The sequence below is a fragment of the Ahaetulla prasina genome, chromosome 1, assembly GCF_028640845.1.
Source record: "Ahaetulla prasina isolate Xishuangbanna chromosome 1, ASM2864084v1, whole genome shotgun sequence".
NCBI classification, from domain to species: Eukaryota; Metazoa; Chordata; class Lepidosauria; order Squamata; family Colubridae; genus Ahaetulla; species Ahaetulla prasina.
In genome coordinates this window covers 208,977,927-209,554,642 of record NC_080539.1, presented here as the reverse complement: position 1 = coordinate 209,554,642, position 576,716 = coordinate 208,977,927, and the positions used below count along the sequence as shown (strand labels likewise).

At 39.7% G+C, this 576,716-nt stretch overlaps 1 protein-coding gene and 1 pseudogene across 1 annotated transcript; both read left to right on the top strand.

Annotated features, from left to right (window-relative positions):
• Positions 1 to 113,210: 113,210 nt before the first annotated feature.
• ZNF804A (zinc finger protein 804A) lies at positions 113,211 to 411,030 on the top strand. Its single transcript, XM_058189216.1, has 4 exons — positions 113,211 to 113,321; positions 320,247 to 320,390; positions 387,629 to 387,759; positions 407,747 to 411,030. Exons 1-4 carry the CDS (start codon positions 113,211 to 113,213, stop codon positions 410,991 to 410,993), a joined length of 3,633 nt encoding a protein of 1,210 aa, XP_058045199.1. The 3' UTR covers positions 410,994 to 411,030.
• A 31,856-nt stretch (positions 411,031 to 442,886) lies between these two features.
• LOC131189109 (small ribosomal subunit protein RACK1-like) lies at positions 442,887 to 443,926 on the top strand (annotated as a pseudogene).
• The last annotated feature ends 132,790 nt before the right edge of the window (positions 443,927 to 576,716 follow it).

Genomic DNA, 576,716 nt, shown 5'->3' with positions numbered 1-576,716 from the left:
GAGAACTAAAAAAGGTTGCAGTAGATATATACCTTGGCACACTGTCAAGAAAAAGATGGCAGGAAAGATGGAGAGGTATGGTGGCTCAGTGGCTTAATGATGCTGGAGATGTCCTAGCACTGTGTGACTAGGTGAGCTCCCGTGACTTGCCTTAGCTTCTGTCCACTCAAGAGGTTGAAAGCATGTTCTATGTGAGTAGATGAATAAGTACCACTTTGGTGGGGAGAAAGTTGGTGCTTTGTGCATGCAGAACTCTGCTGGCTCTGAATCTTCCCATTTGTGGTATCTGTTTACAATGCGGTTCCAGGAAAGGAAGGGAGCCTTGGATGCTGCTGCAAGGAGAGGCACTCAACTTTCTTTCTGGTGCAGAGTCAACTTCCCCTCTTGTGATGCACCTGTGTGCGAGTGTCTCCTACAACAGAGCTGGTAAATTGGCAGCCAAACTACTACTATGCAATAGCATTGTGGTCTCCTGGATAATATAACAACACCATATGCTAATAATAATAATAATAACAACAACTGGAAAGTTGTATTTTTAATATCAAAACAGTTCTAGGATGAATTGAATAAGACTGAGGCACCATCCTGAATAAGTTTGGCTTACATACATCTAATTAGTGTAAGAAAAGAGGAGGTTGGGAAGAAATCCATGGGAAGTTTAATGGGAAGACATTACCTTACAGACAACCCCCATCCCGTTAAAGACCTTGGAGTTTTCATGTCAAATGATCTAAGTGCCAAAGCCCACTGCAACTACATAGCAAAAAAAGCTCTAAGAGTTGTAAACCTAATCTTTCGTAGCTTCTTTTCCAAAAACACCACACTACTAACCAGAGCATATAAAACATTTGCTAGACCAATTCTAGAATACAGCTCGCCTGTTTGGAACCCTCACCACATCTCTGACATCAATACGATTGAACATGTCCAGAAATATTTTACAAGAAGAGTTCTCCATTCCTCTGAAAACAACAAAATACCTTATCCCACCAGACTTGAAATCCTAGGCTTAGAAAACTTGGAACTCCATCGCCTTCGACAAGACCTAAGTTTAACTCACAGAATCATCTACTGTAATGTCCTTCCTGTTAAAGACTACTTCAGCTTTAATTGCAATAATACTAGAGCAACTAATAGATTTAAACTTAATGTCAACCGTTTTAATCTAGATTGCAGAAAATATGACTTCTGTAACAGAATCATCAGTGCTTGGAATACTTTACCTGACTCTGTGGTCTCTTCTCATAATCCTAAAAGCTTTAACCAAAAACTTTCTACTATTGACCTCACCCCATTCCTAAGAGGACCATAAGGGGCATGCATAAGCGCACAAACGTGCCTACCGTTCCTGTCCTATTGTTTTTCTTTTCTTCTTCCTATATATATATATGCTTATACCTCCTTTTATTTACTCATATATGTGTTTATATACCATATAATCTTTTTTGTATGATACCTACATATATTGTTGTGACAAAATAAATAAATAAATAAATAAAATAAGTGAATTCTGAAGTTTTTTTTTATATAGAGGGAAGATTATTTTTTAATCATTTCTTTTTTAAAAAAAGATAATTTTTAAGTTACAAATGGAAATGTTCAGACATGATATCCAAATGTAGAATAAAACATCTGCAGTAGTCATGGGATAATGTCAGATCTTCTAATGATCCCAAGAGTATTGCCCCAGTCTTCTGATCTTTATCTGTTGAACAAGGAAGATTACAACTGCAAGTCTGTGGGGTGGGGGGTTGATTTGTTTTGGAATAAAGAATAAACAACAACCAATAGGAGATTCTACTCCTCTAGTCCCAATCTCCCAGGGAGAGAGCCAGGTCTTAAGTGCCTTTCCAAAGGTTAACAGGATTGGGACTTATTGTAGTATTTTGGGGGAAGATTGTTCCAAAAGTCAGAGACATGCACCCTGGCCTGAATGCGTACATTCTAATCCCCATAAGACTTAAAAATGGGATCCAGAACAAGTTTAGAGCTTCTTACACAGAATACAGCTGTGAAACAATAGCCATTTCTATTCACATTCATATCTTACCCCCAAGGGTCAGCAAGCCACAGCTCTGGAGCCGCATGTGGCTCTTTCATCCCTTTGTTGCAGCTCCCTGTTGATGGTCGGCACCACAATTTTGAGAGGACCTTCCTATTTTGGGGTAGAGCATGACGCACCAAGAGGAGACTTTATAGTAAGGGGCGGGTTTTCTGGTCAGCTCCACAATGGATAGGGCTTTCAGTTAGGACCTTTGGGGTTCTCAGTGGTTTCTTTTCTGTGGGAAACGGGTCCAAATGGCTCTTTGAGTGTTTTTAAAATTGCCGACCCCTGCCCTGCCCAAAGACTTTTGAAAGAAATATCAGCAAACTCGAAGATGTACAAAAGGAAGAAAAAAATGACCAGGAGAAGAAAATGCCAAAGTAGAAAGGGAAAACTACAAAGGATTGGCCATATTTTTTTGACTGGGGCTAGAAACGCCCCCTAGGGAATGAAGATTTTACAGAGAATGATGTAGCTGGCTAGTCATTCTAGGAATGACTAGATACTAGTCATAATAATAATCATACTAATAATAATAATAAATAATAATAATATTCATAAATAATAATCATAAGTAATAATAATAATAATCATAATAATCATACCAGTCATGATTTATATTGATATATTGACCATCATTTGTGTTGTAAATATTGTACCTTGATGAAGGTATCTTTTCTTTTATGTACACTGAGAGCATATGCACCAGAGACAAATTCCTTGTTTGTCCAATCACAATTGGCCAATAAAAAATTCTATTCTATTCTATTCTATTCCTAGAATGACTAGGAATAGGAATAGGAATACTGTCTTCTGGTACTTTCTTACCAATCTCACTTTTTCCACTTTAATAGCCATTATCCATAAACCACCACTGTTTGAAATGAAGGAGAACAAAGCAAAGAGAAGAAGGGGAGTTATCCACGTGTCTAAAGGATTCTTCTCAAGCCATGTTGCCATGTTTCCACCCTTTGACCTGCATGCTTCAACCTGGCATGTTTCATCCCAGTGGAGTTTCTGCCACCCGCCTGCCAGTTCAGGGAGAAATCACCCCATTCCTAAGAGATCTGTAAGGGGCGTGCATAAGAGCACAAACATGCCTACCGTTCCTGTCCTATTGTTTTCCTTCCGTTATATCCAATTAATATAGTTATTACATACTCATACTCATATATATGCTTATGTGTTGTATAGTTGTTTCATGCTTATGCTTATATATACTGTGTGAAAATAAATAAATAAATAAAATAAATAAATAAAATCTAATTTGCCCAGTGGCTGAACCATCCACCTATTGCTGAAGCAAGCTCACAAGAGGAGAGCATGGTGTTCACTGACTCACTGCCCTTCTGTAGCCACTCTGGTGCCTTTGGTACACTTTCTGGGAGTTTTAAGCCATCATAAAAGCAAAACGAGTCTGTGCTTCATTGGAAGAAAGAAAAAGTTAAATTTCAAACTGGATTGACCTTAACAAGAGAGGTTTACAAGTGAATTAGAGAAAATTCCTCACTACCCTGAATCCATCTGCCCTCAGCAATCTATTGAAAGATGTGCTGTATAATAGGAGTTGTAGCCTGGAAAAAGGAACAGATGTAGCCTGCTTCCTCTGGATTAGGACTGTTGGATGAAACAGTGGGTTTAATTGCATTTCCACAATCTATTAATCTCCAGTAGAGATTAAGGGAATGTCATTCTTGGCCAAATGTCTTTATTGATATGATGTCAAAAATGAAAAAAAAAAAGAGAGAAAATGTTTCATTAATTTATAAAGAAGAATTATTTTGCCAATAAAATACATTTAAAATGTTTAGATTACAGTTCATTTCCTCCAATAGGCGATATTTATATGATTTCCATCTTTGTGTGGATTGTATATACACACACTCTCTTTCTCTCACACATACACTCACTCATATATGAACATAGGTTGGATCTGGGGGGGGGGGCGCTTTTACTAAAGGTTTCTCTGCCTTGTTGCTGGATGGGCGTGGCCATGGCCTAGTCAGCTTCCTGCACCATGGTGCAGGTGTGTGTGTTTTTGTCCTCCCTGGGATCCGGAGGCTTTCCTCGGGCCTCTGGGAGGGTGAAAATGGCCACCTCAGTCTCCGGAGGCCCTCTGGAAGCTGGAAATGGGTCAAACTTCTGGTAGACCCATTTTTCACCTTCCCCGAGCCTCCGCACATGCCCTGCACTTACCTGCATCCAAAACAGGCTGCATGGGGACTCCTGGAAGGGGCAGGGCAGGGTGGGCGGGGCAGGGCAGGGTGGGCAGGGCCAGGCAGAAGTAGGATTTGAGGGTTCTCTGAACTGCACAGAATCCTAGCTAGAAGTTTCCCCAAATCCCTGTGAACCTCCAGCAGCCCACCCCGGGTTGGGTGGAGGAAAAGGGACTGAACATCTCTTACTAACAAAGTGGTTGAATGAGATAGTGAAAACCAGTGAAGGACCCCCATCCTGATGGACCTTCCCCCTTTTTATGAAAAGAAGTGCTGCGGAAAAGAAGCCTGGATTTAACCCTACCTCAGTTATATATATATATTCCAACTGGGCACAATCCAGGTTGCTTTGCCTTTGAAAATCACCACGTCTAATACCTCTTAGAGGTATTACTAGAACGAATTAGACAAAATCCAGAAATAAAAGGATTGAAAACTAGAAGTGAAGAATATAAACTGCAAGCGTTTGCAGATGATTTGGCTTTTATCATTGAAGAACCACTAGAAAGAGGACAAGCACTAATTAAGGAATTAGAAAGATATGGAACTGTAGCAGGGCTGAAAATTAATAGACAGAAAACGAAACTTCTACCGAAAAATTTAACAGAACCACAAACAATAGAACTGGAAAGATCACTTGGATTTCAAACAACAAGAAAAATCAAATACTTAGGGATATGGTTGACAGCGCATTGTAAAGCAATAAAGGAGAATAACTACAACAAATTATTACAAGAAACAAAAAAAGATTTAGAATTATGGAAGAAGATGCAGCTGTCACTATTAGGAAGAATAGCAGCCGTAAAGATGTCCATACTACCAAAATTCCTATATTTGTTTCAGACTGTTCCAGTCAAATTAGAAAATATCTTTTTTTTTTTTTTTACATTTATATCCCGCCCTTCTCCGAAGACTCAGAGCGGCTTACAGTGTATAAGGCAATAGTCTCATTCTATTTGTATATTTACAAAGTCAACTTATTGCCCCCCCAACAATCTGGGTCCTCATTTTACCTACCTTATAAAGGATGGAAGGCTGAGTCAACCTTGGGCCGGGCTTGAACCTGCAGTAATTGCAGGCTACTGTGTTCTAATAACAGGCTCCTTACAGCCTGAGCTACTCCGGCCCTTAATTAACGACCTTAATAAAACAATTGGAAAATTTATTTGGCAGGGGAAAAAACCTTGAATAAAAATGAAATATCTACAAGATATGAAGAGCAGAGGAGGATTTGGATTACCAAATTGGGAATTATATTATAGTGCAGCAACACTAGTTTGGTTAAAAGACTGGATTAATTTAAAGAATAAAAGAATACTAGCTATAGAAGGCCATGACCTACAGAGAGGATGGCATGCCTTCCTGTGGGAAACAGGCCATATGAAACAAAAATATTTCCACAGACATTTGATTAGAGATTCCCTAATAAACAATTGGATTAAAGTTAAAAAGAAACACTATATAAAAATCCCAATTTGGCTATCCACAATGGAAGCGATGATTCACCCAAATAATTTAGATTTGAATAAAATGCTAAAATATAAAGATCTATTAGATATTCATGGAAAATTAAAAACACTACAGGACCTCCAAGAACAAGGACTACGGGTTGACTGGTGGGCCTATCTTCAGTTACAAAATCGATACAAACAAGATATAAAAGAATATGGAATATATCTTAAACCACAGCAATTAGATAAAATTTTACTAGGGCCAGACAAAAAAAATATTACCCAAATTTATAAATACTTGCTAGAAGTAGAATTGGAAGAAGAAGTAGTGAAAGGATGTATGATTGCATGGGGTCAAAATATTGGACATAATATAAATTTATCAGATTGGGAGAAAATATGGAACAGAAATTATAAATTAACAAAATCAGCAGCATACAAAGAAAATGCATATAAAATGTTCTACAGGTGGCACCTGCCCCCTTCGAGATCAGCGAAAATGTATCCCAAAATGTCTCCCATATGCTGGAAATGTAAAAATAAAGATGGAACATATATGTGGTGGTCCTGCCCCGAATCACGAAAATATTGGTTAAAAATTAAAAAGTGGCTACAAGAAATTACGAATGAACAGTTGGATTTAGAACCCGAACTTTTTTTATTGGGGATTTTAAAAAAAAAATACTTGAAGAGTATAAAATATTTAATACTACATATATTAACTGCTGCTAGGATGGCCTTTGCTCAATGTTGGAAACAGCCATGTGTGCCCTCAGAGAGACTTATTATACAAAAGATTATGAATTGCGCAGAAATGGACAAACTAACTTTGAGTCTGAAGGGTAAAGAGACATCAGTATTTTATGGTATATGGGAACGGTGGTATGGATGGATGGAAAGGAGATAGGAATATTTAGTTACTAAGCATAATCAATAGATAAAATAAGAATACAAATATGTAGAATTTAATGTTTGTCATTATTGCACGGATTATTGTCAGATGAAAAACACCACAAATAGCTGTTAAATGATATAAGCTTTTCTTTTTCCTTTTTTTATGCTTTTAATGTAAAAAAGTTCAATAAAGTATATTTAAAAAAAAAAAAAGAAAATCACCACGTTTTCATATTTTAAGATGACACATGGGAGACCTGTTAAAAAAGTTATGTATCAAATATCTTTTTGCATTTTTACTTTATTCCTGCCTGTCTGAATAGGGTATGAAATAAAGGCAAAAAATTCAATGGGGCCGTATCTTTAAAGTATTGTTCTGTGATATCTAATAATATTACTATTGTTGCCATTGTTATGTAGTCTTTTCTTAAGTACAGTATACTGTATTTAGCAAATGCTGGTAACTTAGTGTCAATTCAAATTTTATCCCAAACCTAAGAATTGTCCAAATGCTGCCATAATATTTATATTGTTCGAAACTAAACTATTTTTGTGAATAAATATTGTAAAGACAAGTAATACTAGTTTTGTCAGCTGTTACCACAATCCCATTGCTATGGTTTCTAATGCTCCACTATTTTAGTTGTTTTATAATGTTTTCCAGTTCCTTTTGAGATAGTCTATATAATTTGATATTAATACATCTATATTGATTTTATTCAGTTACTATGATAGCCAGAAAGTTGTGTTCTGGGTCTGAATTCAGAAATCCCATAAAATATTTATATGCTTATTCTGAAACACCTTTTCAACATCATTATGATACCGATATTTTGATGCATCAAGTCCATACTATCTGTTTAAGTTCCATTGTATAATTTTTGCCATGTGATCAAGTCTTGTTTTATAATCTGCGTGATTTTGCTATAGTAGCTGATTAGGTAGTCAACAATTTAATCTTTTCCTTTGCATAATCTATACTTCCTGTTTTCCTGGTTTTGTGAATTTTCATTTTTATGGTATTTGTTGCTAGAGCTACAAATATTAAGCCTTTTGATTTCTTCCTGATGGATCTAATCTGAAACAATTGCCAAGTTTTGTTAGCCTTTATTTTGCCTTCAATTTCTTTCACATACTGACCTTGAAAAGAATTAAATTTCCAATTTTTCATTGGTCATGGAAACTGTTCAGTTTTGCAAACCACCTTTTATTTTGTCACATTCAAAATGTTTTACTTGCAAGCATTTATTAACATCCTCTCTTTTATCACTTTTATATAATTATTTAGATCTTTGATTTCATTTTCCATTGTTTGCTTGCACTAAACCAGGATGCCAATTCATCTTACTAAGTACAAATGAACAATGTTGGTTTTTGAAGTCTTGCAGTTTAAAACAACTAATTCACAACAATGCCTGTTGTGAATGTATTGCACAATCACCCTGCATTAATGGCTTTGATTGTATTGTCACCATTCAGTTTCAATTTTAAAAAAATCTGACTCATTTTAAATACTCAGCCCTGCTTTTCTTTTTATTATAGCCTGATAATGTCTTATTCAAAATTAACATCTATGGAATCCCTACAATATTTTAAGGCGATGGTGATATTCTAAAATGTTTCTGTCAAAGAAGTCATCTATTTTTGACTTTTCTAACTTCTTCTGTATTTGTCATCAATCTCATTTTCCAGTTTCTTCATTGAATGATTTAAAAAAATTGCAATTTTCTCCTTAATTCCAAGAATGTTTAAATATTTTAAATCTAACATCGCAATAGTGAAATCTCTGATTTGTATTCTCAAACCAAATCATGTAAATGCTTGTTTTATGCATTTTAGATATTTTTAATAGTGTTTTTAAATCAAAAGTTGGTCTTCATATTTCTAGAATTTTGAAAATCTCTTTTTGTTCTATAGAGTGAATTTGAAATAAGATGTTTTTTGATGTTACTATTGGTGATTCTTACTAACAATCGAAGGTTGTAAATAGACAAGTGATTGGGCAAAAATTGTTTCGTGGTATTTCTTTTGCTTTATTTTCAACTGCATGACCATAAATATTCATCTTGTGGTGAGTTACTCATCAATTAATCCTTACTGCAGCATTGGATTAAAAAGATTTGCAAGATGAGATTGAAATGGAAAGGTTTTTCAACCTAAATCCATGAAGCTTATTTTTCCCTGGGGTATCCCCATTCTTCATTTTCTAGATTGTTCTTTTACAATTTCTGTTCCTTCTGCAATTCCATTCGTTCAGCTTTTGCTTGTTTGTCTATAGTACATATCCATATGGCCATTTCATTGTGTTTTGTTTGGTTATCTAAATGGTATTCAAAAATTCCACTATTTCTTCCTTGTTTAGAAGAATCAGCTTGTTGTGTGTTTTTAATTAGGATATATTTATATTACAATAACAGTATGAATAATAGCTACTGAAATGCAAAGACTGATATTTGGCTGGATTGTGTGTAACATAAAATGATGAGTTAGACTGAACGTTGGCAGGACTCAGCATTTGACCCAAACCTTTCCCTGTTTTTCTCTAAAAGGATAGAAATAGGCAACTAATTTGGACATGGTAGAAATACATCATGAATCAAATCCCTTTTCCATATTTTTCCATTAAAATGCATGTTCAAGGTTATGTACTACAGTGTTGAAAATCAGAGACTGGTGTATGTGTTTGCCAATGGTGTTCAGTCCTATCAAACATATTTTGTGTAAGAGTAAAAATAGTTCTGATATGTAATATTGAAATCATGGAGTAAGACAGTGTTCGTATTAGAAAGGTGTTCTATTTATTTATTTTTATTTATTTATTCGTATTCCTCCATTATTATTTTTACAAATAACTCAAGGAGGCGAACAGATCTAACACACTTTCCTCTTCCTATTTTCACCACAATAAGAACCTTGTGAGGTGAGTTGGGCTGAGATAAGTGACCGGCCAAAGATCAGCCAGTTGGTTGTCATGGCTAAGGTGGTACTAGAACTCACAGTCTCCTGCTTTCTAGCCTGGTGCCTTAACCGCTAGACCAATTGGCTCTCCTTTAATTTGATTTGATGATGACTGTGGCTTCATTGCTTGCTCTGACTACCGGTATTTTCTCCAGCAGTCTTCTTCTGGCATTTCAAGTTAGCTTTTTGAAGCACACACAACAGTTTCTGGGCATTAGCAAGAAAGGAGGAGAACACTGCTAAACATAGTAGAGAACCTGACTGCTAACAATAGATACTTTTAAATTGAATTGATTCCTGTGGGAATGTTAACCCCAGGATTCAGTCACCCACCATTGAAAATGTATGGCTTTGGCTGTAGTCGGGACAGCGGGTCTCTGGCCTGCACAGTGGAGCATTTGATTATAAGGTTCAACTTTTGACCTTGATGTTCATGCAAATTCAGCAAACTTCGTTGTTGACTGTGATGAGTTTGTTGACCTTCAGAATGGGAAGTATGCTAAATCTATCAGATTTGTTGACTGTAAAAAAAAAGTAATTAAAGAGCAATTTAGAAAAAGCTGGCACAGGGGGATCATGCTGCTGCTTATTCTTTTTACAAAGGGGTTGTGGATGCCGATTTGTTGAAGCAACCAATTGTTGCAGCCTATTGTTCAACTCGGTATAAATAATGTTTCTTTATTATCATGTGTGTGTCTCAAAGACTAGCAACGTGTGCAGATTTTTCATGAATCAATATTTAATACTAATTTGCTTAATCTACCACCCTAGCACAGCCTTGTAAGAAAGTGGTTGAGCATGTGGTTTCAGGGCACTTTGATGACCCTGCCTGCAAGTAACATTTACAGCTGAGGTCAGCATTTAAAATGTATACAATTCACTCCCATAGAGTATTGATTTTTAATAAATACTTAAATAATGCAGATGCTTTTGTACAAGAAAAAAGAGAAAGGGGGGAGGGCTCATATAATAAATGATGCCTTTTTTTCTCTCTCATGGGTTCAAAGGGAAAGAGAGAGTGTTGCTTTGATCGGAATCTTCTTATTTGAAAATATTTTCTTTTCCCCTCTCAAAATGAAGAAAAGGAAAGCACTGAAGAAAAACATCTAGGACTTGGGATTTGATCTAATTGGTAAGCTTCAAAATCTGTCACCGGGCCCCTAAGGAAATGTGTGGTGTTATTTGGAATCTTATGGTAAGTATCCTACATGGTCATCAATATCAAAGAATCGATGACTGTAACAAATTAGGTTGTAGCCGTTCCAAAAAAAATAGCGACATTTTATCAAGATGCTGTATGAAATGCCAAATTAACATGCATGAGCAGCATTTTAATTAAGCCTATGGAAGAAAAAGTATTGGAGAAGAGCTGGAGCTATTTGGTCATTTTCGCATTTAAAAGGCTAAGCTACAGTGATCAATGGTCATAGAAAATGTACTTTTAGGGCTCAAAGGATTTCCAGATTAATTAAAAGAGGACAGTTGTCAAAATAAATGCATATTACATAACATAATACTTTCAAGTTGTAGCTCAGCTATATGCTATCATTGCAGAGAGAGAGAGGGAGGGAGGGAGGGAGGGAGGAAGAGAGAGAGAGATTTGGTTAACATTTCAGTTCTTAATAAATGTGCCGCTGCTCATTCTTTCCTACAGTAGGCTAATAACCCAATAACAAACACAGCGATGACATTTTTGCATATGACATTACACTTGCAAACTCAGATCCTATGCACTTATTTGCTAGCACAGGAATCTCCTGTGTGGGCTATAAATTTGGAGGTAGAGCCAATAAAAAAGATGTCCCTGGTGGCATGTAAATGAAAGCCCCCAAACAGAAAATGATATAAAGATGCTAGTAATACAATGCGAAGGAAATAACATAGGGCATCCAGAATAGGATTTACAGCAATGATAGCCCTCAAAATCTTCCAGAAGTAAATACAGTTGCTTCATCCTAAGAAAGCCACCATGCAAAGCTTACTCCTGCTTTTAAACAAGCCAGAGCAATGGTGGGGATTCGGACAATTGAATCAGGGAGATGCCCAAGCTTAGATGCATCCATTTTTGTATCAGGTTCCTTTTTCTATCAGGGTTTCACAGCTGTACTAGAGATGCCAGAGATTGATGTGGGAGGGGCCTATGCAGGCAAATCATTTTGTCTATCACAGAACTATATGCCTTCCCCATTTGCTATCTGACATCCTCAAGATCTGGAAGGAACAGGAACAGATAGGACTTTCCAGAGTGTTGAAACTCCTTTGTAACCCCAGGATTCCAACATGGACTTGTACCTTATGAATTGTTCCTCTGAATTTGTTCATCAGGCCAAGCCTGGTCTACTGTGCCAGAAAGTCATGTGGGATCCCCACGGAAGGATATGTTCAAAGGGCTGAGAAGTAAAATACAATTTCTCACTGTTGTGTTTTTGGAAATGGGGATTGAGGGTGCTTAAAAGCAATAGCACTTAGACTTATATAGCACTTCATAGTGCTTTTACAGCCCTCTCCAAGCGGTTTACAGAGTCAGCATATTTTCCCCAACAATCTGGGTCCTCATTTTACCCACCTTGGAAGACTGAGTCAACCTTGAGCCAGTGAGATTTGAACTGCTGAACTTCAGTTAGCAGTCAGCTGACGTAGCCTGCAGTACTGCACTCGAACCATTGTGCCACCTCGGCTCTTAAATGCTGAAACTTTGTAAAAATATATTATTATTTTGTCTTCTTGCTGATGCTTATTCTGCTCCAATTATTGTTATTTTTGTTCTACAGGCAAACGTGATTTGGATGGTGGTGTTTCTTTTTCCATCATTCCTCAAATGAACATTTCAGAAGACAATTCCTAAATTCCCTGGTACATCAGTTTCTCCTTGACAAAAATCACAGTTCAACTTCTGGCTTTTCTTGGAAATTCTGGAAAGCCATGGCAACCATATTTTGCTCAAAAGAAAATGTTTTACTTGAGATGTGATGGCTTTTTTGTGCCTTTGAAGTACCAACTATTTCAAGGGGAGGTTCACTCATGTAAAATATGCATAACATTGCAGCTTTGGTCAAAATGAAATATCAATTGGTTTATGATGAACAATAGTTGCTTTCATTGTTTACAATTTGCCTTTGGGTTTGGAGCAATAATATCTTCCCCAAGAAATTAGAATTACATTTTCAAACTCAAATATGTCCTTCTCCTTCACTTAAACGTTGCTCATCAAAAGCAGAAAGTCTGTATCCTGTGATCTTGCCGAGCAATTATATGTCATTGTACCTTATAGTTTTCATCTTAAAGCCTTACCCTTATTATTTCCCCTGTTGCTCTGGAAAGCAATAAAAATACATAATAGCCTATTTTACTGACCTTTACAATCCATTGGTCCCAACTGCTCCCTGAAGCAGTAATAAAGGTCAAGAGGTTTTCGGAGAAAAATGAATTCCCTTTGCTCACTGCACACTATATAAACTCTGGAATTGTGCTTGGCATCAATTTTTAAGATTTGGAAGAAGGTAAGTATGAGTATTCCCTCAGTGAAAATCTTACTGCTTCTTAATATGGGTTAGTTAGTTGTTTTTCAAGCGCTATTACAGATGATTGGTGTGCCCCCCTGTCCATGTCATTAGAGGAACATACTCCGTTGATCAAAATCCCCACACATTATTTCAATGGAGAACACATTACAAGCCTGAGATTAGAGGAAGTTATGAAGTTACCTTAAGGATAATGCTTTTGGGACTCCATTTTATTATAGTGCTGGATGACGGTATTCACTGATTCTATTGTGAATTTATTTTTAACAACAACAACAACAAAAAAAGTTTTAATAAATTTAGGGAAATCAATGAATACAGTGATTATTCTAGAAACTGGAACAAATGTGAGACTACTGGATTTGAATAATCATTTGAGAGGTTTAGGGTTTAGTATTTTAGTTGATGTTTAAATTGTTTATTTTGATATAAACTTTTGATATAAACAGGGGAAGGGCCTTTTCTGTGGGGCCCCCCACCCTCTGGAACAAGCTTCCCCCAGGACTTTGTCAACTTCCTGACCTTCGAACCTTCCGCCGCGAGCTTAAGACACATCTATTTATTTGCGCAGGACTGGACTAGAATTTTTTAAATTTTAAATCTGGTTTTAATGGGGTTTTATTATTTATATTTCTATTTTAAATATTCGGCCTTATTTAATAAGTTTTTTAAATTGTTGTTTTATTCTGTATATATATATGTTTTACTTGGCTGTAAACCGCCCTGAGTCCCTAGGGAGATAGGGCGGTATAAAAGTGCGAACAAATAAATAAATAAATAAATAAACTGTTATAATCCTGTGGTGTATCACTTCCCCTGGGTTGCCAGGCTCAGCTACTCCTCTTCCATATCTTCTGCCTTTACCAGGGGTCTCCAACCTTGGCAACTTTAGGACATGTGGGCTTCAACTCCCAGAATTCCTCAGCCAGCAAAGCTGGCTGAGGAATTCTGGGAGTTGAAGTCCACAAGTCTTAAAGTTGCCAAGGTTGGAGACCCATGGCCTATACAATCCTAATGCCTGAGTAAAAATCCTGGTCTTAATGGCCTTTTGAATAGCTAGAAGGGTGTGGGCTTGCAAATTGCTGCTGGGAAAGTGTTCCACAAGATAGTGGCAGCAATGTAAAAGGCATATTTCTGAGGTCCCATAGATTTCAGGGAGGGGATCTGGAGCATGCCCACCTAATGTCACATGTGGGATGGATAGATATTCTTTGAAATGGTCCTGCAAATAGCCAGAACCTATGCCATATTATAAGAATGATATGAGGGAAAAATGTTACACTGGCTATACAAATGAAACCAGCTGATATCTGAATGGGGATATATAAACAACAAACTGGAAGAGTGACTTGGATAATTTTCATATTTGGGATTTAGCAAAAGGACTTGTTAAAGTTTTAAGGGATGAGAAAAGACAAAATGAATAGAAACGAAGTTCTAGGACATTATTTAAAGGGATTAAAAATCAAGATTGTTAAAATCAAAAGAAAGGAATATAAACTTGGTTTATTTCAATCAAGGTTAATATATATGTTATTTTGTGGTAACGCTTAATGAACTTTTGCTGACTGTGAAAGATGAGGTTTAAGAATTTGTTTCTAGGTAAAGAGATGAGATATATTTTGTTGTATTTTCAGAAAAGGTGATTAGTTACTGAAATAGTTTATAGTTGTGATGATGGGGAAGTCATGTTTATGTTTTTTTTCTTTACTATATTCTTATTTTTTCCTTCTCTATTTTAATTTTAATTTTATTATCTGCACTTTGATTCTTTTTTTACTTTTTTAAAATTTGTATGAGTTTTTTAAAAAAAATTTTAACTGTAAACTTTAACAAAATTATTATTGAAAATGGGAGAATAAATGTAAATATTTCTTAAAAGCTGTGATAAAGGGTTTCCATTTTAGATCTTTTGCAAAATAAAACAAACTGCTTTAATTAATGTCTCACATTTGTGGTTTAAAATAGAACTCATAATAACAGCTATATTCTCATCTTTTTCCTCTTGGGGTTATCACATATAAGATTTAATTTTCAAGATAATTTTTACAGGTCAATTCTATTACCAATTTTGGAGAAATAATTGTTTTAGTGCAAAACATTTTCCAGGGAACTCCTAATGGCAATAGTTATAGCTATGTATTTCAGAGATAAACTGTAGATTCATGATTAGCAACTGGAAAATCTGCCAAAGGAGAAAGAACTGTAGTTTACCCATAGAGCATATACTCAATATTCAGAAGGTTGTAAATCCAATCCATTTCATCCCCAATTGAAAAAGATGCTTCTGAGATCCTTAGAAACATGCTGGGGGTTCGCAGGGGTTCAGGAGAACCTCTAGCTAAGATTCTGTGCAGTTCGGAGAACCCCCAAATCCCACTCCTAGCTGGCCCCGCCCCCACTCCCAGGAATCCCCATGCAGCCAGTTTTGGATGCAGGTAAGTGCAGGGTGTGCGCGGAGGCTCAGGGAGGGTGAAAAAAGGGCCTATTGGAAGTTTTGGAAGGCTGGAAAAGGGCTCCAGAGGGCCTCCAGAGCTTGGGGAGGCCATTTACACACTCCCGGTGGCTCAGGGAAAGCCTCCAGAGCCCCGGGAGGGCAAAAACATCCCCCCCACCATGGTGCAGGAGGCTGACTAGGCCACGCCCACCATTGCTACACCCACCCAGCAACTGGGCAGAGAACCCCTTGCTAAAATTTTTGAAGCCCACCCCTGGAAACATGTATTTCCTAACCACATTGAAAATGTGTATAGGAATGTTTGATGCAGAAATGAACTTTCTTGGAGACTCATTTCTGAATATAACAAGAAAATCAGTCACCCTAACCATGGTCAGGGGGAAAAACAGAGAACCGCCATTAGATTAATTCACATAGTTTTCAAAAGAAAATGGTAGGTTGATTCAAACAAACTGAAGTTTTGCTTTGCTTGCTGTACCACAAACATTTTATTAAGGGTCATGACACATAATGCCCAAGCTAAGTGATTCTATAAAGCTCTTTTTCTGAATGTTTATGTTAGAAAGGGGTGAGTGGCTTTATTGATTCCATACCCTAGACTATGCATTAAATAAGCCGTTCTGAAAACTGTTGTTTCTCAGTCTAAGAGGGGAATGAGAAATCAAGATATCTTTGGCAGCAAAACACTGCTGAAACCACTGCAGCAAAAATTCAGACGTACAAAAATTAAAATAAATTTAAACTCAAATACATAAAAATAAAAATGGTAAGTTTTGAGAGAGGTCAATGAAGGTACCTCCAGGTTCCTAGTCCTTTATCATGGACTATTATCATCGCAAGTGTATCTCATGAATACGTTGTATTTAAGATAAGATAAAGTTGTAGACTATACAATGGTGCTTCTCTTCTACCTTTTGTAATCATTGGCAAAGGACCTCAAACTTATACATATAAAGTTTTATAGATTCAGGGTGGGCTTTAAGGGATGGGAGAATGCCTACTGGCACAGCATGCTTCTTTTTACCTTAAAATCCTGCCTTAGGCAGAAAGGAAACCTCCCTCCCTCCCTCCCTCCTCCCTCTCTCTCTGTCTGTGTTTATCTTCTGGAGGCGGGAGAGGTGAAAACGGGGTGCAGAGATGCTCAGGAGGCCTCCATATGCCCATTTTTGGCCTGCAGAGTGCTACTGGGGTGCACAGCTCATTTTTGGCCTCCTGGAGTGTCCTGGGGCCCCACTTTTTACCTCCACCTCTAGTAGCAGTCTGCAGGCCAAAAATGTTGGCCTGACCTTCCAGTTCCATCCCGCGGGGCTCGCGAAGGTAAGTCCTGCACTCGGCTGAAGGGTGGGGGCTGATGGGAGGGTAGGGCAATGTGGGCAGGGCAGCCTCATGGTCCTGCATGGGCCAGATTAATGGCTTTGATGGGCCGTATGCAGCCCAAGGGCTGTAGTTTGAGGACCCATGTTCTAGTTCATTTTTAATGTCTTGGGTGCCACAAAATTTAGTCAATGTTTTGGAACAAAACTAATGGTTTTCCTGGTTCTTTATGGTTGTTGTAGTAAAGCAGCTGTGCAGTAGTTTGGTTTATTAAGGAGGAAAAGAAAAGGTCCTTCATAGCCATCAACATGAAACATACCTCTTATCTCAAATGATCATAAAATGGTTTACGACCCCATTTTACAGACTTCATGATCTCTCATAAGGTGCCATATGTGATTCAGAAATTTCCATTGCAAAAGTAGTTTATAAAGATATTCAGAGGTGAAATAAGCAGAGGGAGCATTGAAACCCTTTGTGTGTACACCATCAAGAACCAGTTCTGTGTACACAATTTCATTCCTACGATCTGCATCTATTCTGTTTTCTCTTGTTTGTTACTGCATTTCCACTCCTATATCTTCCTCACTTACTCTTTCCTTGCCTTTTATCCCTCTCCTCTAACCATTCATACCATATCTCCCACACTATATATAGCATTCTGTTTCCTCCTTTTCTTCTATTTCCTTTGTAAGTTTGTCCATTTCTGCACACTCCAAAACTTTTCTAATCAGGTTGTCTTTCGTTGGTATATTGCAATTTTGTGCATATATTATTCTTGCTGCTGTTATAATATGTATAATTAAATATTGTATTTTTTTTAAGTCCCTGGGAGTATTCCTAATAAAAATATTTCTGGCTTCATCTCTATATGCTGTTTGGTTATCTCTTCTAATTGTATTCTAATTTTATTCCAATATTGTTTTGCTTTGGGGCACGTCCACCACATGTGGTAGTACGTTCCCTGATGTTGTTTACATTTCCAGCACGTTGAATGGGGTGTTGGGGAACATTTTGTATACACTGTTATCTATATGTATATATGTAAATAAATCAATATTAGAATTATATGTATAAAGGATAAATTGAAATAAGGGAGAAAAAATTGATATGTAAGAAATGTTTACTGATGCGAAATTGTTGAAAAGAAGGAAATTGTAAAAGAATCTTTTTTTGTTGTATTTTTTTAAAAAACTGTTTAATAAAACTGTTTTATAAAAAAGAACCAGTTCTGCATTTTCTTAATTGTGGTTTTCTTTGGCCTGGAGCAAAAGTAGAAACTTTTGGTATGTCATGAAGTCAGTGAATAGGGGTGTGTGTGTGTGTGTGTGTGTGTGTATGTGCACGCATTGATCCTTCACATGGAAAGGAAGGACCCCAAAAGAATAGAAGCAGGCAAAGTAGATATATAGGATCAGATTAAGTGACTAAAGATTGCAAGCAGTTTATATAACTTTGCTATTAAAATTAACAAAGTAATATTGGTCAACTGAAAGACAGGCTGGTTTATAAGGAACACTGTCTTCCTGACCTAAGTTGATGAATGACAGCTCAATAACTGACACAATTTACAAAGCTTGTGGAGTAATTTACTGACTTGACATTTCTTGAAGCTGGTCTCAAAAGAGTAAAGCAAGAAATAACTTACTCTGACTGCTATCAGGAACTGCTCAGTCCCCTCCCGATTTTCTCAAATGGAACTATGGCATAAATGCTTTGCACAGGATTTTAGTTCACCAGTCTAAGGAATCAATTCACATATCTCTCTCTCATTGTATGACAATGTAATATGCAATTGCTTTATTATGTGAACTATACAAATTAAAAATTCAACTAATGATGTATTTCATATGAATATAAAAAGACATTTAAGAAAAACCGTACCAGTTACTTCAACACTATTTTGCTTTTATGGCATTCAAAGTTATAAACAATTCCAGCATCAAATCCTCCTCCCCCTCCTCCTCCTCCTCCTCCTGAGCAGAGACTTAAAAATTTCAAATACATTTACATTGAGATGTAAATGATATTTCCAGAAATCTGGAACCATTGTAAACCTAATATTTTTAAAGAGTAGGGCACTTTCTTACAATGTCAAAGGAAGACTATTTTAAAATAATGTCAAGTAGTGGATTACCCCAGCATCTAGTGTTTTTTGCAGCTTTAAATAAGGGCTGTTCCACTGTAAAGAGAAACTTCTCATTTCTAGAATGGGAGATTAGTAGAGTATTTAAGTGGCTGTCAAACTGCTGATAACTAATACTGATAAATATTTCAGAGTGTCCTTCCTCGTGTGCTTCTCACATTCCCTCCCCCCAAACAAAACCAGTTCTTTTCAGAACATTTTGACAGCTTAGCTCAATGAATGTCATTCAGAAATCATTTTATTTCCACATGAGGGGATGTGTTTGAATATACACCCTGTGTGAGTGTGTGTGTATAAACACACACACACACACACACACACACACACACACACACACACACACACACAGAGAGAGAGAGAGAGAGAGAGAGAGAGTATATAATTTCATGCAGTGGAATGCAGGACCTCTTATAAACTGAAGCAATCTTTGATCACATTTCCTTTTGCTTATCAAACCTTCCCAAGTACTTGGAATCACTAAAGATTTTCTATTGCATGTGTAAAGTTAAGCCTTGCAGGATTTTGCTTATAAAAATAGTTCAAAATAACACAGCAAACTGCATCATTGACCATGGTTATTTTTTCCCTTTTAAGAGCACAACTTATGAAGTATGAATTATCCATGAAGTTAGAAATTGATTTTTATATATTTTAAAAATATATTTAAGAACTGTGTCTTGTCAATAATTATTACTTGTGGTAGGCAGAGCGTTTGACAGTTATCTAGCTCTTGATTAACAGTGCATCTCAAATCAGAAGTAAGCCCAGTTGAGTCCAATAGGATTTATGCCATTTTGAAATGATGTAGCTCAAAGATGGGCAAATCACACAGTATGGATTGCATGTGGACCCCTCCACAAATTGTGCTCCCTTAATTCAACAGCAAAATGTCAATTTCTGTCAGATTTGATTTACATTATTTGAGGGGGGGGGAATTAATTAGCAGCAAAATAGTAGTGCTAAACCTCTGGTAGATTTAATGGAGCTGTTTCTCTTTGAGCCATACAACTCAGCCAAATTTTGACCATCATTGGGGAATGATAATGATAATGTAATGGGATGAGCTTCTGTTACTTGTCCCAGCTTCTGCCGACCTAGCAGTTCAAAAGCACGTAAAAAATGCAAGTAAAAAAATAGGGACCACCTTTGGTGGGAAGGTAACAGTGCTCCGTGCACCTTTGGCATTTAGTCATGCCAGCCACATGACCACAAAGATGTCTTTGGATAGCGCTGGCTCTTTGGCTTTTAAACGGAGATGAGTACCGCCCCCTAGAGTCAGGAATGACTAGCACATATGTGTGAGGGGAACCTTTACATAGTGAAAATCAGAGTGGGCTTTTGTAACCTCTTCAAAACTTCTCCTCCTCCTTTTCCTCCTCCTTATATCAACTGCAGCCCAGGGCTCAAAAACTATTTACTTCTGGGATAAATACAGGTGTAATGTTTTCTCCTAGTTTTGCAGGCTCCTTGGTTGTTCAAAAGGTTCATCCAATGTAGAGAATAGGTATCAATTATTGCAGATTTCTACTGAGGCATTACTTAAGCTTTTTGATTTATTTTTTCCACTATATGTTTTTATATTCTGCCTAAGTCTGTCAAAGAGGCTTGATAACTCAGTGACTTAAAAGATTTTGGAAAAGTTCTATACTCTGGCGATTTGAGTTCTACCACATGTTGTGACTGGAGGGAGCTCTGTGAAACAATTTTAATACTCTCTTTTTACCAAATGCTTCATGTTCAAGGAGAAAAACACTAGAATGTTTATTTATAATAGTGATAAATGGCTAGAAAAAGAGATCATGGCAGATTTAGGTGGAGGTAGATGGGAGAGGCTGTAATGCTTGATCTGATTAAATTAGTAATGAGATATCTACTCTTCACTTTGGAATCTGCCCATGCTTGCCAAATGCCAGTTGTTCCAAATTCCCCAAATCATAAACCATTGCAATGCATCTAAATGCTTTAATCTTCCAATATTTCTAAGTCAGCAAATTACAATAATTCAAACTATAAAATTATTGATTAGGGAAATGTATTGGGTATGACAAAGTAACCTTAGGAAGAAACCATAAAAAGAAGAGAAAACTATGAGTAAAACAACCAACATTATCATTTATTCAAGGTTATAGATAGACTTAACCTACAACAAAATCAACAGAGGCTCTAGCTAGGCTAAAATAAATCCCTATTAATAAGATATAACTTTAAATCAATCTGTCCATGGTTGCTATAGTTACTGGCACATAGCTACTGATGGAACTATGGAGTGGTCGCTGATAGAATAAAGTTATATATTCAAAAAATATTTTGAATATTTTGAATTTAAAGCTCCTCCCATTTACCAAAATCAGACATCTATATCCTTCATCCCACAAGAATTATTAAAACAAAGTATGCTTTCTTTTACCGAGTTGGTACTTTTAAAAAAAACCTTGTGTTCAATTTGTAGCTCAGATTGAGGTTCTCCCAAATAGCAGTTTTTAATTCACTGTAGGTGCTAATGTACCTGAAATATCCACTTTTGCACAAGCTGTTCTTAGTCAAATCTCTTTTCTTGACATCCAGATGGCCAGTTCAGTGGTTCTCAAGCAGCTATTTGGATATTTATTACTAACAAGCTACAAAAAGTAGCATTAATACAAGTAATCCCAAGTAAAGCAAGACATCCTTCCTACAATGTAAATAGTCATTCTCTGATCCATAGCCCACTACTTTATTTTTATTTTATTTATTTGTCAAACACATATAAGATAACAGATATAAACATAAACATGATTATGAATACAGTTTAAGGATACAAATAAATGGGGACAGTAGGACAGGGATGGTAGGCAGGTTGGTGTGCTTATGCATGCCCCTTACAGACCTCTTAGGAATATGGGGTGAGGTCAACAGTAGACAGTCTAAGGTTAAAGTTATGGGGGATAGGGAAAGTAACCTAATCAAAAGTAAAATCAAAAGTAAACTAATCAAGGAGAAAAGCAACTTAGAACTAAGGAGAAATTTCCTGACAGTTAGAACAATTAATCAGTGGAACGACTTGCCTGCAGAAGTTGTGAATGCTCCAACATTGGAATTTTTTAAGAAAATGTTGCATAACCATTTGTCTGAAATGGTATTGTTGTGACCCAAGTTCCTGGACCCGGACTCCTGGACTCGGATGATTCAGAAAGTGAGGGAGAAGACCTGGCCAGCCCTGCTTCTCGTGAGCCCTTTCCCTCCCTGGCACCCACTCAAAGGGAGGAGGAGGGGCCGGCAAAGCCTGATTCCTTGGAGCCTCCTTCTGATTTGGCAACACCCCAAGAACAGTTTTGGAGTGATGCAAGATTACGAAGACATGATCGGCGTGCGCAGCAGCGGAAGAGTTGGGACAAAGCCAAGTCATAATTGTCATGCAGTGACATCTGCAGAGACTATAAATAGGAGGTGGGACTTCCTGGTTTTTTGTCTTGGACAAAGTAATGAATTTGCGCGGGCAATCTGTATCAACGGAGGGAAGAATATATTCGTGAGTAATTCTGGCCTTATCTGTAATTTCCTTGTTATCTCCAGAAACTTGGCAGGCCCGTGGGTAGACGTAGCCAGGACATTTATATATATGTAAATAAATCAGAAAAGAGGCCTCTGACTGACTCTTTGCTGGGAGTATTGGGGGAAGGGAAACAGAACAGGTATAGGGTTTCCTGCCTGGGCAGAGGGTTGGACTAGAAGGCCTCCAAGGTCCCTTCCAACTCTTGTTGTTGTCGTTGTTGTTGTTGTTGTTGTTGTTGTTGTTGTTATTATTATTATTATTATTATTATTATTATTATTATTATTATTATTATTATTATTATTATTATTTACCACAGAGTCAGGTAGTGTATTCCAGGCATTGACCACTCTGTTGCTGAAGTCATATTTTCTGCAATTGAGTTTGGAGCGGTTTACCTTAAGTTTGTATCTATTGTGTGCTTGTGTATTGTTGTGGTTGAAGCTGAAACAGTCATTGACAGGTAGGACATTGTAGCAGATGATTTTATGTACTATGCTTAGGTCAGACTGAAGGCAGCATAGTTCTAAATTGCCTAAACCCAAAATTTCAAGCCTGGTGGCATAAGGTATTCTGTGTGAACAGAGGAGTGGAGTGAAATACCTCTGGACTCGCTCAGTTGTATTAATGTCCCATCTACTTGTTGGACTCTAAAGATGTATCTTATGGAACACCTGAGCTCTGATTGGCAAGGTGATCAGAGAGATTGGCTGGCCTGTGAGAACCTGATAAATGTTTCCCCAGTGCTAATGCAGAAGGAAACCAACAATCTTGAGTAGGATCAGTGGGAACCAAAAAGAAGTCTTGCTGGTTTCTTTCCTTTCCTCTTAAAAAGGTTAATGTTGCTATTTCCCCAATATCATGAGCAATGTAAAACTCTGATCTATAGCAGAATTATTGAGGAGATGGACTTGAGGATGCCTTCTTCCCTCCAGTGTTGTATGTGTATGTGTGACAGAGCACCATTACATGTACTTAATCACCAACCATTTGACCCAGCAACCAAGGGTTGGTACAAAAATGCTGCAGCACCTACCCCCTCCTGTAATATATAAAATGGGCATAGCAAATGGGCATGCCCATTTTATGACAATATGACCACTTAGGTCTATAACCATGTTGCTTGTATCTTTACAATTTCTATTGTTTTATTTGTTTCCTAATATGATTTGATTGCTTATTAGTAACCTATGACTATCACTAAGTGTTGTATCTTATGATTCTTGATGAATGTATTTTATTTTCCCGTGTGTACGCTGAAAGCATATGCACCGAAGACAAATTCCTTGTGTGTCCAATCACATTTGGCTAATAAAGAATTCTATTCTATTCTATTTTAAAATGGGAAGTAATCTTTTCCCGCATATAGTATCTGCTTCACATCACTGAATTTTGTGTAAGGAGAAGATTCAACAAAAGTCAAAGTATAAAATGGTCATAATTGTCACTACTCCATATATCCTTAACTAAAAGGGGAAAAGTTGGTGGCTGGGGGAAGAATTTTGTATTTAGGCTAGGTGATCTATCAGAAGAAAGTGAGTGGACTTTCACTTATGCTTTGAGAATTGTCCTGACTCTAGTCTTCATGGAAGGTCTGTGTGTCTCCTAAAAGTGATTCAGGGATCACCATTACTGTATTTTTTGAAGTATAAGATGCACCGGAGTATAAGACGCACCTTAGTTTTTGGGGAGGAAAATAAGAAAAAAGATGATTGGCAGGTGGATTGGCCTCCCAGAATAGCCCCAATCAGCTGTTCCCAGAGGTGAATTTTAGCAACAGATTCCTTGGTTGTGAGCTCTGTGCCTTGCTTTTTCTTTGCTTTTTTTCTGCCTCTGAAAGCCTCCGAAACAGAGCTTCAGAAAAAAAGTCTCTGAAGCTCTGTTTGGGGGCTTCTTTTCTGAAGCTTCATTTCTGATGCTTTTTTCAGCCTCTGAAACCTCTGTTTGAGAAGCTGGGGGTGGGGGCTACATTCAGAGTATAAGACGCAGCCAGATTTTCACCGTCTTTTTTGTGGGGAAAAGGTGCATCTTATACTTTAAAAAATACAGTATATAAAAAGCATTTGAACAGTCCATCTCTTTCTTCTTTCTTTCTTTCTTTCTTTCTTTATTTATTTATTAATCAAATTTCTAGACCGCCCTTCTCCCGAAGGACTCAGGGCGGTGTACAGCCATATTAAAATACATAGATAGACAATGAATTTAAAATAAATTTTAAAATGAAATATTTAGCCGGCCAATTGAACTAAAAATAATAAAACCAATTAAAATCAGTATAAAATTTAAAATTTAAAATTTAAAAGCTAAAAAATCTAATCCAGTCCTGCGCACCTGAATAAGTGTGTTTTAAGTTCACGACGGAAGGTTCTAAGGTCCGAGAGTTGGCGAAGTCCTGGGGAGCTCGTTCCAGAGGGCGGAGCCCCGCAGAGAAGGCCCTTCCTGGGTGTCGCCAGACGACACTGCCTAGCTGACGGCACCCTGAGGAGTCCCTCTGTGAGAGCGCACGGTCGGTGAGAGGTATTCGGTAGCAGAAGGCGGTCCCGTAAATAGCCCGGCCCTATGCCATGGAGCGCTTTAAAGGTGATCACCAACACCTTGAAGCGCACCGGAAGGCCACAGGTAGCCAGTGCAGTCTGCGAGGATAGGTGTCACCCGGGAGCCACGAGGGCTCCTTCTATCACCCGCGCAGCCGCATTCTGGACTAACTGCAGTCTCCGGATGCCCTTCAAGGGAGCCCCATGTAGAGAGCATTGCAGTAATCTAGGCGAGATGTCACGAGGGCGTGAGTGACCGTGCATAGGGCATCCCGGTCTAGAAAGGGGCGCAACTGGCGCACCAGGCGAACCTGGTAAAAAGCTCTCCTGGAGACGGCCGCCAAATGATCTTCAAAGGACAGCCGTTCATCCAGGAGGACGCCCAAGTTGCGCACCCTCTCCATTGGGGCCAATGACTCGCCCCCAACAGTCAGCCGCGGCTGCAGCTGACTGTCCCGGGATGCCGGCATCCACAGCCACTCTGTCTTGGAGGGATTGAGCCTGAGCCTGTTTCTCCCCATCCAGACCCGTACGGCTTCCAGACACCGGGACAGCACTTCGATAGCTTCATTGGGGTGGCCCGGTGTGGAAAAGTACAGCTGGGTGTCATCAGTGTACAGCTAGTACCTCACACCGAAGCCACTGATGATCTCACCCAGCAGCTTCATATAGATGTTGAACAAGAGGGGTGAGAGAATCGACCCCTGCGGCACCCCACATGTGAGGTGCCTCGGAGCCGACCTCTGCCCCCCTGTCAACACCGACTGCGACCGATCGGAGAGATAGGAGGAGAACCACCGATAAACGGTGCCTCCCACTCCCAATCCCTCCAACCGGCGCAGCAGGATACCATGGTCGATGGTATCAAAAGCCGCTGAGAGGTCTAATAGGACCAGGGCAGAGGAACAACCCCTATCCCTGGCCCTCCAGAGATCATCCACCAATGCGACCAAAGCCGTCTCAGTGCTGTAACCGGGCTGGAAACCGGACTGGAACGGGTCTAGATAGACAGTTTCATCCAGGTGCAAGGGAAACTGATATGCCACCATACTCTCTACAACCTTCGCCGTAAAGCGAAGGTTGGAGACCGGACGATAGTTACTTAAAACAGCCGGGTCCAAGGCAGGCTTCTTGAGGAGGGGTCTCACCACCGCCTCTTTCAAGGCGGCCGGGAAGACTCCCTCCACCAAGGAAGCACTCGTAATTGCCTGGAGCCAGCCTCGTGTCACCTCCTGGGTGGCCAGCACCAACCAGGAGGGGCACGGGTCCAGTAAACATGTGGTGGCATTCAACCTACCCAACAACCTGTCCATGTCCTCGGGAGCCACAGGGTCAAACTCATCCCATAAAATATCACCAAGACCACCCTCGGACGCCTCCCCTGAGTCACTGCAATTTTGGTCCAGACCGTCCCGAAGCTGAACGATTTTATCGTATAGATAACCGTTAAACTCCTCAGCACGTCCCTGCAACGGGTCATCCCGCTCCCCTGGTGAAGGAGGGAACGAGTCACCCGAAACAGGGCGGCTGGGCGGTTATCTGCCGACGCAATGAGGGAGGAGGCGTAGCAACGCCTCGCATCCCTCAATGCCACTAGGTAAGTCCTAGTATAGGACTTCACTAGTGTCCGATCAGCCTCGGAACGGCTAGACCTTTCTTCTCTAGATGTATTCTGAACTTACTTACACTTTAATTATTATCAGTGTTAAAATTGACATTTTACAAAGTTGAATAATCATTGACCTTGGGTGGTCCAAAAACTCAATATTATTATTATTTTTTTCTGCAGGGAAATGGTTGAGCCTTTTTTTTTTTTTTTTAGGAAAACATTACTTTGGGTGCAGGAGGCTCTGGGGATTTGGTCCAGTCAGCTACCACTGCCAAGCTGGGCATCTCTGCCTGCTGTTTATGCTTAGTTTAACTGCAGCAACATGAGTTGCTGGGCATTGCCACAACAAGGATTGAGTGGCAGCTCCTTTCAGTTCTGCTCAGTCTGGATCAGAGTGATGCCTTTTGATCCTTGCTACTGTGAGGTGGTGAGCTTGTACAGGACTCCTCTTGAGTACAGAGTTTTTGGGTGACTAAAATTTAGTCTTACAATTCTTGAATCTTAACTTTGTGTGTACTCAACTTTTAACCAAGTGCATGGGCTTCATGAATAGTGCGTTCATGTATATGCATATCTTAAAGAGAACCCAGGTCCCCACTCCTTTCTGCTCAGAGAATACAAATGATATCACAGTGTGGGATTTCAAAGATGTAAAGGTTCAGAAAAGAAAGGGAGAGGGAGGGGAGAAATTCCCTCTCATCTCTCTTTTCTCAATATTTTGCTTTCATTTTACTCTCAAAGACCCAGAAAAAATATAAGTTGAAATATAACCAGTTTTCTTTCAAATTACCATGAAAACATTTAGGACAGAATATTCATATATGGAAACCCTTTATCTCCCTGGAAATATGTGTAAAGTATGAAATAGGGAGTTATTTTTTATCAGATAGTCACCACGCCTTTATTGAATGCAAGCAGTATTCATAAAAGTTAGATATATTTTGTTCTCCAAGAGGCTCTGCCATTTTTAAAAGAGGAGGAAGAAAGATTCCATGTTTTCCTGACTTGAATAAATTTGAAGAGGTTTGTATAGCCTTGTCCTCATCCTGCTACCAATTATATCACAGGATTGGAAATGCACTGGAGTGGGCAATAGTCCTTTTACGTCTTAAGTGAATAGATTATAAATAAAGAAATAGTCACCTTAGTTGCACAGGACTTTTTAATATTTTGAACTTCAAATGTCTTATGAGTCTGTTGTTCATATCTCCAGGAGAATACATACTAGGGGTGAAATCCAGCAGGTTCTGACAGGTTCTGGAGAACCGGTAGCGGAAATTTTGAGTAGTTCGGAGAACCAGCAAATACCATCTCTGGCTGGCCCCAGAGTGTGGTGGGAATGGAAATTTTGCACTATCCTTCCCCCAAAAGTGGGGTGGGAATGGAGATTTTGCAGTATCCTTCCCCTGCCATGCCCACCAAGCCACGCCCATAGAACCGGTAGTAAAAAAAATAGGATTTCACCACTGATACATACCTAAAAGGCAATAGGAAATCAAGCATTGTTGTTTTTTAAACAATATAAGAACTACATTTTATTTTACTACATTTATATATAATTGGGGCATTTATAATTGAATTCTTACTATTGTACCTGTAGTAACATTTATGGGATAATCTGATATTCTGTGACAAAATTTCATAGCCAGCCATGTTAATATATTAGACTTCATGACTGAGGTTGTTGAAAATATCTTTTAAAAATGTATGGAAAATTTAACATTTCTAAGTTGTAGTTGTGGGGGGGGGGAAACCACAATTCAGCATGGACCAAGTCTATAGTCCCAAAATCTTATTTGCTCAGTCAACGGTCTCTAACCAATATGGCTGATTCAGCGAGATGGATCAGTTGTAAACAAATGTGACTTCTGGAATGGCAGTGCCATTGATTCTACTCATAAACTACTTAATCATGTGTATGTATCACTAAAATCAATGGCCCTTACTTACAAGAGCTTTGGATTGCAGCCATTGGCAACAAGGACATTGAAGGGCTCTCAAGAGTGTAAAAGGTTGAACTAAAAAGAGTTGGATAAGTTGTGTTTCAAGATAGTCATAGAGACCTGAATGATGTGTGTCCAAGTACAAAAGAGAGATCAACCTTTTCCCATCTCCTAATTTTGGCTGCAAAATTTCCAAAATGAGGGAATCATACTACCACCATCATCTCATATCATTGAAGTTACATCCACCACTCCTGCAATAGCAATGTACAGTATAATCAAAAAGTTCAATTAATTTCATTGCATTGATAAAATTGGACATCACTTGGAGATGCTTGGCTACTCAATGAGCATTTCTGATGTACGGAAAACAGGGAAAAGCCTCAAGTTTCAAAATCCCACACCTATAGAAATACCATATTGCCTTTTGGTTCATGAAGATGGTCTTGGAAGCCTTGGTCCTAGAAGGCTTCTCATCTTGGCAAACACAATCTTTTGTTTATTGGGAGGGGAAGGCTACACATAGACTACATTCAGATATGTGCATGTGGCAACAATTAAAATATAAGAGTAAGTTAATTTAAAATGATACCTACAACTCTCATTGTGTTTATGTGCTAGTCTATTTTGTACCCTCAAGTTAGCTCAAAACTGCCACAATTTTTGAATCAAGGTGCCTAAAATCTGCTACCTTAAATAATGTATTAACAATCCAGAATTCATTAATCTTATGGAATTGAAATTTTCATATTCAGACCAGTTTTATTTGCAAAGTTGTGGCCACTGCAGTCTCCCTACAATCATATGATCAAGATTCCTGACACTTCCTGCCAGCTTTCCACAAGCAAAGTCAATGGGGAAGCCAGCAGGAAGTTGGAAGTCACTGCTTCACCTGCTGCTGTTTCGCCCACCAACGTTCATTTTGTTTATTTTATTTTTGTTGGTATTGACTTATTTTTGAAATTTGTTTGTCCCTGCAATTACCATATTTTTGTAGTATAAGACGCACCTTCCCACCCCCAAAAGGGGGTGAAAATTTACGTGCGTCTTATACACCGAATGTAGCCCTGCCCACTCACTGGCCCCGATCCTTTGGTCTCTGCCTCCCAGCAATTTACAAGAAACAGCCCATTTCAGCTTCAACACAGCCTAATTAGCACAAGCTGATTATCCCTTGGATCAGCCTCCCGACTCTCAGCTGTTTCAGGATGCTGTGATTGCCATTCCCTCTGCTGCTTGCTGCAAGGAGATAAATTGCTGGGAGCAGATTTTTTTTTCTTGTGCTAATCAAGCTATGCTGAAAACGAAAATGAAAGTAAAGCAGGCTATTTACTGTTTGCTGCAACGAGGCAAAATTGCTGGGAGGCAGAGGCAGGTTTCTTTTTCTTGTTTTCCTCACCAAAAATGGTAAGTGCGTCTTATAGTCCGGAGCGTTTCATACTCCGAAAAATATGGTATTCTTCTATTTATGATATATACTCTTTTTAGATGATCATGGGACCACCCAGCATTGGGGTAAAAAAAATATGGTCAGACTAACATTTAATGTTCGTTTTGATCACATCACACTACATAATATCCTTTTTCCCCCCCTCAAAGGATGACCCAATGTGTTGCGGGGGGTTTAGAAAATATGTGGGAAATAACTCCTTCTTTTTTTCCTATTAAATGTGATACAGGTAGTTCTTGTTTAGGCAACCACAATTGGGACCGACAACATAGTCATTAAATGAAGTAGTCGCTAAGTAAAACTGCAACCATGCTTACAATCTAATTAAAAATGATTCATTTGCGCTGCAAACCTGCAAAAGTTGTAAAGGCAAGGAATGGCTATAAAGTTACTTTTTCATTGCCATCATAACTGAGAATGGTAGCTAAACAAGGCAATTGCTGAATGAGAGATAACTGTACTTTCACGTGGGTACTGGGACAATATGTCCGTCCTATTTCATTATTGAATCAACATTCTAATGTTAGTCCCTTCTGCCTGCCTTTTGGGTGGTCTAGAATTTAGAACTACTCTGAGATTATCTGAGGAGAAATAGAAAGACATACATTGCATTCCCTATTTTCCAGGTATCATTTTATGGCAGTTCCTGTATTTTTAGTTGAATGTCTATTATAAAATAACATGCAGTTTTTCAAGGGAATGGCCAAAGCTTTAATTAAACTAATTTTGCCAGTTTAAAAAACCAAGCCAAGATCTTTTATGGCTGTGGCAGCAGATTCGGAGACTTTTGCTGGGTGGAAGAGCAGCGTCTGGCACGAAATAAGCAAAACAAAAACCAATTGTTTGGCCTAAATCACTACTCAATATTAGGAGAAATGGTCCTGCTAGAACTTCTGGCAGCTCTAATCTTTACTGCTTTAAACTTTACTGAGTTTACTGCTTCTTTGGGAAGGCTTTTGGGGAGAGTGGGAGGAGCTAGTAGCCACAGCAACTACAGCAGCCATTGTTCCTGCACATTATTGCCTGTTTTCTTGTTCTGAGAAGTGATCTTCCATGTCAGTGTTACTTTCTCACCACAATAAGTTATTTAGTTTTGCCTAGGAAGCATTGGCGTCAATGTGTGCTCCTACTTTAAGGATCAAGATCTGCAAAAAATTGTTGTTATTAGATTTTTATCCTGCCTTTCTAGCGCGTATGTATGTGTGTGAGTTTGTGTGTGTAGGCAACTCAATGTCAGCTTTGGAAGCCATATTAGGCTGGAAGCTTCCATGCTCCCACTTTCTCATGTGTGGGAAAGTAGGAAGGGGGATTTAGTAGAGGGTTTATCTTTAGACATAATAGCATTCTTCCTGTTGGTCAAGGTCAGGCCGATCCTGGATCTGGAGGGGGAGTGGTCGGAGTGCTGTCTCGAGATGGGACGGATGGTGATTGGAGCCTGTGATCGACTGAGGAGTGAGGGGATGGTTTGGGGGGTTTTGATTTATTGAGGAAAAACCCGGACCTCTCAAATTCTGGTTTTCCCAGATGTGCCAGTTTACCTATTCTAGTAAACAGAACTTTGCAAAATGCTTGCTTCAGATTTTTACTGGGAGTTTTCTGGAACGCTGACACTCAAATTGTTAGCCTGCTCTCTTGCCATTCTTTCAAATGATATCAATGTGATTGCCAAATATGATACATTTTCCTCATCTAATCCAGGTGGAATGCACCTCTCTGTTGTGTCTTGCCCGCTCTCACCGCAGCCGGGGTCTGCTTATCTGCTTCTGAACGCTGAAGAATGTCCTCCCGGCCCCAGCCCTGGCTCCATGCCCAGACAGGCTGAGGAGGGGGCATCTCCCGGCCCCAGCCCTGGCTCCATGCCCAAGCAGGCTGCAGAGGAGGGAGCACCCCCCGGCCCCAGCCCTGGCTCCATGCCCAGGCAAACGGAGCAGCTAGACCCCTCCCCCTGCTCCACAGCATGTGAGCCTGAGGAAAGTTTATTTCCAACAGCTGCTGATTGGAGTGACCCTCGCATCAGAAGACTGGATAGGCAGAGGCAATAGAAGGAAGGGAGGGGCAGGCCTTAATGAGTGCTGAGTCATGGAGCCACACCCCATGGCCTATATAAAGGATCTGCTTTCTGGCAGTCTCTGAGTCAGGCAAAGTCAAACTTATCTTGCTGAAGTCACTTTCTGGTCTCCTGCCTGCTCTGAGGACTTTGCTAGGACTTTGGGCAGAGCTGCAGAGGCAAGCCTGATTCGGATTTCCCTGACCCGGCCATCAGCGGAGGAGTGGGACACGACACTCTCCAGGCCAAACTGTTCATATAGTTTTGCTTTGTTTTCTTGTTTGATCACTATTCTCTATCTCTGCCTTAATATACCTGTAGATTAATGTTATATTGTCAATAACGTTCTGCATGTGACCTCAAATGTTGCTGTTCAGGCCCCAAACACTGTTTTCTTTCTTTTTCCTTTCCAGAAAAATTATTCCATTTTCCCTGTCTCTCATACAAGCACCACAGCTGGACTGCTCGGAGTAATTGTCTTTCTTTCATAATAGTTTGCTTCCATTGTATCCCTGAATTCAGTTATTGATTCACTATCATCTATTTTTCCTTTATATGTATTCTGGATTAAAAAAAAATGAAGGAAGTAGCAAAGATGATGCTATGTTAAATACAGTTCCCTCCATCTGTGCAATAAAGGATTGAATGTCAATGTTATTTTTGGCAGGAGTATTTAGTAGTTATCACTGCCATTTTATATTATGTTTTATTATTTCATTTCATTTTATTATTTTATTTTTCACATTTCTGACTTGCCCTTCTCCCTCAAAGAAGGGCTTTTTTTGAATTTGTATTATATTATTCCCCTTCCCAACACCCTATAGCCCTGGTGTATCCTGAATATCTCCATATAAGTACTAACCAGATTCAACCTGATTTAGTTTTGGAGATGGTAGCAGAGTTCAACTGTTATATGGATAGAAAGATTAGGCAGGAAAAAAAATCTCCATTATTGTATTTTCAGCAAATCTAAGATGATCCTCCATTCTAAAAGATAAATTAGCGGTGGTGGGGGGTCATTTTCTTTCAAATGACCACCACTTTCTTTTATAGAACCAACTCTCCATGGCAAGGACTATCAAAGGCATAGCTAGATTATGATGGTAGTTACTGAATCAGGTGACTCTTGTAGGAGATGTCCAGGCTGAGCCTGAGGGAGGGGTCAAACACGTCATAAGTCACAAGATCTTGCGGCCCCACAAGCTAAGTCCAGCACACCTTGAATGCCTCTCTTATCTCCCGCTCATTTCCCTTAATGGTCAGTTGGTCAGATTCTTGTTGAGAGCTTAAACTTGCAATAAATCTGTATATGATTGAACTGCCTGAATCTCCTGATTTTCCAGGCGCTTGACAACTATCAGGACAAATACCAGCAAAAGTGATATGCTATTTGAATCCATGGTCGACCTCAGTTTGTATGAGGGAATGCTCTTGCTTTCTGGCCCAGTCATCTTTCCCAGAATTGTTAAAATAAATAGGCAGAAGTTGGACATAGCTGCATGTTTTTAGAATACTTGTTCTGCTCAACCTAATGCAAGGCTATCTTGTGTCTATACACAAACTGTTTATTTGTTAGAATTCAATTATTTCTTTTATTTTCCCAAATAATTTAATTGGAAATAGAGAAACTGTAGTATTTCTGTTTATTTCCCATTACTAAGGATATCTTATTACTGTGGCAGAAGCCTCAATTTATTTTGTTTATTTTGTTGTTTGCTTTCTTCTTATTCTAGAAGAGTGATATCCACATACAGAAACTTTTCTCTCACAAAGATGTTTATGGTCCTGATTCAGTATAATTTTGCTATCCAATTTTTGGGAATTATTTTAGATTTGAAAAGAGCAAAGCTCCTAGTCCTCAAAAACTTACCAAATGGCTCTGGCAAACTAAATGTACCCTTCATCATACATCTTCAGTTACTATAGTGCCCTGAATAAAAATATCTTGGTAGAAAAAGAAATAATTTATATTAGCATATGTGTATCTGAGTGGGACACGGTGGCTCAGTGGCTAAGAACCTGAGCTTGTCGATTGAAAGGTCAGCAGTTCAGCAGTTCGAAACCCTAGTGCCGCGTAAAGGGGTGAGCTCCCATTACTTGTCCCAGCTTCTGCCAACCTAGCAGTTTGAAAGCATGTAAAAAATGTAAGTAGAAAAATAGGGACCACCTTTGGTGGGAAGTTAACAGCGTTATCATGCCAGCCAAATGACCATGGAGACATCTTCGGACAGCACTGGCTCTTTGGCTTTGAAACAGAGATGAGCACTGCCCCCTAGAGTCGGGAACAACTAGCACATATGTGCGAGGGGAACCTTTACCTTCACCTTATGTGTATCTGATGTGTTACAGAAGTTTTTTGCATGTAATAGGGTGTTGTGCCTTGTGATTCTTGATGAGTGTATTTTGTCTTTTTATGTACACTGAAAGCATATGCACCAAAGAAGAATTCCTTGTGTGTCCAATCACACTTGGCCAATAAAGAATTCTATTCTATTCTATTCTATTCTAGGATCCATGTCAAACTGTAAAACAGCAAACTCTTGCAAAGGTTAAGATGAAACACCTACAACTTTTAACAGAATGTATAGTCTTTGTAGAAAAAACAACATTATCTTGGAATTGTCGGTTAATGAGCTTAATTTCTACAATTGCAAACTTGAGGTTTCAGCCGAATTGTGAGAAATTTCCTGGAGAATTCTAGGATAAGGAAGATTGGTTTTCAATATTGAAGACCACACGCATCTTAAAGTTGCCATGTTTGAAAAATACTGTCCTCAAGGATCTCTACTTACAAATCACAATACCATACTCTTAGAACTAAGCATGATTCTTGGTGGCTTATATGAACAAATATTTGAAATTGTTTCAAATATGTTTTTTTTAGGATTTTTTAAAACGTTCCTGGTCTAGTCTATATTCTTGGATTTCCCGGATAGTCCCAATCCAAGTACCACCTAAGGCTGGCTCTCCTTAGCATGCCAGATCAGCCAAAATGTTGCCTTCTGTCATTCAACATGCAACGGAGACAAATTAAATACTAACCCCAAAGTGATAACAGTGGGACAGTCTGTCTCTTCTACTTAGTCCCATGTTATTTCATTTTTGGCTTTACTATTGTGTTTGCATATCTTTCATAGTACAGAAAATCCAGATTCCCGGATGTGTCAGTCAGATTTTTGAGCAATTCTTACCAGTAATAGCCACCATCGCCAAAATGAATTCATGAAAAAAAATTATAAATGAGCTGGCTTAATCAACGAAAGCCTTGGCATACATCATATAATATTAGAAGTGAGGGAAACCGTTGTCAAAAATATGCCTAGGTGCTTCTTTCCAAGTCATCAAACTAGGAGCTTAACCATGGACCCAAATGAAATCCAATTTTCTTCACTTTCCCCTCAGATTAATGCAAGAGCAGTCACTCATCCTTTTGCAATTCCATTTTAGATACTTTGAAGGTTTGTCCTGCTTAGCCTATTGACAGAAAACTATAATGATAAATTATATATATATATATATATATATATATATATATATATATATATATATATATATATATATATATATATATATATATATATATATATATATATGTCTTTGTTATTCGGTTTTCTCCACGTAAAATTGGAGGTGTCTTGGCGGCGTTTGACGAAGTCTCATTCGTCATCTTCAGGCTTCAGCTTTGCTTCTGGGAGCACGGCTGAAGCCTGAAGATGACGAATGAGACTTCGTCAAACATCGCCAAGACACCTCCAATACGGGGAGAAAACCCGCATAACCAAAGACCTACATACAAACACCCGCGAAAACCTCAGAAAATATATATATATATATATATATATATATATATATATATATATATATATATATAAAAAAACCACAAGTGGTTCACACAGAGATTTGAAAAATTTGAGTTGAACCATGTAAACCAAGCCAGCAATCCCTAAGTGTACTAGGGATCTGTCTGAAAACCTAGACAGCAAAACCATATTTCATTAAATTAACTGCTTGGTATATCTATTTAGGATGCCTACAGATGAAAATATTTAAATGGCACCTACCTGATCATTTCCCCAGAAGCAAAGTTTGCTTCTTTATTTGGCTCATGATGATGGATTATATTCGACAGTCATTGATGTAACCCATTACAGAAGGAATACTAATTTTATTTCATTTTAACTACCCTTCAGCAATCCATCTTCTAATTCAAATTTCAACTTGTTTTATTAGCATATTCATTTTGTCACTTTCAGTATTAACTCTTTGCTTTCTTTTTTTAAGCCTACATTGTGTTATATTTATTTTATTTCTTTACCATTTTACACCTCATTATAGATCTGCAGTTTTAAATTATGGTCACATAAAATTTTGATGTGTGAAATATAAAAAGTGGTCTAGCATTTATGTAACTTAAAAATGGTGTATTTTACTCCAGCATGCAATTAATCACATAGGGCATGGTGAGGTTTCAGATAAAGGTATAAATAAGTGGTGTAGGATTTCCTGCCTAAGCTGGGGGTTGGACAAGAAGACCTCCAAGGTCCCTTCCAACTCTGTTATTATATTATATTAAGTTCTTAAACTTATAGCACAGGGATGGTATTCACTTACCTTCGCTACCGGTTCGCTATGCTCATGCGTGTCTCTTCCACACATGCACAGAGCCTTCTACGCATGCACAGAGGGTCAAAAATGGGATGTGATGACATCTAGGTGAGTGGGCGGAGCCTCCCATCCCCAGCGCTACTGGATTGTGTGATCCGGATAGAGCCAGCTGAATTTCACCACTGCTATAGCATGATTTGGTGTTAAAACAAATACTGTATAATGAGAATGCCCATGCTTTGATGGAAAAAGTGATGTGTTTACAATTTATCTATCTCTATAAGCATATGTGAAGTCAATTTGGTTCCTTGGTAAAAGCTGGCTAGAAACCAGGAGACTGTGAGTTCTAATTCTGCCTTAGGCAGAAAGACAGCTTGGGCCAGTCCTTCTCGTTCAGCCCTGGTAAAGAGGCAATGGCAAGCCACTTTTTTTTTAAAAAAATGCCAAAATAAACCTGCAGGGACTTGTTCACATAGTCACCAAAAGTCAACAGTGAATCAAAGTCTAAAAAAAAAGATATGTACTCTCACGAAATTGTGAATAAAAAAAATAATTCCCATGTATCATTGAGTTAATGCTTAATATACAAATTAAAATCTAGAATTTTCAGAGAACTGGTTTAGAAATATATTTTGTTTTTTTAACATAAAACATAAAAAGAACGCCATCACTCTGCTAAACAAATAATTCCCTCAACACTGTCAAACTAGTTACTAAGTCTGCATCACTATTAATCTTCTCATCATTCTCATCACCCATCTCCTTCCACTTGTGACTCTATGACTGTAACCTTGTTGCTGGTATCCTTACAATTTATATTGACTGTTTCCTAATATGATTTGATTGCTTATTTGTACCCTATGACTGTTATTAAGTGTTATATCATTAAGTGTTAAATTTGTACCCTATGACTATCATTAAGTGTTGTACCTTATGATTCTTGATGAACATATCTTTTCTTTTATGTACACTGAGAGCATATGCACCAAGACAAATTCCTTGTGTGACCAATCTCACTTGGCCAATAAAGAATTCTATTCTATAATCATCAGGAATTTCAATGCAGGAATAAATAGAGTCAAAATATTCCAGTATTGTGAATATTGTCTTTTGATACAATTTATCAACCTATCCAAAATATTTTACATTAAGCAATGACTCTAAAATGGGCAGTTTCATTCATGTTATACTTCATAATCATGTAGACTAATGAAAGGATTGGTGCCTTTATTTTTTTTAAAAAGAGCCATTTTTACTTCATATATTTTCTTACCAACATTGTCAATATTGTTGGCAATCTGCATGCAAATAGTTCATCTCTCTCTCTCTTGTCTATTTACTGTTTCCTGTTATTGTTTCTGTGAGTTTACAGTAGAAGTTCATTGTGCTTTTTTTGGGTTTACGGCTAATGGTAAGAGCCTGTTCCATTTCTTGATCCCAGTGGATCAAGACAGGTTTGTAATTAGCTCCCCAGAAAGATCTGAGAAGGTTGGATCTTTCTTAATGTTTGGCTTCATACTGAGTCATTATCTAGTGTAGCATCGCATGGAGTAAGAACACAGCCAACAATAGCTTATTGTTAGCCTTCTCAGGTAAACCAGAACAGGAAACACAAGCCGATGGACTAATTCTACTTTACTGTAAGGCTACATTAACAGAATCTTGCAAGTCTGAAAGTATAAGCTTCCCAGCCCCATTTTTAACTGCTTGATCTATTAAGGCAGGTCCTTCCCTCCATTTCTTTATCTGACCTTTAAGCCACTGGGGACTCTTGCCTCTCTCTTGTCTAATTGTTTCCTAGACAGCATCTCTTTCCCTCATTCCCCAAGGTCGTCCACACATGCCATTACACTTATATAGTAAACAGATATTAAATTGCACTCAGTTAGTCAGATGCATGAAGCAAGTCTGTATGAGATCTTCAGTACCAGCACTGATAGACTGGCATTAGTGTTGGCTCGGTGTGAATAAAACGACTGGTGTATTTAGTTCTACATAACTTATTCTCCCATTTGGTATACAGTTTTATATCTTATGGAAGTTTGGGTAACAATAGATCCATCATACGGGTAAAAAATTGTCACCCGGTTCCCATTTTTCTCAGGGTCATCCTCAATTTTGAGATGGGGAAATCCAAAAAAAAAAAAAGCCATTTAAAGCCTCTGGAAAGAGTTCCAATTCACTGACTCATGGCTGAAGTTAAAAAGTATTCAAATTACCACTATTCATTGACTGTGAAAGAATAGCCCCAATACTATCAAGTATTTTTAGCTGCCAAAATTAAAATCCAGTGATGCATTTCAGAAAAAGGACAGTCTTTCATTCTCCTGTCATATTATTTTTTGAAGAGCTGCAGGAGGGTTGGGGATTTTAAAAAGAAGCCGTGATTTTTAAAACAGTTGCATGTTTAAGGCCATCAGGTTCACTGTATTTTGCTTATGCTTGTCTTAGCTAAATTTACCTCCGGAAATCAACCTGCTTTAAGTTAGCCATCTCCATGGTTGTGACCACAATCCTGCAGTCAGTCAAACTAGGCAGTGCTACTTAATTACAGTATACACAGTACTATAAGGTAAAGGTAAAGGTTCCCCTTGCACATATGTGCTAGTTGTTCCCAACACTAGGGGGAAGTGCTCATCTCCGTTTCAAAGCTAAAGAGCCACTGCTGTCCTGAAGACATTTCTGTGGTCATGTGGCCGGCATGACTAAACATCAAAGGCGCATGGAACGCTGTTACCTTCCCACCCAACGTGGTTCCTATTTTTCTACTTGCATTTTTTACGTGCTTTCGAACTGCTAGGTCGGCAGAAGCTGGGACAAGTAATGGGAGCTCATCCCTTATGGGGCACTAAGGATTCGAATCACTGAACTGCTGACCTTTCGATTGACAAGCTCAGCATCTTAGTCAGAGAACTATATATGATGCCTATCATTAATTTCTGAACGTTTTGTAATCATGTTTTGCCAGCTGATTTGCTGGCATTTCATGTTAGGAACTGATCACTTCCAAAATTTTGCTATTGCTTTTATTTATTTTAAATGTGGATTGAGGTATGTCCATGATGATAGTGAGCTTCATTTTCATCATTCATATATATATATATATATATATATATATATATATATATATATATATATATATATATATATATATGTGTGTGTGTGTGTGTGTGTGTGTGTGTGTGTGTGTGTGTGTGTGTGTGTAGGTCTTTGGTTGTTCGGGTTTTCTCCCGTGTAAAATTGGAAATGTCTTGGCAACGTTTCGATGAAGTCTCATTCGTCATCTTCAGGCTTCAGCTTCGTGCTTCTGGGAGCAATGTGTGATCGCAGCTGTTTCTTCCTTTTAACTGCTAGTGGGGGTTTGAACTGATTGGGTGGGAGCTTGGCTGTGCTCTGATTGGATGGAGGTTTTTTTGTGCTCTGATTGGCTGGGGGTGTGTCCTGTTTGGGTGGGGGCTTGGTTGTGCTCAATTTAGTCTGTGTTGCAGGGGGATTTGAGCTGGTGAGCTGCATAGCTTCTTCTTCTGCGCGTGCGCGTTATGGCGGCGTTTTGAATACTCACGGAGAGTGCGGCTGGTGAATCCTTGGGCCGTGATGCCTTCCCGTCGCTTGCCTAGCTGCTGGTACTCCGGCCCGGCTCTGTCATCTTCTCGGCAGCCGGGAGCGAGGTCTTTGGGCCTCATTGGACTCTCGGTTGCCGAGTACGGGGCCGGAGTATGCTAATAAGCAGCGAACGGCAGCGAATGGCGGCCGCCATGTTGGGGGGGACGCAAGAAGACGCCCGGCGTGACTCAGCTGTTTTCCAGCCGTTCTGGCCGGGGAAGGACACCAACGAGGCTGAGCAGCGTCCCGAACACTGTTTGGGGCGTCGCTAGCCATGACTGCCGGGTTTGGGGCGTCGTTCACCACGTCTGCCGGGATGGGACTTGTACGACTTGTACGGCTTGGACATCCCCCCCTCCCTTTTTCCCTCCTTGGGGACCGGAACATCGTTTGCTCCCCATTGCTGGTTTCTTGCCACAGCCTGCCATAATCACCGTAATTGCCATCTGCGGTTGACTTTTCCTCAGTCGCTTCTCCATCTGGAACTGAGAGATGGCTTCCATAATTTCATCATTGGCTCTGTGGCTTGTTAGGGCCATAAATGGGCCCAGGACTAAGTGGGCCCAGGACTAAGACCAAAAATGGGCCCAGGACTAAGACCATAATCGGCTGGCCTTAAGGAGGAGACATGGATGGCATGAGGGCATGGACGTCGTTATTTCAATTAGCGTACTGCACGGGTCTCTGTCCCGTGACGGTGCGCAGCCGGGAGTGTGTGGGAGACCTTTTCATTCTTGTGGTCCCACGGACCCCTACGGACTTGGACCCATATGGTTGGCCATCTTTATGGGCCTTTGGTGATCTTTGTTTACGACGGATACATCTCTGAACGGCCTAGGATGGACACGTTTACCGCAACTATCTGGACTACCGCTCCATGAGATATACACTCGCTGAACTACTACGATTGCGAGGTTCCCCCGCCTCGTAAGAATGGCCCTCCAAGCTATCGAGGGCCTACCTCAACGAAGGGTCTTGGGACCCAGAGAGGTGGCACGCGAGCAAGAAGAACTTATGGGGTTTTTTAAATAGATTTTTTAATAAGGGGTTTTAAGGAGGAGGGATCTGACGGGTGGGGTGAAAACCCGTCGGGAGGGATCCAGCCCTGTGCTAGTTCGCTGCACTTTGCCATCTTGTCCGAAGGCGGCGGGGGAGGGCGATGTTCCAGGTTCAGAGGGCTTTTCGATCTGTACGGTAAGTGGGAGGGGCAGATATGGCGGGGGGGGCCGTATCGAGAGTTGGGAGCACGTGTTCGATGTCTAAATGCGATCGCGTGCTCCGGCCCCCCAGCCCCCACCCGTTCCTCAGGTGGCCATGATCCTCAGAGCTTGGACCTTCGGCTGATGTTGTGTAATGCCCGGTCCGTGGTTAACAAGGCCCCCCTGATCTGCGATCTTATTCAGGCGGGGTCCGCGGACCTTATGGGCATTACGGAGACCTGGTTGGGCCCAGAGGGGGGGGTTCCCCTCGTTGAGATGTGTCCTCCAGGTTTCCGAGCATTTCATCAGCCGAGGGCCCAAGGTAGGGGTGGGGGGGTGGCGGTTGTTATTAAGGAAGATCTAGAGCCGAGGGAGGCCACTGTTCCTCAGATTGCCGGCTGTGAATCCCTCTATGTGCGGTGGGGCCATAGGAGCCAGTTGGGCTTGTTGGTCGCGTACCTGGCTCCTTGCTGCGTGACCACAGCCCTGCCAGAGCTGTTGGAGGTGCTTGCCGCTGTGGCGGTTGAGACCCCCAGACTTATAGTTATGGGGGATTTCAACCTGCCGTCAGTTGGCTTGTCATCAACGGCAGCTCGGGAGTTTGAGGCTTCCATGACGGCCTTAGACCTGACTCGAGTAAATGATGGCCCTACGCACATGGGGGGAGGCACGCTGGACTTGATTTATATCTCTGGTCAGTGGTTAAATGATCTGGTACTAGATGATTTAGTAACAGAACCAATGTCATGGTCCGATCATTTTCTCCTTCGCCTAGACTTCGAACCGCCATTCACCATCGCGGGAGGCGGAACCTATCGTTGGTTCCGTCCCAGGCGCCTGATGGACCCTGAGAGGTTCCTGACGGAGCTTGGGCCTTTCCTGAGGATCTGGCCCACGGCACGACTGAGGAACTCGTCGCGGCCTGGGAACAGGCGGCGGGGCCTTGGACCGTGTCGCCTTTGCGGCCTCTGACCCGGCGTAGGTCTCGTCTGGCCCCTTGGTTCTCCGAGGCTGAGGGAGATGAAACGCCGGCGAAGACGCCTAGAGAGCACCTGGAGGTCCAGTCGCTCCGAAGCTGATCGGACACTAGTTGGGTCCTATACTAGGACCTACCTAGTGGCAATGGGGAGGCGAGGCGTACTACGCCCACCCTCATTGCGTCGGCAGATAACCGCCCGGCCGCCCTGTTTGGTGACCCGCCTCCTTCATCAGGAGGTGCGGATGACCCTTGCAGGGGCGTGCCGAGGAGTTTAGTGGTTATCTATACGATAAAATCGCTCAGCTCGGGACGATCTGGACCGAATTTGGGATGATCCAAGCGGGGGAGAGGAGGCACGTCTTGTTGAGTCTGTTTGGGATCAGTTTGATCCTGTGGCTCCCGAGGACGTGGACAGGTTATTGGGGAGGCTCCATGCCACGACATGTTTACTGGACCCGTGCCCTTCCTGGCTGGTACTGGCTACTCAGGAGGTGACACGAGGCTGGCTCAGAGGATTATCAATGCTTCTTTGTTGGAGGAGTTTTCCCGCCGCCTTGAAAGAGGCGGTGGTGAGACCCTCCTTAAAACCTTCTCTGGACCCAGCTATTTTAAGTAACTATCGTCCGATCTCCAATCTTTGCTTTGTTGCGAAGGTTGTAGAGAGTGCTGTGGCTCGACAGCTACCCCAGTACCTGGATGAAGATGTCTATCTGGACCCGTTCCAGTCCGGTTTCCGACCGGATACAGCACAGAGCGGCTTTGGTCGCATTGGTGGATGATCTCTGGAGGGCCAGGGACAGGGGTTATTCCTCTGCTCTGGTCCTGTTAGACCTCTCAGCGGCTTTTGATACCATCGACCATGGTATCCTGCTGCGCCGGTTGGAGGATTGGGAGTGGGAGGCACCGTATATCGGTGGTTCTCCTCCTATCTCTCCGACCGTCGCAGACGGTGTTGACGGGGGGGCAGAGGTCGACCGCGAGGGGCCTCACTTGTGGGGTCCCGCAGGGGTCGATCCTCTCGCCCCTGCTGTTCAACATCTATATGAAGCCGCTGGGTGAGATCATCAGTGGCTTTGGGGTGAGATACCAGCAGTACGCTGACGACACCCAGCTGTACTTTTCCACCCCGGGCCACCCCAATGAAGCTGTTGAAGTGCTGTCCCGGTGTTTGGAGGCCGTACGGGTCTGGATGGGGAGAAACAGGCTCAAGCTTAATCCCTCCAAGACGGAGTGGCTGTGGATGCCGGCATCCCGATTCAGCCAGCTGCAACCGCGGCTGGCTGTTGGGGGCGAGTTATTGGCCCCAAAGGATAGGGTGCGCAACTTGGGTGTCCTCCTGGATGATCGGCTGTCGTTTGAAGATCATTTGACGGCCGTCTCCAGGAGGGCCTTCCACCAGGTTCGCCTGGTTCGGCAGTTGCGCCCCTTCCTTGATCGGGATGCCTTATGCACGGTCACTCACGCGCTCGTTACCTCTCGCTTGGATTATTGTAATGCTCTCTACATGGGGCTCCCCTTGAAGTGCGTCCGGGGGCTTCAGTTAGTCAGAATGCAGCCGCTGGTGATAGAGGAGCTGCACGCAGCTCCCATGTAACACCTCTCCTGCGCAGGCTGCCCTGGCTACCTGTGGCCTCTCGGGTGCACTTAAGGTGTTAGTCACGACCTTTAAGGCGCTCCATGGCTTAGGACCTGGGTACTTACGGGACCGCCTGCTGCTACCACATGCCTCCCACCGACCCGTACGCTCTCACAGAGAGGGACTCCTCAGGGTGCCATCCGCCAAACAATGTCGGCTGGCGGCCCCCAGGACGGGCCTTCTCTGTGGGGCTCCACACTCTGGAACGAACTCCCCGGGCTTACGCCAGATATCTGACCTTCGGACATTCCGTCGCGAACTGAAAACATACATCCTCATGTAGCATTCTGGACATACACACATGCATAAAACCTCATGGAACTGGTCTCCCCACCCTCCACCCCAAGTTCAAAGTGATCGACTGCCTAACACAATGAGTGAGAGGTTAACATTATTGTATGCTAAGTTTGGTTTTGGACTTTAAATTAGTTGATCCCCAAAGAAGCCATGAACAAAATAATGCAGAGAGAAATCTTAATATAAGAGATTTATTTTCATAAATAAATAAATACTGTATATATTCATGAAAGGAAAAGCTTAGTGGAAAATACTGAACAGTTAAAGAGACAAAATACACATTGTCAGTCGTTAGCCACATTGCAAACAAGATACTGTTATATTGATTTGAGCTGCTATCTGTACAAATATTTTTCCTCCTAGATATGGCTACTTTAAATAACAGAAACAACTGACTGTCTTTTAGAAAAAACACCAGAAGGAAATAAGAAGATAATTAAAGAATTCACCTACTGTTTTGATTTGCACAGTGAAGAAAAGCATGGCTGTCTTAACTTTATACTAAAAACAGCTGGCTGGGTTTGATAGGCTCAACAAGTAGCATGCATTCCTATTATAGCCAAATCTGGAGGAAAAAGGTATTCCGTCCATTTGCAAAGGCAAATTTTAAATTTGACACAATTGTTTTCAAAGGAACAACGGGAAATTGGAGCAGTTGGGGATCTGGTTCATAAACTACCAATACTATTTCTATATAAAAACATGCTGCTATACACTGTTCCTTTGACCAAACCATAGAGTAATTCTAAAAAGCCTTTGTTATCTTTAGAGAAACAGATTAAATTGGCCTTCACAACTTGACACACATCAAATGAAACCTGCCAGACAGGGATGGTCACCTGCCAGGCGCTTGAATTTTGCTGTTTAAGGCAGCCAGCCCAAACAGAAGTTTTACCCAATAGGTGGGCATCAAATAAGTTGAAAGAACAGCCTCAGTTTCATGGACAGGAGCCTTCATCAAAGTGGTAATGAATAGAGACTTTGAGACAATGTTGAAGAAGCTACCTAAGTTACAACGTATAAGAAGATGCTTTCTAAACCAGGGGTCTCCTTCAACACCCAGAATTCCTCAGCCAGCTTTGCTGGCTGAGGGATTCTGGGAGTTGGTCCACAAGTCTTAAAGTTGCCAAGGTTGGAGACCCCTGTTCTAAACCATGGAGGAGCAGGCATCTCTGCTGCATTCTCTCTCCCCCCCCCCCCGCCACTTGAACCTTGTCCTCAGTGTCAGCATGGCAGAGTTGGTAATAAAACTGCAACCTTGACACAGCTGTAGCAGAAGAATTGAGGAGCTGTATGCTTTTGAGCTCAGCAGTTACCAGCAAGCTGTGCAGCAGGCAAATACATTTTTTCCACTTTAGAATGAGTGGTTGGTCCAAAAGAGATGAAAAGAAGTATACAGAACCAGTAAGACAAGGAACCATGTAAAAAAGGTCCAGGAACAATACATGAGACACAGACACAGACTTCAGAGGATAATTAGAACTGCAGAAAAAACAATTACTACCAATCTGCCTTCCATTGAGGACCTGTATACTGCACAAGTCAAAAAGGGAAAATATTTATATTTATATATATATATATATTTATATTTATATTTATATTTTTATTTATATTTATATTTATATTTATATTTATATTTATATTTATATTTATATATATATATATATAGAGAGAGAGAGAGAGAGAGAGAGAGAGAGAGAGAGAGAGAGAGAGAGAGAGAGAGAGAGAGAGAGAGAGAGCCATAAGAGACAATATACCTGTAAAATAATGAAAGGGAACCTATGCATTTCCATATATTATTGAATTACTAGGCCTGGCGTAGTCCTGCCTGGAATTGAAATTCAGCCACATCTGAAGGGTTACAGATTTCTCAAAGCTGTCATAAAATGTATCATTTATTAACTTCAATTAATCTAATGGAACCACTCTAAGAATTAGTGTGAGAGTGGCATAAATAATGGCATGTTTAATTATTGCGCAATTAGTGTCTGATCATCTGAAATGCATAGTTGCAGGGATAGCCAACCTTTAAGCATAAAATGTTCTCCCTTCTGCGCTATTAATAATTTTGGAAGAATGAGCACATGGTGCCCTTCACAGCTTTTGAACTCCAATCCTTATTAACCCCAGTAAGTTTTGACAATTGGCAAGTGCCTGTAAAAATTGTACTCAGAAATGTCTGCAGGACAATTGTTAATGCCTGGCTACGCACTATGCAAACCTTGTTAATTGGAGGCAACACACCATTGTCTTGCAGTATATCTAGAATGTAAGTTCAGCGTAAAGCACACTTGAAAAACATACATCCTCATGTTGTATTCTGGACATACACACATGCATAAAACCTCATGGAACTGGTCTCCCCACCCTCCACCCCAAGTTCAAAGTGATCGACTGCCTAACACAATGAGTGAGAGGTTAACATTATTGTATGCTAAGTTTGGTTTTGGACTTTAAATTAGTTGATCCCCAAAGAAGCCATGAACAAAATAATGCAGAGAGAAATCTTAATATAAGAGATTTATTTTCATAAATAAATACTGTATATATTCATGAAAGGAAAAGCTTAGTGGAAAATACTGAACAGTTAAAGAGACAAAATACACATTGTCAGTCGTTAGCCACATTGCAAACAAGATACTGTTATATTGATTTGAGCTGCTATCTGTACAAATATTTTTCCTCCTAGATATGGCTACTTTAAATAACAGAAACAACTGACTGTCTTTTAGAAAAAACAGCAGAAGGAAATAAGAAGATAATTAAAGAATTCACCTACTGTTTTGATTTGCACAGTGAAGAAAAGCATGGCTGTCTTAACTTTATACTAAAAACAGCTGGCTGGGTTTGATAGGCTCAACAAGTAGCATGCATTCCTATTATAGCCAAATCTGGAGGAAAAAGGTATTCCGTCCATTTGCAAAGGCAAATTTTAAATTTGACACAATTGTTTTCAAAGGAACAACGGGAAATTGGAGCAGTTGGGGATCTGGTTCATAAACTACCAATACTATTTCTATATAAAAACATGCTGCTATACACTGTTCCTTTGACCAAACCATAGAGTAATTCTAAAAAGCCTTTGTTATCTTTAGAGAAACAGATTAAATTGGCCTTCACAACTTGACACACATCAAATGAAACCTGCCAGACAGGGATGGTCACCTGCCAGGCGCTTGAATTTTGCTGTTTAAGGCAGCCAGCCCAAACAGAAGATTTACCCAATAGGTGGGCATCAAATAAGTTGAAAGAACAGTCTCAGTTTGCTGGACAGGAGCCTTCATCAAAGTGCTAATGAATAGAGACTTTGAGACAATGTTGAAGAAGCTACCTAAGTTACAACGTATAAGAAGATGCTTTCTAAACCAGGGGTCTCCTTCAACACCCAGAACTCCCCAGACAGCTATGCTGGCTGAGGATTCTGGGAGTTAATCCACAAGTCTTAAAGTTGCCAAGGTTGGAGACCCTGTCCTAAACCATGGAGGAGCAGGCACCTCTGCTGCATTCTCTCTCCCCCCCCCCCCGCCACTTGAACCTTGTCCTCAGTGTCAGCATGGCAGAGTTGGCAATAAAACTGCAACCTTGACACAGGTGTAGCAGAAGAATTGAGGAGCTGTATGCTTTTGAGCTCAGCAGTTACCAGCAAGCCGTGCAGCAGGCAAATACATTTTTTCCCCTTTAGAATGAGTGGTTGGTCCAAAAGAGATGAAAAGAAGTATACAGAACCAGTAAGACAAGGAACCATGTAAAAAAGGTCCAGGAACAATACATGAGACACAGACACAGACTTCAGAGGATAATTAGAACTGCAGAAAAAACAATTACTACCAACCTGCCTTCCATTGAGGACCTGTATACTGCACAAGTCAAAAAGGGAAAATATTTACTGACCCCTCGCATCCTGGACATAAACTGTTTCAACTCCTACCCTCAAAACGATGCTATAGAGCACTGAACACCAGAACAACTAGACACAAGAACAATTTTTTCCCAAATGCCATCACTCTGCTAAACAAATAATTCCCTCAACACTGTCAAACTAGTTATTAAGTCTGCATTACTATTAATCTTCTTATTATTCCTATCACCCATCTCCTCCTACTTATGACTGTATGACTGTAACCTTGTTGCTGGTATCCTTACAATTTATATTGACTGTTTCCTAAGAAAGTTAACAACCGGTTCTCCAAGTGGTGCGAACTGGCTGAATCCCACCACTGTGTGTATATATATATATATATATATATATATATATATATATATATATATATATATATATATATATATATATATATATATATATATATATATATATATATATATATATATATATATATATATAGAGAGAGAGAGAGAGAGAGAGAGAGAGAGAGAGAGAGAGAGAGAGAGAGAGAGAGAGAGAGAGAGAGAGCCATAAGAGACAATATACCTGTAAAATAATGAAAGGGAACCTATGCATTTCCATATATTATTGAATTACTAGGCCTGGCGTAGTCCTGCCTGGAATTGAAATTCAGCCACATCTGAAGGGTTACAGATTTCTCAAAGCTGTCATAAAATGTATCATTTATTAACTTCAATTAATCTAATGGAACCACTCTAAGAATTAGTGTGAGAGTGGCATAAATAATGGCATGTTTAATTATTGCAATTAGTGTCTGATCATCTGAAATGCATAGTTGCAGGGATAGCCAACCTTTAAGCATAAAATGTTCTCCTTCTGCGCTATTAATAATTTTGGAAGAATGAGCACATGGTGCCCTTCACAGCTTTTGAACTCCAACCCTTATAGGGAGCTATATGCAAACCACATCTCAGAGTCTAATGCTTTTGTGTCTCTCTTAAGCCTGCATCAATCCAATTGGACATGGTTTTTTTTTAAAAAGCACCTGTTACATAAGCCAAATGTTTCCAAGAGAAGAGGCCATTGTTTCTTTTAACAAAACAGGTAAGTGAGCTAGTAGGCCTGGAAAGCGATATCTTTGCATATTTGGTCCTTGTTTACACCTCAGCAGTAGTAGCTGATGCAGTTCTTGTTCCTACTGCATTGAAAGAAAAGACTGGATAGTCACTTGTCTGAAATGGTACAGCAATAGAAATAGCACTAAGACTTAGAGTATATACTTCTTCACACTGCTTTATAGCCCTTACTTTTTGTAATTGTTTACTTAAAACAATTCAGATTAAAATTGATTTGAAATAAATAGGAGTAGTAATAGAGTAATGGGAAATAATATAAACCTTGTCTTAATAATAGTAATTCAATAGTAATAGCAGTACAGCAATTGTCATAAGAAATAGAATATAGGTAGCATTCACACATCACTTTTATATGTTTGTTTGTTTGTTTGTTTTACAAAAGAAAACATTTCCCCAACCCTTATAGGGAGCTATATGCAAACCACATCTCAGAGTCTAATGCTTTTGTGTCTCTCTTAAGCCTGCATCAATCCAATTGGGCATGTTTTTTTTAAAAAAAGCACCTGTTACATAAGCCAAATGTTTCCAAGAGAAGAGGCCATTGTTTCTTTTATCAAAACAGGTAAGTGAGCTAGTAGGCCTGGAAAGCAATATCTTTGCATATTTGGTCCTTTGTTTACACCTCAGCAGTAGTAGCTGATGCAGTTCTTGTTCCTACTCGCATTGAAAGAAAAGACTGGATAGTCACTTGTCTGAAATGGTACAGCAATAGAAATAGCACTAAGACTTAGAGTATATACTTCTTCACACTGCTTTATAGCCCTTACTTTTTGTAATTGTTTACTTAAAACAATTCAGATTAAAATTGATTTGAAATAAATAGGAGTAGTAATAGAGTAATAGGTAATAGGGTAATAGGACATAGAGTAATAGGAATAAGAATAGATGATTTGAAATAAATAGGAGTAGTAATAGAGTAATGGGAAATAATATAAACCTTGTCTTAATAATAGTAATTCAATAGTAATAGCAGTACAGCAATTGTCATAATAATAATAATTGTCATAATGAAAGTCTACAGATAGAAATAGAACAGAATATAGGCAGCATTCACACATCACTTTTATATGTTTGTTTGTTTGTTTGTTTTACAAAAGAAAACATTTCCCCAACCCTTATAGGGAGCTATATGCAAACCACATCTCAGAGTCTAATGCTTTTGTGTCTCTCTTAAGCCTGCATCAATCCAATTGGGCATGTTTTTTTTAAAAAAAGCACCTGTTACATAAGCCAAATGTTTCCAAGAGAAGAGGCCATTGTTTCTTTTATCAAAACAGGTAAGTGAGCTAGTAGGCCTGGAAAGCAATATCTTTGCATATTTGGTCCTTGTTTACACCTCAGCAGTAGTAGCTGATGCAGTTCTTGTTCCTACTCGAATTGAAAGAAAAGACTCTCCTTCTAGTCTTCTTCTGTGTGAATAACAGCACGCATCCTCTCTGCCTAAATGTCGTGGGAGCCCCACTTTGTGATCTTAACTCAATCCTCCATTTGTAATGGTGGGTCAAGCAGAGAGACAGTGCTCAGGCTGGTTAGGGCTCCTGGTTATCTAAAAATATTGTTTCTCATGAAATAGGATGCAGTTCTCTCGAAAGCGAACCTAATTCTATTTAAATTAAAAAAAAATATCAAAATCATCAGGAATTTCTTTTCAGTCACCGAACAATTCATTCAAAGGCAGATTGAAACAAACTGCAATGCTGTATTTTCCCAAGGAGAGAAAAGGTTCTGAAGAGCTGTGGCCATCGTTGAAAACACCCTAATTTAACAGTAATAGCTCTTGAAGTGGAATAATGAACGTGAAGTTCAAGACAGTTCTTAGATTTAGTGTAAGTCTATACGCATGTTGGGCAGTGGTGGGTTTCCAATTTTTTTACTACTGGTTCTGTGGGCGTGGCTTGGTGGGTGTGGCAGGGGAAGGATACTGCAAAATCCCCATTTCCTCCTGATCAGCTGCGACATGGGAGGCAGATAATATATGAGGGCGGGGCCAGTCAGAATTTTTACAACTGGTTCTCCGAATGACTCAAAATTTTCACTACTGGTTCTCCAGAACTGGTCAGAACCTGCTGAAACCCACCTCTGATGGGTAGTTGTTAACCCATTCCTAAGCAGAAAACCTGTAGTGGTTAGAACCCAAATGGAACCCATAGGAATATATGCATTCTATGTAACTGAGCATCTATCCTAGTGATTCTATTTTTTGTCATACTTTCCTTTCCAACTTTAATGACAGCATAATATACAACACAGTACAATAATCTAATCATCAGTTATGGATCTGTGCATCTGCAACTTGAGATGCCACAGCACAGTAGAAAGCAGCAAATTAATCATTATCAGCTAGATAGGCAATTGGAGCAGTTTCTTATACTCTCATCTATTATAGTAATACCTACTTGCTTTGAAAAATGTGGGTAGAGTGTTGTTGGTTTTTTTAAATGTCTGCCTTACAGTACAGGGAGGAAATAAATGTCTTGGCCCCAGGCTCTACAAGCATTGTTGAGCAGAACGAGATTCTGATCTTTGGGCCTAGTGTTTTCAGTATCGGAAAGAGAATTAAGATCAAAGGCTATATTCAGAATCTAAAACTCAGGAAAAAAGGTCTTTTAAATTTTATGATCAACCAAGAATAGAGATGTGTTAGTTATAAAAGTTTTGTGGAAGTAGATAGAGAAATTCCTCCCCAGACAATTGTCTGATTTAATGATTTTGTTGTTGAAATGTCTGAGTTTATAGCATGAGGTAATTATGTTTGAGTCTGCAGGGAAAGTAGATTTATAGTAATGTAGAAAAGTGAACATTAACTTGATTATCATAGCTGATCAAAATATTCTCTTTGCTCTTTTAGGAAAAAGCCGTAAGGTTATTTGTGCAGGGCTTGCTACAGCAAAGATAAAGAGAGACATAAAGAAATGAAAAACCTTACTTCAATTTCTTCTTTTGAAAGATAACTTCCCCCAATAAATTAATACAGTTCTAAATCTGACTATGATTTTTATAAGTAACTGAGAATGCTATGATTTGTACTGATAAGTAGTAATATGTCCCAGAACTATAACGTGTCTTCCCAAAGCAATCTGCAAGTCATATTCATCTAGTTTAGCACCAGATCTGAGGCACAGCTTTCATATGCTTCTACTTTTCAATGTGACTGGTCCAACTTTAAACATGCAGTCCTGCCAGCATCTATTTTCCTCTTTTATGCCATAATGATAATTAGAACTGGCCAAACTTCAGTGGAAGCTCTCTTTAGCTTTCACCATTTCTGATTCTTCAGTTTGATGAGCTTTCACTAAATTCCTCTTATCAAAGTTTTTTCCTTCCGTTTTAAAATCTTTGACTATTTTGCCTAATTAGGAGATTTTACAAAGATCTTTCTTAAGCACAGTCCAGAGAGCAACTTTTTTTGCTCCCACAGATTCATGATGGTAGAAAATCCAGCAAGCATTCAACCCTCACCCTATTTTCAACATTTGTGGACTGCACGTTGTATCAGGAAGTCAAATGGACTAGCAGCTTTTCTGTGAAGATCCACATGCTGCTATGAACCTAATACACATTTTAAATCAAAATAGAGAACTTCTTCCTGACCAGAGTTTATAATCAGTAAGTAAGTTCAACCCTATTGCTAACATCATTTGACATTTTTATGTTTGTGAATTAAAAATCCATTTGAAAAACTGAATGGAAATCAGATAAAAATTTTAAATGGGATAGATTTTCTTTTTATCTGATTTCTCTATGTCTCTAAATGCATGATCCTTTGTTGATTAGACTAGCATTCTGTTAGGCTGAGCTTGAAAGATTCTTTAGTGAAAATATTTATATTTTTTTTCTCTGCATGAGAATTTGGATTGTATACTGTAGATGCAGGAGGATCAGGTGGAATTGTTTTACACCCCCATAAGTCAAAAGGATCTCCTCTTCTGTCTCTATCTTATTCCTCAACTTTGTGCCAGATTGTTGTTTTTAAAAGCATGCCACTTTTCATATTGCAGGAATCTTTGTTTCCTTTTTCTGCATGTGGCTAGCAAGGAACATTTAGTGAAAACACTAATAAAATTGCAGCGTCTGTCCTTTTCTTGACTCTCTGAGCATTTGTGTTGGCAGCTTTTGAGTTGCCTTACAGCAAACATTTGTTTAGATTGCCGCTGACTGCCTCGGCCACCAGTGCAATCTGGATCGTTTCTTTCTTAGATGTCTTTTAATTTGTGCTTTTCAATATACATACATATTGGAGTAGATGTTATAGAGGCATTCACTCTATATACCCGGACCAGTCAGAGTATTGAACAAGTGATGTATTTTAAATATCTGGGCGTAATTTCCCACATCTTCACAAAGCACAGTAAACACCAAAATCATGTTATATAAAATGCTCAAAAAAATAGTGGCTGCAGTTCAAGGTTTCATTATTAGCACTCAAATCCCTTTTTTCATAAATCAGCAAAATACATACACCACATAACTGTTTCCAAATTCTAGAAAGCATTAACTTTAACTTATTTAAGTTAAGCATTAGCATTAACAGAGCAGTTTTGGAGCTGAGATTTTGCCTCTATGGACAAGGTGCTGCTGAAACTACAGCTCATGAACTGCTGTACTGTACTCTCTATAAGGATTCAAGGACTCACCTCAATACTCCTTTATCTGGTAAAACACATGGGAAATTCTACTCTTTTTAATGTAAAATTGCCATATCATATCAATATGATTCCAATATGACTTTGGAAGGGACCTTGGAATCCTAGTGGATGATCACTTAAACATGAGGCAGCAGGGTACAGCACCAGCCAAAAAAGCTAATACAATCCTTGGTTGTATAAACAGAGGCATGGAATCAAAATCACATGAAGGATTAGTACCGCTTTATAAATCTTAGTAAGGCCACATCTGGAATATTGCATCCAGTTTTGGTCACCACATTACAAAAAAAGATGTTGGAAAAAGTGCAAAGAAGAGCAAATAAAATGATTAAAGGTCTGGAGACTAAAACATATGAAGAACATTTGCAGGATTTGGGTTTGGCTAGTCTAGGGAAAAGGAGGACTAGGGGTGACATGATAATAGTATTTGATCGGTTGCCACAAAGGGGAGGGGAGTCAACTTATTTTCCAAAATAACAGAGGGCAGGACAAGAAACAGTGAATAGACACTAATCAAGAAGAGAAGCAGCCTGGAATTAAAGAGAAATGTCCTAACCATGAGAACAATTAACCAGTGGAATAGCTTGCCAACCGAAGTTGTGGGTTCTCACTGGAGGTTTTTAAGAAAAGACTGGATAGTCACTTGTCTGAAATGGTACAGCAATAGAAATAGCACTAAGACTTAGAGTATATACTTCTTCACACTGCTTTATAGCCCTTACTTTTTTGTAATTGTTTACTTAAAACAATTCAGATTAAAAATTGATTTGAAATTGGGTCTCATGAATCCTAGCTCAATGCTCAATATTCTTTTGTTTTAATTTGATTTGATTCATTGAACAACACGGCTTTGAAGCAAAGTACCTTATCAAAGTGAGGGATGTGTGGGATCAGAATGGCTCTTCTCCTTCAGTCTAAATGGTAAGAGGTCTTTGCCAGGCACAGGTAACTGGGAACAGGAGTTGGTTCAAAGCACTAAAAGTTTATTACATACATACATAAGAATCTGGTCTACTAATGGTCAAGCTAAATTGGCAGGGATAGGGATAGATCAGTGGAATTCTCTTGGTTCTCTTTTGGCTGATGATACATTTAATTCCACCCTTGGGCTCAGCTTGCTCATCTGCTACAATCTTATGCACATGCATAATCTTCAGAAATGACTTGATTTTTCAGACTGAAGCACTGCTAAAACTGAATAGATTATGTCCCAAATCCAAACAATGGTTCAGTTCCAATTACAGTAAATTCACATGCCTCTGTTGGCTTTAAATTATTTTTAAAGGTATTTTATATATTTAAAAAATTATCTCATCAGGAAGATCACAAATATTTATAGTCATAAATCTGAGAATCAAGAATAATTACTTCGCTAAAATAGCTTCCATTATTCCCAAACCTTTTTTTAATGGATTAATTAGAAAGCATTGATAAGATTGAACAGAAAAGCTGAATTAGTATATGATGCAAAAAAATGTGAAAAACAACTATTAGTCAATACAGATATCAGAATGAATGAGACACCTCAACTGTTTACTTAAAACAATTTGGATTAAAAATTAAAAGAATGCGACTGCGCGGGTAATAGAGGGAGCTACTCGTGGCTCCCATATAACACCTCTCCTGCGCAAGCTGCACTGCTTGCCGGTGGTCTTCCGGGTGCAATTGAAGGTGTTGGTTACCACCTTTAAGGCGCTCCATGGCACAGGACCGGGATATCTACGGGACCGCCTGCTGCCACCAATAGCCTCCCATCACCCTGTGTGCTCCCATAGGGAGGGTCTCCTCAGGGTGCCGTCAGTCAAACAATGTCGGCTGGCGACCCCCAGGAGGAGAGCCTTCTCTGTGGTGGCACCTACCCTCTGGAATGAGCTGCCTCTGGGGTTACGTTTGCTCCCTGACCTCTGGACCTTCCGACGTGAGCTCAAGACCTTTTTGTTTCACCGCGCAGGGCTGGCCTAATTGTAATATAGTTTTTAACTTGGGTTTTATTATTGTTTTATTAATAGTTTTAATGAAATTCGGCCTAATTGAATTAGATTTTTAAAATTATTTTTAATTTATTGATGAACCTGTTTTATGTTGGCTGTAAACCGCCCTGAGTCCTTCGGGAGAAGGGCGGTATAGAAATTAAATCAATCAATCAATCAATCAATCAATAAATCAATAAATAAAATAAATAAAATAAAAATAAATAAAAAAAGAAAGTTGTTGGCCTTTCCCTCCTATCAGTAGGCACTTCTTTATTTTAATTAGCAAGATGAAACCAAGGAACGTTAATTTTCTTCTTAGATCAAGGAGTTGCTATTAATGTTGGGGATATAATCTCACCTGCCACACATCAGACCAAATCCTTCCAATTTCTTCTTTGTTGCTGCTCTGAGAGAAGATACTGATTATCCAAAGAGGCCCATAGTAAGGAATTTTTATTTTTTATCATAAACAAACAAACAAACAAACAAACAAAATGGCTAAGCTATGTATACTCCCAAAACAATTTGGAAGAACATCTTTGGAACGTGTAGAGCACAGCACCTCTCTGTTATTCACTAAAGCAATCATTCTGCAGAACCTGAAAAAAGAAAAGTTGGGGCTGCTGCTTTAAGAACTTTTAATGATTTAAAACAGCTGCATCTTCTTTTCTGGCTCATGCAAATGCCTGAAAAAGATTCCTCCGCTTTAATAAAAAGCAGCGCAGGGTTGCCCTCATGCTGACATGAGACACGAGCCATCTAATTCAGCTCAGTTTTGAATTGTGCAGCTGATGTACAGTTCTGTTTCTTGCTCAAAACAGCATTAGATCTGACAGAGAAGGCTGCTGCGGGTATTATCCACTAGGAATGTACCAGTGGTGGGTTTCAATTTTTTTTTTTTTTTTATTCAAAAAGTTTTACAAAATTTTTCCCCCCCTTTCCCCCCCTCCTCCCCCCTCCCTTCGCAACCCCCCTCCCCCCCCCGACTTCCCGGAACGAGCACAAGGTATAGTTAAAAATAAAACAAACATATGCTAAAAAATTTTCATCCCAACTTAATTGTACCCCTACAATCATCAATTCCTAACTTCCCCAAAAGCAATCAAAATAATACATCATAATCATTCAAAACAGTCTGATAACTCTTAGTCTGATATCTCGTTGAATATAGTCAATCCATTTTTCCATTCCTTTAAGTATCTTTCTTGCGTATTGTCTTTCAAAAGGCTGATATCTTCGCCATCTCAGCCAAATTGGCAACTTTCAATATCCATTCTTCTATTGTTGGTACTTCTTTTTCTTCCAATATTGTCCTATTAGTAATCTTGCTGCAGTTATTAGATTTAAAATCAATTTAGTCTCAATTACTGTACAATCCGTAATAATTCCCAACAAGAAAAATTGCGGCAGGAACTTTATCTTCTTTTCAGAACATTTTGTAAAATCCACCAAATTTTTATCCAAAAGGCCTTTATGTCCTTACAAGTCCACCAAATGTGAAAATATGTAGCGTCATCACAATTACATCTCCAACATTTTGCTTGCATTTCTGGATACATACACGATAATTTTTTAGGATCTAGATGCCATCTATAAAACATTTTATAAAAATTTTCCCTCAGATTCTGTGCCTGCGTGAATTTAACATTTCTAACCCAAATTTTTCCCCACGTTTCCAATAATATTGGCTCCTGAAAATTTTGTGCCCACTTTATCATACAGTCCTTTACCAAGTCCCTTTCAGAATCTATTTCAAGTAACACATTATACAATCTCTTTATATGCTCCTGAGACTGATTTCTAATTTGCTTTACCAAATTTCCCTCGTTCTGCTCTATACCAATTTTCTGATCTCCCTTCCATCTAGCACGTAGTTGCTCATATTGAAACCAAGTATAATTTTTCCCTTCCTCTCTTAATACTTGCAGAGATTTTAACTGCAAATTACCTCTTTCAGTATACAAAAGATCTTTATATGTAATCATTTCCTGATTCTGTTCTATGTTTATATTTTCTACTGTATGTCTAGGACTTGCCCATATAGGAACCTTATAATTTAATTTATAAGAATATTTTTCCAAACACATGAAGGGCATTTCTTAGCACATGATTTTTAAAGGCCTTATCCACTTTTTTGTCATAAATTAAATATGCATGCCATCCATATAGCAAATCATAACCTTCTATATTCAAAATTCTGTCCTCTGTTAAATTAAACCAATCACTTATTGCAGAGAGCAGCTGCTTCATAATATAATTTAAAATTAGGCATTTTTAAACCTCCCCTTTCTCGAGAATCTTGAATTATTTTCATTTTAACCCTAGCTTTTTTACCTTCCCATATAAATTTGTTAATTCCCTTCTGCCATTCCTCAAGATTCTTATCTTTCTTAATTATTGGTATCATCTGAAAGAGGAATAAAAATCTAGGTAAAACATTCATTTTAATAGCAGCAATTCTCCCCAACAAAGATAATTGCAATTTTTTCCAAACAATCAACTCCTTCTGAACTTTTTGCCATAAAACCTCATAGTTATTCTTATACAATTTCACATTTGACGTAATATAAACCCTAAGTACTTAACCTTCTTTACAATTTCAAATCCTGTTACTTCCTCTAGTTTTTCTTTCTGTTGTCTGGCCATATTTTTATTATCACTTTTGTCTTTTCTGATTTACCTTAAACCCTGAGACATTCCCATATTGATCAATTATTTCCAACAAAGATTTACTAGAATTTATAGGGTTTGTTAAAGTAATCACCAAATCATCTGCAAAAGCTCTTAACTTATATTCATACTGTCTAACTCTAATTCCCTCTATCTCCTTTACTTCTCGTATTTTATCCAATAATGGTTCTAGAGTTAAAATAAACAATAATGGTGATAAAGGACATCCCTGTCTTGTTCCTTTCGCAATCTTAAAAGGTTCTGTTAAGCTACCATTGATTATAATCTGTGCTGTTTGCTCTCCATAAATTGCCTTAATTATTCTTAAAAAACCATCTCCAAATTGCATCTTTTCTATTAATTTAAATAAAAATTCCCAATGCAATCGATCAAAAGCTTTCTCTGCATCGAGAAAAATAAATGCTGCTGGAATAAAATTTTTCTTTTCTAAGTACTCCAATAAATTAACAATCTGCCTAACATTATTCCTCATCTGTCTCCCTTTTATAAATCCAGATTGATCATTATGAATTCTTCGCTGCAGAATCAACGCACTCGTGACGTCGCGCCTGGATTACTGCAATGCTCTCTACATGGGGCTCCCCTTGAAGGGCATCCGGAGGCTGCAGTTAGTCCAGAATGCGGCTGCGCGGGTGATAGATGGAGCCCCGTGGCTCCCGTATAACACCCATCCTGAGGCTGCACTGGCTACCTGTGGCTTTCCGGGTGCGCTTCAAGTGTTGGTGACCACCTTTAAAGCGCTCCATGGCATTGGGCGGGTTACTACGGGACCGCCTACTGCTACCGAATATCTCTCACCGACCCGTGCGCTCTCACAGAGGGTCTCCTCAGGGTGCCGTCAGCAGCAATGTCGTCTGCGGCGCCCAGGGAAGAGCCTTCTCTGTGGGGCCCCACCCTCTGGAATGAACTACCCCGGTCTTCGTCAGCTTCGGACCTCGGACCTTCCGGGCTTAAAACACATTTATTTAATTGTGCAGGGCTGAGCTAAATTTTAAATTTTAAATTACTGGTTTTTAAATTGGCTTTTATTTTATATTTTTAATTTTAAATTAATAGGCGTTTAGAATAAGTTTTTTAACTGTTTTTATATTTCTTACATTGTATTTATGTGTTTTAAATGCCTGTACACCGCCCTGAGTCCTTCGGGAGATAGGGCGGTATATAAATTTGATAAATAAATAAATAAATAAAATAAACATTAATCTATTAGCTATTATTTTAACAAAAATCTTATAATCATTATTTAAAAGTGAGATTGGCCTATAATTCCCAGGTTTAGAACAATCCTGTTCCTCTTTTGGTATCAATGAAATAAAAGAGGTTCTCCATGAGGGGGGAATTCCCCCTCCTAGTTGTATCTGATTAAATAATTCCTTAAGTGGACCTAACATCTCATCCTGTAAATTCCTATAATAACTAACTGTGAGCCCATCCGTACCAGGAGTTTTCCCCATTTTTAATTGTTTAATTACCAAAATAATTTCTTCCGAAGTTATAGGCCGATTCAGTTCATCCGTTTGTTCTAAAGTTAAATTTTTAACCTTATATTCCTTCAAATAATTATCAATATCCCTATTCAATATATTATCTTTAAGATATAAATTTGTATAATATTCTAAAAAGCTTTTTAATTTTATCCTGTTGATATCTCTCTTTACCTTTATATTCTATTTTTCTATAGTACGTTGTTTTGTCTTTTCCTTAAAGTATATGCTAACCACCTACCAGGCCTATTTGCATTACAAAAGTATTATGTTTGGCATATTGTATATTTGTTGCCACCTGATCAGCCATTATCATATTAAATTGATTCTGTAGTAACTTTATTGCATCTTTAAGTTTTTGATCATGTGGATTATGTATTAATAATTGTTGTTTCTTATAAATTTCCTCTTCTAAATACCTACGCTGTCTTTGTTGCTTATTTCTCTGTCTATTATTAAGATATATTAATACACCTCTCATAAAAGCTTTACTGGAGTCCCAAACCATTTCTATCGATGTTTCATTATTCAAATTATAATCAAAAAATTCTTTCATCTGCTTTTTACATTGATTTACATTATCCTGATATCTAAACAAATTTTCATTTAATCTCCAAGTTCTTCTACCCTCTTTTCCATATTGCAATTCCATCCAAACAGGACTATGATCAGACAAACATCTTGGAAATATCTTAGTTTTCTTCACCCTAAAAAGCAAATCATTAGAAATTAAAATAAAATCAATACGTGAGAAGGATTGATGCCTATCAGAAAAAAAAGTATAGTCTCTTTCCTCCAAATTCCGCAGTCTCCATACATCTCTTAACTCAAAATCTTCTATCATATCAAAAAAGGATTTAGGCAGCTTTGCATGTGCAGGTATCTTCTTGGAAGAAATTCTCTTGTCCTTTCGTGTATCTATTACTCCATTCCAATCTCCCAATATAATGCACGATTTATAATCCCATAGATTCAACTTATCATATAACATTCTATAAAATTTTTCTTGTTGCTGATTGGGTGCATATATACCAAGCAAGAGAGTCCTTTTTGTTTCTATTGTAAGTTCAATAGCAATATATCTTCCGTGAATATCTGCCTCTATTAACTTGGCTGGTATATCTTTTCTCAAATAAACCACTATGCCATGTTTTTCTCCAAAGCTGAAGCAACAAAATGTTTACCTAACTTTGAGTTTATTAGGTACTTTTGATCTGATAATTTAATATCGTTTCTTGTAAGCAAATAACATCATTTTAAATTGTTTCAAATAATGAAATATTTTTCTTCTCTTCTGAGCTGAGTTCAAACCATTGACATTCCAAGTCAAGATTTTATTTGCCATTACTGGGCTGCTGAAGCCTTTGAGCAATCAACTGAAGATCGTCCTCCCGTATCTTCGGCCGTGCTCCTCCCACCGCTTCTGTAGCAGAATCCTGAACTTTACTTTGAGTTTGTTGCTCCTTTTCTTTACGCTTAAGGGCTCCCCTCGTCAGTCTTTGTTCTTGTGGTTGTTCCTCTGATGGTAACATCACTGGAATCACCTCAGCTTCCACACCCATTTGAGTCTCTTGAATTCTTTTTTCTATTATTTCTATTTCAAATTTCAACACTGTAGAAAGAAAATCTTTGGCCTTAAGCACTGTGTCAATACGATGTCTCCTTCCTTGATGATACACTGTCAAGCCAACTGGAACCTCCCATCTAAATTGAATCTGGTATTTCTTAAGTTCTTGAGTGAAAATGTAAAGTCCTTTCTATCCCTTAACATCTTGGGAGGAATCTCTTTCAAAACCTTCAACTCCTGTTCCCCTATTTTCAAGTTTTTCTGAAAAGCAACTTGCAAAATTTGATTCCTCACTGTTCTTTTCAAAAAATAAACCACAATGTCTCTAGGAAGTTTCTTTTGCCTAGCAATCCAAGAATTAACTCTATAAATTTTGTCAATTTGATAAGCAACCTCTTGTGGATCAAGTTCAATAAATTCAGCCAGAGCTTCTGATAAAAAAATTTTTAAATCTTCCCCTTTTTCCTCATTCAAACCTCTAATTCTCAGAGCTCCTTCCATCATTCTATACTGCATCACCACCACTTGATCTTCATTTTTATCCAATTTGATTTGCATTCCCCCCATTCTATTTTCTATTTGTTGATTTGACTGAACAATTTCTTGCACCTCCTCCTCCACCACCTCCAGTCTTTTTGCCAAACCTTGAAAAGCCATCAAAATATCTTCTCTTATTTTTTTATTATTCTCTTTTATTTCTTCTCTTATTTTCTCATTATTATCCATAATCTCCTTAAACCTTTCTTCAGCCACTTTCCCTTGCTCTTTAATCAGATCTTCTAAAGCTGGTTCAGAACCCCTTCTGCCCCCAGTCTTAGGTGGTTTAGTAGCCATTTCAGTTTTAAAATTCACAAAATATAAATCTAGAAACTTCTCTTTTCCCCTTTAAATATAGGAGAGCTCAGTTCACTTCATTAAAATCCACACATAACATTTCTTATCTTCTTAGTTGCACAGACTGTTTGAAATTCCATTCGTCACTTTCACTCCCGTTCAGGCGCCATCTTTAAGAGTCAATTAAAACAAAGGAAAAATTTTTTTCTCTTTTTTAGAAGATAGAAGTCAGGAAATCAAAAATACTTGCAATCCAATAATTGTCCGCTGGCACTCATCCCGTCTGCTTAAAGAGATCCATAAAGATAAGACAATTAGCAGAGATGGACACTTTCTTCTTTTCCTGCTTTTGCAGGAGCGCACTGAAGTCGGAGCTTGTGGCAGGAAAATTTATGGGACCCGTCGACCCTTCGAAGCTCTGCTTAATTAAAACAAAGCCTCTGGGGAGGTCTACCAACATTTCCTGCTGCTCTTATCTTCCCCTTTCATCCAGGGAAAAAGATTAAAGCCGGCTTTTCCTGGCTTTACGATGTTCAGTGCGGAGCCCCTTTAATTAGGGCTCAGCGAAGAGGTGGAGCCACCCGGAAGTCGGTTTCAATTTTTTTTACTACCGGTTCTGTGGGTGTGGCTTGATGGGTGTGGCATGGCTTGGTGGGCGTGGCTTGGTGGGCGTGGCAGGGGAAGGTTACTGCAAAATCCCCATTTCCTCCCGATCAGCTGGGAATTGAGAGGCAGAGAATAGATGGGGTGGGGCCAGTTAGAATTTTTAGTACCGGTTCTCCAAACTACCCAAAATTTCCACTACCAGTTCTCCAGAACTGGTCAGAACCTGCTGAAACCCACCTCTGGAATGTATGTTTGGTATGTCACAGGTGATGAGACTTCTCTATCATGGCGCTCACTTTATGGAAAATTCTTTCCCCTGATATTAGGTTTGCTCCCTTCCTTTTGATCAGGGGTGTCAAACTCAAGGCCCGCAGGCCAGATCCAGCCCATGAGGTGCTTAGATCTGGGCCACAGGGCTGCCCTGGGAGCAACAAAATACTGGCCCACGGTGCCTCTGCCTGTGAAAATGGAGGCAACCGCCTCCTGCATCCCTCTGCCTGCAAAAACAGAGCTCAGGAGGGCCATGCTCAGGCCACCACAGTCACTCCCGACACAAGTGACCTCGAGCTGGCCATGCCCACCCTGGCTACATGCCCCCAGACCCCCCCCCAAGTCAAACACAACCCTGATGCAGCCCTCAATGAAATTGAGTTTGACAACCCTACTCTTGATGTTCTAGAAATCCCTCAAAACCTGACTATGTCACCAGGCCTAGGCATCTCTGGGAACTGGAGACTTGTCCAGATGAGGTAAATATAGTCGCTCTCTCTTTACTTAGAGTTGGTACATTTTGTTTCCAATAATTTAACTTCTAATATTGATTCTTATATTTTTATAAATATTGTTTCATAGATGTGTTGTTATGTGCTGCCCAGAATTGTTCTTTGTGAGATGGGTAGCCATACAAAGTTCATTGATAGCTGAGTAATAAATAAATAAATTTAGTATGGAAGTGCAACCCCGTCAAAGCCAAGGAGGTCTTAAAGCACCACGTATTTTACTGGCAGAGGAAAATACAGGCTTCAGACTTTTCTTTCTAAATTAATGTGATCTTGGCTTCTGTAAATTTGTTTGGATCCTGCCATATTTCATAATACTAGGAGCTGATAAAACAAGCTACAATGTACTTAGATTTTTTAAAAAATCTCTCTCATTATCCCTGCAGTTCTGACTCAATCATTTTGGTATGCCTTTGCTGACCTTCTGTTATGCGTTATTAAAAAAAAGAGTGGCTATGTATATCATGCATCATTTATCATGTTTAATAAGGAAGTTTTTCTCCAATTAATTTTACTTTCAGATAACTTAGTGCCCTACCACATGAACTAAATCTCGTAAGTAAAAAATTATTTTGAGTTCAAAAGTCAAGAACTGAATGCATAGCCTCAACTCCACACAACCCACCGTTTGAGTCATCAGAATGCAATGGCTATTTTTCCTTTATGTGACTCATCCACTGATATAATCTTGGAGATATGAAGGTGCAGTGCTTCCAACCCTTTACCTCCAGAACTATCACTCATCTCTAAAATTAACTTCCAGATGCCTCATTATTTCAAAGAATCTTCTACAGTACCAGATTTAGACTTCTGAGATCAACAGTGCAACCAAAAGTGAGATCATCTTTTAAAAAAAGTAAGGATAATATAAGAACTCTGGTCCAGATAAGTCCCCAAAGGCAGTTCTGGAACCTCCCTATTATTACCATTTCCTATTGTCCAAACATTATAGTCACAGTTTACAAGAAAATACAGAAATGCGGTGCGGTAATTATTCACATGCTAGACTGAATGCATTTATTTTGTTTTGTAGAAAACAAAAGCAAACAAACTCTCTCAGACTTTTACTGGTGTAAATTTACACTTTTATTGCGTAAATTTATTATTTACACAATGACTTGGAAATTAAATTAAACCATTTTTTTATGCTTGTAAAAAAAAAATTGGCCAAAAAAAGGAAAAAAAGAAAAAAGAAAAAGAGTTACCTCCATGTAAAATAAAAAACAAAAGCTTGAATTCCTCAGTTTAAAAGAATGCTTAAAATAATGCTTTATTAATGATAACAACTGCAGAAAAGGATTCATACCATCATTGTCATGTTCAGGCTTTTCACTATAAAGGAGACAAACCTCACATTATTTTTTAATGATGGTGTCTGCTATTCCTTCTCTCTCTCTCTCTCTCTCTCTCTCTCTCTCTCTCTCTCTCATCTCTTATCTATCTATCTATCTATCTATCTATCTATCTATCTATCTATCTATCTATCTATCTATCTATCTATCTATCTGTCTGACAAAGAGAACATACATTTACCTTCAGGTCAGGGTTGATTCTTCTTGACTGCCTAGATCAGTCCTTGCAATTTTCTTGGCAAGATTTTCAGAAGTGGTTTGCCCTGCTTACTTCCCAGGACTGAGAGAGAATAACTGACCAAAGGTCACCCAGTTGCCTTTATGCCCAAGAAGGGGCTAGAATTCACAATCTCCCAGTTTCGCAGCCTGATACATTAATCGCTACACCAAATTGACTCTATGTATGCATGTCTCCAATGTGCAGCTTTTATTATGGATTTCACAAAGACACTCAGAATCCAGATTTTGAAAACAAAATAATAAGAGAGCATTTTAACATTCCAATCTTATGCCCAATTACCATTTTATAATACTGTTCAGAATGAGACCGATTTTGAGTAAAAACACTAAGGATTACAGTGAGAAGCTCTTATGTAGACTTGTACTTAACATTGTGGAGTTATAAAAATACATACAAACGTATTGTTAAACTTCTGGTAAAAGGTAAGTATGCCCATTAGCCATGCTTTTATATGAAAGAAATTTAACTTTGTTGTGCTCCTTCCATGTATGTGGTAAATCTTTTTACATAGGAGTTAAGAGTCAAAAACAATTCAGTTTTAGATGAGAGATCTAAATAAAAATACTCTTGTTTTATTTGAAATATCTATGGTCAAGATGGCGCTTGGTAATTTGCGTTTAGCTGGGAATAACCTTTGGAAGGCAATTCTGTCTCAGGGCATAAAGTCAGGACACAAAACAGAACTGTTGTGGTTTTTAAAAAAATGCTTTCCCAGCTTAGTAGTGCATTTTCTTCCTGCTCCTCTGGAAATTATTTTTATCTCCCTCAGGTGAAGAGATAACTGGGTCTTTGCCAGACTTTTCCCATATATCATAATATATTCCACTTCCAGGTTTGGATAAAACATGGAAAATTAGCAAAGATGAGCAATATTTTAGCGGTGCCAAGCTGTTGCAGGTAGAGTAGAGGAACTGCTGGCTGAAAAGGTTTACAGTTGATTTGCTGTGACCTCCTCGCGGAACAGGGGGAAAAAAATCTTTATTCTCTCAGTTGATTTGCAGCACATGTTGTTTCAGTGCCAATAAAATATAGTGGGCCGAGCTGCTATGAATCACTTCCCCATCCCTCAACAGGTTTCCCCCTCCCCCGACTATAAAATATATTGAAAACACCTAGCACGTATTTTTAAAAGTGGGTTAGGTTCTAAACCCACTAAAACCTCTAAACCTCTAAAAGCAGTGCAGTTTCCTCTCTCTGATCTAATGATGTATTATTTTTTTTTCAAATGTTGTTTTCAATGATAATTAGAATGTGGGCCCCTTTTGCAGGTTGCCAATTTAAAAGCAAAACAACTTTTGCAAATAGAGGTGTATCTTCAATTATTCTTGCTACTTTTCTCTTATTTTAAATATTACTAGAAGAGGGAAAGAAGGAATGGAGGAAGGAAAGGCCGTGTTTAGAAAGTACCATACTTTTCTACTTTAAATTGAAGAAACTCATGAATAATGTCTCTAACTCTCCCATCCTAGTAGAGGCTTGTCTTAACCAATTGAAACAGAGAACATCTTTCGTTGAATAATTACACAGGAAGGAGAATTCTGGCAGGTGCAATTTATCATGCCGCTGTAAGGCAAGCTATACCCTGCTCAAAGATGCTCAAAGACATTTTGCAACTCTAAGATAAAATGGCACATCCCTCCCCAATTCCATATACAGAACAGGATAGAGCTGACAACTGAAGCTTATCTCAACAATGGTGAGATGAAAGCCTCCTCCACCAGACCTCAAAGTAGGAAACCACTGTGAGATGCTACACATATTGCCAACTCTTCCCATCTACTTGGCCATACAATGTCTAACCCCTAATAGGACTATGATTATGATCTGAATTTTATCCCAGCCTAAGGATTTCAGTTTAATCTCTTTTGGTCTGTAAACCCCAGTAATGGACACTATGGACTAATTCATGAGATAATGTCCATAATATCCATTACCACAAAACCATCTCATATAATCAAGATTAGTCTATTCCAAGCACTTTGCAGAATTTTTGATATCTGTCTTAAGGCTTTCCTGACCACCACCACCCCCAGTGGTGGGATTGAAATAATTTAAAATAATTTAAATTATTAAATTAACAACCGGTTCTCTGCCCTAATCATCAGGTGGGTGGGTGTGGCCAGGAGGTGTTCTGGCAGCACTCGGCCTCCTGCATCACCCTGGGAGCAAAAACGGGCTGCAGGGGGACCACACTGCCCCCCCATGTCCCATTTTGGGCCTAGTAGGCCTCTCTGCAGCCTCCTGGGAGCAAAAACGGGCCACAGGGGGGACACACTGCCCCCACACACACCATTTTGGGCCTAGAAGGCTTTCTTGCCCTTACCTGGGAGCCAAAATGTGGGGACTCCTGGAAGGGGCAGGGCCAGCCAGAAATTTAACTACTGTTCTGCCTGAACCGGCCCAAACCGGCTGAATCCCACCACTGCCCCCCTCCACTATTTAGCACTGGGTGACCAGCTTTTTAATTGTGCACAGTACTCTTGAGCGATGCTAAGTCGCTGATATGGTGAGAGATTAAAAGTTGGCCCCAGGGCAGTATGAAGATTTTAAGTGGTGCCAGTCTTCAGTAAAGCCATGGGATCAGTCAATTCTATTATTGAAGGAAGGGACCTTGGCCATGGCACTATCCTTCTAATTCAGAACATTCGTCATTCCAGGCACAGAGAGATAGCAAAGAGACAAAGAATTCTACTTCCACTGGGAGATTAAGGTATCAGAGCAGGGGAAGCTTGGGGCTAAAAATAAATCTTATATTTAAAGCAGTTTTAAAAGCCTTTTTCATAGTCTCAGGTCTGGCATCAGTATTGCAAGAAAGTGGAGAAACAGGTCACAGGTTTTAAGATGGCAATCCTATCTAAGATGAATATTAGTCTGGAACGTTATAATGGAAAGTGCTAGGAAATCTCTTTTGATTTATAGTAATACTGAATTATATTACCCCAGCTGCAATATGTTATAATAATGCAAGTTTCCATCACATCTTTTATAGGTGCTCAAGGTTGTTAATCTAGTCAGGTCCTGCCTTCTCTATTCCTATGTGTAGCAAATTAACCACTGTTGATACACCATTCTATAGCTGCCTAACCTTCCCTGATATTAGCATTATGCAGAGACTCTCTGACTCATTTCAAGGAAGGGATCTGATGCTTTAAAATTACCCTACAAGAATTTAGTCTAACCCTAAATTGGTCAGATGATACCGTGTTTCCCCGAAAAGAAGACTCTGTCTTATATTTTTTTAACCCTGATTTTTTGGGCCTTATTTTTGGGGAGGCCTTATTATTTTGAGGTGCGTGAAGCAAGATGGGGCTCCTCTTGCAGTCTTACCTGATTTCCAGCTCTGCATTTAAACATTTTTGGGGAGGGCTTATTTTCAGGGGGGAGGCTTATTTTAGCACAAGCACTCACAAGCCCAATTATTTTTGGGGAAACAGGGGAGCAAGCTCTCTTTCCCAGTTTTACACAGTGATTTAGGAAAATTGAATTTTCACCTTTGCAGCGTCTAGCCCAGGGAACACATTTAGTTTCTTTTAAAATGGGATAAAATCGGCCAGGAAGTCAAACTATAGTGAGGCATGCATCAAATCTCAAGGAAATCAATGCTGGTGTTTTCAAGTGATGTCATTTAAAAATCTGTAAATAATCAATAAAAGTTTGTAGATTTTTTTTATAAGTGGAATGGTCAAAAAACTCTGACAAATTTCAGGCAGACAGAATGAGAAGGTTCAATGAAAAGAGAACTTGCAATCATAAGCAGTAATGATATCCTTGTCTGAATATAGCGAAATTTATTGTTAGGGAGTGGGGGCAATGAGATTAACTCCCTGATCTTTTTCAGTGTCTATCAATCAGCTGGCTAGCCAAAACATCACAAAGCATCATCCTAGACCTGTTAAGGAGACAGGAAAATAATGACATGCAGCAAAAAATAAAACTTCAGCTGCCTTCCAAGAGCTGTCCACACCTGCCAAGATACTGTGAATGGCAGTTTGATCATAAGGCTCCCTCTGAGTTGATTTAAGTCTTCCTGGGTAAACTAGACTGGAAATACATCTTCTCCTTTATTGTAAGGCTACATTGACAGAACCGTGCAAGTTTGAAAGCCACCACTTTTAACCATTTCAGCATTTATGGTGGGTCCTTCATAAGTTTCTTCCTCTGGGTGTTAATCCATCTGGGGCTCCTGCCGCTCTTGTCTGATTGTTGCCTAGATAGCATCTCCTCCCCTCGTTCCCCCCAAAGGTCATCCACCCATTCCGTTAGAGTTGAGAAGGGACCTCTGCATTTCAGAACATCGTACTAATCCTTCCTCCATCTTCTGTTTCCCTCCATAGCAAGGAGTTTAGTGAGGCACTTTTAGGCATGGCTGCCCATGGTCTAAATCAGGGGTCTCCAAACTTTTCACCTCATCGACGCCTTCATAAAGTCTCAGACTGTTATTGATCCCCCCAAAACATTTATTATATGAAAATAATGTGATAAACACTACTTTAACTCCTAATACCATGAATAATAATAGATAATGACTTCATAAAATAGGTAAAATATGAAAAAAATAAGATTTAACATACATTTTTCTTACTGAACGCTGATATCATTAATGGAAAGGATGTGTCTGATGCATATCAACAAGGGTGCTGAAGGGCTGGAGATTGATGAATTTTAGTCATTAAGTCACCATGTTCTTCGAGGATCAGATTGTTCCTATTGATTCCTACACATTTACTGACCCCCCCCCCTTTCAAACCCCAGACATTCATTAGTCCCTTAAATAATCCCATTGACCCTTGATGGTCAATATTTTTTGAAATCATTTCTATTAGAGATTTTAACATAAGCAAAAGATAAACAGGAAAAATATAAAGAAAAATTAAGAAAAAGAAAATAAGTATCGGAAGTGAAACACAAAAAGATTAGATAGATAGATAGATAGATAGATAGATAGATAGATAGATAGATAGATAGATAGATAGATAGATAGATAGAATGTTTTTCTGTCAAAGCACCTGGTCTGCCCCAATATGGGAGGGAGCATACTGCTTCCCTTTCGCCTTTCAACTCCAATCCAGGAGCCCTCAAGCAGTCGCATTCATGACAAACCATTTTTCTTAATCTCTCCCCTGGCTCAAGCTGATAAAGGGAGGAGAACTTGTGGCTCAGAGGTTAATACAACTGCCTAATAAGCAGGCAGCCCAAGTTCGAATGTGAGTAAGGGTTTGGCTAGCTGATGAGAGCTAAATAGCTCGAAATAGATCTATACTGTATCTATATATATACTGCATCTATCTATCTATCTATATATATATACTGTATCTATAGAAATAGATCTATACTGTATCTCTCTCTCTCTCTCTCTCTCTCTCTCTCTCTCTCTCTCTCTCTCTCTCTCTAGCAAATAGATCAACAGATGATGCTGTTAATATGGCTCTGCACTACATCCTACAATATCTTGAGTCTCCAAAGACCTATGCAAGGGTCCTTTTTGTAGACTTTAGTTCAGCATTCAATACCATCATTCCAGACATTCTTCTAACTAAGCTAAACCAGCTACAGGTACCGGAACAGACTTGTAAGTGGATCACAAGCTTCCTAACAAACAGGAAGCAGCAGGTGAAGCTAAGCAAGATCACATCAAATACCTGTACAATTAGCACAGGGGCCCCCAAGGCTGTGTGCTCTCCCCACTTCTCTTCTCTCTGTATACCAATGACTGCATCTCCAATGATCCATCTGTTAAGCTACTGAAGTTCGCAGATGACACAACAGTGATTGGTCTCATTCGAGACAATGACGAATCCGCATATAGACGAGAGGTCGAACGACTAGCCTTGTGGTGCAACCAAAACAATCTGGAACTGAACACACTCAAAACCGTAGAAATGGTGGTAGACTTTAGGAGAAACCCTTCCATACTTCCACCTCTCACAATACTTGACAACACAGTATCAACAGTAGAAACCTTCAAATTTCTGGGTTCTATCATATCGCAAGATCTCAAATGGACAGCTAACATCAAAACATCATTAAAAAGGACAACAAAGAATGTTCTTTCTCGACAACTCAGTAAGCTCAAACTGCCCAAGGAGCTGCTGATCCAGTTCTACAGAGGAATTATTGAGTCTGTCATTTGCACCTCTATAACTGTCTGGTTCGGTTCTGCAACCCAACAAGAAAACACAGACTTCAGAGGATAATTAGAACTGCAGAAAAATAATTGCTACCAACCTGCCTTCCATTGAGGACCTGTATACTGCACGAATCAAGAAGAGGGCTGTGAAAATATTTACAGACCCTCGCATCCTGGACATAAACTGTTCCAACTCCTACCCTCAAAACGACGCTATAGAGCACTGCACACCAGAACAACTAGACACAAGAACAGTTTTTTCCCGAAGGCCATCACTCTGCTAAACAAATAATTCCATCAACACTGTCAAACTATGTACTGAATCTGCACTACTATTAATCGTCTCATAGTTCCCATCACCAATCTCTTTCCACTTATGACTGTATGACTATAACTTGTTGCTGGCAATCCTTATGATTTATATTGATATATTGACCATCAATTGTGTTGTAAGTGTTGTACCTTGATGAACGTATCTTTTCTTTTATGTACACTGAGAGCATGTGCACCAAGACAAATTCCTTGTGTGTCCAATCACACTTGGCCAATAAAATCCTATCCTATCCTATCCTATCCTATCCTATCCTATCCTATCCTATCCTATCCTATTCTATTCTGTGTGTGTGTGTGTGTGTGTGTGTGTGTGTGTGTGTGCCACTTCCGATCTTCTTTAGAGAAATTACAAACAAATTTATTATCTCCTCTCCCTCTATAACAGAGTTCCCCAACATTTCCGGCTTTGCATACTGACAGCAGGGAGGGGATGGTTCATGCTTGTGTCCAGCAAGCACGCGCACATGCTCGCCCACTGCTCATGCAAGTTAGGATGCACATGCGTGCACTCGCCAGTTGCAAACCCCTCACTGCTAACTAGTGGGACACGACCCACAGGTTGGAGACCCCTGGTCCATAAGATGCTTCTTGTTTTATTCAATCCTTTTAAATCAGCAAATCCATAAATCACCCATACATTTTTTTTCATTGTCAGAAAAAAAGGTCCATAAGAAGTTTCTAATCTTTTATGAAAACATTTACTGTATTTTTTTTTAATCCTTGATCAAACAGGTCAATTTTGCCATTTCTGAAAATTTGAAAATCTTTACAATCCACTCCTCCATTGTGGGTATTTCAGTATTGTATCATTTTTGTCTATACAATATTCTTGCTGAACCTTGGTTATCAATATTAACTATGCTCGGGATTCCTCCTCTAAACTGACAAATCAGTGCCATAGTTTAAATGAGATTTTGAAGCTAAGCAACATCTGTCTGAATCAAAATTTCAGCATTCATTCATTGTTTTTCATTTTTCATTTATATTCCAGGTCTTCCATAGTCCTTTCTTGTTTTATTTTCCCACTTTCCCTCTAATTTTCATTTTCGATTTCTTTCTTTTGTCCATTCATTTTCTCATTCAGTCCATATCTCGTCTCATTTGTTTCTCTCTACTCCCACTTCATTTCTTCTAGTTCTGTCTTTCTTCTTGCCTCTCTTCATTGATGTCCTGCTATGTCTGTTCCTGCTACTAGACAGAGTAATATTATGTTTTATTGCTAGAGTGTGTAAGCACGTGCCTAAATAAATTAACTGATATTCATATTTTATGCATCTTCATTTAACAAATTTATGGACACATAGGAAATATAAAAAAAGAATCTCATTTTATCAATGTTGCATTGTAGTTCAACCTCCCCAAATTTTATATTCTCCATACATTAAATCAGAAGGTTAACAGATTTTGTCTGAAAAACTTCACAAAACCACTATGATTTCTCTGGATTTTAACAATCCAGATTTCCTCATCCTAATTGTATCCTGTCAGGATGGCTAAGGCTTACTGTAAGGGGTAGAACAACATACTAGTGAGCAATGCAATTTTCCCAGACCGAGAGTGAATTGTTTAATTTACTTTTCTTCCACAGGCAATAAAATATATTGAAATGGCTCTGAGCCCAGCTTTCTAACAGTGTATAGAATGGATGAAGATAGGAGAGTTGTTTAAATGGTTAAATGAGCCTTTTCAAAGAATTTGCCCTGAGTGATTTCAGTCATTTTGAAATAAATAGTTTATATAAAGAATAGTCTATATTTACTAGGCTATATGTTAAGCGATTGTTAGGTTTTGGCCTAAAACATTGCATAAATTCAGCCACCTTGGTTTAGTTTATAGTTTATGTGTTATGCAATCTCAAACAATTGAGGTTTATTTTACTAATGGAATAAAGCATATTTACTGACACCTCTCAGACTCTTTCTCTTTTAGCATGACTCCTAAATGCCTATAACACATGAGAAAGTTCAGTGACACCTCCTCCATCTGAAGTTTAGAAAGTTGATTGCCAAGATCCCGTAATATTCTAAAAAGCTCACCCTGTTGAATCCGGGAAGCAGAGCAGAAGTGGACTTTCCTTTCCCAGGAGATTAATGCTCTCTTCAGTGGATATATGTTTGGATTCTTTTGTAGAGATTATGTCGTGTCCCACTCCTCCTCTGACGGCCAGGTCGGGGAAGTCCGTATCAAGCGTGCCTCTGCAGCTTTGCCAAAGTTCTGTCAGAGTTCTCAGGGCAGGCAGGAGACCAGGATGTGACTTCAGCAATCCAAATTAGACTTTGCCTGACTCAAAGAATGCCAGAAAGCAGATCCTTTATATAGGCCATGGGGTGTGGCTCCATGACTCAGCACTTATCCAGGCCTACCCCTCCCTTCCTTTTGCTGACGTCGCCTCTCCACTCTCCGGAAGCGTGGGTCCCTCCAGCCTCCAGCTGCCGGCAATTCCAGCTCGTGACTGGCTTCACACTCCCCAGGCTCACATGCTGTGGGGGAGGGGCCCAGCTGCTCCGTTTGTCTGGGCATGGTGCCAGGACTGGGGGCTGGAGGCATGTCAGGCCATTCGTCTTGCTCAGTCTGTCCGGGCATGGTGCCAGGACTGGGGGCTGGAGGCATGCCAGGATATTCTTCTGCACTATCAGCGTCCGGCAGAAGACGAGAGGGGCCCGGCTGCAGGGGGGGGGCGAGCGAGGCACAACAGATTATCAGAGTTCGTTGCAGCATACACAATCAGACAATTCAACAGGATTCAGAACGTCTTTATATACAAAATAACACATAAGGCATACAATACCCTTGTAGGTTTTTCCACATTGTAGAGAAGAGAGATTGTAAGATTGTAAGTGGGTACAAACACAGGCCGAGCTCATCAGAGATACAGAGGCTAATATTGTACAGAGGCACCATTACTGAGGCCAAACCTACTCATATATACAGTTCAGAAAGTCTAAGCCCATAATGGTGAACCTGCGGGCACGCCAGCCATCACCCTAGCCCAGCTTCACTGCGCATGTGCACACGCCTCCTGCTGGCCAGCTGGTCTTCAGGCCTCTGCTGTTCATGCGCAGAGGGCGGGGCCTTCCCCGATCTCTGCAGGTTTCCCCCCCCAGCACACCCTACCTTTCTACCCCATTTCTGCCACCCTCACTATCCTGGAAGCCAAAATGGGGCATGGGGGTGCCATGCAAGGCACCCCACGGCCCATTTTGGGCCTGGAAAGCCTCCTGCACCAACCTGGAAGCCAAAACAGATGCGTGGAGGGCTGGGGTGCATGCATGGAGGCCACATGCACAGGAGCGAGTGCACATGCATAGGGTGGGGTGCATGCACGGGGGGCACTCACATTGCATTTTGGGGGTTTGGCCATGTACATGCGCATGCACGCTTTGGGCACTCAGCATCAAAAAGATTAACCACCACTGGTCTAAGCCATGCCCAGACTCCAAACTGTCTCTTATGGCCCCATACAAACAAATTCTATGTTTCAGTTTCCAAACAGTCCCCATTGGCTGACCTGTTACCATGTCGATCCAAACAGTCCCCATTGGCTGATCTGTTGCTTATTCCAGTTTATGAATATTCATACTCTGACAGAGATACGAAGTAAAACTGGTGAATCAAGAGCCCTAAGTCTTTCCAGGAATCAAGGGACCTGAAACCAAATGATATTACATGTTCCTGTGGGGATTATCCTTTAGGTCACCAATGACCAATTTGGTTTACTAAAAGCTGTAAGATATGTAAGATAACTGCATTCTGGGAACATATCCCAGAACTACCAAAACAGTTTAAATTTGGTTGCATCATTTGTTCATGTCTTTTCAGTGAACTGCTTTATCTTTTGCCCTTGCAAGGCTGTTGAAATTTTGAGAAGCAAAATAAACTTCTCTACTGGAATATTCCGAGAGAATCATTATGTTAACAGAATGGAATATAAAAAGGGGGAAAGTTGTAAAGCTTCATCTGCATTAGAACTGATTCTGCCAACCATGACTGTTTTGTTATGTGAGGAAAAAAATGGTTTGCATTTTTATCAGCTCGTTTTTATGCTATATTACCCCAATAGTATTTTTTTTATATCACAAACATGCCTTATGGGGGGGAAAATGCTAATTTGTAAACAAATTGGTAATCCTGTAATTGTGGCAATGACTGGAAAACCAGAGTGAAGCATGTGTTGGTAGCGACCCATTGGGATGATGTTTCATCAACTGTTTTTCTCCATTATGTCCAAACCATTTAATACAAAAGAAAACATACAATGTTTAATTCATTGGAGAAAATTCTATGGGGCTGCTGCATAATACACTGAGTGACAACAATACAGGTCCTATATTGTAATGAATTCTGGATCATGTTAGAAATAAAAATTGCCCCTATTTTAGTCTCCTTCGATGCGCAATCCTTTGTTATTATAAAGTTCTGACTTTTTCTTTTGTTGAAAAAATAAATAAACTCTAAGCTACGAAAAGCAAATAGTGTCAACTGCATTGAGACCCCTCCCTTTTAAAAAAAAGGAGTTAGTAGGGGGGAAATTCAAAGGAGAAAGTTAATATATTTCATCCTGGATATACCTACTCAGAAGTAAGCATCGCTGAATTCAGAACAATGTGCTTGGAATGCAGCTGCAATGTTTGTGGCTCTGTGTTGTGGGCTTAATGGGTAAGACTAGGCCTAGGGAAACTGAGATCCAAGTTCATCTTCACCAGGGAAATTTTTAGGGAAGCTTTAACTCTCACTTTCTCTCAGCTCTGCCAAGGTTGTTATTGTAAGATATAATGGAAGGAGGTCCTTCTGGAAGCTAATTTGATTCTTGGAGAAAAGATAGGATCTAAGGAAGATAAGTCTATAGAATGGAAGCCATCAAAGGTAACTGGGATTAAAAGCTTCCACCTCATAAAGCTGAACTACCATGACAGAAAGCTCTTTCTTGTATCATATTAATGTACATTCTTTTAGTTGGCAGAAAAAAATAGTCCAACCTAAATTCCTCTGCCCTGAATCCCAAACCTCACCCTGCCTCAGTGGCTGTGATGAGGCTGCTGTCTGGCATTGTCCTTACAGCAGTGGTGGGTTTCAAATTTTTTTACTACCGGTTCTGTGGGTGTGGCTTGGTCGGCATGGCATGGCTTGGTGGGCGTGGCAGGGGAAGGATACTGTAAAATCTCCATTCCCTCCCCACTCCAAGGGAAGGTTACTGCAAAATCTCCATTCCCTCCCCACTCTAGGGGAAGGTTACTACAAAATCCCCATTTCTTCCTGATCAGCTGGGACTTGGGAGGCAGAGAATAGATGGGGGCAGGGCCAGCCAGAATTTTTACTACCGGTTCTCCAAACTACTCAAAATTTCCGCTACTGGTTCTCCAGAACTGGTCAGAACCTGATGAAACCCACCTCTGCCTTACAGATTTACTATGGGTAGGTTAAGGAAAGTGGTTGGCAATTTCCCTTAAATTTGTTTCTCCTCCCATTGAGTATTTGAGACAGAGCAACCACTGATCGTTCTCAGTACATGGTGCGGTGCGGTGGGATCAGGATAAGCATGTGCTTAGAATGGTGAGTTTAGCACCCATTTTCACTCATTTACCCTATTAGCAGGTTGCTGGTATGTAAGTGCTCCATGTCCTATTACCTATCACTCTGGCTGTTTCTGAACATGAGTCTAACACTCTTTGGACCGAGTTATATTCAAAATAAGCTCAGGTGACAAATGTAAGTGGAAGCGTTGCAAGGTATCTTGGGAGTAGTGTTTCTGACCTCTTACTTGGGATAAGAGGTGCAGCAGGGGATGAAAGTTAAAGGAAACAATATAAGGGAATGGCAGTATGGGCAGAGGGTGACCATGGCCAACAGCACTGACAGATAATAAGTGGATTATGCAAAGTGATGCCACCACTCGCTAAATAAAATCAGTAAACAAGACAGCCATGTGAAGCTTCTCGCTGTAATATCTGTGAAGCACTCAATGGTCTTTTAGATAATACACAGTTGGCAAAACCCAGCTTTGTCTCCTAGTTTAAACTCGGCTTCTGTGCAGCCTTTCATCACAGTGCTCGTCCTTTTTTAAGAAATAGAATTCACACTCTTTCAGAGGAGTGCTAAATCCATGTACAGCACATGAGCAGTCTGGAACTTTCTGAAATATCAGTGCATGCATTCTATAACTGCAGAAACCAGGATTTGGACTCTTCTGCAGCCCAAGGAAAAATAACACTGAGAGGATAGTGCCCAGTGTCTAGAGCAGTGGTGGGTTTCTACCAGTTCGCCCTGGTTGGGGTGAACTGGTAGTGCGGCGATGGGAGGCTCCGCCCACCCACCCGGATGTCATCATAGATGCCCTGTGCATGCACAGAAGGTTCTGCACATGTGCAGAAGCACCATGCACAAGCAAAGCAAGTACACGTGCACACTCACAGTTCCGAACTGGTAGCGAAAGTAAGTGAAAACCACTATTGGTCTAGAGGGGAGGATTGTGCCCAAAGCAGGTTAGTACATTAATTGAAGAGAGTGAGAATCCCAAACTCTGTCTGAGGAAGATTTATAAATTGAATTATGGCATAAACTTCTGGTGGATTAAGTTTAAAACTGGAGGCTATAGAGACAAAAATTAACTTGTCCACAAAGTGAGGAGGAGATGAGATGATGACACAGTCCTAAAGACACGCTATTTAAAACAATTAGTAGGACATATACTTGAGTATGAAATATAAAGATCCATAAATATACATGAACTGGGCACATTTTATTCTAAAGAAAAGACAGAACGGTTTTGAAGTACTCTTTTGATCTGGGTGAAGGCCTTGTGCCAGTTTCTAGTCAAAACCTGTCTTCCTCCTATTTGATCTCTGTGTCTTTGAGTTGGACAAAGAACAGCTTGAGAGGTAAATTTTCAGCAGAAATAAAGCCTCCCATTGATTCAGAAGTAGGGTGTTCTGGAATACTATCTAATCACTGCTTGGAATCAAAGTGTCCAGATGAAGCATTCTTATAATGAGCATTGTTTGTAGTTTGCTTTTCACCAAAAGTAGACAAGTATGGAGAGAGAGAGAGAGAGAAAATGAGAGAGAGAGAAAATGAGCAAGAGAGAGAGAATGAGAGAGAGAGAAAAAATGAGAGAGAGAGAGAATGAGAGAAAGAATGAGAGAGAAAGAATGAGAGAGAAAGAGAGAAAATGAGAGGGGGGATGGTAAATGAGAATGCTGAGAAGCAAAGCAGATCAGAGTGTCTATTATTTAACTTAAAAAATATTTTTATTCCATTTTTCTACAAAACACTGCTTAGTGTATGGAAATGTTTGAGATCTGATTAGAAATTTCCATGTAGCAAAACACATAGGTACAAATAGATCCAAGCTTCCTTCTTTCCTTTGAATACAGGCACTACTGATTATATTAAAATAATAACCCTTGAGCCTTTAAACACAATGAGTATTATAGCTACTTTGATTTTACGCTGTTCTAATATAATAGAAATTCAATTCACAAAATTTGTCAGCGTTCTATTTTTATAGGCTTTTTTTAAAAAAATGTATGATTTACCAAGAATGTTCTCACTCCAAAAATGAATGATTTGAGCAATAGTTAGCAGTTTGCAATGGCAGGAGTTGAGTCGAGTGAGATTTTTAACACATTCCAAGGGACTTGATTTCCCTTCCATCTGATCATATTAATTTAATTCAGGAAGGGGAAAAATACAGGGGAAATTATGTAGATTTTTTAAAAAACCTCCCACATACCTTATGGGACTCAGACAAAGTGTTGGACTAAGACTATGACTGTATGTTCAGTTCCAGGAATGGTCTCCTAGAACATATTTTCACAGAGGGACAGGGAGTTAAATTGAAATGTAATGTTCTTCTAACTAAAAACTCTATCCCAAACATAGTTCATGCCTATGGAAATGCAATATTATTAAACCTATCTTAAACCATGATGGTTAAATGGGGGCTATGAATAGCCTAGCTTTTCTGGGGAAGGGGGAACACGACAGGAATAATATTTTCACAATAGCCACAACAGAAAGCAGTGAAATATAAGATACTTTTGAAATAAGAAATCTGCTTCCATTGGAAAGCAGCTCCTAATATTTTGTGTTCCCACAATGTTGAGGAGAAAATTCAATTCATTTCTGTTTCCTAATTTTAAGGAATTCTTGCTTCCCCCTTCTTCCTGATCTTTGGTGATATTAGAGGGTCCTTTTAGGGCCGTGATGGCGAACCTATGGCACGCATGCCACAGGTGGCACATGGAGCCATATTGGTGGGCACGCGAGCTCAACTCCACCAGCTGATTTTCTGGCCTTCTGGGCCCACCGGAAGTAGGGAAACAGGCTGTTTCCTGCTTCCGGAGGGCCTGAGGGGTGGGTGGAGAAGGCCCATTTTTCGTTCTCCCCAGGCTCCAGAGCCTTTCTAGGAACCTGGGCAGGGTAAAAATGGCCTCCCTCCCCTCCTGGAGGCCCTCTGGAGGCCGGAAATGGCCTGTTTGCTGTTTGCTGGGAGACCAAAAAGTGGGCCTACTGGGCCCACCATGTCATTGTGTGCCAAAAGCGGGGGGAGTGGGGGGGTCACGTGTGCATGTGCAGGGGGGAGGGGCACATAGAATTATGGGTGTGGGCATGCACGTGCGTGATCCCCCCCACAATCCCCCCGCTTTTGGCACACAATGGCAAAAAGGTTAGCCATCACTGTTATAGGGGAATTCTAGCTTGATCATTTCAAAACTTCCTCTCTGCAAACCTACACAAGCAACCAGAGAGGATATTAATAAGACTCTTTGTCAGTTTTGCAAGGGACCACCTCAGGGGAAAATGTCAGCTACTCTGGTTTTTTTCATTCATTTCCTTTTGTGTAAAGGAGGTTAGGAGGATGAGGGGATTTTGATTGCTGCCAGACCTGTGCCAACCTGAGTAGCAGAGCAATGGATGACATCTTTTGCTCTTCTTCTGAATTATTAGAAAGGAAGTATCTGTCGCTCATTTTCAAACTGCTTTGAGTCCTTTTTAAAAACAGTCCTTACTGTCTTCTGAAACACAAATACATTTCTGACCATTCCTCTACTATCAACCAGTATATGATTATAGTAGGGGTGAAATCTAAAAATTTTCCCTACCGGCGTGGCTTAATTGGTGGGCGTGGCTTGGTGGTCAGATGGCTTGGTGGGCATGGCCAATAACAATAAATAATAAAAATAATAAACAAAGAATAACAAAACAATAAGAGGTACCAAAAACCAACTTTCACACTTTACACACACACAACACAACTGACTCACACACAATGTAAAAGCAGCTGCGCTTCACACTTCACATAGCCACAAAAAACTCAAAAACCAACGTTCACACTTTACACACACACAACACAACACAACACAACTGACTCAAACACAATGTAAAAGCAGCTGCACTTCACACTTCACACAGCCAAAAAAAGCTCAAAAACCAACTTTCACACTTTACGCACACACAACACACACACACACACACACAAACACACAATACAGCTTTCTGAGATTTTGTGTGTTTTTGTAGTTAGAGTGAAACACTACAGAAACACACCAAATCTCAGAAAGCTGCACAAATATTTTATTTTATTTTATTTTATTTTATTTTATTTTATTTTATTTTATTTTATTTTATTTTATTTTATTTTACTTTACTTTATTTTATTTTATTTTATTTTATTTTATTTTATTTTATTTTATTTTATTTTATTGTGGACTTCAAATCCCAGAGTTCCTCAGCTAGCCAAGCCAGCCAGTTGATCACCGAGGAAATAGATTAGCTGAGCGATTGATGCTGTCTGGCTGAAACTGAAACTGCTTTTGGGCTGTGGCCATGCGTTCCTCAGTAATCAGGTAAGTGCCTTAGAATCTCTACTCTTACTTGTAGAAAACATGTTTTCTACAAGTAAGAGTACAAGTAAGGTTCTGCTGTTTTTTACTTTTAAAGGCCTGTTTCGGCTGAAGCAAAACCGGCTTTTAAAAGTAAAAAAAACCAAAAACTCTGCAGATGGTGTGGCTCAGCAGAGGCAGGGGGGCGGGGCCAGGGATTTTTGCTACCGGTCCTCCGAACCAGCAGCCGCCATCGCTACCGGATTGCGCGATCCCATCCGATCCGGGAGCATTTCACCCCTGGATTATAGTCAGTGGTTGGGATGCAACCGGTTTAACAACTGGTTCACCTAACACTCTTGTGCAAAGCATTCAAAATACAGCAATTTGAAGCTCAGCTGCTTACCTTGTAAGGCAGCCCCGGTACGTAGAACAGCGGAGGTGCAGAAATCAGCTGTGCTGTGTGAATCAGCTGAGCCAGAGAGAAGGAAATATAGGACATAATAGGGTGGGGGCGGGTGGGCGGGATGGGGCCAGCTGATTGTTGGAACAACTGGTTCGCCCGAACTGGTCCAAACTGGATTAATCCCTGATTATAGTAGATATTCAAAGAATACCAGTGTGGAAAAGAACCATGTATTTTCACTTTGAACTGTTTTAACTCTAAATTCATAAATGGTAAGTTAATGAGAAACACAACAGCTTTGGAACCTGTGCAACACACTAAAGCAGAAAAACAGGAGACAGGATGTGGGAAATCCTGTGCTCTCACTCTATGTTTTTTTTTTAAGCACACAATTAGAAATGCTCTCTCGTGATACTTTTAGAAATCTATTTGCAGCACATATAAATATACTGCCAAAAATGGAGAGAAAAACAGATGCAGGCTTCCTTCAGATAATGGTTATGAAAAAAAAAGTAGCACAAAATTAAAAAGGAGCAAAAAATAACTTAATCTGGAACCTGATGCTATTCCACTTCTTAATAGCAACAGCAATCACACTTAAGAGTTATATATCACTTCACAATGCTTTACAATCCACTCTAAGCGGTTTACAGAATCAGCATATTGCCCCAGCAATCGGGGTCCTCATTTTACCAACGCTGGAAGGACGGAAGGCTGAGTCAATCTTGAGCTGCTCAGAATCGAACTCCTGGCAGTCACAATGAGTTATTCCTGCAATTCTGCATTTTAACCGCTGCATCATCATGGCTAAGAATTAATATATTCATGTGATTCTGAAAGGGAGAGGAAGACTGGGAGGAGCCAAATAACTCACTATCCTCATCTTTTCCAAGAAGGCTGGGACAACTTGAAGTACTCAGCAATTTAAATCACTAGTCCAGCCATCTTTAACTGTTGGCAAAGCTAAGGAGAATTGCAATTTAAGGTAACAGCGCTCCATGATGTCATGCTGGCCACCTGACTGCAGAAATGTCTTCAAACAGTGCTGGCTCAGTGGCTTTGAAATGGAGATGAGTACCGCCCCCTAGAGTCGGCAACAACTAGCAGAGAAAAATCCACATGGACTCCTCATAGTCTTCAAAAGGATCCTTTTGTTGTGGTCCGCCAGCAGCCTACAGAGCTGGCAACAGAGTCAGACAGCGATGAGGCTGAGGTGAGGCCTGGGCCATCGGGAAATGAGGTGCGGACTCCAGATCCTCCAGAGACTGATAGTAATGAGGCAGAGGAACAGGACAAGCCTGTTTGTGAGATAACTGAGGAATTTGTGTTGGGAGGCATTTGTTTACTTTGAGTTGAACTACGCTGGGAATGAAGTAATTTCCAGCTGTTTGAATAAAATTTGTTTTTCCAAGGAATAAGTTTATTACTACCTACTTGGGCCTGGGTCACAACATCTTTAGTCACTGGGCCCTTGAATAGCAAATCAGGATTCAGAAGGATCTAGTGTCTCAATTCATTTCCATTTTAGCCCCTTGTTTTCTAATTTGGTTAGGAAGAAATATAGAAAGAATGAGGAATTTGTTTTTTCCGTGTCGATGGGAAATACCACAAAAGGATTTAGCTGGAAAAGAAGGCTGCTTATGGGGTTTGCTGAGGTCACAAGCCTCACTATCAATCATGTGAATAGGAATAACCTTTAGGACTTTCTTTCAATTCCTCAGGAAAAGAAATGAAGCATATAAAAATATTTGAAGGGCAGGAATGTTTTAAAGTAGCAGCAGGGGTGAAATCCAGCAGCTTCTGACAGGTTCTGGAGAACCGGTAGCGGAAATTTTCAACAGTTCAGAGAATCGGCAAATACTACCTCTGGCTGGCCCCAGAATGGGGTGGGAATGGGGATTTTGCAGTATCCTTCCCCTGCCATGCCCACCAAGCCACACTCACAGAACCGGTAGTAAAAAAATTGGGATTTCACCATTGAGTAACAGCTTTTACAATGCATTTAAGGAACAAGTAGCTGCACAGCTCTGGATAGATTCTAGCCAGCGCATAAGAATATATTTATTTTGCTTAATTTATGCTTATAATGCTGATTCATAAAAGATGGGAAATATTGCTGTTCATAATGATTAAAGTAATAGTCCTCTTCTGTGAATCGTTTTTTATTTCCCAAGTTATAAAGAAGTCTTGAGATTTTGCCTACATTGGTTTGTGAAATAGACATTATTTCATTTTTTTAAAAATGTCAAATTTCTACACTGCCTTTACCAGCACTGCCCATCTCACCTAAGTGACTCTTGTAAATTGCAAGATAATCCTATATATATTTTCTTTTAAAAATAGTTGTCTACCTATGTTCATGATTGATATCTGCTAAGAAGCCAATTGTCCCTTTAGGGGAAGGCATTTCATTTCACAAATCATTCTATTTCACTCTTTGCCATCTAGGTGAAATTGTTATAGAAGTTTGCAATGGCTTAGCGGAGTGAGAATGTTGGGGATATCCAACTTGCTTGAAACTTAGAAGTTTATCAAGATGGCAGGGTTTTTTTTTTCCTTGTGTGCTTTTTAACTGATTTGAGGATCATATTTATATCAAGGAACACTGAACACCCAGTTTCAATACTGAATGAGCAGAGCAGCAGAGGCTGAGCAAATTCTACCTCAGGGAATAGCTCCTATCCTATGTTAGCGTTTCAGGATTGAGGTGTAAGCCTTGCTAGTACATCAGGCATAAATTCTCTTTACATGGTAATAAACTCAAAGGAATACCCTAAAAATGAAATATAAAACTAATTTTGAATAAATAAATAACTTGGCATGCTGTTAGTGGGCTAGCCTCCAATTCCATGGGCATCCTGAGATGTCCAACATTTTTTACCGTGTTTCCTCAAAAATAAGACCCTGTCTTATATTTTTTTTCCACCAAAAAAAGGCACCAGGTCTTATTTTCAGGTCTTATTTGTATGTTGTCCACTAACTCACCTCACTTGCGCACATCACCCCTGGCCTCCTTTTCACTGTCAGAGACCTTCAGGAACTTTTGAGGCCAACAAGTCTTTCCTGAAGACCTCTGCAGCCGATAACAGAGCTCTGGATCGATAGAGAGGCCTTTAGGAACGCTTTGCAAGTCTTGCCTGCTGCAGAAGAAAGGCCAACAAGACAGGTGTCAGGGTGTGTGAGGCTTGGTTGCAACTGTCTGAAGGTAATAGGGTAGCTCCACTCCTCCATCCCCACCCTAGCTTAATTTTTAACCGTGCATCCTGGAGTGGGCAGGGTCTTAATGAGATCTTATTTGGGGGGCAGAACTTATATTGGGTGCACATGTAAAAATCAAGCTAGGAGTTACTTTTGGAGTGGCTCATGTTTTCGGGGAAACACGGTATATATTTATATATATAAAGGACTATAGGTTTTCCTCAGTCCTCAATGCTGCCTCATCATGGTGATGCGTATGTTCCTGGGAAGGGTGAGCAAAGAATTCTGGGAATGTTTGCCTGGAGAATATATTTCCAATAGAGTCAGCCAATGCTGAAGGTCATTCCCAGCTGCCAAGCTAAAGCAAGCAGACACCTATATTGGTCGACAGCAGTAGAGAAAGATATTGAAAGCAGATGACAACTTCAGTGACAACAGCAAAGGCATTCATTATGTGAAATATAAGGTAATGGCTTCAGGTACAGTGGCAATGAGTGCAGTATTGAAAGACCTGACAGAGAAAGTTAAGGATAGATTGTTGTGGAGAAAATCTATCTATGTGCTCACTAGGAGTCAAAAATGACTTAATAATCAAATAATCAAGCAGTTAATCAATAGATTTATTTCCCTGAGAATTTGTATCAAAGTTAGGGAGCATTAACCATTCTGCTTCTGGTTAATAGCAATAGCAATACCACTTAGACTTATATACCACTTCACAGTGCTTTATGGCACCCTCTAAGTGGGTTACAGAGTCATCATGTTGTCCCAGACAATTTGGGTCCTCATTTTACTGACCTCAAGGCTGAGTCAACCTTGAGCTGCTGAGAATTGAACTGCTGGCAATCAGCAGAGTTAACCTGCAATACTGCATTCTAACCACTCTGCCACCAGGGCGCTGTTCTCCTGTACAATCTTCAAAAGTCAAAGAGATGGTTGGAGGGCTCTGTGGGTGGAACCTATATTTGTGCCTGCATCTTTTTCTTTCTTTTAGATCTCAGTACCAAAAGCTCTAACTCTTTTCCGCCATTTGGTGCCTGCCTGGATTTATGCAGCACAGTTTTGGAAGCCTGATTTTATAAGGTGTTTGGATTTTAGAATTCCCTGCTCCCAGAAAAAGGGACAGGAAACATTTTATGACTTGAATTATGATAGATTTATTTAGTTCTCGGCTACCTGTTCTCCTTCCTATCATTTGAAATAGGAGGGCCATGAGCAATATAAATAATCAGAGGTGCCTGCAGGATTGAAGCTTTGGTTAAAATAACAAAAGGAACATCATGGTATTGTAACATGGATTCTGCCACTTTTGTATGTCCATATAGTGTCACGACACATGTACAAAAGGGACAGAGTTCATATTGCAATGGCACAAGGCTGGCTTTCTTCATTTGTCCTCCCTTCCCTCTCGCCCACCAGGATATTTCAGTAATATATTCTTTTAAAATCCAAAAATCCAGCAGCGATAATGAAAAAGAGCAATTTGCCATTTTGATCACAAAGGCTGTTTGGTAGTGTCCAAGAAAGATAGTGCCCAGGTTAAAAAAAAAATCTCAATTTATCTGCAAAAAAACATTGTAAATTTAGTGTCAAGTGTATCTCTCAAGGCAGCATGGTAGTTCAGCGGTTAAGATGCTGGGCTTGTCAGCTGGAAAGCCGGCAGCCCACATTCGAGATCTGAGCACTATGTGACAGGGTGAGCTCTTGTCCTTGCCCCCACCCATCTCCTGTCTACTTAGCAATTCAAAAGCATGCAAATGTGAATAGATACTTAGGTACCACTTCAGAGGAAGGTAACAGTGATCCATGAAATCATGCTGCCCACAGGAAATGACTTCAGAGAGTGTTGGTTCAATCGCCTTGAAATGGAGAGGAGCACCGTAGTTGGCAATGACTCGCAAAGTAAAATCTGCAGGGACTCCTTTTCCTTTTTGATCTTGTATCTCTCCAGGAAGCATATTCCAAATTTGGGATTTCATCACAGAGATCCTTCTGCACATATCTTTCTTGTTATTAACAAGATAGAAAAGATAACCACTCATTTTTTCCCCTCATGATTTGCAGTAGAGAAAAACACACACCTGTTTGACAACCTGAAGAGCTGTTCCCAATCTCTGTACTTAATACAGTTACAATTGTAACTGAATAAAGTAGATAGACCCATAATTTCCATTAAATAGTCAGTTAGATAATCCACTGATCTCACTTGGTATGAGTCAGATTCTAAAGATCCACAGATCGCATGGTTATATTACTTATTACATTTATACATTATACCCTTTGCACACCAGATATCTATGTCACTGTATTTAAATATTTATTTAAAACACCATAACCCAAGAACCCAAAGGAATAAAAGGTGCACAATAAAATATGAAACTAGCGTTAGAATAAGGGAGTGGTGTAATATATAGGAAGAAATGATACAAATAGAGTAAGGGAGGGGTTTTCCATTTCATTCACAGAATGGTGTTTCATGTTAGATGTGCTACTGTCAAAAAGGTCTTATCTGAGATACCCACCAATGTAGCATCTATAAGTGGCAGGACACATAATACCATAAATAATTGTAGTTTACAGCTGTGGTGGGATTCAATTTTTTTTACTACCGGTTCTGTGGGCGTGGTTTGGTGGGTGTGGCTTGGTGGACGTGGTTTGGGTGATGTGGCTTGGTGGGTGTGGCTGGGGAAGGTACTGTAAAATCTTCATTCCCAGCCCTCTCCAGGGGAAGGTTACTGCAAAATCCCCATTTCTTCCCAATCAGCTGGGACTCAGGAGGCAGAGAATAGATGGGGGTGGGGCCAGTCAGAGTGGTATTTAGTGGTTCTCCAAAGTACACAAAATTTCCGCTACCAGTTCTCCAGAACTGGTCAGAACCTGCTGAATACCACCTCTGGTTCACAGGCTTGTTCATATGACAATAGGCAGTCTTACAAGTTAGCCTGTCTCCAAATTGTTTATGGACGTATAAAATATAAATAGCCTCCTCATTGTGCCTGGTTATAAAGTAGAGGACAGCAAAAAGTACCAAAACCCAGGTAGTGTCATCTACTTAAATCTAGCTGCTATATTTTACAGGAACTGTAAATTCCAAATACTTTTCAAGGGCAGCTCTACGTAGAGCAGTGGTTCTCAACCTTTATAGTGCTGTGACCCCTTTAATACAATTCCCCACGATGTGGCGACCCCAACCGTAAAATTATTTTCGCAGCGATTTCAGCGTGCCTCAGCAGCCGCAGAAGGGGGAAAAAAGCGGCAAACTGTTTTTTTTAATTTATCGCACCTGAAGCTGTATTGGCTAGCAATCTGAACTGCTTGCGATTGCCTTGAGGACGGAGGCATTAAAGTGGAGACTCCTCCCCTATTAAGTTTATCGCGCCTGAAGCTAGATTAGGCTAGCGATTGGGAGTGATTGCTTGTGGAATCAACCATTGGTTCGACTCTCAAGTATACTTCCCATATTTCCGATGGTCTTAGGCGACCCCTGACAAATCGTCATTCGACCCCCCCAACTGGTTCGCGACCCACGGGTTGAGAACCGCTGATGTAGAGTGTGAAATAGTCATCTAAAAGAAGCTTGAAAAAAAGAATATGGCTGATAATTCCACAAAACCGGGCAAGCAATTCCCAAGAATAGCTCCAAAATTAGGAATGCTTCCAACCCTCTTTCAGGAGAACTGCTCCAACTGTTAGAATAGTTAGAATAGAACTCCAGATCAAATTGTTTAAAAACAATATCTTCTACATCTCATTAGGTCCGAGTATTTTATTTTCTCAAGCCTATTTTTAGGCAATCGGTTAGGTTATTGGATCAGTTCAGCTGAAAGAGAGAGAGAGAGAGAGAGCAGGTGTTAAATCATGTTTCCAATGGCCTTAGAATTATATCCTCAATGGATGCTAAAAGTCAAAGTAATCAAAACACAGCATTAAGGAATCCCAAATACCAAAAGACAAGGAATTATGTGGTGAGTTCTCAAGCAGAACTAGATGATCATCTTTCTGAAATATTCTTGTGGATCCTGAGTTGGAGTAGATTAGTGTTTCTCAGCCTTGGAAACTTTAAGATGTGTGGACCAACTCTCAAAACCCCACCCAGCATTCCCTTCCCAGAATTATAAGAGTTGAAGTCCATACAGCTTAAATTGTCAAAGTTGAAAGACAGTGGGTTAGATAACCTCCCAGGTTCTTTCCAACTATGGTTCCATGATTCTACTTTCTGAGAACTCTCAGTCAAATAGAAGTGAAAACCCCATGAAATGGTTTCTTTAATTTCAACATCAGCCAAATCCAGTGAGTCAATACTAAATTCCGCTAAAAATTCAATGAGTTCTAATGAGTTCCGTCCCTCCTTATAATTCCCATCATATGTTATCTATCAAGAGAAACAAGCTTAGTATAGTAAGTGTACAAACTCCCCCAAGTTAAATTCATGATATGCTATATTAAAAGAGTCTCACTGTATTTTACAAAGTACAGCATTTTTATAAACCTATTACGCTGATTTCTACAATGTACTTATATCAGTACTTCTGGAACATTGTTATATCAACAATGATCTTTCCTATTTCATTCCCACAGAATGAACTGTGTGAATTTCATTCCCACAGTTTGTCTTGCTGCGGGACCCAGCAAGACAAACCCCTTGGACAATATTCAAAGGTTTTTCTCTTGCTTTTTTAGGTTATGGATTACACCTTTCTTGGGGCAATGTAAAGGGTGATGAGTTATATTTGCCTCCCTGGGGGGAAAAATCAGGCATATTTAGCTCTGATTTAAGGCAAGCAGCATATAGAGATAACCAATATCTGGAACAAATTGTTAAGTGATTTTAGTCATGTTTTTAACCTAACAATGCTTTTAACGGGAGCCAATTGACTTCAGACCTTTAATTATCATTTGCATGCCAAAGAGTATCTCACATGTTCAACCTGGTGGTGTTAAATGGGCATAAGTCTCATAAGAGTTGGCAATGTGATAATTATAAAAATAGATAGTTGGCCATTATGAAACCCTGATCATTCAGATGTTTTATCTTTATGGTTTGTTTGTTTTTTGCACAGCATGTTTCAATCTTCCATCCATCTTTCGTTTCGTACAGGAGACATGTATCAAAGGAGCTGAGTCTATTACCACCCTTCACCTTTCTTCACAGCGGCTGCTTTATGACTTAATTTCTCTTTGTCTTCTCAGTTGATCTACAACAGTGCTGTTCAGTGGAATGAGACATCAGATGCGGACACCATGCTTGCAATAGGAGCAAGAGTAAAATAAGCAGTAGAGGTAGCAGAAGTAGTGATAATAGTAGGGATGGTACTATATTTTCTGTTCTTATGATATGGTTAGAGGTCTTACACCAAGATAGGCCATCACCAATGAAACCAAACAGTGTCTGCAACAACTCTTTTGAGGGCTCTAGAAATTCCCTTTGACCACAGCTGTGAACCTGGCAGTACCATTTCCAGTTGTTTGGATGTTGGAAACACATAAAGGTGAAATAGGTTTTAAATTATAGAAAGGAAAGAAGGACAGTGACCTTCCTTGCTACTGATATGCAATGGCTAGGGAGGAATCATACCTATCAGAGAAGGATTTCTGTTGGAATGTCCCCCTCCTTCCTCCCAAGAGAGCACACCTAGTATCTACATTAAGCTTTTTTAGTTCCAGGCAAAGACATGCACCTTTGGCTCTGAGAGAATTAGAAATAAATGGCTATAAGTAGTCCTCATTTATGACCACATTTGGGGGTGGCGATTTGATCGTTAAGTATAGTGATTGCTAAATAAACTGTGGTGGCGCAATGGTTCGAATGCAATACTGCAGGCTGCTACTGCTGCCTGCCAGCTGCCTGCAGTTCAGCAGTTCGAGTCTTGCCAGCTCAAGGTTGACTCAGCCTTCCATCCTTCTGAGGTGGATAAAATAAGGATCCAAATTGTTGGGGGCAATATGCTAACTCTGTAAACTGCTTAGAGAGGGTTGTAAAGCACTATGAAGTAGTATATAAGTCTAGGTGCTAGTGCTAAATGAATCTGTGACTCTGTTTATAACCTTACTTCAGTTTCCTTTGATTTATAGACCTGTAAATGTTGTAAATCCGAAGATTGGTTGCAAAGTTTGACATTACCATTTGCAACTGTAAATGGTCACTAAATGAGGCAGTAGTGAAATGAGGATTACCTGTATTGTGCATTATTAACGTAACATAACATAACATAACATCAGAGTTGGAAGGGACCTTGGAGGCCTTCTAGTCCAACCCCCTGCCCAGGCAGGAAACCCTACACCATCTCAGTCAGATGGTTATCCAACATTTTCTTAAAAATTTCCAGTGTTGGAGCATTCACAACTTCTGAAGGCAAGTCGTTCCACTTATTAATTGTTCTAACTGTCAGGAAATTTCTCCTTAGTTCTAAGTTGCTTCTTTCCTTGATCAGTTTCCACCCATTGCTTCTTGTTCTACCCTCAGGTGCTCTGGAGAACAGCCCAACTCCCACTTCTCTGTGGCAGCCCCTGAGATATTGGAACACTGCTATCATGTCTCCCCTGGTCCTTCTTTTTGTTAAACTAGACATACCCAGTTCCTGCAACCGTTCTTCATATGTTTTATCCTCCAGTCCCTAATCATCTTTGTTGCTCTTCTCTGCACTCTTTCTAGAGTCTCAACATCTTTTTACATCGTGGCGACCAAAACTGGATGCAATATTCCAAGTGTGGCCTTACCAAGGCATTATAAAGTGGTACTAGCACTTCACGTGATCTTGATTCTATCCTCTGTTTATGCAGCCCAGAACTGTGTTGGCTTTTTAACAGCTGCTGCACACTGCTGGCTCATATCTAGATGGTTATCCACTAGGACTCCAAGATCCCTCTCACAGGTACTACTATTGAGCAAGGTACCACATATACGGTACTGGTGCATTTTGTTTTTGGCCTAAATGTAGAACCTTACTTTTTCACTGTTGAATTTCATTTTGTTAGATAGCGCCCAATGTTCAAGTCTGTCAAGATCTTTCTGTAACTTGAGCCTATCTTCTGGAGTGTTGGCTATTCCTGCCAGCTTGGTGTCATCTGCAAATTTGATGAGTTCCCCATCTATCCCTCGTCCAAGTCATTGATGAAGATGTTGAAGAGTACTGGGCCTAAAACAGAGCCTTGGGGTACTCCACTGCATACTTCCTCCATGTGGATGTAGTTCCGTTGAGGACTACACGTTGAGTGCGGTTGGTCAGCCAGTTACGAATCCATCTGGTGGTGGTGCTGTCTAACCCACATTTTCTACTTTATCTAGTAGTAGGTTATGGTCTACTTTATCAAATGCTTTACTGAAGTCCAAGTAAATTATATCAACAGCATTCCTCTGGTCTACTAATTTTGTCATTTTGTCAAAGAATGCGATAAGATTAGTCTGGCATGATCTGTTTTGACAAACCCATGTTGGCTTTTGGTTATTACTTTGTTTGCTTCTAGGTGTTCGGTGATTCGTTGCTTGATTATCTTTTCCAGAATCTTCCCGGTATTGAGGTCAGACTGATAGGTCTGTAGTTTCCTGGATCTGTTTTTCCTTTTTGAAGATGGGAACTACATCAGCTCTTTTCCAGTCCTCTGGCAGCTCCCTGTGCTCCAGGATCTTTGAAAGATATAGTTCAGTGGTTCTGAGATCACGTCTGCCAGTTCCTTCAGAACCTTGGGGTGTAATCCATCCGGTCCTGGTGATTTGAACTCGTCTAGGGTAGACAGGTGTTCACTTACCATTTTCTTCCCTATTTTAACTTGTGTTTCTAATCTGTTTTTGTAGTGCTGTTTTTGATAGGTTGGATTGTTTTTCCTTTTGTGTAAAGACAGATGCAAAATATGAGTTAAGTAGATCTGCTTTCTCCTGTTGCTTGTCATCTTCTTGCCACTTTCTCCCAGCAATGGGCCAATTGTTTCCTTGACTTTTTCTTGTTTTTAACATGTTGGAAGAAGCTTTTTATTATTTTTACTTTTGTCGCTAGCCTTTGTTCATTGTGAGCCTTAGCTTTCCTCACTTCATCTTTACAGGCTCGGGCTGTTGCTGATATTCTGCCTTAGTTATTTGCCCCTCTTTCCACTTTTTATATTTGTCCTTTTGTCTTTCAATTTGTCAGATAGTTCTTTATGCATCCATGCTGGTTTCTTTTGTGATCTACTATTTTCTTCTTCATTGGTATTGTGTTAGACTGTGCTTTTATAATCTCACTTTTCAAAATTTCCCAAGCTTCTTGAGTTGTTTTCCCCTGAGGATTCTCATCCATTGAATCCTTCTCAAGATCTCTCTAAGTTTATTGAAATTAGCTCTCTTAAAGTCCAAGACTCTAGTTTGACTTTGTTCTACTACTTGTATTTGCTTAATGTTGAATTCCAATATTGCGTGGTCACTTGCCCCAAGGTTCCTGTAGCTTCAACACCTTCTATCATTTCATCTCTGTTAGTGAGAATTAAGTCCAATATGGCTGATCCTTGTCGCCTTCTCTATTTTTGGGAAACAAAGTTGTCTGCTAGGTTTGTTAGGAACCTGTTGGATTTTCCACTTGGTGCAGAGTTTGTTTCCCAGTTGATGTCAGGGTAGTTAAAATCCCCATTACTACTGTGATGTGCTTCCTACATACCTTAGTTAGCTGACTAGCAAAAGTTCATCTACTTCCTCTGTTTGGTTGGGTGGCCTATAGTATAGACCTATGGCAATATCGTTTTCACCCTTTTATATTGACCCAAATACATTCAAGATGATTTTCATCATTGTTGTGCTCTATTTCTGTAGAGATGTAGTTATTTCTTATATATAGTGCAACTCCACCTCCTCTTTTATTTGGTCTATTTCTTTTAAATAATTTATATCCTCTAGCTGTATGTTCCATTTGTCAGTTTCATCCCACCAAGTTTCCGTAATGGCAACAATATCATATCTACCCTCATTTACTTGGATTTCTAATTCACCCTGTTTATTCCTCATACTCTGTGCATTGGTGTATAGACATTTGAGTCCATTTGGATTGATCTTGTGTTTACTGTCTACATAACCTGTGTTGACTGCCCTACTTTCATGCCACCTGTTGGTTTAGTGCACATGGTATGGCACTCACTGTTAAATGCTTGGTTTTGCTTGATAGCATGGTTGATAGTCTTACCCATACAGACATCTATGTTACATGCACTGATAACCCTTTTAGTTTTCGATTGCTGGGGACAGAAATTTTCCATATCAGTTAATTCTCTGTCCCCACTGTCCGGTTTAAATGTTTATCCAGAAAATCTGTGAATGTATTGCTAAGTAACTCAGTCCCTTTCTTTGATGGATGCAATCCATCTCTTTTGTACAATTTTTCATTGGACCAGTTGCAGACATCATGACTAATAAAACCAAAGCCTTCCCTTTTACACCACTCCTTTAGCCACACATTAAACTCCACTACACGCTGGCCTTTACCTTTTTGTTCCTTATGTACTGGTAAAACCTCTGAAAAGTTAAGCCTACAACCTATGCTATTAAGTTCATACCCTAAGCTCTGGAAATCATTCTGCACAGAAAGCACATCCTTTTGGGACAGATCATTTGTGCCAAGGTGTATAATAGCATCAACATCAGAATCCTTACTGGCATTCTTGACTATCTTAAGAATCGTCTCTTGTCTCTGCTGGCAGTAGCACCAGGTAGACACCTGACGTCTTTCAAAACCTCCATATCCTTTCCTAAATTTACATCCCTTACAATTGAATCACCAATCAGAAGGTGGCTTCTCTTTTTGGATACCTTGCTCTTCTTGTGTGACCGATCTGTAATACTTGATACACACTTTTCCAAAGTAGGTTCACACTTTTCCAAAGTAAGTTCTTCATCTTGAACCATAATCCCTTGATTGTTTGAGTTATCAGTATCACAACTACCTTGATCTGTCACTTTAGTGTTCCTATTTAGGTCAGCAAGGGCACTATATCTGTTATACTGGGACACTGTAAAAGCTTTGTGTTTATGGTTCACAGCTCTCACCCTGCCAGATCCCACGGTTGTCCATACTGCCCTTTTCCTGCAGGATCTTTGTGGTAGAGGGGGCTGATGGCTCAGCAGCTGGAATGGCTGAATTGGGTACCTAATTTCTGCTTGGAGAGCATAGATTAGAGATTCTAGATATGTAATCTGTCCACGTAGACTGCTAATTTGTTTACAAAGAGGACAGTACCCAAATTTGAAAAAGGTACTGCGAAAGACAGCTGCAAAACAAGTATTGCACTGAACTAAGCCAGTCATTTTGAATAGAATAAAATCACAATCTCAAGTGGACCAACCCTGAATATATTATTGCTATTTTTTATTTATAGTGATTAGATTAGATTCGCGCGCCGTTAGGCGCGCGGGTTGTGAAATCAGAAAGAAATGCAGAAATATTCCACCCCCAATTCACCTTAAAGCAGCAGCTCAAACTCACGTGCTTTTCTGAAGCAAATCAGAAAGAAATGCAGAAATATTCCAACCCCAATTCACCTTAAAGCAGCAGCTCAAACTCACGTGCTTTTCTGAAGCAAATCAGAAAGAAATGCAGAAATATTCCACCCCCAATTCACCTTAAAGCAGCAGCTCAAACTCACGTGCTTTTCTGAAGCAAATCAGAAAGAAATGCAGAAATATTCCACCCCCAATTCACCTTAAAGCAGCAGCTCAAACTCACGTGCTTTTCTGAAGCAAATCAGAAAGAAATGCAGAAATATTCCACCCCAATTCACCTTAAAGCAGCAGCTCAAACTCACGTGCTTTTCTGAAGCAAATCAGAAAGAAATGCAGAAATATTCCACCCCAATTCACCTTAAAGCAGCAGCTCAAACTCACGTGCTTTTCTGAAGCAAATCAGAAAGAAATGCAGAAATATTCCACCCCAATTCACCTTAAAGCAGCAGCTCAAACTCACGTGCTTTTCTGAAGCAAATCAGAAAGAAATGCAGAAATATTCCACCCCAATTCACCTTAAAGCAGCAGCTCAAACTCACGTGCTTTTCTGAAGCAAATCAGAAAGAAATGCAAATATTCCACCCCAATTCACCTTAAAGCAGCAGCTCAAACTCACGTGCTTTTCTGAAGCAAATCAGAAAGAAATGCAGAATATTCCACCCCAATTCACCTTAAAGCAGCAGCTCAAACTCACGTGCTTTTCTGAAGCAAATCAGAAAGAAATGCAGAAATATTCCACCCCAATTCACCTTAAAGCAGCAGCTCAAACTCACGTGCTTTTCTGAAGCAAATCAGAAAGAAATGCAGAAATATTCCACCCCAATTCACCTTAAAGCAGCAGCTCAAACTCACGTGCTTTTCTGAAGCAAATCAGAAAGAAATGCAGAATATTCCACCCCAATTCACCTTAAAGCAGCAGCTCAAACTCACGTGCTTTTCTGAAGCAAATCAGAAAGAAATGCAGAAATATTCCAATTCACCTTAAAGCAGCAGCTCAAACTCACGTTTTTCTGAAGCAAATCAGAAAGAAATGCAAATATTCCAATTCACCTTAAAGCAGCAGCTCAAACTCACGTGCTTTTCTGAAGCAAATCAGAAAGAAATGCAGAAATATTCCAATTCACCTTAAAGCAGCAGCTCAAACTCACGTGCTTTTCTGAAGCAAATCAGAAAGAAATGCAGAAATATTCCAATTCACCTTAAAGCAGCAGCTCAAACTCACGTGCTTTTCTGAAGCAAATCAGAAGAAATGCAGAATATTCCAATTCACCTTAAGCAGCAGCTCAAACTCACGTGCTTTTCTGAAGCAAATCAGAAAGAAATGCAGAAATATTCCACCCCAATTCACCTTAAAGCAGCAGCTCAAACTCACGTGCTTTTCTGAAGCAAATCAGAAGAAATGCAGAAATATTCCAATTCACCTTAAGCAGCAGCTCAAACTCACGTGCTTTTCTGAAGCAAATCAGAAGAAATGCAGAATATTCCACCCCAATTCACCTTAAAGCAGCTCAAACTCACGTGCTTTTCTGAAGCAAATCAGAAAGAAATGCAGAAATATTCACCCCAATTCACCTTAAGCAGCAGCTCAAACTCACGTGCTTTTCTGAAGCAAATCAGAAAGAAATGCAAATATTCCAATTCACCTTAAGCAGCAGCTCAAACTCACGTTTTTCTGAAGCAAATCAGAAGAAATGCAAATATTCCACCCCAATTCACCTTAAGCAGCAGCTCAAACTCACGTGCTTTTCTGAAGCAAATCAGAAAGAAATGCAGAAATATTCCACCCCAATTCACCTTAAGCAGCAGCTCAAACTCACGTGCTTTTCTGAAGCAAATCAGAAAGAAATGCAAATATTCCACCCCAATTCACCTTAAAGCAGCTCAAACTCACGTGCTTTTCTGAAGCAAATCAGAAAGAAATGCAGAAATATTCCACCCCAATTCACCTTAAAGCAGCTCAAACTCACGTGTTTTTCTGAAGCAAATCAGAAGAAATGCAAATATTCCACCCCAATTCACCTTAAAGCAGCTCAAACTCACGTGCTTTTCTGAAGCAAATCAGAAAGAAATGCAGAAATATTCCACCCCAATTCACCTTAAAGCAGCTCAAACTCACGTGTTTTTCTGAAGCAAATCAGAAGAAATGCAAATATTCCACCCCAATTCACCTTAAAGCAGCTCAAACTCACGTGCTTTTCTGAAGCAAATCAGAAAGAAATGCAGGAATATTCCAATTCACCTTAAGCAGCAGCTCAAACTCACGTGCTTTTCTGAAGCAAATCAGAAAGAAATGCAGAAATATTCCAATTCACCTTAAGCAGCAGCTCAAACTCACGTGCTTTTCTGAAGCAAATCAGAAAGAAATGCAAATATTCCACCCCAATTCACCTTAAGCAGCAGCTCAAACTCACGTGCTTTTCTGAAGCAAATCAGAAAGAAATGCAGGAATATTCCACCAATTCACCTTAAAGCAGCTCAAACTCACGTTTTTCTGAAGCAAATCAGAAAGAAATGCAGAAATATTCACCCCAATTCACCTTAAGCAGCAGCTCAAACTCACGTGCTTTTCTGAAGCAAATCAGAAAGAAATGCAGAAATATTCCACCCCAATTCACCTTAAGCAGCAGCTCAAACTCACGTTTTTCTGAAGCAAATCAGAAAGAAATGCAAATATTCCACCCCAATTCACCTTAAAGCAGCAGCTCAAACTCACGTGCTTTTCTGAAGCAAATCAGAAGAAATGCAAATATTCCACCCCAATTCACCTTAAGCAGCAGCTCAAACTCACGTGCTTTTCTGAAGCAAATCAGAAGAAATGCAAATATTCCACCCCAATTCACCTTAAAGCAGCTCAAACTCACGTGCTTTTCTGAAGCAAATCAGAAAGAAATGCAAATATTCCACCCCAATTCACCTTAAGCAGCAGCTCAAACTCACGTTTTTCTGAAGCAAATCAGAAAGAAATGCAAATATTCCACCAATTCACCTTAAAGCAGCAGCTCAAACTCACGTTTTTCTGAAGCAAATCAGAAAGAAATGCAAATATTCCACCCCAATTCACCTTAAAGCAGCAGCTCAAACTCACGTGCTTTTCTGAAGCAAATCAGAAAGAAATGCAGAAATATTCCAATTCACCTTAAAGCAGCTCAAACTCACGTGCTTTTCTGAAGCAAATCAGAAGAAATGCAGGAATATTCCAATTCACCTTAAGCAGCAGCTCAAACTCACGTGCTTTTCTGAAGCAAATCAGAAAGAAATGCAGAATATTCCACCCCAATTCACCTTAAGCAGCAGCTCAAACTCACGTGCTTTTCTGAAGCAAATCAGAAAGAAATGCAGAAATATTCCAATTCACCTTAAAGCAGCTCAAACTCACGTGCTTTTCTGAAGCAAATCAGAAAGAAATGCAGAAATATTCACCCCAATTCACCTTAAAGCAGCTCAAACTCACGTGCTTTTCTGAAGCAAATCAGAAAGAAATGCAGAATATTCCACCCCAATTCACCTTAAAGCAGCAGCTCAAACTCACGTGCTTTTCTGAAGCAAATCAGAAAGAAATGCAGAAATATTCCACCCCAATTCACCTTAAAGCAGCAGCTCAAACTCACGTGCTTTTCTGAAGCAAATCAGAAAGAAATGCAGAAATATTCCACCCCAATTCACCTTAAAGCAGCAGCTCAAACTCACGTGCTTTTCTGAAGCAAATCAGAAAGAAATGCAGAAATATTCCACCCCAATTCACCTTAAAGCAGCAGCTCAAACTCACGTGCTTTTCTGAAGCAAATCAGAAAGAAATGCAGAAATATTCCACCCCAATTCACCTTAAAGCAGCAGCTCAAACTCACGTGCTTTTCTGAAGCAAATCAGAAAGAAATGCAGAAATATTCCACCCCAATTCACCTTAAAGCAGCAGCTCAAACTCACGTGCTTTTCTGAAGCAAATCAGAAAGAAATGCAGAAATATTCCACCCCAATTCACCTTAAAGCAGCAGCTCAAACTCACGTGCTTTTCTGAAGCAAATCAGAAAGAAATGCAGAAATATTCCACCCCAATTCACCTTAAAGCAGCAGCTCAAACTCACGTGCTTTTCTGAAGCAAATCAGAAAGAAATGCAGAAATATTCCACCCCAATTCACCTTAAAGCAGCAGCTCAAACTCACGTGCTTTTCTGAAGCAAATCAGAAAGAAATGCAGAAATATTCCACCCCAATTCACCTTAAAGCAGCAGCTCAAACTCACGTGCTTTTCTGAAGCAAATCAGAAAGAAATGCAGAAATATTCCACCCCAATTCACCTTAAAGCAGCAGCTCAAACTCACGTGCTTTTCTGAAGCAAATCAGAAAGAAATGCAGGAATATTCCACCCCCAATTCACCTTAAAGCAGCAGCTCAAACTCACGTGCTTTTCTGAAGCAAATCAGAAAGAAATGCAGGAATATTCCACCCCCAATTCACCTTAAAGCAGCAGCTCAAACTCACGTGCTTTTCTGAAGCAAATCAGAAAGAAATGCAGAAATATTCCACCCCCAATTCACCTTAAAGCAGCAGCTCAAACTCACGTGCTTTTCTGAAGCAAATCAGAAAGAAATGCATGAAAATTCCACCCCAATTCACCTTAAAGCAGCAGCTCAAACTCACGTGCTTTTCTGAAGCAAATCAGAAAGAAATGCAGAAATATTCCACCCCAATTCACCTTAAAGCAGCAGCTCAAACTCACGTGCTTTTCTGAAGCAAATCAGAAAGAAATGCAGAAATATTCCACCCCCAATTCACCTTAAAGCAGCAGCTCAAACTCACGTGCTTTTCTGAAGCAAATCAGAAAGAAATGCAGAAATATTCCACCCCCAATTCACCTTAAAGCAGCAGATTCACCTTAAAGCAGCAGTGGGATGCTTTAGACTGTGGGATGCTTTGAATGGTTGTATACCTTTGACAATGTTTTAACCCAGGGGTCCTTTCCCCATTAACTGCTTATCTGAAGCCCGGTGGGAAAGTCACAGGGTGATCACATGACCCCGGGATACTGAAACTGTTGTAAATACATGCTAGTTGCCAAGTGTCTGAATTTTGATTACACAATTGCAGGTACACAGCAATGGCTGCAAGTGTGAGGAATGACCTAAGTCATATTTTTTTACACCCAATCACTGGGTCATTTTAAATTCTTGGTAAAAAAAAAAAGCAGGGAAATATGAGAAATAACAGCAATCAAGTTGTCTCAGAGTCTTGCTTCATCTTGATTTTATTTTTCTAGAGAAAGCATTCCAACCAATAGAAACTCTATGTGAGGTCAGGTCAAAATGACAATTATTAATGAAAGTACTTATATGAATGCTTCAAAATTGGTTTCTGCCCTTGATGTATTTTTTTTCATAATATTTGACTGCATCTGTTCATAATTAATTATTACCTTCTTCACCAGTTGATGGGAGTTTATTTATGGGGAATGGAAAGATCTGTGTAAAAGAAGAGTAGTATTTAGTTCTTGGAACCACGCATGCTTTGGATCATTACAAATCCTGAAACTCTGTGTGAAAGGCAGCCCTTATATATGTAAGTCAATAGGCTACTTTAGGTCTCCAAGGTAATTGGCAACAGATACACTTTTAACACTAGGAATATATTTTCAAATAAGTAGTGGGGGAAAGGAGATATACGAAATAATCATAAAACCCTGCTTACTTTAAATTTAGTATAGAAATTGATTTCAACCCATCCTAATAGAAACAGATACGAGGAGGTTATGTGATGGTTTGTGATGATGAAGAAGTGGAACGTATGTCCCAAAGGTGCTTTTTCAAGAGACAACTGGACTTTCTGGTATGTCAAGTTAATCTGCCTTATTCTTTCATTGAGAAGTTGGACCTGTGCTTGCCGCAGGATGATTTCTGCTCTGTGTCCCTTTACTGTTGGAGACAAGCTCAGGCTGTTGTGGATGAGCCTGTGTTGTCTGCATCTCAAGCTGAAGTGCAAATGGTTCCTGTAGTCTGCAATTTTTCTGGAAATCTATTCATACTTGAAAGGTATGAGGACCCAGATTGTTGGCGGCAATATGCTGACTCTTTAAACCAATTAGAGAGGGCTATAAAGCACTGTGAAGTGGTATGTAAGTCTAAGGCTAAGTGCTAAGTCTAAGTATGAATGGGTTTGCAGAAATCCACTCATTTGAAGGGTGTTCATCCCATATCCCAATGCATAGTGTGGAGATTCTCAGTCATCCAGGTCATGGTTGTCCCAAAGGTGCTTTTTCAAGGGGCAACTGGACTTTTTGGTAGTCCAGTTACCTCTTGAAAAAGCTCCTTTGGGACAACCATGACCTGGATGACTGAGAATCTCCATAGGCAAGTGGAAGGTATACACCCAGGGATATGTAGATACATACACTTGCACAAGCAAGGGGGCTGGGATTAGAAACACTGATAAAACACTGATACCATAATTATAAACGCGGATGCTACAAAGAAAGAAAAAGAAACTTAGTCAATGTAAAGAGGAGCTACTGAATTCTTAATGGTGATTAAAATACATTATCTTTATTCAAACTACGTATAATAGAACTGAGTTTTTGAGAAGTGATTAATCAGCTTCCCATCCCAATCTCCCTGTGAAATATCTTTATATTAGACCAGACATGAAACTCAGAATGTCCTGGGAGACAGAGATATTGTTTAGTGATTAGCTCTTGACTATTGCTCTATCTGACAGCAGATCTGTACCCATGTATTCTGTTGAGGAGCGACTGACGTATTCGTTCCATGTAGCAGATAGAAGGTAGATGATAATATGAGGCTCACTGGAAGATAAGTAGATGGCTGAATTGCTGATGGTGAAGACTCTGATTCTATACATACTGTATCTTCTGAGTGGCATTGCCAACGGTAATGCAATTAAGCTGCACTCCTACAGTGCCAGTCCCAAGTAAGTGCCACTGAGATCAATAAGAATTACTTCTGGATTGACATTGTGGAAGAAATGCTTAGTTTGTACTAATATTTCATTTGTTCTTGACATTTAAACAATGAGCTTACTGTTTTCTGTACTCTACAAAATTGGCTGATCTTTACACAGGCTCCCTGAGTTTGAGACTGGAACTTGATAATATTATTTTATATGATTTTTTGGGGGATGGTGGGGGTTTAATACTAGTAGTTATGTAATTTTCAATACGATGATAAAAACTGCTGCAATGTTACTTGATTTTTGGCTCTGCTATGTTGTCAGAAGTCTTGATTTGTGGAAGAATGCTGTTCTTGTTTTCATTTTTTTTTGGTCTCCTTTATTACAGAGGTTTAAAGAGCAAGAAAGAAAAAAAGACTATTAATTACTTTTGGAATGCAGTATTGTACATTTTGAACAATACCAGTTGTGCTCCTCTGATAGCTTCATCACTTTATTAAAACAAGTATATGCTCACTTAGTGACCTTTTGCCCATTGTCATCTTGCCAATTCACATTGGTTTATTTGCATAAGAAGTACACCCTTTTACTAAAATGAAAAAAAAAAGTAGAATGTAATGGGAAAAGGACAAATTTATAATTATTGCCTCTTCCTATCTATTTCTCTCTCTTTTTATAAAGAAAGTTGACAATAACCCATATGTCTAAGAATCATTTTCTCAGAATAGGTCAAAGTCCTGAATTTCTATAAGAAATGATAGAACTATTCAGGACCAAAATATACATGTTCTTTTTTTTTAAGTCTTTCATCTTCAATGACTAGGCTAGTAATGTACATCTGAGAAAGCCTTGGCAATAAAATACATAGATATTAATATGTGACAGATTGCATCTTTCTATTCATGGTCAAATGCAAAGCTGAATATTTTTACTGGAGACTTGCCCCTACTAATTATGCTGGGATTATTCATAAAAATGAGAGTTTGATGAAATATTAAAGTGGTAGAATATTAATCTTTCCTGCATATCTGCCACAAATAAAGTGCCACGGGTACATAATGCATTCACAACATGCATCAATGAGTGGATGAAACTTGCACATTGCTTCGGACTCCCATAAGCTGCTCAGAAACCGTGCAGGTAGTAGAGATGATAAATTAGAGGCATTTACTGTTAGGGATCTGAAACCCAACAATTACATAATGTTGCATAATTCTATCTTTGCCTGCAGTGCTGATCCTAGTAAAAAGAATTTCAGGAAATGAAAACCAATATTTTTTTTCTCCTTTCCATTCCCCCCCTTCCCTCTCTTTTTACTTTTACTTTTTTATATTTTTCTTAGTTTGGATTAGTGTTTTATCTATCTATTTTGAACGTCAATAAAATCATCATAAAAGAAAATAGAAAGTGATATTTAATGAGTGTCCTATAATATAGACACAGAATCTTTTTCCCTCCACAGATCACAGTTGTTAGATGCTAAAAACATGTTCAATTAAATAAGTGAGTCCTGCACTGCAGCCTACCTGAAAAACTGCCTTTAGCTTGATAACAGAGAAAGATCTTTGCCTTCTTCTGTATGGTTTTCCTTTGAGTTTTTGACAAATGCCATCTTATCCCACCTAGCCACTTCCCTGATTGTCTCTTTTGAAGACTTAATTTCCTCTGCCATGTTCAGTCTCCTTTTCCTTATCCTTATCAGAAACTTGCTCCTGCTTCTTTTTTCTTAACATAGGATGATGGGTCCTTGCTGTTCTCTGAGCTTGGCTGTTTTGTTGCAGACGTTTCATTACCTAAACTAGATAACATCATCAGTGCCTGCTGATGTTAATCTAGTTTGGGTAATGAAACATCTGCGAGAAAATTTCAATTTCAAATCTTTGTGGTCAGTACACAACATACGTACAATGAGATTGGTTGAGCTCCCTCAGTGCACACACCCCCTGTCGTGTCCCACTCCTCCGCTGACGGCTGGGTCAGGGAAATCCGAATCAGGCTTGCCTCTGCAGCTCTGCCCAAAGTCCTAGCAAAGTCCTCAGAGCAGGCAGGAGACCAGTAAGTGACTTCAGCAAGATAAGTTCGACTTTGCCTGACTCAGAGACTGCCAGAAAGTAGATCCTTTATATAGGCCATGGGGTGTGGCTCCATGACTCAGCACTCATTAAGGCCTGCCCCTCCCTTCCCTCTGTTGCCTCCGCCTATCCAATCTTCTGATGCGAGGATTACTCCAATCAGCTGTTGGGAATAAACCCTCCTCAGGCTCACATGCTGTGGAGGAGGGGGAGGGGTCTAGCTGCTCCGTTTGCCTGGGCATGGAGTCAGGGCTGGGGCCGGGAGATTCTCCTTCTTCTGCAGTTTGTGTGGGCATGGAGCCAGGACTTGGGCCGGGAGGCATACATTCCTCAGTGTTCGGGAGCAGGTAAGAAGGCCCCGGCTGCTCTGAGGGCGGGCAAGACACAACACCCCCCAACACAATACAACTCACAGTGAAGACAGAAAATCCCTAACTCAATAAATCATATTAACAAAACACCCAGTCCTATTGCACCAGTGCGAACATGTTACATGTTGCGCCGGCCCTGCACGTCCATCGTACTATGTAGTTATGATGTTATTTCGCATTTAGGAATCTGACAGCCCATGGATAAAAACTGTTTTTCAGCCTATTTGTGCTGCTGACTATGCTTCTATATCTCCTTCCCGATGGTAGCAGAATAAAGAAATGGTAACCAGGGTGTGAGTCATCTCACACTAAGCTCAGAGAGCACCACAAGGAGCCCTCGTTTCAACCCTGAGTTACAAGTATTCTCCTTTAAGATAGGATGCCAGAACTGCTTAGAATATACTCGGGGTATAGTCTAAACAGTGCTAACTATATCTTTTCATAGCTTCAGTCTGAGGCAGCTTAAATTTGCATTTGCTGTTTTAGTTGTCAATGTCATACTAGTGATTCATACTCAACTTGTCACTGACTACAGCTTCACACTTACTATTACACAGTGAGTTTGATTCCCTCCCCCATGAAGAACGTTGTCTTTCTTTTTATGAATTACATTCAGTCATCTTTAGCGCTTCTCCAACTTATCAAAGATCATTTGAGGTTTTTTTTCTATAAAGTATACATTTTATGTAGGTACTAAGTACCTGCAAAGGATTCTACTGAAGAGATATAGTGACACAACCCACTACTTAAGTTTTACTATTGTAACTATTTGAATATATTAAGAATGGGTATTAGAGATATTTGTGTCTTCCAGTCAGTCGCATTCATTGGCCAGCTTCATACAATTTGCTAGGGTATATACAAGGTGCTCACTGGAGAAGTGCCTCATGCTGGGAAAGATTGAGGGCAAAAGAAGAAGGGGACGACAGAGAATGAGGTGGCTGGATGGAGTCACTGAAGCAGTTGGTATGAGATTAAATGGACTCCTGGGGATGATAGAGGATAGGAAGGCCTGGAGGAACGTTGTCCATGGGGTCGTGATGGGTCGGACATGACTTTGCAACCAACAACAGCATACAAGCTGCATGTATTATGTATTTCATAATGTATGAAATGAATTGTAGTTTGTAGATCATTATTGGTTCATTAGTATGATGTTTCAACCCAGATAGCTAGCTCATTGGAAAATGATAACTTAATGTTTTAATGTATGTTTTTGCCAATTTATCCAGAAGCGGCATTAAAATAATTCCAAGGATTTTCTTTTTATAAACATTGATATTATAGCAGCCATCAATTTTCAGCTCTCTGGGCCTCTAGATGATCCTGGAACATTTGTTATGATTTCATTTGAACATCTTCAGAATCACATTTGAATTCTTAAAATTCTTGATTGGATACCACTGGGTATCCAATACCACTTGATTGGATACCACTGGGGCTTGGAGATTTGTTTGTTGTTTTAGCTTGTCAATAGGCAATGTCCTCTAAGTCTCTTCTTATTCAAACCCATAAGTGCCAGATCACTAGTGATAAGCTTCATTTCTCATAGTCTCTGGAAGGGAAAAAAAAACTTTTGGAGAAAATATAACATTGTGTTCGTCCATCCATCCATATATGGTTGTAAAGTATCTCTCGGTGTACTGTAGGAGTCTATTGTAGGAGACACACAAGGGTGTTCTGTAGGTTACATTTTGGTTATGGTACTTGAAATATATTAGCAAGAAAAGATGATGATGTCCTTATTTACAAAGGATTACTTAGTAATATAAACTCTTCATCCGCAATTCCGAATTAATACCAATCACACACTGGCAATCTCAGTGACATGTTGACTAGATCTTAAGGTGCTATTTGCATTAAATTAAATATTGTATAAGTTTGTCACAAACAACAAGTATAAAAATTGGAATGCCTTGTTTTTCAGTGAATCAAGAATGAAATGCTGCCATAGTATTACTTTGGGGGAGGGTTATTATCATGTCTAATACACAGAATACTGATGTAGGGCATGAGTCTTAAGGATGACATTATTTTGAATAGCAATGGAGAATAAGTAGCTGATGCACTCTGCTTGTGTGTGTGTGTGTGTTTATATGTAAATTTACATCATTGTTTTGTAATGAAATCTCCATCTTCTTCAGATTGAAGCAGAGGCACTTTAACTGAAAGGAACAAATCCTGACAATGTCTTGTCCTTCCCACTTTGTAACTTCCCAACTTGCAACAGATAGCAAATCTTGGTGGATGAGTGAATGACAGCTGTCAAAATGATCTCCCCAAGTCGAAATGGGTATTAAGGAAGATAACATATTCCAGTAAGTGGAAACTGCCTATCATAAATTTTTGCCTCTCTTATCATGGATGCAGATGGTAAAGATAGCAAATCCTGTCAGGGAAGTGACATCTATCAGTATTTCTTAGATATACCTTCGGTTTTCTAACTGTAGAATAATACAATCTTCTTATTTTGTAGCTAGAGGCAAAACAGACTGGGCAGTATTTTTCTGCAACTACCAGCATCAGGATGCCTTTCAGGTGTGTGTTTTCTTAACCATGGCCATACTGACTGGGATTTCTGGGAGCTGAAGTTTGAATATCTGGAGGGGAAGCAGGTCAGAAGGCTGTATCACAAGGATGGAATTTATAGCCATCTACATTTTTCAAGGTTCAGTTCCAACATCCATTGACCTTACTCTCTGAAGCTGCCAGAAATTTAGATATAAGACTATGTACAAATGTATCTGTGTGATGGTGAATCTAAGGGAAGGTGTAGCATTTTGAGAATAATTAAAGACGGGACCAATATTATACATTTAATGCTTTCTTAATTTTTAATCACACCTGTAAAACTTTCAAAACAAGTTCCCCAAATATAAGTGTATATTGTACACAAGCAGAAGCACAAAACATTTAATAAGGTGGCAACAGGACCTTGTGGTTCTTCAGATGTTGCTGAACAGTGACTCCCAACATTTCTTACTCCTGGCCATATTGACTGAGCTGCTGGAGGATTGCAACATGTGACAGTAACAGATTCTAGGTGATAGTTAGGAAATGAGCCAGAAAAATTACCATGTAACTTCATGCATAATTAGTTAGATGTTTGTCCAGGGGATTCTACATCCAGATAAATATATGTGGGATTTCAAATTTAAGGCATAACCCAGCATGAAGGAGAGGCTGCCACATGAGGCATTGAATTCTCCTTTGCTAGTCTTCAGAAGCTGAATGGCCATCTGTCAGAGATAATCTACATTGAGATAGAGTTGAATGAGATGGCCTCTCTGAACACTTTGATTCTAGGATTCCATGAAATGTTTGCTAACATCTAAATGCAGATAGATTACAAGTAAACACAGTGTTTCATGAGTTGCATATAAGACTTTCATAAGGTCACATATGCAGTAGGCAACAGCAGAAGTAGCAAATTCTAACAGAAGTGATATCCATCAGTTAAAATTCTATGTTTCATCTCTCCCGCACTAAATTAATACCTTGTGTCCAGTGGCTTCATTTGCTGATGCCTCAAAATGGTGATTCTAAAAGCCAGGCTTTGACTCTGATTTTAATTTTTCTTTATCTACCCATTAAAGCTATGGAAGAATAGCCAGGGCAATCATTTGAAAATAACGTTTTAGAGTATGTCATTTTCCAGGTCTGCTGAACTACAATATTTTTCATCCCAAACAGTGTAGTTTTCTTATTCACACTGAAAAGATGGCTTAAAATAACCAGTGCCATTTGTACTTTAACCTAAACTTTGTAAACATAGTGCTTATTTAGAGAATTTCCAGACTCCCCCAAGTGGATAACATAGAAATACAGAGATTGTGAAAATAATATTTCTCCAAGAAGTCATTATGCATATGACTTTATGCTCTACCCTTTCTTTGCTCCATCCCACGCCCCCCAAAACCCTCAATGAGCTTCAGAATTTATGTATATATTTATTAACAATCATTATCTGAGACATCTCTGGCAATCTCCTCAGATAAAACCTTGGAAAGGAGGAGAAGGATGGCCTACATTCTTCTTAGGACCAGGGAAATTTGCTTCTCTAGCACCAACACATGGAGTCACTTTTTCATTTCAAAGCCTAATTCATTAATAATGAACTTAAGAGTTCATTTTTTTTAAAAAAAAAGATGTCTTTATATTTCATTGACTTTAATTGATTATGTGCCATTACGCTGATACAGAAATTTAGCAATCACAAATAAATCTCCAGGATCATCTGTCTCCAAGCCTGGTTCTTTGGATCTTATAATAGTGCACCTTTTGCCATGGTAACCAAGTCCATCCACCTTCCTGCTATTTGTTCTTTTCTTCTCTATCCTTCCATCTTTCCCAGAATTACAGCCTCTTTTGGAGAACTGCTAAGTTGAGCCTGGTCATTTGTGCCTTGAGTGAGAACTCTAGGTTGATTTGCTCAATGATCCATTTGTTTCTGCGCCTGGTTATCTATAATATTTTCATATAACTTCTCCAATTGAAATTGAAAGATATCCATAGTCTATCTAGTTTGTTCACAGTCCAACTTTTGCTTAACATATTTATATGAATATATAAACATATATAACATACACATACATATGCATACACACACATAAACCTATTCATATGAAAATAGCTGCATAAATGTCTGTTTAAAGCTAAGATATTCATCACAAATCCTCACATTAAAAATTCATGCTTAAACGAGTCCACAAAGCATACTATATTATGCTTAGTATAATCATGGTTTATTAAGCAAACTATAGCCAGAATATTGTGCTGCATCATAAAGTATAAATAGATTAACTACATTAAGACTAATCGTACAATTACATGAAAGCTTATTTTCATATATGAATCCAGATTAGTTTACACTTCATTTCAGCCATACATATCTACCATGTTATGTATTTGTTAGGGTAGGAAGTAGATATTCTGGGATATCACCAACTATGATACAATTGTGGGTATTATAATCTAAAAATTATGGAATCTGGGTTATCTATTCTTTTATTTAGGCTGTAAATGTATTGGGCCTTATCCATGAATGCATAGGATTACAGGTGACTAATTGTCATTGTTGATTTGAAAACCAGTATTTTAATACCATGGCCACCCTATAAACTGTACAAAATACAGTACAACTTAGAAGTAAGAGCTTGATGTAGATAAACAATAGCCTCCTATCCAAATGATAAGTGATACTGAATATTATCACTATATTGTGTGAAATGATGGATTATTTCAGAAACAATATTGTAAAATACAGTGACCATGAGCCTCTGACCTGTTTTGAATTATAACTTCCATAGTCTCCAGCTTCAGTGACTAGAAACTGTAAAAAATGTATTCCAAACCACAAGTTCATCTACTCTTCTTATAAGGAATAAAAACTGCATTCAAACATTACTCTGCCCTGTAATATGGCCCATTTAATTTGTGAATCATATAAACCCAGTTGCTGATAATATATGGTAAATCATCTAAGCGGGTAGCAGTGAGGATGACAATACCCAGTTAACCGTGTTTTCTCAATCATGCTTGGTTAAATAACAAAGTTTGCTACAATCTACAACCACCAGCTAACAATGTTCTTCCGTGTAAACTATTTTATTCTTTTAGAATTACAGTTCTAACAATCAACAATTAACTTCTAAAACCTATTTCAGTTCTAAAGTTGATGTATAATTTTTCACTTTAGCGTTAGAATTTATTTTAATGCTATGCCAATCACGAAAAAGATTTTCCTCTCGCTATCCACTCTCAAACACCAGCAGAGTTCATACAGCGGTGCAACACAATGGACCCAAGGAAAGCGGAGTGAGAAAAGCGTAGAGACTCCAGACAACTGTCTTGCACCCGCGCGTTTTAAAGACGCCGGAGAGAGTCTGCGTAGCCATCCACTTTAATCAATTAAGCCATCTTCAAGTTACAAAAAGAAAAAGGAACGGGGAAAAAAACCAAAAGTAAATCCATTGAAGAAGGCGCGGTCCCCAGGCTGACGGCTGGCTGTTATCGATCCCTTTAAGTGCCTGCTAATGCCAATAAAGTACGCTCAACCGGGGCGGCAAGACGGATGAGGCGCTGCTGGCAAGAAAAGGCACTTTTTCGCAAAGCGAGCTGGGCAAGCAGAACTTGTTATAGACTTGAGGAGCAGATCATTAAGGGTTAACTGGGAGGAGGAGGCGGGGCAAGTCGGGGGCGGGGAAAGGAGGGCGCTGAAGTGGGCGGGGCGGGGAAACCCTATAAAAGAAGCCGGCGTGTGATAGTCGCGCGGTGGTGTTCTCAGTGAATGGGTAGCGACGCTACAAGCCTATTTGCGTGCGAATTGAATTACAACCCCCCCCCGCATTAGTTTATCTCGCGCTTCCTGGGACTGCCCCGCCCTTCTCTAGCCGTGAAATTTGGTTCTCGAGGGTTAAAATCTGATGTGAAGCGAACTCGGTCAAGCTCGTCAGGCGCCGCTTTGTGGGAAGCAGACCTCAAAATAAAAATAAAAATAAAATTAACAAACCCTGAAATCACAGCCGGGGCGGGGGCTCTTTTCAATTGTAATTTCCTTCAACAGGGTGGCCCTGAAATGTGCCGCACTACAGCAGCTCTCTCGCTCTATATTCAGCATCTCTCTATCGCTAGTCAATCCGGGTCTTGGGATGGTGGAGGCTGCTTTCCAGCACATTTCGCTTTTATTTCTTCCCCCAAAAGAAGCAGTCCTTGTCGCAATTCTACGAGCAGGCAGTTTTTTGTTTTTGTTTTTTAGAGAAAACGGTGTGGCTGCCCTTCCGTTCGGTTCTCAGGTAGACGGCCTCCGAACGGAGAGGCTCCATGTTGCTTTCTGGGTGGTTATTATTACTATTTTTTAATCCCTCTTCCTCGGATCTCCATCGGGGACGCTTCCTCCTTGTCCAAAAATAAATAAGTAAATAAATAAAAAATTCCTTCACAGTCTCACAAACCCTTGAAAAAGGACCCGTCTGTGCTGCTTTCCCCGAGCGAGGATCTGGCAGGAGACGTGCCCCCGCTTCCCCTTCCAAAGGGAAGGGAGCAGCTGCGAATGTCACTTCGCTGGAAAAGGGGATTCGCTGCCGCGGAGGGAAAGGCTTCCCTCCGCCAGCCAGTCAAAGACAAACGGTTGCCTTTCCCTTCTGTTCTGGGGGAGGGGAGTTGAACGCCACCTTCCCTTTTATACCTGGGCAACGGCGGCAGCCCCTGCTAGGATAGGGGTGGGGGGGGGTTTCCTCTCTCGGTTTCCCGCCCTGATTGCTCTTTCCCGTGGAGCGCTTGAGAATTTAGAGAGAGAGTGTGAATGTGCTTATTTTCTTTCTTTTTTTCTTTCTGAAAAGGGGGGAGGAGACGGCAGCGTGTGACAGATGCACTTTCCTGACAGCTCCGAGCTCAGCCTAGTGGCTCCCTGCCATTGGCTCAGTGCAATGGAGCGGCAAGGCTGTGCGCTATAATAGCGCCATGCCTGCGAGAGGCAGCAGCTCAGACTCCTTCAGCGAAGCCAAGGAAAGATGCTGCTAATGCCGCTGCTGCTGCTGCCGCCGCCCCCCTTCTTCCTTTGGCTGCTGCCTGCTCTTCGCTGACGGAAAGAGACTGTGATGAATGCCCGCCGGCTCCTGCTGTAGCTAAGCTTGCCCGGCCGCTCGATCTGGCTCCCAGCCTTGAGAGAGAGAGAAAGGAAGGGAGAGTTAGGCTGCTGCTGCTGCTGCTGCTATTACCGCCGCTTTTACTTGGAGACAACAGCCGGAGGGAGAGCAGTTCATGCCTCTGTGTATAGCTTGGTTATTCCCCGGATCAACCAGCTCCTTCGCCGCTTCCTGGTCTCAGCCAAGCCGGCCAGTCCAATTATCTATCCCACTCCCGGCGCCTTGCAGCCTCTTCCTGGTCTGGCGCCTCCGGGGTGTATGGAAACGGCGGCAGCCCGCGAGGCCGCTGCTCCATGGAGTGTTATTACATTGTCATCAGCTCCGCACATCTCAGCAATGGGCACTTTCGCAACATCAAGGGAGTTTTCCGAGGTCCCCTCAGCAAAAACGGCAACAAAACTCTGGTAAGGTGTTTGTTCCCTTCCCTTCCCTCCGTTTCTCTCTCTCCCTCTCCCTCTCTCTCTTTCTCCCCAATTCCCCGCCGCCCCCTTTCGTCCTTTACATCTTCGTCTGGAGTACTCGGGATTCAGCACTCCAGAAATCTGGACAGTTCAGAGCGGTGCGCTTTCCTAGAGAGAGTCTGGGGTCGGTTTCTTGGAGATTTCTTTCTCCCACTCCCCACAGAGCACAAACCAAAGAAGAAGAACAAAATTGTTAGTTTGTACACGGGTTTTCCTCTCGGACTATTTCTGATTCTTTCTAGATAGCGCTTTGATTTGGGGCTAGTGTAGGATAATCCAGTGGACTCTTAAATGGCGTTGAAAGAAACACTTAGTCCATTCGTGTCCTCCTTATACTCCTGAAAGGTAGAGTGCTGAACAAGCTGTAAAGCTCTCTTGGTAGAGAAGACCTGGCATTTTGAGTTTACTTTGGTGAACATCAACACGGTCCAGTTTGAATTTAAGGGGGCAAGGTATTCAGAGAATAAAGGAAAATAACAAAATGAGGTTTTGGCCAGATGATTATTCAAGAATTATGATGGGTGGAAGTTCAAAACATTCTCCCCCCCCTCCCCTCATTTTTTCATGGTTGGTCAGAATGGGAAGATTTAAAACTGCGTCCATATTTTTTCACAAGGGAATTATGTTGATTCTTGTTAAAGTGCTTTTAGGACTCTGCTTCCACATCCTCTTAGTAGGGAGTCATTCTCTATAAACTATGGTGGGACTTCTGAGTGCATATAATGTAATAAGACTATTGGTCTCACTCTTCTGAGATAGCCTGAAATCAGAATGGATGGAAGAGACACCAATTTAAATGGAGGGGCTGGTGATATAGTCATGTTGCCAACCAAGTTACTTTGAATGTTCTTTGAAGTGTCCAGAACAATTGTAATTAGGAAAAGAAATTCTCAAATCTTGTTGGCTCCCCCCCCCCAATAAAACACTTAGAGAGAAACTTCAATAGAACAGATATAGGGATTAAGTTGTCGACTTCAGAGGAGAGAGATAAAACTCAGTAATAAAACACAAGTTTTGTCTTTGAAAAGTACCCAGTTCAATCATCTGCCCAAAACCCAGAGACCCATTGATGGCCAGAGGTGACATTATCAGCATGGTCTGTTTTAATGAAGGCCAAGGTCAATTAATATCTCAGATATATATATATAGAGAGATCCTTTAGAAGTTCCATTATGCTGGTACAGATTTGAAAGTAAAGTAGAACGATTTTGCTTTCTCATCACTTTTTCATTCTGAAAGTTTCTATAAGAACAAACTATAGGGAAACATAATGCATATCTCACTTACAGGAAGGTTCCTATAAGATTTACTAGCATTTAGTACATAAATACAATGATTAAGAAAGCTTGTGGTAAATTCTAAATAATTATGAATAATATTAAAAAGTTTTGTGTGCGTCTGAATGACATGTATGGTTTTCTGCATCCTAGCTATTTCAAATTCCCATCTATGTTATCTACTTTGAATTATCTTTCACTCATGTTTTATCAAATGGGCAGAAATGAAATCAGTCAGGGGGTCTGTGTGTATGTGTATACATGCAAGTATGTATTAATTAATTAAAATGAAATGGTACAAAACTTGCCAAATTGACCATTAACTCTTAAGAGAAGCAATGGCAGGAATGATCCAGTATTTATATTCTGCTGTATTTTGTAATTTTCTACTTAATTTCATTTAGACTATGCCAAACATGACCATTCAATGAAAGTACATGATTTGTATCGTTAATACAACTCCATCTCTTTATGTTTGCTACTATTCTATACATAATGATTAAATAGACCCCTATAAAGCCAGTGATAAGTATCTCCTAGTAAATATTCCAAGGTTAAGGTGAGCTCAAACTCCAGGTAAATAAATTCAGTAGAGAATGAACTATTGTGACTATTATTTTCATCAACTTATATGGAAATCATACTTTATACAATAGTGGAGGTTTATACCATCAAGTTGACGTGTGTGGATGTATTCTAAAAGTTATATTTGAATTATTTTGAAATTGTATAGTGTTACATAGATCACATTCTAAACACATCTATTTTCTACTGCAAAGCTAATGAAACTTCAGTATTCACTTGCTTTGGGCATAACTGGGGGCAATTTTATTTTTTAAATATATTTAGCATATCTTTAGAAATGAAATCAGTAATTGAACCCAAGAATATTATTTTATGAATTTATCTAGGTTAACACCTACATTTGACTTTGCATTGAATTTAAAAGGCTTAAAAGTTTATTGAAAGTGGTATAGCAAACCTTTTGAGAGGTAATGGCAGTGAATTAATATGTTCTCAAAAAGAAGCAGAGAACAAATGTAATTTTATTTCACAGAGCTTGAAAGTAGTTAAAGTTATGGAATGCAGAAAATCTTATAAAATATGAGAGATTTTCAATGAGAAGAAATATATAAACTATGTAACTTTGAGAACACATTGTTTCTTCTATTTTAAATAATAGAACAAGTTTGGCTTAAAAAAAAAACTAAACCAAAATAAAAAGTAGACAACTTGCCCAATAAATAAGAACATATGAGATATAATGTATTTTTTTAAAAAAATAGATGCCTACATTTGCATATTAAAATAAGATAAAAGCTTTGTTTGTTGTTCTAGATAATTCATATTCCATCAGGCCTCATTTTAGAAGATGCTTTTCTTTCACGTGAGGAAGAAAAAAGAACGTCTCTTGAGTCAGTCCTTCCCCACACGTGATTGTTTACAAATTTTTTTATTAAAAATGATTACATATTTTAACATGCACTCTGGTTAATATAGAGCACTATTTTTTTTAAAGAAAATAAAGCATTGTTTAAATGTCTTTGAGTCAAGCTTGACTCCCAGTAACCACATCCATGACGTTTCTTTGGCTCCAGTTGCAGTCAAAAATGAAGAATATGATTTGAAATTGTACCCCTAAAATAGACTGATAACCAGGATTAAAAACTCAAAGACAGTTTTAGGGAACACTTTTGTGAAACATGGATTATTTGGACAATTAGCCATTTTTGCAGAGTCTATGCGGTAGCTTCCATTACTAATGAAGTCGGGGCTTAGATTTTACCTGAAGGGATTGAGGAATTCCATTCCCGTGTGCACACGTTGTGCAAGTGACTTGCTCAAAGCAGAAATACTTCATGACATCTGCTCAATATTATCAGTTTTAAACTGTTCAGCATCACAATGTTTTGCTGGTCAGCATCATCAATATTGGAAGCAGTAGTGTTAGGATTATGTTTTAAAGAATAATGTGAAAGGTAAGGAAAGGGCTCTCAATAATTTGAAGTGAAAGTTTTTCTCTACCCACCCCCCACACTTTTCTTTCTCCTGTCTTGTATTTGTGCAATTTATTTCCTTGACCAAAAGGGGCCACTGCTGAGCAGCTTATCCTCTGCTGTTCAGCTCACTTTTTCTTCTTTTAAGCAATGTTGCTATGTGCGTTGGCCGTCTTCAGAATAAGAGATGTGAAGGAATGTGTTTGAATGGCCAAATGATACTAGGTAAAAAAGTGAAGTATTATATAGTATCTTTTCTCCAGTCCTATAGATAGAAAGAAAGGCCTACGATGCTGGAATCAATGGGTAAGTCCTGAAAATATAGTAGCTGAGCATTAAATTACAAGGGTAAAACAAAATGGGCAGACATAAACATAACTATTTTTTGAAAAGCATAACGTGATTAATGTAAGAATTTCAGCTCTCATAGGAAATAGATATGTTTGTATGAAGTAGTTGCAAGGCAGAGAACAAAGAAGCTGGCTATGTAAGAGACAATACCTGTAAGATTAATATGAAAGACATTTGAGACTAAAAAAAAAAATCTGGTTTCAGAAAATGAAATATAAGTATTGCACTAAAAAACCAGAGAACTGGAAGAAAAGTCTTAGAAAAAAGAATAAGCTGATAGAAGTCAAATTTCAAAGAACTCCATATTATATATGTTTACTCTGAAGTAAATATTGAATTCAATGAGACTTCTTGATAAATGGGAATAGGTTTGTAGTCTAAAGGAGTATGACATTGTATGCAAACTTTGGATATAGTTTTTTGTTATAAGACTAGAGTTCTGTATACATGTAACTTAGCAGGAAAGAGCAAGGAGTGGGAGAAGATCTCCCCTAAGTAAAATTGCTATTTACTGTGTCACTATTGACACTCTCTGTATATACAGCCAAGATATTGCAATGGAGTTTCGACTGGACAAATATGCCATGCTCACCATCAAGTGGGGGAAAATACTGACCTTTAAACACCTTTAACACCATCAAGCATCAACACCTGCCTATCTGAGGTTTTTGGGAAAGACCGAAACATCTGGCTGACTGCGCAACCAACCATAAATATTTTTCCCTAGGAATAGAGTAATAGCTAGAAATGTGTCAAGGGATTCCATTTTATAGAACCTTTCAAAACTTAAAATGTTTGGGAAGGGTGATTTATAAAATATAAGAAAATGTATGGCATGAAATAGAAATTGTGAAGAGAGCAATCAGAATCAGAGTAACTGAACTTTTAAAAAATTTCAAAACTCTTCCTGGCCATACTCTGCATACCCTGTAGCTGTCCATTAATCGAATAGAAACATCAAATCTGGGCTAGCAATCTCAGATTTCCGCATTTCCTATTTTTCTTTCTAACTGAAATTACTACGTTTTGAACACATGTCAGTGACATGGACAATGTTCTCCATCTCTGTTTTAAATCTTTAAATTTAATAGCCTGGCTAGGTGACTCAGTGGCTAAGACACTGAGCTTGTTGATTGGAAAGGTCAGCAGTTCAGCGGTTTGAATCCCTAATATAGGTCTCCTGCGTGAGCAGGGGGTTGGACTAGATGACCTCCAAGGTCCCTTCCAACTCTGCTACTGTTAAATCCTCCTAGGATCACAAGGAATCACAAGGAAAGTTTTCCTTGAAATCATTAAAAAAAACATGTTTATTCTAGTGTATGTTAAAGAATATTTCTGTTATTTCTTACTGTAGACTCCATACGTTTATAGTAAATTCCACAAATGTCCACATATCATTCTTTCTAACATTGGTCTCATCTGAATTGTATTAAACCTTCACATTAGCGACTGACTTTAAGAGCAGTCCAGTTACATAAATGCAACATATTTTCGTCAATTTACAGAATGCATGGCATATGCATAAACCAATTTTGCTGCTGCTAGAAGAGTATCTCCGGCAACCAGTGAGGCTGGATTGAAGAAACATATTGCTTTTTGGTATCTGTTGGAGGTGGAAGTGAAAACCTTATGGAGTGTCACCATATGTTGTTGGCAGCACAGTATGCAGTGTAATAAGGGGAAAGAACATAACACACTTTATGCTGACTGATTATTTCTTAACTGTTAACACAGATTTTGTGGAATTCCCATTTCGTCAGCCCTCTATGTATTATATATCAGGCTGAGGAAAACATATTTAAACAAAAATGTTTATACTTATTAGAATAGGATAGGGGGAAATTTGAAAAAAGAACAAAAACAGAAAAGGAGTCAATATATATTTTTTCCAGAAAATCCTGACATCTAAAATCCTTTGCATACCTTGGGTCTTAATTCTAATTAAACTTGCTGAAGATGACACTGCATATAGATTTTTAAATCTTTTTCTTTTAAAATCAGATTTTGTGATACTTAGAGCTTCATAAAATAGAAAGGATGCTTACATGGGTTCATGTTTAAATACGTCCATAATCTAAATATAAATCTAATATTGTGTAAAAGGTGCGGTTGATTTTGTTTCTCCATTCTGGCTGTGCCTGAATCATATACAAAAGTAGCATAAAGAAACAAGAATAAATAATACAGTAGCAACAGATGGGGACATATAGTTTTGGGTTTCATGTATGATTGTTTTTTATTATAACAGATAATATTTTTAAAATATGGTCATTTTAGATATAAAAACGTAAAGGTTCCCCTTGCACATACATGCTAGTCGTTCCCGACTCTAGGGGGCGGTGCTCATCTCCGTTTCAAAGCCGAAGAGCCGCGCTGTCCAAAGACGTCTCCGTGGTCATGTGGCCGGTATGACTCAACGCCAAAGGCGCACGGAATGCTGTTACCTTCCCACCAAAGGTGGTCCCTATTTTTCTACTTGCATTTTTTACCTGCTTTCGAACTACTAGGTTGGCAGAAGCTGGGACAAATAACGGGAGCACACCCCATTACGCGGCACTAGGGATTCGAACCATTATGAACTGCCGACCTTTCGATCGACAAGCTCATCGTCTTAGCCACTGAGCCACTGCATCCCTTTTCATTTTAGATATAAGTGTGAGTAAATAAAAAGAAATGCTGAGTTGAATACGTAGGTTCCTGTGCCAAAGGAGAAAGACTTATATTTCTGTGTTCACCTTGAAGGTGTAAATTAAGTACAGTGACATGAAATTGGCAGAGAGATGCTTCGTAAATTAGAAGGAAATTTAGCTTGATCATCAAAGTTATTCAGAATAATTCTGGCTTTGTCTTAATGAAGTCTACTTAGTGATACTTTCTCAGTATTTTTATTGCTGTAAGATTCATGAAATTAATAAGTTTTGTAAAATTAATAGAACTATATTAATGTCATTTTTAGTTTAGGACAGCAATTAAAAAAAACCCAGCAGCAACTAACAGCAGATGGAGGAGAGAAATACGATCTGAAGGAAGAGCAGGAAAGTCCATTGATTTGCTGACTTCAAAGAAAAAATAATGAATGTGATCTCCGATACATACTGTATATAGATAATACTGATCCAATTCAGCTAGTAGATACTTTTGTGTATAGGACTGCTGTTCATATGGATATCCCCAGTTCAGTATGGAAATCTCTGATGGAGGATGGATCATCCTGGTTTGAACCTGCTCTAAAGAGAGAATTGAACAACTTCTTATAGATTTGAGTCATGATTTCAAATGTCCCATTACACCCCACCCCCAACAATGGATTATTACAATACAGATAATCCTTGATTTACAACAATTGGTTTAGTGACAGTTCAAAGTTGGAACTGCACTGAAAAAAGTGATTTATGACCATTTTTCACACATATGACCACTGCAATATCCCCATGGCCACAGGATCAAAATTCAGACACTTGGCAACTTTATAATGGCTGCTGTGTCTTGGGGTCATGTGATCATCTTTTGTGACCTTCTGACAAGCAAAGTCAATTTGCTTCTGACAAGCAAAGTCATTCTAGTAGCAATATCCCAATATTCATGCTGTGGGCCGGAAGCTAAAGCAGAAATAATATTTGCCTAGAATAGATCAAGTTTATGAATTTATCACTGATGTGAATTTTAAACCAGAATTTCTCATTCTTATAATAATTCACTTTTAACTTTTTCCCCATAATGATACAGTAGTTAAGAAGACAAACATCTTTCAGATGGATCTTTCATTAACAATAAAGCTCCATAATTCAAAAACCAAAATTATTTCTTGTATTATTATGCCACTTTATAGTCACTGTTAGTTTTTCACTCCCTTGATTAAAAATAAATATTATGAATTAATGTAGACATTTTTCTTTTCTCTTTATCTTTAAACCTTGTCCATATCTGAAATTTTAATGAAGTGAAATCCAACAGATACGTTTTCTGTACCCTTTTATTGTCTCAGATATAATTGGCAGTAACTTCTTGTATAGAAAAAAAAAAAAAAACCAGTAGATGTGATTGGATAAATGCTATGAGTCATGGTCAAAGGTGAATGGTATGTGCAGAAAGATTAACAAAGAAAACAATCTAATTTAGATGGAACATTTTCCAGTGGCATTAATGAAGTGCACCAAGTAGTTTCTCCTTTGACCTCTTTTCATTTTTCATTTCTATCTTATTTTTGTACTGCAAAAGAAACTTTAAACAGCTTCTTTCAGTAAAAGAGCAAGAGAAATTAGAAATTAATGATTTTAATAAAAAAACAGAATAATGCATTAATAATGATTATAAGTACTGTCCTCTTGGTGGGTATGGTGTGGCTTGGTAGGGGTGGCTTGGTGGGCATGGCCGGGGAAGGATACAGCAAAATCTCCATTCCCTCCCCACTCCTGGGTGAAGGATATTGCAAAATCTCCATTCCCACCCCACTCTGGGGCCAGCCAGAGATGTTATTTGCTGGTTCTCCGAACTGCTCAAAATTTCCACTACCAGTTCTCCAGAAACTGTCAGAACTTGCTGGATTTCATCCCTGATTAGGACCCATGATAGGCTTGCAAGCTGTCAGTTATTCCCTGCTAACAGGCTCATTGTTTCTAGAGACTTGCATAACATAGTTGAATGAGAAGTTGGAGTCTTGAGAGTCACTGTTGCATGCCATTTGAACCTGCTACATCATGACATGTACCAATGTATAAAACTAATGATATGTTCCTGCCAAGACATTTTTGTTTTCTTCAGACTTTCTCTACTCAGCACTTCCATCAGGTGAACGGATGCCCTAGTTAGTATATAGGATGCTCTCCTCAAGGAGATACATGTGGTCTCTAAGCTATTGTTAAAGTTTTATCAGATAAAATATCTAAGGAGTTTCCTTCTTAATGTTCCTAACCTGTAACTTTTATTCCAGAAGTTCTATAGCCCAGTTTATAATAGCAGGTTGACATTCTGGGCTATATCCATCTCCCCAAAAGTTCTCGAAATACAGTATGGAAAAAAAGAGGCTAGCTAGAGGACACTGTGTTTGGGTTTAAGTAGTGAAATAATAAAACAAACTCAGTAACAAACCTGTGAATTTCAAGAGGGGAATTCTGGACTAAAATAAATTGAAGCATTCAAGTTTTACTTATTTGCTGAAGTCTGCTCATTTACACTTGGCACTAGAAATGACCTTTTGACATGGTGATATTTTAATGTCAATACTAAGAAGACATTTGCTTTAACCTCTGATCAGACTAACTTGGAGTTCAATGGGCTTCAGAGGGAGGAAGGTATTGCTGCAGGCAAAGCCAACTTTCAGAAAGTTGCTGACGATGAAAGCTTAGAAATACATTTCGGTTCATTGGGATTGCTCATAGAAGTGTAATATTCTTTTGCTCCTTGGATACTGCTGGAAATTATAAGCCCATAATTCTAAAGTTTTGCACACGAATTTCTTAGTAAATTGATTCCACTGCCTTGTGAATTATAAATTAAAGTTGTATCAAGGAGAATTCCTCATCAGGTTGTAATCTCAAAATTAAAAATTGTGACTACACAGAGCGAAGGAGAGAAGGAAGAAGTACTGTGTGTTTGTGTATATACTGTAAAATCTGAGTAGGTCAAAGTCAGAATTACAAGCAGATGGATCTGTGAAGTTTTCAGTACAGTGTCCTTCAGAGTGCCTATGTTTAAAAAATTTAATGTCACCTGATATGTGACTCTGGTCCTCCAGTAGGCTTTGTAATTAACACAAGTGTATCAATGTGGCTTCATTTAACTAAACTTTTACTAAGCTGTTTAAAGCAACAGTAGGTTTACTAAGATGCAGATCTTTCATTTTTGCAAGTGTTAGGTAATTTGTTTGGCATTAAAATATCACACATGAACAGAACTACACACACACACACACTTTTATACCAAAAGTGCTTTACAACCATGACCTGGATGACTGACCATAGCCATACTATTTTGTGTGTATAGTTTTTGAGGTTTTCCAAGGCATGCTTAGGGACTTCTTAACAATTTGGTTGGCATTTTCATGTCACGTTATCTTTGGAACAGACTACCCAAAAACTTGAGGCAACATTTTAGTTTGCCTAGAAGTAATGGGAAGAATGAAATTGAGAAGATTGTTGGAACAATTGTGATCAGAATTGTGATTATGAATGAGCACTGCTATGCGCTTAGGTTGAAACCTAAATCAATAGCAGTAAGAGCAGAGAAGTGCCTATTCTTCTAAACATGTAATGTGCTTGTGGATTTCTGGCAAGTCCCACTGTTCAAAGTGATCCAAACTCAGTGACGAAGGATAGGTGGGATAAGGAGACATTAGGCTTTCTAGATGATTTTGTGGGTTTCCCTTGCAGATTTGAATTTGAGCAGGTTGGGATTTTGGCCCAGTCCTGGAGCAGAAACTTCACTGGTCACTCTGCTAGATGATCTTCACTGAGACCTAGAATGGAAGACTTCTTTCTCTCAACGAACTGGTGTCCTACATTTGCAGCTGTTGGTTTTGGGAGCAGTGGCCAAAGCAGATTTTGATTGAACAGGTTATGGCTCTAGGAAGCATTTTGACTGATTCATGCCCTCATGATAATACAATTGAATTAGTGCCCCACTGTATACAGGACTGATTCAAAAGCTGCAGCTGCTACCAATATAGTGGTCAGACTGCTAAATGGGGAAGCTCACTCTTACAGAATTATGTTCATCCTGAGGGTATTGCACTGGTTATCGGTTCCAATTCCAAGAGTTTGATATCTATAGAGAACATTGTATGGCATCATACTAGGCTATATCAGGGATTGCCTTGCTAAATATGATTCCACCTGTCTGATCCGAATATTACAATTAGTGCCAAAAAGGTTGTGGGCCAAAAGGTAGTCCGGACTACCTGTAGTAGCCTGGACAAAAAAAATTCAAGCTCATCTTTATTACAACCAGAGGCCAAACATGCCAATTGTTTACAAACAGAATAAAAATTCCTACTAATAATTAATGCACTCTTATTAAAATCAGTTTAAATATAGTTCACTAGCGTGGCACCAAATTATGGCAGTTTATGTAGCTGTTATCTTCTCTCTAATTTTACAAGCTATTACATAAAAACTTTGCCACATTGAGGATAATGTCCTCATCTGTAGCAAATAAAAGTACAAAAGAATAAAACAGATCTGAGTGGCCTTAACGTGTTGACAGAATTAGAAAAATGTACTTTAATTAACTATCTTTTTAGAAATTACAAAATAAAAGTACAGTTTTTAGTTCCTCCCCGTACATAAGAGCAGAGACATATGCTGCATGTAATATAATTATATGCAGCCAGTAAAATTATCAATGATAGTTCTCAGCTAGAAACAGGATGTCCAAATTAATACAACTCCCTTGTCTGTTTCAGATATTCTTTCAAAACTGTTACATTTTTTTCTACACTATTTTTAAAATTCAATGTTTGAAGGGTGATTTTTGTCCCCCATTTTCTCTGCTTGCTTTAAAAAAAAAAAATCTGGGCTATTTTTGGTATCTATCTTCTATAATCAGCTTGTCTAAATCCAGAAAAATGAAACAACTCTTTGTTTAGTTGAGGTATAAGGTATATTAGGGATCCTCAAGCTTTGAGGCCTGGTGGATACATTTGGAATGTTCGAAACACTCTCACATTCACAAAATGACTTCTATCGCAACATAATCAATTACAAAATGCCAATTTAGCAGAATGATTTTTGCTGTCCTTCCAAGTCCCCCACATACAACCAAAACACCCCCAATAATTCCTGTTTATACTTTTTCTGAAGCAGTGGGAAACAGTTTCAAACCGAAGAAGCCCCATTTTCACTTTCTGAGTAAAAGTTGGGGGCCCGAGGGCATTTTATTTTTTTTTAGAGATCATCAAGATGTTTCACAACAGTCTAGCTTCCAATTCTCATAATTAGAAGAATTTATTTGAAAATTGAACAAGTCAGATAGGACAGAAAGTTTGTTGAACCCCAGGGCTCATGAATATCCCCAGATGCTTTTGTTATAGGCCACAGATCCCCAGTTCCTTGGTCCGTGGATCGGTACCAGTCCTCAGCATGCCAGAAAAAGCAAGTGAAGCCCAATCCGTAGGATGCAGGTAGCATGTCAAACCATACCCCCTCCAGTCCGCGGGGAAAACCTCTGTCCATGGAACTGGTCCCTGGTGCCCAAAAGGTTGGGGGCTACTGCTATAAGCTATATAAAGAAAAGGAAGTGCACCAGACCATGGAGCTAAAAGAAAGGAAGATAATTGCACACAAACATCTTTACAAAATCTCTATCCAGACCTGCTTTTTCTTCAGGGGAACTATTACAACAGAAACTACATTCAAAACATGTACATTTGTCCTCAAAAGGTGATTCTATGGTAAGGATTCCCTAAGGAAGAAGTTAGCCCTAGAAATGTGCCGAAATTTACATTTTGCAATGAAGTATACATGCACCACTTTTCTTTTTACCACCAGAAAGACAATAAGAATAAGGAAAACCCACTATGATGCATAGGTAAGTGACATAGAGTCCCTGTTTACAGATTTTGTTTGGCAAGCATGATATCAGACAGTTCTCTGAGGTTTCAGTGTTTTAACATACTGCCTAGTGTTCTGTAAATATAACGCAGGACATTTTCTCCTGCTCCATATGCATTACCATCATAATGCCTGTGCTGATCACTGAGACTTATCTGTTTGCAAATATGCACATGCACCATGTGAATGGCTAAAGAGGCACAGTACTGTGCTCTCTCTTTGGAAAATGTGTTTCATCTGTACTGATTTATCCCAGAAGAACCATTGTTCTGAATGGGGGGGGGGGAAGAGAGAGATCAGTTTCTACCGGTTAACAGCTACTTATTTTCTACCTTACACACGTATTACAGTGCTAGCAATGTACATTTCTAATAAAATTAAATTAGCCAGAAATTTGAACAGCCAGAAGAACCCATCCATTTTAATACAGCAGCACCAGCCAGTCAGCTAAAGAAGATTGTCTTCTTTGAATTCCTTTTTTGCTTTTATTCATTGACGTCATTTCATTTTTCCCTGTCCAAAGTTAGGCCTATTTTCCTCTTAGCAAATAAAATATTTTGCTGCTGAGTCAACATGACTTGTTTTTTTTTGGTCCTATAGCAAATCAAAGTAAGAAAAATAAAAAAAAGTCCTTGATGTACTTATCAAATGGGCCCAGTTCAGATCTTTACAATTTGGATTTTAATGTTAAGAAAAGATCTTTGGTATTTGGAAGATTGATTTTTTTTTGGTTTATTTTATTTATTTATAAATAAATACTGTGTTTCGCTGCCAATAAGACTGGGTCTTATTTTCTTTTAGGCTTGAAGGTCTTTTTTTTTTTTTGAGGTGCAGGAGGCAGCGAGCATGGTCACCTCATGGCTGCTGGGCCCCTTAACCGCGGCCCATGGATCAGCTGATCCAGCGAGCCCCAGGAGTTCTGTCTCTTCAGGTGCCTGGAGATGTTTCCAACACACTCTTGCTAGCCCCAGCCCTGCCCACTGCACCTTGCAGCCGAGGGCCTCTCTGTTCTGCAGCTCACCTTGTGGCTATGGAGCAGGCCGTGAACACGGTTTGCACTCTACCAGGCCTGGACCTTGGGTGTTGCTCAGGCTGCTGCTGTGACGAGGCAGAAAGCCATGCGGCCCATTGGAATTGGATCCCCCCCCCGCCTCTACCCGGCTGTTGCTGCTTGAGAAAAGGACAGGCAATTGTGGAAGATTATGGGAAGCGCTTGCTTAAGAGAGAAGCAAAGTCCAGCCTGTCCCTTTCAAGTGATCAAATGTCTGTCTCTGTGTTTGAGAGAATGAGAAAGAAAGAGTTGCATTTGCATTAGTTGCATTTAATGAATGAATAGAGCCAGTTTTGTGTAGTGATTAAGGCACCAGACCAGGGGTGAAATGCTCCTGGTTCGGACTGGATCACCCGATCTGGTAGAGATGGCGGGTGGTTCAGAGAACTGGTAGCACCCATGCCCCCATGCCCAGCTGAGCCGCGCGATAATCAGAGTTGTTTTTTTTTTACTTCGGCTGAAAAAATGCTTTTAAAAGTAAAAAAAACCCCTCTGATGATCGTGCGGCTCAGCTGGGATTGTCAGAGGCTTTTAAAAGCATTTTTTCTAAAAGCTCTTCGGCCAAAGAGGTTGTAGAAAATGCTTTTAAAAGGCTCCACTTATGATCCCAGCTGAGTTGCCTGATCATCAGAGGCTTTTTTTAAAAAGGAAAAAAAATGCTTTTAAAAGAAAACAAAAGCCTCTGATGATCAGGCAACTCAGCTGAGATCATCAGAGGAGCCTTTTAAAAGGATTTTTTACAACCTCTCCAGCCGAAGACATTGTAGAAAAAATGCTTTTAAAAGTAAAACAAATTGGCCACGGCCACCCAGCCACATTACCACCACCACCAAGCCACGCACACAGAACCGGTAGTAACAAGTTTTACATTTCACCACTCCACCAGACTAGAAACCTGTGAATTCTAATTCCACCTTGGGCAGAAAGCCATCTGGGTGGTCTTAAGCTAATCGCTTTCTCTCAGCCTTATGAAGGAGGCACTGGCAAACTTCTAAAAAACAACAACCACCACCTTGCTTAAAAAAACTGCAGTATTTAAGCATTAATCCATTTAAGAGCCCCAAATCATAGCCAAGAAAACAAAAGAATGGATCATCAAACAAATCAATGCAGAGTTCTCACTTGAGGCTTTACTGACTAACCTCAAATTATCCCACTGCAGACATATTACGTAAAGATCTAGCTCTCTGAAAAAGTTTCTAATGCTGGAAAAAGTGGAAGGAAAGAGGACACAAGGATGACCAGAAGCAAGATGGACAGACTCAGTTACAGTTACAGGGGCAATGGGTACAATGTTGGAAGACCTGAAAGATTAGGTTAGGGATAGATCATCATGGAGAAAATCAACCTATGTGGTCACTAACAGAATAACAGAGTTGGAAGGGATCTTTGAGGTCTTCTAGTGCAACCCCCTATTTCAGATAAATGGCCATCCAATATCTTCTTAAAAGCCTCCAGTGATGGAGCACTCGCAACTTCTGAAGGCAAACAGTTCCACTGGTTAATTGTTCTCACTGTCAAGAAATTTCTCCTTAGTTCTAGGTTGTTTCTGTCTTTGATTGGTTTCCATCCATTGGTTCTTGCCTTGCCTTCTGGTGCTTTGGAAAATAGGTTGACTCCCTCTTCTTTGTGGCAGCCCCTCAAATACTGGAACGCTGCTATCATGTTACTCCTAGACCTCCTTTTCAGTAGGCTAGCCATACCCAATTCCTGCAACCGTTCGTGGTATGTTTTAGCCTCCAGTCAAAAGTAACTTGACAGCAGACAATCCATTTTCTCAGGAACCCAAAATGGCTTACATACTTCTCCCTCCCACATTCCTCTCCTCACCCCACTACCTCTCACCAAAAATATGCTGAGAGAGAGTGGACAGTGCACAGTACACAGTTCTCCCTGGAACTTTTGAAAGTAGTCTTAAACCTGTGTCTCCCTGATCTCAGTCTAATACGGGGGTCTCCAACCTTGGCAACTTTAAGCCTGGAGGACTTCAACTCCCAGAATTCCCCAGCCAGCAAAGCCAGAATTCCCCAGCCAGCAAATTCTGGGAGTTGAAGTCCTCCAGGCTTAAAGTTGCCAAGGTTGGAGACCCCTGGTCTAATACATTAAGTGTTACACAGACTGCTCTAATTTCAATACGAAAAGGGACTGCTTATGTCTAATTCACTCTCTTTATAGTTTATTTACAGTAAATTTAAAAATGTCCTGCATTTCGTATTTGTTTACAAAATCTTTCTATCGGAGTACACCTTTTCATTTATTTGAGCACCAGAAACACTCTTAACTTCATGCTGAAAATAATAATGCCCTCTGAATTTCTTATTGCTCAACTCTGACTCAATTAGGGAAAGATGCATAGTACATAATTTATCTTGTGCATATACATACAATTTTTTAACATAACCTTCTTTTGAACTCTTTCTTTTGTTTATTTTGTGATATTGCTCTGGGTTCTTCATACTTGCAAGACTCAAAATCAACTGTAATCCTAAACAAAAAAAAATTGTAACCTTGGTTCTTTGGTCGAGCTGTGTTTTTATTTGGTTTTTACAACGTTGAGATTTATAAATATCTTCTGGAAATTGCCATCTGTCGCTCAGTCTGTCTGTTGTCAGCCCATCTTCTCTGTAACATCTTGTCAAATTTGTCTATATTCCTTGACCACCATTCAAATAGTGTCGGATATGCAAATATAGTTGCACAAGTAGTGAAAACATGATTGCTACAAATATGAGCTATGCAACAGCACAAAATATTAATGCTCTTGAAGCCAACTTTCAGGAGTCAATTAAAAACAGGAAGGATATTTTAGGATATGCATGTTGGGAATCCCTTATGCTTCAAATAAGCTGTATATTAAGAAGGCAAATATCTTAGATAGGGGAAAATGTTTCAGTACATTTTAAGCGCTTTGCAAGTAACTGATAGTGATGATGAATTGGATCTAAATTCTAATGAGTACTATAATGTAATTGAAATCCTGACTTTGATTAGTATGACTGAGAAAAAACTGCACTGTAAACAAAAGCTAAGATTGTGGAAAAATATAAATATATTCCAAGTGTACATTCAATTTTTTTTGTTTTAAGCCACTTCAGAAGCTTCTGTGCAATTTATTTGTGTTTTTATACCTACATATACAAAATATGCACATTGTCTTTGAATATATTTTTGTAGATATTCTTCAGATTTTTCATTCTTGGTCCAAAAGAAATTTTTTCTGATCATTCCCATGTGTGTGTGTGTGTGTGTGTGTGTGAGTGTGTGTGTGTGTGTGTATCTGTCTGTACTCATGTATGTATGTACTGTATATAGCGATTCAATTTAAATTATGCATTATTTCTTATTCAAAAAGATATTTTAAGACAATATAATAACGACTTAATATTGGTAATGCAATTAGGCTATGCTATTATCACTACCCAGTACTTCTAAGCTCTCTGGTTTCTAAAGGCACTTCTTTATTTAGCTATTGAAATATTTATCAGGCTTCTTATATCAGTGGAACTCAGGGATGGATGTAAACAATAAAAAGGAATTGCAGACCATAATAAAACATTGAAAGCACAGCACCACCAAAACCGCGGACACTATAATCCTATATAAATAAAAGATGAATCAAAATGGAGACCATTCATCCCAGGCCTTTGGAGAGGCCATTGATACCCGTTTCTTCCTTCCTGTTCCCCTTTCCCATAGTTCTCCCTTTGTCTCATGCTTTTCCTGTGTTTTTGTACTGTGTTGTCCTTTCTTTTTATAATCATTGTAAACTGCCCAGGAATCAGGGGGCATATAAATGTTATTATTATTATTTAACTTTATTCATTAAACATGAAACTCAGTCAACTGAACATTCAAAAAGGCATCACAAATACCATTGACTGGTGTTAATGGTTGATATGGGTTGCTGCCAGCATCCTAGGAATCAACCAAATACCTTCTTAAGATGTACGATGTTCCAGATAGCGCAGTTTTTTGCAGTTCTGCTGGTGTTATTGCACGAAGCTGCAATTTGTTGATGTATCTTATAAAATTCTTGGACATGGTAGCAAGTGCCCTGATGACAATGGATATCACTGTTACATGTTTCATCCATAGCCGTGTAGTTTCGATGGCCAGGTCGCAATATTTCATGATTTTTTCCAGTCCTTTTTCCTCAACTCTGGCATCTCCTGGTACCACAATGTCAATAAGTTGTACGTTTCGGTTTTCCACAACTGTGATATCTGGTGTGTTGTGTTCAAAGCGACGATCCATCTGTATTCAAAAGTCCCACAAGATCTTAACCTTCTCATTTTCTATAACTTTTTCCACTTTATGTTCCAATGACTTTTGGGATACAGGTAAGTTGTATTTTTTACATAATGACCAGTGGATTAATTTAGCAACTTGGTCATGTCTAGCTTTGTAATCAGTTTGTGCAATTTTCCTGCTTTCATATATTAAATGTGAAACAGTTTCAACTTTGTTGTTGCAAAGTCGGCAGTTTGGCTTGTCAGTGGATTTTTGTATCTTTGCTTTTATGGCATTAGTTTGTAGTGCTTGTTCTTGAGCACCGAGTATTAAACCTTCCGTTTCTTTCTTGATGGTTCCCATCTTAAGCCATGCCCATGTCAAGTTGTCATCACATTTTCCTTCAATGTTTTCCAAGTGCTGTCCATGCAAAGCTTTGGATTTCCATCTATTTAATCTGTCTGTTGTTGTTGTTGTTGTTGTTGTTGTTATTATTATTATTATTATTATTATTATTATTATTATTATTATTATTATTATTTATTGTTTTTGTTGTTGTTATTATTATTATTATTATACACAACAATGTGGAATCACAATAGAAGTTCTTTAGCTGGTACATTGAGTTTATATCCTTGAAGTCCTTATGAGTATGTATATTAGTGTGATTAATGACTTTACATCCCAGTCGAATAACTTCTGTGTTGCTCTCATGTACTGAATGAATATAATGATTCTGATTTTAATTCAAGACTGCAAAGCAACTATTAGATGCTTAATTCGGTGTGATCTGTGACCAACCCATGGTATTATGGACAGTATTACGATCAATTATTCAAGGGCCTGTGTTGTCAGCAACTTTACTGCAGATAGTAGCAAAGGCTACAATCTTCAAGTGCATGAGTTTGTTTTTCAGTGATTACAGCGCCATGAGCATTTTCATCATAGCTAACCCAGATGTTTTGCTTATTTCAAGCAAAAATATGATTGCTTTGCATTTTCCAGTCTGTGCCCTCTGCTCGGTTTTGTTTTTCAAAATCCTTCTTGACTTAAATAAGTAGAATAGTTAAGGTTTAATAATGGGGAAAAGCTGCCATCTCTTTGACAGTTGTATGGCTTGCAATAATTTAGTGAGGTTAAAAACTCCATCCAAATTTTAATTACCCTGCTCAGTTTGGTTGTGAAAGCTAACTGCTGTTAGTTGAAATAACTGTATAAAATCTAGTCAGTCATTAAAAGGATAGGTTTTTAATGAAAATAATGGTTAAAGTCAAAGTACCTTTCACTGACTCTATTTTCAAAATTTTGCTAAAATAACTTGGAATGAACATGTCTGCACCAGCACTGTATTACCTCACCCAGCCTTTACGATAGTGTCTACATTACTGATTTATTACTTGAGTAATGGTTGGATGATGGTATAATTAATCCTGGTGGAAATCTTCAATAAATCAATGTAATGCTTTGTGTACCTCTAAATTGTGATGTGACAATTCAAGCCTACATTGTAGTCCAAAGAGATACACTAAATGGGTTGTGGTGTTTTTTTTTTTTTTTTTGGGATGGTGGTGGTGGTGGTAATATGAAGAACAACATTGTTAAGTCAAATTATGATCACTATATATATAGTGAACTGTTTTGTAAAAGGATACATTCATCATCATCATCATCATCATCATCATCATTTTAGCCATTGTCTATCCGCTGCAGGATGAAGGCCTCTTCGGCATGTTTCCAACCAATATGGTCCTGAGCTTTCTTTTGCCAATTGGGCCGCAATACTTGCTGATGTCATCTATCGATCTTGTTTTAGGTCTCTTTCATGGATGCTTTTTATCAAGTGGGATCCATTCTATGACTGCCTTGGTCCACCTGCCATCAGTTCTTCTTGCTATGTCACCAGCCCATTTCCATTTAGATTCTTTTACTCTCTTGGTGATAGTGTATACTTTCGTTTGTTCTCTGATACATTATTGTCTACTATATCATAAGACTTTTATCTTACACAGGAGCTTTATAGAAGTCAGCTGTAGCCGGAAAACCCAAAAACCAAATAACAAAAAAAACCAAAACCTCTCCAAGTCCAAGCAGACTTTCAAGAATTATGTGGTTCATAAAAGCCTGTTGGGTTTATTCTGAGAAGGTCAAAACTGCTAGTCTCTACTGAATATCCTAAGTGTAATGAAAAGAAAAGATAGGCTTTTAAGGAGCCATCACCAATGTGTACTGAATAGAGGTGAAAGGACAAAACTTATGTAAGGAAATTTGCAATAGGCATATAAGAGGAATGATGAGAGGCTGCTAAAGAGAAGAAATAAGTTAGTTTTTAAATCCTGCTTTTGGAGTATGTTTTCCTATTCAAAGGGATTTCTAGACAAAATCTTTTTTAAATTGTCTGAACCTTGAAAAAGTAGAGCTTTGCGGTTGTCCACAAATTGTGTGTGTGTGTGTGTGTGTGTGTGTGTGTGTGTGTGTGTGTGTGTGATTCTCAGCTGAAACAGAAGTGCTGAAAATGCTCCAAACGCTCAAGTGTAAATCTACCTAAAGGAATGCTGATTGCCTGAATGGGATCACTTATTCTGGAAAGAGATGTCTACCTGGTTTTTGGTTGGTTTTTCTTCACTCTATGCATATCTAGCAAGCAGTGAGAACTGAGTTTGATTGGATTTATTTACCTCTTTTAAGAGATTTAGGCTGTTTTTCGATGTACTGAAATAATTTGGATGCCCCAATCATTAACCAGAAGTCATCTAAATTTGAGCATTCTGAAAGACCATCAAGTTGTGAATTATTTAACCAATAGGGGAAGGGTTGACAGAGGAAAATCATGTGGGATTCATGATTCAAGGAATTAGCTCTGCATACTGTGTCCCTTGACTTAGAGGCATAATATGCTGCACTGCTTGGGTACCAAATAGTCTTGGGATAGCATCATTGTCAGCAGTAAGGGAGTGGTTTGCCTTGTGTGTGTACTCCAGCAATGAATCTTCCATAGAGCATTCTATCTTGAAGAGTGAAATAGTGGCCTACAGAAAAGTCCTTTCCATACCAGCCAAGCAACAAACAACACTCTGGTTTATAGAATTGTGTATACAATTGATATTAATTGCTGTTAAGGTCTCCTGCATTTGGGAATGAGCTAAAAACCCTCTTTATATTCATAGGAAGTCACATTCATTGCACCCATTGAGATCCATTGTGTGATGAGGCTTTTGTGAGAGAATCAAGAGGGATGCCAGGTTGCGGTATGGATTGTATCCAGAATGTCGATAGGTTTTAACGGATAAGTTGGGAAGAACTGTTAGCCAGTTTTTGGCTCAGATACTGGGGTGATTGTAGATATTGTACATGATTGGTGATGGGGAAGGATGAGTAAAGGGAACCTTTTGTCAGGTGAGATGAGTTACAGGTAGTCCTTGACTTATGACAAGTGGTGATCCCAAAATTTTGGTTGCTAAACAAGACAGTTGTTAAGTGAGATTTGCCCCATTTTACAGTCTTTCTTGCCACAGTTGTTAGGTGAATCACTGCAGCTTTTAAGTTAGCAACAGGAAGTCGAAAAGAGTGATCACATGATCCTGGAACACTGCAACTGTTATAAACATATGCCAGTTTGCCAAGCGTTCAGATTTTGATCATGTGACCATGGGAATGCTGCAATGGTCATATATGAATGAAAAATGGTCATAAGTCACTTTTTTCCAGTGCCATTGTAACTCTGATTGGTTACTAAATGAATGGTTGTAAGCCAAGGCCTACCTCTACTTCCAGGAACAGTAACAAGCCCTGTGAATCTCAGATTATTTGCAATGTACTTTTATAGCAAAATCTCTGTATAGTGAAGGTTTATTTTTTTTAACATCATCCTGTTGCATTGTATTGTATTTGCAGGTGTTTTTGTGCATACACATGCATGCTTGTATGTATTTATGTATCCAAACTAAGATCCAGACATGCTTTGATTCATTCTGCTCTATGTATCGAAAACATGTGGGATCACAATGCCTTTCCCCAATTGATTCCATCGGACATCAGTTGGGTTGTGCACAAATGGTGATCGCATGACCTCCGGATACCACAACTGTGATAAAGAAATGCCAGTTTCCAATGTCTGAATTTTAGATTTTGGGGATACTGAGAAGGTCATAAGTCTGAGGAGAGATCGTAAATCACTTTTTTTCCAGTACCATCGTAATTTTGAATGGTCACTAAAGAAACAGGACTACCCATAGTCTTTTATGAAACACCACAGTGGTGAAATTCAGCCAGTTCTATCCGGCTCAGGTGAACCGGTAGCACCGACGGCCCACCTGCCCACCCACCTGGATGTCATCGCATCCTGTTTTTTACCCTCTGCGCATGTGCAGAAGGCCCTGCGCATGTGTGGAGGAGGCACACGCGGCGCTCTCACATTTGCAAACCGGTAACGAAGGTAAGTGAATTTCACCCCTGGAACACCATCTATCATAGCTAGGCATGTTGAAGGTCTAATGCCTGAACCGATTCTAGGCTGCATCGATATTTCAAAATAACTATGCAGCCTATTCATTAACCAGATATTTGGGCAAACCTTTAATTAGGATATCGTGTGGACATATGCATTATTCAAAATAACTAGCATATAGTAGAATATTACAACAGGAAAAAAAGAGATAAATCGTTCAGAATGAATGACAGTAGATTAATATTCATGTCGTTTTACGGAGTGTTACAATGATTAAATCCCATGGAATTGTAAGAGTGCAAAGCCACTCTTTGCAGCCTCAGATGCAATTACAAATGCACAGGGTATCACAGAATAGTACAGAACAAAGCAAAGATGATTCTCCACTTCAGACTTAGATAAGGGGAGGTAGCATTAAGTTGCAAAACAAGTTTAAGGGGATATTAATATTGCTCATTCCTCCTTTAAAGCACAGTCCATGTCTTCAAACTCAGGAAGTTATTTGGGACGTGTAAAAACAGATGCTACTACAAATTGAGAGAACCTGTTTTACTACCAGTCATAATTTTATGAATAAGGAGAAAATTAAATATAAATCATACTCCTGAAGTCCGCCTCAATTCCTAAACAGCACAAGAAAATTCTCTCTTCTTAAGAATTATAACACCGTCCTCAAAATATTGTTTCCAAAGAGGCCAAAAGTTTATATTTCCAAGCCTGAAAACAGACACTAAATAATCCTGCTTGACTCTCTGCCGCTAAGAAATAACATTTGACTGTATCCTCCAATTGAAACACATTTTAATGGATTGTTTTTAAAGCTACCATATTTGTTAAAATCTGCTGCTTGCACTTTTTTTCCTTTCAGTTGGATTGTATACATAGTTTTTAATCAGTCAATCAATCAAATTTTAAATTAAGGACCCTGCCAACAAATCTTTTACTTGATATTTGGGACAGCATGGAAGTTTTTAAATTTGAAAATGAGTCAACAAATAAAATAGATAAAGTTTTCTCAATGGTGGTGCTTCTTCATTTAAAGAATTCTATTCCCGCTAATACCTACTAGATCTCTTCTTTATTTAAAGTCTTTAGGCCTCACAATGGGTCCCAATCTCAAAGATTTGTCTAGACATCTGAGCCTATAATTTACTAATTTGCCAAAAGGGCTTTATGACCATAATGTCATTTGGAAATTAAATGGCTGTCTGTTTTTTATTTTATTTTTTGTTTTATAGTTTTCTATACTTTAGAAATTTTGTTGTATGCTGCTTTGAGAATGTTTATTCTGAAAGAAGGCTTTGTAATAATATTTCAATCTCTCAAATACATATTTATTGTAAATAGCAGGTTGCAAGAGGGAATTAACAACATTCCTCAGAGCCTCAAATTCAAATTTGGAGATTCAAAAATAGAAGGAAGGAATAGTTTTTAGATGCTGAATTACAGCCTCTACTGAGAGCGCGGTGATCCTCTGATTTGCTAGTATTCAAAGCGGTGTGCTGCAGTCACATGACTGCCTTTTGCACACTTCAAAGCTGGCTTCCAACAAGCAGAGTCATTGAAGAAGTTTGCAGTATGATCACCAATTTGTGATGTCTCACTTAATGACTGTGGCACTTATTGATGGAGTTGCTGGCCCCAGCTTTGATAATTAAACAAAAGCTACCTGTATATAGTAATAGGAAATGTGTAGAATTCACATTCTATCTTTCTACATATGCACTATTGGTTGTGAGAGAGTGATCTTTGGACTTAACATCATGTCTAGTTCATTTACGCAGCTTCTAAATTTATTCTACACTAATTGCAAGATCTGCTAGAGCAGAGAAGAAAGGTGAAAATGAAAGAGCAACTTGTTCTGTGTGCAAACAGGGAATAAGTCAGGAAAGCCTAAGAACTGCATAGTGATAAGCCTGCCACGGAACAGATTTCTTATCACTGTACATACTTGGGGCATCAACTGCTTACCTTATTATCAGTAGCGCACAGTGGTATGCTGGAACTGTACAAAATAAAATAAAATAAAATAAAATAAAATACCAACTTCTTTTTCTGCCTGCATGCTTATTTGAAATAAACAGAATGGTGAGGGGGTAATATTACACTAACAAAAAATGTTGAAGTGTATTGTACAGTGGTACTTAAAAGTTTAAGTACCCTTTAGAATTTTCAATATTTCTGCATAAATATGACCTAAAATGTGACCTGCTCTCTACACAAATCCTACAATTAGATAAAAGAAAACCCAATTAAACAAATAAGTCAAAATCATTATATTTGGGTTATAACAAATATATAACAAATTTAGTGGCAAATTTCCTTCTGTGAGTCAAGCTGGATGCCACCTTTTCTCTGGATGGGTAAAACCTTTGAGTTTCTGTCATCTTTGCCCCCCAAACCCCTCCACCACTGTATCCATCTGCATTGGATAGACAGGGTATATTTTCTCCTCCAAATAAGAAGCCTTCAGCAATGTAAACACTGTCCATTCCAGCTCAGGGTTACCAGCCCACATTGCTCTTAATTGCTTCCATTTTTCTAGTTCTGTTTTCCAGAGTTTAAAATTCTACCTCTGCCAGCACAGCATCTGTGACCCTTTCTATTCTTTCTCTTACTGAAATACTTCCTAGAAAAAAATTAAATTATGCAATACTCACAGCTGCTTCTTCTTCTTCTTATCAACAAAACTAGCACAAAGATTTTTACTGGGTTTCTGCAAGGATATGTGAACTGCTAGGAGCAAGTTCTGGGTTGAATCCTGAATGTTACAGAAATTGTAGCAACTGGATTAATTTCACTTTGGAACCCAATTTATCATTCTGTTTGTTGATAATATATTTTTCAGTCTATTCCTAATGACTTTTTTGGGGTGAATCGGAGAACAGACTGCTCTCTTTAAAAGGTATCAGTTGAATCTTTGTTGGGATATGAACAGACCATTTCAAGATCACATAATACCATTACCAGAATGGATGAACCATTTTGTGTGTGTGTGGTTTTCCACAGTAGGAACGGATATGGGAGACAACCTCACAACTGCAATACTGCTCTGTGCTTTTGATAATTCTTGCAGTTTGATAAGAAATACTGCTAGTCCTCATCAGTAAGACCACACTTGGAATATTGCATTGTTTTAGTCACCATGATACAAAAAAGATGTTGAAACTCTAGAAAGAGGGCAGAGAAGACAACAAAGATGATTAAGGGGCTGGAGGTTAAAACATATCAACAGTTAAAACCCATTGGTTTTAATGATTAAAAGATCCCCATGTATGTGATTTTTGTTCTTGTTTAGGAAGTAGGAAGCACAGAAAGCTGCAGAGGAATAGAAAAAAATTGTAAGTGGCAGAGGAATCATGCAACACACTATAACAATACTCTAGTTTCCAAAATATATTGAGAAGTACTTCTTTCACAGAAGAAGTAACTGAAGACAGATTTTGTCATGCCTCTAGAATTAGTTTTATCTTTGAAGTTTCATCCGGGAATAGACAATTCCTCAAGGATTCTTCTTTCATGAATATGGAGACACTTCAACTGACTTATAATCAAATTATAATTCACTGCCTTGATGACAGCAAGCGGTTAAATAAACAACTAAGTGCCTAAGAAAAATACTTGGATATGTAGCATCTGCACTGAATGTAAGAAAATATCACCTACTCACTTTGCTAATTAGAGAACTATAACAAGCCATACAATGAGGTGATTTGGTAGAATGGTTGGCAACCACTTGCTTTTCTGAAAAACTTCTCAGAATATGTAAGGCAGGGGTGTCAAACTTGATTTCATCGAGGGGTGCATCGGGGTGGTGTTTGACCTCAGGGGGCCGGAGTGGGTATAACCAGGGTAGGTGTGGCCAGCTCAACATCACTCATGTCAAGGGCACCAGTGATGGCCCGAGCACTCTGCCAGTGAAAACGGACACCCGAGCTCTGTTCTCGGCTGCGACAGCCTCCTGCAACCTTCTGCCAGTGAAAATGGAGCTCCGTTTTCACTGGCAGAGGCACTGCAGGCCAGTCCTTTGCTGTTTCCAGGATGGCCTCATGGGCCAGATTGAAGCACCCCTTGGGCTGGATCCAGCCCCCGGGGCTTGAGTTTGACACCCCTGATGTAAGGTGTTCTGTCTCCTTCCCCACATCAGACCCACGAGCTGGCCTTCAGCCAGTGGATTCACTCTCTTATCAGTCCTGGCAGAGAAATCGCAGCTGCCTGCCAAAGTTCAAACAAATGACTCACGTAGCAAGACTTTCAGCTCTTTTTGAAATGGATCAGCTAAACTTTGCTTCCCGTGGAGTGAGAGCAGTCCCAAAGCTCCTTATATATCCTGTGAGCCCCACCCTTCCTTTTGATGACGCTGCCTCTCTAATCTTCTGAAGCGCGGGTCAAGCCAAGCTTGATTATTATTATCAGCTGGGTCTGAAGGCGTAGCCTGGGGTAGGGAGGAATCAGGGGATGACGGCCTCATTACATCCTCTGACTGGTCTGGTTCTGGCTCCTGGAGCCGAGCCAAAGGAATCGGTGCTCTCGAGGTAAGCCTTACCGACCCTTCCCCCTCACTCTCTGAGTCACTTTCGAGCATGGGGCCAGGTTCAGGGGCTGGAGTCACAACAATAGCCTTATTTTCTTTTTAGCGTCTATATGAAGTCAGCCATGAGTATGGTACAGTATGGGTGTAGCATTGTCAGTATGCTGATGATACTGAATTGTATACCTCCTCCTCTAGCCTCTATGTTAGGCTGTCAAGGCCCTTTCCCAATACATGGAGGCTGTAGGAATCTAAATAGGAATACTAGGCTTTGACTCATGCCTATCAAGACCAAAGCTATGACCTCCTGGTTCTTGAGACTGGATATTTTCCATCTATTGTGCTTGACAGGGGTTCATTTCTCTGCACAGATGTATTGGAATTGCAAGACCAATTGAGGAGTCTTCCTGGATGCTTAACTTCTGCTTGAAGGGAAGATGTTAGCTGTGGTCAGGGAACTCTTTGCACAATTTCATATTGTGTAGTAATTATGCCTGTTCCCTGAATCATAAGGCCCTGTTCTTCTCACTCACATATTTGCCTGCTGGTTGGACTTTTGCAATGTGCTCTGTACAGGATGGTTTAGAATGCAGAGAGGAAGGCAACATCCTGATTTACCAAGTTGCGCTGGTTTCTTATCAGCTTTTGAATGCTGTTCATCACCTGCAAAGCCCTCCATGCAGTGGTGGGTTTCAAACATTTTTACTACCGGTTCTGTGGGTGTGGCATGGCTTGGTGGGTGTGGCTTGTGGGCATGGCAGGGAAGGCTACTGTAATATCTGAAAATATTTACAGACCCTTCACATCCTGGACATAAACTGTTTCAACTCCTACCCTCAAAATGAAAATATAGAGTATTGCACACCAGAACAACTAGACACAAGAACAGTTTCTTCCCGAATGCCATCACTCTGCTAAAGAAATAATTCCCTCAACACTGTCAAACTATTTACTAAATCTGCACTACTATTAATCTTCTCATCGTTCCCATCACCCATCTCCTTGCACTTATGACTGAATGACTGTAACTTTGTTGCTTGTATCCTTATAATTTATATTCATATTGATTGGTTCCTGATTACTTATTTTAGCCTATGACTATCATTATGTGTTGTACCTTATGATTCTTGATGAACGTATCTTTTCTTTTATGTACACTGAGAGCATATGCACCAAAACAAATTCCTTGTGTGTCCAATCACACTTGGCAATAAAAACTTCTATTCTATTCTATTCTATTCTATTCTATTCTATTCTATTCTATTCTATTCTATTCTATTCTATTCTATTCCCTCCACACTCCAGGGGAAGGTTACTGCAAAATCCCCATTTCCTCCCGATCAGCTGAAAGTCAGGAGGCAGAGAATAGATGGGGGTGGGGCCAGTCAGAGGTGGTATTTACTAGTTCTCCAAACTACTCCAAATTTCTGCTACCGGTTCTCCAGAACTGGTCAGAACCTGCTGAAACCCACCTCTGCCTCCATGTGATAGTAATGGATTATTTGCAGGACCTTCTCTCTCTCAAATAGTTTTGGTCCACCCCACATTCTCTTTGTGTCTCTTCTTTGAATGCCTCTGATGGGAACCAGGAAGTGTTCCTTTTTGGTGGCAGCCCCTGCCCTCTGAGAATATTGTCTACTTTCCTGGCATATAGATGGCACCGGCCTTGTTTACCTTTAAAAAGACATGAAAAAATAGCTCTTTCCTTGGCTGCTTGGACCAGAATGATTGGAGTCCTTTTTGGAGGAGAACAGAAATAGTGAATTCTGCTTGCCTGTTCACGGTTATTATATGGGATTTTAATTGGAGCTTTATATGTTGTGTTTTCCATTATTTATTTCTTTAGCTACTGATTTATAGTGTTATATGGACAGCCATATAAATATTTTAGATAAATAAATAAAAATGACTACGTTCAACTGCCACAGCAAACTATCAAAGTAAATTTAATAGGTTCAGTATCTTGAAGAACTACAGAGAGATAACCGGATGCCTCTCTTGGACTGGCAGACATCAGTACTTCCAGGTTTATGAAGACAAAATGTACCTGTCAAGGTTCCAATTCACAAACCCAACCAAAGCAAGCACATTCAAGACAATCTAATCTCTTAATGCAAAACTTTATTGTCCCTCAACACTGTCGAACTATTACTAAATCTGCACTATTAATCTTCTCATCATTCCCACCACCCATCTCCTTCCACTTATGACTGTATGACTGTAACTTTGTTGCTTGTATCCTTACGATTTATATTGCTATTGATTGGTTCCTGATTGCTTATTTGTACCCTATGACTATCATTAAATGTTGTACTTTAGAATTCTTGACAAACTTTTATGTACACTGAGAGCATATGCACCAAGACAAATTCCTTGTGTGTTCAATCACACTTTGCCAATAAAAATTCTATTCTATTCTATTCTGTTCTGTTCTGTTCTGTTCTGTTCTGTTCTGTTCTGTTCTATTCTATTCTATTCTACTCTATTCTTATTGAGTACATCATTTTGGCACAAAGGAAGCAAAACCAGATCTAACTATTTCCCACGCAAACCAATATAGTTAAAGTTACGGTTCTCCCTCCCTTCAATTAGATCAGGTCACATTGTCCAATGGAGACTCCTGGTGTTGTCTGAGACAATATTTTGGCTCTGGTAAACACCTGCCGAAACGTCTTTGGTCCCCACGGCTGGCATCTTGATGTCTGGACCTAGGCTCCTCCCATAGTTCGTTGGCAAGCTGAAAAGCAATAATGGTTGCAACAGCAAAAAGAGCCCTTTGAAGCTTGACAGTATCATTCTCCCTTTTGAGGTAACATTAGTCATGAGAACTTCATTATTCTTACCTAAGTTATGACTAGGCTGCACTTTAGAAAGCAATATATTCAAATTGTGTAAAGTTATACATGCAGCTCAATTTCTCCCGAAGGAGAGGCAGTGACTGATGCTCATGAGAGTTAGTAAAATCTCAACAAAATCTGGAATTTAAGATTAAAACTAGAATTCATTTTCGTACAGAGTTCCTACATCCTACAATATTAAACTCTTTCCAGCAGAGATAAATTACATATGGCCTTATGGAGATGTGCTAAGGGTGAGGTGAAATTAAAAATTAAACTTATGTTAACTCAGTTTCATTTTTATTGTTTTTAAAATTATGACAGAAAGACAAAACAAGACACAAAGATAAAAGTATATGCTTTTAAAGCACATAGAAAGTGTTTCTTTTAAAAGGAAAAAAATCAACAAATTAAAAAAAGATATATCATTTCTGCTGTAAGAATTTTATATAAAGTTATGGAATGCCATGATATTCAAGCACATATATATTTCTAATACCTTTATCCATCTGACTAGTGTACTAGAGGGGAAGTAAATAGAAAGCATATTTAGTAATATTGCCTAAAATTATCTAATGTTTGAAGAGAAGTATTTTCCAGATATTAAGGTCTCTATCCTGATACAGATGCAATTGCTGGTCCTGACTATATAAATTAATTGAAAGGGTGCTTTAAAAAGCAACTTAGGTTGACTGAAACACCCTTAATTGTACCATTAAGGCAGCCACAGATTGCCAGCAAAGTTAAGCTGCTGTTTATGAGCACACAGTATACTTTGAAGCTTTTCTTTCAAAGAAAATGACTGCTTTTATATTTCACACTTTCTGTGAAAGATGTCCTTCAAATGCTATTCACAGCTCTACTATTCTCAAAACGATACACAAAGCAAAGCAAGTTGTACTAGTCATAAGAAGAAGCAAAAAACCAGTTTACAGTCAGGAAATTCCTTTGTCAAGATTAACGGTAATGTAGAAAATGGTGCTAAATGTTTTTAAAACCATGGAATATGCACTGTCAGTGTATTTGATGGAGCTTAAGACTTTCTGCTACACTTGGCCAATAAAAATTCTATTCTATTCTATTCTATTTCTGTCTCCATCCTTACTAAAGCCACTCTTTTATAAAGCTAATTCAATGTCATACAGTAATGATCTCTGTCTTGATCCTGTTAAGGAAATACTTTCATTAAACCAATTCAAGATGACAAATAGTGTGTAAGCTTTCAAATTCTTAAGGACACTTCACCAGGTGAGGTGGTTTTAATGAAACCAAAAGTGCAAATGGCAGATGCATATAATTTCTGTATTTGGACAGACTAATGGAATGTAGGAGTGGTGTCATTTGTCTCTTTCAGTGGCTTCTGGGTTGAACAGATCAGCAAATTCTGCAACTGTTTCATTAGTCCTAAAGAGAATATAATAGAATGACAGAGTTGGAAGGGACCTTGGAGGTCTTCTAGTCCAACCTCTGCTCAGGCAAGAAACCCTATGTCATATCAGGCAAATGGTTGTCCAAGCTCTTCTGAAAAATTTCCAGTGCTGGAGCACCCACAATTTCTGGAGGCAAATTATTCCACTAATTGTTCTGTCAGGAAATGTATCCTTAGTTCTAGGTTGATTAGTTTCCACCCATTGCTTCTTGTCCTGCCTTCAAGTGCTTTTGAGAATAGCTTGACTCCCTCTTCTTTGTGGCAGCCCCGGAGGTGCAAAGGTTGGTTTTTGTCATGGGTCAATGTGGCTTGATTTGCTTTTGTGTGCAACCAAACAATAGGATATGATGACTATCATATTTATCCAAAAGGAAAATGGTCTTACATTTTAGCTGATTTAAATCTCCAAGGGAAGGTGAAACACTTGTATCTTCCCTGCCCTCTTTACCGCTGTCATCAAAGCTAAGGTTATCTTTTGAAAGAAGATTGTTTCGGGGGGAGGAAAGGACCCTATAATGAGTGCTTCAGGTAATACAGTATTTTGCTTGTAGATTTTCCAATTCTTCACACTAGCACGAACAGTAAGCACTTGCTGAAATGAAACAAAGAACATGTTATCCCTTATGTTCCAACATTATGGAGAGTGTTCCAAAATTAGCAATCACATATGAACGTAGTAGCATTAATTATGTATAATGCAGAAATGGTTTCTGCGCTACTTTTTTAATTAATTACTTATCAATGAGAGCAATTCCATTCAAGTATCATATGAATGTTACACCTGATTAAAATTTAATTTAAGATCCTTTTAGCAACAGCAGATATAGAAATACTGTAGGTAAAAGGTAGGGGCTATACAAATGCACAGGGTGTGTTGCTATTAAAGCTTTATACCAGTACAACTGATGGGCAGAAAACTCTCAGCTGTCACTTTATGAAGTAGTTAATGATCTCTCTATGTCTATTTATGTTAGATTTGTACTATTAAAGAACAATAAATTAATGACATTGTCCAGAAGAGCTAAGTTTTTCATTCCTCCTTTAACTACTGCAGTAGGCTTCCGTTAATAGTTCCGCTAGTTAGTTTTTAATAGAGCTCTAGGAAACTTATGTGAAGTGTAGAGGCAGAATTCACTTTGCTCAGTGGGTTACCTTGGTACATCATACTTCCAAAGCTTCTGCTTATCCCCCAATCATTACAATGACAACATTAACAAATGTCTATAATTTATACATTGTCAAGCTAATTGGATGGCACTGGCTTCCATAGTAACATAGTAACACAATCTGGGCAGCTAAAGACCGCTGGGTTTCAGACAAAGGAAATATAAGGATGTAGATGATAGACATGCCTGAAATTGATCTGAAGGGAGAGAGAATTAATTCTGCATCTCTGTCACTATTCTTCTCAGAAATGGTTTGAGAGCAACATGGTCTTTTATTACATTGGTGATCTCACTGAAAAATATAAAAATGTTGATTACGCAATAACATTTTAAATGTAACATGATAAGGAACATAACAACAGCAGAGAGAGGTCCCTTCTATAAACAGTATCATTTTGTTGGATCCAGGAAACATATTATTCCTAGAGACACATCTGGAATTAATTTAAATGCAATGAAGGGTAAAATGGAGACCAGTGGAGGAAGTATTTTCATACTTATTTGTACCCTATGACTATCATTAGTGTTGTACCTTGTGATTCTTGATGAATGTATCTTTTCTTTTATGTACGCTGAGAGCATATGCACCAAGACAATTTCCTTGTGTGTCCAATCACACCTGGCCAATAAAGAATTCCATTCTATTCTATTCTATTCTATTCTATTCTATTCTATTCTATTCTATTCTATTCTATTCTATTCTATTCTATTCTAAACAACAAAGATTAGACTCAATTCAAATGCATATGAGAATTAAGAAAAAGTTCAGAGGGGTTTGGATGTGGCATATAAATTTTAGTGGCCTGGTGTGGCTATAGTTGTGTTGGTGTGAAACACCAAATGGTGTAAGAAGTGTCTAAGTACACAAGTATGTTGTATATGGGGCATTTGTACTGCAGGTTGCCTATTCGTACACCAAAATCAATTTCCCTAGAAGGCTTTAGAAAGGAGGAAATTAAAGTCATTTCAGCACTCATTCTCATGAGCATTGAGGTCAATACATCTGATTCTGATTTAGTATTGATATGGCTTTATTGATCTGTTTACAGACTCCATTAACCATTACACTGAAGAGTCACCTTGTAGGTCTTGTTCTGGATTAAAAGGCGCAGGTAAAATTAGGTAACAAAACTTGTAAATAATTTTAGAGTTATGAACCATGAATAGCTATGTTAACTGAGAAAAATTGTGGATTGAATTTCAAAATGCAATTACCTAGCCTTAAAGGAAACAGAAATCTTTTTACATTTTTCTAACTTTAGCAGCATGTGAGTTTTTCCTAGGAAAAAAAAAAATACCCAAAAGCAACATTCCTGAGGAATAAAATACGCAAATGATGCTGGCTGTAGTTCATGATATTGTAAGAAATACTAAAGCCATATGGTTTCATTCCTACACATAGTATAATCTTGGAGTTTTTTAAAAAAATAACATGCTTTTTAATTATAAGTATTTTGGAATGTCTATCCAGGTGAGTTATCAAACACGCTCAACATGGTTTCTTTGGAAAATCTATTACTGTTCGGATTTCTGAAATGGCAAACTGAAGATGGCTCTGATAAAAGCTAAACGACTTAATACCCAGCAACCATGGTGGAAGATAAAGTAAACCAGCAAGTAAACGAGCTGTTTGCAATTCCTCTCCTGAGGAGAGGACCTGAGATCACCCATGAATTCTCCATACAATTGCTCCCCAAAAGGAAACTGCAGGACATGATGTCCAGTAAGTTTAGTAGGTTTACCCTGGAAGATGACAGAATAGCTATTTTCTCAACCTACTGTTGGTACCTTTAAGGACACAGGATTCCTCCTTTCCTAATCACTGTTAGAAATTGTTTGTTAATTCCTTTTCAGCTGTTAGATACCTTTGTATTGACAAGTTTTACAATACCAGGTGAGTTTTGTTCTATCCTTGGTGAAAAATGATTTTGAAATTAATTACAACAATCCTTCCCATGAGAAAATATTTTTGCTTTGGAATTCTTAAAAAAAAAAAACCACAATAAGATAGAATGAGGCTTTGAAGATTGGACACTAAAAGGAACTAGAAGGAATTAAAGGAGAAAAACGCTTATATTTAATTTATAATAAATGAATAAATATAGGTAAGAAATGAAATATTGGAAGAAGAGATCATTTGTTATATTTTAAGAGAAGGTAATGTTGCTAAAATTATTTATACTTGCTATAATGAAAGGGAAGTCATTTCTTTGTATTCTTATAACGCCATCATTCTGCTAAACAAATAATTCCCTCAACACTGTCAAACTATTTACTTAATCTGCACTACTATTAATCTTCTCTTCATTCCCATCACCCATCTCCTTCCACTTATGACTGTATGACTGTAACTTTGTTGCTTGTATCCTTACGATTTATATTGATATTGTTTCCTGATTGCTTTTATGTACCTCTGACTATCATTAAGTGTTGTACCTTAGAATTCTTGTTGAACGTATCTTTTCTTTTATGAATACTGAGAGCGTTTGCACCAAGACAAATTTCTTGTGTGTCCAATCACACTTGGCCAATAAAAAAATCTATTCTATTCTATTCTATTCTATTCTATTCTATTCTATTCTATTCTATTCTATTCTATTCTATTCTTTACTATTCTCTTACGTTTACTTTCTTTTTTAATTTTTTTCCATTTTTCTTTTCTGCATGTTATATTTTTTTAAATTTGCCTAAATCTTAGTTTGTTTATTTTGAAGCTGTATTTTTTTAAAATAAAATTACTACTGAAAAATAAAAATAACAAAGTCTGTTGCTATTCTATTGTCTGTTTGAAAATATAGCACTGTGATTAGAACCTTCTAGATCTGCCTTTCTCCTTTTCAAGTTTGGAAGAGTGGATGGATTTCTTTGAAGAAGATGGTTTGAAGGACCAACAAAGGACAGTGTTTCATTTCAAGGGCTCCCGTTATTAGGAGAGGCATACAGTCCATTCTGAGTTTAAAATAAAAGATCTAAAAAGGGGAAAGAAGAACCTTGAAATTGCCCATCCACCAGTTAACTGGACAGTTGACTGAACAGCACATTCATAGGTCCTTATAGTCTTTAGCACCATCATTTAAATAGAATTTGCATCTATTCATAAACATGAATAGATGCAAATTGTATACTGTTCTGGGTCTTTTTCTCCCCACTGATGCATCAGTATGCAGACTAATCCTTGGTTCTGCAAGTGGCATGTTGGAATCAGTATGGGACTGTATCAGAGTCTTGCTGATTGACAGTAATTAAAAACAATATGATGTGCCAAGTGGCTACTTTCTTCCTTAGTTTTTAAAGGGAAAAAAATGCTTTGGGCATTCATTTCAAAATACTTTTAGTTAGTTAGATAGATACTGCCCTTCAGAGAATTGCAGAGTTGTTTACAAAGACAAAACTTAAAATAACAACAATTAAATGCGGTACTAAAACCGTATACATCCTTTAGCTAGCAGCAACAGCTAGCAACTTTTATAATTCTCCTGAGCTTCTGCTGTTCCAGGGCTTTGTGGGATGAGATGCAATAATAGTGACAACTTCTGCATTCCTAAACATAAGAGACTGGTTTCAGAGAAAATTCTGCAAAATATCCTGTTTCTAAAAAGTTGACAAACATGAAACTCTCAAAGATGGGGCAAAAAAAAAAAAGGTATTTAGGGAAATTTTGACTGATAGATTGAAGGAAAGTGGAATTATATAGGAGGAAAAAAAATCTGGTCTCAGACGGAGAGCATTGGCAAACATTCCAGACTTTAAGTGTCATTCCAGGATCTTGTGTAATGTCCCAGATTCCACTCTACAGAAACACTGCAGGTTTATCTCCCTCTCTCTCCTTTGGGGACCACACTGTCTTAAATAATGAAATTTTCAGGCCAGGTACAGATTTAAATGTTGAAACCGAGCAAATAATTCAACAGTGCAGACAATTAAATCAACAAAATGCACAAGTAGTTTGGGCATAGCTTTATGTACTTCTCCCCACTTTAAGTAAAAGAGAAAAATGTTTAAATAGTCCTCTTTGATTCCAGGCCTTGTAGAAATGTCCCATACTGTGTTGTGACGGGGATATATTTGCCATCTAGTTCTAAATGTTCTGGCTCACAAAGTGGGAGTTGGGTGGGTGGAAAGTCTTGCATGGTGGTAAGCTATCTAATGGGGGAGGGGAGTCTCAGATTGCTTCCATTCTCAGTTAGTTTTTAAATACTGCCACACTCTGTGTCTTTTTCTGTCTTACACACATTTTCTTTTTCTTTTTTACATTTGTTATGCACATTTTCTGCCTCTTGTCTTACTGCTTAAATGTAGCTCGATGGAAACATACATTGACTATCACAAGGAACAGGGAGCTTATACCTTTTTTGTTGTTCTTAGTTGTGAAGTCATGTCCAACCCATTGCGACCCCATGGACAACCTTCCTCCAGGCCTTCCTATCCTCCACCATCCTCTGGAGTCCATTTAAGATCACGCCTACTGCTTCAGTGACTCCATCCATCCACCTCGTTCTCTGTCGTTCCATTCTTCTTTTGCCCTCAATCTTTCCCAGCATTAGGCTCTTCTCCAGTGAGTCCTTCCTTCTCATTAGGTGGCCAAAGTATTTGAGTTTCCTCTTCAGGATCTGGCCTTCTAAAGAGCAGTCAGGGTTAATCTCCTCTAGGACTGACCGGTTTGATAGCCTTGCAAGGGACTCACAGGACTCACAGGAGTCTTCTCCAGCACCAGAGTTCAAAGGCTTATAGCTTTAGAGTAATAATTATTACAGGCTCACGTTAAAAATATTCATATATATGTATTCCTCACTTGATAAATGTGCCATCAGGTGGCAAACATGTATGTGTGAGTTAACTACCACGGATCATATGCTACAAGTAGCACTCCGATAAAGCCACATAGAAAATAGTGCTATTTCAAACAATGAATTCACGCATAATACTTCTCCTTGGACCGTAATCTCCAAGAGTTATCAAGGAAAAGCTATCACTTGTAACCATCAACTGAAAATGAAAAATGTCCACTACCTTCAAAGTTGTTCTGCCTGCTGCTCAAATTGCTTTCCTACTGCCATTACAACTGTCTTCATTCTTCCTATCTACCTTCCCCTAGCCATGAGATCCATTGGAAGACATACATTCTCTGCTTTGAGAGGGATCATCAGAATGAGACATTGTAAGATTGTAATTGTATTATTTCTTGCTTGAACAGGGTGTTGGACTAGAAGACCTCCAAGGTCCTTCCCAACTCTGTTATTCTGTTTCCTATGGCACAGTAAAATAGATGGTTATATCTGCCCTGACCCACAACGCTTTGCTCTTCATTCTGATGACTATGAGTGAAGCATTGAAGCCAGCTTTGCTCTAAGGCTCTATAGATTTATGGTGTGTTCTAATAACTCATCATTAAGAGTCTTAAGGTGAAGCATTGTAGCAGCTGATCACTCTAGGCAATACCTCTAGGCAATACCTCAATACCGGTGAGAATACCTCTCACCGACCCGTGCGCTCTCACAGAGAGGGACTCCTCAGGGTGCCGTCGGCGCGACAGTGTCGTCTGGCGACACCCAGGGGAAGGGCCTTCTCTGTGGGGGCTCCCGCCCTCTGGAACGAACTCCCCCCAGGACTTCGTCAACTTCCGGACCTCCGAACCTTTCGCCGCGAGCTCAAAACTTACTTATTTATCTGCGCTGGACTGGGTTAGTTTTTTAAGTTATGGGTTTTTAATGGGTTTTATCTCCAAATTTTAATTGTGGCCAATTTAAATAAGTTTTTTACTAGTATTTTAACTGTATTTATAAAGTATTGTGCATTTTTTACTTGGCTGTGAACCGCCCTGAGTCCTTCGGGAGAAGGGCGGTATACAAATTTAAATAATAAATAAATAAATAAATAAATAAATAAATAAATAGGTCAGAAGAAGAGGGTGAGATTCTTGTCTTAAGCTGCTGCTCTTCCTAATTCCTGCATGAAGGGATCATTTCACTATGTAAATTCATAGGCTGGTCCTTCTATTTCCTATTTATTGGATTAATTTTAAAAAGAACTTTGTTAGGAAGCAACCGTAGTATATACCATATTTGTTTTGCTTACTAACTAGAACCTTTGTTTCCTTACTAGTTTTTTAAGAGGCATCATAAACTCCTCCAATTTTAGTATCTGATATACCTATTCTATTTTGCTGTTATTTATTTTTGCATGGGACCTAGATGGTCTTTTCTTATACTAACATTTATTTTTTTTTAAATGGCTTATTTTAAAGCAGCAAAATCTATAACTAAGAAAAAGCATTTTTACATAAACACTTGTAAGGACAAAGTCAAAAAAAACAAAAAAACAAATGTGTTTCATGGCCAAATAGTGTAACAATTGAAAAACAAATATCCACAAATGTACTACTATAGACTGGTTGTCATTATTTCCTGATGTAATTAATTATTCAGAGAAAACTAATATCCAATCCTTTTCTTTCCATTTTTGCCATGAAAAATCAATACTAATTTTCCAACTGGTTGTTAATCCTATTTAGACCATTTTTTAAAAAAAAATAACCACCTAATATTTGATTTGCTTCCATAATTCCAAAAATTGTTGAATAATTTTTAATAAATGAAAAATGGTTGAAAAATCAAATAAAGCTCTATAAAAATTAGGATTTAGACAAGTAATTTCAAAAATAATCAGTAATATATTATACTAAAATGGAAGAGACTTGGAAGAGAAAAGATTAAAAAGAATTCATTTTGATAACCATATTCAGAGACTGAGAGAACTATAAGGCTTTACCAACATAGATTTAAGAAGCAAACATTTTCTATCACAGATATGCTTTTAAACCAGTCCATATGAATTTTTCAGGCACTGTATTGTTTATTTATATGGGTAACTTAAGAAATCTGTGTGGCAAAACAAAAAAGGAAAGGGACAGTGAATGAATAGGTGCTGAATGAATGCAGACTGAATACAGAAATGAGTGATCAGTATAAAAGACATTGAGATAGTTTGGTCATCCCAAAAAAATAAAAAAAATGAATGTAGACTGAATTGCAAACTGAGTGATCTTAGCCCACAGGATTGTTGTGGTGGGAGAAATAGGAGAGAAGGGAGTATCAGATATGTTCCCTGCCTTGAGTTATTTATAAAAATAATATAGAGGTGGGACATAAATACAATAAAATATATATGAGGAGAAAGTGAATGAGTCAAGAAAATGGGAAGATAAAGAAGGTTGTAGTTGAGTGGAATGTATGAGTACCTTGAAGCAGAAATCAAAACTTCAAAGTCCTATGTATTATGCAGTATATTGCGAGCCAGCTTGGTATAGTAGGTAGGTCACCAAGCTAGAAACTTGGAGACCAGGAGTTCTAGTCTCACTTTAGGTATAAATCCAGCTGCAAAACCTTGGACCAGTCCTCCTTATCCTCCAGATAAGGATTTAACTAATACCGTATATACTCGAATATAAGCCGATCCGAGTATAAGCCGAGGTCCCCAATTTTACCCCAAAAAACTGGGGTAAACTGGGGACTCGAGTATAAGCCGAGGGAGGGAAATGAGGCAGCTACCGGTCAGGGAAAGCCTCCCTCCCTCAGCCGAGAAGGCTGGCTCCCGCCCGCCTCTCACTGCACCGGCAGGACTTCCCCGCGCTAATGCAAAAGCCCGCCAAGTTTGCACCATCCGGTATAATGTGAAAAAAAGAAGAAAAAAAAACAACTCGAGTATAAGCCGTATATACTCGAGTATAAGCCGAGGGGACGTTTTTCAGCACAAAAAACGTGCTGAAAAACTCGGCTTATACTCGAGTATATACGGTATATCAGCTAAAGCAATAAAAAAGCCCCTTACCTCAGTTGTTTTGTATTTTTCTAGCATCAAACTTATATCCAGGTATTTGATGTATCACCTGAATCCTGACATCCAGCCCCCAAGGTCAGCCATTTTGTGTAAATAATAATAATAATAATAATAATAATAATAATAATAATAATAATAATAATAATAATAATGATGATGATGATGATGATGATGATGATGATGATGATGGCATGGTTTAAGATGGGGACTATCAAGAAAGAAATGGAAGGTTTAATACTCGCTGCTCAAGAACAAGCACTACAAACTAATGACATGAAAGCAAAGATACAAAAATCCACCAACAATCCAAACTGCCGACTTTGGAACAACAAAGTCAAAACTCTTTCACATTTAATATGTGAAGGCAGGAAAATTGCACAAACTGATTACAAAGCTAGACATGACCGAGTTGCTAAATTAATCCACTGGTCATTATGTGAAAATCATGAAATATCGCAGCCTGGCCATCGAAACCACATGGCTATGGATGAAACATGTAACAGTAATACCCATTGTTATCGGGGCACTTGGTACCATGTCCAAAAATTTTATAAGATACATCAACAAATTGCAGCTTCCTGCAACAACACCAGCAGAACTGCAAAAAACTCCGCTTCTTTGAACATCATACATCTTAAGAAGGTACTTGGTTGATACCTAGGATGCTGGCAGCAACCCGTATCAACCATTAGCACCAGTCAATGGTATTTGTGATGCATTTTGAATGTTCAGTTGACTGAGTTTCATGTTTAATGAATAATAATAATAATAATAATAATAATAATAATAATAATAATAATAATAATAATAATAATAATAATAATAATATCAAAGATCTTCTAGAAATCCAGACACACTTACATTTTTATTACAATGCAAGTATTCAATGAGAAATCTGGGTCTGGACTCAGTTTCTTCTATATACTTCTTCTCTATTAGCATGGGTATATATAGATTTGACTTTGAAATGAGAACCCATAACAACTGAGTTTTGTTAAGCATAATGATTAAGTGGGGGACCAGTATAATTTCAAACACACTGGTTTATGACTCGTAAAAGAATAAAAAAGACCATAGTTAAGATAGTTTGATTGTTATCTGCATTAAATAGCTGGAAGCAGGATAGCAACTGTGGTAATAGGAAATATATTTAGGAGCACGTTTTTTTTAAAAAAACGCTACTTGGAGTCCTATTTGCAATTGAACTTTATTTCAAATAATATCAGAGCCACATTGGGCACCAACAACACGGAAGTAATGTTGTCTGGCAGCTAAACTGCTGAAATAGCATTTCCATAAGCACTTAGAAGCACATAACATCTAAGCATAAGGTTGATCAAAAATATAAGAGCTAATATACTAATGGCTTAAATGCTAGGCATTAATGGCTTACTTCTTGCAGACATCATGGAAGAAGTGAATTGCTATGTGCACTGTTAAAAGATTCCTATGGGAAAGTGGTAAATAATAAATAAAAACATTTATGATGAGGTAATGGACAAAATGAAATCTGGTATGATTTGAATCAGAGTTAAAGCATCAGTATAGTATTCAGATCAACTTTTTTTTTCCCTGTGGAGACAAGTCAAATGATATATTTTAAAAAAGGTAATTGCTATTTTCAATAGTCATTTTGCGATAGGCAGGGAGCCAAATGCACATTGATCAAGTTGACAGTTCCGAAATTTATTAAAGCTAGAAAGAAGCTTTTGTGTAGATCAGGTTTGAAATATTCAACAGAGACATTTAGTGGCTACAGTAATATCAAAATTACATAAAACCGATGTCATGCAGGAAAAAAAACCCCAGGTTTGTGAATGCTATGTAGATTAAAATCTAGTTGAGGCTGAACTAGCCTGCACTGTGTATTACGTGTTACATAAAAACAAAATAAAATAAGGTAAACATAGCATTATATACTATTTAACATGTTACAGTATGTGGATTACTGTTATTGTTGTTCTTGTTTGAATTCTTTTGCTCTCCAAGAAATTCTTTCCCTTCTGAGAGCAATATGTGAATAATTGTTGGAGCTGAAATATTTTCTCTCACACACATACTTACCTATCCTCCCCTATTCATCCAAACCCACAAACACATTAATTCCTATGCCTACAAGCATGAAATTGTATTTTTTTTCCCTATCTGTAAGGATGACCTAACCTTTGAATTGCTTTTGACATGCTGTAATTAGATTTTAAACATGTATCTCTGAGTTTCACTCAAGAAATTCCTGTTGCCAATTAATGAAGGATGTTTTAATTTTTGAGATTTGTCTCAGGTCAACAGATGGTCTCTCATGGCCTATTTTTGAATCAGTAATATTCTTTATATAATGGAGGGACTGATCTCCAAAAGTATATTATCACTCTGCAGTGTTTGACAAAAGCTATCATCTATCTATATATCTTTCTGTCTGTCTGTCTGTCTGTCTGTCTGTCTGTCTGTCTGTCTGTCTGTCTGTCTGTCTGTCTATCTATCTATCTATCTATCTATCTATCTATCTATCTATCTATCTATCTATCTTTTGTCAAAAGCTGCAGAGTGATAATATATACAGCTAAATACTTTTGACATCTAGAACTACCGATGCTTTAAAATGTATTTAGCAGATGCTCTAACCATAATAAACCCATTATTATTATTTACAAGAAGCTATGCTAAATTAAATATTCAAAAGTTTAAGGCCGCAAGGAATAGGGTAGTGGAATGTCCAAACTATTTTGACATCCACAATAATATTTATTTAGATTTAAAGTTATGATTAAATTGAAGGAATATTGCTTTTATATAATAGACTATTATGGATCTTTTCATGAAGACATTGTAGTTACAGAGGTGATGCTCAAACCATATATTGGTTCTCATAATACAGGTTTTATCTGTATCCTAGAAGTCTCTTTTTAGCTAGAAGTCATATGAGATCTTTCATTTTTGTTTTGGATGATTCACTGTTTTTGTGATGCTTGCTTTTTTGAAGTGCATACCATAGATATGGAAACTAACAAGAGAATAATGGAACAAAACACAGCAATGAGGGTTATAATCCAAGGACAGACACTCATTCTGTCAGTTCTGCAGAGAAAGAGAACTTAAAATATCAGCCCTCTCAGATAAGCATGATGGGCTGAGCTAATTCTATTTATAAAGCTACATTAATAGAACCTTGTAAGTTTGAAGATACAAACTTCCCACCTCCATTTTAAACTGCCTGATCAATTAAGATGGATCTTTCCTTGGTTTCTTCTTCCCCTGATCATTAATCCACTGGGGACTCCCTCTTCTCTTGTCTGATTGTTTCCTAGGCAGGACCTCTTTTTCTTGTCCACCAAGGTCCTCCATGTATTCCATATCCAAGTTTCAGTTAGGGGACCATTTAGAAATTAGTGTAAGTTTCCCTCTATGTTGAATTTCCATTTTTTCTTCTTTTAAAGTAGACAAATATTGAATGTAAATCAGTTGTGTAAACCCTCTACTTAATAGAGTAATTGGAGAAAGGAGTGTTCTTTAAAGCCAATGGTTGTTAAATCAAGGACCCAAAATCTTTAGACCCTGCTTCCCATTTTAAGGTACCAGCATCTGCGATTGGGCCACTGAAATTTAGTGGTAAATAGACCAAATGTTGATTGTATCAGTTTAACCTATTTTTAAGAGTTTTAAGAAATTTTTAAAGGTGGAAATGTGAGAATTAAAAGTTCTCTTACGGTCTTCCTGGTAATATCACAGTATTACCTGATAGATTATTTTTTTTATGTCCTTCCAGAGGAGGCTGAACTGTAGTGCCAGGTAAGAGTACTCTTACTCTAAAGGAATCAGAGTTTGAGACTATGATAAATAATGACAAATAGATCTAGTCCTATGTAAATTTAACTGAGAAAAAATCCATTAAAAAAGCAGGACTTGCATCTGGGTAGATATGTATAAGGATAAGTATTCAAAATTTTAATTAGGTGTGAAACTAAAACATTATGTATTCTTTTTTCTTTTTCACCAAATATGGTACTGTCTTTTTTGGACTATAAGATGCACTCCCCCCCAAAAAAAGTGGGTGGAAATGTCTGTGCATCTTATAAAGCAAATGTTGTCAAAGTCCCACCCACCTGGACCCCACCCTTCAGCCTCTGCCTCCCAGCAATTTGCCTCCTTGCAGCAAATAGCAAACAGCCTGGTCAGCTTCAGCACAGCTTGATTTCGCATGAGCAGTTGATTGGCAGTTGGACCGGCCTCCCAGAATACCAACAATCAGCTGTTCCAGGCTGCTGGGATCGCCACCACCTATAGCTGGCTCTGTGCACCCCAATTTCAGCCTCCCATGTGTCCCGTTTTCAGCTTCCACATGTCCCATTTTTGGCCTTCGTATGTCCTGTTTTCCATACATCCTATTCAGCGGCAATAGGTGGCGATGATGCCCGCCACCTGGAACAGGCCAAAAACAGGACATGCAAAGGCTGAAAATGGGGCATGTGGAGGCGGCGATAGGCTGTGGCAATCCAACTCAGCTGCTCATGCTAAATCAGTCTGTGCTGAAGCTGACCAGGCTGTTTGCTGCAAGGAGACAAATTGCTGGGAGGCAGAGGCAATTTTTTTTTCTTGTTTTCCTCCCAAAAATCTAGGTGCTTCTTATAGCCCGGTGTTCTGTCCCCCCACTGCAGTCCAGGAGGCATGAGAAATGACTCAATTAGCTGGCAATTGAGTCCACGGCAGCTATCAGCTCTGGCAGCAACCCTGCGAGCGTCTGCCAAGGTTTTTGTGTAATCTTTCTTGATGCCGGCGTGTCAACCAGGAAGTCAGGAATAAACAGCACTTCAGCTCAAGTTCTCTGTAGGCAGTTTGATTTGTTCGTCATGAAGCAGTATAGCAGCCCCTCCTGCTTTTATACCCTGTGGGGTGTGGCTCCGTGACTCAGCACTTTCTAGGCCTGCCCCACTCCTGCTTCTATTGTTCCCGCCTCTCTTGTCTATGAAACCTGGGATCTAACCAGGACTGATTGTCTTCAGCTGGGTCTGGAAGCATTTCCTGGGCGAGGGGAGATACAGGAGACAGAGGCCTTGTCACCTCTTCCACCTGGCCTGCCTCTGGCTCCTGGAGCTGAGCCAGGGAAGCCAGTCCTGCAGAAGAGAGCCCTGACGGCCCTTCCCCCTCACTCTCTGAGTCACTCTCTGGCAGGGGGCCAGGCCCGGGGGGAGGGGAGGCTGGAGCCACAACACCCGGAGTGTCTTATAATCTGAAAAATATGTAAATATCTTCAGCAATTACCTTTAAGTATTGATAGACTATTCCAACTGGATTAAACTTATTTTTTCTCTTTGTATTGGCATAAGATAATAACTCATGGTAGTGTTTGTATTATCTTTACTTTATATGTATAAAGCTAAAATCAATATTGTAATCTTTGTGAAAATTCTATTTGACAGAATGAATATGAATGATATAAAGGAAAATATGTTAAACTGACATTTGTAAGATTTCAGAAACCTCATGCGTTTGTAAGTTCTTATTCAGAAATTTCATCCATTTGTAATACTTTTGCAGTATTTGTAAGAATTATAGAAAATAGATTTTAATTTTTGACAAAGAGTAAGTAAAGAAACATTCAACTATATATTTAGGGGATTGGTGCTTGTGGAATGCCATTTGGAATAAGTGAAGAATAGAAAGGGTCTATAGCTGATACTGGGAAGGGGGGTGATGATGTCTCAGTGGTTAAAGATGCTGAGCATGTCAGCTAGAAAGCTGACAGCCTGGGTCCGAGTGCCATGTGAGCTCCCGTCCTTGACCCAAGTCCAGCCCATCTATCAGTTAGAAAGCATGCAAATGCAAGTAGATAAATAGGTATCATTTCAGTGGAAAGATAACAGCATTTTGTGTGCCTCAGCATATACTGTATTTTTCCATGTATAAGATGCCCCCATGTATAGGATGGCCCCATGTTTCGTGTAGAGTAAGTAAACACACTACAAGCCATCATTGTGCAGAAGCCATCTTATTTGAGAGTGAGTCATATAAGAACAGGAAATGTATCACAGGAACAATAGAGATGAAATACAGTATTGTATTTCATAAGTATATGTAGAATGGCAAAGTGATACAGGAAACAAATACAATAGAGAGGAATGATAGAGTGGCATATAAGGTAGAGGCTCGTCCAGCAGAGCTGGAGGAAGGGAATAGGCCACAACTTCTCCTCTCGGCCTCCTGTGTATAAGATGCCCCTCCATTTTCAAGTAAATATTTTAAAGAAAAAGTAGCATCTTATACATGGAAAAATATGGTAGCCATGCTGGCCACATGATCATGGAAATGTCTTTCTTTTCTTTTCTTTTTTCTTTTTTTATTTTTATTTATTCGATTTTTATACTGCCCTTCTCCCGAAGGACTCAGGGCAGTGTACAGCCAAATAAAAAGCGCAATATATAAATTAAAACAAGACTAAAACAAACATATTACAAAATGGCCAAAATTTTAAAAAATTTAAAACATTTAAAATAGTTTAAAAAACCCTAAAAACCCTAAAAATATAAATAACCCCAGATTAAAATTTAATTAGGCCAGTCCCACTTGAATAAATAGATGTGTTTTCAGCTCACGTTGTCTTTGGACAACGCTAGCTCCCTTGGCTAAAAAATGGAGATGTCCCCTAAAGTCAGACATAACTGGACAGGAGAAACCTTACCTTTATCTTTATACTGATACCAACTTGCAAGTAGGGACCTTGTGCATCATGGTTCTATGTTTTTGCCTTTATCCTGATCTCCAGCAAGTGGAAAGGATAGTGTTTTCATGATGAATGATTTCAGTTCAGTTACAAATGTATTCCTTCCATTTAAATGTTTTAATCCAAGAAATTAAATGCTTTTTGTGAATGAAGTTTTCTGGAGGTCAAACAGTACACAGAACTTCAGTTCTGCTAGCACTGCTCTCCGAAGGCTACATATACAGTAAATGAACATCCCTAAAAGATACAAATTTGCTGTTACATCATTTAGAATAATATATTTTATTTATTTCTTGTGACTCAGAACCTAAGAATATGAATTTATTTTAGCATAGTTCTGACTATCTAGGAACACACAATACAGAAGATTTCTGTCTGACATGTCCTTAAAAAAAGAAAGAATGCAGCTGTATAGTTTTTTATGGACACAGAAAATGGATTTGCTGCAGAGGTTCAGCAATTAAATCAAACCAGATGCTTCACTTTTCAAATGTGTAGTAGCTTGGCAACAGCCCTATAAAGCTGTCTACTTGACTTTATAGAGCAGTTATTATATACTGCACAAAGTTAACTTACTACATTTTTCCCAAGTTCATGTAATCACCTTGCATTGAGAGAAGTAAACACACAAATTAAAAACAAAACAAAACCTGAGTCATGTGCCATGAAAATGATACAAAACAAAAAACACGGAGAGAGTGAAACAAGTGTCTTGAGTGGATTACTGTGACTCTAGATAAAATGATAAAATAAATCCTTTTTGTGTGTGTGCTGTTTTCTCCCCCCCCCCCCAGATATATTCATCCACTACTATGCATCTACCGCGATACCTGAATCTGGAGTTTTTGCAGGTCTGAATTTTAGGTCATTGGGGACATTTTATAGCAGTGTAAGGGCAAGCATCTTCTAGCAATATAAATGTATGTTTCTTGAGATCTCCTAGCTCAGAGGTCTGCAAACTTGGCTCTTTTAAGACTTGTGGACTTCAACTCTGGGAGTTGAAGTCCACAAGTCTTAAAAGAGCCAAGTTTGCAGACCTCTGTCGTAGCTCAAGGGTGTCAAACTTGCAACGAGATGTTGTTGTCACCTGATATATCGCAACTTTTTTCCCCTTCGCTAAACTAGGGATGGGCATGGCGAGCACATGACTCATCTGGCCTGTGGGCCACGAGTTTGACGCCCGTGTCCTATCTCATTTTGAATGACTGAACCAAGATTGAGAAGGACAACAAGAGTCAACTATAAATGTAATATATTATTATGCAAGAGATTTTGGAGAAGGCTAATTCCAGATAATCAATTCTTATAAAGATCCAACGAGGATCCAAATGAATATGACCTCATAAAGATCCAATAATGATCCAATGAACATGACTGAAAATGATGCACAATATATTCTTGATGCTTAAATAGGTTGTAACTGGATCAAAGCTTATATCAGAAATTCCTTGAATATCGCGATTGGTATCACATGTAAGTGAGGGGCTTATAGCGGTTAATGAAAATTAGTTCAAAACAGCAATCCTGTTGATAATATTCCATAGTCTATTTATTCTAGGAAGTATCATGTCTTTCATAAATATACTCCAGAAAACATTCTGTATTCTCAATCTTTACCTCCCTTTAACAAATATCATTAAATTGGATTTTTTAAAAAGTCATAATTTAAGACATATTGATTTCTGTGGCTTTTCCTAAATATTACATTGGGGATGCATTCAAGTATATATGTCTGAAGTACAAATCAGTTATAAAGCTGAACCGTTAAATGCCTCCCTGCTTTGGGGGGGGGGGGGAAGAAAACTACCGTGAAGCATTTTTTGTATGCTTATATAGCACATTCAAAAAAAGACCCTGTAGAATTAGCCTCTCTTTATGCTTTTTTATGCTGTCATAAATATTAAACACTTTTTTTTCATATTATATAATTGTTTTTAAAAATCAGATCATGGTAGAACTGGCTGATCTAGTCTTCAGAAAGATCTGTGCCCTGGGAATAAAATACAGATTTAATTAGAGAATGATTTAATCGAGCAGAACCATGGCTTCCTGTACTAACGTCTAGCTGCATGATCAATACAGAAAAAAGCAATATGACAGATCTTTTAATCTACTATGATACTAAATGGGGGTGGGGAAGTGAAAACACATGAATGGTAGTTGTGGGTTTGGCTGTAGCGATTCATAACTGTACAAGGCACTGTAGAGATTCTGGACTGTATACAACACAAGACATTAGTGTATCAGCTGGCTTAAGCCTATTGCCAGCATAAGAACAGGAGCTATTCAACACAGCTGGGTACAACTGTGGGAAGCCAAATCTTAGAAAGCGCTATTAGTAAAATCTTGGCAAGCATAAACTAGAGAGACATGATGCCCAGGCATGGTTAATTTTGTTATTTGACACTGAAAAGACCTTGAGCTGGTTTAATTTTGCCTGTTTAAATCTGTAGCCTATAACAGCTTTTCAAAGAGAGTGCTTCTTTTCTTAAATATAATGGTTGTATGCAAGACTCTACAGAATCCTTTTAGGATATAACAATTCTGTACAGGGGTATAATATTTAATGTAACTCATGTATTTCATCTAATGTTGTATGCCTTCCATGCCGATACAGTAGTTATTCTTTTATGTTATATGCTTCTATTATGCAATGTATTTCTTATTTTACATTAATTTAAAATAATCCAAGAAGGGTGGGAGGGACGGATGGGCAGGTTGTTGTTGCTTTTAGTGTAGTGATTTTCCTATGCAAATAGCTAGCTGCTTCCTGCCATGAGTGATTTTCAGTTACTCAAGCCACAGTATTCAACGAGAATGCCAGATGGTCTCTACTCTTTTTGCCTGTCATAGAAGAACAATTTCAACAGAATGTGCGTAACAATCTGGATAGATTAAATATGTATGGTGGGGGGAGGAGTGGGATAATAGAAGCAAGTGTTTTTATTGGTCTCATGAACAGCCTAAACATTATAAATTCTTATATCCAGAGTACCAATATATTCTTTTTGATGCCCTCTCTCTCTCTCTTTCTCTCTCTCTCTCCCCCTCCCTTCCTTCCCCCCCCCTCTCTCTCTCACACACATACACATATATATATGTTTTCGTAGGTTTTCACGGATAAAGGTATGTAGGTCTTGGCGTATTCAGATCTTTTCCCATGTAAGGTTGAGAATATCTTGGTGATATTTCGATGAGGTCTCACTCATCATCTTCAAGCTTGTGCTTTCAGCTTTGTGCTTGTGCAAGCAAAGCGTGGTTGGAGATGCTGTAAGGATGTGGGGATCACATTCTTGTCTCAGCAGTTGCATAGGAATGTGAGGTCACATAAGATGATAGCTCTTTGGACTTCGAGTTTTTCGTATGTCCTGGTCAGTCGGAAGGTTTCCTCACCATAGAGGTAGGATATTTGTTTTTGTAGGTTTTCATGGGTATAGGTATGTAGGTCTTGGCATATTCGGGTCTTTTCCCATAAGGTTGAGAGTATCTTGGCGACGTTTAATATAATATATTAAATTAAATATAATTTTAAATATTATATATTAAATTATAATATTGTATATTAAATATAATATATTAAGGCAGATGTAATATTAATTTAATACAAAATAGTTTGTCGTGTAAGTGATATATGTTTTCTGAGGTTTTCGCGGGTGTTTGTAGGTAGGTCTTTGGTTATTCGGGTTTTCTCCTGCGTAAAATTGGAAGTGTCTTGGCGACGTTTTGACGAAGTCTCATTCGTCATCTTCAGGCTTCAGCTTCGTGCTTCTGGGAGCAATGTGTGATTGCAGCTATACATATATAATGTATACACACACACACACACACACACACACACACACACACACGTATGTATGTAGGTAGGTAGGTCTTAGAAATGTCTAGGTGACGTTTCGACGAGATCCCACTTGTCATCTTCAGGCTGGTGCTTTTGGCTTTGCACCTGTGCGAGCAAAGCGTGGTCGGAGCTGCCGTCTCTCTATAAATACTGGTGGGGAGGTATGGAGTGCTGGCTTTGTTGCTGTAAGCAGGTTGGTTGGCTGTGTTGTTACATCTTGATTGGTTGATGGAGTTGATGTTTGCAGATTGGTCAGCTGTTTCATAGCATCCTGTGTGGGTGTGGATGCTACAAAAGTTTTGTTTATTTATTATTTATTTTATTTAATTTTTATACCGCCCTTCTCCCGAAGGACTCAGGGCGGTGTACAGGCAAAAGTAAAAACAACACAATATACAAATTAAAATACCTTTTAAAAACTTATTAAATTAGCCTGAAATTAAAATTTTCCATACTAAAAACCCCATTTAAAATTAATAAAATTTCCCCTTAAAACTAATTTAAGCCAGCCCCGCGAATAAAAGATGTGTTTTAGTTCGCGACGAAATGTCCGGAGGTCAGGTATTTGGCGTAAACCGGAAGCTCATTCCAGAGTGTGGGTGCCCCACAGAAGGCCCTTCCTGGGGCCGCCAGCCGGCATTGTTTGGCGGACGGCACCTGAGAAGTCCCTCTCTATGGGGCGTGCGGGTCGGTGGGAGGCATGTGGTAGCAGCAGGCGGTCCCGTAAGTACCCAGGGCCAAAGCCATGGAGCGCTTTAAAGGTCATTACCAACACCTTAAAGTGCACTCGGAAAGCCACAGGCAGCCAGTGCAGCCTGCGCAGGATCGGTGTTACATGGGAGCTACGTGTAGCTCCCTCTATAACCCGCGCAGCTGCATTCTGGACTAACTGAAGCCTCGGCGCACTTCAAGGGAGCCCCATGTAGAGCATTACAGTAATCCAAGCGAGAGGTAGCAGGCGCATGAGTGACCGTGCATAAGGCATCCCGATCAAGGAAGGCGCAACTGCGAACCAGGCGAACCTGGTGGAAGGCCCCCTGGAGGCGGCCGTCAAATGATCTTCAAGCGACAGCCGATCGTCAGGAGGACACCTAAGTTGCGCACCCTATCCTTTGGGGCCAATAACTCGCCACCAACAGCCAGCGCGGCTGCAGCTGACTGAATCGGGTGCCGGCATCCACAGCCACTCCGTCTTGGAGGATTAAGCTTGAGCCTGTTTCTCCCCATCCAGACCCGTCGGCTTCCAAACACCGGGACAGCACTTCAACAACTTCATTGGGGTGGTCCGGGGTGGAAAAGTACAGCTGAGTGTCATCAGCGTACTGCTGGTATCTCACCCGAAACCACTGATGATCTCACCCAGCGGTTTCATGTAGATGTTGAACAGAAGGCGAGAGAATCGACCCTGAGGACCCCACAAGTGAGGCCCTCGCGGTCGACCTCTGCCCCCTGTCAACACCGTCTGCGACGGTCAGAGAGATAGGAGGAGAACCACCGATATCGGTGCCTCCACTCCCAATCCCCCAACCGGCGCAGCAAGATACCATGGTCGATGGTATCGAACGCCGCTGAGAGGTCTAATAGGACCAGGGCAGAGGAATAACCCCTGTCCCGAGCCCTCCAGAGATCATCCACCAATGCGACCAAAGCTGTCTCCGTGCTGTATCCGGGTCGGAAGCCGGACTGGAGCAGGTCTAGATAGACGTCTTCATCCAGGTATTGGGGTAGCTGTCGCGCCACGGCACTCTCTACAACCTTCGCAACAAAGCGAAGGTTGGAGACTGGACGATAATTACCCAAAACAGCTGGGTCAGGAGGCTTCTTAAGGAGGGTCTCACCACCGCCTCTTTCAAGGCGGCAGGAAAACCCTTCCAACAAAGCGTTGATAATCCTCTGGAGCCAGCCTCGTGTCACCTCCTGAGTGGCCAGTACCAGCCAGGAAGGGCACGGGTCCAGTAAACATGTCGTGCCGTGAAGCCTCCCCAACAACCTGTCCACGTCCTCGGGAGCCACAGGGTCGAACTCATCCCAAATGGACTCAACAAGGCGTGCCTCCTCTCCCTCGCTTGGATCATCCCAAATTCGATCCAGACCGTCCCTCAGCTGAGCGATTTTATCGTATAGATAACCGCTAAACTCCTCGGCTCGTCCTGCAAGGTCATCCGCACCTCCTGATGTAGGAGAGAGCGGGTGACCAAACAGGGCGGCCGGGCGGTTATCTGCCGGCGCAATGAGGGTGGGCGTGGGCGCCTCGCTTCCCTCATTGCCACTAGGTAGGTCCTAGAATAGGACCTAACTAGTGTCCGATCAGTTCGGGCGACTGGACCTCCAGGTGCTCTCCAGGCGTCTTCTCCGGCGTTTCATCTCCCTCAGCCCCTCGGAGAACCACGGGCCGGTCGAGATCTCGCGGGTCAGAGGCGCAGAGGCGCGACACGGTCCAAGGCCCCGGCGCGGCCTGTTCCCATGCCGCGACCAGTTCCTCAGTCGTGCCGTGGGCCAGATCCTCAGGGAATGGCCCAAGCTCCGTCAGGAACCTCTCAGGGTCCATCAGGCGCCTGGGACGGAACCACCGTATAGGTTCCGTCTCCCTGCGGTGGTGAATGGCGGTTCGGAAGTCTAGGCGAAGGAGGAAATGATCCGACCATGACATTGGTTCCGTTACTAAATCATCTAATACCAGATCATTTAACCACTGTCCAGAGATATAAAGCAGATCCAGTGTGCCTCCCCCCGTGTGCGTAGGGCCATCATTTACTCGAATCAGGTCCAAGGCCGTCATGGAAGCCAAGAACTCCCGAGCTGCCGTCGATGACGAGCCAGCTGATGGCAGGTTGAAATCCCCCATGACAATAAGTCTGGGGGACTCGACCGCCACAGCAGCAAGTACCTCAACAGCTCAGGCAGGGCTGTGGTCACGCAGCAAGGAGCCAGGTGCGATCACCAAGCCCAACTGATTCCTATAGCCCCACCGCACATAAAGGGATTCACAACCGGCAATCTGAGGAATAGTGGCCTCCCTCGGCTCTAGATCCTCCTTGATAACAACCGCCACCCCCCCACCCCTACCTTGGACCCTCGGCTGATGAAATGCTCGGAAACCTGGAGGGCACATCTCAACCAGGGGGACCCCTCCCTCTGGGCCCAACCAGGTTTCCGTAATGCCCATAAGGTCCGCGGACTCCCCCTGAATAAGGTCGCAAATCAGAGGAGCCTTATTAACCACGGACCGGGCATTACATAACATCAGCCGAAGATCCAAGCTCTGAGGATCACGACCACCCGAGGAACGGGTAGGGACAGAGGGGCCCGGGCACGCGGTCGCTTTCAAACATCGACGCGTGCTCCCATAACTGCACGCCCTCCCCGCCATATCTGCCTCTCCCCTTACCGTACAGATCGAACATCCCTCTAAACCTGGAACGCCCTCCCCTGCCTCGGACAAGATGGAATAGTGTCGCGAACTAGCACAGGGCTGGATCCCTCCCCGACGGGTTTTCCCCCCCACCCGTCGAATCCCTCCCCCCCCTTAAAAAACCCTTATTTAAAAAACGGTTTAAAAAACCCCACAGATTGTATAGTTCTATATGTTGTATAGTTCTATTTATATAGTCTAATACTTACTCCCCAAACTTGCTAAATATATGTAAAGGTAAAGATAAAGGTTACCCTCGCACATATGTGCTAGTCATTCCCAACTCTAGGGGCGGTGCTCATCTCCGTTTCAAAGCCAAAGAGCCAGCACTGTCCTGAAGATGTTTCCATAATCATGTGGCCAGCATGACTAAACGCCAAAGGCGCACCGAACTCTGTTCCCTACCCACCAAAGGTGGTCCCTATTTTTCTACTTACATTTTTTACATGCTTTCAACCTGCTAGGTTGGCAAAATTGCTAAATATAGAACACTGTACAAAACACATGTTTTAAAGAAGCATTATCCTCATTACATCTCTACTAGAAAGCTCAGTGTTTTTTTATACAAATGTAATGGAATCCAGGTGAATTCTAAATTTTGCTTGTTTTTGGATATGTTGTGGCTTGAGGGCCATCAACACATTTGCTAGAGAAGTTAAGATGCTTTCCCGGAAGTTTTGTCCTTTATTTCATTAATTCTTAGCATCTGCATATCAAATATATCAAATGATAAAATGGATGTACATATCAAATACATCAATCAATAAAATAGATCTGATATTTAACATATTTATTTGTTGATAACAAATATCAATAAGACTTAATAGCAGGTTTTTTTGTTCATTTTAAAGAATTTAACAAGTTATTGTAGGTAACACAATAGGTGTCTCAGAAGCTGAATTGTTGCTGGTCCAAACAATTGTTGCTGGTCCAAACAGCTATAAATATTGCCATTGGATTATTTATTTATTATTTATTTATTTATTTTATTTGATTTTTATACCGCCCTTCTCCCGAAGGACTCAGGGCGGTGTACAGGCAAGATAAAACCAGCAATACAAATCTACAAGTTAAAATATCATTTAAAAAACTTATTTAAAAATTAGCCTGAAATTAAATTACCATAAACTAAAAACCCCGTTTAAAAATTAATAAAATTTCCCATTAAAAATCCAATTTAGGCCAGCCCGCGAATAAAGATGTGTCTTTAGTTCGCGACGGAATGTCCGAAGGTCAGGTATTTGGCGTAGACCTGGGGAAGCTCGTTCCAGAGTGTGGGAGCCCCCACAGAAGGCCCTTCCTGGGGCCGCCAGCCGACATTGTTTGGCGGACGGCACCCTGAGAAGTCCCTCTCTATGGGAGCGTAGGGGTCGGTGGGAGGCATGTCGTAACAGCAGGCGGGCCCGTAAGTACCCAGGTCCTAAGCCATGGAGCGCGTTAAAGGACGTAACGAACACCTTAAAGTGCAGTCGGAAGGCCACAGGTAGCCAGTGCAGTCTGCGCGGGAGGCGGTGTTACATGGGAGCTACGAGTAGCTCCTCTATCACCAGCGCAGCTGCATTCTGGACTAACTGGAGCCTCCGAGTGCACTTCAAGGAGCCCCATGTAGAGAGCATTACAGTAATCCAGCGAGAGGTAGCAGGCGCATGAGTGACTGTGCATAAGGCATCCCGATCAAGGAAGGCGCAACTGCGAACCAGGCGAACCTGGTGGAAGGCCCTCCTGGAGGCGGCCGTCAGATGATCTTCAAGCGACAGCCGATCATCCAGGAGGACACCTAAGTTGCGCACCCTATCCTTTGGGGCCAATAATTCGCCTCCAACAGCCAGCTGCGGCTGCAGCTGACTGAATCGGGATGCCGGCATCCACAGCCACTCCGTCTTGGAGGATTAAGCTTGAGCCTGTTTCTCCCCATCCAGACCCGTCGGCTTCCAAACACGGGACAGCACTTCAACAACTTCATTGGGGTGGCCGGGGTGGAAAAATACAGCTGGGTATCATCAGCGTACTGCTGGTATCTCACCCGAAACCACTGATGATCTCACCCAGCGGCTTCATGTAGATGTTGAACAGCAGGGCGAGAGAATCGACCCTGAGGGACCCCACAAGTGAGGCCCCTCGCGGTGACCTCTGCCCCCTGTCAACACCGTCTGCGACGGTCGGAGAGATAGGAGGAGAACCACCGATATCGGTGCCTCCACTCCCAATCCCCCAACCGCGCAGCAGGATACCATGGTCGATGGTATCGAACGCCGCTGAGAGGTCTAATAGGACCAGGGCAGAGGAATAACCCCTGTCCCTAGCCCTCCAGAGATCATCAACCAATGCGACCAAAGCTGTCTCCGTGCTGTATCCGGGTCGGAAGCCGGACTGGAACGGGTCTAGATAGACGTCTTCATCCAGGTATTGGGGTAGCTGTCGCGCCACGGCACTCTCTACAACCTTCGCAACAAAACGAAGGTTGGAGACTGGGCGATAAATACCTAAAATAGCTGGGTCAGGAGGGCTTCTTAAGGAGGGGTCTCACCACCGCCTCTTTCAAGGCGGCAGGGAAAACCCCTTCCAACAAAGAAGCGTTGATAATCCTCTGGAGCCAGCCTCGTGTCACCGCCTGAGTGGCCAGTACCAGCCAGGAAGGACACGGGTCCAGTAAACATGTCGTGCCGTGCAGCCTCCCCAACAACCTGTCGACGTCCTCGGGAGCCACAGGGTCAAACTCATCCCAAATGGGCTCAACAAGACGTGCCTCCTCTCCCTCGCTTGGATCATCCCAAATTCGGTCCAGACCGTCCCTCAGCTGAGCGATTTTATCGTATAGATAACCACTAAACTCCTCGGCTCGTCCCTGCAGAGGTCATCCGCACCTCCTGATGTAGGAGAGGCGGGTCACCCAAACAGGGCGGCCGGGCGGTTATCTGCCGGCGCAATGAGGGTGGAGGCATAGGGCGCCTCGCTTCCCTCATTGCCACTAGGTAGGTCCTAGAGTAGGATCTAACTAGTGTCCGATCAACCGGGCGACTGGACCTCCAGGTGCTCTCAGGCGTCTTCTCCGGCGTTTCATCTCCCTCAGCCCCTCGGAGAACCAAGGGCCGGACGAGACCTCGCGGGTCAGAGGCGCAAAGGCGCGACACGGTCCAAGGCCCGGCGCGGCCTGTTCCCAGGCCACGACCAGTTCCTCAGCCGTGCCGTGGGCCAGTTCCTCAGGGAATGGCCCAAGCTCCGTCAGGAACCTCTCAGGGTCCATCAGGCGCCTGGGGCGGAACCACCGTATAGGTTCCGTCTCCCTGCGGTGGTGAATGGCGGTTCGAAGGTCTAGGCGAAGGAGAAAATGATCCGACCATGACATTGGTTCCGTTACTAAATCATCTAACACCAGATCATTTAACCACTGTCCAGAGATATAAATCAGATCCAGTGTGCCTCCCCCCGTGTGCGTAGGGCCATCATTTACTCGAATCAGGTCCAAGGCCGTCATGGAAGCCAAGAACTCCCGAGCTGCCGTCGATGACAAGCCAACTGATGGCAGGTTAAAGTCCCCCATGACTATAAGTCTGGGGGTCTCAACCGCCACAGCAGCGAGTACCTCCAACAGCTCGGGCAGGGCTGTGGTCACGCAGCAAGGAGCCAGGTACGCGATCACCAAGCCCAACTGATTCCTATAGCCCCACCGCACATAGAGGGATTCACAGCCGGCAATCTGAGGAACAGTGGTCTCCCTCGGCTCTAGATCCTCCCTGATAACAACCGCCACCCCCCCACCCCTACCTTGGGCCCTCGGCTGATGAAATGCTCGGAAACCTGGAGGGCACATCTCAACAAGGGGGACCCCCCCCTCTAGGCCCAACCAGGTTTCCGTAATGCCCATCTGATTACATCAGATAGATGATGTATCAGTCAACACAGCATGTGTTAAACATTCATGTTCATTATCTATCAATTGGTCTGAAGCAGTGGTTCCCAACCTTTTTTTTTTTTTGGGCCATGCCCCACCTAAGCATCTCTAAAATCCTGATGCTCCCCCTGCGATATATAATTCTTACTTTATTCAAAAAGTGAACTCTACTCATGTGGAGGAAGCTTAAAAGGCCATTAATTTGGTTTAAACAAGGTTCAAATTACCCCCATTAAAAATCAAAATGACCCCCTGTGGGACATAGGCCCCATGTTGGGAACCACTGGTCTAAAGTCAATATTCCCACTTCCATCCAATTTTTTTCCATCAACTTTTTCCTATTTTTTAAAATTGGGTTTCCCCATAAATTCAACTTAGAATGAGAAAAGGGGTAAAGTTTGTGATTTTCTAAATGACCTAATTGTTTCCAGAATGACAATGATGCAGCTTGATCATAGTGATCAACCAATAGCCAAGTAAGTATAAACCAAGTTTAAGAGAAACTCAAACATGTCAGCGTTCCAAGTAATGCACCCATAGAAAGCAAAACTTTGAGGCAGGCAAGTTTGTCAAAGAATGGCTTATTGGATACATTTATTTATTTATTTATTTATTTATTTATTTATTTATTTATTTATTTATTTATTTATTATTTAGACTTTTATACCGTCCTTCTCCCGAAGGACTCAGGGCGGTGTACAGTCAAATTAAAAATATACAATATACAATATTAAAACAACAAATTAAAATAACATATTATATAATGGCCGAAAAATTTAAAAGTTTAAATGTAAAACCGTCAAATTGACCCCAATAAAACACAGTACCCCAATTTAAAATTATTAAAATTCAAATTTCAGAATTTCAAAAATTAAAAGTTAAAAATTAAGCCAGTCCCGCTTGGATGAACAAGTACATTTTCAATTCACGGCGAAAGGTCCGAAGGTCAGGTAGTTGACGCAAACCAGGGGGAAGTTCGTTCCAGAGGGTAGGTGCTCCTACAGAGAAGGCCCTTCCCCTGGGGGCCGCCAGCCGACATTGCTTGGCGGACGGCACCCTGAGAAGACCCTCTCTGTGTGAGCGTACGGGTCGGTGGGAGGCATAGGGAAACAGCAGGCGGTCCCGTAAGTACCCGGGCCCTAAGCCATGGAGCGCTTTAAAGGTGGTAACCAACACCTTGAAGCGCACCCGAAAGACCACAGGTAGCCAGTGCAAACTGCGCAGGAGCGGTGTTACCCGGGAGCAGCGTGTGGCTCCCTCAATCACCCACGCAGCTGCATTCTGGACTAACTGAAGCCTCCGAGTGCACTTCAGGGGTAGCCCCATGTAGCGAGCATTACAATAATCCAGACGAGAAGTGACTAGAGCGTGAGTGACCGTGCATAAGGCATCCCGGTCAAGGAAGGGGCGCAACTGGCAAACCAGGCGAACCTGGTAAAAAGCTCTCCTGGAGACGGCCGCCAAATGATCTTAAAACGACAGCCGTCCATCCAGGAGAACGCCCAAGTTGCGCACCCTTTCTGATAGGGCCAGTGACTCACCCCCAACAGTCAGCTGCGGTTGCAGCTGACTGTATCGGGGTGCCAGCATCCACAGCCACTCCATCTTGGATGGATTGAGCCTGAGTCTGTTTCTCCCCATCCAGACCCGTACGGCTTCCAGGCACCGGGACAGCACTTCAACAGCTTCGTTGGGGTGGCCTGGGGTGGAAAAGTACAGCTGAGTGTCATCAGCGTACAGCTGGTAACTCACCCCAAAGCCACTGATGACCTCGCCCAACGGCTTCATATAGATGTTGAACAGGAGAGGCGAGAGAATCGACCCCTGAGGTACTCCACAAGTGAGGGGCCTCGCAGTCGATCTCTGCCCTCCTGTCAACACCGTCTGCGACCGGTCAGAGAGATAGGAGGAGAACCACTGATAAATGGTGCCTCCCACTCCCAAACTCTCCAACCGGTGCAGCAGGATACCATGGTCGATGGTATCGAAAGCCGCTGAGAGATCTAACAGGACCAGGACAGAGGAACAACCCCTATCCCTGGCCCTCCAGAGGTCATCCACCAACGCGACCAAAGCTGTCTCAGTGCTATATCCGGACCGGAAGCCGGACTGGAACGGGTCCAGATAGACAGCTTCATCCAGGTACCGGGGAAGCTGCCATGCCACCACACTCTCTACAACCTTTGCCAGAAAGCGAAGGTTGGAGACTGGACGATAATTACCCAAAACAGCTGGGTCCAGGGAAGGCTTCTTGAGGAGGGGTCTCACCACTGCCTCTTTCAAGGCGGCGGGGAAGACCCCTTCCAACAAAGAAGCATTTATAATTTCCTGGAGCCAGCCTCGTGTCACCTCCTGAGTGGCCAGCACCAGCCAGGAGGGACACGGGTCCAGTAAACATGTAGTGGCATGTAATCTCCCCAGCAACCTGTCCACGTCCTCGGGAGCCACAGAATCAAACTCATCCCAAACAACATCAACAAGACGTGCCTCCGTCATCCCATCTGGATCATCGCAATTTTGGTCCAAACTATCTCAAGCTGAACGATTTTATCGTATAGATAACCACTAAACTCCTCGGCACGTCCCTGCAAGGGGTCATCCCGCTCCTCCTGATGTAGGAGAGAGCGGGTCACCTGAAACAGGGTGGCCGGGCAGTTATCTGCCAACGCAATGAGGATGGAAACGTAAAAACATTTCACATCCCTCAGTGCCACTAGGTAGGTCTTCAAAAAAGACCTAACTAGTGTCTGATCAGCCTCGGAACGGCTGGACCTCCAGGTACTCTCTAGGCGTCTTCTCCGGCGTTTCATCTCTCTCAGCTCCTCAGAAAACCAAGTGTCATCAGCGTACAGCTGGTATTGTACCAGCTGTACCAATTGGGATCTGCGCCGGGTCAAAGGCCACAAAGGCACGACATCATATTGGCACAACTGGTGAAAGCTGACTCTAAAATTTCCCATGGCTTTCACCTGATTAAAAGTAAAAGTTTTCACTCCCCCCCACCCAAGTTACTGGTCATGCTGTCCAATCCAAGTCCTGGCCAGTTGCTCGGTTACTGTCTCTTCCTCTGGCCAGCCACCTCTGTGAATGTCCTTAATTCCCACAGGAAAATTCTTATTTTGGCTACAAAACCTCATCTAACTATCTCCCCACCACCATTGTTGGGTGGCAACCCTGGAGCCTTCAAGATGGCTTCAGCCAGGCTCACTTCGGGGCTGACACATGACTAGAAGTGGTGAAGTTGCAAATTGCGCAGGTCTGAAACTGAAGATCCCATCTTTAACCAGTTAACCTGAGTTTAGATTCAGAGGGAGGTTCCTAACCATCTAGTCTTCCAGCACTCGTTAGCAAATTAGTGCAACTGTGGTAATTTACATTGCCATTTACAAATATTAAAATTTATTTGACATCCTTCAGCACATTATATTATTATGAGGGTAAATGCTAACTTTAAAAGGCACTGTTGCTCCAAACTAAATAATCTCTCTTCAGCGATGTGGGGGGTGGGGATAATCTTGTTAAAGCTACCCATGCATCTGCCACTCTCCACTGACTTGTGTGTGTGGGGGAGGAGAAGCAGAAGGCCATGACGAGCACATATGTTTCTGTTATTAAGCAAGGAATAAAAACAGTTTTGTCAGTTGATTTCAGTTGTTTGCCATTTATTTAGAATGGTCTGAGTAGGCCTAAAATACATAGATGATTGTGTTCTAGTATAAGCATAAAAAAAAACAAGGGGAAATAAACTGCTTTGTAAAAAAAATAAAAAATAAAACTACATTTGAAATAATTTTATTTGAAAATATATTGGAGGCAAAAAGACTGAGCTGTACCAAATCTGCTATGACTAAGAAAAAGGATGCTGCATTTAAAAATGCTACCAAATCTGCAGAATACATTCATTATCCAAACCTTGAATCCATGAAAGGTTTCATACTACAGCCTATAATCATGTTTTCTTATGTTATATCCCAATACAGTATATATTGTGTAGTAATATGAGAACACTACTGTTGCAAAACAATTTAGGGAAGGACAGTACTGCATTTCCTCTTTCTGCTTGCTCACTTTGAATCCAAGGTAGTTGTATTCTTACTGTTATTTTCAGTAACATTATCACCAGAGGTGGGGAAACAATGAGGCATGGAAATAATAGCTTGGCTTTTGAACAAGCTCCTTGGTGACACAATATTTGACTTCCTGCTTCATGCTCTTTAGAACAAGATAGCAAGATTCAGCTTCTTATTGTGAACTTATTTTTTTAGGGTTGAATGATTCTCATGTAGAATTTGATACTACTGTATTGCATATACTTCGCATATGGGCTTTACATGTGTCGAATCAAGGCATAGAGTCATGAATTAACTCATGAGATTTGGTGACCAAATCTTTAAACAACTTTTATATAAATCATGCTGTATTACTTATTTCCAGAATGAATGCAGGTATATATTTTTCAAGTAATTCTTCCTCAGTAAGATAATTCATCCTTCCCTTTAATTCATCCTTCCCTTTCACTGACTCCTCAGATTTCTCTTTTGACTGGTTGGTATTTCAGGGAGAGTGGTACAGCATTAGTGAAAAGGAACCAAACTTGTTGATTCTCTCTTATGGCAAAAACACAAATATTGAAAATCAAACTACTAACATAAATGGAAAATTGGAGGAATGTATTACCAAAATAGGGGAAGGCAAAACCCTTGCAAGAGCAAGGCAACTTATAAGTAGGTCTGTTTTTCTTGGAGGACATGCTAGTAGAGACCTAATTAAATCTATTGGATCTATTTCTACAGTAGGTTGAATGCTGCTAGATAGAATTCCAGTTGGTTGAAAATATTCTAAGCCTCCCCAAACAGATGCTGTCCCTGACTGGGGAATTCTGGAAGTTGTTACCGGGGTGAAATCCAGCAGGTTCTGACAGGTTCTATAGAACCGGTAGTGGAAATTTTGAGCAGTTCAGAGAACTGGCAAATACCATCTCTGGCTGGCCCCAGAGTGGGGAGGGAATAGGGATTTTGTAGTATCCTTCCCCTGACATGCCCACCAAGCCATGCCCTCCAAACCACACCATGCCCACCAAGGGACTCCCACAGAACCAATAGTAAAAAAATTTGGATTTGTGTTGGTTGTTACCCAACACATTTGGATATACCTAGACTGGAGAAGGCTAAATTGGGCATTGCAAAATGAAGGTGTGAGGTTCTCTCATTACTACCATACTATGTATTGGGTCATTCCAGTTCTTTTTTTTTTTTTAGTAAGTTGTGCTCTAAGTTGTTTGCCCTAAGTTGATGGTCTCTGCGTCTTCTCCCACAATACACATGACACAGAATAATGACTAAAAGCTACTATGATATGGTTCTTAAAATGTGGATCACTCCTGAGCAGCTACTCAAGAGCTTCTCAACACTTGACAATAAACATATCACATTATGTTCTGTGTTTATTTTCCTTATGGCAGAAGTAAGCAGTCCTGAGTTGGATGGGAAATTCAACTCAGTCTTAAACTTGAAAAGGCATTAAATACCTGCAAGTATACAGATGTCTCATTAAAAGAGGAACACATGGAAGCTCTCCCACGCTTCTTTTGATCAGCTGTGTGAGGTATTTGCAGGGATCATGGCTTTATAAAGTAGAACTCCCCTCTGAGAGAAATTTCAACAATATTTTCCCCATTGATCTCCCACAGACAAATTAAGACCTTTGTGTTTCAAGTCAGTTTTTAAGTGTGGAGGGCGGAATTTTGCTTTGCTCTGCTCCTTTTTTTCAGGTTTTTATTATTATTATTTTTGCACTGCATGAAAGAGGCAAGCACTGTTCTGGGTTTAAATGAGGATCAATTAGCGGATATACCAGGCATTTGCCGCAGTTATCAATTATGTGTACTTGGACCTCACAAATACAGGGATACAAATACTTGGTTATCCATGCTATTTTGGGCTTGTGGTACCCTTGGCTCAAATTTAAGCCTTTCACTGTAATGACTTCTTTTATTTGTTGCATCCCTAATTCTCTTTTCTACTGCTGAGTGATAGTGGACTGTAGCAATATATGGAGAAAATCTAAGTTTGATGTTCTGAGAGTTCAGAAAACATGCTTACTCTTGTTTAGTCTGTAAGATTTAAACTATTTCTTCCTGCTCTCTAAATGGGCAATTGTTTAACAAAATAATTCTCAAATTTCTATTGTATTGTATTGTAAATTTAAGATAGGAAGGCATATTTCCAAGCCAGCTGAGGCTAGCTCATGAATGTGGAGGTCATTCATGGCTCAATCCCAAATCTGTCAGAACATAGAATCTTTCATCTTATGAGATTTGCACCTCTCTAAAAATTGAGGCCAAAAGAAGAAGGGGATGACAGAGAATGAGGTGGCTGGTTGGAGTCACTGAAACAGTAGATATGAGCTTAAAATGGACTCCAGAGAATGGTAAAAGACAGGAAGGCCTGGAGGAACGTTGTCCATGGGGTCATGATGGGTCGGACATGACTTTGCAACTAACAACAATGACAACAAAACCTCCCACTTTAGTTACAGTCCACTATCACTCAGCAGTAGAAAAGAAAATTAGGGATGCAACAAATAAAAGAAGTCATTACAGTGAAAGGCTTAAATTTGAGCCAAGGGTACCACAAGCCCAAAATAGCATGGATAACCAAGTATTTGTATCCCTGTATTTGTGAGGTCCAAGTACACATAATTGATAACTGTGGCAAATGCCTGGTATATCCGCTAATTTAATTATATTAAAATAATTTTTACCTATTCACCTAGATTGGATGGCAATCCGCAGTGACCGACTTAATGTAGACAAATCGCCATGGCCAACTCTCCACAATCACCTATCCACGGGACAACTCACTGAAGGACAAGACTTATGCTAATATCAAAGAAATAGTGGAATAGAATCATTAAAGAAAGGATGCCAAAAGAGGGACAAAATGAAATGTGAATGACAAAATTATTTTTTAAAAAAATTATTTTAAATAATGAAATGGAATTGTTGAATTGTCCTCCAGCAAGTGGTCCCATGGTAAGCTGGCCATGCCGCGTTGTCCTGCAGCGAGTTGACCGTGGCAAGTTGGCCATAGTAAGTTGGCTGCGACGAATTGTCTCATTCTGACCTTGACCTCTGGGTAAAGCAAGGTGAAGCTTCTGCAGAGTCTTTCAGTTGGGCAATATTGATTTTTCTCCCCTTCCCTGTCTTACCAATCAGTATTTGTAACATATTTTATAACATCTTCACTATACTATTTTAATACTTGGTTTGGTTTATGTTTATATTTCATGTTTAATTGTTTGATATGCAGGAAAATGGTAAATGGCATGTGACTTATGTATTCTGTATTACTCTCCAGTATTTTAATAAGACTAAGACCTGACTCTGTGTGTAGCTTAAAACAATACAAATTGTTTGTTTTTAACTAAGCTCCTGTAGATTGAATGAAATCTTTGTTTCTTCAAACACCAGGTCACTTAGCTATTTCATTTGGTTTTTTTAAAAACGTATCTTTCAGTTTAAATAAATACTTGACAATTTTGATTATATTATGAAAAAAAATATGGGATATGTCCATCATCCCCACCATCCCCATCACTTTTTTGAGATATAAGAGCTGAGCAGTTAACAGGCAAGAATTTTTCAAATAAGAGTGGTGTGAAATTGATAAAACTCGTGCATACGCAACAGCAATAATAAATGCTATTTGGCATGTTTACCTTCCATGCACTCGCTCTGAAAATGTAAATGCTGTCAGCTGATGACAACATAATGTAAAATGATTGGCTGTATAATTAGAATCGTGGTGACAAATGGAGTGGAGTGAAACTTGGCAAATTGCTAATATTAGTGCATTAATGACATTTTTCATTCTTCCCAGGACATTTGCTCAAGTCCCTGTATTACTTAAAAAGTCACAAATTTGCCAAGTATGGATAAAGGCCAGCACATTAACCAAAAGAGACAGCAGGAAAGGAACTTTGCTAACATTATATCAATATAATTGACCTTAAAATTAATTTATCTATCAGAGACAACCAATTATTACTATTTTTTTATAAAAAAAACTTTGCAGAGTTAATTTTAATGGATTCCTAATGAGAGAAGGAAAGTATAAAGTATGCTAATTTTGCATTTATTTTTAATTTACTTTAATAAGTGCATAAATACTGTATAGAGCAGGGGTGTCCAAAGTTTTTTGAGTGAGGGCCAAATACAGAAAAATAAGCAAAGGCCCGGGCCACGGGGAGAGGGGTGGGGGGGGCTGAATTTTTTTTGTACCAGTTCTTTGGGCGTGGCTTATTTTGGGGTGTGGCTTGGTGGTCATGTGACTGGTGGGCGTGGCTAACTGCTCATGTGACTGAGTGGATGTGGCTATGGGCATAGAAACTACTCAGAGGGCTAAAAAAGGTAATTTTTGACCAGTCCTCACACTTATGACCATCCTCACATTTATGCCCATTGCAGCATTTTTAACAACCACATCACTCATTTCACAACTGCTTCTCTTCACCACGGTTACAAGATAGGGTGCAAAATGTAAAGATAGTTGTAGGTGTGAGGACCAGTCAAAAGTGTGAGAACCTGTCAGAAATCACTTTTTTCAGCCGTCTGGGCAGTTTAGGCTTAAGTATACTATATGTGTGTGAGTTATATATATGTGCATGTGTATCTCTATGTTTGTGTACGTGTGTGTTTGTGTTATGTTGATTTTTAATGTAATATTTTTAAATATAATTATTCAGAAAGGCATGCGGCTGGACAACAAACAGTATATAAGCCTAGTTTCTGGTGACTCATGGTAAATATTTAGGACTATATCAGAGGCCTGAAAACCTGGGACATTACAATACAGATGGATACAGTCAGTCTACTAAAAAGCAACAATATGTGGATATCATCTTCATTTAAGGGGGGAAAATGTTTCATATTCATTCATCTTGGCCAGGGGTGTCCAAACTTGGTCCCTTAAGACTTGTGGACTTCAACTCCCAGAGTTGAAGAACTCTGGGAGTTGAAGTCCACTCTGGGAGTTGAAGTCCACTCTGGGAATTGAAGTCCACAAGTCTTAAAGAGATCAAGTTTGGACACCCCTGATCTTGGCTTTTGTTTTGTATTTGGTATGAACTTGAAACTCCCTTCATTATTCCCTGCCCAAGGGGTGGAGGCGCGAGGAGCCTCACCAGGCGGCCCGAGGAAGGCGAGGATAGAACTGCTGGGGTCGGGCACGGCCAGCAGCCACTTTCCCGCTTGCCGCCGCCTCCGCCCCTCCTTCATTATTCCATGCCCAAGGGGTGGAGGCGCGAGGAGCCTCACCAGGTGGCCCGAGGCGAGGCTAGAACTGCTGGGGTCGGGCACGCCCAGCAGCCACTTCCCCGCTTGCCCCCGCCCCCTCCGCCCCCTCCCTTCGTTATTCCATGCCCAAGGGGTGGAGGCGCGAGGAGCCTCACCAGGCGGCCCGAGGAAGGCGAGGATAGAACTGCTGGGGTCGGGCACGGCCAGCAGCCTCTTTCCCGCTTGCCGCCGCCTCCTCCGCCCCCTCCCTTCGTTATTCCATGCCCAAGGGGGGGAGGCGCGAGGAGCCTCACCAGGCGGCCCAAGGAAGGCGAGGCTAGAACTGCTGGGGTCGGGCACGGCCAGCAGCCACTTTCCCGCTTGCCGCCGCCTCCTCCGCCCCCTCCCTTCATTATTCCATGCCCAAGGGGTGGAGGCGCGAGGAGCCTCACCAGGCGGCCCGAGGAAGGCGAGGCTAGAACTGCTGGGGTCGGGCACGGCCAGCAGCCACTTTCCCGCTTGCCGCCGCCTCACCTGTTTCTCGAAGGCTGTCACTGCCGCCACGCGTGTCCGACATGGGGAGGCGCGAGGAGCCTCGCCAGGCGGCCCGAGGAAGGTGAGGGTAGAACTGCTGGGGTCAGGCACGGCCAGCAGCCTCTTTCCCACTCACCGCCTCCTCCGCCCCCTCCCTTCATTATTCCCCGCCCATGGGGAGGAGCCGCGAGCCTCGCAGCGCGAAAAGGGCCATATTAAATTATAGTTTCAGAATTTGCTGCGGGCCAATAAAAACTGACCCGCGGGCCGCAGTTGGCCCGCGGGCCGTAGTTTGGACACCCCTGGTATAGAGGCTTTCTTGCAAGAGTATCATAAATCCAGTTAATTCAACAAACATAAGTGCATAAAGTCAGTCAAATTTTTTTGTAAGATGTTTTCTATAAGTCCCTTAAAGTCCCTTTGTCTTTCTTTGAGAAGTATATGACTCAATGTTATAACCTTATAGTCAGTGGTGGGATTCAAGTAATTTAACAATCGGTTCTCTGCCCTAATGATTTCTTCCAACAACCAGTTTGTCAAACTGCTCAGAAAGTTAACAACTGGTTCTCCCGAAGTGGTGCAAACTGGCTGAATCCCATCACTGCTTTTAGTCCTGTTAATGGTTACCTGCAACTGATATTTATGATTTTGCCATTAAATAAATCCAAATGGGAACTTATTATTAGTTGATATGATTTCAGTTAAATATACCTCAACTCTATTGTACTCATCTCATCTTGTAAGCAACTGCCATATATATTTTTTTAGTTGGGAGGACTAGAAACCTGCTTATAGACTTGGTACGAAAAAAAATCTATATAAATCCTTAGAAAACTGATGGATTATTTCACCAATGGATGGAGATGAGCTCTCCAAATTTCTGTCTCTATGTTGTTTAGAATTCTGTGCCGGCTTTTAATTTCCTGTAGGTGTTGTATGCTAAAAATAGTGCAATAGTTCACACAAGCAGGTCATGCTTTTGCAAAATTATGAAACTAGGTTGCCCATTAATGCTGGCAAAATCATCAAGAGGATAATTTGTTTTGATTAGGGTTCAAAAGTGACACAACCTCATGAAGTTACTTTGCCACATAACATAGCTCCTAAGAATGAAGGGAAGGGATCATGTTCCTTGAACCATTCTGCTTTGCAAGCTTTTCTCAGTCTCCTCTAGCATTCGCCAAATGCAATTGTTCAGCCTCTTCCATTTTTTTCATATGCAGAGAACACTAAGAAGTTGCTGGGAGGCAGTCCTCTGGCACTTGGCATAGCTGAAAGATATGCCAGCTTTTGCAAGCGCCGGGGATGTTCAGAGGAAACTGGGAGACATTGGTCTCCTCTGCAGCCTTATCTTATAATGCTGCACCTGTGTAAAAACGACTTCTAGTTTTTGCAAATGGAGGAAGTAATTTTTCAAAAAAGGGGAGATTTTTGATGCAATGCAAAGTGCTTGGAAGTAAATTGTGTTTCTTTGCCCTGGAGAGAAAATAATAGCACCTCCATGGCATAAAGCTGTTCATTGAGTTTCATTTAAGCTATATTATTTAACTGGCTAAAATATTATTATTATTATTTAACTGGCTAAAATATATCCTATGCTAGGATTTGAATCCAGGGTGGATTACTCTTTCCAACTATAATTTGAATTCCTAATTTGAATTGTTTGCTATTTTGGAACTTTAATACATCCGTGTCAAGATTCCCATCCAGTGATTAACCTTGTGTAATCTTAGCTAGGAAATTAACTTATGTCAGTTTTAAAAGACTAGGCCTTTTTTTAATATTTCTGCCCAGTCATGTCTGATTCTCAGACATTGCCTGGACAAATCCCTGAAGTTTTCTCATCCAAGTTGTTCTGAAGTGGTTTGCCATTGCCTCCTTCCTAGGATTGAGAGAAAATGATTGGCCCAAAGTCACCCAGCTGGCTTTGAACCTAATGCAGCACTGGAACTCTGATCTCACAGTTTCTCTCCTGATGGTCTAACAACTATACTAAACTGGCTCTCCTTATATATTTTATATTTTTATTATTACATTATTAAAATATACTATATGTATTTAAGAAAATGGACATGCATCTGTTCACGTGTAACACACTGATTTTAAATTGGTGTACTGAAAATTATTTGAGATTCAAATACCCTAACTGATCTATTCAAAATGTTGCTGTTTAGCGCTAGTTGATTTACAAAATACTTCCTGAGATTTGGTGTTGTCAAGAATTTTGCAGCGTAGAATATATTGTGAATTAAATTCTGGGGACAACATGAAAAAAGTAACTTTGGATCAGTAATTCATTCGGAACAAAGGAAGACAAATATAAGTTTGTTTAGTATAACTAATAAACTTTAGTTATTTATTAAATAATGTTTCATTAATAAATGAATGTTAATTCCTGTCTCACAACCCTAGAAGGGGTCAACGGCAAACTATTTCTGAAAAAGGTTGCCAAGAAAATTGCAAGGTCTTGTCCAGGCAGTTTATTAACTTTGTTAGCAGATACTTATGAAACTTTTATATGTTGAGACTAACTTTTGGCAGCAAAAATTAAAGTTTCAAAGTGCTAGTTAGTTTATAATTCTTCAAATCCAGTATTTAGGATACTCCATAGATGGGGGCCTAATTTCATCCTGCTCAGCAAAGCTAAATCAGCATATATTACCTTGGACCATACATGGAATCCATTAATGCTAACTCATTAATGGTTGCTAGAGAATCTTCTTCTGCACTAATATAAATGAGGGAAATTCAGTATCAGAGTTGAGGTCCCCAAGATATTGGGGGAATAAAGAGAAGATCACTATGGCCGTTTCATGACGGTCTTTATAAGCTTTCATGGAGATGCTGTGAATCCTTTCTTTGGAATGGAACAGCAGAGAAACACAGTGCCTGTCTCATCTTTACTGCTCATCATCTGATTTTCATTTTAAATTAGGAGATTCATAAATAGGTCATTTAAAAATTAAAAAAGAATGATAGATTACTGTGGCTCCAAATTCATATTTAATTAATCTTGCTGATTATTTTACAAGGAAATCTAGCAGAAAAATCCTTGGGAAGGATTCACAGCCACTGCGAGAAACAGTATAGCTTGGTAGCTAGACCTTTGATGTTATCCCCAGGTCAAATCCTACATGGCTCGATTGCTTGTTTGTTTATTTAATTGATACACTGCCCGACTTCCAGTTCCCAATGTAAACACACACACATACATACACACACACACACACACAAACCGAACAAAACAACACAATAAGTCAAAGGAACAAAACCGGATAACAATGAGAAACATATATACACTCCTTGAAAATAACTTTAACTACTCTCGCCAAAAAACCAAAGCAAAAAGCTGTATCACAGGCAAGTACACACTAATATTTACTTATATACTTTTCCTGCAAATTTACATGGCTAACCAAATAACTCCTGGCAGGTACAAGTCATTACAGCAAAATGATACATAAAAACAGTAAAGAGGACAGCAGAAGATGCCAGGTAAAAATAATCAACTCCTCAACCAAAGCAAAGCAAAATGCAATCCAGGCTCAGTTAACATCATAGCCTTAAGGCCTTCTGAGAGGCCAATATGCCAGAATGATGTACCTACTGAAAATGGTCATTGAAGATGGATGAGAACTACGTTTGGCTTAGGTTTTAGTAGCAACTTACAAAGTCATTAACCTGCTGCAAATTTTAAAATAATCAGAATTTAAAAATGCATGTGGGAAAAGGATATTATGGCATATTCATATATTGGTATGATGATTCTACAGAAAAAAAAGTGCATATACAGATTGGGATCTACCTCAGTAAGATCACTTTTTGGGCTTCTGCCCTTATTTACAAATAACACCTATAAAAGCTGAACATGGCTTGAAGTCCATGAAACAACAACAAATGCAGCAACGCAAACACAATTTATGGACTACAAATAAAAGAACCCTTTTCCAACAGTGACCACAGCATGATAGACTTTTGTCTATCTTCGCAGACTGAACCCATCTCTATCTATTGGACCTGATGATCTATGTGCATACATCTTAAAAAAGCTTTCCACTGTTATAGCAAAACCCCTAAGCATAATCTTTGAAAAATCTTTCACGACCAGCTCCCTTCCCAAACTATGGTCACTAGCCACGGTCATTCCTGTCTTCAAAAACAGAGACCCCAGCCTAGTTGAAAATTAATTGTGTTCTCTTTGCCGATGATGTTAACTATTTAACACTACCAACAATGCGGCTACCCTTCAAAAAGACCAAATGCTCTGTCTTACACATTGGAAAAAAGAATCAGAACACTAAATACAAGCTTGATGGACATTACCTTGTAGAAAACCCTCACCCCGTTAAAGACCTTGGAGTTTTCATATCAAACGATCTAAGTGCCAAAGACCACTGCAACTACATTGCCAAAAAGGCTTTAAGAGTTGTAAACTCAATCTTGTGTAGCTTCTTCTCCAGAAAGATTACACTATGAACCAGAGCATACAAAACATTTGCTAGACCAATTCTCAAATACAACTCGCGTGTCTGGAACCCACACCTCATTTCAGATATTAATACAATTGAGCGTGTCCAGAAATATTTTACAGGAAGAGTTCTCCACTCCTCTGATCACAACAAAATACCTTATGCCACCAGACTTGAAATCCTGGGTTTAGAAAATTTAGAACTCCGCCGCCTTCGGCATGACCTGAGTTTAACTCATAGAATCATCTATTACAATGTCCTTCCTGTAAAAGACTACTTCAGTTTCAATCGCAGCAATACACGAGCACACAATAGATTTAAACTTAATGTGAACTGCTCCAATCTTGATTGTAGAAAATATGACTTCAGTAACAGAGTTGTTAATGCCTGGAATGCACTACCTGACTCTGTGGTCTCATCCCAAAATCCGCAAAGTTTTAACCAAAGACTATCTACTATTGACCTCACCCCATTCCTAAGAGGTCTATAAGGGGCGTGCATAAGAGCACCAGCGTGCCTACCATTCCTGTCCTAATGTTCCCTTTGACTGTATCCAATTTGTATGGTTATTTCATTCTTATACTTATATATACTGTTGTGTTTGACAAATAAATAAATAAAAAATAAATAAACAATTTAATGGGTAGTTTAAAGTATACCATATTGGCAAGAACTTCCAGCTTCGAATTTCAACAATAGCAATGATTAAACAGATGCACAGTTTATGATTCTTAAAGAGAAATCTAAGAAGGAGTGTTTTTTGTTGTTTGGATGAGAGTAGAGTGAATTAATTAGTGAGCTCCAGTGTGATATTAATCTCAAAGTCCAGTCCCTCCTGAATTTGTACCCTATAACCCTCTGTTGTTGCTGGACTCAATATAATATAAATGCCCAAACAAACCCAACATACCTGAAGCCTGCTCATCAGACCTTCTCCAGACGTATTGCTTGAATGTATCTTGTAAATAGAGAAGGCCACAGGGTCAATCTCTGACAGGTGATGTCTACCTAGTTAAACCAGATAATTATGAATTATGTAGGGCAGGGCTGTCAAACTCACAACCCAATGGCCAGATGGTCATGCACTGGCCACACCTCAGTTTAGTGAAGGGGGAAAAAGTCCTGATACGTTACGTGACGCTGCCGTGACGACATGAGTTTGGCGCTCCTGATGTAGGGCAACAGATTACCATCCTAAAAAGTATGTTCTTAGGTACTGAATATCTGGGGAATCATTCGCTGCTGCTGTATTTAAAGAATTTCTATTTACAGGATATAGGAAGAAAATTGTTCATGGATATCATGCCATGTCCAGTTTTTATAGGTGTTATTTGTACACAGTCACAGAAGCCTGAAAAGTGACCTTACCGAACAAAAGCAACTTGGCAGCCTCTTATTCGTGTTACAAATTCAGCACACAGCAGATGTTAGACTTTTACTAATGTTAGATGGGAAATCCCTGTAATCCCAGCTTGACTCAATCAAAGAGCCAGGGTGCTACTTGAAATAAATCAGTAGGGTTTTTGTTTTGTTTTTTGTCTTGAGGAAAATGATTTTGAACAGTTAGATTGTACCATCTGCCTGGAAAGCTCTTATATTTATATAAGCCCTGTAGGTTCTAACAAGTCAGGCTTATTCTATAGAGTAAGTGATCTATAACTCTTCGAAATCTAAAAAAACCCCAAAACTAATATTTTCAGCTTGGTGTTATAACATTGAGTTGTTGAGTGCTGTTCTCTGATTTCACTGGCATAGATAATCTACTGAATTTGAGAACCATGTAAACCAGTTTTAATCAATATCTGCCAGGATGTGAAGCAGCAGCACAACTTCTTACTCCCATTATGCCATTTATATCAGGGGTGAAATCCAGCAGGTTCTGACAGGTTCTGGAGAACTGGTAGCAAAATTTTGAGTAGTTCGGAGAACCGACAAATGCCACTTCTGGTTGGCCACAGAATGGGATGGCAATGGAGATTTTGCAATATCCTTCTCCCAGTAGTGGGGAGGGAATGGGGATTTTGTAGTATCCTTGCCCTGGAATGTGGTGGGAATGGAGATTTTGCAATATCCTTCCCCAGGCATGAGGAGGGAATGGGGATTTTGCAGTAACCTTGCTCTGGAGTGGGGTGAGAGTGGATATTTTGCAGTATCCTTCCCCTGCCACGCCCACTAAGCGACACCCACCAAGCCACCCCACACAACTTCCCCAAGCCACACCCACAGTACCGGTAGTAAAAAAAAATTGAATTTCATCACTGATTTATATCCTGATCAATGTAAGTAAGCATGACCTCAATATGGAGCTAATGATGGATAGAACATCATGCTTGAAAAATTTAACGTTATACATGCTCAGATGCACCAATAGAATAAATGAGCATCCATCATTGACTGGGACAGGTAGTTGTTGCACTTCCTTTCACAGAGGAATCTACAGCTCTGATTGGCCTAATATTATTGAAATGACTTTCAATTTTGGAAGCCCATGGACACAAATAAATTGACTGACTAGATACATTTGGCCTTGCTCTCTGTGTTTCATTACATTAAATAGGTGGAAATAACTCTGTTGGTCCTTGGGGAGTTCAATAGCTATAGTAAATACACTGAGAAAAGCTTCAGCACATAAATCTCCATCGCTGGAATGGGGGGGAATTCAAATATTGAAATAGTATACGAGAAAAATAATAAACTCAGATTATTTTTGAGAACTATATATTAATTTCTCACCATAAAAAAAAAGAATGTTTTTTTTTCCTGAAGCCCCATGCTCTCATTTCTTTGGAAAATCTCTTTCTGGTATTTTAATCTTGATTTAAAATAAATATAATAATAATTATTATTCTTATTCTTATGCCATATCCATCATAGGACATTGGCAATCATGTTGGCGATCCTATTTTTATCGATAGCGGCACAAAAAAATGCTGCTGAGTTTTGTCCAAACCAGTCCCTTAGATTTTGAAGCCATGATGTTCTTCTTCTGCCTGGACTTCGTTTGCCTTCAATTTTTTTCTTGGAGGATTAAGTGAAGTTTGCTGTATTTTTCCAAGTGTCGCATCACATGTCCAAAATATTCTAACAACAACAACAATAATAAGGAGACGACTTCCGGTATCCAGCGGCAACGGACGTCTGGAAGGTTTCTCCTGCCTCCAGCGCCCGAATCCGGCCGCGCCGAGAATCCTCAGGGCCAGGTGTTCGAAAGGACACCTGCCGTACGGACGGCTTGCCAGGGGTCTCCCAGCCGATATACAGGACTGTGGGGACCGATGCTGGCGCGTCCTAGGCTTGGCGGGGTTCGGAGGCCACAGGCCGCGGCCATTATTTTGGTCGCCTGGGCGCTGTGCGTGATACCGGGGCATTGGATTTATAACTGCAGCAGCCTGGTGGTGAACAGGGCACGGAGAAGAATTGAGGAGGAGAAGGAAGGGAATATCGGTGGCGTGGTGGAGTGCTCCGGAGTGCGGGGGTTTTCTCCCCTGCGGTTGGAAGGAGCACGAGTTATTCTGGAGAGGAGAACTTAAAATAAGAAGATTACCGGTTTTGTGGAGCTCTGGAGAGAAGAGGTGATGGAGAAATTTAGGAGGGAAGGTTTGAGGCCCCCCCTCCTTCTGGGGAACAGTGGTGGCGTCCAGCTTCCGCCTTCACTATGGGAAATTTGTTGTCATCACTTCCCTTGACTTCCTGGTTGACTAACTGTACTCTGGACTCGTTGCTCCTGTGAGTGCCCCTGGTGGATCCGGAGGAAATTACAAGGATACTGTGCTTGCCTGAGGATTTTGAATACTTTTTTTCAAATGGCAAAGGTCAGAGACCAACTGCTGGAGAGATGGAGAGAATTCTGGAAAAGTTATCCAATATGGACAAGAAATTGGATGATTTGCAAAGAGGCCAAACGGAAATAAGAGCAGAAATTGTGACTATCCAAAAGGATTTAAAGGATACTCAACAAGTCTCAGCAGAAAACAAGCAGAAAGTGGAAGGTCTGGAGGGTGATATGCGGGCAGTGCAGAAAAGAGAGGAGATGACAGGCAATGCTGTGCTTGGACTACAGATGGATAAAATGTCTTATTTCCTTAGGTTTCAAAATTTGGAAGAAGTGGACCAAGAAGATTTGAGAGATGTTGTGACTAAATTGTTGGGAGAATTTCTTGGGAGAGGTGTTGATTTCATGAATTGGGATGTGGATCGAGTTTATAGAGTTAATTCGCAATATGCACGCACGCATGCAGTTCCCAGAGAGGTTCATGTCAAATTTGTGAGAAGAGAGACGAGAGATGAAATTCTTAGAAAACATAGGAGTGGGGCACTGATTTACAGGGGCAGGGAGATAGCCATTCTGAGGCAGATTCCCAGACAGGTACGTGAAAAAAGAAAGAAATATTATTTTTTGTCAAGCAAATTGTACCAGAAGGGAGTGGGCTTCAGATGGCTGATGCCAGAGGATTGATGATTTTCCGGGAGGGCATTACGAAAAAAATCAGTACAATTGTGGAGGCTACGGCCTATGTGGAGGAACACAAAGCCTTCCTGGAATCAGATGATCCAGGAATTGAAGAAGGGGAGGTTATAGATCATGGGGCTGAAGCGGCTGCCGCTGTTGCGGCCCTGGAGTTGGGTCAGGCTGAACCCAGAGTTCTGAGATCCAAAACTAGGAAGTGATAAAGATATTTGGGATTGTGTTGGTTTTCCTTATTCTCTTTTGTACGATATTCTGTTTATTCTTGACTCTTCTTTATTACGTATTTAAAATTTGCAAACTTAGCTACTTCGTGTCACCTGCTTGCCTTATGGCTGTTGTATGTGTTAAAAAATTTGAGTAAAATTCTTATTTTAGATAAGAAAAATGAAAATTTACCATACCTGATATGTATTTGTATAAACCTTTTTTGACTAATAAAAACTTTTTGAATAAAAAAAAAAAAAAAAAAAAAAACAACAACAATAATAATAATAATAATATAATTTAAATAAATAATAAATGAATGAGCTTAGAATTCATTGGGAAGGCTGTCAAAAACTGCACTTTGTTAGATGTGTACTACGCATAAGTCTTCTTTAAAACATATGTTTCTACAATCTCCTACACTTACTGAGTTTTGAATAAAGTAGTGGTCTATATAAATAGGATTGTGTGACAAAAACTAAAAAAAATTCAGAGGACAATATTCTTTTGAACTACATACTTAGTACATAGAGTTTGATAACTGCAGAACATAGATTTTTCATGCTTTTACCATGGCTAAAAGATTGATATTGCAGGATTGGAAAGATAAATGTAAGGCTCTGTTTATTCAATGGAACGAAGACCTGATAGTACTTTCCATCTACGAATGGATTGCATGGATAAGTATAATGAAATATGGAACTCATACAGAATATATTAGGTTAAAAAAGGATAGTCCTATAAATGTATCGGAAATACAAATTCATATAAGTATTTGAATCATATTTGCATTAGACAATTATATGTAGAGTTGTAACTGTAGTTATAATAATACATTGACACATCCTTTCATGTTTTTTCTTTGTTGTATATCGTTCACTTTTTTTGTTAAAGCATTTTTAAATGGTTTTTTTTCCTATTCCTCTCTTGATATTGTTTCTTCAATATTATTTTCTTGGTGCTTTGCTCCTTTTTCCTCTATTATTTATAGATAAGCAAAAAAATATTTTAAAAAAACCTCAAAAATTATTTTAGTTTGAAGTTAAACAGTGAGCTGGCTATGTATGTAAATGATACTAAACTATTCAAACTGATAAAAATCAAAGATAATTGGGAACACTCCAGACAAGTTATCCTTATACTAGGTGAATAGTCAACTTACTGGCTAATATGGTTCCATTTAAATCAGTATAAAGTATTGGCTAATTGTTAATTGTCAAGAATGCTTTTGCAAATTCTGAACTAATATGGCTCTTCAAACTGCATAAGCCACAAACGTATTGCATACAATGTCTCTAGCATATCTAATATATTTTAATTTTAATTTGAAAGATTAGGGCCAAAACACTATGCATTTCAGAAAAGAAAATTCCCATCTTTAGTTCTACACTATCAAGTAAATGTAAATTGATGTATAAATATAACTAAATTTTCTGTACCAATAACTTTGTGGTAGTTAAAAGTTTGAGGACTTAGGCTGTTTTAGTTACTAAATATTAATATTTATTCATAATTAATAAAATATTATTAAAATATTTAATAAAATTAAATATTAAATAAGAAGATAAAAGTCCTTAAAGTTTTATTAAGGAAAAGCTTTAGAGACAATTTCTCATCTAGAAGAATGCCTAAATTACATAGCAATTTCTGACAGCTGTTCATGGTGACAAGTAAAAGTAATAGGATGGGGAAAAAACAAACGAAGAAAGGTCATTGGAATGAAAGACAATAATCTTGGCTTTGTTCCAATTTATCTTAAGTTGGTAGCAATGTATCCATTGGGAAATCTTGCTAATATGGAGAAGGAAAACCATCATCCAAGGCTGGTATTGAAAAATACATGTAGACATCATTGGCATCCATATGATAGTTGAACTATAAAAAAGAACAAAGAGAAAATGATAGCAACAAAGTCAACAAAGTGAGCAAAAGTGAGCCAAATCCTGAGGAACACCAGAGATAAAAGGCAGGTCTTCAGCAGAAACAAATAAAAAACAACAACAAAAAATCTGCTATACAACTGAAGCAAAGAAAAAGCCATATTGTCAAACAACTAAAAAAGCAAAAATACATAAAAGAAGACATGAAAACTAGTGTGAAGAGAACAAGGAATTTTTTTTAAAAAAAATAAATAAAGTGAAGATAGATATGTATCAAAGAGCTGGAGAAAATAGGAGGAGAACCAAAGGAGAACTACTAGCAAACCTAGGTAAAAACAACAAACAAGTAAAGAAAGAAAATGATCTGAAGCACATCTAGTATATGAAACTTCTGAAAATATTTTGGCCACTTCTGCTTCAGCAGCTGAGAAAATTTCCAACTAAGTAAAGAATAATTTGGAGTATGAGAAAAGATTCATAAGCCCTATGTAGGGGTAGAAGCCTGAAATTCTATTTTAGACAAACACATACATTCCAAACTCCTCAGATATAAGTTAAGTAGAATTTTCAGAAGCAACTACTATCCTAGCAGAGATTTAAATAAAAGAGACTGGAATGTAACAAAATGGAGAAATTTGCTTGAATGAAATTAAACTTTGATCATTACATTGTTTGGATTGTACCAACAATGCAATGAAATTAGGAAGAAGGTTATGAAAAGAATTCGTACTATCAGATTGGATTGGATTTTTCCATGCTTTTTTGTTCCAGTCTGCAAATGTCTTCAATGTTCAGAAAAAGCCATGGATGGGGGGGGGGATTCCTTTTTAAGATTAACTTTTCAAAGCCTGGAAGAAAAAGATCAAGCATAGCTCAGATGACATAATTAAAGGCTTTTTCTTAATGCTACAGGAGTTTAAAATTCTGATGTAGTCAATCCTGAGAGGGGAAAAAAAAAAACCAATGCAGGAAAAAATAGACTAATAGCCAAAGAATGGATCAATTTTTGTTTTTGTTTTTTTAAAAAAATGATGAGTTGGAACCCAGAAAGGGCACATCGTGAAAAGAAGTCAGATCGTATTGTGTCAATTCCTAGCCAAATTAAATTAAGGATATTACAATGAGACTGAAGGGGAGAAGAAAACCTCTAACCAATGTTAAGTCTAAAAAAGTTACCCATGAAATTTACTTAAGTTAGAGGAAATTTCCACAGGGTCAAAATTCTTAAGCAGTAATTAGAAAACATCTAATTCTAAGGGGGAAAAAAGAGTGACAAGGAAAGTTCCTCAACAAATTGAGTTTTAAAGCCAAGTGCTTGATTTATAATTCCTATTGAGCAATGAAGTGAGAATTTAATTTCAACAACAGATGATTGTTGTTCGACAACAAAGGAACCACCAATATCTGTTGAAGATTTAGATGGGTAAGTAAGAATAGCAAATTAGCTCTGTAATTTGAGAATCTGGAGCCTGCACTAATTGATATTTCCCTTGGGAAAGGTTTACAATCATATGATCAGATTTTAATTGTCATTTGTGCCAGGCAAATAAAATAGATTGAACAATCTAAAGAATCAAATAAAAATTGAGGCTTCATAGCTGTACCTGTGTTTCACAACAACAATTAAAGCTGCTGTGTCAGGTCAAAACAAGTTGCAACTGATATTAAAGCAACCAATTCTATAATATTTTCAAGACACACTGCAATAATCATGAACTACCTATGGCAGAACCTGTTCTCCAACTATAATGTTGAAGGAAATCAACAACTGGCAGATGATCTGAATGTGTTTTACTGCACGTTTGAAAGGAAACCACAGCCACCTATCTCCACAACCCCCATCTCAGACACACCAACAACAGCCAAGCCTCCTACAACTGACCCCATTTCATTGGGTTCACAACCCCTAGTGATCACAAAAGAGGAAGTACAAGACCTATTTCACAGACAAAAGCCAGGAAAAGCTCCAGGCCCAGACAAGATAACTCCTTCTTGCTTAAAAGTCTGTGCTGACCAATTGGCCCCCATCTTCACCCCTATCTTCAATAAATCACTAGAGATGTGCTATGTTCCTTCTTGCTTCAAACGCTCTACTATCATCCCAGTGCCGAAGAAGCTCATCGTCAAGGAACTAAATGACTACAGACCAGTTGCTCTAACATCTGTAGTCATGAAAACCTTTGAAAGGCTAGTGCTGTCCCAGTTGAAAACCATCATTAGACCCCCTGCAATTTGCATACTGAGCAAATAGATCAACAGATGATGCTGTTAATATGGCTCTGCACTACATCCTACAATATATTGAATCTCCAAAGACCTATCCAAGGGTCCTCTTTGTAGACTTTCAGCATTCAACACCATCATTTCAGAAATTCTTCTAACTAAGCTAAACCAGCTAGCGGTACCTGAACACACTTGTAAGTGGATCATAAGCTTCCTAACAGACAGGAAGCAGCAGGTGAAGCTAAGCAGAATCACATCAGATACCTTTACAATTAGCACAAGGGCCCACAAGGCTGTGTGTTCTCTCCACTTCTCTCTATTTACAATGACTGCATCTCAAATGATCCATATGTTAAACTACTGAAGTTCACAGATGACACAATGGTGATCAGTCTCATTCGAAACAATGATGAATCTGCATATAGACAGGAGGTTGAACAACTAGCCTCATGGTGCGACCAGAACAATCTGGGACTGAACACAGTCAAAACTGTAGAAATGGTGGTGGACTTTAGGAGAAACTTTCCCATACTACCACCTCTTACAACACTAGACAACACAGTATCAACAGTAGAGACCTTCAGATTTCTAGGTTCTACCATATCTACGGTTCTACCGTAAGACCTAAAATGGACACCTAACAAAAATGTCATCAAAAAAGCACAACAAAGAATGTTCTTTCTGCGCCAACTCAAAAATCTCAAACTGCCCAAGGAGCTGTTGATACAGTTCTACAGTGGCATTATTGAGTTTTTCATCTGCACCTCTATAACTGTCTGGTTTGGTTCTGCAACCCAACAAGACAGATACAGACTTCAGAGGATAATTAGAACTGCAGAAAAAGCAATTACTATCAACTTGCCTTCCATTGAGGACCTGTATACTGCATGAGTCAAAAAGAGGGCTGTGAAAATATTTATAGACCCCTCGCATCTTGGACATAAACTGTTTCAACACCTACCCTCAAAACGATGCTATAGAGCACTGCACACCAGGACAACTAGACACAAGAACAGTTTTTTCCTGAATGCCATCACTCTGCTAAACAAATAATTCCCTCAACACTGTCAAACTAGTTATTAAGTCTGCATTACTATTAATCTTTTCATCATTCCTATCACCCGTCTCCTCCCACTTATGACTGTATGACTGTAACCTTGTTGCTGGTATCCTTGTGATTTATATTGACTGTTTCCTAATATGATTTGATTGCTTATTTGTTCCCTATGACTATCATTAAGTTTTGTACTGTACCTTATGATTCTTGACGAACGTATCTTTTCTTTTATGTACACTGAGAGCGTATGCACCAAGACAAATTCCTTGTGTGTCCAATCACACTTGGCCAATAAAGAATTCTATTCTATTCTATTCTATTCTATTCTATTCTATTCTATTCTATTCTATTCTATTCTATTCTATTCTATTCTATTCTATTCTATTTTACTCTACTCTACCCTACTCTACTCTATTCTATTCTATCTATAATGTTGACTTAGTCATAATCAAAATGACCAAGGCCATAAATTTTAAAAGAACATGTTACACCTAACTAATTTAAATACTTCTGATTAATCAAGAGCTTAACAAATAATATATATTATGTGATATAGAATATGACATATAAAGTAATAGTTAAAATAAGCTTAAAGCAAGGTGACTATTGCAATCAATTAAAATAATTGATCCATTAATCAATATTATAATGATAATAGAATGCAGCACTGCAACCAACTTAGTAACAAGCTTCAGAATAAGAATGTTTCTCTTGATTAAATGCACTAAATATGCTTTATTGTAAATCCAATCCACCTCGCTTTGGCTATTTACTGTATGGTTTCTGAATGATTCAAGTGTAACTCACTTGAATCATTGGTCTTTAACTTGTTTGTAGTTGTGGTTGTCTGAGACCCATCCAGAATGATGTTTCTCAGTCAGATAAAATATGACCGGGGAGGGGGAGGTTGAGGGGGAAGGGGATTTTCCTTAATTAGACAACGTTTTAGGCCTTGACATCTTTCAGATACATTGTAAGGTGTAGCTAGTCAGCCTTTAGGATTCAAGGATAAATCAAAGACAAAACCAGGAAGTTCTGTGGGAAGGAACTCAAGTCTTTCCGCCATTTGATTTTTCTCTGCCCATACTGCCTCTCCATCCTTTATCAGGGAACAAGGTGAAACATTACAAGAAGGACAATGGGGTGAGAAGGACCTTGCAATGAGCTCAACTCAAAGATTAACGCATGGCAACAGGGTCCATCCATTCAGGAGAACATTCCTTCCAGCACGCTAGATATCTTCTTAATTGAACAGCAAAAAAGATTTTGCTCACAGAGATTGTGGCTTCCATTTGCATTCTGCAATGCAGAATTTGCAACACAGCAGGGTGAGGGTCCTTGGTGCTCTCTGAGCTTGGTTGTTTTCTTGCAGACATTTCATTACCATAAACTAGGTAACATCCTCAGTGCTAGCACCACCCTAACCCCTCCTTTCAACCCTCAGCTACAAACATTGTCCTTTATTGGTACAACATAGCAGCGTGCCTGATTCCAGAGTGTTCCTGTAGGAAAGCCGGCTAAGTGCACTTTGGGAATTTCTAGAAGGTGAACATAGTTTTGTACAATTTTGAGGAACAAAAGCAAGGATTTCCTACATAAGGGAGTTGAGAGACTTGGTCTCGTAGTTGTCTCTGACAGTGATTGTATATGTTGCTCTCAGAATAAACCACCTCTGTTTCAAGGAACTCTATGCACTCTTTATTCCCAGCTCATGGTGATATTTCTTTCTAATAGTACGATGGAATATTTTTGCAGATAAGCTTTTAGAATGGGATAGCTATAAATCTAACTATATAAATCATATGCTAATATATTTGCCTGAACAAACTACTTAGCGTTTTGCAAAGCAGGATGAAATTAATTTGTATATAGTTGTATGCATTTTTTTTCTGCTTATTAAGAAATATCCAGTTTCCTCTATTGATTGAACCAATATTAGATTCTTTTTTTCATGTTCCCAATTTTGGGTTTTATGAAATTGTTAAGTAATTTATTTATTAAACTTGCTTTGGTTGACTGGTAAGGTCTTATATTAAATTAAACCTTTTAATTGCATTAGGGATTGGAAAAAAAACATTCTACAATGCATTTGAGAAGCCTGAATAAGATCACAGAATGTAGGCATTTAAGTCCAACTCCGTATTCAGAGCAGGAACCCAAATGAAAGCATCCCCAACAAACTGTCCAGATTAAGGTGGAAGATAATGTAGCAAAGTAGAGCTTGTCCCTCATTTAGTAACTGGTTCCATGCTTTTTCCAACACTCAACCAGAATCAGTCACTTTGTAATTTAAGCCCATCATTCCCTATCTTGCACTTTTCATATTTTCATTGCCTTTTTTGTTTCTGTACTATTTTAACTCTTTAAAATGTAGAGAGAGAAATAACAATATACCATCCGAAGACAATGTAATTAGAAAAATCATGGAATGTGCAGAAATGGATAAGTTTACAAAGGAGATACAAGAAAAAGAGGAAACAGAATATTACAAAGTATTACAAATATTCACCAACGGGAAACTGTTGGAAATAAGAAAATGTTAATATTTCTTTTTGGGTTTTTTTTTAAAAAAACTGTTTAATAAAAATTATTTTAAAAAATAAAATAAAATAAAATGTAGATCCCAAAATTGGACACAATACTCGAAATGGAGCCTGACCAATGCAGATTAAACCTCCTGGACATAAACTGTTTCAACTTCTCCCCTCAGGACCCAACTTTAGGGCATTGCTTGCCAAAAAAATTAGACAAAGACAGTTCCGCCCCTCCCCCCGTGCCATCACTCTGCTGAACACCTGATTCCCACAGCATTAGTGGTAATTTAAGATATTTACCCATGCAGTAGGCTGTATTGCTATTATCCTTCCCATCTTCTCATCTTCTCATCTTTTCTCATGTTCTCATTTTTCCTATTATCTTCTCCTATTGGTATCTTATGATTTATTTGTTGTTTTTATCTTATGATTAATGATTGTAACTATGATTTATGATTTATGATCTATGACCTATCACTTTGTTGTTTGTATGTACACTGAGAGTTTATACGCTGGAGACAAATTCCTTGTGTGTCCAGTCACACTTGACTTCTATTCTATTCTATTCTATTCTATTCTATTCTATTCTATTCTATTCTATTCTATTCTACTCTACGCAGAAAAGGTAGAGAAGAGCATCTAAGATGATCAAAGGCCTGGAGATTAAACCATATAAAGAATGGCTGCAAGTTTTGGGTCAAGCTAGTCTAATGAAAAGAAGAGTTAAGGGTGACATGATAGCAGTATTTCAGTATTTGAGAGGCTGCCATAAAGAAGAGGGGATCAAATTATTCTCCAAAGCACCAGAGGGCAGGACAAGAAACAATGGATGGAAACTAATCAAGGAGAGAAGCAACCTGGAATTAAGGAGAAATTTCCTAACAGTGAGGACAATTAACCAGTGGAACAGTTTGCCTTCAGAAATTGTGGGCGCTCCATCACTGGATGGAGAAGAGACTGGACAGTCTCTGGACAGTCTTTTTAAGAAAAAGACTGAGATGGTGTAGGTTCTCCTGCTTGACAGGGGGATAGACTACAAGGCCTTCCAAGGTCCCTTCCAGTTCTGTTCTGTTCTGTTTTATAATAATAATAACAGAGTTGGAAGGGACCTTGGAGGTCCAACTCCAACCTCCAACCTCCTGCCCAGGCAGGAAACCCTACACCATTTCAGACAAATGGTTATCCAACATTTTCTTAAAAATTTCCAGTGTTGGAGCATTCACAACTTCTGCAGGCAAGTCGTTCCACTGATTAATTGTTCTAACTGTCAGGAAATTTCTCCTTAGTTCTAAGTTGCATCTCTCCTTGATTAGTTTCCACCCATTGCTTCTTGTTCTACCCTCAGGTGCTTTGGAGAATAGTTTGACTCCCTCTTCTTTGTGGCAATTCCTGAGATATTGGAACACTGCTTTCATGTCTCCCTTAGTCCTTCTTTTCATTAAACTAGACATACTGAGTTCTTGCAACTGTTCTTCATATGTTTTAGCCTCCAGTCTCCTAATCATCTTTGTTGCTTTTCTCTGCATTCTTTCTAGAGTCTCAACATCTTTTTTACATCGTGGCGACCAAAATTGAATACAATATTCCAAGTGTGGCTTTACCAAGCCATTAGAAAGTGGTATTAACACTTCACGTGATCTTGATTCTATCCCTCTGTTTATGCAGCCCAGAACTGTGTTGGCTTTTTTGGCAACTGCTGCGCACTGCTGGCTCATATCTAAATGGTTGTTCACTAGGACTCCAAGATCCCTCTCACAGTTACTACTATTGAGCAAGGTACCACATATCCGGTACCTGTGCATTTTGTTTTTTGGCCTAAATGTAGAACCTTACTTTTTTCATTGTTGAATTTTATTTTGTTAGATAGGGCCCAATGTTCTAGTCTGTCAAGATCTTTCTGTATCTGAGCCTATCTTCTGGAGTGTTGGCTATTCCTGCCAGCTTGGTGACATCTGCAAATTTGATGAGTTCCCCATCTATTCCCTCGTCCAAGTCATTGATGAAGATGTTGAAGAGTACTGGGCCTAAAACAGAGCCTTGGGGTACTCCACTGCATACTTCCCTCCATGTGGATGTAGTTCCGTTGAGGACTACATGTTGAGTGCAGTTGGTCAGCCAGTTACAAATCCATCTGGTGGTGGTGCTGTCTAACCCACATTTTTCTACTTTATCTAGTAGTAGGTTATGGTCTACTTTATCAAATGCTTTACTGAAGTCCAAGTAAATTATATCGACAGCATTCCTCTAGTCCACTAATTTTGTCACTTTGTCAAAGAATGCAGTAATATTAGTCTGGCATGATCTGTTTTTGACAAACCCATATTGGCTTTTGGTTATTACTTTGTTTGCTTCTAGGTGTTCGGTGATTTGTTGCTTGATTATCTTTTCCAGAATCTTCCCCAGTATTGAGGTCAGGCTGATAGGTCTGTAGTTTCCTGGATCTGTTTTTTTCCTTTTTTGAAGATCAGCTCTTTTTTGAACATCAGCTCTTTTCCAGTCCTCTGGCAGCTCCCCTGTGCTCCAGGATCTTTGAAAGATATAGTTCAGTGGTTCTGAGATTTCGTCTGCCAGTTCCTTCAGAACCCTGGGGTGTAATCCATCCGGTCCTGGTGATTTGAACTTGTCTAGGGTAGACAAGTTCTGTTCTGTTCGGTTCTGTTCTGTTCAGTTCTGTTCTTTTTGGTTCTGTTCTGTTCTGTTCTAAAACCTAAAGAAGTTAATATCAATATGCTATTATATTAGTATAATAGTATACTGTACTAATATAATAGTATTAACAATAATACAAGACCAAAGATTCTGGCTGAATGTTGGAAAAAGCTTGTATGAACTGTTCAAGAATGGAACAAGTTATTAAATGAACTATTTAATACATAGATGCAAAGAATACACTGGGACATACTGATGAGCTTACTTCAGAAGAAATATTTTGCGGGGTACAAAGAGCAGTGTCATCACATGGACACTTTGCTGAACTCCACTACTTCATCTGAAGATGAAGTTCATCTGCTGGGGAAGGAGAGCACAGCTTAACACTTCAACATCAGGAAAAGATTAACTTCAGACCCTTATACTCCTTTGAATGGCATGGGAGCAGTGGTGAAATCCATTTTTTTTACTATTGGTTCTGTAGGCATGGTGTGGCTTGGTGGGCAGGGCAGGGGAAGGATACTGCAAAATCCCCATTCCCTTCCCACTCCTGGGGGAAGGATATTGCAAAATCTCCATTCCCACCCCGCTCTGGGACCAGCCAGAGGTGGTATTTGCTGGTTATTCGAACTACTCAAAATTTCCACTACCGGTTTTCCAGAACATGTCAGATTCTGCTGAATTTCACACCTGCTTGGGAGGTGTAAGAAAGCTTGAAAAGGCCAGATAACTGACAAGGGCAAAATTTACATATAAGGAGAGAACCAACCTAGAACAAAGGAGAAATTTTCTGTCTGTGAGAACAATTAGTGGAACGCATTGCCTCCAGTAGTTGTGAGTGCTCCAGTGCTGGAGGTTTTTAAGAAGAGCCTCTGTGGCTCAGGCTGCTAATGCAGTCTGTTATTAACAGCAGCTGCCTGCAATTACTGCAGGTTCAAGTCCCACCAGGCCCAAGGTTGACTCAGCCTTCCATCCTTTATAAGGTAGGTAAAATGAGGACCCAGATTGTTGGGGGCAATAAGTTGACTTTGTATATAAATATACAAATAGAATGAAGACTATTGCTAACATAGTGTAAACCGCCCTGAGTCTTCGGAGAAGGCGGGATATAAATGCAAATAAAAAAAAACCATTTGCCTGAAATGTTATAGGGATTCTTACTTGAGCAGGGGATTGGATTCCAAGGTCCTTTCCAACTAGTCATTCTATTATTCTGTTAACCATGGGCCCAAATTGCAATGTGAATTCATAAGCAGAGTTACTGTATATAGTAATAGCTTGCTTCCTGAGTTATTTCTGAAACCAGTCTAAGATTCAAACCAGTTTATAGAATTTAGGCTGTCTTGAGTTTAAGAATATGAAAAAGGAGATGTTACATTTCAAGCTTTGAGATTGTATTTTGTCAAAACAACCCATTGTCTCTCAGTTTGTTATCTTTATCTTGCTCCCTGTTTTCTTCCCTCATCTTCAAATCACTAGACAGCGAGCCTGTGCTGTACACAAATCTGATTCTGCTGTAGTTGAAGTGATGTAGAATAAATATTGCTTCTGAGAGCAACTAGTTTTCAAAGGCCTATGAGATGTGACAGTATTCTGTTTAGCTGATAAATTGCACTGTAGCAGGAAGGATTCTACAATGAGTATTGATTTCTTTTGTACATAGAACTCATTTTGCCACAGCTTGTGAATTGCCTCCATGAGCTGACAATCCATTAAGGATCACTTTGTAATGTCTCTCCCTTCATTATTGCTTCTTTTACTGCTTTACTGCTTTTTAAAATACATTGTCAAGGCAAATGAAAATAGGTAAGAAGGGAAAACTCTTAACAGTGGCAAAACAATTTGGATCTGGGAGAATGAAGGCCTTGTTGAAGGGGAAGGGGAAGAAGAAGGTAAAAGAAGAAGAAAATTAGCACTTTATTGTCTGAAATTTAATAATGCAATTAAGCGTGATAATGTAATAATTAATATAAATTATAAATAATTAAATGCAGTAAAGCTGCCATATTTGCATTTCAATAATGGCAGCATTATTTACTTATTTGTGGCATGTGATGTAGACCTTTCTTAGAATTATTTAACATTGAAGCAGTTGTTTAGATTAAATTAGCTACCGTACCATGGATTTCACCCACTTTTGCTCATAGTTTCTATCATTCATGATAAACTAATCCAAACATATAACATTTCTTTGCTTTATCAGTTCTTCTGTCTTCAGAGACAATTCAAAAGCACAGCTAAGAAAATTGCAAATTATGGTGAGCTTTAGAAGTCCAATTTAATTCAACAAAGCTATATACACAAATTTGAAGCAGAGTCTACATTAAATTTCATAAACTCTTGGAGAACTGGAACAAGGCTATGTACTTGAAGGCTGAATGAAAAATAATACCTTCAATGTTATGTAAGTTATCAACAGATAACATTACTGACACATAAGAAGCACTGGCATGCCCTGTAGCATCTGCCCTTTCACTTCATTTGTCAGAAAGTTGAAGAGAGAAAAGGTTGAATTACAGTTGGTTCTGAAATGAAAGCCTGCAGTGGATACTCATCAAGAGTATCAAAGAGTCTATCTAATTGAAATTCAATTAGAGCTGAGGTGATGCAGTGGTTAGAGTACAGTACTGCAGGCTATTTCTGCTGACTGCCAGCTGCCTGCAATTTGGCAGTTCAAATCTCACCAGGCTCAGGGTTGACTCAGCCTTCCATCCTTCCAAGGTCAGTAAAATGAGGACCCAGATTGTTGCGGGCAATATGCTGACTCAGTAAATGGCTTAGAGAGGGCTGTAAAAGCACTGTGAAGCGGTATATAAGTCTAAGTGCTATTCCTATGGATATTGGTTATTTATTGCAATAATTATAATTAGTGTGAATACCGTGCATGCTGGACCAACATTGTAAAGATAGTGAACATAGAACAACTGATTTGTGTGTTCAAGAATGAAGTGAACAACCTGTGACAGCAACCAATGACTTTCACATTAACTGTTTAAGAACAAAGCCGGTTACTCAAAGAGAAATTGGTCTCAAGTTGGACATTTCGCATGAGCACATGGTTCATATTATTTTTCATAGTAATTTTATTAAAAGTTGAGAAAGCAATTATGCTTGGAAGAGTTAATGGTAAAAGGAAACCAGGCCACCAAAGAACATGATGGCTGGACACCATGAAAGCTGACACCAGCCAGAGCATAGAACAACTCAAAGAAGCAATGCAAAATTGTAAGATGTGGAGGAACCTGGTCCATCGAATTGCCAAGGTTCAGACACGACTGAATGGATGACATCATCATCATCATCAAAGTTGCAATTAAATAGATGAAAACTAATACAAACAAAAAATAAAAGAGTAAAAAAATAGAAAGTACAGGAATGAACAAAGAAAAATGGAAAAGAAAAATCAATTGAACAGTGGTTTTCCCCTTCATCGCAAGTATCAATTATTATAGTAATGTATCAATTTTTCCTAAAATAAAATAAAATATATTTTCCCCATATTTCTTCTCTTAACTATAAACCTTCCAAACCTTGTCATTCAATTCTGAAAGAACAATGGCAAATCGCTAATGGCCCTAAAGCTACTCTGTCTTGTTAGGATTCACTTGCACAGTTTCTAGGCACTGGGAAAGCAGATGTGTTATTTACATGGGGCGCAGATGATGTTATGCACATGAAGTTTCTTGAACCTAGCTCCATTATCAACTCAGATTGCTACACTGCAGCACTACAAGAATCTTCAGTACAATTTAAGAAGAAAACGTAGTTTTCTGAGAAGCTTTGATACACCGCCCTTTGTATTTGACAGAACGTTACTTATTTTCTGCAGTACAATTACAAATTACATCTGAAAATCAATGTTTGTCCACGTAGCCAAAATCATGTATACTTCAAAAGGGGATCACCATGGCTACCTGGAATATCAATGGAAAATGATCTATTATTTCACTTCTCTGTGCTTGGTCCTAATGAGTAGCATAACACAGTTTATACTAGTGTATATAATGGGCACATGTTCTCATTGCTGTGAGAAAGAGGCCTCTTTGAAGAAATCAGATAATTAAAATTCAAAGAACAAAATACTGTGAGACAGTCTTTCTAAAGTTCATGTATGATAGGAATCCAAAGGTTGATTACTACTGGTTTGTACTATATAACACAACTTGGAATTTATCAGGACAAGCTATGATAAACATCTGAAGTTCAGTAGGTCCCCTTTCTTCACAAAAAAAGATGTTAGCACCAAACAGACAACAGTATATGGCTCCAAGAATATATTAGGGTTGGAACATTGTAACTGTTTAAGCTTAGTGTACTTACAGTACAAAATAATGTTTAAATTTTGTGTCTAGTTTCTAGGAAGATTTCATCGTGTGTTTCCTTTAATACATTTAATTATGAAGTATGGTTTAATAATTGGATTCCTAGCACTGCAACCAATGGGATATGAACATTTATTTTGCCCATTAGTGTTTAGGACATTATTAGAAGGATAATAGCATAGTGCATTATAACCATTAGGAGGAAAAAAGAAGCCTGTAAATATATAATTTCATTTAAATATTACAGCTGTATAAAATCAGGTAAATGAAATTCAATTTTCAACTCTCTTAAATGAGTTATTTTCATCCAAAGTAAATTAGTGTAATGATTGTTAGAGAGCTGAGCCTTCAGTCCAAAGAACAATGTATTTCCTCTTCCCTCTCCCCCTCACCAAAAAAAATCCTCTTTAGAGATGTAAGTATTCCTCCTGAACACCATGATACAAGGCATGAGTGGCTGCTATATGCCAATCAGCACCAATCAGGGAGAAACAAACATATAAACCTCCCCATTTTATTTCAATAGTTCCATTTCTATTTCCATTTTCAAGGCTTATCTATTTCCCAGTTCTAAAATACAGGCTGGTACAAAGAATTTCTGGGGAACAAGAGTATAATCAAATCTTTCACATATTTTGTTCCATGATGTCTAAGGTCCATGCCAGCCCACATTTTGTTATCTTTTCCGTTAGAGCTTCATGGAAGACTTAGGTGAATGCTTTAAGGAAATCAAGATATACTATGTCAACCACATTCCTTGTTCAACTAAACTGCCCATTATTTGAAAAAAAGGGGGGAAATCTATTAGGAAGATATAATCTTGATAATACATGCTGGGTTTTGCCAAGCAGTGCACTATTTTCTACTGCCAAAAAAAAAATAGCTGCTTAATAATAGGTTCCAGATTTTTGCTTAGTAAGAGTTTGGCTGGGTCCAACTATTTATAACCTGAGCAATGAAAGGCTGTTTGTAAATTCCAGGCATTGTTTAAGGTTTTAATTGCTCAAAATATTATTTCAGGTTTCTGATGGTAAACTGCTTCAACAAATGGGTTATTTGCATATTCAAATTTAATATGCAAGATTACAGAACAGTAAACCTCTTAAAGTCAGGACAAGAGATAACAGGATAGGAATGTTAACATTACTGTTGTCTCTTCTCCAAGGCAACAAATTATAACAGTAGCATCAAAAATCATCTGTAATTAACTGTCTAGGTGGGTTGGTAGCCTAACCTATAGGGGCAGGGGAAATGCTTTGAATGTGCAAAATCTCGAGTCCACTCAAAGGTTTCTTAAAGTTAAACCTGATTTCAAACTTTCTGGGATGGGCTGGCCCTACTTTAAATTCACATAAAATGTGAATAATGTTAAAAGAAGCCCCCAATATTGTTAATTTTATAGAAGTTGTGAATTTTTGTATATGTGCCTATATGTTCGTATGCATTCTCAAGGCATCTCTAAGCTTTAGCACCATTCCTGTCCTATGTCAAATGTTCGACTTTGTTTCAGGTAATAAAATACAATAGGATAGATAGATAAAGTAGAAGAGAATCTCTGCAGCTCAGAGCTCCACTATGGAGCGCTTGGTGTTCTTTGAATTTGGTTGTTTGCAGATATTTTATTTCCCGACTAAGTAACACCATCAATATAAGTAGGTGTGGAGTTTGCTCCTGGTTTATGTACAGTAGCTTGCCCTGCCAGTTTTGGTGAAGGTGTGGGGGTTTTTTTTCCCATTGGTAATTCTTTAATTAGGGTATTTTCTCCCTGGTCGTTTGTCTGGTGTTAATCTCTGTTTACCTGGGTGCTTGCTGCTGGAAAGGATATGTGCTGGTTCTTTTTTTTTTGTATTATTTCTTCTTAGCTTTTTTATTGTCTCTTGAGTGATATTTAAATGTGGTTTATATCTGTCTGTGTCTGCTGATGGCCGATTTATCTGAATGCCAAGCTTCCAGGAATTCCCTAGTGTTTTTGGCTTTGGCTTGCTCTGAGATGCTAACAGCTTCTCAGTTGAAACTGGGATTGTGATATTAACATCACATAAACATGTATTGAGAGGTTAAGGAATTTTCATTGCAGAGCGCATCCAAAAACACCAATTTGCAATTCGAAAACACAGTGGAAACTCCTTAATCTGAGAAACTAAAGTATACTGGACGATTAGATTAATGGAAAAAAGGGAATTTCAGATTCAGTTTTATAAACTAAAAACTGGCCATCAAACCATTCAAGATTTTTAAGTAAAAGGGGAAAAAAACCCATACCATTTTGGATTAAAAGCCAAGCTCTGTATATTCAGAAAAGTTAGCTATCAACATTTCTTTTACAAATTCTCTTTCCTACATGTTTCTATGCCTTGTGGCAATGATTTCCAGTCCCTTTATTGCTCCCATGTACTGTTGTGTGGCAGGAATAGATTCTGAAAAGCTGAAGTAAATAGAAATGATTAAAGATTAAGTACTCATGAGTTGGAAAGCAATAAATAATTGCATTGGTAGTGGAAGTGACTTCCATGTAGGAATTTGATACTGTGCTCAGTGGCTTTCGGGCAGTTATGATTCCATGCTGCCAGCTTTCATCATACAGGTATTCCTCTACTTCTCTATTTATGACCGGTCGCTTAGTGGCTATTTGAAGTTACAAGTTCCCGAAAGCTATTTATGACTCGATTTTAGAATTCTAACAGCCACACACCCCATAGTCACATGACCACATTTTGGTGCTAGGCAACCAGCTAATCTTTATGGTCAGTTGCAGTATTCCATGGTCACGTGACCACATTTACAACATCTTGTTTCTGAACTGTTGGTTTCCAGCAAACTTGGTTTCTGGCAAAAAAAAAAAAACAGTTGTAAATCAAGGACAACCTATACTTAATCAATTAGGGAGGGACTTTAGAAGCTGCCATGGTATTGAGTCCATTTAGTTCAAGGCTGTCTAAACTGCTTTGACATTGTTTGTCCAAGATTTCAACTTGAAATTTTTCCTAGTCCAATCTCAAAAATCTTCAGCATGGAAAATATGTTGTAGTCCATTGTGCCCTCTTGCTATTACAGGGATCATGATCACCTGATTTGAAACTCATTGAATTTGGTACTCAATGCTTTTTGATGCAAAAATTTTGTCCCAGTACTCATAGTTTGTTTGGTATTCAACATTCAAGCTAGAACTTGTTGGTGTCAACTGCACTATATATTATTCCTTATGGGAAACATTTTTTTGGTATTCCTCATTTTTGGTACTCATTGCACCTCCTGGAACCAATTAATGATGAGTACTGAGGTACAGTACCACTGCAGTATTATTTACTTGCTTAGAGAAGCCAAAACAAATCAGTTCTAGGAATGCTGGAAAATCAGTTTGATTTTTATTTTCACACAAATTTACCCAATTCATATTTCTTGAACTTATAGGCCTGTTGATATACAGCTGTATACTGACATTTGCACTTTTCAAAAATTTGCAGCAACATCCACACAAAATTGGAAATAAGAAAGTTCATAAACATGTATTTGTAGAGAACATTAGATTCAATATACATTAGGAAAAGTGCATATATAATGCACATAATTGAAGCTATGAATATAAATATTAAATTTTTTTTGCTAGAAATAATAACATATTCATGAATAGAGGCAGAAATTAAATGTAATGTACTTGAGGCTGGAAAGATGAAAAATTGTGTGAAATAGAACTTGACAGATTTACTCATCATAATTCAGTGCATTCCTTTGCTGGTTTGGGGATAACTACTGAATTTCCATGACATCTCTGATTGTATCTTCTTCAGAGAATATTTCTAAAAAAAGACAAAAAAAGACATATTAATTAACCAACCACATGTGAGACATACTGTTACTAAGTATTCCTACCATGTCTTAAATTTCAGATTAAGTTTGATAAAAAATTTAAACCACATTCAGTTACAATGGGAAATATGTTCCTTCCCCCAGTTATCATTGGATTCTTCCAACTAGCTCATAGGTCTCTCTTCCTCTTAAATGCAGACTTGATTTGAAATATATACATATTCAACCTTAGCTGTTCCACTAGGAGAAATGGCATGCATTAAATAAAATAAATTGAATCCAGTTGGTAATGAATTGAAAACAGGACAAACAACTGCCACTGATTTGAGTGGGAATATCTAGTCAACAAAGGATTAATGAAGCATGTTGCAAAAAAATTCTGGTTATCTGAGAAAACGTGAAGGCTACAGAATGGTATAGATGTTTGAATATAAATAGTTCACTGTTTATAGAAATGATAGATAGAAATGATAAATAGAAATGACAATAACATTGCTGGTTTCTGTAATTTGATTAAGTAATGCACTGAATCCTTACTGTTTCCCTTAAGAAACTATTGATTTGTTTAGGTGATATGGGATTTACCATTCAAGGAAACTAATGCCCATTTCTTGAGGCTGTCCCTCTCTGCAGCAGAAAGTCAAGAAATGCTGGAAATATTATATTTATTTATTTATTTATTTATTTGTCAATAATGTATTACGGGCTTTGGACCGCATCGTGCCTTTGCGGTCTCTGACTCGGCGCCGAACTCGACCAGCTTCTTGGTATAACGAGGAGCTGAGAGAGATGAAGCGCCGGAAAAGACGCCTAGAGAGTGTCTGGAGGTCCAGCCGCACCGAATCTGACCGAACACTAATTAGGTCACATATTCAGACCTATCTAGTGGCGATAAGAATGGCGAAACATAATTATTTCTCCGCGCTTATTGCATCAGCAGATAATCGCCCAGCCACCCTGTTTAGGGTGACCCGCTCCCTGCTCGTGCAGCAGACTCGGGAGGACCCCTTGCAGGGTCATGCTGAGGATTTTGTACAGTATCTGTCTGATAAAATCACTCGGATCCGGAGCGGTCTGGACGCTGATTGGATAGATCCAGGCGAGATGACGGGGCCGAGTCTTGTCGACATTACCTGGGCTGAGTTTGATCCTGTGACTCCTGACGACATGGACAGGTTGTTGGGTAGGCTGAATCCCACCACATTTTTATTGGACCCGTGTCCCTCCTGGTTGGTACTGGCCACACGGGAGGTGACACGAGGCTGGCTCCTGGGAGTTACCAACACTTCCTTTTTGGAGGGTATCTTTCCCATCGCCTTGAAAGAGGCGATGGTGAGGCCCCTCCTCAAGAAGCCTTCCCTAGACCCAGCTGTATTGGCAAACTATTGTCCAGTCTCCAATCTTCGCTTTTTGGTGAAGGTTGTTGAGAGTGTGGTGGCATATCAGCTTCCCCAATACCTGGAGGAATCTGTCTTTCTAGACCTGTTCCAGTCCAGCTTCAGACCTGGGTACAGCACTGAGACGGCTTTGGTCGCATTGGTGGATGACCTCTGGAGGGCTCGAGACAGGGGATGTTCCTCTGTCCTGGTCCTTTTAGATCTCTCGGCGGCTTTTGATACCATCGACCATGGTATCCTGCTGCGACAGTTGGAGGGATTGGGGGTGGGTGGCACTGTTTATCGGTGGTTCTCCTCCTATCTCTCTGACCGTTCGCAGACGGTGTTGGCAGGGGGGCAGAGATCAACTTCTAGGTACCTCACTTATGGGGTGCCTCAGGGGTCGGTTCTCTTGCCTCTCCTGTTCAACATCTACATGAAGCCGCTGGGTGAGGTTATCCGTGGTTTTGGGGTGGACCTGTATGCTGATGATACTCAGCTGTACATTTCCACTCCAAACCACCCCAACAAAGCTGTCAAGGTGATGGCCCGGTGTCTTGAGGCCGTGCGGGTCTGGATGGGGAGGAACAGGCTCCAACTCAATCTGACCAAGACAGAGTGGCTGTGGGTTCCGGCGTCCCAGTACAGCCAGATTTCGCCATCGCTGACTGTTGGGGGTGAAGTACTGGCCCCCAGGGGAAGGGTGCACAACTTGGGCGTGCTCCTGGACGATCGGCTGTCTTTAGAAGAACATCTGACGGCCGTCGCCAGGGGAGCATTTTATCAGGTTCGCCTGATTCGCCAGTTGCGCTCCTTCCTTGACTGGGACTCCTTACGCATGGAGTCCCAGTCAAGGAAGGAGCGCAACTGGCGAATCAGGCCCTCGTTACCTCTCGCCTGGACTATTGCAATGTCTTTACATGGGGCTCCCCTTGAAGAGCACCAGGAGGCTCCAGCTAGTCCAGAATGTGGCTGTGCGGGTAATAGAGGGACACCACGTTGCTCCCATATAATACCTATCCTGCGTGGCTTGCACTGGCTGCCGGTAGCCTTCCGGGTGCAATTCAAGGTGTTAGTGACCACCTTCAAAGCGCTCCATGGCTTAGGACCGGGGTATCTACGAGACCGCCTTCTGCCACCGATAGCCTCCCAACGACCTGTGCACTCCCACAGAGTGGGCCTGCTCAGGGTGCCGTCGACCAAACAATGTCGGTTGGCGGCCCCCAGAGGGAGAGCCTTCTCTGTGGCAGCACCTGCTCTTTGGAACGAGTTACCTGCAGGGTTACGCCAACTCCCCGACCTCCGAACCTTCAAGCGGGAATTAAAAACTTTATTATTTAATCGTGCGGGACTAGCCTAAATGTATTTTAAATGTATTTTAATTATAGCTTTTAAATTTTAAAGGGTTTTATGTCGGCTTTGACCATTTTAGCAATCTGGCCAATTAATATATTTGTTTTAAATGTTTTTAAATCCGTTATTTATATTATGTGTATTTATGTATTTTTAATATGGCTGTACACCGCCCTGAGTCCTTTGGGAGAAGGGCGGTATAGAAATTGGATTAATAAAATAAATAAAATAAATAAATAAAATAAGATAATAAGTATAAACATTGATTGGATACGTAAAATAGATATAAATAGAGGAAACATTAGGACAGGGACGGTAGGCACGCTGGTGCTCTTATGCACGCCCCTTACAGATCTTTTAGGAATGGGGTGAGGTCAACAGTAGACAGTCTTAGGTTAAAATTTTGGGGGCGTTGGGGATAAAACCACAGAGTCAGGTAGTGTATTCCAGACACTGGCCATTCTGTTGCTGAAGTCATATTTTCTGCAATCAAGTTTGGTGTGGTTTACCTTAAGTTTATATCTATTGTGTGCTCATGTGTTGTTGTGGTTGAAGCTGAAGTAGTCATTGACAGGTAGGACGTTGTAGCAGATAATTTTATGAGCTACGGTTAGGTCGTACTGAAGGCGTAGTTCTAAATTTTCTATTGCAAAACTGTTGCAAAAAAGAATATAACTTACTATTAATCCAGTGGGAAACCTTCCACAGTACTGTCAAGTCAAGTGGGTGAAAGAAATCCTTGATGAGGGAACCTTAATTCATGGCAATAAGTATATAGAGATTGTCATAGGGAAAAGGCATTGTGAGTAGATGTGTTCATTGACTGACAAGAAACTGATTAGCTTGCTGTCATATCTTTTACAACAAATTGAATTGTGAAAATCAGAAGGTGAAAATTTCTGTAGTGGGGACTGAGGAAGTACATCTGGTTTCTTATTCATGGTTTTGCACCAACATTTTGAACAATGTGCAGCATATGTTTTGCATTGATTGATGTCAACTCTGAATCGAACCTGGCTGAAGCCATCTTGTGCTGCTTTATAGTTGCCATGAACTATGGGGGGAGGATGAGGGGGAAATAGCTAGACCATCTCGTAGACAAAATAAGGAGCTCTCTCGTGGGAACCAAGGCCGTCGCAACAGATGGCAGTAGGAGGAGGCAGAAGCAGTCGAGGGAGTCCGCCAACTGCTTTGATTGGACAATGTGACCTGGGACATCTGGGGAGGGAAACTCTTTGCTCTTTTAGTTACATGGTAACTGCGGGAAACTTCTAGAGTTGGTTTTCACTGGCTGTGCCAATATGATGTGTCCAATAAATATGTTCTCTGAGGAACGTTCTTATTTGGAGTTCTAATTTCTTTGAATGTGTTACTCAGAACAGTGACAATTATGTAATCTTATTCTGATACCACACTGCTTAGTGTCAGAGTAAATGATGTTTAAATCTTGAAATTAAGAAAAATGTAAGTAAGGCTATGGAGGCCAGTTAAAAATTGGCAACCTGAGTAGACAAGTGCCTTCAGGTCAGTCTTGACTGCTGGCAACAGGCTGCATGAATCTATGGAGTTTTTCTTAGCAACATTTTCAGAAGTGGTTTGACATTACCTTCTTCCTAAGGCTGAGGGAAAATGGCTGGCCTCGTGCTTACAGTGGGACTAAAGCTGATGGTCTCCTAGTTTCTAGCCTAGTGCTAAAACCATGCTACCAGCTAGTTAATAAGTTATAAGCTGGATGGCAATGTAGATTGTTTCCACTGCTCTCAATAACTAATTTAGACAATTGCATTATGGATCATTTCACCAGCTGTGGTTCCAAGTTATTCCAGAAATTTTTGTGTATAACAAAAAGAAAAAAAAAAGAAATTAAGGTTTTCCCAAAGATCTTTATGATAGCAGTGGGGGAGGGGAGAAGATTTGCAATTTTTATGTCTAAAAACAAAGAAGCTGCTGGAAACTTAATGTGGCATAAGAGATGTGCCTATCTTGGAAGTCTTCTAAACCTAACTGTGTAGAGCCTGCTTATAGTTACTGGAAAGCTATGAAAGACAGACTTTCTCTCCATTATTAAGGCTTCAAAACACGAGGGCTTGATAGACAAAACAGCTACTGGCCCAGAGCCCTGAGTAAAATTAAGTATGTGCCATCTGGCTGGGAAAATTCCCAGGTGGAACTCACTACCAGTCTATATACAATCCAGACTGATCCATCTCGTATGTGCTCAAAATCCAGGCTTTAGTTTAATGTAGCAGGAATTTTATTACTTCAGATGGAAGGTGAATGAGTTATATTTGACAATATTCCATTTTCTGTATGTAACACACTTGGACAAGACTAAATTTTTCTTGTTGATTATGGTTTGATTATAACACAGAGAAGAGTAATGGGAAGAAACTCAAATCTCTAGAACAAGGGAATGGGTACAAATAGGATGGAAAATTAGTCACAACTTTATTTTAACAAGAAGAGAGTTACTGTTACCATTGCAAGATAGTCAGATAAGAAACCCAACCAGAAGTATTAATTCTTTATTCTAAGGGTATATTAATAAAATCTTGCAAGTCTGAAAGTACCCTTCCTGTCCCTGATTTTTACGCTTCTGAAAACTAGAAACCACCGAGTTCTTCTGACCACCTCTTTTCTTTCAGACTCAGATTTCATTGATGAGACTGTTTTCTAAGCTCTAGCTCAAGGGTCAGCAACCCACGGCTCTGGAGCCGCATGTGGCTCTTTTATCCCTCTGTTGCAGCTCCCTGTCGCCGGTCAGCACCACAATTTTGAGAGGACCACGCGGCTGGGGGTGGGGGGGGGAAGCATGGTGCAGGTGGAGACACTATGGCAAGGGACGGGTTTTTCAGTCAGCTCCACAATTGATAGGACTTTCAGTTAGGACAGGTAGAGGAAAAAAGATGCCACACTAGAAAGAGACTCTATGGTGGGGAAACTGGACTTCCAATCAGCTCCAGAATTAAACGGGAGGCCTCCGGTTAGGAACTTTGTGGCTCCCATTGTTTTCTTTTCTGTGGGAAACGGGTCCAAATGGCTCTTTGAGTGTTTAAAGACCTCTGCTCTAGCTCTTCCTCCTCTTTCCCACAGTCATCCCCCTATTCCATATATAGGGGGAACTATTATCCAGGTATTCATACCTAACACCTGGTGAAAGCGAGTCCTGTTGAAGTAATACTTCCTCACATCTCCACTGTGGGATAGGAGGGAAAAAAACTGAAGGTTTACTCTTCTCTTGGCTTCATTCCATAGAGTAACAGTGTGTGGGTGATGCCAGCTTTCCTTAAACTGACAGGTCACTGCATAGCCTGGAAGGACAACAATTATCAAGTGAGAAATGAAATGGCTCTTGGCTGATATTGTTATGGCATGTATAATGAACATCCATAAGGTACAGCATCAAAATGACATGGTTCACTGCATGTTGGCACTGCTCTGGTTTCTATGCACATATTCCCAAAATAAGCATCCTGAATTCATGTGTTGTATTCTGCCTTCTGAAGGATCTCACTAAACATTTATAAAATGTCAGCATATATTACTGTAATTCTTTCTTTCTCAGCATAATATTAAAAAAAACCACTATAAAGTCATCTTCCTGAGCACAAAGTACTTGCAGTTTTTTTTTCTTGTCAGCAATCCTTAGGATAAAACAGTGGATTAATTAACACACAGGAGAGTTAATTGAATCCTTTTTATAAACTTATTTAATAGCATCTAATACAGAGAGCAATTTTCTTTCCAACAGGGGAAATGCAAATATAGAGATGTGGAGACACACAGAAGACACATAATATATTCACCTTATAACACAGCATGAGAATAAGAATGAAAGATTCATTTTATTCACATATTAGTTCCTGAGCATAAATTCTTTTTCTTGGTATAAATGTATAACATGAATTCCCTTCCTCCCATTCCTTAGTTTCCCATGAGATACATTATATGCTTGAAAATTACAGAGTTGATTTCGAGAGTGGCTGAATTTTTCAACCCAGCTTTCTTAAATAGTTTTACTTATTTACAAAAAAAATTATATGCCCCTGCTCAAATGACTCTTGATGACTTACAATACAAATTAAAATGCAAATTAAAACAATAAAGTACCTAAGTGTAATTCACTGCTGTAGAAAGTAAAGCAAATGACTTTGATAGAAATATGTAAGAACTTTGCCTTGGCAAATAAGGTTAAAACATTCTTTGAGTCCTGTGAAGCAAGATAATATTCAGTAGCAGCTCAGACAAATACCTCCCTCATTTACTCAGATGTAGGAAGAAGGGGAGATTAAGCATATCAGGCTTGCAAAATTCTGTTATTGTATCCTAACTCAGTCTTCCTGTAGGGTTGAATTTTTGGTACTACCTAATAGGGCTGACAAACTGCCCTCTAATTAAATCCTTAATGGAATACCCTCTGTATTTACAAATTTCCTAATGCTAAAAGGATGGGAGCTGAGCTGATCATGAAATTCATAATTGTTATGTATTGTATATAGTTGTCAGTTGAAGTTCTCAATCTGGTCTGTTGGAGCGGGAAAATACTCTCTCCTGATTGGTTGTGGGCTGATCAGCTTCCCCATCAAAGGAGCTGTGTCAGCCAGGGAGCAACATTTGCCTCATAGGCAGTATTGAACAAAGAGCTGTTAGAAATCACTCTGGCCTCACCTCCATTCTTCATCTAAAACATAACAATAATGTTCCAGAGAAGCCTACAGCTGAGATTGTTGTTTTCAGAGCCCCAGTCCCTCATGATTTCTTGCAGGATAGGCACTCAAAGAATCTGTTCTTTTGTTAGAACATGTAGGATAGGTAGATCTGCTCAGAGTAGATGGTCCTGAAAATAGCGACTGCCTAAGCCACATGTTGGAGGCAAGAAGAAAAAAAAGGCATAAGAATAAAAAAAGGTTGCTTATTTTTAGGGAAGAACATAACAGCACAATACTTTTTTTTTTTTTTTGCAGTTAAAAAATAAAAAACCCAAATATTGTGGTCTCTTACTGTATCCATAAGAGATTGTTGTTTATCTTCCAACTTGATCAAAGGCATTCAGATGGAACAGTTCCAAATAGGGGGGGAAAAACCCATATATACAGCTCAGGATTGAACTGTGGAGTTCTAAGTGCTCTCTGAGATTGGTTGTTTGCTTGCAGATGTTTCATTACCCAATTAGGTAACATCATTAGTGCATCACCGCACTGATTACCCTAGTTGGGTAATGAAATGTCTGGAAGCAAACAGCCCAGCTCAGAGAGCACCAAAAACTCCACGTAGAACAGTAAACCCTAAGAAATAGCATGGTCTCTTGGCATATGGAAAAGTCGGAGAATAATGCCAAGAAAAAGAAAAACTTTCTTCTCCGAATACAATTCTTCAGATGCAGAAATATCTATCCACCCAGCGGTGGTATTCAGCTGGTTCAGACCAATTCGGGTGTTGTGTCTTGCCCGCCCTCAGAGCAGCCGGGGCCTTCTTACCTGCTCCCGCACACTGAGGAATGTATGCCTCCCAGTCCCAGTCCTGGCTCCATGCCCACACAAACTGCAGAAGGAGAATCTCCCTGCCCCAGCCCTGACTCCATGCCCAGGCAAACGGAGCAGCTAGACCCCTCCCCCTCCTCCACAGCAGGTGAGCCTGAGGAGGGTTTACTCCCAAGAACAGCTGATTGGTGTGACCCTCGCATCAGAAGATTGGAGGCGGAGGCTACAGAGGAAGGAGGGCAGGCCTTAATGAGTGCTGAGTCATGGAGCCACACCCCATGGCCTATATAAAGGAGCTACTTTCTGGCAGTCTCTGAGTCAGGCAAAAGTCAAACTTATCTTGCTGAAGTCACTTACTGGTCTCCTGCCTGCTCTGAGGACTTTGCTAGGACTTTGGGCAGAGCTGCAGAGGCACGCCTGATTCGGATTTCCGGACCCAGCCGTCAGCGGAGGAGTGGGACACGACATCTTGCCTGACTCCTCACACATCTACAAGATGGATGAGCAACAGCTGGCGGTGATTGTGCAGCAGCTACAAACAGACAACCAGCAACTGCAACAGCAAGTCGCCCAGCTGACTGCTCAACTGGCTGCTGGGAATGCCCCAGCAGTCCAACCTCCTCCTCCTCCTCCTCCTCAGCGCCACAGCCCGGTACGGTGCGGAGAAGTTCTCAGGACGGATGGAGATGTTCCCGGCCTTCATGGCCCAGTGCCAGACCTACATGGCAATGCGGCCGGGGGACTTTCCAGATGACCGGGCCAGGGTGGCCTTCGTGATGAACCTGTTGTCTGGCCAGGCTGCGCAGTGGGCCACGCCTTGGTGCTCAGGGACAGCCCCTTGCTGGCGGACTACCAGGGGTTCTGGGGCACCACGCCTGATGTATGAAGACCCTGTGCGGGCCCAGACGGCTGCCTGGCGCCTCGGAGAGATCCAACAAGGGCCCCGCCCGGGAGTACATCGCGAATTCCGGTTGCTGTGCCATGATTCGGACTGGAACGACACGGCACTAGCGGACGCGTTCAAGAGGGGCCTTCGGAAGAGCTCCAGGACGAGCTGGCTCGGGTGGGCGCGCGGACCCTCGTTGACCTGGTGCCCCTCTGCCTGCGCCTCGACACCCGTCTCCAGCAACGCCCGTCCCGTCGCCACCAGCAACCGTCAACGACCGTCGCACTCCCTCGACCCGTGCCGACCCGTCCCGGGCCACCCGCGCCGTGGCGCCGCCGAGGAGCCCATGGAGTTAGGAGCGGCCAGGCCTCGCCTGACGGCCCAGGAGGCGGAGCCGGGCGCCAAGGGGCTGTGCTTGTACTGTGGGGAGCCCGGCCATTTCGCCGCATGCCCCAGGAAGCGCGGCGGAGCACGTACGCCCGTCCCCGAATCCCGGCCTGGCCAGTCGGGAAACGGGGCAGGCCCGGCCTAGGAAAAACCTTAGGCTGGGTACGGACCAAGTCCCCGCCAGACATGGCCGACGTGGACCCCGGGCCCCCTCGGCACCTGATTTTGGACACCCGGTGTGGGTGGGTGACCGGCGGAAGGATCCCGGCACACGCGCTGGTAGATTCGGGGGCCACCACGAACTTTATGGACCGGGCCTTCGTGGACCATTTTGGTGTCCCCTTGGTTCCGGTAGACCCTCCGATGAGCGTCGAGACCATCGACGGGAGGGAGCTGGTGGGCGGACCCATTAACCGCCACGCAGCCCTTGCGCCTCGCCATCGGGGACCACGAGGAGGCGATTCGCTTCTACGTGACGGCGGACCTCCACTTCCCAGTGATCCTCGGACTGGCCTGGCTGCGGACGCACGACCCTCAGGTGGCCTGGTCGCGGAACGCCATCTCGTTTCCCAGCCTGCAGTGTGTCGACCACATCCGCCACACCTGCGCCGGCCAGGACGTCTTCACCCCGGCCGTTGCCGTGCCCCCGGAGCTGCAGGACTTCGCTGACGTCTTCAGCGAAAAGGAGGCAGACCGCTTACCCCCGCACCGGCCCTACGACTGCCCCGTGGACCTGCAACCCGGCGCCCCGCTGCCCACGGGGCGCCTGTATTCCATGTCCGAGCCCGAGTTGGCCGCCCTCAGGGACTTTCTGGACAAAAATCTGGCCCGAGGTTCATCCGCCTTCCAAGTCCCTCTGTCGGCCCCGGTCCTCTTCGTAAAAAAGAAGACGGGGGATTTGCGCCTGTGTTGCGACTACCGCCGGCTGAACGCCATCACGGTGCGGAATCGCTACCCCCTGCCGCTCATCCCGGAGCTGATGGACCGGCTGCGGGAGGCCTCCATCTTTACCAAACTCGACCTCCGGGGCCTACAACCTGGTGCGGATGCGTGAAGGGGCGAGTGGAAGGCGGCGTTCGGCACCGATGCGGACACTACGAGTACACGGTCATGCCGTTCGGGCTGACCAACGCCCCGCCGTCTTCCAACATTTTATGAGCGATGTGTTCCGGGACATGTTGGATCGGTTCGTGGTGATCTACAACATCCTGGTCTACTCGGTCAGGAAAGTCACCTCAGCACCTCCGCCTGGTCCTGCAGCGCCTGCGAGCACCAGCTCGCCAAGCTGGAGAAGTGTTTTCCTCCGGTCGTCCATTGAGTTCCTCGGGCACATCCTCTCACCGAGGATCGCCATGGACCAGCGCAAGGTGGAGGCCCTGAGCAGCTGGGAAGCCCGCGTCGGGTGAAGGATGTCCAGCGGCTGCTGGGCCGCCAGTACTATCGGACCTTCATCCCGGGCTTCGCCACGCTGGCGGCTCCGCTCACCCAGCTCCTTCAGAAGAAGGTCCCGTTCGGTGGGGTCCCCGCGGGAGGAAGCCTTCACGGCTCTCAGGAAGGCTTTCGTCACGGAGCCCATCCTGCGACATCCCGACCCGCACCGGCCTTTCGTGGTGGAGGCGGGCGCCTCAACGTCGCCCTCGGGCGGTGCTGCTACAGGCCCCGGCGGATGGCGGCACTCTTTTCCCTGCGCGTACTACTCGCGGAAGCTCAACCCTTCCGGCGCAACTATACCATCTGGGAAAAGGGTTGCTGGCTATCAAGGCGCGTTCGGCGTGGCGGCACCACCTGGAGGGCCCGGCATCAGGTGGAGGTCGAGCGGACCATCGGAACCTCGAACATCTCACCACGGCTCGGAAGTTGAACCAGCGGCAGATCCGGTGGTCGCTGTTCTTTGCCGGTTCAACTTCGCGTCACCTATATCCCCAGTGGCCACAACCGGGCGGGCGCCCTGTCCGTAAGCGGAGTACCTGGCGCCCAAGACCCTCTTCCTCCACGGACTGTACTGCGGCGGAAGCCTTGGCGCCGCCGGGAACCGGTGGACTTACGGGCCCGGTGCGAGGCGCAGCGCCAAGACGCCTGGTCTCAGCAGCGGCGGAGGCGGGCCCCACGTCTCCGTGGACATTGGAAGGCAGCGTACTCAAGTTCCGGGGCGGTTGTATGTGCCCAGGGCGCTCGGTCCCTCGTCCTGACCCAGTGCCACGACAACCCTGCAGCGGGCCATTTGGGTTTTCAAGACTCTCAACCTGGTAACGCGGACCTTCTGGTGGCCCGGGTGCGGCATGATGTCCATGCCTATGTGGCGTCCTGCGTGCCGTGCCGGCAAGCCAAGGCCGCCACGGGGCCCCTCGGTCTCCTCCAGCCCTTGCCGACTCTGACAGACCCTGGGGGCGATTTCCATAGACTTCCTGACGGACCTGCCGCCGTCCTCGGGGTTCACCACGGTGCTGGTGGTGGTGGACATGCTCACCAAGATGGCACACTTCATCCCGTGCCGCGGGCTGCCCACCGCCACCAAGACGGCCCGTCTCTTCTTGCAGCACGTCTTCCGCCTCCACGGCCTGCCGGACAGGGTGGTGTCGGACCGTGGGGTGCAGTTCACGGCCCGCTTTTGGAAGAGCCTGATGGCCGCATTGGAAGTGCAGGTGTGCCTGTCGTCGGCGCACCATCCGGAGACCGACGGCGGGACGGAGAAGATTATTGGCGTCCTGGAGCAGTACCTCCGGTGCTTCGTGAACCAACAGCAGGACAACTGGGCCGATTACCTGTCCCTAGCGGAGTTTGCATTCAACAACTCCCAACACACCTCCACCCAGACCACCCCGTTCCTGGCCAATTTGGGGTACCATCCGCGGCTCTTCCCTCTGGCGCCCCCGGACTCCCCGGTTCCCGAGACACAGTCCTTTCTCTCCGAGTTGCACGCGGTCCAGCAGATGGTGCGTCGGCAGCTGAATCGGGCGAAGGAGGACTACAAGCGGTCGCCGATCGTTCCGACGGGCAACACCCCACTGGTGGTTGGAGACCGCGTGTGGCTCTCCACAAAGCATCTCCCGTCCGACCGGCGGCGAAGAAACTGGACCACGGTTCATCGGTCCGTTCCCGTCGGCGGTCATCAATCCGGTGGCCTACCGATTGACCCTGCCGCGTTCCATGCGGATCCATCCCGTCTTCCATCGGTCCTTGCTGGTCCCTGAGGCCCGCCGTCTCCCCTCCGGCGCCGGCGCCACCGTCGCTGTCGGCGGGGCGGGCGGAGGAGTACGAGTGCACAGCATCTGCGACTCCGCTGGCTGAAGGCGCTTCCAATACCTGGTGGCGTGGCAAGTGCGGGACCGAGTTCACCTGGGTCAATGCCTCCGGCGTCACGCCCGGACCTGGTGCGGGCCTTCCACGAGCAGAACCCGGCCCGACCGCATCCCGATCGTCAGCCCCGGGGGAAGGGCCCTGCGGTGAGGGATAGTGTTGTGTCTTGCCCGCCCTCAGAGCAGCCGGGGCCTTCTTACCTGCTCGGATTTCCCGGACCCAGCCGTCAGCGGAGGAGTGGGACACGACATCGGGTGAACCGGTAGTGGCGACCTGCGTGTGGGCCAGCCCACCCACCCTGGCGCTATGCCATCTTACTTAGCCATGTTTTCTAAGCTGTGTGCATGTGTGCAAGCCACGCGCATGAGCAAAGCGCACCCATTTTCTGTGTATGGCGAACGGGTGGTAAAATTATGTGAAACCCACCTGTATTATCACCATTCAAATATTGATACTCAGATAATACCAGTAATGGAGGGCAACTACTGTATAATCAGAACTTATATAATTCACTAATCCTCACTGTAATACCTCTAAATATTATGGTAGGAAGAGGGAGACTTCCATGTTGTGTGTGATCAGGATATCAACCATCCTTATGAGATTACTCAACAAAACATTTGCTCTCCTTATGCATTGTCTCAATGATACTGTATACACTATAGAATACGTAAATACTGATAACATGTAATAGTTCCAAATTACCTCTGTGAAACATAGCGGCTGCCTCTGATTCAGATAGTTTCAGAAAAAAGTTAATGAACCTGAAGCTTGCTGACTTCATTCAACTCCTTAACCATATTTTTGCTGTCACTGAAGACTGCAAGATTGCAAAATGTTACCAAATTTGATAACAAGTTTCTAAATTTTAGCAGTGTGACCCTTATGGCTAAGGAAGCAGGATCATAAATAAATAAATAAATGGAAGTATAAAACCTATGGTAGGCTTAATGAACTTACTTTGCTTCTTGGAAAAATCCAACCTCCCTTTAAAAAAACTGATTAAAATAATGTTTGTTTCTCTCTGAAGTCATCACTGCCATATTTCCTGTAAACCTTGGATAACATTTTCTTTCTTAATGAGAGAAAAAATATAGTTTCTGGGCATTGTTTGTTCCTATGCTAAAGAGTTGGGAGGAAGAGTTGTGAGCTTTTAAGAATAGAATACTTACTTACTTAACTATATTGTGGTCATTAACCAACACAAGAGAATTGGAATTCAAATATTCAGAATATCCACAAGTAAAGTGATCATGTCATGATAATTAAGAAAAGTATATACAGAAATATTTTTTGGCTAAAAAACAATATTAAATCAGAATACGTAAAAGTTTGTTCAGGCCACATATATGCAACAATAACAAAGTTAGCAATCTGGATAATATTAAATTAGAATGATGATAGAAATTACAAATACTATACATCCATCTATCTATCTATCTATCTGTCTATCTGTCTATCTATCTATCTATCTATCTATCTATCTATCTATCTATCTATCTATCTATCTATCTACCTACCTACCTACCTACCTACACACACACACACACATATTATCTCTCTCTCTTTCTCACAGACCCAGACACAAACTCACACACTCATACATATTAATAATATGTATGAGTGTGTGAATAATATTATAAATAATATTATTCAAAGGGGATTTAAGAATTATAAACTTCTCTTACATCCTGAGAAAAATGTAGTACAATAGCGGACATAGCATGTTTATCACAAAGCCAATGGTCAGTGCTAAGCCTGAGTCATTTAAGATTATACATAATCAGGCATGTTCAATGATGCAGAACCTGGCAACCTTGTGTGTTATTGTATGTTATTTCAGGGTTGATGTCAGAAAGTAGAAATCGCTTATACTATTGATTGTTTTGCATCCTGTTTTGCTAGATAGGAGTGGAGTAATTAAACTGTTTAGAGGTTCTGTGTAAAACTGGCAAGATAGAAGAACATGTTCAATTGTTTCTACCTTTTAGACCAGAATACAATTGCTAAATTCCAGATTACACATAGTAACCATCCTGGATAGGGTATTGCAGAATGATTCATACTGTATTTCTTTAATATGCTAGTAGCATTTCAAATATTCAAATCTGAGTATGAACTCACATAAGCATGTGAATTCATGTAATACACAGCAATATATAGAAAAATAGTTTATCAAGGAAGACTTTGTTCTAGAATTCTCTTCCCTGGAGGCATGTTGTGACATTTTAGATGATTCAAACTTCTATTATTTATATATTTGAAATTGTACCACTAAGGAACAGGAGCCTTCTTCCAGGCTACCTATCTTTTGTCAATAGTTCTTATTTATTAGTACGGTAGCTTATAATTCGTTTACATTTCCACAGTTTTTCATTGTTTTTCGCACTTTTTATTGGGCGTTGGAGACCAGTACAAATTATCCAAGAATCCATTTCTTCTTGGTTTCCATAGGATGTGATTAATGTGATTTGTGCTTTTGAGAGGATGTAAAATATAAATAACTAGGGAAAGAGAGTAGGCAAATATGTTCAGTTTTTCTGAGCAATATTGTAATTATGGTCATTCTTCTCACAGTTCCCAACTGAAATTATACTATTTAGTGAAGAGCTGTCTTTTAAATAGGATAGTGATTTTGGGCTGAGTTTTGGATTTTTTTTTCTAATTCATTGCCCCCCCTCCTTTTAAAAAATATTCTTAAGCCTCTAACAATGGCAATACTGTGTTCAACTGTGTTGACATAGCAAAGTGAATCAAATGATCATTATTTCACATAAAAACAGTAAAGCAGAGTTGCTAAGACTCTTTTTAAAGACCATATTTGTAATGTATCTTTAAATGGTTTTGGCGGGAAACAAGCACGTTGCTGATTGGTTAAAGCCGCCGGTAGAACTGTATATAAGGAGAGGTTTTTCCCCAGCCTGGTTGCTGGGTTCACCATATATTAAAGAGCTGTTGTCACTACCCTGGTCTCCAGCCTCGTTACTTCCCGAACTTAACACTGGCGACGAGGATGGGATCTCGAGGCTAAGAGCACCAGGAGCAGGCTGAGCACGGAGGGCAGACCCAGCAAACTCAGGGCAGAAACGCGGAGATGGCCAGCTACACTCCGCCCGCACCGTTTGACCCAGCCAGGGAGAAATGGGGAACGTACATGACCCGTTTCGAAAGCTTCCTAGAAGCAAACGAACTGCAAGGAGTTCCAGACAACCGCAAAAGGGCATATTTCCTGAGCCACTGCGGTCCTGAGGTCATCGACATTGCGGAAGCCCTGGCAGAGCCAACGCCGGTACAATCGGTACCGTGGCAAACTCTGCAAAATCTATTGAAGAACCATTTCGCGCCAACACCGTCCAAATACGTACGGCGTTTTGAATTTGGGGAGCGCAGACAGCAAGAAGGCGAATCCATCAGCGATTACATGGCCGCCCTGCGAAAAGCCTCCAAGGACTGTGGGTACCGAGACTTGGATGAGGAGCTGTTAGAGCAACTCATCCGTGGGGTCAGAGACATGCGTTTGCGGAGGCGGCTGCTATCAAAAAGCAATCTAACGCTGGCAAACGCTCTGGACGAAGCCAGAGCTCATGAGATGTCCACCCAAGCGGCGGAAACCCTGCAAAAGCCACTCTCGCCAACGGCGCGAAATCAACCCCGGTCCATAGTGAAGAAATCCAGCCCGAGTCAGACGGCGAGGATGAGGAAGGAGTTTGCCTCACCGAGAGAAGGGGCAAAGAAGACCGGGATGAATGCGGAAGTTGCGGAGGGCAACACCAGCGTCAACGATGCAAGTTCAAGGACGCTACATGTCGGCGGTGCGAGAAGAAGGGGCACCTGGCTCAAGTCTGTCGAGCACCCCAACCTTCCCGCCGAAAATTCAAACCAACCAATCAGAGCGCGGGATCGGCAAGGCGACCCGCGATTGGTCAAAACAAAAAGGGTGCGAATTCAAATCGAATGACCGTGATCATAGGCCATGCAGCAACCCGCGTCGAGAAGAAAATTTTCACTAAACCGAAAATCGAAGGAGTGCCGTGCCGACTAGAAGTGGACACCGGGTCAGCGATCACAATCATGTCCTGGGACACTTTTGCAAAAGCTTTGCCGAGAATCGCCAAACGCAAACTGCAAACACAACGGCTACGAGTGCACGACTACCAAGGGAATCGCATCCCTGTTCAAGGGACCACCTCCGTCTGCGTCGAGTACGGACCACACAAGAAGACCCTGCCCATCACGATAGTCGAAGGGACACTGCCAAGTCTGTTGGGACTAGACTGGTTCCGTGCATTGGGCATGGGAGTGACTGGCATCTACAGAAGTGACTTTAACCTAAAAGGCACACTCATGAACGAGTTCGAAGATGTCTTCAAGGACTGCCTGGGCAAGTACAAGGGGACCCCTATTTCCTTCAATTTAGACCCCCAGGTAGCCCCCATTAGGTTAAAGGCAAGGAGAGTCCCTTTTGCCCTTAAACCTAAGATTGACAAGGAGATAGACAAGCTCATCAGTCAGGGGATTCTGGTGCCAGTCGATCACGCAAAGTGGGAGACGCCAATCGTCACCCCAGTAAAACCAGATGGGTCAGTTAGAATCTGCGCTGACTACAAGGCGACGTTAAACAAAGCCTTGCAGAAAAGCGCTTACCCGGTCCCCATGGTGCAACATTTGCTGCACTCGCTGGGGCAAGGACACATCTTTGCCAAGTTAGATTTGGCTCAAGCCTATCAACAACTACCGTGAAGCGTAACACAGCGAAGCCCAGGCGATTGTGACTCACAGAGGTGCTTTCAAGTGTACCCGGTTACAGTTTGGGGTGAGTGTGGCACCTGGTCTATTCAAAATTTAATGGGCGACTTCTGCAAGGGCTCCGGGGTAGTCCCTATTTCGATGATGTATTGGTATCAGCGAAAATTTAGAAGAATTGGGGGCGTTTGAGAAAAGTTCTGGGCATTTTCGGTCAGCGGTCTAAAGGTTAAAGTGAACAAATGCCAGATAGGGTAGAATCCGTAGATTTCTTGGGCTACAGAATAGACAAGGAGAATTCACCCACTGAAAGCAAGGTCAAGGCAATAAGAAAGGCTCCAGCGCCCAAAAACAAAACAGAGCTACAGGCATTCCTGGGTCTAGTGAATTTTACGGTCTTTTTAAAAATAAGGCAACCGTTGCCGAGCCGCTACATAAGTTACTGGGAAAGAATACTGCTTGGTCTTGGGGAAAGTCGGAAGCTAGGGCTTTCGAAGCAGTAAAAAACCTACTCTCGAGCGATAGCTTACTGGTTCAGTATCATAGCTCATTGCCATTGGTATTAGTATGCGATGCTTCCCCTTACGGGGTGGGGGCTGTGCTCAGCCACAGGTTTCCAAATGGCACAGAAGCCCCAATAGCCTTCTACTCCAGAACGATGTCCTCGACAGAGAGGAACTATAGCCAGTTGGATAAGGCGCTAGCTATTGTGTCAGGGTAAAAAGTTTCACGAATCGTTTTGGTAGAGACTTTGAAATTGTGACAGATCATAGACCACTGTTAGGGATACTGGCTGGCGACCGCCCAACGCCTGTGGCACTGTCGCCACAGCTGACCCGATGGACTATCTTCTTAGCCGCCTATTCCTACAAACTGCAGCATCGGCCGGGAAAAGAGGTGGGGCATGCGGACGCATTAAGTAGATGCCCACTACCAGGAGCGATCGAAGACCCCACTCCGGGGACACCCATACTGTTAATTGACTCTCTGGACTCTGGCCCAGTCACATCTAAGGAGGTGGCTCGGGCATCATACCAGGACATTACTTTGAGAACTGTACTCGGTTGGGTACAAAGAGGGTGGCCCGCTGCGCCAGGCGAGCGTTTTAAGGAATTTGTAAAAAAACGTGGGGAACTGTCGGCTCAAGGGGGGTGCCTGCTATGGGGGGATAGAGTGGTGATCCCAGAAAAATTGAGGAAAAGGGTGTTGGACCTCCTCCACGAGGGTCACCCAGGGATCGTTAGGATGAAGGGTCTAGCGAGAAGCTATGTGTGGTGGCCCTTAATGGAATCAGAAATTGCTGAAAGGGTAGGGAAATGCCAGGCCTGCCAGGAGTCCAGACCGCTACCCCCAACAGCCCCGGTTCAGGAATGGGAGAAACCCCAGGGCCCTGGTCTAGAATACACATTGATTTTGCGGCCCTTCCACGGCCAAACCTTCCTGGACGTAGTAGACGCCTATTCCAAATGCCTGGAAATCATTCTCATGAGATCCATGACAGCCGAGGCCGTGATCTCAGTCCTAAGGCACCTATTTGTAACCCATGGGTTGCCCGACACGCTAGTGTCCGATAACGCCCGCAATTCACGGCAACCCAATTTGAAGAATACTTGGCAGAGGAGGGCATCCGACATGCCCTCTCGGCGCCTTTCCACCCTCGACGAATGGCCTTGCAGGCGTTCCGTCCGAGCGCTAAAGAGGCATTGTCAGACTTGAGCCAGGCGACTGGCAAACAAAAATAGATATTTTCCTGGCAGTCCAACACAGAACCCCTGTGTCACAACCGCAGAAGCCCAGCGAATTGTTAATGGGCGAAAACTCAGGTGCCCCTAGACCGTCTACATCCAAACTATACGCGGAGGGTTACAAGGGAAATAGGAAAACAAGAGAAATGGACATAGGCGACCGGTGTGGGCACACAACTATGGTGAAGGCCCAACCTGGATAGCAGGACAAATCCTAAACAGAACAGGTCCCAAATCATACTTAGTAGAATTAAGGGCGGCCGGTATGGGCGCCACATAGACCAAATCTGACGCATAGCTGAACAATCTGAGTCAATAGAAAGCGGGCCCTGACTACACAATGTTTGATTCCACAGCTGACTCAAACCCGGAGAACTCGCAGGACTTAGCTGAAATTCCGGAGGTCCAGCGACGCCCACAGGTTCCAGTAGAAAACAGCAGGGACGACTCTGCTAATAATCCAGGGCCGGATGGCCTAGAGAAAGAGCTGAGAGGAGCAAACAGCCCCTCCGGTCAGCTCGACCCACTCCCAGGGAATGTACTGCGCAGGTCCGAAAGAGTCAGGAGACGCCCAGTCTATTTGCGTGATTACGTTGAAAAATAATATGTAAATATTATGTAAATAGGGGTAAAGTGTTTTCTGGGGGGAAGGAGTGTAATGTATCTTTAAATGGTTTTGGCGGGAAACAAGCACGTTGCTGATTGGTTAAAGCCGCCGGTAGAACTGTATATAAGGAGAGGTTTTTCCCCAGCCTGGTTGCTGGGTTCACCATATATTAAAGAGCTGTTGTCACTACCCTAGTCTCCAGCCTCGTTACTTCCCGAACTTAACAATATTCATTGCATTGAAAGTAAAAAAAGATAAAGTTTCCTTGTCAGTTATGTCCATCTCAGGCAGTGGTGGAATTCAATTTTTTTAACTACCGATTCTGTGGGCGTGGCTTGGTGGGTATGGTGTGGCTTGATGGGCATGGCAGGGGAAGGATACTGCAAAATCTCAATTCCCATCCCACTCTGGGGTCAGCCAGAGGTGGTATTTGCCGGTTCTCCAAACTATTCAAAATTTCCGCTATGATTCTCCAGAACCTGTCAGAACCTGCTGAATAGCACCCCTGAACTCGGGACTTGGTGCTCATTTCCATTTCTTGGCCAAAGGAGTCAGCATTGTCCAAAGACAAATTCCATGGTCACGTGGCCAGCATGACTATATGCTAAAGTGCATAGAATGTTATTGGCTTGCCACTGAAGTGGTAATAATAATAATAAGAAGAATAAGAATAAGAATAAGAATTTAATTTTTATACCGCCCTTCTCCCAAAGGACTCAGGGTGGTTAACAGCCAGATAAAATACAGTACAATACAATACAATAAAATCACTATTAAAAAACTTATTCGATATGGCCAATAAAATTAAATTATAGAATACATATTATAAAATAAAACCCCATTTAAAATCCAATTTAAAAAACCCCTTTTTATGCCAGTCCTGCTCGGAAGAATAAATACGTCTTCAGCTGGCGGCGAAAGGTCCGGAGGTCAGGAAGTTGTCGAAGTCCTGGGGGAAGCTCATTCTAGAGGGTAGGTGCCCCCACAGAGAAAGCTCTCCCCCTGGGGGTCACCAGCCGACACTGTTTGGCTGACGGCACCCTGAGGAGACCCTCTCTATGGGAGTGCACTGGGCGGTGGGAGGCATGTGGTAACAGAAGGCGGTCCCAAAGATATCCCGGTCCTAAGCCATGGAGCGCTTTAAAGGTGGTAACCAGCACCTTGAAGTGCACCTGGAAGATCACAGGCAGCCTGCGCAGGATAGGATCTAGTATTAATCTACTTGCATCTGCATGCCTTTGAACTGCTAGGTGGCCACTGAATGTACCAATGTATTAATTAGTATTTTTTAATTTTTCTAACATACACATTAATAAATGTGCTGTACTTTTCTCAGAGCTACATATTTAGTGCCTGATCACAAACAAAATGAATCTGTCAAATTCATATACTTAAGTGACAAGATTAACAAAGGTATAAAACACAGTAGAGAGACTTGTAAAAATCTGTTTATCCCCTGCAAGATTCCCCAAGCAGCTATTCTCACTGTTTTAACATTAACAGAATTGACAAGTGTAACAAATTACTTTTTTGCTCCATATCCTCATCTATCAAGAAAATCAGCTTAAAAAATATATTTATGTAACTACTATTCCTGTATGCATTCCGATAGAGTACATACAACTACTTTAAGAACAAATACTCAAAGTTTATAGACATCTAAGAAACACCAAGGAGGGTTTTTTTTTACTTTTATGACTTTGTTTATTGCACTTTAATAAATGCAAAGTTGACATGTACAGCTAATATTATGTCTTGTTCTGTTGCTTTACAAAATGTTAGCTTACCTGTATCTTCAGTTTTTAACTAACACCTATGATTACGATACCTCTTTATCAAGCAACCGAACAAGGAAGAAATTCTAACCTGATAGTAAGATATACAATTATATGAAATAGATTGAAACCAGATTGATTATACTAGCTTTGTTCCATTTTATTGCAAAGGGCCTGATTCAAAGGGAAATAAGTCTGCTGACAGACCCAATCTTTTTAAATAATAAAAAGTTGCTTTTTTTTTTACAATGTATGTTGAGGTACAATGCATTTTACATTATTGGCTGAGTTTATACATTGTACAAAGATTCCACCCTATCTCTAGTCTTTACTTGTTCCATGAAATAGGGTAGATGTTATATTCCATTAGAATTCATAACAAGTCTTGAAATGCTACCATACTAGATGTCTATGGCAGTGGTGGGTTTCACATATTCTTACCACTGGTTTGCCCCCTGCGTGCATGCCTTCCACACATGCACTTTGCTCATGCGCCTTCTGTGCATTTGCCCGGCCTCGAAAATGTGGCTAAATAGAACGGCATTAGGCCTGCGGTCGCCACTACCAGTTTGCCCGAACCCATCCAAACTGGCTGAATACCAGGTCTATGGAGATTCTCAGTCATCCGGGTCAAGAAATAGCTTCTTCAGAAAAGCTTCTTGGATGAGAAGTGAAATGTCTTCAAAGAAGAAAAACAGAAAGTCCATTTACCTCTTGAAAAAGCACCTTTGGGGCTACCATACTAGGTATTTGTATCTATTAGAGAAATAAATCAACTACTTGAGCAATTAAAGCCCAATAAAGTTCTTGGTAGGGACCATATTCCAGCTGAGGTCTGCAGAAATACAACTGAATGTTGCTCCCCTTCCTCAATTTTTGCCGATTAGATTGCAGATAACAATATCTTAGATAAAAACAGCTGGTTTTAGGTGAGGAAATTCTACCATAAACCAAGTGATAATACCACAAAACCTGGTGGAGAAAAAGATACACAATTGTATTAATATATAATCTTCACAACAATATCAACCTGAGGGTAAAATGCATTCCCAAAAGCACTTAACTAACTTGACATGAAGAAACTCATCCGTAGTAAAGGAGATTGTTTGACATTTTGTTTTGCTTTTGAAAATGAAACAAATATTTGTAGTACACAGACTGTCTTTAAACCCCACTGCAAGTGACTTGGAAAGTTGTCAATCTGTTCATAATCATTTCCTTATCACCCTTCCTATGACAAGAAAAGTTCCATTTCATTATTCTATCCCACTGCTGCTAACAGTTAAAATATATTGTTTTCTTACGGCTTTGTGATGCTTTCAGTAGGTCTCCTAGCAGTTGTAGTTTTCTTGCTCTGGGGAAAGAGACATCGCTTGTTTCTGTAGCTGCTCCTGGTTTATATTGCCTATAGGACATGCTGGTATTTATCCTCTACTTTGTTATGGGCCTGTCTGATGAGTCAGACTCTGCATTGGAAAAGCAGGACTTAAAGGGTAAGTGCAGCTATGCCATTAGTGTCTTTCAAATGTCTTGATCAACTATTTCTGCAATTCCTAACTGGGCTGATGGGAACTGAAGTCAAAAACGTATAGAGAACAGCAGTCTCTTTAGATCAATATCTCTGAACTAAAATATCAGGAAAGAAATAAACACTCCCATGGTACAGTAGGAAGAAAGCATTATGTACCATATGTAGTACACTGTCAGTCCTTATGTGTACTGCTTATAATGGAAAAATTCCTTTATCCTAATCAGGTTTGAGAAGAATCAGATAAATTTTTAATCTTCAAACCATGGTCAGAGCCCTACAGTAAGAAACATTAGTACAAATATTGATTTTTGTGAGATGGGCTACTGTAAAAATGTGATTAATTTAAAAAAAATGCAGTATTGAACATTTTCAGAAACCATAAAGAGAATTCAACAGTTCTGTGATAAGCAAGATACTCTCATTACCTTAGACTCTTAGAGGAATCTCCTTAAGACAGGTCATATAGTCTAAAGCAGGGGTCTCCAACCTTGGCAACTTTAAGATATGTGGATTCCAACTCCCAGAATTCCTCAGCCAGCTTTGCTGGCTGAGGTATTCTGGGAGTTGAAGTCCACAAGTCTTAAAGTTGCCAAGTTTGGAGATTCCTGGTCTAAAGTTTAACTGAGATGGACAGGAGTATGACTTAGTTGAGGTACCTTTTAGTAAAAAGTTTGCAATGATGGAGCTCCTTTGTTCCAGAGGACAGAATTGTAACTTGAAGGTTTTTCTCAGCCCTTGAAATTTGCTTGTTTATGATCTAGTGCTATTGTTCAAGTCTCATAGCAAAAAAGGATCGTATTCTGCTTGAATTTCACGCTAAGAAGCTGATTGAAAGTAGACTTGTCCTTCTTCCATTAAATCCCATATTTTTCTAGTCTGCATTAAGACAAAGTATTTGGAATCAAGCCAAGGGTAAGATTGAAATTATATTAATTGGCACAAGAAAGTGATTACCCATAACATTCTATGCTGCTTCTAGATGCTTTCAAGTCACAAATAAATAGTTGGACTGAAAGATACTTTAAGGAGTTCCCAACATATCTGCAAAATGGCAGATGAAGACATTGTTTTGGTGGGTTGCTATAATTTTTTTTAATTTTTTTATTTGAATTTATATCCCGCCCTTCTCCGAAGACTCAGGGCGGCTTACACAGTGTTAAGCAATAGTCTTCATCCATTTGTATATTATATACAAAGTCAACTTTTATTGCCCCCAACAATCTGGGTCCTCATTTTACCTACCTTATAAAGGATGGAAGGCTGAGTCAACCTTGGGCCTGGTGGGACTTGAACTTGCAGTAATTGCAAGCAGCTGTGTTAATAACAGACAGACTTAGTCTGCTGAGTCACCAGAGGCCCCAGGAGGTCCCAGGCTGTAGGAATTATTTCTTTTGTAGCAAAACCCTTTTTACATAAAAGAACATTAATGAAATTGTACTTCGATAAAAGACTAAACAACAGCACCAGCAAAATAAATAAATAAATAAATAAATAAATAAATAAATAAATAAATAAATAAATAAATAAATAAATGACATACCACAATCTGAATTCCCTGCAAATGTAATAATTTTCTCCTTCTTTCACATTAAGGGTTATATAACTTTGGAAAGCATTCTAAGGGTGCCCTCCCTTGACACCATGGAGTCTCAGGTTGTGAATCTTTGACTCCTTGAAAACTCAAGAGGCCACTGTTTAGAAGAAAAGAGCCTAATCACAGGCACGGAGATATTTTTCTTCCATCAGATTTTACAGGAAAATGTATTTAAAATTAAATAAAAGTTATTTCGTTTTGCTCTTAATTCCCTATCCCGCTGAAAACCTCTGTGAAGCAGAGACCAGTTATGTAAGTAAATCTAGATTAGCATAATTATTAATCATTCATCTTTTGTCCACTTATTTCCACTCCTGTAGGAAATTACCCACTACTCAAGTTCAAGTATGATAAGTGCTATTCTCCACAACAATCCATTAATCTCCTAAACTTTCAAAAGGGCTCTTATATGCCTTTTGTGTTTCTACTTTCATGTAGCTGCTCGGTCCAGATGCATCTCTAAGCAACTGAACACTTGCAGTGTAAGTATCCATGTGGAGGCTGCAGGAATTATTTGATGGCAGGGAGATTTGCTGCGTGGCCATGGTTCCCTTGTAATGAAGCCTAAGTATTTCAGTATTTTAGTCAATCTCTGCGTGTAATAGTTAACCATTTTCTTGACCTCCTTTTTGAGATCAGGATTAATTCCCTGCAAAGCATAATATCACATGCTGGTTTTGTCTTTAGAAATGCATCAGAGATAGTGACTTTCCCTGAAAACTGAATTACACTTAAGATGGGAATGGGGGGAAGAATTGTACTGTTAGATCTCTTAAATTGAGAAATGTCCCTCTGTGTTCAGTCAGTGTCTACAACCTGAATCTCATTCTGCAGTCATACTTTGATTAGACTGCATAAGTAACATCTGAACCAGTGGTGGGATTCAGCCAGTTCACACCACTTCGGGAGAACCGGTTGTTAACATTCTGAGCAGTTTGGTGAACTGGTTGTTGGAAGAAATCATTAGGGCAGAGAACCGGTTGTTAAATTATTTGAATCCTACCACTGATCTGAACCATGTCAGACCATGTAATAGAAGCAGTTCTAGTTAGACGAGGGTTCTTGCTGTAGTCTAGTCATATGAGTGTACGATATTCAGTGTGAAGGAAGACCTAAGATGAGTTTATTTTAATATTATTCATTTTGTTCAAGATATAAAATGTCTTCCCAAAGGGCACCAACTTGGTGTCTTATTATTATTTGGCCAGAATCGAACTTTAACTTTTTTGTTTTTAAAAGTATTTTCCTGCTGAATGAACAGCAGATCTGGCTCAGGAGATGTTCCCGTGTGTGTGTGTGTGTGTGTTGTTGTTGTTGTTTGCTGTTATATTTAGAGACTTTTAATAGCTTTTCATGTTATTTGCATTTCATAGTTTGCTTTGTTCTACTACATGTATTATGATTTTTGTAGAATTTATGTATTGCCCCTGGTACTTTGAAATTAGGTGTCTTCTTTAAAATTAACATCTATTTATATTGCTCTTGAAAGAAGATGTTGCCTATTGACATGATCAGCTCCTTAATATAATGTCATCCAATTTCTGCAAAGGAAAGGAAAGTGGAACAGTCCACTTTAGGATTACAATCTCATACAGAATTCAAATAGCATTGTGGGTCATCCAGAGAATAGACTCCCCCACCCCATATTATATGACATTCTGTTTACACATGTTGTATCTGAATTATTAATCATATCATGTGATATTGCAATGCTCTCTACATGGGGCTGCCCTTGAAGTGCACCTGAGGCTGCAGCTAGTCCAGAATGCAGCTGCTGGTAGTAACGGAGCCACTCGTTGCTCCCATGTAACACCACTCCTGCGCAGTTTGCACTGGCTCCTGTGGTCTTCCGGTGCGCTTCAAAATTTTGGTTACCACCTTTAAAGCGCTCCATGGCTTAGGACCCGGTACTTACGGGACCGCCTGCTGTTACCTTTGCCTCCCACCGACCCGTCGCTCACACAGAGAGGGCCTTCTCAGGGTGCCGTCCGCCAAGCAATGTCGGTTGGCGGCCCTCAGGGGAAGGGCCTTCTCTGTTGGAGCTCCTACGCTTTGGAATGAACTTCCCCTCGTTTACGTCAAGTGCCTGATCTTCGGACTTTTCGCCATGAGCTGAAAACGCACCTATTTATTCAAGCGGGACTGGATTAAAATTTTATTGGGGTTATTTATATTTTTAGATTTTAAATTGTTTTAAATTTTTCGGCCACATCATAATATGTTCCTTTTAAATTTCTTTTAATTTGTATACAGTGTATTTTTACTTGGCTGTACACCGCCCTGAGTCCTTCGGGAGAAGGGCGGTATAAAAATCGAAATAAATAAATAAATAAATAAATAAATAAATAAATAAATAAATATATTTCATGAGAAAAATCTTACAATGGAGTCTTAAGCAGGTTTATTGGGACAGAAATCACAAAATGGTTTAACTTACTTTTTAATTGCCTCTCTTGTGTATAATGACCCAAATAACGATTGCCTTATATTATATCTAATTTCATTTTATGTTTGTATAGTTTTGTACATAATTTGTCTTGTTAAAAAGGTGACACTAGACTCTGAGGTCTAATATAAAATGTCTTCCCAAAGGGCACCAACTTGGTGTCTTATTATTATTTGGCCAGAATCGAACTTTAACTTTTTTGTTTTTAAAAGTATTTTCCTGCTGAATGAACAGCAGATCTGGCTCAGGAGATGTTCCCGTGTGTGTGTGTGTGTGTGTTGTTGTTGTTGTTTGCTGTTATATTTAGAGACTTTTAATAGCTTTTCATGTTATTTGCATTTCATAGTTTGCTTTGTTCTACTACATGTATTATGATTTTTGTAGAATTTATGTATTGCCCCTGGTACTTTGAAATTAGGTGTCTTCTTTAAAATTAACATCTATTTATATTGCTCTTGAAAGAAGATGTTGCCTATTGACATGATCAGCTCCTTAATATAATGTCATCCAATTTCTGCAAAGGAAAGGAAAGTGGAACAGTCCACTTTAGGATTACAATCTCATACAGAATTCAAATAGCATTGTGGGTCATCCAGAGAATAGACTCCCCCACCCCATATTATATGACATTCTGTTTACACATGTTGTATCTGAATTATTAATCATATCATGTGATATTGCAATGCTCTCTACATGGGGCTGCCCTTGAAGTGCACCTGGAGGCTGCAGCTAGTCCAGAATGCAGCTGCGCGGGTAGTAACGGGAGCCACTCGTTGCTCCCATGTAACACCACTCCTGCGCAGTTTGCACTGGCTCCCTGTGGTCTTCCGGGTGCGCTTCAAAATTTTGGTTACCACCTTTAAAGCGCTCCATGGCTTAGGACCCGGGTACTTACGGGACCGCCTGCTGTTACCTTTTGCCTCCCACCGACCCGTACGCTCACACAGAGAGGGCCTTCTCAGGGTGCCGTCCGCCAAGCAATGTCGGTTGACAGCCCTCAGGGGAAGGGCCTTCTCTGTGGGAGCTCCTACGCTTTGGAATGAACTTCCCCCTGGTTTACGTCAAGTGCCTGATCTTCGGACTTTTCGCCATGAGCTGAAAACGCACCTATTTATTCAAGCGGGACTGGATTAAAATTTTATTGGGGTTATTTATATTTTTAGATTTTAAATTGTTTTAAATTTTTCGGCCACATCATAATATGTTCCTTTTAAATTTCTTTTAATTTGTATACAGTGTATTTTTACTTGGCTGTACACCGCCCTGAGTCCTTCGGGAGAAGGGCGGTATAAAAATCGAAATAAATAAATAAATAAATAAATAAATAAATAAATAAATATATTTCATGAGAAAAATCTTACAATGGAGTCTTAAGCAGGTTTATTGGGACAGAAATCACAAAATGGTTTAACTTACTTTTTAATTGCCTCTCTTGTGTATAATGACCCAAATAACGATTGCCTTATATTATATCTAATTTCATTTTATGTTTGTATAGTTTTGTACATAATTTGTCTTGTTAAAAAGGTGACACTAGACTCTGAGGTCTAATATAAAAATGTGAGCAGAATCATTATTAATCCCTGCTACTAAAAATTCCAAGAGCTGAATTTCAGTCTCTGAGGCATTTTTTTAAAAATGTGATAAGTAACTAATGTGGTAGAAATAATTGCTTTCAATAAGGTTAATAAGGTCAATGTGAAGTGCACATTGACTATTGTATGCTGATATGCATATTTATACATATTTGATATAATTGTAGCATTTTGACTTAGAATCAAAATAATGCAAACTGTGTTTAATTTCTAATTATCATGAGTGCCTAATTAATCCTTTGTGACTTAACAAAAAGGCAACTTTCATTTTCTGAACTTGACCATCTATAACTTTTGATTGACACAATACTTTGCTAAACATTTTTTTTAAAAAAAGTTTCCAAAATAATAGGCATAGTAGACTATTTCAAGAAAAAAACAATCATCATTAGTGATAAAGATAAAATGAATATCCAAGAAATTTCAGAAATTAAGCCATGGAAAAAATGCACTTGGAACTTACTTTGCTGTAGGGAATTTTATGCGTGAAATAGTTGACTTAGATGCAAATATAAAACACATTTAAGATAAATATTTAAACCAACTGGAGATCACAAATCTAATATTAAATGCTAAATTATGCTAATTTTGTTGTCAGTGGAAATACAGTCGCTGCTTATCATAGTCCCATTCAACTATTTGAATGTATATTTTAAAATATTAGTTAGAATGAGTGTGTTCTTTATTATGTCTATCTGTAATTATTAATTTGGGTGCTTGATACTATATAACAGTGGTGGGATTCAAGTAATTTAACAACCGGTTCTCTGCCCTAATGATTTCTTCCAATAACAGTTTGCCAAACTGCTCAGAAAGTTAACAACCGGTTCTCCTGAAGTGGTGCGAACTGGTTGAATCCCACCACTGCTATATAACCTAGCATTAAATTTGACACCTTTTTCACTCATCCTGTCTTTGTATTAGATCAGGCTAAATTTGTTTAGAAGATGATAACAGTGTACAAAATCTGTGTTTATGAATTTGATTGTGCTGAGAAAAGAAACCCTGAATTACAATATTATTCACTAAATTTCGGAGCACAGTTTCTTTGAAAGGAGAAGAAGGGTCTGGTGTGAAAGGGTCTCTCTTGTGGAAGGGACACTGAGAATAAGAATGGGATTAAAACAGCATTGGCCACATTTATGTCTTCTGGTGTGGGCAGGAAAGGGATAGGGTATCCATCCTTGCCATCCTTGACCTCTCTTGACTTTCAATACAATCAATCATAGCATCCTTTCAATGGCAATGAACCTTCCTGAAACAGTAGGATATTCTGATATAACCTTGCCTTGATGCCAATTGCCTGTCTTCTCCAGACTGAGAAATTATAGCCTACCTTCCACTCAGTGGTGGGTTTCAATTTTTTTTACTACTTGTTCTGTGCGTGTGGCTTAGTGGGCATGGCATGGCTTGATGGACGTCACTTAGTGGGCGTGGCAGGGGATGGATACTGTAAAATCTTCATTCCGTCCCCAATCCAGGGGAAGGTTACTGCATAATCCCATTTCCTCCTGATTGGCTGGGATTTGGGAGGCAGAGAATAGATGGGGGCGGGGCCAGGGAGAATTTTTACTATCGGTTCTCCAAACTACTCAAAATTTCCGCTACCAGTTCTCCGGAACTGGTCAGAACCTGCTGAAACCCACCTCTGCTTCCACTCCAGTCTGGTACTTTATGGCTCAGTTATCTCATGGCAACTTTCAGCAATGAATGAATGCTGTAAGAATAAAGCTATTACAGGCCACCCAAACTTCATCTTTTCCTGGCAATGAAACAGAACTACAAATACTGATTTGGAATTCAAGTCTCAAATTGAAATTGAGTATTGCTGCATTCAGTTCTCAAATCTGAATCAAACGAAGGCTTTAATTTGAATTAGATCATGAATCAAAGCTTTTCCCAGTTTATCTGAGAAGACCAAAAAAAAAAAGTGAAAATATGTTCAATCCCTTCATTTTATGGGGTGAATCCCAGATAGTATAAATGAAGGGAAATAAGATTCCATAAAGCAATTGCGATTGTTTCTTACAAGATTCTGTTCATGTAGCCTTACAATAAAATAGCTCTCTGGTCTCTTTCCTGTCTACTGTACTTGGGAAGGTAGACATCATTCTTGTAAGACAATACAAATATAATACAAATACAAATCTCCCACATTTCCCTTACAGCCTGAGAAGTTAAGGAGAGTCCCTTTTGAGCCTCTTTCTCCAGTCATTAGGCAGTTGCAGGCTGGGTACTTTTTTATCTGATCGTTCTCTAGGCAACAACTCTTTGCCCCATTTCTCAAGCTCTTTCTCACATATCATTGTGGGAACAATTTTATATGACAAGAAAGCATAGTGGAATTACAAATGATAGGCCAAGACAATTGTTTAGAAAAGGGTGCTTTATCAGATACACAAAAGAAACTGGCTGAAGTTTTAGAAATTAAAAAAGAACTACAAATAATAACCTGGAAAATATTTTCTTATTGGATCTACAAAAGAGATTTGTAAAAGTCTTGAAAAATCTATGTAACTGGATAAAGAGGAATGGAAAAGATTCAATTCCAATGACAATATTTGATTGAATTAAAAATTAAGACTATTAGAAGCAAACGGAATAAGGGAACCACAAATATAAATATGTGAATATGCAGGGGAGGGAAATATAAATTGTGGATATATGCCAATACTAAACTGTTGCAAAATGGAAATTTTATTTGTTCTTGTTTTCAAATAAAAATAAAAATAAAAATTATTTTTTTAAAAAAGAAGCAAAAAGAAGGAATATAAAGTTGGTTTCTTTGATCAAGGTTAAATATGACTCTGGGTTTTGTTTTTGGGGGGGATTTTTTTCTTTTTTGGCACAATTTGGTAACCCTTTGTGGAGTTTTTGCTGACACTAGGATTGAAAAGGATGTTTTGTGGATTTGTTTATAGATCAGGGATGGGATATGAGATGAAAAATTTTCTGTTTTTCATCTTATGGAAGATGAAGAGTTATTAAATTTGCTTATACTTGTGATGATGTGAGTCACTTCTTTATATATTTAAATATTATTTCTTATATTCTTTCTTATTTCACTATATTCATTAAGCAGGATTTCTAGACTATATTTTACAAATCTAGCTTTAAGATTCCCCATAACTCAAGCAAGCTTTCCTTTTTAAACATCAGTTTGAATAGACTATTGTTTATTTTATTCATTTATTTTATTTATTTGTCACAACAGTATATAGTTGTGGATATACTTAGGAGGGGCGGGAGGACCCCCTACAAGGGCGTGCCGAGGAGTTTAACGGTTATCTATACGACAAAATCGTTCAGCTTCGGGACGGATTGGATCAAAATTGGGTAGATCCAGGCGAGGGTTCTGAGGCCCGTCTTGTTGAGGTGGTTTGGGATGACTTTGATCCTGTGACTCCCGAGGACATGGACAGGTTGCTGGGTAGGCTGAACGCCACCACATGTTTACTGGATCCGTGTCCCTCCTGGTTAGTACTGGCTACTCAGGAGGTGACGCGAGGCTGGCTCCAGGGGATTACAAATGCTTCTTTGCGGGAGGGGGTCTTTCCCGCGGCCTTGAAAGAGGCAGTGGTGAGACCCCTCCTCAAGAAGCCTTCCCTGGACCCAGCTGTTTTAGGGAACTACCGGCCAGTCTCCAATCTTCGCTTCACGGCGAAGGTTGTTGAGAGTGTGGTGGCATGTCAGCTACCCCAGTACCTGGATGAAGCTGTCTATCTAGACCCGTTCCAGTCCGGCTTCCGGCCCGGATACAGTACGGAGACAGCTTTGGTCGCACTGGTGGATGATCTCTGGAGGGCCAGGGATAGGGGTTATTCCTCTGCCCTGGTCCTATTAGACCTCTCAGCGGCTTTTGATACCATCGACCATGGTATCCTGCTGCGCCGGTTGGAGGGTTGGGAGTGGGAGGCACCGTTTATCGGTGGTTCTCCTCCTACCTCTCTGATCGGACGAGACGGTGTTGACAGGGGGCAGAGATCGACTCAAGGTGCCTCATGTGTGGGGTGCCGCGGGGTCGATTCTCTCACCCTCCTGTTCAACATCTATATGAAGCCGCTGGGTGAGATCATCAGTGGCTTTGGGGTGAGATATCAACTGTCGCTGATGATACCCAGCTGTACTTTTCCACCCCGGCCACCCCAGTGAAGCTGTCGAAGTGCTGTCCCGGTGTCTGGAGGCCGTGCGGGTCTGGATGGGGAGGAACAGGCTCAAACTTAATCCCTCCAAGGCGGAGTGGCTGTGGATGCGGCACCTCGGTACAGTCAGCTGCAGATGCGGCTGTCTGTCGGGGTGAATCATTGGCCCGATGGAGAAGGTACGCAACTTGGGCGTGCTCCTGGATGGTCGGTTGTCCTTTGAAGACCATTTGGCAACCGTCTCCAGGAGAGCATTTTACCAGGTTCGCCTGATCCGCCAGTTCGTCCCTTCCTGGACGGGATGCCTTATGCACAGTCACTCATGCTCTCGTTACCTCTCGCCTGGACTAATGCAATGCTCTCTACATGGGGCTCCCCTTGGAGAGCACCCGGAGACTTCAGCTAGTTCAGAATGCGGCTGCGCGGGTTATTGAGAGGGCGTCTCGGAGCTCCCATATAACACCTATCCTCGCAGACTGCACTGGCTACCTGTTGTTTTTCGGGTGCGCTTCAAGGTATTGGTTACCACCTTTAAAGCGCTCCATGGCTTAGGACCGGGCTATCTACGGGACCGTCTACTGCCGGCTTCTATCTCCCATCGTCCGGTACGTTCCCACAGAGAGGGACTCCTCAGGGTGCCGTCAGCCAAACAGTGTCGACTGGCGGGCCCCAGGAGGGCCTTCTCTGTGGGGCTCCACCCTGTGGAACGAACTTCCCTCGGACTTCGACAATTACCTGACCTTAGGACCTTTCGCCGCGAACTTAAAACTTATTTATTCCGTATGGCTGGACTAGCCTGATTCTTATTTTTATTGGATGGGTTTTTAAAATTCTGTGATTTTATGGGGAAGTACGTTTTTAATATTTTGGGCATTTAAATTAGTTTTTTAAGGGATGTTTTTAATTATTGTATGTATGTATATTTTATCTGCCTGTTCACCGCCCTGAGTCCTTCGGGAGAAGGGCGGTATACAAATTAAAATATTATTATTATTATTATTATTATATAAGCATAAGCATGAAATAACTATATGATATATAAGCATATATATAAGCATAAGTATGTAATAACTATACAAAATTGGATACAATCAAAGGGAACATTAGGACAGGAACAGTAGGCACGTTGGTGCTCTTATGCACGCCCCTCTTAGGAATGGGGTGAGGTCAATAGTAGATAGTTTTTGGTTAAAGCTTTGGGGATTTTGGGAAGAGACCATAGAGTCTGGTAGTGCATTCCAGGCATTAACAACTCTGTTACTGAAGTCATATTTTCTGCAATCAAGATTGAAGCAGTTCACATTAAGCTTAAATCTATTGTGTGCTCATGTATTGTTGCGATTGAAGCTAAAGTAGTCTTCAACAGGGAAGACATTGTAACAGATGATTCTATGAAGGTCGTGTCGAAGGCGGCGGAGTTCTAAATTTTCTAAACCCAGGATTTCAAGTCTGGTGGCATAAGGTATTTTGTTGTAATCAGAGGAGTGGAGAACTCTTCTTGTAAAATATTTTATTTATTTATTTATTTATTTTTCTTATTTTTATACCGCCCTATCTCCCTAGGGACTCAGGGCGGTTTACAGGCAGATAAAAAATACATATAAATACAAAATAAAACATCAATTAAAAAACTTATTCTAATAAGTTCTAAAACTTATTTCTGGACATGCTCAATTGTATTAATGTCCGAAATGAGATATGGGTTCCAGACAGACGAGCTTTATTCAAGAATTGGTCTAGCAAATGTTTTATATGCTCTGGTTAATAGTGTAGTGTTTCTGGAGAAGAAGCTACTCAAGATTAAGTTTACAACTCTTAAAGCCTTTTTTGCGATGTAGTTGCAATGGGCTTTGGCACTTAGATCTTTTGATATGAAAGCTCCAAGGTCTTGGAGTTTAAAATTGTGTTTTAAAACCAAGAAGGAGGAAATGCAACGGCTTTACCACTAACTTATAATGCATCACTGTAACATAAAGAGTGGTTTTTATTTAGTGCTTGAGAATTAATTGCAGCATTTAATAGACATGAAGTCAGCACTTAAATTTTATTTGTGCAACTTCCTACTTCGCTTAATCCGATGCACGGCATTTCGGATTAAGCTGAAGATTAGCACCATGTGTTTGAATTTGCAACATGCTTGCTGTGGTTCCCCAGGGAGCTTCAGCACAGATGCAAGCCTACTGCTTCATACCTCCAAAAACCTGCTCAGTCCTCACTGTGTGCAAAAGATGGCAGAGTAGCGCAGCAGAAATAATTCATGATCATGCACCAGAAAGCAAAAGGCATTACTTTGAGTCACTGAGACTGGAAGTGCATCACTTCTGACAGCTGACTCTAGTTTTGTGGCAGTTTTCAGGATTTATCTACAGTGCCGAATCTTCTTTGTAGATCCAGCAATATGCCCTGAAAATTTACAGTCCCTAAGCTGAGTGCCTGCAGAGCTGGCACGAATAGCCATGTCAGCTTTACTGCAATTCTCTGAAGTGTATTTAATTATGCACTGAAGAATCAGCTAGACAATTACATCTATTTTGACCAATTAAAAGCACATTAAACGCTAATGGGCATTATTTTTGTAATGAGCTATGTTGGATTGCCTTTAGACATTTTCAAAGCAGTGCCAAATATTCTGAATATTCTAAGTTCCTATCATCTGGAAAAACAACAACACCTTTCCACATTAGTCTACATTCACAGTGTCATTACATTGTGAATTGTACCCTCAGAACAATCTATTGATTGAGCTTGTTATTATTAAGTTCTGCCCTGCATAAATACTCAGTAAGGATTAAAAGGGCTACAGGTAGTCCTCACTTAACAAACAGTTGTTTTACAACCTTTCAGCCATGGAATGGGTGCTTAATGGCCTGTAAAACATCCCCAGCCATCCTAAATTGTTGTGCCACCCATTATGATTTCTTGTTAGGTGGGTCATTGTGGGTGTTCTTCAGTCAGATGATTCAGAGCTGTGGTGGCACGGTGGTTAGAGTGCAGCACTGCAGGCTACTTCTGCTGATCACCAGCTGCCAGCAGTTTGGCAGATCGAATCTCACCAGGCTCAAGGTTGACTCAGCCTTCCATCCTTCTGAGGTGGGTAAAATGAGGACCCAGATTGCTGGGGACAATAGGCTGACTCTGTAAGCCACTTAGAGTGGGCTATAAAAGTACTGTGAAGTGTATATAAGTCTAAGTGCTATTGCTATGACTTGCAATTTGCAATGTGTTTTGCAGGTTTCCAGTATTTTTTGCCAGTTTCCTGCAAAAAAAAAAAGAGAGCCAAAAATGAGGAATGTTGTTTTTTTTTAAACAACTGTGACATTCATTTAACAACTGTAGCAAACAAGTCTTGGAAAATTACATCTGGTTATGTGGGTACCTTGACTTTCAACCACAATTCGAGGCTTCATAATGATTGTAAGTCAAGGATTATCTTTAATTGGGTTTGCAAACAAAACTTCTTTTCCCTAGTATTTTTTGTTTCCATTTTATTATAATGAAGGCAAATATACATGTCCAGGATAATGTACATGTCCCAGATTCCAATCTGGATTAGTCACTGGGACCAGAGCAGGGGTGAATTGCTCCCGATCGGACCGGCTCACGCGATCCGGTAGCGATGGCGGCTGCTGGTTCAGAGGACCCGTAGCAAAAATCCCTGGCCCTGCCTGCCCTGCCTCTGCTGAGCCGCACCATCTGCAGAGGTGTTGTTGTTTTTTTTACTTTTAAAAGCCGGTTTTGCTTCAGCCGAAACAGGCCTTTAAAAGTAAAAAAAAGCCTTTGAGGATCCTGCCCCTCAGCTGATATCGGCAGAGACTTTAAATTTAAATATTTTTTTTTAAAGTCTTCTCTGGCGATCTCACCTGAGTTCCTCATCAGCAGAACCTTACTTGTACTCTTACTTGTAGAAAACATGTTTTCTACAAGTAAGAGTAGAGATTCTAAGGCACTTACCTGATTACTGCTGAACGCATGGCTCTTTTTCCAGCCCGAAAGCAGTTTCACTTTCAGCCAGACAGAATCAATCGCTTAGCTAATCTGTTTCCTCTGTGATCAATTGGCTAGCTTTGCTGGCTGAGGAACTCTGGGATTTGAAGTCCACAATAAAATAAAATAAAATAGAATAAAATAATAAAATAAAATATTTGTGCAGGTTTCTGAGATTTGGTGTGTTTCTGTAGTGTTTCACTCTAACTACACAAACATACAAAATCTCAGAAAGCTGTATGTGGCATTTTGTGTGTGTGTGTGTGTGTGTGTGTGTTGTGTGTGCGTAAAGTGTGAAAGTTGGTTTTTGAGCTTTTTGTGGCTGTGTGAAGTGTGAAGTGCAGCTGCTTTTACATTGTGTGTGAGTCAGTTGTGTTGTGTTGTGTGTGTGTAAAGTGTGAAAGTTGGTTTTTGGTATCTCTTATTGTTTTTTATACTTTGTTAATTATTTTTATTATTTATTGTTATTGGCCATGCCCACCCACCCATCTGACCACCAAGCCATGCCCACCAATTAAGCCATGCCCACAGAACTGGTAGGGAAAAATTTTAGATTTCACCCCTGGACCAGAGGTTTAATCTTCAAGCTTTCAGACTCGTGGTGAATGTGTGAGAGAGAACATCTCAACATTGTGGTGCGAGAGAAGTTCTCAGAAGATGGGCTCCAGCACGAGTTCAAAAGCTTGGAAGACTAAACCTCCAGTTCTGGTTACCAACCCAAAATCAAAATCCCCAAACCTTTAACCGAAAACTTTCTACTATTGACCTCACCCCATTCCTAAGAGGCCTGTAAGGCGCGTACATAAGAGCCCAAGCGTGCCTACCGTTCCTGTCCTATTGTTTCCTTTCGTTATATCCAATTAATATAGTTATTACATACTCATACTTATATATATGCTTATATATTATATAGTTACTTTCATGCTTATGCTTATGTATACTGTTGTGACAAAATAAATAAATAAATAAATAAATAAAAACCCAGACTGGATCTTGCAACATTTTATTATATCTTTTGCAGCCCGTTTTTCTGTAACATCAAGTGATATGTTTTGCTTTCATATGGTTGAAAATCATTTTAGAAGGCTGGGTGGAAGGCATGCCCCTGCTCTTTTCCATGACAATTCATATATGCGTAGAATCTACATATGTAGTAGAAAAATAATCAATGCATACAGAAAAGAACATGGAAACTGAAAGAGAAAACTCAGGGAGACCAAAAAATCCAAAAAACCAAAAACCAAACCCCATGGCTAGAAGGGGTACTTGACCTACAAAGTAGTAAATTTGTTGATTGCTCTGTTCCAAATTTCTCCCCCTTTCTGGTTAGGTAAAAGCAAAACATATGTGGACCCCTTTCCTCCCATCTTTCCTAGTACAGATGTGGATACAGTAATCCATAACTTATAACTTAGTCATTAAGTTGTGGCAGCAATTAAGAGGGTCACTCCTTGATTGTCCCCAGTTTCCTGACCTTTTTTGGGTGGGGGGTCAGGGTCATTTAGCAAGTGCAGAGTTATGAAAGGAACACTACAGTTGTTAACATAGCGATTGTTAAGTGAATCCATTATACCCCATAGGCATTGTTTTCTGAAAACCAGAAATAAATGACAGTTTCCAGCAAAAAAGACAACCAACCATGGTCCCTTGACCATAGGACACTGCAAAGAACCATAAATGTGGCCCAGCTGCCAAGCACCCAAAATACAGTCAGGTGACCATGGTTCTACGTGTGTCAGAACTTCAAAACCATGTTGTAAGTACCGTATTTTTCAGAGTATAAGACACTCAGGACTATAAGATGCACCTATCTTTTTTGGTGAGGAAAACAAGAAAAAGAAACCTGCCTCTGCCTCCCAGCAATTTTGCCTCATTGCAGCAAACAGCAAATAGCCTGCTCCACTTTCATATTCGTTTTCAGCATAACTTGATTAGTACAAGAAAAAAAAAATCTGCTCCCAGCAATTTACCTCCTTGCAGCAAACAGCAGAGGCCCACAAAAAAACAGCTGAGAGTCAGGAGGTGGATCCAACATCAACTTGTGCTAATTAGGCTGTGCTAGGTAAAGGCAAGGAGGTAAATTTCTGGGAGGCAGAGGCCAGTGGGTGGCGGGCTAAATTCGGGCTATAAGACACATCTAAATTTAAGGGGGGAAAAGGTGTGTCTTATACTCCAAAAAATACAGTAGCTCTGGGGAAGTCCATTGTAATTTATTGGTTGTAAGTCAAGGACTGTTTGTACAAAATCACAGAACAACTTGTTATGTTATTAGAGAAGAAAATACAAATATTTTCTGTGGCTTCTATAAACAAAGAGTTGAAAGGAATTTTAGAACCCAAATTCTGCATGCATTCCCAACCTTGATATTCTTTCCAAACCAATGATTCCTTTAAAAAAAAAAGTGTCATGGAAAAGACACATTTCCATACACATCAGGCATATCTGTCTACCAATAGATCTGAAAACTGAACAGGATGGAGCTAAATTTGGTATGAGTGAAGAAGCTGGGGAAATAAAGGTTAGGTTTGTAATTAGCTGCATTTGTCTGAGAGATTTAGAAGAAAAAAGACCATCCAAATTTCACCCATCGTGCATATTTATTGGGAAAAACAGTGGAGCAGCAGCTCAAAACGTTGCAGACCCTTTCAGTCTAACCTCAACTTTAGAAATTAAACTGTCAGGCCTTCATCCTGGTCACATGACCTTGAGTAGTGCCGCTACTGAGAGGTTGAAAAGAATTACAGAGATCAAGATTTTCCTGGCTTTTTTTTTTTTAATACGATACTAGCAGTCATGTCCAGCCTGCAGCCCATGAGTCACATGCAGCCCTGGAGAGCTAATATTGCTGCCCTACAAGTTATAATAAAAATATGAAAAAAAGGAAGTTTGCTATTTACATACCTTAATTATATATTTTATATGTGGCTCAAGACAATTCCTTTTCAGTCAATGCGGCCTAGGGAAGTCTAAAGATCGGACACCCATGCTATAGAGCAGGAGTGTCAAACTCAAGGCTCGCAGGCCAAATCTGGCCCATGAGGTGCTTAGATCTGGCCTGCAGGGCCAACCTGGAAACAGCGAAGGACCAGCCCATGGTTCCTCTGTCAGAGAAAATAGAGCTCCCAAGCTCCATTTTTGCAGGCAGAGGGTTGCAGGAGATCTTTGCAGCCAACAGTCACAGCCAAAAACGGAGCTCCCAAGGGCTGCGTCTGGCCCTGCTGAACTCTGTTTTCGCAGGGAGCGGGTTGCAGGAGGCTGTCGCGGCTCAGGAGGCCATTTTTGCTGGCAGCGCTTAGGCCGCCACAGGCACCCCTGACACAAGTGTCGTCAAGCTGGCCACACCCACCCTGGCCATAGCCCCTTGCCCCTCCCCCAAATCAAACACAACCCTGATGAGGCTCTCAATGAAATTGAGTTTGACACGCCTGCTATACAGCATCTCTGCTTTATCAAACTGAGTTGTAGGAGTCATACAGCAGTGATTCAAGCAAACCCTCCACCCGATAATCATACGATGCGTCAAATAAAGGTGAGTACTTTTCTTTTGGAAAAATATGCCAGTAGCTGCCCTAAAAGTAATGGGACTAGATTGCTGTTAACATGACTTTCTTCACAGGATATCTCTTGAAATCATTCTGCTAGAATGAAATTTGCCCTAGAGCAAATGTTCTTCCAAGTGCCAGTAGAAATATATTAATGGGCTAACAGACCAGGTGCTCTGCCATTACCTGTCAACATAAGGTTTTTCAAAGAATTTATCACTCTCTTTTCTTCAGTTTTGCACAGAAAATATTTATTCATATGTGAGGGTTTATACAACCTGACAAATTGAACTATGTCCATTTCTTCTGCTATATGGGGGTCTAATAGAAATTGCAATTATAAAACGTGGCAAAATGTAGACCAGTGTGCAAACTCTGGCCTTTCAAACATGGGTCCTGATCTTTTTGCTTTCTAACATCATTCAGCCACCTCTACCGCCCTTTAATTCCTACCTCTTCTGGACATCTGTGTTCTTCTATCATTTATTTGTAGTTAACTTGCTAGCTGACAGTGCTAGAAATATGTTGTTTTACAAATTCACGTGACTAGAATGCAAATCAAATCTGTCATTCCATTTCCCTTTTCTTGAATTTCCTAGCAGCTTCAAAATAAAATTTAAGAAAGAAAGAGGAAAAGTAAGAAAAAAGCCTCATATTATCAGTGGGGAAAAAAAGAAAAGAAATAAGCATAGATTGTTGCTCTGAAGAATATGCAGAATTATTAAAACCTTAGTGATTACATTTTTTGTTTATTCCTGCGGAAAGATCATTGATAAAAACTTGGCAGTACCACTGCTTTCAATTATTATTTTTAAAATATGTTTAGCTTTAGGCTGCAGAAGGGGAGCCATAAATCATGAACTATGAACTATGGATCTTGAGTATTTTATTTTTCCAAATCCTAGTACACCCAGGCCTGATATATAGCATGGAGATTAATGTGCAGATAGGAACTTAATTATTTGTTGCTCATTTCACAAATATTTCAGCATCCATTCATTGATCAGGAAAGATGTATGCAGACCTTTGGGAGAATAAACACCTGGATGGTTATTCAAGCAAAGCATACCTTAGAACAGCTTGTCAAAGAAGGTCAGATATGCCTTGGTGAGACACTTTACTGCATGAAAGGAGGACAGCATGACTTCACAAGGTGAAGTACCTCATGAAGGTGGATTGCCAGCAATCTGCATATTTCAGTGGAACTACACCCCCACCCCTCAAATGCAGAGTAATGGGGAAATAGGAATGTAATAATAAAGCAAAACTAGGAAGTAAACTAATTTGCAGATCCTTGTTACAGTATAAGCTACTTTCCATTCTTTTTCAATTGCTTATGTCCTAATGAAACAATATAATGGATGTATAAGTGGCTGGTTTCCACTTAACAGAAAATTTCAAATTTAGACCTGTTTTCAGATCATAATTTTCTAGAAAAAGTCTATCACATTTTATAGTGGTTTATGAAACATAGACATTGAGGCATACACATTCTCCTTGTAGGGGAGCTGCATGCCCATCTATTCACTTTGGAATTGATTTCTTGCATTTTTTTTAAAAAAAACCTACAGAATTATGTTTTCATTTCAGATTAAGTATCAACTTTATTCTCAACATAGTCTCATCACAGCATAACACAAGAGAGACACATTGGGAAACTGATTCCATAGGACACGGGTGTCAAAGCTGCTCGCATCGCAGGCCATATCATAACGCATCATGATGTTTTTTGCCTTTGCAGAGCTGGGGTGGGCGTGGCTTGTGCAGGCCATATCCAGCCCATGGACTGCCAGTTTGACAGGCCTGCCATAGGATGACCAGAATTCTACTTTATTGTGTGACTCTACTAACTGAATATTGAAAATTTGCTGTGTTGTCTCTCTGTTCCTCTTCAGGAGTCATAGGGGAGCCATTCCGTTTCTAGCAATTTCCCCTCCAGCTGTGATTGTCCTAACATTTTCTGGTTGTCTTCTCTGATATAATGTCCATGGCTTTCCATAATCACTCTACAGAAACATTATTTTTAGTTCCCCATCTTTTTCCAACTGGATTTGATTTCCACAGAGTTGTGGTAGGTATTCAAATACCTCTTTCTAGGTCAATTTCTGGTAGTTCTCAATTAATTTTTTTTCTGTCATTATGCACATTGCTTGCCTCAATTTCAGTTACCATTTCAATTCGTCCAATTTAGAGAGACGGTTTTTAAATCTTCACAATTCCTTCTTGTTTGTGTCAGTTCCAACCTAATTCCCAGTCATACAAAGGAGTATCTCAATTCAACTCTCCTATACATTATTGATGGATTTGTCTGCTTGTTTATCATTTGTTTCTCAGAAGACTCTATTTTTACTTCACCAAGAACAAAGATAAAAGTAGATTGATCTTTCCTCAAGATCTTGATAGAACATGATGATGGTGTTTGTACGCCTGCACAGTGAGATGAGATAAAATCAAATTTCCCAGATAAAAGTCAATTTTAAAACAAGTATCTCCACTGTTTTCAGAAACCTCTAGAAGGCTACAGATTTTCTACTTTAAATGTCAAGCAACTCAGATCAAATTGAGAGCAGATGCTCTTAAAATCTTAGTTCTGACTTTGGTCCATGACAATAATTCTTTTCAGAATGTAGCTTCTCTGGTTTGCTCGTGAGCAAAATCCATGTCCTCAGCAGACTAACTAAAACAACAGCCATAGGAATAAAACAAACTGATTTTGCCAAATAATTTTCTTTGTTTTATGAAAATTTCTCTACTCAGAGAATCAGCTGTTGTATTATGCAGGGATTCAGTATGGGTCCCACTATGCTGAGCTATGGTAGTTCTCGATTTTTCAAAATTCCTTGATCTGAATGAGCAGTTACATATTCAGCACCACTAACCGAATTTTAATTTGACCAAAGCATGCAGAGAGTTAAATGCATTAATGACAGCAGTATCTATACATATGTTTGCAACACCTAATTCAGAATAATGAAATCATAATCAATGAAGACTGACAGTCCTCGGGGATTTATAACATGGAAGAGGATGAGAACAGACAAGCTGATTGTTCAGACAATTATTTGAAGTAACAACTGTTGATTAGGATGTTGAATGCAAATGAAAGGAATGGGGGGAAAGAATTCATTCCCAAGTCATCTGCCTTTTCAGAGTTATTTTTATGGTCAAGTAACCCTATTTTTAGGTTTAAAGTTGATGTAAAATGCGAGATTCAGTTTTGAGCTGTGGAAAGCAAAATGGTTATGTAAACTCAGAACCATCCCCAAATTTATTTTTAGTTTGCTTTATTGGTGTCTATTCATATAATAGAGGAAAGGACGCTTAACAAGTTACAGAAACATGGTATTGCCTTACAGCACTGTGGGTAGGTGTCTTCTCAAAGACAACCTTTTCACTATCTTTGACGGACCATTTTTTTTTTAAAAATGAAAGAAATAATTCTCAAGGGAAATGCTTAAATTCTTGAATTGTTCATTATTTGCAGCTTCTTTTGTTTCTCTGTGTCTCTCTTTCCTTTCCACATTTTCTATTCGCAACTTACAACAGTTGCAGCTATATTAGTAGGCTGGCCATCATTATGCATTTTCCACAGTGCTCTCAGTTATGGTAGACAATAGTAGCTCCCAAAGGAAAAAGTTAGGAGAGAAAATTCTGCATTTTTTTTTCTGGGGTAAAGTTGAAAAGAAAAAGAAAAATCTCACAATATTCTGCTTGGTAAAATTCTGAGTATGGTTCCCAAGGTCAGCTAGTTACTTCCCACTTTCCTAGCAAAATATAGCAGTCTGAAGAACAGGTAATTGGAGGGGGAAATCTCTTCTTGTATTTTGTTAGAGCTTTATTTCATCAGTTTTGTCTGTGAGCCAATAGATATCTGGATGTCATATTAAATTCAAAACAAAATCCTGCTACACATCATTGGGAGATTTAAAACTAAATTCAAATGAAGTGCCAAGGCTATACATTGCTAGAATCATGTTAAACTTGTGTTTTGACTCATTCATTTTTAGTGGCAGAGTAGCTTCCATTTAAGTCATATATCACTTCAATGTTTATATTGCATACTTTGGCTTGACACACTGTGTCACACAGCTTCTGGAGTACTATTTGTATTATTGTTTCATATTCCTTCTGTAAGATTAAAATATAAATAGAACCACAAATTAATTAATGGAACCAATATTCTGCATTCTTATATTAATTAAATTACCCCCCTTGTTCTACTGTTTGTCTTAGATGTTTAATTTTATCCACGTTTATTTATTGTGTGTTTTCCAATCAACTATCTGGTGTAATTGATGCATATATTTTCAAGCAAAGAATGAAAGCCAGCTGAACACTTCCACACTCCTTTCCTTTCCTTTCCTTTCCTTTCCTTTCCTTTCCTTTCCTTTCCTTTCCTTTCCTTTCCTTTCCTTTCATTCCCTTCCCTTCCCCCACCCCACCCAGCCTTTATATACTTTATACCACATCAAAACCTTGGAGGATTGATGGGTCAATTTCCATTCCTTCCTTAGCAAATCCAAATAAAATAAAAAGCATTTCTTGTTAGATATAGTTAACAGTTTGATAATATTTTTCAGACACTTCTGCATAAATGCAAATGGTTGAAACAGAAACTGTGATATAGTTATCCTTGAGCTCTTTTACAATCCAGCAAGAATAATACTAAAGCTATTACAAATCAAATTGTCTATAAAGCAAGTATTTAGGCTATAGTCCATTTGAGGCTTTACATTCTATGGTTACATGCCCCCCAGTATTCATAGTCTTGAATTATATTATAAAGGTTGACCAGATCATTACTTCCCAGGGTATTTTTCTCATCCCCAAATGGATTAGATGAAACAAAAAAGTTGGATGGCAAGGATTTCCAAGCCTATTAAGGAAAATACGAAATGAAGGAGGGAGGAGTATGAATGAGGAACCAATATTTATTTAAATTTGCAAATATTTTCTGTTTCTGTGTATGCTATCTGCTTCTACCTACAGTAGAATCTGTGGTCATGAATGCTTCTGACCATGACCAAATCGGGTTGCGACCAAAGTTATGGAATGAATTATGGTCGTGACTAGAGGTTCTACTGTATGTAATTTAGGGTGTATTCACAGAACCATATTTTTAATGTGGTTAGCAATCAAAGGATGGCAAAATCTATAAGCTTTAACAGGTAAGCCTTAACAAGTAAGCTTTAACAAATATATTAACAACACTGTTGACATAATAAGTATGTTGACAATGGTTAGCTTCTATTCAAAGCATTCCAGATGAAGTGCCCTCTTTTGCATAGGAACAGATGTGAAGCATAAAAGATATCACTCATAAGGAACAGATATTAAACAATGAAGAAAGTACTCTCTCCTTCCCAAAAAGATACAAAGAACAATAGGTGGCAAAAACCAAATTATTATTTTAAAAAAGTGAGTTGTAAGAGAGGATGGATGGCTGAATGTTGTTTCTACAGATAGATGAAATTTCCCCCCTTTGTCTTTATATGGCAACCTCTTGCCATATAACCTTATTTATTCTTGAAGAGATAGAACTGAAATAGTAACCTTCATCTAGCTAATCAGGATCAAAAGTATGGAAAGAAATGGGTGATCAGTTGTTCCCCTGAGGTCACTGAGGAACATAAATGTTTCTCAGCTCCTATCCTGGCACCTGAATCATGGTCAGTTTTTAAAAAAAACAGTTTACAGAAGTATTTGAAAGTGTAGACAGGGTCTCATTATATATGAGATTATTTGAGTAGGCAGAAGTAATCCTCAAATGAGTTGCTGCCTGTGAGTTACCAGATTCTGATGTACAACCTGCCAATCTCAGAATAATGCTAAGATAAGAATTACTTGATAACTGAATATAATATTGACAAACATGTCAGTATGTATGGAGTGAATTTTAAACACATGCATGCATGTAATAGTGAGCAGAGGGAGAAAAAAATATAAAAATATCTTATCCAATTACTGTATGAACATAATTCGGTTTGCTAGACATTTGCCTTTTGAACATGTATTGAAATGTATTGAAATTATAAAGACAAATCATTACTTATATGCTCATGATTTTATCCTAGCTAATTTTATCCTAGTAATATTGTTATATTACTTTATTATATTACTATTTACTTGCAGTTGGATATGTTGCTGCCTTATAGGTCTCTGAAGGAACACTGGATAGTTATTTAATTCTTGTTAAGAAAAGAAGTTCTCTTGCAGATACATTTAAAAACTGCAATGCAAATAAAATGCATTAAAATTGGAATTATTTCTTTTATTGGTAAACAAAAATTTACATACAAGGAGAGAAAACTCACTGTGAGGAAAATTGTACAAGTCAAATAGTGGCTTCTTTAAAACATATTTTTTTCCCTCTAAAATATAATATAGGAAGTGAAAAATACTTTTTGTTTAGTTGGGAATATAGATTTTTGTTTGATGATTGCTGAAATATTGCTGACAAAGAAAGCTATTTGCTAGGGATATTGTTTAATCCTAAAAATAAACTACCATTATCTAAAATTCAATTTAATCCTGTTGTTGTCCAGGTAAAGAAATAAAATACAAATGTTTATGATATGGGTTAGCATCCAGTTATATCTTCTTTCTAAGATATTAACTTTCTCCTTAAGCAATATTTAAAGAAAATTTTGGATCCATCCTCAAGTCACTAATGCAGGGATTCTAAGGGACACAAAAAAACAACTACATTCTGATAATTACTTTAAAAGCTAGCAGGCAAAACAGGTAAGGTGGTATCAAATGTCAGTATTTAGTAGAATAAAATAAGATCTATAATACAAAACAGTTCTGAAAGAACTGTAAAACAAAATGATCCCTGGATTTGAAAATCAGCAGCTAATTATTTGTTGTACTGAAGACTAACAATATCAGTAGAAAATAGCCACCAATTCTATTTAAGTTTCTGGTAAGCCACAGAAAGCTATAGAGAGAGATATGACATGATTAAAGATAAAGGTTACCCTCACACATATGTGCTAGTCGTTCCCGATTCTAGGAGGCAGTGCCCATCTCCATTTCAAAGCTGAAGAGCCAGTGCTGTCCAAAGACATCTCCGTGGTCATGTGGCCGGCATGCCTAGATGCCAAAGGCGCAAGAAAAGCTGTTACCTTCCCACGAAAAGTGGTCCGTATTTTTCTACTTGCATTTTTTTTACGTGCTTTTGAACTGCTAGGTTGGCAGAAACTGGGACAAATAATGGGAACTCATCCCATTACGTGGCACTAGGCATTCAAACCGCTGAACTGCCGACCTTTCGATCAACAAGCTTAGCCACTGAGCCACTGGTGACATGATATGATTGTGAAATAGCAAATCCCAAACCAATCTTAAAAAGTCAGACTTAAGTTTCCAGGATCCATATGTGCAGGAAACATTCTTAACATTTATTAACTTCTTCTAACAACAATGTGTTTTAATGGCAGGGAATGAATAAAACCTGGCATTTTTGTTTGGGTAGAATCCTAGAGTCAAACAGTTGGAAATTTATTTAGGCTACTTCAATTGAACCTACTGCTCACCATAGGAAGCCAAATAGAAGCATCTTCATTGGTTCCACAGTGTAAATATTATTTTTTTAAAAAATTAGGAAACAGCCTTTCTGTAACTTAAAATCTATTATTGGCAATGTGGAATGAGAAGAAACAGGTCTAGCCTTACCTCTTCACATTCTTTTCAGATATGCATCTCTCAGTCACATTTCTTCAAAGCTATACATGTCTTTTACCCTCTCTTCATAGGACTTAGTTTTCAATTTCTGTTGATCCACATTGCTCTTCTCAGAACCTCCTTTACTATTTCTTAATTTTAAAGTAGAGTTCCCAGAACTAAAACAGTATTCAAGATGGGGACTAACCAAAACAAAATAGAATTTATATAGACATGAAATGTACAGAAGAATGTTGATTCAAACCAAGAAGTGAATTTGCCTTCTTTGCAGTTATACTACATAGTTGGCTCATATTCAATTCACTAACAATAACATGTGAAACATATACTATATTTTTTTTGCTTCATCTGGGTATCCCTCAACCTATAAGTATGCACATTATTTTTGTTTCATATCTGAGTATCCTTCTGCCCAAATACTTATTAGCACAATTCTCATTAAGAACTGCATTAAGAACATGCCTATGTGAGGAGGAAAGTTTATAGATCCTTTTGTAATATCTTGGCTGGGCCTGCTGAAATATCGTGGAAAAATTGTAGCTCACACCATTGGAGTTATAATGATGATTGATTGATTGATTGATTGGATTTATGTCCTTCCTGTCTTTTGTTCAGGAGCTCAAGGAGGCATACATATTGCTCCAGGATTGGAAGAAACAGAACTCATTGTTTAAAGTTCTTTTTTAAACAATGTGTATTATAAACAGACATAACTAACACCATAGTAAATACTGTTCACATGAAAGTGACAAAAACAGAAATAGAAAAGACATTAGAATAGTGCAATATTCATAAACTTAACAAAAGCAGAAAACACATTACCATACTAAGAACCATATAAAAGCTAATAATTACAGTTAACAAAAATGTTAGACAAATCTGTCCACAAATCATCATGGATCACAAAAGATTAAATACTCTCAACCTCTAATGACAAGAAACACTAAAACATAGACGGTATTAAAGAAAATCTGTCATTATAATTAATATTTCTATTCTCCTCCAACCAGTTAAATGTGAAGCCAAGGTTAAATTCCAACCTTTTTACATTGTTGATTAAGTGTCCTACTTAATTCTTTCATAAGTGGGCTATATCTTGATGGGTGGCAAAACTTAGTAAGTCTTTATCTGACTACTCTATATCCAAATCACCAGGAACTGACAAAAAGGCTAATATAAGAGCCTTGGTTGCCTCTTTTTCAATAATCCTATTGCACATCTTAAAAATGCTATCCAGAAAGTTTTATATGATTGACTATTGCCACTGTAAATGAAAATAGGTACCAATCTCTCCAAGACATTTTCCTCCAGCAAAGATTACTCTTCCTTTAGCAATATACTGCATTCTGCTGAGGTTCAAATGTCACCTGTGAATCATTTTAAGGTTAACTTCCCTAATTCTGACAGATATACATATGAGAAAATTGATGAGTTATATGCTCTTCATACATTGTTATCAAGAAATATAATTCTTCCAAATTTTTCAGAGGAGCTGTTTAACTCTTTGACGCCAGCATTTTTACATTCTTAGTTTTGGGGAATGCCCTAGGTTGGATTGTTACAAATAATTCTCATGTGGCTAAACACAATTAGTGTGGAGTCCTACCCTACCTTGTTTACATATCAATAGTGTTCTTCTTGAGCCATGATTCCCTTCCCCCTTTTAAATAATTTACTTAGTTTTGCCAAAATTTACAAATAAATTCTGAAATATCAGTTAAGAATAGTTGAAATATTTATTTGTATTAATTAGAGCTGCTCCCCAACCATGACAAATTTAAATGATTAATGCTACTATAGATTTTTTAATCAATGGGGAATATTTAATTTTAAAAGTTTAGAGATAATTTAGATTAGATAGATTTACTATAAGCATATAGTATATATGCTATTTGTTTTCTTAGGTTTTCACGGGTATAGATATGGAAAAGGGAAAAGACCCGAATACACCAAGACCTATTTATACTATCTATCTATCTATCTATCTATCTATCTATCTATCTATCTATCTATCTATCTATCTATCTATCTATCTATCTATCTTTCTATCTTTCTATCTATCTATCATCTATTTTCGTAGGTTTTTATGGGTATAGGTATGTAGGTCTTGGCATATTCAGGTCTTTTCCTGTGTAAGGTTGAGAGTATCTTGGTGACATTTTGATGAGGTCTCACTCATCACAGCTGGTGCTTTCAGCTTCGTGCTTGTGCGAGCAAAGCATGGTCGGAGCTGCCGTCTTTGTATAAATACTGGTGGGGTGGTGGGGAGTGTTGCTGTGAGCGGGTTGGTTGGTTGTGTGGTTGCATCTTGATTGGTAGATGGAGTGGGTGCTTGCAGATTGGTCGGCTGTTTCGTAGCATCCTGTATGGGTGTGGTCCTAGTCTTTTGTGTTGTAACGATCTGGTTAATGGGCTGTGTGGGAACATCCTGAATTCTGGGAATGTGACCTCCTGTAGTGGTAATGGGCTGTGTGGAAATGTCCTGAGTTCTGGGAATGTGACCTCCTGTAGTGGTAATGGGCTCCCTGGAAACATCCTGAGTTCTGGGAATGTGACCTCCTGAGTCTTGTGCTGTAATCCTGGGTAGTATGTTGTGTTGTAATGTCCTGAGCTTTGGTGTTGTGGCCTCTGGAGTTCTGTGATGTGATCTATTGAGCAGATGGCTGTTTTGGTTTGACTCCGAGTCCGAGGTCTGGTGATGTGTTCCCGGCGTGTGTCAGCTTGCCCTGTGTGGGGATCAGAGGGGGGCACAGCAGCCAGTGGTGCCAGCATGGTCTGGCTTCTGGATGGTGGTTGTGTTTCGTCTGTGGGATGGGTTTGGGTTTGAATCTGGTGAGGATGATTGGTGGTGGCATTGTGTGTTATCCTGAGTCCAGTCTCAATTTTTGTGGCTGGGACTTGTTTGTTGACTAAGGCTAGTTTTCAGATGTCTGGTAGGTGGGAGGTGTTTGTTCATGTTGTGGGGTTGTTTCTCTATTTTGATGGCTTCCATAATTATTTTCTTGTTATAGTGTTCAGTTTTGGAGATGGATTTGGTTCCTTCAAAATCAATTTCATGTTCTGTGGTTTTAAGGTGCTGGAAAAGGAAGGAGGTTTTTTCTTCTTTTCTGGCTGCGTTCTTGTGTTCTGCAATGCATGCATTTATTCTCCTATTAGTTTGTCCAATGTATATGGCTGGACAGATTTTGCATGGTATTTCATAAACTCCTTGGTTTTCTAGCTGGATCTTGTCTTTGGGGTTTCTTAAGATGTTGGCTATTTTTTGGTCTGTGCAGAGGCTGTCTTGATGTTGTGTTTGTGGAGAATTTTGCTGATTTTATCAGTGGTGCCTTTGATGTACGGGAGGAGGGTGATGCCATTGTCTTGTTCTGTGTCTTGGTTCTTGGGCGATGTCTCCCTTTGGATTAGGTTGGTAATTGTGTTTCTTTGGAATCTGTTGGAGATTAATACATTTGTGAGAGCGTGTAATTCAGTTTTCAGGTGGTCTTTGTCGGTTAGGCATTTGGTTCTGGAGATGAGAGTCTTGGCTACAGAGTTGATCTGTGCAGGGTGCTGATGTAATGGTGCGTTTAAGTAGCGGTTGGTGTGTGCTTTTTTCTGGTAGATGGTGTGTCCTAGGGAGCCATTGGGTTTTTCGTAGATTAGGACGTCCAGAAAGGGGAGTTGGTTGTTAGCTTCTATTTCCATAGTGAATTGTATTTTGGGGTGTTGATATGTTTGAGGAAGTTGTCCAGTTTCTCCTTTCCATGTGGCCAAATTACGAAAGTGTCATCTACGTATCTAAGCCAGAGTTTGGGTTTGAGTTCACATTTATCTAAAGTGTTGGTTCAAAGTATTCCATGTATAGGTTTGCGATGACCCATGAGATCACCTCTCTCACCCGTCATCGCAAACCTATACATGGAATAAAAAATACAATTCACCTCCCACCTACCAGACATCTGGAAACTAGCCTTAGTCAACAAACGAGTCCGAGCCACAAAAATTGACACCAGACTCAGGATAACACACAATGCCACCACCAATCATCCTCACCAGATTCAAACCCAAACTCATCCCACAGACAAAACACAACCACCATCCAAAAGCCAGACCATGCTGGTTGCTGTGCCCCCCTCCGATCCTCACACAAAGCAAGCTGACACACACCAGGAACACATGACAAGACCTCAACCAAAACAAAACCCAGGATGCTGCATCACAGGCATCTGCTCAATAGATCACTTCACAGAACTCCAGAGGCCACAACACCAAAGCTCAGGACATTACAACACAACATACTACCCAGGATTACAGCACAAGACTCAGGAGGTCACATTCCCAGAACTCAGGATGTTTCCACACAGCCCATTAACCAGGTCATTACAACACAAAAGACTAGGACCACACCCACACAAGATGCTACGAAACAGCCGATCAATCTGCAAACACCCACTCCATCTACCAATCAAGATGCAACCACACAGCCAACCAACCCACTCACAGCAACATTCCCCATCTCCCCACCAGTATTTATAGAGAGACAGCAGCTCCGACCATGCTTTACTCGCACAAGCACAAAGACTGAAGATGATGAGTGAGACCTCATTGGAACATCGCCAAGATACTCTCAACCTTACACGGGAAAAGACCCGAATATGCCAAGACCTACCTACCTACCTACCTACCTACCTACCTACCTACCTACCTACCTACCTACATACATACATACATATATATATATATATATATATATATATATATATATATATATATATATATTCTTGTGATCCTGCCTTTATTATTTTTTACAAATAACTCCAAGTGTCAAACAGTTCCAACACACCTTCCTCCTACTATATTCTCCACAACAACATTGTGAGGTCGATTGGCCTGAGAGACTGTGACTGGCCCAATGTTATAAAAGTCTGTAATTATCTCTCTCTTTTTTGTTTACTCCTTGAAAAATAAAAACCAGGCATTCTAATTTTTCCAAACTTATCTGACGGGCTTACAAAAGAATAAAAACAATTATACTCAAAATTGCCTTCAGAGACTATTTTCTGTCTTTGCAACGGAAAAAAAGCATAGCATCAGCAGATAAACCTGTTTTCTTCCTTATTTTTAATTGTAATCTCTGATTATTATCATTCAACCAGATTTTATTTGGCAGCATAAATCTGAAAATAAGAACAGTCAGGTAATAGTAGCCTATCCTACTGAATGCCTCTATTTTCATTAAACCCCCGTATTACTCAACCATGCATGTAATTTTTACATAATTTTGGTTATACAATTGAAGCATGAATGATTGCAAATAGAGTAGTCTGCAGTATCAAACATTATAATAATGCTAGGTCCTTAATTGTATTAAGAACCTTCTTACATTTAAGCAAATATAGGTGAAGTTCAGTATCTTAATTTGCAGAACTGGGGTCTGAAGGGCCAAGATGAAATACACCAATGTAAAGTTATGTATTTTCCATATTTTTTTCACTCACAAGTCTGGGAGAATGCCTGAAGGGGGCATATATGTTCCTTAATTCTTAGGCTGGGTGGCTCAGCTGTTCTGCAGCATTATTCCTTTGGCAGCGCTTTAAAAAAATGATAATGCTGATTATGGTACATTTCTCTGAAGAAAGTAGAATGCCACAGTTGAAAAACTTGCACTCTGTCCCTGCCTGACCATCCTGAAAACCAATTTCATAATTACAGCTGAGGAAGGAAATTGGAACAATTTACATAAGAGGAAAGGAGGGAAGATTATTATAGCTCGACAAAATTAACTGTTTGGCTGTGCAGGGAACAAAAGAATAAAAACTAGTAATCTCCTCATTAAAGCATTCTGGCACAATCAAGTGTAGAAAAAAAAAATTCCAGCCAGCTGAATGGAATACATTTGGATGGGTTGTATCGTATCTTCACAGTAGAGCCAAATAGGTTTACGATTTTGGAGAATGTGCTTTTCATTCTGCATGTTTTCTGCTATATTCCCCTTGCCCATGTACATGTATGCATGCAGTTATACACGCACACAGAAGAAAAAAAAAGGAAGAAGAAGAGAGTACCAGATTCTAGAATGATGACTGTATGAGTTTGGGGAAGCAAATAGAATTAGCGTTGCATTTTGGAATTTTGGTGCTGGGAATTAAGACAAGATTTTAAGACTCATGGAATACATTCATGGCATGCTAATAGGACAGTGCTTATCAATTAATTGATAAAGCTAGCCAAATATTTCAGGGGAGTTTTTTCAGTCTGAATATTTTTCATTTGAAAGGATGTTAAAAAGATGAGATTTTTGAGGGAAACTAATTGCAGTTATGTTATATTGTTTATCAGGTGTACCAGTAAGTTCTTTTGAACCTAATGAGGATTATTCCTTTAGCAAAGTCCTGAAAATGACAGAACAAAAATGTCTCTGAGTCTACTACCATTCCTTGGGGTGCTAGGGAATCTTATACGCTTCAAATAACAGTGTTTTGATCTAAACAAATGGTGCATAGAGGCCACTAAGCACAAGTTCTTGGTGGTTTTTATTTGTACATTTTATCATAAAATTTAAATGGGTCCATCCATCATTGGTTAATGCACCCTTTAAAGATAACATTTTATAGGTGATCTCTTTAAGTTATAATAATATTTTTATGAGTGACCCTGTTGTTCATTTTTTATCTTCTGAGCAAACCTGAAACAATATCTCCATTTCACCTCTGGCACCAGAGGCAGTCATAGAGTTCCATTTATTGTTTTCGGTATAAATAGCATTTTCTTTTAAGGCAGTTTTAGCTTCAATAGCAGTGCCCAGCCACTCAAAACTGCAGTGCCGGCTAGGTTATTAAACCAATCATCTACCTCCAGAGCCTATTACTGTGAAGAGAGCAGCTGGCATAATACAGATCTAGTACTAGAAGTATGAAATACAATTTTGCAGGGCAGGCTTGGTTTACTACATTGGATTATTGGCAGGAGAAAGAATACAGAGCTTGCCTCCTATTTATTGGAAAAATTACAATGGGTAATTTCCAGTTTAGCTTGTACCCCATATATTCCCAGTCAGTCCTTATATCCAGATCAGAGCATACAAATGGCACTCACTTTGGATAGCAAAAAATGTTTATTTAGTAAAGAAAAAGTTAACCGGCAGAATGGGGCAAAAGGCAGGGAAAGAGATGGAGATGAACAAGCAGGAGATAAAATGACAGAGAACTTAATATGAACAAGTACATTATCTATATTAGATTAGATTAGATTAGAATTCTTCATTGGCCAAGTGTGATTGGACACAAAAGGAATTTGTCTTTGGTGCATATGCTCTCAGTGTACATGAGAGAAAATATATTCGTCAAGAATCATACAACACTTAATGATAGTCATAGGGTACAAATAAGCAATTGAATCATACTAGGAAACACTCAATATAAATTGTAAGGATACAGTAATCTTACAGTCATACAGTCGTAAGTGGTAGGAGATGGGTGATAGGAGTGATGAGAAGATTAATAGTAATAGTAATCCAGACTTAGTGAATAGTGTGACAGTGTTGAGGGAGTGCTGTATAGCATTGTTTTGAGGGTAGGGGTTGAAACAATTTATGTCCAGGATTTGAGGGGTCTGTAGATATTTTCACAGCCCTCTTTTTGACTTGTGCAGTATGCAGGTCCTCAATGGAAGGCAGGGTGGTAGTGATTGTATTTTCTGCATATATATGAAAAGGCACACTATTTTGCAGTGACTGGAAACAATACTGTGGGCAATTAATGTAGACAACTCCAAAGGGAGGGATCCTTGCTTATTACAGTTTTTACCCTTTCATGTGCATAACAGTAGCAAAACAGAGATGGAAAATAAGACACCAAGTGATCCCTCCTCTTTTCTCCACTATGAAAGAAACAGTTTGAGGATGATGTATCCCAATGTTATTGACTGTGCAGGGACGGTAATGATGCAGTTTCTAATCCATATGCTACCTGGCTGATTTCTGGTAGTGTAACAACTTCCCTTTTCATCAGAGAAGAATGGAATAATTACTCAGCCAGAGGGTGCAATTGCATGAAGCCTTTGGATAAGAGAAATGCCAAGCACTTTTCTCTTAAATATATACTTACAGGGGTTGGACTGTTGCGAACCTGGGATGAGCTTCTTTTGCCATGATTCTTCGATAACGTACAGATTTTAAAGATCTGTATAGAGAGATGGGTTATTATGGTACATTTATGGGCAAGTAATTGCAATGCTGCCTTACCGTTTTTCTCTCTAGGAATATGTGAATGATGGAGTTTTGAAGGGTAACCAGCAGGCAAGAATTTATATCATATGTATGAATAATGCACACAGACGGTTGCCTCCTTTGATAGCAGTGTTCCAATATCTAAAGGGCTGCCACAAAGAAGAAGGGGAAAATATATTCTCTCAAGCACCTGAAGGCAGGACACGAAGCAACGGTTGGAAACTAATCAAGGAGAGAACCAACTTAGAACTAAAATGAAATTTCCTGAGAACAGGACATTGTGAGAACAATTGAACAGTGGAACAGCTTGCCTTCAGAAGTTGTGAATGCTCCATCACTGGAGGTTTTTAAGAAGAGATAGGACAGCCATTTGTCTGAAATGGCAAAGGGTTTCCTGCCTGAGCAGGGGACTGGACAAGAAGACTTCCAAGATCCCATCCAAATTTGTTTTTCTGTTCTGTTCTTTTGTTCATCTGTACATATTCAATTTTATAGTCTTCCTATGCCATCCTTTATTCATCAATAGTTCTGGTGTACAAAGGAAAATGACTTATTATTAGTAAAAGGTCAGACTGAACATGTAAGGGATACCTGCAGGTACCTTATACCTGCAGGTAGGAGAGTATCTTCTAAAAATTTTATCAAGTCCTTAATGCAGCCTGCCCACAAACTATTCACTAGTATCTAGAATCAGGTTTGTTCATATTTTTCATCCAGCCATTCCAAAATTATTCATGGTAATAATGATTTATTCCCTGAACGTGGATAACTCATAGGCGTGGATTTGGATCACAGCAGCGTCTGTAGGACATAATACACATAAAACTTCTATTCCAGCATTCTGTCAGGCCTGGAAGCCAACTTTTGCATTGAGCTTTCAGGTCTGCCACTTTTACTACTATGGGAAATTGGAAGAGGGGATTGTATGGAGCATGGGTGATATATAGTCATAATAACATTCCTTTCTCAGGGAGTCAAGAACATTTTACCTTGCACCTGGAAGGTTGGGACTGGAGGCATCTCTAGTTCAAATGATGGTTTAATTGGGCTATGTGATGGATATGAGAGTACTGGGCAGGGACTTGAACTTTCCTTTGGGTGAGGAAAACCTGGAAGCTTTCAGATTCAGGTTTTTCCAAATGTGCCAATATGACATCTCTAATAAAATGGAACTTTGAGGAACTTCAAGCCTCGGAGTCTTCTTTCGTTGGGGGTATTACTTGGAACCCTGACAATCCAAATCTCCCTTTAAAAATTCAGCCAGCTCCCCAGGCTCTGGAGTGCTGTCCAGGGTCCTGAGTCCCAAATGTCAGTCTGAAACCAGGCAACGTGAAGACTCAGGGAAGAGAAAAATGACACATTATAAATTATCAAAGGTCAGGAACCTACAGAGAACTCTTTTTTTTTCCTGGTGAGCTGTGAGTTATGCACACAAAATGGAATGGATCATATTCAGTATTCTTAATGTTTATTCTGAATTTAATTTGTAGTTAATTTAAAAGTATTAGTAGTAGAAGACAAAATTATAGCAATCCATTAACATATTTAGAATGTATAACAGTAATAGAAAGGGCAGCTGTTATTATGTCCACATGTAAAATTATCTGAGCTCCATTTGAAAACCAACTGAAAGGTCTCTCAAATTCTTCAGTGCTGCTGCAGAGTGTTTCATTAAAAAAAAAAGTTCAAGAGGAGATACAGGGGATGGCTCTTCTAGTTTTGATCCTAATTGACAAGAAAGAGAAGAAGTAAAAGCAGTGAGAAGTTTGGAAAAAAGTGACCCTGCCTCTGGGCACAAGATGTTAGAGAAAAAGAAAGCATATTTAGTCATGCTCATGAGATTTCAGGAGAGCCAATTTCAACAAGCATAGAGAAATAATAGGTAGGATCAATGGACAGAAATGCTGAGGTTAAAAAAAAAACCTGCAACAGGAATGGGAAACTTCTCAAAATAGAATAATGGATGCATACTACTGTAGCATATCATTCCAAAAAAAGGACAGCTTTTTTTTTGTTTACATTTATACCCCGCCCTTCTCCGAAGACTCAGGGCGGCTTACAATGTATAAGGCAATAGAAAACCACTGTGGATGCATATAGAGTTTTGAGCTGAGATACAAGTTAAAAGGGACACGCAAATGAAATGGAAGATGAGTATAAACCTTAAAGATATATCCTGCAAAAAGAAAGAAGGAAGGAAGGAAGGAAGGAAGGAAGGAAAGAGAAAGAAAGAAAGAAAGAAAGAAAGAAAGAAAGAAAGAAAGAAAGAAAGAAAGAAAGAAAGAAAACTACAAAGGCAAAGTGTAAAGGATACTTAGGTTTGGAGATGAAACTAAAAAACAAAAATAAAAATAACTTTTTGAGCTAAATCAGAAGTAAAAGTAGAAAAAGAATGAGCCCATCACTGGGAGAATTCGATAGGACAATTAATTATAGAGAGAAACTAGATTTTCCCAATATTTACTTTGATTTGATCTTCACCCCAAAGGGAGTCTGTGTTCAAATGGACTAAGCAGATCAGAGACAGGAGTGAAAGGAAAGAAAGAAATGTTTAGCGAGCATTTGGCTACCTTGAACAAGTTTGTCTCCAGGACTATTTCAATTGCATCCAAGAACTAGTTCAATTGCATTTTGAAGCAGCTTGTGAGTAATAATTTGGAGCTTCTTTCTTTGATCTTTCAGACATTATGAAGGTAGGGCATAATGCCAGAAGGTCCAGAAAGGGAAAAAGAAAGATAACAGAACAATCAGCTTTATATCGATAATGGGCAAAACTTTGAATATATTGCTGAACACTTGTTTTGTAAAAATTTAGAAAAGTTATGTCTTGTTTGGGAAGGGCCAACTTGGGTTCATTTAGAATGTTCTGGCCAAGCAGTTTTGTTTCTTTTTGACACAGTGACCAGTTTGATTGAGCATAGGATTGTGGTGGATATAATGCATTTTGATTTTTGCAGTGTGTTTGATATGAACGTCTAGTAGAAAGAAAATGGCAAAATATACGCTGGACATACTTTATTGTTAGATGGATACAGAGCTGCCAAAACAATTGTAAGCATTGAATAGACAACAACAGCCTGCCTTGAGCTTGGAAGAAAGTTCATGGCTATGTTCTGGTTCTATGCTGTTCAACCTATTGATAAATGACTTCGACAAGGGATTGGAAAATATGTTTATCTAATCTGTAAATGATCGAAAAATATGGTTTTAATAGAAGAGTATTGAGATTCAGACGGATCTTGACAAGCTGGTACTCAATGGGCAGAAACCAGCAATATGAATTTCAATAGGGACAAATGGGAAATCCTACATTTGGGTTGGAAGAAAAATCAAAGGTATATATTGCATGATTAAAGAGGGACCTTACTGGGTAGCATGAACATAAACTAATATCAAAAGAAATCATCCTTCTTCTCTATTTGGTATTGATAAGACCATGCCAAAACAGAACTGTATGCACTCTGTTCCAAACACTGCAGTTTTGGAAGGACATTGACATACTTGAGTTTTCCAGAGAAAGCAAACAAGGTGATAGGAGTTTAGTAGAGAAAATCTTACAATGGAAAGCAATGGATATATTTTGCCTGAGGAAGAGAAGAATGAATGGAGGGGTGATAGTCATTTTCAAGTTTCTGAAAGGATTCAATGTAGAATTCACAGCAGAATTGGGGTTAAATTACAAGGAGTTACCTTTTGTGTAGACATTAGGAAAAAATTCTTAATGGTAACATATCTTCAAGAATGGATTAATCTGTTTGAGAGATGGTAGACTTTTGTTCAATAAATGTGCTAAAACAGAAGCCAAAAGATCTTCTGATGGAGATGTTGTAGTAGAAGATTCATGTACTGGTCAAGTGATTGGAATAGATAGAATAGAATAGAATAGAATTTTTTATTGGCCAAGTGTGATTGGACACAGAAGGAATTTGTTTTGGTGCATATGCTCTCAGTGTACATAAAAGAAAAGATACGTTCATCAAGAATCATAAGGTACAACACTTAATGATAGTCATAGGGTACAAATAAGCAACCAGGAAACAGTATCAATATCAATATAAGTCATAAGGATACAAGCAACAAAGTTACAGTCATACAGTCATAAGTGGAAGGAGATGGGTGATGGGAGCGATGAGAAGATTAATAGTTGTGCAGACTTAGTAAATAGTTTGACAGTGTTGAGGGAATTATTTGTTTAGCAGAGTGATGGCGTTTGGGAAGAAACTGTTCTTATGTCTAGTTGTTCTGGTGTGCAGTGCTCTATAGCGTCATTTTGAGGGTAGGAATTGAAACAATTTATGTCCAGGATGTGAGGGGTTTGTAAATATTTTCACAGCCCTCTTTTTGACTCGGGCAGTATACAGGACCTCAATGGAAGTCAGGTTGGTAGCAATTGTTTTTTCTGCAGTTCTAATTATCCTCTGAAGTCTGTATCTGTCTTGTTGGGTTGCAGAACCAAACCTTTGAGTAGTTGACCTTTGAGGAGCATTCCAACTCTGACATTCTATGACTACAGAGACAAAATGAGTGAATTTATAAATAAAAGAACCTTAAAGAGTGAAATATTAACATGTTTGAATATTTCATTTTTTTAACTATATACAATCTAATTTGTAAGAAGAACACAGAGATTTACAGAAAAGATAGACACTAGTAACATTTAACTAAGGTTGCAAGTTCAGTGAAATAAAGTAATCTTTAGTAACCCTCTAAAATGTCCCTTGAACCTCTGTGTGAACCTAAAAAATAATCATTGTTCAAAATATCTCTCAGTTTGTGCTGAGTTTTAAAAAATGCATTAAAAAGGGATAATATTCTTTCACTGTATAGAAAATCTATATATTGAGCAAAACAAGCTATTTGAAAACAGTTACCGTATATACTCGAGTATAAGCCGAGTTTTTCAGCACGTTTTTTGTGCTGAAAAACGTCCCCTCGGCTTATACTCGGGTCTATACGGCTTATACTCGAGTTTTTTTTTTTTTTAAGCCCCTCGGCTTATACTCGAGTATATACGGCTTATACTCGAGTTGTTGTTTTTTTTCTTTTTTTCACATTTTACCGGACGGCGCGGGGAAGCCCTGCCGGTGCAGTGAGAGGGCGGGGCGGGGGAGCCGCCAGCCTTCTCAGCTGAGGGAGGGAGGGTTTCCCCAACCGGTAGGTGCCTCATTTCCCACCCTCGGCTTATACTCGAGTCCCCAGTTTACCCCAGTTTTTGGGGTAAAATTGGGGACCTCGGCTTATACTCGGATCGGCTTATATTCGAGTATATACGGTAAATGTATTTTAAATGTGTATAGCTTTAAAAATAAAATCTCAGGTTCGGTTCCTAGCACATTTTCTTATGCCACGAAAAAACTTCTATCTGAAACCTTCATCAACATATTCTTAGGAATTCAAGGTGTGCTTTGATATCAGGTTGCTTGGCTTTGTTTCCTGTCACCATCAGTGCAATTCGTCAGTAGAAGGAAATTTGGGAAGGAAATTCTCAAAAGCATAATTAGAATATGATCCAGTGATTCATACTTTTTAGTTGTTTATGTACGATCTGTAGTTTTCTCCTCTAAGTTAACTCGTGTAAGGGTACAATACTTTTGTAAGAAATCTCTGGTGAATAAAGTTATTTTATTTTTGTTCAGAAATTATAATAATGCTATTCTAAATTAATCTAAATTAAGTTCATTCATTCATTGCCTTTAAATAAAAGAAAACAATAATAACAACAAACAACAATAATGATATTTGTGATACATTTTTAAATGTTCAGTTTCATGTTTAATGAATAAAAGTTAATAATAATAATAATAATAATAATAATAATAATAATAATAATAATAATAATAATAGTAACATCAACAATAATAACAACAACAACCACAACTTAGAACATCATACATCTTAAGAAGGTACTTGGCTGATACCTAGGATGCTGGCATCAACCCGTATCAACCATTAGCACCAGTCAATGGTATATGTGAGGCATTTTTGAATGTTCAGTTGACTAAGTTTCATGTTTAATGAATAAAGTAAATAATAACAACAACAACAACAACTATTTGGTATAACAAAGCACTGCATGGACAGTTCCTTGAAAAGATCCAAGGAAAAGTAGATAAGGAAAAGACCTGGTTATGGCTGACCAACAGAACATTGAAGAAAGAAACAGAAGGCCTAATTCTTGCGGCCCAAGAACAAGCCATTAGAACAAATGTAATCAAAGCCAGAATAGAAAAATCTGCTGATGATCCCAAATGCAGACTCTGCAAAGAAGCAGATGAAACCATTGATCACATACTGAGCTGTTGTAAGGCAATAGCTCAGACCGACTACAAACAATGTCACAACACAGTCGGTCAGATGGTCCACTGGAACTTGTGTCACAACTACCATCTGCCTGTAGCAAAGAACTGGTGGGATCATAAGCCTGAAAAAGTGATTGAAAATGAGCATGCAAAACTACTGTGGGATTTCCGAATACAGACTGATAAAGTTTTGGAACACAATACCCCGGATATCACGATTGTGGAAAAGAAAAAAGTGTGGATAGTTGACAGTGCTGTAGCTGGTGATAGCAGAATTGATGAGAAACAACTTGAAAAAGTCACCAGATATCAAGATTTGAGAATCGAATTGCAGAGACTCTGGCATAAACCAGTGCAGGTAGTTCCAGTGGTACTCGGCACACTGGGAGCTGTGCCTAAAGACCTAGGCAAGCGCTTAAAAGCAATTGGCGCTGACAAGATCACCATTGGTCAGCTGCAGAAGGCCACCTTACTGGGATCCGCTCGCATAATTCGCCGATACATCACGCAGTCCTAAATGCTTGGGAAGTGTTCGACTAGTGATCTGTGATACGAAATCCAGCATAGTTATCTCGTTTGCTGTGTATACTGTCATTTTGTGTAAATAATAATAATAATATAGGATAAGAAAAGAATATTTAGGAAAATAAAGTTCTTGTTCCTAAGTTATATCTAGGATCGTTAAGTTATATATAGGCTAGGTTTAAAGAGTGAAACACTTTGATTTTAGAAAACTGAAAGACTGGGCATGTATGAATTATTTACCAGCAGTATGTCAATCAGCTCGGATTTAATTTGGATGTTTGAACCAATTAGTACAATTTTAATATTCAATTTTAATGTTCCAGTTGATTCAAAAAATTGATATGATCCAATAGGTACCTTTGAATTGACCCAGATACTGAAAGATTTAATTTAATTCAGTTTGATTCAGAACATTAAAATTCATTAGTACGCACAGAAAATGTTCAAATCAGTTTGAATCTGTTTTGAACTAATTAGTTTGAATAATAACGTTGACTTGAGATTCTAAATTGATCTGACTTAATTTAGAACACTGAATATTAGCCTTGTTTTATTACCTACTCCTGTCATATTATTAGCATAAAAATCCTATAAAGATATATAATGAGGTTGTATTGTAATACAATTTATTTTTGAAGATAGTAGAAATGCAGATATATGCTTCTGCAAAGGCTTGATTTAACATTTGTGAATTCACACAAAGTTCACACCCCTTATATTTTAGTAATGTTTGAAAGTTACTTATTTATTGGCTTTTGTACTCTGTAAATATCGCAGCACAATGGTAAAGTTTTTTTTTTTAAAAAAAATTCCAATCCTAATGTTCCATTAGATAAAAATTGGTCTTACTTAAGGTTTGAGAAGGTATAATCAATAACTTGTTTGCAGGCTGGAGTCATTGAAACAGAGAAATGCAAAACTCTTAGAGAAAGTTCATTTCCAACTGCAGACAAATGTATTGATGTACATATATTTATATCCTGCTGCAATTGCATGCAGACATTCAGAGAGTCATAACGTGAAAAATAATAAATAACAAGAGACATTAAAGATGCCAAACCTGCAGCTAAAATTTCACGGACGTACATTCCAGATTGTATTGGCATCAGCTCCCAAGTACCCTCCAGGAAAGCCCCATTTTCACAAGCTTTCAAAACATAGTTAAAATTGAGACAAACACACCTTTCACAGGAGGTCATTCCACTCCCCATGATGGAGAAACACCTCCAGGTTCTGGCCCTCTGACTTCCCACAGCTTCTTCAAGCATGATTTTGTCTTTATGTTGGAACTACTTTGGCATTATTTGGCTTAAGTTAAAATATTGGTCTGCTTTTTAAAATATAACCTGCTGCTCAAAGCTGTCAGGGCACCTCCTCATAACCAATAAAGTATCATTACAATAAAATTTTGAAACACAGTCAATAATTTAAAAGAATCTAAATCTAAGTCCTAAATCTGTTTCAAATATGAACATCCAGGAACAGATTCAGCTAGTCCTGGGTTTAGTAAATAGAATAGAATAGAATAGAATTCTTTATTGGCCAAGTGTGATTGGACACACAAGGAATTTGTCTTTGGTGCATATGCTCCCAGTGTACATAAAAGGAAAAAAAGAAAAATAAATACATTCAGCAAGAATCATAAGATACAACACTTAGTGATAGTCATAGGTTACTAATAAGCAATCGAATCATACTGTGAAACAAAAAGAACAATATAAATCATAAAAATACAAGCAACAAGATTACAGTCATAAGTGGGAGGAGATAGGTAATAGGAAGGATGAGAAGAATAATAGTAATACAGTCTTAGTAAATAGTTTGGCAGTGTTGTGGGAATTAGTTGGTTAGCAGAGTGATGGCATTCGCGGGAAAACAACTTATGTCTAGTTGTTCTGGTGTGCAGTGTCCTATAGAGTTTGAGGGTAGAAGTTGAAACAATTTATGTCCAGGATGTGAGGGGTCTGTAGATATTTTCACAGTCCTCTTTTTGACTCGTGCAGTATACAGGTGCTCAGTGGAAGGCAGGTTGGTAGCAATTGATTTTTCTGCAGTTCTAATTATCCGTTAAAGTCTGTGTCTGTCTTGTTTGGTTGCAGAGCCAAACCAGACAGTTATAAAGGTGCAGATGACAGACTCAATAAGTCCTCTGTAGAACTGAATCAGCAGCTCTTTGGGCAGTTTGAGCTTTCTGAGTTGGTGCAGAAAAAACATTCTTTGTTGTGCTTTTGATGACGTTTTTGATGTTAGCTGTCCATTTTAAGTCTTGGCATATGATAGAACCTAGAAACTTCAAGGTCTCTTCTGTTGATACTGTGTTGTCTAGTATTGTAAGAGGTGGTAGTATAGGAGGGTTTCTCCTAAAGTCTACCACCATTTCTACAGTTTTGAGTGTGTTTAGTTCAAGATTGTTCTATATAATGTAATCATATTAATTATGTATATAACTTTGTTCCTTTTAGCACTGTTCTATCAATACCTGTTTGGCAAATGGCTTTTTTATTCAAGTTATAAAAGACATACATTCTTACTATTTGTAACACTTCATAGTGGTTCTGGGACAATTCTGGCTGAGTTTTTAATGAGGATTGTTAGCATTTTTTCCCCAAATTATAATAGATTTTTTAAAATCAAGATCTGAACATGAGCAGAAAGGAATATACTTAAGTGAAAGTATTTCAAAGCATAAGCTTAAGCTTGGAAAAATAAGAAAATAACTGTTCAGTAACAAAATATCTGACAACTGTAAGCACTGCGTTATCTTTATTTATTTTACCATTCATTTATTTTAAAATTGTATTAAGTCAACTTGAAATTGCAATTTGGAAGACAGACAACTTTAAGCACAGTGACCTAAACTTAGTTGTCCTCCTTTATTTGTGTCATTCAAACCGAGTTAGTTATTTCAAGTACTGAGAGCCTATTAATTGAGATTTGAAAGAGAACATGTTACAAATAATATACTAAAACTGACCATTAATAGAAAGCTGGAGAATATGAATATTCACTAACACAGAAATCAGAATGACTATGATTAGGATATGTACGTGGGTACTATTGTATGTCTTGTATAATGGCCTTGACACTTTCTTTCTAAATCTGCCAAAATGGTGCAAATTTGCCAAATTTTCTAGTAGTTAAATTATCTGCTTCCAAAGAGCAAAGTCCAAGGAGAAGTTGTCAGGAAGTAGCAATCATATGTTATCATGCTTAATGAGCTGTGATGATTCAGAACTGACATAATTCGCCACAGTAATGTAATGACTTTACTACTTGAAAACTGTGAAATAAGGTAACTCAGAATTAGAATTGAAATTCAAGACAACTGGTTGTCCCTGGATATTATGGCTCATTTTCTTTTTCACCCTCTTGAAAAAAGGTGAATGCAGCATAAATAACAAATGATGAAAAGCCTCTTCTGTTTTCCAAATAAGTCTTGCAGCACTTTATCCATTACCCACAAGGTAGATTTCTGTAAACTATTTCCCAGCTTTGAATTTTATTTCTAGTTAGATGACAGCTAATTGCAGGTACTTGCAATTAAAAACAAAGCTGGTGGGTTTTACTATGTGTCTGTCATTCGTTAATAATAATAAAAAAAAGGAGTTGCAGCAGCTCAGAAGTAATTATGTTATTCCTATCAGAAATTCTGATCAACTATGAATGTTTTTTAATACTAGAAAAAAAAATACGGATGCAAAAGCTGGTGTTCTTCAGTTGTTTAAAAGAAGCAAACAAAGTCTAGAATTATGGTACTTTCGTTAGAGAGGGAATGATGAAGTGAATATTTTTCATTGTATAAATATTTTCCCATTACTATAGACAAAGCTAACTTTCCAATGTTTCCAATGGAACTATATTGATGGTGTATATCCCGGGTACTTACGGGACCGCCTGCTGTTACCGTATGCCTCCCACCAACCTGTATGCTCACACAGAGAGGGTCTTCTCAGGGTGCCGTCCGCCAAACAATGTCGGCTGGCGGCCCCCAGGGGTACGGCCTTCTCTGTTGGAGCTCCTACTCTCTGGAACGAACTTCCCCCTGGTTTACGCCAATTGCCTGATCTTCGGACCTTTCGCCGTGAGCTGAAAACGCATTTATTTATTCAAGCAGGACTGGCTTAAAAGTTTTATTAAATTTTTAATTGGGGGTTTTATGTATCTTAGGGTTTTAAATTGTTTTAAATTTCGGCCATTTAAGTTATATGCTTGGTTTTAAGTTTTGTTTTAATGTGTATATTGGGGTTTTTTTACTATTTGGCTGTACACCGCCCTGAGTCCTTCTGGAGAAGGGCAGTATAAAAATCTAATAAAATAAATAAATAAATAAATAAATATGTTGTCAGCACTAGCACATTTTTAAGTCTAGTATATATTTTTGTGAGAGTAACTGTCCTCAACCTGTCATTAAAGGATTGGAAAACAACTCTCATCAATAACCTAGGTTTGCTGGAATGATGGGGGTTGACATTCAACCACACCTAGAGAATGCCAAATTCAGAAAGACTAAGTTGAAGTATCATTTCCAAACAATACTAGCTGCTGTGGGTTAGTCACTTAATTCATTAAGTTTCATTTTATTTCATTTTTCCCCATGCCTGATTTGTCTTCCATAGAAATCAGATGTATTTTGGAAGGGGTTGATTCTTTTTCCACCATGGGAATCTTGTATGAAATGATTCTGAATTAATATTTTAAGCATTATTTTTATTTTAAATAGAAAATTTGACTCCAATTAACTTGGAAATCAATGCAATTTTCACTCTGTTCTTGTTAATTGTTGTCAAAGTACCATATCATCATCCCATCTAAAGTCAAATTATGGCATATTAAATACTTTCATACCAATTGGGTAAGAGGCACTAATCACTTAAACCAGCATTTTCCTCCCTGATGCAGTGGTGGGTTTCAAATTTTTTTACTACCGGTTCTGTGGGTGTGGCTTGATGGGCATGGCTTGGTTTGGTGAGCGTGGCTTGGTGGGTATGGCAGGGGAAGGATACTGTAAAATCTCCATTCCCACCCCACTCCAGGGGAAGGTTACTGCAAAATCCCCATTTCCTCCCAATCAGCTGGGACTTGGGAGGCAGAGAATAGATGGGGGCGGGGCCAGTCAGAATTTTTACTACCGGTTCTCTGAACTACTCACAATTTCCACTATCAGTTCTCCAGAACTGGTCAGAACCTACTGAAACCCACCTCTGCCCTGATGCCTTTCCAGGTGTATTTCAGGGGTAAAATCCAGCAGGTTCTAGCAGGTTCTGGAGAACAGGTAGCAGAAATTTTGAGCAGTTCGGAGAACCGGCAAATACTACCTCTGACTGGTCCCAGAGTGGGGTGGGAATGGAGATTTTGCAATATCCTTCCCCCAGGAGTGGGGAGGGAATTGAGATTTTGCAGTATCCTTCCCCTGCCATGCCCACCAAGCCACGCCCACAGAACCGGTAGTAAAAAAAATTGGATTTCACCACTGGTGTATTTGTGTTGTAACTTCTAGAATTTCTAGATAGCATGGTTGGCTGGGAAATCTGGCTTCAATTGTCTAAACACATCTTGAAATTGGCAGTTTTCTTTGTATGTGTTTTTGTATGTTTTCTGATTTTAATTACTGTGGTAGTATTTCCGCGAAGAAGTTCCCCCCCCCCAAAAAAAAAACCACACACCATGAGTACAAACATATTGAAATAAATAAAGCTGTGCTCTATTTCTTAAAATTAATTTGGACTGCTCTTCTCTGTTCATGGGGAATTATTTCTCTGGTATCACAAATACTTTTCTGCTGATAAGTAGATTTCTATGCAAAACATATTCCCTTTAGATGTAGTCCCTTATGAGTAGCCTGGACCCTTTAAGTATCTGCACTGGAATCTAGTGGCCTCTCACACATCCCTGCTTCAGGTTGTTTTCCTTTTGCATAACTTTAAATGACTTTATTTTGCTTTGTAGCCTAGGCTAGCTACTGCAATATTGCTTCGGGTTTCTGAATAGGAGTGAAGAATAATGGCTGCAGCATTTTGCTCTTTGCAGCATGGAAGCACTTTGTATCAGTGCCCTGAACCTGAATTGACCTGTCTGTGGTGAGTTGTTTGGTTGTCCCAACTAGGATGTTAGAGCAGGGGTCTCCAACCTTGGTCCCTTTAAGACTTGTGGACTTTAACTCCCAGAGTCCCTCAGCTAGCAAAGCTGGCTGAGGAACTCTGGGAGTTGAAGTCCACAAGTCTTAAAGGGATCAAGGTTGGAGACCCCTGTGTTAGAGAACTTAGATTGGGGAAGGTGCGTCTCCATTACTGTGAAATAATCCTTGTTGTGAAATAGTCTACCACTAGAGAGGAGGCTTTCTCTGAGCCTCTTGCCCTTTTGGAAAACATGTTAAAAGGAGATTTTGCAAAAGGGCTTTTTATCTAGTTAAGATATCACCATAGTACTGTGTCCCAAAGGTGCTTTTTCAGGAGGCAACTGGATTTTCTTGTTGTTTTTCCTTTTGAAGACATTTTGCTTCTCATCCAAGAAGCTTCTTCAGCTCTGACAGGTGAAGAAACTTCTTGGATGAGAAGTGAAAGGTCTTCAAAAGAAAAAAACAAAAACAAGAAAGTCCAGTTGCCTCCTGAAAAAGCATCTTTGGGACAACCATGACCTGGATGACTGAGAATCTCTGTAGACCATAGTGCTGTGTATTTTTGATTATGGTATACTATTGTACTATGGAAGTTTCCCCTCATATACCACAAAGAATTGCATGATTGCAGCAGTTTAAACATGTAACAAAATGAAACATCTTCCTTTCTTATGCTCTGAGACGTAATTAGTGGACTATGTTGTTCTCACAAAAAAAAAGAAATATGCAAAACTGATCGGTTTTTAATGGTAATGTCTGTTTCTAAGATAATTCTGGATACTTGTATGTAAATAAATGAGTAGAATTGTAACTTGTGATGTTTATTTAAGGTACAAAATGAGAAGTTCCATGAAGATGAACTCCAACACTAGTCCAAAAGCTCAGAAGACCAAACCTCTGGTCTCAGCGAGAGACCAAGATTAGATACTATAAAAGTCAACCTGGAATTTTGGGAGGGAGGGGAGTCTTTTTTATTCACTTCATATCCAAATTAAGAATCAAGCTGTCCCAGCATCAATGTTACCTTGTAAGCACACAATGCGTATGTATAAGAAGTATTATTTTCTTATTTTGCAATCAGCTTAAAGTGGCTTGTACCTGGAAAAACAGCAACTATATGCAATCAATTGATTGCTAAAGAATTAATATCCCACTAGGATACTTTCCTTTATAAGTAGAGTGGAACATGAAATTTTAAAATCAATCTTGCTGTGCAGCCAACAACCATTTCAGTTAAAAACGTGAGCCTATTCAAGAAAATTTCAACATCCTTTTCATTTAACACATCATGTTAAGGCAAATACGGAATTGCTTTATCCATAACAAGTAAGAAGTTGCAAAATTTATAAATACATAGACTGGTTTGTTCAAGGTCTCTTTGTATCAAATGTTACGGTATTTGCCTCTGAAGAAATAAATGTTAGAGATGGATGATTCATTTATTTTTCATTCAAAAACATACCTCTTGACTTTTTTGGATAAGAGTTTGAAAAATTTAAAACCTTGGTTGAAAGTTTTCTTTAATTCTAGCTGTGTTACTTTTCTTTCCCAATGATTGACTTCGCATGTCAAGTTCTGTGGAGGTCAGGTTGTACCAGCTAGCCAGCATGTGAATTAGAAGCTGTGTTGTGAAGGCATTGTTAAGCATGCTTTAAGAAAATTCATGCCAACAAGAGCAAACCTTTGCACATCAGGCATTCATTCAGAAAGTCAAAAATATGCATAAATAACTTGATATCCATTGGTAGAAACATGAAGAAAAGGGAACACATTAGTACTGCACCTGATTCTCAGTAAGACACTTTAAGAAATATTCAGACAAATTGCACAATGAGCAACGAAAAATATTAGGATGCTGGAAAACAGTCTTGAAAAGGAGTTTGAGAGAATTCCATTTATGAAGAAACTAAAGCAGAGAGCAGTATGAAAGCACGTTTCAAATATCAGAAGAAGCATCACAAAGAAAAAGGCCATGATCTCTTCCTGATCGTCTCATAAGGCAGAAAATGGAATAATAGTCCTAGTTATAGAAAACAAATTTGTATTGAATGCTGGTGGATTTATTTATGAGCTATTCATCAGTGGATCCAATTATCATGGATGTGCTCAAGCATAATCTGGGCATCTAATTTTAAGAACGATTTCAGATTCTGCACTGAGCAAAGGGTTGCAGTTGATACCCTGGATTGCTTCTTCCAACTCCTTGATGCAACGGCAGAAAACATCAGCTTAAGAGACTGGGAGAACAAATCTGCACATAAATGAGGTTATACAATTTCAATGACATCAATAATTTCCTGGTTTAGACAATACAATCCAGTGGAAGGTGAAAAATAAAACACCTTAAAGTTGACTTCATGCTGTATCAAGCATAATTGGTCCATCTCTTCCCCATCATGGTCCTTTAACCTAGGTTTGCTTGCTGAACTGCTCTGGTCGAAGAGATTCCCACCCACCACCCAGGCCTGCAAGAGCCTTCTTATCTTAAACTACCACCATAGTTACTTTTTTTAAATAAAAATGGTAGACTTTAGGACTGATGTTGTGACCCAGGTTCCCGGACTCAGACTCCTGGAGGAGGATGATTCAGAGAGTGAGGAGGAGGAGCTGGCAAGGCCTGCTTCCCCTGGGCCCTCTCCCTCCCTGGCACTGACCCAGGAGGAGGAGGAGGGGCTGGCAAGGCCTGCTTCCCCTGGGCCTTCTTGTTCCCTGGCACCGACCCAGGAGGAGGGCTGGCAAGGCCTGATTCCCCTGGGCCTTCTTCTGATTTGGCAACGCCCCAAGAACAATCTTGGCTCGATGCGAGACTGCGCAGACGTGACCGGAGCGCGCAGCAGAGGAGGCTTTGGGACAGGGTCAGGGAATGATGAGTCACGGAGCGATACCCAAAGGGGATATAAAGCAGGAGGCGGAGCTTCCTGACTTTTTGTGTTGGACAAAGCAGTGAATTTGTGCAGGCAAACTGTTTCATGGATGGAAGAATCTGTTTGTGAGTGACCCGTGCTTTATCTATAATTTTCTGGTTATTTCCAGGGATTTTGGCAGGCGCGTGGGGAGACGTGGCCAGAACATCTCTGTGCCAGAAGGAATCCAGCTAAGTGTAAATAAACTTGAAGGAGGCCTTTGACAGACTTTTTGTTGGGAGTGGTGGGAGGGGGAAACAGAACAACTGAATCACATTCTTCTCTGGGTAGGGTAAAATGAAGACAAGGAAAATCTGTGTTGTTTCCAATCAGGGCTACCAGAAATGTCTTACAGAGTGAACAAGGTTTAATATGTAACAAAGGGGAATTTTCAGACTTGCACAATGACAATGTTGAAGAGTGGGAAACTCATAGGGAATTATTTTCCTCAAGTCATTAGTCCACACCTTGTCTCACTTATGAAATGCAATGCTAGGCAAGTACATTAGTATAAAAGAATTTGAATTCAGTGGAGCTTATTCATGGATAATTATACATAATCTTAATTTATAAATCAAATAATTGAGCCCTTTCTTCTTCTTCCTCTTCATACCCAGTGGATCTATTTTTTGCGAAATACTTCCATCTCTTATTGACAATGGAGCTACCTCTTTATTTTTCATGTTTTGAAAAGTAAGATACAGTAAGGAATTGTTTTTGGAGTCCCACGAGCAGGAAGAAAAAAATACTTGCTCTGCAGTGGTGGGTTTCACATTTTGTTACCGCCTTCTGCACATGCGCCTGGCCTTCTGCACATGTGCTTTGCTCGTGCGTGTGCCTACAGGAAATGGATACGAATAAATGGGGAGAGTAGGTTAAAGTTATGAGGGTGTAGGGGAAGTAACCACAGAGTCAGGTAGTGCATTCCAGGCACTAACCACTCTGTTGCTGAAGTCGTATTTTCTGCAATCGAGTTTGGAGCGGTTTACCTTAAGTTTGTATCTATTGTATGCTCATGTTTTATTGCGGTTGAAGCTGAAGTAGTCGTTGACAGGTAGGACATTGTAGCAGATAATTTTGTGTACTATGCTTAGGTCAGACCAAAGGCGGCATAGTTCTAAATTGTCTAATCCCAAGATTTCAAGCTTGGTGGCATAAGTTATTCTATTGTGAACAGAATCTCCCAAAAATATTTAATTTCCTCCAAAAATTATTGTTTTGGGCTTCACAAGGTCCATGATCATTAGTTTAGTAAAAATAATAATAATAATGTTTAAATCAATAGTTAAAGTCTAAATAGTTTCACCATACATCCAGAGAAGGACAGAATTGAAGTTAGGGAGAGGAGAAATGAGAGGTCTCTATCTACATACTTTTAGTAAAAAAAAATGTTTTTTACATTTTTCTTTCTTTTTCACTCACTCTTAGCCCTAGGAAGGAAGTAATAGAAAACCGCTTCTGAAAAATGTTGATAAGAAAACTGCAGGGGGCAGTTATCATAAGTAAAAAATGACTTGAAGGAACAACTTTCAAGCATGAGTACTACTATGCTTTTTTTCCTATACTTTGACCTTTTTTTGTGTGCCTTCATATCCATCTTGTCTCCTGCTTGCTGCCTGGACTAGTTTTCTTGGCAAGATTTCAGAAATGGTTTGTCCTGTGGCTGAGAGACCGAAACTGGCCCAAGGTCACCCAAGGGCTGAGAGAAAGGGACTGGCCCAAGGTCATTGGTTTTGTGCCTAAGGCAAGTCTACAATTCACAACCATCTGGTTTCTTGCCCAATGCCTTCATAACTATGCTAAATGGCACTCCCATACTTAAACTAAGTAATATATTTTAAGATGTCATTATTACATGTATTTGCAGTTTACCCATATACTATTGTGGTGCAAAAATACATACTTGGTTTGGGAAAAGCAGCAGAAAACATTTTTTTTCCAAACAAGCCACATCAGAAATTAGAGGAAATATTGATTGGGAACTTATCATCATCATCTTGGATACAAGGGAATTCTTACCCTTTATGAATATTTTTGAAAGACAAATTTGATTTTGCTCAGTTTATTTTCCCAATCTTAACTTCATTCTGTCCTATTTCCATATCAATTAGGGGAGTCGTTAATAATTCATGTGAAGAATTCTCTTAATTAAGCTATTTTTATTCCACTACGTTCCTAATATAATAATTCAAGCTTCCCCAAATCTGATAATTTATTTGGATTCAGTTGTTCTAGATCAATCTAAATCAAGAATGTGGGGCTTCCCCTCCCCCAATTATTACACCCCATGCATAATTTCCATCCCATATATTTAAAATGCAGAGGCTATGCAAATAACTGGCTGGTGTTCTTAGTACGAGATGAAATTGCATCCATTCCAGGAATGGTTTATAATCCTTCTCACTTATTGGGAAATTGGAACTGTAAAAACTAGCAGTCTCTGGGTACTTACTGTGGTGACCTTTAATGTCAGACACCTTCTAAGGAAGAAAGAGAATGGAGATCGAGCAAGGTCATGACAGTAGCAATTCACTTTAAATTAAAGATTGATATCTCAAATCTTCCATTTTACTTCATACGGCTAACCATAGCAGCCGGTTAGCAAGGACAGAAATACCCCAAGATCTGCCTTGCTTCTTAGAATAATTTTCCTTAATTATTCACTTTCCCAGAAGGTCAAGCCCTAAACCAATAGGAAAGTGGATGTTAGCCAGACTATGCTTGAAATACCAGAATGCTCAAAGGGTTGTTGGTCAGGGTAGTTGACACTGGTCCAACTGCCGGAGCATAATTAAGCAGAGATTACATTTGATGTTGCTGTTCTTCCCTGTTTAATTGGTTGTCGTGGGTAGTAATATTTGCATTTGATTACATGCTTTTTCTTCCTTCCATATGACTCTCCCAAATGTTGCAATGCCAGGATACTGTCCAGCCCATAGTTAGATACCCAAGAGTCCACTGATCTACTTAGAAAACATTTAATGGATTCATGGAAGATCCTCACGGCCCAAAAAAAGAGCTTTTTTTCTCCTGCTATTTTGACAATATCACAGATGCAGCATGCCTTGTGACAGTGCCATTAAGACCCTAATGTACTGTAAGATTATTAAATAAATGTTAACAAAATACAACTGTTAAATTACCAATAGAGTAATTTACAAATGAACAGAAGGAAAGTAATGGGGGAAAATATTTCTGTGGGTGTCTTCCAAATGACACAAATTGCAATGAAGTTGATTACAACATTAAACTAAGTATTACTGAGAATATTATCTAGGTCTGATAGTTACTTCCTTAGATTAAATGAGCAGCCATAATGAGTTATTCTGTAGGGACAAAAATCTACATCAGACTGCAGAGTATTTTTGTGGGTGTGCATATGAAGGACAGAGAAAGAGCATGGAAGAACTCTGATTCATTGGTTTTTAAATGTATTTTCTCACCCTTCTTTGGAAGGACTTTGATACATTATTTTAGCCATAATAAGATGTAGAGAGCAGGGTTCTGATCTATGGAGATCTAGATTCTGATCTATGGAGATCGCCGTATGGGTTTCACTTACCTTTACTATTGGTTCGTCCCACACACACCTGTCCACACACTTCTGTGCATGCGATTTGCTTGCTCGCGTGCCTTCCGAGCATATGCCCAGCCTCGAAAACGTGCTTAAATAGCACGACTTGGAGCCTGGGCAGGTGGGCTTGCCGCTGCTGCTGAACCGGTGCAAACTGGCTGAATACCATCTCTGGAGACGAGGCTCAGATTAGTTTGTATCAGAAGTCACAAAGTTTGAATGTCTCCTTAGTTATAAGCTAATTGTTACCTTCCTATCATTAACTGTTAAATTGAGGGATGGGATAATCTATAGCTGAAAAAGAGCTGGAGCTATAAAGAGATGGAGGAGGGAAAAGATGTTGGGTTTTGTTTTTTTTTGCTTTGGAATTACATGCAATACATTACAGTTTAGTATCTACAAAAGTTTGTTCTTCTCTATGTACCAATAACAGGGACAGGCCTTCTTTGTTGTAGAACCTGCCCTCTGGAACAGCAAGCATCCTTTCAGATATTTGTGTGGCCCCCATCTTATCCCATCTTTAAAAAGAGCACTAAAGTATCCAAACTAGGAAAGAGAAATGGAAAAAAACCCCACCATATTAACCCAGCTCTGCATATTTGGGAATGGATACAGCGTTCTTCCCTTGCTCATTCTTGCACTAACTGAAGAATTTAAATTTAAATTTTGAACAATTTCACCATCTGGCACATTTGTAACGTATAAAATTTTGAGCCACATGGAAAAAGAATTCACTATGTGGCTTCTTCCCACATCGTTTCTTTCTGAGAAACAAAATACACTGAGGTGCAGAAAAACCGTTGAATGGCTTCCTCTTATGTACAATAAACCAATCTCCTAACGGTAATAATTTCCTTGGCGGTAGGGCCCCTAATACTGCAGCCTCTGCATTGTATAGTAAGATGCAATAAGTCTAATGTCTCTTTTTGGTGCAGAAAACCCCTCCAGCAAACAAGGAACAGTGTCTCTGGACAATTGTATATCTCAACTGTATCTGGAGAAGATTGGCCCATAAATCATTTCTCCACTGTTTACAGTATTATTGGCATTGTGGAATACTATGAACTTCATCCTTTTGGGATCCTGCAGAGTTGATGTAGCATAGTTTTTTTAAGCCCTTTTTGAGTAACAAGTAACATGTATCAGATGCGATTATTGAAGGACCATGAAACAACTGCTGTAGGTTCATAGACCTAAAGTTTTTAATTATAAATCAATATTAGTAGGCAACATGGAACTTTGTAAATGTGACATTATTGATGGAAAGGATTCTTTTATCCTCCCACAACCAAAGTGATCTGAAAAAGGCTAGCTTAGAATGATTTGTTGAAGATATTTTTGAAGCCAGATGGTAGGCATTTTCAAATGCTACATTACGCATTTTCTCAATTTAGCTCTCCCACTGGATTTAGCGACATAATTTTTTTTAAAAAAAAAATCTTACTATCATTAATAAAAAATTATTTGAAAACTATTAATATTATCAAAATATAAAATATATTATTAAAATATGGAATACGTATATCCTTAGCAAATTCTGGTGACCGAAGATCAGCACATTTTGAAATTTCATTTATTTCTTTACTGTATTGTATGTCTGCACTTCTTGTTTTTACACACCATAATTACAATACAATAGTGATGCTAACTAGCTAGATGATAGATAGATAGCTAGATAATAGAGAGAGAGATAGATAGATGATAGACAGACAGACAGAAAGACAGACAGACAGATGCTGTGCCTTCTAAACCACAAGTTTCTGTTTCTTTAAAAAAATGATCCAACACTTGTAATCCAAATTTAATCCAGCACTTGGCACACCTTTTCACAGACTATCTGTGATAGTCTTTCACAGATAATAATAGAACAGTTACTATGCATTATGGCATATACATGTTAGCTCGGTTAAACAATTTTTCTGTCTATACTTTTTAAATCTTTTTTTGATTATGACATACAAGTATGAAGAGTAGATAGTCATAATACTAAATTGTTATTTTCAATACCTAAGAAATTCCAATCAGACTATGCTATTGTTCTGTCCCCCCTACCTCAGTCCGGGAGGCACGAGCGATGACTTAATTAGCCAGCAATTCAGTCCACGGCAGCTATCAGCTCTGGCAGCAAACTAGCAAACGTCTGCCAAGTTTCTTTTCTTGTTATCTTTTCTTGTTATCTTTTCTGATTGCCGGCGAGTCAATCAGAAAACCAGGAACAAACAGTACTTCAGCTCAAAGTGTCTAAGCAGTTGATTTGTTTGCCACAGAGTAGTATAGCAGCCGCTGCTGCTTTTATACTCTGTGAGGTGTGGCTCTGTGACTCAGCACTTCCTAGGCCTGCCCCACCGGTGCTTCTGTTGTTCCCGCCTCTCCTGTCTACGAAATCTAGGGTCCAACCAGGACTGATTGTCCTCAGCTGGGTATGGGAGCATTGCCTGGGCAGGGGGAGATATAGGAGACAGAGGCCTCGTTATTTCTTCCACCTGGCCTGCCTCTGGCTCCTGGAACTGAGCCAGAGAGGCTGGCCCTGCAGAAGGGAGCCCTGACGGCCCTTCCCCCTCACTCTCTGAGTCATTCTCTGGCAGGGGGCCAGGCCCGGGGGTGGGGGTGGGCTGGAGCCACAACAGCTATTGTGAAAGAAGTAGAGCCTACAGTTGTGACTACTGAAGAGATGATGAGTTTGAAGGACTTAAGTAATTTAATTAATTAATTACTTTAATTAATTTAATTAAAGAACTACTTTGGTCTACCCTAGTGCTTAAGATATCGGGCTAGAAAGCAGGGATTGTGAGTTCAAGTTCTGCCTTAGCCATGAAGGCCAGCTGGGTGAGTTTGGGTCAATCATTCTCTCTCAACCCATCCCATCCCACGGGGTTTTTGTTGTGGAAAAATAGGAGGTAGAAGATGTGTTGGACATGTTCACTGCCTTGACTTATTTGTAAAAACAATAAAGGCAGGATACAATAAACAAACAAATTCAACTCTTGAGTCAAATGGGAGATGCATTAGAAGTCTTTACCCACAATTTACAGCAGGGCTGTCATACTCATGGCCCGCAGGCTGGATGTGTCATGCACTGGCCATTCCTGGTTTAGCGAAGGGGAAAAAAGTTGTGATATGTCAAGTGATAATGCTGTGAGGACATGAGTTTGACACCCCTGACCTACAGGCTGTCAATGAGAAAAAAACAAGCTTAAATTCAACTGAAACAAAAAGCATTGGCTATTTAGATGTTTTCTGAATCTGATATTCTATCAGCTTTTTCTCTAAGGCAGCTCACAATTAGGGAGTTTCATGGGTCCCCCCCCCCACCCTTATGGGTCCTGCTGGATAAGCAGAGTTGTTTTCCAACCTTGGTTAGTTCACCAGATGGTTTTCCAGAATCTTTAAAAAAACTTGACTAGTTTGGCTGGCTGGTGACCAAGTCTGCTGCAATGTTGTTGATGCCATATGTATAATTGTTAATATAATGTGATAATATTGCTAAATTCTACCATACTTGTATGTGTTTTATTCTTTACGTTGATTTTGTTACTGTTATTTTTTGGGGATTACTGAGAATCCTTAAACATTTCATAAATAAATATGCAGGACAGACTGTGGTTAGAATAAATGGATAATAATAGCTTAATAGCTTTTGGAGAGGGGAAAAAAAGTTGCTTGGGCCAGGAACATCTATGGAATACAGAGACAAGATCAAGTTATCCCATGCTTGGCTGATATTAAAAAATCAATTTTCCATAAGCAATTATTTAAGGGTTCATTCTTATGCTTGCCTAGACAATGATTCTCTAGATTGATGGGAACTCGAAACACTTATGCACTCAATCATGCATAGACGTATGCCTAAATACTTTTACTTGATGGGCAAAGTTTTTGCATGTTGCAGCATGATCTGGTTTTCTCTATGACTTTTAAAAAATATCTGCTCCATGGGAGGCAGCAAAATTGTATCGCTGCTGTACATGAATATCTCAGATCTTGCATTGAAGGCATAATGGAAATATGCAGTTTTTATGCTTCTACATCATATCAATGAAAAGAAACTACCGAAAAGAAGAGATAAAATAAAGATATCCCTCTCTATTATAAAGCATGTTCCTTGTCAGCCACTTGTTCTGCAACTTTCTACAACAAAGATAATCTTCCTTGACCTTAAAAAAATGTCAAGATATCATTGATGCTTAGTAGCAATTTTTAGACTCTATTATATATAAACTATTGGTTCTCTGTCCATTATATATTACTTTGCAGTATTTCAATTCACAAAGTATGTTTTAAGTGTAGCAGATTCATTTCCTTATTCAGTATATAGACCAATGCAATGAATTGCTACTGAAAAACGAAAACCGCAGGAGAACAACCCAGTGGTGGGATTCAAATAATTTAACAATCAGTTCTCTGCCCTAATGACGTGCTGGATGGGTGTGGCCATGGTGGATGTGGCCAGTGAGTGTGACAGTTAGCACACGGCTCCTGCACCCCCCTGGGAGGAAAATGGGCTGTGGGGAGGATGTGCCACCACCGCCCCCGCACCCCATTTTGGCCCTAGTAGGCTTTTCTGAAGCCTTCTGGGAGCAAAAACAGGCTGCAGGGAGGGGTGCACTCCCCCACATTTTGGGCCTAGTAGGCCTCTCTGCAGCCTCTTGGGGGCAAAAATAAGGTGCGTGGGGACTCCTGGAAGGGGCAGGATGGGGAGGGGCGGGGTGGGGCCGCCAAGCAATTTAACCTCCGCTTTGCCCCAACTGGCCCGAACCGCTGAATCCCACAACTGGAACAATCTTTCATATATTATTCTTCTAATGACATAAGCTAACCAGGAATTAATGTTGTCCAACAAATTATTTTATTCAAAAATAATGAAATAATGCTGAAATAAAGTATACATTAAAGCATAAAGTCTTAAAAACATGTGTCCTTCCTCTGGTTTTAGGGCCTAGATATCTGTTTTGTCTTGCACTGAATTAAGGAGTTAATAAGGGTGCATATTTTATTGCTTTATTGTCTTTCTATGCATGTTTTTGTTTTTAAACTTTTTAGTTACCCAGAATTAGACAATTAAGATGGGTACTCCTGCAGTATAACCTTGAAGAATGAACGAACGAATGCATGGCATGTATGAAGCCAGCAGTGTGTGATATCCTACTCACTTCTAACATAAAAACAGCCTATGTGGAAGAGTTTTGTTTGTAATTGCCTTAAGGTAAGGTGACCTTTACCTTAAGGGATGTGGTGGCTCAGTGGCTAAGATGCTGAGCTTGTTGATCGAAAGGTTGGCAGTTCAGCGATTTGAATCCCTAGTGCTGCGTAACAGGGTGAACTCCCGTTACTTGTCCCAGCTTCTGCCAACCTAGCAATTTGAAAGCACATAAAAAATGCAAGTAGAAAAAATAGGGACCACCTTTGGTGGGAAGGTAACAGCGTTCCGTGCGCCTTTGGCATTTAGTCTTGCCAGCCACATGACCATGGAGATGTCTTCAGACAGCGCTAGCTCTTCGGCTTTGAAACGGAGATGAGCACCGCCCCCTAGAGCCAGGAACAACTAGCACATTTGTGCAAGGGAAACCTTTACCTTACCTTTTAATTTAATCCTTACCTTCTTTCACCTGCTAGAGGAAGAAATGTAATTCAGAAACTGGGTCTATTTAACAAGCAGTGTTTTAAAAACTCTGCAAAATTCAGGGATTTATTCAACAACTAAAAAAAAAAAAGATTTAAAAATCAGGACAAGGAAAAAACCCAGAATTGCTTATGGCGAGTAATCAGATATTTGCCAAATTCAGTCAGCTCTTCAGATGTTTGTTTTTAAATGAATTCCCCAGCCTTTGAGACTCAGGGATATTTTTTTTGCACATTTCAAAGTTGAATGTTGTGAGCATTTCCCTTAGCTGTGGGTGAAATGAAAGTGTGCTACCAAGATGACATTATCTGATAGTCAGTTCAGATATGTTTCTTTTTGCCTCATGTATTGCAATAATACAACAGGATGATCTTATGAAAGGAAATATCAATATTTCATAATTTCAGAAATTCCCCAGAAGTATTCAAAATAAAACACTTTGCCAACCAACAACAAATCATATCCTTGCAGATTTGAAAAGCAATTGCCAGAAGGAAATGCTGAACAAACACCAATCCAGGAATGAGATCAGAATCTGGATGTTAAATTAGATGCAGTTTCAAGCGGTGGGTGCTACTGAGTACTCCTTAAAATAAAAGGCTAATGAAAGATCATAGGAACAATTCAAATGAGGGTGATGATAAAATAAGATTTTGGCTTTATGCCTTCCCTGGCATGTGTACCAGAGAAGATTTCAGTTTGACACGAATGCTATCAATGTTGGGCCTCCTCATGAGTCAGATAGACATCTGGCAAGTTTTTTCCCCAAAAACAGGTGACCATTCCTACAAAGATTTAACAAGAATCTAAAAGAGTTTATTTCTGTCTCTTCCATTTCTCTGAAACCAAGCAGAGCTGTACTACATTTGCAAATTTCATCCCATTCTGCTGATTTCTGATATTTCAGGGTTTCCTTTAATTAATGAAAGTTTGAAGTTTGGATTTTCTTAAACTCAGGGTGCTGTGGTTCCTACAGCAGTCAAAATGTATAAGATGGCAGATGCAGCAGTGACCTCTGTTGCATATGGTGATGTTGTGTGAGACTAAAAAGAGGGCAGCGCTTTAGTTGTAGCACCACAATTGCCACCCTGCAGCCTTTGACATATACAAAAATAAACAACCACAGCTCGTTGGATGACAGCTACAGCAAATTGTGATTTAATTGCCAAATTAAGGATTGAACTAAAATGTGTGTATGTGTGTTTGCTTAGGCAAATGATCAGCCAGGTACAAAACGGCAGGGTTCAAAGACTACATTATATTCAACAAAATCAGTTAGTGAGATAATATACAACCTAATCAGTAGTGGTATTCACTTACCTTCGCTACTGGTTCGGAACTGTGAGCATGTGCTCGCCACTTCTGCGCATGTGCAGAGCTTCCGTGATGATGTCCAGGTGGGTGGGTGGAGCCTCCCGCCGCCGCTACAGGTTCACCCAAACTGGGTAGAACCAATAGAATTCCATCACTGAACCTTATGTTCTAGGGCTGATGCAGACACCTCCCCCCCAAAGTTCATCAAATAACTTCTCAACATTGTTATCTAACTGTAATCCTAATATGACAAAAGTTGGTAACTATTAAATGGCTGGATAGCTTTAATTCCATTTAAATTTTAAATGAAAATTAAATCAAATTTAATTTTAGTTGTCTCCGCTATTTTTGGTGAACAAACAACAGTAGAGTAACAAAGTCTGATTTTTTTCCTTATTAACTTGTATAGCAACTAAAATTACTTTACTATTGAATAGCAGCCATAAACAAAAGACACCTGGAAGCTAAAGACAACATAATTTTGTAAACAGTGGCTTCTTGTTAATCAGTCTTTTCAGCCCACCAGCTTCAAATATCTCTCTCCCAGTCTCCCAATCAACTTTTGTAATTAAGAGTGAATCCTTCTCCTGATTTTAGTTATTGGTGTGAGCAACCTAGTGTTGCATTTGAAACCTTGCTTAATTTGTCCCAAGCAACTATGGAGGATCATTAAAATTCTCCACTGTTGCATTAGCTTCTGGTTTCTATATATGCACCACTGCCGCCATCTGGAAATTAGCAGAACTAAGCAAATATTTGCAATGCTCTCTCCCTCTAGTGGCTAATTCCTTCTAACTCTTTTAATCCAAGCGGTAGTATTTTGAGATTGTGAAGCAAACGATCATAAAAACTTTCTATTTATCCACAGGGAAATAAGATGCTCTGTCTAATTGCAATAAATGTATTTTTTTCTATTTGCTGCTTCGCCTTCACGTTAGAATGAAAGCATTGAACTGATTCAGGTCTAAAATTGGAAAATTATTCTTCAGGTAATAATACAAACACAAAGTAGCATTTATTGTTTCCCTCCTTGCTCGTGTCACCCCCCACCCCAATTGAGTCAAAAATTACAATAAGAATCTGTTTCGTATCACTGGGTTGGAAAATAAAACTAGGAAAAATTTCACTGCAAAAAGATTAAAATAAACCACCGGATTAATTTGTTTATGGCATTCCTAGAGGCCAAGTTAATAAGCGGCCATAACATGTATTTCAGATGACAAGAAGCCACTTGGTGGTGGTGGCTGTTCGTGGCTTTGACAGGTGCTGTGACCGTCTATGCAGAGTTCTCTTCATCCTTAAATCTGAGCCACCCACCAGCCCATTTTCTCAATTCATCATACATCTCTCTCGTGCTCTTCCTGAAACTGTTTCATTTCGTTTTGCTGCTTCAAGTCAGAGATCAAGTGCATTGTTGCCAGATAAAAGGCTGATAATGTCAAAGGATGGAAGAAGAAAATTTCCGGATACCGGCAGCAACTGTTAGATCTTATAGCCATTAGCCTCCCCTGCAATCTTCTCACCATACACATTCTTGTTCTTTTACAGGTGAAGACTTGCATTCTTCAGCTGCATATTTTTGTTCTCATCTCTTTGAGTCTAATTATTTTGTCCTTCAGGATTTTTTTCTTTGTTATACCCAGTTAAAAAAAAATAAACATCATACAACTATCGTAAAACCATGTTGAGAAATTTACTAAAATATAATCTACTTTACTAAAATAAGCTTTCTACTGAATATAAATTCTGTATCCCTAAAATATAGCAGTTGCCTACGTTTATTGCTGCTGGACGCCCAGGCACAGTGGCACAACTAAGTCTTCAGACTCTTCCTAAATTTCAGAAGGGTACGTTCCAGTGGTGGGTTTCTACCAGTTCACCCCAGTTCGGGCAAACTGGTAGCAGCAGTGGTGGGAGGCTCTGCCCCCCCCGGATGTCATCAGAAGGTTCTGCGCATGCACAGAAGCGCTGTGCATGCTCACAAATCCAAACAAGTTGTGAAGGTAAGTGTTGTGACCCAGGCCCAAGTAGGTAGTAATAGTCCGTAAAAAAACAAACAAACTTTATTTGAACAGCTGGGAATTACTTCATTCCCAGCCTCATTCAATTCAAAGTAAAACAAATGCCTCCCAACACAAATTCCTCAGTTATCTCGCAAAACTTGACCCAATTAGGCAAACTGCCAAAGGCCCTTCCTGGCAAACATCCAGAAGCCACAAAAACAAAGATGTAGACGAAGCAGAAACGAAGCAGAAGATGAAGCAGAAGACGCAGCTACAATGTTGTTTTCCGGCAAAGGCCAAACACTGGTGCTGGTCTGTTTTAAGCCTTATAGGAGAGACCAATCATCTCTTGGCCCTACTCCCGAGTTGTCCTCTTTGCTTGGCTGCTCTTGCCTTCTGGCAGCTCTTCTCATGCATGCATTAGGAACAGGCTCCACCTGTTCTTCTGCCTCATTATTATCAGGCTCTGGAGGCTCTGGAGTTCGCACCTCACTTCCCAATGGCCCTGGCCTCACCTCAGCCTCATCACTGTCTGACTCCATTGCCAGTTCCACAGGCTGCTGACGGACCACAACAGTAAGTGAAACCCACTACTGGTAAGTTCTAATATAAATTATGGGGGAAATTATGTCCTGAAGATGGGCACCACAGCAGAAAAGGCTTTTTCTGGTGCTGTCCTGCCTTCTTTCTCAACAATCTTCTCAAAAGGAAAGCTTAGATACTGAATGAAATTGTCCTGCATAGTTGGATCTAAGTTATGGCTTATTGAGAAGGGGGGCAAACTAATGGCCACTTAACTCACTGCCAAAACTTTGACTTTGATCTTAATCTTTGATCACTAGACTAGTCAGTGACTGAAGCAACACTTTCCTTCAGTATTTTGAAACAGGCAGTATTTTCTTCCTCATGTAGCATCAATTGTGCATATTAATATAATAAAAATTTACAATAATAATGAGCTCCAATCTGTTATGTTGTAAAGGGAATCATGTACTCACCTGTTAATTTGGACCTTAACGGCAAACCTGATCTTTCAAACACTCTAACTCTTAAGGAATGCAATTCATAGGAGCAATCTCATTGATTTTTTAACACTAAGCTGTTTGCAGAGCTGAACTTGATATGTTTGAAACCATTTACAGACCCTGATCAATGATATAGTCTTAATTACGAGTCTTGCTATTGAACTGAAATAGGTCAATGTAAATGGAATGCAATTACTTCAAAGTGCTGTAGCTAGATTACTTATTCAGATGAAATACAGCTTTACTGACTATTTGAGATTTCATTCATAACTTGGATTTTGGTAATATTTACATTTCTTTTCAAATGTTAATGAATGTTTCCCCCCCGCCCTACCACCACCATGTTGTCATTCTTTGAATCCCTCTTTTATTTAATTGACCGTCAAGGAGTTCAACAGATCCAAAAAAAATTATAGTTTTACTTCAGCACAGTTATCACTTTTAGCCCATACATATTGTTCCAACTTAGTAGTGACTAAGTCACTTAGTAGTCACTTAGTAGTGACCGTATAGAGAGGAATTCTTTAGGTTGAAGAATCTTGCTTGGTTTTGGCACTTGAGGGTTGAGGGAAGAAAACAACCACAATATCAATGTCAAGATACAGCTTAGTGTATACAGCTTAGTAGTGGCCAAAATTGTGGAAACCTTTTGGGAAAAGTGTATTTTCTAAAACTAGATAATAACACCACTATTTTAGGGAATAGTACCATAAAATTATATATCAATGGAAAGGTAATTTAATCAAGAACATAATGCAATAACTTGTATGAAGGATTTGCTATTAGAATAGCAGTTACAGTATAAAGAAGATAAATGAAACACGTAGACAAAACAAGATACACAAAAATTATCACCTTATAAAAAACGAGATATACAAAAATTATCACATCAGTTAATACTTAGTTGGGTAATCTTTAGCATGAATTACGGCCTTACAAAATCTTCCCATAGAGTGAACCAAGTCTTTTAGTTCTGCAGCTGTTATAATGTGAAACTAAGATTGAATGATTGCTTCTATTAACTGGGTTTTATTGCTGGGTCACTTCTGACTAACAAGTTTCTTTAGTCGGCTCCATAGATTTTCAATTGGGTTAAAGTCTGGGCTATTCCCAGGCCATTCCAGCAGTGGAATATGATTATCCTGAAACTCCCCAAAAAAGTGGTATTATTAGCCATCAAACCTGAAAAATACACTTTTCCCAAAAGGTTTCCACAATTTTGACCTCTACGTATGTTCTTCATACAACTTTTGAGTGTCAAGTGAAAGGGAACAAAATACAGAGTAAGTATGCATGTATATATACAGAAGGAACAAGACATTACTTTTGAAAATATTCCACACTGCATTATCAGTCCTCTAGCATAACAATAGAATGCTTTTAAAAAAATGGAAAGAAAAGAAAGGAAAATAAATTGCAGGACATAAACCTCAGGTGTCAACTTGTCAACATGTTATATTGAAAGTAGTTATTAAAATCATTATGCCATCAAGTAATGAAGTTTAAATATTCCAAAGATAGCAACCTGATTTAATTGCTCACTACTTGTCAGGCAAGGGGAGGGGGGAGGGGGGAGAAGGAGAGAAAGATGAGGAGAGAAGGAGAAAGCTTTATGTCTGGAAAAGCTCCCTGTCTCTATTCCCTCATCTCAATACACAAATCTTTTACAGCTGGACCTTCAGACCTGCCACATTTTCTATTGTGGGAAAATAGGAGGGGGGATTGTATAGAGTGTGGGTGATAGATACTGTGTTTCCCCAAAAAATAAGACCCTGTCTTATATTTTTTTGAACCCTTAAATAAGCGCTTGGCCTTATTGCCATGCACTCAAAAGCCCAATTGGGCTTATTATCAGGGGATGGCTTATTTTGGGGGAAACAGGGTAGTCATAATAAGATTATTTTCTCTGAGAGTCAAGGCCACCTTGCCCTGCAGCTGCAATGAGGTGACTGGAAGGCATCTCCAGTTTTGGATGGTGATTGGATCATGTGATGGACATGTGGGTGCTGGGCAGGGACTTGAACTTTCTTTTGGGTGGGGAAAACCTGGAAACTTTCAGATTCGAGTTTTCCCAGATGTGCCAATATCTCTAATAAAATGGAACTTAGAGGAACTTCAAGCCTCGGAGTCTTCTTTCATTGGGGGTGTTACTTGGAACCCTGACAATCACATAGATAGAGATTTCTGAAAGCTTTTGACATGCAAATGTCAACTGACATGCCTCTGTGATTTGAATAATGTCATTAGTGGTATGTTCACTTTGGAAAAGTAAGATGTATGAATACAATTGTCTGTGTTCCAAATGTAGGAAATGGGAAATGAATTTGTAGTCCTCTATATCTAATAGTATAGTAGTAGTTGTAGTTGTAGTAATAGTAGCTATATTAGTATTTGGCCTTCTCATGAAATACAGATACATTCATAATAAATATTTTACATAGTATGTGTATAATGCATTCAAATAGCTGTAGACATCATTTTATAAGGAGTCATTTCTTATAATGAATTGCTGGTTAACCTCACTATAGTAATGAAAAGTCCATCTATGGTAGGATCTCATGTTTTCTACTCATCTCCATGTTCTCAGTAATGTACTAGGCAATGTTAACCTCCAAACATGGTATTTCCATTTTATTTTCTTTAAATTATTGTAGATTTGTATAATGTATATGTATAACCACCTGATCATACTGGATTTAGTTAATCCTGAGCATTTCAGAAACCCTGACTGCCTATTCTTCTAAGTTGGGTCATGGTACATTTACCTAAAAGTCCTACCTGGATAGCAATGTTGTCGAATCGATTGGATTCCACATATTTTTAGTTGAAGAACAATTTCTTATCCCATTTCACCTTTATTAGACCTATTCAAGCTGGCATGCATCATTCGTTCCTTGATAATAGCAGCATAGAATATTGATCCACATATGTGAGATAGCATAGTCTGACCTAAGCATAGTACATAAAATCAGCTGTTACAATGCCCTACCAGCCAATGAATACTTCAGCTTCAACAAAAGCAATACAAGAGCACACAATAGATACAAACTCATGGTAAACCGATCCAAACTAGACTGCAGAAAATACGACTTCAGCAACAGAGTGGTCAACACCCGGAATGCACTACCTGACTCTGTGGTTTCTTCCCCCAACCCCCAAAACTTTAACCTTACTGTCTAATATAGACCTCACCCCATTCCTAAGAGGTCTTTGAGGGATATGCTTAAGCGCACCAGCATGTCTATTATCCCTGTTGTAATGTTTCCATTTATTCGTATCCATTTCATGTATTCATAATTATGTTTACACTTGTATCTGTTATCAAATGCGTGCTTGACAAAATACAAAAATAAATAAAATAAAATAGATGAAGCATCACAGGTAGAACTTTCATATTACTTCACATTCTTTCACATATACAATACCAGTAGTCCTCATTGTACAACCACAATTGAGCCCAAAATTTTTGTTGCTAAGTGAAACATTTATTAAGTGAATTTTGCCTCATTTTATGACTTTTTGTGCCATAGTTGTTAAGTGTACCACTGCAGTTTTTAAGTTAGTAGCATGGTTGTTAAATGACTCTGGCTTCCCCATTGACTTTGCTTGTAATAAAGGTGATCACATGACCCCGGAACACTACAACTGTCATATATATGAGTCAGTTGCCAAGCATCTTAATTCTGATCACATGACCATGGGTATGTTGCAAAGGTCACAAGTGTGAAAATGGTAATAACTCACTTTTTTCAGTGCCGTTGTAACTTCAAACAGTCACTAAATGAACTGTTGTAGGTTGAGCATTATCTGTGCTATTCAAAAATGGAGATACACTTCTGGAACTGTTCCATTTGCAAGGTATGGTCATAAAGCAGTTTTTGCATTTAGCTGATTTCTGTCATTATGGAAGATCATGCACTTCAAAATTTTGCAGAATGCAATACTGTGCGGTAGTAGCCAAGATATTACTTTCTAGGAAATGTAAAATAATGAATAGATAGTACAAATATTTGAAAGGTGTGATTGCTATCACTAGTAAAGTATTCTATAATATATGCATGTATATTTATGTGGAGGAACACATTCCAATTGGTTTGTTTATATTTCTATTTGGGCAGAAACTGATCATAGTTGCAAAGGTTAAACAATCCTGATCTGTGGAAGGTCTGTTGAGAATGGATTTTAGCAAAATTTAGCAAAAACATCATGAACCTAGTCCAAGGATTCTGAGTGATAAGGATTGACATGTGAAAACAGCATTTATTTGTTTCATTGATTGATTTAGCTACATTTGCCAATCAACTCAGATTGCTGAATGCCATTCGGAGCAGCTAATTTTAGTTAAACTGAAGGTCCTTTGCTTTACAGTAATAGCATTTTTAAACTCAATCTGGAAACCAGGGCTTTATATGGCAAAAGAAAGAATCTGACATTCAGTCCATCTATAATGATGAAGTAATTTTCCTTCCTTCCCATCACCTGGATTGGTAAATATAAATGATTGTCCACATATGTTTTCAATCAAACATCACTTTCGAATGACTTCAGTTTGTTCATCCCTCCCTTCTTCCTCTCAATTTTACAAGTCACGAAATAACGTATTATTTTTATGCATTGGCACTCTTAATGTGTGCATACTGTAGCTGATGCATTTTTTTTAAGAAAATGAAATGCCAACACATGTTAATAATGGGAAAAAAAATAAAGTTCAACAAAAGACATGACAGATATGACCAGTGTGCCCTTTTGCTTACTATATAAAAAAAAAACAGTTTCTGATAGATTTTTTCAAAACAGTCTACAGTGCTGATAATATAGCCTGACTACAAAGATTAAATACTTCCAGCCTCACACAATATGTTTAACAGAATAACAAAGTTGGAAGGGACCTTGGAGGTCTGTTAATCCAACCCCTGCTGAAGCAGGAGACCCTAGACCAGTTCAGACAAATGGTTGTCCAATCTCTTCTTAAAAACCTCAAGTATTAGAGCACCCACAACTTCTGGAGAGAAGTTTCTCGAATTTTATTTGATTATTTGTGATAATGGCTAAGAATGGATCTAAAGAATAATTTAACTGAGATGTGGAATACACACAATGGACATTTGTACTGCTGGTTCCATTATAAGGACAATAGCTATTCTGACCCTCTTAAATCGAAAAGATATGTTCAAAATGTATATTGACATTCTCAGTCACTCATAAAGAAGTGGAATAGATAATTATTAACATTCAAATAGTTTAAAATGTTTGTTGTACAGGTACACAAAGAGGCAGACAATATATATGTGGAAGGAACTGACTCCAGATAGAAACAAAGAAGTTTTGGCTAGCACGCTCATTCCATAGTGTATAGATTTTTTTGTACCAAAAAGCATTCTGTTCCAAAGTTGGAAAAGCAGAGAAAACTGTGGCAAATTATCTAGCGATATGGAAATAGTCTTACTGGTTTATATTTTAGCTTCATGCTACTACATGGATCACAAGCCAATTCATTTTTAACATTCAGAATTATTTTGATGCAGTATTTCAGTAAAAAGTATCGACATGAATTTTTCAATAGTGTTTTTCTTCTTGAAGAAAATTGTACAAGAAAAGGTGTATGTATTAATGTATGTGGTATGTAGAAATGTTCCACACTGAGGGGGAAAAAACATGTAGTAGACAAAATTGCAGATAAAATTAATATATTTTTTAAAAAATGTAGACAAAACTATATAGTTGCAACTTTTGAAAAAATGATGTTGAAATGGGCTGAATTACACTTAAGACAGGAAAAATGAGAGACTGAGATAAACAGAAACCAACAACCACAACTTCATTTTACTGACAGTTCCGCTCATCTATATTCAAACTCACTGAACATCATCAATGCTCATTACATGTTATCGGGTAATTTTTCAGGATAATAGCTTATTATATGTTCATTTCTTTTTTGTAATGTTCTTCAGAAAACTAATAAGCATTACACAAATGCTGAAAATACGCAAAATGTATTTTAGATCATGGTTTGCTTCTATACTATTCTCTACAATTATGGAAAAACAATTTCCCTCCACCATGTATGAATGGAAGTAACCATGCCCCCCACGCCCAATGCAATATGACAGCCTTATTGAAATATTTAACAGGAAAAATCTGGATGCTTTTTATACAGTTGGCATAATTTTTCTATAAAATATGTCAGCATACCTACATAATTTCTGTGAATTTAGCAATGGCACTTAGACTTACATACTGCTTCATAGTGCTTTACAGCCCCTCTAAGCAGTTTACAGAGTCAGCCTATTGCCCCCAACAAACTGGGTCCTTTTACCCCCTTGGAAGGATGGAAGACAGAGTCAACCTTGTGCCTGGTGAGACTCAAATAGCCAAACTGCTGACAGCAGGCAGTCATCAGAAGTAGCCTGCAATATATCTAACCACTGCGCCACCATGACTCTTACCCAAATATACCATGAAGAATGACTATACCATGGAGCTCTTTTCAGCCTTATCTACAAGATGCCAGAAGGCACATTTTCTAGTCACAACAATTGTTCTTTAAAGTTAAAAAAATGAATAAAGTTATAGCTCTCCAAGCATGGATAACTTTTACACGTGCATTTTTTAAAACCTTTGACAAAATACATAGTGAAATTATACATCTGGCTTTCATGTCAAGATAAGCATGGGATGTGGTATAAAGGGTTTAGCTTGCTCCTACATATTTTACAGGAACAGGCAAAATTTTGATAAGCAGCATCACATTTTTTCAGGTGTCTAGGTGCAATTGTGGGTGGGGTAATTATGTAAAGTCAGCGGGCCCAGACTTTTTTGCTGTTGTTTGGTGTCAATTATCACTTTATAAACTGTTTACCCTCTTTAAGACTTGGCATTACAGGCTTTGATGTTTCTAAATACAACAGGAAATAAAATATTCAAATTCCCTCTGTGAGTAAAATAAAATGGGAGGGGGATAGGGTGAAGTTACCCATAGGACCAGCATTTTATACTTCCGATTCTTCATATATAGCAGGGGTGGAGAATGATGGTCCTTTAATGACTTGTGGACTTCAACTCCCAGAATTCCTGAGCCAGTGCTTAGGAATTCTGGGAATTGAAGCCTACAAATAATAAAGCAGCTGTCGTTCCCCACCTCCGATATATATAAGATAATAGAATCAGTGGTGGGTTTCAAAATTTTTACTACCAGTTCTGTGGGTGTGGCTTGGTGGGCATGGCATGGCTTGATGGGTGTGACTTGGTGGGCGTGGCAGGGGAAGGATACTGTAAAATCTCCATTTCCACCCCACTCCAGGGGAAGGTTACTGCAAAATCCCCATTTCCTCCCAATCAGCTGGGGCTTGGGAGGCAGAGAATAGATGGGGGCAGGGCCAGTCAGAATTTTTACTACCGGTTCTCTGAACTACTCAAAATTTCTCCTACCGATTCTCCAGAACTGGTCAGAACCTGCTGAAACCACCTCTGAATGGAATCCACTGCATTGGTAGATACAACAAAGGGACAGGTCAATCTATACTGTGCAGCCAGAAGAGGTGACAGCTAATATAAAGCTATAGAACTGGGGTGTCAAACTCAATCCCGCCGTGGACTTCCTCAGGGGTTTGTTTGTCCTTGAGGGGGCTGTGGTGGGTGTGGCCTGATCATTGCGGCCAACTGAGTGGGCTTGGCCAGTCCTGGGGCGGCAGGAGCCAGTCCCTCACCATCTCCAGGATGGCCCTGCAGGCCAACTCCGCAGCCTATTGCAGACCGGATCAGCTATAGAAAATCTATATCTTTAGCAGATATCCCCAATATTTATTGAGAGAGAAATGCTGATGATTAAGTCACCTTTTAAAAATGGTTAATGACTCATAACATTATTGTTTGTTTGTTTGATTTAAATATTTCATGCACCTTCCCAGATTTCTTTTGTTTGGCTTTGGAAAACTACTGAAAAGCTTTAAAAATGTTAATAGTTAAAATGCATGTCATTTTTGTGCATCTTTTATGTTTTGCATACCATGCTAATATAAAGAGTAAATGGATCTATGATTGCCTATGTGGAACTGATGTGGATTTTTCATGCTTAACTATTTCTAAGTAAGAGATTCTGCAAAGATGCTGCATTTTGGCTGCAAAGCTCTAGTAATTCTGAAAACTTTATGAAATGGATGTTGACTAAAACAAAACTCCATCAAAATTTGGGCGGGGGTGAAGTTTGAAATTTTACTTCCATGGGATTCTTTTTTTAAAAAAAATAATTTTTATTAAACAATTTTTTTAGGGGAAAAATTGAAAGTTTCTTTACAACATTTTCACATTGGTGTACACATTGGGATTCTATGTAAATTGGACACCATATAAATAACTGTCGTTGCAGCTATTCTGTATCTTCCAGACACCAACCCCTTGTCTGCAGAAGGAGATAGGAAAGGTTTCAATTCACATTTAAAATGTCTGGGGGTGGGGTATATTTCCTTATTTCTTTTAACACTAAAAGATACGTATAGGCTTATTTCTTTTTCCCAGACGTCTGTGAATCTACTACTGAATTACTGAGTTGCCACACACCACCAATGTTGCTGCATTCATTATAATATAAATTAAACTGTTTATTCCCCTTCTAGACACAATCCAGTAACTTTCCTAAATTTCAGAACTGAGAATTGGTGAGATAAGAAATCAGGGCATAAAAGTGAATAGGAAAATGAAATGTATGTCTCCCAATCTGCTAAAACCAGCTAATAATAAGCCTTTTTGTCACCCAGTTGACATTTTTTCTTGAATCAGACTATGGCTGCCTGAAGCTGCTGATATACTGTAGGTGGAGCACATGTTACAGCAGATCCTTGTGGTGGTAAATGGCTTGTTTTGCAAAGAAAGTATTGTCTTAAGTCTAACAGTTCTGGGCTTCAAAAATCAGGGCATCTATTTGCTGACCTGATGATCATCTACTGGTAATCTGCTGATTTCAGCACAGTTCTCATAGCTTTGGTTATTCCTCCTGTTTCGGTCGTTTAATGTAAGACACTGAGATCTATGTATTTTTCCTATCTATCATATTTATTTGAAAGAAAAGGACTTTCTCTTCCTCCCACAATCACTTATGAGTTAGGGGGAAGAGTGTCTTCAGTGATAAGACTACAAGGGGGCATAGAAAACAAAAGAATACTTTGTGGGGGATAAATTGCTGTTGCCATTGTTGCTGCAAAACCTGGCGATTAGCTGCTGATTAGGAATCTTTGTCTACTGAATGTAACTGTTTTGTAATATCTAAACAGGACTGCTCCCTCTTTCTCATTTTTCCCAGTCCTGACCAATTAAAAGGAAGGAAGAGCATATGTATGTGTACTTGTGTCTTTCTGCAGGAGAGAAAATGATTTATGTATGCATATAGGAGTCATTTAAAATTATAAACCGAGTATCTTCTCTTACTGATAATTAATTTTAATTATCTGTTGTTAAGTCATTTCATATAAACTTATTTTAATATATGAACAAACTTACATGTATGAACATAAATAAACAAGCATGACACATACACAAATTTAGTGGGTGGCAGTGGGGGCAGAGATTTCCAAGATTGGTTTCAGATGGCGTTGGCAACTACACATAGCTTTTTTCTGTTTTTCTCTATCTCGGGGGTGTCCAAACTGTTTGCAAGGAGGGCCAGATTTGGTGAGATGAAAATGTGTGGGGGCCAACCATTCAGCCTGACATTCTTTGAACCATTAACATTAAATGCAAATGAACTATTTTATGAAAGACTAAACAAATAACTTAACTGCACTAATGTGAAGGGTGATACTGAGATCTTGACTGCATTAGATATGACTGCATCATCACGCAGTCTTTAATAAATTCACCTTCAGTAAAAGGTTTATGGTGCTTGGCAATCAGCATTGCCACCTCGTAGCTCGCCGTTGTGGCACTTTCATTTGACTCACAGGCTCTTGTGAAAAAGCGCTGCTATGCTGTTAAAGCAGCTTTCAGTTCCTTCCATTTTTCACCGCGTTCGTTCCCAGTTAGCTTGTTGTAGTTAGCATGTTTCATCTGGTAGTGCCTCTTGATATTGAATCCCTTGAAAACAGCTACAGTCTCTTGGCAAATTAGGCAGAGACAGTTGTTTTGTATTTCAGTGAAAAAATACTCCAATTTCCACTTGTCCTGGAAGCGGTGGCCCTTGCTGTCAATTTTCCTTTTTTTAGTTACAGTCGCCATTTTAGAAATGGGCACACAAGCTCACAAGGGTCACACGGTGAGAGTGCTGACTCAGGTCTACTGTCATCTTCTTGTGAAAAATATGGCTGAGATGCTCTACAGAGCAGGGTGGCTGTGGAGCAGGAGGCAGCAGGGAACAGCTGTGGGAACCGCTGTGCGGTGAAGGGAAAAACGCCGGCCACGGGGATGAGTGACAGGCTGAGCTGGTGGGGAGAAGTGGCTGCAGGCCACTCGAAATTTGAACACGGGCTGCAATTGGTCCCCAGACTGGACTTTGGAAATGCCTGCTCTATCTGGTCTTCATTTTGAGCAGATTCATCTTAAAATCAGCATCACTTTCCATTCATCTTAAAATCAGCATCACCTTCCATTTGCCTGAGCAAAGCAATATCAGATTCACTGAATTCGTGCCAGGGAGGTGCCATGCATCAGGTTATCTGATTTGCTCAGTGAAGCAGTTCAAGCCGCCCTCAGCCTTCTTCAAACAAGTTCTATAGAAGAAGCTTCCTCTTAGTCTTCCCTCAGCAGTGGACTCAGAAGTGTTTCTGGGCTGTGCAACCTGAGTACTTAACTAAGAAAACTTTAGGCTGGCTTGAGCATCACAGTACGGAATCCCTCTGACCCACAGCATATGGATTTTTTCCTAGAAGACTTTCAGTTGTGCACTGAGATAATCTGCATCATATAGGAGAACTGTCCAACTCAAGAGGCCTTCAGAAATAGCATTAATCCTAATCAAGAGGGTGGAACATTTATTTGAATAGTTATTGAAGGAAGATCCAGGCAATAATGAAATTATCCTTCATTTTTCATATCTGCAAATTTTGCAGTACAGGTCAAATGCATACATTAGGATACATCATATACAAAATCAAGCAAATGCATTAGAATCTCTGTGTTTATGACACAAACTTTTTAAAAAATAATCCCAAAGTGATGTAGGGATATAATGAAACACAGAATAACAAATATTACAAGAAAGCAAAACAGATTTCTCCATTCTTTGGGTTAATCCTAGAGAAATTATTTTATTATATGGAAAAACTTAATTTGATATATTATTGCATGCAAGGAATCCTTTGTGCATATTGAGATAAGGGAAAGACAGAATAAATTATACTTGTGGAGATGTAGTAGAATATTTTCTTTTATTAACATACTATTTTCATATTTCAACTATGCTTTTCATAGTATGTGCATATTGCTTCTAACATTGTATAATAATGTAGCAGTTTCATGGGAACTGATTTGTAGCTTCAAACAATTGATTAAATGCATAATAAAACAATTTGCATCTCTTTATCCTAATGTTATTTTACCTCTAAATTTAATTTTGTATTCCTTTAGAGTCTATGGTGTGATCATAATGCCAAAGAATATTTTTTATTCTTCTAAATGTGTCTAAGAGTTTGTGTTGGGAAGTGATGGAATCATTGTGATTCCCTAAACAAATTTATTAGAACCAAAAAATGAAACTGCTTGAAGAAAAGGCTTATTGGAAAAGATAGAATGTGTCTGCTTCCTAATATTTAACTAATTTAGGAAAGAATTTGTTTCAAAAAACCTTCCAAAATGGTTATCTAATTCTGCGGAAGGTCAATAACATTAGACTCATATTTGGTAAATATTGTCTAACAAATGTCATTGAAATAAAGACAGGCATTAGTCTGTAATAAAGGGCTGCATACATTACACCAACTACATACTTACACCTTTTTCTTTTACAATATTAAATAGAATGTTTAATATTAAATAGAATTTTCATAGAATTTTCATGGCTATGATTATACAGTTTTACTTTCACAGCAGCAACTAGGGGATAGGATAGGGGAGGCTTCTGTGGGCCAAGGCTGAGGGAGAGAAGGGGAGGGAGAGGCCAATCATAACTACTCATTAATTTTCAAGCTGTAAGTGTTGATTTATCAAGCCCGATCAATAGTGAAGCATGGGTCTCCAGCTAGTGAAGCATGAGTATCTAGCTAGTAATAAATATATCTAAGTTATTTATACGTAAGATTACTGTAAGAGTTTCCTGTTTCAGGGCGCAAGAGTGTTGGGTTTTTTTGTTTATGGTTTAAATAGTTTTAATATGTTTTTTTATGTTTTATTACTGATATTATTTTAATAATTGACTGGGAGCCACCCACCCAGAGTTTAGTATAAGGTGGACTGCTATATAAAATGGTTTTAAATAACAATATGTCCAATGACAAAACCTCATGGGAATGTCAGTGAAATCTAACCTTCAGCAGGTACCTGGGAAATAATAGATGGAAAATAAGAAGATTAGATGATTTGAATGAAAACAAATGCAAATCAAAAGCGAGAAAAGAAAATTACAGGCTATACTTTTGAGAACTTTTGTAAGCATCAAATATTTTGGGAGAAGGGAATTTTACATATCACTAGGATTTTTGTATTGTACTTCTGAATTTGTGTTCACCTTTTTTGGATTAAGAGAATGTTAAGAAACCCATGGATTGGTTTTATATGCTTGAGTGGTTTTTGAAGACATTAAAGCAATTTCCCTCTTTGTCTGATAAGTGGCAGAAAGTGCTTCATAAGAAATAATAGTTGGAAAGTACTCATATGTGCTTATGCAATGAATGTGCATGTGCACACACACACACGGACGTCCCACCCCAATATTTCAGACTCTCATTTGCACCCAAGTTGGATTCTGCTTAATGTGAGGCAGTCAATTACCTTAAAATTCAGTTTGCATTTGGTTTCCAATGAATAGCAATATTAGTAGAGAATTGTTCCTATTTTTTATGGCAAGGAATGTAGAATAAAAAGTCTTTGGGGCAATATTGAAGCATCCCTCTTTTGCTTTAAGATAGGAATAAAGAGCAGATACAGGCTAGTTCCCTAACCTATCTGCTCAGCTGGGAGCTATTTTTTTAACGACATAATCATTTAGACTGTACAACTTCATAACACATTAAGTAAAATTACAAAGAAGACAGACTCTTAAAGCTATAAAAGGACAGAAAAAGGGTGGTAAATGTCCTTAATGGTTTGAAAATACATTGTACAGTGGAAACAGGGGTGTGGATTTTTCTGCAAAGAAAAATCAAAGCTTCACCTTGGATTCCATCCAGAATATGTTTACATACACATACACACAATTTAAATTTTAAAGTTCTTTGTTCATAATAGATATTGTTCATAATAGATAAAAGATATTTTATTTCACTTCATAGACATTTCTAGATCATGTCCAAAGATTGAATGAGTAAGATGTGTTATCCATAATTGCTGTTCTGTATTTCATTAAAAGAATAGTTAAAGATATTTATTTGAAAGGAAGTCAGTCCATTGATTATAACAATGCTTAAGAAGAATGAGAAATTATGTAAAGGACTTGAGTATAGCTAATATTTGATAGGCTCTTTCATGATAGCTTTTTAAAGTCTTCATTCAAAATAACCTTGGGGTTGGGTAGAGACAAAGAATAGGTCAAAGGAAAAATGCAGGGGTGAAATGCTATCGGTTCAGACCAGTTCTCCTGAACTGGTAATAAAAAATGCTACTTGTTTGGGCAAACCGGTATTTCTGATGATCAGCTGGGCAATTATCATCTGTGAAGTTTATTAGCTAGAATTGTCAGATTTCCTGCTTTCTAGCTAATCTAAATCATGTGGCACAGCGGATCCCCCCCCCCTCACTGTTCTACTTACCTTGGCAGATTCAGAAGGCTTCAAAATGTTCCTTTTTTAGAGGTGTGCGGGTGCGCCTCAGGTGCACATGCGCGCAAAGTGCGCTTTTGGTAGCAGACTCACATAACCTGTAGCAGACTTCAGAGGATTTCACCACGGAAAAAATGGCTTCTTCAATCTTAAAAGCCCAAAGTTTTCCAAACTTAATTAATGATACATCAAAATGTGTGACTATGGTTTTATTAATAGGGTGAAAGTTAACTTATATGATGCTTATTTGATCTGTGAATGCTGTTTTTGATTTTGAACAAGTATCAATTTAAATAGAAAAGTCTGTTTTGCCTAATTTCACCATTAACAAAGAACCAGTTCTAGCACTTTAAGGAGTCTGGAGTCTGCCCTCTTTTCAAGAAGCCATCGCTGGATTCCACCCTGTTGGATAATTTCCAACCTGTCTCCAATCTTCCCTTTTTGGAGAAGGTTGTTGAGAAGATGGTTGTGCAGCAGCTCCAAAGGTTTTTGGATGAAATGGATTATCTAGATCCTTATCAATCTGGATTCAGGCCTGGATATGGGACAAAAACAGCATTGGTCATGCTTTTTGATGATCTCTGGCTGGAGCAGGATGGGGTAGTGCATCCATCTTTGCTCTACTTGACCACCCGGCACTTTCTATACCATCAACCATGGTATCCTTATGGAGATGCTTTGGAGGTTGGGAGTGGGGAGGGGGCTCTCTGATATCCTGGTTCACTTCCTTCCTTCCCATCTTGACTATTGCAACATGCTCTACATGGGGCTTCCCCTGAAAAACACCCAAAAGCTCCAGTTGGTGCAAAATGCAGTGGCTTACATGGTTTTCTGCAGATCTCGGGATGCACATATATCACCTCTTCTGCGGGAACTGCATTGGTTGCCAATTTGATTCTGGATGCAATTCAAGGTGCTGGTTGTCACCTTTAAAGCCCTTCATGGCTTGGGACCTGGTTATCTGAGGGACCGTCTCTTTCCAGTCATATCTATGAGTCCCAACCCCAAAAGAGAGACACCTGATGGGACTCAGAAGAAGGGCCTTCTCCATGGTGGCTCCCTCTCTCTGGAACATCATTCCCCTTCATGGCTTGGGACCAGTTTATCCGAGGGACCATCTCTTACCTGTCACATCTACCCAACTCACTAGAGCAGGTTATTATTTTATTATTTTTTCTTTTTATTATTTTTCTTTCTTTTATATGCTGTTTTTATATCCTTGTAAGCTGCCTTGAGTTGTCATGTACAAGTAGGTGGAAATATAAAATTTCTAAATAAATAAGAAAGGAAGAAAGAAAGAAAGACTGGGTTAGCATTTTTCATACACCCAATCTATATAATTTTTCCCCCCAGAAAATTTAGAGAAGGGCTCTAACTGTCCGGCACAACACATATATTATATGCCATGTATTTGTGTTCGGTCTTTGGTTTTTCTAACCAGGGCTTGAGAAGGTTAGTGAAAGTTTGAGTTGTTTCTTCCAAGCAGTATAGGTAATATTGTATGAAATAGACTGATGTTCTGATTTCCCTTGGAGAATTTATATTTCCTCCATGGGATACTGTAGTATCTTCACAGTAGGAATCTAATTATTCTAATTATTCCTTTAAAGATTTTGGTAATCAAGATTTTATAAATTTGTATATAACTACTAAATATGGATGTAAGTTTAGGCTATGAAATTGCACATTTTAAAAATTGTTTTTATTAAATTACATGAGCATGTCCCACTGATTTACATGAGCATGTAAATCAGTGGGACTCTGAAATGGATGGTTCCCAAATATAATAAATAAATAAATATGCTCTTTTTGATTTATTTTCAAGGGAAACAGTTTGAAATCTGTTGTGGCATAGATGGATACATTAATCATGGAGTCTATTCTCATGTGTGCCTTGAAATATTCAATGGCTTAAAAATTATCTATAAAAAATGGACATGTTTAGGGAAGTGTTTATTTGCAACAAATCTTGGTTTTTAGCAGTTTAATAATTTCTTTTTAGAAGTTTAACAACTTCTTTAATTTCATTCCATGGTACTTTGGGTTGCCTATCAGTGAGGTTCGGAATGTCAGAAAAATCCTTGATGCCATTCTTGTAAATGGTTGAATATGTTCAAGATCATATTATCGATACTGGTTGACTTTGTTTTACTCTTTAATTTGACTAGCGTCATTAAGACTAATTGCATTCAAATACACAATGCATGTTTCAGACCAAATGCAAATGTGGATTTCAGCAGGCATTTTCAAATAATCAACAGAAATTTGATAGACTAACACTTGAATGTGTGCCAAACTGGCATGAATTGATCCACATATCTCTATTTCTCAGGACATTTAAAATGCTTTTAACAATATTGTATGGCCATTATCCAATTCAAAATATGATATATAACCACCTCTGAAATGTATGCATTGGAAAAAGTAATGTATGTAGTCCCTTCCCTATCCTGTGGCTTCCATGTTTAGCAATCAAAGCAAGATGAATAGTCAAGAGTAATTGGGCAGCTGCCACATATCACACATTAAAGTCTTCCATCTGTTAACACTTTTGGCCTCCAAGCAGAATAGAAACTCTTGAGACACTAATGACTCTAGCTCCAAGCAGCTTTTGCATGTTTATTAACTTCTGCAAGCTTGAGGTTTCTCTGCTGACAAATGTCCCTGACTGGACTCTAGATAGATATCCTGAATTGGAATATAGAAGTTGATTGGTCTTTGTTTTCATTTCAGTGACGGTACTATTCTGTACCAACAGAGCTCATAGTGATGCTTTAAGACAGCCTTCTCCAATCTGGTACCTTTAAAACATGTTGAATTTTAATTCCCACAATTCTTTGATCTTTGCTCAAACTCCTTGCGGCCTTAGGCTTTGAGAAGTTGAAGGATAATTCTTTTATATAAGAATGTAGAGTGTGTGCCTTTGTGAAGAAATATTTAGTGTGTGGTGCGTGTTTTAAAATGGTCCATGTCTAATTTGTCTGCTCTAGAATTCCTGCCTTGGATTTTTGTCCAAGGCAATTGGTTCTTATTGCTGAGAAATGACAACTATATAAAGTACTGGTGAAGGAACTAGTGCATTGCTTTGGGATTAGGGATAACCACAAACCAAGGCAAACCTGAAGTCAGGGCAAAAATGTCAAAATTTAAAAATTGGTACTTTGAATCAGTGAAGTGAAATTGACAGAGCAATATCAGGTCTACTGAGGACAAGAAAAACATAAAACAAAGGGAGTAACCATTATTAACCCAAAGAAGTTTTAAATGTGTGGATGCAGTCCAAAAGTTGAATGATCTTAAGTCAAGTTCAAGACTAATTAATATTCGGTTGATTGACATCTATGCTTCCACCACAGTTGAAGAAGAAACAGAATTTTTAGGGTTTTGTGACAACATGTAAAACCTAAAACAAAAGAAAAATATCTATTCTAAAAGTCTGAAATACTAAACTCGGAAATAAAGTAGCACAAGGAATAATTCAAAAAGTTTACCTCATTGGATAAAGGAAAACAGGAGACTAATTTTATTTATTTATCAAATTTATATGGCTGCTGGTTTCAGAGAAGGTGACTCTAGGTGGTGTACAACAATCCAATAAATATAAAGCAACCATTATAAATAGTTATTAACAAAAACTGTAAAAACAATAAAAGCAGAAGTAATAATACTTTGCCAAGAAAATACAATGTTTACACCAAATGTCTTTTTCCAACAACCTGAAAGTCACTACGCATGGACATCCCTGGATGTTACAACAGTAAAAGCGAGTTGGTGATATACTCTGAAAGCAAAGATGGGGGACTCTATTTAGTCAGCAAAAATGAAAGCACAGTGCTGACTACAGCTCTCACAGAACAAACATCTTCAAAAACTACAACTTAAAAGAAAGAAAACAAATGTCCCCATTTTAAAGTATGAGAAGGATATTATCAATAATGCATAATAGCCACATTTTCATGCACAGCTGCATTTCTAAAATTTAGAAGCTTAAGCTATTTTATAATTGTCCTTTAAAAGAAAGAAAGAAAGAGAGAGGAGGGAGGGAGGGAGGGGTAAATTTCACAGTTTTAAGGGCTGGGGGAGGGGACGGCAGCTAGCTTGTACCATTCTTTTGTCATAATTTAGCTGAATCTTCAGTTTCCCCTCCTTTGGCTTCAATATCTTATCTGAGCCTTCTTCTTAAGAGAATGTCTCTATCTAGACTGTCTTGCTTAGCTGCAGAATTATGACATAGGGTTGAAAGGGTAATGAGTAGTTTTTTTTTAAATGAAACACATTTTAGAAGAAAGTAGAGGGGATTAATATTAATGGGAGATGAAAGTGTTCAGCAGTGACATTTTCCTTTTAGAAATGGAAAACTTCTGTATATTTTATCAGAATTTTCCCATCCAAAGTTTATCCGGCCGTAGTTCTCTTTCTGTCACTTGCTCCCTTTCCTTTTTACGATAGGACATTAGACAAGCCATCCTGCTGCCTAAAGATAAGATGGTATCCCATGGAATCTGATACCAGTAGTCACAATGCAAAGTCATCTCCAACCACACCTGGGCTAGCAGAATACTGTATGGACTCAAAAGAAGCCCTATCCAAATGACCAGGAAAAAAACTCAAGTATGTTCTAGTGGCAACCAGTAGTTACCCCCGCCCCCCATCCACATCCCTTTTAAAAAATGGGATAAAATAGACCATATTCCTTGCAAGGAACCTGTGATATTTATGGCTTCGTTTATATTTGGGACCCAAAATTTAAGCAAAAATATTGAAAACCATTTCAACTTTTAAAAGTGTGGATGTCCGTGCAAAAGAGAAATTAGAACAATTGGATCAGTTAAAGATTCTTCTTCATTTGGGAGCTATAGGTAGAGAGGTAGGGTGCACCATCCAGTGAAGCAACATAGGGGGACAGCAGCTTCAAGAGCTGGAGGGTGTGAGTGTGCCATCTTCACAATGAAGATTCAACACTTAAAATGAAAAGAAGAAATAAAATTAATAATAAATTGATGATAATGTGCATCAGATAAACAAGGATGGACTTCAGACTGAATTCTGATGGATGATCACAAATATCTAGAAAGGCCTAGAATAGAGACCTTTGGACTTTACTGAAAATGTGTGATGGGAATTATAATGTTGAAACCAATGTATCACTGATGCTTAGTGAATTCAGAAATGATAACAGACCTTTATGATCAAGAGTATCAGATGTTGCAGACAAGTCGAACAACACTAATAATGATGATCAATAATTTGCCCAAACCACCAGCAAATTGTTAAGAACTGGACTTAATGCTGACTCAGGTAGAAGGACCCACATGAAATCTTGATTAAAATGAGTCAATATAATTATTTGCTGACAAAGAAGGAAACTTGGCTGAGAACAACTTGTTCGGTGATCTTGGACAAAGATAAAAGAGAAGACACTCAGCAATAATTAGAACAAAATGAAGCATCCAAAGTACTTTTTTTAAGGAGGTGAAGATAAACATGTTTTAGAGAATGTGATACTAAAGAATAATTAACCAATCTAGTCAAGAACATCAGAATAAATGAACATAATAGATACACAGAGGAAAAGAGGGAAAGGACCCAAGACACACATTGTATAATGAGCTTCAGAGATGGTTTAACTACCACTTATTTAGTAATTAGTACAAATACTTAATCCAAATTAAATTGAGGGTGCTACTATAACAATGATTTTGGGTGTGTGAGTTGGGGTGTGTTTCTAACCATCTTAGGACAAAGGAAATTTGCAAGGTATAAACATCCTTACCAAAATCCTTAATATCTTTATGTCATTCAACCCTGGGGTAACCAAGTGAGACAGTTCTCTCCCTGTTCAGGTTCTCTCCCGATGTTTTGAGTGGGATGAATTGTCTCCCACTCAATCCTATTAAGACCAAGATCCAGATCTGGAAATAATCCATTTTTGATTTTGGATGGGGTTGTATTTTCCCTTCAAAGTTAGTATGCAATCAATGGGACTTCCTGGATTCATAGAGCCTGCTTGGGGACCAAGTATCATCTATGTTTAGCAAGGCCTTTGCACAACTTGACCTGGTGCAACAGTAACAGTCTTTCCTAGCTCAGAAGAAACCCTCTTCAGTCAGTCAGTCATATCCTACTCACCTTGAAGCTTGACTTTTTCAATGGTCTCCGTAGGGTTGCCCTTGAAGGCTACCCATAAACTTCAACATACGTAATGCAATGACTAAGGCAATGATGGATAAACCTTGGCATAAGGCCTGGTTACTTGAGGGAGCACCTGTACCTCATCGCATCTACCCTGTTGAATCAATCCTATAGGCTTGGTATGTAGAGGGTTCCTTTGATTAAACAATGTTATCTACTGGGACCTTGAAAGTACTCCTTCCCTCTAGCTGTGCCTGCCCTCTGGAATAAATTCTCCCTAAGATCTGGATGACCCCCCAATTTGCTGTTGTTTAGAAGAGCTGTGGACACCTGGCTCTTCACCCAAGCCTTTAGCAAAGGAGAATGAAACCACTTGCTTTATTGTACTTCCCATCTTTTATGTTTATGTTTTGTTGATTTTGTTGTAATATCTTTGATAATTGAGAGTTGACCAGAATAGTTGGGAGCCAGACAGCATACAAATTTAATAGATGACGAAAAAGTATAAGGGATATTAAAATCCTCAAGCAACAATACTGATACAAAAAGTCACAAGGAAAATTCCTTGATAAAATTACTACTAGAGACAAATAGTCCATGTATTACACTGCAATTAAACTCTGTAATGAAAATGTCAACTCAGCAACTAAGAATTTAAAAGAAATACAGGTGAATTCTGAAGGCAAATGCAAACATTTGCAATCTTGGTTAAATAGCAAAGCCAAATTGCCATTCCTGTGCTAAAAGTTTAAGAGCCTATATTAACTGGAAACAGCAACAGGCTCAGCGTCATCTGGGCTTAACCAAATTTCAGAGATAGCAGCAAAGGAAATAGATTATTCATTTAAATAATCTGATAAAACCAGAGCTTTAATAATGGTGTGGGTATTCAATAACAAACACTTTAAATAAGCTTTAACAGATTAAATCAAAATAAGATTGAATTGAATTAAAATATTCTGTAGAATAGCAAACAACTGCTTATCTCTGATATTACTAATCAATGATAAGTTAACAGGCTAAAATAAGGAAATCCATATTAATTTAAACAAACATGCTAATAGGCATAAAAGAAACACCATAGAACCGATATAAAAACTAATCCAGAGGAATGACTTCCCAACTGATTTATGTACAAGTTAAATAAGATAGGACAATGGGCTGATCCTGGACATCCCATACTGAATGCCCAAGTGTTTAGCCTCCAATGATTAGATAAATTATCTAATCCATAAATTAGATCCTTGCCTTTCTTGGAAAATATAGGTGGCCAGAGAGAGCACAACAGCTTGGATTCAGGAGCCAGGAAGTGTGTTTGAAAGTGAGAAAGTAATGTCACAGGCCATGAAGGAAGTAGTAATCTGTCTTCTACCTGTAAAAGCCATTATGTATACCTTAGCTGACTATCAACCAAATCCCCAAACTGCCACTTATAAATAAGATTATTGAGAAGGTGTTGCTGCCCCATAGAAGATCCTGGATGAAATGAATTATATGTCAGATTAAGTTTTTGGAAATATCCTAAAAGTCTCAATGAAGGCTTTGTGATGGGCAAAGAAGATGCGCCGTACATTACACCTTATATGTTTGACAAGCAGCATGTGGCAATCATTCTTCCTTAGCCCAACACAATACAAACTTTAGTAAGAATTGTTTTTATATAAAATTGAATTGACATTGTTAAAGCTATGGTTGGCTGGTTTCAGGGTTCTTATTTCTCAACAACAACAACGACAACAACAACAACAATAATAATAATAATAAAAACTAGGAGTCATTCTTAGGGAGTGCCCATAAGAATTTTGCAGAATTTTATACAAATCTTTACTTCAACAATCAAACATCTATTAGTCATTTTTTAAAAATCTTTTTAAAATTCATATGTAGTTTATTTGGAAATGGCCCAAATAGTATTAAACAAGGAGGATTTTTGTTTTATTTTGATTTCCGGATTTTGTTTGGGGTTTTTTGTTTTGTTCTGTTGTTATCGGTGTTGTAAGATTTGTTACAATTTACAATTTACAGATAATACACCCCGATCTAAAAATGCTTTCCAGTCATTAAAAAAAAAAAGATTGATTATATGCCATCAAGTCAGTGTCAGCTCTTAGCAACCAAATAGATTTTCTCTTTGAAGATCTATCTGCAAACTGATCCCTCATATTTTCCAAAAGAGCATCCATAGCTCCTGTAACTGAGACCATCTGACTCGCCAATGGTCAAAATCTTTTCTTCTCTTTCCTTCCATGTTTCCCAGCCTCACGGCCTTTTCTAGAGAGCTGGGTCTTAGTCACACAATGCGACTGAAGTAGGATTATTAGAACATTGACATTTGTGTCTTGAATAGATACGTAATAAACACAGCTATAGTAAATCGCTGGTTTTGAACTATTTACCGACTGTTTTCTAACAGCAAATGGAGACAAGTAAGGATATGGAGGCCTGCAGTACACCTAGTAACAGACTAAATATATAGGTATATACACTGCTCAAAATAATAAAGGGAACACAAAAATACTGTAAGACATCCTAGATTTGAAGGAATGAAATATTCTTATTAAATACAGTACATTGTGTTGTTTAGGTGTTCCCTTTATTTTTTTGAGCAGTATATATTTAGTCTGTTAACTACAGTAATTGGGCCTGGAATTTCCATTGCTAAGCAATGCAGTCATAAAGCACAACATCACATGACCGTAATACTTCAGTTAACTGAGTACTAAATATATACCTATATGTGGGAGAACAGCTCTGGATGTACTGCAGGCCTCCATATCCTTACTTGTCTCCATGTGCTCAGTTGCTGTCCTTAACTGAATCTGCCCACCCAGCTATTAGGAGAGGATTCAACTCAATCCAAGCCATTCTTGGTTTGATTTTCCCAGCTCCAAGGAAGGAACTGCTTAGTCTGCCTCCTCTTCAACTCACCATAGACACCTATCTCCCCTACAGCGTAAACTTATTTTATTCTGAGCTTCACTGAGCCGTGTGGTGCAGTGGTTAAAATGCAGAACTGTACTGCAGGCTACATCTGTTGAGTGCTGGCTGAAGTTTGGCGGATCGAATCTCACCAGGCTCAAGGTTGACTCAGCCTTCCATCCTTCTGAGGTCAGTAAAATGAGGACCCAGGTTGTTGCGGCCAATATGCTGACTCTGTAAACTGCTTAGAGAGATCTGTACAGCACTATGAAGCAGTATATAAGTCTAAGTGCTATTGCTATATAAAAATGGACCAGTTCCTAACAAGGTTCCTAGAATTGTGATTAGCTTGTAATTTTAAGACTGCCAGATCTGGATTGCAAAATTCCAGATGACCTTTCAATACAAAAGAAAGAAACCTACTGACATAGAGTTGTAATCTGGAATTTTGTACCTCGCCTCTAGTAGACCTATTAAACTACAAGTGTTTTTTTTTTCCCTTTAAAGTTCCAGCAGAGCTAGTAAAGTTGGAAGAGTTGATATATCCACAAACTTATGAAATGAGTAAAAGAAGGCATGTGAAGAAAGGCATAGTGTGTCAGAGGCAGAATCTGCTGCTGTTAGTAGCATCAAACAGAGGACCACATCTGAATTTTGACACAATTCTGAATGGCTAATGCTAACCTTACCACTTTTGATTCTTTGCTAGGAAAAATGCACAATTTATTGGTTCTTTTTTGAGTGCGCTTACATTTTCTTTTGTGCTTTCTTTTAAAAGCTACACTCATTAGACCAAGGCAAATGTTTTTGTATATTTCATGATAATTCCTAGTAATGCTATTGAAATTGTAAGGATGTCATTAATGAAAATAGTATACATTGTTTTTGTCTGACACTGTTGGCAGATTATCAAATGGAGAAGTGTTTACTGTACTTATGCATTAGGAAAAAAGAGAAACTCAAGCCAATAGCAAGGAAATCATTGTGGAAGTTTAGTTTCTTTCTTTCTGTTTTGCTATGGGCTATATTCAAATCATGCCACATTTTCTTCTTTGCAACTAATAATATAGGGGGGCTGCATTGTTAATCCTATTGTTTTTATGGCAATAATAAAAATGTGTACACTTTCTAAAAATTACTCTTTGGCAATATTTTTTAACATAGATAAGGAAGAAGAAAGCAGCATGGCCTCTTATTCTACCTGATTTTGTTATTATAGGATTCAGGGGGATGATTTTGAGTATCCGTGTAGTTTATACTAGAACGTTAGAATCATTACCTTCCCTTTTGTTCCATAGAGACTCTCTTTCTCTCTCTCCACAGCCACCCACCCACATATAATTGTTGTTCAATCAGCAGTTGCACATGTCACAGTAACTGTTACTATTGCTAATGACAAATGACAAACGAACAGGCAAAATATAGAATGGAATGAGCAAATTGCCACTAATCCCTCAAGTAAGCAAATCTTGCTGAAGTCCTTTTAAAAAAGAATAGGTCCATGCCTGGGGGTGGGGGTGGGGACGGAGGAAAAATGAACATTTAAATTACAAAAAAGAAGAGGGATATGCAATCAAATAGCTAACAGCAGATAGATAATGGGGAGCTTAAGGACACAATTTACCAATGCTTTTTTGACTATAAAAGGCTATTGATTGTATAAGTCATGTGTAATACATTAACCCTGCTCACACTTCTGAGAAACCACTACAATGAACAAGAAGCAACTGTATGAACTGTGTTAGAGAAACAAAGTGGTTTAGCATGTGGAAGTGAATGGACAAAGATGCATATTGGTCTCATAACCCTTGATCTGGGTGCAACAGATACATCATAAGAAATAGCAAAATTGCAAGTGATGATTTGTGGAATCAAAATAGGAGGCAGAAACATTAACAACTAAGTTTGTAGATGTTGTTATTTCATAAGACAATAGATTAGGAGGACCTAGAGGATTTCATAAGGAAAATGAAAATGTGGATTACTGTTAAGTATTTTAAAGGACAAGAATAGTATTAATTTACATGCCTATTGACCTTACAGTAGGCTGTAAAGAAGTGAGAATGGTAGGTAGGTTGTTTTCTTGGCTTAAGATGGTTAATGTGCTGGAAGAAAAAAAGTATTCCCATGAGAAGGATTATACTAAGGATATATCTATGACAACAAACATTGAAATTGTCAAAAAAATGTTTTTTCTAGTTTTCTTTAAAAGCTGGACATTGAGAAGGAGCAAGAAAAGGAGGCAGATGCCTTCAAATTATGTAACTGAAGGATGTTACTAACTGTATCATGGAATATAAGATGAACCAATTAATCACTCCTAAAATAAATAAAGACTAAATTGTTCCTTGAAGCAATGATCAGGAAACAAAGGTCACCTATTTAAGACATGTATGACCAGGTGATCGATTGGGGGAAAAAAAATAAGAATGCTTGGCAAGGTTAAGGAGGTAGGCAAGAAAAGAAGTTTCTTTGTGGTCAGAGAATTCACAGGGCTATTGATGATTGCTAGAGACAAGTCAAGATAAGAATGATTTTCCTTGCAGTTGCTGGGAGGTGAGCTTGACTTGATGCCACCTACAGTAGTGGTTTCAATACTTCCATTGGTATTGAAGGGCCAGCATTTGAGTATTTGTCTCTTGTCCCTGTCAACTCCAACAGAGACATTGAGCTTATCGCAGGTAAATTTTTGACTCTTGAAATATATAATTATTCAGTCCTAGCCTTAATGATCCCTTTTCTTATATTCAGCAGTAAAAAGTTTATTATTGTTTAATGAAAGCAGCCCTACAACAAAATTAAACGAGTATTCTAATCTCCATATGTGTTCTGCTAAAACACATTTATTCAGTGCAAGCTTTGACTGTGAATGTGTGTCTGTGTGTGTTTGTCTCCTGGAAATTAATATTAACATGGCCATAGGCAAAATAAATATTCATTTTATTTATTTTCATTTTCTTAAGACTAAACATATTTTTAAGCCTTGTGTCTCATAAAAAGTCTAAAGTGATCTGTCAATTAGAGTGCAAATTGAAGAGTGCAAAAAGATCTCTTTCTCACTGCTGATCAAATGAATAGGTTCAAGCTTTTAGTTATATGTGTTGACAAACTGGATTAATTTATAAAGCACAAGTGCCTCGACTCTGTAGTATCACAATAACCTTTTGTTCTCCCCATTGTTTCTCCATAGGATTATGCTGAAAAGGAGAATACAATAGCCAAGGCTCTGGAAGACCTCAAAGCTAACTTTTATTGTGAACTCTGTGACAAACAATATTACAAACATCAAGAATTTGACAATCACATCAACTCCTACGACCATGCACATAAACAGGTGAGCAATGCGTATGTTTTTACTGCTAAGAAGACACAGATAGTAAAGATGTGTTTTACATTAAGAGCTAATTTGTTTTCTTCTCATGTTTTTGCCTAAAGTCTAAAGGTTGCCTAAAGGTTGAGTAAAGTTCAGAAAAAAACTATTTGATACTTGGGTAATTAAAATATTTTCATCAGGATCATTAAAATCATTAAAAAGAATTTTTCAATCCAGAAATTAAAATGTATGAGCACGCTGGGTTAAAATAGCTCCAAACTACTAGCAAGTGTCTAGTCAACTCATCTCACCAGTCAAAAGTATTGTTTTATTAATAGCATTTACGTTATGGCATTTACCTATTGAATAACTGCATCTGCAATGCTCCTTGATTGGAACTATCAATTAAATTTTAATTGGATTTGTGCATTCTATTAAGCTCCAATCCTGGTGATCTACAAAGCATAATGGTTGGCTGCATATACACATTTTTAGAAAAGGGGAGAATCTAGAGAGTAGGAAGAGACCAGTGAAGCCTGGGGAATTGTGTACTGAGGAACTACAAGGCTTCTGTCAATCTTAGGTGAGCTTTTGAAAAGGGCAGTTCCATGTACTTTTTATTATTTTGCTTTCCAACCTGGGAAGAAAAGGCATTTTTTTTCTGCAGCTCACTCCAGCCAAGAAAGAAATCTACCTAAATTGGAAGAAGTAAATACCTACCTAGAATAATATAAAGATAGACACAATTAGGATTGTTGAGTGTTTTTATTTTATTTTTAATGATTTATATTATGGATTAAGCCAAGCTGTTTCTTGGTATCCTTAGCCATCTTTTGTTCCCCTTGTGTTGTGGGTGTGTGTTTGGGTCAGAGGTGGGATTCACTTACCTTCCCTACTGGTTTGCAGATGTGAGTTCGATGATTTGGAGTTGAGGTATTTCAACCAAGCTCACAGCCTATACAGTGGGAGGGTGCCTTCACTTTTATAGCAAGAGTATCAGTAGACTTCAAATTAAGACCTAATGAGAAGGAAAGACGTACTGGAGAAGAGCCTAATGCTGGGAACGATTGTGGGCAAAAGAAGAACAGGACAGCAGAGAATGAGGTGGCTGGACGGAGTCAATGAAGTAGATGGCGTGAGATTAAATGGTCTCCAGGAGATGGTAGAGGACAGGAAGGCCTGGAGGATCTGGAAGGCCTGGTTGTCCATGGGGTCACAATGGACACAACTTTGTGACTAACAACATATATATATATATATATATATATATATATATATATATATATATATATATATATATATATATATATATATATATATATATATGTCTTTGGTTGTTCGGGCTTTCTCCCGTGTAAAATTGGAAGTGTCTTGGCGACGTTTGACGAAGTCTCATTCGTCATCTTCAGGCTTCAACCGTGCTTCTGGGAGCAATGTGTGATCGCAGCTGTTTCTTCCTTTTAACTGCTAGTGGGGTTTGAACTGATGGGGTGGGAGCTTGGCTGTGCTCTGATTGGATGGTGGTTTTTTTGTGCTCTGATTGGCTGGGGGTGTGTCCTGTTTGGGTGGGGGTTTGGTTGTGCTCAATTTAATCTGTGTTGCAGGGGATTTGAGCTGGTGAGCTGCATAGCTGTTGTCTGGCTTTGTGGTGGTGCTACATCTTCATAGTGGGTGTCAGTCTGCTGCATGTATGGATTGGAGGGGTTTGAAATGGCTAATGTTGCAGCTGCAGCCGGGCTTCTGGTCCTGGGTCGTGCTTCTTGACCAGTGTGGGTTTGGGCCTGCTTTCTGGGTGGATGTGGGGTGGTGACATCCTGTGTGGACCGCGTGAGTGTGGGCCTGGTGTCATTCCTCGTGATAGGGACACGTTTGTCAATAAGGCGGGTTTCCAAATGGCTGGTAGGCGGAGGTATCATCTCACCAGTCAAAAGTATTGTTTTATTAATAGCATTTACGTTATGGCATTTACCTATTGAATAACTGCATCTGCAATGCTCCTTGATTGGAACTATCAATTAAATTTTAATTGGATTTGTGCATTCTATTAAGCTCCAATCCTGGTGATCTACAAAGCATAATGGTTGGCTGCATATACACATTTTTAGAAAAGGGGAGAATCTAGAGAGTAGGAAGAGACCAGTGAAGCCTGGGGAATTGTGTACTGAGGAACTACAAGGCTTCTGTCAATCTTAGGTGAGCTTTTGAAAAGGGCAGTTCCATGTACTTTTTATTATTTTGCTTTCCAACCTGGGAAGAAAAGGCATTTTTTTTCTGCAGCTCACTCCAGCCAAGAAAGAAATCTACCTAAATTGGAAGAAGTAAATACCTACCTAGAATAATATAAAGATAGACACAATTAGGATTGTTGAGTGTTTTTATTTTATTTTTAATGATTTATATTATGGATTAAGCCAAGCTGTTTCTTGGTATCCTTAGCCATCTTTTGTTCCCCTTGTGTTGTGGGTGTGTGTTTGGGTCAGAGGTGGGATTCACTTACCTTCCCTACTGGTTTGCAGATGTGAGTTCGATGATTTGGAGTTGAGGTATTTCAACCAAGCTCACAGCCTATACAGTGGGAGGGTGCCTTCACTTTTATAGCAAGAGTATCAGTAGACTTCAAATTAAGACCTAATGAGAAGGAAAGACTTACTGGAGAAGAGCCTAATGCTGGGAACGATTGTGGGCAAAAGAAGAACAGGACAGCAGAGAATGAGGTGGCTGGACGGAGTCAATGAAGTAGATGGCGTGAGATTAAATGGTCTCCAGGAGATGGTAGAGGACAGGAAGGCCTGGAGGATCTGGAAGGCCTGGTTGTCCATGGGGTCACAATGGACACAACTTTGTGACTAACAACATATATATATATATATATATATATATATATATATATATATATATATATATATATATATATATATATATATATATATATATATATATATATATATGTCTTTGGTTGTTCGGGTTTTCTCCCGTGTAAAATTGGAAGTGTCTTGGCGACGTTTCGACGAAGTCTCATTCGTCATCTTCAGGCTTCAGCTTCGTGCTTCTGGGAGCAATGTGTGATCGCAGCTGTTTCTTCCTTTTAACTGCTAGTGGGGGTTTGAACTGGTTGGGTGGGAGCTTGGCTGTGCTCTGATTGGATGGGGTTTTTTTGTGCTCTGATGGGGTGGGGGTGTGTCCTGTTTGGGTGGGGGTTTGGTTGTGCTCAATTTAATCTGTGTTGCAGGGGATTTGAGCTGGTGAGCTGCATAGCTGTTGTTTGGCTTTGTGGTGGTGCTACATCTTCATAGTGGGTGTCAGTCTGCTGCATGTATGGATTGGAGGGGTTTGAAATGGCAAATGTTGCAGCTGCAGTCTGGCTTCTGGTCCTTGGTCGTGCTTCTTGATCAGTGTGGGTTTGGGTCTGCTTTCTGGGTGGATGTGGGGTGGTGACATCCTGTGTGGACCTCGTGAGTGTGGGTCTGGTGTCATTCCTCGTGTTAGGGACTCGTTTGTCAATAAGGGCGGGTTTCCAAATGGCTGGTAGGCGGGAGGTATCATCTCGTTTGTTCATGCTGTGTGGGCGTTTTTCTATCTCAATGGCTTCTCTGATTATTCTGTTGTTAAAGTGTTCAGTTTTGGCGATAGTTCTGGTCTTTTTAAAGTCAATATCATGTCCTGTGACTTTAAAGTGTTGGACCAGGGAAGAAGTTGGTTCCTCCTTTTTGAATGAGTTCTTGTGTTCTTCAATGCGTGCACTTATTCTTCTGTTGGTTTGTCCAATGTATGTGGTGGGGCAGGCGGTGCATGGGATTTCATATACTCCTTGATTTTCTAACTCAATTTTGTCTTTGGGGTTTCTTAGGATGGTGGATATTTTTCGGTTTGTGCAGAATGCTGTCTTGATGTTGTGTTTGTGGAGGATCTTGCTGATTCTGTCTGTGGTGCCTTTTATATATGGGAGGAGGGCTGTGCCGTTTTCTTGTTCTCTGTCTTGGATTTTAGTGGGGGGTTCTTTTTGGATTAGCTTGGTAAACTTATTTCTTTGGAATCCATTGGATGTTAGTACGTTAGTGAGAGTGTCTAGTTCGGTTTTTAGGTGTTGTTCGTCAGCTAAGTATTTTGTTCTGGAGATGAGTGTCTTGGCTACGGAGTTGATCTGTGCTGGGTGGTGGTGTGAGAGTGCGTGCAGATAGCGGTTTGTGTGTGTTTTCTTCTGGTAGATGGTGTGTCCTAGAGAGCCATTGGGTTTCCTGTAGACTAAGACATCCAGGAAGGGAAGTTGGTTGTTAACTTCTGTTTCCATGGTGAACTGTATTTTGGGGTGTAGGCTATTGAGGTGTGTGAGGAAGTTGTCAAGTTTTTCTTTCCCGTGTGGCCAGATTATGAAGGTGTCGTCTACATATCTGAGCCAGAGTTTGGGTTTGTGATCAGATTTTTCTAGTGCTTGGGTTTCAAAGTGTTCCATGTAGAGGTTGGCAATGACAGGTGAGAGGGGTGATCCCATGGGTGCGCCTTCTATTTGTTTGTATTTTTGTCCGTTATAGATGAAGTATGTGTTGGATAGGCAGTGGTTGGTCAGATCTAGGATGTGCTTGGGGGGGTTATATTTGTTTTGGATAGCTGTCAAGGCTTCTTTGATTGGCACTTGGGTGAAGAGGGATATGACATCAAAGCTCACGAGTAGGTCGCTGGGCTGTAAGTTTTGTTTCTTTATGATCTCTATGAACTGGAATGAGTTTTTACGTGTGAGGTGATGGATTCTGCATAGGGCTGTAGTTGTTTGGCGAGAAATTTGGCTAGGTTTTGTAGAGGTGAGCCTATGGAGCTGACTATGGGTCTGAGTGGGGGTTCCTTCTTTGTGTATCTTGGGAGGCCATAGAGCTTAGGGCATCTGGATGATTTCTCTGGGAATGATTCTTTGTTGGATTTCTTCGCTGATGGGGAGGCTTTTATTTTGGATCTAGTGGTTTTTCTAGGTAGGTGGTGGGGTCTGTTTTAGGGGCTTGTATGCAGGGTCTTGGAGTAGGTTGGTTAATTTGGTTTGGTAGTCAGATGTGTTCATAACCACCGTGGCGTTGCCCTTGTCTGCTGGTAGGATTATTATGCTGGTATCTTTTTTCAGGTTAAGTAGTGCTGTCTGTTCCTCTTTGGGTAAGTTGCTTTTGGGTGGCTTGCTGGTGCAGAGGATGTTGGAGATCACGAGTCTGATTTTGTTAGCGTCATCGGGGTTGATTTTGGTCAGGCTGGTTTCAACTCCACATATAATGGTCTCGTGGGGATGTATTTGGGAGTGACTGCAAAGTTGAATCCTTTGGAAAGGACATCGGTTTCAGCTTTGGTGAGGATCCTATCTGAGATGTTATGCACTGTTTGTTTCATGTGTGGCTGTGAAGGGAGGGTTTGTTTCTGGCGTTCTTGTAGTCTTCGGAGTTTGTTGGTGTGTGTCTGTCTTGAGGGTGGTCTGTGTTTCGCTCTCCAGACGGCAAGTTGTTTGGATTTGTCCCAAAGTGCAGGGTGCATCTTGTTGCTGAGTTTGAAGTGAAGTGTGAGGAGATCTTTGTTGATTTGATCTAGGAGGAATCTTTTTGTGTGAAGTTCATTTCTGATTAAGGCCAATTCTGTTCTTTTTAGGATGCGTTTGGTGGCTGCAGAGTTGGAGTGGAATTTCAATTGGAAGCATTTGGGGATTAAATTTTGATCTCGGCAGTTTCGTAGGAATGCGAGGTCACATAAAATGGAAGCTCTTTGGACTTCTAGTTTTTCATAGGTCCTGGTCAGATGGTGGATTTCCTCCCCGTAGAGGTGCAATATTTGTTTTCTGAGGTTTTCAGGTTAGACACTTCTAATTTTACACGGGAGAAAACCCGAACAACCAAAGACCTACATACAAACACCCGTGAAAACCTCAGAAAACATATATATATATATATATATATATATATATGTCTTTGGTTGTTCGGGTTTTCTCCCATGGAAAATTAGAAGTGTCTTGGCGACGTTTCGACGAAGTCTCATTCGTCATCTTCAGGCTTCAGCTTCGTGCTTCTGAGAGCAATGTGTGATTGCAGCTGTTTCTTCCTTTTTAACTGCTAGTGGGGGTTTGAACTGATTGGGTGTGAGCTTGGCTGTGCTCTGATTGGTTGGAGGTTTTTTTGTGCTCTGATTGGCTGGGGGTGTGTCCTGTTTGGGTGAGGGTTTGGTTGTGCTCAAATTAGTCTGAGTTGCAGGGGGATTTGAGCTGGTGAGCTGCATTGCTGTTGTTTGGCTTTGTGTTTGTGGTCGTGCTACATCTTCATAGTGGGTGTCTGTCTGCTGTATGTATGGATTGGAGGGGTTTGAAATGGCTAATGTTGCAGCTGCGGTCTGGCTTCTGGTCCTTGGTCGTGCTTCCTGATCAGTGTGGGTTTGGGTCTGCTTTCTGGGTGGATGTGTGGTGGTGACATCCTGTGTGGACCTCATGAGTGTGGGTCTGGTGTCATTCCTCATGTTAGGGACTCGTTTGTCAATAAGGGCGGGTTTCCAAATAGCTGGTAGGCGGGAGGTATCATCTCGTTTGTTCATGCTGTGTGGGCGTTTTTCTATCTCAATGGCTTCTCTGATTATTCTGTTGTTAAAGTGTTCAGTTTTGGCGATAGTTCTGATCTTTTTAAAGTCAATATCGTGTCCTGTGGCTTTAAGGTGTTGGACCAGGGAAGAAGTTGGTTCTTCTTTTTTGACTGAGTTCTTGTGTTCTTCAATGCATGCACTTATTCTTCTGTTGGTTTGTCCGATGTATGTGGTGGGGCACATACCACTGGTATGTATGGTCCATACCATTGGACATTCCCTGGTCCAACACCTTAAAGCCACAGGACACGATATTGACTTTAAAAAGACCAGAACTATCACCAAAACTGAACACTTTAACAACAGAATAATCAGAGAAGCCATTGAGATAGAAAAACGCCCACACAGCATGAACAAACGAGATGATACCTCCCGCCTACCAGCTATTTGGAAACCCGCCCTTATTGACAAACGAGTCCCTAACATGAGGAATGACACCAGACCCACACTCATGAGGTCCACACAGGATGTCACCACCACACATCCACCCAGAAAGCAGACCCAAACCCACACTGATCAGGAAGCATGACCAAGGACCAGAAGCCAGACCGCAGCTGCAACATTAGCCATTTCAAACCCCTCCAATCCATACATACAGCAGACAGACACCCACTATGAAGATGTAGCACGACCACAAACACGAAGCCAAACAACAGCAATGCAGCTCACCAGCTCAAATCCCCCTGCAACTCAAACTAATTTGAGCACAACCAAACCCTCACCCAAACAGGACACACCCCCAGCCAATCAGAGCACAAAAAAACCTCCAACCAATCAGAGCACAGCCAAGCTCACACCTAATCAGTTCAAACCCCCACTAGCAGTTAAAAAGGAAGAAACAGCTGCAATCACACATTGCTCCCAGAAGCACGAAGCTGAAGCCTGAAGATGACGAATGAGACTTCGTCGAAACGTTGCCAAGACACTTCTAATTTTACATGGGAGAAAACCCGAACAACCAAAGACCTACATACAAACACCCGTGAAAACCTCAGAAAACCAATATATATATATATATATATATATATATATATATATATATATGTATGTATGTATGTATGTATGTATGTATGTATGTATGTATGTATGTGTGTGTGTGTGTGTGTGTGTGTGTGTATGTTTTCTTGGCATATTTGGGTCTTTTCCTGTGTAAGGTTGAGAGTATCTTGGTGACATTTCGACAAGAGTCCCTCGGGAGATAGCGCGGTATAAAAATGTGATTAAATAAATAAAAATGTGATTAAATGTGATTAAATAAAGACCTCAGACTCGGAGCCAAACCAAAACCCGGGATGCTGCATCACAGCCATCTGCTCAGGACATCACATCACAGAACTCCAGAGGCCACAACAACAAAGCTGAGGATGTTACAGCATTTTCTGGAACGCTGACACAACCTACCACCCAGGATATTACAGCGCAAGACTCAGGAGGTCACATTCGCAGAACTCATGTTTCCACACAGCCCATTAACCAGGTCGTTACAACACAAAAGACTAATGGGCACACAACTAGGACCACACCCACACAGAATGCTATGAAACAGCTGACTAATCTACAAACACCCACTCCATCTACCAATCAAGATGCAACCACACAGCCAACCAACCCACTTACAGCAACACTCCTCACCTCCCCAGCAGTATTTATAGAGAGACGGCAGCTCCGACCACGCTTTGCTCTCACAAGCATGAAGCCGAAAGCACCAGCCTGAAGATGATGAGTGAGACCTCATCGAAACGTCACCAAGATACTCTCAACCTTACACGGGAAAAGACCCAAATATGCCACGATCTAAGTGTATATATGTGTGTGTGTGTGTGTGTGTGTGTGTGTGTGTGTGTGTGTGTAAATACATACACACACATATACACACACAGAGAGAGAGAGAGGAGCAAGAGAGAAAGATTATTAAACTTTATTATGTTTGTATAGAATAGGACTGTCTAAAACAGCCTTTTGTTGGAGTTGCAAGTATAATGCTTCTCTAAAACATATGTTTCTACAATGTTCTATACTTAACAAGTTTTGGGAGAACATAGGAGATTATATAAATATGTGCAACAAAAGCTAAAATTATCCTAGGATAATTTTTTTTAATTAAATAAAGGTAATACACAGCTTACAATAGTTTGTTTAGTGACAATTCAAAGTTATAACAGATCTGAAAAAAAGTGACTTATGACTGGTTTTCACACATACAACCATTGCAGCATCCCCATAGCCATGTGGTTCAAATTCAGACACTTGGCAACTGGCTCATATTTATGACGATTGCAGTGTCCTGAGGTCATGTGATAATCTTTTGTGACCTTCTGACAAACAAAGTCAGTGGGAAAGTCAGATTCATTTAATCATTTTATTAACTTAACAACTACTGTGATTCACTTAACAATTGTGTCAAGAAAAATATAAAATGGGACAAAACTCACTTAACAAATGTCTCATTCAGCAAAAAAAAATTGGGCTTAATTATGGACATAAATCAAGAACTACCTGTATTTACTACATGGAATTTAACAACCATACTCATAAATGTTCTCCTCACCATTACTATGAAAAAAGATTGATATCGCAGCATTTGAAAGAAAAATGTAGGGCTCAATTTATTCAATTGTTTGAATTGAATATGCAATTGATTGCATTTTCCACTTATGAGTGAATTTCCTATAAATGTTAACTTTGCATAGACAAAGTATAATGAAATTAAAAAAAAATAATTGAGGATTATGGAGGGACAAAAACAGATTATGAATGGATCTATAACAATAAGGGAATTCAGGAGGCGTGGACAGCGTCGCAGCGGAACAGTCGGTTACCCCATAGCTCCGGGGTGACCACCGAGATTCCCCCTGGAATGGAGGTCCATCGCGGACCATAGCTTCCCTGAAGGGGCAGTGAAGAATGGGGGAGCCGCTGGAGCAAGCAGGGAGGCAGCAAACTCCCTGTAACCCTGGTCTTTTTCCCTCGACCCACCGGGGAGGAATGGCAGCCAACACCAGCTGCCCCAAAGCCGGAGACGGCCACAAGATTCGGGCAGGAGAGGAAATACAATTTTTTGAAAAGAACATCAAAGCTGAGTGAGTGATCATCAACTCACTGGGAGGCACAGAACGTAAATTTGCCAGGAACAGATTAAGAAAAAATATATTCAGCAGCTAATTGAAATAGGAAAAGAAAGTGGAAGGAAACAATTAAAGAAAATTAGAGATACCTAAACCTGGAATGAGAGTCTGGAACCTCTCTTAAGGACTCTAATTAATTTTGGAGAACTTTAAAAAATTTTCCAACTAAATATTTCAGATGCAACTGACTTTGAATAATTTTAGAAGTTAGAAATGTGGGGGAGAGAAAAAAGAAAGGGGAATACAGATCTGATTAAGACTTTAAAATAGACTTCGAATTGACTGCACTCCAACCCCTACTTATTTGATAAACTTTAGCTACAAAAGATTACTGTAACTTTGTGAGAAGGAAAAAAGACAAGAAATTGAAACAAACTGAGACAAATGACTTTAAAGAAATGTGGCTTTAAAAGGCAAAGAAAAAGAAAAGGGAAAAATAGATCTGGTCAGGACTTTAAAATTGGATTTCAATGAACCTTGGCTTCATCCTTCTATTTTTTGTAAAATTCCGAACAAAGAACAAAGGATTATAAGAAATTGAAATAAACTTTAACAAAGAACTTTGGCTTCAAAATGGCGATTTTTGCTAACTGTGGATTACAATTATAGTATAAAGGTTGACATCTAAAGGCAGAAGAAAGAAAGCAGAAATAAATGACTTGATTTTATACGGGAATGTTTGCTAACTGTGGATTGCAATTGTAGTGTAAAGACTGACACCTAAAGGTAGAAGAAGAAATGCAAAAGCAACAAATTGAAACAAAGTGATTAAAAGACTTGACAATACTGTGGATCGTAACTGTAATATAAAGGTTGATACTCAAAGAAAAGGTTGATACTTAAAGAATTAGAGCATCCCCATAGAAAGACTTTATATCTAGATGCTTGATTTTTAAGATTGACAATATTAAGAATAAGACAGAAAATGATATTGAATAACTATTAAAATATGATACTTAAAGGTAGAAGATGATGTTTGAGGGGAATGCTTTTGTGATTTCAGAGCATTGTAGAGAAATAATAAAGCACTTAGACAGTTGATCTTTAAGAATTATATTAATCTGATAGTTAAAACTAAAATATATATTCTTGACCACATGCAGTTCAAACAATATTTTTGTGATTTTAGAACATTTCCAAGGGAAGAATTTTCTATTTAGAGAGCTGACTTTTAAGATTGATAATATTAAAATAATATAGAAAATGATATTAAAGAATTAATAAAGTATGATATTTAAGGGTAGAAGATGACGTTTAAGAGGGTAATGTCTTTGTAATTTCAGGGCATTTTAAGAAATTATAAAGCACTTAGATGGTTGACCTTTAAAAATCATACACAAATTTGATAGTTAAGAAAATATTTGAGCACAGAATAATTGTAACTATGCAAAATATGAATGATAACTATAGAATTTTTAAGGATATGTTGGGGAATGAGGGAAACATTATAAAAAATTACTTTTGATTTGGAATTTTCAGAAGAAATATTGTTACTTACGATTTGTAATGATAAGGACCTCTGGTGACTCAATGGACTAAGTCTGTCTGTTATTAACACAGCTGCTTGCAATTACTGCAAGTGCAAGTCCCACCAGGCCCAAGGTTGACTCAGCCTTCCATCCTTTATAAGGTAGGTAAAATGAGGACCCAGATTGTTGGGGCAATTAAGTTGACTTTGTATATAATATACAAATGGATGAAGACTATTGCTTAACACATTGTAAGCTGCCCTGAGTCTTCGGAGAAGGGCGGGATATAAATTCAAATAAAAAAAAAAATTAGACAGTGATTTTTAGAGGCAGAGGAAAACAGCTGGAACTGAATAGTCTTTATTTTAGGATTATTCCCATGTAGATGGATAGGTTACTGTGATTGATACTTAGATTGTATCTAAGAAAGGATATTAAGGACTGCTTTTAGATTTATACTAAATGTTTTAAAAAGAGAACTGTATTCTTGTAAAATATAGATGCACTGTTTTTTCCTTTTCTATTTACGGTTAGGCTGAAGATAAAAAAAGAATTTTATTTAGTTGCTAGCTTTTAGGATACGGAGACTCTTATTTTTTAAACATTTTCCAGGATAAAGGGATGGAATGGCTTTAAAAGAAAAGAGCTATCACAAAATTTGAAAAGGGGAAAATATTGGATAAATGATATATTGAGAGGATCGAATTTGAAATTTGTTTGAGTATGTACCCAACCGATGTATTTTTCAACAAAGATTTGTATGTTTGTATGATTCTCTGAAAACATATAGAAGATTAAACCTGGAAATGCTTCTGGACCAGATGGATTATCATGTTCTTATTATAAAAAATATTTGAGGATGAATTTTTACAACTTTTACAAAACACAATGGACTCTATTCTACAGGGAAGGAAGATAGCAGAGTGTTGGAAAAAGGTCAACATAGCACTAATACCTAAAAAGGGATTAATTTAACTTTAACAAGAAACTGTAGGCTGATTTTATTATTGAATAATGCCTATAAATTGCTTACAATGATTCAAGCTGATAGACTGAAAATAATTTTGCAAGAATTTATTCATGAGGCCCATTGTGGGTTTTTACCTGAAGGACTGTTAAAGGATAATGTTAGAAATGTGTGGGAGATTTTGGAATATTTGGAGCAACATAATGAAAAACAAGCAATATTGATTTTCTTAGATGAGGAGAAGACCTTTGGCAATTTGAACAGGGCTTTCTTTTTTTCAAAGTTTTGGAAGATATGATCTTTGGAGAGAACTTTGTAAAATATATAAGATTGATTTATGTTTCACAGAAAGCACACATAATTATTAATGAAGATCTAATAAAGCCGTGTGAGATACAAAAAGAAATAAGATACGGATGCTATATGGCTCCTGATAGGATTGGGGGAATAAAGATTAAAAAAAGAAACTGATAAGTTAAGGGTTTTTGCAGATGACTTGGTGTTGAATATGGAAGAACCTTTAAAGGGAATTGAAATATTAATGGAAAAACTAAAAGAAATATGACGCTTTAACAGATTTTACAATCAATAAACAGAAGAGGAAAATATTAACAATAAATGAAAATAGTACATCAAACAGAATTGATGGACAACTGATGTAGCATGTAAACAGTGGTAGAAGGACATATTTATGTGGCAAGCGGAAAAACCCCCCACAAGTCAAATATAAGCTGTTACAAGATGCAAAGGAAAGAAAAGGAATGGCTTTGCCTGTTTTGAAATTGTGTTTTGGAGCTTTAGTTTGGATGAAAGAGTAGGAGCTGCTGAGAAATAGAAGGGTCTTGGAATTAGAAGGAAACAATCTGAGATTTGTGGGATATGGATATTTGTGATATGATAAAATCAAGCTTAATGCAGATTTTTAAAGACTTTATCAGTGGTGGGTTTCAAGTTTTTTTACTACCGGTTCTATGGGTGTGGCTTGATGGGCATGGCATGGTTTGGTGGGTGTGGCTTGGTGGGTGTGGCAGGGGAAGGATACTGCAAAATCTCCATTCCCACTCCACTCCAGGGGAAGGATACTGCAAAATCCCCATTTCCCCCCGATCAGCTGGGACTTGGGAGGCAGAGAATAGATGGGGGTGGGCCCAGTCAGAATTTTTACTACCGGTTCTCTGAACTACTCAACATTTCCATCACCAGTTCTCCAGAACTGTCAGAACTTGCTGAAACCCACCTCTGGTCATTATGTTAGATTTATCATTCATATAGAATATGAAATAGGTACAAACCCAAGTATCAACACAAGAAGCATTTTATAGATGCAAAATAATAGGCAAACACAAATGCACAAGATATCACAAGATCCCCTAGATATTTGTCAAGGGGAATGTAAAATAAAATCAAGAGAAGAACTGATGACAAAGGGATATAGTTATCACTAGTACTCTTAATTACAATTATTAGAAAGATTCAGAAAGAATATATGATTTTGAACATTTTAAGACTGAGTCTGAAGTAAAATTGTGAAAAATTTTTTTATTTTAATTTGAAACAATAGAACAGGGGTGTCAAATTCAAGGCCCAGGGGCCGGATCTGGCCCACAGGGTGCTTAGATCTGGTCCACAGGGCCACCCTGGAAACAGCGAAGGACGGTCCTGCAGTGCCTTTGCCAATAAAAATGGAGCTCACTAGGGTCACCTGAGCTCTGTTTTAGCTGGCAGTTGATTGCAGGAGGCCGTTGTAGCTGAAAATGGAGCTTGCGAGCCCATTTTTTCTGGCAGAGCACTCACGTCACCACAGGTGCTTCTGATACAAGTGGCATTGAGCTGGACACGCCCACCCTGGCCCCCTGAGGTCAAACACAACCCTGATGTAGCCCTCAATGAAATAGAGTTTCACATCCCTGCAAGTATAAAAATTAAGATAAAGTAGACTAAACATTCTATCCATAGATAGAACAATGTGAAAATATGTGGTTTAAAGGATTGAAACTTACATCATTTTACAGAGAATTTTTATAAAGTGATGTGCTATTGATGTTTGCCACCAGATACATTGTCTAAAATGTATAAAAGCACTTCAAATTTATGTTGAAAGTGTGAACAACAACAAAAGGGACATTTTATCATTTTGGGTGGAGTTGTGAAAAAGCTAGAAAATTTTGGATTCAAATATATAGACAGATTCAGAAGATTTTTTTTTAAAGATGAAAAGATCTGACATTATCCATAATAGAACACTGGTTATTAAAAGGAATAGAACATCCTGAAAATGACCAAAATTACTTCTTTGCTCAGAGAAAAATATCTGTGTTTATGGCTGACTGAAAACTCCTTATGTAATTTTGCAGAAAACAGAAATATTTTTATGGTTTTGAAGATTAGACAGGAGAGACTATAAAAGGAAGATAATCAATTTGTAATCTTAGAGTAAGATGGTAAATTTATAACTGTACTTGTAATTGTTTTAAAGAGGATTGGAAACTACTTTGTATCATTTATTCTTTCTTTTCTATTTTTCTTTTACTTCCCCCTCCTTTACTTGCACTTTTAGCTTACTTTCTGATCTCCTTCTTTTCTTCTTCTCCCTCATATTAGTTTTTTATCTATCTTTTAAAACATTTTAATAAAATTATATAACAATGAAGTGTATAGGAGTTTACCACTTAAAAATGCAAAATAAGATTATTCCTTTTAGTAGTGCGACATATGTTTGTTTATATGCATTTGCACACGCGCACACACCCACCTACACACATAGGTATTTCAAATATTTTTCATCTAAAATTTAAAGTCATGTATTGGGAAGTAATCCCCAGTGAATTCCAGAGTCTCATTTTCAATTAAAATGTTTCAGCATAATTGAAAAGAAAAAGAAGAGCGCTAGAGAATAAGGTTTGACACATACTGCATCATTCGCTGACTGAAATTAAAGTTTACAACAGTGACCTTTTCAAGCAAAAATTGGGAAAGTCAAAAGTCAAGAAGTCAGGAAAGTTCCGCATGTACTTAGTGTTCAGCTGCAGCCTCACTGACAGCTGCCATTTTGCATCCTAGAAAATCCTTGAGAATAGCAGCAAGCCCATTTGGGGATTCATCCTAGAAAAGGACCATTGCCAGAGGAGATCCCCATATCTTCTCTTAGCCAAGCCTTTGGAACTGCCCTGCGCTATGCCACCCCATGCCATCCTGCCAGCAATGCATTGGGGAAGGGAACAATGAGAAGCAACAGGACCATTTTCACTACCAAATGTCAGCTTTGGAAGCCATATTAGCCCCGGAAACTTCCACGCTGCCACCTTCTCATGTGTGGGAAAGTAGGAGGGGAGACACTGGAACGCTGACATTCAGAAGAGAAGAGAAGAGAAGAGAAGGGAAGGGAAGGGAAGGGAGGGGAGGGGAGGAGAGGAAAGGAAAGGAAAGGAAAGGAAAGGAAAGGAAAGGAAAGGAAAGGAAAGGGAAAAAAATACTGGCATCAGTGAGCAGTGATGATCGAGTGGTTAGAACGCAGTATTGCAGGTTAACTCTGCTGACTGCCAGCAGCTCGATCCCAACCAGTTCAAGGTTGACTCTGCCTTCCATCCTTCCAACTTTATTTATTTACTGGTTGGTAAAATGAGGACGCAGATTATTGAGGGCAATATACTGACTCTGTAAACCGCTTAGAGGGCTGTAAAGCACTGTGAAGTGGTATGTAAGTCTAAATGCTTAAATGATACTGTGTCTCCCCAAAAATAAGACCCTGTCTTATATTTTTTTGAACCCTGAAATAAGTGCTTGGCCTTATTGCCATGCGCTCAAAATCCCGATTGGGCTTATTATCAGGGGATGTCTTATTTTGGGGGAAACAAGGTATTAGCATTAGATGATAAGTATCAATATCCATTGATTGATTGATTGATTGATTTTAAAAGGGGAACATTTAATATAAATAGATCTTCCCCAAATCACCTTTTTGCTGTCTGAGAACAGAGAAGGAGAATGTATTTTATAGGGAGCATTTTCACTCAGTCTTATTTAATTTGTCTGATAGATTTCCACCTCCAGTGAAGGCTTCCTGATTTTTTTCCTTCTCGTTTTTTTTCCTCTCTGAAACATTTCATGAGGCCAAAGGCTTTTTTCTGTCATTCGGCCTGTTAGCTAAAGTAAACAGTAATCTGTTAGCACATAAATTAGCCTCTCAACCTTTAAGTGGTTCATGATTATGATTCATACAGAAGCATGGAAAATGGAGCATCTCATTGGAGACAAGCAAACAGGATATTTAAGGAGGATAAATTATTTTACTTTGTTTTGCTTGTTAGCATACTGTGTAAATATTTGACCAAATAAAGTCGTTGCGAGAAATATACAGATGTATTCTTTTTTAATTCTCTTTTGGTTGAGAGGACTGTGAATTTTAACCGAGGACACTGTTAACTCTTTTTTTAAATATTAGGAAATTTAAATTTAAAGGTGCAATTGAAGGAACTTTGAGAACCCAGCACAAAGGGTTTACTCTTCTTTTACTACTAGGAGATTTTGGCATCATTTCTCAACTACGAGAAAATTAGGATTGGTATTTATCTGCAATGGATTCCATGATGTATTTACTGTCCATTGCATCCCAAGCCGAGTTTAAGATGTTTATTTTATTTATTTTTATTTTTGTCAAGCATGTATTTTATGACAGATACCAGTAAACATAATTATAAATACATGAAAAGGATACGAATAAAAGAAAACATTTATTATTTATTAAGACAGGGATGGTAGTTGGTGCTGAGCTTTGAAACTCTATATGCTTAGAGTCAGAAGAATGCCTGGGGAACCTGCTCAGTTACCTAACTGCTTAAGAGAGGGACCCAATTTATGAAACTTGGTTATTTGGTATTTAAGAACTGTCCTTCATCTGTTTGGCACTCAGGATACAGCATGGAATTTGCTCCCTTCAGGGAGATGCATGCAGCCCCCTCTATGCCCACACACTTTCTATGCAAAATAGCAAAACATTGTCTTTTTTACAAGTTTTTAATTGTTAGAGTTATTTTATATAGTTTAATTTTATTCTTGTTTCATATTTGCATAAAGAATATGTATAGGAAGAAAATAAAGATTCAAATGGTAAAAATAAAAATCATATTTGCATATCTCATAGCATTCCTCCTCCTCCTCTTACTACTACTATCAGCATTCTGAATAACACACCCATTGAAAGAACTCTGAGGCAGGTAGATTCCTCAAAGAACATGTTTATTGAATACATAGTATTGGCACAGCCAGTGAAAACCAACTCTAAAAGTTTCCATGGTCTTTATCTGCTTAAAAGAGCAAAAGTTCCCCCTCTCAGTTGTCACTGGTCATATTGTCCAATGAAAGTAGGCTGCTTGGCCACTCCTCTCCTCCTTCCACAGCCACCTGATTAGATTTATTTATTTATTTTATTTGTCACAACAGTATATATAAGCATAAGCATGAAATAACTATACGATATATAAGCAAATATATAAGCATAAGTATGTAATAACTATATGAAATTGGATACAATCAACGGGAACATTAGGACAGGAACAGTAGGCATGTTGGTGCTCTTATGCACGTCCCTTACAGACCTCTTAGGAATGGGGTGAGGTCAATAGTAGATAGTTTTTGGTTAAAGCTTTGGGGATTTTGGGAAGAGACCACAGAGTCAGGTAGTGCATTCCAGGCATTAACAACTCTGTTACTGAAGTCATATTTTCTGCAATCAAGATTGGAGCGGTTCACATTAAGCTTAAATCTATTGTGTGCTTGTGTATAATAGATGACCTTGATTCCCCCAGGAAAACTTTTCGTTTTGACAGTTAGCTGGTCTATCTACTTCCCCCCTCCCTTCCCCCTCTCAGGTTCATGGCAACTATGAGAAAAATAGGTTTCAGACTGGTTCACTTCAGAGTTTACTACTACTGCTACTACTACTACTGTGAAGTAGGAATTTCATCATCTCTCTCCCTTTAGGATAGGATTGCAAATAGGTTATTTCTGGTTCCAGTTTTTCCCTTATTACCGTGATCTTAGTTTTTACCAGTTAATTGGATCCATGTTGCTATTATTCACTTTTCCCAGACAGCATCTCATTATTTTAGGCAATTAACTACAAAAATTAGTTGGTGAAAGCTGCCTCTTTTTCATGGGAACAGCTTTTTACTTTATTTGGATGGAAATAGGTTGAAATTAAAACCACATTGCATATTCTCCAAGCAAGACTGAGAACGGCTGGCTTCATCAACATGGAGTGCACTAAACGTTTTGCACAAGTTAACAAATCAAAATGTTTGTATTTTTCTGGCTTTATGCTCAGTGAGGCAACTAACTTTATACCATCTGGGATTATATCAAATCATACCTGGCTTTTGTTTATTTTGCTTTGCAAAATCATGCTAATGGAAAAAAAAAAACCATGGTTATCTTGAAATCGATAGAAAAAAAAGTAGTAGAAACAGTCTTGTCAATACTATGATAAAAGTGACATCTTTTATAGCTAATAACATACAATGTTTTTATGGCCTTACCCTTCTCTAAGTTTATTCAATAGCTTAAATATACTTATGGTTAACCTTGCTTAGTAATAAAACATTGCCCTAAACAGTAATAGATTTTATATTGCCTTTCACTATAATTTTAATTGATATTTGTTCTGTGGCTAAGGCAACAATATTCACTACCTAATCAAACTAATTCAGGAATGCAATATGTACAAATTTGGCACAATGCCTGATAGATTTTATCATACATTATATATATAGCACATGCTAACCAGAAACTGAATGAAATGCGGGAGGGGGTTATTACCACTTCCATTCATTATGCATTTAATATGAAAATATCCATTATCAAATATGCACAAAGTTGTTTTTATTTTATTTTTAGCTCTGTTAATATAGTTCAGATATATCCCACAAATTCATTCTATTTGCATTTCACTGTGTCCTGACTGAATCTGCATTTCCAAAATCTGCAGGAAACTGGATTTACCTGTAGATTTTGAATTGATACTTACAGTTCACAATATTTAACAGAAATATAAATATTATTCCAAAGAAGTAAAAATAAATGCAAAGTATTTTTTGGTTGCTGTTTTTTTTCTTCCATTCAATCGTGTCTGATTTTCAGAGACTTCCTTTCACAAGTCCTTGCCGTTTTTTTGGTAATCTTTTCCAAAAGTGGTTAGCCATTCTTCTCTCACTAACAGCAAGTGACTGGCCCAGGTCACCCAGCTAGCTTCATGCCAAAGACAGGACTAGAACTCATGGCCTCCCAAATTCTAGCCTGATCCTTAAACATTACACCAAACTGGTTCGCTAAAGAAATAAAAAGTATGAAGTACTAAATACAAAGGAGACGTTGTGGGTGTTCCTTCACTGGAGGCTTTTAAAAAAAGACTGGATAGCCACTTGAATGGAATAGAGGGTTTCCTGTTTGACCAGGGGGGTTGGACTAGAAGACCTCCAAGGTCCCTTCCAATTCTGTTATTCTGTTCTGAGAAATGTATAAAATGTACACATGAGAAGAAATGCCAAAAACAAAAATTACAATGCCAGACTTCGTAAAATATCAAACTCTGTTTCTGTAGTTGTATGATACCATGTCTAATACAGATTTGATAATTTCATGAAGCTTTCTCTATTATTACAACCATTATCATTATCACATATAAATGCCTTTATGACAAAGCCTCAAATGTGTTTGTCTACAATAATGATATCCTCTGTCATGTTGATGCGTTGCTTAAAAAAAGACACCATAGTCTGGAAGGCATCATTGCTTGAATGTTCTTAATTTGGCAGAGAAGGCTGAAATTGAATCTATTTGCAGTTCAATTTTAAATGTGCAGTCAAATGGGCAATTAAATGTGGATCTTTTGTTTATTTTACGTCCCCTAATTCCGGTTATGATGATGGTGATGATGATTGAAATGCACGATTTTACATTTATTTCTAATCAACTCAATTTGTATCAGGAGGTGTTCCTCCATTCCTTCTTCCCCTCAGGTCAATATGAGGAAGTAAATTGAGTTTCCTAGGAATTTTAATCTAGATATCACGTATCCTAGTCCAATATTTTAATTTCTTCTCTCTCTGGATTCCAAGTTATGAATAAGGAGTCAACTGTTTGTAGTGCCATGCTGCCACCCTGTGTGCTACAGAAGGTCCTGGAGGCATATTCACTTCATCCAGGATGCCAGCCAGTCCTTGTCTCAGCTCGCTAAACCGCCTGTGCTGAGACCGGGAGGAACAAACCTTCCAGACGCTGAATGGTAGTGCAAACTCGGTTTATTGCTCACTACAAGGTGGCTGTTAGACAATGCTGGACCGCAAATGGTGTGAAGTCGGCACTGAGAGCTATCGCCTCTTAGCGCTCTTATAGCCCCGCCTTGCTCCTGTCTTCCTGTGGTGTCTCAGCTGTTTGGCAGCCAATTCAAATCCACTGCCTACTGCCTTTCCACCATCACTCACTCCTGCCATCGTCAGGAGGATGCCAGCGTCATCATCCTGCCAGCTCCGTTTTTCTTCTGCATTTCTACTATCACCTGATCGCCATCCTAATCCCACCACCTGCACCCATGTGCCATTTGCCGCCTCCGCTGCCGTACTATCCCCACCACCATCACCTATGCCCAGAACTTCGTAGCACCCTTCCATTTTTGCATCACACCGGTCTGTCCCCCAGGTCTTTAAGTGGTCTTATGTGTTGAGTGCAGCTTGACACTCGACAGGTGGCCCCTATACTAGGAGTCCACCTACAAGAGATAAAGTGGAGACGTTAGCATTACCCTATGGATCCCCCTGGCTTATGTGGGTGCGACCGATGGAATCACCATAGCAGCCTCGAGGTATTGAGATCGCCCTCCTTCACCTATGGGGCTTCAGTTTACGGGTACCCTTTCCACCGTACAAGGTATTTGACCTTCCCTCTATATAAGTTTGAGTCGAGTATCTCCTCAATCTCATAGTATTCACTGGTCATGGGCCCCAGGGAGTTATTAAGGCCTATGATAGCCTTTACTGGTTTCAAGAGACTACTATGGAAGACTGGGTATACCTTACCCAATAGTGGCAGTAGTTTTAGTGCTACCATCACAGGATTGATGATTTTGGTTATGGTAAGTGGTCCGATGTATTTGGGATCCAGTTTCCTACAAGGTGCACATAATTTTAAATATTTAGTAGACAGGTACACCCAGTCCCCTACCTGGAAAGGTTTATGTTCTGCCCTCTTTTTGTCAGCCTGTTGTTTGTATTCCTCTGCAGCTTTTTCCAATGCTTTCTTGACTTGTGGCCAGACATTAAAGATTTTCTCCGCCCACTTAGCAGTATCCCCGGATTGGGGTTCTGTATGTCTAGTTCTAGGATAATGGGAAAGTTTTTCCCCATTACTACCTGAAAGGGGGTGTAACCCACACTGTGGTGTACAACGTTATTGTACGCCATTTCTGCAAACCTCAGGAGGCTGTACCAGTCGTTTGTTGGTATGAAACATGGCACCTTAGGTAGCATTCTACCACAGCATTGGCTCATTCGGCAGTCCCATTTGTGCTAGGGTGGAAGGCTGAACTCAACCCCTGTTCAGAGCCAATTAGATGTACAAAGTTACTCCAAAACCTGGCGGTAAATTGCACCCCCTCCATCCAAAATAATGCATCGTGGTACCCCATGCAGATGGTAGATGTGTTGAATGAATAATTTTGCCAGTCATCGAGCTGACAGCAATCTGTTACCCGGGATGAAATGTGCTTGCTTTGAGAATAAATAGATCATGGTCCATATCACAGTATGGCCCTTGCTGTTTGGTAGATCTACGATAAAATCCATAGTGATTTCATCCCATGGTCTACTGGGCTCAGCTACAGATTGTAAGAGGCTGAGAAGTTTTCCAGGCTGTGGCTTGGACACAGCACAGGTCAGACATCCTCTCACATATTCCTCAATCCAACATCCAGGCTGCTTTGAACTAATCAGCTAAATGTGGGGCTAAGCCTTTATATACACATGCTTGTCTGAGCTGCCTGTTTAGGCCCATATGAAATTGGTGTGGTCATTTGGGCCACATTCTTAATCTCCCCACAATTTTGTGGAATTCTTTCACATAGTTTTTTGCCAGTCTCCCTCGCTGCTTTAAGACCACTAGTTCTCCTTCAGCCACTTGGGTCTTGGCTTCATCCTCAAACTGCATATGAAGGGCCCCCGGAAAAAGGCCGACATTCACCAGTTCCCTGGTGTGATCACTGTGGAGGTCGGCCACCCAATCTGCTGCCTCTCCCATCAGCACAGCTCACTGGGATGGGTAGAACCTGCTGCAGAGGTCCATGTAGCTTATAATTTGGCTCAGGAAAAGGGCTACCCTTTCAGAATTCCCATCAAAGGTGGCCTGTATAGGGGGTGGACCCCATGGTGCCTTTTGGGGCCACATTCCTGGAGGCCACATGGGGATATGATCTGCTGCCTGACTTGTGCTGCACCTCTAACATGCACCCTATGAGATCCTTGCTGTGGTCTTGTGGCTGGTGGCCCCACCTCCCGCTCTACCGGCGGTCTCAGTGGGGCTTGGTCAGCACTGTGCATGCCCCAAGGAAGAGGCAAATCCATAAGGGGCATGGTGTTCTGCCCCTCGTGTCTCAACCCCACCTTGCCAAGTGGTCCAGGAATCCAGCCCAAGTGCCCAAGGTTGCCAAGAAGGGGCATCCCGGAAGCTTTCTTCCCCAAACCACTCTGTTAAAATTTCCATTGCGGTAACACCAGGGCCTGTGGAATAACTCCACTCCCCTTCTAACATTTCTGGGTCCAGCGCCCCATCCGATGTGCCCTCCGCCATGCTCTTCCAACTTACTTGCAGTCTGCAGGAAAGCAGTAAGAGTGCTGACTTCCTCTCGGCTCGCTAAGCTGTCTGTGCTGAGACCAGGCGGAACAAACCTTCCAGATGCTGAACGGTGGTTCAAACTCAGTTTATTGCTTGCTACAAGGTGGCCGTTATAGGATGCAAGACCACAAATGGTGTAAAGTCGGCACTGAGAGCTTCTGCCTCTCAGCGCCCTCTTATAGCCCCACCTTGCTCTTCTGTGGGCTCCGTTGTTCTCCCTCATTCCTACTATTACCTGATTGCCATACTAATCCCACCACCTGCTCCCATGTGCCATTTGCCTCCTCCGCTGTTGTACTACCCCCACCATCATCACCCGTGCCCAGGACTTCGTAGGGGACTTCCTCAAGTCCCCTAATCATCTTTGTTGCTCTTCTCTGAATTCTTTCTAGTATCTCAACATCTAGAATAGAATAGAATAGAATAGAATAGAATAGAATAGAATAGAATAGAATAGAATAGAATAGAATAGAATAGAATAAAATAGAATAGAATAGAATAGAATAGAATTCTTTATTGGCCAAGGGGCCACGGTGTGGCTCAGGCTGTAAGAAGCCTGTTATTAAAACACAGCTGCCTGCAATTACTGCAGGTTCTAGTCCCACCAGGTCCAAGGTTGACTCAGCCTTCCATCCTTCATAAGGTAGGTAAAATGAGGACCCAGATTGTTGGGGGGGCAATAAGTTTACTTTGTAAATACACAAATAGAATGAGACTATTGCCTTACATACTGTAAGCCGCTCTGAGTCTTCGGAGAAGGGCGGGATATAAATGTAAAAAAAAAAAAAGTGTGATTGGGCAGACAAGGAATTTGTCTTAGTGCATCTTTTTTACATCATGGCAACCAAAATTGGATGCAGTATTCCAAATGTGGCCTTACCAAAAGCATTATAAAGTGGTATTAAAACTTCACTTTCCTCTGTTTATACAGCCTAGAACTGTGTTGGCTTTTTCGGCAGCTGCAGCACACTGCTGACTCATATTTAAGTGATTGTCTACTTAAGATCCCTCTCACAGTCACCATATTGAGCACCAATTTGGCACCAATTTTTCAGTCCATACAGAGAATGGCAATTGCAAGGGAAAGAATGGTATTGTTGCAATGTGCCCTTTGTTACTTTTCTTCCACTCTGTGTTGGCATGACAATTCCCATGGATAAGATGAGATTTCTAAAACAGCAAGACATTCCTGGAACATGAAAAGAAGCGCGCGCGCGCGCGCGCACACACACACACACACACACAGCAGAACTCTTATTAGCAATTGTTCAAAAATATCATTAGAATATTATATCCGAAATTGGTGGATGGTGGTGATGATATTGTTGTATCTGTGAAGTTAGGGATTAAAGGATGCTGTCATGCAACGAATTGCTTCTGCACTATAATAAGAAAGATTCAAGCTGGAGATACAGCACTGAAAAACCATTTAAACAGTAGAGCATTGGCAGTTCCTAGGAAGCACACTTTAAGGTATAATATTCCCAAGTGCTTACTAATCCAGATAATTAAAAAGAAAAAAAATAATGTAACTTAAAAAAACACCTTCCCTTTTTAATTTTAATACTTCCTATCATCAGAAAATCAGTACCAGAAGTGGGTTTCAGCAGGTTCTGACCAGTTCTGGAGAACCGATAGTGGAAATTTTGAGTAGTTCGGAGAACCGGTAGTAAAAATTCTGACTGGCCCTGCCCCCCATCTATTCTCTGTCTCCCGAGTCCCAGCTGATTGGGAGGAAATGGGGATTTTGCAGTATCCTTCCCCTGGATTGTGGAGGGAATGGAGATTTTATAGTATCCTTCCCCTGCCATGCCCACCAAGCCATGCCATGCCCTGATCAATACCATTGGTTATGCTTTATTTTTTAGAAGTTTTAAAATGTCATTTAGGATAGGGATAAATACCTAAAAAAAACACAAGGAGGAAATTTGGAGAATTCTCTAGTTCTGTTAATTCCTTTCCATTTTAATTCAGTTTAAAATTAAAGAAAAAATAATAATCTGTTGCACCCACTTTTTTGGAACATACTTTCTGGCATACCACTCAAATGCAACCTTTCAGCCCCCAGAGGGTTTGCACAGCCCTGATTTAGAAGGTTTCCCTTCCTTTCAAAATGCTGTTATGTTGGGAATAGGCGTATAATTGACTAATGTTGGATGTTGCTTCTCCCCAATCCACCCTCCAAATAGTCACAGAATGAAAGCATCTAATGCAGGGGTGAAATGTAAAATTTGTTACTATCGCTTCTGTGGGCATGGCTTGGTGGGGGGGGGGTTTAATGTGACTGGGTGGGTGTGGCCAACTTTTTTTTTTTTACTTTTAAAAGCATTGATGATCAGGCAACTCAGCTAGGATCGCCAGAGGAGCCTTTTAAAAGCTTTTAAAGGGTTCTGATGATCCCAGCTAAGTTGCCTGATTGCCAGAACCTTTTAAAAGCATTTTTTTTGGCCAAAGAAAAAATGCTTTTAAAAGTAAAAAAAAAAAAAAACCTCTGATGATCGCACGGCTCAGCTGGGTGGGGGAGCAAGGATTTTTGCTACTGGTTCTCCCAACCACCTGCCGCCATCGCTACTGGATCAGGCAATCCGGTCTGAACTGGGAGCATTTCACCCCTGACCTAATGTCATTTTCATGGCCCAAAGTTTAGATGGAACATCACTGGTGCAATGGAATGTTTAGCAGGCCCTGGGAACATGGTAGAAGAAACAGGACATTTGCCTCCTCTCCCCTTGGCCTAAGGAGGGGAGGCATACAAAAGAAAATCCCAAAAACTCTTCCTTAGTTACACAAGGTATAATTTGACCTGAAGAATTGTTTTTACTAGTTTTCAAAATTCTGTTATGGCACCCTATTGACAGCAAGGGTCTTTTCGGAAATCCAAGTAGTTCTGAAAAGTTTTATAGCTGAGACAGGCTTGATGGTAACCATCTTCCTAAACAGTAGTTCTTAAGCAGTAAGTTATACAGGCTCTGTTTCTACAGTTCTTAAGCTATAGTTTACGCAGGACATAAAGGCAAGAAGGAAAGAAAGTAAGATGAAAAACCAAAAATATAGGTGAATATATGTAGGTCAGAGTTGAACTGCAGAGTCTCTTTGAGTTTGGTTGTTTGCTTGCAGATGTTTCATTATCTAATTAGGTAATGATGAGGTGATTTATATGACATATAGAAATAAACCATATTTGCACATGATTCAAAAGAGACAATTAAAAAGTTAAGAAGGAAACAAAAAGACCAGGACCCATTCAACACTCAAGTAAGCAGGGATTAATACCAGACAACCAATCAAGCAGAAAACAATACCCTAATCAAGGTATTTTTAGGATTTTAGGACTGAGCTATGGGTGGATTAGCTGTATATCCCGGACCTATTAAGATCTTTGGACCAGGACTTTATTATGGACTAGCAGCCATAAATGCTATCTGCCTATTTTTTCCTTCTTTTTCCATCTTTATATTATTCTTGTCATCATATGCCAGCCCCATTTGAAGAGTCATCAGATAATGTGTATCCATTTGAGGAACTATTATGTAACATTCTGCTATCCTGGGACAGTATCACCTCTCGCCGACTTCTGTCATATCTATGCGATATTCGGTACATGAACTCTTGCGCCTGCAAGGTGCCCCCGCCACACAGGAGTGGCCCGCTTCATTACCGGGGGCCGGCCTCAATGATGGGTCTTGGGACCCACAGAGGTGGCATGCATCGAGGAAGAGCCTTTGGGTTTTTTTAGATAGGGAATTTTTAAGGGAAGGGAGGGTAAGGGCGGGTGTTGGGGGTAGCCCGTGGGGGGGGGCAGTTCCTGCGTGTGCTCGCGGCGTCCTTTTAACAGGTTCGAAGGTTATGGAGGAGGATTGCGTTCCTTCTGGTGAGGGTGGTTCTATTTGTATGGTAAGTGGGAGGGGAAGATATGGCGGAAGTGAGGGCTCGCATCGTTTTTTGGGGGTGCGCACTCGATGTTTGAAGGTGATCGCGTGCCCCGATCCCTCAGACTTCTCCCGTTCCCCGGATGGTCAAGACCTTCAGAGCCTGGGCCTCTGGCTGATGTTGTGTAATGCACGGTCCGTGGTTAATAAGGCCCCCCTAATATATGATCTTATCCAGGGGGGTTCCACGGACCTTATGGGCGTTAGGGAAACCTGGTTGGGCACAGAAGGGGGCGTGCCCCTTGTTGAAATGTGCCCACCGGGTTTCCAAGCATTCCATGAGCCGAGGGCACAGGGTACGGGTGGGGTGGTGGTGGTTGTCATTAAGGAGAGTCTAGAGTCGAGGGAGACCACTGTACCTCAGATTGCCGGCTGTAAATCCCTCTTTGTGAGGTGGGGTCATAGGTGTCAGATGGGCTTGTTTGTCATGTACCTGGCTCCTTGCTGCGTGACAGCAGCCCTGCCCGAGCTCCTGGAGGTGCTTGCTGGAGTGGCAGTTGAGACCCCCAAACTTATGGTTATGGGGGACTTTAACTTGCCATCGACCGGCATGTCATCGACAGCAGCGCGGGAGTTCATGGCTTCCATGACGGCCTTGGACCTGACTCAAGTAGTTGATGGCCCTACTCACACTGGAGGAGGCATGCTGGACCTGATTTTATCTCTGGACGGTGGTTGAAGGATCTGGACTTGAGGGATTTAGTCATTGAACCTTTGTCATGGTCAGATCACTCTCTCCTCTGCCTGGACTTTCTGACCGCCACTCAACACCGCAGGGAGACGGGACCAATACATTGGTTCCGTCCCAGGTGCCTGATGGACCCGGAGAGGTTCCGGATGGAGCTTGGGCTGGTTCCTGAGGGTCTGGTTCACGACACGGCTGAAGAACTAGTCGTGGCTTGGGAACTGGCCGCGACTGGGGCTCTAGACCGTGTCATGCCTTTGCGGCCTCTGACCCGGTGTAGGTCTCAACCAGCTCCTTGGTTCTCCGAGGGGCTGAGGGAGATGAAACGCCGGAGAAGACGCCTAGAGAGTTCTTGGAGATCCAATCGTTCAGAGGCTGATCGGACACTAGTTAGGTCTTATAATAGGACCTACCTAGTGGCATTGAGGGAAGCGAGACATTGTTACGTCTCCTCCCTCATTGCGTCGGCAGATAACCGCCCGGCCGCCCTGTTTTGGGTGACTCGCTCTCTCTTTCAACAGGGGGAGCGGGATGACCCGTTGCAGGGACGTGCCGAGGAGTTTAGTGGTTATCTATACGATAAAATCATTCAGCTTCGGGATGGTCTGGATCAAAATTGGGTGGATCCAGGTGAGTTGTCGGAGAGCTGTCTTGTTGAGACTATTTGGGATGAGTTTGACCCTGTGGCTCCCGAGGACTTGGACAGGTTGCTGGGGAGGTTGAATGCCACCACATGTTTACTGGACCCGTGCCCCTCCTGGTTGGTACTGGCCACGCAGGAGGTGATACGAGGCTGGCTCCAGGGGATTACGAATGCTTCTTTGTTGGAGGGGTTCTACCCAGCTGCCTTGAAAGAGGCGGTGGTGAGACCCCTCCTCAAGAAGCCTTCCCTGGACCCAGCTGTATTAATTGCCGTCTGGTCTCCAACCTTCGCTTCGTGGCGAAGGTTGTAGAGAGCGTGGTGGCATGTCAATTACCCCGGCACCTGGATGAAACTGTCTATCTAGACCCGTTCCAGTCCGGCTTCCGGCCTGGATACAGCACGGAGACGGCTTTGGTCGTGTTGGTTGATGATCTCTGGAGGGCCAGGGATAGGGGTTATTCCTCTGCCTTGGTCCTATTAGACCTCTCAGCGGCTTTTGATACCATCGACCATGGTATCTTGCTGCACCGGTTGAAGGGATTGGGAGTGGGAGGCACCATTTATCGGTGGTTCTCCTCCTATCTCTCTGATCGGTCGCAGACGGTGTTGACGGGAGGGCAGAGGTCGACTCTGAGGCGCCTCACTTGTGGGGTGCCACAGGGGTCAATTCTCTCGCCCCTCCTGTTCAACATCTATATGAAGCCGCTGGGTGAGATCATCAGTGGTTTCGGTGTGAGGTACCAGCGGTATGCTGATGATACTCAGCTGTATTTCTCCACACCGGGCCACCCCAACGAAGCTATCGAAGTGCTGTCCCAGTGTCTGGAGGCCGTACGGGTCTGGATGGGGAGAAACAGGCTCAAGCTCAATCCCTCCAAGACAAAGTGGCTGTGGATGCCGGCATCCCGGTACAGTCAGCTGCAGCCACGGCTGACTGTTGGGGGCGAATCATTGGCCCCAATGGAGAGGGTGCGCAACTTGGGCATTCTCCTGGATGGACTTTGAAGACCATTTGACGGCCGTCTCCAGGAGAGCTTTTTACCAGGTTCGCCTGGTTCGCCAGTTGCGCCCCTTTCTAGACCGGGATGCCCTATGCACGGTCACTCATGCTCTCGTGACGTCTCGTCTGGATTACTGCAATGCTCTCTAGGCGTTCTCCTGGATGAACGGCTGTCTTTTGAAGACCACCTGGCGGCCGTCTCCAGGAGAGCTTTCCACCAGGTTCGCCTGGTGCGCCAGTTGCGCCCCTTTCTAGACCGGGATGCCTTGTGCACAGTCACTCACGCCCTCGTGACGTCTCGTCTGGATTACTGCAATGCTCTCTACATGGGGCTCCCCTTGAGGGGCATCCGGAGGCTTCAGTTAGTCCAGAATGCGGCTGCGCGGGTGATAGAGGGAGCCCCTCGCGGCTCCCGTGTGACACCTATCCTGCGCAGACTGCACTGGCTACCTGTGGCCTTTCGGGTGTGCTTCAAGGTTTTGGTAACTATCTTCAAAGCGCTCCATGGCTTAGGGCCGGGTTACTTACGGGACCGTCTGCTGCCACCGATTGCTTCCCACCGACCCGTGCACTCTCACAGGGAGGGACTCCTTAGGGTGCCGTTAGCCAGGCAGTGCCGACTGGCAACACCCAGAGGGAGAGCCTTTTCTGTGGGGGCTCCCACCCTCTGGAACGAACTTCCCCCAGGTCTTCGTCAACTTTCCAACCTTCGAACCTTTCGCCGCGAGCTTAAGACACACCTATTTATTTGCGCAGGATTGGACTAGAATTTTAAATTTTAATTTGGTTTTAATGGGGTTTTATTATTTTTATTGCAATTTTTAATATTCGGCCTTATTTAATAAGTTTTTTAAATTGGTGTTTTATTTTGTATTCATATGTATGTTTTTATTGTAAACCGCCCTGAGTCCTTTGGGAGATAGGGCGGTATACAAACGTGATTAAATAAATAAATAAATAAATAAAGGACCTACCAAATAGAAAACAACATCCCCACCAACACTTAAGCTATAAACAGGGAGCAAACCTCACATTTACTTGCACTGTCGGCATTATTTTGTTGGGTAATGATACACCTGCAAGCAAACAATCAAGCTCAGAGAGCACAAGAACTCAACAAATCCAAAAATATCTCGAGCCCACAGCTGACTTTAATGCCACAAAGGTTGGTATTGACTGTCCTTAACCTCCAAATTTAGGTTCTGATATTCTGTGAGGAAATAATGCTTTTGTGGAGAAACAGTAATCAGGTATAATACTGAGTCAATGCTGTCAGATTGAGGTTTCAAAAACAAGCATTTGCAAAATTATAATAGTAATATAGGGTTTAAAAAAAGGTAAAGGAGTTTCTGCAGATTGTACTCCACTAGTTATTACTATAGGGGGTGGTGCTCATCTCTGTTTCAAGGCCATTGAGCCAGCGCTGATGCAGGGACAGACATTATATTTCCTGGAAATTGGACAAATGGAAGAAATAAACATAACATCCATTACGTTGCATGGAATTGCAGTGAATAGCAATAGCAATAGCACTTACTTATATACTCAGTGGCGGGTTGCTACTGGTTCTACCCGGATTGGCAACTAGTAGCGGCGGCAGTGGGAAGCTCTGCCCACCTGCGCTGGACACTTCTGCTCAAGTGCGCACATGTGCATGAGCGAAGTGGTAGCAACGGGGTTTGCAACCCATTACTGTATATACTGCTTCACAGTGCTTTTATAGCCCACTCTAAGCGGTTTACAGAGTCAGCATATTGCCCCCAACAATCTGGTTCCTCATTTTACCCACCTCAGAAGGATGGAAGACTGAGTCAGCCTTGAGCCTGGTGAGATTTGATCTGCCATATTGCAGGCAGCCTACAATCAGCAGAAGTAGCCTGCAGTATTGCACTCTAACCACTGCCCCACCAAGCCTCTTAAGTGAAAGATGTCTTCTTATGTACGCTTTTATGACAAATTATCTACAGTATATCTATTCTAGGCACATTGCAGACCAACAATGCTTTTTTTCCCCCCACAAGCAGAAACACACACATATAGTTGGTACTATATCCTCATTCAGAATTTCTAAGTAAGTATTTTTTTCCCAGCAGGCACATCATGGGTTTTTTTTTGTATTCTTGATTAATCATTACAGTGTTTCATAGAAATAGATGTAAAAAAATTCACCACTGATCCTGCTGGGACCTAATTTGTTGTTGTTCTTGTTTGCATCCAGCAAATTCATAGTGAGAAAAATGCTAAGCCTTTGAATTCTAAAAAAAATAAATAAATAAAATAAAATAAAATAAATCTATTTGGAAACACAGATGTAACCAAGGCTGTTGCTCCCATGCCCCCTTTTTGTAAAACACCGAAAAGCCCCTTCATGCTCACAACAATAAAAAAGTATAGATGTCATTTAGATGGGAGCATTGATTTCAATGTGCAAGTGCAAACGATTTTGTGTCCATGTTCTGACCAGCTTCTGAACACCCCCTCAAGTTCAACTATGTTAAAATTAACAGCAGCAGTATAATGACAACTCTGATTCATCTTTTAGCATATGCTGCCCAGTAGCTTCACTTTTCAATCCTGGCACTGCATATATATAAAAACAGCAGTGCTACTACTAAAGGTGTCAGAGTTCCAAAGTACACCCCCAATGAAAGAAGACTCTGAGGCTAGAAGTTCCTCAAAGTTCCATTTTATTAGAAGTGTCATATTGGCACATCTGGGAAAACCCGAATCTGAAAGCTTCCAGGTTTTCCCCACCCAAAAGAAAGCCCAAGTCCCTTCCCCCTGCACCTGCATGTCCATCACATGGTCCAATCAATGCACCATCCCAACTGGAGATGCCTCCCAGTCACACCACTCCAGGTGCAGGCTGAAGGTCCTTGACTCTCAGAGAAAAGAATGTTATTATGGCTGGATATCTCTCCTGCTTCATACAATTCCCTCCTCCCAGTTTCCCACAGCGCTAAATGTGGCAGCCCCGAAGATCCAAAGAAAAGATGGCTTTTCAAGGGCTGACCAAAGATCAAGGTAATATATAGGCATGAAAGGAAGTGAAAGACATTATCTTTAACAGAATCTCCAATTTCGTTTTTTGGGAATTGGTTGTTCTTTTTTTAGTGACGATGAGGATAACATTACAGGTAGCCCTCGACTTACAAGTTTTGTTTAGCGCCTGTTCAAAGTTACAACGACACTAAAAAAAGGTAACATTTTTCATGCTTACGAACTTTGCACCATCCCCATAGTCACATGATCAAAATTCAGAAGCTTGGCAACTGACTCACAGTTAGGACAGGTGCAATGATCATCTTTTGCGACCTTTCGACAAGCAAAGTCAGTGGAGAAGCCAGATTCACTTAACAACTGTGGCAAGAAAGGTGTTGTGTCTTGCCCGCTCTCACAGCAGCCGGGGCCTTCTTATCTGCTCCCGAACACGGAGGAATGTATGCCTCCCAGCCCCAGTCCTGGCTCCATGCCCAGACAAGCTGAAGAGGAGGGGGCACCTCCTGGTCCCAGCCCTGGCTCCATGCCCAAGCAGGCTGCAGAGGAGGGAGCACCCCCCGGCCCCAGCCCTGGCTCCATGCCCAGGCAAACGGAGCAGCTAGACCCCTCCCCCTCCTCCACAGCAGGTGAGCCTGAGGAAAGTATATTTCCAACAGCTGCTGATTGGAGTGACCCTCGCATCAGAAGACTGGATAGGCGGAGGCAACAGAAGGAAGGGAGGGGCAGGCCTTAATGAGTGCTGAGTCATGGAGCCACACCCCATGGCCTATATAAAGGATCTGCTTTCTGGCAGTCTCTGAGTCAGGCAAAGTCGAACTTATCTTGCCGAAGTCACTTTCTGGTCTCCTGCCTGCTCTGAGGACTTTGCTAGGACTTTGGGCAGAGCTGCAGAGGCAAGCCTGATTCGGATTTCCCTGACCCGGCCGTCAGCGGAGGAGTGGGACACGACAAAAGGTCGTAAAAGGGGCAAAATTCACTTCACAAATGTCTTGTGTTGTGTCTTGCCCGCCCTCAGAGCAGCCGGGGCCTTCTTACCTGCTCCCCAACACTGAGGAATGTATGCCTTCCGGCCCAAGTCCTGGCTCCATGCCCCCACAAACTGCAGAAGAAGGAGCATCTCCCTGCCCCAGCCCTGACTCCATGCCCAGGCAAACGGAGCAGCTAGACCCCTCCCCCTCCTCCACAGCAGGTGAGCCTGAGGAAAGTATATTTCCAACAGCTGCTGATTGGAGTGACCCTCGCATCAGAAGACTGGATAGGCGGAGGCAACAGAAGGAAGGGAGGGGCAGGCCTTAATGAGTGCTGAGTCATGGAGCCACACCCCATGGCCTATATAAAGGATCTGCTTTCTGGCAGTCTCTGAGTCAGGCAAAGTCGAACTTATCTTGCTGAAGTCACTTTCTGGTCTCCTGCCTGCTCTGAGGACTTTGCTAGGACTTTGGGCAGAGCTGCAGAGGCAAGCCTGTTTCGGATTTCCCTGACCCGGCCGTCAGCGGAGGAGTGGGACACGACAAAAGGTCGTAAAAGGGGCAAAATTCACTTCACAAATGTCTTGTGTTGTGTCTTGCCCGCCCTCAGAGCAGCCGGGGCCTTCTTACCTGCTCCCCAACACTGAGGAATGTATGCCTTCCGGCCCAAGTCCTGGCTCCATGCCCCCACAAACTGCAGAAGAAGGAGCATCTCCCTGCCCCAGCCCTGACTCCATGCCCAGGCAAACGGAGCAGCTAGACCCCTCCCCCTCCTCCACAGCAGGTGAGCCTGAGGAGGGTTTACTCCCAAGAACAGCTGATTGGAGTGACCCTTGCATCAGAAGATTGGAGAGGCGGAGGCAACAGAGGGAAGGGAGGGGCAGGCCTTAATGAGTGCTGAGTCATGGAGCCACACCCCATGGCCTATATAAAGGAGCTACTTTCTGGCAGTCTCTGAGTCAGGCAAAAGTCAAACTTATCTTGCTGAAGTCACTTACTGGTCTCCTGCCTGCTCTGAGGACTTTGCTAGGACTTTGGGCAGAGCTGCAGAGGCAAGCCTGATTCGGATTTCCCGGACCCAGCCGTCAGCGGAGGAGTGGGACACGACATCTTGCTTAACAACAAAAATGTTGGGCCTAACGGTGGTTTTAAGCCGAGGACTAGCTGTAATAACCGTGTTAACAATGCTGATGCCGGTTATGATTCAAGGTTGTACAAATTGCACAGAAAATTGAACAGAACCTGTTAACAGCTTTTTTCCAAGCCAAAACTTTTCTCACGGCAACTATTTATGAAATATGCACACACATAAAAGTATTTTTAAAAAAAGAAAAAAGAAAAAGCCGCATACTTTTGAAAGTTAAAAGTGAGAAAGGAGAGTTATGCTTTGAAGATAATGTTTTACTGGGGAACCCTGTATAATAAAAATGACATTTAAAAAGAAAAGTAGAATTAAAAATGGGATTTCAGAGAAATTTTTATTTATTTATTTATTTATTTGTCACAACATTATATATAAGCACGTATAATGAAAGAAAACAATAGGACAGGAACGGTAGGCACTTTTGTGTTAAAAGCTCCATTAGGGAAAATTGTGGATAAAAGTTTTATATGCCAGGGAGTTTTATAAGCAAAAGTCGATTTTGTTTTTCTTCTGCAGAGCTATTACATCCTAGTGGTCCCAAATACTGAATCCCTAACATGAACAGAACACTGATTTAGTCTGGTCTAGACATCTTACTAAAGTGTTATAAATGCGCAGCGCTGAACTTGTACGTGCCGTTGTCCATTGTTTAGTGAATTGTTGCAAGTACAGAAATTTTGAAACAATACAGACTCTGCATCCTTTACAAAGGTGTTTCTTTTTCTTTTCTTTCTCTCTCACTCTTTCTTTTTTGCAGTGGAGGAAAACATTCAGTTCTGACCAGTGGTGGGTTTCAATTTTTTTTTTCTACCAGTGTGTGGGTGTGGCTTGGTGGGTGTGGCAGGGGAAGGATACTGTAAAATCTCCTTTCCCTCCCCACTCCAGGGGAAAGTTACTGCAAAATCCCCATTTCCTCCCCATCAGATGGGATTTAGGAGGCAGAGAATAGATGGGTGGTGGGGCCAGTAGTTCTCCAAACTACTCAAAATTTCCGCTAGCGGTTCTCCAGAACTGGTCAGAACCTGCTGAATACCACCTCTGGTTCTGACTCCTGGCATCTGCATGGACATCCATGGAGTTTTCTTGGCACTATTTTAGAAATGGTTTGCCATTACTTGCTTCTTAGAAGTGAAGGAGACTGACTGGCTCAAGGTCACCAGTTGGCTTTGTGCTTAAAACCAAAGCAGGACTAGAATTTACAGTCTCTTGGTTGCTGCCTTGATGCTTTAACCATTATACCAAACTGTATATTTCTACAAGGTTTGCCCTGTTAATTTTAATCGTAAAATAATCATTTTCCCCTGCTTTTCTCCCAACTTCTAAAATATCCTGCAGTTAAAATCCCCAGAAAGGTACTAAATTCACTTGCCCTTACACTAACCATGCTCCTCTAACTTTTTATACAATATGTCTTCCTGAAGCATCCTTTTTCTTCTCGAAAGACAACATGGGACGCAACTTAAAGGTTGGCTTTAATTTTTTCAGTTTTAAGGTAGCATCTTCTCTGTTTTCTCATGGACACCATCTAGCATGCTTCACTGATAATGTGGTTGATCATGTGACCAGGTCCTGGGCTGTCCCATGCTCTTATTGGCCACTTCGAGCTACTGCAAGTCTTTGTCCAAGTCTGGGTCCTTCCCAGTTCTTGGACCTCCAAGGCTATTCTGACTTGACAAGCAGACATTGACAGACATCAGGCTTGGGAAAGGATGTCAATCATCATAATGTCTAACAGGCATCTTTTGAGGTGATTGTCAGGTTTTCCAATCAATAAGTAAAAGGTTTAAAGGAGTCTTTTGAACAAACATTAGACTTGCTTTCTAAACATAGATTTAGAGCTGTTTTGATACCTTTGTATAAAATTAGTGCTCCATTAAAAGGCTGCTAATTGGAGGTCACTTGGAAAGTCAATTTAAACCTCCTGTTCTGTTGTGAGTAATGTGTAACTGGCTCTGTCACTTGTCTACTTTGGGAAGGCGAGGGGTATATTCTCTTGCCTATTCCTATGCAAATATGCTCAGTCTGTGGACTATTTCTAAGTGCTGCTAGGATCATGGCCACTCATTTTCAGCTTTAACATTGAGGCTGGAGCAAACATTTGTAGCTTTGAGGGCCTTTCCATATGGACTGTGCGTAAATATGCACACATAGAGGGTATTTTTGCTAGAATTGGCAATGGCGGTGAAGTAAAGCAGATATCATTTCACTTGAGCAGCAGTTTAAGTCAGTATCTTCTGCACATTAACATGCAGGGTATGTATGTATCCTGCATATAAGAGTAAGCCCTCCCAATGGTTGTGCCAGATCTTTGGAAAGACATAACTAAACTTTAATATTTCAAGGAATGGAACTTCTTGGTTCATAACATTTCTAGAACTGAAATGCAGTCTGAGTGATTAACTATTAAAGGTAAAGGTAAAGGTTCCCCTTGCACATACGTGCTAGTCGTTGCCGACTCTAGGGGGGCGGTGCTTATCTCCGTTTCAAAGCCAAAGAGCCAGCGCTGTCCGAAGACAGCCATGTGGCTGGCATGACTCAACGCCAAAGGCACATGGAACGCTGTTACCTTCCCACCAAAGGTGGTCCCTATTTTTTCTACTTGCATTTTTACGTGCTTTCGAAACTGCTAGGTTGGCAGAATCTGGGACAAGTAACTGGAGCTCACCCCGTTACACGGCAGCACTATGGATTCGAACCGCTGAGCTGCGGCCGACCTTTTGATCGACAAGCTCAACGTCCTAGCCCCTGAGCCACCGTGTCCCTTAATTAACTATTACTCTCACACTAATTTTAATATCCTTATCTCTACATTTACAAAAATTTAAGGTTGACTCAGCTTTCCATCCTTCCAAGGTGGGTAAAATGAGGACCCAGATTGTCGGAGGCAATTTGCTGACTCTGTAAATCATTTAGAGAGGGATGTAAAAGCACTATGAAGCAGTATACAAGTCTAAGTGCTATTGCTAAGTGCTATTAATACAAACAGAAGCGATAAAGGGGAGGATTAAGCAGTCTGGTGAAATCAGAAATGCACAATCACCCTGCAAGTCCCACCTATTTTCTACATGTGTTGTTGAAACTTCATGGTGCACTAATAAAGAAGGTAGCCTCCCCTCTCACCTCCAAACCCTTGATTTTTAGTTTTATTTTTGTAACCCACAAGATGGGCAGCAAATAAATTTGATCAATAAATAAAATAAAATAAATGCATGTTCAAAAAGGGATATTGTGGTGCAGTTGTGCAATGCCACTTTTGTCATTTTATCTTGAATGCCCATTCATACAAATTCTAATTGTTCGTGTTTTTCCTGAACTGAAACTTAGTAAATTTATTAGATTGTAACATACCTACAGTATTACGTTACAATTAACAAAATTATTATTATTAATATTATTTTGTTATTGTTCTTATTATTCTTCAGTCAGACATGACTAAATGGTTAAAACAAAAAGAAACATACCTATGTTTGTAAATTCAGATCTTTTAGTATCAAGAATCAAGATTACTAAATTCAGAATCCCAAATCAATTGATATGATGCATTTAGAATAGAATAGAATAACAGAGTTGGAAGGGACCTTAGAGATCTTCTAGTCCAACCCCCTGCAAGTTGTTCCACTGATTAATAGTGCTAACTGTCAGGAAATTTCTCCTTAGTTCTAAGTTGCTTCTCTCCTTGATTAGTTTCCACCCATTGATTCTTGTCCTACCCTCAGGTGCTTTGGAGAATAGCTTGACTCCCTCTTCTTTGTGGCCGCCCCTGAGATATTGGAACACTGCTAGCATGTCTCCCCTAGTCCTTCTTTTTATTAAACTAGGAATACCTAATTCCTGCACCTGTTCTTCATTTGTTTTAGCCTCCAGTCCCCTAATCATCTTTGTTACTCTTCTCTGCATTCTTTCTAGAGTTTCCACATCTTTTTCACATCATGGTGACCAAAACTGGATACAGTATTCCAAATGTGGCCTTACCAAGGCATTATAAAGCGGTATTAACACTTCACGTGATCTTGATTCTATCCCTCTGTTTATGCAGCCTAGAACTGTGTTGGCTTTTTTGGCAGCTGCTGCACACTGCTGGCTCATATTTAAATGGTTGTCCACTAGGACTCCAAGATCTCTCTCACAGTCACTGCTATTGAGCGAGGTACCACATATACAGTACCTGTGCATTTTGTATTTCTTGCCTAAATGTAGAACCTTACTTTTTTCACTGTTGAATTTCTTGCCTTTATATCTTGCCTTTTTCTCTGAGTTCAAGACATTGTACATGGCCCTATCCTTCTTCCCTATTCTAGTTGTAATCACACAATACTCTGAAGTCAAGTCTTTGAGATAAAAATTGGTCCAGAGTGGTCTACTGATTTTCATGGCTAAATGGATCATGAATCTGACTCTTCCCATTGTAACTATATACTCTAATCAAAAGGATAGTTCTAAAAACAAAATAAAACAACAAAAAACAAAATGAATATAACAGTCAAGTTTCCATGAGAAAAATAAAGAAGCAGAAAATAGTTTAGTCTTTCTGGGGGTGGGGTAGAAAGGATGTAACTAATGCACAACCTGCAGTTTCACAAAGGCCCTCATAGCTATGATTGCCATTTGCCCATTGTGAATCCAAGAAAAAAACCCAGCTTATACACTCGGTCTGTCTGGGGCAGTATAATATTATTAGAGTTGTGAGGGATTATTATTAGAGTTTCTGGGTTGGGGGGGAGAAATAATATAGCAGTTCTGCAACATAAAGAAAGTGAATGGATTTTGAAGTCAGCAGTTTCAATCAATTTTCTATTGTGTGTATGAGTTTTGTAAGAGAAATAGGAAAAAATATTAAATGCTGGCTATCTTTGTGAGTGGGCAGTTCTGATGATGTTTGCTGCGAAAGTGGCTTGGTGCACTGCTGAGAAGCCCATTTTATTTCCCCATTTGAAGTGCTATCACTGACAATAAAATTGCCTGAAATATGAAATAATGGCAGCTGGTACTTAATGTGACAGGGAGTACAAGAGGCTTTGGCCTTTCATGTGCTTTAATGGGGTGCTTTAGAAAGTAACCACACAGTAAGTGACACGTCAATTTATTAAATACAATTGTCCCAAAACACATTCACCAGTTTTCCATTCAGAAGAACGCATTATATGCCAGCTTAATTATGTGGGTTTTTCCTTGTTTCCTGAAATCTTGAAAGCCCTTGTCACTTATTTTTCCCCAAGTTGGGCACTTCGGAGTGTGGTGCTCTTTCTTTGGGCTATTAAAATTTTACAGGAGGAAAGAGAAGTCTTAAGATCCTTCACACTTCCTATTTTAAAGGCAGAATATACAGTACTCCTTACCTGAAGAAACTTCTGGAGAGGGCGTAAGACTGCTCTGAAAGATTCCCCATCACACAATTAATGTCCCATTAGTTCTACTGATATCTCCCCCTCTAAATTTAATAACATTGGGTGGAGAGTCATTTCAGCAGGATGTCAGCAGGGCCAAAAGTTAAGCCTGTCCCTGCACAGTTACATATTTGTGGCTGCAAATTCCCGAGACAACCCACATTTGTTCCCAATTTGACAACAATGGGAAAGGGTATTTCTGTGCCACATAACTGTATGTATGGCAGTTGAGCTATTGTCAGGGTTCCAAGTACAACTCCCAATGAAAGAAAACTCCAAGGTTGGATTTCCTCAAAGTTACTTTTTATTAAAGATGTCATATTGGCACATCTGGGAAAACCTGAATCTGAAAGCTTCCAAGTTTTCCCCACCCAAATGAAAGTTCAAGTTCCTTCCCAGCACCCTCATGTCCATCACATGGTCTGTCATCCACCATCCAAACTGAAGACACCACCCAGTCATCCGACTCCAGGTACCAGGGCACTGCATCCTTGACTCTGAGAAAGAAATGTTAATTTGACTACATATCATCTACACACTATACAATCCCCCCTCCCATTTTCCCACAGAAGAAGATGTGGAAGGCCTGAAGGCCCAAATGTAAAAGATGGCTTCCAGGACTGACAGCTATTTCAGTACAATCCCATTTTCTTCCAAAAAACTCAAGGTCATCCAACCCTCTCCCATTTATCCACACAATAAATCTTATGAGGTAGGTAAGATCATGTGCTAGAGAAGCCAACAAGATTAATACCCCCCTGCTGTTCTAATTGTAACATTCTGCTTTTTTCTGTATTATTATTATTATTTACTTTATTCATTAAACATGAAACTTAGTCACTAACTAAACATTCAAAAATGCATCATAAATACCATTTACTGGTGCTAATGGTTGTTACGGGTTGCTGCCAGCATCCTAGGTATCAACCAAGTACCTTCTTAAGATGTTCCAAGTAGTGCAGTTTTTTGCAGTTCCGCTGGTGTTATTGCAGGAAGCTGAAATTTGTTGATGTATCTTATTATTATTACTATTATTATTTGGATCCTGTGAAATGGACAAGATAAGTAAACACATAGAAATAAATGCAAATTATGGTGTAGGCATTTGTTTACACAAATGGATTTAGGCTTGTTGAGGAAGCCCAAAGTTGCACATCCCTGAGTAAGCTTTAAACTGAAGTGGCATCTGAAGTGACACTTGCAAGAAAAAAAAGTCAGATCTTCTTAAGAAGTGCTGATCCATTTAAAAAAAAAAAAAAAGTGCTGATCCTTTGGAAGAGGTAAGCACTTAGCTACTTCTGTCCGGGAACCCATACTAAACCAAATGTGTCCCTGTGCAGCTGTTGCCCCAGCCATCTTTTAAAGACATAAAACTATCCCCTAATGGCCTGTGATAATTAAACTCCCATAACACTCCTGTTAATACAGGGTGTCAATCCTCACATACTCACCAAATTCTAAGTCAGGTAATTAAATATCCTGTTGATTAATTTCCTCCTGCTGTGCCTACTGATTACAGTGTCCTCTTTTACTTTACTTTCTCTCAACTGTGTAGAATATCAAGTTGGAATGCATTTGAAAGAAATTAGTCTTTCTCTTCCTCTGGTAGTGTCCATCTTTCACTTGCATGGTATATTTTTCTATGGAACACCTGAGAGGGTATCTTGGCACTACAATGATGCCTCAAACTTATCTTTTGCAATGAGGATGTAATACCTATGCTGCAGCAGCACAAAAACATTGTTTAAGAACTAGTTCTAAGGATTTGACTTAAAAATCTAAAGAGGTTATTGCTGTTTATATTACATTCAAAGCTTAGGATTGTAGGCTTTGAATGTAAAAGATAAGCTTTGGTAATACTTCGAAATATTTTTTTAGCTCTCTCCTCCTTCTTGAGCATCGTTGACATCCCCCAAACATTCATTAGATAACGCTGCCAGTTCTACCCTTCATTTGTCCTTAGTGTAAAATTTCTTAATCTAACAAATCTTTGAGATGATTGGTACAATTTTATTATGCAGCAAATAAGCAACTTTCTATGCAAGAAAACAGACTAAAATAAAGCAAACATTTACTACTAGTAGCACTTTTCTCGATGAATTGCTGAAATTCAGCATTTGTTTAATCTATAAATTATAAAGGAAAGTTTACGGATGATGAATACACATCCAGATTATAGACACTCTAAAAGTATCTCTTCAAATTGGATTTTAATGGACCACAAAATGGCAATGAGATTGGGTAGAATCTTGGAAATAAATCTTATGATTTTTTAAAAAAATATAAGGAAAAAAAGGCAGCCAAGCCTCAGATTGTGTACATTGACATGAAAGGGTGGATTTTTGAGAAGACAGTCTTAGGATTCCATGTACGGTATTTCTATTTGCATTTTGTATTATACATGAGCTTACTGTGAAGTAAACCACATGAACACAGTGATAATATATAGAGTTATATATTGGATTTCAGAATTAGTGGTTTTTTTATCATTATTCTTGCTCACTATATGAACGTTGTGACAGGAGAGAAGCTGTGCAGCTTCAGGAAGTTTCGTGTGTGGTGAAAAGATGTGTCTAAACAGCTTAATGCAAAATGGTTCCTACTTATTTTAAAATAATGCCTTTACATCTAGCTTAGTGCTTTCTGAAAGTGCTGAGATTCCAATGCTCCAAACACCATTGTGGTTAGGAGTTCTGGGAATAGTAGTTTATTTTATTTATTTATTTATTTATTTTATTTTGTCACAGTATATATAAGCATAAGTATGTAATAACTATACAATATATAAGCATATAGATAAATATGAGTATGTAATAACTATATTAATTGGATATAACGAAAGGAAACAATAGGACAGGAACGGTAGGCACGCTTGTGCTCTTATGCACGCCCCTTACAGACCTCTTAGAAATGGGGTGAGGTCAATAGTAGACAGTTTTTGGTTACTAAAAGAATTTCAAAAATAGTTCCAAAAGAATGAAGATTACCAGAGGGAAAGGATGCTGTTTAGCCTCTACCAAGGGAAGCCTGTCTTCCTCATGAACTATTGCATGGTGAGGAGGAAATAAGGCCCATCACAGGCATCTCAAGGGGCATTTTAAGTCATGTGCTGCCATCCAGAGGCAATGTTCCTTTAAATTAGGTCCATTTTGCTGACTACAGTTGTTGCTATATTGCCTTCTGCTTTTCTCAAGACATGGCACAGCTTCCAAAGAGCTAAAAATGAGAGACAGGAAAAGTTTGTAGAAGATTTTATTGGTCTGACACTGTCAATAAAGCAAAGCTACCCAAATCAACCCTTATTGCTATTTTCTTTCTTTCTTTATTTGTATCCCACTTTTATAGTTTTTACAGATAACTCAAAGCGATGAATATATCCAACACACCTTCCTCTGAATGAACTGTTCATATATTGTGAAGCTTTTGAGAATAAAATGTTAAAAATGCTATAGATTCATTTTGGGTTTGTTGGTTTGTTATGGTTTGATTACTCTGGAAATATTTTGGTGATGTTTTGGTAAAAATTTCAATGTTTTTGAGAAGATCTGCTGACTTTACCTGGGATGAACTTTGAAGTGAGGTTGGAGGGCTTGGGGGTGAAATAGAACAAGAATAGCAAAAGATTATCTCATCTGTTTTTATGACCCAGCAAGCTGATTCTATTATTGGACTGATTTGACTAATTTTGAAAGATAGTTTTAGATTTTGTTGGTGGAAACACATGATAAGAATAATACATCTAATTGGTCTGTCACCTGAGTTCCTGTTAATTTTGGATTTGGATATGATTAAGGGGAAAAAATAGATACCACACTGAAGTAACACAATTACAAAATGGACTGAGCCCTTTTCCTCTCAACCACTGAGGGGAAAATCTGAAAAATATTTGCATTCTCTCACATATTCCCATTTTTTGTTATTAGTTGGGAAGTCGTGTCCTACCCATCGCGACCCCATGGACAACATTCCTCCAGGCCTTCCTATACTCTCCTCTGGAGTCCATTTAAGATCACGCCTATTGCTTCAGTAACTCTATCCAGCCACCTCATTCTCTGTCGTTCCCTTCTTTTTTTGCCCTCAATCTTTCATTCCCATTTTAGAAGAGGCTTTTCCAAGGCTCATTTTAACTTTCTCTTTTCAGCCATCCTAGAGGGCAGATTCCTAAAAATTCTGTGTCCATGTCCACGTACATCAAATATGGCTGAATCCATGGGAATGCTTTATTCTGGGTTGCACCTTTTTTTCTGGTCCTACCCCTATTTTAAAATGTTCCAGTCATACTGAAGATTTCTATATAAGCCATCTTACAGATGAAAGTAATACTAACCTCACCTATGTTGTGCAAAATTTGCAACTTAACAACATAGCTTTGATCACATTGAAGAAGTAACCTTGCTTACATGTGAATATTGTTGAATGTCTTCTTATTATTAAGTTTTATTTATTATATTTGGTTTCTGGTTGAGGACTGTAATGAAGCTTTGATTTTACACACACACACACACACACACACACACACACACACACACACACCACATTCAAGAGCAACTAGAATGCAATTTTAGCTGCCCTATTTTTTTTTAACCTTCATCCTTTATTTTCAGAAGGGAAATAGAGAAGGCATAAAGGCTATCACTTGCTCCCATCAATCATTGCTGCCGTTACTTTAATGGATTGGCTTGGAAAGAAGGAAGATAGACCACATGGTGATGGGTGATGATAGATTGGACATCTGCTTGTAGTATTATCAACAGCTAGCTGATTGTATCCTTGGCATAGATCAAGTTTTGCAAAGGCTTCCCACCTTCCACCCTTTGAAGAAAAAAGAAAGAAAGAAAGTAGGTGATTGGCTGCAGGCAGCCAATTGTCTAAATAACTTATTTACAGTGCATTTCTAAGCCCTTTCAATTAGGTATTAATACTGGCCCAATTGGTATAGCTCACGGGGTCTCTGTAACTGATTCAAGAACTCATTGTTTGATAATATTTTCAAGCACTTCTTCAATTTCTCCCAGTTTGTCAAAAGCACATTGCTGACTTTTGTGTTAATTGTTTCTGTAGATATACCCAAATGGGATGGCAATGGCTTCCCACTACGCATTCCCAGTTTCTCAGAGAACAGTTCTGGGAATCTATTATTTCTCTTAGCCTATTTGTGACAGTGGCATGCACCCCATGGAAAGTGATTTCTAGTAGTAAGAGCCAATTCCTTCCTAAAATGTTTCTAATTCCCTTTCTGTAACAATGACTGGGAGTGTCTCTCGGAAAGACTGTTCCTGCACATCTTCATGGTAACGTCCAGCAAAATCAACCCTCTTGCTGCTGTAGTCATGGAGAAAACATTGTAGCTTCAACAACTTGGGAGGTACACTAGGTGGCTTAGTGGCTAAGACACTGAGCTTGTCGATCAGAAACTTCGGATCCCTAGTACAGGTCTCCTGCGTGAGCAGGGGGTTGGACTAGATGACCTCCAAGGTCCCTCCCAACTCTGTTACTGTTACTGGAAGTTCCTCTGAACGTAGGAGCAAGAACGCAGTCTTGCTGATTATAGATCCACCTCAAAGTCCATTTCCATCTATCGCTCTTGATCCCCATAAGAAGCACTGCATCATTTTGAAGGCCCTCGTTACAAACATTCAGGAGGCGACGCAATAGCTGACCTTTATTATTCCCTGCATATTAAAGAAACCTGGCAGTCCACATCATTGAATCTGCACACAGAGCACTTTTCCTCACAGAAGTCAATCACTCAGCATCTCCCTCTTTAAAAAAGAGAGAGAGAGAGAGAGAGCCTAAAATTGCAGTGCTAAGATGCATTACACAGCTCTGTGATATAAACAACAATGGCTTCTCTAGGTTGCTGAACTTGCTCGTGAAATTTAAATGTCATTATAATGACAGATGGTGCAGCCGAGAAATGATCTTTCAGTAATTTCACAAGTGAATCAAATGTTTTAGGCTTTGGCAAAGCAGGAATAGCAAGACCTCTTATTAGAGCAAATATCTAGGTCCCATAGACAAGGGGCGTCAAACTCACGACAACACGTTGTGGTCACGTGACGTATCATAACTATTTTCCCCTTCGCTAAACTGGGGGTGGATGTGGCCAGGGCTTGACGCACCCGCCCCTACCCAACCCTGGCCCTGAGTTTGACACTCCTGCCATAGACAGTCAACAGGATAGCTCTTTTTTCCCTCAGTGATTTATGGTGTTTGCTTTATAAAATAAAAATATTTTATAAATTCCATTCTCAGTGCCAGTAGTGCTGCATCATAGTAGAAAGAATGGAAGAATGGAAGTAAATAAAAATAAAGGCTCTCTGCATATAAAGTAGTTGACCAACATCAGCTGAAGAGTGTCCAAGGCTAGCCATTTTTTAAAAAAATTCAGAGGTTTCCAGTTAGTGATTATTTCTGACTGGTTACTCAAGCATTTAAATACCCAACCACTTTGAGACTTCCGGTTTGGCACCGTAGGTGATGGCGGTGATCTTTACGATCACCAACCTCTGGATTATGTGGAATCGCTAGGACAGCTTAAATCTGCTGTCCAGCGGTTCGGAAAACCCCCTCTTCGGGAGAAGGAGAAGGGGTGAGCTGAGGGCAGAGGTTGAATTTCCCTAAAGCCCCTGAGAAAAAAGGGGTTTGAAGGGTTAAGTTCCCTCCAGTAACCCGAAGTGCTCCAGATCCGAGGATTCTTCTGCTTTGGCGGAACCAATCACCACGACCAAACGCCGAGATTTATTTTGGACAATAAAGGATTATACCGGACAGAACGAAAGTGGGAGAACTTTAAGCAAGTAGCCAAGCCGATTCCCCGATACTTTGTAACAAGCTTGAAAACAGTAAAAAAATGGAGGCGAATTGTTAACAAGTTAACGAGTGGAAAGCGAAAGCATCTGCAGTTGGTAATTTGCATGTTACTTGCTGCTTTTACTCTTTAACTCTTTGCTGCCTGCTGATAGAATCTAGGGGAGATTTTTAAATACTGCTTTAAAAGACTGTGTTTTTTAGAGGTTAAGAAGATTTAAAGTGAATATTAAGTTGGAAATAAATAAATATATAATTTTATAGAAGATGGCAGCCAAACAATTAAAGTCTACTGTAACAAAGAGCTCTGGAACTTTATCAGCTGGTGCCTCTCCAGCTCATACAGCAGAGACTAGAACATTGAATTTAGAGGCGTTACAAGAGAACTTAAAAGGCTTTATAGAAGAAAAATTTAAAGTAATAACTGATGAGATGTCTGAAATGAAAGAGCAGATATCAGAAATTCAAGTGGGAAATAAAGAAGTTAAAGAAGGATTTGTAATGGCAGTACAAGTTTGGCAACGAATGTGATTTTATTGGAGGAGGAGGTTGAAGAAATTAAGCAACATAATTTAAAATTAGAAAATAAAATGGATGAATTTCAAAGTAAAATGGAAAAACAGAGGATGAAATAGTTTTGATACAATATAGAAATATGGAATTTGCTCTTAGAATTCGAGGTTTGAAAGAAAATAAGGAAGAGAATTTAAGGAAATTTTTCTGAAGTATTTGCTGAGATATTAGCAGCTCGTCCAGCAGATGTGGCTTATCAAATTGATAAAATATATCGTGTGAATTCTTGGATAGCAAGGCAAAAAAGTTGCCAAGGGATGTTGTTATTTATTTTACAAACAGAACAGTGAGAAATCAGATTTTGCAAGCTTCATATAAGGGGAGAAGATTCAGATTGCTGGTCAAGATATTTTGATATTAAAGGAAATTCCACCAAAATGTTAAGGGCTAGGAAGGAATTTGCCTTCCTGGTGAATGAACTTAAAAACATCAGATTGAATATAGATGGGATATTCCAACTGGTATAATAGTATATTATGCAGGAAAGTATATCGTTTCAATACGGTTGGAAAAGCAAGAGAATTTTATGTTGAGGTATTAAGTTGGAAGTCTTCCCCATTGGAAGCTAGAGGAAGGAGGCTGAAGTGAAGGAAGAGAAGTGAAGCAGGTACAAGAACAGATTGTGATGGAAGAAGATTTATCACAAGTGTTGGAAATACCTACGACGGGTTTAGATTCAAAAGAACAAAGGTTGACAAGAGCTGCTGCTAAACGCAAGGAACAAGAGATGAAGGCACAACAACAACTGGCAACTACTACAACGGAAACAGTGGGAGGAGCAAGGCCTAAAGTAAAATGTGATCTGCGGCTGGTGTTCCAAAAGTTTCCTATCTTGGAATGTTAATGGCCTGAACTCACCGTAGAAGAGAAGGAAAGTATTTCATTATTTGAAACAATTTAAAATGACATTACCTGTTTACAAGAAACACATATTAGATCTTGCTAAATGTTGGAGATGCGATTGTGAAGATGCTACTTATTACCATATATGGTGGACTTGTAAAAAAGTTAAAGCATTTTGGATTAAAGTATGGTGGATCATGCAGAATATTTTGAAAAGAAGATTAAGTTTACTCCGCAGTTCTTTCTACTAGGAATAATTATGGACTACACAGCTATAGAGACTAAATTGATTTTGAACTTAATAACAGTCGCAAGGCTTTTGATTGGTCAGTATTGGGAGAAAGAAGAATTACCTACAATCAAGAATGGACACTCAAAGTATCAAATCTGGCAGAGATGACAAAATCTCCGCTTACTTGAAAGACTATACACTAGAAAAATATATTCTAGAATGGAAAATGTGGATTGATTATATTTAAAATAAGTATCAGATAAAAAAATATTGAATAGCATATGAGTAAATTTAGGAAATATTTTGTATTAGATATATTTTTGAAGGAGAGGGGAATTGAGAGTGTGACTAAGTGTGGTGTGACTAAAGATTATAATTTAGGAATTATTTTGGATTATGATTGTTAGTTTTGATACCCTGCATTTTGTTCTGGGAAGTCGGGATGGGGGTGGGGGTAAGGGGAGGGAACTGGGGGTTTGGTAGAGATGGAGTGATGGTTAATGTACAGGGATTATTGAAGAAATATAATTAATGTAGGATCGGGTCTGCATAGTTACCATTTTAGAACGGTGAGGAGGAAGAAAAGAGAGAGTAGGAGGTAGGAAAGAGGAGAAGAGGAAGGAAGAGGGATAGTAGAGGGAGAAGGAAGGTGTAGGGTGGAGGGAGGAGTGGATGTAGATAAGAGAAGGAGAGGAAGGTTTGGAAAGTAAAAGAAGGTAGAAGAGGGAAGAGTGTTAAAAAGAGGGGTGGTGACTGGGCAAGCCCGACTAATTGTATACAACTGTACATTGGATGAATTATTTGATATGATTGTAAAAATAAAACTTTTTATGAAAAAAAAAAAAATACCCAACCACTTTCCTGCTAGTCTTCAGTTCTCGGTCAATTCCATTCTCAGTGCCATTAGTAGAAAGAATGGAAGTAATACAAAGAGAGACCCAAATATTATTCTTTAGCCACAAAATGTTAACTCTGTTGGAAACACTCCGTCCAACAGCTGCAGTCTTTCAAAACTACTTGAGCTGTGGTGAGCCAAAAGCTATTGCCAACATGCAGTGCCCCCTAGCTTACAAAAAAGATGGATGGTTCCAGAAGTTACACTCTGGAGACAGGACACCAGCTGATGTGTAACTATGCATCAGCTCATTCTGCAGGAGAAAAGTATTAGTGGGCGCCATAGTGGAAATTGAAAAGAGTGAGGAAGAAGATTTTTGCTATGATTTACTAAATGGATTCTTGCGTTTTCAAGAGCTCCACCCCAATACTAGTTTGAGAGTACATGTGCTTTTTATTACCACCAACAGACTCCTAGCCTCAGGATGGCTGTTCTCATGTGACTCAGAAGGCATCTTTATTAGCCATTTTGGTACATTAAGTACTGCCTGTGTCAGAAGGTAATCATGGATCTATCCTGGATATGCTCAGGGAAAAAAAAAAGGAAGAAGAATCCTCATATATTTGCTACTGGATAAGATTTGAAATGGGAGGCCAATGTGATACAGAAATGGAATTGAAATGTCAAGTGAAATTTAAAGTAAAGAAAGAAAAAGGATTCCAACGTGTCTTTAATTTCCCTGGTTGCGGAAAGCTCTTGAAGGTATTACAGCAAATTTATCTTCATAATTAGAAAGTTTCTACCATCCCCACTGAAGTCAGTGAGGGTGCTTTTTTTTTTTTTTTTGCCATCAACTTTAGTAAAGGCAGAATGACGCTTCCCAAAAATCATTAAAAAATTATTACCTTCCAAGTTTATGACAGTGACATGTTACCCTTTTGGCCCTATACGAAGGGTTTCAATTTTATGATCTTTTGATCATACATTTAATGTCAGGGTTCCAAATAACACCCATAATGAAAGAAAATTCCAAGGCTTGAGTTTCCTCAAAGCTACATTTTATTAGAGATGTTATATTGGCATATCTGGGAAAACCCGAATCTGAAAGCTTCCAGGTTTTCCTCACTCAAAAGAAATATCAAGTCCCTGCCCAACACCCACATGTCCATCAAATGGCCCAATCCATTAAATGCATTCAAAAAGCAGGACGCTCATTCCAGCATTCTTACAGCAGCTTTCTCTGTGGCGATATTTATGAGACGTTCTTGAAGTTATTGCTGAAGCTAACAAAAAGATATCTTTAAAGCTCTGAATATTGTCCACCCTGCTTTGCTACTCAGGGCAACTTTGCCCATGAAAGTGGTAAAATATTCAACACAACATCCTTAGCAATTTTCTTAATTTAGAAAGCTGAGAAAACTTCGCCATTTGCTCAACTATTAGACACACATTTAGATGCACTGTACCTTGTGTTTATGAGGTGGCTAGAATAGCTAGAAATGTGGGGATGGTTTGGAATCCAAGCTTTTCATTTGATTAACCATGAGGCCTTCCACAAGCCCAGATACTAAGATTAATTTGCTTTAAGAGCAGTATTTCAGTACTTCACTACTTCAGTGAAGTAGGCTGCCAAATCTGGGCTGCAGAATCAAGAGGACTATTAAGTTAAAGCAATTACAGATTTCTGTGTCTCTTTGTTGGCCTTTGGGGGTCATCGACCCAAATCTGGTAATCCTGACTGAAGGAAACCACAAGAAGGATATTATTTCAATTTTACTGTTAAGGATGACCTACAAAATTAAGATAAAAGAAATCTTTAAAACAATTGTTGACTTCCTGATCCAAAGTTTAAAAAAAAATCCGAGGGAAAGAGCAGTAAGGATAATAATGACTAGTGGTCCATAAGAATTCTATGTGAGAAGGAGTGGTGGGTTGCTACCAGTTTGCCCCGGTTCAGCTGAACCGGTAGCAGCGGCGGCGGGAGGCTTCGCCCACCAACCCAGATGTCATCAAATACGCTGTGCGCATGCGCAGAAGCTTCTGTGCACATGCAGAAGTAGCATACGTGCGAGTGAAGCTAGCACGCATGTTTGAGCGAACCGGTAGCAAAGGTAAGTGAAATCCACCACTGGCTAGAAGGGCTCTCCTTTTCAGCAGTAGCTTCATTGCAATAGGAGTTGTAGTAAGCATGTAGTAAGCATAGTAACGAATTCTGCCAGCTCCATTGCTGCCACCATGCTGTAAACCACCAAAGACATCAGCAAAATGGGAATTGCAGCAGCTCTCTTGGTGACCTACTGTGAACATGGTGCAGCATCCAACTCTCCTTTTCTAACAGTCGTCCAACAGTTCTGGGCTTCAAGAGTTACAACATAGACATCGATTTAGGAATAGGCAGTTGGAAGCTACACTGCGGACCTAACAAAATAATGCAAATAGAAATGGTCTAAAAATTCCCTTCCTGCCTTCTTCTATCGGAGTAAAAGATGAAGGACAGAACAGAGACCAGAAACCAGAAGCTATACCGCTGAGCCAGGAAAATACAACACATGCTATATAGAAGCTTCTTTTTCTGCTTCTACTGTAGCTGGAAGGCTGAACCAAACTGGTATATAGGCTTGGTTAGGATCAGTTTGGGGGATTTTTCTCCTTTCCGAGAAAAGACAGCCGGGAATTCAAAAGCAGATGGCAGTGCTAACATGCAATAGCTTCTACATCTGCACAGACTGAGTACAAAGTTTATATCTATCCATTCAATCATAATTTTTACTCACCACAGAAACCAGACAATTGCTTTATTATAGTACTATATGGGGGAAAAAAACATGCCCATCTAAAACTCACAGTGTGGTGAAAGAGAAATGAAGTAGGCTAATTTCTACGTCTGAAGTACTTTCAAGGATTTATGCAGTGAAAGACAATTTTAAAGAGCCAGGCATTTGCAAGAATATTTTTAGGCCAAGATTGAAAGTGCTATCACTACGGATGATAAAAATGTTGTAAATGTTGTAAAAAAAATGTTCTGTAAGCTCTATAGAAAACGGAAAAATTGAAGTAGGTATAAATAAATTGTTCTTTTATTCAATAGGGTATTTGCAGTTCTTGAACTTATTTAGCAATGCTCTGAATTCTTTGCTCGGTTAGTATATAGTTATAATTACTATCAAATGCAAAATTAATATACTAAATCAATTGTGTACAACATTCATTTGAACCCTCATTAAATTCCATTCAGATTCTTGTAGCATATCCATTATTACAGTATTTGAGCATGGCATTAAATAATATTTCAATATGCAATTTGAACTGATTAGCTTATAAAGATCGAGTTATGTTAATCAGCCCAAACTAATATGCAATATATGAATGTATGATTGTTGCTAATTGCAGCAGGCATACATTGGAGCAATGCAAGAACAGCATAGAAATTGCTCATTGTCATCTTGCATTTAAAATAATCCATTAGTTACATTAACCTTTTCCAAACCTCTTAAAAATCTTAACAAAACCAACTGAAAATTTGACTGTTCAACCCTAATCTACACCAATGCTTGGAACACATACATATGTTTGAATTCTACTTTCAAAAACAAAAAACATTAAGGAAAAGCAAGTTATCTGTGCACTTTTAGTACTGTATATATAGCCAGTCTCAATTCAGACTCTCTGAATAGCCATTTTCTCTTCCTCTTCAAATAAATTAACTTCCTGTATCCTGGCTATTCAAATCCTCTTTTTCCCCTCCATTTTGTTTTGTTTTTTTAAAACCACCCTGCCCCCGAAAAATATTTTCCCTCTTAATTATTCTGTTAACTCTTTTCTGACTATATTTCAAAAAGTAAACCAATTAAATATTTTTCTTCCCTCTAACTGAAATTTCATTCTTTATAGAAACATTGGCTTTTATTCACGTTCTGTTTGCTAATACTTGCATGCAGAGTTTAGAAATTGTGGTGGGAAAGAAGAAGAAGAAGGAAACATGAGATCATCAATGATCCATATCCTCATCTCTTTGCATTCAATGGAAGATATAACAGTGTTCTGTGCGCTTTTGGCATTTAGTCATGCCGGCCACATGACCGTGGAGACGTCTTCGGACAGCACTGGCTCTTTGGCTTTGAAACGGAGATGAACGCTGCCCCTAGAGCCAGAAACAACTAGCACGCATATGTGGGGAAACCTTTACCTTTACCTTTTATAATTAGCACCAGAAGTAGATACAAATTTATACTTGTGCATTGTAAGAAATACAACATACTGCGAAAAACAGCACATAAACACTGACAACAGTGTATAGTCTTTCAGTGGGGCCCATTAAAAAAACATACATGGCCATGCTGTCTAAGTCTGTTCTTGAAAATGTTCAGAATAATATGCATGCTGCATGTGTGGATTCGATTGGATTGTTTGATTGATTTGATGCTGTCTGTTCATTGGTATCAATGTACCAAAACAATGTAAAAAAACACTATAACAGAAGCAAGCAAAGCAAAAACAGATGAAAAAGAGAGGGGAGAGAGAGAGAGAGAGCAAGAGATGGCAATCCTGACCAAAATAGCCCACTAACATTTAACACAACAGTCCAACAAAAGGGGTAACAACCAGGTCTGATATCCACTTACCTTCGCTACCAATTTGCAAATGTGAGGGCGCACGCAGGGCCTTCCGCGCATGTGCAGAGTGTCACAAATGGGACATGATTACATCTGGGTGTGTGGGCGGAGCCTCCTGCAGTCGCCACTACTGGTTCACCCGATCAGGATAGAACCAGCTGAATACCACCACTGGTACCAATATTCTAGTCCATGGTCTGGAAGAATACCAAGTTTTAATATATCCCTCTGGAATGCCAGGACAAATATGGAACTGGGAGCCACAGGGGGAACTTCATTTGTTCCCTGCAGTAGAGAAGATTCACTTCCTGGCTCTTGACAATTGACACTGTTTAATCAAAGGACCTGGAGCATGCCCAACCCTATCAATTTTAATTGGTCAGGAAGGCACCATGCAAGATAGAAGATCCCTCCAAAAGGTGTGCCGTGATGCACTAGACCCAGCTCGTACCTGCTCACAAGAGCTAATTATTAAATTTTCAGAAACTTTACAGGCTGGCTGAGGACAGAATTGGGCTGCAATTCTTATTTTGCTTATGTGTTTGGTGGTTTACAGCATGGTGGCAGCAATGGAGCTGGCAGAATTAGCTGTTATTTATCAGCACATCACTGGCTCTATGCCATGTATGGCTTCCATAAATAATAACTAGAAACTTAATAGCAATAGCACTTAGACTTATATACCACTTCACAGTGCTTTACAGCCCTCTCTAAACCATTTACAGAGCCAGCATATTGCCCCCAACAATCTGGGTCCTCATTTTACTGACCTCAGAAGGATGGAAGACTGAGTCAACCTTGAGCCTCGTGAGATTCAAACAGCCAAATTGCAGGCAGCCAGCAGTCAGAAGAAGTAGCCTGTGGTACTAGATTCTAAACACTGTGCCATCATGGCTCTTCTTAAATCTTTTCCAGAAACAAATCAGCAACAAATGTAACTTGCTAAGTGGAAATGTCACAAGGCCTTACCAAGGCATGTCCATAACTGCCCCTACCGCTTTCCAGACCAACTGAAGTTTTTGAGTGATCTTCATGGGCAGCCTGATGTAGAGCACATTACAAAAGTCAAGCAATGAGTAGAGTAGGGCATGAGTTATTACCTGAATGGCCTCCTGTTCCAGTCTGGTGCACCAGATGAAGTTTTGCAAACATTTTCCTGACCACTCATCAAACAGGAGCTATGAATCCATGAATACCTCTAGATTGCATATCACTCTTTTCCCACATAGTTCTTCTACATATCATCCGGGAACTTGGCCAGCATGGGGTTGAAAGATAGAACTCCAAAGACCCCATGGTCCTGAGCCCACACAAAGGAGGACCTCTGTTTCTCAACTAACATTGACTAGAACTGGCCATGAAGAAGAAACAGAACCATCATAAAAAGATGTCACCGATTTCCATCCCACTCTTTGAAGCTGTTCCTGAAAGATACTGTCAGGACTGAATCAATTGTTGCCTTCTAGCTTCTATCGCTTTTCAATTTGCCAATGAAAAGGGGGAGGGGTAGAATGTGTAGGGAGGAAACGGGATGCCAAAATGTCGTTCACAAATGATGAGGGCCTGTGAAATGCCAAGGTCGCTACTGCAGGTGCTCAGTGAAGAAGTGGACTGTTCCCATAACAAAAAGCAGTTCTACTATTGTACAATGTGAACACTCAAGGGATGGGAGAAAGGGAATCTACTGTTTAACTAAGCAAGCTTTTGCGTGGGAAGAGCAGCACTAGTTTTGCTTCTTCAGTTCTGAGATGGTGTATTCAATTAAGTTTTGCTTTTTGAGATTCAAAGACCCCAAGAGTTCCTCTTTTGGGGTTCACTAGTCGAACAGTTGACAGATAACATGGTTGATAGTGTTGATAGTACTGAGAGATCAAAGGAGTTCTTGGATGGATGGGTTTGGTCCACTCCAGGTCTTCCTCAGGTCATCCACAAATATGGTCAAGACTATCTATTTACTAAATCTGTCCCAAATCACAATTTGAAACAGACTAGATTGATTTTATCTAAAGAATTCATTAATGTTAGAATATTTATGAATTTTTTGGATTATTAGAGCAGCCAACCAAAAGCTGGAATCAGTATCGTAATCTACCAGATAGTTCTCAAAAAATAGGAATGTTTTTCTATATTATCTGTCTGTCTGTCTGTCTACTAATTGACCAACCTATCCATATACTTACTTACTCCTCTGCCTGCTGCATATTAAAAGTGATTTAAAGAAGAGTCAGCTCTGAGGAGCTATGTATATATTTGAAATCCTAACATTCTTATGAAAGGGAGAATATAGTAGCAAATTATCAGGAATACTGAAAATGTAAACGATGGATTTGTTAGAGGAACTTATCTTTTAATTTAAATTCATTCAATATAACTTCAAAGTCATTATTGCACACAATGGAATAAGATACTGCTATTCATTTTTGCTTGAAGCTGTGTGACAGTAATGTATTTTGATCAATCTTCTCTCCCTACCCCCACTCTCCAATTTTTTTTTAGCAAGATTTGTTTTTCTAATTGCCAGATTTGGACAAGATATAATGAGTCACTCTAAATTGATGTCCCCCAAGTTTTAGTAACATTAATCTCTACATTTGGCAACTGCTAGGCAGGACTGTGTTTATTTTATGATGCCATTTCTAGAACTGACTGCCACTTATACAACATTATATTAAGAGGAAAGCTGCCACAAGCCTCTGGCTATAACAAAAATCAGATGGGTGCAATCTGATTATAAAATGAAGAACATTGTGTGTGGGTTTGCAGAAGAGCATTAAAAAAACCTTCTGTCTTTCTGTGGATGCAATGTGTGTATATTGGTGTGTTTTAAGACAATTGCCTAAATCTGCTTAAAGGACCGTTAGGTCAATACAAATAGGAAAAAAAGCAGCGGGAAGTTTAGTTAAAATTCCCACAAAATAAGCCAGAACTTCTTCAATAAATTCAGTATTGTCCTATATCGCATCCCCTTCTGTCACCAAATGCATTTAGTGGCTTGAAAAAAAATATTCTGATTTAATATCAAAGCATAGGCAATCTCACGTTGACTTCATCTCCACAGAACAAGGAATTGGAAGCGGAGAATGTTGCCTTGTGGGTTGAGCTTCATAATAGGGATGTGCAGTGTCCCGAAATTGTGATAGTTTATAATTTAGTCCTCTATACACCCAAATTTTAAATTTACCCATCATATTCAAAACTGGATTGGAAGAATGAAGTGAAAATGATGAATGTAATCACCTCCTATTTATAATGCCTTACTGTATCTCAGAAAAATCTTTTCTATGTTAAGCTATATTTGTCTGCTGATTAGTAATAGCTGTCAGGGCAGGGAGAACAGTGGAAGGAGGTAGAGCCCCTTCCAATCCCACTGTTCTGACCTAGACTTCCCCAGCAGCATGAAGCCGAGTCCTCGTCCCGATAAACCCCTTTTATTTAATTTACAGTGAATTCCTCTCCAGCAAAGTCTTTCCTATCCCGCAGTCTTTCAAGATAGTTCACAATTACCGACCTTTATCAGGCTTGGAGAGTGGCCAGGCCGATACCTTTCAGACTCCACAATACTTGGCAAGAATGCAGTAATGAACTAATTGTCTTCTGCAAACTCCACTCCCCTTTCACTCCTCTTTTATTTCCTCTGAGAGGGGCTATTCATCATCCACTTGTGGCCTTAATACCAAGTCTACCCTTGTTCTTTAGCTTTTCCCTTCATCTGGCAATTCTGTGCATGCGCACACTGGGAACAGGCTTCAGCTGCTCATCTGCCTCACTGATGTCTGACTCCAAAGACAGCTGATAACTGGCATACGGCCCTGGCCCTCTTTCTAACTCCGATGCAGAGCCCTCATCAGAGCCTTCCCCATACTCTAGGAGTGGCCCATGTTCCTCCCCAACCTCCTCACTGTCCAAATCTCCTGCCATATCTTTCATCAACAATACCAAATCCAACAAAGAAATGACTTTTGTCAAGCATTACAGGGTGGAATGGTAAGCAACCTTTAAGGGCCAAGGTGTCAGCCTTCCAGAAAACCCATCTTGCAGAAAAGACTCCCAGTATGGCTTCCAAAGCTGACACAAGGGCTGACACAAGTAAACCACATTGGGGAAGGAAAACATTGGATAACTACAAATTTTTGCACAGCTTTTACATTATGACATTTTTAAATCATTTGAATAAACATTGGAACAATACAATTATGAAGCTTTCTGCAACAGAACTTTTTTTAATGCTTTAATTAAATGATAGCCTTGTGTCACTTTCATCAAACATCTGAGATGCTTTTCTTAAAAAATGCTTTGCAAGAGGTACAGCCTTTCTAAGTATAATCATATTACACTTGAAGTTCTTAATAATTTGTCTCAGTTTTCCAATACACACACACACACACATATACACATACACACACACACACACACACACACACACACACATATGCATGCCTCTTAATAAAAGGCAATGCATATATGGATCAAACGACCAAACTTCCTGAGTCATAAAGGAAAGATGGATAATGCATTTTTATGAATTTATAGTTCTACATTTTAAAAAGACTGTTGCTTTATGTTGCAACTAGAAAAGGAATGTAAAGGGAATAATTAGACCAGTCTAAGCAACATGAGCTGAGAGATTCTTATTGTTGTGATAGGCTTGTATACACTTACTGTACACATTTCATAACTATGGTTGAATCTGTTCCATATCACAGTTTTCTGTCTTTCAGGAAGGGACTACTTCACTGAATGAATTATTTCTGAGATGGAAATGTGCATTTTAATGGGCATGCATTCTGAATGAATTGGAGATAGTAAATGTTTGACTCAAAAAGCCTATGGGATACCATGTTTAAAATATTTCCTTATACCATTTGGGTGATTGCTTTAAAATGCACCATTGCTGAGCATTAGAGTATATAAAACACTATATATAACTTGTTCCTTGATCACTAGCAAACATGGTAAACTTTTCCTCAGTGATTTTCATGCTTTTTTCATTCATTGGGGGGAAAAAAGTGATTTTAGATAAGTACAGCAATAATCTAGCTAAATGTCCATTTGTAAGAGAGGGAAAAAAAGCATAAAAGAGATGTTGCACGTTCCCAAAAGGTCATCCTTGGTTCCAGCAGTACTAGACAATTCCCATTCCATTTCCAACTTTTCCTTTCTGGTGAACCATGTTAAGAAGATTGTAGCCTCACAGTTCCAGGGGGCTCTGGAGGAAGCAGATGATACGGCACTGTTTCAGTTCAATTTCAAGCTGGGATATAGTACCAAAACACTGTTGTGCCTCGCTCGCCCCCCTCTCTGCAGCCGGGCCCCTCTCATCTCCTGCTATCTCAGCCAGTGACTGATAGTGCAGAAGAATGTCCTGGCATGCCTCCAGCCCCCAGCTCTGGCACCATGCCCGGACAAACTGAGCAAACAAACCTCCCCCCGATAACATGTGCGCCTGAAGCCAGCCACGAGCTGGAATTGTCAGCAGCTGGGGACAAAATGATGCAGTGGATAGATCCACGCTTCCGGAGAATGGAAAGGCGACGTCAGCAAAAGGAAGGGAGGGGCAGGCCTGGATAAGTGCTAAGTCATGGAGCCACACCCCATGGCCTATGTAAACGATCTGCTTTCTGGCATTCTTTGAGTCAGGCAAAGTCTAATTTGGATTGCTGAAGTCACATCCTGGTCTCCTGCCTGCCCTGAGAACTCTGACAGAACTTTGGCAAAGCTGCAAAGCTCCCTCTCTCTCTCTCTCTCTCGTGTGTGTGTGTGTGTGTGTGTGTGTGTGTGTGTGTGAGAAGTATCATTAATATGCTGATGAGACTCAAGTATAAATCTTTCCCAGTCTAGATAGTGAAGAATCAGTTCAACTCTAAAAAGACTGAGTGACTGTGGGTTTTAGGAACTCTGCATCTAGTGATCTTCCAACATTTAGCCTAGATGGGGAACACTCCCTGAAGCAGAATTGGTGCACAATTGTTGGGTTTTCTTGGACTCAAGTGTCCTATTTGAGGAACAGGTTGGAGTTATGACCAAGAGAACCTTTGTACAATTATCACTTGTACACTAATTGCATCAACTCGCAAATTGCATCTATTCCTATTCAGGAGGCATTGCTTGGGGAAACTCATGCCTTAGTCACCTCCCATTTGGACTGTTGCAATGCACTGTACATGGAGCTGCCCCTGAATAGCATTAGAAGCTCAGATGGTTCAAAATGCAGCAGCATATGCAATATTGGGTGCTCCATGTATAAGAACACTTTCTATGAGGTGCACTGGCTTCCAATAAACTTCCAGGTACAATTCAGGGTCTGATTATCATCTTAAAGCCCTACACAGCAGAACTGGGTTATATACATGACCACCTCTCCCAAATAGTTCCCACTTATCCCACTAGATAGGGCAGAGTGAGCATCCCCTGGGTCTCCTGGGTTTCCAGAAGCCTATGAAGTCCTGGCTATTTCCACAAAAGTCCACAAAGCAGACTGTGATGTAGTTGTAGTTGCAGCTGTAGCTTTCATGTTGCTATTGGGGTTTCTTTAGGGCCCAAAACATGGTCTTTTTATTGTGCATTTTAACAGGCATACATTCTAAATGAATTGGAAACAGTAAATGTTTGATTGGGATTTGACTGACTGTCTTCAAATCTTCATCACCCAGAGTGCCTTGATAGATGGATGACCATAAAAATATATATGGATGTATGGATATAAATAATAAATAAAGCAGTATTGCCAACCCTGTTTTGTCAATGAACTGACAAGCACACTTACTAATTTGATTTATTATATTTTTATCAACCCAATAAAGCTTGTTGCTTGAAGAACACTTGCTTTCATCCATCCTCCATCATCTCTCATTGCCTTATTTGAATAATACAATATATGTACTGATCCAGATACAGTCTTAGTGTCAACTTGCAAAGCATTTCTAGTCTGCTCTTGAGTTGTCATGGGCAGAAAGGGGGGAGATCTGTCAAAGCAGTTCAGCAGCCACATTCACAAGCAAATGCCATGCATACTTTCCTCCAAGGTTGGATCTTAGATTACCCAAGCCAGTTAGTGAGGCGTGGTTTCTATAGCCCATGAAAGTGCCTCATTGGAGAATGTGATTTATGACACAGCCTGAGAGGAGGGTGGAAACGGGGTCATAGTTGAGTCATAAATTATGTGCGGCAGAGTTGACTACACTTGGGAAGCTGCCGACATGTTGCTCCTAATAAATAACTGGATTTCTTTTGAAACTTGGTTCGAGGCTCATGAGTTAATTAGGGAATTCATTGGAGCCCTGACACTTAGCACTATGGAGCTTAAGAGCTGAAGGCAAAGAATAACTTATGTAAAATTGAGCTAATGCTGGCAGAGGAGACAGAAGCATCTTTCTTGGAGATAAGGAGGCATTTGTGTTCCCATTGGATATCTCTTTTTTGCCTTTGGAAGGAGGAATTTGGGACTGGATGCCTCCTCAGTTACCATACTTTAAGGCAATATTTCTGAAGCTTGACAACTTTAAAATGCATGGGCTTTAATTCCCAGAATCCCCCAACCAGAAGTTGAAATCCATACATCTTGCCAAGGTTGAGAACCACTGTTCTAGGATTATCATTTTATAAAGTTTTAAAAACTTTCATGATAGATAGAAAAATTCTTCAGATGTGGGAGAAGATACCCCCTTCCCCCATACCTGATTGATACTTTGCCAAATTGGTATTTTAAGCATCAAGGATTTTATGCCCAAAATAAAGGTAATCATTTAATGGTGGCCCAGTTTGACATGGAAGAGATCAAAGAATTCCATGTTCCCTGAAAACATCTGTGGTCTCATTGTTTTTGAATAATTAGCCAGTCATGGATTGTCAAATATTATAAACCAAAAAAATGGTTGATCCAATTTTTTTGCTTACTAAAGGAAGTTGTCGTGCTATTGGTACCCTGAAGTGCCTAACATCTTCAGTGATCCAAATGCATTGTAATTGAATTCTAAACTCCTTTTAGTGCTAGGCTGAATTAATCATGGTATGTACTCAGAAAATTGCCCACGGCTCCACTAGAAGGATCCCGATTAGGGTCACTGTCTGCTCCACTAGAACATTATTTAAATGAAAGAAAAATAACCGATCACTGCTGATCTGTTTTTTTTTTAAAGCCAGGTAAACTAGTTCAGCATATTTTAACGTCTTCAAATAGCACAGTCAGGATATTTTGTGTGGCGCAAAGATACAGAAATCAAAGGAGGAAATAATAGGATCCCCCCCCCCCAATACTAAAATGTTCTGTTCTTCAAACAGATGTAGTATTATTTGTATATTTGTATCCCACCTTTATTAACTCAAGGCAGCGAGCATATCCAGTGCACCTTCCTCCTATTTTCCCCATAACAACCCTGTTAGGTGAGTTGGGTTGTCCCTTATTCCCAATACTACTGACATTTCTATATTTGCCCTTGGTCCTGTGATATCTCCCACTTGTGTGAAAGTTTCCCCTCATTCATACAAGCTTAAATCCCCTGCCCAATCCTACTCTACAAACAGAGCACCCTAATTTGAATCCTTCCTTGAATTTCTGCTATCCACATCCATTTCCTCATTCCATTTATTATGCCTCTAATGTTCTTCTGTATGCCTTCCTGTCTCCTGCTGTAATTTTAGGGACTTCAGAAATTCAACCCAACCTGTGAGATGGGTCATGTTCCTCTTGATTGTCTTACATCTACCTAAGAAACTTACAAAGTTACAGCTTGACATACCATCAGATACCCATTTCACAATGACTCTCATTGTCTGTTGAATCTACCTCAATTCACACAGCAGTGCTGTACTTTTTCATTTCATAAAATCATAGAGTTCATAAAGGGGTTATTAAGGCATCAAGGACAACTTTTTGTTGCAGGAATCTAAATGAAAACATCCTCAGCTGCTGTCTAGCTTCTGCTTCAGATCATCTGGTAAAGGAAAGTCCACTGTCTCTCTAAGTAATGTTTTCAGTATAAGTTTTAATGTTCCTTCCAAAACTTATAAATGCTATTATGTACATTTCTTTTAAGGCCAAACATACCACATTTCTCTCTCTTTCTGTGTAAATATTGCACTAAGTCTTCTCTGATATTCATCTGCACCTGTTCCAGTTTCTCTGAATCTTGCTGAAGTGCCTAGTACTGAAATAGCACACAATGGTCCAGAGGGTAATATGTTTACATTCTTCTTGTGTGGCCATATTAATATTCAAAGAACAGAACATGAATATTAAAACAGTTTCTGTACTTGGATTTTAAAGAGAAAAAAGGAACATAGAGTATGTCCAGGATCATAGCTGCAGAATGTTCTCTCTTATGATAGAGAGAGAAATCCACAGAAGAACTGTCATAAAAATAAGTCTTAGGGTCTGGATTTATACTATTTAAAAGATCCAGATGTTTTATTCAAACAAAGCTACTTTCTAATTGCTAGAGATTATGAAGTTTCTTAAACTCCATCTGAAAAATAGTAACAGTAGAAGTCATGATTGTTTGTAAATTGTTGTACAATGTATTGGTACTCCTTAAAGTGTATTGGAGTTCCTTAGAACGTGAGAATGGACCATTGAAATAACAACCATTTCAAGTATACCGTAATAATTCACTTTGCCTTTTTTCTTGGCATCTTTCAAAGAATTATGAAAGCACATGGACAAACAGATGCATGTACAGTCAAAATGAGAAAAGGGGGCATATGGAAACAATAAAGAGCAAATAAATATAAATGCGCTGCGTAAAGATTCCTATTAAGAAGAAAAGAAAAGAAAAGAAATCTCCAATTGTATTAGTGCAGCCAGCTACATTTATAAATTGCAGAGTTAAATTAGGTTAGTTCCATGAAAGATTATATCTCAGTACTAACCCTAACCACAGAAACAGAAGCTATTGAAACAGTGAGTGCTGATACACATACACTTAAGTCTCATTTGGACTTGTATTTTCCAGTTACCATAATACCTTATACACCTTATTCTTTTATATTCTATTCAGTTAAAATCTTAGCAGATCTATAAATGGAGGAGTGAGAAAGATAGGTGGAAGACCAAGGAAGGAGAAGGAGTAAATGACATTGCAGAAGTCTCAAGGACCTCAGAGACTTTGCAGCTTTATTTAAATCCTAAAGATTGGGATCAAATGACAAGTGCAGATCATCACTTCATATCTACTCATTAATGTTGAGTGCTTTGATCCAATGAAGGCAGTTCTCAATTTTTTTAAAAAATAAGAACAAAAGTAAGCTATAAAACTTGGAGTCTGTAATGGTGACAGCTAAAAGTGGTAAGACAAGGGCCAGCAATTCTCAGGGCAGGAAACAACCCAACCCTGGACACTAAAAGTCCATTAACCCCAAAGAGCCTAGAATGTACACTTTAAGGCACATTTACTGAAAGAGCTTGTTTCCGTAGACTGCAGCAATCAGGTTTTCTATGCATACATGACTTCATCATTGTATTCAGGAAAGTTGATGAACCAAGTTATATTTGTGAAGGTTAGGCTATAAGCAACTTCCTGAATATAGGAGTTAAGTGTCTGAAGTTTCCAGTATTGTCATACCTTGTGTGAAGTCTAATACGCTGCATAGAAAATGTACATAGTAAGAACAGAAACATGGAGAAAAGGAAATGTAAATATTAACCCCCAAAATAAAATGAAAGGAAAACATATCCAGTAGGCATGGTATTGGCAAAGAAGTAAAATCCCAGCAGCTAAATTTAAAAGTGAAAAAAAAACAACTAAGAGCAATGGAATTCTTTTAAAAAAAACATCCCTCAAGACAGCTGAAAGTCTAACAGGAAAGAAGTATCAATGGAGAAGAAAAGCCCAGGAGACACCCTACGGAAAATGAGATCTATCAATCCGAAACCAAGGATATATGAATATGCGGAGTGTTTCTAGCTCTAACATCAAACCAAGAAGTTTCCAAATCATTGAAGTAAGTAAGTGAGAAGTAAGTAAAAAGGAGTACCAAGTGAAGAGCAATCAATTGAGAAAGTTATGCTGCAGAACAAGTATTACAAAGAGAGATCAGTTGATTTGGTTGCAAAATACAAGGTTTAAAGAAAACTCAGGTAACTTTTATGTGGAAGGACTGATTATTCTGATTATTTCCCCCTGAGCTGCATTACTCAAACATGAAGTTCTTACTCCATTTGCATATTTGTGTGGTATAAAAACAGTCTTAAGTCATCATTAGCTGCACTTGTTTAGAGTAATGTTTATTCATCTTTTTTTCTGACAAAATTCTGGACTACCTCAAGGTGTTCTCACTGAAAATATCTGCATATTTCACAAACGTTTTGTTTTATTCAAAGGATTTTGTTCAATTTTCAAAAACATGCATATTTTGGATGCAATTTTCCATAACATTTGTTATTAGAGAACTATATATTTTCGCTGCATTGTTTACTTTCAGTTTTTGTTCTAGTTTTAAAATGCAGAATTAAATAAATTCATCTTAAAATTCAAAATAAACAATTTTCTCCAGCTTTATTTTTATAATTCGTTACTAAGAAAATCTGTGTTTGCATTAATACCATTGCTCAGATAGACAGCAAATATATATCTTCCTTATATACTTGGAAATCAGAGCAAACCTTTTGCCTTTTGTAATGAAAACATAAGACAAAACACTGGGAAATTTGAGAGGGCAGAGCCACTTGAATTCTGTTTCTTTGCAGGTATTCCTATTAGTCTGAAAATCTTTCTCCTGCAATTTGTTTATCCCAATATCTGTCATCACAGGCTTCATTTTTATGAATTCAAACTTGCTAAAAAAGGACCCTTTTCACAACAGCTATTAGTAGCTTTAGGACAGCCTTGCAGGAGAAGAACAGGATTGCTACTGCTCGCCATAGGGTAAATATTTGTTTTAAAAGATTGCTCTTAATAAAGTAGTGCAGTGTTTGATTGATTCATCAGGCCATTTTTTATTACACTAATGGAATGTGTTTATCTTCCAAGATTGAACATGTAATGGGTTTGATTTTTTTGGAGCTTGTTTGGATACACAGCAGATTGAAAAGTTTAATCTTTGATTAACTCGATGGAATGACTATGCACACTTCCACAATGCAGGTTTAAGCTGTTCTTGTGCTGTGCCTATGAGGGCTGAACAACTTTAAAAAAGACTGTCACTTTGGCCATAGCTTGACAAGTGTTCATTCTGGACTGAGGGCTAGGGCAGCCTCATGCAAAAAAATGCGTGAGGAAAATCCTCAGGGACGACTCACACCCTGGTCAGCACTTCTTTAACCTTCTACCATCGGGAAGGAGATATAGAAGCATAGCCAGCCACACAAACAGACTGAGGAACAGTTTTTAATCCATGGGCTATCAGACTCCTGAGTGCAAAATAACATCATAAGTACACAGTATGTGGACCTGCAGGGCCGGCGCAACGTGTAACATGTTCACACTGGTGCAATAGGACTGGGTATTTGTTAATATGATTTATTGGGTTAGGGATTTTCTGTCTTCATTGTGAGTTATATAGTGTTGGGGGTGTGCACTGAGGGAGCTTAGCCAATCTTGTTATACATATATTGTGCAATGACTATAAAGGTTATTATTATTATTAATTATTCTCCAGGTATGCCTACCTAACTTTCTAACATGTTAGGGCAATTTTTGGATAGTTGAAGTCAAGCAAGACAGAGTTACTGTTTGTATATTGGGATTTTCTGTCGATGTTAGAATAGCTTCTGGATGTGCAGAAGGAGAAGGTTTGCAGATTCATGGGGATTCAGATTCATAAGGCAAAGTGTTTTTGGAAATAAACAATACCAATTGCACATTCCCCCAAATGTAAGGAATTCTGCCTCATTTTAAACTAATATCTTTTTAACATTAAAGAAATAGAGCATTTTACTTAGTCTCTGGCAGAAATTTATTTTCTTTTTTCTTGAACAATTCTCATGGGATTTCATGAAAAAAGAATGATTGTTGCAATTTATTTCAAGGAGAAGAAAATCTCAGTAATATTCTCATATTTAGAATATGGGGTTCTGGTAATTACCTGGTTAGGAGATGGCCACATTGTGTTTTAGAATGTGTAATGTTTCATTGCATAATTATTGTTCCAGCATCCTACATTTGCTAACTTCTCATGGATCAATTAAATCCTAATGGAAGATTAGGACAGAACAGTCCTCTAAGCAGTTTCCGCTGAGTACCAGGGTCTTTAAGAGTGATGAAACTATGTGAGACGAACAAGAAAAATAACCACTACAGCCATTTCAAGCATTTATATCAATAAACTCAAAAATACCATGCTGAGAAATAAATTCTAAAGTAGCCTAGGAATAAGATAGGAAAATCGAATTTTTGAGAAATTGCAAGGCAGATCTTACTACGTTAAAAAAAACACACACCATATAAGCAGCCCCGAATTTCTTGACCATTTTTTAAAAACAGTACATCACAGCAATGCCAGAGCACATTCATTTCTTCCTGTCAAATAGTCTAGTCAACATTAAATTGTGGTATTGCAAAGTGATATCTTCATAGAAGTTCCTTTCTTTGCATTAATGTTTCTCTCTTTCTTGTTTGCTTCCAATTATTTCTAACAGAGGCTCAAGGAACTAAAACAGAGGGAGTTTGCTCGGAATGTAGCGTCCAAATCAAGAAAGGATGAAAAGAAACAAGAGAAAGCTCTTCAACGCTTGCACAAGTTAGCTGAACTCAGAAAAGAAGCTGCATGGTGAGTGAGAAATTATTAAAACGCAAAAAACACACAAAAAAAGAGGGGAAAAAAGAAAGAAAGGGGGGAAGAACGTCATTGACCATTGTGATCTCAAAGCAGAATAACAAAAAGATTTTTTTTCCCCTGGCAAATCTGTACCTGACAACTAGTTTTGCTACAATGCAAAGAAATAAGCATTTTAAAAGTATTGTTGCTTTTCAAGAAAGTTAAACATTCAAGAAATGGCATACATTTAATTAAAATACGTCATAGGTAATGGTTTCTAAGGGATGGCAGGAGCATTATTTCAGTGCAAGCTCATCCCATCTGAAGGCGTAGAGCTGTGATGACACATTCAGCATCTTGTCCGGTTTGACCACTCACCCTCAGATACCAGTGATTGTGATGTGTGTGTCATGTGTGTGTGTATGTATGTGCATGTAGGAATGTATGTGTATGTGTGGACATACGTTTGTATATCTATATTGATAAAGGCAAGCAGAGGAATTTAAGTCAATGACAGACAGGTTAAGTATTTGAAGGAAAGAGTTATTTCAGTGTGCTGTTGATTCTCTGCAACATTTTCATTAATTCTGCTGGAAGGGAGTCGGAATCTCTTATCTCTGCCAAAAGAAGGAGGTGAGATGACTTTTGTGGGTGAGCCCATTCTTCTACATATTTGTTTTCTTTTTGAAAATGTGCTCTGGGTCGGGGTGAAATCTACTTACCTTCCCTACTGGTTCGGAAGTGCATGCGCCGTGTACACATCACGTGCATGTGCAGACCCTCTGGGCATGCGCAGACTTTTCTGCACATGCACAGAGGGTTAAAAAAAGGTGACAACTGGGCAGGTGGATGGAGCCTCATGCTGCGTTGCTACCGGTTCCCAGAACCAGCCACCGCCATCACTGCCTGTTCGGCCGAATTGGTCTGAACCAGTAGCATTTCACCTCTGCTCTGGGTGATTAAAACTGTGTAGATATGGCTCTGGGGGTTGTAAATAGAGAAGGAATAGTAATTTTCCCCTTTCTGACATTAGGAACCTTTTGCTGGATCCAAAGCTTTTCATAGCTGAAGTCCTTCCCTTCATAGAAAGAGTGTTCTATATCAATCTCATTGATTATAACCCATCAAGTCATTATTGACTCCTCACAATCACATACGTAGATTTGATCTATCCCCAATCTGATCTTTCAAGTGTCCAAACACTGCACCTGTTGCAACTGTAACCAAACCATACACCTTTATGCTGGTTGGCCTTTTCTTCTCCTTCTTTCTACTTTTCATTGCAGCATTTTCCATAGAACTAGGAAATATGTGTCCAAAACTGGATCATTTGCACCTGGTCATTTGTGCTTCAAGTCAGAATGCTAGTTTGCTTTGTTTGATGATCCATTGGTTAGTTTTCTTGGCTGCCCATAGTATTCTCAGCAGTCTTCTCCAACACCAAAATTCGAAGCTGCTAGTACTGTTCCTGTTCTAGTTTTTTAAAATCCAACTTTCACTTCCATTGAGTATCAAGGAAATACCAGGGCTTGGATAATACTGACCTCTGGATGAATAGACCCATCACAGCATTGAAATCTCTTTTCCATGTCCTTCATATCTCTTTATCATGTGCTACTTTACAATATATTTCTTGATTACTTGTTCCTTCATTGTTGATGGTTGATCCTAAAAGGCAGAAGCAATCCACTACCTATCTTCATCATCACGAGAGTCTAGAACCGAGGGAGACCACTGTGCCACAGATAGCAAGATGCGAGTCCCTCCTTGTGAAGTGGGGCCGGGGGATGCAGGTGGGTTTACTGATCATGTACCTGGCTCCTTGCTGCGTGACAGAAGCCCTGCCCGAGCTGCTAGATGTGATCGCAGGGGCGCGCTGAGGATTTTGTTCAATATCTGTCTGATAAAATCACTCAGATTCGGGACGGCTTGGACATTGATTGGATAGATTCAGGCGGGATGACGGGGACAGGTCTTGAGAATGTTATCTGGGCGGAGTTCGATCCTGTGACTCCTGAGGACATGGACAGGTTGCTGGGCAGGTTGAACTCCACCACATGTTTATTGGACCCGTGTCCCTCCTGGATGGTGCTGGCCACCCGGGAGGTTACACGAGGCTGGCTCCAGGAAGTTACCAACGCTTCTTTGTTGGAGGGTGTCTTCCCCGCTGCTTTGAAAGAGGCGGTGGTGAGGCCCCTCCTTAAGAAGCCCTCCCTGGGCCCCGCTGTTTTAGCTAACTATCGTCCAGTCTCCAACCTTCGCTTTTTAGCGAAGGTTGTTGAGAGTGTGGTGGCAAATCAGCTACCTCAACACCTGGAGGAAACTGTCTATCTGGACCCGTTCCAGTCCGGCTTCAGACCTGGTTACAGCACCGAGACGGCTTTGGTCGCGTTGGTGGATGACCTCTGGAGAGCCCGGGACAGGGGTTGTTCCTCTGTCCTGGTTCTATTAGATCTCTCGGCGGCTTTTGATACCATCAACCATGGTATCCTGCTGCGACGGTTGGGGGGATTGGGAGTGGGAGGCACCGTGTATCGGTGGTTCTCCTCCTATCTCTCTGACCGTTCGCAGACGGTGTTGGCAGGGGGGCAGAGGTCGACCCCAAGGCGCCTCACTTGTGGGGTGCCTCAGGGGTCTGTCCTCTTGCCTCTCCTGTTCAACATCTATATGAAGCCGCTGGGTGAGGTTATCCGTGGTTTCGGGGTGGATTACCACCTGTATGCTGATGACACCCAGCTGTACATTTCCACCCCGAACCACCCCAATGAAGCCGTTGAGGTGATGGGCCGGTGTCTTGAGGCCGTACGGGTCTGGATGGGGAGGAACAGGCTTCGACTCAACCCATCCAAGACAGAGTGGCTGTGGGTGCCGGCTTCCCGGTACAGTCAGCTTATACCATCGCTGACTGTGGGGAGGAAGTACTGACCCCAGGAGGAGTGCGCAACTTAGGCGTTCTCCTGGACGACCGGCTGTCCTTAGAGGATCATTTGACAGCCGCCGCCAGGGGAGCTTTTATCAGGTCCATCTGATTCGCCAGTTGCGCCTTTCCTTGACCGGGACGCCCACGCACGGTCACTCACGCCTCGCCACTTCCCGCCTGGACTATTGCAATGCTCTCACATGGGGCTCCTTGAAGAGCACCCGAGGCTCCAGTTAGTCCAGAACGTGGCCGCGGGTGATAGAGGGAGCACCGCGTTGCTCCCATATAACACCTATCCTGCGCGGCCTGCACTGGCTACCGTAGTCTTCCGGTGCAATTCAAGGTTTTGGTTACCATCTTTAAAGCGCCCATGGCTTAGGACCGGGATACCTTCGAGACCGCCTTCTGCCACCGATTGCCTCCCAACGACCTGTGCGCTCCCACAGAGTGGCCCTCCTCAGGGTGCCGTCGACCAAACAATGCAGGTTGGCGACCCCCAGGGGGAGGGCCTTCTCTGTGGCGGCACCAGCCCTGTGGAATGAGCTTCCTCCTGGATTATGACAACTCCCTGACCTCCGGACCTTCAGACGTGAACTGAAGACTCTATTATTTCAGCGCGCGGGACTAGCCTAAGAACAAAAATGTTTTAAACAAATTTTAATGGGGGTTTTATTGGTTCTTATTGTTTTAGTGATCAGGCCTTGATAATATTTAGTTTTAATCTGGGTTTTAAAAGTCTATTTATTATATTGTTTTATATTGTTTTAATATGCCTGTGAACCGCCCTGAGTCCTATGGGAGATGGTGCGGTATATAAGTTTAATAAATAAAGAAATAAAATAAATAAATCGCCAGGACGGTGGTGGAGACCCCAAGACTTATGGTCATGGGGGACTTCAATCTACCGTCGGCGGGGGTGGCATCCACGTCAGCTCGGGAGTTCATGGCCTCCATGACGGCCTTGGACCTGACCCAGTTAGTTGACGGTCCCACTCACATCGGGGAAAACACTCTGGACTTGATTTTCATCTCTGGCCAGTGGTTGAATGATCTGGAGTTAGGGGAGTTAGTTATTAGACCCTTGTCATGGTCAGATCATTCAGCTGGACTTTTGAACCGCTGACCCCCACTGCAGGGAGACAGAACCGACTCGTTGGTTCCGTCCCAGGTGTCTGAGAGGTTCCAGACGGAGCTTGGGCCATTCCTTGAGGATTTGGCCCACGACTCGGCTGGGGATCTAGTTGCTGCCTGGGATCAGGCGGCGACTGGTGCTCTAGACCGAGTTGTGCCTTTGCAGCCTCTGACCTGGTGCCGATCTCATTTAGCCCCTTGGTACTCCGAGGGGCTGAGGGAGATGAAGCTCCGGAGAAGACACCTAGAGAGTATCTGGAGGTCCAGCCGCTCTGAATCTGACCGGACACTAGTTAGATCTTATATTCGGACCTATCTAGTGGCAACGAGGGTGGCGAAACGGGAATATTTTTCCACTCTCATTGCATCAGCAGATAACCGCCCAGCCGCCCTGTTTAGGGTAACCCGCTCGCTCCTTCAACAGGGAGCAGTGGATGATCCCTTACAGGGTCGAGCTGAAGAATTTGGACAGTATCTGTTTGATAAAATTGCTCAGATTCGGGAAGGGTTGGACACTGACTGGGTAGATCCAGGCGGGATGGGAGAGGCAGGTCTTGGGGTTACTATCTGGGATGAGTTTGATTCTGTGGCTCCTGAGGACGTGGACAGGATATTGGGGGGACTGAACGCGACCACATGTTTACTGGACCCGTGTCCCTCCTGGTTGGTACTGGCCACCCGGGACGTGACACGAGGCTGGCTCCAGGGAATTGTGAACACTTCTTTGATGGAGGGTGTTTTCCCTACCGCCTTGAAAGAGGCGGTGGTGCGGCCCCTCCTCAAGAAGCCCTCCCTGGATTCAGCTATTTTAGGAAATTACTGTCCTGTCTCCAACCTTCATATTGTGGCGAAGGTTGTTGAGAGTGTGGTTGCACGTCAGTTGCCCTAGTACCTGGATGAAACCGTCTATCTAGATCCATTCCAGTCTGGTTTCCGACCTGGTTACAGCACAGAAACAGCCTTGGTCGTGTTGGTTGATGATCTCTGGAGGGCTCGGGACAGAGGTTGTTCCTCTGTCCTGGTCCTACTAGATCTCTCAGCAGCTTTTGATACCATCGACCATGGTATCCTGCTGCGCCGACTCATGGGACTTGGAGTGGGAGGCACCGTTCATCGGTGGTTCTCCTCCTACCTCTCCGACCGGTCGCAGACGGTGTTGACAGGAGGGCAGAGATCAGCCCCGAGGTGCCTCTTATGTGGGGTGCCGCAAGGGTCGGTTCTCTTGCCTCTTCTGTTCAACATCTACATGAAGCCGCTGGGTGAGATCATTCGTGGTTTGGGGGTGAATTGTCACCTATACGCTGACGATACTCAGCTGTATATTTCCACCCCTAACCACCCCAACGAGGCTGTTGAAGTGATGTCCCAGTGCCTGGAGGCCGTACGGGTCTGGATAGGGAGAAACAGACTCAGACTCAATCCCACCAAGACTGAGTGGCTGTGGATGCCAGCGGCCCGGTACAGTCAGCTAGTTCCATCGCTGACAGTTGGGGGCGAGTCATTGGCTCCCACGAAAAGGGCTCGCAATCTGGGCGTCCTCCTGGATGCACGGCTGTCTTTAGAAAAACATATGACGGCCGTCGCCAGGGGGGCTTTTTATCAGGTTCACCTGATATGCCAGTTGCGCCCCTTTCTGGATCGGGCTTCCTTATGCACAGTCACGCATGCCCTTTTACATCACGCCTGGACTACTGCAACGCTCTCTACATGGGGCTCCCCTTGAAGGGGACCTGGAGGCTTCAACTGGTCCAGAATGCGGCTGCGCGGGTGATAGAGGGAGCACCTCGTGGCTCCTGTGTGACACCTCTCCTGCGCAGTCTGCACTGGCTCCTAGTGATCTTCTGGGTCCAATTCAAGGTGCTTGTTATCACCTTCAAAGCACTCCATGGCTTAGGACCGGGGTATCTACGGGACCGCCTACTGCCACCAGTAGCCTCACACCGACCAGTGCACTCTCACAGAGAGGGCCTTCTCCGGATACCGTCAGCCAAACAATGTCGGCTGGCGACCTCCAGGGGGAGGGCCTTCTCTGTGGGGGCTCCCGCCTCTGGAATGAGCTGCCTCCGGGGCTTCGTCAACTCCCCAACCTCCGGACTTTCCGCTGCGAGCTGAAGACGCTGTTGTTTCGACGTGCAGGACTAGCTTGAACATAGTTTTAATTTTAGGGTTTTAATCAGGGTTTTAAACGGGGTTTTATATTGTATTTAAATTTTTAGGCCGTTATTGAATCAGTTTTTCATATAGTTTTTTAAATTTGTATTGTATGTACTGTGTTTTTACTGGCTGTGAACCGCCATGAGTCCTTCGGGAGAAGGGCGGTATACAAATATAATAATAATAAATAATAATAATAATCAGTCGAAAGCTGATTGTTCTACCACTTGTCATTAGTTTGATAGAATAGAATTTTTTATTGGCAAAGTGTGATTGGATACACAAGGAATTTGCCTTGGTGCATATGCTCTCAGTGTACATAAAAGAAAAGATACATTCATCAAGAATCATAAGGTACAACACTTAATGATAGTCATAGGGAACAAATAAGCAATCAAATCATATTAGGAAACAGTCAATATAAATCGTTAAGGTTACCAGCAACAAGGTTACAGTCATATAGTCATAAGTGGGAGGAGATGGGTGATGGGAACGATGAGAAGATTAATAGTAGCGCAGATTTAGTAACTAGTTTGACAGTGTTGAGGGAATTATTTGTTTAGTAGAGTGATGGTGTTTGGAAACAACACTAGTTGTTCTGGTGTGCAGTGCTCTGTAGCATTGTTTTGAGGGTAGGAGTTGAAACAGTTTATGTCCAGGATGCAAGGGGTCTGTAAATATTTTCACAGCCCTCTTTTTGACTCATGGAGTATAGAGGTCCTCAATGGAAGGCAGGTTGGTAGTAATTATTTTTTCTCCAGTTCTAATTATCCTCTGAAATCTGTGTCTATCTTGTTGGGTTGCAGAACCAAACCAGTTAGATATAGAGGTGCAGATGACAGACTCAATAATTCCTCTGTAGAACTGGATCAGCAGCTCCTTGGGCAGTTTGAGCTTTCTGAGTTGGCGCAAAAAGGACATTATTGGCTGTGCTTTTTTTGATGTTAGGTGTCCATTTTAGATCTTGAGATATGGTAGAACCTAGAAATTGGAAGGTTTCTACTGTTGATACTGTGTTGTCTAATATTATAAGAGGTGGTAGTGTGGGAGGGTTTCTCCTAAAGTCCACCACCATTTCTATGGGTTTGAGTGTGTTCAGTTCCAAATTGTTCTGGTTGCACCACGAGGCTAGTTGTTCAACCTCTCATCTGTATGCAGATTCATTATTGTCTTGAATGAGACCGATCACTGTTGTGTCATCTGCGAACTTCAGTAGTTTAACAGATGGATCATTTGAGATGCAGTCATTGGTATATAGAAAGAAGAGAAGTGGAAAGAGCACACAGCCTTGTGGGGCCCCTGTGCTAATTGTACAGGTATCTGATGTGATTCTGCTTAGCTTCACCTGCTGCTTCCTGTCTGTTAGGAAGCTTATGATTCACTTACAAGTGTGTTCAAGTACCGCTAGCTGGTTTAGCTTAGTTAGAAGAATGATGGTGTTGAAAGCTGAACTAAAGTCTACAAAGAGGATGTGATGGTATTCATATCTGCCTTTTTCAGTCTGGACAGGTAACTTTTTACCAGCTGAAGTTCTTTGTTTGGTCTAAGTGTGGCTGACAATGATGTTACAAAAATAAACAGAGACACACAATTTTTAGGATTTTTTTTCTAAAAAAATTGGAGAATATCTGTTGAATGTTTCTTATGCTAAGGATAATATAGGTTTATACACATCATTTTTTTCTTCCCCTCCTCTATAAAATAAAAGTGAGAAACTATCCCACCATTTTTAAACAGTTTGTCAAAATTTGATAGTAGATTTCTGAGATCCTGGCAGCCACAAATAAAGGATTTAATGTCACTGATTACAGAATGAAACATGAATATTTATTTATTTATTTATTTATTTATTTATTTATTTATTTATTTATTTGATTTGATTTTTATACCGCCCTTCTCCCGAAGGACTCAGGGCGGTGTACAGGCATAATAAAACCAACAATACAATATACAAATTTAAAATACGATTTAAAAAACTTATTTTAAATTAGCCCAATGATTAAAATTTACCATACTAAAAAACCCCGTTTAAAATTAATAAATTTAAACAATAAAATCCCATTTTAAGCCAGCCCCGCGCGGATAAAAAGATGAGTCTTGAGTTCACGACGAAATGTCCGAAGGTCGGGTATTTGGCGTAAACCCGGGGAAGCCTGTTCCAGAGTGTAGGAGCCCCACAGAAGGCCCTTCCTGGGGGCCGCCAGCCGACATTGTTTGGCGGACGGCACCCTGAGAAGTCCCTCTCTATGGGAGCGTACGGGTCGGTGGGAGGCATGTGGTAACAGCAGGCGGTCCCGTAAGTACCCAGGTCCTAAGCCATGGAGCAATTTAAAGGTCATAACCAACACCTTAAAGTGCACCCGGAAGGCCACAGGCAGCCAGTGCAGTCTGCGCAGGAGCGGTGTTACATGGGAGCTACGCGTAGCTCCTCTATAACCAGCGCAGCTGCATTCTGGACTAACTGAAGCCTCGAGTGCACTTCAAGGGAGCCCCATGTAGAGAGCATTACAGTAATCCAAGCGAGAGGTAGCAGGCGCATGAGTGACTGTGCATAAGGCATCCCGATCAAGGAAGGGCACAACTGCGAACCAGGCGAACCTGGTGGAAGGCCCTCCTGGAGCGGCCGTCAAATGGTCTTCAAATGACAGCCGATCATCCAGGAGGACCCCAAGTTGCGCACCCTATCCTTTGGGGCCAGTAACTCGCCTCCAACAGCCAGCGCGGCTGCAGCTGACTGAATCGGGTGCCGGCATCCACAGCCACTCCGTCTTGGAGGATTAAGCTTGAGCCTGTTTCTCCCCATCCAGACCCGTACAGCTTCCAAACACCGGGACAGCACTTGACAACTTCATTGGGGTGGTCCGGGTGGAAAAGTACAGCTGGGTGTCGTCAGCGTACTGCTGGTATCTCACCCGAAACCACTGATGATCTCACCCAGCGGCTTCATGTAGATGTTGAACAGCAGGGCGAGAGAATCGACCCCTGTGGGACCCCACAAGTGAGGCCCCTCGCGGTCGACCTCTGCCCCTGTCAACACTGTCTGCGACCGGTCAGAGATAGGAGGAGAACCACCGATATCGGTGCCTCCCACTCCCAATCCCCCAACCGCGCAGCAGGATACCATGATCGATGGTATCGAGCGCCGCTGAGAGGTCTAATAGGACCAGGGCAGAGGAATATCCCTGTCCCTGGCCTCCAGAGATCATCCACCAATGCGACCAAAGCTGTCTCCGTGCTGTATCCGGGTCGGAAGCCGGACTGGAACGGGTCTAGATAGACATCTTCATCCAGGTGTTGGGGCAGCTGTCGCGCCACGGCACTCTCTACAACCTTCGCAACAAAGCGAAGGTTGGAGACTGGACGATAATTACCCAAAATAGCTGGGTCCAAAGAGGGCTTCTTAAGGAGGGGTCTCACCACCGCCTCTTTCAAGGCGGCAGGGAAAACCCCGTCTAACAAAGAGGCGTTGATAATCCTCTGGAGCCAGCCTCGTGTCACCGCCTGAGTGGCCAGTACCAGCCAGGAAGGACACGGGTCCAGTAAACATGTCGTGCCGTGAAGCCTCCCCAACAACCTGTCCACGTCCTCGGGAGCCACAAGGTCAAACTCATCCCAAATGTGCTCAACAAGACGTGCCTCCTCTCTCTCGCTTGGATCATCCCAAATTCGGTCCAGACCGTCCCTCAGCTGAGCGATTTTATCGTATAGATAACCACTAAACTCCTCGGCTCGTCCCTGCAAAGGGTCATCCCGCACCTCCTGATGTAGGAGAGAGCGGGTCACCCAGCTGGGGCGGCGGGCGGTTATCTGCCGACGCAATGAGGGTGGAGGCGTAGGAGCGCCTCGCTTCCCTCATTGCCACTAGGTAGGTCCTAGAATAGGTCCTAACTAGTGTCCGATCAGCTTCAGTTATGAATATATGGGCTTCCTTTTCATGTACATTTTCTCTCCTTGGTGCATTTGCTATAAACTCAGAGAGAGTTAATTTGATGTAGTACTGGAATGTCAAGCAGATCTAACATGGAAATAATTTTACTCCATCTTTTGCTGATTATCAGTGCTCCTTGTATGTTCCCTAAAGATAGTCTTCAAATATCCAAATTGCTTGCCAGTCTGGAATTAGATAAACATAAGGTGATCTTCAAAAACTGGGGAACCATTATGAAAATGTGTGATTAGTCAAATGTTTAATTACATTAAGTAGTAACACCTACACAAGTCAGTCTGTAGTGTAGAAACTGAACACAGAGGATGCCTTGTGATTGCTGATCTCTGTCATACTTTTAGATTGCTCAAGTTTTACAATCTTTACTGAGGTGCAGCCACACATTCAAACTGCTAATAGCGTAAACCATAACCTCTTAGCACCCTCTCAATCCTCTGGCTGCCATTTTAATGTCATTTCCTATAGTTTTGAAAGTACTGCAGCTTTGCCCTCATTATGGAAATATTGAACCTATCACAATTTGGTGGCTATTTTTTTTCCCCAGTGATAAAAATGTGATTGGAAAAATTAAAGTGCTCTGAAAAACAAGATTCCCCAGCAAAGGGAACGCTAACAAGAAAGAATTGCAACAGGAAAATCTAAAGAAAATTCATTTCACAATTTATCCATGATCACCATAAATCCAAGATTTTCTAGGGTAGGTTTAGGATTTTTTCTAAAATCAAAATAGATATGAAATCTAGGTTAGCAAGTGTGAGGGTCCATGAATTCTTTATCCTTTTTGTAGTTGCTTTTATTTCCACTGATATGGGTATTGTTTGTGCCATTTCAGCGATATGTTAATGACCAGACACTTGAATTCCTTTGTTCCTCTAGGCCCATTTCTAAAATTCTGCCCTTTTTAATTTTTATATGGCCTTGCAGAAGTAAAAACGAAATCATTGGCTTATGGAAAAGCAGCGTTGCCCGGATGCAGTAAGTGCTAAGGCAGCACTCCAATGGAAAAATGTTCTTTGTTATACTAGCAAAAGGCAGTAGGCATTCATGCCAGCAGAGATATCCATGCATGGAGAGTCAAAGGGGGAAACAATACAAATCCCATTCATTTTATACAGGTAGGATTATATAAATTTTACCCACATAATGTCACAGACATCGATCAAATGATTGGAACTCATGTTGCAATGGCATAGAGCTTCTTTCACCATTCTGAGGCAACTCCCCAATCCCACAGATACCTCTGCTCTGTAGGACAGAAAAAAAGTATCATGGAGTTTGGGGGAGCCATTTTGACCAAACCTTCAGAGAAGCAAAGATGCACTTCAGAATTTGCCTTCAGGTTACAGTTGGGTCAACAGTTTTAATTAACATAACTCTTATGTCTTTCACATTCTTTGTCTCTGGCTCTCCACTGAAGGTAAATTAATACCTTTTAATTGATTATAGTTTTTCTTCTACACATGGTTTAATTCAGTGGTAAAATCCTGCCAATTCTGTCCTGCTTGCGTGAGCCGGTAGCGCCCGCGGCGCATGGTTCGATGAATCGGTAGCAGCGGCAGCACGAGGCTCCGCCCACCCTCCTGGACATCGTTACTTCCTGGTTTTTAACCCTCTGCGCATGCTGAAAACATTCTGTGCATGTGCAAAGGGTCAAAAATCGGACGCGACGATGGCGCATGCACACTTCTGAATTGGTAGGGAAGGTAAGTAGATTTCACCCCTGCTTTAATTGTGTTAAATGATCTACTTTCCTCCAAATCAGAAAATATATCAAAGTATGTATGAAAGACATTTACATATTGAGAACCTAAGTAACTAGAATGGGTGACATTCAAATCCTTCTTTTACAGAGCCAAGATCTTACTCACCAAAAATATTTAGCCTCGTAGAGTTCTGCTGAGCAGTTTAAAACCAGGAATTTAGCTTTAGCGAGTTGCAGTCTGGCTTTTATATTATTTCTTTTTCTCTTGCTTCTCAAGCCTTTGTAACATTTAAATAACTCACAGCTAGAGGGCCATATCCAACTCCCCATGCTGTGCTAATGATTGTGTTATACTTAATGGTATATTTATTAATGGGGGTACTTCAGAGAGGGTGAAGGACAGTGGATCAACCTATGTGTATACATATCTGAAATTGCAAGCTGGATCCCCGGGGTACAGTATACATTTAGATGCTGCTATAAATGTTTTAGAACTGCAGTTAAAGAGTTCTACACGCTACATCAGAGAAAATGCAAGCCCGGCTGATAGAGGGTCACTGCGGCTCTTAAAGCAGCTGTTCCAAATGACTACAGGAGGTTCTATGCTCCTTTTCTCACAACAATTTTGGCATCTAGTAGGAATGTGTTTAAAGGTCATTTTAAAAGTGCTACCACACCATGCATTCAAAAAAAAAAAAAAGTAGTTAAAAACACTGGAGAGGGGGCTGCTATGAGGCTTCTAATTCAGCTGTGATTGCTTCCTGGGAAATCATCATCCACAGCAAGACTCCTTCTAAAAGGGCTTAGAGAGCCCCTGCCACCTGAGAGAGAGAGAGCCATAGAACCATAAAGTGGGAAGGAACCATTTACCCCATCAAACCCAACTCCCCATTAGGAACAGAAATCCAAATTAAACATCCATGATAGCTTCTGCTAGAATATATGCAGTGAAAGAGGTGGGGGTGGGGGACAACTTCTCTAGGTACTGTATTTTTGGGAGTATAAGACACACCTTTTCCCCCCAAAAAAGAGGGTGAAAATCTGGGTTCATCTTATACTCTGAATGTAGACCCACCCAGCTTCTCAAACGGAGGTTTAAGAGGCTGAAAAAAGCATCAGAAAAGAAGCCCCCAAATAGAGCTTCATAAAAGAAGCTCCCAAACAGAGCTTCAGAGGCTTTTTTTCTAAAGTTCTGTTTTGGAGGCTTTCAGAGACAGAAAAAAGTTTTTTCTGAAACAGAGTTTCAGAGGCAGAAAAAAAAAGCAAAAAAAAAAGCAAGGCACAGAGCTCACAACCAAGGAACCTGTTGCTAAAATTCACCTCTGGGAACAGCTGATTAGGGGTATTCTGGGAGGCTGATCCACCTGCCAATCAGCTTTTTTCTTATTTTCCTCCCCAAAAACTAAGGTGCGTCTTATACTCTGAAAAATACGGCAATTGGTTCTATTGCTAAATTCTCTTACAGTCAAAAAGTTACCCTCCCCTTCCTAATAAGTTAAACTTTGACTTCCTGCAACTTAAATCTGTTATTCCAGAATGAATAGGTCTTGACTTTCTGTGACACATCCTTGCAGATATTTTAAGAACACTGTCAAATCCTCCCTTACACGTCTCAAAGCTCAGTATTGCCTTTTCCTTCAAATCGTTCTTCATTTACATTCTACTCTCTATCCATCCTAGTTGGATTTGCTATAAGCTGAACCCAGCTTGTGTACTGACAAAGATCATATCAGTGGTGGTATTGAGCCGGTTCTAACAGGTTTGGGTGAACCGGTAGGGGCGACTGTAGGATGCCCTGCCCACCCAAACGGAAATCATGATGTCCCATTTTTCCATGTTTTTGAGGCTCTGTGCATGCACAGAAGGTGTTGCACATGTGTGGAAGATGCTCGCGCGCACACATTTGCAAATCGATACGGAAGGTAAGTGAATCTTCCCTGGACTGGATCCTTCTGCTGTGATGAGTCTGACCCATATAGAATAAAGTCATGGTCCTTCTTCCCCTGATTTGGAAATTACGTTGAGGCATCCTAAAGTTACATTTGCCTTTTGGCAGCCAAATCAAATGGTGAGCAGGTAGAATAGGAAGAACCTTTTCACAGATATTCTCCATCATATATGTGCCCAATTGATATTTTCCCTAAGAACTTTGTCTTGATTACATTTCTCTAACCTATCATGATCAATTAAAATTTTCTAAATTAGTAAATCTCTATCTGTTATTTTAGCTTTCTAATCCAATTCTGAACCTTCTGCAAATCTAATGAGTATTTTTTTTTTCACCTCTTTCTCAAACCCATTAATGAAATTGCAAAAGAGCACTGGGTTGAGGACCAAACAATCCCAGTCCTCCTTTGAATAAATCCCATCCATTTGCTCTATTCTAATTATGAGAATCCTATCTCTAGATCTCAATTATTAAATTATATTTCTTTCCTGTAATTGTTGAAGTTAATTATGTTCATCGTTTTTTTTTAAATTGATATAGTATATAGAAATCCTTGTGAATAGTGTTCTTTGTTATGTTTATGTCATTTTCTTTAAGAGGGTACAAATCCCCATCCAGTTCATACTGAAGGCATCATTCAAGCTACTTCTGGGTAGAAAGTATTAACTGATGACAGAATAACATAACAACAGAATACTAGAGTTGGAAGGGACCATGGCAGTCTTCTAGCCCAACCTGCTACTCAAGCAGGTAATACTATACCATTCTAGACAAGTGGCTGTCCAGTCTCTTCTTAAAAGTCTCCAGTGATGGAGCACCATTATCATTACATCATCATTCTAGTGGGGAGACTTGTGGGGGTTCATTTCATTTCCCATCAAAGCGCTGGAGTGAATGAAGGGAGCTCACTCCACCATGCAGCAGCACTCAGGTCTCGAACACAAGCTTGTTAACCTCCAACCCAGCTGCATAACTATGTGAGCAACCATGCTCCTAGGGTACAAGTCATTCTTGGATATAATTTCATCAGAGTTTTCTTCTCCAACCTATGCTCCTGAGGAACTCAATAATCTCACAATCTGCAACCAAACATTATTGCTATTCAGTTTGAAATGTAATAATAGTTTACCATCCAGAAAATGCTGTTCTAGACCCTGGAAACCCAATCTTTCCCACGGACATAATTTTGACAGGCAGTCAATCATTTTCTATATTCTTCTTTCCTTGTCTAGTCCTCTTTTCATGGACTGAAAGGATGACTAAGAATACCATCTGAGCTCGTGAGTTGTGGAGCTTCCGTCCCCTAGTTTCGAAGCTGCCTCTAATTGGTCTTGGCAGTATCATTGCAGATCCAAAAGTCAAATTCAAGACAAATTCTTCCTTTCTGACACAAAAAGTCTATGGAAAATGCTCAATTGTTATTCTGTCCTTGTAGCTTGCAGATACTTTAATTGGCTAGTTCATTTGCCCAGATAGCTAGTAGTTAAATGTAGACTCAAATCACAGTGCATTTTCCATAAAAGATGGTTACATTAGACCAAATGAAAGATTCAACAACTATATATGTGCTCAGTTTTCCAGGAAACAGAATTTTTGTGTTGGAAAGAAATGTGACCTAATTAATGAGGCTGAGTGGAATACTTGAATATTTTTGCAGCAGACTTCTCCGTGTGGTAAAAGTTTTATTAGATCCGTGTTGTTATATTTCTTTTTTTTGAAATTGTAATTGTCTTTACCACAATAAATATTAATGCATATTATTTATATCAAAATCCCTCAAGCCACCACAGTAAACAGCAGGGGTTCTTGGTGAGGAATGTAGAGTGCTACTAAAACTAACATAAAATGTCAAGCAGTTGCATACATTGATCTGTGTTCAAAGAATCATTGGTAATATTTAATACCAGGGTAGTCTTAAAAATTCCAAGAGGAAAAAAAAAAGTTAGAGAATGGTTTGTATATGCAGGTTTTATCTAACAGAAATCTGATGTTGATTGGGGGTTTTAAAGTGAGTCATCAATGGCCAAATACCAAGATCCATAACTCAAGAAGGCTGTAAATGGGATCCTCTTAGCGATTAGTATTCCTCAAGCTGACCAGTGTCCCTAGGAATCATAAGGGAAAGAAAAGCAAGGGGCAATCCATTCACTCTCATTCAATGTCCTTTTCTACAATTTATTGGCACCTAGGTTGTGTGGAGTATGGTTCTAAGAATTCTAGTTCATTATGAGTTATATTAATATATTTGCAGAACGTCAAAACAGGAAATGCTGGCTAAGTGTAGGCAGTTACAGATATTGATCTCAGAGGAAAAGGACAAGTCAGTGGAAGAAGGGAATAGAAAGGAGGAAGAGGAGATCCCAATGAGAGAAGGGGTAGCCATTGAAAACATCTTTGCTCAAGAATCTCCAGGTTCTGGAAACTACCATACCTCTGAGAAATACTTCTGCATTTATTTTTACCACTTCTTTATTTATTTTTATTTTATTTATTTATTTGTCAAGTACGTATTAGATAATATATATAAGTATAAGCATGAATTGAATACATAAAATGAATACAACCAAAGGGAACATTAGGACAGGAATGATAGGCATGCTAGTGCTCTTATGCACACCCCTTACAGACCTCTTAGGAATGAGGTGAGGTCAACAGTAGCCAGTCTTAGGTTAAAATTTGGGAATTTGGGGATTTGGGGATTCTTACAACATCACAACAAAAAGCTTAGAAATTATTACAAAAAAAAGGAGAGCATTTCAATAAATATGGGGCTGAGATGGAATAATTACAGGTAACATATGATAATTTTACAGCTGCATTCATACTACCTTTTGTCATCTCCAAAAGAAAATATCCTAAGGGAATTCCTTTCATTGGGTTTTCTCAGTGGCAGTGCTGCTGTTATTGGAAAGGGGAATATATATCCTTGAAAAATCATTGGTGGGACCTTTTTTCCCTTGGAGAAATTGTTCACTTAGCCAGCATTATTTGATTGGGAATTCAGAACCACAACAAGTGAAGAGGAATTGAAATAGGAACAGGGGGAATCTTAGAAGACAGCTGGTGAGCCTGTGGAACTGATTAGTTGCATTAAATGAGAGTTGTTTGGCTAACGGAACGAAGCTGTATGTTTCAATTTTTGATGAATGGGTTGTGTGTTGCTTGTTTGCCAAGCATATGGTCTGAGGATGATGGGTTTACATTTGCAACTGGTCATATGGCCTGAAGTTGATTGGATCATAAGAATTCACTGATCATATAGCCTGAAGTTGATTGGATCATTTGAAATGCAGACACCATATTGATCTGTGATTGGCGTGCATGGTGACTTGCCTGCCTGGTATAAAGCTTATGAAATTCTGTCTAGTTAAGCTGTTAGATAGTGTTGGAGAGGTCCGTGCGTGGCACCAAGATGCTAGATACTGCTGACATAATCTATGCTGGCACCAATAATATTGGAAAATGAAATTAGCCAGCCCAGGAAGCCACATGCACATTGAAGCCCAAGATCACTAGGAATAAAACTGAAAATAAAGTTTTAACACTGTAATGCTACCTATGGTGCATTTGCATCTGGTTACCATACTTGGAAAAATTAAAACAGAATTGTGAAAAATGCACAAAAGAGCAACCAAATGAAGAGGGGACTCGAATACTTTGTGTATAAGAAAAGGCTAGTGTCTTTGGGACTCCTTCACTTGGAGAAACAGCGATAGACAAAAGAATTGGTTAATATGGATTGAACCATGTAAAGCCTGGGGAAAAAATGGATTAGAAAAAATTTTTTCTCCCTCTTTCTAAACACGAGAGGCAGATGCCATCCAATGAAGGAGACTGAAAACAGAGAAAAGAAAACATTTCTTCTTAGAACCAATCAGTGGTGGGTTCTAACCGGTGTTACCACCAGTTCACTTCATGCACGCGCTTTGCACGAGCGCATTGACTGACTGAACAGCTGAGGCATTGCAATCAGCTCTGCCGCGCCTTTCAGCTGCGCCAAAAATGGAGGGATAAAGGTAGGTGTAGCTCAGGGGCGGGCAGGAGGGCCCAGATGACGGTAGGAGAGAACCGGTTCGCTGTCACTGCAACATCTCCACTACCGGCTTTCCTGAACCGGGGAGAACCGGTAGCAACCCATCACTGGAACAAATAATTTATGGAAATCATTTCAGCCTGACAGCGTGATGGCCATTTAAAGGGGGATTGGATAAATTCATGGATTCCTAATTAGTCTTGAAGTCTCAGTGTTATTTGAGGCTGAAAGAAACCTCACTTCCAAATACCAGCGCAGGGGGGCAATGATGGCAGAGAGGTAGGTTTCCATTTCCAACTTGAAAGTACTTCCAAATAAGTCCCTTTGAGAAACAAAATTCTGAATTAAATGGCCTGTTTGGCCTGTCACAGCAGGGGTGCTCTTATGTTCTTATCCACTTCTCTGTCCCCAGCTTCTTTGTCCACAAATGTTGAAAAGCAATTTGTGCTGTATGAAGAATTAACGCTGCTGGTGACAGAAGTTATAAATTACTAGCAACTATTCCGTAAAAGCCTAAGAAAGTTTGGTTATAACACTGTCTTTAGAACTAAAAAAAAAAAAATGTCAGTACAGGTAATCCTCCACTTATGACCACAACCGAGACTGGAATTTCCATCACTAGGTGAGGCAGTCATAAAATGTGATGGCACTTAGCAGCAGCAACTCTCACACTCCCCATTGCTATCATTAAGCAAATTCTATAGGTCATTAGCTGAGGACTCTTCCCAAGTCAAGCCATTTGAGGCTTGGTCCCTTCCAGCCCCAAACTAAGGTAAGGTAAGGTAAGGGACTGCTTCTGACTGCACCCACCCACACATTTCCCCCTCCCATCTGTGCCCTTTTGATTGCCTGAACCTTTTTTTGCAGAGTGGCAACCAGTCTCAGAACTGCACTTCTTGCCTCTCTGTGTCTTATGGCCTTCTTGGCATGCCACAGCTCTGAGGTTGCAAGAAGGCCATAAGCTGCAACATTGCACAAAGCTGCAGCTGCCCCTAGAAGCCTCAGCGCCACCCCCTCCCAGCCCTGCCAGGTACTGCAAAGCCACCATGCCCTGGAAAGTCCCAACAGCACAGCCCAAAGCCATCACAGCCCCAACAGCAAAGGTGGAGCATCGCTGGAAGACCAAATAACATGGTGCAAAGCTACAGAACCATAAGAAACTCTAACAGCATGGTGCAAACAGCAGCCCAACTGCCCTCACTGCCCTATGCACCGAGACCAGTGGTGGGATTCAGCCGGTTCTCTCCAGATCATGAGAACCGGTAGCAGTGACTGTGGGAGGCTCCGCCCACCCGCCCAGATGTAATGCATGACTACTGAGCATAAGTGCACGTTCACATTTGTGAACCAGTAGGGAAGGTAAGTGAACCCTACCTCTGACCAAGACCCCTGCCACCCCACATTCAGTGGTGGGATTCAGCCAGTTCGCACCACTTCGAGAGAACCGGTTGTTAACTTTCTGAGCAGTTTGGCAAACTGGTTGTTGGAAGAAATCATTAGGGCAGAGAACCGGTTGTTAAATTATGTGAATCCCACCACTGCCCACATTCCACCCTTCCCCATTTTTTTTATTTTTATTTTTTGCTCTTGCTGTTGCCTTTGTTGCTGCTCCTGCCCTGGCAGTTGCTGGCCACATGAGGGCATCTTACCCAAGTTTCATTAGGAAGCCATCGAATGCAACCTTGGCAAGAAAGTTTCATGCAGCCAAAGTTGCCCCACAAATTGTCAGTTTGGGCATGCTTGGTCAATAGCAGGAGCAAGAAGATAGAAATGATCAACTAGGGTGGCAGGGATGGCAGAATGCAGGAGGTTGAAAAAGCATAGATGAGGGAGACATAGGTGGCAGGATAAAGTGGCCTTTGGTCCTAAGTATAAATAGGCTGCCAAGGACCCAATTTTTAGTTATGTGACTGCAACAGCTGTAACTTTAGCAATCAGTCTCTACCATGCTTTCAAATAGTCACTGAACAAATGGTTGTAAATCAATTACCTGTATATGAATATTTTTGACTCTAACTTGTCAGGATTATGTTGATTTTTTTAAAAAAAACCCTTTATATTGTAAAAGAAAACATTATTGCTGCATGGTTAGTTGAGCATTTCTCATGCATTTGAATTCCGTATAATTTGCACTGATGGAAAAGTTTTGTTTTGTTTTGTTTCAGTGCTCCAGGAAGTGGTCCTATGTTCAGATCCACTACGGTTATGGTCCGAGACAATTTTAATGAAATCCCTCAATGCGGTCTCATTGACTCTGCCAAAAAGGAACAAGACTTCAACTTTGCCCTGTTGCCCAGTTCGAAGACTGCTAGCAATGTTTCATCTGTTGCACCACTGATTCCTGAAACTCCTGCTAACAGTGGACCAGACATTAAGCTTGGAGATCAAGTACAGGGATTCCATGGGCATAAAGTAGGGTTTTCTTTTGCATTTCCAAAAAAAGCATCCATCAAACTAGAATCATCAGCTGCTGCTTTCTATGAATATAACGATGAAACATCAGCTGAACATGGAGTTAGTCGAAGAAGCCGGTTTGTTCCTGGGCCGGGGAATCTTCCAGTCTCATCAGCAGAAGAAATAACTTTGTGTTTTGATGAGAAACCTAGATCCATTACTCCACTGATAGAGAAACATGATGTTGACAGTGCAGAATCAATCCCAGCACAAGATTCCAATGGACCACCCACTGAAGGGAAGGGGATACAGCATTTCCCAGAATTGAGACACCCTGTTTCTCATTTAAAAGGGCCTGGATTGGTTGATTCGGACAGCTGTGGCACTGAGGTAGATTCTGCAGCATTACCTGATGAAATTCTAACCAAGGGAGATTTGGGGAGCCAAACCCTTCCTGTGGAAAGCAATGGTAACGAATCCACGGGAAATGAATGTGTAGTTCTACCGGTGAATGAAGAACATTTATCACAGCACAATACCCAAGAAGAAAATGATTCGAACATTTGCAATGATTCAGTCACTACTGAAGTTGAAATTAAAGAATGTACACCTGATGGACCAATTCCAGCTAATTCTGAAGGGGAAATTAGAACTCTGCCTAATAAACAAATTCCATCCAAAAGGCTTTGTGAGCCATTTGTTCCTGTGCTTAATAAACATGGATACAGCATCCTTCAGTGGCCATGTGAAATGTTACTTTACACAAACACAGAGCCATCGATTTCATACAGTTGCAATCCTTTATGTTTTGACTTCCGGTCATCAAAATCAAGTGAGTCTCTGGAGAAAAATAAACAGCCATCAAATATTCCAACTTCAACCCAGAAGGTTGAGTCGAGCCAGGATTTGGACTGCAATCTTCCAAATGAATCTCTTTCAGAGAATAGTGTTTGTGCAGCTGTGGCACCAATGTCTTCAACAGAGATCTGTACTCTTGAGAAAAAACAAGATGAATTATCCTTAGATCCTTCACAGTCAACTGGGAAAAATGAAACACATCAAAACATTCTCAAGTCTGCCAATGAACAAGAAAACAAAGGCTGGAACAAAAGGACACATGAAAAAAGATTTTATAGGAATAGGAAAAGGAAAAGGAGGAGAAAGCAATGCTATCACCATTATGAGGAAATGACTGAGCTCACTGCTAAAATTTCTCCAGTAGCCGAGCAGCAAAATAACTTTACTGAATTTGATAAACATCAGAAGCTTCACAGTACCTTGGAACAAGGCATAAATGAAAGTCAGTTAGGAGATTCAGTTTTGGAACAATTAGAGGAAACAGACAAAATTCCTGAGAAGGAGGACAATGACTATCCTAGGACTATATCTATAATTACACATGTCCATAGGAATCAAAGTCCTCAGACAATTTGTAACACAAATGACAATAGGAACTGTTGCATTAATTCCAACCATTTATGGACAAAGAGCAAGCCAATCTCTCACAGACAATCAAATAAAATGGGATCTAATTCTGGAAGCTGCAATTCAGTTTACTCTAGACCATTTTGTAATTGGACTACCACAAGACAATGCAGTAGCCCAGACCATAAACATTTAAGCCATTATCCGGATAAAAAATGCACAAATCAGTCACAACCCATAAAAAGAGCCTACCATTCTGTCATCGATGAACCAGAAAGATCCTACAGAAAGCGAAGATATCATACCCACTCTTATTCTTCCGATGAAAGTTCAGCGGCACAAACATGTTTTTCCGAAGAGAATGTCAGGCAACTAAACAAATTAGAAGTAACTTGTAAACCGAAACGGAAACGAAGGAGAAAAAGAATCAGGATTCGTGATATAATTATAGAGAGAAGACCAGGAAAGAACATCAGTGTTGGATCGCCAACAGAAGTTGTGAAGTTTGAGGATCCCCCCAATAAATTAACTGAAGAAAATCCAGAGCAAACAAATTCCCATTCCAGTGCAGATTATGCAAAAAGCGTAGAAAACAAAATGCAGCCAGTCGGAAGTCAAACAGATTCACCATCTGAACATCTAGTTTCATCAGAAAATATCCAAGACTCAAACTGTTCCATCTCAGAGCCTACTCCTTGTCTGGAAGAATCCACACTTTCTGTTTCTCCCGTTATTGAAGATAGCACTTCAGCAACGGGGAAATCCGAGGATATGCCGGAAGGACAAAAACAGAAAAATGAGAATGCCCCTGAAATCCAGGCTTCCCTTAAAACGTCCACCTTTGAAAGAAATCGAAACCAATCTCCCCCTAAAGGCTTTCTGTGTCCCAATGAAGTTGCTGAGACTGCACCACAGGAGAAGCGAAACCCATCGGCCAATGAGTGGCTGAGGTACGCCCCGGATATATTGAACAATATGCCTCCTTTGCACTTGAAGGAAACTCACATGAACAGCCATGCTTTCTTAACCACAGAACAGATCCTCGCTCCATTCACCTTCCCTGAACATGCTCTACTCTTGCCCAACGAAAACCATGACAAATTCAAGGATCTGCAGCTGGAGGCCTACCACCAGATCATCCAGCAAAACATGTTGGCGAGTAAGATGAAGCTGACCTTTCCTCCAGCTGCACTCCAACCTTCCGGTGCTCCTCTCCCGCCCCTCCCCTTGCAGCAGCAGCCTCTCTGTTCTACCTCTGTCACCATGATCCACCACACTGTTCTTCAGCAGCATGCGGCGGCAGCAGCTGCTGCCGCTGCGGCTACAGCAAGTACATTTAAGGTCCTTCAGCCTCACCAGCAATTTCTTTCCCAGGTCCCAGCTCTTTCACGAGTCCCTTTACCTCATTTGTCCCTTGGGCCAAGGCTATGCCCTACAGGCCACGCAGCCATGGTTGGGCCACCCCAGTTGCCCATCATCCCAGCATCAATTCTCCACTCGAGCCATTTGGCTTTTCCTCCTTTGCCACACACCCTGTTCCCATCCCTCCTATCCCCTCACCCTGCTGTCATTCCATTGCAGCCCCTCTTTTAAGACCCTCTGAACAGTTTAAATGAAAGAGGAAGTCTTACCTTGAAGGAACACCAACAGCGTTGCTCAAAATCCAGGAGAAATCCCTCTAGGAGTAGCCTAAAATTAAAAGGTTGTTAAAGCCTCTGGACTAGGAATTTATTTGCTATTGGATTAACAATGCAAATATTTATGTGTAAAGTGCAGATTCATAATAAAGTTAAAGCACTGAATAGTCTTTATATAGATATAGATATAAATGTATGTATGTATGTATGAAGATCATGATTTAAAATATGTTAACATGTATATAAAATATATTTATAGTACTGTAACTTATGTTGTAAAGTATGCACCTTGTTTTTTTAAATATATTTGTGTATTTGCACCTAAGTAATGTTTAGACAAAGCCGATGCACTATGTTTTGTACAACATTCCTTATAAACATAAATATAGTGAGAAAATTTCTCCTGCAATAATCTTCATTTGTTATGAATTGAAATTTGTTGGGTTTTTTTTTTTTTGACAAAGCATTTATTCTCAGCCTTATATATACTTTTTTCTACCATTTAAAAAGTAGTTTCCTCTAGATTTGGATAATCAAAGTTCCAAGCTTACAGTGATTTATCATTAAGGCCAGGAAGCAAAATCCTTAAGGGGAGCAATCTTATTGAACAGAAGACAAAGGGTAATTGATCTGATTGTATTAGCAGCTTGATGCTGTGGATTGAGACAATATTGCCCAATTTGTGATATGCCTGAGTGGCTAATTTGAAAAAAAAACAAAATCTAGAGGAAAGCAGAAGAGAAAGAGAGAGAGAGAGAAAGAGAGATGCTGTATTTTGGTTAATAGCCAACATCTGGATACACAGAATTATTCCAAAATCCAGTTCTAGTCAAATCGTTACTCCTCTGGTTTTCCTAACTCTTCTAATCCAATATAGCCTTCCCATCATTTAGCCTGCCTGCCTCAAGCAGCCTGTCACAGCCACAGGAACTGCTGTTGGTTCCATCTTCTTTATACTTCATACTCACGCTGAAAATAGCTAAACTCCCTGCTAACTCCATCAACACAATCCACACGTAACAGAGGCAGGTTCAGCGTGGGAATTTAGCAAAGATCAGTTATCCCACCTTAAAACATTTAGAAATATTTGGCAGTGAATCACTTTGCTATGATTTTTCCCCCTGCCAATAATAAATGAGGAATGGATTGTGATCTTGATGGCAAGCGGTGGCTATGTATTCCTAAAGATTATAGTGCTGGGTAGAAAGCTCACAGTGGGACACGATGGCTCAGAGGCTAAGATGCTGAGCATGTCGATCGAAAGGTCAGCAGGTCAGCGGTTCGAATCCCTAGTGCCACGTAACGGAGTGAGCTCCCGTTACTTGTCCCAGCTTCTGCCAACCTAGCAGTTCAAAAGCACGTAAAAAATGCAAGTAGAAAAATAGGGACCACCTTTGGTGGGAAGGTAACAGTGTTCCGTGCGCCTTTGGTGTTTAGTCATGCCGGCCACATGACCACGGAGACGTCTTTGGACAGCGCTTGCTCTTCAGCTTTGAAATGGAGATGAGCACCGCCCCCTAGAGTCGGGAACGACTAGTACATATGTGCGAGGGGAACCTTTACCTTTACTTTAGAAAATTCACGAGACAAGTAATCAGCTTCTAAAAATATGAAGTCTTTCTCATGTTGTGTCTGTTTTCTGGTAACTATAATTTTCTTTTTTAAATAATAATACAAAAGCAGTTTGTCATTGCTTTTTTTTTCTAGGATTTTTTTTTACATTAACTGTCTAGCCTATATTTCTTCATGCTCTCCCATCTAAATGCTCCCTTGTTCCAACACTTCTTAGTTGGTCAACATTACTCCAAATTAGCTATTTAAGATAGGCTTTCAATTTAGTAGGTACAAAATATTTTTTATTTAAGACGGCTTTATGGACAGAAATGGTTTAGGCATTTCTTAGACTTCAAGAAATCTCAGCAGTCTAGATGTAGGCTCCTAGAATTCCTCAGCCAGCCCCACCAATCCTTAAAGTTCTCAAGTTTGGAGAACACTGGTTCAGGTAAATAAATGGAACTATCCAAAAAATAATAGTTGAGCAAGGCATATTGAATTACTCTCAACAGATTTTGAATAGACAGAAGAAAATATTGTACAATAGGGTACAGTATAGCACATATAGAGTCATGGTGGCAGCATTCAAAACAAGCTACAGTGATGTCAAAATGACAGGTAATATAATCACGAGTTATATCCACGCCACAACATCTGACACAAGTATGTAAGTCATGATATTTGCGTGATGATGTCATCACAAATATGTCATTTGTCTCCCATTCTCCTATGCAAGCATCCATGGCCACCAGACCAGCACAATCATTGTTGCTCAGAAAGAGAAGAAGAAACCGTGTATGTTCATGTAAAGTTCCTTAATTACTTCATTCTTTCCAATTTAATTACTCTGAACTCTCTTTCCAGAGGAAAACCTGGTGAGAAATCTAGTCCCAGTTTGGTCAACAACAGGTACAATCCAATGCCACTAATAATGCTGGCTGAAACTGATGAAAGTTGAGTTGCAAAGCCTCTGGAGACCTGTCTTAATCATAGTTGCAATACTTTTTATTAACATTTTTTTGAACATTGATCTTGAGCTGTCAGCAGCTGTGCACAAAGAAGCATAGAGAAATAAAATGATGTGTGTAAAAACCAATCCTTAACTTTGCATTCAAAGAATACTACAGTATTGCAAGAATAGTAGCATCCTTACACTTTTGACTGATCCTTAAATAGACATGACCTTTACATCATAGAATCAGAACTTAGATCTTACGTCTGATTTTTTTCTCAGGGTCACACTGCCACTGTTACATTCAAAACAGATCACCTCGCATTTTGTCTCTAGTATTCCTCTTACTTTGCTTATGCTACATTTATTCATTTCTTTTAAATACCAAAAAGTGATGCTTGGAATGACTAATAATCAACTAAGGATAAAATGACAAGTTATAATCAAAAAGTTTAAACACCAAAACGAAAAGGACCTTGCAACACATCCTTGTTTGCCTTGCAGGTCAGAATGATACAACATGACGGGTTTCTTAGAAATTTTTTGAATTCCAGTCCAAAGGTGATGACAGGGTAGAACTGAGAACAAAAGTGATAGACTAGAAGTAGGGCCTCTGGTGGCTCAGACTGTTAAGACAGTCTGTTTTAAAACACAGCTGCTTGCAATTACTGCAGGTTCAAGTCCCCCCAGGCCCAAGGTTGACTCAGCCTTCCATCCTTTATAAGGTAGGTAAAATGAGGACCCAGATTGTTGGGGGCAATAAGTTGACTTTGTATATAATATACAAATGGATGAAGACTATTGCTTAACATAGTGTAAGCCGCCCTGAGTCTTCGGAGAAGGGCGGGATATAAATGCAAATTAAAAAAAAAGTATCACATCTTCATATTGAAGTTTGGCCTCTGGGTGTCAAAAGTTGGAAGGGGAGCTCTCCTTTCCCTGGTGGTTTTCTGTGAATATCTTGCCAACAGTCATGAGAAAGTGTAATTGGGCCAAGAACGAGATATTAAAATAGTTGATTCAATAGTTTCTTGGTAAATCAAATAATAAACCAAATTATTTTTAATTTGCAAATGTGCTTATTTCTTGAAATTCAATATGCTTGCTTCCTGATATTCTGTCGGCTGCAATCCTATGCAGTTTCTTCCATCAGCAACAGAGGGAGAAGCTGACCTTCAGAGCTGAAATCTAAATTAAATTCTCTGAAAAATATAACAAGTTTTTTCTAGTATTTGTTATATTGGATGTTAATTTAGCTGTGTTGTACCCAAAATTTACTTAGATAGGATATGGATTTACAGGATTTACAGCCTCCTGATTCTCAAGAAGGGACTGATACATATTTTAGCCATGATTGTTCATCCATTTCCTCTCTCTCTCCCTCCCTCCCAGAATAGGAGAATGGAAATACTGCTCTTCTGTCAAGTGTGGACATCAGGTAATTCTGGCAGTTCAAATGTATCTAACAGTTTATTGCATGCTAAAGCTCTCTACAAGAATCTGAACTGCTAATGGTTAAAGCAAATTGGCAGTAGTTAAAAGGAATTCAAGGTGGGCTGGACTTTGATCTTTTGTGGGCACAGAGGAACTCAAGACAGATGACAGATGACCCCTCCCTCACGCTCAGTATGGTCATCTTCTACATCTTCCTTCTTTTCCACTTCGCAGGATTTATGTTAGCAGGGCTTCGGACCTCCAGGATGTTTGTTATCAGCACTTGCCTAAGACCAGTTCCACAGATCTCAAGGATTATCTCATCTTCTGAAGTAGGAGATAGGTGGTCCTTTAGTCCTGCCTTGAAAACAAGGGCAAAAAAAGTTGCTACCAACAAAGGGCAGCAGTTGCCATGCTTGCTATGCTTGCTAAACAGAGGGATAGAATCAAGATCATGTGAAGTGTTAATACTGGAATACTGCATTCAGTTTTGGTCACCACGATGTAAAAAAGATGTGGAGACTCTAGAAAGAGTGTAGAGAAGAGCAACAAAGATGATTAGGGGACTGGAGGCTAAAACATATGAAGAACAGGTGCAGGAACTAGGTATGTCTAGTTTAATGAAAAGAAGGACGAGGGGAGACATGATAGCAGTGTTCCAATATCTCAGGGGTTGCCACAAAGAAGTGGGAGTCAAATTATTCTCCAAAGCACCTGAGGGCAGAACAAGAAGCAATGGGTGGAAACTAAGCAAGGAGAGAAGCAACCTAGAACTAAGGAGAAATTTCCTGACAGAACAATTAATCAGTGGAACAACCTGCCTCCAGAAGTTGTGAATGCTCCAACACTGGAAGTTTTTAAGAAGTTGTTGGATAACTTTTTGTCTAAAGTGATGTAGGGTTTCCTGCCTAAGCAGGCGGTTGGACTAGAAGACCTCCAAGGTCCCTTCCAACTCTGTTATTCTATTCTATTCTATTCTATTCTATTCTATTCTATTCTATTCTATTCTATTCTATTCTATTGGAGGAAAAGGGGAAGGGAAAGGCTTCTTTGCACCATGTAACAGGATGGAAGGATTGATCTCAGAGTGACCAATTGGAACCCACCCAATTGCTGACCACCAATTGCTGACCACTCTCAGGCTCATTCTCTTTGCAAGTCCATTGGTGAACTGAATTTCTGCCTAGATTATTTTCATTCAGCTTCAGTTTTCCTCTGTGTCAGGCTGATTCCAAGATAGAAGCTCTGATCTAAGTACCTCCCCACTAATTGGTAAACAGCCCTTCTTAGAACCAGGTCAAGGGGCTTGTGTGGAGATATAAATCCAGTGGATTTATTTTAGAGAAGTGAGAATAGAAAGTCAATTAAAACTAGCAATTTTGAGGAAGCACCTAATTACAAGAATATCAGCTATGCTGGAATTCTTCTGTCAGTTCCCCCATAGCTTATATATTTTTACTCTGAATTATGCTGCCAAGCTTTGGAGAAGTTTAGCAAGTTTTGCTGTTGTTTTGTTTCTTCATAGTTTCTTTTTCTCTAAATCTCCTGGGTCCACACAATTAATTAATCTTTGGATTGCAATGATAAACTAAATGAGATTATAGATTTTGTTAAATTGCTTCTCGTTCCCAAAAGGGCCACATGGGTAATTGATTGAAAAGTTAATATGTTCCACCCAAATGAGAAATATCATTTTTTAACTTCCTGACCTTGGAAAACAGTGATTTGACCATTCCAGAAATATTTAGGAAGTTTATAATTACTCAGATAACATGTACAAGAGTTTGAAGGCGGGTTTTTTTTGTATGCTTGTCGGTTTGCTAGAATCAGGATCAGAACTCCCTCCTTAGATAACTTTTAATTTTTAACAAACTGTAACTGTAATTTGTCACAAACTGCCAAACTATAGAAAGAGGGAGTGGGAAATCACAACATAATCCTGAACTCAAATACATCTAGCTGAAGACTTCTGCACAGTTAAAGGTAACTAAAGAAAATCTAAACATCTGGAAATTCTCTAAATTCAAATTCCCTACTTATCATGTTCTGATATGTTTGAGAATCCAAGCACTTCCATTTGCATCAATAACAACCACCACCACCCTGGTCCTTGGAAAAGACTCAATAAGTAGATAAAAATGCAAATCCAGTCTAAATATCTGGCTAACTGTCATATACATAATCAAACATTTCAGAAATTCTCCCTTTGTGACTCTTTGTAACCACAATCTCTTTGTTCATTGCCACCACTCTTACCAGCTAATTTCAGGCTGACCTTGGCTTCTTTAAATAAACAGATAATTCAAGATCCAATGACACTTTTCAGCTCTAGCATAGGCAGTAATAAAAAACAAACAAACGTCTGGTATACTCTTATTCTCCTCATTTGGATAATTGGTGATCCAACTTCAGTGTGAATACATCCAACACATATTAATCCAACAAAGTACAATTAATGTATGACCTACCAGCAAACTAGTTAAATAACATTTGTATTATATTTATGTTGTTTCTATTGCAGTCTATTTTCTCAAGTATCCATATACATAATGATAACATCCAACACGTTCAATATACATCCCCCTACTATATTGTTTTATCATATTTCTTCAACTATTTTTTATCAACTGTAGAGACAGATTTTATAAAGCAGGTTGTGTATAAAATGTGATGAATTGCAAAATAAATTAATGTCTCTTGCTATAGAATATGTATATAAACCTTTTGTAGAGCATTCTAGATTTATGTAATATAACAATTAGACATTGAATCATGTTTTTCTGATAGTTTTCAGTCTCCTTTCCTCTTTTGGCCCTTTTAAAAGATTTTAAAAGATTTAATCTTCTCTTATTTGTCAGCTAGTGACATCTTTAAAGTTTCTTAGGATTTATATTCATAAATAAGGATTACAATTTTTTTTTGTATTTTTATTTGTAAAACAAATAAAATTGTACTGCTCTGTGGATTATATGATTTTTGTTCAAGTGTTCAGTGGTGAAATTTCAAATACATTTTCTACTTGCTACATAGATTATACATCACTAACATATTCTAGTGGAGAATACAACAAGGACCTTATACAACAAAAACCTTCTAGGACCATTTTTTATTTTACAAGCCTACATAGCTCAACTGCTCATTGAAAAACTTTAGAATGTTCTACCTTCTGCATTTTAAAGCTTCCTGAATCAGTGCTGAATCAGAACTTTAAAAGGTAAAAGTTCCCCTCGCACATATGTGCTAGTCATTCCCGATTCTAGGGGGCAGTGCTCATCTCTGTTTCAAAGCTGAAGAACCAACGCTGTCTGAAGATATCTCCGTGGTCATGTGGCTGGCATGACTCAATGCCAAAGGTGCATGGAACGCTGTTACCTTCCCACCAAAGGTGGTCCCTATTTTTCTACTTGCATTTTTTATGTGCTTTCGAACTGCTAGATTGGCAGAAGCTGGGACAAATAACGGAACTCACCCCATTATGTGGCACTAGGGATTCGAATCTCCGAACTGCCGACCTTTTGATCAACAAGCTCAGAGTCTTAGCCACTGAGCCACCGCATCCCTGAATCGGTGATATGTGATACAAAACTAGATAAAGGTACCAATATGGAGAAAATCTTTGCACACAATATTTTATGAATATTTTTTTCTGAATTTTGCCAAAAAATATTTTCATATATTTAGGTCCTTTAATATGAAAACAGTTATCTTTGTTTGCTGGAGGACACTTATATATTTTCTTTTTAAGATAAAAGTCACGGTACATGGAAAACCATGGAGATTATGGAAATCACCTAGGCAGATCTAGCCTTTGTTGTCTCCTTGTTTATTTAACCCTAGAATTTGGAAGGTGTTGGAAGAATTTTCTCAACATCCCTTAATGCTCTTTCCAAGACTGCTGGTTACACCTTCAAGTTCATCTCAATGGCCCGGAACCATCCCTCCCTACTTGCTCTTTCCAAGGCCTTCTCAACATCTCAAGCAACTGATACACAGGTAGCTATGAATGATATAACAAATGTATCAGCAATAGTGGTGAATATCTGTAGCTGTAGAATGAGGATTGAGGTTTGTTCTCTGAGCTTGTGGGTTGGTTTCTGAACATTTCAGTACTAGGCTAGGCAACATCTTCAGCAGAATTTAGGGAATGTCACATCAGGTGAGGGTCAAGTGATGGGGGTCTTGTGAGGGGTCAGATGTGGGTCGTGTGAAGAGTAAATTACAACAATGTAATTTAAAAAATCAACTGTGACAACTGCAAACAATTCTATGTGGGACAAACATCATGTCATTTAAAAACCAGAATCCATGAACACCAGCTGGCAGTCAATTGCCATGATCCCAAATCCCTAATCATTAACCACACTGACACTGAACAGCACCAATTTGATTGGGGCAATATAAGAATCCTTGGCCATGCTACTACCTGCCATGCATATGAATTTATCAAAGCCTGGCACTCCACAAGCAATTCCAGCAACAGACACCTTGACCTACCGCTAGCCTATGAACCCCTGAGAATCCAAATCAACCACATAATCAACTAGTGACAGCCCCATCTTTCAACCAATCCGCACAACCATTCCATCCCTCCCTACCAGCACTTCACTTCCCAATAATCCTCACCCAATGGGACCCCCCTCACCTCAAGACCCCTCACTAGATCCTCACCTGATGTGACCCTCCCATCACAATGACCACATAAAGCCGTTATAAGCAGAAGAGCACCAACACTGACATTCCCTAAATTCTGCTGAAGATATTACAAGCTCAGAGAATGAGCCTCCACCCTTATGAATCAGCAAGTTATGAGTTCAGCAGACCATTTGAAAAAATCTTCCAAGAACTTCTGTAGAGTTGATGAGAAAATGTGAGCTAGACTAGAGACCATTAAAGGGCAACAATGATGAATACCCAACATACATTATATTAATATGTCCATATCATACTTGATAGAAGTGGCAAGTGGCATGCTTCAGGTGTCAAGTGTAGACCTTGCATTATTCTATCTGCCTATCGTTTATCTATCTATGTATCTGACTCAAATGAAATGTTCAAAAATATGTTTGCAGACTCAAAATATATTTGGGGATAGCCAACACCTTAAATGGGCCGTGGTGTGGCTCAGGCTGTAAGATAGCCTGTTATTAAACACAGCTGCCTGCAATTACTGCAGGCTCGAGTCCCACCAGGCCCAACGTTGACTCAGCCTTCCATCCTTTATAAGGTAGGTAAAATGAGGACCCAGATTGTTGGGGGGAGGCAATAAGTTGACTTTGTATATAAATATACAAATAGGATGAGACTATTGCCTTACACACTGTAAGCCACCCAAAGTCTTCGGAGAAGGGCAGGATATAAATGTAAATAAAAATAAAATAAAATAAATGGCAGTATTAATATTCAGGAGGATGTTGATACATGTTCTGATCAAGGCTTCCCCAAAAAAGCACAAAGCAGAATCCTGGTCCCGACAAAACCCCTTTTATTAAACAAACATGAATTCTTGTCATTCACATTCATCAAAGGTCTGGCAAGCAGTCTTTCCAAGGTGAATTTATGACCACAAACCTTATATAGCTTGGAAAGCTGCCATGTAAATATTTTCCAAATGCAATGCTGTGCAAGGAATGACTTGGCACAGAGTCTCTGAGATTCATGGACAGATCTTCATACTCCTGAACCAAACGATAGAACAAACGAATTGTTTCCTGCAAAAGCCCACTCCCCTTTCGCTCCTCTTTTATTTCCTATGGGAGGGGGCATTCATCATCCTACCTGTGGCTTTACTCCCAAGTCAACCCTGATTTCTTAGCTGTTTTTTCTTCTGGCAGCTTTGCACATGCACACACTGGAAATGTTGTGCCTCGCTTGCTCCCCCCGACGCAGCCGGGCCCCTCTTATCTCCTGCCAGATGCTGATAGCGCTGAAGAATGTCCTGGCATGCCTCCAGCCCCCAGCCCTGGCACCATGCCCGGACAGGCCGAACAAACAAACCTCCCTCCAATAGCATGTGCACCTGAAGCCAGCCACGAGCTGGGATTACCAACAGCTGGAGACGAAACGATGCAATGGATAGATCCACACTTCCGGAGAATGGAGAGGCGACGTCACCAAAAGGAAGGGAGGGGCAGGCCTGACTAAGTGCTGAGTCATGGAGCCACACTCCATGGCCTATATAAAGGATCTGCTTTCTGGCGTTCTCTGAGTCAGGCAAAGTCTAACTTGGATTGCTGAAGTCACATCCTGGTCTCCTGCCTGCCCTGAGAACTCTGACAGAACTTTGGCAAAGCTGCAGAGGCTTTGCAGCCACGCTTGATACGGACTTCCCCGACCCGGCCGTCAGAGGAGGAGTGGGACACGACAGGAAACAGGCTCCACCTGTTCCTCTGCCTCACTGCTGTTTAGCTCCAGAGGCAGTTGATAACTGCCACATGGCCTTGGCCCCCTCTCTGCCTCTGATGCAGAGCCCTCGTCTGAGCCTTCCCCAGCCTCCAGGACTGGCCCATGTTCGTCCCCAACCTCCTCACTATCTGACTCTGCTGCCAGCTCTGCTGGCCACTGGCAAGTCACAACACTACACTATAGGAATGAGTAAAAACCAGCAAGATTAATTTCAAGGACAAAATGCATAGACCTACATTTGAATAGTAAAAAAACCAAAATCAAATATATGCCTATAGGATGTGGGGAGGAAACCACACTGTGTAACAATAAATATGAAAAGTCTAGATTTCTTGGTGAATCACAAGCTAAACATGAGCCAAGAGTGTGATAAGATGAAGAAACAAAAGAAGGAGTAAAAAAGGAAGAAGAAGAAATGTTACTCCATATCAACAGAAGTAAAGTGAACAAGATTCTTTTTTCCCCCCTATTCTGCATTGGTCACAGCACACCTAATATATTACATCCAATCATGGGCATCACATATTTTGGCAGGATGCTGCCAAACTGCCCAAAGGACAACAACCAGGATGATCGTATTCCTTGAGAGAAAAATTTATGAAAAACAGTTGGAGACACTGTTTATATTTAGTCTGGAGAGGAAAATAAACTGCAGGGAATCATGATAGCTGTGATCAAGTATCTGAAGAGATGTTATGTAGAGGATGTCTTATTGTTTCATAAGATTGGATAAGAAATAGAGGGCTTATATTTTGGTTGGACAGCAGGAAACATTTCCTAACAGCAAAAGCTGTTCATCAATGGAAGAAATCGTCTCAAGTCGTGAGGTATTTTCCTTCACTGAAGGTGGTTAAACAAGAGCTGGAGAACCAACCGTTGAGGTTTCTGTAATAACATATTTCTTGACCTGATCAGAAAGTTGGATAGTGTTTCCTGACCTTTAAGATGTGTAGACTTAAACTCATAGAATTCTTAGCAATGTCCATGCTGGCTGTGCAATTATGGGAATGGATGGAGGTCCATACCTCTTAAACTTGCTGAGGTTGGAAAATGCTGGACTAGATGACCTTTAAGATACTTTCTATCCCTTTCAGGGATTCAATAAAAACAAAACAAAACAAAACCCAACAGAGATCACATAACACATCAAGAGCATAGATGTCAACTCACTCCAATGGCCTACTTTCTAACTGAAACAGTCATCCATCACAATCCGCAGTGTATAGGTTTGAAATGAAAGTTAAACATTACTTATGTGCTTGGTTCAAGATATGCTTATTAGAGCTGTGCAGCACTTCATAAATAATTTTGAAAGGTACTTCAGAGCTCACAGAAGCACAAATATAGCACTTCTCTGCAACTCTTGAAAGCAGTGCATTTTCCCCATAATTGCAGAGTTGTTCTCTGTATTTGTCATGTGATTCTCAAGGGGGGGAAAATCTGCTTTCAAAACTTGCGGATAGGTGCTATATTTGTACTCCGTCTAGATTCCAAAATATTTTGGGGAGCATTAAATCCAGAGGATTGCTTGTCAGCAAATTTCACAATGATCGTCGAGGGAAAAAAGGCACCATGATTGCAATATATTTTACCACCTATGCTTTATGTCTCACTGTAGGAACTATATCAATCCAATGTTGATTTTTAAAAAAATTTTCTGGGAAAAATTGCATTTTCTTCTTCTGATACATTTCCCCCCTCACTAAATGTTTGTTATCACATGCTCTGCAACCATGCTTGCCCCCCAAAGTGAAATATAACGACATGCACACATTATACAATAATGTGTTGTAAAGGCTACTTTCAGGGGACAGTTTCTAATTTTTCAGTCATTAGAGTAAAAAACCCCATCATGCCTTCTTTCCTGCATACTATATTTCCTCTTTCTTCCCTTTTGAGCATAGATATTCATTCTGCTTTGTTTGGAAAGGTTTCACAAGTCTAAATCCAGTGAGATTTTCCCAGTGCCTATTTAGAAACTCTGCAGATATTTTGCTGACAGAATTAGGTAACAGAATAGCCTCTGCAAGCATCAGTGGAGTTTTCCCTCTCTCTACCCTGAGATAGAATAGGATTTGGGTCATCAGAAAGGCAAGAAGCAGAATTGCCTTCCCTGCCTTTATATTGTCTATTAGACTACATATATCTCATCCACCATGTCACAAGAGTGACTCATATATTGCCCTCTCCTTCCTTGGCTTTAGCAGGTTTCCTTCTCATGCAGATGATGGATAGTTCTCTTTTCCAAGAGATGGTTTCATCATAGTACAAGCCAGTGGTGGGATTTTTTTTTTACTACCAGTTCTGTGGGCGTGGCTTGGTGGGTGTGGCATGGCTTGGTGGCATGGTAGGGGAAGGATATTGTAGAATCTCCATTCCCTCCCCACTCCAGGGGAAGGTTACTGCAAAATCTCCATTTCCTCCTGATCAGCTGGGACTCAGGAGGCAGACAATGGATGGGGCGGGGCCAGCCAGAGGTGGTATTTGCCAGTTCTCCAAAGTACACAAAATTTCTACTACCGGTCCTCCAGAACTGGTCAGAACTTGCTGAAACCCACCTCTGGTACAAACAAAGAAACAGAGACAGAATTCATCATTAGGGCCCCTCTGCCTGATTAAGACAGGTCTCTGCCATCAATTTCCTCTTCAGCTACATGCCCTTAATTTGCCTGCCTTCCAATGTCTAGGGAAAATTAACATTATGAAGAAAAAGAGGGCAAGAGGCAGGAGAAATCTCTCAGTGTTGCCCTCTGTTTTTTCTCAGCAACATTTTCTCTTACATTCAGAAGCTTCTTTGTTGTTAACAGGTTTCCTGATGTTTTCCTTCCTTCTTTTTTCTCTTGTTTGTCGAAAGTTCCCATCTGTGCCCATTTCTCAACCTCAAAAAACCTCATGAGGAGAACTCCTCCTTTGAAAAGTTAGCAAAAATAGAAAACATGTTTCCAGCAAGCTGAATAATTGTCAGAGGTGCGCACAAGGGTTTTCTTTTTTTTTCAAGTTAACAAATTTGTATTAGCTTATTAAAATGTGAAATACAGAAATACAAAGAAAAATGAGAACAATGGGAGAAAGGAGAGGAGAAGGGGAGAGAGAGAGAAGGATTAAAAGGGAAAAGAAAAAGAAAGCATTGATTTCTGATTTTTTTTTCTTTTTTGGTGCAATAGAATAAAATAATAACATACAACCTTATTTTTTCTTTTTATTTCTTTTATTAGTTTATAATATAAAATACAGAAATTAAAAAGCAAATAATAGGAGAAATAGGGGAGGGAAAAGGGAAGGGAAAAGGTAGGGAAAAAGAAAGAAAAGGCATTGACTTCTCTCTTTGGTGCAATAGAATAAGACGGGTGTCAAACTCGATTTCATTGAGGGGCTGCATCAGGGTTGTGTTTGACCTCGGGGGAAGGGGGGGCTGGGATGGATGTGGCCAGGGTGGGTGTGGCCAGCTTGATGTCACTCTTGTCAGGGGCGCCTGTGGAAGCCTGAGTGCTCTGCCAGAGAAAATGGGCTCTTGAGCTCTATTTTTGGCTGTAATGGCCTCCTGCCAGCAAAAACAGAGCTCGTGGCCCTCGTGAACTCCATTTTGGGTCGTAATGGCCTCCTGTAGCCTTCTGCCAGTGAAAAGGGAAGTTGGGGGGGGGGGTGTGCCTCCCCCCCAAGCTGGTCCTTCGATGTTTTCAGGGCGGCTCCATGGGCCAGATCTAAGCACCCCATGGCCTGGATGCAGTCCGTGGGCCTTAAGTTTGACACCCCTGAAATAAGATAATAACATCAAACCTCAACTTTTTTACTTTTAGATAATAGTATGAATTAGACCTACAACCTCAGCTTTTTACCTTTACATAATAATATATATTAGCTATTTTTATAACAAACAAACAAACAACTATCCAATCAGCCAAACCCAAAGTAAAAAAAAAAATGTCAAAGTAAAAAATGTTTTACTTTGCCAAAAGGCACTAAGAGTTTTTTTTACATTGCCAAAAAGGCACTAAGAGTTGTTAACCTAATCTTGTGTAGCTTCTTCTCTGGTAATATTGTACTACTAACTAGAGGATACAAAACATTTGCTAGACCAACCTTTGAATACAGCTCATCTGTCTGGAACCCGCACTGCATATCGGACATAAATACAATCGAGAGAGTCCAGAGATATTTCATAAGAAGAGTCCTCCACTCCTCTGCTCGCAATAAAATACCTTTGGTTTGGCCACCAAACTCCAAATTTTGGGCTTAGACAACTTAGAACTACGCAGACTTCAGTCTGACCTAAGCACAGTACAAAAAATTATCTGCCACAATATCTGTCAATGACTACTTCAGCTTCAACCACAACAATACACGAACAAATAATAGATACAAAATCAAGGTAAACTGCTCCAAACTCGATTGCAGAAAATATGGCTTCAGTAACAAAGTGGTCAATGCACTACCTTACTCTGTAGTTTCTTCCCCAAACCCCAAAGCTTTAAGCTTAAACTGTCTACTGTCGACCTCAGTCCATTCCTAAGAGGTCTGTAAGGGGCATGCAGAAGAGCACCAGCGTGCCTACCATCTCTGTCCTAATATTCCTTTTTACTTTCTCTTTTCATGTATCCAAATTATGTTTATACTTTTACCTGTTATCTTATATATGATTGACAAAATAAATAAATAGTCAAATAGAAACAAAATGACTTGTATTCTTTTCTTTTCTTTAATCAAAGCAGTCAATTTAGCTATATCTGCTAACTCCATCAAGTTTTGCAGCTATCTGTCCATTGTGAAACAAGGCTTTTCTTTCTTATATGAAATAGCATAGGTAGGTAAACTGAAAAAAAAATAGTTCTTTGCCTTACTAAATCCTGTTATAGACCAAGGTGTAAATATAAATGAAGGAAAGGTTTGGGATTACTGAAAGAGAAAACGAAGAGAGTGCAAGTTACACATTTCTTCAGAAAACTATTTAGGGGTTAAGTGTAAGCGGTGATATGACTTGAAGGAAAAAATAGTAACAACTCCAGGAAAGCTCTTTGCGTTCCTTTATCAATTTCTTATTAGGAATTGATTTCCCTTTCTCGCACCCTATGCACACCTACATACTGTGCATACACAGCAGTTATAGAAGAGATGGGCTTTCCTGATAGAAAGCTATGTGACATTCATACTAATTGCAGCAGCTCTCAGCAACCTCAGGCAGCCAAAAGATTAATTACCTGCAAGGAGTTCAGAAGCCAACACCTACTGAAATATTTTCTTTTTCACACTGAGTAAAAGCTTCCACACATGTGTACTGCCTATTTTTTGCTTCCTTCAAAGGCCTAAGGAACTGGAGGATCAAACTTGGCCGCCTTCACAGTCTCTGACTGAGATGACACCCTGTGATCCTCGGTACCTACGTGAGTTTTGCCCACCGTTTTTCAATATCATGCAGGGTTATGCGGCTTAACATAGATGATGGATTTGATTTGACATAACATAAGCAGCTGCATCAGCAGGACAACAGGAAAATAACTTCCTCAAAAACCAGAATTAGTGTGAGTTCAAAAACCAGAATTGGTGTGAGTTCTTTTTAAAAAAGAGATTTAAAAAACTATATGTGAAACTATATCTCAAACAATGGTGTGCTGGGCCTGGTAATGTGAAAGCAGAAATTTTAATTTGAGCCAATTCTAATCGGGAGATGCCTATAAAAAAGTATTTCTCAATCTTCAGTTTTCTGAAAATTGTTTTCCAGTGCCAAGGCTCAGCCCCAAGAGATAAAGTACCGAAGAACAGAATAGCCTAAATTATGTATGGTTCAGGGGTGAAATGCTACTGGTTTGGACTGGTTCGCGTGAACCAGTAGCGGACATTGGGGCTGGTTCACTGAACCAGTAGGAACCGCTGGCTGGACACCCCCCCAAACTGATCCACGGCCTGCAGTCCTGCTATGCTTCCCTGCCTTCCATGTAGCCTTCCTGGCATCCCCGTAGCCAGCCTGCAAAGGCAGGCAAGCGGAAGGCCATGTAGAAGGCAGGCAAGCATGGCAGGGCTGTGGGGAAGGGAGCTAGTAGCCTACTCCCTTCCCCGCAGTCCTGCCATGCTTGCCTGCCTTCCACACTGCCTTCTCGGCAGTCCCCCATGTCCACTTGCCTTCCGAGGTTGGCATCCAGCCTGGCCCGGCCAGTGGAGATGCCGCTGCTGCACTGCCCTGGGACATGTGCAGCAGCCTGGGGACATCCACCTGCCCTCCCAGAGCACCACTGCGGCACTGCCATTCGCTTTCTTCCTTCTTCTGATTCAGGCAGGTGGATGTCTTCAGCCAGGTGGGGTGGGAAGGCAGCAAGAATAGCAGCAGTGGGCAAGAGAGTGCCAAGATGAAGGGCTACCCGCACTGGCCCACTCGGGTAATTGCCACCGCCCAGGCTGAACGGAAAATGACACAGGCTGCACAGTGGCATGGCCAGGCATGGCCCTCTCCCCATGCAGGGGGCTTCTACCCCTCTCACTCCGCTTCACCACTGCCGGGAAGCAGTGGTGCAGCTGAGCCTCCTTCCCCCAGAGAATCAGACTCTGTGGGCTGAGTTCCTGGAGTGGCGCCAGCGGTTAAAGAGAGCAGGCAATTGGCCCAGTGAGAATCCAGTGGCTGCTTCAGAACCCCAAGCCCCAAGAAGCCGGCACAGGAGGCATGGGTAGAAGGTAGCCTTTTCTGCAGCATCCCACTCCCCTCTTTGGATCACCCTGCAGGGGCGATTCTGCCTTTGCAGAAACAGGGTGGACAGTTTGTATGGAGGAATGGTGGGGGGGATGCACAGCCCTCCAGGATGGAGAGCAGGGCAAGAGAAAGCTCCGAGGTTTGCTTGGGCAGTCAAGCGAGATGGCAGAGGGAAACTCAAAGCATTGGGGGCTTCAGAAGGGCAGAACGTGCAACTCCTTGCTCTAACAATGAGTGATGTATGTGACATCAAGTTCACCATGCCCACCCAGTGACATAACCACCAAGCCACGCCCACCAAGCCACGCCCACAGAACCGGTAGCGACAATTTTTAGATTTCACCACTGATATGGTTTTGTTGTGTCTCGTCCACTTTCACCGCAGCCGGGGCCTTCTTATCTGCTTCCAAACGCTGAGGAATGTCCTAGTATGCCTCCCGGCCCCAGCCCTGGCTCCATGCCCAGACAGGCTGAGGAGGAAAAAGTACCTCCAGCCCCCAGCTCTGGCTCCATGTCAGGCAAACGGAGCAACTAGACCCCTCCCCCTCCCCCACAGCATGTGAGCCTGAGGAAGGTCAATTGCCAACAGCTGCAGACTGGAGTGACCCTCGCTTCAGAAGAATTGATAGGCGGCGGCGACAGAAGGAAGGGAGGGGCAGGCCTGGATAAGTGCTGAGTCATGGAGCCACACCCCATGGCCTATATAAAGGATCTGCTTTCTGGCATTCTCTGAGTCAGGCAAAGTCTAACATATCTTGCTGAAGTCACTTTCTGGTCTCCTGCCTGTCTTGAGAACTTTGCTAGGACTTTGGCAGAGCTGCAGAGGCATGCCTGATTCAGATTTCCCTGACCCGGCCGTCAGCGGAGGAGTGAGACACGACAGGTTTAAAGATACTGCATACTGAGAAGCTTTTTCTCCATTTGCCATGAACAAAGCTATGTGGTTGGATAACTATAGCAGACAAGAAGTATTCTTGGGATAGTGGTTCTTCGAGTTATGGAAGCTGCTATGGCAAGAAGCAGGGATTTGCCAAAAATGAGAAAAGTATTATGCAGGTATATAAGCAAAAGGTTGGCAATGAGTTAAGGGGAATCCACTTAATTTTGAGTAGCCTGGTGGCTAACTAAAAGATGTCCAAAGAATTCTAAAGTTAAAGCTACTCACACAGATAAAGGTAGATACAGATATCGGTATTTAGAGATAGATAGATAGATAGATAGATAGATAGATAGATAGATAGATAGATAGATAGATAGATAGATAGATAGATAGATAGATAGATAGATAGACAGACAGACAGACAGATAGACAGATAGACAGACAGATGATAGATAATTTCAAGGATATCATGTCTAGAGGCGTGCGAGAAGATTTACCTTGTGGTTGGGCGAGAGGACTCAGGCACAAATCCTAGAAAACCCTGGGAAAATGGGAACCAGGAAGGTAAAACTGGCAGCAAACAATAATTTATATAGTGTATATTTCTGTTCAGTGCTCAACACTCACACCAATTGCAGTTCTAATATTGCCCAGAAAAGTCTGGCACTTGGCCACACCAGACATCCCTCTAAAAAAAATTATATAGAGGGGATGTAAGGATGGAGATTCCAAAGAGGACACTAGAAAGCTAGTTTGGATATAAATGATACCTTCTTCCTCCCCTCCCACCCTCCCACTTATTAATTAAAGATAACAATAAGAACTCAAGTTCTAGATACTGGACATTAGTCAATCCTTTGCCCAAGAAATGACAAATGTCTACATTGTTACCAAATTAAAGTTTTCAAGTTACAGTTCTAAATTAGAGAACCACAATTATTACATCTAACCTTAATACAGTCTTGAACTTTCCATATATCAGCCTTAATCTCTCTGCTATGCTTATTGTATGCACAGCTGCTGATTTGTCTTTGTCTTTGTGGTGAAATGGGCATCTGAGATTGTTACAACTTCTGTTGGGGAGGAGAACATTAAATATCCTTTATCTGAATTCTCTCATTCAGCTCAAAATATGGTACCTGTTTTTTTTTTTAAAAAAGGCTATTCTTTAAGACAGCGAAATTATTCCATAACTAGATGGTAGAGTCAAATTGCTACTTAAACTAAATACTTTTGATGAAAAAAAAAGTACCAATTTACATGCTAAGCAGAAAGGGTAGAAATAATGGACCCTGCATACCTATGCTAAGCAAGTATTACACTACATACGGTACCAGTATTACTCCACAAATTATGCTAAAGCTTTCCTAAAATGGTTGTTTTGCTGCAATTATCTGGGGAAAAAAAATCATAGAGTTTCAGACAACTATATAAAAAGATCTGACTATAACTTCATTTTAATGGCTACAGGTGCTTCTATTCATAATAATTATAACCCCTTGGTTAAACTGTTTCAATCCTGAAATGAATAATAACTGTAATGTATATGAAGAGTACAGCTTAATTTAATTACCTCTAAGTACTGTGTTATAGAGAATGTGTAGCTTCATTCATTCAGAAAGAAAACTAATGATTGATAGAATCATAATAAAATCCACGAGTCATACTAGAGATTGTAACCTGAATTCATTCATTCATTTTTGTATATTTTAAAAGGAGAGGGCAGATTTGGCTTTCGTGTTTGTGTTAACAAGTTCCTTCTGTGACAAGGAAGACCATCAACAGTCAAACTTTTCAGGGCTGTCCAAAAGATATGGTCAAAAATTATGCATATAAACAATGTGCAGAATTTGATTGCACTGTCAAGTCTACAATCTTGATTTTGTTGTTTTATCATACCTTGTGGAAGCTTCTGAAAGTCCTTTAGCTTCCTCAAACTGAAGAGAAAGGGGGTAGACAATCCCTGAAAAAGCATAAAAGGCCAAGCCTATACAAGCATCTTTTTAAAATCTGTATAGTTCACTTTGCCATTGACATTTTCGCATCCAGGATATAGATGTAACAATTTTTAAAATTCCTTCATTCAGGGATCCCATTAGACTTGATTAGAAGCATCACTAAAAAGAAATGTCTCTTCATGCTTTTCTGAGATGGAGAATGGAACTGTTTTCTAAAGAGCTAGCTTTGGGCATACTGTTTGACCTTTTCTCTACATGTGCATATGTTGGTGTACATTTCTAGAAATTAACTTCTTCCTTTTTTTCTTCTTTCTTCCTTCCTTATCTAAATCACCTTGCAGATATGCAACTCTTCCATCAGAACTCCTGATTTCCATTCCCATTCTTATAAACACAGCGCTCATTCGTCTCCAAAACTACTCAGTCACATTAAATATTCTTTATTGTCCCATTCTTCATTTCCTTTATTTTTGTTTCTATCCAGGTGCTTAAATTTAATTGTATTGCTTACTTTGCCAGCTGACTCTGCCATTTGAATTTATTAACAGCAGAATCTAAACAGGACAGGAAAGAGAAAATTTGTGCCTTGAGAAAAGAAAGACATTTTCCTAAAACAACTTTCATCTACTTAACACATTTTTCATGTTAGTGAATAAAGCAATAGCCATGAGGGCTGGCAAGTTCTGGGAGCTAAAGACAACACACCTTAAGGCTGCTTACATTGGGGAAAACAGTCCAATAAGAAAACTTGGAAAAAAGGTCATTTTGATTACTAGCACTGATGAAGTTACCTAGTTAGGGTAATGAAACATCTGCAAGAAAACAAGCTAGCTCAGAGAGCACCAAGGACTCCTGATACTATATATCACGTGATCATGTGAAGCGTTAGTAACACTTTATAATGCCTTGGTAAGGCCATACTTGGAATATTGCATTCAGTTTTGGTTGCCACGATGTAAAAAAGATGTTGAGACTCTAGAAAGAGTGCAGAGAAGAGCAACAAAGATGATTAGGGGACTGGAGGTTAAAACATATAAAGAATGGTTGCAGGAAATGGGTATGTCTAGTTTGATGAAAAGTACTAGGGGAGACATGATAGCAGTGTTCCAATATCTCAGAGGTTGCCACAAAGAAGAGAGAGTCAAGCTACTCTCCAAAGCACCTGAGGACAGGATAAGAAGCAATGGGTGGAAACTAATCAAGGAAAGAAGCAACTTAGAACTAAGGAGAAATTTCCTGACAGCTAGAACAATTAATCAGTGGAACAATTTGCCTCTGGAAGTTGTAAATGCTCCAACACTGGAAGTTTTTAAGAAGATGTTGGATAACCATTTGTCTGAAGTAGTGTAAGGTTTCCTGCCTAAGCAGGCGGTTGGACTACAAGACCTCCAAGGTCCCCTCCAACTCTGTTATTCTATTCTATTCTATTCTATTCTATTCTATTCTATTCTATTCTATTCTATTCTATTCTATTCTATTCTATTCTATTCTATTCTATTCTATTCTATTCTATTCATTTCTATTCATTTATTTGATTATCTTTCCTTTCTATATAGTGTTGTTGTTGATTTTAAATTATGTATTTATTCAATCTGGAGGCCACCCAGCTGTAAATGTCTCTGGGTGGCTTAGAGTTAAAGAGTAAGAAAAATCCCCCCCAAAAAAACAGAAATTATGAATGACCCAAAGACAAACATAAAAAAAATAAAAAGACCATCTTTTAACAGGTGTTCAATTGTAACTCTACCCCAAAACCAGGGAGATCTAAGGGGGAATTTATCATTCTTCCCCAGAATAATAAACTATCTGTGTTTTCTTTAATAGAAAGGGGTAGCTATATTTCTAGCTATAACACATGGCAAGATGTTTAATTTTTCAGTTTTGGAGTATTCTATTTCCAGCAAAGATGAAGTTCCCCTATTACAATAAAATGCATTTTTTTCCTCCTCTTTCTGAAAAAACCTCTATTTATTATATAAGTTCACAATTAGCTTGGAAAAAGGTATTGTATTTTATTTTACAATATCTTGTGAAGAAAAATCTGTGTAATATAGCTGACACTTCAAGTGTACGTTAGCTTTTCTGTGGTGTTATCTGAAAAAAAAAGAAATAACAATTGTACCGTAAATATATACACCATATGTACAGTCCCTTCATATGTAGCTATTACGGGAATTATTACTTATATTGACTATTTCACAGTTGAATTCAATTTCCAGTTGATTTGTGCCATAAAAAAGAATGAGGTCATGGGGGCTTTTGTTCTTCCAAATAATTTAAGTTATTGTTCATTTACAGTGGCAGATTCATTCAAAATCTGAGCTCAGCATCTACAATTTCAGCTTGTGTTTTTCTGGCCCCATTAGACTGCCCTATTGATTGACCTGTCATTGATTTAAGATTGCCTTGCCTAGACCCAGGATAATCCTGAGTCCATTTTCTCCCTCCCTCTATTTCAGCTATCTATGCTTTTAACTCACCCTGTTTAGGCTAAATTCCAACACACATACGGAAACACATTCATCACATTAACATGAATTAATTAATGGGTGGGACATCAACAGGTTCCCTACACACAAGTTGTAAAATGAGCCAGTTTAATGTAAGTGGAAATTAAGAGCTTGTTCTTCTGTGCCTCAGCAAATGGCTTTCTTTTGAAAAGATCTCATTTGTTTCAGGCTGAAAAGAAAGAGAGGTTTTCAAATAGGCTTGCGGAAGAAAAGCAGAGGTGCTTGGTCTCTTACCTTTTCAATGTCTGTGGTTCAGTACCAACACCTTGCTTTTTACAGGGTCCTCATCATTAACATGAGATTATGAAGTACCACTTTATAATGCCTTGGTAAGACCACACTTGGAATATTGCATCCAGTTTTGATTGCCACAATATAAAAATGATGTTGAGACATTAGAAAGAGTGCAGAGAAAAGCAAGCAAAGTTGATTAGGGGACTGGAGGCTAAACATACGACAAACAGTTGCAGGAATAGGGAATGTATAATTCAGGGGTGTCAAACTCGCAGTCTGTGGGCTGGATGCGTCACGCACTGGCCACCCCCATCCCCACCCTTTAGTGAAGGTGGGAAAAGTAACGATTCGTCATGTGACAATGTGACACCATGATTTTGACACCCCTGGTCTAGTTTAATGAAATGAAGGACTAGATGTGACATGATGACATGATAACAATGTTCCTATATCTAAGGAGTCACCACAAAGAAGAAAGGGTCCACCTATTTTCCAAAACAGGACAAGAAGCAAAGGGGGGGAAACTGATCAGTGAAAGCAGCAACCTAGAACTAAGGAGAAATTTCCTGACAGTTAGAACAGTTAATCAGTGGAAGGAATTGTTTCCAGAAATTGTGGGTACTCCTACACTAAAGGTTTTTAAGAAAAGATTGGAATGTTATAAAGTTTCCTGATTTAGTTAATTCCCTTCCCACTCTGTTATTCTGTTATTGTTATTCTGAAAGAAACAATGGCTTTCCCATGCTGAGGACGTTTCAGTGAATGAAAACGGGACATTTCCCCCCCTCTGAAAAAGGGAAAAGTTTCAGTTTTGTTTGGCTTTTAAAAAGAGGACTGTAGAAGTAGTGTCCTGGATGCCAAGATAGTGGAGGTGACCACACAAGTAAAGCCCCTCTTTTTTAATGTTTTAATGTATCAATGTTTTTTTTTAAAAAAGTGATGAGGCATCCATCTTCATCTTCCCACCTTCACCCTAAATTCAAAGTTGATTTTCTGTGAAGTTCAATTTTGCTCTTCCATTTCATGAACAAGATAGTGCCAGTCCATCACAGTTTTGTATTGGCAACACCAGTGGTGAAGTCAATTTTTTTTTACTACCCCATTCTGTGGGCATGGCTTGGCGGGCGTGGTGTGGCTTAGTGGGCATGGCTTGGTGGCACTGGTGAAATCCAAATTTTTTTATTACCAGTTCTGTGGACGTGGCTCAGTGGGCATGGTGGGCGTGGCTTGGTGGGCGTGGCAGGGGAAGGATACTGCAAAATCCCAATCTTTCCCCACTCCTGGGGGAAGGATATTGCAAAATCTCCATTCTCACTCCACTCTGGGACCAGCCAGAGATGGTATTTGCTGGTTCTCCAAAATACTCAAAATTTCCACTACCGCTTCTCCAGAACCTGTCAGAACCTGTTGGATTTCACTCCTGGGCAACACCCTTTTTATACCACAAAATGCTAGAAATCAAATAAAACTGCCTTCCTCCACAATAGCTCAGTGCTGCTGCTAACAAAATATTTTTGAAAATATTTTATTTATTATTTTAACTACAAGAGCTGCTTCAGCTAACTTATATGCTCAACAAAATAGTATAACTTCTATCAGATTGGACAAATTTTTGGCGGAACTTTTTGTTTAAAAAAAGATTCTTACTAAAAAAGTATCCAACTTGAAAAATGCTAAAGTGCGGCGTTAAAGGAAGCAAATTTCTTAGGATCATCCCATCCCCCTACAGTGTTGGTTTTTAAGTACATCTTGTTCTATTTCTGAGATGAAGAAAATCAGCTGAATTACTTCCAAGCTTTGTGTGCATGATATCTAGGAAGTACATCCTGTCCTATCAAATGAACCGGCATTTGTTTTCCCCAGGATAATTTACCCATTCACATTTCCATTTCTGTTTGATTTAGTATTCTTCCAGGAACCTTTTTTTCCTTTTTTTTGCATCAAAATGATTTTTCAAAGAATTGTTTAATATTCTTTTAGTGGTAGATAAGTGAGGCACAGGTCACAGACCATTATGCGTTAATATGAGATTTAATTTGAGTAACAATAAGCACAGGGGAATGAATTAAATGAGAATGTCATTGGTTCAGAAATGCAAACAAGGAGAAAAGCACCTGGCTTCATTCGAAAAAACAGAAATGCATCATTCAGTATATTGTGAGCAGTTCTATACAAAAGAGGGGTTATTTTGTTTGAAACTTAGAATGACAGCTCAGAGAGGAATATTCCCAGCAGCTATTCTGCCTGCATATGCTTTTTTTTTTCTTTTTAGGAAAGAAATCTTTGTACAGAAATTTGTATGCCATTGAAGAACAGGGCCTAGCCTGAAAGAGATATTAAAAAAAAATCCTTTATATATCCTACAGTACAGAAATATCCTGGACCTGATCCAGATATTGTATCAGCATGTATTCTAAATATTTACTTCAGGGATATAAAACCTTTTGGAATTTAAGGCTGCATGGGAATCTTATAGATCCATGATGGTGAACCTATGGCATGCATGCCACAGGTGGTATGCGGAGCCATATTGGTGGGCACACGAGCTCAACTCCAGCCAGCTGATTTTTGGGCCTTCTGGGCCCACCAGAAGTAGGGAAATAGGCTGTTTCCTGCCTCCAGAGGGCCTGTGGGAGGGAAGGCCTGTTTTTTGCTCTCCCCAGGCTCTAGACCCTCTCTAGGTGGGTGAAAACAGCCTTCCCCATCCCCCCAGAGGCCCTCCGGAGGCTCTAAATGGCCCATTTGCCAACTTCCAGAACCAGAAGTCAGCAAATAGGCCATTTACGGCCACCAGAGGGCCTCCAGGGAGGTGGGGAAGGCCATTTTTGCCCTCCCCAGGCTCCTAGAGAGGCTCTGGAGCCTGGGGATAGCAAAAAATGGCGCTACTGGACCCACCGTGCTATCATATGTCAAAAGCGGGGGGGTTGTGCATGCATGCACAGGGGCAGAGTGCATATAATTATGGGTGTGGGCAGGCGCGCACGTGACCCCCTCCGTACTTTCCCCGCTTTTGGCATGCGATGGCAAAAAGGTTAGCCCTCACTGTTATAGATCATTTTATGCATTCCGTCTGACTAATGGCATTATAAGTCATTTAGGCCATCATGTCCCTACTTCTGTTCAATGAGAGAAAATAATGTGAAAATATCCATATGAAAGTGTAAATACATTCACCTTGAGTCTTCCACTAAATTTTATTCTGTTTCTTTCAGCCCATTTTTGTAACTTATTGAAATCTTTTTGAATTTTATTTGTCATGTCCAGGATTTTAACTATATTACCTAATTTTGTGTCTTCCGTAAATTTGATGAACATTCTATCTCTTTGTGCAATTCATTAATAAAAATACAGAAGAATATCTTTATGAGTGTTCATTTTGGTAACTTCTTTGTGAATTCTACCTTCATAAGAAATCACCTATGTTTTTGTGGCTCCAGCCCCCCCCCCACGGGCCTGGCCCCCTGCCAGAAAGTGACTCAGAGAGTGAGGGGGAAGGGCCGTTAGGGCTCCCCTCTTCAGGGCCGGCCTCTCTGGCTCAGCTCCAGAAGCCAGAGGCAGGCCAGGTGGAGGAGGTGATGAGGCCTCTGTCTCCTGTATCTCCCCCCGCCCGGGCAACGCTTCCAGACCCAGCTGTGAACAATCAGTCCTGGTTAGATCCCCGGTTTCATAAACAAGGGAGGCGGGAACAATAGAAGAAGGGGTGGAGCAGGCCTAGAAAGTGCTGAGTCATGGCGCCACACTTCTACTACTACTACTTCGTGATGGACAAACCAAACTGACTGGAGAAAACTTGAGCAGAACTATTTGACTGAGCATTTGGCTTGGATTGCTGTTTGTTCCTGACTTCCTGGTTGCTCCGGTAACAAGCTTCTGACATGCCGGCATCAAGGAAGATAAAGAAAACCTTGGCAGACGCTTGCTGGTTTGCTGCCAGAGCTGATAGCTGCCGTGGACTAAATTGCTGGCTAATTGAGTCAGTTCATGTGCCTCCCGGACTGAGGTGGGGGACAGAACATATGTCTTCTTGGTGTACATTTTTTAACTAAATATGGCATACAATCTCATCCATACCTAACCAGCATGTCACAAGATAATTTGTCAAATGCTTTGCTAAAATTAAGCTACATCTACAACTTTCCAATCTGTTAAGGATTTTTTTTTTTGAACCAATCAAAAAATGAGAGAAGGTTAATCTGGGAAAAAATGTTCTAGGCACATCTATATTGATTCTGGTTGATTCACATCCATGTTGATTCACAACTTCAGAAGTCACTTAACACTTTCAAGAAAAGAGTAGACTGCCATTTGTCAGAAATGGTATAGGGTCTCTTGCTTGAGCAGGAGGTTGGACTAGATGACCTATTAGGTCCCTTCCAACTCTGTTAATCTGTGTTTTTTTTTTCCTGGTAATTGTTTTCAACACAATATTATTATGAACTGCTCTAAAAGTTTCTCAATTATCTCGGCCAGGCTGGATCTTCTTGTTCACTGTTTTGAGACCCATTTCTCCAGTTATCTGGCTCACAAGTTCACAATCTTCAAGATTTTTTTAAAGGCTTTTTTAAAAAAAATCCTTCCTTATTATTTTTATAAACAAATTAAGGAGACAAAAATACCTAATATTCCTTCCTTATGTTTTCCTCACAATAAGAACCTTGTATGCGGAGTTGGGCAAAGAGTGAGGGACAGGCCCAAAGTTACTCAGCTGGCTTTCATGCCTAAAATGGGACTAGAACTCACAGTCATCTGGTTTCTAGCCTAGTGCCTAACTTATTTAAAAATCAAGATTTCTTCACAATAATGCATAATACTTTTGGCCAGTTCACCACCTGGTTCCTTCAGTATCCTATCATACAATGCATCTGTTCCTGGTGATTTAAACTAATTCAAAGTAAAGTGGTATTCAAAGGTTTCTTTCTTTAAAAAAAAATGTTTTATTTTTATTAAATATAGAAAGAGCAAAAATTTCAGTGTCTATATAAACAGTGTGTTGTCTGGGTACAATTAATTTGAGCAATCATCATCATCATAACAATAGTATTCATAATATTAGTATTAATCATATAATAGCAGTAATGCTTCATCATAATATTAATAATCAACATGTAATAACAGCAGTACTTACTTATCTATTTGGTGGGCCATTTTTACAAAATTGGTCATTCTCTTGTATTTTTTTTTTAATCTAACTTCTGTTTCTGCTTGTCAATCATTGATAAAATGAATCCCATATTAAAAAATATTCAGTGTCTTCCTTGTCTTTGTGTTAGTCTATTCATTTCTGCACATTCTATGGTATTCAAAGGTTTCTATCCTGCCCTTCATATGGGTTTTTCCAGTTACCTAGAGGAACACGTACATTTAGTTAATAAGGACTGAACCAATGTAACTGTGGAATAGCTATGCACTTTATCACCTTTATTGACTAGCTTGTATATTAATTCTTTTCTTTTGAACTTTCACTTAGTGGACACAGTTCCACAGTTCTGAGTTAATCTTGATTGCAGAAAATATGACTTCAGTAACAGAGTTGTTAATGCTTGGAACACACTACCTGACTTTGTGGTCTCTTCCCAAAATCCCAAAAGCTTCAACCAAAAACTGTCTACTATTTACCTCACCCCATTCCTAAGAGGTCTGTAAGGGGTGTGCATAAGAGCACATACGTGCCTACCGTTCCTGTCCTATTGCTTCCTTTCATTATATCCAATTAATATACATACTTATGCTTATATATTGTATAATTATTTCATGCATATGCTTATATATACTGTTGTGACAAAAATAAAAAATAACTGTTTGTATTCTTACCACTGTTAGTTTGCATTCCCCATTTTTGTTCTTTGTCTTCAAAACTTCTCTCGGTGTTTAGCATAGACATGCTGTTTTTTTCTGTTCTCCTCCTCTTCCATTGGGATGGTTTTCAATGTTGTCTTTAGTAGTAAATTAATAATAGTAGTAATATGTGTGTATATAAATTATATTTAAATAATGAATATAATTATTAATATTTAATACTCCCACCAATTTTGAATCCTTTTCTCATTAGTTTCTTCTGCCATGGGATCCTACTTATCATTGCTTGACTCAATGTTTAACCACATTGAGTTTTAGTTATTCTTCAGATAAGAACCCTAGCTCTTCACGGTTTATTTTCCCCAAAGTGTTTGCTACTTTTACTTCCTCTAGAGAGGTGTTCAGTATAGAAAATGCAAGAACATAATATTGGGCTATGTGTCATGTTGTCTCTATGCATGTATTGTTATTTTGAGATGATGTCAATTCACTGTGGATGCCTGTGGGTCCCAACAACTAAGGTGTTTGGTGAAGAGAACAGAAGAAGTTCTGAGTGTGATGGTGATAGCAAATCCCCAAACCTATAGGAGTTTAGATAAATGAAACATTTAGTCCTTTGGATCCAAGTCCTTCTGTCTCAACTAGGACTAACCAATCCGAGTAAGATCTGGATTGTAGCAAAGAAATTTAGAAGACTCATTCTTTGTTTCCATCCAATGGTCAGCCAGATTTTTGCAGCCCACATATAGTTATCCCAAGGGGAGAAAAAGAAAATGAAAGGGAATTGAAGTTTGGATGGATGACTATAGGGTGATAATTTGTATGCTGATGATTAAAAATAATTTAACATGAAGACTTTAATATTTTTAAATGTTTTCTATTATTAAATCCTACTATTAAAAGGTTTTATTAAAAGTTTACTGTCCATCCCAACACCACCTGTACCTGATTTCATTATGCAATTCCAGAGAAATTTTGGAAAGATAATGGAAGTTCACAAGAGGAAGAAGAGATGGGGAACATGAGATTCATTAAGGAATGTTTGCATTTGAAATATCTGAAACTAGTACTCAAGACAATATTCAAATTCCAGTTTGAATGCTACATTGCTAAAGAGAACAAACAGAAGAGGTAATTCAAGATTTTTTTAAAAAGATAGGACGAAACCATTCTTCCATTCTAAATTGGAGTTAAAAATAGCAGAGGCACACCAGGATGCTAAGACAGGTATGTGTATGTTTGTGGATGCAAATGCATCAATTTATGCCTTTTACAATGCACTGTAGTCTTGGGTCATGATCAGTGAATTAATATATTCTGATATTTTTCCTGTGCTGCGATCCATAGAAAGTAAGAAGCTTAATTTGAAAATAATTCAATATAGTACCTTGTATTTCACAGCATTAATGACAAGCATGAAATTGCTTTACCTTTTGTGGTTTAGGTGCTCTGTTCTGATAGACATAAATGTTCAGACCATCTGATTCGAGAGATAGCCCCTGGGATACTGGGCAGAGTGCTTGTTCTCAAAATACATACATACATACGTGTGTGTGTGTGTGTGTGTGTGTGTGTGTGTATATATATATATATATATATATATATATATATATATATATATATATATATATATATATATATATATATATATATATATATCTTTGGTTGTTCGGGTTTTCTCCCATGTAAAATTGGAAGTGTCTTGGCGACATTTCAACGAAGTCTCATTCATCATCTTCAGGCTGGTGTTTACTGCTTCGTGCTTCTAGGAGCACGAAGCAGTAAACACCAGCCTGAAGATGATGAGACTTCATCGAAACGTCGCCAAGACACTTCCAATTTTACGCAGGAGAAAACCTGAATAACCAAAGACCTACATACAAACACCCGCGAAAACCTCAGGAAACAAATATTGCACCTCTACGGGGAGGAAATCCACCATCTGACCAGGACCTATGAAAAACTAGAAGTCCAAAGAGCTTCCATTTTATGTGACCTTGCATTCCTACAAAACTGCCAAGATCAAAATTTAATCCCCACATGCTTCCAATTGAAATTCCACTCCAACTCTGCAGCCGCCAAACACATCCTAAAAAGAACAGAATTGGCCCTAATCAGAAATGAACTTCACACAAAAAGATTCCTCCTAGATCAAATCAACAAAGATCTCCTCACACTTCACCTCAAACTCAGCAGCAAGATCCACCCTGCACTTTGGGACAAATCCAAACAACTCGCCGTCTGGAGAGCCGAAACACAGACCACCCTCAAGACAGACACACACACCAACAAACTCCGAAGACTACAAGAACGCCAGAAACAAACCCCTCCCCCCTCACAGCCACACATGAAACAAACAGTGCATAATATCTCAGATAGGATCCTCACCAAAGCTGAAAACGATGTCCTTTCCAAAGGATTCAACTTTGCACTCACTCCCAAACACATCCCCACCGAAACCATTATATGCAGAGTTTAAACCAGCCTGACCAAAATCAACCCCGATGACGCTAACAAAATCAGACTCGAAATCACCAACATCCTCTGCAGCAGCAAGCCACCCAAAAGCAACTTACCCAAAGAGGAACAGACAGCACTACTTAACCTGAAAAAAGACACCAGCATAATAATCCTACCAGCAGACAAGGGCAACGCCATGGTGGTTATGAACACATCTGACTACCAAACCAAATTAACCAACCTACTCCAAGACCCTGCATACAAGCCCCTAAAAACAGACCCCACCACCTACCTAGAAAAAACCACTAGATCCAAAATAAAAGCCTCCCCCATCAGCGAAGAAATCCAACAAAGAATCATTCCCAGAGAGAAATCATCCAGATGCCCTAAGCTCTATGGCCTCCCCAAGATACACAAAGAAGGAACCCCACTCAGACCCATAGTCAGCTCCATAGGCTCACCTCTACAAAACCTAGCCAAATTTCTCGCCAAACAACTACAGCCCTATGCAGAATCCATCGCCTCACACGTAAAAAACTCATTCCAGTTCATAGAGATCATAAAGAAACAAAACTTACAGCCCAGCGATGTACTCGTGAGCTTTGATGTCATATCCCTCTTCACCCAAGTGCCAATCAAAGAAGCCTTGACAGCTATCCAAAACAAATATAACCCCCCCAAGCACATCCTAGATCTGACCAACCACTGCCTATCCAACACATACTTCATCTATAACGGACAAAAATACAAACAAATAGAAGGAGCACCCATGGGATCACCCCTCTCACCTGTCATTGCCAACCTCTACATGGAACACTTTGAAACCCAAGCTCTAGAAAAATCTGATCACAAACCCAAACTCTGGCTCAGATACGTAGACAACACCTTCATAATCTGGCCACACGGGAAAGAAAAACTTGTCAACTTCCACACACACCTCAATAGCCTACACCCCAAAATACAGTTCACCATGTTTTCTCTCTGTAGGCCTGGGCAAGTTGGCAGGTCCGGGCAAAGGGCCTCCGTTGAATCCGACGCCATCCTCCGTCCGCCACGGGAGCTCGAGGTCTCTCAGCCGTTGCCATGACGGAGCAGATGACCCTGCGTGGTACCCTAAAGGGCCACAACGGCTGGGTGACTCAGATCGCCACCACCCCACAATTTCCAGACATGATCCTCTCCGCCTCACGCGATAAGACCATCATCATGTGGAAGTTAACAAGAGACGAAACTAACAATGGCATTCCCCAGTGAGCCCTACGAGGCCACTCTCACTTTGTGAGTGATGTGGTCATCTCTTCGGATGGGCAGTTTGCCCTCTCCGGCTCTTGGGATGGCACCCTGCGCCTCTGGGACCTTACTACAGGCACAACCACTCGTCATTTTGTGGGCCATACCAAGGACATATTGAGTGTGGCCTTCTCTTCCAACAACCGCCAAATCGTCTCAGGTTCCAGGGACAAAACCATCAAATCTGGAACACCTTAGGTGTCTGCAAGTACACTGTGCAAGACGAAAGCCACTCTGAGTGGGTGTCTTGTGTACACTTTTCCCCCAACAGCAGCAACCCCATCATTGTTTCCTGTGGCTGGGACAAGTTGGTTAAGGTCTGGAACTTGGCCAATTGCAAGCTGAAGACTAACCACATTGGGCACACTGGTTACCTGAACACAGTGACTGTCTCTCCTGATGGGTCATTGTGTGCTTCCGGGGGCAAGGATGGGCAGGCAATGCTGTGGGACTTGAATGAAGGCAAGCACCTTTACATACTGGATGGTGGGGACATCATCAATGCCTTATGCTTCAGCCCAAACCGCTACTGGTTGTGTGCTGCCACTGGTCCCAGCATCAAGATATGGGATCTGGAAGGTAAAATCATTGTAGATAAGCTTAAACAGGAAGTGATCACCAGCAGCAGCAAGGCAGAACCTCCTCAGTGCACCTCATTGGCCTGGTCTGCGGATGGGCAGACACTATTTGCTGGCTACACAGATAACCTGGTTTGTGTCTAGCAGGTCACTATTGGGACCTGATGAGAGCACAGTTGACTCACAAGGCATAAACTATTATGTACAAATCACTCAATTAAAAAAAAGAAACAGAAGTTAACAACCAACTTCCCTTCCTAGATGTCTTAGTCTACAGGAAACCCACTGGCTCCCTAGGACACGCCATCTACCAGAAGAAAACACACGCAAACCGCTATCTGCACGCACTCTCACACCACCACCCAGCACAGATCAACTCCAAGACACTCATCTCCAGAAAAAAACGCTTAGTTGACGAACAACAACTAAAAACCGAACTACACACTCTCACTAACGTACTAACATCCAATGGATTCCAGAGAAATAAGAGTACCAGACTAATCCAAAAAGAACCCCCCACTAAAATCCAAGACAGAGGACAAGAAAACGGCATAGCCCTCCTCCCATATATAAAAGGCACCACAGACAGAATCAGCAAGATCCTCCACAAACACAACATCAAGACAGCATTCTGCACAAACCGAAAAATATCCACCATCCTAAGAAACCCCAAAGACAAAATTGAGTTAGAAAATCAAGGAGTATATGAAATCCCATGCACTGCCTGCCCCACCACATACATCAGACAAACCAACAGAAGAATAAGTGCACGCATTGAAGAACACAAGAACTCAGTCAAAAAAGAGGAACCAACTTCTTCACTGGTCCAACACCTTAAAGCCACAGGACACGATATTGACTTTAAAACCATGCAAAACTTTGCGGCATCATCCCTTGTAAACTTCATTTGTCATTACATTTCCCAGGGGCTATGATTGGTGCTTCATTACTAAGGCAAATCAACACTGCTACATTTAAGAATACAAAAGGTACCAACTGGGTTTCAGAAAGAGTTTCCCTGGCACTCTGAAGTAGTAGAATCAAATAGACCATATGAAACACCAAGCCTTTACTGTTCTTATTAAACGTCTGAAACTTTGATGTTTTCCAAGCCTGATAATATTCCTATCTGATCTCCCCTGAGGCAAGTTACTTCCTGGCCCAAAGTACAGCAACATACTGTCTAAGTCAGATGGGACTACAATGAGCTGTTGCCTTAAAATATGATACCTCTGTTTACTGAGACAATACTGCAATAGTTCTAAAATGGTTGAAGCTCTTCTCGGACATCCCTGGGATTATCTTGAAAGGCTCTTTTAAAAACTTGATTGGTCTTTAGGCTGGTGGTTGGAGTTACATCAGAACTTTTTATTCAACTTTGACCCAGTAGCACTGATCAAAGATGTTATTCCTTAACATCATCAGGGTTAGTCCCATTGGGTTATCAATGACTCTAGATGAAATGTCCTCCACATCAATATAAGCAGCCCAGTTTGTACTTTTAGATTTTGCTGCCATTAATATCAAGGTATTGTGTCAGTGGTAGGATTCAAAATTTTTTACTACCAGTTCTGTGGACGTGGCTTGGTGGGCATGGCAGGGGAAGGTTACTGCAAAGTCCCCATTTCCTCCCAATCAGCTGGGACTTGGGAGGCAGAGAATAGATGGGGGCAGGGCCAGTCAGAGGTGGTATTTACCACTTCACCGAACTACTCAAAATTTCCACTACTGATTCTCCTGAACTGGTCAGAACCTGTTGAAACCCACCTTTGTATTGTGTAAAGAAAACATACTTTATGACAGAGAGAAAGCAGAAAGATTTACTGTAAAATTGCAATGTTCCATGCAGTTCCATATTAAAGCAATGAAGGAATATGTAAAATAAACCTTGTTTGAGTCTAGTCTGACTGCTGGCTTCATGGACACATCCAGAAGCTTTCTTGGCAACAATATAGAGAGATAGGATCCCATTTCTTTTGTCTGTTTGTTTCTCCCTGATTCTCAAATTTTACTTACAGCTTTAATATTCCCCAGTGTCATTCCTACCCAAGTTCTAACCTGGCTTAACCTTGTTTAGCTTTCAAGCAGGGGTAAAATCCAGCAGGTTCTGACAGGGTCTGGAGAACTGGTAGTGGAAATTTTGAGCAGTTTGTAGAACTGGCAAATACCACCTCTGGCTGGTCCCAGATTGGGGTGGGAATGGAGATTTTGCAATATCCTTCCCCTGCCATGCTCACCAAGCCGCGCCCACCAAGCCACACCCACAGAACCGGTAGTAAAAAAAATTGGATTTCACAACTGCTTTCAAGCCTAGAAAAAGTCAGCCAAGTTACACTATCTGCTGGCCCCAAATAATTATTTTAAAAGATAGATTTTAGAATGGTTTGGCATTGAACATTTATAGAGAGAAAAGGAACTCAAAACACAGATACAGGCTTTTTTAAAAAAATAAGTCATAAGTTCAGAGTGCAGGTTATAAAATCAAATACACACGTCAGTGGGAAGATAAATGAGGTCAGTCGCTTCATTTGGCGGTAGCCTTCAAAGTCCATGATTATGTGCAGTTTTGCAAGATGGCAGAGATGATCTTCATCTCAACCTAATCTGTAATTATGCTCACAACTGCCAAGGGAAGGGTAAGAAATGAAGCAATTAAAAGTATTAAGGAAAGTAGAGCTGCACTAAAAGTTACCAATTAAAATGTTTAGGCTGAAATGGAATTTTCTGAAGAAAATGTTTCACAAAATACAATTGCTTCCTTTTTTTTCACCCTGCTAATCATCTGTTCATGTCTTTCTTCGGACTACAGCTTCAATACATTAAAAAAAAAGGAAGTACTTTCTGAGATAATCAAAGATACTATAGGTACAGAGTAAACTTTGCTTTGTCTGGAAGCTTTTTACAAGGTGATGGTCCAGTCAGCCATGTTAGAATGAACAATGGCAAACATGAAAGATCAGGAACAACTAGTTCTTTTGTCCCAGGACCTGGTTTTATACTACTGAGGGTCTCCGCATTCATGTCAAAGGTATCCCACCTGAGATCAGAGGGATCCCTTCCCTTTTTTTTCCTTCTGGAGAACTGAAAATCTCGATCTTTTCTCAATCATTGATCAAGGATGAGTTTATCTGGTCCCCAGAGCAAAGGTACCCTTTTATCATGCCCCAATATATAATCTTTATATACTGTTGTTGCTCCAGTGGCCAGAGGGACAAATACCAATTATATTGTTTTTGAAGTTGACCCAACCCCTTTACCCATCAGCCCGCACTCTCAAAATAAGTGCATACTGGGAAGCCCAGACTCCATTTTCCTTTAGCATTTGGAGGAGAAGAAGCACTAAGAAAAATCCATCTTAATATGTGCCTCAGAGCTCACTGTAACAGCATTGCCAAAAAAGACAATCAGACTTGTTAATCTAATCTTGCAAAGCTTCTTCTCTGGTAACATTGTACTGCTAGCAGGCATACAAAACCATTGCCAGACCAATTCTCGAATACAGCTCATCTGCCTGGAATCCATGCTGTATATTGGACATCAATACGATTGAACGGGTCCAGAGGTATTTCATGAGAAGAGTACTCCATTCCTCTACTCACAATAGAATCCCATACGCTACCAGGCTTGAAATTTTGGGCTTGGAAAATCTGGAACTGCACTGCCTGTAGTCTGATCTAAGCATAGTACACAAAATTGTCTGCTACAATATCTTACCTGTCTACGACTTCTTCAGCTTCAACCTGAATAATACATGGGCAAACAATCGATACAAACTCAAGGTAAACTCAGTGGTGGGATTCAAATAATTTAACAACCGGTTCTCTGCCCTAATGATTTCATCCAACAACCAGTTTGCCAAACTGCTCAGAAAGTTAACAACTGGTTCTCCTGAAGTGGTGCGAACTGGCTGAATCCCACCACTGGGTAAACTGCTCCAAATTCGATTGCAGAAAACATGATTTCAGCAACAGAGTGGTCAAACCCTGGAATGCTCTACCCGACTCTGTTGTTACATCCTCAAACCCTCACAGCTTCAACCTTAAACTCTCTACCGTGGACCTCACCCCATTCCTAAGAGGTCCGTAAAGGGGGCGTGAATAAGCGCACCAGCCTGCCTCCCGTCCCTGTCCTACTGTCCCCATTTATTTGTATTCATTTCCTTCATTCATGCCCACGTTCATATTTATACCTGCTATCTTGTACATGTTTGACAAACTAATAGATAAATAAATAAATAAATAAATAAATAAATAAATAAATAAATAAATAAATAAATAAATAAATAAATAAATAAATATTTTAAAAAATGTGGCACATATTCATTCAGGACAAACCTACATCCCACACACAAAGCATCACTGGTGAGATTTAGATTACTTGTATTTGTTAATTGTTAGTTCAGCTGTGACTCAATACTTCCTATCTTGTATTTGGTTCTCATTGTATGCATTCCTATTTTCCCCAGTTTCACCATATCCTGTTATTTCAATAAAGCATCCATATCTATGCACGTGGTCTGTTTTATTGGAGGATAGATGAGTTTAGCAGCATGTTGAGCTGCACACAGACTAACATGCAGTGTTTTTGTTTTTAACCATGTTTTATGGATTGTTATGAGCCACTGAAAATTATTGCATGAGATAGCCAGCTATATAAGTCCTATTAACAAACAAGCAAACGCAGCTTCCCATAATGCTTTAATCAGCTTCAGAACAAACTTCCTTTGATAAGTGACGGTGGGTATTATAGTAAAGACTAGATGGGTTGTAGCTGTCATCTCACTAATCTGCCTGCCATTCCTACTATTACCCTGCCAAAACATCCTGAAGGGAACAGAGAGACCATAACCATCATGAAGGCAATTTAGGCAGTGTATCTTTCACTATGGATAGCTGTTTTAGGGGAATTTAGGGGGAAAGTGTTTGTGCGCTTTTACTTTCTATAGCTGATTCTGCAAAGTTAGCTGGACAAAATATTTTTGAAGGACATCCTCTTCCATGATAGTGTTAATAAAACTTATCTAACACTTCTCAACCATCTGCTCCACAGTAAATCCATTTGAAACTAACTGGCTAGAGAATATGGCTTAGCAAGTTTGCATGGCTAATCATTTGCAGGGCTAAGGGAGCTAGTGCAATTCATGAAACCCAATTAATAGCTGTCCAATAGAGGAGAGTATGAGCAATTCTACTAGCTTTTAGGCATCCTTTTTGGCTTTCTTCAATATTACTCTTCCCGGTTGATTCTAACTTTGGCTTCAGGCCAACTCCAGGCACTAGGGATGTGTGCATATGAGTGCCTGCAGGACAAATTTTGCTGAATCAATCAAGTTTTGAAAATATCCTCAGAAATCCTGCTTAAAATGGAGCTCATTTTCCTCAAAGTTTGTTTTAGATGAATTTTCAATGATAACTCAACTCCAAACCAAAGAAGACAAATGTCCTCTCCAAGTGGTGCCATTTGTGAGCTAACCATCAAACTCATTTTGCTTGGCACATAAGCAGAACTGGCACGGTACCCTGTGAGCAGGCAGGGTGCCATGGCAACAGATGGGGACAAGTGCAAGCATCCAGGAGACCATGTCTAAGCATCATGTACGTTTGTCAGAGGGCAGGATTCCAAACCAGAAAAGCTGGAACAACAATGCACACTGAGCTGCTGAATCTAATTTAAAAGTCTGTGTGATTTCTTTAAAAATGCATGGGTGCCTGAAGAGAAGGCGAAAGATGGTTTGTGTTCTACTGGCAGTAATGAGCTTAAAATCAAACATGCTCTTCATGCATTATCAATACAATGTGTTTATGGCCTAATGACTGGCAATAATATATGATACGTCTCTTTGGGGTTAAAGAAAACAAACTTTCAATGTTTCTCTGTCTCTTTCAGCCACTTCCACATGACAGTTCTGCATCTGTTTGAAAGGTGCGATAGACCTGTAGTTCCCCATGAAATCACAATATTGGAGAGGAGGATTGATATATTCCTGGCTCTGCAGCTGGGTAGATGAACTTCTTATTTGTTTTTTAAGGACGTTGTAGGGCAAAATAGGACATGAAAAGAAGGACTAGGGGAGACATGATAGCAGTGTTCCAATATCTCAGGGGTTGCCACAAAGAAGAGGGAGTCAAACTATTTTCCAATGCACCTGAGGGTAGAACAAGAAGCAATGGGTGGAAACTAATCAAGGAGAAAAGCAACCTAGAACTAAGGAGAAATTTCCTGACAGTTAGAACAATTAATCAGTGGAATAACTTGCCTCCAGAAGTTGTAAATGCTTCAACACTGGAAGTTTTTAAGAAGAGATTAGATAACCATTTGTCTGGAGTGGTGTAGGGTTTCCTGCCTAAGCAGAGGGTTGAACTAGAAGAACGCCAAGGTCCCTTCCAATTCTGTTTTTCTATTCTATATATTTCCCACTGAAGAGTTCTTTTGGTTTAATCCTACTCCTGGTTGCTGAAGCTCAGGCCCAGAAAATGTCTTTCTTGCAAGTCTTCTTCAGAGAAGGCTTGCTAATCTGGTGGGAGAATGGGAAGAAGGTGAAGCGGCATGCCAGGTCCAGATCTCTGCATGGAGTGTTGCCTCAGGGAACATATTACCATCTATGGTGGACGTTTCCAGTGGCAAAAAAATTCTGGGCAAATATTTAAAAAATGGCTAGAAAAAATAACAGAAAAACCAGTTGAAAGCAAACAGAAAACATTTTTATTAGGAATCTTTACGAGAACATACACCAAAATAATAAAATATCTGATTTTACACTTTATAACAGCTGCATGAATAACATATGCACAAAATTGGAAACAGGAAAAGATACCAACAGATGAAGATGTGATAGGGAAAATTTTAGAGTGTGCCAAAATGGACAAGTTAACAAAAGAAATTAAAGACAAAGAAGAGAGAGATTATTATATAATCTGGAATAAATGGTAGGAATGGCTTGAGTCTAGAAATAAAGGGAAAAAAAATAAAAGGGAGAAATTAGAATGTACAGAATATATTAGAAATGTACAATATGTAAATAATAAATATATAAAAATTTAAGAACATAGTCTTAAATGTTACTATTTGTTCCTTATTTCCAATGAAGCAATATTTTACAAAGTTGTAACTTTCTATCATAGGTGTATGGGACGTACATACTGTACATACACATACATATGTCATTTTAATTGCTAAAACTAAGCAGCATAAGAAATTGCATCGGGTACGTCTCAGCTTTTGGGCTACAATTGCGTGTAGTGTTGGGATGGCAGAATCACACAAACTGATTTTATCATTTTAAGGGGTCCCAGTGTCAAAATGTGACAACTCTGGTCATAAGACAAATGCTAACGTGATGGTTTCGCACTTCCTGCTCCTTAATCCAAGCCAAAAAACCAGACATGAGCATGATAGGGTTTTGTGGTTGCTTTTTTTTTTTTTTTTTTGGTGGGGGTTGGAGTAAATTTTCATCTCTCCAGCAGGAGACAAACTGGCATGCAAATAGCCTGCAAAGTGCCAGGCTATTGCATTTTTTCTTTCTTTCTTTCCTTTTTTGTGGAAAGAATGGAAGTGAAGGGATTAATATTAATTATTCATATTGTTCCTTGTTCTGAACATTTGAAGTTGGCAGAAATATAAAGAAACATACCCGCTGCTTTTGAAAGTTTGGGCTTGGAAACAACAGTGGTGTAGGGAGATGCCCGTAGAAAACCACATCACCCTGTTGCCAAGGTATTGCATTCTGTTTGTGCCAAACGTGCCTATGGTCAACTGCTTTTCTGAAAATCAGATGTTTATTAAAGAGAGAATGTGAATTAGGAGAGGATGAGTTCAACGGATAATTAAAATTAAATTACTGATTTGTGGTCCTCTCATAGAAAACAATAACGTTCACCTTTTCCACAAAGAACACGAGAGCTAATGCATTGTCTATACAAAGTCATTGATTATTGGGCGTTGTGTACGTGCTTTACAATTATTGAAAAGTGGCTCTCTCCCACACTCTTTCTTTGTTACTAAATGGCAATAAATAATATGTTGTTGAGTTTCTCTTTAAGGTTGTATCTTGAAAGATGTAAGTAGATGTTGTCCAAATGCTTTTAAAATGTCACTTTCTATTTACAACAGAATGTTGCGAGATCACCATGGAAAGAGCATGCTCCTATCCTTATTTGATGGACTTATTTCTTTTGCTCACCAAACTTTCAGGCTGCTTTCTGGATAACACCGCTCCCAAGTGGAGGGAGTACTAATCCTTTGTGGAGCAAACAACCACAGCAACAGCACCTGGCTGTAGGCCTGCGTGAAGTGGCTGCCGTTCACCTTACCTTGGTGCTTTACATCATGAAGGCAACAAAACGTACTTCAACAAGGCACAGTAATGTCACAACTTCCCTCTTTGAGGTGGTTCTCATCGCTTCACTGATCCCTTCTGTCAAGGGATCCTCTAATCACAACAAAATACCTTATGCCACCAGACTTGAAATCCTGGGTTTAGAAAATTTAGAACTCCACTGCCTTCGACATGACCTGAGTGTAACTCATAGAATCATCTGTTACAATGTCCTTCCTGTTGAAGACTACTTCAGCTTCAATCACAACAATACATGAGCGCACAATAGATTTAAGCTTAATGTGAACCGCTCCAATCTTGATTGCAGAAAATATGACTTCAGTAACAGAGTTGTTAATGCCTGGAATGCACTACCTGACTCTGTGGTCTCTTCCCAAAATCCCCAAAGCTTTAACCAAAAACTGTCTGCTATTGACCTCACCCCATTCCTAAGAGGTCTATAAGGGGTGTGCATAAGAGCACCAACGTGCCTACCGTTCCTGTCCTAAGGTTCCCTTTGATTGTATACAATTTCATATAGTTATTACATACTTAAGGTTATATATATGCTTATATATCTTATAGTTATTTCATGCTTATGCTTATATATATTGTTGTGACAAAATAAATAAATACAAATAAATAAAAATAAATAAAAGTGAAGCAGCTGAAAAAGGCCTTTGCACAGGCTGGCATAAAGACCTCCTTCAGTTAGTCCAGGAAGGGTGAGGAGTTCTTCGCTTTTGTTGTTTGTGACCAGTGTTATGAGCAGAATATATACGGATAAAGAAAAATAAAATAATACAGCAGTTAACAGAAAGATTGATTGATTGATTGATTGATTGATTGATTTGTCATATATAAAATAATAGGTAAAAGTATAAACATGATTTGGATACATGAAAAGAGTAAGTAAAAAGGAATATTAGGACAGGGATGGTAGGCACACAGGTGCACTTAGGCATGCCCCTTACAGACCTCTTAGGAATGGGGTGAGTCACTTAAAGTTTTGGGGGTTTGGGGAAGAAACTACAGAGTCAGATAGTGCATTCCAGGCATTGACCACTCTGTTACTGAAGTTATATTTTCTGCAATCGAGTTTGGAGCGATTTATCCTAAGTTTGTATCTATTATTTGCTCATGTATTGTTGTGGTTGAAGCTGAAGTAGTCTTTGACAGGTAGGACATTGTGGTAGATAATTTTATGTACTGTGCTTAGGTCAGACTGAAGTCTGTGTAGTTCAAAATTGCCTAAGCCCAAAATTTGGAGTCTGGTGGCGTAAGGTATTTTATTGCAGGTAGAAGAACGGAGGACAGTTATAAAATATATCTGGACTCTCTCAATTGTATTTATGTCCGATATGCAGTGTGGGTTCCAGACAGATGAGCTGTATTCAAGCAAATGTTTTGTATGCTCTAGTTAGTAGTACAATAATACCAGAGAAGAAGCTACACAAGATTAGGTTAACAACTCCATCTCAATATTTTAAAATCTTAGAAAGAATGTTCCTGGATAGAACAAGGCCTCCTTCCATGTGCAGATGATGATGACAATCCTTAACATGGCTTTGGGGAATCTAGCACAGGAGAGCTGAGGCTGTGAGAAACTGAACATTGGAAGTCAAAGGGGAAGTTATAAAAACTAGTAGGAGGAAATGAATTTGTTTGCTAAATAGTATTTTAAAAAGAGCCTCTTATCTCCCTTTTTCTATATGAAGTAGTGGCCCCCAACCTTTGGGGCACTAGGGACCAGTTCTGTGGAGGGTGGTTTTTCCTTGGACTGGGGAATATGGTTTTACATGCTAGCTTGATCCCACACATGCATGGATGGAGTTTTTCTCATTTGTGCACCCCAGTTCCTGGCAGGCTGCGGATCAGTGCCAGTCCATGGGCCCAGGGGTTGGGGACTCCTGATAATAGAATAGAATAGAATAGAATAGAATAGAATAGAATAGAATAGAATAGAATAGAATAGAATAGAATAGAATAGAATAGTTTATTGGCCAAGTGTGACTGAACACACAAGGAATTTGTCTTGGTGGATATGCTCTCGGCATACATAAAAGAAAAGATACATTTGTCAAGAATCATAAGGTACAACACTTAATGATAATCATAGGGTACAAATAAGCAATCAAATCATACTAGGAAACAATATCAATATAAATCATAAGGATACAAGCAACAAAGTTACAATCATACAGTCATAAGTGGTAGGAGATGGGTGAGAGGAACAATGAGAAGACTAATAGTAATAGTAAAGTAAAAGCTTCTAGAGATATTGCTTCTAGAGAAATTAAAGGAATCTTAACCGAGTATTCAAGATTACAGTGGTAAGTCCACCATTGCCCTTATGATTTGATTTGCTTTTTAATTAATTAATTTGTCATTCCAGCAAACCAGCTAGGCCTACTGCTGTTCAGTTTAATATTTCTCAAGGTAGGTCTCTACAATCATTGCAGTATATCAGAAACAAGAGCAACATCATGAACCAAAGAAATACTAATTAGTATTAGTGAAAAAGGAAGATCCTAGTTACAATTTCTTGGCTTGAGAATTGTTCCCAAAGCATTCAATAGCTCAGGATAGGTGCTTTTTGGATGCAAGTTTGAATTCTTGATTGATGGATAGATGGATGGATTGACACACTCAAGTTAGGGTTGACTTTTAGTGATCAAACAGACTTTCCCCCAGATGATCTGGTCTTAACCTGGCCTTTTAGATCTCTCAATGGGGCATTCATTCCTATTGTGATCAAGTCTATTCACTTTGCTCTTCTTCTTCCTTCCACTTTTTGCAGTATAATAGACTTTTCAAAAGAGCTGGATCTTCACGTAATGTGTGCAAAGTATAATAATTTGAGTCTAGTCATATCCACCTGGAGTGAGGATTCTGGATTGATTTGTTCTATGATCCATTAGTTTTTCAAAAGCATCAATACACTTTGTAGCCTGTTTCTTCAAAATCCAACTTTCATGTCATAGGGCATCACAAGGAAAACATTGTCTGTATCTTTGTAATCTCTGTACCTGTTGTAATTTGTTTGGTTTTCTTTATATGAATCATAGTTTCATTTCTTTACTGTATTCCTTAGCTTTCACTGCTAGAGATTGCAGATCTTTTGATTCTCAGGATAGCATCACCAGCATAGCAGAGGTTATTGATATTTCATCCTCTGCTTTTAATTCACCTTCTTTTAATCTTCCAGTTACCTCTCAATATATTCTGCACATCGTTTGAATAAATGAGAGAGTTTACAGCCTTGAGTCAAAACCACATCAACCTCTTACCATGTCCTATCTGGATTGTGAACTGTCCAGCTATTGAAAAGCTGATAATATTGTGTCCCCTTAATATTGTAATGACTACTTATCATGATCTGATTTTTGGGAAGGTAGCCTGATGGAAGAAGCAGCTTAGACATCTGCTTCAGAGTCAGATTAAAACCCCAAATCATGCATACTTTAACTTGAAGTAGGAAGTGGTCTTTGTGTGTCAATCCTAAAATTGTTAAAATAGAAATAACTGTCCTACTTTTTTTATTGTAGAGCTATTTAAGAGGAAATGTGAATGTAGAGAGCTTGGATAGAATAGAATAGGATAGGATAGGATAGGATAGGATAGGATAGGATAGGATAGGATAGAATAGAATAGAATAGAATAGAATAGAATAGAATAGAATAGAATAGAATAGAATTCTTTATTGGCCAAGTGTGATTGGACACACAAGGAATTTGTCTTGGTGTATACTCTCTCAGTGTACATAAAAGAAAAGATACATTCATCAAGAATCATAAGGTACAACACTTAATGATAGTCATAGGGAAACAGTCAATATAAATCTTAAGTATACCAAGCAAAAAGTTTACAGTCATATATCCATAAGTGGAAGGAGATGGGTGATAGGAACAATGAGAAGATTAATAGTAATGCGGACTTAGTAAATAGTTTGACAGTGTTGAGGGAATTATTTGTTTAGCAGAGTGATGGTGTTCAGGAAAAAACTGTTCTTGTGTCTATTTATTGTGGTGTGTAGTGCTCTATAGTGTCATTTTAAGGGTAGGAGTTGAAACTCTTTATGTCCAGGATGTGATAAGTCTATAAATATTTTCACAGCGCTCTTTTTGACTCATACAATATACAGGTCCTCAATGGAAGGCAGGTTGGTAGCCATTGTTTTTTATGCAGTTCTAATTATCCTCTGAAGTCTGTGTTTGTCTTGTTGGGTTGCAGAACCAAACCAGACAATTATAGAGGTGCAGATGACAGACTCAATAATTCCTCTGTAGAACTGGATCAGCAGCTCCTTGGGCAGTTTGAGCTTCCTGAATTGACGCAGAAAGAAAATTCTTCGTTGTGCTTTTTTGATGATGTTTTTGATGTTCTGATGTTTACTGGAGCCTCTAGTAAAGAAACCAGATAAATGTACTGACAGCATATAACTGCATTGTTAGTACTACAATAGTGCCATGCAGCAAGGTTTGCAATAATGGGACAAGAAAAAAAGGAATGGTATGGAATGTGTGAGCAGTTCAAGAACAGTCCTTGCTTCTTACATTACCTAATTGTTCTAGCAAACGAATAAAAGAGAAACTCTAATTTTAACTCTGAGCCGGAGATGTGTTCAGAAGTTGTGCCCATTCATTACGCATGTTAACATATGCTGGAAGCACTAAAAGGCTGCAGTGATGAATTGGCTGGTTAATTCAAATCCATATGTGCAGTTCACCCCTATCAGCCACAACTTTCCCTTGACTGTCATCTTCTCACAATGCAGTCCTGTATACATTGATCTAAAAATATGTCCCACTGAGTCCAATAAAATTAACTCCAAGGTACGTGGGTAGATGTTTGTGAATATGAAGTCGTAATACTGTATTGATCTAAAAGGCTATAATAGGCAGGAATAATAATGAGGTGAATACCCAGGAGGGAGGGGGGATTTCCAGAGGGGTAAGGGGAAACTTATTATGTGTGAGAGAAATATGTATGATATTAAGTGTTAACGAAAATGAGTAAAGACAGCTCCTCCCTAATAGTTCACAAAAAATATAGATGTACTGTAGATAGTAAAGTCCTTAGTCTGGCAAGATTTTTGTCTATAAGTATGAAACCATAAGAACTCAGCTGTGAAGATCTGGCACATGCCATTCTTTATTTGAGGGCTGACAATTTCCCTTCTATTTTATGCCTAAATTTCAAATATAATAATGGCTGGATTCACACATTTTTCTAAGCTATAGTATGGTGTCAGGGTTCCAAGTAACACCCCCAATCAAAGAAGACTCCGAGGCTAGAAGTTCCTCAAAGTTCCATTTTATTACAGATGTCATATTGGCACATCTGGGAAAACCCGAATCTGAAAGTTTCCAGGTTTTCCCACCCAAAAGAAAATCCAAGTCCCTTCCCCCTGCATCCACATGTCCATCACATGGTCCAATCAATGCAGCGTTCCAACTGGAGATGCCTCCCATTCACACTACTCCAGGTGCAGGCTGAAGGTCCTTGACTCCCAGAGAAAAGAATGTTATTATGGCTAAATATCCCTGCTACTCCATGCAATCCCGCACAGCACTAAGTGTGGCAGCCCTGAAGATCCAATGAAAAAAATGGCCTCAAGGGCTAACAGGATGGTTTGTTTGGGTTTTGACCCAAAACAATATTGGAAAGCCAGTCATTATGATTTGTGATGGCTTAATTATACCGTATGGATGAGACCTGTATTACACCATCCCTGTTGGCTCCCAGACCACAGCTGTACAATCTCAACTTTCCTGTCGTTCAGTCCCTCATAGAAACAATAGAGCTGGAAGGGACCTCAGAGGTCTTCTAGTCCAACTGCCTGATCGAGCTATGTGTATAAACCTATATGTATTAATATATATTGGTTCTATTACATATATGTAATGTAACCCATAGAACCTCCAACCAATATGTCTCCATTTGTTCATATTATTTCCATTGTCTACTTTAATTCACTTGCTTTAACTACCTTGCCTCTAGGGGAAGCTCCCCACACTTCTGTCTCCCACCAGCGCTGTACAGAATGATAGGCAGGTCTAAGCATTCTTCTTTCAGATAGTTTCTCGATAATCATAAATTAGGAAAGGGTTTATTATTCTTGCATTTTTGGGGGGGGGGAGTGTTTTCCTGCAAATTAAACTATGTTTTCAATTGTTGAGGGTTATTTCAGGAGGGATTTCACCCCAAAGAATCCTCAATATGGTTCAGAAGAGGAGAAGGTGAATAGCATAATGAATTCCTATAAAACAAATATAAGCCGTTTATTCTTCTACAGCCAGTAGGTCGTAGATTTGAAGATGATAAAGTGCTTGTGTAATCTGCATCCACAGGCTCTTAAATAATATTAGAAAGGCAGCTTCACCTGGAGCCAGTTTGGGCTTGCATTATTGCATTTGTTCCATTTCTCTAACAAAGGAGAGCATAGGTAGTAAACGTATATCAACATTGTGGGACCACGTCTTGTAGCTTTGATGCAAACCTCATCATATTTATGCTAGATAAATGTGGAGAGCATCACATTTACAATACCGAGACCACATTCATAAATTGGAGCTTGCTTTGGAATAAGGTAGATTTCTAGAGATAGTAGAACCTCAACCTCAACCCAGCCTTTTTCAACAGTGACATTTACTCAGCTATGACATTGCCACTGTGACCTTTCTGTCTCAAAGAAGTATAGCTTGTGGTGATTGAGGGAAGGAATGCAAGAGGGAAGGGATAAAGGACATCCATGAGTTGCAAAAATTTAAATAACTAGCCATCCCTTGCCAGGAATGTTAAGCATGTCCTTCAGGTATTTTGATAAGGAGGGAGGATTAATTATTGATGAAATCAGAAAGAGATAAATAAAATAAATATATATTAATGTATAGCAATAGCACTTAGCAATAGTATTTAGACTTAATGTATTTTTTGGAGTATAAGACACACCCTTTCCCCCCCAAAAAAGAGGGTGAAAATCTGGGTGCGTCTTATACTCCAAATGTAGCCCCGCCCAGCTTCTCAAATGGAGGTTTCAGAGGTTTCAGAGGCTGAAAAAAGCATCAGAAAAAAGCTTCAGAGGCTTTTTTTCTGAAGCTCTGTTTTGGAGGCTTTCAGAGGCAGAAAAAGGTTTTTTCTGAAACAGAGTTTCAGAAGTTTCAGAGGCAGAAAAAAAAATGCGAGGCACAGAGCTCACACAATGCTTAACACAATGTAAGCTGCCCTGAGTCTTCGGAGAAGGATATAAATTCAAAATAAAAATAATTTTTAAAAAAAACAAGGAACCTGTTGCTAAAATTCACCTCTGGGAACAGCTGATTGGGGGTATTCTGAGAGGCAGATCCACTTGCCAATCAGCTTTTTTCTTATTTTCCTCCCCAAAAACTAAGGTGCATCATATACTCTGAAAAATATGGTATATACCGCTTTACAGTGCTTTACAGCCCTCTCTAAGTGGTTTATAGAGTAAGCATATTGGCCCCAACAATCTGGATCCTCATTTTACTGACCTCGGAAGGATGGAAAGCTGAGTTAACCTTGAGCTGGTGAGTACTGAACTGTTGAACTCCTGGCAGCCGGCAGTCAGCAGAAGTAGCCTGCAGTACTGCACTCTAACCACTGCGCCACCATGGCTCCATGTATATAGTAGTGTATGAAGTCATGCATTATTAGAACACAAGTCCATGAAGCCGCTTCAAACTAGCACTTAAATAGACCTAAATCCTTGGCAATGATTTTCCCCAAATAGGAACAAAAAACTTTCTTCTGATTTAAAAACCTAGGAAGCAGCCTTATGCCAAACCAAATGATTTGACATCCTCATTCACTCCCATTGACACTGATTAGCAATGGCTGTCTGGAGTTTTTCAAAAGACATGCCAGCCCTTCTGCACATCATGCAGCTGCTATTTCCCAATTCTCCAGTATTTAATTATATTGAAATATAATCATTTAATAAAATATATGCTAATATGATACAGTAATTTAATTAGATTGAACTATCAATTAATATTTGAAAATGAGTTTGGTGCAGTGAGAAAGACACCAGGCTAGAAATGGGGAGTACTCTGTGAGTTCTAGTTCCACTTTAGGCGCAGAACTGTGGGCTAGAACTGTGGTACAATGCTCTGCTGGAATAATTAAATGGAGAAAACCTGAAGTTTGGACCCAAAGACCAGAATACATGAAAACCGATGGCTATTCTCTATGCACTACATCCCTGTAATGATATTGAAAGGTGATACCTGCTCCAGAAATGAAGGCCAAGGTTTATTTCAGGTGAAACAAACTGTGCAAAAAGGAAAGCGTGCATTGGCTGATTATATAAAAGACAGCTGAAGAACAAGTGGTGTTGCAAGTTAAAAATGGGAACCTACTAAATGTACGGGGAAAAATGGGCATCAAGATTTGCAATGTGGTGTCTAGTTGAGAAATCCTAGTTGTCACTTAATGCAATGAGCCTCGTAAAGACATTCTCTACAGGTAAAATGGTATATCCTCCCCCTATTGCTTTCCATTTTGTAGCTTTACTGATTGGGAAAGACATGTGCTAGGGTTTCATTTTTTTTAAAAAAATAATAATGATTCAATAAAAAATCCAGTCATTATGAGACTTGTTGAGGCTAAGAAACTACAGGTGAATTGGCATGTATTAAACTATGTTTTAATCTCAGCATATATGTTCTGTTGTTTGATTGGTTTGCTCTTCTTTTTTTAACTATGCACAGTCAGCTAAGCAGAGTCATTTTTTATTCGGGTAGCATTTTAAAGTGAAAGAAAGAAAGAAAGAAAGAAAGAAAGAAAGAAAGAAAGAAAGAAAGAAAAAGAAAGAAGGAAGGAAGGAAGGAAGGAAGGAAGGAAGGAAGGAAGGAAAGAGGTGAGGGAGGGAAGGAAGGAGGGAGGGAGGAAAGAGGAGGGAGGGAGGAAAGGAGGGAGGGAGGGAGGGAGGAAGGAAGGAAGGAAGGAAGGAAGGAAGGAAGGAAGGAAGGAAGGAAGGAAGGATCTCAGTGACTGCTTCCAAAGAGAGAGAGAGAGAGAGAGAGAGAGCACATGCAGAGCAATGGATCACCACAAATCATTTTTATATAAAAAAATACAAATCCTAATCTGATTCTAGTTCCACTATTTCTTAATTTGCATACGTTTTCCAGATATCCTCTGCAGTGGGGCACTGCTTACTTGGCTTTGAGCACTCAGGGAACAGTTGACTTGCTATTCTCATGAAGCAATGCAAAAGACTGGACAAAACGAATCAGCTCCTTTCTCCCCCACCCCCTTTAAAAAAAAAACCAAAAAAATCCAAAACACCCTATTGGCTTCCCATCTGGACCATGAGTATGTGAACTCATCAGAATGATCGTGTTTTGTGTCATACAATACATAAAGCTCCAAATAAGTGACAAACTAAGCCAGAAAACAACAAACAACATCTAATGAAAACAGCAATTGAATAGGTTATCCTTTGACTGTCAAAATAAAAGGGGATGTATTTCTTCTAATTTTGGAAGTCTCTTTATGGAGTTGCCAGCAGGTGTTAGAAAACAACTTCCAAAACCTCCATGAGATTTTTCCCCCCTTTGCCTCTGAACTTCTGCCTCAAAAACCCTGCCAAAGTTTTCAGCTGGATATTATCAAGGTTTTCACTGCAATATATATGTATATTTTAAAATATTTCACATTCATCTTTTTTAAAGGCAGAAGGATGAGAAAAGGACAGCCAAGTCAATCTAAATTGTCTAAAAACCAGCTTAAATGGTGCCAAACCAATGCCAAATGTGTACAATCCAATTGAAGCATGAAAACATTCAACAGTTGTTTCCAAAGGAAAAAAATCTAATATTCTACTTTCTGGAACGCCAGACTTGGCATGATACTGAAAAATGACCACCGACCTGACGTTAAGGGATAGAAAGCTTTGATACCTTGGCAAAACCCGTCAGCAAGCTTGGCCTGCCCTGGGAAGGATCACCTGATCAGTGGCAAGACTCTGTGAGATCAGGTTATGACTTGCTGGCAATATTCAATGCTAGTTAATATAAGCCAGAGAGGCAGATGGTACAATGGAGTACAGTGCCAAAGAGAGAGAGAGAGAGGGAGACAGAGAGAGAGAGAGGCAGTGAAGAGAACCAGAAGCTGGGTTTAGAACTAGTCATTCATACTCTTGTTTCTTCTTAAAAATAGCAAACATTAAAGCTAATGCTTGGAGTATTAACCTGACACATTCTTATTTTATTGAGATTTATTTATTTATTTTATTTATTTATTTATTTGATTTTTATACCGCCCTTCTCCCGAAGGACTCAGGGCGGTGTACAGGCAAAAATAAAACAGATAGTACAATATACAATTTAAAATGCAATTAAAAAACTTATTTTAAAATTGGCCTGAAAAGTATACAATAAACTAAAAACCCCATTTAAAATTAGTTAATAAAATTTAAAATTTAATAAAATTCAATTTAAGCCAGCCCCGCGCGAATAAAAAGATGTGTCTTCAGTTCGCGACGGAATGTCCGAAGGTCAGGTATTTGGCGTAAACCCGGGGGAAGTTCGTTCCAGAGTGTGGGAGCCCCCACAGAGAAGGACCTTCCCCTGGGGGCCGCCAGCCGACATTGCTTGGCGGACGGCACCCTGAGAAGTCCCTCTCTGTGAGAGCGTACGGGTCGGTGGGAGGCATGTGGTAACAGCAGGCGGTCCCGTAAGTACCCAGAGCCCTAAGCCTGCCCCATTCCATGTGTCCTCTAAATTCTAACATTCTGCATACGGAAGATGATTTTTTTCAGCTGTTCACAAACCAAATACAAAAGTGTGCGCCACAATATATGACAGCATATGCAAATATGACAGCAATTATGAATGTATTTCTACTTAATTTAACACGTATGCATGTCTTAATCTCATACGGTTGCCTTCTTTAGGTATCATAATGCATAACACATCAGAGATGCTCAATATTTGGAAGCATTTAAATTGCTTCAGGGTTTTTTTTTTGGTGGGGGGAGGATGTTGATACTGCAATGAAAGAAAAATTTAAAAAGGAAAGGATGAAAAATGAAAATCTTTTTTACAAAAAGCATTTGAATAGTCCCTTTCTCTCATTTTTCACCATTCTATCCTTCTTCACTAGATGTATTCTGAACTTACTAAAACTTTACTTATTAATTTAAAAATTGACATTTTTATAAAATAAAAAAATAATCATGGACCTTGGGTGGCCCCAAACATAACAGATATTAATTCAACCTTTTCTGGAGAGAAGAGGGAAATGAATTAAGTCTTTTTGTGAAGATGTTCCTTCAGGCTCTGGGGACTGGGGTAAGTTGACAACCACTGCCTGGCTAGACAAGGACTCTGCCTGCTGTCCTGGGCTAAGGTCACTTTAGCTTAATTACAGTATTGAGGGTTACTGGGCAATGCTACCCTGTGGATTGAGTGGAAGCTCCTTCAGTCCTGCTCAGTGCACATCAGAATGCTGTTGTGGTTAAACCACGGTGGTACAGGATTCCTCTTGGGTTCAAGGCTTTATAATTACTTACAGGGGTGGGATTCAGCTGGTTCGGGCAAATTGGATGCTAATTTTACATCTGGTTTGCCAAACTGGTACTTACAAGGATTGGATGTCTCTGCCCCTCCCAAGAGTCTCCATGTGGCCCATTTTGGATGCCAGATAAGTGCAGGGCCTACGCCAGTGGTTCTCAACCTTTATAGTGCTGCATCCCCTTTAATACAATTCCCCATGATGTGGCGACCCCTTTAATACAATTCCCCATGATGTGGCGACCCCAACTGTAAAATTATTTTCGTTTTGAATTTATCGCGCCTGAAGCCGAATTCGGCTAGCAATTTGAAGAGCCTACAGCTGGCTTGTGGAGTCAACCATTGGAGCGCGATTCTTCGACTGGCAAGTATATTTCCCATATTTCAGATGGTCTTAGGCGACCCCTGGCAAATCGTCATTCGACCCCCAATGGGGTCGCGACCCACAGGTTGAGAACTGCTGGCCAACGCGGAGGCTCTGGGAGGGCAACTTCCTGGAAATTCCAAAAGTCTGCAAACAGGCCTGTTTCTGGCCTCTGGAGGCCTCCGGAGCCTGGTAGAGGTCATTTTCACCATCCCGGAGGCTCGAGAAAAGCCTCTGGAGCCGGGGGAGGATGAAAATGCCCCCTCCCACCGCTGATTACTAAGTGTGTTGTTTTATTTTATTTTATTTATTTATTTTAAAAGTCCATTACACTTATTTTTGTCTGCACTTGACATTTTATCGTGTGAGCAGTGCAGAAAGGAGGCCTAAGGCCTATGGGGACCCCGAAAACTGCCCAAGCCAGCACACTCTGCACCTGTTGTAGCTTCCAAATGCTCTTCAAGGGAATTGGATTAAGGGGAGATGATTGACGGATGGATTTGATTGATAAGACTGTCCATTTCATATTTTGTGACTTACTGGCATGGCATATAAAATAAAAATAATGCAATCAACCATCTCCTATTACCAAACAGGGAGCAAAGTAAAGCTTGTATCCTACCACAGTGAAGAAATTGAGAGCTAAGCAAGTGAGTGAAGGCTCAGCCAGTGTATATATTGCCTTCCCCAAAAGGTTTCTGAAGAGCAGATATTGCATGAGATGATAAAAGTGAGTGTTCATGTCCGTGTCAGCAAACCCACCACACCTCTAAACTTTCCCCCTTCAGAGTATTCCTCATGTGTGGGAGGAATTTTCCTGTAGAACACCGAAATCTCAAATAACCCTACTAGCAATAGAAAAACATCAAACCTGAGAAGAAATACAAAGTGCTTCAAAGTCAGCTGAATCCATTTGCTGCTTCAAAGCAAGTGTCCACTTCACTCACAGATGAGCTTCAATGGTGTCATTATGTTGTAGCTTCATCAGACTGAAGTAGTCCTTTGAAATTCTGAACCACTAATAAACAAGGGTGAGAAAATGATTCATCCACTTACATCAGAATTTGTTTCTTTGTTCTTGCCTTGCAACTCCAATAAAGTTCTTCAGATTGTTTTTTCTTTTTTAGTCTTTGCAGACTACAGTCAATTTGATGGCCAACTGATTTATGAGGGGAATGTTATGGGTCCTTTTTTTTTTTACCTTGTCCTTGTACATCCAGTACAACTTGTGCATTTAACAGGCACATGTTTCAATTTCTGCAATGGAAAACTTTATAGAAAACAGCAAAGAAGATGCTAAGGACTGTCAACAGCAGATCTTGTGCACATAGGTTGAATGAAACATGGAACAGTTAAATATTATAGTTAATTAGAGAGCCTTCATTGGTTGGTTAGGATGCAGTATTGCAGGCTAACTCTGCCCATTGACAGGAGTTCAATCCTGACAGGCTAAAGAGTGACTCACCCTTCCATCCTTCCAAGGTCAGTAAAATGAGGACCCAAATTGTTGGGGAAATATGTTGATTCTGTAAACTGCTTAAAGAGGGCTGTAAAACACTATGAAACAGTATATAAATCTAAGTCCTGTTGCATTTTATTGCTTGCTTGCTTGTTTATATTTATCTGCCACTCAGCTCCAAGCTCTGGGCCATTAAACAGAGAAAGAGTTGAATATGATATAATAGTCTGTACAAATTTCTTTTAGACTACTCCAGAAGATAGGACTTAAAATGAACATTGCAAATTAAATAAAATAGCAGTTAGTTTAAAGATTTGAAGTACTTCTTGATGATACAAATTATTCTTAAGTGAAACAAAATGCCCTTAAATATAATTCTCCTTCAGTTCATTTTTTAATTCAGAGACTGCAGCCCATGTTTATTTATGAATATTTATTTGTTGTGCTTTTATTTTATTTTATCCAGTCATGTTCCCTAGCCAATGTTATTTAAAACACTAAAAATACTAAAATAATTAAAAAAAATTAAAAATGAAAAAGTTGGAGAAACAACTTTGAGAATATATCTCTACCAGGGATTCTGTAATAGTAGATTTTTGCTTTTGGGGGGAAAAATAAACTTGGTTGTTTTAGGGAACCTAAAGTATTTTGATCCTATATTTAATCTCCACCATGATCACTATGCAATGGGAACACCTTCAGTGGAAACCTAACCAAAGACATCATTTGTGAGATTTCATCCTTTAGAAATAAGAAGGGAAAAGAGTATGTACTGATTCATTTGTAAGGATTATAGGTGTAAAGATTTCACATTGCAGCAGCATACAGAATACTGGTTTTCTGCTTTTTTTCAGAAAGGGAGTTAGACTGTCGTTCATTAAAAATATGAAATATCTAGAGTTACTACCTGCAGTGGCACAGATTCAAATGATTCCTAGTGTTCTTCAGAGCAGTTGCCCCAACAGCTGTTTGTGGTCATTTTTCATGTCATAACCACATTTCCTGTTCATTCTAAGAGGCAAAAAACAATAACAATCCAACAGATTGATATTGATGCCACAAGTATAAACAAGAATATTTTAGGAAAAGGGGAGACAGAGCCTATGGGTTGAGTCAAGAGAGGAATCTGTATGGAGTTGTTACATTCCCACTAATGATCTAAGTCCAACCACTCTTGAATGCCATTAACTCTTATCTAGCACCAATTTAGTGCTGACTGTTAGTTGATTAGATTCTTGTGTATAGCAAGAAATCAGACTAAATGGAACTTAACATATGGTCCTGAGTCTTTGCACCTGACAATATTAGCTGGTCTCACATTCTTGTTCAAGGGAAACTTTTATTTTCTTACCAGGTTCATTTCTGAGTTGGGAATAAAAAAATGAAAGCAGTTGCTTAAACCAAGGGTGACAGCAGAATATGCAAAAATTTCTAATGCCCCTAAAAGCTTTGGGGGAAGGATAGAAAAATGACTTCCTCTCTCTCTTTTTCACTTTTTTTTTTTTTTTGAAGGGCAGGCTTTTATGGTTTGCAATTTTCATTTCAGGATGTTTTATTTCCTAGTCACTTCAGGGAAGAGTATTTTGCCTCAATGTTTCCCTTACGATATCAGTAAATAATTCATTTAAGTTTCTTAGGAATGGACATCAAATTTGGCTGAATTTTAATTAGGGTTCTCTGAGGAAGATGAGGCATGTTTTCTTCCAAATGGAATCTAATATTCCACAAACAAGTAATTTGAGCTGGCAAGGAGAGAAAAGTTATCTCCAAAATCAGATAGACGAAGAGAGTCCATATCTGTGATGGTGAACCTATGGCAAGTGTGCCCGAGATGGCACACAGAGGCATCTTTCTGGGCACACGAGCTGTTGCCCAACTCACCTGCAGCTGCGCACATGCCCCAGATGGTGTTTGGGCCACTAGTGCACATGCACCCAATTTCGGAGACCCAGCTGGTCTTCAGAGCTCTCCTGTTCATGCAAGTGTTTGTGCATGCACGTTCAAGTACCTGCATGCAGCACGCACATGTGCAGATGGCATTCGTACACGTGCATTGCACATGCATGCACAGAGGGTGCAATTGTGCACACAGTGCACGGGGAAGCCATGCAAAAATCATGTGCATGTGCAGATGGTGCGGTTGCACACACAGCGCACGGGAGGGAGCCAGGTAAGCAAAGTGCGTACCTGTTTGGCAGGGGTGGGTTCTACTTACCCCATACTACCAGTTCACATCATGCCTGCGTGCATCCGCAGATCGCTTTTGATGATGTTCGAGTCAGTGGCCGGAGCCTCCCAACGGTTTTACTACCAGTTCTATACAACTGGTCCAAACCAGGGGCAACCCACCACTGCTGTTTGGCACTCGGTGAGTAAAAGGTTCACCACCACTGGTCTATATAAACAGATGGGTTTTACCTTTCTGAGTTTCCATTGGTGATCAACTGGGATTGAGTAGAAGAGATTACTATTGATTAGATAAGAAAGCCTGTTGCTTGTTTGCATCAAATGTATTTAGAGAACAATGATCTCAGATGCCTGAAACTTAATTTTTGCAGATTAGTATCATCCTTAAAAAGACCAGATGGCTATGCTGAGGCATGTTATTCTTCCACCACTATATTTATTTAGCAAATCCACAATTGGCCCTGCAGGCCTTCGTTTGGATGCCTGGTGGGGGAAACAGATAAACTCCAAGCTACTGTTTATTGTTTTAAGATAGTGCTAGTAAGAAATAAGCAAATCAGTCATTGGGGAAATCTGGAAAGTGCATTATAATAGTAAGGACTTCCTAGACCTGACCTGAGAGCTATAGAAAGAAGGAAAAGGGAAAACACCATATCTAATGTTTGTCTGGAACATATCAGTGTTACAGACTTGAGTAGGGATGATGAGCTATATTTAAGTCAAAATGGTTAGTCAAACAGAAGGAGTGGTGTGGTGGCCTAGAGCTGGAGCCTCATAATCAGGAGCCTATGAGTTCAATCCTAGGTAGAGACAACTATTTCTCTCTGTGGGCACACTGAGAATATATCTGCTGAATAAAGTCCCACATTGGTAACAGGAAGGGCATCCAGCCATTAAAACACTCTGCTAGCTCCATTCAGTTGCCCAGACTCCACCCTGCAAGGGATTATGGGGTCATTAAACAGAAGCAGAAAATATTGTTAATAGCAGGGATACCTGCAGGCTGTTGGGGCATTGCATCACAAGCTGTGTACCTAAGAGTTGTGCTTGTGATGTCATATCTTAGGTAGAATAGGACCGAGACTTGCAGAATAATGCTGCTGACATCCCTCTGTCTCCCTTCTAGGTCTTATGTTATGCAAGTGTCAAATTTCTCCATACATTTAGAGTAAATGTCATTGATGTAAAATGAAATCTATAAAAGCTATGACCTATGTAACTCAGTAGTCAATCTTTTCCTTGGTCAATGACCAGCATTAAACAGAAGCAGTCAAACAAACTTAAAATAAAAATAAAATAACCCATCAGAGAATAGCATCTCAGGTGATATCATAATTATGAACGTATAATGCTACTTCATTAAATGGTATTAATAATGAGCTTGTAACCCTAAAGCTACTGTACATAGCCTAGTACTTAATCTTTCCTCATTTCCTGCTGCTGTTATATATCAGTAAATGTATCTGGTTCATAAAAGTGAATGAATGAGACTTTGGAAAAAACAAAAAGGAAAAAAACCACATGTAACGGACTCAGTTCAATATCACTGCTTTGTGCTGAGATGATAAAAGCAATAGGGACATGGAATATAATTAAGGCAGTGCTGCACAATTCACAAGGTATACCAAAACAAATAAAAAAAATTCAATATTTAGTGAGAATAAGACGTTACTGGAGCTTAAATGAAAACCAGATGGAAGTGTAAGTAATTTCAATTCTCTTTTCATTTTTAATCAATGCCTGCAAGTGGGTCACAGCCATTGACCCCCTCATGGTTGCATTTTTTACTTGAAATTTGCATAGTCATTAGAGAAAAATCTTTCTGTTAAGTTTTTTTTGTGGGGGGCATATTGTTACTTTCTTGATCCAAAGAAGAAAGAATCAGCAGTGATTTCATAAGAGTTAATTTCAGCAGAATAGAGTCAGCAAATAATGCAATTAGGGAGGTGAATAACAGAATAACAGAATTAGAAGGGACCTTGGATGGTCTCACCCACTACTCAAGCAGGAAGCCCTATATCATTTCAGAAAAGTTGTTGTCCAATTTCTAAAAAGTCAGTTTGAAGGGAAGCCATTCCACTGATTAACTGTTCTGTCAGGAAATTTCTCCGTATTTCTAGGTTGGCAAATCATAAGGTGCAATGGTATATAAATTTAATAAATAAATATGGACAATTTATTCATTTAAGCTATTTATATGGGATCCTAATGAAATCAAGGTGACACAGGGCAGAGTAATTGATAATCAAAGGGTATAGAAGCAAGAGAATTGCAGAATATACTTGTAAGAAGAGAAAATTGAACTACAACCTTATTCGCATCTAGTGATTCCATCAACTCTTCCTTGAATACCCCTACAGGCCCAATCATATGTGCGTTCTGATGTTGGTTATAGCTATTTTTTTCCCTATCTTTTTATCCAAAAAGATGGATGTGAGAATGGGATATATTTTGAAATTTCTTTTTAACACTTCAACAAAGAATACAATTGTAGCAGTGGTGGGTTGCTCCTGGTTCGCTCCGGTTCTGAAGAGCCGGTAGTAAAAATCTGCTGGCGTTCAGAGAACCGCTGGCTGGCTGGCCATGCCCCCGAACCAGTTCCCTGATCATCAGAGGGTTTTTTAGCTTTTGTTTTTTACTTTTAAAAGCCTCTTTTCTTCAGCCAAAAAAAGGCTTTTAAAAGTTAAAAAAAAAAAACCTCTGATGATCGCGTGGCTGAGCAGGGATCATCAGATCATCAGAACCCTTTAAAAGTTTTGTTTTTTTTAACAACCTCTTCAGCCGAAGAGGTTGTTAAAACAAAAGGTTTTAAAAGGCTACTCTGGCGATCCCAGCTGAGTTAAGAGCTTCTGGGCTGCTATTAGGCAACTTCAGCTGGATCGTCAGAGGAGCCTTTTAAAAAAAAATTTCCTCTGGCCCACCCAATCCTCCCTCCCGACTTACCTCATTAAGCTTCTTTCGGGCTGGCAAAGCCATGCTTTACATCAGTTGCATCAGCTAGCAACTGAACTTGCCTGCCTGGAATCCATCTCCTCGGTCAGCAACTGCTTTGCTGGCTGAGGAATGCTGGGAATTGAAGTCCACAAACCTTAAAGTTACTAAGGTTGGAGACTCCTGATCTAAAAAATATAAATAAAATAAAATAATAAAATAAAATATTTGTGCAGCTTTCTGAGATTTGGTGTGTTTCTGTGGTGTTTCACTCTAACTACACAAACACACAAAATCTCACAAAGCTGTATGTGGCATTTTGTGTGTTTGAGAGAGAGAGTCAGTTGTGTTATGTTGTGTGTGTGTAAAGTGTGAAATTGGGTTTTTGAGCTTTTTGTGGCTGTGTGAGGTTCCTGCTTGTTGCAGGGGCCATTTTGGGTGAAGTGCAGCTGCTTTTACACTGTGTGTGAGTCAGTTGTGTTGTGTTGTGTTGTGTTTTGTCTCTGTGTGTGTGTGTGTGTATCTGTGTGTGTGTATGTGTGTGTCTTCGCAAGAACTTGGAGACAGCTCCTCTGAGGAAGAAGAGGCGGCAAAGGTCTGGCTGTCCCCTGGGAGAAATCGCCCTGTCTCTGCAGCATTGGTCATGTGACTGAGTGGGCGTGGCCAACTTGATGTCACTCACAGCAAGGTGCCGCCCCACTTTGCCCTGAGCAAGTTGGCCATGCCCACTCAGTCACATGACCACCAAGCCGCGCTCACCAAATAAGCCACACCCACAGAACCGGTAGTAAAAAAAATTGGAACCCACCCCTGAATTGTATATAGTAAATAAAAATATACACTGTAAAATAATTACTGAGTGGATGACCTTTGGAGCTATCACTGTCACCACATTTTTCAAATTCATTTCAATTTGGTTTCATGTTCTTCAGCCTTAAATTCATTTGAACAATTTCAGCATCAGGCGCCTTTTCATTAAAAGAAAGAGCTGTATAAATTTTCATGTGTTTTTGTCCAGACACAAACATATTTGTAATTGTAACACATTTTTCATAATGTAGTACTTCTGTGGACATTTTTTTTTCTTATCATCATGTTTTATTATCAGCTAAGTAGGGATCTCCTACCCCTCATGTATACCACTGTTTCCCTTCCCCAAAAATACATTTTTCTCTAGAATTCTTTGTTTTGTTTGGAAAATTAGATCCAAAATATGAATCATTGAAGAAGCGGAGGACAATAATGACAGCTCCACTTGAGGTGTTTCAGAGGAAGTTCCTGTGTTATATTCTGCTCTTGTGCAATGAAATATATGTCAGAGCCTTGGATCCTATTCCCTGAAGAATTAAAAAGTGATGAAGGTTTTCTCCTTTGCCTCAAAGCAAAAGCATCTGCTGGTTTTTTAAATAACAATTTTAGCAGGCACCCAGCAGAGCCATGAGGGTGTTTTTATAAAGAGCACCTCCTTTGATGAGTAGCCTAAGAAAACATGTTGATAGTGAACTGTCAGAACACAAAGATCTCCCTTTGTGGCTGCAGAGGGCCACTTGTATCACAGAAAGACTAATGCATGCATGAATCTGTATGCATGCACATACCCAGAGACACAAAGTAACCATGACACATGGTTGAAACATCATCCTCTTCTTTTCATGAGGTGAACCAATGTCTACGGTTATAGATACACTTCCTGTAGGCATGGCTGGGCGTGTAAAATAAATAAATGAACCAACAAGCAAGCAAGCAAGCTAAGCTGGATGGCTGCCGTAGATGGAAAACATGGAGAGGACGCTTTGGGGGGAGGGGGGCAAACAGGCATGAGGAAAAAGTGAGAGTGAGGTAATTCCTTCACGTTCAAAAATGTTCAAGGATCATTTCTCAAATCATTTTTTGAATGTAATTCCATTCAGGCATTATGAATCCAGAACACTGCAAGGTTTATTGTTTCCTCTACAGTAAAGAATCCCCCACTTTAGTGGGAGAGAACTAAATAAATCATCTACTGAAATAAATAGGAAACTGTAGTTCTTAGTCTCTACAGACTATGCTCATAGTTGCTGATTCCCTGGGAGGAGGAGGAGGAGGAGGAGGAGGAGGAGAGGAGGAGGAGGAGGAGGAGAAGCAGGGCTGTAAATTAGCTGAAAAGGTTCCTGAAGATTAGCTACTGTAATCCTTGTTTCATGAGGGGAAAAAAAGAAACCCACCAAGAAGGCATTAAAACAGACAAGTACATTAACAATGTTAAAATAAGCTTTTTATTACTTAATATATTTTCACCTAAATTCTAAGTATAGTGGAAAAGCAGAGAACAGAGAAGCACTGCATTAATTTTTCAAGCTTTAATGTGCTAGACAGGGAATAAGTTATTACATCTGTTGCCCTCTGGGAGGAAAGAATGAAAAGTGCAAAAAAAGGAGGGGGGGAAAAAATCCCTTCTCAGTTAGGACCGAATGGCTGAATAACAGCTGATTTATGGAGTTGAAGGTTGAAAAGAAAAGCTTACAACAGCTTTTGTGTCATCATTAGGAGCGAACCTGGCACTCAACAGCCAGTGTGGTAAGATTAAGAGACACACAGCAGAGTTTATTTGTTCTCCTCAAGGGGGCCTTTACAATTAGAGGAGAAATTCAAATGAGTATCTCGTGCATGGTTCATGATTCATCTGTTTGGAAGTCCCTCCTTTTTCATGTTGGAATTGTAGCTTGTGAGCCTTTTCTTAGAATGTTTGTGGGGGGGGGGAGAAAGGGGGAGAAGATGTTGCCTTGGAAGATCGCTGAACAATGTGGCAGTTCGCTTGAGGAGTTGCAGGGGAAGGTCCCACATTGCATTCTGTTCTCCTGCAGTGAAGTGCCAGGCCCTTGGATCAATTCCTGGAGGAAGTGAAAACATCCCTTGAATAATATTCCTTTGTTGAAAGGAGAAGCATCTGCTGGCTCCTTGAGCAATTTTGGCAGGCACAAGCAGAGTTCGGAAGGGTGTTTTCATAGCAAGCACCTCTGTTGATTAGTAGCCTAAAGTAGTGAACTGATAAAGCAAAGAAATGACACTTGGAGACTGCCAAAGCATGTATGGATTACAGAGACGCAGGCAGGGATGGAGCAAGGAATGGAGAGAGGGGAGAATGGGAAGAAAGGAGGGAGGAGAAGCAGGGCTGTAAATTAGCTGAAAAGGTTCCTGAAGATTAGCTACTGTAATCCTTGTTTCATGAGGGGAAAAAAAGAAACCCACCAAGAAGGCATTAAAACAGACAAGTACATTAACAATGTTAAAATAAGCTTTTTATTACTTAATATATTTTCACCTAAATTCTAAGTATAGTGGAAAAGCAGAGAACAGAGAAGCACTGCATTAATTTTTCAAGCTTTAATGTGCTAGACAGGAATAAGTTATTACATCTGTTGCCTCTGGGAGGAAAGAATGAAAAGTGCAAAAAGGAGGGGGAAAAATCCTTCTCAGTTAGGACCGAATGGCTGAATAACAGCTGATTTATGGAGTTGAAGGTTGAAAAGAAAAGCTTACAACAGCTTTTGTGTCATCATTAGGAGCGAACCTGGCACTCAACAGCCAGTGTGGTAAGATTAAGAGACACACAGCAGAGTTTATTTGTTCTCCTCAAGGGGGCCTTTACAATTAGAGGAGAAATTCAAATGAGTATCTCGTGCATGGTTCATGATTCATCTGTTTGGAAGTCCCTCCTTTTCATGTTGGAATTGTAGCTTGAGCCTTTTCTTAGAATGTTTGTGGGGAGAAAGGGGGAGAAGATGTTGCCTTGGAAGATCGCTGAACAATGTGGCAGTTCGCTTGAGGAGTTGCAGGGGAAGGTCCCACATTGCATTCTGTTCTCCTGCAGTGAAGTGCCAGGCCCTTGGATCAATTCCTGGAGGAAGTGAAAACATCCCTTGAATAATATTCCTTTGTTGAAAGGAGAAGCATCTGCTGGCTCCTTGAGCAATTTTGGCAGGCACAAGCAGAGTTCGGAAGGGTGTTTTCATAGCAAGCACCTCTGTTGATTAGTAGCCTAAAGTAGTGAACTGATAAAGCAAAGAAATGACACTTGGAGCCTGCCAAAGCATCTATGGATTACAGAGATGCAGGCAGGGATGGAGCAAGGAATGGAGAGAGGGGAGAATGGGAAGGAAGGAGGAGGAGAAGCAGGGCTGTAAATTAGCTGAAAAGGTTCCTGAAGATTAGCTACTGTAATCCTTGTTTCATGAGGGAAAAAAGTCTCAGTGAATTTGGATCACAGGGTTAAGAATTATCTCAACACTCTACATTGGATCTGAAATGTCTTGAGAGTCTGAAGACCACACAGCACTAACACCACTCTTCAAAAACAGAGTTTTTGTCTGAAAGGATACAGCAAGAAAAATTAGCACAAGATAGTTCTAACTCTGTAGTAAATCATTGTTGTAGGATAACCTTTGACTAACCATCCCCTATTCTACCATCTTGCTAGCTGTGTAGTTGAGTATAGCGTACTTCATGTCTTCATATCCTTCACTGAGCTTCCTTTTAATCAAACTTTTTTGAGGAAAGTTTGGGATGATGTTAGCAAATGCAACTTCCTGGGTCATACAATAGACTTTATGAATTTAGTTCTGAATTTTCAAAGCAAGATGGGATGGGAAGCCAATCTTCAAAAATTAAGAACATTTTATTACAGAGACTACTTAAGCACTTTCATATATCTATAAACTATTTAATATATTAAATAAAGTATGTGAAATAACTAATTTGTCCAGAAATTATTCTCTAATAAAGAGCAAAATCATGATCTTTCAGAGAGACCATATGATGGCTTTGGGGTTATGCTTTTCAAATATCTTTTACTGATTAAAACTATTTTCATTTTTTTTCCTTTTGAAGTTTTGAAAATCCTAGGAATGAAAAGATGAAAAGGAGAAGCATCTGCTGGCTCCTTGAGCAATTTTGGCAGGCACAAGCAGAGTTCGGAAGGGTGTTTTCATAGCAAGCACCTCTGTTGATTAGTAGCCTAAAGTAGTGAACTGATAAAGCAAAGAAATGACACTTGGAGCCTGCCAAAGCATCTATGGATTACAGAGATGCACGCAGGGATGGAGCAAGGAATGAAGAGAGGGGAGAATGGGAAGAAAGGAGGAGGAGGAGGAGGAGGAGAAGCAGGGAAGGAAGGAATGAGAGAAGGAGGAAGAGAGAGAGAGAGAGTTGTTAGATTTTTATCCTATTTGGATCAGGAGATCAAGGCAGTGTACAGAGCACTTCCTCCTCCCACAAAAGGAGAGCTAAATTGGGTTAAGAGAAAGACTGCTTTGAAGCCATCCACAGAACTTCTGTGGTTGAGAGTAGACTTGAACCTGGATCTTTCCAGTTTCAAGATTTCATTATTGTACCCTGACATGTACACGTGCACAAGATTTAAGGTTACTACCTTTAAAGTGCTCCATGGCTTAGGGCCGGGTTACTTACAGGACCGCCTACTGCTACCGATTGCCTCCCACCGACCCGTGTGCTCTCACAGAGAGGGACTCCTCAAGGTGCCGTCCGCCAAGCAATGTTGGCTGGCAGCCCCCAGGGGAAGGGCCTTCTCTGTGGGGGCTCCCACCCTCTGGAATGAACTTCCCCCAGGACTCCGTCAACTGCCTGACCTTAGGACCTTCCGCCGTGAGTTGAAGACTTACCTATTTATTCGCGCAGGACTGGCATAGAAATTTTATGGGGTTTTTATGGTTTTAAATGGTTTTAATTTTGGCCTGATATTCAATAAGTTTTTTAATTATTGTTTTTAAAATAATTTGTGAAAGCAAAATATGCACAGAATGCTTGTTGAAGGTGGTGGATGTAAAGAAAAAAACAGAAGGAAAGTTCTTGTTCACATTTTTAAAAAAATGTATTCCAATCAAACCCCTCAGTTGTCCAGGCATTATCAATCCAGAGTATTTTCAATTAATCACTAGGCCTGCCATTATTGTTTTAATGATGCTAGTTCCTTCCTGTAGGTTCATTGTATATGTCTGTGGGGAATCTCAGGCAGTTCCACATGAGTGAGGCCCTTGTATACTAGCATAAGGATACATTGGCCTTGCAAATCCTTCAGCCACCCCTCATGACGAGCTTAGCAAAAGAATGAAAAGATGAAAAGGGAGAAGGGCAGCAGCTTCAGAAAATCCATTCCTCTCCATTGCATTATATTTCTAGAATGCATGTCTCTTTAAAGATCACTTGTGATTTTAGTGAAGCTTTGCCAAATAAATGAGTATAAAATGGTCTCAGTCAAGATGACAAAGACAGAAATACATAGCATAAATTCAGGCCACTCTAGGGGAAAAAAAGTCTCAGTGAATTTGGATCACAGGGTTAAGAATTATCTCAACACTCTACATTGGATCTGAAATGTCTTGAGAGTCTGAAGACCACACAGCACTAACACCACTCTTCAAAAACAGAGTTTTTGTCTGAAAGGATACAGCAAGAAAAATTAGCACAAGATAGTTCTAACTCTGTAGTAAATCATTGTTGTAGGATAACCTTTGACTAACCATCCCCTATTCTACCATCTTGCTAGCTGTGTAGTTGAGTATAGCGTACTTCATGTCTTCATATCCTTCACTGAGCTTCCTTTTAATCAAACTTTTTTGAGGAAAGTTTGGGATGATGTTAGCAAATGCAACTTCCTGGGTCATACAATAGACTTTATGAATTTAGTTCTGAATTTTCAAAGCAAGATGGGATGGGAAGCCAATCTTCAAAAATTAAGAACATTTTATTACAGAGACTACTTAAGCACTTTCATATATCTATAAACTATTTAATATATTAAATAAAGTATGTGAAATAACTAATTTGTCCAGAAATTATTCTCTAATAAAGAGCAAAATCATGGTCTTTCAGAGAGACCATATGATGGCTTTGGGGTTATGCTTTTCAAATATCTTTTACTGATTAAAACTATTTTCATTTTTTTTCCTTTTGAAGTTTTGAAAATCCTAGGAATGAAAAGAAAGGGTATTTATTATTTAAATTTAAATTTGTATATTGTACATACATATTGTATGTATGTATACATAGACATATACTATACATACACACACACATATAAGGTCTGTTGCATAATTGGGCTTACTGATGTGAATATTGAACTGGTCAAAACTGATATCTGCCTTGAATAAATAAGATAATTTGAAATTCTGATTTTCAACTGATCTAATATTGTTTTAATGATGCTAGTTCCTTCCTGTAGGTTCATTGTATATGTCTGTGGGGAATCTCAGGCAGTTCCACATGAGTGAGGCCCTTGTATACTAGCATAAGGATACATTGGCCTTGCAAATCCTTCAGCCACCCCTCATGACGAGCTTAGCAAAAGAATGAAAAGATGAAAAGGGAGAAGGGCAGCAGCTTCAGAAAATCCATTCCTCTCCATTGCATTATATTTCTAGAATGCATGTCTCTTTAAAGATCACTTGTGATTTTAGTGAAGCTCTGCCAAATAAATGAGTATAAAATGGTCTCAGTCAAGATGACAAAGACAGAAATACATAGCATAAATTCGGGCCACTCTAGGGGGAAAAAAAAGTCTCAGTGAATTTGGATCACAGGGTTAAGAATTATCTCAACACTCTACATTGGATCTGAAATGTCTTGAGAGTCTGAAGACCACACAGCACTAACACCACTCTTCAAAAACAGAGTTTTTGTCTGAAAGGATACAGCAAGAAAAATTAGCACAAGATAGTTCTAACTCTGTAGTAAATCATTGTTGTAGGATAACCTTTGACTAACCATCCCCTATTCTACCATCTTGCTAGCTGTGTAGTTGAGTATAGTGTACTTCATGTGTTCATATCCTTCACTGAGCTTCCTTTTAATCAAACTTTTTTGAGGAAAGTTTGGGATGATGTTAGCAAATGCAACTTCCTGGGTCATACAATAGACTTTATGAATTTAGTTCTGAATTTTCAAAGCAAGCACCTCTGTTGATTAGTAGCCTAAAGTAGTGAACTGATAAAGCAAAGAAATGACACTTGGAGACTGCCAAAGCATGTATGGATTACAGAGACGCAGGCAGGGATGGAGCAAGGAATGGAGAGAGGGGAGAATGGGAAGAAAGGAGGGAGGGAGGGAAGGAAGGAATGAGAGAAGGAGGAAGAGAGAGAAAGAGAGAGAGAGAGATTTGTTAGATTTTTATCCTATTTGGATCAGGAGATCAAGGCAGTGTACAGAGCACTTCCTCCTCCCACAAAAGGAGAGCTAAATTGGGTTAAGAGAAAGACTGCTTTGAAGTCATCCACAGAACTTCTGTGGTTGAGAGTAGACTTGAACCTGGATCTTTCCAGTTTCAAGATTTCATTATTGTACCCCGACATGTACACGTGCACAAGATTTAAGGTTACTACCTTTAAAGTGCTCCATGGCTTAGGGCCGGGTTACTTACAGGACCGCCTACTGCTACCGATTGCCTCCCACCGACCCATGCGCTCTCACAGAGAGGGACTCCTCAGGGTGCCGTCTGCCAAGCAATGTCGGCTGGCGGCCCCCAGGGGAAGGGCCTTCTCTGTGGGGGCTCCCACCCTCTGGAACGAACTTCCCCCAGGACTCCGTCAACTGCCTGACCTTTGGACCTTCCGCCGCGAGTTGAAGACTTACCTATTTATTCGCGCAAGACTGGCATAGAAATTTTTAGTAGCTTTTAATATTTTGATGTAAATTTTATGGGGTTTTTATGGTTTTAAATGGTTTTAATTTTGGCCTGATATTCAATAAGTTTTTTAATTATTGTTTTATTGTGTACATAATTATTGTTTTATTCTGGCTGTGAACCGCCCTGAGTCCTTCGGGAGAAGGGCGGTATAAAAATCTAATAAATCTAATCTAAATCTAGATTTGAAAAGTAAGAATGACAATGGTCTTGGGATGTTTACCTCCTCTCTCATGGGGTGCTAAACTACATGGAGAGTCTAAATAAAAAGCAAAATATGCACAGAATGCTTGTTGAAGGTGGTGGATGTAAAAAACAGAAGGAAAGTTCTTGTTCACATTTTTTAAAAAATGTATTCCAATCAAACCCCTCAGTTGTCCAGGCATTATCAATCCAGAGTATTTTCAATTAATCACTAGGCCTGCCATTATTGTTTTAATGATGCTAGTTCCTTCCTTTATGTTCATTGTATATGTCTGTGGGGAATCTCAGGCAGTTCCACATGAGTGAGGCCCTTGTATACTAGCATAAGGATACATTGGCCTTGCAAATCCTTCAGCCACCCCTCATGACGAGCTTAGCAAAAGAATGAAAAGATGAAAAGGGAGAAGGGCAGCAGCTTCAGAAAATCCATTCCTCTCCATTGCATTATATTTCTAGAATGCATGTCTCTTTAAAGATCACTTGTGATTATAGTGAAGCTTTGCCAAATAAATGAGTATAAAATGGTCTCAGTCAAGATGACAAAGACAGAAATACATAGCATAAATTCAGGCCACTCTAGGGGAAAAAAAGTCTCAGTGAATTTGGATCACAGGGTTAAGAATTATCTCAACACTCTACATTGGATCTGAAATGTCTTGAGAGTCTGAAGACCACACAGCACTAACACCACTCTTCAAAAACAGAGTTTTTGTCTGAAAGGATACAGCAAGAAAAATTAGCACAAGATAGTTCTAACTCTGTAGTAAATCATTGTTGTAGGATAACCTTGACTAACCATCCCTATTCTACCATCTTGCTAGCTGTGTAGTTGAGTATAGCGTACTTCATGTCTTCATATCCTTCACTGAGCTTCCTTTTAATCAAACTTTTTTGAGGAAAGTTTGGGATGATGTTAGCAAATGCAACTTCCTGGGTCATACAATAGACTTTATGAATTTAGTTCTGAATTTTCAAAGCAAGATGGGATGGGAAGCCAATCTTCAAAAATTAAGAACATTTTATTACAGAGACTACTTAAGCACTTTCATATATCTATAAACTATTTAATATATTAAATAAAGTATGTGAAATAACTAATTTGTCCAGAAATTATTCTCTAATAAAGAGCAAAATCATGGTCTTTCAGAGAGACCATATGATGGCTTTGGGGTTATGCTTTTCAAATATCTTTTACTGATTAAAACTATTTTCATTTTTTTTCCTTTTGAAGTTTTGAAAATCCTAGGAATGAAAAGAAAGGGTATTTATTATTTAAATTTAAATTTGTATATTGTACAAATTTTGTATATTTACAAAAAATATTGTAAATTTGTATATTGTACATACATATTGTATGTATGTATGTATACATAGACATAGACATAGACATAGACATATACTATACATACACACACACACACACACACACACACACACACATATAAGGTCTGTTGCATAATTGGGCTTACTGATGTGAATATTGAACTGGTCAAAAACTGATATCTGCCTTGAATAAATAAGATAATTTGAAATTCTGATTTTCAACTGATCTAATATTGTTTTTAAAATAATTTGTGAAACAAAATATGCATACGATAGTTTAAAGATCATGTTAATGTGAGTATATAACATATATAATAAACAGTGATAATACATTTAATTTAAAAAAAATACTTAAAATAGTTCCAAAAACATTGGCCATATGGATTTAGAGTTCATTACTTTGCCCTGTGTTTAAAAATAACAAGCATGCATAAAAACAGGCATAATTTATCCTTTCAATATTGTATAGTAATTGTTTTGGACATCTCCCTATATATAAAGAATCCACAACTCTTGATAAATTTAAAATGATGATGATGTAGCCAAAGAGGAGATATGTATCTTGATAAGCAACACTTACCATAAGGTTATGTTGCCTGTTTTAAGATTTCAATCCCAAATATAGCAATAGTAGGAAAAACACAAACCATTTAAATTAATGGTCTGTCTCTTAGTTGTACCTCCAATAGCAATGCAATTTTAATCAATCGTTAATAAACATTCTTGGAATATTTCTATATCCAGATGCTATTAGTAATATAATTTTAATGTTGAAAGAGACTAGTTTTGTACATCTGTTTAAGGTAAAGGTAAAGGTTCCCCTCGCACATACGTGCTAGTCGTTGCCGACTCTAGGGGGCGGTGCTCATCTCCGTTTCAAAGCCGAAGAGCCAGCACTGTCCGAAGATGTCTCCGTGGTCATGTGGCCGGCATGACTCAACGCCAAAGGCGCATGGAAAGCTGTTACTTTCCCACCAAGGTCCCTATTTTTTCTACTTGCATTTTTAGGTGCTTTCGAAACTGCTAGGTTGGCAGAAGCTGGGACAAGTAACGGGAGTTCACCCCGTTAAACGGCAGCACTAGGGATTCGAACCGCTGAGCTGCCAACCTTTTGATCGACAAGCTCAACGTCCTAGCCCCTGAGCCACCGTGTCCCCTGTACATCTATTTACATCTGTTTAAATCTAATGGTTTTGTTAATGTATAAGAAAAGAAATTTAATTTTGTAATTTCAAGGATCATATAAATCAGTGGTCACCAACTGGTGGTCCGTGGACCACTGGTGGTCCACAAGAAAATTTTGGTGGTCCCCAGAAAAATTATTTGCATTTTTTTATATTGCACTAAATCAGGGGTCCTCAAACTACGGCCCCTGGGACAAATATGTGCAATGAACGTTTGTGTTGCTGCAGAGAGTCTTCCCCTTCGGGATTTTTTTGTGCAGGTCAGAGGGGGGCAGAAATTCCAACTTGGGGTCTGCTTCAGGCTCCTGGTATGGGGCTTTGGGCGAAGGCTGGAGGGAAGTGCCACTGGTGAGGAAAAGAGCCGGAGGGCCTTGTTCCAGTGGGACTGCATCATGGCCTGGAACTGGCCAACCAACTCAGCCCACTGAGCCACCAGGCGCCGGTGCCTGGCCTTGTACTCATGCAGGTCTTCCCTCTGCTTGGAAAGTCTATGCTCATAGTCCTCAGTGAGGTGCTTCTGCTGAGCCTCCCTCTCAGTCAGATCCAATTTGAACTGAGATGTTTTGTCAACTCTTTCTTGTGGTGACTGCTTAGGTCCAACAACTGCTTCCTGTTGGGGCCCTAAGGAGCCTGATGGGGAGGCAAGGAGTGGCTGGGAGAGGAAGGGTGAGTAGAGGCTGGTGAGGTACCCCTTGACGTGAGTGATAGTGAGTTGGCCACACCCACACAGTCACATGACCAGCTAGCCACACCCACCCAGCCAGTCATCAGGCAGATCATATTACGAATTTTGTGGTCCCTGAGGTCCAAAAGGTTGGTGACCCCTGATATAAATTGTAACCTTGTGTATTTTGGGGTCTCTCTGGTGTTCTTTCACTCTCCCCCCTGCAGTGAAGACTTGCTGCATATGTTGTGTTTTTGTCTTTCTATTTAAATGTCTGCTTAATTTATTAATAAAGCCTCCTTACTTACCAGTGTGTTCATTGTCTCTGGTTCCTCGAAGGACCAATTGTCTGGCACTTAGCTTCTGCCTGACACTACAGTACAGTAACCTCTTGCCAACTTCCTGTATCTGTGTTGATGTGACCACAGAACACTGTGGCATCTTCTCTCTGATTTCTCTAAACTTAGATAAATTCTGTTTTTGTAGGTATTCATCCATTTTTTCAAAGGAAACTTCTTGACGTTTGTATAAAATAATAAAATACTGATGAAACCCTTTTTGTATATTCACATTATCTGTTATTACAATAACTCCTTCTTGTAACTTCAATATTAATTCCTTTTCCCCCCCTGCAACTTGTATGCCAACCATTTCCCTATAGTTACCCCTGGAGATTTTAAAAATTCTTATTCTTTTTTATCTCATCCGAAATCATTTGCATTTTCTATTCCCCTTTTAAATTCGCTATCACATTGTATGAAATAACCTCTTACAATAGCCTTATTTGCATCCCAAACCATCTTCACTTCTGTACCTTTATTAAGATTATTCTGAAAAAATTCCTTTGACATCTTTTTACAATTTTCCACCAGCATTTCTTTTTCAAATAACATCTATTCAAACTCCACCTACATTATCCACTCTTCTTTTTAAGAGTCATTGGAATATGATCTAAAAATGTCTTTGGTAATATCTCCATTTTATAAACATTATTAGCAAAAGTTTTGGAGAGCCAAATCTTGTCTATTCTTGAAAACTATCTACATCTACATCTTTCAGAAAAATAAGCATACAGTAAGTGACGTCATAGGCAGGCAAACATTTATGCTTTCCCAAGACTTTTATAATTTAAACTTTTCTCTTACATGCACTGAAGAAGATGATGGCAATGCTTGCAAAAGAACAAGAGGGAAGAAGGAGAAAAGTGGGGAGGAAGGGAAGGAGGGGGTAAAAGAAGGGAAAAAAGGACCATCTCTAGTCATTTATCAGATTGAAAGGTTCACTTATTAATATCTCTAAGCTCATAACTGCCAATCAAGAGACTTAAACAGAGGCTTGAGTAAAATAGCATTTAATCTTGGCCAAGTTTAAATTGGTTCGTCGTTCCGAAAACACAGAATGCATACATGCTGGGAAGAAACACAACACGAGAAAAAGCAAGGTTCTCTTTTATACCCAAAAAGGTCTTTGAAGTATTCTTGAGGAATGCAAACCCCCAACTCTGGCATCCATGATTTGTGTATTCGGGAATCTGGTTTGTATATTCCCATAGTAAAAGTCAGTGAATGTAATCTAACTCCAGATTTACATCCGTCTGCATTGTTTATCTTTTCCTCCTTTGTCTTCTAAATTAGCCACTTGGTCCCCTATTTAACAGTACAGAGGTATGTAGATTGCTCTGCTAGTTTGAGATATGTGACAATTTCTTGTGGGAAACAGAGTGGCATTTTATGGAGGTTTTTAGATCTTAATGCAGGTTAATGTACTTTTACAGCAGTAAACTTTTAGTGCAAGGGTATGTTCTTCATGAGAAAGGAAATGCAGGTATACAAGACATCAGTATGTATGTTGCAGGAAAAAATTCTAGTATTTTAGTATATATGTTCCCTTCAAGATGTTATGAACTCCATACAGAATTTATTTATTTATTTATTTATTTATTTATTTATTTATTTATTTATTTATTTATTTATTTATTTATTTATTTATTTATTTTGTCAAGCATATATAAGATAACAGGGAAAAGTATAAACATAATTTGGATACATGAAAAGAGTAAGTAAAAGGGAATATTAGGACAGGGGCGGTAAGCATGCTGGTACACTTATGCACGCCCCTTACAGACCTCTTAAGAATGGGGTGAGGTCAACAGTAGACAATTTAAGGTTAATTTTTTTTTGGGGGGGGGGGTTGGGGAAGAAACCACAGAGTCAGGTAATGCATTCCAGGCATTGACCATTCCGTTACTGAAGTCATATTTTCTGCAATCAAGTTTGGAGCGGTTTATCTTGAGTTTGTATCTATTATTTGCCCGTGTATTGTTGTGGTTGAAGCTGAAGTAGTCATTGATAGGTAGGACATTGTGGCAGATAATTTTATGTACTATGCTTAGGTCAGACTGAAGTCAGAATAGTTCTAAGTTATCTAAGCCCAGAATTTGGAGTCTGGTGGCATAAGGTATTTTTTTGCGGGTAGCAGAATGGAGAACTCTTCTGGGAAAATATCTCTGGACTCTCTCAATTGTATTTATGTCTGATATGCAGTGCAGGTTCCAGACAGATGAGCTGTATTCAAGAATTGGTTTAGCAAATGTTTTGTATGCTTTAGTTAGTAGTACAATATTACCAGAGAAGAAGCTATGCAAGATTAGGTTAACAACTCTTAATGCTTTTTGGCAATGTTGTTACAGTGGGCTCTGGCACTTAGATCTTTAGAAATTAGTACTCCAAGCTCCTTGACAGAGTGAGGATTCAGCATCATCTGAACCATTTTGCCAAGGCAGGATGCAAAGGTGGGAAAGGTTCTCTCACTCACTGGAAGGAAGGCATCATAATAAATCTATGCACAACATCAAGTGCAACTCTCTTGAAGTTTCATTTGGATGAGGCTGTTTGCCAAGGCCATATACCCCCCTTAGTTCTCAGAGTGAAGGGAAGTGGTTTTCAGCCCTCATCACTGTCCTCTGACTCTGGAACTTCAGTGAGAGCTTATTTTTCACGTCAAAGAGGAGGTTAAAAGGCAACAGTCTCCTCACAGAAGTCTCCAGCAGTTGCATAAATCAGGAAAGATGCTAAATGTTCCCAAGTGCTGGGAGAAAATTACAAGGAGGATCCGTAACAAAGTGCTCTCTTATCACTTCCTCAAAGGGTCTTCTGGTGATAGAAAAGCTACAAGCAGAGGAGGTAAAGTTTGAGCAGAAGCCTTTTTTCTGCAAGCAAGAGAAAACAGAGAAGCTTTCAGGCAGACCGTCTCTCTTTGACAAATTCAGAGACTGACTGCCATTTGGATTTTCAGCTCATAAATTCTGTCAACACCCACACGTGAATTACAAACATGGTCTCTGGGCTGCAAGCAATTCCAGCCATCTGTTGAAATGGCAGGATTCCTGTCTCATAAATTGGCTGGAATGTTTTACTTGGCTGCAGAAAATCTGCCAAATCATAATAGTCCTGTGGCATGAAAGTACATTAATTGAATGAAGGCTGCATCTCTTAGAAGAAGGGCCTTGCTTGCTTGTGTGTGTGTGATGAGGGCATATGTTAATATTAATATCTCAGTAATGTCACAAGGCTGTTTAGGAAGAATAAAAGCATTCAGTTAAAGGGGATTGTTGAAACTACTTCATATGGAAATGAATTCTTTATCTTATGTACAGATATTTGAAAAGAATATCAAACACACAAACACACAACACATGATATTATTTCCAAGTAGTATTCCTTACTTCTAACATTAAAATTCTAACATTAAAACAAAAACAACAAGGTTTTATAGAACTATACTGAAAGAAAACACTGTTGATTATAAGTGATTTTGAAAAATTCTAACTAGACACTTCCACAAGAACCAGAGAGAGAAAAATAATCAAAATGACTTGATGAGTTTGTACTTCTATAATACGGGTTCATGGGTTCAGCCAATTAGTATACACATTTTTTTTTCAAAATTATGCATAAGCTTACATGTTATCGGCCCAGGCTTAAAACTCAAAATATTAATGGTCGTCTAGGCATCAGAAGTCCTGTAAACATGTACATTGCAAAAAGAAGTCATATTTTGTGTGCATTTACATAAGATATCCACTTGATATTTTCCATATTAATGTCTGATATTTTCTATATTAGAGATGAATTGATATTCGCCAAGTTTTGATGATTAACTGCAATATATACAAAATACACAATTCACTGCAATATATAAAGCAATATGTACAGTGTAAACTTTACTAAATAGAATATTGGATTAATTACGATACACAAAAATTGATATCCAGAAAGCTATATTTCTTTCCTAACAATTTATGAGCAAGTGTAGATTAGTAGACAAACCCTTTTATTAGTTTCAATATGGGGTATTTTATCACGTTTGGTTCACATTTTGATATATACCTTCCACCCGCAATGTTGATTTTACCAACAGAATTTATAATTTACAAATATAGGATACAAAAGTCATTGCTTTGTAACTTATTTCAATTCTCTGAAAGATTCAGTAATCCCATTAAGCAAATTTTGACGAAACGAGAGGCTGTAGGAGGAAGAATCAACCTCCCTTCCCAATTCCATTTACAGAGGAAACTCTGCCAGCAGAAAAGGACCATTAAATTCCATCTGAATCACATCAAGAGTATATTGTTTTCATACACAGATGCAACAGTAATAATTGCCAGGGATGGGAATTAAGGAATTGAAAGCTAAAGCAAACATCAAATGCTAAAAACTGGAAAATAATGATGAGGCTTGGGGGGATTCCTAAAATGTCATCTCTTCTTTCAGACCACAACCAAGTATTAGTATATCAATCCTAAATTTGCTCTCCAGCTGTTAAGCCTGTGAAATGTGGTGCCCTCTCAGATCAAATCAAATAGCATATCAAAAGAACCATTCAGTCTGCAACAGCACCTTAGATTTAGCAGTGAGGTGTCCCATCTTGATGCTTCCAAGCAAAACATCAAAATAGACTTCTTTGCTGCCACCAAAGATCTGGTACACAGGTTTGCTTTGCCAGCCCAAAAAACCTGTTGAAGGTCTTTGAAGCATCTTTTATAATTCACCTGAGCTGTCACTAAATGTCAAATACCTCAAACACTTTGCTAAATATTTTTGAAAAGCATTTGCATTAAGGCATTGTATTCTATTAGTCATGTAAAACCGGAGACCATATGAAATCCATTAACATTCCTAATTTTGGTTTCAATCCTAGCTCTTCACCTCCTAGAAAAAGCAGGTTTTTAAATTTGATTTAATTCTTACCAGAATATGGACAAAGGAAGTTAGGACAAACCAGGAAAAATACTGTTTTATTTATTATATACAAAAATATGAAGAACAATCAGAATCTACCATGAGATTTAAAAATCTCATTTTAGAATTAGAAAAGAACAACAGAGAATTAAAGAAGTGTGCTGAGAAATCTATATTCATTGTTTTTACCCTAAAAAGTATATAGACTTCTAAGAACAATGTAATCTTTTTTAAAAATTGCATCTATCTCTTTTTTTAAAACCCACCTCCATTAAATGAGAGCATTAGCTACACAAACATTTTGGGGGGACATAAATTTCTTACATACATATGTTACAAGTAGAGAATTGTTTCATGATTTTGTCAGTTTTCACCCACGAAAATTTATCTGACATTCTACAATGAACATAGAATGCACAGCAGATTTATCTGACATCCCTAATCCTTAAGATTTGATTAAAACAGGACAATAGCTAGGTGGTATTCTAAGAATACTAACTGAGCCAGTTTGCCTTACTCTGCATAGTCCAGGCATCCTCTCAGTACTAAGATTTGAGCAATGTCTTAGTGAAGAGATTGGACAACCATTTGTGTGAAATGGTATAGGGCAGTGAACCTTTTAGGCACTGAGTGCCCAAACTGCGCATGTGCAAGCACAAACTTAAAAGTGTGTATGTGTGGGTTAATAACTTTGTATGGATGGGCAAAAAGCCAAGAATAAAATTAAAAATAATGCAGGATATAAGGGAAAAGGGGGGGGGTCTTAAAAGGCCTAATTTAAAATTGTATTATGAAGCAGTTGTTTTATCATTAATTACTGATTGGATTAATTTGACTGAGGAAAGAGTTTTGAATATAGAAGGTTATGGTTTGTTATATGGGTGGCATGCTTATTTATTATATGATAAGAAAGTAGATAAAATATTTAAAAATAATATAATTAGAAATGCATTATTGAGGGTCTGGAGGAAATATCAATATAAATTAGATGGAAAGATTCCAATATGGGCAATCCTGAGACACATGATAGAAAATATAAATATATATCAAAAGATGGAGGTAGTTACCTATAAAGAACTTCTTTGTATGGAAAAGGGGGAATTACAATTAAAATCCAGAGAAAAGATGGGGGAAGAAGGGAAAAATTATACATGGTTCCAATATGGACAATTACAAGCTAGATGGAAACTAGATCAAAAAATAGGTGTTAAGCAAACTGAGGATAATTTGTTAAAACAAATGAGAGATCAAGGCCAACAGCATATTAAGAGGTTGTATAGTGTATTAGTAGAAATAGACTCAGAGACTGAACTGGTTAAGGATTGTATGATTAAGTGGGCACAAAATTTTCAGCAACCAATAATGTTGGAAACTTGGGAAAGAATTTGGGTGAGGAATGTTAAATTTACACAAGCGCAAAATATGAGAGAAAATTTTATAAGATGTTTTATAGATGGCATTTAGACCCCAAAAGTTGTCATGTATGTATTCTAATGTACAGGCTAAATGTTGAGATGCGATTGTGAAGATGCCACTTATTACCATATATGGTGGACTTGTAAAAAGTTAAAGCATTTTGGATTAAAGTATGGTGGATTATGCAGAATATTTTGAAAAGAAGATTAAGTTTACTCCAGTTCTTTTTACTAGGAATAATTATGGACTGTACAGTTATAGAGACTAAATTGATTTTGAACTTAATAACAGCCGCAAGACTTTTGATTGCTCAATATTGGAAGAAAGAAGAATTACCTACAATTGAAGAATGGACACTTAAAGTATCAAATCTGGCAGAAATGGCAAAAATCTCTGCTTATTTGAAAGACTATACACAAGAAAAATATATTTTAGAATGGAAAATGTGGATTGATTATATTCAAAATAAGTATCAGATAAAAAAATATCGAATAGCATATGAGTAAATTTAGGAAATATTTTGTATTAGATATATTTCTGAAGGAGAGGGGAATTGAGAGTGTGATTAAGTGTGGAGAGACTAGAGATTATAATTTAGGAATTATTTTAGATTATGATTGTTAGTTTTGATACCCTGCATTTTGTTCTGGGAAGTCGGGGTGGGGGGTGGGGGGTGGGGGTGGGGGGTAAGGGGGAGGGGAATTGGGGGGTTGAGGCTAGAGATGGAGTGATGGTTAATGTACAGGGATTATTGAAGATGTATAAATATAATTAATGTAGGGTCGGGTCTGCCCAGTTACCATTTTAGAACGGTGGGGAGGGAAAAAAGAGAGAGTAGGAGGTAGGAAAGAGGAGAAGAGGAAGGAAGAGGGGTAGAAGAGGGAGAAGGAGTGTAGGGTGGAGGGAGGAGAGGATGTAGATAAGAGAAGGAGAGGAAGGTTTGGAAAGAAGGCAGAAGAAGGTAGAAGAGGGAAGAGAGTTAAAAAGGGGGGTGGTGACTGGGCAAGCCCGACTAATTGTATATAATTGTACATTGGATGAATTATTTGTTATGATTGTAAAAATAAAACTTTTTTATATAAAAAAGTGTGTATGTGCAAATATGCATATGTGTGGACATGCACACATGCACATGTGTGGACATGCACAAACATGCACATGTGTGGGCATGCACTAACGTGTCCATGCGTGGACATGCAAGCATGCGCAGCAGAAACCTGAAGAACAGCTGGCCAGTGGGAGGCGGGGCATCCCAGCACCAGCAACACAGCAAGAGGTAAGATCTTTTTCTTTCATGAGCTTCTGTTTCATCGTTTGCAGGGAAAGAAATGCCACGGAGATCTGACCTGGGGCGATGGTGCGTGTGCCAGCAGAGAAGGCTCTGCATGTCACCTTTGGCATGTGTGCCATAGGTTCGCCATCATGGGTATAGGGTCTCCTGCTCAACCAGGTATTTAGACTATAAGACCTCCAAGGGTCTTCTCCAACCCTATTATTCTATGTTCATTGGAGAATGCACAGAAGTGTGCAAAATGGAGCAGCCGAAATGTCAATTTAAAATGCGGCTTATCTTCTGCCATCCATTCAAAGCATCAAGTTGTCAATTTTCAAATGATGAAGCAGAAATTTGAAATAAGTACTTCGCTGAATGATAAATTGTTTTTCTGAGGTCAGTAGAAGAATGACTGGCTGAGTTTTATCAATCTTTTTAGATCAATAGGATGCCTAAAATAGGACCAAATGACTAACAGTGTAATTCTGTATCAAAAGCAAGTTCTGCTGAATCCACTAGATCTCTCCTCATGATATCTATAGTTAGATGTGGTGAATTAATGTCTCCCGGGGTTTTGTAAAGCAGAAATTGAGGGCACACTTTGGGATTCATTTTGGCTCCTTCGTGAGTGTGTTTTTGTTTTTGTTTTCATTGTCAAAGGCCAAAATAAACATTGCCCAGTGTGGAAAAATTACAGGAGAGGAATAATTTAATGGCTATTTGCAGACAGCTTTTGGGAAGTAGTGAATAAATGTGCTAAGCCTCCTGAAGCTTATTGCAGTAATTATAATAATTGTACCAAAGGAGGATGAAAATAATGCTGCCAAGGACGGGATATTCTACAAGCTATAAGGAAGATCACTCAAGTGACCACAAGCTGCAGATTGGACATACCTCTTAATATGTTTACTCCCTTTTCCATTCCATCTTTAAGTAGACTACAAGGGGGAACATTAGGAGTGCATTACTTATTTGCTGTTATACCTTGTGTCCACAAAGGGAGCAACTTAAAAATGCAGAATCAAAAAAAAACAATGCCAAGCTAAGAGCAACGGCAAGCAGGTACATGTGAAAACACATATGCAAAAACCACAGAAGAATAAAACTAAGCAACAGCGGCATGAAATGCCAGTTTTAAATGTGTCATTCGTTCAACAAAGAAAAGGTGACTTAGACATGGCATAAGCATCTCTTAAGCCATCCCATTTCTCTCTCTCTCTGTCTCCCCACCCCCATTTGTTTTAGCTATGGCACCTGAAATCTTGGTCAGTGGTATTGGAGCTGATGGGCTGAGCGGTCCCGAACTATCTGGGACAAGAATTCATACATAAAGCTTCATCTGTAGGAGCATTATCAAGAGCTCTGCCTCTGCAGATAAGAATAAAGGTACAGATACCGAACAGGTAGGTTTATGTAGTAGAATTGTGTAGTAGGATAATGTCTGTGAGGATTAATCTATTCTATCTCCCTTAAACTTCCCCCATCAAACTATGAAAAGGTGACTTACAAGAGCTGCACAAAGGCAGACTAATACTTTTCTCTCCTTGTTTTCTTGTTTTCAAGCTGCTTTAATGCAGCAACAGATATGAACTCTGCACTGCAGGTGCTATCCATCCTGTTCAAGTTACATCTGGAAAAATACAAGCTATTAAATTCTGAGGCCAATCACAATGGTTTTAGTTCCCCCAAATCCATCCTTTGCTTTGAAGGTCCGTCTGAACTATCCCCGTGCAAAGAATGGGATTTATCTTTTGGTCTGGCTAAAAGACTGAGGTGGCTTCTTTTGAGCGGGTGGCTTTGTTCTGAAAGAATGAAGGAATCATGTCTCTCCTTCTCGGAAAGCTTTCCTCACCACTAGAAATGACTGGTAAAGATGACCTAACCATGCAGCAAAAGTAAACCCAAGGTGTAAAGCCAAGGGTGAAATCCAGCAGGTTCTGACAGGTTCTGGAGAACCGGTAGCAGAAATTTTGAGTAGTTCGCAGAACCGGCAAATACCACCTCTGGCTGGCCCCAGAGTGGGGAGGGAATGGGGATTTTGCAATATCCTTCCCCTGGAGTGGGATGGGAATGGGGATTTTGCAGTATCCTTCCCCTGCCATGCCCACCAAGCCACACCCACAGAACTGGTAGTATAAAAATTTGAATTTCACCATTGTATAAAGCACATGGAGTTGCAGGAGCCGGAACCCCTAAAGGCGCATAAATGGAGACTGCGTCAAATGTTTCCAATAGTAATTGACACATTTTCTTACAAGAGTTTTCCATGGATCTTGGTGTGCAAAAAGATCAAATTAAAATGCTAAGTATCCTTAGTTATGTTCTCCATTTTACTTCTTCTCCTTCGTTGTTGAATGAAACCAGAGATAGTGAATCTGATTCCTTGTTTTCACTTGTACTGGTAGTCCTTGATTTACAATTGCAATTGAGTCCAAAATTTCTGTTGCTAAGTGAAACATTTTTTATTCTGCCCCATCTTACAATCTTTCTTAGCATAGTTCTTAAGTGAATCACCACATTGGTTAAGTTACATGGTTGTTAAGTGAATCTGGTTTCTCCATTGACTTTCCTGTTAGAAGGTCACAGAAGCTGATCACATGACCCTAAGGCACTGCAACCATCATAAATATGAGCCAGTTGACAAGCATCTGAATTTTGAACACATGAGCCAGGGATGCTGCAATGGTCATAAGTGTGAAAAACTTTTTTTCAGTGCTGTTGTAACTTTGAATTGTCACTAAATGAACTGTGGTAAGTCGAGGACTATCTATGCTGTAATCACACTACAAATCATGTGGGCAGTTAAGAAAGGTGTTCTGTCCACAGTTTTACATGGATTTCCACATTTGTAGATCTTAGACCTGTAGGTGAAACAGAACCCAAGACATGCTAAAAAGATTTTTATCAATAGATTGAAACCTCTGTTGTTTTACAGGTTGAGCAGTAAAATGTTAATGATCCTTTTGTCTCATTTTAGGCTAGAATGTAATGCAGGGACCAGTTCCCTTCACTTGATCTAGGCCACGAATTTTAAATTCTTTTTTTCATTAAACGCAAGTTCACCCTCAGATTTGGTCTGCCTGTGGCAATGCATGAGCAAGCAGCTCTAATAAACCCCCATCTATTAAGGGAGTTTTACTTCCAAATGCCCCAGGCTTTCATGCCAGTTCTTCCTCAGTTCAAAATATAGTCCCTAATATAAACTAGCTGCTATTCATCAAAATGGAAACGATGAACTGAAAATGAACCATTAAGAAATGGGATTCTGATGATCAGAGTAGCCATCTGCCACTACAGGTTGGAATTCTCCTCAGAAAACATCCACGATGTAATTGATCCCCTTGACATTTGGATTCCATTGCGGGAGACATCATTTGAGGAAGGGGAAAAAAAGGATTTTTTTTCCTACTTCAAGCAAAAGGTACCTTTCCCAAAATGAATGGGCGAGACTGCCCAATTAAATCACAGGATAAATCTGAACTATTAGCAGCTTCAAATGAAAGAGCAACTTTCGTTGAACATTTGGGATTGAGGCAATCAATTTTAGACACTTGCAAAAAAAAATAAAAAATGGCTTATGGCACTTCCATCTCTTTTTGACTTTTCAAAAAGTTACCTCAGGCATTAGAAACTAGCAGATGGCAGAAATGTATGTCACCTGCCCTGCATTTATGAAACAAGAATGCTTTCCTCAGATATGGGGGTCAAACTGGCCTAATGATAAATTTTAATTGAGGGTTTTTCGTGGGGTTTTAGCGGGGCTATATTATTTTATAATTTTATCTTCCTATTTTAATTCTCGGCTCGTGGAATTAGATTTTTAAATATATATTGTATTTTAATTCTTTTGTACGTTTGTTTTATCTATGCTGTACACCGCCCTGAGTCTTCGGAGAAGGGCGGTATATAAATTTAAACAATAAATAAATAAATAAATAAATAAATATTGCTAGTCTTAAAAATTTAGACTAGCCAATCTTTCTGTATGGAATGGAAGAGGATGTCATCTCAAGTGGCAATATATCTTAAATCAACATTTAAATCAACAGAGGGAAAGAAACCCTCTGTTTGTCTGTCAGCCTATCCCTGTGAAGTCCCTCTATAGTCAATTCTCCTCCAGTACACAGAAATGGCAGGCTAGTTTTGAGAGGCATCAAAAGCAATTCAGAAAGAGCCACTACTCAGAAGCTACATCTAATTTCCTCTACAAGGTCTTCACCTGACAGCAATTCAGTGACAATCACACTACCAACAACCACCACCACTCAGAAAAAGTACACAGTCATTACTGTGTACTTTTCCAGTCTGGTTAATTTGTATTCACAAACTAATGATCAGCAAAACTACAGGATATGATAAAGTGCATATGTACTATAACAGTGATAGCGAACCTTCGGCGTTCTCGCGTGCCGGCCTGCATGCCGGAAGCGGCTGTTGTGACCCAGGTTCCTGGACCCAGACTCCTGGACTCGGATGATTCAGAAAATGAGGGAGAAGACCTGGCAAGCCCTGCTTCTCTTGAGCCCTCTCCCTCCCTGGCACCCACTCAAAGGGAGGGGCCGGCAAGGCCTAATTCTCCCGGGCCTTCTTCTGATTTGGCAACGCCCCAAGAACAGTTTTGGAGGGACGCAAGATTACGAAGGCTTGATCGGCGTGCGCAGCAGCGGAAGAGTTGGGACAAAGCCAAGTCATAATTGTCATGCAGTGACATCTGCAGAGACTATAAATAGGAGGCGGGACTTCCTGGTTTTTTGTCTCGGACAAAGCAATGAATTTGGCGCAAGCTAATTCATGGAGGGAAGAATATATTCGTGAGTAATTCTGGCCTTATCTATAATTTCCTCGTTATCTCCAAAAACTTGGCAGGCCCGTGGGTAGACGTGGCCAGGACATGTATCTATGTAAATAAAAGGGAAAAAAAAGGAAGGCCTCTGACGGACTCTTTGCTGGGAGTATTGGGGGAAGGGAAACAGAACAGCGGCACACGAAACCATCCCATGCCGAATGTGCGGCCTTGCCAGCTACCATCACGTTCCTGTGCTCAAACACATGACAGTCAGCTGGTCATCGCGTGAGCAGTGCTGCGGTCCGTTGTGCATGCGTGAGCTGCCAACCCGGAAGGCCGGGTGCTGACTCATGCATGCACGATGAACCGCCACACTTCCAGGGTCCGCCGGCACCACGCACGTGACAGCCAGCTGACCGGCATGCATTTGAGCACAGGAATGTGACAAGGAGCCAGCAAGGCCGTGCATTCGGCATGGGATGGTTTCGCGTGCCTCTTCCGGCATGCATGCCATAGGTTTGCCAACATGGTACTATAATGTAACTTAGAAAATTCAGTTTATCTGGTAGGATTCCATGGAAATGGTGTAGGGTTTCCTGCCTGGGCAGGGGGTTGGACTAGAACGCCTCCAAGGTCCCTTCCAACTCTGTTGTTATGTTATATTAAATATGCATCACTAATATCCAGCTACGGTATATACCATGGTTGTCAAACTCAAGGCCCAGGGGCCAGATCTGTCCCACAGGGTGCTTAGATATGGCCCACGGAGCCACCCTGGAAACAGTGAAGGACCATCCCACAGAGCTCAGGAGGGATGCTTGCGGCCCTCTAGAGCTCCATTTTCACTGGCAGAAGCTTAGAGGGCCGTTGCAGCTGAAAATGGAGCTCAGGAGCCCATTTTTGCTGGACGAGCGCTCGGGCCACCACAGGCGCCCCAACACAAGTGACATCGAGCTGGCCACACCATCCTGGGCATGCCCACCCCAGCCTCCCAAGGTTAAACACAACCCTGATGCAGCCCTCAATGAAATTGAGTTTGACATCCCTGGTATATACAAAACAAGCCTTCCAACTATATCTGGGCAAAGAGCCATATGGCTTGATGGAATTATTGTCCAAAATGTACTATTTGGTCTGGGACAAGAATTAATGTAATTTTATGACAGTATTAAAATTAAACAGATTTGAAATTATTCTTATTACTAGCATATAAGCCATTCGAACCATAATGTTCAAGCCACTATAGAGTATTTTCCTATTTGTCTTCATAAGTTATGACATTGATGTAGAAAGAACCAGATAGTGACTCATATAATAGATTCGGGCCTGCCTGAAATGAATTCCCATATCAAAACAGAATATGAATATATGGTTTATCTTAAATGGAAGTAAATTATGAGCCCAAGGCAAAGAAGCACTTAACCCTGTTCATAAAGATGCATCTTCTCTTTTCTTAGGCATAAAAGGGTTAAGGAGCACCAATCTGCCTTAATATTGACAAAAGTTTCTAATCCAATTTGTCAAGCTCGATCTGTGAAGAAAGGCTCTTGGATGTGCTGACCAGCAATTTCATACCCTGGTGTAACTTGAAGTGAGCTGTCAGTTTAAATTAAGGCAAGGTATAGCAGGGCCAACCCTGCTTTCAGCTCTAAAATGTATTAAGCAAGAGTTTTACACATTGAACTGACTCAAATCTTTTATCTTGCTCTAGTTATGAACAGAAGGCTCCTCATGTTTTCTGTGGGATAGGCTATCTATCTACCAAACAGTTTCAAGTGGCATTATGGGAAGACAGGTTGGTGTTAACTCAAAGCAGCAGACATTAGAAAGATGGACAGTTAAACTATTATTATAAAGGTATATTTGGCATTAAGTAGAGCAGGATTAAATGCTCTGTAGTTTGGAGGCCTAATCTAGAGCTCTGGAAATAACTAATATGTATACATTGCCCAGGAGGTAATCAAGTCAGATTTGTTGTCCAGATCTGGAGAAACAAATAAATGACTAAGCACTTTATTTTACCAAATTCTTTTCTAGCATGGGAAAGTCACAACTGGTAATGTCTTTTTCAGCACCAGAGTATAAAAAGGGCAGTCCAGTTTTATAAAGCAATAAAATAGTCTCACAATTTGCAGAAGTCAGTGTGAAGGTTTGTAATAATCTCCCCCCCACACACACACACAGTGTCTATAACTTTGCTGTTGGGGATAAAATGTGATTTGTGATACTATTTTATTCCACAGGGACATACCAGTGCCACCTTTCAGACGGATATTAGCAAGAAATAATTATGTCCCTTTCAGAAATTCTGGAGCTGATCACCAGGTGCAGAGCAGAGCGATAAGGGATGAATTTCTTGGCATTTCCCATTAAATAAAGTAGTTTCTACATCAATTAAAACAACTGGCATAGCTCAAAAAGCAACCTTTCTGCTGAGCATGGAAGATTGGTGAAAATAGAAGGCTGAAACGTTGTTGAAAACAATAAAGATTTCTCTCTTTGCACCAGGATCTGGGATTAGCTGAGGGCAGACTTGCCCATAACCCAATCCGATCCTTTCCTAAATACTTGTCATTTAGGTTGAAATAACAAAGGATGTGAAAGGCTGGAATTACAGAATTGCAGAGTTGGAAGGTACCTTAGAGGTCTTCTAGTCCAACCTCCTGCTTAAGCAGGAGACCCTATCTGATTCTGGACAAATAGCTGCCCGATCTCTCTTCTTAAAAACCTCCAGGGATCGAGCATCCCCAGCTTCTAGAGGCAAGCCGTAACATTGATTAATTGTTCTTGTTCAGGCTTTGAATTTGCATCACAGTTTAAAGAGACACAGTTTGTCTCTCCAATTTAAACACCTTACCTGTGATTATGTTTGCAGCCTATTTGTAACTGCTGATGGAACAATCATTTCAATAAAGGAACCTTTGATTTCCTAGCCTAAAACGAGCCTTCTAACTATTCCGGTGGGGTGGGGGAGCCATGTAAAGACTTGCTCTGAACTTGCTGTGTGTAGTTTGTCTACACAAACTGGAATTGTCAAATAACATTGGGTTGTGGCCATGATACATTGCTTCGCTGTCTCCCTTCTTGTAGATTTTTAGTTTAAAGATTTAGCCAAATCAACAGAAGGAATGTGTTAGCTTTTTACAATTGTTCTTGCTCTAGCAGCATGAAGACTTCCCTCTTGTGTGCAAGCTTTCCTCCCTTTCATATTCTGCTAAAACAGATGTTTCTTTATCTAAAGTTAATCACAATCTATATATAAGTGAGCATTTTATCTTTTCTATACATATGTCTTCCAGTGGTGGGTTTCAAATTTTTTTACTACAGGTTCTGTGGGTGTGGCTTGGTGGGCGTGGCATGGCTTGGTGGGTGTGGCTTGGTGGGCATGGCAGGAGAAGGATACTGTGAAATCTCCATTTCCTCTGAATCAGCTGGGACCTGGGAGGCAGAGAATAGATGGGGGCAGGCAGGGCCAGTCAGAAATTTTACTACCAGTTCTCCGAACTATATAGGTTTTGCTACATGATGTGTCCATTTATTTATAATGGCAGAAACCAGACTTTTTTCTTTTATAAAATGACATTGCTACTTCCTATTCTACCTTTCACCAATTCTTAATTAAAACTTATCGTAAACATATAAGGAAAATACTCTAACAGGATGGTGCAAATTTTGGTTAGTTTCCAGATCAGAAGCAGTGTGTGGTCTCTAGAAGCTAGAAACAGTGTTTAGATGTTTCGCCCAATCCTGGATGGGTGCTTATAAACTAGCTATTCCAGCCACTCATTAAAAGTGCCAACAAATATGCAAAGTGTATAGTAAACCATTTTCTGGTTAAATGCATTGTGTGAATTTATCTACTGTGAGCAAGATGATGTCACCTTGTTCTGTAGCAACAGCACTTTTCTAACATTTCTTTGAACCCAGTGCGAACGATGCCTGGAGTTGTCACCAGTGTAGTTGTGAGCCACAAAATCTAAGAAACTATGCATTTGTTCATTGTTAACATGCCACAAAACCTCTTATGCTCCCTTGAATATATGCAAATAATCTCTGAACTTTCAACAGCTGCATTTGATCTCCAGTGCTACTCTAGTGCTATCATTTATATTTGACCATTGATACATAATTGCTGGCATACAATGTTTATTGGTTCATTTGTAACGTGGGGCACTTAATAGATAACAAGCAATGTTAAATTACATTTGACAGTTGACTAGTGGCAGACCTTGATAATATCTGGCTCCTGAAGCTAATTTACTTAGAATGCACTATGCAAATGTAATTGAGGAGTGCTGTCTTGCCCCTGAAAATAATCTCCATTTGCAGTTTAGATGAAATGAGCACCTCTCATTTGTACAGACCAATTCTATAGGATCCTAGCTGCTATGCTGATACATGGTCGTGGTGCCTATTCTTTCATTGTAAAAATTGAGATAGACATTTGAAAATGACTCTGTAGCATTCAGAGAGATACCAAAAGTTTCCATGGCAGTCCAAAGGGCAAGGTACAAATAATGCAAATGTGACCTTTGCAAAGACAGATTGCACAAATTGGAAAAAAAAGAAATCCTTCCAGCTCTTGAAGAGAGAGGGACAAATTTAACCTCTTTAACCTGCCAAAGCTGTTAAAAAACAATCATTCAAAAAAGGGGAGATGGAATGTAATTTTATGTACAAATCAAGGATCACACATCAATTAAGATGGCAATTTTTTGCATGCAATTGTTGATAAACATTGCTCACTTTTGTGAGAAAAGAGACGGGCTCCTGATGTACCATAGAGCTAATTCAGTACAAACACACATTAAATTTCCTTCCTTCCTTCCTTCCTTCCTTCCTTCCTTCCTTCCTTCCTTCCTTCCTTCCTTCCCTGCATGAGTTTAAATTTCCTTTTAGACAAAAAGTTTGGACCTGGATATGCATTTTAATAAATATTTCTTCTATTTGTTCTATGCAATTTTATCTAATAAACGTATTTGCTGCAAACAATTTCCTCTCATTTTTGTACATTATCTTGTTTGATATGTGAGTTTCTGTGTCTACTTTTTGGCTCAAAATATGCATTTTTGTAAACACTTTTTGATAGGAGTGTTGATAGGAATGTACTTTGGAAAAATATGTAGGAGAGGATCCAAGGTCTTACTATTGAAAATATGGTGTTCCTCCACAGTTATATAATAATGGAAGACTGATGAAATAAAAAAAGAAAACCAAAAACTTTCTGAAATGTAACATTCATAGTATGACTTTCATATTGGAAATGGCACAGAATTGTGTTTTGTAATTCATGTTTCAGGGCTTGTGTTTCAGAATTTGTGTTTTAGTTCTGTCCTCAAAGCTTCCAATTGCAGATTCATTAGACAAGCAAAATAGAATTTGAGGAAATGGATGAAAACAGCTGATGTTGCTTTTGTGATTTCTTATCAAGTCACTCCACATCTCAATGTCAAAGGGTTAAGCAGAAACACCCCCCCCCATAAAAATGGATAAAATAGCATAACACAAGGAATATTCTGATTTTAACCTAAATTAATTGTATAAGTAAAGTAAATTCATCTTATTTTTGAGCTAATTGATACATTACATTCCTGATTTTCTCTGTAGTATTAAATATAATAAATGAGACAGAAATTCAGCTGATCTTTTACATCAGCATATAGTTGATTAGCAGGTGGCTGGAAGGGAAGGAAAAAAACGAACAGTTCAGTCCTTATCTGTTTTCTAAAAAGGCTCATTAAGTTAAAAAAAACAACTGTTTCCTAGTAAGTTAGTGTAAGGCTGCTCCTTAACAATGAACTGAGAACACTACCAAAGTGGGAATAACAATAGATATGACATTAGTTAGGAGAAAAATGGGCATATTTTGGCTGTGTTTCCAAGCAGTGATTAAGGATCCTTGAGTGGCTCAGACTGCTAAGACATCTGTTATTAACAGCAGCTATTTGCAATTACTGCAGGTTCAAGTCCCACCAGGCCCAAGGTTGACTCAGCCTTCCATCCTTTATAAGGTAGGTAAAATGAGGACCCAGATTGTTGGGGGGAATAAGTTGACTTTGTATATAATATACAAATGGATGACGATTATTGCTTGACATAGTGTAAGCCGCCCTGAGTCTTCGGAGAAGGGCGGGATATAAATGCAAATAATAATAAAAAAAGATAAAGTCTGATCAGAATTCTCAGTGGAGAGAAATTAACTTCTTCTTCCCCAACTTATTAACAGTAGACGCAGGAGATGATATAGCCTAGTGGTCACCAACTGATGGTCCGCGGACTACTGGTGGTTCATGAGAAAATTTTGGTGGTCCCCAGAAAAATTATTTGTATTTTTTATATTGCACTAAATCAGGGGTCCTCAAACTACAGCCCCTGGGCCAAATACGTGCAACGAACGCTTGTGTTGCTGCAGAGAGTCTCCCCCTTCGGGTCTTTTTGTATGGGTTGGAGGGGGACGGAAATTCCGACTTGGTATCTACTTCAGCATCCTGGTGCAGGGCTTTGGGTGAAGGCTGGAGGGAAGCACTTCTGCTGGCGAAAAGCCGGAGGGGCTTGTTCAGTGGGACTGCATCATGGCCTGGAATTGGCTGACCATCTCAGTCCGCTGAGCCTCCAGGCACCGGTACCTGGTCTTGCACTCCCTCAGGTCTTCCCTCTGCTTGGAAAGCCTATGCTCGTAGTCCTCAGTGAGGTGCTTCTGCTGAGCCTCCTTCTTGATCAGATCCAATTCGAACTGAGCTGTTTTGCCAACTCTTTCTCCTGGTGGCTGCTTAGCTCCAGCAACTGCTTCCTGTTGGGGCCCTAAGGAGCCCAGGTGGGGAGGCGAGGAGTGGTGAGTAGAGGCTGGCAAGGTGCCCACTGATGTGAATGACATTGAGTTGGCCACGCCCACCCAGTCACACGACCACCTTGCCATGCTCACCCAGCAGGTCATTAGGCAGATCATATTAGTGGTCTGTGGGATTAAAATTATGAATTTAGTGGTCCCTGAGATCCGAAAGGTTGGTGACCCCTGATATAGCCTATGACTTTGCAAAGTTATGCATAATATAATTGGTTCTGGGAGGCACACTGAGTGCTAAAAACTATGAGTGCCAAACAAACCAGATCACTTAACACGTGACCCTTTGTTTTAGCCAGGAAGAACTTTCTGTTTTTCCTATGTCAGCAACCTTCCCAGCAAGGTAAACTTTCTGTCCGCTCTCTGCAGCGGTCCCCTCTTCCTTTTGCAGTGCGCCAAATACCAAAGAAGCTATGAGCATCGGGACAATATTTTTGCATCAAAAAGCATTGAGTACCAAATACGATGACTTTTGAAGCAGTCAAAAACTGAGGAACCTCTGTACTTTGTCCCCACTTCTGTTACATTTTTGTGTTAAGCAGATTGGTTGGTGGGTGATTCAAACTCATATTTGCACATAAGAGTATAGCTTTTTCCCAAACTGGTACCTTTTGGGTATGACAGGTCTTAATTCCAAGGAGTTTTAATCCGAAACATCTTGAAGAGCACCAGGCAGATAGTACTGTATGTAGACCACTTGTGTGATGAGTCCATAGGACCTAACACTAAGCTTTCTGTTTATAAATCACAGAAATTATGGCACTAGCATGAGACAACATGAACATGTTGAGTATTTCAGCACTTTGTTTTCTTATGGTTTGAGTGGTTTGAAATGGTACGGCTTTTTGACCCCAGATATTTGATGTAGAACGGGTTTTTTTGATTTTACGATTTATGACATGCTTTTTATTTTTTGTATACTACTTCAGTGAGATGGACAACTACATGAAATAAATTATACAATAAAACCTTAACCCACAAGGGTTCATAGCCACTACACCAATCCAAAATCAGGCATCAGCACCCAAATTTTAAATTGAGGATACCAGATCATATCCACAGCAAAGTTGTTCTGGAAGAAGAGAGAAAACATTATTTTTAAATTGGAACACCCAAGAGTATGTTTTGGATGCCTTGTCTTGGAATGGAGATGAGACAAAGGCAGCCTCATGAGGACATGGCAGAGGTATGTTTATGCTATGGTTAAGAACAAGTGAGGAAGTGCCCTAAGAACTCTTGATGAAATCCCAATTATCTTTATTTAAAAATAACTCACACATCCAAATAAGGCCATGATCAAAGGAAAGACAATAATACTACTTCTACTATCTTTACAAAGAATACCTCTATTGTAAAATGGAAACATTTTTTGTGTTTAGGTAAGACGTCAAGATGACAAAGAAAAATGGAAACAAATAACCCCCAAATCAAAATTATACTTATAATTAATAGCAAAATTAAGATAAAGCTCCTACAGAAATAGTAGCAATCTCAAGAAAACGATGCCAATAATTAAGTGAAGACAGCACCCTGTGGCAAAAGGAGATCAACTCTATTGGCAGTGAAAACTATAATTTACTTTTACAATATCTGTATACATGATTAAAGATCTCTGTGTGCATCTGTGTGTATATAGATGTTGATTATATAGAAACAATCAATAGAGAACCGTTGTCCTGCATTTTATAATTGCAAGATACTTCAGTTTCCTGACCAGAGATACCCTAGAAAAATTCATACCAATACAGAGAACAGAAAGGATGATCTCCCTGATTTTTGTCAGATATTTTGGGATAGTCCAGAAAAAATTTACAGGAGCAAACAGGCAAAGTAGGAAAGAATCAAATAGGAAGTCCCCTTGTGTAAGTAGAAGTCAACACGCAACATGTATTGTCAGTAGTTTAGGTTGATGAACTGGCTGTTTTCTCTAAGAATAGATAGAGACAGAGAGAGAGAGACAGAGAGAGACATAGACAGAGGATAGATGATAGAGAGAGAGGAGACAGACAGACAGACAGAGAGAGGATAGATGATAGGAGGGAGGGAGAGAGAGGGAGAGAGATGTTGAAATGTGCATTTTCTTCCATCGGAAGACGCTTTTCAGGCATATGTATGATATTTGGATGGCATATGAGGTACAAATCAGGCCATTTTTTTAGAAGAACCTAAAACAAATTGGAGTCCCCTGAAGTTGCTAGTAAAACATTTCCCAGCTATAATCTCTTGCTTCTTTGTTGGGTGGCTTTCCTTTAGTTTCTATAGAAACAGGGAGGAAGAGGAGAAATTATTGAATAAATGTTTCTTGACTGATCTGTGTCACTGCTTTTGTTTTTCTTGTCCTTGTCTTCTGAGATGATGATGAAAGAAGCTAGGACTTAAAAGAGCTTTGAACAAGAAATAGAATGGGCATATTCTATATAGCAAGAAATTCCTTGACTATTTAGCTATAACAGGGTCATATATCCAGCTGTGAAATTTACAGTATATTTAGTATTGCTTGTTAGTATGTTGAATAGTTTGTGTAGACAAATTTGTGGTTTGTGTGTGCATTTGTGCAGGTAAAGTTAAAATTTACTTGAGTTGGGGAAAATTATATGGACCTAACCATACTGGGTTTAGTTTTGGCAGCATGGGAAATTATTTTGCACTGCCTTTCTCCATGATCTTCCCTCCCCTCCCCTCCCCTCCCCTGACTCCAGTCTCCAGTCTCATGTGTAACTCTGAAGCTTCCTGGTTGTCTTTCATCCAAGTGCTAACTCAGCCCAGTTCTATTTAGGCTTTACAGTCAACCAAGCTTCATAAGGTGCTGTCAACTAAATGGCCACATGGTTGGATGAATCAACTCCTCAGGGTTACTATTGATTGTTTTACTTCATTTGCTATATTTTTATCCCACCATTTTCAGATCTTTGCTTATATCTGACCCTAAAAGAGGGGGGCATCCTCCTTCAGTCTCACAATGGAAAACAGATGAGGCAGCTGAGGGAAAGGGTGGGGGAAGGAGAGTTGGTTTATAATCTATCAAATGAAAGGCCATGAAAAGGTTCAGGCTGGGGGAACTTTAGAAGCATTCTTGCTTGAATACCAACTGAGTTTCAGACCAAGGGGGGACTAAAGTGTCCCGCCCACCAGCTCCTCGATGCCAGAGCGATTGCAAAGTTGTGGTGGCACAGTGGTGAGGATGCTGTATTCCAAACTAACTCTGCCCCCAGCTAGGAGTTTAAGCCTGACCAGCTCAAGGTTGACTCAGCCTTCCATCCTTCTGAGGTCAGTAAAATGAGGACCCAGATTGTTGGGGGTGATACCCTGTTTTTCTCAAAATAAGACATCCCCTGATAATAAGCCCAAATGGGCTTTTGAGCACATGGCACTCAGGGTTCAAAAAAATATAAGACAGGATCTTATTTTCAGGTAAACACTGTATGCTGACTCTGTAAACCGCTAAATAGTGGAGCAGTGTATACCATATTTTTTGGAGTATAAGACACACCTTTTTTCCCCCTAAAAGGGGGTGAAAATTTGGGTGCGTCTTATACACCAAATGTAGCCCTGCCCACCCACTGACCCCCACCCTTTGGCCTCTGCCTCCCAGCAATTTGCCTCCTTTCAGCAAGCAGTAAGAAGAAACAGCCCATTTCAGCTTCAGCACAACCTAATTAGCACAAGTTGTCTGTTCCATCGGTTTCCCGACTCGCAGCTGTTTCAGGCTGCAGGGATTGTCATTGCCTATTGCTGAGCAGGCCTCTGCTGCTTGGTGCAAGGAGGTAAATTGCTGGAAGCAGATTTTTTTTCTTCTTGTGCTAATCAAGCTAAGCTGAAAATGAAAATGAAAATGAAAGTAAATCGGGCTGTTTGCTGTTTGCTGCAACTAGGCAAAATTGCTGGGAGGCAGATTTCTTTTTCTTGTTTTCCTCACCAAAAAAGGTAGGTGTGTTTTATAGTCTTATACTTATACTACTTGTATAGTTCTATACAAAAAAGGTAGAGTGTCTTATACTCCGAAAAATATGGGATAAATGTATTGCTGGGATAAGTGTAAGTCCTTTTCCTATGGTCTTTCCAGGTTACAAGGCCTTCTGATAGCCTTGACTCCTGAATGAGGGGAGTGGACAGGAGATGGTTTTTTCCCCCAGCTTGGTGAACTCAGGACAAGAATCCAGAGACCAGCTGTCACAATTTTTTAAATGGTACCTATTTTTATTGACCCAGACTCACAGATTCACAAAAAGCATTGGACCCTGGACCATTGGATTATCTTGATGAGGGTTGGGGAGGTGTTTATTTTGAAAAAAAAGCTACAAAAATGAAACATATATACACATATGTGTGAGTGCTTTCTGTTACTATTGTCTATCCTATACTCCAGGGGTCTCCAACCTTGGCAACTTTAAGATTTGTGGACTACAACTCCCAGAGTTCCTCAGCCAGCTTTGCTGGCTGAGGAGCTCTGGGAGTTGAAGTCCACAAGTCTTAAAGTTGCCAAGGTTGGAGACCCCTGCTATATTCTATTTCTATCGTGACTATACAATTCTGTTCTCTATATTTTTTTTATTTAAATTTCTATTTATTTAAATTGAAATTTATTTCTATTCCTCCTTTATCATTTTTATAAACAAGTCATGGTGACAAACTTACATAATACATTTTCTCTTCCTATTTTTCCCAAAACAAACATGAGGGGAGCGGTATTGGGCTGAGGAAGAGTGACTGGCTCAAGGTCACTCAGCTGGCATTCATGTCTATGGAAGGACTAGAACTCACAGTCTCCTGGTTTCAAGCACCTTAACTGCTAGACCAGACTGGTCTATGACAAACTGGTCTATGTCAAACTATGACCATCATTAAGTGTTGTAAGTGTTGTACCTTGATGAAGGTATCTTTTCTTTTATGTACACTGAGAGCATATGCACCAAGACAAATTCCTTGTGTGTCCAATCAAACTTGGCCAATAAAAATTTTATTCTATTCTATTCTATTTTCCATATTCTACTACTATTACTTCTATACTATTACTAGTATAGAGCAATGTCTTCCTCTTACAAACACTGGTGTGTCTCTATTGGCCAAGTGTGATTGGACGCACAAGGAATTTGTCTTGGTGTATATGCTCTCAGTATACATAAAAGAAAATATATGTTCATCAAGAATTCTAAGGTACAATACTTGATGATAGTCATAGGGTACAAATAAGCAATCAGGAAACAATATCAATATAAATCATAAGGATACAAGCAATAAAGTAACAGTCATACAGTCATAAGTGGAAGGAGATGGGTGATGGGAACAATGAGAAGATTAATAGTAGTATAGATTTAATAATACTTTGACAGTGTTGAAGGAATTATTTGTTTAGCAGAGTGATGGCGTTGGGGAAAAAACTGTTCTTGTATCTAGTTGTTCTGTTGTGCAGTGCTCTATGGTCGTTTTGAGGGTAGGAGTTGAAACAGTTTATGTCCAGGATGTGAGGAGTCTGTAAATATTTTCATAGCCCTCTTTTTGACTCATGCAATATACAGATCCTCAATGGAAGGCAGGATGGTAGCAATTGTTTTTTCTGCAGTTCTAATTATCCCAATATTAATTCCTCCATCTCTTCTGGGATTTCTTCTTCTTTTCTTATTGATTAATAGGCAACATGTAAAACCCCTCCACTTTCTCACATTTTGCTTGACTTGGCTGTGTTGAGCCTTTTCATCTGGACCATTCTGTCTCCTCCTTTATTTAGCTCTGTTTTCTCTGATTGTGGCTGGCTGCAGATTTCCCAAAACATCCATCTCCCTTCCCTCCCTGTTTCTGAGTTGCAGTTTTTATAGGCAACTCTGTCTTGCTCACAATGGGGAGAAATAGAAGGGAAGGAAAATAGCCCAGACACCTTCAATTTTTTCTCTTGGCATCATGCTCTTCCACAGCGGTAGAAGTGATTTCATTTAAAAAGTTTTATAAAATGCAGAAAATAGGAAGCACTGGCCTTTAATTGGCTCTTTACACATATTGTTGATATAAAATTTCATAAAACTGGACTTTGTGGATCTGCTGGAATGGTTCCTCAGGAACATTTGTCCCATAAGAAACTTTTCACATGCCTGTTCTTTACATGGAGAAGCCAGAATGCCTATAGATATGGGGGAAAAAAGGAATAATTAAGGTCAGCTAGCTCCCGTTTCTCTCATTCTTCTTCATGAATAATAATAATTTGTGATTTAAACTCATAAATAATTTAAAGTTGTATGCTACCAGACTCTGGGTGTCATTTGAGCTTCCTAAGTATTGGCTAAAAGCAATACTGACATCAACCAGATTTTAGTAAAATTTGAGCCATTTTTTCCAACCATTTTGAGAAATTAGTGGACTATTGTAATGGGAGAAAGCTCCTCTCAGCTTTATTTCAAGTGCAAATTCTATGGAAAATAGATCTGGAGAAGCTGAAAAGCAAAGTAAAATGCCTGTCTTCATTTTACCCTTCAAGGTGAGAGGGCAATTTCACAAAGCAACATCAAGGCTGTAGGTCTCTCAAATCTTTGCCAAAGCAAAGGACACTTTGGGAGCTTTGCATACCCCTAATCAGTATGAACCTTCAAACTTTGCATATTATCTCTTCTCCTCTCTCTCCCAGTAAAAATGTAATGCACAAACCGGTCTCTTCCTGTAAGTGCAGACATGCTTCATTACATTCAATGGGATTCATTCCTAAATGCTGAATTGCAACTGGAACAGTTGTTGGTGATCTTTAATGGAACAGATTAAAGATCAAATGACTAAAGATCTCAGTCCAGCCCAATTGGCATGATAGAAAATAATCTTTTTTTCCCCTTCTAAACTGAAATACAGATGAAATAAACTGTGGATGAAATGCAAATATTGTTCTTATTTTTATGATGCACAATGATAATTTAATTTTATTCACATGATTGAAGCACCTTTCTCAAAAGGACCTCTCCGTGGTCATGTGGCCAGCATGACTAAATGCCAAAGGCGCACGGAGCGCTGTTACCTTCCCATCAAAGGTGGCCCCTATTTTTCTACTTGCATTTTTTACATGCTTTTGAACTGCTAGGTTGGCAGAAGTTGGGACAAGTAATGGGAGCTCACCCTATTATGCAGCACTAGGGATTCAAACCGCTGAGCTGAACTACCGCATCCCTTATGTGTATGTGTGTGTGTGTGTGTGTATACATATACATACATACATATATATATACACACACACACACACACACACACACATATATATATATATATATATATATATATATATAGGTCTTTGGTTGTTCGGGTTTTCTCCCGTGTAAAATTGGAAGTGTCTTGGCGACGTTTCGACGAAGTCTCATTCGTCATCTTCAGGCTTCAGCTTCGTGCTTCTGGGAGCAATGTGTGATCGCAGCTGTTTCTTCCTTTTAACTGCTAGTGGGGGTTTGAACTGATTGGGTGGGAGCTTGGCTGTGCTCTGATTGGATGGGAGTTTTTCTGTGCTCTGATTGGCTGGGGGTGTGTCCTGTGTTGGTGGGGGCTTGGTTGTGCTCAATCTAGTCTGTGCTGCAGGGGATTTGAGCTGGTGAGCTGCATAGCTGTTGTTTGGCTTTGTGGTCGTGCTACATCTTCATAGTGGGTGTCAGTCTGCTGCATGAATGGATTGGAGGGGTTTGAAATGGCTAATGTTGCAGCTGCGGTCTGGCTTCTGGTCCTTGGTCGTGCTTCATGATCAGTGTGGGTTTGGGTCTGCTTTCTGGGTGGATGTGGTGGTGACATCCTGTGTGGACCTCGTGAGTGTGGGTCTGGTGTCATTCCTCGTGTTAGGGACTCGTTTGTCAATAAGGGCGGGTTTCCAAATGGCTGGTAGGCGGAGGTGTCATCTCGTTTGTTCATGCTGTGTGGGCGTTTTCTATCTCAATGGCTTCTCTGATTATTCTGTTGTTAAAGTGTTCAGTTTTGGCGATAGTTCTGGTCTTTTAAAGTCAATATCATGTCCTGTGACTTTAAAGTGTTGGACCAGGGAAGAAGTTGGTTCCTCTTTTGAATGAGCTCTTGTGTTCTTCAATGCGTGCACTTATTCTTCTGTTGGTTTGTCCAATGTATGTGGTGGGGCAGGCGGTGCATGGGATTTCATATACTCCTTGATTTTCTAACTCAATTTTGTCTTTGGGGTTTCTTAGGATGGTGGATATTTTTCTGTTTGTGCAGAATGCTGTCTTGATGTTGTGTTTGTGGAGGATCTTGCTGATTCTGTCTGTGGTGCCTTTTATATATGGGAGGAGGGCTGTGCCGTTTTCTTGTTCTCTGTCTTGGATTTTAGTGGGGGGTTCGTTTTTGGTTAGCTTGGTATCTTATTTCTTTGGAATCCATTGGATGTTAGTACATTAGTGAGAGTGTCTAGTTCGGTTTTTAGGTGTTGTTCGTCAGCTAAGCATTTTGTTCTGGAGATGAGTGTCTTGGCTACGGAGTTGATCTGTGCTGGGTGGTGGTGTGAGAGTGCGTGCAGATAGCGATTTGTGTGTGTTTTCTTCTGGTAGATGGTGTGTCCTAGGGAGCCATTGGGTTTCCTGTAGACTAAGACATCCAGGAAGGGAAGTTGGTTGTTAACTTCTGTTTCCATGGTGAACTATATTTTGGGGTGTAGGCTATTGAGGTGTGTGAGGAAGTTGTCAAGTTTTTCTTGGCCACACGGCCAAACAACAGCTATGCAGCTCACCAGCTCAAATCCCCCTGCAACACAGACTAAATTGAGCACAACCAAGCCCCCACCAACACACACACACACATACACACACACACACTCTTAATATTAATATCAATAAAAATGAAAATAAAAAAATCTTAGTGACCAAAGTAAGGTAAAAAATTGAATTGCATTGGGAATGGAAGGTTCTTCAGGCCAATCACTTAAGAGCTGAAGGTCATCATTACCTGATATCTACCTATGTGTCACCTCCATATGGGCTTTGATCATTGGCTTGAAACTGATTCAGACAGATGTGGAATTACATGTGCTGCTTGGAAATATTTTAAGGTAGAAAACCCTCTATGGTCTGATCGTAAACCCCAATTATAAGGTCAGATCAAAACCACTCCAAAGCTCTATATCAGGAATGAACTGTTGCCGGTTCGGACCAGATCGGGCAATGCGATAACGATGGGGGTAGATAGTTCGGAGAACCAGTAGCAAAAATCTCCGCCCCCCCACCCCCACCCATGCCCACCCAAACGCCCAGTCCCCACTTGCCTATTTGGCAGCTTCCTGCTTCTTTCGGGCTTGCTCGCTATTCCTGCCTTGCTTCGGCTGCTGCAACCAATTGCATCAGCTAGGAAGTCAATCTGTTTGCCTTGTCCCTTCATTGGGTAAGTAACCGGGGGCGGGGCTTTAAAAAAATAGTTAATTGGAGGTTTTTTAGGAGTTTTATTTTGTTTTAGAGATAGCAATTTAAAGTTAAGGAAGTTTTAAATTTAACTGCTTTTATCTAAAAATATAAATAAAATAAAATAATAAAATAAAATATTCGTGCAGCTTTCTGAGATTTGGTGTGTTTCTGTGGTGTTTCACTCTAACTACACAAACAAAATCTTACAAAGCTGTATGTGACATTTTGTGTGTGTGTGTGTGTGTAAAATGTGAAAGTTGGTTTTGAGCTTTTGTGGCTGTGTGAGGTTCCTGCTTGTTGCAGGGGCCAGTTTGGGTGAAGTGCAGCTGCTTTTACATTTTGTGTGTGTGTAAAGTATGAAAACTGGTCTTTGGTACCTCTTATTGTTTTGTGTACTTCGTTTACTATTTTTATTATTTGTTATTGGCCATGCCCACTCGGTCACCTGACCCATCAAGCTACACCCACCAATTAAGTCATGCCCACAGAACTGGTAGGGAAAAATTTTATATTTCACCCCTGCTCTATATGTAACAAGAATGAATCTTTATATTACCTTTTAAACTAAATGTGAAGATTGGATAAACTGCTTGTTAAAATTCATTTACCAATAGAAATTAAAAGTTTGGGCTACAATCCATCCAGCGCATACTTGCTAAGAAATCAACCTTAAGAAATAAATTGGACATACTTCTGAAAAGATGGTGACATTATGAGGGGGAGTAGAGCATCCCCTCAACCTTTGAAAAACCAAAACAGATGAATATGAAAATGTTTCTTTTAATGTTCAATAAAAAGTAAAGAAGAAGCTTTATTGCATTTATTACATTCATTCTTTACATTCTGTTGGTCATAGATTCTGTTAAAAATGGACTTGAGTATTGGTTTCTATTAATTGTATTCTTGCTATATAGTACAGATTTCAGATAATCCTTGAGAAATGCAACCACAATATTTTGCATCAAAAAGCATTGGACCCTGGACCATTGGATTATCTTGATGAGGGTTGGGGAGGTGTTTATTTTGAAAAAAGCTACAAAATGAAACATATATATATATTCTGAGGTTTTCACGGGTGTTTGTATGTAGGTCTTGGTTGTTCGGTTTTCTCCCATGTAAAATTGAATTGCATTGGGAATGGAAGGTTCTTCAGGCCAATCACTTAAGAGCTGAAGGTCATCATTACCTGATATCTACCTATGTGTCACCTCCATATGGGCTTTGATCATTGGCTTGAAACTGATTCAGACAGATGTGGAATTACATGTGCTGCTTGGAAATATTTTAAGGTAGAAAACCCTCTATGGTCTGATCGTAAACCCCAATTATAAGGTCAGATCAAAACCACTCCAAAGCTCTATATCAGGAGTGAAATGTTGCCGGTTCGGACCAGATCGGGCGATGCGATAACGATGGGGGTAGATAGTTCGGAGAACCAGTAGCAAAAATCTCCGCCCCCCCACCCCCACCCATGCCCACCCAAACGCCCAGTCCCCACTTGCCTATTTGGCAGCTTCCTGCTTCTTTCGGGCTTGCTCGCTATTCCTGCCTTGCTTCGGCTGCTGCAACCAATTGCATCAGCTAGGAAGTCAATCTGTCCCTTCATTGGGTAAGTAACCGGGGGCGGGGCTTTAAAAAAATAGTTAATTGGAGGTTTTTTAGGAGTTTTATTTTGTTTTAGAGATAGCAATTTAAAGTTAAGGAAGTTTTAAATTTAACTGCTTTTATCTAAAAATATAAATAAAATAAAATAATAAAATAAAATATTCGTGCAGCTTTCTGAGATTTGGTGTGTTTCTGTGGTGTTTCACTCTAACTACACAAACAAAATCTTACAAAGCTGTATGTGACATTTTGTGTGTGTGAGAGAGTCAGTTGTGTTGTATTATGTTGTGTGTGTGTAAAGTGTGAAATTTGCTTTTTGAGCTTTTTGTGGCTGTGTGAGGTTCCTGCTTGTTGCAGGGGCCAGTTTGGGTGAAGTGCAGCTGCTTTTACATTTTGTGTGAATCAGTTGTGTTGTGTTGTGTGTGTGTGTGTAAAATGTGAAAGTTGGTTTTTGAGCTTTTTGTGGCTGTATGAGGTTCCTGCTTATTGCAGGGGCTATTTTGGGTGAAGTGTAGCTGGTTTTACATTGTGTGTGAGTCAGTTGTGTTCTGTTGGGTTGGGTTGTATGTGTGTAAAGTATGAAAACTGGTCTTTGGTACCTCTTATTGTTTTGTGTACTTCGTTTACTATTTTTATTATTTGTTATTGGCCATGCCCACTCGGTCACCTGACCCATCAAGCTACACCCACCAATTAAGTCATGCCCACAGAACTGGTAGGGAAAAATTTTATATTTCACCCCTGCTCTATATGTAACAAGAATGAATCTTTATATTACCTTTTAAACTAAATGTGAAGATTGGATAAACTGCTTGTTAAAATTCATTTACCAATAGAAATTAAAAGTTTGGGCTACAATCCATCCAGCGCATACTTGCTAAGAAATCAACCTTAAGAAATAAATTGGACATACTTCTGAAAAGATGGTGACATTATGAGGGGGAGTAGAGCATCCCCTCAACCTTTGAAAAACCAAAACAGATGAATATGAAAATGTTTCTTTTAATGTTCAATAAAAAGTAAAGAAGAAGCTTTATTGCATTTATTACATTCATTCTTTACATTCTGTTGGTCATAGATTCTGTTAAAAATGGACTTGAGTATTGGTTTCTATTAATTGTATTCTTGCTATATAGTACAGATTTCAGATAATCCTTGAGAAATGCAACCACACCAATATTTTGCTCTTTATTAACAGAAACTTTTCAAGGGTAGTCCTATATTTATGTTGTCCAATATAAATGAGAGCAGTAAGCTTTAATTGATTTCTATGTGTAATTAGCTGATTCACATAAAATTCATTTAAAGTCTTGCACTGGCGACTTCAAGCAAAGAATCCACCCCCCCCCCACATTCTTCATTAGGAAGTTCAAGAGCGAACCCATACTATTCCCATTTGATGGAGCTAACATTATGGCAGAGTTGCCCAATATGTATGTGACCAGCATACGTATCTCTTATTTTCATTGTCTTTGCAGACAACTCCACTTCTTTTCTTTATAGATACATGTAAAAGAATGAGATGAGTTCATAATCAAAAATGGATTCAATCAGAAGTCTTCCTAAATATAATTTAGATTAGATTAGATTTAGATTTGTTAGATTTTTATACCGCCCTTCTCCCAAAGGACTCAGGGCGGTTCACAGCCAGAATAAAAACAACAATTATATACACAATAAAACAATTATTAAAAAACTTATTAAATATCAGGCCAAATTAAAACCATTTAAGACCATAAAACCCCATATAATTTACATCAAAATATTAAAAGCTACTAAAAATTTCTATGCCAGTCCTGCGTGAATAAATAAGTCTTCAACTCGTGGCGGAAGGTCCGAAGGTCAGGCAGTTGACGGAGTCCTGGGGGAAGTTCATTCCAGAGGGTGGGAGCCCCCACAGAGAAGGCCCTTCCCCTGGGGGCCGCCAGCCGGCATTGCATGGTGGACGGCACCCTGAGGAGTCCCTCTCTGTGAGAGCGCACGGGTCAGTGGGAGGCAATCGGTAGCAGTAGGCGGTCCCGTAAGTAACCCGGCCCTAAGCCATGGAGCGCTTTTAAGGTAGTAACCAGAACTTTGAAGTGCACCCGAAAGACCACAGGTAGCCAGTGCAGTCTGCGCAGGAGCGGTGTTACATAGCCTATTTCTACAACTCAGTATGGAAAATGGGCTAAATTACCACCACACTAAAGTTTTGGCAGGCCAGATGATATAAGGAAGCTCAATATAAGGGAGAGAAACCCTGCACTTTTCTTAAATCAGAGGAAACTTATCTTTTAAACTTATCTTTTAAACGTATCTTTTCTTTTATGTACACTGAGAGCATATGCACCAAGACAAATTCCTTGTGTGTCCAATCACACTTGGCCAATAAAAATTCTATTCTATTCTATTCTATTCTATTCTATTCTATTCTATTCTATTCTATTCTATTTGAAACAGGAATAGCATGTAGAAGAAATAGGGGCTTTGAGGGAGGGGTTCCCAGACAGGCAGCCTCTTGCTGTAAGGGCTGGTTTTGAATTGCTGGTCACAATTATCTTGGCCTTTGAAGCATACAAAGGATTGCATCCTCTTAGACATCAGAAATGCATACAGATAATCCTCGATTTATGACCACAATTGACCCTGGAATTGCAATTGTAAATCATTGCAGTTGTTCAGTGAGATGTCCTGTGACACTTTTGTTTAATGACCCCAATACCAACACTATCAATTGTAGTCATTAAGTGAATGGCATTCCAGTGCAGGGTGCCTCAGTGGGGTAGAGGAAGTCCTAGGAGGTCTGGAATTCTCTGCCTGCAAGTTGATGTTGCAGTATGGCATGAATGCAGGGATCCTGGGAAAGAAGCTCTGGAAGGCTCAGAGGTCCCAGCTTGACCCAGCGGGACAGCAAAAGGTGCTTCACCACAAGAAGCACCGAATGCCAGAAATCCCAAGAGTGCAGGATGAAGCAACCAGTTCCCCCAATGAAGGGCCAAATACCTGGGAAGTCCCAGCTTTGTTACAGGACAGGAAGGCAGAGACAGAAAGGCAGGAAGCAAGCAGGCCACAGGGATGGGGCAGCTATTAAAGCTGCTCCAATCCAAGCCTTTCCCCATACACAGTGACGGAAGCAAACCACCACCACTGGTGGCTTCCCTCCACCAGTGTATCTCCCTATCACAACATCACTCATCCCAGGCTTTGCTTGTCATCTCACTGCTGGGGTTAGGTTAAGCCCACCTATTTAGGGCCCCAGGTCCTACTTCTCTGCAGTTGCCAGGGGCTTAAGCTGATGAAAAAGCCCTTCTCCCCCAAATGGCCCTATTGTCCAAAGGCCTGCCAGCTCAAAAGAAAGAAAACAATCCACTGGAGTCCACATGGAGAAGGGGGGAAAATGGCACAGATGCACTTCGGGCAATGGTGGGTTTCAAATTTTTTTACTACCGGTTCTGTGGGTGTGGCTTGGTGGGCATGGCTTGGTTGGCGGGGCAGGGGAAGGATACTGTAAAATCCCCATTCCCTCCCCAATCCAGGGGAAGGTTACTGCAAAATCCCCATTTCTTCCCAATCAGCTGAGACTCGGGAGGCAGAGAATAGATGGGGGCAGGGCCAGTCAAATTTTTACTACCGGTTCTCCAAACTACTCAAAATTTCCGCTACTGGTTCTCCAGAACTGGTCAGAACCTGCTGAAACCCACCTCTGACTTCGGGCTTTTTGGAAAGTGGAGATATTGCACATACAGAAAAACACACAAGTTCTTTCTTCAGCAAACTTCCCTTCTCTCGTTTAAAGAAGGAAAGGATAACGTGTGTGCGCATGCACACACACACACACACACACCTCAACTATTGCAAGAAGGGGGAAAGGAGCTTGGAGCCCGTTTGAAAAATAGCCAAAGTTTTTGAAATCCTCTTTCCCTTTCTTGCAATGTTTGATGTTTGGTCTTCATGGAAAGTGGGAGGAGGGGATACTTCACTCCAGACTTTGGAGCTTCCCAAACATTTACTTCATAGATGGGTGGGGGAAGGGAAGACAGATAGAATGGGGTGGAAGTTGTAACACCCCTGCAGTTGGTTATAAGGGCGAGCAAACAGTTAAGTACCCAAATTTTCATCATATGATGAAGGGGGGCCACTTCAATGGCCATAACTTTAGGCACAGGTCATAAGTCCTTTTGTTCAACACCCTTGTAATTTTAAACAGTCACTGAGTGAATGGTCATAAATCGAGGATTACTTGTACAGTACATGGTCTTTTTCTTCTCTTTTCCCATTGCTTCCTTCTACTTTTTGATAGATTTGATTCTACAATTCCATTCTGCTTGTCCTTTATTCGCAATGAGATTTTCATGTTTAATGATCAAGTTTTTTAAGAGAGTATTAAACCACATTTTACAAATCTGGAGTATAAATTGATATGAAATCAACACGGTCTCTTTCAGAGGTAACAAGGAATTTCATTCCAATGTACCACCACATTGATATGAGCAGTTATCACAGCAAAGTGGATGAAGGATGAACAAATTTATTTCATTCTTTCATAAAGTGACTAAATAAGTGGACAAGATTCGTAACTGGCTGACCAACCGCACTCAACGTGTAGTCCTCAACGGAACTACATCCACATGGAGGGAAGTATGCAGTGGAGTACCCCAAGGCTCTGTTTTAGGCCCAGTACTCTTCAACATCTTCATCAATGACTTGGACGAGGGGATAGATGGGGAACTCATCAAATTTGCAGATGACACCAAGCTGGCAGGAATAGCCAACACTCCAAAAGATAGGCTCAAGTTACAGAAAGATCTTGACAGACTTGAACATTGGGCGCTATCTAACAAAATGAAATTCAACAGTGAAAAAAGTAAGATTCTACATTTAGGCCAAAAAAACAAAATGCATCAGTACCGTATATGTGGTACCTTGCTCAATAGTAGTACCTGTGAGAGGGATCTTGGAGTCCTAGTGGATAACCATTTAGATATGAGCCAGCAGTGTGCAGCAGCTGCTAAAAAAGCCAACACAGTTCTGGGCTGCATTAACAGAGGATAGAATCAAGATCATGTGAAGTGTTAGTACCGCTTTACAAGGCCTTGGTAAGATTACACTTGGAGTACTCACCCAGTTTTGGTTGTCAAAATATAAAAAGGATGTTGAGACTCTCCAAAGAGAGCAGAGAAGAGCAACAAAGATGATTAGGGGACTGGAGGCTAAAACATATGAAGAACGGTTGCAGGAACTGGGTATGTCTAGTTTAATAAAAAGAAGGACTAGGGGAGACATGATAGCTGTGTTCCAATATCTCAGGGGTTGCCACAAAGAAGAGGAAGTCGGGCTGTTCTCCAAAGCACCTGAGGGTAGAACAAGAAGCAATGGGTGGAAACTGATCAAAGAAAGAAGCAACTTAGAACTAAGGAGAAATTTCCTGACAGTTAGAATAATTAATAAGTGGAACGACTTGCCTTCAGAAGTTGTGAATGCTCCAACACTGGAAATTTTTAAGAAAATGTTGGATAACCATCTGACTGAGATGGTGTAGGGTTTCCTGCCTGGGCAGGGGGTTGGACTAGAAGGCCTCCAAGGTCCCTTCCAACTCTGTTGTTATGTTAAGAGAAATTCTGTGGGCAGACTATACTTGGATTTCAGTAAGGCATTAAAGTAGATCACAGTCGACACAACTTACCAACTTTTATTTATTTATTTTGTTTGTCGAGTATGTATTAGATAATACGTATAAGTATAAACATGAATTGAATACATAAAATGAATACAATTAAAGAGAACATTAGGACAAGGATGGTAGGCACACTGGTGCTCTTATGCATGCCCCTTAATTAGTAAATTAGAAAAATGTGGCATAGAATGCATCACACCTGATGGATTTGTAACTGGCTGACAAACTACACTCAGTGAGTAGTCCTTAATGGAGCTGCATCTGCAGGGAGAGAAGTAAGCAGTGGCATACCCTAAGGTTTTGTCTTAGGCCCAGTACTCTTCAATATCTTCATAAATGATTTAGATGAAGGAATAGAAAGGGAACTCATCAAACTTGCAGATGACATCAAGCTGGTAGGAATAACCAACACTCCAGAACATAGGGTCACGATCCAGATGGATCTCAACAGATTTGAACACTGGGCCCTATCTAACAAAATGAAATTCAGTGTAGAGCAAAGCAATCTTTTACATTTACGCAAGAAAAAAAACAAATGTACAGGTACAAAATAGGTGAAACTTGGCTCAACAGCAGTAACTGCAAGAGGGCTCTTGGAGTCCTAGTGGATAAAAACAATGTAGAGACTCTGGAAAGAGTGCAGAAAGAGCAACAAAGATGATTGGGAGGCTGGAGGCTAAAACATATGAAGAACAGTTGTCTAGTTTAGTGAAAAGAAGGACTAAGTGTAACATGATAGCAATGTTCCAATATCTGAGGGCTATCACAAGGAAGAGGAGGTCAACCTATTTTCCAAAGCACCAGAAGGCAGGACAAGAAGCAATGAATGGAAACCAATCAAGGAGGGAAGCAACCTAGAACTAAGGAGAAATTTCCTGACATTGAAAACCATTAACCAATGGAATGGTTTGTCTTCAGAAGTTGTGGTTGCTCTATCAATGAAGACTTTTAAGAAGAGATTGCTTGGCCCTTTGCCTGAAATGGTGTACCATTTCCTGCTTGAGCAAGGGGTTTGAATAGAAGACCTCTAGTCCCCTTCCAACTCTGTTATTCTATTAACAGAGACAGGGTTCTAGCCCAGGGCTCAGATAAACAGCAATATTAACCAACCATTTGATATCCACATCCATTCTCACAGAACAGTCTGAGTGAGTCATTCACACCACAGGCCCTCCAGAAATGTAAAAAAAAGAAGAATAAGCTCTGACTGCTGCAGACCAGTAATAGGGTACAGGAGGTAGGTTGTGTTTTGTTTTTTTTGTTTTTTTGTTTTTTGTACTGATCTGCTGAAAGCAATTTCTACAACCTTTCAGTTCAGTTTTTGAAAATTGTGATTTTCCTCTTTTAAAACCCACAGTTAATTAGCTGAAAGGCTGCAATTAGCACAACGGTTCTATATTTGACCATGTGTCCTCCTGAACTTGTCAGAAGTACAGGTGTGATATTTTTATTCATGAATAATCCCTACCAAAATACAACCATCCTCATTATTAGCAGCACTTAAAAGATTGGGCAGACAGTAGTTTTGAAACGTAGGTAGAGAAAAGGCCTCCTCCTGACCAGTAAAGAGTCCAGAAACCAGCCATCTCACATCTGGTTCAATCTTGGCATTAGGAGCTAAAAATCTTTAACTCCATCTATATTATGAAATTAAATATGGCAGCTTTTGACAAAGTAAGAAAACAAAGTGCGAGTGGCAAACAGCTGGCACAAAACACCTCTTGGGGAGCATTTATCCTTCCACATTTAATTAACAAAAAGAGAAAGTGTTTCTGAAACTAGTATAATTTGAAGAGCATGGATGGAGAAAGGGGAAAAAATAACTTCCAGAGAAGTAAAAGCTATTGTAATTCTGCATTGTGGTAACAAGGCAGAAAAAAATACAGGTGATGCATAATATAGAGAAAGAAAAGTCAGCTAACATGAGAGCTCTGAAGCCAAGCAATCTAACAGACTACGGGTAGTCCTTGACCTTCAGCCACAAGTAAGCCAAAAATTTCTGTCGCTAAGTGAGACATTTGTTAAGTGAGTTTTGCCACGTTTTTCTTGCCACAGTTGTTAAATGAATCACTATGGTTACTAAATTAGTAACACGGTTGTGAAGAAAATCTAGCTTCCCCATTGACTTTGCTTGTCAGAAGTACAGGTGTGATATTTTTATTTATTTTTTGTTTACATTTTATACCGCCTTCTCCCGAAGGACTCAGGGCGGCTTACAGTGTATAAAGCAATAGTCTCATTCTATTTGTATATTTTTACAAAGTCAACTTATTGCCCCCCCAACAATCTGGGTCCTCATTTTACCTACCTTATAAAGGATGGAAGGCTGAGTCAACCTTGGGCCGGGCTCGAACCTGCAGTAATTGCAGGCTTTGTGTTCTTAATAACAGGCTTTACCAGCGTGAGCTAAACCGGCCCCTTGGCTTTGCTTGTCAGAAGGTTGCAAAAGGTGATCACATGACCTCAAGACACTGCAATGGTCATAAATATGAGTCAGTTGCCAAGTGTCTGAATTTTGATCACATGATGAGCGTGGGGATGTTGCAACCGTCAGAACTGTGAAAAATGGTTATAAAGCGTTTTTTTCAGTGCCATTGTTACTTTGAAAAATCACTAAATGAACCATTGTAAGTTGAGGACTGCCTGTATCCACTTTTCCAAACTTGGTAATCTCCAGAAGCTTTGGACTTCCAAGTGTCTTTATTTATTATTATTTATTATTTAGATTTTTATACCGCCCTTCTCCCGAAGGACTCAGGGCGGTGTACAGCCAGATTAAAAAACAGTACAATATAAAAATTAAAACAAAAATTAAAATAACATATTCTATAAATGGCCGAAAATTTAAAACCGTCAAATTTGACCCATAAAATTCATAAAATACCCCAATTAAAATTATTAAAATTCAAAAGTTTAAAAAATTAAGCCAGTCCCACTTGGATAAACAAATGCGTTTTCAATTCACGGCGAAAGGTCCGAAGGTCTTAACTGGTGGCTGTTGGCTCTGATTGGTGTTAAGGTGAATGGTACTAGAAGCCATCAGATCAGAAAAATCACCACACATCTAATACCTTAATTAAAGTCAAACGTCTTTCTAACATAATGTTTCCAACAATTGTTATTTCTGGAAAGCCTAGAGGAAAAGTGTGAAGACAATTTCAATCTTGAGGATGAAGGTTCTTTCTCCAAACTTCTGGGTTGGCTTACGAAAATTTTGTTACCAGGTTAGATAACATCTTCAGTGAAGTAGATTTGAATAGAATAGAATAGAATAGAATAGAATAGAATAGAATAGAATAGAATAGAATAGAATAGAATAGAATAGAATAGAATAGAATTTTTATTGGCCAAGTGTGATTGGACAAACAAGGAATTTGTCTTGGTGCATATGCTCTCAGTGTACATAAAAGAAAAGATACGTTCATAGAGAATCATAAGGTACAACACTTAATGATAGTCATAGGGTACAAATAAGCAATTAGGAAACAATATCAATATAAATCATAAGGATACAAGCAACAAAATTACAGTCATACAGTCATAAGTGGAAGGAGATGGGTGATGGGAACAATGAGAAGATTAATAGTAGTGCAGATTTAGTAATACTTTGACAGTGTTGAAGGAATTATTTGTTTAGCAGAGTGATGGTGTTCAGGAAAAAACTGTTCTTGTGTCTGGTTGTTCTGGTGTGCACTGCTCTATAGTGTCATTTTGAGGGTAGGAGTTGAAACAGTTTATGTCCAGGATGTGAGGGATCTGTAAATATTTTCACAGCCCTCTTTTTGACTTGTGCAGTATACTCCTGGATGGAAGGCAGGTTGGTAGCAATTTTGTTTTTAGGGGATGTCAGTGTTCCTTTGTTTATAAGGACTTCAGGTGCGAGTGTGTCAAGTGAGGGTCTAGTGATGGGTGAGTCATCAGTGAGTCTTGTGATGGGTCTTGTGATAAGGAGATTGACAACTTCAATCTTCTACAGTGAACAAGATGTTCAAAGCAGCAAAACAGTTTCTTCCACTACCCAACTTGTTCTTTATAACCAGCTATTATATTGTTGTGACCCAGGTTCCTGGACCCGGACTCCTGGACTTGGATGATTCAGAAAGTGAGGGAGAAGACCTGGCAAGGCCTGCTTCTCTTGGGCCCTCTCCCTCCCTGGCACCCACCCAAAAGGAGGAGGAGGGGCCGGCAAGGCCTGATTCTCCCGAGCCTTCTTCTGATTTGGCAATGCCCCAAGAACAGTTTTGGAGTGATGCAAGACTGCACAGACATGACCGGCGTGTGCAGCAGAGGAAGAATGATGGTCATGCAGTGACATCTGCAGAGACTATAAAAAGGAGGCGGGACTTCCTGGTTTTTTGTCTTGGACAAAGCAGTGAATTTGCGCGGGCAAACTGTATCAATGGAGGGAAGAATATATTCGTGAGTAATTCTGGCCTTATCTATAATTTCCTCGTTATCTCCAGAGACTTGGCAGGCCCGTGGGTAGACATGGCCAGGACATTTATCTATGTAAATAAATTAGAAGAGAAGGCATTTGACTGACTCTTTGTTGGGAGTATTGGGGAAACAGAACAGATATACTCTGGGAGTATTGGAAACAGAACAGATATACTCTGGGCTACGATGCAGCGACTGGCCTTCAACAAACTAATGAGTTTTCTGCCTGAATTGTGATTGAATATGGACCTTTATGGCTCGCATGTATCGCACAATATTTTGGAGTATTTGAGAGACTGGAGAAAAGAGGAAGGAGAAGAAGGTATTTGTTCCACTGGTGAATAAAAAGCAACATCAGCTTTTTCTGTAGAGTCTCAATGGAGGCAAAAAGCAAAACTATTTGCCTATACAGCTATGGAACAGATATTTGAATAAGCTTTTAATCTGGCTTTATGCCATGTGTGATATGTTCCTGAGAATTTCTCCACTTATACTTCAAATAATGTCCTATTCCTCCTAGATCAAATCAACAAAGATCTCCTCACACTTCACCTCAAACTCAGCAACAAGATCCATCCTGCACTTTGGGACAAATCCAAACAACTAGCTGTCTGGAGAGCCGAAACACAGACCACCTTCAAGACAGACACACACACCAACAAACTCCGAAGACTACAAGAATGCCAGAAACAAACCCCTCCCCCCTCACAGCCACACATGAAACAAACAGTGCATAATATCTCAGATAGGATCCTCACCAAAGCTGAAACCGATGTCCTTTCCAAAGGATTCAACTTTGCAGTCACTCCCAAACACATCCCCACTGAAACCATTATATGTGGAGTTGAAACCAGCCTGACCAAAATCAACCCCGATGACGCTAACAAAATCAGACTCGAAATCACCAACATCCTCTGCAGCAGCAAGCCACCCAAAAGCAACTTACCCAAAGAGGAACAGACAGCACTACTTAACCTGAAAAAAGACACCAGCATAATAATCCTACCAGCAGACAAGGGCAACGCCACGGTGGTTATGAACACATCTGACTACCAAACCAAATTAACCAACCTACTCCAAGACCCTGCATACAAGCCCCTAAAAACAGATCCCACCACCTACCTAGAAAAAACCACTAGATCCAAAATAAAAGCCTCCCCCATCAGCGAAGAAATCCAACAAAGAATCATTCCCAGAGAGAAATCATCCAGATGCCCTAAGCTCTATGGCCTCCCCAAGATACACAAAGAAGGAACCCCACTCAGACCCATAGTCAGCTCCATAGGCTCACCTCTACAAAACCTAGCCAAATTTGTCACCAAACAACTACAGCCCTATGCAGAATCCATCGCCTCACACGTAAAAAATTCATTCCAGTTCATAGAGATCATAAAGAAACAAAACTTACAGCCCAGCGACCTACTCGTGAGCTTTGATGTCATATCCCTCTTCACCCAAGTGCCAATCAAAGAAGCCTTGACAGCTATCCAAAACAAATATAACCCCCCCAAGCACATCCTAGATCTGACCAACCACTGCCTATCCAACACATACTTCATCTATAATGGACAAAAATACAAACAAATAGAAGGTGCACCCATGGGATCACCCCTCTCACCTGTCATTGCCAACCTCTACATGGAACACTTTGAAACCCAAGCACTAGAAAAATCTGATCACAAACCCAAACTCTGGCTCAGATATGTAGATGACACCTTCATAATCTGGCCACACGGGAAAGAAAAACTTGACAACTTCCTCACACACCTCAATAGCCTACACCCCAAAATACAGTTCACCATGGAAACAGAAGTTAACAGCCAACTTCCCTTCCTAGATGTCTTAGTCTACAGGAAACCCAATGGCTCCCTAGGACACACCATCTACCAGAAGAAAACACACACAAACCGCTAACTGCACGCACTCTCACACCACCACCCAGCACAGATCAACTCCGTAGCCAAGACACTCATCTCTAGAACAAAACGCTTAGCTGACGAACAACACTTAAAAACCGAACTACACACTCTCACAAATGTACTAACATCCAATGGATTCCAGAGAAATAGGATTACCAAACTAATCCAAAAAGAACCCCCCACTAAAATCCAAGACAGAGAACAAGAAAATGGCACAGCCCTCCTCCCATATATAAAAGGCACCACAGACAGAATCAGCAAGATCCTCCACAAACACAACATCAAGACAGCATTCTGCACAAACAGAAAAATATCCACCATCCTAAGAAACCCCAAAGACAAAATTGAGTTAGAAAATCAAGGAGTATATGAAATCCCATGCACCGCCTGCCCCACCACATACATTGGACAAACCAACAGAAGAATAAGTGCACGCATTGAAGAACACAAGAACTCAGTCAAAAAAGAGGAACCAACTTCTTCCCTGGTCCAACACCTTAAAGCCACAGGACACGATATTGACTTTAAAAAGACCAGAACTATCGCCAAAACTGAACACTTTAACAACAGAATAATCAGAGAAGCCATCGAGATAGAAAAACGCCCACACAGCATGAACAAACGAGATGATACCTCCCGCCTACCAGCCATTTGGAAACCCGCCCTTATTGACAAACGAGTCTCTAACATGAGGAATGACACCAGACCCACACTCATGAGGTCCACACAGGATGTCACCACCTCACATCCACCCAGAAAGCAGACCCAAACCCACACTGATCATGAAGCACAACCAAGGACCAGAAGCCAGACTGCAGCTGCAACATTTGCCATTTCAAACCCCTCCAATCCATACATGCAGCAGACTGACACCCACTATGAAGATGTAGCACAACCACGAACACGAAGCCAAACAACAGCAATGCAGCTCACCAGAATCCCCCTGCAACTCAGACTAATCTGAGCACAACCAAGCCCCCATCCAAACAGGACACCCCCCCCCAGCCAATCAGAGCACAAAAAAACCTCCAGCCAATCAGAGCACAGCCAAGCTCCCACTCAATCAGTTCAAACCCCCACTAGCAGTTAAAAAGGAAGAAACAGCTGCAATCACACATTGCTCCCAGAAGCACGAAGCTGAAGCCTGAAGATGACGAATGAGATTTCGTCGAAACGTCGTCAAGACACTTCCAATTTTACGCGGGAGAAAGCCCGAATAACCAAAGACCTACATACAAACACCCGCGAAAACCTCAGAAAACAAATGTCCTATTCATTTCACCATTCCTGCTCCTTGGTCTGATTTGACTCTATGCAAAGAAAGAGGATTAGACTATTGCCTTATACATTGTAAGCCGCCCTGAGTCTTCGGAGAAGGTGGGGTATAAATGTAAACACACAAAAAAAAGGATACTTGGGAGCAATATGATCAAGTATTCAGGACATCTTCATTGTCCAGCCAGGTATCAATAACAATAGCACTTAGACTGATATACTGCTTCATAGAGTTTACAGCCCTCTCTAAATAGTTTACAGAGTCAGCATATTCCCCTCAACAATCTGGATCCTCCTTTTACCCACCTCGGAAGGATGGAAACCTGAGTCAAGCTTGAGTTGGTCTTTTTGTTTTGTTTTTTTTAAAACTCTTTCAATAAAAAAAAAAAAAAAAAAAAAAAGCTTGAGTTGGTCTGAATTGAACTCCTGGCAGTTGACAGAATAGTGCATTCTAACTATGTGAAAATATTGTGAATACTGTGAATATTGTGAAAATATTTACAGATCCCTCACATTCTGGACATAAACTGTTTCAACTCCTACCCTCAAAACGACACTATAGAGCACTGCACAACAGAACAACTAGACACCAGAACAGTTTTTCCCCGAACGCCATTACTCTGCTAAACAAATAATTCCCTCAACACTGTCAAACTATTTACTAAATCTACTATTAATCTTCTTATCATTCCCATCTCCTCTCACTTATGACTGTATGACTGTAACCTTGTTGCTGGTATCCTTACGATTTATATTTCCTAGTATTATTTGATTGGTATTATTTTATTTGTTCCCTATGACTATCATTCAGTGTTGTACCTTATGATTTTTTACAAATATATTTTTTCTTTTATGTGCACTGAGAGTGTATGCACCAAAACAAATTCCTTGTGTGTCAAATCACACTTGGCCAATAAAAAATTCTATTCTATTCTATTCTATTCTATTCTATTCTATTCTATTCTATTCTATTCTATTCTATTCTATTCTATTCTATTCTATTCTATTTGCAGGAACTCAGTATGTCTAGTTTAATGAAAAGAAGGACTAGGGGAGACATGATAGCAGTGTTCCAATATCTCAGGGGTTGCCACAAAGAAGAGGGAGTCAAACTATTCTCCAAAGCACCTGAGGTTAGAACAAGAAGCAATGGGTGGAAACTAATCAAGGAGAGAAGCAATTTAGAACTAAGGAGAAATTTCCTGACAGTTAGAACAATTAATCAGTGGAATAACTTGCCTGCAGAAGTTGTGAATGCTCACAACAGAAGTTGTGAACACTGGAAATTTTTAAGAAAACGTTGGATAACCATTTGTCTGAAATGGTGTAGGGTTTCCTGTCTGGGCAAGGGGTTGGACTAGAAGACCTCCAAAGTCCCTTCCAACTCTGTTGTTGTAGTTGTAGTTGTAGTTGTAGTTGTAGTTGTTGTTGTTGTTGTTGTTGTTGTTGTTGTTGTTGTTGTTGTTGTTGTTGTTATTATTATTATTATTATTATTATTATTATTATTATTATTACATATATCCAAATGAAGGGGGGAAATTACCCAAGTGCAATCAGAAAACCATCCAGATCCATCTGGAACATGAGTAGAACTGGGTCTCCACCTTTGCAAAGGTGGAGACCCAGTTAGATTTCTAGTGTTTATTCCACTTAATTTAAGAGGCTGCTTGTTTTATACTGGCTGGGCTGGCTGCAGTGAGCAAAGCTAGCAATATATAATGCAATGAAAACATTTCTTATTCATCTTACAGCCTGGTTCTGATTAGCGCTGAGAAGGAGTGGGAGGCTACCCAGCTGTTTTCCCTGTTTAAAGGAGGTATAATGGCATGTAGGGAAGACCTTGAGAGATGGGGCAAAGAGATGCCGCCAAAGAGATGCCAAGGGAACAGTCAGGTAAGAGAAAGCATAGCCTGACAACTGTATAGTGATCAGGGCAAGAAGCTCAGAAGAGACCCTTCCTAGTATTCTCAGACTGCAGAGGAGATGGGGAGAAGGTTACTTTCAGACTTGCAAAATTCAGTCAGTGTAGCATTTCAATAAAGTAGAATCAGCTCAACTGGTTTGTGATTCCTGTCCAGTTTGCTCCAGGAGACTGATATCCATCTTGTAAGTCTGAAAGTATAATCCTGCCCCCAATCTCTCCTTTATGGCCCAAGACACAAGGAAAACTCTTTTCTGAGCCTCTTGCCCCACCCACTATCCAGTTGTGAGCTATACTGTCTCTTGGCAGAATCTCTTTGCCCAGTCTCTCAAGGTCTTTCCTATGTACCATTACAGGAAGACTAGAATCTGGGTCTTCTCATTGCTAGTCCACGGCGTATCGAGCACATCACACTAGAAATCTCAGTGATTTATACCAGCTACCCAGGCTCCTTTATCTTTGGAGCATCTCTACCATGGTACCTCTTGTATTGCAAATATGGGACCAGATACCCTCTGGGACAGGTTATTAGTCATCATGAGCTATGGGTATTATCTAAATTAAGCAATCACTGGTCCTCATAATCATTCTAACTTGGGTGGGTCTCCACCTTTACCCTTCTGGAGAAGAGCTTCATGAGATAGTGTGAGGTTTACTTCCAGGAAACCAGAGATGAAAGTGTACACTTCATTCTCAAGGACAGAGAGTGTCTAGTTTCTCTCCTGCCAGATGTATTTGCACATAAACTTTAGAGGTGATAGTCAGCTGCTTCGGACCAGTTCGGGTGAACTGGTAGTGGAAATTGTGGCTCTATGCCATCCTATTTAGGCATGTTTTTGAGGCTGGGCCAGTGGTGGGTTGCCCCTGATTCGGACTGGTTCTATAGAACCGGTAGTAAAACCGGCGGGAGGCTCTGCCCACTGACCCGAACATCATCAAAAGTGATCTGTGCATGTGGAGAAGCTTCTGTGCATGCGCAGAAGAGCGCATGCACAAGCACGATGCAAACCGGTAGTAAAGGTAAGTAGAACCCACCCCTGAGCTGGGCACATGCACGGAAGGCACACTCACGAGCAAAGCACATGCGTGGAAGTGGGGCGCATCACATTTGCAAACTGGTAGGGAACGTAAGTGAATACCACCCCTGATAGACTTCCTCACCAACATGCTTCTCTTTTGAATGATCTCTGAAGATCTTGGCTGTTCCTTTCCCTCCTTGCAATTTGAATGACCTCCCCAGAAGAAAATGCAGCCAAATACCCCTTTCAGTGTGGATCTGCTCCATATAGACAAAGGAATGGCAGGTTCTCAAAGGCACAGCTTCCTCCTGCAGTAATCTTTCTATCCAAGACCAAATCTAGGAAGTAGTGAAATATCAGGCAAATGGACTCATCCAGGATCCCAATGTCAGAGGTCTGATCTTACTTTCTACAACTAGCCATCATATAAGTAGGCAACCAAATGGTACCCAAGCCGTTTCATCCTTTGCTACTTAAACCTTCCTTGCAGCCTCCACTCCCAGGGGAGGTAGCTGTTGAATGAAATCAGGTGAAATATCATTGGAAAAAAAATAGTTCATGGTTGGAAATTCCTACAGTATTCCTACTGGAGGAGGATAATGCTGGTTAGCAGGATCCCTATATCATAATATGCACGTTGGGTGAAGAAGATTCATCCTAATTTTATTGTTGGCAGTGATAATTCTAAACTGCTTTTATTCTTTCCAACCAATAGCATATTGGAAAGAAAGAAAGGAAGGAAGGAAGGAAGGAAGGAAGGAAGGAAGGAAGGAAGGAAGGAAGGAAGGAAAGAGTTGCTCAGGATTCTGTCCATTTTGGCGGGGGGGGGCAGGGGGGGCTCGAGCAACAAATTCAGAGCAGTGGGAGGAGAAGACAGGAAGAAAAACTGAGTTACAAAATGGGCCATATCCTGCACAGGATATTTATTTATTTATTTATTTATTTATTTATTTATTTATTTAATTTATTAATTAATTTTGTCATAACAATATACACATGCATAACACAAAAGATTATATAATATATAAACATATATATGAGGAGAAACAAGGTAGTATAAGCATATATATATATAGGGGAAGAAACAATAGGACAGGAACGGTAGGCACGTTTGTGCTCTTATGCATGCCCCTTAGAGTCCTCTTAGGAATGGGGTGAGGTCAACAGTGGATAGATTTTGAATAAAGCTTTTGGGGTTATGAGAAGAGACCACAGAGTCAGGTAATGCATTCCAAGCATAGATAATTCTGTTACAGAAATCGTGTTTTCTGCAATCTAAACTGGAGCGGTTGACATTAAGTTTAAATCTGTTGGTAGCTCTTGTGTTATTGTAGTTGAAACTGAAGTAGTCATTGGCAGGAAGGACATTACAACGGATGATTCTATGAGCTAAATCCAGGTCCTGTCAAAGGCGACGAAGTTCCAAGTTTTCTAGACCCAGGATATCAAGTCTGGTGGAATAAGGATATATATATATATATATATATATATATATATATATATATATATATATATATATATATATATATATATATATATATATATATATATATATATATATTTGTTTTCTGAGGTTTTCACGGGTGTTTGTATATAGGTCCTTGGTTGTTCGGGTTTTCTCCCGTGTAAATTGGAAGTGTCTTGGCGGCGTTTGACGAAGTCTCATTCGTCATCTTCAGGCTTCAGCTTGCTTCTGGGAGCAATGAAGCACGAAGAAGCACGAAGCTGAAGCCTGAAGATGACGAATGAGACTTCGAAACGCCGCCAAGACACTTCCAATTTTACACGGGAGAAAACCCGAACAACCAAAGACCTATATATATATATATATATATATATATTCATATTCATATTCATATTCGAATATATATATTCATATTCATATATGAATATATATATTCATATCCTACAGGAAAATATATTCCCACCCCTACAAAATTTCCCAGTATGGGAAACTTAATTGAACAGCCACATGGAATGCTGACTTCTCCATTCTGAGTCCCCAACCATTGATAAAAACCCCTCCTGTTAATAAAAAACCCTCCTATTAAGAAGTTGGAAAGAATTGCAAAAACCATGTTCTACTTATTTTTCTTGCCTTGATGTTTTGCTTGGCTACCCTCCAAAAATGGGGAAAAACAACAAACAAAAACCCAAAACTGATGGGATAAGCAACTTTTAATTATCGATGTGCTACAGCTTTGGCTGAACAACACCCAAAAAAACACAACAAAAAGTTACCACGTGGCTTTCTGCCATAGTATCAAGCAGAAAGAATTATTCCAGCCCATTAACATTAACAGCTTGACAATGTGCTATAATGCTATAATGGTATAAAGTCGCACACTAAGTTCAGAGAAACAGAACACATTTACCTTGCTCTGAATATGGTGAAAAATTAAAGTACATCTCTCTGAATTTTAAAACTGCAATTGGAGAATGAGGAAGAACGTGTTATTTCTATGCTTTTGATTTGACTTGTATTATGCATTTTTATCATGCAAATGCAGCTGAGGGGGATGTTTCAGAATGGTTAGAATTACTGGGTTTGCATGAATAAATAGCAGTATTTTTTTATATATATACATTTTGGCTCTTTCATTTCGTCTTGTTTATGTTTTTATGTAGCAATTTATTTCTGGTCTATTTTTTCCATAGTATATAGCATATTCTGACCTTCAGAATTTTGTCCAGCTACTATTTTTAAAGTGGCAGTAGCTCATGAACTGGCCCCCATCTGTAAATTGGATTACTCTGGCATAAAATTTTGTAATCGGCAAATTGAAGCATGAAATAAAATGACAAAGATGTATGCAGCAGTATCTATGGGCAAATTATATCCAAATGGTTATCTATACACAAAGGTGGAACTTCATGGTGACATAGTTGCTTTGCGACGTCTGATGGAAGTAGAGAAGTTATAGCTTTTACATAATTGTGTGATCAAACTTGGGTCATAATTTGCCCACTTACCGCACTGCTAAGGGTCTAAGGGGGGAAATTATTAGTAGTTGGTAACTCAGGAATTGCTTTTGTTTTGTAGCACTAAAGGTAAAAGAGGATAAGCACTGGTTGAGAAATAAAATGATAAAAATGAAAAGGGGCTTCAAAATGCTTTATCAACATAAGCAAGGGTTAAAGAAAAAAAGCCAAGGTAACTTTCCAAGCTCCATCCCTTTTTGTGTGTCAGTGCTGTATAATCATGTGGGTGCAACCTCCATTCAGTGGTGGAATTCAATTTTTTTTTATTACTGGTTATGTGGGCGTGTCTTGGCGGGCGTGGCAGGGTGGGGATACTGCAAAATCTCCATTTCCTCCCCACTCCAGAGGAAGGAAACTGCAAAATCTCCCTTCCCACCCCACTTCAGGGGAAGGATACTGCAAAATCTCCATTCCCTCCCCACTCTGGGGCCAGCCAGAGGTGGTATTTGCCAGTTCTCCGAACTACTCAAAATTTCCGTTACTGGTTCTCCAGAACCTGTCAGAACCTGCTGGATTTCACCCCTGCTTCCATTGTGATGTTTTTGACACACACATACACACGAACACGAAGATATCCCTGTGCCCAGGGCTTTTCAAACATTTAGCCCCTGAAAAATGTACTTTGAAGCACTTTTATTAACCAGAATCATGATAGTAACTAGTGATAGCTGCAGAAGAGTCACGGTTTGAAGTGAGAAGGACCCTAGGGTTTTTCACTTTGGGTTTAGACAGAGGGCAAAATACGCTTGAGCTAGGAGAGAATGTGATGGTGACTGGGCAAAAGAAATGAAGAAGTCAAATAGAAAAGGCCTCTATCCCTTGACAGATAATATAGGAATTAGGGCAGGAGGCCATGGAGCTAGGACACAAGATGCATTGAATTTGTATCCCAAAAGAAAGAACAAAACTTTTGACCATTTAGATATGTGGTAATGACTGCACAGTCTCCAGAAATTTCTAGATGCCTCCACCTAGAAGGAAAAGATGGAAGTGCTTCAGGTTGCCTCTTGAAGACTGTCATTTTCAGTGATTTTGCTGGCTTCAGTGATTTTTCCTCTAGTCAATATGCAAATATTTTGCCCAGAAAGGGAAAAAAAACCCAACTATAACAGGTAGTCCTCAACTTACAACCACAAGTGAGCTCAAAATTCCTGTTGTTAAGTGAAACATTGGTTAAGTGAATTTTGCCCCATTTTACGACCTTTCTTACCTCAGTTGTTCAATGAATCACTGCAGCTGATAGGTTTGTGACCCAGTTGTTAAGTGAATCTGGCTTCCCCGTTGATTTTACTTACCATACGGTCACAAAAGGTGATCACGTGATCTTTGGACACAGCAACGGTCATAAATATGAACCAGTTGCCAAGCATCCAAATGATCATGGGGATGTTGGAAAGGTCATAACTGTAAAAAACGGTCACAGGTCACTTTTTTGGGGTGCCATTGTGACTTTGAACAGTCACTAAATGAACTGTTGTAAGTCGAGGACTACCTATATTTACCTTGTTTAATCTGATTAAGTTTGTTCAAACCAAACTAGTCTTATAAATTTATTAAGAGGTGAAACAGAGCATAATTCCACATTTTATTTTGCCTATTTGGAAATTTTTATTTCCTTAAAAGAAAAAGAAAAAACCGCTGATCATTCTTACCCACTTGACAAGATAAGCAAACTCTGACCTCAGATTTGACTACACTTGTCCTTAGTGAAGTCATCTTACATATGCCATGAAATCAGATTATAAGGAATAAATCTGAAGGAAGATATAAAACATCCTCAATAACAACAATACTGAAATTCAGAATATAAACGCTATGAACAAAAAATAATCACCATTTACCAATTCAAATATATTTCAGGCATCAATCAAAATGTTGCAATACAGTAAGAAGGTATTCAGGTTTCCAGATGACATGTTCAGGGCAGACTATAAAAAGGCAGCCAAAAGTATCCAGGATGCACAAGGTTGTGTATTTATGCTTAAGGGGGATAAGGAAAGGGACAAAGACTCAACTGTATTTAAAAAAAAAATGAACATTCAGAGTTAAGCAATATCTTTCTTAGTGCCAACCAAACCATTACACATCATTCTGGGGGGAAATTTTCAACAGGTGAGGTTGTACAAAACAGGAGATGGGGAAGAATTGGGAAAGTCAAAACTCAGGTCAACATAATGTTACATGGACTCTGTTACTTCTTTGGTATGGAAACTCTTTCCTTCCAAATTTGCTTAGTACTCTATAAAATTGTTAAAGGCAAAGCTAACCTGGAGGCAAGGGAAGTCTCTGGAGAATGAATTGTCACAGTTAAACCTATCACATTATTGTTGCGTTTGTCTTTGTTGTCTTTTTATTTTGCTTTTATGCATTTATGTTCTGAACTGTTGGGAGTTATTTTTCTTGAATAAAGCAGTAAATAAACAAGACAAATAAGCAATCATTTTTAATTCAGACATCTAATTTAAGGGTTAAGAATTGTACAATGTGGTGCAACAATAATTTGGCAAAATAAAATAAATCTCTAATTCTCTAGCTTCCCAGCAATACACCAAGATTTTCACTCCAAACTTCTCTTAAATATTGAATCTAGATTTACTGGGTTCAGCCTTAAAGGTCACGGGATTTAAAGTTTTAAATCAGTTTTAAGAGGGATTGCATGTGTTATGTGTCTGCGTGCATGCCTGTGTGCAACCTCACACGTACAAAAAAACCCTTTATTGCTGGATTCAACTCTTGAGCCAGATATCATAACTTACAATGTTTCCAGGTTCACCAGAGAGACTCACAGATAGCTAGATAGCTAGCTAGAGAGATCTATAAATAAATTGATAGGTTAAAGATAGATAGATAGATAGATAGATAGATAGATAGATAGATAGATAGATAGATAGATAGATAGATAGATAGATAGATGATAGATCGATAGATGATAGATAGATAGATAGATAGATAGATAGATAGATAGATAGATAGATAGATAGATAGATAGATAGATAGATAGGGAATCATTAGGGACTTACTTTATTTTGCCAAATATTGTTATACCACATTGTACAATTCTTAAATCTTGAATATATTTATATCTCATCCAGATTATCCAGCCTTTAAATTTTAATTCAATGTTGGGGAAAGAGTAAAATTGTGCATTTTTCAGTAACCATTCCAGGCCAGCCCTGTTGGAAATGCTGTATTAAGACTTTGAAACACACACAGACACAGACACACACAAAATCCTTCAGCTACTTTTAGAAGTATACTATACTTCAATTAATTCCTCTTCACATACGTTTTTCTTGATAATTTCTCACCAAAAGTTGGACATTTCCCAGCATGGTCTACTTGTACTGTGTTGCTAACCTTTTGCATGAACCAGGACACACACAAAAATCCTCTCTATTATCTCCTCAATGCACAAACTAGAATAAATCCGAAGCTGCTGTGCACAATGGTACAATGGTAACAGTGATGGCTTCAGAGCGGGATAATGGATTTCTGTCAGGAAGTCCAAGCTTCTTAAGAATCTTCTTATGTGTTAAAGAGCAGCTTCTTCATACTGAAACAAAATGAACCTTGCTTGGTCAAAGCCATTTGAGCCTCATAGAGTATCTTAAATCTTGGGAGTTCAATCATAAAATAATAATAATAACAAATAGATATGATAGATAGAAAAAATAAATAAAAGATGGTGTTATATAAAAATAGTCTGTGGTTAATGTATAAGCAGATTACCATATTTTTCAAACTATAAGATGCTCCAAAGTATAAGACACACCTAGCTTTTGGGTAGGAAAACAAGGGAAAAAAATATCTGCCTCTGCCTCACAGCAATTTACCTCCTTGAAGCAAACAGCCTGGTCAGCTTCAGCACAACCTGATTTAGCACAAGCAGCTGATTGGCAGTTGGATCAGCCTCCTGGAATACCACCTATCAGATGTTCTGTGGGGATTGCCACTGCCCGCCTCTGCCACCACCGCCCATCAATGCTGCTGCCTATCGCCACCTCCACATGCCCCATTTTCAGCCTCCGCGTGTCCTGTTTTTGGTCTGTTCCAGGCGGTGAGGATTGCTGCTGCCACTGCCTATCCCCGCTGCCTGGGACAAGCCAAAAATGGGATACACAGAAATAAAAAATGGGGCATGTGGAGGCTGAAAATGGGGCATACAGAGGTGGTGATAGGCGGCAGCAACGATGGGTGGCATCGATGGGCACTGGCAATCCTTGCAGCCTGGAACAGCTGATAGGCAGTATTCCAGGAGGCTGATCCAACTGCCAATCAGCTGCTTATGCTAAATCAGGCTGTGCTGAAGCTGACCAGGCTGTTTGCTGTTTGCTGCAAGGAGGTAAATTGCTGGGAGACAAAGGCCAAAGGGTGGGGACTGATAGGTGGGCGGGGCTTCAGCAACATTTGTTCTATAAGACATACAGACATTTCCACCCACTTTTTGGGCAGGAAAAAGTGCATCTTACAAACTGAAAAAATATGGTATTTCCCAGAACAAAGTGAAGTCAACTTTGAAACTCTGGCATGTGGACCTTAGATTTGGAATTTGTTATAAATTTTGTCCTCTTTACAACAGACATATCATATCACGACTGCTATCAGACATTTGCACAGATGCATTCCAAGCAACATATTCTAGATAATTATTATTTACCTCTTCTTTTCCTCTTGAAATCAAGAATGTCAGTTTCATTATATAGCATGAACTGAATAGCTTAATTCAATTGGTGGTCTGCCTAATGGTAGCATATCTATTTCTGTCTTCTGAAATAGAAATTGCCCTTTACCCTTTAGAAAAATGCTATTAAAAGTTTTAATTACAATAGTAAAAGATAAGAGAAACTAAAATAAAGTATTTTTATAAGCTTCCCAGAGTCACTGTGAGTTGGGCAGCCATATAAATTTTCCTAATACTTGAATAAATAATAGAAAGACAGAATAAATGTGTGAGAAAAGAAAAATGAAATAAAAAATAGAGGGGGAAAAATTCCCCTATGAAAGAAACTTCCCAGCCTCATCATAACAAGTATAAACAATTTTGCTATCTCTTCACTTCCTCTTAATTAACAGATAATAAAAAATTCTCTCTCCTATAACTCAAGTCTTAACTATAGACAAATTCAATAAATAACGTCTTATTGCATAAAGCAAAAAGTCCAAACAGAGCCCTAAACCTTCATTAGTACATGTAAAACTCCTCATTCCGTATCTCAATTCTTAATTATAAACTAATCCACATTTAGAAGGCATACACTGGTCTCTGTATCCTAGTACAGGTAGTCCTCAATTTACAACACTTTGTTTAGTGACTGGTTGACAAGCCTGGATCACCAGTTTTTCATTTGGAAGTGCACTGGGAAAGGTTTGTTAGGCTGTAGAAATGGTAGGATCACAGACAGGTCTCCGAAAATGAGCTGCGAAAATCTTCAAGGTATTTTAAAACGGCCCATGATTAATTATAACGCAAAGATTGCTTTTCCCAAAGCAACCTTTTATAGTCTTATCTTTTTGCAAAAAAAAAAAAAAAGATTTTTGAATGTGTTATTCAACTTTAATTTAAGACCCATTCATTTTAAGAAATGTATGCATCTAAAATGTATGAGTGAAATCATACTCTTAGGAGAAGTAGGCACATCTGAATCTGCACAAATTCATTTGTAAATAAATCCTGCTTGTTAAAATCTACCATATGAGAAACACAGCTGGAAGAACTCAAAATAGTAACAGTATCCCACAGAGAATAGTCATTTGAATCAGCTCATCCTTCCTTTGTGGGATAAAGGTATCTCTAGCCATCTTTGAAACAGCAAATAGCTGAGGAAAAATTAACTGAAATATTGTTCGAATTTACCAACTTTTTTTAAAAAAAGAACATTCAATAACAATGTTATTACATTCTGGCTGACCTGGAGCACCAGATCATGGGGGGTGGGGTTATTGGGGAGGATGGTCAGATAGAGATTAACAGAGTTGGAAGGGACTTTGTAGGTCATCTAGTCCAACCCCCCACCCAAGCAGGAGACCTTAAACCATTTCTGACAAATGGCAGTCCAATCTCTTCTTAAAAGCCTCCAGTGATGAAGCTCCCACAACTTCTGAAGGCAAGCCGTTCCATTGGTTGATTGTTCTCACTGTCAGAAAATTTCTCCTTATTGCTAGGTTGAATCTCTCAATCAGTTTCCATCCATTATTCCTTGTCTGGCCTTTGGGTGCCTTGGAAAAGAGCTTGACCCCTTTCTCTCTGTTGTCCATCAATTGAAATTGGCTAAGAAATGTTAATTGGGCCTTTTTAATTTTGTGGGTTGGGTCATATGGAAATCAGTGGGACTAATTAGTTAACTGTTTCTTTGCAAAGTTTATTACTTGCTTTAACTTTTCTTTGCTTTTCTTACCTAAAAGTGCAAAATTCAACAAGACAATAGAACCATACTGTAGGTGCAATAGAAAATACAATTGTATGGATCAAACCAAACACCATAATGAAGGAGGGGGAAACTAATTTGCTGAAACCTTATGGAAGTTGGTATTTACCTTTATTGCCTAGAAAGGGAATCTCACATTTGGGATGCCACTGATAGGAGGGCCTTAAATCACTGACAAAACAGACCATGAGAAAGACCAATTGAAACTCACTGGGAGAGGCACTAATTAAGTCATGTGATTTTGATGAGTCTGTTTACATCATTCATACTTTTCTATATGAATGCATTCATATAACCTGGTCCTAGTGCAATTTACAAGAAGAACATTCTGTGAGCAGGAAGCATAGCAGGTAACCATCAAGCTGTGCTAGAGGCCTCTAAAAGGCCCCTGCGGTCTCTCAACCTTGCTAAGTTATCTGTGGAATGTTACAGTATTTGTTCAGTTCCCATATCTATGCTAATCAATTGCTGCAACCTTAAAAGAAACACTGAGGGAATAATGGATGCAGCTCAGTCTATTCTTTCAGTCTGCAGTCTTTTTGCAATGGATATTTTAAAAGCAATATCAAAATAAGCAAACCATGGAGTGAAAAGTCATAAAGCTTTAACAAGAAAGAGCAAGAAAGGTGATCAAGAAAATCTATTTAGCCCCTTCTTTTCCTTTTCTTTGCCAATGTTAATGGTCAAACATCAGTTATCAACTAGCATAACCATTGACTTTACTTGTCATGCTCAAAGAATGCGTTCAGGTGACTGAAACACAGCCATTATTTTACATATATTCAATGTATAACATTTAATAAGATGAATATATCAACCCTCAAATCAGTTGGTGACTTTTTCCCAGTCATTCTTTCTGAGCCCAGTCCATTCCAAAGGAAACGCTTGAGTTCCTCAAGGAAAGGAGGACAATATCTTGCAGAAAAGAGCTTAGGCTATACTTCATCCCTGTATTATACAAGTGGATTTGTTGTTTTCATCTGCCTATCTTCTCTCCATGAAAAAAAAAACAAAAAATGGAAGGGGGAAGAAATTTGTAAAGAGAAATGTAAACTCATCTGATGCTTTAGAATAAATCTTTATCCATTCACAAAAAAACAATCTAGGAATTATTCTACACTAAGAATAGAAAAAATGAAATTTTAGGATTATCATTTCATTAGTTAGAGTTAGACACGTGATATCTTCCCTGTCAATGGCTCTTAAAATGGTGGACTAACATGCTTTCTTAATAAAAAGGAAGAATACAATATAGAATATTTGCTCAGATTTAGCTGGAAGCTAGATAGTTTCTGGACTGTAAGAAATCCAGAAGACAGAGAAAAATTAGCTTTCCCCTTCAGCAGCGATAATATATTTGGAACAGATGTTTTTAGATATCTAAATTATTCTTCTAACAGGAATATTTTCTATCAAAGCAATGTCTGAGCTCAAGGCAAAAGGATGTAATAATAAGTCAGTGACATACATATTTGAAAAAGTATTCTGTAAAAAAAAAAATCAGTGGTGATTGATTAAACAAAATTGAATCCAAGGTTGATGAACTCTAGATTTCTTCAATTGAATTGTCATCTGCACCCAGGAAATGTGGCTTCTCTGTCACAGTATTTGGTTTCTGGAATAAGGGTCCCTCTGAAATACAAATGGCTCCCTTGCTATTACATTCAGAGGCCCATAAACAGCTGACTCTTCTCACAGACTTTGGGCTGGAGTGGTGAAGCCCCATTCATTAGATGTTAGGTATTGGTGGGGTTTCTTTCAGGTTCATCATTTTGTTCTTTTTTTCCCCTTTGATTGAGTTTGACTTTGATGTTTGTTGTTACTTATTGTACTGTTTTTATATTATTTGACATTTTGTAAATTGCTCAGTCATTTGGACCTGGGTGGCCTGAGATCAAATCAAGTCAAGTTAAGTCAAGTCAAGTCAAGTCAAGTCAAGTCAAGTCAAGTCAATCAATAAAACAATAAATGTGGAACTATGTGGAAGAGTTTGGGGATCAGATAGGAAAGACAGCTCAGTGACAGCAATGCAGAAAAGTAACTTCTAGGAAATGGCTCAACACAATAGTGTAAGGGAGAAAGCAGTATCTGCAGGGAAAGGGAATGTCAAAAAAGACAGATGGTGGTCAGAAAGGCAGAGTTGAAGCCCTATCATTTAATTTTTTTGTAGAATGTTGACAATCCCACTGCTATGGTAGCCATCTTAACACCTTTGACTCTGTTCCTTGAAGATACTACTGGGAGCCAACTGAAGGAAGACATACCGAAGGGTGAGATGGTGGAAGCAATTAAATGCAGGGTGTAGGTCAATCTCTGAACTGCTTGCAAAGACTACTTGAAACAAGAGTAAAAGTCATAGGATACACATAGCAAATGCTGTGTTGTTGAGAGAAAAAGCACGATTTCTGACTAGGCCCTCAGAAAAGGCCTACAAGGAGATTTTTTTTTTCCACACGTTTTCATAAGAAAACATGAAACATGACTCAAGGCGTCTTACAAGGATATAAAAACACCATGTAAAAGAAAGAAAAATAATAAAAAGAAAAATAATAAAATATTTCCACCCACCTCTCATGCCGGCAACAACACACATTTATGCTAGCCATTTAACAGGCTCCATCCCACTCTGGTTTAATTATCCTATGATTCTCCTAACAGCTACAATGGTTTACTTAACAACCAGAGCAAAAAAGGGTTGTAAAATCAGGGGTGACTCACTTAATAACTGCCTTGCTTGAAATTCTGGTCCCAAATGTGGTCATAAGTTGAAGACTCCCTTTAATACGTATATTCAGACCAGAGGTGGGTTTCAGCAGGTTCTGACCAATTCTGGAGAACCGGTAGAGGAAATTTTGAGTAGTTCGGAGAACCGGTAGTAAAAATTCTGACTGGCCCCATCTATTCTCTGCCTCCCAAGTCCCAGCTGATCAGGAGGAAATGGAGATTTTGCAGTAACCTTCCCCTGGAGTGGGGAGGGAATGGAGATTTTACAGTATTCTTCCCCTGCCACGCCCACCAAGCCACGCCTACCAAGCCATACCCACAGAACCGGTAGTAAAAAAAATTTGAATCCCACCACTGATCCCGACCATTCTTGTATGCATTGTTTTGATGTAATTTGAGAAAAAATGATACATTGCCAGATACCTGAAGATAATTACATGGGGCACCTTTGATAATGTCTTATTCACTGAAACGCAATTAGCGGAAAAGATTGAAAATAGAAGTTGAAGCCATTTCTAAAATGAATGAGAGCTGCTCATTCAGAATCAATATTGCAACAGCAACAGTAGGTATATCAATTAAGCTGTGTTGATTATTGTTGCAAAGAAAGTCTCTGTCCGTCTGTCCACATGTCTGTCTATCTTAATAAGATGTTTCAGCACCCATAGATTACGTTCAAATATTGAGCTTATACCAGAATGACCTCTTCTCTTTAAAGTAAATATATATATATTTTTATCTCATTCAAAACATGGTGTACTTTTTATAATGGATATAATGAGCTGCTCAAGTTTTATGCTTTCCATGTCTGTCGAAAGAATTTGGGATGCAGAACTTGAGATACCTTTTCTTATCCTAATTGCATGTTGCATGTTCACATGAACGTAGCCCTATACTTTCTTCTGACATTTAATACAGCTTCTCCCTTTTTCAAAAATTTGGTATTTCAACTGTATATTTAGTTGTAATATTTCATTGCCATGTGATATGTTCGTGGGTGTCGCCTTCTGTTAAAATCCCCCAGGCAACAATTTATTTACTTTTTCTAGTTTTGTAATAGAGGAGAAAAGCCTAGAAAATGTTATGCATGTATATATGTATTTGTTTAAGGCTGCTTGTCTACATTAGCTGACTGTTTCTAGATATTTCTCCATAGAAACAGTATGATTTAGAAGGCACTTACACTAGATAAACTTATCAAGATTTAGATAAATGGCATGCTTGAAGCTATAGAGTCAATTCTTATAAGTGAGTTAAGAAAAAACTATGTCACAAAAATGTGTGTGTGTGTGTGTGTTGTGTATGTGAGATGAAAAACAACTTCAGTTCACGTTCTTACCATATCAAGACATAATCTTATACAGAAGCAACATCTACATTTAGTGTTGTATGAAAAAGGGAAACGTATTCCATACTAATGTTCTCATTAGTAAGATTGTTCTTTTCAAATGGATCATTTTTTTTTAAAAAAAATCCAAATCGAAAATCTCCTTCTATTTCCTGCCCTGCTCTGAAATATGAAGCTTTTTGTATATTCTCTTTTTTAATATATTATATGTGAATAAAAATAATATAGATGAAGTTTTTATGTAAACCATATTTGAACGAGTTATATAAAAATATAATGCAATTTTTAAAATATTCTTTTTAATATCCCTAAAGATTTTTTAAGACTGAATGATCCATTGTATAATGCTATGATAAGCATAATCAATAACTTGAAAAATCATATTACTTTTAGACACATCGTTAGTTCATAACCATTGATTTATCTGATACAGATTTCTGAATGGAGAATGATGGATACTTTCTGACTTTTGTCACTGCTGCCATCTGTGCTAGAACTGTGTTCATTCTGGCAAACATCACTAATCTACTTCAGAAATGTATAGTAAAAGTTTTAACATCTCTAGAGGCACCCCTAAAAAGAGGAGGAGGGGGAGGAGGAGAGGAGGAGGAGAATATTAAAGGCCTATCTAGTCCTGGAGGCAGTTACCATAGGTAACTCAGATGCTTGTTTTAAGATCCCAATCTGGACATGGCACATGAGCAGCTTCTCACTGGTTTCCTCCAGTAGCTGATTTTCATGATATATGTAAATGTTCACTGTACTGTGTATTACATATAATGTAAAAATCTCCAATGACATATACGCTAATATATATAATAGATTCCACATCATGAACATCGTGATAACTTTACACAACTGATTGTCAAATAAGTTTCTTTGGTTTACTGATGTCTACATTCCTGAGATTCTCAGGATATTTCAGTAATTGACTATTAAAACAACAGAATAAAATGCCAAGTTTAAAGAACCAAGTTTAAAAGGCTACTTTAGAGTAATGGTCAGAGTGGATAATTGCCATGGCCTATAAACCTTTCTAAATTCATTTTCTAAAATTATGAGAATAACCCATTAAATAAAAGTAGAGCTGAGAATGAATTATCAAAAAAATTAAAAGAGAATATATAGGATTAAAAATTGAGAAATTAGAACTAACTATCTATCTATCTATCTATCTATCTATCTATCTATCTATCTATCTATCTAAAATAATGAACATGGTAAACGTGGCTAGTCTGAAATTAGGGGAATGAGAATAATCAGTAACATCTCAAGAGGTTTTTTTTCTCTCTCTCTCTCTCTCTTCCACCTGTCAAGCCTTCCTTTTCTTACCTGGCAATAGACATTTAATATATCTGTAATGATCAGATTTTTTCAGAAAAAAAATGAAATGGAATCAAACTTTCCACAAGAAGAATTATGTCCTTAACCTCATCTCTCACAGATGAAACAAGCTAAGTGACTTGAATATCTTGGCCAGAACCTTTGTAGGAACACTGGCCTGTGTATCTTTATTTAGACAAAGCCAGTAGGTTGAAACTGCCTTGGACCTGTTCAGAATCTAGTTGCAGACTCCATTTCTCATCAGATTGAGTTTGCCTGTGGATAGCTTCTTCAGATATTTGATAATCCTGAGGTTTCCTTGGAGATGGGCACAGAAAGCTGGAACAGATCTTCCTGTATCTTGAGTTCCAAGTGGATGCACTTGTTGTCAAGTGAATGTCATGATGATATTTCTAGTTTGAGGGAGGTTACTTTAGAAAACTTCTTTTGAATTATGTTTGAAGCAAGGAGGAAGGGTCAGATATACTCTTTTTCTTAAGTAGGAATATGATTCCATGTCTATTCCAATCCAATAGGAATTATATGGGTGCCAGGAAAAAACCCCCCAAAAACCCTCTACTTTCAATTTCAGAGAGAAGGAGGAGGAAGAAATTATCACACTGTTGTTATTGACAAGGGAAAATAAATGAGTTTTGTGAGCCAAACTCCAAATTACTTGCACTTGAAGAATGTTGTGACACAAAAAATCTTTTTGCCTCACATTCTTACTCCCTCTTTTCTATTACCCGCCCCCCTCTCTCTCTCACACACACACACAGAAAGAAACTCATGCTCTTTCTTTATCTCTCCCATAGCCTCACATAGGCAATCGCACATTTCTAGGTCACTGTCAGCGTTCCAGAAAACCCCCTCCTGCAGAAAAGACTCAGAAGCAAACATCTTTCAAAGTTCTTTTACTAGTATAAATAAACTGGCACAACTAGATAAACTCTGAATCTGGGGATCTGAGTTTTTCCTCAGTAAGACAAACTCCAAAATCACCACGCCCTTGACCCTCTGCCGATCACATGCTCCAATCGCCAACCATCCCATCTCGAGACATCACTCCGGCCACTCCTTCTCCAGATGCAGTCTTGGCCTGATCTTGACCGGCAGGAAGAATGTTATTATGTCTAATGGCCCTTTCTACCAAATCCCCCCCTCCTATTTTCCCACACATGGGAAAATGGCAGCGCAGAAGCCTCCAGCCTAATATGGCTTCCAGAGCTGACAATCTCACCATTTTTATCCCTTGGTGCCATGAAGAAAGGCCCAGTTCTGCGAACACCACATTTTTTAGTGAATACAAGAAAAACGACAAAATAAAACGTGGAAGAGGTGAATGGAAAGCCTTGGCCTAAGCACAAGTTGGATACAGTGTGTTTTGTAAAGAACAAATTGAGCCTTCAGATACCTGGTATGGACCCTGACTCGCAGTCTTTTATCCCTTTTATTTCTTTCCCTGGCTCTCATTCTCATTTTTTGCCCACTGTCTGTCTGACTCTTTTCTTCTTCTCTGCTTCCCTCCCTCCTCTGTCTACAGCACCTCTCACTCTTCTTCTCTCAAGCTCTCTCCTATACACTCAAATATTCACTTCTCTCTCCCTTCTTTTTATTTTTGCCTTCTTCAGTGGTGGAATTCAAATTTTTTTTACTACCGGTTCTGTGGGTGTGGCTTGGTGGGTATGGCAGGGGAAGGATACTGTAAAATCTCCATTCCCTCCCCACTCCAAGGGAAGGTTACTGCAAATCCCCATTTCCTCCCGATCAGCTGGGATTCAGGAGGCAGAGAATAGATGGGGGCAGGGCCAGTCAGAGCTAGTATTTACAAGTTCTCCGAACTACTCAAAATATCCGCTAACGATTCTCCAGAACTGGTCAGAACCTGCTGAAACCCAACTCTGGCCTCTCCCATCTTTTCTTTTCTTCCTCACCAGATCTTTTGAATCCCCAGATAGAATTCACTATCATTCAAATGGGGTTTAAACATTTTTTTAAAAAAAAAAGATGGATCCAAAAGCTTGCTCAAACATAATCTGTGTACATTAATTTAAAAACACAATGAAAATGTTTCACTTTAGCACATCTGCCCAATCATTTGTCATCTGCAATAAAAGTTCTTCATGAGGCTTAGCCTTATGCTTGGGCAGGCCAATAAAAACAGGAATACCAGTTACTTTGTCACAGGCTTAGTGGAGATTGAGGCTGTGCCTTTCCTATCATTAGTGGTTAAGGTACCAGGCTAGAAACCAGAAGCTGGTGAGTTCTAGTTCTACCTTAGGCATGAAAGCCGTCTGGGTAGCTTTGGACCAGTCACTCTTTCTCAGCCCAACTCACTTCCCAGGGGTTTTGTTGTGAGAAAAATAGGAGGAGATAATATTAGATACATTTGCTGCCTTGAGAAAGAAAGAAAGAAAGAAAGAAAGAAAGAAAGAAAGAAAGAAAGAAAGAAAGAAGGAAGGAAGGAAGGAAGGAAGGAAGGAAGGAGGGAGGGAGGGAGGGAGGGAGGGAGGGAGGGAGGGAGGGAGGAATTACCCCCAACCTGACTGTATTTCTCATACTTGAAGGCATAGACTTTCCATTGATATTCAGCAGGAATGTGAATGGATTGTTCTATTGGCTTGATTCATTCTGATTTTTCTTCTGCTGCTATTCTGCTTCAGCACCTGACTAACTTTAACCTTCATCCTGAAAAAAAAAAACTTAGTATGCTTCAGGTGGGGGAAGCTGAATGCTAAAACTACAAACTACATTTGTGATATGTGCCTGACAGCGGTGGGTTGCCCCCGGTTCAGATCGGTTCTTGTGAACCAGTAGTAAAACTGGTGGGAGGCTCTGCCCACCGATCCCGACATCATCAGGAAGCTTCTGCGCATGTGCTCTCGCACAATCCTGCTGAGAACCAGTAGTAAAGGTAAGTAGAACCCACCCCTGGTGCCTGAGAAGTTATTTAGCCAAATTGTGATCAAAAGAGCTCAAGAGGTAACAACGAGCAGAATTTAGAAAGTATACTTTCAGGCAGAGGATGTATGAAGAGTGAGTGTTTACTCTTCATCAGATACTTGAGATGTACATGAATTTTATAAAGGATTATATTGTACATTGTTGAATGAGTGAAAGCCTATGATAAAGTGAATAAGCATGAATTATGGAATTATTTGTGACAATATGAAGTTGAAGGTGATGACTGAATGCAATAGCAACAGTATATGATCAACATGCTTGAAATAAAAATGCTCATATGAGAATGGCGTAAAATAAGGATTTATGATGTTCCCTTTGTTGCTTAATGTGCTTAACAATGTGCTTAATAATGCTTGTGATGATATTAGACATATGGTGGTTGGAAGCAGAAAGATTGGTATACTGTTGAGTATATTTGTATGCTGTGTTTCTGGCTGAGAACCTAAACGTTTAATGTGCAAAGCTTACTTATAACATTTATGCATTCATTTATTCTATGTATTTATGGACACATGATTAAGGGATATTTAATAGTGATGTAATGAGGAGTACATGGTGTAATGAGGAGTACAGTTGTGAAAAATAATTAGTGGAAAATCACAATTGTGTTTGACAAATAAAACTGTAGAAAAAATAATTACTACCATCCTGCCTTCCATTGTGGACCTGTATACTGCACGAGTCAAAAAGAGGGCTGTGAAAATATTTACAGACCTCTCACATCCTGGACATAAACTGTTTCAACTCCTACCTTCAAAACAACGCTATAGAGCACTGCACACCAAAACAACTAGACACAAGAACAGTTTTTTCCCGAAGGCCATCACTCTGCTAAACAAATAATTCCCTCAACACTGTCAAACTATTTACTAAGTCTGCACTACTATTGATCTTCTCATCGTTCCCATCACCCATCTCCTTCCACTTATGACTGTATGACTGTAACCTTGTTGCTGGTATCCTTACGATTTATATTGACTGTTTCCTAATATGATTTGATTGCTTATTTGTTCCCTATGAATATAATTAAATGGTGTACCTTATGGTTCTTGATGAATGTATCTTTTCTTCTATATACATGGCAGAAGTGGGTTTCAGCAGGTACTGACCAGTTCTGGAGAACCGGTAGTGGAAATTTTGAGTAGTTCGGAGAACCGATAGTAAAAATTCTGACTGGCCCCGCCTCCATCTATTCTCTGCCTCCCAATTCCCAGCTGATCGGGAGGAAATGGAGATTTTGCAGTAACGTTTCCCTGGATTGGGGAGGGAATGGAGATATTACGTATCCTTCCCCTGGAGTGGGGTGGGAATGCCACACCCACAAAACCATGCCCACAAAGCCATGCCCACCAAGCCACACCCACAGAATCAGTAGTAAAAAAAAATTGAAACCTACCACTGGTACACTTAGAGCATATGCACCAAGACAAATTCCTTGTGTGTCCAATCACACTTGGCCAATAAAGAATTCTATTCTATTTTAAAATGCAATGAATGAGTCACACTACAGGTAATCCTTGACTTAACAGCTATTTGTTTAGCTGCTGTTCGAAGTTAGAATGGCACAGAAAAAAGTAAGCTGCAATCAGTCCTTACACTTAACAGCTGTTGAATCATCCATATGGCCAGGTGATGAAAATTTGATCCTTGGCAATTGGAAATTGTAGTCCCAACTGTGGTTTTAAGGGCTAGCTCTCTATATATATGTGGCAGAAAATTAGAGCAAAAAAATATGCTTTGATAGAATATTTATGGGGAAATTGGCAGATAAATTTTAAGAGAGTCAACACTGATAGATAGGTGATTGTTTCTATGTGGGCTATAGTGAGAAATTAATATTCCTTGAAAACTGAAAATGACTGTGTATAAGGACATACAATGTGATATGAAAGTGGGAGTCATATATGTCAGATGAATCTGAACTAAGTTGAAAGGAATGAAACCAGCTAAAACGTGTCTAGGATAAAAGAGGAAGAAACACGGAGAAGAAGAAAGTGGTACTGCATGAATGAGGATTGAGGATTGAGCAGGGGTGAAATCCAGCAGGTTCTGACAGGTTCTGGGGAACTGGTAGCAGACATTTTGAGTAGTTTGGAGAACCGGCAAATGCCACCTCTGGCTGGCCCCAGAGTGGGGTGGGAATGGAGATTTTGCAATATCCTTCCCCCAGGAGTGGGGTGGGAATGGAGATTTTGCAGTATCCTTCCCCTGCCACACCCATCAAGCCACATCCACAGAACCGGTAGTAAAAAAAAAATTGGATTTCACCACCGGGATTGAGTATATATCACCGAGTGACAATATGAACGGAGATGGTTTGATGATGTGGAACGTATGAATGAGGATCAAACTACAAAACAAATATATGAAGAAATGGATTGAGAGGAAAGGAATGATGGAGATAATTGGATGGGGTTGATGGGATCCTGAGAAAGAAAGGGGCACTAAGGCAATATATGAAGCAGTTTGTGCGTATGATAGGAATAAGAATGGTTCACAATGAGAAAAAAGTTATGGAGACATACTGGATATTGGTGGTGTAAACTAATTTTACTTATCTTTTCCCTTCCTTATTCATGGCTTTGATATATTTGGCTTTCTACTACTTACTTATACCTTTCTTAGACTCTATAATGTTATTTATCCTCCTTATCAGATGATACTTCCAGCCGCTAGGAAACTTTATTTGATGCTTCTTTGGATCAGATGCTGCCACTAAGATTCATTGGACCTGTTTCTGATTGTAGGAGAAAGGAAACAAGGGAAGCAATTCAAAACCATCACAATGGATTCTTGGTAAGACAGAATTTTTTAGTGGTACAATTCATCCTGGCTTGGGGATATTGGCCATTTTTCTGGACTTCTCAGCTGTCACTTGAATCTCATGGTCAGCATCTTCACCCAAAGGAATTGTTTTTAAGTACAGAAGAAAGAAAGCTCTACAAAAACCATCCTTCTCTTTCTCTACACATTTATGGCTTGTGTCATTCAGTTCATAGCCTGAAGGAAAAATATAGGATTTCGCTCAGTAGAAGGTGAGCTTCAAGACTGTAAACTCGTCAAATTTAATGGCAAATTGCAGCCACATATAATTAACAGAGCTCTAAAATTTAAAAAATATCTACCAAATGACTTTAAGACTGATCTTTCTATCTCTTCTGAGGCTTGGGATTGTGATTCACCATAAGATGTAATTAGATGCTCATTGTTAAGCCAAATTGGAAAAGATGCATAAAAACACCATCATTCTTACTTATTCAATTGCACTTAATTAAAATGCTTGATAAGAAAATGTTCAGGTGTATGACTTTGAAAACAGTAATTTTAAGCCAGGGTCTCTATGTCTTTAAATAGGGAACAGAATACAGTAATGTTAGAATCCAATCTAAAAAAAAAATGTCCAAGATTATTCCACCTCCACTCTCCCCATGGTTAGATTAGCCAGAAAAAGAGTATTTGCCTCCAATATAATACAAATAATCCTCGACTTATGACCACAACTGAGCCAAAAATGTCTGTTAGTAAGTGATGCATTTGTTAAGTGAGTTTGCCCCATGTTAAGATCTTTCTTGCCACGATTGTTTAGTGAATCGTTGCAGCTGTTAAATTAATCAAACTGCTGTTAAGTAAATTTGGCTTCCCCGTTGACTTTGCTTCTCAGAAGGTCACATGACCTGGGGATCACATGACCCAGGGACAATGCAATTGTCATAAATATGAGTCAATTGCCAAGTGTCTGAATTTTGATCACATGACCATGGGGATGCTGCAATGGTCATAAGTGTGAAAACTGGTCATAAAACTACTTTTTTCAGTGCCCATTGTAACTTTGAATGGTCTTTCAATGAACTGTTGTAAATTGAGGACCACCTGTATTCTCTATCATTCTAAAACAATACTCACATTGTAAAGGTTAATTTGTTAATTTAAAAAAATCCAGCCTTTCCCTCAGGAAATGATGGAAATCATTTCCATCAAAACAACAATTGAGAACAGAGTATATCCAGCTTAAATATCTACTGGGACAGCTGGACAAGGTGTTGTGTTAGTAGAGTCCCTTGGCGACAAAGCTTAAAGTGTGGGGACACTTTTGTCAAAGGAGGCACTGGCATAGAAAGATGTGGCTACTTCTACCTTGTTTTCTATATTTCAGTGAAGAGTCAAGTACCTAACTCTCTAGAAAAAGTTCACAGCCATTAGACATCACAGTGACACATCTGGCTTTGAAAACCTCATACTGCAGCTTCCGTCTGAAGAATGGAAGATATTACATAATGGGGGGAAACGGTATAATAAATCCTCTGACATGGCAGTCACAAAAATAAATCTACTTAGGTGGAGAAGAATATGAAAATGATATTCTCCTTTCTTAAAAGGGCCATGGCTGAAAATGATATTACGTTTCAAAATGTAATGGACTGTTAAACTGACAACGTTTCTATCATCTTCCAGTAACAGTCTGGAAGGTGCTATTTAAATTCGACTAATGCGGGGGAAAGAAAAGAAAAGAAAAGAAAAACAACATGGGCGCTATTTAATTTTACATGTCACAGATATTCCACTCTAAAAATAATAAATATACAAAGGATGTATGTGAGTGTGGCTGAGAAAAACACTTTCATAAAAGTTTATGGATCCGAGAAGTACCTTTTATACATTATTCATACATTATTAGACTTACAGGATGGGCAACTTACTGTACACTCTATTGTAGTAACCTTGGTGCCTTTATAAAGGCCTTTGCAATCACTTATATAGGAGAGAAGAAGATGGAGTCAGAAAGTTTTAATTGGGGTGGATGAACTGATGTTAACATCAATATTTTTATTTATTTTATTTGTCAATCATATATAAGATAACAGGTAAAAGTATAACCATAATTTGGATACATGAAAAGAGTAAGTAAAAAAGGAATATTAGGACAGGGACGGTAGGCACGCGGGTGCACTTAGGCACATCCCTTACAGACCTCTTAGGAATGGGGTGAGGTCAACAGTAGACAGTTTAAGCTTAAAGTTTTGGGGGTTTGGGGAAGAAACTACAGAGTCAGGTAGTGCATTTCAGGCATTGACCACTCTGTTACTGAAGTCATATTTTCTGCAATCAAGTTTGGAGCGATTTACCTTGAGTTTGTATCTATTATTTGCTCGTGTATTGTTGTGGTTGAAACTGAATCATCTGTCACTGAATCATTGACAGATAGGACGTTATGGTAGATAATTTTATGTACTATGCTTAGGTCAGACTGAAGTCTGCGTAGTTCTAAGTTGTCTAAGCCCAAAATTTGGAGTCTGGTGACATAAGGTATTTTATTGCAAGAAGAGGAGTAGAGGACTCTTCTCATAAAATATCTCTGGACTCTTTTGATTGTATTTCTGTCCAATATGCAGTGTGGGTTCCAGACAGATGAGCTGTATTCGAGAATTGGTCTACCAAATGTTTTGTATGCTCTAGTTAGTAGTACAATATTACCAGAGAAGAAGTTACGCAAGATTAGATTAACAACTCTTAGTGCCTTTTTGGCAATGTTCTCACCTATTTGGGTCCCTTCACTCATCTTTGCTCACTTAAGCATAGTGTCCCTTACTGCTTTGACAAATCAGTTTTGAAAAAAATGCAGCTGTTGAAAATAAAAAGTTTACCCATCTCTGTCCTAGATACTGGATCGCCATTGATTCAATTGTTTGATTTCTATAGTATCCGAGTGTCATCAGAGCAATTTATAAGCACCTGGGAGGGGGCATAACACAGTGGTGGGTTGCTACCAGTTCGCCCTGGTTTGGGCGAACCAGTAGCAGCAGTGGCAGGAGGCTCCGCCCACCTGCCTGGATGTCATCAAATACGCTCTGCGCATGCGCAGAAATGGTGCACGAGTGAGCGAACCAATAGCAAAGGTAAGTGAAACCCACCACTGGCATAACATGACAATCAAGCATATTCAGTTTCCTTATTACGAACCTGTAAACCCTTATATTTACGTAACTGTTAAGCATACAATCAGATTTGCAGAAAAATGTCACATTTAACTTTGTACAATGTGAGGGCTGAGGCAGTTTCTATCTGGACAGGAGTGCATCCATTTTACATGCAACCTTACACATTGATACATCTTTTAAATGAGCAGGAAAAATGCTTAGAAATATTCAGAACAAAATGCCTATTAGAAAAAGAGGCTGCTTTGCGATATCTAAATATAAGCAGTGGGAATGCCAGATGCATTTCTTCTGAGAAGGCATAATATTTTCCCTTTTTGTGCTGTTATGCACAAAGAACATCCACCAATGCTATCTTAATTAAAATGCAGATGCATTTCAATGAAACCAAGTGATCCTCAAATGCTGACAATATGCATGCACACGCACACACATAATGACAATATAACAACGTGTATACATTATATATTATTTGATAAATAAAGCAGAGAGCTGAACTGAGATTTAGTCATGTTTAGAGAATGACTAATTAAATTTGGTGAGACAAGGTCATCATGACTACCATAAACTTCCATTGTGTCTAACTGCTTCACTGCAAGGATGACAAAGTCTGGATTTATCCCAGAAGAATAAAATAGTTTTACTTGATAAACTTGTAGAAAGTCAGCATCTACCCCTAGAAGAATGAAATATTTTGGGAAATATTTAAAAAACAAGGCAGAATATTATATTTCCCCAAAGGGAGAAATGAAAAAAAAAACATGTTTTTTTAGGGGCAGAAAGCAGTCCCCCCCTTTTCTTAATAGCCCACAGCAGATGTCAGCACTTAAGAGATAAAGAACTTATTGAAAGAGGAAGGCGAATATCTAGGTAGCTCTATTCATAGGCAGAGAAAGTAGTGCAGGTAGAAATCCACCCAAGACAGGATATTTTGAAACTCCCTGCAGCAAAGCCTGAACAAAGGCAGAATGGTAGTATTAGCCCTCACTCAAGATCCAACACAGGACAAAGCCATTAAGCTACAATAGGAATTACCCAACACCCTTTCAGAAGACATGCCCCTTCTTTGCACCATCCCAAAGCAGTCCAAACTTCACCTGGGAGCTCAGGTAAACAATAAGCCAGAGGCTGATCAGATTAGCTCAGACCTAGGATTTGCCTTTCATCTTTTGCCTATAGAGCCAGCTATGACCCCTACACAAACCCTACATGATACCATGCGAATTTGACAGCACTCAATAGAATACATGTTCTTGCACAAGAACAGGAAGCTCAAGTGCAAAGCCCAAAGAAGGTATAAAAAACCCCCTCGCTCTTAACTCCATTTTGTCAGCTGCCCAGAACCACAAGCGCATGTGGCTTTGCTTCATCAATAAATCATCTTTCCTGAGGAGGCTACCTATTATCATATATGGTGGACTTGCAAAAAAGTTAAAGCTTTTTGGATTAAAATATGGTGGATTATGCAGAACATTTTGAAAAAGAAGATCAAGTTTGTTCCACAGTTCTTTTTATTAGGAATAATTCCAGATTGCACTGTTATAGAGACAAAACTGATTTTGAATTTAATAACTGCTGCAAGACTATTGATTGCACAATATTGGAAGAAAGAAGACTTACCTACAATTGGAGAATGGATTAGTAAAGTATCAAATTTAGCAGAAATGGCAAAAATTTCTGCCTACTTGAAAGACTGTACACAAGAAAAATATATTTTGGAATGGAGAAAGTGGATTGATTATATTCAAAATAAGTATCAGATTAAAAAATATCAATTAGTTTTTGAGTGAAGTTAGGAATTGCTATGTATTAGAGTTTAAGAAAGAAGGGAATTGATAGCGTGATGGTGTAAAATGGAATATGTTTTATGTTATATTTTAGATTATGTTTGTTAGTTACAATACCCTGTATTCTGTTCTGGTAAATCTCGGGGAAATGGGGGAGGAAGATTATAAATTGATTGATTGTATTGTACAGGAATAATGGTAGAATTAAACAAGTTGGAATGGTGTAAAGTCGGGACTGCTCGGTAACCACTCCCGAAGGGAAAGCGTAAGGAAAGAGGAGTAAAGAAGGAAGAAAGTAGGTAGGCAGGTAGGTAGGTAGGAAAGAAGGGAGGGAGAAGAAAGGATAGGAGGAGAAGGAGGAGGAGAAGATAGAGGGTTAGAAAGGATGGTAGTGAGAAGTGGGAAAGAGGAGGGGAAGTAGGAAAGTGAGGAGAAGGATGGTTGGGAAAGTCGAAAAAGGATGAGAAGGGTAGAAAGGATTAAGGGAGGGAGTGGCGGTCGAGCAGGCCTGATTGAGCATAATTTGAGTATAGGATCGAATGTTGGATAATTGATTGTATTGTACACTGGTCAAATTGTGGGAATTATTATGGAAAATAAAAAATTTTGCCTGGGAAATAAACCATCTTTCCAATCAGCCTCCATGTTTCCAGTGTCTTTCTCCCAGCTTGGAACTGAACCAGATGGATATTTCTTCCCACAATTTAATAGTGGATAGTTAGGAATGCAAAGTTAGAAATGCTTGAGGCTTGAGGGAAAACAATAAAGTGATTTAAAAATTCAGACAGGATGTTTCCGTTTGTTCTGAACACAGAAATGATTCACAGATGACTTAGCCTACTGAGCGGTAAGCAGGTTAGTGAATGAGCAGGCAAGCAAAGAAATAATTGTAAGATTCTTTTAGTTTCTTTTTTAAATGGGGAAAGTGGCATTTCTTGCACATCCCCTAATAGGCATTGATAGAAAAAGGGGAAAAGGCAATAATTCATTGTTTTATTTGGAAGCGTACTGTGTGTATCTGCTTCATCCCTCAAAAGGCAATGTTAATAAAAACCATCTAAGAGTGAAGAGGTAAGAAGAATGATATGGCATACCCTCTTAATTTTTCATATGATTTGACTAAGAAGGGACGAAAAAGAAGGTGCTGGGAAGGAACAACAGTCTGCTTACAAACAGCCAAGCAGGAGACCCAGATGATCTCTGTAGTGAATATGAAGTGAAATCCAAGGTTTTATTGAAAGAGACAGTAAATAGATTAGTTAACTGGCTGCTTTGTTTAAATGAAACTCTTTATTTGTGATTGTTTCCTTCATTCATTTTTTTCCTATTCCCAATAAATATATTTTTAAATTTACAAATTTGCCTTTTTGGTTTTATAAGGTATTTTTCATTGAAACATTTCTCTTATGCAGGATTTCATGGTTGGGGAGGTATCCCTTGTGCTTCAAAACTAGGACAAGATTTCTTAAGGTCCATGTTTCTAAACTTTGGGCAGGAATATACAAAGCAACTTCTGGAAGCAGCGGATAAACACCAAGACGTTCAAGCTCATCTGGTGGCAACCAATTTTAAATGACTTTACTAGGAAACCGTCAGATTAAGAAATCAGCAAATGAGTTTTTTAATTATTCCTTCCCAGTTTATTACTATCAGCAGTCCCAAGGCAACTGTTCTATGAGACAATCATGCACTGACTTCAAAATTGTCAAAGCAGCTCTTTAAAAAGGAAGCACTGATCCTCATCCCAGGGCTGGCCCAGGCTATTTTCTTGCATGAAGCCAAGAAGGAAAAGATAGTCAGTCAAACTGGCTGACCGAACTACCATACCAGTTGAAACTTGCTTTAGTACTGATGATAGCATCATAATTTTTACCAGGCCAGTTAGAAGAATGACACATTTGTAATCTCAAGTAAAAAGAAACAACCGAGGGACTTCCATACTCCAGAACCAAAGCAGTTGGTTCATTCTGTTTAATAGGATAGTCAATCCTGCAAGTCCACCAATTTAAAGAAATATTGAGAAGCAGTTAATAGAAAAAATAGTGAATTTTCCAAGCTGTTCTTTTGTCCTAATGGAAAGTCCTTTATCTCCAGACTTCCTTGACTGACTAAATTCCAAAACTATACAGCATTTATCCTTATTGATGATATATGCAGGAACCTGAAGAGATTTACAGTACATATTGAGTATTCTGCTGGAGCTTTGGGTTTGGTTTGACTTCTTCTGACATAAGAGAATTGTGTCAGTTGGACTTCCTTCAATACTTATGGAAAGCCAAAATTATATATCATTATTCAGTTCTATAATTTGATCTCAATTATATTGTCTCTGCATGTAATCCATTTCTTTCCAAGAAGCGCATGCACGTGCATATATGAAATAGCTAATTTACATGCACATCGCAGAGATAAATGGAGAAACAAGAGTTGATTTTAAATATAGCTGCAAAGGCTTTGCAAACTAAGAACAATTAAACACTAGAGAACTAATTTTATCTCATTTCTGGTAAGCAAAAAATATTAGAGAGGAGCAAATGCAAATGACATCCACAAAGCAAAGAAGTTTCAATGTTTTCCCCATCCAACAGAAATCTTTATTTCATTGCCATGCCAATTTATTCAAACAAAACTGTGAATAAATGATAAACTATGTTTAATAGCAATATAAAATATTCATATGGGCTGACATGATTTGTTTCATCAGTAAAAGGCCAAAACAATCTCATTTTAATCTTTTTCCCCTTGTTTGACAGTTTTAAAAGAAGGAGCTCTTTTCAAAAGAAATTAAGGAGCAAATAAGAGGGTGGAAAGAATAATAAAAATAATTCCATCAAAAGGCTAGTTACCTACTGATTTTGCACATTTTTTATAAAAATAGTAGTTGTTAAATAGCATTCCAATAATTGTATTGTTACTCTCCACAGACTTTTTTATATGAAGGTCAGCATGATTAACCTAGTTATGGATTTGCAGTGAATTTTCAGAAGTTTAAAATTGGGATGAATTTTTACTTAAAATATTAAAATATGTGTGTAAGGCTGAGACTCGAGAGAATGGAAAGAGGCACTGGCTGACAAACTTGGAATGAGGGATTTATACTGCTCTGTTTGCTTGGTTACTGGCTAGCAGCAGAAAATCTGGTGTGTTAACATACATATGACCACAGCCATGGTTGTGATCTGCAAATAGTCAAAACAGTTTTGATTAATATTTGCGTTATAAACTGAATTCATAAGGGTTTGGAGGCAAAAATTTCTGCCATGTAGAAAATGCTCTTAACCCAGACAATCAACTGATTTCTTTTGATGTTCCTTGATCAAAATGGATTTACAACGAGCTCTGTCCGTAGACTTCATACTTCTGTATTCTGAATAAAATATATTAATGATTAACTTGCAGTAGAAAAAAAATGGATAAAGAAGAATGCCAAATAAATTTCTCCATGTCAGCAGAAGAGAAATAGGTTTTTTTTCAAATAGAAAAACAAATAATTCCTGTCACTATTATAGCAGTTTTAATTCTGACTCAAGAGTTTGCTATTTTTGCTAAAGTTAACATACATACATACATACATACATACATACATATATATATATATATACACATACATACATATACACACACACACACACACACACACACATATATATATATATATGTTTTCTGAGGTTTTCGCGGGTGTTTGTATGTAGGTCTTTGGTTATTCAGGTTTTCTCCCGCGTAAAATTGGAAGTGTCTTGGCAACGTTTCGACGAAGTCTAATTCGTCATCTTCAGGCTTCAGCTTCATGCTTCTGGGGAGAAAACCCGAATAACCAAAGACCTACGTGTATCCATCTATCTATCTATCTATCTATCTATCTATCTATCTATCTATCTATCTATCTATCTATCTATCTATCTCAGGACCTTTTGTTTCAATTTATTGATTTGATAGTGAATCAATTTAATCTGATGTCACATTATCCTACATTAATTTCATATTATTTTTGAGAACTAAATTGATCCAATTAAGATTTCCAAACTGAATTATCAGTGAAGCTGATTTAATTCAGACTCTTGATCTGATTCAGACTCTTGATCTGAAAGGGTTTTTGCACATACCCCAAAGCTCATGAAATCGTTAAAACAATTTGATAGCACTCAATTCAATTCAGTGCTCCAAACTGATAACAGCAATTCTATTACAAAAGTAGATTTGATTCAGAAATGACTGTTGTCAGACCTCCACAAATGTTTGCAATTACTAATATTTACAAATTGATATTGCAGAGGATATTTGACCATGTCATCAAAAGAAATAACCTCTGAAAGGCTAAACAAGAAAATAGGAATGTATACTTGAATGGCTCTTTTAACTATCATAACTTCCTGTCACATTCACACATCATAAAATAGTTTCAATTCAACGCCCTTCACCCATCATCCTTTATAAGATCGGTGAGCACTTTATTTGGTTCATTCTATAATGATAACCTATTAGAACTTTCACATTTCTTTATAATTCAGGATCAAAAAATACATTTTAAAATAACAAAAGTAGAAAAAGCAAACATGACAGGGTTAAAGAGCTCTCACTTCTTAAAAAAATTGTCAAAGAGCTTGGAACCTCTATGTTCAAGCTGGTTTCATGGACCTCAATTAAATTTGTCATCTCTTTTCTTTTTCTGATGAGGCTGTCAAGGATAACATGGCCCTCTGCATGGTGGGAATAGATTTGATACTGAATTTGATGGTGAGGCTGTTGTGCATTTTAAAAACAAGACCTTACCAACATTTCTTCAAAGACAAAATAGAAAGAACTTTAAAGTTAAAATGTATGAAAATGCAAATTAGTCAAGTGCATCCATCCCTACTGTAGCTACCTCAAATTCCCACCAGACGGTGCATCATGAAGCTGAACCAAAATATGTATCTCTTGTGTACTGTGGGCACTAGTGCTTCCCTATGGACAATTACAGTTGAATGTAGGACAGCCTTCAGTTACATTCCCAATCTATCTAGATTCCAGGGCATGCATACATGTGTGTTTGTATATGTAAGAAATGTAAACCAATGTAATGGTTTGCTCCTTTTTTTTCTAGAATGAAAGAACTTCTAACTATGCCAAGGATTGTGGTCTTTCTTTTATTTTATTTTTAAGTTCTGAATTGCTAGAGGAACATGTACATAGTTCACATCTTTATTAGGAGGGTGTGCAATATAGTAAAATCTGGTGGAAAAGAGCAGAGGAGGAAGGAGAGATAAGAAACTGGAGAAGGCTTGGTGCTTAGCCAGGACATCTGACTATTTGACTATGATAATCGGCTTCCGACAACTAAAAAACTTGGAACGAATATGCTGAGCTTGAAGCATAGTGAATTCTACTCTCCTTGCAGATAAATAGGAGAAATCTATACGTGTGATGGGAAAAACAACATGCAGTAGCAAAATTACAATAAATTCATTAAATAATCTGAGGACATTGGCCTTTTTATATTCTTAGTAACGTGGGATAAAGACAGCTTCTCATTTTTGAAAATCTCAAAGTGCAGTCCCAGTGCAGTCCCAGTTCTTGTCTCAGGAAAGGCCCCAAGATATATAAATATATGCTTCCATTTGCATGCTCCTTTTAATTTGATCTTGGAGACCCAGATTGTCTTCTGCTTCATGCAATTTTCCAGTCTTCTGTATAACTTGTTAAGATTTATATGGACAAAACTATCCTTCATTTTGTAACTCTATCATTAATCTGTCCTTTCCTTCAGGTTCATGACTGAGGTTTTCAGGATTGTTATTTGTCTCTACCTGGCTTGGACCTCCCACAAAATATTCTTGTTGGTATTAGAAATACCTCTCTTGCCCATTTCACAGGGACCTCAAAGAGACAAATAGGTGAAAGAATTTGTAGTAATTTCTCCCATTTTTAAAAAATATCTCACAAAAGAGGGTGAATAAAATCACAAAAGAGGGTGAATATTTAAAGGTATGCTTTAAATATTATACTGGCATGGACTTCCAGGTAAGAAATTGCATATTGAAGACAACTCTTCCAAGAGTGGGGCTAGCAACTCAGCTCTTCAGACAAGGAGGAGACTTGGGATAACCAAATAAGCGCTCCAAATACTATACTGGCAACCGTGGCAGATACTTTCTGTGGATAAACCATACATTACTAAATAATCAGTGGTCATCTGCACCAAATCAACATGTCTCCTCCAAACTGATTTATGCCCATTCCCAGCATCAAATCTCAGGTTTAAGATTTTAACAGATTTGCAGGAAAAGTTTCTAAGCCATTGTTAGACTAACATTGTGAAAGACAAAATATTCTAGTATCACTTAAAAAGCACTTGAGTCCGTATAATGTTTAAAAAGGATATTAATATTTGTGAGATCATGATGTCAGACAGAGTGCTGTCCACAGAGTGAATCCCAATAAATAAGATGGCCGTGTCAACACAATCCTTCTCCTTTTCCTCAATTGTTGGCATCATATGGTCATAAAAAGCAATCAGGCTTCAATTGTCATGATGCAACCACAAATTTTGAACCTCCCTCATTAGTGTTGTCCTTCATGAAGTATTAATTGATTATTGCAGTTGGTTATCAATTATTTTACAATAAAATAATATTTTCAGATTTCTGTCTAATCATATCTTTTGCTTTTTTCCTTTGTGAAAATATAGCATAAGCAATATTTCTATATTTTTTAAAAACCTGGCTTGTGAAGCTGGAACATAAATAACCCAAAATAACATAGCATTTGATTGTTTTGCTTATAAGGCAAATTAATTTTAATAATATAATTGAAATATTTTTTGCATTACTGTGGTTACAACATTTTTCGGGGGATTCCATAAGTCATAATGACAATATATTAAAACACAATTTACTAATACCAATACAAATATTACGAGGCTTTGTATTTAACAGAAATAAACATGAGCAAAGATAAACAAAATTACATTAGATCCTCAGCTTACGACCATTCATTCAGTGACCATTCAAAGCTAGGACAAGCTTGAATAAGCAGTACTTATTTATTTATTTATTTTATTTTATTAAATTTTTATACCGCCCTTCTCCCGAAGGACTCAGGGCGGTGTACAGCCAGAAATAAAATACAAGATATATACAATTAAAAGAAATTAAAATATAGCAATTACTAAACGGCTGATAGTTAAAAATGAATTTAAAATTTAAAATATTAATAAAACCCCAATATAAAATCAAACTATTATGCCAGTCCCGCTTGAGTAAATAAATATGTTTTTAGCTCATTTATTTATTTATTTATTTATTTAATTTGATTTTTATACCGCCCTTCTCCCGAAGGACTCAGGGCGGTGTACAGGCAAAATAAAAACAACAATACAAATATACACAATTTAAATACCCTTAAAAAACTTATTCAAAATTAGCCTGATATTAAAAAATCATCATCAATTAAAACCCCATTTAAAATTTGTAAAATTCCCTTTTAAAATCCAATTAAGCCAGCCCCGCGCGAATAAAAAGATGGGTCTTCAGTTCGCGACGAAATGTCCGAAGGTCAGGTATTTGACGTAAACCAGGGGGAAGCTCGTTCCAGAGAGTGGGAGCCCCCACAGAGAAGGCCCTTCCCCTGGGGGCCACCAGCCGACATTGTTTGGCGGACGGCACCCTGAGAAGTCCCTCTCTATGGGAGCGTACGGGTCGGTGGGAGGCATGTGGTAGCAGCAGGCGGTCCCGTAAGTACCCAGGTCCTAAGCCATGGAGCGCTTTAAAGGTCGTAACCAACACCTTAAAGTGCACTCGAAAGGCCACAGGCAGCCAGTGCAGTCTGCGCAGGAGCGGTGTTACATGGGAGCTACGGGTAGCTCCCTCTATCACCCGCGCAGCTGCATTCTGGACTAACTGAAGCCTCCGAGTGCACTTCAAGGGGAGCCCCATGTAGAGAGCATTACAGTAATCCAAGCGAGAGGTAACGAGAGCATGAGTGACTGTGCATAAGGCATCCCGATCAAGGAAGGGGCGCAACTGCCGGACCAGGCGAACCTGGTAGAAGGCCCTCCTGGAGACGGCCGTCAAATGATCTTCAAACGACAGCCGATCATCCAGGAGGACGCCTAAGTTGCGCACCCTATCCTTTGGGGCCAATAACTCGCCTCCGACAGCCAGCCGCGGCTGCAGCTGACTGAATCGGGATGCCGGCATCCACAGCCACTCCGTCTTGGAGGGATTAAGCTTGAGCCTGTTTCTCCCCATCCAGACCCGTACGGCTTCCAAACACCGGGACAGCACTTCAACAACTTCATTGGGGTGGCCCGGGGTGGAAAAGTACAGCTGAGTATCATCAGCGTACTGCTGGTATCTCACCCCGAAACCACTGATGATCTCACCCAACGGCTTCATGTAGATGTTGAACAACAGGGGCGAGAGAATCGGCCCGGTCGGGACCCCACAAGTGAGGCCCTCGCGGTCGACCTCTGCCCCCCCGTCAACACCGTCTGCGTCCGGTCGGAGAGATAGGAGGAGAACCACCGATATACGGTGCCTCCCACTCCCAATCCCCCCAGCCGGCGCAGCAAGATACCATGGTCGATGGTATCGAACGCCGCCGAGAGGTCTAATAAGACCAGGGCAGAGGAATAACCCCTGTCCCTGGCCCTCCAGAGATCATCCACCAATGCGACCAAAGCTGTCTCCGTGCTGTATCCGCGTCGGAAGCCGGACTGGAACGGATCTAGATAGACATCTTCATCCAGGTATTGGGGTAGCTGTCGCGCCACGGCACTCTCTACAACCTTCGCAACAAAGCGAAGGTTGGAGACTGGACGATAATTACCCAAAATAGCTGGGTCCAGGGAGGGCTTCTTAAGGAGGGGTCTCACCACCGCCTCATGATGGAAGGTCCGAAGATCAGGCACTTGACTTAGGCCAGGGGGGAGTTCATTCCAGAGCGTCGATGCTCCCACAGAGAAGGCCCTACTCCTGGGGGCCGCTAGCCGACATTGTTTGGCGGACGGCACCCTGAGGAGACCCTCTCTGTGAGAGCATACGGGTCGGTGGGAGGCATACGGTAACAGCAGGACCAGTCTTCCGAGATGCAGCTGTCATAGTATCTCCATGGTCATGTGATTGTGATCCAGCTTTTGGTGCCTGGCTTGTGTCCACAACATTACAACAAGCTGCATTCATGTGATCATGATTTCCATTGTTCCCAGTCAGCTTCGTCCAAGCGAAGTCAATGGGGAAACCAACAGGAAGTCAGATGTAACAGTAATGTGAGTTCCTCACTCAATGGTCTGCATGGTCCTTGCTTAATGGTAATAGATTGATAAAAATTGCCATCACTAAGTGGCACAATCATATGATGTGCTTTAAGATCACATTGCTTAGCAATGGCAATTCCGGTCCCAATTGCCATGGACTGTCTACCTATCTATCATGCTTACATAAAGAAATTGAATATCATGAATGCAGTATTAATAAAGTGAGCATTGGTTTGAGTGTCTGGTGGATGTATGCAACAGTGATCTCCGTACAATTAAAGTAGAAGTAAAAACAAAACAAATACCCAAGCACAGCAAAATGTCATAGTGCTAACAGGATAAAGTTATATGATCTGTTTCTTTATAATCTACACTATTATATATAAATGAAAAAGATCTTTGGAAATCCTACAAATTAGAATTCTTTCACTTGAAAACAATACTTGCCCCTGTATAATCCTATTCAATTGTATGTAAACTTACATTTGTTTTGCAATTGTGTTATATACTAGCTTCTCTCAACTAAGGTCTCATTGTATTTCTGTAAGCATAGTCTGTATCCAAAGTACTGTGTCATATGTTAACATTAATAGCCCAAGAAAGATATTAATGCCCAAGCTTTAATAAACAGGAACCTATTTTACCCAGTATCTTTTATGCTGTCATAACGTATTATAAATAAACTATATTGAATAAAGAAATTCAAATTTGCCTGGATGCATTATGCACTCAAATACACTCTACATCTTCCCAGTGGGCTTTTTATTTTACTTTTCTCATAAATATTCCACATCAGAGCCTGTCATTAAAAAAAAACAGAATTACAACAATTTAGCAGTAAAAAGTTACCCATCCTATGCTCTTAAGACCAATCTAGGTGGATCCCGCAAAGCCAGGTTTAGAAAATTCTTTGAATATGAAAAAATTGACATTATCAGTTGATCCAGAATATTTATGCAAAATACCCAATTAAAAATATATCATGGGATGCAGATTGTTTGGGTGATTTATATAAGCAATATGCACATAATCATGTAGTTATATCTTTTAGTATTAATACTACAGTAAAACATGTCAGTCTGTTCCCTACTTAGATGGAAAACAGAATACTTTTTTTTTGGCTTTGTAATAGTGGTCTCCCCATTCGTTGACACAAAAGAAGTTTGACAAGAGAGAGACTATTTTAAAAGAGACAAGCCCTGGCCATTTGTGAAGGGATACATCGTTCCTCAAATCTTGACAGAGAAAGAGGCAAAACAACCCTACTGAACTTCCTCCATAACGTGCACCTCTTTAAGATGACGCCATCTTTAAAAGGAGGAAAGAACTATGGAAATTCTTTTCTTGACTCTTTTTGGTATTTTATCTCTGAATATTATTTGTAATCTCTAACAATGGAAGTTATCACTTTAAAAGAAACTAGTGGTCCTAATGGACTCATTTCTTTAACCCAATTCATTCATTCTTTTCCCTCAAGATATTACACTCTCGTGAAAGGAGATGTGGGGGTGCAAAGATAATTTCAACCTGTCTCTGTCACACATTGATCCTCTAGCACAGGGGTGTCAAACTCAAGGCCTGCAGGCTGGATCTGGCCCACGGGGTGCTTAGATCTGGCACTGTGGGGCTGCCCTGGAAACAGCGAAGGACTGGCCCATGGTGCCTCTGCCAGTGAAAATGGAGCTCAGGAAGGCCACATGCAGCCCTCCCAAGCTCTGTTTTCACTGGCAGAGGGTTGCCATCCCAGCCAAAAACAGAGATCAGGAGCCTGTTTTTGCTGGCAGAGTGCTCGGGCCACCACAAGCTCCCTCAACATAAGTGACGTCAAGCTGGCCACATCCCCTCCAACCGCCGCCCCCCAGGTCAAACACAGCCCTGATGAGACCTCAATGAAATCTAGTTTGACACTCCTGCATGTAGCATATCACTTCATTTGTCGGTCTGATGTCATACAGATAACAGTCTGTTCTTCTCACAGAGCCTTATCAGGTAAGATTAGAACCCATGGCAAATTCATCTCGAAGAGACAAAGAATTATAGGACTGACTTCTCCTCAGGGAGAAAATATGGTCAGCAGACATTTCTTTCTCTTCATCAAACTATAACTGGATAACAGGAAATGATTAGGTCTGATAGTTTTCTTGGAACTTCTTCAATTTAACAATCAGTGTATACCAGCAGATTGCGTGTAGTGGGAGCTTTTCATTTTGTTCCCTCAAAACCTGTTCTCATTAGAAATAAGTCATCTGATTAGGAAACATGTCCATAATACTGAATGACCGATGGGATAATGATGGCCGGCAGAATTACAATATAAGCTTACTTGCAAAAGCTTACTAAGCTGTTCTGGAATAAAGTACAGTACATTAAAAATATAATATTAGAAATAAAATTATAATAAAAAATATAATAAAGCAGCTATAAAGCTTTGAGAAAGATATTCAAATGCCATGCTATAGCTATACCTACACAGATCAGAATGGGGCAAACTTTGGAATTCTCTGTGATGATGGAAGCAAAAGATGGACTTTGGAAAAAAAAACAGGGCAGAAAGAGAGTTTTTTTGTAAAGTTTTTTTATTTTTTACACAAACAAACACATAATACATGAGTCATTCCATGTGTCATCTTGGTGTTTCTTCAGTAACTTCTTCTTTTTGGTTTCTCCTCCTACCTTCATTTCTTCTCTTATAGTTTCCATTTCTTTATAAAAAGGTAAAGGTTTCCCTCGCACATACTGCTAGTTGTTCCCGACTCTAGAGGGCGGTGCTCATATCCATTTCAAAGCCAAAGAGCCAGCGCTGTCCGAAGACATCTCCGTGGTCATGTGGCAGGCATGACTAAACGCCAAAGGCGCACGGAACGCTGTTACCTTCCCACCAAAGGTGGTCCCTTTTTTTCTACTTGCATTTTTTATGTGTTTTCGAACTGCTAGGTTGGCAAAAGCTGGGACAAGTAACGGGAGCTCATCCCGTCACACGGCACTAGGGATTCGAACTGCTGAACTGCCAACCTTTCGATTGACAAGCTCAGCATCTTACCCACTAAGCCACTGTGTCCCTTCTCCATTTCTCTATTCTTCCCCCCAAATACAATACATTTACTATAATGTTCTCTTGTTACAATATCAAAATCTTTATCTATTTCTCTTTTCTAACCAATCATAAAATTTCCCCCATATCTTAAAATATTCCATATCTTCTCTCTCTTTAATCAAGATTAATCTACTCATTTCTGTGCAGTCCAAATTTTTTTAATTACTTCCCCTTCCAAAGGAATTTTCTCTGCTTTCCACCTTTGTGCAAATACTATCCTCCCTGCAGTTATTATATGAATAATCAAATATACATTTCTTTATTAATTTTCTCTGGTAGGATACCCAGTAGGAACAGCCCCGGTTTTAAATCAATATGTTGTTGGGTCATTTCCTCTAGCCAATTCTTACTTCTATTCCAATAGATTCTAGCTGGCAGGAATATATTGATGCCTTTGAATTTTAGTGTTGGAAAAGACTCCTGAAAATATTGTGAACAGCCAACACAAACGCATCATTGACCTAATTCGATCCACAGTTCTCACTCAAGGCACAAATGACCAGACTCAAATTAACCTAACAGATATATTATGCAAAGAGCCAGCTCTCTGGAAAGACCTGGAATGCTGGGAAAAGTGGAAGGAAAGAAAAGAAGAGGGTGACCAGCAGCAAGGTAGATGAACTCCATTACACTAAACGCCAAAGGCGCATGGAACACTGTTACCTTCCCACCAAAGGTGGTCCCTATTTTTCTACTTGCATTTTTTAGGTGCTTTCAAACTGCTAAGTTGGCAGAAGCTGGGACAAGTAACAGGAACTCACCCTGTTACGTGGCCCTAGGGATTTGAACTGCTGAACTGCCGACCTTTTGATCGACAAGCTCAGCGTCTTAGCCACTGAGCCACCGCGTCCATTAAGAAACCTGAAAGAACAGGTTAGGGATAGATCATCATGGAAAGGATCTTTGTGGTTGCTTAGAGTTGAAAATGATTTGATAGCACATAAAAATAATAAAACCACAATAGAATAAAAACTCTTAAGTAGTTTTCATAAATCTTCTTTATACTTTTTTTTTAAAATGAAAGCATTGAAAGGAAGGTTTACAGAGATACTCTAACCATGGTTGCATAGGATTGCCAGTTAAGCAAATACCATACGATCAAGAACAAAAATTCTTCTTATGTTACATCCATTCCATAGAATTCACTGCTTCTTTCCACAAGACATTCCCCAGTATTTAGAACTGAAAAGAGTTGCTTTGAAACACAGAGATCACTTTCCTGGCAAGTCCTATGAAGTTAGCAACGCTATAACAAGTGTGATATGATGCTAGAAACTATGATGTGCTTTACTTGAAAAAGATAGGTGAAAATAAAATGCCTGGAAATCTTTATAGTATTGTGACATTTCTTTTTCCACTGGAAAAAGCTCCATAAAGCTATTTAAAGAATTAACAAGCATACTGAGGCCATGTTCAGGAACAAACTGAGTGATTTTGAAAAAAAGATAACCATTCAATAGAATTTCATTACTTTAAAGAATAATTAGGCACTTCTTGACCTCAAAGAGCATCTGCTACACATGAATTCTCAGTTTTCCAAATAATTGTTCATTTTAGATGACAATATAGTATTCTTCCATGTACACATAAAGCAACTACCTAACCCCCTGCTTAAATCCACATTGACAGACAAAACAAGGTGTCATGTATCTTAAGAAATATTTGGTGTCTCTCAAGCTAAGAGATGGATTCTTTGACTGCTGAGTGTCTATCTAGTTGCCTGATTTCTTCAGTCCCAGTGTTTGCCATTTATCAAAACCAGGAAAAGGCATGTTAAATTAAATATTAACAAAATTCTTCACAAAGTACTGTTATTATATTATATTGGCCCTATGTATCCCATATACATATGGAATATATGGTAACAATAACATTTTAATGATATTGTGTGTGTGTGTGTGTGTGTACACACACACACACACACACACACACACACACACACACGACTTATTTTACATTCTGATACAATTTGTTTTAAGAGGGCTGTTAGCTAAGGCTTACAAATTGAGCTCTCTGTGCATTCAACAATTTCTCTTGTAAAATTTTATCTCAATGAACTTTTTTTTTACTGAAATTCATGATGTCTTTTGCACTGGTTTTGTCAAAATTCTAGTTCTGAGGCTTTTCCATTTTCTGATCTGACTCCTAAGAATTATCCATACATATCTACATTTATAAAGAAATCTTGCACATATATTATGAATTGCAAAAGGGCATGCTCTTCATGAAGAGCCCCTTCAAAGATCTTGTTGAATCCTCTTCAGCCAATTTCCAAGAAACATCATTTTCTGCTAAATAATAAATGTAAAAATAAACCCAAAGGCATATAAGAGGGCCAGGTTGTTGTGGATTGCTTTTTATAGATCACTTCAGAATGACTTCCTGCTTTTCCCTACTTAATAATCACGTACCCAGCAGAGAATAGGAGAGCTAATATCTCAGATATATAGTAACAGAAAATAGAATTACAGAGTTGGAAGGAACCTTGGAGGTCTTCTAGTCCAACCCTCTACTTAGGCAGGAAACCCTGCACCACTTCAGACAAATGGTTATCCAATATCTTCTTAAAATCTTCCAGTGTTGGAGCATTCACAACTTCTGGAGGCAAGTTGTTCTACTGATTAATTGCTCTAACTGTCATGAAATTTCTTCTTAGTTCTAGGTTGCTTCTCTCCTTAATTAGTTTCCACCAGTGGTGGGTTGCTCCCGGTTCTGTCCAGTTCTTTAGAACCGGTAGTAAAACCAGCTGAAGGCTTCGCCCATCTACCCCAAGGTCATAATGGGTGATCTGCGCATGTGCAGAAGCATGTGTGCACAGTCCTGTTGTGAACCAGTAGTAAAGGTAAGTAAAACCCACCCCTGGTTTCCACCCATTGCTTCTTGTCCTATCCTCAGATGCTTTGGAGAATAGTTTGACTCCCTCTTCTTTGTGGCAACCCCTGAAATATTGGAACACTGCTATCATGTCTCCCCTCGTCCTTCTTTTCATTAAACTAGACATACTGAGTTCCTGCAACCGTTCTTCATATGTTTTAGTCTCCAGTCTCCTAATCATCTTTATTGCTCGTCTCTGCACTCTTTCTAGAGTCTCCACATCTTTTTTACATCATGGCGACCAAAACTGGTTGCAGTATTCCAAGTGTGGCTTTACCAAGGCATTATAAAGTGACCTCTGCACTCCCTCTCAGTCTCCCCCACTTACAGCCAGCAGCTCTTCCCAGCAGCCTCTGGGAAGTTCAGATACAATGGAGGCAGGCTCACTCTGCCTTTGTCCAAAGTACAAAGGCAGAACTCGCAACTATTAATTTCATTAGAACTAATTTCATGTCTCTAATGAGATCATCTTTATGGAGGCCATCGGGAAAAAATTCCAGAAGCCTAAATGGGTAGGAATCAGATGGACAACATATTTTTGAAAGTATTCCAGGTCGCTTGTTCTATTCTTTCAGAAATCAGACCAAATTATTCAAATCTTACAAACATCTGCAGAAATGCAATTGAGCAAAGCTACTGAAGCATTCCTAAGAGATAGCAATGTAAAGCATCTACACTTCAGGGTGATGAATCTGCCTCTACCCTTGTGCAGAATCAGTCATCCACCTTCAGTGAATGAGGAGTAAAAAAAAATATATGACTGAATTCATTGCCATTGCATTTCTACTATCAGGGAACCTTTTCTGCCTCAACTGGGAAAATACTTGGACCAGCCGACTATCTGCAAATACTTTGGGGAGGTGTGCCATTTACTGTGAAATGAGTACTGGATTGATTCTTTCAGTAAGTATAGGTATTTTGTATTTTAGTTTTTTTACATACCAATTATGCAGCTACTATGTAATCAAAGTTTTAAAAAAATCACAAACCAGAAGCAACACTATCAACCCACCAGCCATCCCCAGGACTGAGAGCTCCCATGCTAATTAATACTCTTCTGGAGGACCAGAAGACTGGAAGTTCACCTCATCTCTGGTGGTAAGATGCTCCAAAAGACAGAGGCATCACCTGAGAATGTCATCTTCCTAAACCCTAGCTGTAACTCTTTTATGTACATAACAGTTTCACAATAGAAAAGTAGGACACCAGGTGATTCTCCACCCCCAGTCCCAGCCCCGGCATTATTCTGCACCACGAAACAAAATATTTGATGGATGGGGACCAGGTCTCCAACATCTAGAAAGCTGAACAACAATACTCAGTGCTATATCAAGGAAAATTGGATCATTCTGTTAAGGCAGAAAATGGCAAAGATCAGACCTAATCTCTACCAGATGTAATATAGTTTACAAGGAAAGATTCAGTCTACCAGAAAATTTGAAAATGAAATCAAATCACTTGTGTTGGCATGTGACTAGTTTTGGTCCTGTGTAGTACCAGGTGCTTACATGGTATGGCAGTTTGTATCATAACCACCAAGAGATTTCAGAAAGCCTGGCCTGGCCTGGCCTGGAAAACTAATCCGTCCTGTAGCTCACCTTTATAATACAACATGTCAGTTGCAGGCAAGCCTCCCAGGGGAATGTTCTGGCTTGTACTAGATTACAATTTCTTTGTCCTCCTTATCCAAAGCCTAGATATACAGAAGTGATTTATTTGCATAACCAAATTATTAATGTACTTAGCTGCAGAAATCCATGGAGTTTTATTTCCTTTCCTCCAAATGATATTCTTCCCATTAAGGTCAAGGCATCCTCAGATCAGATCAATGCTTTATCTCTATTTTATTTTTATTTTTATTTTTTTGGTGGGGATGGATTTCTATTTTGCTTTGGTGTAGACACCTTTATTGACTAGCCTATAAGGTAAAGGTAAAGGTTCCCCTCGCACATACGTGCTAGTCGTTGCTGACTCTAGGGGGCGGTGCTCATCTCCGTTTCAAAGCCGAAGAGCCAGCGCTGTCCGAAGACGTCTCCGTGGTCATGTGGCCGGCATGACTCAACACCAAAGGAGCACAGAACGCTGTTACCTTCCCACCAAAGGTGGTTCCTATTTTTTCTACTTGCATTTTTATGTGCTTTCAAAACTGCTAGGTTGGCAGAAGCTGGGACAAGTAACGGGAGCTCACCCCGTTACACTGCAGCACTAGGGATTCGAACCGCTGAGCTGCCGACCTTTTGATCGACAAGCTCAACGTCCTAGCCCCTGAGCCACCGCGTCCTATATATATATATATATATGTATATGTATATGTATATATATATATATATATATATATATATATATATATATATATATATATATATGTATATGTATATATGTATATATATATATGTTTTCTGAGGTTTTCACGGGTGTTTGTATATAGGTCTTTGGTTGTTGGGTTTTCTCCGTGTAAAATTGGAAGTGTCTTGGCGATTCTGAAGTCTCATTCGTCGTTTCTCACAGCTGCGATCACATTGCTCCCAGAAGCACGAAGCTGAAGCCTGAAGATGACGAATGAGACTTAAACGCCGCCAAGCCACTTCCAATCTTACACGGGAGAAAACCCGAACAACCAAAGACATATATATATATATATATATTTGTTTTCTGAGGTTTTCACGGGTGTTTGTATATAGGTCTTTGGTTGTTCGGGTTTTCTCCCGTGTAAAATTGGAAGTGTCTTGGCGACGTTTCGACGAAGTCTCATTCGTCATCTTCAGGCTTCAGCTTCGTGCTTCTGGGAGCAATGTGTGATCGCAGCTGTTTCTTCCTTTTAACTGCTAGTGGGGGTTTGAACTGATTGGGTGGGAGCTTGGCTGTGCTCTGATTGGATGGGGGTTTTTCTGTGCTCTGATTGGCTGGGGTGTGTCCTGTGTTGGTGGGGGCTTGGTTGTGCTCAGTCTAATCTGTGCTGCAGGGGGATTTGAGCTGGTGAGCTGCACTGCTGCTGTTTGGCTTCGTGTTCGTGGTCGTGCTACATCTTCGTAGTGGGTGTCATGCACCGCCTGCCCCACCACATACATTGGACAAACCAACAGAAGAATAAGTGCACGCATTGAAGAACACAAGAACTCATTCAAAAAAGAGGAACCAACTTCTTCCCTGGTCCAACACTTTAAAGTCACAGGACACGATATTGACTTTAAAAAGACCAGAACTATCGCCAAAACTGAACACTTTAACAACAGAATAATCAGAGAAGCCATCGAGATATAAAAACGCCCACACAGCATGAACAAACGAGATGATACCTCCCGCCTACCAGCCATTTGGAAACCTGCCCTTATTGACAAACGTGTCCCTAACACGAGGAATGACACCAGACCCACACTCACGAGGTCCACACAGGATGTCACCACCACACATCCACCCAGAAAGCAGACCCAAACCCACACTGATCAGGAAGCACGACCAAGGACCAGAAGCCAGACCGCAGCTGCAACATTAGCCATTTCAAATCCCTCCAATCCATACATACAGCAGACAGACACCCACTATGAAGATGTAGCACGACCACAAACACGAAGCCAAACAACAGCAGTGCAGCTCACCAGCTCAAATCCCCCTGCAGCACAGATTAGACTGAGCACAACCAAGCCCCCACCAACACAGGACACACCCCCAGCCAATCAGAGCACAGAAAAAAACCCCAGCCAATCAGAGCACAGCCAAGCTCCCACCCAATCAGTTCAAACCCCACTAGCAGTTAAAAGGAAGAAACAGCTGCGATCACACATTGCTCCCAGAAGCACGGTTGAAGCCTGAAGATGACGAATGAGACTTCGACGAAACGTTGCCAAGACATTTCTAATTTTACACGGGAGAAAACCCGAACAACCAAAGACATATATATATATATATATATTTGTTTTCTGAGGTTTTCACGGGTGTTTGTATATAGGTCTTTGGTTGTTGGGTTTTCTCCGTGTAAAATTGGAAGTGTCTTGGCGACGTTTCGACGAAGTCTCATTCGTCATCTTCAGGCTTCAGCTTCGTGCTTCTGGGAGCAATGTGTGATCGCAGCTGTTTCTTCCTTTTAACTGCTAGTGGGGGTTTGAACTGATTGGGTGGGAGCTTGGCTGTGCTCTGATTGGATGGGGGTTTTTCTGTGCTCTGATTGGCTGGGGGTGTGTCCTGTGTTGGTGGGGGCTTGGTTGTGCTCAGTCTAATCTGTGCTGCAGGGGGATTTGAGCTGGTGAGCTGCACTGCTGCTGTTTGGCTTCGTGTTCGTGGTCGTGCTACATCTTCGTAGTGGGTGTCATGCACCGCCTGCCCCACCACATACATTGGACAAACCAACAGAAGAATAAGTGCACGCATTGAAGAACACAAGAACTCATTCAAAAAAGAGGAACCAACTTCTTCCCTGGTCCAACACTTTAAAGTCACAGGACACGATATTGACTTTAAAAAGACCAGAACTATCGCCAAAACTGAACACTTTAACAACAGAATAATCAGAGAAGCCATCGAGATATAAAAACGCCCACACAGCATGAACAAACGAGATGATACCTCCCGCCTACCAGCCATTTGGAAACCTGCCCTTATTGACAAACGTGTCCCTAACACGAGGAATGACACCAGACCCACACTCACGAGGTCCACACAGGATGTCACCACTGCACATCCACCCAGAAAGCAGACCCAAACCCACACTGATCATGAAGCACGACCAAGGACCAGAAGCCAGACCGCAGCTGCAACATTAGCCATTTCAAACCCCTCCAATCCATACATGCAGCAGACTGACACCCACTATGAAGATGTAGCACGACCACGAACACGAAGCCAAACAGCAGCAGTGCAGCTCACCAGCTCAAATCCCCCTGCAGCACAGATTAGACTGAGCACAACCAAGCCCCCACCAACACAGGACACACCCCCAGCCAATCAGAGCACAGAAAAACCCCCATCCAATCAGAGCACAGCCAAGCTCCCACCCAATCAGTTCAAACCCCACTAGCAGTTAAAAGGAAGAAACAGCTGCGATCACACATTGCTCCCAGAAGCACGGCTGAAGCCTGAAGATGACGAATGAGACTTCGTCGAAACGTCGCCAAGACACTTCCAATTTTACACGGGAGAAAACCCGAACAACCAAAGACCTATATATATATATATATATATATATATAAATATATATATATATATATATAAATATATATATATGTATATATGTATATATGTATATATGTATATATATATATATATGTATATATGACTAGCCTATAGGCCATATCAAAGCACAAGATTCAAACACATATCACCAATCAAATCCTATACAATTTAAAATAAGAGTAGGGTAAAATACAATAGTTATAGGATAAGATACAATATAATTTAATACATAAATATGTAAAATAGAACAAATTGACATAAAATTATATTTTGGAGTCACCCTTACAATCTACCCCAGTCAGTCCCACCTATGCAGATCTCAACCAAACCATTTTGTTTAAGTTCTGTGCTGGGTTAAATGTTATTTTCAGGTTCTAGCCGCACATAAAATAAGTTGTTTTGATATGGAGATCCCAATGGATCATTCATTTGGTATATAGACCAAGGTACCTGTCTCTCACCCCTTATACAAGCAACAATCAAATAGGATATGAGCCGGGTCTTCTACCTCTGCCCCTCCACAAATGCAGTGATGCTCATTGTAAGATATAGAATGGAATCTCCCTTATCTAATCATTGTGTCAAGCTGTTCGAATCTCGCTCACGTAAATATCTCCCTATTTATTTATTTATTTATTTATTTATTTATTTATTTATTTATTTATTTATTATTTTAATTTCTATATCGCCCTTCTCCCAAAGGACTCAGGGCAGTTTACAGCCAAAGTAAAACAACATATACAAAAATTAAAAACAAATTTAAAAGACAAAAATTCAATTTTGGCTAGAACTATAAAATCCAATAAAAACCCCATTTAAAACCATTAGGCCTATCCTGCGCGATGGAACAGAAATGTTTTCTGCTCGCATCGAAAGGTTCGGAGATCAGGGAGTTGGCAAATCCCTGGTGGTAGCTCGTTCCAGAGAGTTGGAGCCCCCACAGAGAAGGCCCTCCCCCTGGGGGTCGCCAGCCGACATTGTCTGGCCGACGGCACCCTGAGGAGACCCTCCCTATGGGAGCGCACTGGTAGATGGTATTAGTATTAGTATTAGTAGTATTTATTAAATTTCTATACCGCCCTTTTCCTGAAGGACTCAGGGCGGTTTACAGCCAACATAAAAACAATATTTATAAACAGAATTAAAAGACAATATAAAAATCTAATTCAATTTGGCTAGTACCTATTAAAAATTATTCAAAAAAACCATGATAAAACCCCACTTAAAACAATAGTATCTTAGGCCAACCCTGCTCGGTGGAATAAAAAAGTCTTGAGCTCACGTCGGAAGGTCCGGAGGTCGGGGAGTAATCGTAACCCCCATGGGAGGCCACCGGTAGCAGCAGGCGGTCCTATAAGTAACCCGGTCCTATGCCATGGAGCGCTTTAAAGGTGGTAACCAACACCTTGAATTGCACCCAGAAGACCACTGGAAGCCAGTGCAGCCTACGCAGGAGAGGTGTTCTATGGGAGCCACGAGTCGCTCCCTCTATCACCCGCGCAGCCGTATTCTGA

Bases quoted from the DNA above. Each gene is read 5' to 3' on its own strand.
- ZNF804A (XM_058189216.1), top strand. From the start codon at position 113,211: ATGGAGTGTTATTACATTGTCATCAGCTCCGCACATCTCAGCAATGGG. The intron at 113,322-320,246 runs GTAAGGTGTTTG...GTTTCTCCATAG, and splicing joins AAAACGGCAACAAAACTCTG to GATTATGCTGAAAAGGAGAA. The intron at 320,391-387,628 runs GTGAGCAATGCG...TATTTCTAACAG, and splicing joins ACGACCATGCACATAAACAG to AGGCTCAAGGAACTAAAACA.